This window comes from Pseudochaenichthys georgianus, chromosome 18 (assembly GCF_902827115.2).
Source record: "Pseudochaenichthys georgianus chromosome 18, fPseGeo1.2, whole genome shotgun sequence".
NCBI lineage: Eukaryota > Metazoa > Chordata > Actinopteri > Perciformes > Channichthyidae > Pseudochaenichthys > Pseudochaenichthys georgianus.
The window spans coordinates 16,932,689-17,422,340 of NC_047520.1; the positions used below are offsets into that span (position 1 = coordinate 16,932,689).

The window sequence follows — 489,652 nt, forward strand, 5'->3', positions numbered from 1 at the left end:
CGCCTCGATATGGGTTTAATCAGCGAGAGGCCTGTGACAACTTACCGCCATCCGTCCGGAGCGCCAGTCAAGAAACGAATGCAGCATCTGTGCGGGGTTCAGACGCCTCCAGCCGAAGATCTGTGCACAAACTTATCTCGTGCCCTCTTTTGGTCATGTGAGCACGTTCATGTGTGCTGGAGGAGGGGCTCTGTGAGGAAGTGGCAGATTTTCCCCCGGTTGTGTACTTTTCAAATAGGTAAAGAGGGAAATAATAAAATATCCTATTGCCCCCATGATCTTTGTCTTTTTTATAATTACTTCACACAACTATAAGGAAACCCAATATGAAGTTATGTGAGGTTGTATGGGTGTAATATTAGAATTTGCTGTATGCAACAAAAAAGGTTTGACTGCAAAAGACTATCACTTTTACAGAGGGCTCCTCATGTTTCTTTTTAAGTTTTTGTGAAACTGTTAACTACAAGGAAGTATCTGTTTGCAAAGAGGGTATTCACATCTTATTTAGGTTGTAATAGTGATAACTAAGGATGTTCACTTTAGTTGTAGGGCTTGTGAACAAAGAAAAAGCTGTAAACATTTAAAATTAGGGCTGTCAGTCGATTAAAATATTTAATCGCGATTAATCGCATGATTGTCCATAGTTAATCGCGATTATTCGCAAATTAATCGCACATTTTTGATCTGTTCTAAATGTACCTTAGAGGAATATTTTTCAAGTTTTTAATACTCTTATCAACATATGAGTGGACAAATATGCTTTATGCTAATGTTTATTATCATTTGAACAATGACAAATATTCTCATGAATATTAAACAACAACCTCTGAACATTACAAATATTCGCCTCAATTCAACCTGGAACCTCTCTCATACAATACAAATGGTGTGTGTGTGTGTGTGTGTGTGTGTGTGTGTGTGTGTGTGTGTGTGTGTGTGTGTGTGTGTGTGTGTGTGTGTGTGTGTGTGTGTGTGTGTGTGTGTGTGTGTGTGTGTGTGTGTGTGTGTGTGTGTGTGTGTGTGTGTGTGTGTGTGTGTGTGTGTGTGTGTGTGTGTGTGTGCTCGGCGCAGTTGTGTGGATAGAGCGCTCCTCTGTTTTCATTTAAACAGCTCCTTATATCCGTTAGCGCAGCTAGCTAGCACCAGATGCTAACAACAACAATGCACGTAAGGTCTCTCTCTCGCTCGCTCGGGCCACACATACACACACCCTCCCGGTCCTCCCGATGGCCAGTCGGTGCCGGCCGGTGAGCGTGGAAGTGTGGTCTGCCACAAGCGGGCGGCAGGAGTGGGGCTGTCAGCAGCATCAGTTCGTAGATGGTATTTTAAACTCGATACGCTCTGAAACTACGGGGCGGCCGAGGAAAAAAAATACACATGCGTTAATCGCGTTAAAATAATTAGTGGCGTTAATTTTTTTTAACGCGTTAACTTGACAGCCCTACTTAAAATACATAGAATCAACAGTGTAAGGGTACATTAAAATATTCATTTACAGACATACAAGGCTTTTGTCTACTGAAGATCAATGCAAGGGCAGAGTTTCACTCTGTGGGGGGACAAAAGAAGCATCGTTAATCACCTGGACAAAGGACTCATTAAAGCAGAGATACCATATGCAGACACATACCTGAATATCAGCAGGAGAGGACTCTTTAAAGTAAATACATTATAGGGTTAAAATTAGATGGTGGAATTAGTTTAAAACAGTCACCTTACACTTTTAGTTGTCCTCTCTAAATTAGATGTAAGGTTTTTTTAAATGATTAGTGTTAATTAAGGGCTATTGTTATTTTGGTTTATAAGGGGATAGGAGTTCAACTTTAAAAAATTGCACAGGATCATTCTAAGAAGAGTGAGAGGGCTAATGAGCCAGCACCATACCTCCTCTCTGCATTTTCTTGACCTGTATCTGATCTTGAAAAACTCTGGTAAGTACTTTTTATTTTTATTTTATAATATCATGTAATTATTACATGCTGTTTTGTTTTTTTGGTAGGGGTTAAACTACTATATTATGTGAATAGTATATTATTAGATACTTAAAAATGTTATGTTTTTTCTGTTTACAGTAGAGACCCTGTGTGCTGAAATCTACTCAAACAGAGTACTTCATGGTAGTGGTCAGCTTTTAAACACAAAAGTGTATCTTTCAGTAACTTTCTGAGAGAATTTAAGCATAAATCTGTGAAATGTTCAAAACAGCCTTGTTTCATTGAAATAGCCTCACAATCACAAACTGCCATTAAGAGTCAGATGCTTGACGAAATCTACTAAAACAAAGTACTTCATTATCTACTTTTCAGCTTTTATACACAAAAGTGTATCTTTCAGTAACTTTCTCAGAGAATTTAAGCATAAATCGGTCAAATGTTCAAAACAGCCTTGTTTCACTGAAATAGCCTCAAAATCACAAACTGCCATTAAGAGTCAGATGCTTGACGAAATCTACTAAAACAAAGTACTTCATTATCTACTTTTATACACAAAAGTGTATCTTTCAGTAACTTTCTCAGAGAATTTAAGCATAAATCTGTCAAATGTTCAAAATAGCCTTGTTTCAAGCCTCAAAATCACAAACTGCCATTAAGAGTCAGATTCTTAACGAAATCTAATAAAACAGAGTACTTTCATGGTAGTGGTCAGCTTTCAAATACAAAAGTGTATCTTTCAGTCACTTTTGAGAGAATTAAGCATAAATCTGTCAAATGTTCAAAACAGCCTTGTTTCACTGAAATAGCGTCAAAATTACAAACTGGCTGAAACTGTACAGTGAATTGGAGAAATTACAGCACAGAGTTTTCTACTACGACACATATAGTATAATCTATGTGACAAGACAGGGGCAGTCTCCAGTACTTTCATGGTAGTGGTCAGCTTTTAAAAAGAAAAGTGTATCTTTCGGTAACCTTTTGAGAGAATTAAGCATAAATCTGTCAAATGTTCAAAACAGCCTTGTTTCACTGAAATAGCCTCAAAATCACAAACTGCCATTAAGAGTCAGGTGCTTTATGAAATCTAATAAAACAGAGTACTTTCTACAGATGACTCCTCCCACTCAACGCAATAAGTCCCACCCCACTCAGCAAATCATATAAAACTAAGGACCCCACTAAGACGACCGTTGAAAACTAGCCATGGATCTGAGAAAAACCAAGTCTGATGTAGCCTCCCCTTATTATCACCAGGATAACGGATATAGGCTTAATGACTGGATGTTACAAAGTAGGGGAGAGGATGTTCCCGAAAGAAGAGCTCTCCTCTATATCATATCCATGTAAGGTCTTTAGGACAAAAGAGGACCATGATAACATGACATATGAAGAATATCTTTCTTTAAAAGATGGTATTATAGATAACCTTTATAGAAACAGTATATCTCATACCACTCGCCAAGATCGCAAACGACAATTAGCAGAAAAGAAAAGAAAAAGTAAAGAAAAACCATTTCTCACTTATTCTGACAAAAATAAAAGAACTCAATAAAAAGAGTTGTTAAATAATAGTGAAGTCACGTTGTAATAACAATAACTCATCTCTCTCGGTTTTTCTTTTTGAGCTTTGCTAAAAGCCACTGTGTCAAGTGTCCATCTTGGGTTGCCGTCCGGACTTGTCCAATATGGCGGACCATCTCGCACATGCGCAGTACCGATCGGGCAGGGGGACGGATCGGGTAGTGACACATAACACCGGCACCTCTCCCTTCGTCGCGCCGTGCTCCCTCGTCTGCAGAAAAGCCTGTGGAGGAGCGCGCACTGCGGTGACTCTTCTCTCTACTGAGGTCTTTCAACGCGGCCCGCCCTCAGGGGAGGGGGGCCGCGCGCGCCGTCACAATGCCGTCTCTTCGAAACAGACATTATGGGGAAAAGTGGAATTGTGGAGAGAAATTACTCTTACTCTGGGATAAATGCACTCGTTCTCACTGAATGCATTTTTCCCATACACACACATCACTCTTGAACTAGAGTTTACAAACGTAAACCACCGTTCCCCTGCGGAGGTCCCTGAACGCACCGCGACCACTCTCACGAAGGCTGCGCGCCCACGTATTAACGCTGTATTTCCCATTCAACGGTGAAATGCATTAATCGGAGCTATTATACCAGGCAAGGTGTGTTTTCTGACAACAGCACGCCGGCAATAGCGTCTCTTGAACCCGCACAGTGCTTTGACAGCACACGGTTTATTCCACTCACGTGCACACGCCCACCTGCTGGCTCCCTATACTGGGGTTGCGTTCCGATAATCCAAAAATCAGCTCCTAAATTCTAACCCTATCTCCTATTCCTTGACCTCTGAGTGAAACGTCACGGGGTTAAGGGATAGTGGATAGGAGAATTCAAAAGGACTTAGGAGAAGAGACTGCGGTACTTTAGAGAATCCGAATGCACTTTCACTATCCGACGTGTTTATGATGCGCCAGCGGACGGCATGAATGTGCATCTGCTGCTGTGGGGAAACTATGCACTGAAAAAAGTGCAACAACTGTGTCATTTAATCAAAGTACATTTTTAAATTGGTCTAATTAAGAATCATGGTTTCCGTTTTTGACATGATTTTTTCCGTTTGCCCAGAAGCAAAACACACACCCCCTGAAATAACTTAAAAACAATATTCAACCTAAATCGTTATTTTCACTTCAAAGCATGTCACATGACCACGTGACGTACAAAGCAAGGTGACTTCAAGATTTGTTGCAGCCGCCATTACACCGCTACCCACTGTCTGTGAAAGTGTCTGACCCAAAAACACTTTTAAATAAGTTAAGGATTTGAAATGGTTGCTTTTTTTGTTTTAAACTATGTTTCAATGTTTATCCATTTAGTGTCGTGTCAAGATAAACAACTAATTTACCATCTGTCTTTGAATTTGGCTATGTGTTAGCTAGCAACGTTTAACCACGTGTAACCATTTTTTAAGGATGGCTTAACCAGATAATTGTCATACATTTATCATGCAAGTGGCGATGTTCTGTTGTGTCGGTTTGACTAGTGAAAAGTTTAAATAGTTGCAAATGTTATATTGGTTTCACATAAGGTATTTTATATGGGGCTATGCAAGTTTAGCTACCTGCTAACTAGTTTTTAAGCTGTTAAACCAGTGTTACGAACTCAGACACTTAGGATGTAGGACCCAATTGCACGACCCGGGAGACAGAGGTAAAGTATGTGTAAGATACTTTATTTTCCAATACAGCAGTGAACAACAAAAAGGGTAACTATCAATCTCTAGCCAAGATGACAAAAATAGCGAACAAAAAATGAAATCGCTCACGTAGTGAGGAATTAAACTTTTTACATGCACAAGAAACATTGACCTGACCATAGCATAAGACAATACGAACTGACGAGGAACACTGGGAGACAGGGGAATTTATACACATGACAATGAGAAACAGGTGGGAACAATCAGGGGCGGGACTGACGCTGATGAGCACAGGAGACACAGAAAGGATGCCAGGTGAAAACAATCAGGAAGCCTGGAATGAGAGATAATTGGTGAGTGAGAACACAAACATAAAACTGAACCTCTCTAGCATTTCTGTCGGTGCACAACAGTACCCCCCCCCCTCTAGGGCCAACTCCTGATGGCCCAGGCTGATTGTAAAAGTCGTGGATAAGAGTCTTGTCTACGATAAATGAAGCCGCTACCCAGCTCAATCAATCAATCAATCAATCAATGTTTATTTATATAGCCCAATATCACAAATGTTACATTTGTCTCAGTGGTCTTCACAGTGTGTACAGAATATCAGTATGACAATACGACACCCTCTGTCCTTAGACCCTCACATCGTACAAGGAAAAACTTCCGAAGAAAACCCAGTTTATAGGGAAAAATGGGAGAAACCTCAGGGAGAGCAACAGAGGAGGGATCCCTCTCCCAGGACGGACAGACGTGCAATAGATGCCGTGTGTAAATTGAAAAGATAATACATTTGCAACATAGGTAGTACAAATGTTTGGAAATGCATGTGTGTATAATAGGAAGATGAATCCACGAGGATATCCATCCAGGACCGATGATCCAGGACCACAGCCACGACTCAAGATCCAGCGCTCGCGATCCAGGACACAGGACCGCAGGATCATCCATGACTCCGGATCCCAGCGTATATAGACACCAAAAAGAAAGACATTTGGGGAAGCTGGGTTAATCGGAACATGAGAGTACACAGGTATAGACAGAGAGAAGGAAGAAGTAAGATGTCCCCCGACAAACTAAGCCTATATCAGCAAAACTAGGGGCTGAATCTAATCAGCCCTAACTATAAGCTTTATCAAAAAGGAAGGTCTTAAGCGCACTCTTAAAAACGGATAGGGTGTCTGCCGCCCGAACACAAACTGGAAGCTGATTCCACAAATGTGGAGCTTGATAAGAAAAGGCTCTGGCTCCCATTGTACTTTTAGAGACTCTAGGAACAACCAACAACCCTGCATTCTTGGAATGCAATGCCCTAGTAGGACTAGTGCTGCGTACCGGTACGCCGAACCGGTACTGGACTTGTAAAAAGTTTCGGTTCAAGTCCGGTTAAAACCGGAACGTCAGGAACCGGTACTTGGACTCGCAAAAAAACTAGCACTTACGTATATTCTGGTGTCTGTGGTTATCTAAACATTCCCTGATAAACGTTATTCAGCGTCAATAAATGAGTGCTAATCCCAGTGTGCTCAGTGTACAACATCACATGTCATTTCACCTTCGATTTACGGTTTGAAAACGTAGAATTTCGCCACATGCTAATGCTAACCGGAAGTGAAGAATTTTCAGAATAAAAGTTTTAAGTTAATAGTGTGAACTTTCGGCTTTTTCAGAATAAAAGTGATTTAAATTAGTGTTTTTAATTCAAAATTACGCCATATCAACATTGATTTTAATTTCTAACAGTATGTATTGTAGAGTTGTAGAAAATACATGGTGCACAGACAGTACAGTACACTCTGACTGTACAGTCACTAGAGTGTAGCCTATACTGTATATTAGGTGTGTAACAGTGTGATGCGTATAGTCTACTCTACACCCTACCTTTCAGCAACGTTTTAGGGATTTAGGCTCAGTCAGCTCAGGGACTGTTTGGTTACTTTAGTTTGGTAAATGAAATAAATGTTTGAACTTTGTAGTAGTTCACTGTAGTTGCTGTCATAAGTCATTTGTAGACTAAGTGGCACATTTGTACTTTGTAGAGAAATGTAGACACAAGTTGGAAGGGAGCACAATAAACCTGATGAGTTTGAATTTGAGTTGATTATGAGTTAATTTTCAATTGATAATTAGCTCACAATAAGTTCACTTTAGTTACTCACACAACTTGACACAAGCCATGGGTTCAGGTCCGGACTTATAAGTCCGGACCTGAACCTGAACCTCTGGACTTGAGTCCGGACCTGAACCTGAATGTGAGTCCAGGTACGCAGCACTAAGTAGGACAGTAGGGTACAATCAGAGCCATTTAATAGAAGAGTTACGACATCTCCGTTCACTCCAATGGACCACTTTTTTACAGCAATGGCGGATCGTGGAGCCTCTCAATCGTTCCCCGGAAGTTAGCGCCAAGGCTGGCAGAGCTGTGGAGTTGCAGCATAATAGACCGTTCGTGACGGACTTTTAAAGGTAAGAAGAAGTTTAAAGATTTATATTGCGGATATTATCAGTACATCTGATTCAAATGAACATGTGTATTAAAGGATGTCAGTGGGTTATCCCTAAATTAGTAGATTTAGGGAACGTTTACAGATAACAGATTAAGCTAGCATACCGAAGCAAGTTAGCAACACACGTTGAACAGCCTTTTAATTGTAAATTCCGTTCTCTTAATGTCATTTCGTCCAACATATTGAATTAGAGAAGAGGGGCTTCTAAACGGGATTGTATGCGGGGGTGGAGGGAGTTAAATATTAGATAAATATAACTTTGGTGCGTGTAAGAGTGAGTGTTTTTAGCAGAGCCATATTGTGTCCTTGTGATTCTGTTGATTATTACCTGTCTGTATAATGTTGCAGCTCAGCTGATTTTGGATTGATGGCAAAGGGAGAGGGACTTAAGTGAGAGTGAAAACACAAGGTAAGTTTAATACTACTGTTTTATATAAGTAAACACCTTATCTCCCCAAGGCATTTCCCATCCAATAGGTGTGCTGTGTGTGTATAACCCTTTCTCCTGTCTGTTACTCCCTCTTTAAGCACAAGAACCAGAGGGGGATTCAATGGAGCCTGAATACCTGCACTGAGACCCTCACCCTGCACCCTGAGTCTCAACTCTCAGTGTTTTTCAAGCCTTTCCCTGTTTTTTTGTATTAAACAAAACATTAAGCTTTCCCAATGGTGTGGTTTTCGTTTTGTGAAAAAGTGCAAATGCAGTGTTTGTATATAATTACATCACATATTTTGTTGCTGTTGGTCGTGAAATTGCTCCTGCTGACTTGAGCCAGCCATTTTTTCCTCCGCTCTGTGTCAGTGGGGAAGCCGTACATTCGTACTCCTTTCTCTGAGCGATTTGAGCATCCCCAGGCAGCACAGCAAACCATGGTGGCGACTAGGAGGCAGCACAGCAAACCAGGAAAACACGGAGGAAAAGGCACCGACAAACTGCATGATATGCTATTCAATGTTTATTGAATTCCATGTATTTGCAATGGATGTTCCTAAAACAACACATTTAACATCATCATCATCATCATATGCTGCTGCTGCTGCTAGTCCTTTGATAGTCACCTGTCGGTCTGTTGTCCTTTCTGAAAGCCATAAAGATGACATTAGTCATTTAGATAACTTGTGTCCTCAATTACCAGGAGATTACTGAAACTACCATGAATTTAAGAAAATGGTAGAAATGAATCCAATCTGAATTTTAAAGCATTACTTTAGATCCCCTCCCTCTAAATGTATCAATAAACATTAGAAAGTGATGCTCCTGACTACCATACAAGTTTAAGAAGATAATATTGGTTTGAAAGAATTCAAAGCTATAAATAAACAGCAACAGGCTCTTTAACCAAGGCACTGTTAGCCTAACATGTAAACTAGTTGTTCACACTAATCCTAATATTATCACTTAAAGAGCCTGTGACACGGTTTTCCCCCATCATCCAAACCCATCAATTTGAGTACATATTGTCCCCTTGAAAACCGTTACTGAACTGATTTTGGATATTTGTACTTTGATAACCATTAATCTGCCTTCAATGTTGACAATTTTCTGGATCTTCTCGCGGATTCTTCAAGTCCCGCCAAATGATGGGTGACGTCATTGCGGGCACAGCGCTCCAGCTGCACCGTCCAGGATCCCAGCATCTGCATGTAAACCTTTATATATATACAGTCAGATGTAAACGCACGACGGCGCACACAGCAGCAAGCTCAGACAGCGATGACAGGTTAATGTTGAACGTGTCTGAGAGCTCATGTGAGGCTGAAGGATCGGTTTATGTTGTATCTGTTAGAAGTTTAGGAATGAGGTGCGTCAATATGGGCGATCATATGGTCATGTAGCCAGTGGGACTGGGACTAAAAATCATCCCGGGACTCTCGACCGGCCCACTTCGGTACCGCTAGTAAATTGTCAACGGGGGGAGTGGGGGATGTCAGGGGCGGCGGGTGCTGTAGATAGTAAATGTAAATATGTAAATATTTGTGTCACTGCATCCTGGTAAAATACAAATATAATGTATAATGTCTGTGTCTTTGACATTAGCGCTGCTAGCCACCTGTGCCCTGTACTACGAAGCCAGTTCAACAGACCCTGGATATGTTTGAGTAACAAACAAACTAACAACAACAAACTAACAAACGAGATCTCGCTAAGCGGTCCTACGACGCTGGTTATCAACTCGGTAAATCAAGCCAGGGTTTCTCTCTCCAGCTGAGAGCGCGTTCACGTCTAAGACACGAGTGGATCTGACTTTAATTACATTTGTCTCGAGTGTTTCGTCAACATAATGTGTTAAATAATACTTCTGCATACAGTCTGTGACACTGTGAGTGTTGCACGGCCAGATGAGGCTGGAGAAGCTGACTCAGATAAGGAAATATATGATATTATATGATCGATGATCTGATTGATGATGTAATATGAATGATAAGTGCGACACGTCGGCGTCTTCTCTGCATACGGCAGTTTAAACTGTATTTCCTTTATCCTGTAATATGACTTGAGAGATTTAAACTCCGCACACTGAGTTGATCTCTTTTCTATAGACGCCGGAGGCGGGCAGCGCCAGGTAAAAGAAGTTATTTAGCCTTCTCAAACCTGAGCCTCACGCGCCGCCTATGGGGGATGTGCTAGTTACTTATCCGACCGGCCCACTTCGGTACCGGCCCATCGGGATTCGTCCCGATGGCCAGTCCGCCACTGCACCCAGCCCACGTAAACTGTCAACGGGGGGAGCCTCGCTGCGGGGAAACGGTGGACCTAGTGTCCCGATCGGAGTGGGAATAATAATAATAATCCGTGCATTTTATCCATTCATTTCCCCAACATTGTGGTAAAAAAAACACACGTTTAATCCATGTTGTTGGTGTACTACAACTACAAAAAGCATCGGTTTGTTTTCTCATCAGGAAATGCATACCGGCTCAAACAAACGATCATTTAATGTATCATATGTTCGCCGAATTGACATGAAAGCACTAATAAATGTAGTTTCATCCACTTGAGTTTACAACTACAAAAATAATCGATTTGTTTTTATATCACATCTGACGGGAGAAAATTCAGCAGCTCTCACTCCCGATTTTTAATCCTAATGTAATCATCATCTTCACCACGATCATTTATGTTTATGTTCGCCGAATTGACATGAAAGCACTGACAAATATGAATATACTGTAGTCAACTTCATTAAAACGTTATTAACGTGCCTAATCTCAGTAATTCACCATTTCTACGCATGACAACACACTTTGTCCGTGTTTGGCTCTCGAAGCGTTCCCGCATTGACGTCACTTCCGGCTTCCCCCAAAACTTCAAAATGAGTCGAAGGAATTTCCCCGCGATGTTCGAAATTATTGATATTTAACGGAACGGTATCGCTTTTTCTTTTTTAAACTGACGGTTCGAGATTACTAGTAGCCCAATATTTCATTGCACAACAGTTGTTGGGATGCTGTCACAGGCTCTTTAATATTAGCAAATTCGATTTTATTTTTTTAAACATATTGATGTAAATACATACACATATCGATTTGTTGTATAAATATTGCAAATCAAAACCTTTATTCACTAATAATTACCAAAAATCGTAGTTCTATCTCCTGTTATCAATGCATTCACATTGCCCGCCATGAACTTCCGGGGAACGATCCTCGTCTACATGAACCACGTGACGATAACCGTTTTTGGACATCCGTTGTCGTAACTCTTCTATCTATATGGCGCTGGGTACAATGAGTTCTTTAAGGTAAGATGGCGCCTACCCAGTAAGGGCTTTGTAGGCGAGAAGAATAATTTTAAATTCTATCCTGTGTTCTATAGGGAGCCAGTGTAAGGCAGCCAGAACAGGAGTAATGTGGCCCCTTTTCCTAACTCTGGTTAGTACACGAGCCGCAGCATTTTGAATCAGCTGAAGCGACTTGACTGACTTCTTGGTACTCCCTGATAATAAGGAGTTACAATAATCCAGCCTAGAAGTAACAAATGCATGGACTAGTTTCTCTGCATCGTTTTGGGCCAAGATATGCCTGATTTTTGCAATGTTACGTAGATGGAAGTAGGCGGTCCTTGAAATTGATTTTATGTGGGCGTTAAAGGATAAATCCTGATCAAATATAACACCAAGATTCCTTACAGTCTCACTGGAGGCCAAATTAATGCCATCCATAGTTAGTATATCTTTAGATAATTTGTTTCGTAGATTCTTCGGGCCAAGTACAATAACTTCAGTTTTGGTCGTGTTTAACATCAAAAAGTTTAAGGTCATCCACGTTTTTAAGTCTTTAAGGCAGTCTTGAATTTTATTTAGATGATTAATTTCATCAGGCTTGATTGATAAATATAGTTGAGTATCATCCGCATAACAATGAAAGTTTACAGAATGATTCCTTATAATATTGCCTAACGGAAGCATATATAATGTGAACAAAATAGGTCCGAGCACTGAGCCCTGTGGCACTCCATGGCTAACTTTGGTTTGCGTGGAAGATTCATCGTTAACACGTACAAACTGAGAGCGTTCAGATAGATAGGACCTAAACCAGCCTAAAGCAGTTCCCTGTATGCCAACTAAGTGCTCTAGTCTTTGCAATAGGATATCATGGTCGATAGTATCAAATGCAGCACTGAGATCGAGCAAAACAAGAATAGAGACAAGTCCCTTGTCTGAGGCTATTAGAATGTCATTTGTGACTTTAACCAGAGCTGTCTCTGTGCTATGATGTGTTCTAAAGCCAGACTGAAAATCTTCAAATAAATCATTGTTTTTTAAGTAATCACACAACTGTTTTGCGACCGCTTTCTCAAGAATTTTTGAGAGGAACGGAAGATTAGAAATAGGTCTATAGTTGGCTAAAACCTCTGGATCGAGGTTGTGCTTTTTAAGAAGCGGTTTTATCACTGCTACTTTGAATGATTGTGGAACATAGCCTGATAATAAAGACATATTCATAATATTTAATAAAGAAGTGCTAATTAATGGAAAAACTTCCTTCAACAGCTTAGTTGGAATTGGGTCTAACATGCACGTTGATGGTTTAGAAGAGAGAATCATTGAATGTAATTGTTCAAGGTTTATGGCTGAAAAGCATTCTAGTTTACTATCTAGTGTAATATTAGAACTTACGTTTCCGGGAGCTGTTGATAACACTATACTGGTCAAAGGCAAGAGGTCATTCATTTTGTTTCTAAGAGTAACAATTTTATCGTTAAAAAAGCACATCAAATCATTACTACTGAGTGCTATGGGAATAGAAGGCTCAATCGAGCTGTGGCTCTCTGTCAGCCTGGCTACAGTGCTGAAAAGAAATCTTGCATTATTCTTATTCTCATCTATTAATGAAGAGTAGTAGGCTGCTCTCGCTTTACGCAGTGCTTTCTTATATTCATTGAGAGTAATATGCCAAATGAAACGAGATTCTTCAAGTTTAGTGGAACGCCATATCCTTTCAAGTTGTCTAGACTTTTGCTTTATTTTGCGGGTTTCGGCATTATGCCATGGAGCTAATCTATGTTGTTTTATTTTCTTCTTTTTCAAAGGAGCAACAGAGTCTAATTTTATTCGCAGCGCATCTATAGCACTATCAACAACATGATCAATTTGGGGTGGTGTACATTTTGTATACGTTTCCTCCCCTACATGCAGACATGCTATCGAGTTAAGTATTGGTGGAATCTCTTCCTTAAATGTGGCTATAGCACTAACAGATAGGTTTCTGCTGCAAGAGCTTTTGACTAATGCTTTGTAATCTCGTAATAGTACTTCAAAAGTTACTAAGAAATGGTCAGCTCCTAGCCTCAGGACCGTAACCCTTCCAGTCTACCAGGAATTGCTTCCCCCTCCCCCTATTAAGGACCTTCAGTAGCTTAAGGACCTTGTAAACCTCACCCCTCATCCCTTCAAAGAACTGGGGCGGTGGAGGGGGATTGGAGGCGGGAACAAGTGTGCTCTCACACACACCGGCTTGATCTTACTGACGTGAAACGTCGGATGCACTCTCATATTCCTGGGGAGTTGCAAGCGTACAGACACCGGGTTGATGACTCTGGACACCGGAAAAGGACCCACAAATCTCGGAGCTAGTTTCTTTGAGGCGACATGGAGTGGTAAGTCCTTAGTGGAAAGCCAAACCTTTTGGCCTGGTCTGTAGGAGGGAGCGACCCTGCGATGAACGTCTGCAACAGCTTTCATCCGAGCTGAACTTCGGAGAAGAGACTGACGAGCACCAGCCCAAACTCGGCGACAACGTCTGATCATGGCATGAACCGATGGAACCATCACCTCTTCCTCGTTGTTAGTGAAAAGCGGAGGCTGGAAACCATTGACACAATGGAATGGAGAGAGACCTGTGGCTGCCGTAGGAAGAGTATTGTGGGAAACCTCGACCCATGTGAGGTGGTCACTCCAGGTGGTCTGGTTGCGGGAGACAAGACAACGTAGCGTAGTCTCTAGTTCTTGGTTCAGACGCTCCGACTGAGGGTGATATCCTGATGACAAGCTGACGGTGGCACCTATGAGTCGACAAAACTCCTTCCAGAAAATGGAAATGAATTGTGGACCCCTGTCGGAAACAATGTCATCAGGGAATCCATGGATCCTGAATACGTGATTCATCATGACCTCTGCGGAAGCTTGGTCAATGGGATGAAGTGAGCCATCTTTGAAAATCGATCCACCACTGTTAGGACCGTAGTCTTGCCTCTGGATGAAGGAAATCCTGTCACAAAATCCATCGAAATGTGTGACCAAGGACGATGGGGAATCGGCAGCGGCTGGAGCAAGCCCATCTTGACTTGAGATGAGGTTTTATTACATGCACACACCGGACAAGCCGCTACGTACTCCGCCACATCCTTCCTCATGGCTGGCCACCAGAAACGTTGTTGAATCCTGAACATTGTCCTTGTTACTCCCGGATGGCACGAAAGCACAGATGAGTGAGCCCAGTGGATGACCTTGGAGTGAAGAGCCTCAGGAACAAACAGCAGATTGTTGGGACACTCGCTAGGTGCTGGATTCATGCCATTCGCCTTTTTAACGTCCGACTCCACTTGCCAGGAAAAGGCTCTGATCACATGGTTAAGTGGAAGGATGATCTTAGGCTCTACTGCAAGTGGTTCTGGATCGTAAAGACGAGACAAAGCATCAGGTTTTTGATTCTGAGACCCGGGACTAGGGTTGGGTATAGTTTGAATTTCCACGATTCCGATTACTTTTCGATTCCGGTTCTTAACGGTTCTCAATTCCGATTCTTTGAGGGGCAGGGTAACAATCTTTATTAAGTTCTTGTTGAGAAAAACAAGCATATCTGCCTTCTCATGCATACCAGGAAGAAATGTTTGAACATTTTAAAGCAAAATGCTTCAATCTGGTGTACTTTAAGCAGAATTAGTAGAGACTAGATCTATGGGGGTACATAAACACCCATATGAAAAAGATCGGTTTACATTTGAATAATTAAATAAGTATGTGAGCATAACCAATAACCTACCATAGCCAATAACAAATACATGTAACGTATTTTATGTTTGTTGTTCATTCATATCTTATTTTACAATTTTATTTATGCATATTTTTTAATAAAGGAGTGCCTTGGAAATATGTGTTTACATAAATTGTGATCAAAACGTTTGAGACCCACTGACATAACTTAGACAAAAGTGAACTATCTAAACAGTCCTTTACCTCACTGAGCTGTAGTTATCAGCACTGACTGGAGAGGACTCTCCCTCCACATCATTGTAGAAACATCTTCTTCTTCCGTTAGAGCAGCTAGCACCAGATGCTAATAATAACAACAGCGCGTACCGGTGCACCCTCCCTTTCTCCCTCGCTCACTCGCACTTTGGCTGTGAGCTGCGGGTGCCAGATAAGCTAACATCCCCCATTTTCATCACTTGCAGCGCCCATCGTACAGGGCGAATGAAACGTGTAACCGGGGTGAAAAAGGGTGTTACATTTACTTAATTATGAATGTTGTTACATCAAGGCCGAAAATTAGGATGAGCACCAACGGTCAAAACATTTGTTTTCCCTCCCAGAGCTGTCAGCGCAGCGCCTCCACAGATCTGGCGCCCTAGGTGAACATCTATAATGCCAGTGCAACCCTATAGAGAGGCGAAGTCCCTCCCTTTCCGGGAGCCTTCATGGGACCCCGGAAGCGTAAAATTATACATTGAAGTCAATGGAGAGAGAAAGGTTATCTTTTGATCCCGTTTGAATTGTGCCACGAATGACACATATGATGTTTGTCAATTTAAAAGAATATTTTGCAAGTCAAAAAAATTAAAATGTGTCGTAAAACTGTGAAGTTACACATTTTTTTTGTGTGAAACCGCTGAGTGAACTACAGGTCTCTTGGTCTCGCACAATACGCGTCACCATCACAAAGATGGCCGTCACGTTAGCAAATTTCACCTGTTTCTTTCAGAATGAGAATAAAAGTATAAAACGAGGTGACTACAAGTCTGGACACGTTGAGAGCTGTACATACACGAAAGGGGAGTTATTCGGTTCTGTAAGAGCAGCGGGACCGGCTTTACAAGATGTTGGTGAGTAATATGAGTGCAATGTGTAACGTTAATGTCAGCTAGCTAACATTAGCTAACAAGGTACACTAACGTGTTTTGTTTCAGTAACTAGTGTTCTCCTTTAGAACTTCGTGGTCTGTGTGTGCTGTGGATAACATTAGTGTTCACAAGAACAAGGTAAACTCCCGTGTTTTGTTTTAGTTGCTCTTCAGATTGAAACGGCCAGTTTTATATCGACTATACTGTATGTGTGATCTCCTTTTACATCTCGTTGTGTCATTTGAGTTTATTTGCTGTGTGTAGATTCAAGGGTTTTGGTTATCTTGTCAATTTGTTTGGTTATCCAGGCACAGCTGTGCGTGACTCCCTCGGGTACACTGGTATGTGTTTTCCTAATGTAGAGAGCATTGATTAATTAATAAACTACACACTGAGTCTAGATCCTGACCAAATCCTTTTTTATTGTTGATCAAATGTTTTTCAAAAATGTATTCATACACATTTAGAAAAATACAATGTACAATCACAACCAGTACAACACACATTACAAAAAATACAGAAAAAACAAACAATAACAACAATCAGACAAAACTATGGAAAAATAACCCCTCCCACCCCCAGATCCGGACCATCCTTGTATTATTGCTCATTCAATCTATTATAGCATGCTAACAAACATGGTACTTTCTTTATTTGTACAGATCTGCATGGGAGACGATGGCCCGATGCAGAGCGCTGTCTGTGATTGTGCACGGGGGATGTACAAATGCAGCCACGCTGCAGCATTGGCAATATGTGCCATGTGGCAGATCAGCTCCACAGATGTTGAGTGCCAGTGGAGGAAGCCTGGCACTTCCAAAGTAGTCCAGCCGGTGTCTCAACTTTACCAACAGTGAGAGGAGACATACAACCCACTGGCCAGAGACATCGCCACTCAGGATGTAGACTGGTTCAGGTCTGCACTGAGGGGCGCACAGTGTGGCATGGCATGGCTTTTGTCACCTGAGCCAGAGCCGCGGCCTCAACATCAGGCCATTGTCACCGTGCCGGAGCTGGTGAAGGGGGTCGGGGGCTTGAGGCAATTCTTGCCTCAATGCGACTGAGCAGAGACCAGCAAGCTGCCATCCAGACAGCCACCGGAGGACAGCGGACAAAGTGGCAGTTACACAGGCGGGGCAGGTTGACAGCCAGCAAGTTTGGTTCTGTGCTGCGGTCGGGACTTTCATCCACTCCATGCGCGTCCCTCATGAAGAGGGTGCTCGGGGGGTACAACTTGGACGGAGTCATGGCTGTCAACTGGGGGGTTGTAAACGAGGCCGAAGGGGTGAAGGCTTTTGTGCAGGCCTATCAGGAGACAGTGTTCGAGTCTGGTCTCTTTGTGAGTGAGTCGGTGTTTTGGGAGCATCCCCCGATGGACTTGTGCAGCCATCTGCCCTGCTGGAGGTGAAGTGTCCACCATCATTATATAGGATATATATATATATATTTGTATACATATCTGTAAATTGTATAATTTTATTTGATTTAAAAGTATTTTTGATCTCTGTCTATAAACACAAACTGAGTAAGATTGACAATAAAGTTGACTTTGAAAAATATATATATTCTTTATGAAAATAGTTGACTGTTGGAGAAATGAATCAAAATGAAACGTTGGACTGAACTACAACTACGCCTTTAAATCTCTACGGACTGTTTTTCAGTGGGATGGCAAGTTCCTATCTTTAAACATTTATTAGTTTTTTCTCAGAACAGATTTGATTTTCTGAAGTTAATTTAACTTAACCATGTAAGGTCATTATTAAAAAGGTACAATCAATTTGTTTAGGGTTGAATAAAATAATGATAAACATTTCATTTGGATAATTTACTGACAGAATAAGAAACTCAATAATGCTCTACTCACCTGTTCCTTTTTATAAAGTGAAACGATAGATTTTAGTAAACTTAAAAACAACCTTCTCCAAAAGCTATCAAGGAATATACCTAATACTTGTTTTAGAACTTTATTACATATTTTTATATAAATAGTTTGAGTGATCCATAATTGACAGAAGCTTGTGTTTACACTGACCTGTTACTCATATATTAATGTCTTTGTAACTTATTTAAACCACTACATCACTCATTTCTTTCATTCATCACGGTTCAGTAAACTAAGTGATACATGAACCAGTTTAATAATTATAATAACGTAGGATTGCAACTCTTTGAAACTGTAGGTGGCTCTTAAAAGAGCCGTTGTATTTGGGTGTGCTGGTCTCAGGTCAGTCTAAGCCCTCTCTCGCGGATGCAGCGGGCCAGCTGGATGTCCTTAGGCATGATGGCGACCCTCTTTGCTTGGTTCATCTTACTGGGGGCAGCTACATGGATGTCGGTGCAGTCCACAATCATTGTGCAGTTGAAGGCAGAATGAATTTATTATTGACTCCGAATGAAGCACAACTTCATGTCATACAATACATTGACTTTATTTGTAATTGTGTAAACAAATAAAGCATTGATTAGCAAGCAGGACCTGCAGGAACAGAGCACGGTGATGGATGGAGCTGGGAAGAGAGAAGAATAAAGAAAACAGATCAACTTCATTATCGGATATTAAAAATTCAATTTCAAAACAAGTTGCCGCTCCTACAGTTTTCTAGTATGTAAAGATGATTTCACATGACCTATGCACAATATCACACTCAATACATGTGTGTCTCTGGGGGGTGCATTGTGCCTTTGATGTATATAAATAATATACCATAACCAAATACTATTACGTACAGTGGAAATCAGGTTGCCAGAGCAGGTCAGTCCAGTGTGCATGTTCCTCAGGGTCTCAGCAGTTACAGGTGAGGTAAAGAAAATAAAAGAGAAAAAGGTCAGTAACAACACTTTGAATAATTATCTCTTTTAATAATGTTCTATCAGTAATCACTCAACTACTGTCTTTCCAACAAACAGATTGACTCACTATCATCACAATGAAACACGTCCAGAAGAATGGACCACAGATGGAAATGAGCTATTAGCTATAATCTGGCATATTGCATCTCTTCTCTTTGTTTTTGTATGCATGGTCCTTCTATAAATAAATACATGTCATGCAAAGCTGCCTGCCTGCCTTCCTTCCTTCGACTCTCCCTGAACTGCCTGATCTTTTAACGTTCAATGTTAACCATTTGAGCAGATAGCATTACGTAGAAAAGATCGCAGATGCTAATCTGCCGTTAGCCTACCTCCCGCCCCCTTAGCACCTGGCGATAGGCTCCTCTTCAAATGTTTCACAAAATACTTAACATCATGACTACTCTTACTGTTTAACATTTGGGTTCACTTCATGTTAAGGCTAATACAAATGACAAGGCTAAGTAATGTGATGCTAACTAACGTGCTCGCTACTAGCTATGTAGCTAGCTTGACTGTGTTCCATGCACAACATGTGTATTACCTGATATGTTTGGTCCAACGACTCCTGGTCCTTTCATCAGACGGGAAGCGATAGAACGAGCTATGATCTATAAGTATGATCACTTATGTGATTACAACCTGGTACAAAGCACACAGCCATCTTGTAAAAGTGAATTTATTTTTAGCAATCTCTTATTTATTGGAGGGAATAAATCAGTTATGAGATCTTCTTCTTCGCTTTAATTACGAGTCGCAACCACTTGGAGCATTATCGCCTGTGACATCACTTACGCGAGCCAGAATGGGATTTGGGATTTGTAGTCTTTGTAGTCGCGTATTTTTCATAGTCTTATATTTCAACAGTTTTACGACAAAATGTGACTTTTTTGACATGGAACTTATTGTTTAAGATTGACAAACATCATATGTGTAGTTCGTGGCACAATTCAAACGGGATCAAAAGATACGTTTTCTCTCTCCATTGAATTCAATGTTAATTTTTCGCTTCCGGGGTCCCATGGGCCGGAAGTAGATGGGCGTGACTTCGCCTCTCTATAGGCCCTGGCTGCGGAACGCGGAATGGGGCGGGGTCGGATGTGGGCGGGGCTGGACGTCCGATGGGCGGGGTGTATGGATATCCTAATGACACAAATAGCATCATCTGCTGGACAACTACAATAAGTACAGACACAAATCTGCACTGACTAAATATAATTAATCTGCACTCGACTAAATATAATTTAAAAACTAAATATACAAACTTCATACTAATTAAATGCATGAATGTATTTAAATATGTGGTATAAAAAGTCATATATTCTATATTAGTGTATTTAAGTTCATTATTTAATATTTGTTTTAGATGATAGCGTATTTAAGTATATTATTTAATATTTGTTTTAATTGATTATTCATTTAGTCAGTTCTGTGCATACTCATATCTAGTCCATATATTTCAAATGATACATTGCACTGCATTTAATAGAATGATAGAAAAAGCATTTATTATTTACAACATTTATCATATAACAGAACAATCATTAATATAACAGAACCAAAAAAGCAAATACAGTAAATATAAAAACCAAACCAAGTAGGCCTATACAAACAAAAAATCTATACAACAGTGAAAGGCTTTGCTGATGCAAACATTCAACCGCGCTCTTCAAAACAGGCATGAACCTTAAGGTTTTCTTTATCAATGCTCAAAAAACATTAAATAGTCCGACTCAAATTTGAACCTAAACATAAATGCTGTGCTGCCTGGGGATGCTTCAAGCGCTCAGAGAAAGGAGTATGAATGTAAGGTTTCCCCACTGACATAGAGAGGAGGAAAGAATGGCTGGCTCAAGTCAGCAGGAGCAATGTAACTATCACAAAAGACAACAACAGCAACAACATATGTGAGGTAATCATATTTTTCACAAAACGAAGACCACACCATTGGGAAGCTTAACGTCTGTTTAATAAAAATAAGGAACAGGGAGAGGCTTGCAAAGCTCTGGGAGTTGAGACTCAGGTGCAGGGTGAGGGTCTCGTTGCAGGTCTTTAGGCTCCATTGAATCCCCCTGGGGTTCTTGTGCTGAAAGAGGGAGACAGGAGAAAGGGTTAGATACATCTAGCAACCAGAGGATGGGAAATTGCCGACCTATTTTAAAACGTACCTTGTGTTTTCACTCTCACTTAAGTCCCTCTCCCTTTGCCATCAATCCAACATCAGCTGAGCTGCAACATTATACAGACAGGTAATAATCAACAGAATCACAAAGACATAATATGACTCTGCTAAAAACACTCACCCATAAATTACGTTTTTGTTTACTGTTTGGAAGTCTCAAATGTCCACTCTAAATCCATATCGATAGCGATGTATCACAAAAATAGCTCTCTTCCTTATTATTGTGTAACGTTAACTATATTATACTAGCTTGAACTCCAAAATGGATATCCTCATTTCACCACCTCCACCCACTACAATCACACGCCCCAACTCCCTCCACCCGGATAAAAGCACGTTAAGAAGCCCCTTTTCTCTAATTCCACAACGTTGGAGGAAATAACATTAGGAGAACGGATTAATAGGCTGTTCGTGGTTAACGTGTGTTGCTAATGTTATCCGGCATTCTAGCCTAATCTAATCTGTTATCTGTAAACGTCAAATATACTGATTGAAGGGATAATCCACTAACATCCTTTAATACACATGTATAGTTAATTTGATTCAGATGTTCTGATAATATCCGCAATATAAATCTTTAAACGTCTTCTTACCTTTAAAAGTCCATCACGAACGGTCGGGTCTATTATGCTGCAACCATAGACTGCTAGCCGCAGATCCTCTCAATAGTTTCCCGGAAGTGCTCCGTGATCTGCCATTGCTGTAAACAACTGGTCCATTGGAGTGAACGGAGATGTCGGAACTCTTCTCTGGGCGGGGTCGGACATCCGACCCCGCCTTTTATCCGACCCCGCCCCATTCCGCGTTCCGCAGCGAGGACCTTCTCGTGCAACCGGCCGTATGAAGGTAGATATGGTGCAACATGTGAGAGCGTGTAAAACCTGATGTGAGCACTTGCAGAAAAAAAATCTGAGTTTGTGTGTATACATTTACACTTGTATAAAATATCCACGTAACTGTGAACCAAATGTACACTTGTATAAAATATCCACGTAACTGTGAACCAAATGTACACTTGTATAAAATATCCACGTAACTGTGAATCAAATGTACACTTGTAAAAAATATCCACGTAACTGTGAACCAAATTTGAAGTCACAGAAGAAAAAAAAAAGTTGTGTAGCTTGTAGAAAAAAAATGAACTTAGTGATGAAATGTTCACTTGCAGAAAAATACATATTTTTTAAATATATTTTCCATTACAACGGCAACTTTATTTATTACAACCTCTCAAATCAGTCATTACAACTTGACGAATCTGCTCTGTGGCAGTATAAATCGACGAATCTGCGGTCTTGACTTTTGCTACACTTCTTGCGATAAATGTGTCGCAAAAGTAATTTTCACCTGTAGATGTGGCATGTGGGGGAGGGAGGGGGGTTGGAGCTATCAGAAGGACGAGGCTCGGGTGACTGGAGACTGCGGGGCTAACGGAGCGTCCACACTACAGCTTCAAAAAAAGCTTGGAGCTGGGCGTGTCTGGAGCTTGGGGATTTTATTCAAGCAACACGACCAACAACCAATCACATGAATCTCCCGCCCCCGACATACAGAGCAAAAAACCCCGGGGATTTTATGGGAGCAATATATATATAAGCTCCCCAAACAGGCGAAAACCTACCAGTTTCACCCACTGTCTCTGCCACCTCCCTCCATGCTTGGTTCCTCCGGTTTGTATCCCGGTAGGTGAAGAGGGTCTGGTCATACAAAACCGGGTGATTTGCTACGGCGATAGTTAGTTTCTCCTCCAACTTTTTTTGAAATATAGAAATGAACGGCGGGATATCTCTCCCAGCTTAGACGCGGTTTGATTGGCTACGGCTTCAGCTGTCAGATTTTGGGAAACGGGATTTGATTGGCTGGCGCTGGCTACTCTGGCATCTCCGGCGTCAGAAGTTGAACATTGTTCAACTTCTGACGCCGGAGACGGCGGAGACGGACCGCTCTGCTACCCACAATTCAGTTCGGCGAAAAAGCGAGGCTACGTGACGTCACCCCATTGAAAGTGAATGGGCAGATTGGAGTTTTCGACGCTGTCGACGCTGTAGTGTAGACGGGCCGTAACGGTTCGTGTCGCTACCAGTCCGCTGACATGGCGCATCAATCAACGGTACATTTTTCCCATTACTTGCCCAGTATTACTTTGAATATTATTATTGTGATTGAGGATTAAATCCGCTTTGAAGACCTTTATATCATGCAGTTTAGCGGAAAAATAACGTCAGTTAGCCAGCTAACGCTAGCTTTGTTGAGTTTATGCTAGCTAAACAAGTAGTGTGTGGTGTCTCGTCAATTGTGTTAGTCGTGTTTGTTTTACGTCTGTCACTTCATGTTTAGTCAGGTATGTAATTCCAAGTCTAGTAAGGTTTCTATGTAGAGTCACGTTTTCTTGTTACTTCATGTCTTGTCTGTCTATTTCATGTCATGTCTCGTTTTCCCATTTCCTGTTTTATTTTGTACTTACCTCTTGTCTTTCCTTTCAGGTCCTTTTAATTCCTCACTTTGGGTGATTTTCCGTCCTCGTCAGTGTCTGCCCCGCCCCTGATTGTTCCCACCTGGTCCCTATTCCCTCATGTATAAATAGTCCTTGTCTCCCTTTGTCTTGTGCCAGTTCGTCTTGTTTCAGTGTGCTTCCATGTCCAGAGACCCAGCGTTAAAACCAGAGAGAAGAGTTTTGTTTAAAATCGAGAAGTTTTGTTTTGTCCTCGCTTGAGTGATTTTTTGTTAAAACTTTGTTTTATTTTTTCATTAAAATCTGAGCCGTCGCATTTGAGTCCAGTATTTTTGTACCCCGTTTTAACAGAACGAACTGGCCTCTATGGACTCAGCCGACTCAGAAAAAATTAAAGTGGATGTCGAAGAACAGAGAGCAGAGCTTGCTCACCATGCTGCACAGCTGGTCTCCATTAACAGAGGAGTTGGTAACCTCACTGATCGCCAAGCAGAATTCCAGGAGGCTGTAACGAATCAAGTTAATCACCTGGCGGTTCAAGTGCACAGAGCTCTTGCCCAGCTCGAGGCTGGATCATCTACACGGTCTCCTACTATGCCAAGCCCATCCGTTGCATCCGCTGGTGCTGCTGCAGACCACATTCCCTCTTCTGAAACGTCGCTTCGCCTTGCATCTCCAGAAAAGTTTTCCGGGGACTCTGGGGACTGTCGCCCCTTTCTGGTACAGTGTGAACTGCATTTCACCCATAACCCCTCAGCCTTTATCTCAGACCAAGCTAGAGTAGCCTTTATGCTGTCCCATTTAACCGGGCGAGCTGCTGCCTGGGCTACGGCCGAATGGTCCTCTAATTCTCCAGTGAGCCAGTCAGTGAACATGTTCTCAGAGACTCTAAGGCATGTTTTTGATCACTCTTCACCAGCCAGAGAGGCCAGCCGAGTGTTAATGCAGATTAAACAGGGACCCAGAAGAGTGGCAGATTATGCGATACAATTTCGCACTTTAGCAGCAGATAGCGGGTGGAACACCCCAGCCCTTATTGATGCCTTTATGAATGGATAATGGATAATGCTGCTTCTACTGTGGACAACATGGCCATGCTGCATCTTCCTGCCCATTAAAAGGACAGGCTCATCGGCGCGACGGAGGGCGCTGGTCAGCCGATTTTCTGCAGCTGACTTTCCTCCACGTTCATTGACCAAGGTAAAATTACAGTTACGTGACCACACCATGACTCAGGGGGTACTAGTGGATTCAGGGGCAGACGAAAGTCTGATGGACTGGGGTCTTGTTAAAAGACTGGGTATTACTACTGTTCCTTTGACTTCTCCTGTAGATGCCAGTGCCTTAGATGGCAAGCTGTTATTCAGAGTAACCCATATAACTGAACCCGTTCAAGTAACCATAGATGACATTCACACAGAAACATTAAGATTCCACTTATTTGACTCTGCACTTCACCCTATAGTTTTGGGACTTCCATGGCTCCTCAGGCACAATCCGAATATTGACTGGCGGTCGGGAAACATTATGAACTGGGGCTCTGATTGTAAAGTAACCTGCTTAGCCTCCCCTGGGAACTCCAGACAGTCTGTTAATCAGACAGACATCCCCAATAGAGTTACCACTGACATCAAGTCAGAGTATACTGACCTGTCCAGAGTGCCTGCATGTTATCTGGACTTAAAAGAGGTTTTTGACAAGACGAAGGCTACTTCGCTACCACCTCATCGACCTTATGACTGCCCTATTGACCTTTTGCCTGGAGCTCCGATCCCTAGAGGTCGGCTTTACTCCATCTCTGCACCAGAAAGAGGGGCCATGAAGATGTATATTGACTCTTCCCTTAAGTCTGGACTCATTAGACCGTCGTCATCACCTGCGGCTGCAGGCTTTTTCTTTGTGGGCAAGAAAGATGGTTCCCTCCGTCCATGCATAGACTATAGTCCACTCAATGGAATAACTGTCAAGAATAAATACCCCCTTCCACTAATGTCTACAGCGTTTGAACTGTTGCAGGATGCCCAAGTATTCACCAAACTGGACCTCAGAAACGCCTATCATCTCGTCAGAATTCGGGAGGGGGATGAGTGGAAAACAGGGTTCAACACTCCGAGTGGCCACTACGAATATCTTGTTATGCCTTTTGGTTTATGCAATGCTCCAGGTGTTTTTCAGGGTATGATCAATGATGTGTTGAGGAACTTTCTCAACACGTTTGTCTTCGTCTACCTTGACGACATCTTAATTTTCTCACCGGATGAGGAAACTCACATTCAACATGTCCGCCAAGTACTCCAGAAACTGTTGGAGAATCAACTGTACTGCAAAGCTGAGAAATGTGAGTTTCATGTCAAGACGGTCTCCTTCCTGGGTTATATCGTCACCGCTAACCATGTTCAGATGGATCCAGTAAAGGTTAGTGCTGTGGAAGATTGGCCAACTCCCACAAACAGGAAACAGATCCAACAATTCTTAGGCTTTGCCAATTTCTACAGAAGGTTCATAAGAAACTTTAGCACCATTGCGGCGCCATTACATGCACTAACCTCTTCTGTTGTTTTTAAGTGGAACACTGAGGCGGAGAAAGCCTTTCAAAGACTTAAGACGTTGTTCACAACCGCTCCAATCCTCACAGTGCCTGACCCGCAGAGACAATTCATTGTGGAGGTGGATGCCTCGAACGAAGGCGTCGGAGCGGTGCTCTCCCAAAGGTCTGCTCAGGACAACAAGCTCCATCCTTGTGCTTTCTTGTCACGGAAGTTGACAGACGCAGAGAGGAATTACGATGTGGGGAACAAGGAACTTTTGGCAGTAAAGATAGCCTTAGAAGACTGGCGTCATTGGTTAGAGGGGGCGGAACAACCATTTATAGTATGGACTGATCACAAGAACCTGGAATTCATTAGAAAATCCAAAAGACTAAACCCACGCCAGGCTAGATGGTCATTGTTTTTTAGTCGCTTTAACTTCACCTTGTCATACAGACCAGGCTCTCAAAATGTGAAACCAGATGCTTTGTCACGCATGTACGAGCCTGAACCTGCTGCCAAAAAACCTGAAAGCATCCTTCCACTTCATTGTGTGGTTGGGGCAGTTTCATGGCCAATAGAATCTGTGGTGAAGCAAGCACATGGTGAGAGCCCGGCTCCTAGTGGTTGCCCGCAAAATAGGTTGTTTGTACCTGTTTCTGTTCGCTCACAGGTAATTCACTGGGCTCACACGTCTTTGCTCACCTGTCATCCGGGGGTTAAACGCACAATCTTTATGATAAAGCAACGTTTCTGGTGGCCGGCTATGGAGAAACAGGTGGCAGAGTATGTGGCAGCCTGCACCGTTTGTGCCAGAAACAAGACCTCCAAACAAGCTCAGATGGGTCTGCTGCAGCCTCTTCCTGTTCCACATCGTCCATGGTCACACCTCTCCATGGACTTCGTCACTGGATTACCCGTTTCCGAGGGAAACACCACCGTCCTGACGGTGGTGGACAGATTCAGTAAGATGGCACATTTCATTGCATTACCCAAGCTCCCCTCTGCCAAAGAAATGGCAGAGGTCATGTTACGTGAAGTTTTCCGCATTCATGGTTTTCCCAGGGGTATCGGACCGAGGCCCCCAGTTCATCTCAGGTTTTTGGAAGGAGTTCTGCCATCTCCTGGGTGCCACCGTCAGCTTGTCTTCGGGTTACCACCCGCAGTCCAATGGCCAATCAGAGCGGATCAACCAGGAGCTGGAGACCTGTTTGCGGTGTCTCGTTTCCCAGAACCAGGCATCGTGGAGCAAGCACCTGGTGTGGGTCGAGTATGCTCACAACACACTGCCCACCGCAGCTACTAGACTTACTCCTTTCCAGTGTGTTTATGGTTATCAGCCACCCTTGTTCCCTGCCAATGAAGGTGAGGTCACGGTCCCGTCGGCACACGCCATGGTCCGTCGGTGCCGCCGGATCTGGGCAGGTGCTCGTCGTGCTCTCCTGCGCAGTGCCAGCCAGATGAAGAAGGTGGTGGATCGGCATCGCAGACCTGCTCCATCCTATAGGCCTGGACAAAGCGTTTGGCTGGCTACCAAAGACTTACCCCTTCATGTCATGTCCAGAAAGCTAGCCCCAAGGTTCGTGGGTCCTTTCCAGGTGTCTAAGGTGATTAACCCAGTGTCTGTGCGCTTACGTCTACCCAGGTCGCTCAAAGTCCATCCTACGTTTCATGGGGGGAAGGTCAAGCCTGTAAGAGAGAGTCCTCTGGTGCCCGCCTCTAAGCCCCCACCGCCTCCCCGGATGGTTGATGGTGGTCCTGTCTACACTGTTAAGAAACTGCTTGGAGTCCGTAACCGTGGTCGAGGGAAACAATTCCTCGTGGACTGGGTTGGTTACGGTCCCGAAGAAAGACAATGGGTCCCTGCAAGCTTCATTGTAGATCGGAGTTTGATCACTGACTTTTATCAGGATCATCCAGGAGGGTCTGGGACTTCCGGAGCAGTCCCTAGAGGGGGGGGGTACTGTGGTGTCTCGTCAATTGTGTTAGTCGTGTTTGTTTTACGTCTGTCACTTCATGTTTAGTCAGGTATGTAATTCCAAGTCTAGTAAGGTTTCTATGTAGAGTCACGTTTTCTTGTTACTTCATGTCTTGTCTGTCTATTTCATGTCATGTCTCGTTTTCCCATTTCCTGTTTTATTTTGTACTTACCTCTTGTCTTTCCTTTCAGGTCCTTTTAATTCCTCACTTTGGGTGATTTTCCGTCCTCGTCAGTGTCTGCCCCGCCCCTGATTGTTCCCACCTGGTCCCTATTCCCTCATGTATAAATAGTCCTTGTCTCCCTTTGTCTTGTGCCAGTTCGTCTTGTTTCAGTGTGCTTCCATGTCCAGAGACCCAGCGTTAAAACCAGAGAGAAGAGTTTTGTTTAAAATCGAGAAGTTTTGTTTTGTCCTCGCGTGAGTGATTTTTTTGTTAAAACTTTGTTTTATTTTTTCATTAAAATCTGAGCCGTCGCATTTGAGTCCAGTATTTTTGTACCCCGTTTTAACATAGTGCTTGTAGTCTATACAGCAGTAATTCATATATTACAGCCTACTGCTTTGGCACTAACGGTTGATAACCGTTTATGAAAATAAAACCAATTGAACTGTACTGAAATAATGACAAGTTTTATAATTGTCTTGGGCTCCTGCTGTGTTTTTAAAGCCTTTTTTAAATTATCCATGCTATTTTCTATTTAGAACGAAGACTTCAGAATCTTAAAATCCCTTAACGTTTGTATGCAATTGTGCTAAATTCAACTCTGGAATCAAGCAAATATTAATATGTTTGCATGACATTAGTTATTTATATTTTGCCATCACTGAACTATACGTTTAATACATTTAAGTCAAGCTAAGGTACATGTGATGGTAGCTAGTTAGTGCTCTTACCTGTGATGCCTCCTCCAAACAGCATAATAACCAGACTGTATCATTAAAACTAAGTACCAGTTCTAGATCCTTGACTTTAGACAAACAATTCAAAATACAACATGTATTTAAAGACCAATCTTTATTTGAAGGTGCCTCTTAACCTGATATATTAGTTATACAGTAATAGTATTGACAATCTAAAAAAACTGAGCAACTCAACAGTCAACTTTATATTTCTTATTGTCTAAAGCATTTATTATTTTCATTTTTCCCCTCTCATATTCAGTGTGGACGGATTGAGACAGCGTGGTGTCCAGAGGGCTGCAGAGACTTCAGGGAGAAACCTCCGTGTGATGGACGTCCTGTCTGTTGGTTTGGAGAGGACTGAGGGTCTTTCCTCAGCGAGGAGGACCAGGCCTGATAGAGGAGCCCATGCTGGGCATAGCTGATACCAACTGCACAGGCCTAGTCTGTCATGTTATTTGACTAAATGTGTTTACTTATACATTTAATAGGTTTACACCTTCTGTCCATATGTGCTTTTTATTTAAAACATTTGATTAACTTTTGGTTCACATTTCAATAAATTGTATTTGTATTTGCACTCCTTTTGTCCATTATTCTTACTGAAAATGCTAGATTACACATTCACATCTGACTGAAGATTGGCCCCATTTATTTGTGACGTTGCAAACTCTGCGGTACAAGGCACAAGTGATGTGAAGCTCATAAAGTGAGGCAAATAGAAATAATCAGCTGATGGAGTGTAGATGTGGAAATAGGTGCATTCGATCAGCTGACTATGTTTTTCGCCACACTTTATAACCTGACTATAACCACCCCTTCTCTGAGGTGCAGGCAGCGTCACAAACAAATGATGGTCCTGATAGACTACAAAAATATTCGGTGTGCAGATCTTTGTTTTCACAATAAAAGTAGTTTCTTAGTGAATGTCCTGTACTGGTCTTAAAATCTCATAACTTCAGCTTTTAATGTCCCTCTTGGATGTTCTTCTTGACCCTCAGAGAAGGAGAAGATGTCGTGTCTTTCAGGCATGTCCTTTCCTAACAAAAATTACAGGAAACATAAAACATTATTGCAGAACAAGTGTGTTATTTATGAAAGAGGTGTGTTTGTGTGTTTAGGGGCTGTAGATATCATTATTTTGTAATTGTAATCAGATTATGAATGAACAGTATGAAATTCATCAACATTGAAATATATGTTATTATCAAAATAATATTTAACTGTTACAAAACGTAGTGCAACTGTAGAAGCTTGCTCTGTTGTCTCACTGAAAGAATAACTTTTACCACGTTTTTTACAGACAATATTGAGAGATAAATAGTAGCAGTTCTCACTATGTGTTAAATATCTTTGCCTTCAATACATTAAATTAGAAAGCTGACAAAGTCATATTGCTTGTTAACATCTAAATGTGACTTTTTGCATGTAAAAAACCCTCAACTTAACTGATGTGTAGGTGATCTAGTATTTAGTATTGTTTAATGGAATGTATATCAGTGTATTAAAGTCAATACTTCATTCATTTAAATCAATATCTCTCTTGATTCTTTGTACAGTATGAAAAAAGAGTCTTAGTACCTGTGCTGAAGTTCACTGCTGTGAGGAGTCCAGTTCTGTCTCTCACTCTCTGGTCCAGCCTGTCTGCATCACCTGGATACGTTAAACAAACAGATATATATGTAAAGTACCATGTGTACAAACAATATAACTGATTCTCTTCTGTTGAACATGTTGGATTGTGTATTGTCCGAGTCAGGGTCCTTTTTATTTTACTGTAACTTTGTAAATTGTGTTACCAATGCTTACTGTTTATTTGATATCAATTTGTAATACAATTAATAAAAACAACACGGTTTGGGTTCGTTCTTCAGGTGACGTTAACGTGTAAGCTCAATAATGAACTCCAGCTCAACCAACCATATTGTAATATCTAAGTAATCATCTTGAAATATGACATTAATAATTGTAATATACACACATCTTATTGTGAGGCTGATTTCACATACACTACTTCGACGTTAGCTACATAGAAAATAGCATGGATAATTTACAAAGGCTTTAAAAACACAGCAGGAGACAAAAATATTATAATAACATTTGTCATTATTTCAGTACAGTTCAATTGGTTTTATTTTCATAAACGGTTATCAACCGTTAGTGCCAAAGCAGTAGGCTATCCAGTGGTTCCCAAACGGTGTGCCGCGGGATTTTGTGACAACCATACATTATTATTGCAATATACAACTACACAAAAATAATTATTTTTTTATTTACTATATCAGTACTTTGTAGGTTTATATGTACGTAATCTGCGCGAATTGCGCGTCCACATCTCCACGTGCAGTGCTGCATAAACATGGCTGAGTCAGTGATAACTCTCGAGGGGTGGAGGTATGCCCATTATTTTTGAGTTCATCCAAAGAATAGACAGGAATGTGACGGTGAGGTGCAAACTGTGTCCAGGCCAGAAGCTGTTATCCACTGCTGTAAACACCACGTCAAACCTCAACAAGCACCTGCAAAGAACACATGTGGAACACAGGTGGAGCCATAGATATATATATAAACACTAGATGGCTCATGGGAGATTTTCCAGCGTAGCTGACTGGCCGCCATCTTGCTACAGTCAACAGTTACTCTGATTCGCGTTATGGTAGCTGTTGTAAGGTGAGTGATCTGCACAAAAATACTCTTAACTCGCTGAAATCTTGACTGATTTACAAACGGTTTGGTTTATTATAAACATTATTAGCATGGCTATGATACAGGATGCTTGGACATGTTGAAATTGCAGCTTTTCTTTGTGTATGTGGTTGTATTTATTAGCTGGCTAATAACAAGAGGCTGTCACTGAGACCTAGTATTACAAAGTTCACCCAGCAACTTTACACCAGTGGGAGAGGCAGAACTGCTCTTTCTTTTCAACATAACTTAAGTTACACATGATTTGTTCCAAGTGGTTTGGCTTGTTAAAAACATCTTGCATTATGATACAGGAATTTGCTGGCTTTGTGTTTACAGAAGTACCTGACTATGCCGGACTTTTGTGCAGCCTACGGATGCTCCAATCGCCGCTGTCTGCAAACAAGAACCCGTGGGATCACCACATATGTTTATGTTTGCTCAGTCTAATAAACCCATAACATGGTTGTGAAAGAATACCAAAGCTGAGGCTGGACGATGATTGATTGTTAGTGTGCCATGTGTCACTGTGTGTCTTATTGGTTTTGTGGTATACTGTATTTTATTTTATTGTGTGCAAGACACATTTAAAACAAATAACCTTGAACCTTGAAGCCCCATCTCTCCCCACCTGCTCCTGCTTCCTACATCCCCTCCACACCACACCAAGTTGTTCTTCTTAATAATAATAATACATTTATGTTGGGGGGCCGCCTTTCATAACACCCAAGGACACCTTACAGGGGCATAGGGGCAATATAGGGAACAATTTAAACAGTGGATTTTGTGATATATCAGCCGGGGTGAGTCAAGACAAACCACAAATGGACTACAGAAGGACATATGGTACAGTTTATATTATTCTTGGTCTTTTTTCAATAACATATTTCAAAGGTTCTGGATTTGTTTACAAATCTAGAAACTAAATACAAAACTAGGATGATAAGATCTCATGTCAAAAATAATTGTGATAAATTAGACAGAACTGGCCTGTCTGTGAGCACATTTTATGTTGGTTTGGTTCTTCTGATAAAGGTGTGAATATCTAAATAATATACCAACATATGCTATTGTCATTAGTTGTGTCCCTGTTCTTCAAGCTAAGGCATTGCTCAATTAACAACTCTTGGTTTACAGAGTGGTAACATGAGACCGATTTTTATATATAAAATATAAATGTATTTTAATTTTATAATTTATTTTAAATATTGACAATATAATAAAATAAATGGAAATATATACACCGGCAAATATTTAATATAAATACCTTGTGTGTGTGTATAGCTATTGCTTTATCTGATTAATGTTATTTTCATATGAAAGTCCATGATTATAAGTATGCAGTATCATAACTACATCTTTGATGTTTATAAAAAACCAAACCGTTTGAAAATCGGTTGAAAATTGAGCAAGCTATGGTTATTTAAATAGTAAACCATAATGTTATGAATGAGAGCACTGCCTGTAGCAAGATGGCGGCCAAGTGGCAAGGTCGGTCTCCATTGGCCAGCAGCGCGTGTGAGCCATCTAGGCTGAAGTCGAATAGTCCATTTAGCTTAGGAACCTTCCTAAAGGAGTGAAATGACCCGGAAGTCCCTCAGTGGCAGCCATGATAAGTGCCGTTCGAATACTCTAGAATGATGAGAATGATAGGAAAGGAGGTTTCAAACTTCCTTTATAACCTCCTTTAGCTTAGGAACCACTGGACTTCCCTAACCGGCAGGAGAAGCGAAAATGCTGCCCCACAATGCCTTGCAGCCGCAGCATTTGCCGTCACTCAACAGTCGGCCGTTCACGGAAAAAAACGATTATGACGGAGAAATTATATCATGAAAGTTACGGTGCTTATTAAGCTTTTTAAAACATAGGTGGTAAGTTGCCAAAGTGCTTTGTTTTGAACGTTCATCAGTATTATAATCAAAGAGAGAAATATGAACCTTAGTTTTTACTGAAATTATCAAATAAAGTCAACATTTCAGTCTTCACTGAGCTGTGTGGGGTTTGTTCAACTTTTAAAAGATGTTTGAATGGTGATATACACAGTGATAGATGTTAAGGACTAACGTTTATAATAAATACATCTGTATTGATTTTAAGATCTTTAGTTCATACAATCATACGTATTGGGATCATTTGTATTAATGTGGACGGAGGGAGAGGGTGACGAGCAGTTTCACTTTCCTTTTTTATTTCAATTCCAACTTTGGTCCTGAAGAATATGTTTCTCTGTTGTCCACGTTCATAAAGCAAAGCAGCAGCATCAGAGCACGGTGCAGAGTCTCTAGATGAGTTTACAGTAGTCCCTCGTTCTTATTAAACATCCAGCGGACGTCATTGTGTGCGTCTGCTGCTGTGGGGAAACTATGGAAACCACAGTTTTCTATACAGCGGACTACAACATGGATGTTTAATAAGAACGAGGGACTGCTGTGAACTCATCTAGAGACTCTGCTCCGTGCTCTGATGCTGCTGCTTTGCTTTATGAACGTGGACAACAGAGAAACAGATTCTTCAGGACCAAATTTGGAATTGAAATAAAAAAGGAAAGTGAAACATGCTCGTCACCCTCTCCCTCCGGTCCACATTAATACAAATTATCCCAATACGTATGATTGTATGAACTAAAGATCTTAAAATCAATACAGATGTATTTATTATAAACGTTAGTCCTTAACATCTATCACTGTGTACATCACCATTCAAACATATTTTAAAAGTTGAACAAACTCCACACAGCTCAGTAAAGACTGAAATGTTGACTTTATTTGATAATTTCAGTAAAAACTAACGTTCATATTTCTCTTTTTGATTATAATACTGATGAACGTTCAAAACAAAGCACTTTGGCAACTTACCACCTATGTTTTAAAATGCTTAATAAGCACCGTAACTTTCATGATATCATTTCTCCGTCATAATCGGTTGTTTCCGTGAACGGCCGACTGTTGAGTGACGGCAAATGCTGCGGCTGCAAGGCATTGTGGGGCAGCATTTTCGCTTCTCCTGTCGGTTAGGGAGGTCCAGTGGTTCCTAAGCTAAAGGAGGTTATAAAGGAAGTTTGAAACCTCCTTTCCTATCATTCTAGAGAATTCGAACGGCACTTATCATGGCTGCCACTGAGGGACTTCCGGGTCATTTCACTCCTTTAGGAAGGTTCCTAAGCTAAATGGACTATTCGACTTCAGCCCTAGTGTTTATATATATCTATGGGTGGAGCTACCGCACACGCTATTTGTTGTTTGTTTATATCACAGTCTGTTCTTCTTCTCTGTCTTCCGGTTGTTGCCTGTTTTGAATGAGGAATACACACTACCGCCGCCTGCTGGTAAGGAGAGTTATTGCCACTCACGCATGCGCAGTTCGTACGTGCTCGGCTTTGCGGTGTCTGGTTCCAGTGCAACACATGGCCAACACGCAGGAGAACACGCCGACGAACAGAGTGAGCAGAGATAGACTGCCCAAAATATACAGATAGCAGGAGACAGAGAACAGCCATGGTCAGATAGGAAAAGATTCAGGATCTGGATCAGTCTTATACGACAATGGAAACTGAACTAAAGAGAACATTTGAAACTTTAGCAGTCTGCGTGATCTGCCTGCAGGGAGGGGCGGGCCGGCCCTGCGAGTTACTTTATGTAGAGAGTGACGAAGTAGTGTAATATATTACTTTTTTTAAAGTAATATGTAATATATTACTTTTTTTTAGTAACGACCCCATCTCTGCTGAAATGTTACATTTATAATTTGTAGTGCAGGACCATGGACAATGCAGCTTCCTTGCATTGTGCTGAATTTCCTTTGTCTCATTTGTAATGTTGTGACCTGTCTGGTTTAAATGAGTGTGTTGCTGCTTTGATGAAGCCTAATTTGATAACGTTTCAAATTAATTTCTGAAATATTTCGTTAATAAATATTTCATGAGTAATATAGTTGTCTTTGTCACATTTTATTTGGCATTAGTAAATAATTATGCACATTTACAGATATGAGTGATAACACGTGTTATAAGGGCTATTTTGCACAATAGGTGTGCCTTGACATTTTTACTTTTCCTTTGGTGTGCCTTGGGCACAAAATGTTTGGGAACCACTGGGCTATACTATATAAATTATTGCTGTGTAGACTACAACCACTACTTGTTTAGCTAGCATAAACTCAACAAAGCTAGCGTTAGCTGGCTGACTGACGTTATTTTGCCGCTAAACTGGACGATATAAAACGGTGGTCTTCAAAGCGGATTTAATCCTCAATCACAATAATAATATTCAAAGTAATACTGGGCAAGTAATGGGCAAAATGTACCGTTGAAGCATCAGCCAATCAAATCATATGCCAGTACAAGCTCTAGCCAATTAAACCGTGTGCTTGTGTGTCCGGGGCGGGAGATCGATGTGATTGAATTTAGCTTCAACGCACGCTGCCGTGTGGACGTTGCGTTACGGCCCGTCCACACACAGGCATGAAAAAAATCTTGAAAAATCTTGATGCTGGGCATGTCTGAAGCTTGGTGATGTTTTGCGAGCAACGCGACCAACAACCAATCACATGAATCTCCCGCCCCCGACATACAAAGCAATAGCAATGTTAAAACAAAGTAAACTGGATATAAACTCCCCAAACAGGCGAAAACCTACCAGTTTCACCCACTGTCTCCATGCCTGGTTCCTCCGGTTTGTATCCCGGTAAATAGTTCTGGTCGTAAAGAACCGGGTGATTTGCTACCGTAATTTCTCGTTTGGAATATGAGGAAATGAACTGCGGTCTGGCTCTCCCAGCACCCAGCTTGCACGCGGTTTGATTGGCTAGTGCTTGTTCTGGCGGGATTTGCATAAACGGGATTTGATTGGCTGATGCCAGCTTCGAAAGCATCGGGAGCATCAAAAGTTGAACATTGCTCAACTTTTGATGCTCACGATGCTTGCAAAGCCATGCTCCGCTCCCCACAATGCAGTTCGGCGAAGATTCAAAATCTTCTACGTCACCCCATTCAAGTGAATGGGCGAAGCTTTGAAAGATTTTTTTCATGCCTGTGTGTGGACGGGCCGTTACTCTACTCTAACCTCAAGTGATAATATATCTAGTTAGGTACCCAAATGTTAAGTAAGGTAATTTAAAATGTTAAAGTTAAATGAGAAAAAGTATGTATTGTACAAGTAAATAAAAAATACAAGACTGCACTTCATTAATATTGTTGCATGTAAAGTCAATCCTCACATCTGTATGTTTATTGAGAGCTACTGGTGGCAATCATTTGCTCTGTCATTCCAGGCATGTCACTATTATGAGACATACACTGACATTCAGTTGTCAGTGTATCATTGCACTATTTCTAATACCATTGTTTATGTTCTTGTTTTTTCTAGTTCCTTTTGGGTTGCCTGACATGACAACCGATAACACCAGGAAGCTAGTTCTGCCTGATGGAATTCCAGAGACAATGGACTTACTGATGAACTCAGGAAAGTGTGTGAAATAGAGTGCCACAGTGACACGTCCTAAAACCCGGAAGTAAACTCCTTCCGGTTCCCTCGACAAAAAAGCAATGCAATTTCTCCATAGGATTTTGGAAAATAGCTGGAAATAAGGTCTGTGGTTGAAACACATTTAAGACGGATCACGTTTTGTTCAGTCGGATCATAAATCTAATTGATGGATTTATGATCAATAGATTTATGATTCGAAAATTATAAAAGTAGGATAGACATGTGGATATTAACCGGCTGAACAAAACGTGATCCGTCTCTTAAATGTGTGTCAACCACAGACCTTATTTCGAGCTATTTTCCAAAATCCTATGGAGAAATTGCATTGCTTTTTTGTAGAAGGAACCGGAAGTGATAAAATGCTAACTTACTTCCGGGTTTTAGGACGCGTCACTGTGGCACACGTTTTTAGAATGCAATATCAAGACAGAGACATTGGAGATGCACTAGTCAACCTGACATCCACTGCTGACCTTGAAGATTTGACAACTATCAAGGTCATCCCAATACCTGATGATGGTGTCCAAGAATACATCTTTACCGTCTGTGAAGAAGCAGCGTCTGCTCAATCAGACGATACTGACATCTTGTCCACACTCTCCAGCTCAGTCTCTACAATAACTCGTATCTGGTTGAAATTATTGAACTGACACCATGTTGAACCTTGTTCAAAGATTGCAATGCTAGGGATTGAACTGCATTTTTCGTTGCTTAATTGCTTTGGCCTCTGTGTTTCATTTGAAGTTAAAAAAAGAATGATACTTCACAGATTCTGGTAATGGTACTTAAACCCTTCTTAATGGCTAATACATGTTTTCTGAAGTTGTAATTAAGAGCTGCAGAAAATATTGTTGAAGTGTTTAAAAATGTAAAGAAAAACAAGATGTCATGCATACGTTCTAGTCTTTAATTAAAAGGCAGCCAGGTTTAAACGCATTACATATTTACATTTTAAAGGAGAGATATGCAAGCTAGTTTAACATGTTCATATGCATATTTGTGATGTATTTGGTTAAAGTGATCTTGATTTACTTTTATTTATTTTTTACATAAGTGCAAATTGGTTGCATAATTTACTCAATTTATGTATTTATTTTTAATTAAAAGAATATTGTATTTTATAAAACAGAATAGGTGATGTATATTTTAAAGACATCCCAATAAATGTTAAGGTCTTTTGAAGAGAATATTCCTGTCTTTATGTGAACTGAGCTAAACAAAGAGTTATAAGTAAAATGTCATTTGTTTACATTAAACAAAACACAGTATTGTATTGATGTACATTAAAGTGTTTGCTTTGTAATAAAAGAAAATATGTTAAGCTATAATAAAAAATATTGCCTGCAACAAAATGAAGTATTTTTTTTTTTTTCACAAACTTAAAAACTCTACTTAGATCTAATATAAATATGAGGTTAGTCCAAAAGGAAAAATTAAGTTATAACAAAGTAATAAATGTTGTGTGGTCTTCAGAATGAATCATCTTATTACTTTGTGTGAATGTAAATATATATCTTAGACAGAAGCAATATTTTTCACTTAAAGGTGGGGTAGGTAAGTTTGAGAAACCGGCTCGAGATACACTTTTTGTTATATTCCATGGAATGCTCTTAACATCCCGATAACAATGAATATCTTAAGTGCTTTGACAAAAAATCCATACAAAAATTTCATCTGTGGAAGCCGTAATACTGTAAAAAGTACAACCAATCGGTTGGTTGTACTTTTTACCGTCCTATCTGTCAGCCTTCCATCTCGTGCACGCACAAATATATCTCGTGCCCTCATTGGGCGTGCATTGCAGCAGTACTTCAATTACTCGCCAGCAACAGGCGGCCACTTTCACCAGTCTGCTGATGTCATGTGCGCGTTCATGTGTGTTGGAGGAGGTGCTCTGTAAGGAAGTCTGAAGGAAGGGGCGGATTATTTTCGGCTGTGTACTTTCTAATTTTAGTGCACTCGAGCCGGTTTCTGAAACTTACCTACCCCACCTTTATTTCAACTTAATTTTTTTAGGTTGAAAAATCAAGTTGGAATAAACAAAAAAAATGTGCTGTAACAAATTAGCGAAAAAATTTCAAGTTAGTCCAAAGTATCAATTTTTTCAGTGTGGAAACTACAGTTTTCAATACAGCGGACTACAACATGGATATATAATAAGAAGGAAGGACTACAGTAAACTCATCTAGAGACTCTGCACCGTGCTCTGATGCTGTTGTTTTATGCTTTATGAACGTGGACAACAGAGAAACATATTCTTCATGACCAAAGTTGGAATTGAAATAAAAAAGGAAAATGAAACTTATGCTCGTCGTCACCCTCTCCCTCCGGACCACATTTATACAAATGATCCCAATACGTATGATTGTATGAACTATGAAAAGATCTTAAAATAAATACAAATGTATTTATTATAAACGTTAGTCCTTAACATCTACCTCTGTGTATATCACCATTCAAACATTTTTTTAAAGTTGAACAAACCCCACAGCTCAGTAAAGACTGTGAAATGTTGACTTTATTTGATAATTTCATTAAAAACTAACATTCATATTTCTTTTTTTGATTATAAAACTGATGAACGTTCAAAACAAAGCACTTTGGCAACTTACCACATACGTTTTAAAATGCTTAATAAGCACCGTAGCGTTGATGATATAATTTTTGTTGAGTTGAGTGAAGGCAAATGCTGCGGCTGCAATGCATTGTGGGGCAGCATTTTCTCCTCTCCTTTCGTCAAGGGAGGTCCAGTGGTTCCTAAGCTAAAGGAGGTTATAAAGGAAGTTTGAAACCTCGGCTGCAGTCGGATAGTTTAAAAATCAGCTCCTAAGTTCTAACCCTATCGTCTATTCCTTGACCTCTGAGTGAAACGTCACGGGGTTAAGGGATAGGGGATAGTGGATAGGAGAATTCAAAAGGACTTAGGAGAAGAGACTGCGGTACTTTAGAGAATCCGAATGCACTTTCACTATCCGACGTGTTTATGATGCGCCAGCGGACGTCCTGAATGTGCGTCTGCTGCTGTGGGGAAACCATGGAAACCACAGTTTTCTATACAGCGGACTACAACATGGATGTTCAATAAGAACGAGGGATTCATCTGGAGACTCTGCACCGTGCTCTGATGCTGCTGCTTTATGCTTTATGAACGTGGACAACAGATAAACATATTCTTCATGACCAAAGTTGGAATTGAAATAAAAAAGGAAAGTGAAACTTATGCTCGTCACCCTCTCCCTCCGGTCCACATTAATACAAATGATCCCAATACGTATGATTGTATGAACTAAAGATCTTAAAAATCAATACAGATGTATGTATTATAAACGTTAGTCCTTAACATCTATCACTGTGTATATCACCATTCAAACATCTTTTAGAAGTTGAACAAACTCCACACAGCTCAGTAAAGACTGAAATGTTGACTTTATTTGATCATTTCAGTAAAAACTAACGTTCATATTTCTCTTTTTGATTATAATACTGATGAACGTTCAGAACAAAGCACTTTGGCAACTTACCACCTATGTTTTAAAATGCTTAATAAGCACCGTAACTTTCATGATATAATTTCACGGTCATAATCGGTTGTTTCCGTGAACGGCCGACTGTTGAGTGACGGCAAATGCTGCGGCTGCAAGGCATTGTGGGGCAGTATTTTCGCTTCTCCTGTCGGTAAGGGAGGTCCAGTGGTTCCTAAGCTAAAGGAGGTTATAAAGGAAGTTTGAAACCTCCTTTCCTTTCATTCTCATCATTCTAGAGAATTCGAACAGCACTTATCATGGCTGACACTGAGGGACTTCCGGGTGATTTCACTCCTTTAGGAAGGTTCCTAAGCTAAATGGACTATTCGACTTCAGCCCTCCTTTACTTTCATTTAGAGAATTGGAACGGCACTTATCATGGCTGCCACTGAGGGACTTCCGGGTCATTTCACTTGGTTAGGAAGGTTCCTAAGCTAAATGGACTATTGGAACGCAACCCAGGGTTTACAGCGGGGGCGGGCAAGAATCAGCCACACTGCGATTACCAGAGGTGGGACCAAGTCATTGTTTTGCAAGTCGATGGTCGATGCTCGGTCCTCGAAGTGCATTTAGAGAAATGAGATGTCCTTCAACATGGCGCGCTGAAATTCATTTCCGGGTCACTACCGGAGGACCGAGGAGTCGAGGAGGGGAAATTTGAGTATTGAGAAACCTCTCATATGATGCCTTCGTGCTTTTATTGTGAAGGAAACCTTCAATTTACATTGTATTCCTCTAAAAAGAGCGCTTCAGTTTAGCTATTTTACAGAAACATTTATTTGATAGTGTCACATATGGAAAAGGGTTGAATTAATATCAGAATTATGCTCAAAATTGCTCTTTATTTTCATCACTGTACCGGAAGTCGTATTTTTTTCCCCCACATCTCATTCCGCGCGAATTGACAGCGGAGCCAGAAAACAGTGACACCGCATCCGGATAAACAAACGGGGGAGTGGCGGCTCGGACTGAGGCGGACAGGCAGCCTGTGTCCTGACATTGTTTTGCAAAAATATTCCGGATAATAATGCAGTCTTCCAAGAGGAGCGAGAATGACTGGCAGGGGCTGGTAAGCGAGGTGAGTGAGACCGGGAACAGCTGTGCAGAGGCGGACTACTTTTACCGAAGCTCCGGTGTCCATATGGAACAGCTTTACTGTTTGAATAGACCGAGGAGATAACGTCAACATCACAAATAAACCCACTTTGTATTTGTTGTTTGTATGATATGCTATCTACTGGTTGATTTAAGAGGTGAGCATGTTATTTTGTCAGGCCTCCGGGTTGGAAATGCAGTGCCACATGCCCACATCCTTAACACGACCTGATGCAACACACCTGTAGGGCTGCTGCATCCATCTACATTGCTCGAATTCATCTTTAATGCTATTTAGAACTATTCGACCAAAGGGGGATATATTAAATAGACATTTAAATATTTCAAAGTGTAGGCTAATGTTTAGGGCTGCTTAATTTGAGTAAAATATCCTCATAACGTTGTGATAAATATGTTTAAATAAGTTTACTTAGTTTGTTGCTGCCTTCAATGTACTTCTAAAATACAACACATTGCTGTTGAAGTATTAGTATTAGCACTATCCTATAATAAAGAAAATGTACTTGAGAAAAATGTCAGCTTTGACTTTATTAATGTAGATAGTTTTATTTTTATTTTAATACTCACTATTTTCTGATGTTTTTCTGACCAAACAAACCATCCATTATTAAGTGGCAAAAGTAACTGCTTCATTTAAATTGCATTAGTTGCAACTGTGAAAGAGTGGTTATCATGGCTGAGCTGCAGACACTACTACAAGCTGCTATTTAATTTGGTTATGAGCTGTAGCCTACTGACGGATATGAAGCTTCGCTCGTTTCCCTCTGCTGTGTGTTATCTACATGTAAGGCACTTGGCTTCAGTGTGTGTTTTTCCACCTGTAGGGCACTGGGGTTGGTATTATTTGCACAGTTAAGTGTTTCTAACATTACCGTCCCTGTTGCACACTTTGAAGCCAAGAAGCTGGATGATACAGTTGATTTTATATACAGTTGTACTCTTTGGCCCCTGGAATTAACACGAAAAGTGTCAGTGTCAGCAATTAAAGGGCAAAGCGGCCACAAGAATGCCCCGAAATCTGTGATCAAACCAATGATGTGGAGAGTCACAGTCCCTAACCTGTGCTCTGATGGTGTGTGTGCGCGGTGTTTGTAGTTCCTGGTGTGTAAGCGGAAGCTGGAGAGTAAAAAGGAGGCTCTGCTCATCCTGTCTAAGGAGCTGGACACCTGTCAGCAGGAGAGGGATCAGTACCAGCTGATGGCCAACCAGTTGAGGGAGCGCCACCAGGGACTGAAGAAGAAGTACAGGGAGCTCATCGTGAGTGCTCGTGTTGATCTGTCCTCAGTATTTTCTCTACACACATTTTTCCCTGTCTCCGTGTGGACTTCCAGTTTAAATACTAAACTCTTTTCATATTTTAGGATGGTGACCCTTCTTTGCCACCAGAAAAACGCAATCAAGTAAGTTGTGGTTAAAATCAAGGACTCCATTTATGCCAAAAGTATTTCTTACTAAAGCATATCTTATATATCTGCTATATAAGTACTGTATTTTTGTTAACGTTTTGCTAGTGTAATATAGGTTAGAAATTAGCCGCAAAAAAGTGTTAATATAATTCTAAATTAAGTATAGAATAGTTAATACAATGTAATACAAAATTAACACGATTACCATTTTGAATATATTTTTCAATGAGAATAATGATCAAACCTTCTCATATCGTGAATTATATTGTTATTGCAATATCAGCCAAATAATCGCAATAAGTAATATTTCCAAATCCTGCAGCCCTAATCTCCATGACGATCCACGCCAATCACCAGCTGTTTTCACGATTCTCCTCCACCTTCTCCTCAGGTGAACCTGGCTCAGCTGCTGAGAGACTCCAGGGAACGAGCCAAAAAGCTGACGGAGGAGGTGAAGGAGCTGACGCAGAGGCTGACGGAGGCCCAGGGGGACAGCAAGGTGAGGTGACCTGCAGCAGCATCCCCCCCCCAAACACACACACACACACACACACACACACACACACACACACACACACACACACACACACACACACACACACACACACACACACACACACATCCAGTGCATGAGTAGATGTGCTTGAGGGAAGCAGTGAATTGAACTTATTTTTCCACAGCTGCTAAGGCTGACCATAACTCGACAGAGGCTAGGTGATGAGGAGGTGGGGCCGCGACATTTCCCCCCCCATGAACGTGAGGACCTTGTTCACCAGCTGGAGAGAGCAGGGCTCCAGGTTGATGAATGTTCTTACTTTCTACACAAAAAAATCAACATACTGAACCCAGAAAAGCTTCTTATTTTAGATGGTCTCGCGTCAAGACTCTAGTAATAAATATTACTTTAATAATGGAGTTTTCTAGGAACATTCACCCCTATCAAGCAGTGGCGGTTCTAATCCAATTTTACTTTATAAACATAAAATACAGTAATTGGTATTTGTTTTTGAAAAGGTATTTGTTTTAGTACATTTAAGTTACAGTCCTTTGTTTGAGTAGTTTTTTTAATTTAGAGTATTTCTTTTAGTAACTTTAAGCGACAATTTAATTAAAACACATAAACAGTATTTGCTTTAAATAAGGTAATGAACAGTTTAATCTCCACTGGACATCCAGTTCTCTGATTTGATTTAGTTCGAATAGATCTTGATATTGTTACCTTTTTTTTGGAGGGGGGTCACAGGGGGGGTCCCTGGTCAGTGTTACGGGGCACTGGCCCCTGTTGGCCTCCCCTAGAACCGCCCCTGCTATCAAGGCTCCGTCTGTAATTGTTTGATTTTTTTTTCCAACAATTAACATGATAAGCTGTTGTACATGCCTGACTCTCACCCCATTACTGCCATCACTTCCTTTACGATACATCCACACAGTGTAGTAAATACTGCCTTTTAGGAGGCTTATAATTTGGTGGTGTTGAATTGGATTTCATTAGGTTGATGAAAATATTCTGTTCCCTCCTTAAAACCTGCTTTTGAGGTGTTCTTAAAAGCAATTCACCTGTATATGCTCCAGTAGAGCCTCTCACTCAGCTCAATACAGTATCCAAGGTTTTACAGGTGGTCTTTTTGGTTGTCTTTTTCTAGATGGAAGAGATGGAGCACAACATGAAGGCTCTGACCGACGAGCTGCAGGACGTGAAGGCGGAACGCGGCGTGTTCAGGGAGAAGACCTACCGCCTCAACGTGGAGCTCAACCACGTCCTGGGCAACCGTGAGGCACGCATCATTGATGTGGATGCCCTCTGCATGGAGAACAGGTGAATGGGACAAAAGATCTTTGGGAACTACTTTCCCATATCTCCAGTTCTAGAGAGGCCATGTGTTTTCTACAAGCTGCAGATTCTCAGACACTTGCTTTCACTCTAAGTAACTGCTTCCTGTGTAGACATGTCTCCGTATTTACCCTCTTTCGTTTGCTTTACTGGGTGTAAACACATCAGAATTATTCTGTTTTGGAAATAAAGAGAAGAGTATCTCTTTTATAAAGAATATAATTTTATATTGTAAAAGCTGAAAAGTGAAGTTAAAGATATAACCACATCTTTAAATGTGTAAGAACGACAAGTTTTATTTTTTTATTATTTAAAATGTTTCAGAGAAATGTGTAATTTTAATTAAGCTAACGCAGCGTTTCCTCTGGTCTACTGTGAGAGAATTGTCATATATTTACTTATTATCCAGTTTTTAGCCACATTTTCACCATACCTTCATAAGATCATGAAAATGATAGCGGCAGCCGAACAGATTTTTAACGTGATTCTCGTTGCTGATGCAGGTATTTGCAGGAGCGGTTGAGCCAACTGCAAGAGGAGGTGAACCTGCTGAAATCCAACAGCATGAAATACAAGGTACAGATGGAGGGCCTCTGACTTTGACGATTCATTTGACTTCACGAGAATGTGTATTCTTAAACGGTGGCACTGCAAGCTTTATTCCTCCTTTATTCATTCTCTTTTTCTTTCAAACATTTCCCAAATTGGGATCAAAAAAGTACTTTGTATCTTATCTTATCTTTCCCACCCTCCAACAGACAGCTCTTGAGAGGAGGAAGAACTCCTCCAGCATGTACGGAAAATCAAACAGCAGCAGTCCGCTAACTGGAGTCCTCTCGGCAAAACAAGGTACACACTGATAAATAGATGAGGACATAATGATGATGAAAATACAAATATTGCCTAGTAGGTTTACACGTACAAGGATTTTGCTTTACCATACACAAATGCAGTAAGTGAATAAATTGAACCAAAAGGGACTAAAAATTGAACTATTATAAAAACTATTATATTTTTCAAAATATAAAAATATTTTACTATAAATATACAAAAACTAAATGGAGTAAATATGACAGTAATCAAATCAGTGATCGGACGTCAAGTGGAGAGCTGTGTAATATATTTACAATGCATCTTAGACATGGTAGACAAAGAAAGTGCTACCCTGATTCTCTCTTCAGTGTAACAAATCGGTTAAAAAACCTTTGTTTCTAGCTGTGCATTATTTAATAACTTCTTCTTTGCTGGTGCTTGGAGCCTCGGCCTGGACTCCAGCTGTGTTACTAATTGTATCGGGAGTGGCAGAGAGCAGGGAATGAGCATGCCAGGATGACTGACAGGAGCTGGCAGCAGCAGCACAGTGGGCTCCGGAGTTAAAGTTAGGAGTGTCTCCAAGTAGGCAGCTGCTTCCAACTCTCCATCTCTGTCTTACTCCTGTCATGCTGTGTTCCCAAATTCATGTCAAATCACCCTACTTTTTAGGGGGATCTTTTACTTTAAGTTAAAGTTGTATTGGTGCATTATGTAGGGGCAGGTGGTCCCACACGTTTTTGATTATTTTGTCCATGGCACATCTTCTAACTAGGCCTGCACGAAGTTGAGAAATGACTAATTTCACAAAATGCGACCGATTTTATCATATTTCTCATTATCACTGAGGTGTTTTACGACCACTGTATTCGTCTGTCTGTATTGTTTTGTGTTCATTTGTTGTAACTTTGTTCATGCTGCCCTCTTGGCCAGGTCGCTCTTGAAAAATATATTTTAATCTCAATGAGACTTTTACCTGGTTAAGTAAAGGATATATATCATTAATAAATATATAAAACAATTATAGTGAATACAATTTTTTATAATAACTGTATTTTAACACATGTATTGCCTTAAACAAATCATTTGCCTACTATGATTTGAATATTGCACTAGTCCATATTGAGATTTTGATACATTTTAGATGAATTGTGCATTCCTTACTTCGAATAAAATTAGCTGTCTCTGTTTTTTATCCTCTCCTTCTTTCCCTTCCTACCTGTCTTTCTGTTTCTACTTGTTCCACCTTCAATGTTCCCTCTCCTTCACAGTCCAGGAGCTGTTCCTGGAGGAGCCGGGCTGCAGCCTGCCAGCCACGCCTCAGTCCATCTCCGACCTCAAGTCTCTGGCCACGGCTCTGCTGGAGACCATCCACGAGAAGAACCTGGTCATCCAGCACCAGAGGCACACCAACAGGTACTGAAATACTACTTTAAATGATCACAGGAACCTTACCGGCCCCTCTGTTGACTTTAAGGACTTTTTCATTTAACCTCATAAACCTTTCCCCCAAAATAAGCATGTTTGCTGGTTAAACCCTTTAAAAATAGACAATAAGCCCATCTCCCACTGCCAGTAGAGGAGTAGGCCTAGCAGCATAGTAAACAGTGAAAAGCAGCTCAATGGTTACTTCTTATCTATATATTCTTTATTCAGTCTCTCTTTTAAACTAAAACCAGAGTTAAAAAGTGCAAAGATACAAACATGCTTTTCATGTCAATGGAGTCCGGTTGCTTTGTGGAAAGCAAATTAGTTGTATTTTCTTCTATGTTGATAAATTGTAATAATCCATTTTGATTATATTTACTATTCACTTAAATGTGTTTCATGACATCAACAGCAAAAGAGGCAATAATGATAATGTCCCCTCGGATGTCATGTGTCCATCCCCACTGATAAACACAGTGACTTTTTCACTCATTTGTCCCGGGAAGGAATGCCGATTGTAACCTGTCCCACTAAAGCCAGATGTAAGCGGCTTTATAATGTTTGCATACCTGTTTGAGGATTCTCCTCCACCTCCAAGGCAAACACCAAACTGTGACACACACACACATACACACACTGTTTATCAGGCCCCCCCCAGTAACCCGACCCATCGTACCTTGCCTGCAGGATCCTGGGAAACAGAGTCGGAGATCTGGAGAGGAAGCTGAAGACGTTAGAGGTGTCAGGACTGTGGAGTCTCCCAGGTGGGTCCAACGTCCAAACGCTTCCACACAAAGAAACATTTTTTTTTATAAACATGCACCATATGCACTATCCTTCACAAAGTCCCTTCTATATTTTAATCTCACATACAGTTCTTCAACAACAGAGTAACAGTCATTTATAATAAATATTCTAACATAACTCTCTTGTTAAACATCATTTCAAGGGTGCAGTTATTTGCCATGCATATAAATGTTTTTGGTCTAAGTGTAAAACAAATATTTTCCAATTATATTGAATGTTTCTGAGTAATCCAGGCAGAAAACATTGATTTTAATATTTGAATGTCATCATTACTGGCTGTAAAGCAGTTACTGTACCTCACTCTGAAGTAAGGCATCTTCCCCTGAATACTTAATCCACCTGTAGCTACACCACACCATTAACAAACACGACCATGTGACCACAGGTGAGTGTGAGCGTGTTGACATAAAGATAATGTGAAAAAGAAAATGGATAACTGTTATCTACCAGTGCTGAAGAAATGTGCAAGGTAATTGTTTTCATAAACTGAATCCTTTCATACATTGCTCTATTTTATACTTGATGTTTTTAGTAAAAGGCCAACTGGCTTAAAGGGACATTTCACCCCTCAATCAAAAATAATATATAATATGATCTATATTGATAAAAATCACTTTAGTTCAGAAGATAAATATGTATTTATTGTTGTTTGTGGGTGAACTGTCTACCAAAAAAAAAAACGTTCCTACTTTTCTCTCTTTTAAAATTCTAAATACATTATTGAGGTTTTTTGTTCATAACGGTGTTTCTCTCTCTCCTCTCCGGCTGCGTCCCAGGCTTGACCTACCGCGTATCTGTGGGAATTGGGAGTATGTATTCCTTCTGCCCCACTTAGCCCGCCCATGCCCTCCACTCTGTCATGCCAGGACAAATCTGGGCAGACGCCCAGAAAGTGTGTCACCTCGTGCCCACCGTTTACTGTGTGTGTTGACCACCCGCTCATCTGTCTGCTCATGATACCATTGACTGGAGCGGCTGCCTGAATATCACACACTGATCCTCTCGGTCCAGTGGACCCGTCTCAAACACTCAGGGAAAGAAAGATTATATTTTAATGTTAGCATTGGGAGTGTTTTAAGAGCATGAGAGAAGCCTCAGCACGCTAATGTTTTCTGGGGTTGTTTTAAAATGCGCTCAGATTCTCACCTCATAAATCACATTCGGGCAGAGTGATACGTAATGCAGCGTCAGAGACAAGAGAACATGATTTGATTAACAAAAACAAATATGGTGATAGAAAATAAGGTAAAATAAGCTCATAAAAATGCAGAGATTGTTTGTGTAAATCTGTCATTATGAGACAGTGGATGTACAAAAGAACATTTTAAATGCAGCTTGCATTCATAAACCCAATAACATAAACAACACCTGCATCCATGCATGAGGCCTAGAAATAAATAGTTGTACGTGTTGCAAAGATGGCTGTTTCCCTTCTTCAAAAGAAACCTGATCCTCAAAGTAGCAAAACCGAACAACAATGTACTCTCCCAAATGTAGGCATCACAAGTGTTCGTCCCAAATAACATGTACTAAAGCATTTCACCTAAACTATAAAACAGTTCCGTGTTTCCCCACTAGAGAGAGCTGTTGTGCCGCGTATTTGTCAGCCTGAAGGGTGGAGGGGCTGCGGCTGGATGGAGGTGCCCTGTCACGAGACCGTCATTCTCACCGCCATAAAACTGACAAGCATCCATTACTGAAAATGATTGCCCACATTACAAACACATTTAGGGGAATGTGCCGTTATTAGGGAATTTGTAGGCGAGGGCCCAGAGTGCCTGACGAGCACGCTGTCCACCACAGTTAGGGAGACAGGAATATAGAGCGAGATGTGTGCGTCTGTGGCCTTGATGTGATATGAAGTTGGGCTGATGGATATTAGAGGCAAACAGGATAGGACGGGGGGGGCCTTGGCTGCCTATTGGAGGCCCGGAGAACACTCGAGGTGACTACGCTGTCTCCGGATGAGAGAGAGACAAAAACAATAAGAGTGACATGGATGCAGTGAGTCAGATAAAGATGTGATTGATTGATCGCCACCAGTGAGTGTGGGCTGAAATGTAACTCAGCAAGTGAAAGCCTGTCGGAGTGGCTCCGCTGTTGCAAAGACACAGGTGGAGACAACATTTTTGAGATCTTTTCAGGATCCAGAGACAGATTTTTTCCTGTTAAGAAGAATTGTCCTTGTCAATCCAGAGCTACGCAGCACTGGCGGGTTCCTATTTGACACACGTCTCTTATGTCTCATATTATTCAGGATGCAGAGTGTATGATCTCATATTTTTTGAAATATTGTATAGTGCAGAAGAGCCTGTTGCATTTGCATGAGTGTGAGTTCAATTTTCAATACTTTCTAACCATAAAGCAGGGATAGTCTTGAAAATAAAATCTCAAATGGATGCGTTGCACAAATATATATGCAAATAAAAATGTGTATTGTGACTTTAATGAGGCATCTTTAAGTGCAAGTCAAATTACCAAATTATTATTTAATTTTCATGAAAAAAGAGTGCTGAAGAAATGTACGTTCACTACTGCAAATATAATTTTGAAATAAAAAAGTTATTTATTGGTTGTTACATTTTTGTTAAATAAAGAAGCAATAAAGGACATTTACGGCTTCCTACATGCATCATACATTTTGCAGGTAAACTAGACAAATTCCACAAACGTATCCTAATTAATCCTGGAGGTGCATCAGTGTGTGTACCAAATGTCCAATAGTTGTTGAGACATTTCAATTAAAAGAATGTCACACAATAAAAGAATAAACTTGTAAGACGCTCTCAGCTGCTCAAAGCGCTCACTGTTGCCACGTCAGTATCAGCAAAACAATATGGACTGCATTCATAACAATATGGTCTCCGTTCACCATTGATGATTCTCACGCATCGTGTCATCCATTTTCTGTTTGTTTGTGCGCTTCACACATGAATGGTCAGAGAAACGGGCCTATTCACAGTTTGTGTGAAGGCAAAAGCTGATTACAGGCTGATTACAGGCTGTGTGTGTGTGTGTGTGTGTGTGTGTGTGTGTGTGTGTGTGTGTGTGTGTGTGTGTGTGTGTGTGTGTGTGTGTGTGTGTGTGTGTGTGTGTGTGTGTGTGTGTGTGTGTGTGTGTGTGTGTGTGTGTGTGTGTGTGTGTGTGTGTGTGTGTGTGTGTGTGTGTGTGTGTGTGTGTGTGTGTGTGTTTGTGAGTGTGTATTTGTTTGTGATGTCTGGTTTATAGTGCTCCTATCAGTAGCATATGGTGTCAGCCTCAGAGGCGTGCAGCCATCACTAATGAAGACAGATGACAGGGAATGTGTGTGTGTGTGTGTGTGTGTTCAAAGTGCCATACATGTGCTCCATCCAATCCACCAAAAACTCTTCATAACTAACTTTGTTTTTGAATGCAAAAGTAACAGTTTGTGTGAGTGTGGTGTTACAGGAACACGAGACAACAACACAGTGAATGAAAATCTTCAACCGGAGCTTCACCCAACACAAGCCACGCCTTCCCCACACCTGCAGCCACCCAAAGGTGAGTGTGTGAGTGTGTGTGACTGGTTCCCCGAGCCATTAACAAGAAAACCTGCAGCTAACCGCATAAGCACTGTAATTAGCCGCCGCGTGCTAAACACTCCTCGCTATCTCCCACGGTTAACCCAAGTGCTTTCCCTTCCCGCCTCCACTCCTCATTGGTGCAAGCTGCCCAAATGCCATGGCATTTTGGAAATGTGAAGCAAATTCTCGCCCACTGACATTCAGAAACTTCTGCCGTGTTCTCTTTGAAAGGAGATGGGGGACGGGGGGGGCCATAAATATGGATGCCAGTTCAAGTAATGTTGCTTTCTTCCTGTGTGTGTGTGTGTGTGTGTGTGTGTGTGTGTGTGTGTGTGTGTGTGTGTGTGTGTGTGTGTGTGTGTGTGTGTGTGTGTGTGTGTGTGTGTGTGTGTGTGTGTGTGTGTGTGTGTGTGTGTGTGTGTGTGTGTGTGTGTGTGTGTGTGTGTGTGTGTGTGTGTGTGTGTGTGTGTGTGTGTGTGTGTGTGTGTGTGTGTGTGTGGGGGGAAAAGGTGGCTGGGACTCTATGTGCAGTCTTTAACCTTTTTGCCTGCACTTCCACAAATATGGGTCAGTAATCCCCAAAGTGAAAGCATATTTTGGCGAAGAGGCAGAACTAAGCTGTTGCTGTTGCCCAGATGCGGCGTCACACTTGTCTTGCGTCCTCTTGTCTGGGGCACTGCTGCTATATTTAGCTTGTTGCCATGGAAGCACTTCAGTCACATAAGTAATTGAAACTTTCTACATTGACACAGTTGTCCAAAAATAGGAAACTTTTCCTTTAGCTTTCTTTTGAAAGTGTTTTTAGGCCTCAGGGCGTTATGCTTTGTGGTTGTGTTCCGATTCTTGAGGAACGCAATATTTTAGAAACCACTGGAGGGAATGTCTTAAAATATGGCACAAATGTACATTTGGACTCGAGGATGAACCTGTTAGATTTGAGTGGAAAAGGGACAAGTCACAAAACATATTTTTTTTGGAAATACATGAAATTAAATTGCAACTGGACTTTTTGGTAGAGTCAAACAATGGCAAGGCACTACGTTAAGTACATAAACACTGACTTCATTAATGCACATCATGTGAGCACGTCTTTCAAAATGTTCAGTATATTGTTCTCATTTCCGGACAATAATACCACTTTAATACCACTGCTCACCATCTCAGTTGTTGGACTAGTTCTGTATGTGCTTCTCCTCAGGACTTATTTCCTTTTACTGTGTATGCAGGAAGGAACAGAAAGAAGTATCTGTTTTCAGATAAAACTGTGGCCTAAGATCAAGTGAGTAATTAAAACGACCAGTTGTCTCCTCTCCCCTCTCCCCCTCGTGTCAGATGGATCATCGTGGGAATGCCACTCCGCTGGCAGCGACCTCGGCACAGATGGCACACCTGCACTGCTCCAGTCCCTGCAGCCTCTCCCGGGGTTGGAGACTAATGGAATTGACAGGAGAGGCGGAGAAATCTTGACGGAAGACGGAGCCCCCTTGGAGCTGGGGGAGGGGCGCTGTCCGGTGGAGGAGGCGGGGCATGAGGCGGAGGGAGTGGAGGATGAAGAGCTGGGCTCCACGGTGGAGGAAGGAGAGGAGGCCGCTCTGGCGCTCGGTGTCACAGCCACTGACTCACACCTTCCCTGGCTTCCAATCAAACAAGCGTCTGCGGATCTTTCAGAGGCGGGTCGGCATCAGCCCGGAGAGTCCCAGGACGATGGGTCAGATCATGAACCTGAACATGTAGAAGCCTCAACCCCAGAGAGCCGGTCCAGCACAGGGGAGTGGAACGTTTTGGATCTGCGCAGAGACGCCTGTCGATCTGAAAACTTGGCATGATCTCCCCTCGCTTAAAGACTTACTCAAACTCTTCTCATTCTTATTGATAATTGGCAAAGCCTTGTGAAGCTGAACGGCTTGTCAGTATGACGTTTCAACGATATGTGTAGGAGGTACTCCAAAGGATTCCTGAAAAACTAGTTCTGAAATATCAGAGAGAAGTAGACAAACATAAGTACACTATGCATTGAAAGTTAACTCAATATAATTTGAGAATGAAAGGATATTCAAATCAAGGGAAAAGCTTACCGGTCCAAAAGCAAGTGGCACTCTACATTTGAATAACTTATGTTAAGGGAAACAGAGACATGAATGTTATTGCGCAGCAGGGTAATTCAATGTAGTGATTTATTTTAGGCTCCCTACAGCTTTCATTATGTAATAATAATAATTATAATACATGGTATTTATATAGCGCTTTTCCTGGTGCTCAAAGACGCCTATACCATACAAGTCAATTACCCCCCTTTAACCTTTGTTTAAAGCCAGGGTTCTTGTGGATACTTAAACATTCTTAAAAGGCATTGAATTATTGAATATAAAAGTAAGGCATTAATACAATGTCTAAAATCAATCTTTTACAGTCTAAAAACTGCTAAGACATAGAAAGTAGTAACAGGAAGTAGTAGTTTTGTCTCGAAGATATTTGACGTTGGTTTGCTAACGTAGGTTTGGACAGTAGCTGTTTTTAGGGAGGGGCTTAGCCAAGGTTTGATGGCATGAATCATCCTGAGTTCACTCAGCGTGGCCAGCGCTCATTAGCTCCCTGCTCCACCTAGCCGCTCTGTTTTAGTCAATAAAACGGAGAGAAAACACTTTTTCAGCCGGAGGTTCATTTTGTACACAGACAGGAACAGACAATCTTAAAATGAATGGAGTTGAAAACTTCATGCCCTACAGGAAGAGTTACGAGAATAACAAATATGGCAGCCTCCCTCCGTCCTCCCCCTGCGATTCGATAATCCCAAATGTTTGCTTTCTTCTTCCTCCTAAGGGATGCCACTAACGGAGAGCTTAGGTCTTAGCTAGAGGTCTTAATTGACTTGCCGAAAATTGAGAAGAAAGTGCTTTGTACATTATGTGTAAATGAATAACTCTAATATTACAGATTCTATTGATGTCTATCCATCTGTACGGGTGAATCAGTGAGTTTTTATTTATTTGTATTTATTTAGACGTAGGTATTTGGATGAGACTACATGTGCCTTATATGTGGGAAACACTGGTATTTATTCATATAAACTGCATAAACCTGCAATATGAAGTTGGTATTTTCTGACCCATGCACATACAAAACAAAAACACTTTGACATTGAGCGTTTTTGATTTATATTTGTTTCCACGCAGACAGGAACTTCCTCTGATCTAAACTTGTGGTTGACTTTGTGAACTTATATTTGTTTGAGCTTTCACACACTGTTGAGGTTTGTTTGATATCAATGTTCTGCACCAGAAAATGAGCCCATATCTGCAGCAAATCTCTTCTCTCTCTCATTTCTATATGTTCACAAGGTTGGTCTCATTAATTCTGAATGCAGCAGTCTCCGTCTTTTGATTGTTTTGCAGATTAGTGCGGTTTAGCTTGATTCTCTTCTTTCCAGCTTTGAGAGGGAATTGTTCCGACATCATATAGCTACAGTTACAATAGATATGTTGAAATCTGATTTGAAATTTCATTAACATTGATTTTTGGTATTATTTTCATTTTGGGTTTTTCCCTGAATTCAACTTTTTTGTGTCCAGAGAAGGTTTTATTGCAGCTCAATGTAAATAAATATGCCACCTAGCGCAGGGGAAGCATCTCAGTCCAATTGTATGACTTAAAAAACAAAGTTAGGACATTTTGCCATAACTGTAAAAAGGATGAACGCCCATTTTGATTAGAAGCCAATATAATGCCCAGTGTGTAGAGAGGCACGCAGGTGACAGCTGGCCTCTCCAGGAAAACTGCGTCTAAGCCAGAATCCATGAACTGCTTATTCTGCAGAAGGCCACTTGCTATTTTTAATCTCTGACACAAAATAGAGGCGAGGAAAATAATTTGAGTTTTGGAGCCATGCTGTGTACAGCGTCGGCACAGTGCCAGGCAGCTGATTTGGCACAAAGCAGCAAGCGTTTTTATTCTGAGGAGTTTAAGTTTATAAAACCAGATGGAGTCTAAAATAATGGAATTGCAAGATGATACCAGGTTGTATTGGGTTTCTTTTAAAGTCATTAACCGTTTATTTTTATTTTGGCATCCATATGAAAGCCAAAGATCGTTTCTCTGATGTAGGGAAGATCTATCTGATGAAGAATGATCCACAGTATAATGTGAACAATTAAATTAAAGTGATGTTTCTAAATCTGGCAGAGCTGGCATTATTTCTGCCAGATTTGGAACCCCTTCTGTAACTATGGCCGGCATGGCTGTCTTAGGTAAGACGGCTTTTATGTGCGCAGCTCCACTTGCTTGGAACAGCCTACAGTCCAAATTAAAATTGAGCAATTTTATTTCTCTGAATGTTTTAAGGCACGTCTGCACGACATGCTTTCTGACACTATGGGTGTTTGTAAGTATTGGTGAATATGTAAATATGATGTCCTCTATTGTTTTTTTTTAATGTTTTTATGTTTCATGTGGAACTAAATTGATGCAGGTCTCCCTTGTAAAAGAGATCCATGATCTCAAGGGACCTATCTGGCTAAATAAAGGTTTGAAATTAAATAAAATGGTCATAATCTCACAAAAATCCCACTGCTGTAAATTGAACTAAAGTGTATTCTTAATATATACGAATAAACATGCAATTATGTCATTACTGACATTTAATTTTGCACCTCAATATTACTGGACCATTTAAGTCATTAACACAGTTTTACATCAGACCTAATCAATGGATCACTACTCTTTCTCTCTTCCCTTTCAGGGCTTTTCCCGCCAGAATGTGCATTTTGAAGTGCTTTGATTGGTTGCTGTTAGGTGTGTGTTCTCCTCTCTGTATCTGTTCTTCAAAGAGTGATCACAGAAATAATTTGCGTGCGATTCCTGTAGCTTTGTAGATGGGTTGTCAGCATAAAACCACTAATCTTATGATATCACAGTATGAAGTGGCTTTGTTCTGATCCCTCGCCCCCTCAGCTATCTCACCCTGCAGAGTGAGAGAGAGGAGTGGGTCACAGCAGTGCTCAGCGGCTCTAATAAGTGTGACCACCAGGGAGGGTTTGACGCCCCCTCATCTGTGGATGCTCCAAATGTCTGAGGGATGAGGGTGGACAGGGGCATGTGGAGCCAGCAGTTTCCAGGCCAACCCCTCCGCAGGGTTAATTACTATACCAACCAGACGCCCCTCCACTGATGGTCAATGCCCTTATGATCCATGCTTCATTTGCTCACCTTGCTTTTTTACGCTTACCTGAGTTTCATCATGTGGCACCTCGGAGACACTCGAGTGCAGCTTGGTCCCAGGGTGCTCGATTTGAGGAGTGTAACTTTCTGCTCTGTTGCTGACAAGGCTGTTATTATCTGAGATAATAGACCAAAGAAGGGAAAAAGCAGGCAAAATATGTCAGTCATCTTTTCCCTGCTCTTTTCATGTGGAGTTGATCATTCAAATGTATCATAGATATGATGTGCATCATTTGCTTGGTTTGCTCCTACTGCAATTACGCTGTGCATCACTCAGCAGTTGCCAAATAGAAATATGGTAATCGTGCACATTTTAAATATAAAGGGAAAAAAACATCCTAAATCTCTCTGTTATGTTATATTGGGGTGCACACAATGGTTATCTTCCTGTGTGTGAGAAGAAGATTACCAGAACATTTGTCTTCCCTCGAAGCTGCAAAGCTAGGTTAGCTGTTTCCCTTTATTTAAAGTCTTTATGCTAAGCTAAGCTAACTCTACTTTCTGCACTGATAAAAGAATGGTACCCATATTGTCATCTACTCTCCCAAATAGTTGTATTTTTAAAAACGATATCCTTAAAACAATAGGTAAATACTTATTCCCATAACAGGAAACATTTAGCCCTTATATTAGTATAGTTTCCTTCATCTCTGAATACTCAGAGATGTGACCTACCTCAGTAGATTTTCTAGAAACGGACTGCAGTAACGACAAAAAGGCTCCGAGAGCCCTGCTGGCAGCCGTCAGCGACTGTTGGAGGAACGTAAGCTGGTGGACGGACGATAAGCAGGAAGGCTACGCCGGGGGTCAGCATGGAGCCACGGCATACAGTCAGATCTCTAAGGATAGGAGATGGTGGGCCCGTCTGATAAGAGCTGACAGGGCCAATGTGATATCAGTGATGTGAGATCTGCTGCCTCCCCCAAGCAGGAGAATCAGAGTTGGGCCAAACTTATCCTGGGTTCTTCCATAATGAGCTACTCTTCAATTATCTGTCTCAGATTTCACAGAAATAGTTGAAAAATGTAATGATGCATCTTTTGGTAGTGATTACAATTCACTGCAGTTCATGGAAGGATGAGCTTTTACAGAATAGCGTTGCATTTTTTTCTTCACTATCAAACAGGGATCACTTCATTATCTTGCTGTTGCAATTTCCTCTCAAACTTTGCAAAAGTACTAACTACATTAGGACAGTGTATAATGAGTATTTCCTTTTTTGCACAAAGATATTTAGACTCTGTTGCTCCTTTGAAAAAGAAGAAAATAAAACAACATAGATTAGCTCCATGGCATAATGCCGAAACCCGCAAAATAAAGCAAAAGTCGAGACAACTTGAAAGGATATGGCGTTCCACTAAACTTGAAGAATCTCGTTTAATTTGGCATATTACTCTCAATGAATATAAGAAAGCACTGCGTAAAGCGAGAGCAGCCTACTACTCTTCATTAACCCTCTGAGACCCACATAGGACATTTCTGTTTTTGTATATTTTTGTGTTTTGCCTAATAAATTGTCATTTCTTTGCAGTAAAATCAAGTTTTACACATCCCAGAAATCAACACAACCTCAGCTAATGATATGTGTCACTCATTAGAGACTTATATACACTATAATAGGGGATATTTGCCCATAAATAAAAAATAAATAAAAAACGGAGCTTGAATGTTTTACTTATTTCATTAAAAAGAACTGCTAACCATAACATTGAAAGAAACATTCAACACAGAAAATTGCACACATTTATTATCATTGTATCATAACTGATTAGAAGATTCTAACGTATTCTGTTCAATAGTTATGCCCATTCTTTTGGGCAGTGTCCATGGGCGTTTTTTTGCGAAGAATTGTCATTTTCTGTCCTGCCAATTTTGAAGAGTACACATGATATATCATGTCCTCAATCACACATGGCATGCTGAGCAGATTCGTCTGAATTTTCATCAACATTGTCCCCTTGAAAAATCTGCTCCAAAGCCTCAGCTGTAGTAAACGTCTTTGCCGTCCTTGTTTACTTTCAAAACACTAAAAGAACGTATTCCAACTTTTATTTATTTATTTCGCGCGTGGAATTATACCGGCTCTCATTTCAGTAAACATAACATCAGAACAGACAGGCAACCCTCTGAATCAGACTCCGATTGGCTGTGACTGCATCCACTCAGAGTGTCCGATTCAGAAACGTGACTCTTTCACTCTTTACGTCAGAAACAAAGATGGTGGATGAGAATAGATCTATAAATGATGAGCGATGCGCCAGAATCAAGGTGAGACCATCCGCAGCATATACAACTTTATGCATTCATTTCACCGAAATAAGTAAACGCCTCTCAATGAAAAACTGAATAGAGTTGTTTAGTGCCGTTTCTGTAGTTGAAGAGGAAAAACACGGCATGTCTCTGGCTGAAACAGCTGAGAAGTTATGACGCTTTGAACACAACGTGATCTTTGGGATCGTATACGGCCCCGTGGGTCTCAGAGGGTTAATAGATGAGAATAAGAATAATGCAAGATTTATTTTCAGCACTGTAGCCAGGCTGACAGAGAGCCACAGCTCCATTGAGCCTTCTATTCCCATAGCACTCGGTAGCAATGATTTTATGTGCTTTTTTAACGATAAAATTGTTACTCTTAGAAACAAAATGAATGACCTCTTGCCTTTGACCAGTAGCCTATAGTGTTATCAACAGCTCCCGGAAACGTAAGTTCTAATATTACACTATAGTAAACTAGAATGCTTTTCAGCCATAAACCTTGAACAATTAAATTCAATGATTTTTTCTTCTAAACCATCAACGTGTATCTTAGACCCGATTCCAACTAAGCTGTTAAAAGAAGTTTTTCCATTAATTAGCACTTCTTTATTAAATATTATGAATATGTCTTTATTATCAGGCTATGTTCCACAATCATTTAAAGTTGCAATAATAAAACCTATTCTTAAAAAGCACAACCTCGATTCAGAGGTTTTAGCCAATTATAGACCTATTTCTAATCTTCCGTTCCTCTCAAAAATTCTTGAGAAAGCAGTCGCAAAACAGTTGTGTGATTACTTAAAAAACAATCATTTATTTGAAGATTTTCAGTCTGGCTTTAGAACACATCATAGCACAGAGACAGCTCTGGTTAAAGTCACAAGTGACATTCTAATAGCCTCAGACAAGGGACTTGTCTCTATTCTTGTTTTGCTCAATCTCAGTGCTGCATTTGATACTATCGACCATGATATCCTATTGCAAAGACTAGAGCACTTAGTTGGTATACAGGGAACTGCTTTAGGCTGGTTTAGGTCCTATCTATCTGAACGCTCTCAGTTTTTACGTGTCAACGATTAATCTTCCATGCAAACCAAAGTTAGCCATGGAGTGCCACAGGGCTCAGTGCTCTGACCTATTTTGTTCACACTATATATGCTTCCGTTAGGCAATATTATAAGGAATCATTCTGTACATTTCCACTGTTATGCGGATGATACTCAACTATATTTATCCATCAAGCCTGATGAAACCAATGACCTAAATAAAATTCAAGACTGCCTCAAGGACTTAAAAACGTGGATGACCTTACATTTTTTTATGTTAAACACGACCAAAACTGAAGTTATTGTACTCGGCCCGAAGAATCTACGAAACAAACTATCTAAAGATATACTAGTTATGGATGGCATTAATTTGGCCTCCAGTGAGACTGTAAGGAATCTTCTGTTATATTTGATCAGGATTTATCCTTTAATGGCCACATAAAATCAATCTCAAGGACCGCCTACTTCCATCTATGCAACATTGCCAAAATTAGGCATATCTTGCCTCAAAACGATGCAGAGAAACTAGTCCATGCATTTGTTACTTCTAGGCTGGATTAGTGTAACTCTTTATTATCAGGGAGTACCAAGAAGTCAGTCAAGTCGCTTCAGCTGATTCAAAATGCTGCAGCTCGTGTACTAACCAGAGTTAGGAAAAGGGACCACATTACTCCTGTTCTGGCTGCCTTACACTGGCTCCCTAGAACACAGGATAGAATTTAAAATTCTTCTTCTCGTGTACAAAGCCCTTAATGGGCAGGCGCCATCTTACCTTAAAGAACTCATTATACCCTACTGTCCTACTAGGGCATTGCGTTCCAAGAATGCAGGGTTGTTGGTTGTTCCTGGAGTCTTTAAAGTACAATGGGAGCCAGAGCCTTTTCTTATCAAGCTCCACATTTGTGGAATCAGCTTCCAGTTTGTGTTCGGGCGGCAGACACCCTATCCGTTTTTAAGAGTGTGCTTAAGACCATCCTTTTTGATAAAGCTTATAGTGATAAAATAAAATAATCTAATAAGAGTGCATTGACGTAGATACATTGTGCCTCTTCACCTATACATTTTAGTTCTTACTCCTTCACTTAAATCCTAAAAACTTAGATCTTATATTTAAAACTTTATCCAAACCTTTCCCCTCTATGACCTCTCGAGGTTTATTAGAGGGTAACAGGTTGCAGAGAACTCCTAGCCTGGCCGGGGAGTGTGGAGTAGTCACTGACCCACCCCTCTGACAAATTCAGGTTCCAATGGGGACCTTTTTCCCTGTGTGTGCCTCTCCACCTCTGTTTCCTACTTCTTACTTGCTACCCTTTTCCCTCAACCTATCCTAAGGTAGTGCATGTATGTAGACACGGTAGTTTAGCTGCTATAGGCTTGGACTGTTGAGGGGGGCACCTTACTCCGTCTTTCTGGCTGTTTGTACCTGTGTACTTTCATGTTCCGATTAACCCAGTTTCCCCCGAATCTCTTTTTTGTGTCCATATATATACGCCGGGATCCTGAGTCGAGGCTAATCATGTTGCTGTGGTCGTGTGTCCTGGATCCTCTATCCTGAGCACTGGATCTGAGTCCTGGACTTCGAGTCGTGGCTGAACCTGTCTCTGCGGTCCTGCCAGACTCTCACCATACTACTTCACTGATGGCTCCCACAAGATTGCTGACATCCTCGTGGATTCATGTTCTTATTATAGACACATGCATTTCCAAATATTTGGACTATGTTGTAAATGTATATCTTTTCGATTTACATACGGCATCTATTGCACGTCTGTCCGTCCTGGGAGAGGGATCCCTCCTCTGTTGCTCTCCCTGAGGTTTCTCCCATTTTCCCTTTAAACTGTGGGTTTTCTCTGGAAGTTTTTCCTTGTGATGTGAGGGTCTAAGGACAGAGGGTGTCGTATTGTCATACTGATATTTTGTACACACTGTGAAGACCACTGAGACAAATGTAACATTTGTGATATTGGGCTATATAAATAAACATTGATTGATATTTCCACTTTTTAACCTTTTACGTCCAGTTCTCTTAAGGTGTGGTTGCAGTACTGTTTGAGCAGTGATCAGTCCTCAGCGGCCAGAGCTATTTCACACGGCTGGACTGATATTTAATAGCCTATATGAAAGTCAGGCAGTCAGAAAGATGGGCAATTCCCAGTATTTGATATTACCAATGCATATTTAAGAATGATGACTTTGTTGTAGCGTTGACTTATCCATAACCATCACCATCAATCCCCCAGCTATAAGCAATGAGCCATTTGCCATTATGCAGCTTGTTAGCAATGTCCAGGCTGTGTAATTACCTGTGTCAATGGCAATGATTGTCTTCAGTGACAGATTATTCATCACTTTATAATTGTAGAGGTTGAAAGAAGGGTTTTTAGCTCTTCTAACATAGCTGAGAAATGTCCATCACTTTCCCTGCTGTTTGTGCATGTCTGCAGTCCTTTAAACTACGACAGGTACTTCATAATCATTCTGGGAATAAATGTTTGTACTGAAGTTGTCTGCTGCATTCCCACATACAGTTTAAATAGTTAATACAGCCATTGAAGCTATGAAGAGTTTTAGATGAAGAGGAAGTCAGAAGTCAACTTTATTGTCAATCTTCTGTGTGTGAGACATGGACATCAAAATGCTGTTTCTCACAATCCCGAGCAATATAAATTAAATATCTAAAAGAATATAAATTAAATATATACATATACACATATAATAATCATATATATACAAATACCTACATTAAGAGGCATTAATACAAAATAAAAAGGCACAACAGTCAATATATAATAAAATAACAGTCACTAATAAACGGATGAAAATGTTATATTACAATTGTTATATATGCAAATTATTTTCCTATGTTCATTTCTTTGAGGTGGATTAAATACCTAAATATTTCACTCAAGTAAAAGTGGTAATACTGCAGTGTACAAATGAGCTTATATGTTACAACAAAAGTCCTGTGATTAAAATATTTCTTAAGTACATAAGTATTAGCATCAAAATATATTTAACGTAAATACTAATATTCCAAAATATACTTATCATGCACGATGGAACATGGTTTATTAAAAATGTTTTTGTGTTTTTTTTACTATAGCCTATACGCTACCTTGCAAATTCCACCAAGTGATCAAAAAAGCGTTTGTGTGTTACCTATCATAATACAATATGATATATTGTCTGTTGATTATATTTAGTATTAATAATCTTAACATGAATCTTCAAAGTCGTCAGATAAATGTAGTAGGAGTAAAAAGTACACTCAGAGGTCTCTAAATTGTATTTTTAGCAGAACGTATTCATAATTGAACAAGTAAAGGAATTTGGAAAATGCACCTAGTAACTTCCCACCATTACTTTTTCTCATTACTCATGTATAATGTTTGCAGTGATCCTGTTGCAGTAAGCCTGCTGCAGTGATGCTTCGGGCTGGGGGTGTGTGTGTGTGTGTGTGGGTGTGTGTGTGTGTGTGTGTGTGTGTGTGTGTGTGTGTGTGTGTGTGTGTGTGTGTGTGTGTGTGTGTGTGTGTGTGTGTGTGTGTGTGCGTGTGCGTGCGTGTGTGTGTAAATGTGTAAGTGTGTGTTTTTCGGCGGGCTCAGCATCATCACACCGATATCAGCATCTCCTAAATGCTGCATCAGATCTACAGGACTGCAATAGTTCCTGGACATAATGTGCATGTCTCAGTAAAGCCTGGACCTTTATCAGTTAAAAGTACTGAGTTCTACCAATTTTGCACAAGGACAATAAAAAATGAGGTAAGAGTTTCCGGTCGCCATTTTGCAGGGTGTTTAACGGGTTTGGGGTAAAAGTCTGCAGGAGGATACATAAGCTGAGAGGGAACCCGGTGGAAGGATGTCCAGACGACAGCGTGTAGATTTGGGTGATGATTATTCTCCGGGTAAAAAGAGACCCTCGGATAGGTACGTGTAGTTGGAATGTTCGCTGTTGTTGTCGTGTTGCAAACGTTTACTCTGCGCAAGTTTAGCTAGCAAGTTAGCTTAGGCAGGGGTTGAACTGCATGGCTATTCGGATACGGACTGAAAAGCTAGCTGTGAACGGTTGCTACTGTTATGTAGCTTGCCGAGTGGCTAATAATTAGCTATGTTAGCAAACAGACTGCACGTGGTTACCAGCTACCGTAAAGCCCCGTGTCTTTAATAGAAGTGAGCAGACAACGCTACGTTTCATGAGACAAAGTTGACATGTCATGAGGAATTCCTGGTTGTTGTGGCATGTTTAGGGGACAGAATGACGAAGTAAAGCTGCACACAGGACAGTTAGCCAGGGTAATGCTACCCTGTTAGCTGTCAGGTGTAACTGCCACTAGTGTCAGCTCTCTGTGAAGATGTTAAATGACATTAAAATGCGTTAAAAATAACGTAAACGAGACCGGATAGGGCTTTATTATTTAGAGGACCACGGTTGAGGCGAATAAACTTGTCGACTTCACGGAGAGTGCGCTCGGAGTCATTGCCTCAGATTTTTGAACCGATTTGACCTTTTAGAAACTATTAGAACATCGGTAATTGAACCATGATATCCATTAAGTGAATACATCGATTATTTAATACTCAACGAAGAAGTGCGTAATGTTTATGCAACAGAGCTTCGCATCATCCAATGTACATAATGCCGCTCTCACATGAGAAGAAATGCGCACATCCAAAGAACATGATGCTCATCTCTCTACTACTTATGTCTGGCTTCACTATACTCATCTATCTAATAGTCTTGCCTTGCGTCACTTTTGTTGATTCATTTCTGTCCCTCTGTAGATATATCATACATTTAGTCAAAACTGAGTAGTAAATAAAAGTTAAAACATTCAATAGACATTGAGTTTTATTGTGGACACAAAAGTAACAACAGCTGTAACTCATTAAAGTAATTTCTCCCAATTTGCCTCTCAAATATGGATATTTACTTAATATTTCAGTTTTATGTTGTATTAAAGTCAATTGTTGTGATTTAGACTGACAGAACAAGCAGGTTAAAGTTAACCTGCACTTCCATGTTCAAACCCTCATTTATCATTAAATGCCATTCACACATAAGCGTTGCAACAGAGCTCCACACATCATCGTTATATAAATTGTTCTCATTCTGCTCTGAAGCTGTAAAATACATCTTATTGCAATAGGAGAACACACTTGGGAATTGTGGCAGTTAACTCATGACCTTTGCATGTTACACTTGATTAGGCAGTGGTTTTTGTAGAAGTGAATACAAATGCGCAGTAACCTTTTCATTCAATTTGAAGAAATGAACTTGACATGGGCTAACATTCGTCTGTGTGCTTAGTCAAATCTTTTCCATTTCTCAGGCAGAATGTTAAATCTGTGAGTTTTTTGGAGTGTACAGGCATTTTGGGGTTTTATTGTTTAGAGCTGAGCAGTATAACCAAAACCTTCCATCATGATATTGGTCATTTTTCAGGATAAACCATGTTTTTTTTCCTATGGCGGTAAAACTGAAAGTGGACAACACAAGTCATTTGAAGAAGTCTTCTTGTTCTCTGAGAAAGTCAGATCTCTTTCAGGCATTTTATAGACCAAATAGTTAATTGTTATTAGTGCAATATCCAAATCGACTTGCGTGCAATATCTCTTAATTGTAAAATATGTGAAAATATAATCATTGATTAAGACTTGTGTTGCTGCAGACATGTCGTGGCTTACAAATCATATTTCACAGATTTAAGAAATATCTGATTGTTACAGATCATCCTTAAAAAAAATCACAACATGATGATTTTAAATATATCTGTGAATAATATTGAAAAACACAATTCCTCCATTATCGTGAATCATATTGCAATATCAGCAAAAGTCGTGCCCTAATATGTTTGCTCAACAAATCTTGACTTCCTGCATCCCTTCTCCCCCAGGCGTGACCGCGACAGAGAGCGCGATGACCGGCCCAGGGATCGGGACAGAGACGTGAAGCCCTCCAGCGTGCCCCGCAGCGTGGCTTCGTCTGGCAGTGGGGGTTTCCTCAAACAGCCCTCCCTCCAGCAGCAGACCAACCCCTACACCAACCTGCCCCACACGCCTCGCTACTACGACATCCTGAAGAAGCGCCTGCAGCTGCCTGTGTGGGAGTACAGAGAGCGCTTCACCGACATCCTCATGCAGAACCAGTGCTTTGTGCTGGTCGGGGAGACGGGATCTGGGAAAACCACACAGGTACCAGCACTTAAACGGTTTCAGTAGTGAATACACTCACATGTGCCACGGACAGCTGATGGATTTCAAACACTTTCGTTGTTAAGTGTATTTAAAGATCTTAGCAGAGTGGGGTTGTCTGTTTTTTTTTTTAATCTGACACTAAAAGAGAAGATTAGAGTAAATCAGTGGTTGAGCCTCAGTCCTCTCCTGAGGGGAAATCAAGCCACTCTTCCACCACTTGTTAAATATAGTGGTGTAATGCACTCTGCCTTAATGATGCGAGAAACCATTTGTATTCCACTCATTCATCGTGGATTTTCAAACAGACTTTCAAGGAATGTTACGTTTTTGTTCACCTCTGCAAATACAAACGGAATAAAGAAAGGTTTGTTTGTTTTTAAATCAGCTGTTTATTTAAATTAGATATTTATTTGTATTTCTTACAATTTAAGCGAGAATATTAGGTATTGTATTGAGGCAAAACATCTCTTTCACAATTGTTCTTTTTTTTTTTTATGCGAATGCAGCTTACATTATTGTCAAATGCTGAAAAGATACAGACATTCCTCCAAACATCAGTGAAAAGGTTGTCCGGTATGAATTGTATCTGGCCATCGGGTATATGCTTTGCAGGATATAGCAAGCTGTTGTAATGCCTTTTTAAAGTAGTACTTAGAAATCCTTTTTGTTTTCATAACAAAATTGTCACTACACCCGCTGACTCACTTCATCTTCATTCATTTCATTTAAAGTGGACACATACAGTTTACTCCCCCCTAGCATTTACATATGGTATTATTGGTGGTGCTTCTTGAGCAAAGTTTCTAAGCAAACTGAAACTGAGTTAACATATTTTGTTTGTTGATTTTAATTTGTAGAAGAGGATCGATCTACTTGTTAAAGTATTGTTGGCAAAGTGTCTTCCACTAGCGGCCGGTCTTTCCAAAGCAAGAAGTAGAAACCCCTCTTTCTTTCCTCCTCCGTGAAGTTGGCTCTCTGCAAGCTATTTCCTTTGAGGTGCCTCTCCTGCCTGCTAAATGCTCTCTGGTTTGCATGGATCCAGAGTATATGCCATAGGCTTTTATAAGTGTAGCCGTAATGTGCTGCTCTTGACAACGTGGGCTGCACGATTATGTCCACGATGATGTGCAATCAGCATTTACTACATGATTATAACTTGTAGCAAAGAAGTTTCCACCTGAAAGATGCCATTTATACTCGATCACAACCGGACTTGTCTTGCTGCCTGCAGATCCCTCAGTGGTGTGGGGACATGGTGCTGGCAGTGGACGGTCCGAAGAGAGCGGTGGCCTGCACCCAGCCTCGCAGGGTCGCCGCCATGAGCGTCGCCCAGAGAGTCGCCGATGAGATGGATGTGATGCTGGGCCAAGAGGTGGGCTACGCCATCCGGTTTGAGGACTGCAGCTCTGCCAAGACAGTGCTCAAGTAAGACACATGGTTACAGTGATTCCTCTTGGCTCTCTTTTATTTAAACAAACAAAAACAATCATAAAGCTACAGCTGATATCTGGAGGGGGATTAGAGTAGGAGCTTATAATCCTAACAGGAGCCTCAAAAGATATCCTAAATTTGCACAAACATTTTGGCAACTTCAGCATTATACAGTTGATTAAATCACATGTTGCTATTCTGTCCCATTTTCCGCATTGTAGAAATCCTAGAACGATATGAATGCCGTGCTCATTACAGGGGGGTGGGGCTATTTATATCCTTTTTGACAGTATGTGCTGATGGAGCCTGCATGTCTTGTGTTCAGGTACATGACAGATGGAAGGCTGCTGCGGGAGGCCATGAACGATCCCCTGCTCGAGCGCTACGGTGTCATCATCCTGGATGAGGCTCACGAGCGCACGTTAGCCACAGATATCCTCATGGGGGTCCTCAAGGAGGTCGTCCGCCAGAGGGCTGACCTCAAGGTAAGAATAACAAGCTACGTTCATTTGGTATATTTATATAAAAACAAATCCTTTCCTTTGTGGCCTCAGGATTTACAGATTGCAACCCTTTGATAGTCATTTCAAAGGTAGTGAGTTCCTTAACCTTTAAAAGATACTTCACCCACAACATGAACAAAGATGCACAAACTGAGAACATTCCTGATGATTTAAAACAAATGGAAGCCACATTTAACAAAAGCAAAGCGATGCAACACTACTTGCAAACAGAAATTCATAAGTATTTGTGATTTAGTGAGTATATAATTGGCTAGATCAGACTTGGATTATACTGCAAATGTTCTGAGAGAAATGGTGAACGGTATATCGTTTTGCCGCCCTTTGTTGTTAAGCTCAGCCCGCAATTACTTAAATTCTTCAAGGATGTAGCTTTGAAGAGTTACAGGGGTAGTACATGATATAAGAAATGATCATTTTGTGGTTAAAGTATTTCTTTATGCACCCTGTTTATTCTGGAAAAGCAGGTCTAGCATTTATTTGGTGTTATCTCTAGACTCGGTGTCGACAGTACTATCGACAGTAGTCTGATTTGTTTCCACTTAACGCCTTCAAAATGCTGTTAAAGCCTCAAACTGTGGGATAAATTCAGTGACAGTCAGAGTTTATATCCCTCCTCTGTCATTCCTCCCGACAGTGTCCGCGTGTCTGACAGCTGTGTACATGTTGAGGGAGAAATGCAGTAGTAGTGGAGTCAGTCCCATTTTAGGCCAATCAACCCGGGGGGGGGGGGAAATGGTGATGTGTCTGCACAGGCAGCCAGAAGTGTTATGGGCAGACTGCGCCTCACATCATTCTCATAAAGCAGATGGATAATGACTGGTTGTTTGTCAGCGAGGAATCAAAGGCTAGATTGTTGTTCGCCGACTGTTAAATGAGGTCTAGGTTATTGGGAATGATCATCCACCCACACCCCTCCATCTCCCCCATCCCTATCCCCTACCAAATTTGAAAGTTTAATTTGCCTTGATTAAGAGCAATTATGATGCCTCGCAGAGCGTAAAGCGAAATGCCGAGACACTGGCCCCTGAAAATGTTTGGGATTGAAAATAGGAGACGAGTTTCCCATCAGAATCCTAATGCGCCACAGCTAATGGCTCCAGAGGGAACATTGTGTACCCAACATCAGGAACAAGGACTGTCGTCGCTCTGTGTAGGTCAGACACTTGGAGGGTGGTGCCAAGTTGTTCACGCGGACACCGACTTGGGTTCGTGCCGAGGCCCTCATCCTAAATTGCGATTCAAAGCATTATCCATGCATTCTTCATCTACTCTGGATTCTGTTGCAGCACTTGGCATGTGTCCTTATCCTCAATTATCATCAAGCCATATAAATAACATACTCATTGTACACTTGAGTGCTCATAATCACCACAGTCTTTTCCACTCCCTGCTTTTAGCCTTCCTTTCTCCTCTCTCGTGAATACATTGTCCCGTTCTCTTCCGCAGGTCATCGTCATGAGTGCCACGCTCGACGCCGGAAAGTTCCAGGTGTACTTTGACAACTGTCCACTGCTGACCATCCCCGGACGCACCCACCCCGTGGAGATCTTCTACACCCCCGAACCGGAGCGGGACTACCTGGAGGCGGCCATCCGAACCGTGGTCCAGATCCACATGTGCGAGGTGGACGAAGGCGACCTGCTGCTCTTCCTCACCGGACAAGAGGTACCACTCCAAAGCTTTTCACTACATCTACTTTTTTGTTTGTGAGGCTTGTAAACACGCTTATAGCGTATATCTAGTGTATTGCAATTGCGATTTGATTCCCAATTTGAAAGAGATTGATAATTTTTGATAATACATGAAATGATAATGGGTTTTTTTTTAAGAAGGATCGGTACCAAGCAATCATCTTCATTTAAGTCTGTAGAATACTGTTTCATTTCAAATTATGTGTTAACAAACTCTTTTAGCAAATATTGTGCTTCCTGCGATTTCAATATTGCGCAGTCCATATTGCGATTTTTATTTTATTTGTATTTATTGTGCAGCCTTAGTATATTAGGCGAGTGAAAGATTGGAGCTAATAATATTTTATCATCAACTAATCACTTCAACTATAAATTGAGCTGCAACTAAATAATCAGCTTGTTATCAACTCTTAAGTAATATTAAACTAATGCATCGCTTTATTTGCTTTTTTAAGTACATATTCTACATCTCTATATAATGCCATCTTCTTAAATTTGGATATTTTCAGTTTTTTCTTTTTCATCACAAACACTTTAAACAACAAATAAATAATGATAAGACTTTAGACTACCAAGTATGCTAACCAAAATGATATATGTTAAGGGTCGACCGATATTCCGCATTTGACCGATTATCGGTATCGGCCTTTTTTTTATCAAATTGCCGATAAAACTTTGGCTCTGATGCGGCAGAGAGGCGGGACCTTCTCAGATTACAGGCAGGTGCGAAAGAACGCAAACACAGACTGAAGCAAGCAGCAGCGCTGAGCGGCAGAGCCATACATGTGTTAAACCGAAGTTCAATAAACATCCCCTCAGCTGAAGTTGCAAAAACACCACGATCTTATGATCCAATTCTATCAGTTTCCCAGTTACACAGGGAAGTCAGTCAGAGTTGGAGGTGCGTGCAGCGTCTCGCAGCGGAGTAACTGTGGTGGGGAGGCGCTGGCTACTCCGGAGACGGACCGCTATGCTACCCACAATTCAGTTCAGTTAAAAGTTAATTAAACCCAATATATGCTTAAATGCATTTCAAAGAAGTTGTGTTGAGTTGTGTTGGACTTTGTGTTATTCTACATTTTGACACCAAGATTTTCTGATTTTACTGCAAATGTATATCTGTTCAAAATATCGGTTACCGGTCTCCTTGATTACTAATAATCGGTATCGGCCTTGAAAAAGCCATATCGGTCGATCCCTAATATATGTACCACATGTATATGCTGTCAGAGCAACACCACAGATAGTCAACCCATTGATCGATACGTCGACTTGGTATAGAATGACATGCATTTATTATAGTGTTACGTTTGTGCAATTGAACAAGGTTATAAACTTGTGCTGAGATTGAATTCATCTCCAAAGTTAAGAGTGTGCACATTAATCTAATTACATAGATGAGTTACTCACACACACGGTGTCATGAGCACACACTCGTGCCCCCTCTGCACAGGAAATGATTAATCCTCAGCTTGATGGATGTTAATGCACGTGAGTTTAGCTGTTTGGGAACCACCGCGGTTTGCACTGAGAACGGGAAGAAGAAAAAAAAACACGAGTGACCCAGATTCTGCCCTTCCCACAAATCTCTGAAATTAAGTCATTTATTATTTTTTCCCTCCCTGCAAATGTTATCCACTGATGTGTAATGGGGGGCAGGGTTCATGCCCAAAGTGATGAATTTGGTCACAGCAGGGTGCACACACACACACACACACACACACACACACACACACACACACACACACACACACACACACACACACACACACACACACACACACACACACACACACACACACACACACACACACACACACACACACGTTTCAATGTTCTGATCATTGGACGGGAGAAGCCTGAGCTGCGACGATTATTCTCTGACAAAATGTTGTTGGAGACCACGTGATAACCTCCTGTGGCTGTACGACTGGACAATATTATCACCACATTTTCTTTTAAATTGATCAATAATCATCAAGTTTTATATTTGAATGGTCATAAACAATTCTAATGCTGCTATTGGTTTACCCTTTTTGACTTTTGCATTCATTATAGTCCCTGACACACCATAGTGTGTATTCGTCATTCCAAAGAGGCAACCGGAAGACGGACTGCGTGATATATACAAACCATTTTCACTCTCGTCCATCACAGACTGTTTCACATAGCGACTTATAATCAAAAACATGTTTGAAGATGAACAATAATAGCCATCTGTGTGTGCCTTCTTAATCGTTTGTTTGCGTACCTCACTTCCGTTTCGCTTCTCATGCACTGATTCGCTAAGCTGAACAGCCAATCGGAGTGATTTCTTTTATGGCCGATAGCCATGTTGAATCGAGAGCGGGAGGCGTCGGCACGGCCGAAAAAGACACGACGGTGCAGGACACACCAATCTGAGTAGGGCGACAGGACGCTCATCGACGGCTGAAATCGGCTTGGTGTGTCAGGGCCTTGACATGTGAAAATAACTAAATATGGCATAACATAGCAACACACTACTTGGATTGGAGTGAAGTACAACATTAAATGGTGTGGTATTTAGTTTTAGGATTATTCTCTTTATGACAACTCTAAAGAAACATGAAGGGTAATTATGGTAAAAACTGACTTATCAAAAGTTTTGGGACACAATAGATCAAAAGTGCATCTCATAAATGTATCATTATAATTCTGCAAGAGAAGACAAGAGTGTGTGGGTGAGAAACTCCCTCTGGAGGGAACTTTGAGCCTCTGCAGACTATTTACATGCACAAAAACCTAATATAACAGGAAAGTGAAAACCCCAAAAAGCATAATAGGGGCTCTTTGATGACTATGAGACTTGCATGTGTCTTTCTTTTCACTAGGGATGCACGATAATTATCGGCCCGATAATAGGAATTATGACGTCATCCCGATAAACCCGATACCAGTATTAATAGCCCCGGTAATATAAAATATATGTTTTGGGTAGAAAAAAATACTGCGGTGTGGGTGGATTGGGATGAGGGGCGCTTGTTTTTCACTCTGCTCCTCCCGTTTTGCCAGTACTGTGGTATTAGTGGTTTAGGAAGAGGGGAGTTCTTCACAAATCCAGCGCTCCCTAATACTTCGAACCTGATCAGTCATCTGAAACATCGCCATCGCTACGATGGTGTGTTAAAAGTGTACGAAGACAATAATACAATACAAAGTGTGTGCGTGCGCGCGTTGGAGCTATGTGCAACTCAAGGCATATGCTCGAACCGGAGCTGCCTGGACGCTGCAATCATGTTGTGCACTATCCGTGCTGAGTGTGCTGACTTCTCCGACAATGTCCCGCTGTCTGCTTCCTGCATAAAGTCAAGTGCTCGGCGCAGTTGTGGCGAAATGTCGCTCCTCTGTTTTCATTTAAACAGCTCCTTATATCCGTTAGCGCAGCTAGCTAGTAGGGCTGTACCCGAATATTCGTTCGTTGGCCAACTATTCGGGTTTCAATTTCATTATTCAGATATTCGTTTTTTTTTTTTTTCCCAAACAAAAAAATATTTTTAAAAATAAAATATTTTTTCAAACAAATTAATATATTTTTCTAAATGTATGCTATTAATAAAGGCGAATTGCCATATTCTTATACTATATTTATACTTTTGAATTGCACTGTTAAAATGCGGAAATATATACAATCTCAGCCTGGGCTCCTGACACTGTTGCGTTCACTGTTCACAGTCACGAACGCAAACGGCACGCTTCACCTCGCTTCACCTCGTTTCACCCATAAAATGCCGAAGACTTCAGCTGTGTGGGACCATTTTAAATTGGACGACGGTAAAAAGAAGGCAGTGTGCCAAATATGTGATAAGAAACTGGCCTACCACGGTGGCACAACAACTCTGAAAAGTCACCTGGATGCTGTAAGTAGTAGGGATGCCAGCGATTATTCGAATATTCGAATATTCGCTACAGTCTCCATAATCGAATATTATTTTTAAAAATCGATTTTATTTATTATTATTTATGTTTTTTTTTTTTCTGGCTTAGGTTCAACCAAAATATAGACTAATGCTAATAATAGTAATAGTATTAATAATTGTCATTGGTCACACCACCAGTTTGTTTTACTGTAAACTTGGAGGAAGCCTGCGTGCAGAGCAGACTGCTGCTGCAGCACGCTACACACCGACCCCGCCCCCACCCCCCCTCTCCTTCACACTGCCCCCCCCCCCCCTCTCCCTCACACTGCCCCCTCTCCCTCACACCGACCCCGCCCCCGCCCCCCCTCTCCCTCACACGTGCGACTAAAGATGAACAAAGCGGCAGGTAAAAAGAGTTCCTCCTCGTGGAACTACTTCGAACTTACAAGTCCAAAGGAAGTTAAATGCCAGCTCTGCGAAAAGACGTTGGTCTATCACAGCTCAACCTCAACAATGCGTTCGCATTTGAGTGCGAAGCCAAAGAGGTTACAGAGAAAGACGCAGCACAGCCGGCCATTACCAACTTCACTTCAAGGCCACGTCGTTGTGATGACATGCTTGTTTGTTGTTTGTACTGTTAAACATGTTCCAGTAAAGAAAACATTATTATTCGCCAGGGCTGCCGAATAATCGATTTTGATCATGGTCAGTTTCTGGCAATCCTAGTAAGTAGTAGCCTAGCTTAGTTTAGCTGTTGTGAAGTTGCCATGACGAAGCTGCTTTATCCGCCGTTTAAACAGTAACGTTAAACATGATAAAAACGTGCACTTACTTTGCTTGGAAAATAGTTGCAAGCAAGCAACCGAATAGTTTTTTTATATTAGTTTTTTAATTTTATCAGCATAGTGAAAATAATAGGAGTAATGTGGGAACATCTGGGGCTAAGGCAATTATTGGCATAAAGTTGAGTAGCTCAGCCTAATAATACATTGTGTCCATAGGTGCATCCCAGCCATCAACATCCTCAACAATACAGCAGACCCTACAGTTAAAAAAAACGATAACGGAGAAAAGAAAGATAGAGATAACAGATGCCATAGTACATTTCATCGCTATGGATATGAGACCCATTTACATAGTCGAAGGCTTCAGAAAATGAATGAAGAAGATGGAGCCCGGCTACACTGTCCCCAAACGCTCCAGTATTTTAGATGCCATGTCTCTGAAGTACAGCGATCACCGAGACCAAATTGTAACTCGGATTGAAAACTCAACTGCCGTAAGTTTTACAACGGACATTTGGACCACCTCGGTGCGTATGGAGGCGTATATGGCTGTCACCTGTCATTTCATAACTCGCGAGTGGAAACTCTGTAACTTTGTTTTGGAAACCAAAGTAATGGAAGTAAACCATACGGGAGTAAATATTGCAGAACAGCTTGGAGAAGTGGCAGACGCCTTTGCCATTCCGAATTATAAGCGAGTAGCCGTTGTCCACGACAATGCCAGCAACATGAAGCTGGCAGCTGAAATATGTGTTTTGTATCTTTGTTTGACTGTTCAGGTTGTAAAATGTTATAGACGGAATGTGGAACCAGATTTGGTCCCCGGGTGCTGCGCTGGGTTAAATGCAGAGGACACATTTAGTTTTAATGTTTGCGAGTACTGAGACAATAAATACATATAAATCGTAATAGTATGCTCTTTCTGCGCTTCTGCTTAACAGCGTGTTGTCAGGTGTCTCGGATTCGGAGCGTGTTATGAAACCTTTTGGGAAAAAAAAAAAAAATGTGAAAAAAAATTTATTAAAAAAAAATACAAATCTCTCCGCACCGAATATTCGAATATTCGCTGCTGATTACTACCGAATATTCGGAGCCCGAAAAATGGTATTCGGGACAGCCCTACTAGCTAGCACCAGATGCTAACAACAACAATGTACGTAAGGTCTCTCTCTCGCTCGCTCGGGCCACACAAACACACACCCTCCCGGTCCTCCCGATGGCCTGCCGGTCAGCGTGGAAGTGTGGTCTGCCACAAGCGGGCGACAGGAGCGGGGCTGTCAGCATCAGCTTGTAGATGGTATTTTAAACTCGATGCACTCTGAAACTACGGGGCAGCCAAGGAAACAAAATACACATGCGTTAATCGCGTTAAAATAATTAGTGGCGTAAATCTTTTTTTATTATCGGTATCGGTCTTGAGAAGCAGGAAGTTATCGGTATCGGAAAACCCAATATCGTGCATCCCTACTTTTCACCCAATCGGATCTCGCGATGGGTTGTTCATTAGCAGGAAATGTTTGTCACTCAGAAGCAGCTTGACTATGGCAGCACACCTATGGCAGTTGTCATTTGGCGAAACAGGATCGATGTGCAGCGCGTTACGAAGTCATCGGAGGGCGTGGTGTTTGAAGTGGTCTCCTTGGGGGCCTGCTAATTGATTTTAGATGTACTGGTGTTTCCCAGCGAGAAACTCTGAAGCCCTCGTGAATGTGTAGAAAAGTCTGGGATTTTTGCAGCCAATATGTTGAACATTTCTCATGCAGTTAAATGTAATTTGTTGATTTATATTCCACCCCCCCTGCACTGTGTCAAGCTGAAGCATTACTGAGAGCACTCCCACGGTGAGTTCATTATCACCCCCTCCTAATTGGGTTAAAGAAGTTAATGTGTGGTAGGTCTGGCAGAGATGGGTGTTCAAAGGGCGCTGCAGCACGCCCTCCAAGCACTTCTCCACTCTCAACAAAACTTTGATGTAGACTAATGATCAGGAGGCAGATCCATGGCATGGATTATTTATTTTCGGACTGATTTACAACACACAGAAGCTAAATGCACAGGACTCCCTTCCTCTCCTCCACAGGTTTTCTGAGAGATATATTTTGCTTCCACAAACAAATAAAAGTGAAGCAACAACTCAAAAAAAGGAAAAAAAACTTATCACAGCTGTTGAGCAAAGATAAGTCCTAATATTTAAGCTTCCCCCTCAGCAGCTAACATCTAAACATGGGGATTGGCGAGGGGGGGGGGGGTTGTTTACTAGTCAAGAGGAGTGCCTAAATGTGTCGGTTATTAGCTTGGCTGTAGATGGTTGCTTCTGGGGTTGCAGGGAGAGCTGGTGGACAGGCCCCCAACACTGTCCAACTGCCCCCATACACACGCGCACACACACACACACACACACACACACACACATGCACACACACAGTCTTGGTGTCCCTAAGGGACAGACTGCCAGCTTGCTTCCAGCACTTTGGCAAAGGGGTCCATTTTTTTCTTCTCCATGGCAGCTGCTGCATCCAGAGGCTTGATAGGCTATTAATACCCGGGCTAATTTTACCAATCCATTCACATTTACCGATTTCCACTTGTCAGCGTGTTGATTAAGAGGCACATGGCCATCAGCAGGGTTTGACTTAATACGAGGAACACGGGGACAACTGGGCTAATGACACACTTGCAGTCCGGAAAGAAAACGGGACATATTTTGCTTCACACAGTCAACACATTTTGTCCGCTACAGTCATGCTTTGACTGATTTCGCCATTATTTCATATGCTTTTAGAAAATAAAAATGTGTACGAGAAATGATGTTGTATGGTGCACGAAAGAAAATCCTTTACTTCACTTTTTCATTGAAATGTTGTTTTTTTAACAAAGTTTAGCCTTTTGATGACCTGACATTGACTTGCTTTATATATTAAATATATATCAACTGAGTGCACTGCAGACACAGTGCACGTTTACCTCCAACGTAGACCATCAAGGCACTCATTGTTAAATAAATATTCCTTTTCGAGTCTAATTTGTTCTTAATTAATTGTTGCAACAAAGCAAAAATATAGGCCGACAGTTCTGACGTAGCTTATTATGTGTCGATAAGCATCAGGACAATGATTCTGGCTCCGGTTCTTCACTGCCTCATGACTCCTCTTTGAAACGTGGCTGCGCAGCTCCCCTGGGCCTGCAGGTGGTGCAACAGTACAGGCTGTAACTGCTACTTCATGACGATTAAATGACTGTTAGCAAAACACAGAAAATGGTTCTTAACAGCTGGAGTTGCTGGGGAAAATTAAAATCTGTTGTAGGACACTACTTCAAAGCAGGATAATGGGTAGGTAACAGACCTATATAGCTGCGTCCTAAGCAAAGGGTGCCTGTGGACTATTCAGGGATATTTAATAATGGTGCATCTCAATATGCTTTTAGAGAAGGGGCCCTCTCTCTGCTCTCATGCTCCCTTTTCCTGCTCAGGTCGTCTGTCTGTCTGCAGCCCACCTCTCCTCCACGTTCAGCCTCACTAAACTGATCTACCGTGATTTGCCGCTGGTTATGCATCAGTGCTGCAGTCTCATCTCCCATTTCCCCCCCCCCTACAATACTGCACGGTGGAATAATGAACCCCGCTTGAGTCTGTCTGTCTCTGTGTGTGTGCGCGCGCGCCCGTCCATGTTTCCATGATTGCTGCATTTGACAACAGAGCCACAGGGAGCTCTGTACTGCGGACCAGGTTTAATTTCCTCCGTCAGATGGAGCGATAGTTAGAACAAATGTACTGTAGCAGGGAACCCCCCCACCATCCACTTTCAGCGCCGGTGTTGTGCTGAACCTGTTGTATATTCTGCTGTTTGCCCACGCAGGTGGCACCCCGGAGTAATTGTTGCCCCTTGCAATCTTTCAGGAAATTGACGAAGCCTGCAAGCGGATCAAGAGGGAGGTGGACGACCTGGGGCCTGAAGTCGGGGACATCAAGATCATCCCGCTGTACTCCACCCTGCCCCCAGCGCAGCAGCAGAGGATCTTTGAGCCACCCCCACCCACCAAACCAAGCGGTGCCATCGGAAGGAAGGTATGGCTGCCTTGTTGCTATTAAAAACAGGGGGAGGCTGAGTGAAAGAGCAAATGAGTGGCGTTGATGTAGAAAGGCCAGATGGGAAATAAGGTGGGAGAGAGCTGGAAGGGAGGGACTGAAACTTTTTTCCCCCCTTCCTCAGCTTTAGCGCAGAACTGACTCACACAACATATGCTGCTTTTGCAGCATACGATTCTCGGCTCTAAATTATAGCCGGGGTATTACTCACGCCCTCTGAGCCTGAGCGAAGCACTGCATCCTCAGTCTATCTTCTCACTGCATTTGCACAGACGGCGAAAGAGAGAGGGAGGCCTCTGCCATACGAAGCCGCGTGAAAGCTGACAAAAACAAGACGGCTCCTGCTGTGCCTAGTCTTCTTCGTCAATCACTTAAGTGGATGATCTTGTTATTGATACAGACGCCAGACAATTCCTCTCTTTTCGCGCGACAGTTTGTATTTAGATGGGCTCATCACTGGAGGAGCGGCACCACCTGCGCTGCCAGTGTTGGCCCAGCATCTGACGGAATATCCGAATATCATCGCTGCCAGTGAATGAGCAAACCAGCATCTGATGGGGGGACGCCGCTGATGAATGACTCGTTGCTACAGCCCCTCTAATTGAGGCAGATCAGGCTGACATATGAGCCGCCACACTGTTTATGTGCTGTCAAAGATAAACACAAAACGTTCAAATGAACCTAGGTTTTGGGAACATAGGATTCCCTGCAATGTGTGTGAACAGAGGATTAAGCGCAAATAAAAAGCCATGCCATGAAATAAGAAGCGAGTGATGGGTTTTTAACAAACGCTTGTCAAATTGAGACTCTTATCAACGTTTACACAAGTTTGGGTATTGGAAAAGGTATCCGTTTTAGATAGGGGTCTAACAATTCAATCATTTGGATCCATTTATCTATTCAATGATCCAATATCATCAACGTATTGGATACTTTTCATCTTTATTTGCCTTTTTATTTAGAAATTCCCTTGGCTTTGTCTCATCTCCGAAAGAGCCCAGTAATAAGATTGTAATGTTATTTTAAAAATATATAAAATTGATGTGAAATGGGTATATGACATTTTCTGTTTCGATGGCAGGCCCCTGAAATGAATGGAGCTGTCGTGGCAGATTTTATGACATCAGAAAATATTGTCTTGGTTTCCAAAGATTTGATGGAAGAGGAGATGAAAGTAGTGATATACACTCCAAGTAATGAGACATCTTCATACATCGGTCTGACGTGATGAACGAAGAAGAAAATTATTTTGAGTTTGTCTTTGCTCCCGCTGGTGAACATGTTGCTGCAACTTCTCCTGGTTCCCTTTAGTGAAGTGAATTCAGGAAGTAAAGTGACAGTGTGACCTCTGACCTGTCGAAGTAGCGGCCGGTCAGTTTGTCAGGTGCTTGTTGAATCGGTGGTATCTGAAGTGAATGTGCTTCTCCTCCAACACTGACTGAGCAGCTCATCAGTCGATACATGCAGAGATGTCATCCAAGCCAGCCCACAAGGAAGTAGTGAAAAAGAATGAAGGTTTGCTACGTCTGCTGCTACGCATGCTAACGACTGCATTAGACTCCCCTCAATTAACATAAAGCACCAGCTCGTCACCGCTCTATTTCGCCAGGAAAGCCACTGATCTTCTATTTTTGAACAGTTTAATCATTAAGAGCCAAGGCGGCAATTGACTAATTACAAACAAAGACTTTAATCTCACGTTGCTCTCCAGCCTCTCCAAGATCGTCTCTAACAAACATGCTGTGATGGGTTTGTTTTTAGCATCGTCACGTTTGGAACATTCCCTCAAATGTCACTCGTGATTCTGCCACATACGCGTTTCGATGAGCTTTGAATAGGATGCCGCTCGGGGCACGTTCTCCTTTCCCCCTGTCGGAGGGAGGCTTTATTTGTCAACACGGCTGTGTTTCCCAGCAGGGAACGAGAAAGATGGCCCGCGTTAGCCATAGTACTTGCTCTCCTGCAGGTAATAACCCAGAAATAACATGCAGAGACGACGCCCTAATGATATTACTGATGAAGAAGCCAGGATTATCCAGTGCAGCAACAGACTGGAAGGAGCCGGCCTGCGTTCAGTGTAATGGCCCCAGCCCGGATAATCCTTCAGAATCAATGCAGTCAATGAGGCCACCCATATGATCATGAAATGTGTCATGTGTGGCATCTGCTGGAGCACCGTGGGGTCCCAACACGCAGGACAACCTTAGCGAGTCCATTATTAACCGGACTTTGAAGAATTCCAAGTCCTTCAAGGCTTGCTGGGACGTTCGGTCGCTGGCATATAGTTTCTGTCATGAGACACTGCTCTCTCTTTTAATTTCAGACAGTGTGGCTAATAGGTTTCATAAAGATTTAACTCCTCTGTATCCGGAGGCCACAGATGGCCCTATTCCACTGCGGAAACTTGCATTTCCACTTTGCCTTGCATTCAACTCAATATTTAGGATTATGGGAGTGTTTTCAAAGTCAATGAATAATCATTTTTAATAATCGTGACATCAATATTGACCAGAAATAATCGTGATTATGATTTTTTTCCATAATCGCACAGCCCTGCTTTGGGACTAGAATTCTCACTGTCTTACCAATATATCACCCCTTTTCTCTCTCTCTCAAACTCCGATGTTTTCATTGTTAACTTGAACTCCATTAAGCAGGTTACTCACGTCTAAATTTGAGTAGGTTGGAAAAACAATAGCTGCTGTTGAGTGTAGTCCTGATTAGGGATGCCAGAAGCTGACCATGATCAAAATCGGACAGCCCTGGCGAATATTAATCGATTATTCGCCGCCAAACTGGTGGTGTGACCAATGGCCATTTACAATTATTAATACGATCACTATTATTAGCATTAGTCTATATTTTGGTTGAAACTAAGCCAGGGAAAAAAAGAAAAACATAAATAATAATAATAAAAACATATATAAATAAAATCGAATTTTAAAAAATAATTTTCGATTATGGAGGCTGTAATGAAAAATCGAATAATCGCTGCCATCCCTAGTCCTGATACGCTGCCCAACATATTCTTTTGTCATCACAACACATTTTGACGTATTATTTATATACATAAGTGTTTTTGAATGTCGTAGGTGCCTTCTTGTCATTGTCTTAGTCATTGAGAAAAAGTTAATTGAAGAAAGTGTTTATTAACAAAACAACTAATGACAACCCTTCACGAGTAAAAGTACTGAAAGTAGTAAAGTGCAGTGTAATGAAAAGGTATATAAATATGATGGATATAAACAAGCTATATGCAGTGTGAACTGAACATATAGCTATGAACATTAGTAAAACACTACTGCTGGTAGAAATAAAGACACTATATTTGCAGACACTATAGACAGAATACATATGAATTCACTTTAGACCGTTAACCAACCCACATTTATCATGGTGTGCTCGTGTCAATCAGACCTAGACGGCCATTCATCCAAGAACAACAGCCAACCATCATCCAGATACTGCTGTCTTGATGAGCTTCATGCAGCGTTTATTGCCATCCCTTTATTCCTCTGCTTGAATACTAAGGGGAGTGAATTGAGGTGAATTACCCGAGGTCAATGGCTGGATGGGGGGTGAAATGCCCTCACTGGCATTAATAACTAAACAGTCAGGCATTCTCAGGCACGAGAGAATCCTCGCTTAAAAGGTGGGATTTAAAAAAAGTCTGTATGGCTCACAGCTAGAAGACAGCTGAGGAGGCACAGCTACAAAGGAAGTGTGTCAAGTGTGCAAAATTGGTTCTGTGGACCTGTATCAGCAACGACTACAGAGAACCGCTTGGTTTTGTGAATTTCATCGTGAGGACTACCATGAACGGCTTCCACCAAACGACTGCTCGGGTCAGCCTGCTGCTCGTTCCTGCCTGGGTGGATGTTGAGCAAAAGGAAATATATCAAAGTGCGGGAAGGCATTTTTCCAAACACCCACTCGCATATTAAGCTCTGACAGAGGAGTGGCAGTTGCCAGTCGAGTGGGCTATGATCAGGTCACCACAGCCTGTGATATTACGATGAGTGTAAAGGGCTCCTCTGTCCACTCTGTGTCAGCTGTTATGTAAGGGGAGGGGGGCCCTAGCGGCGGCGGCCATAGTTTGCGTGAGAGCAGCTGCAGATCTGTCTCCCTCTCCTCCTCTCGCTGTTTGTGTATAAGCTGACAGCTAGAGACCCACAGGGTGATTTGAGTCATTTGATTTTCTTTGCTAAGATTCAGCTGTCAGGCAGCCCTGCTCTGGGGATAATTGTTAAAGAAAATGATCCGGAGATGGTGCAGGTTCACAGTTTACCCACTATTCTTAGAAATTTAGCATCTTTCTACGTCCAAGATCAATTTGACTTTTCCTCAAATAGTTTCTGCTCTACTACAGAACTACTATTTCAAAAATAATTTAAACGTTTCAAGCTAAAAGCAATAATCACTAAAGCCCTCTCTCCATGAATACTTTGATAGCACATTGGACTTGATAGCAGGAACTGTTGCAGTACCCCACTGTTGGGTTGCATTAGCGTTAGCATTAGCGTGTGCAGTGCGCTGTAGTGGCATCTCTACAAGCTTCTTTAGTCAACTGGATCACATCAGGGAATATTGTTCAAGTTAAAGCAAAGCTGATGTGTGAACTTTCTTTCGTTTCTCTCTCCTCTTACTCATGCTTAATAAGGGCTGTCAATTACGAACTGCTCCAATTTGTGATTCTACAAAGTACTTTTTAACTAAATGTAGTTTCTTTCTAATATTTCAACAGTAAATCTAAGTTGTTGCGTTCTCTGCGTTTTCTCTTCACGTTGGAATGGATTTTCTAAACACAAAAGATGTCAGTAAATGTGTTTTTTAAAACGAGGTCTGGTGCTAGAATTTGAGGTCTTTCAGTCCCTCCACAGAGCGTGCAGATCATTTCCTAATCCATCTGTTCTCCTTTCCACAGGTCGTGGTGTCCACAAACATCGCTGAGACGTCCCTGACCATCGACGGCGTGGTGTTTGTAATTGATCCTGGATTTGCCAAGCAAAAGGTTAGCCCCCCCCCCCCCCCCCCCCCCCCCCAACCTTCTCCCACCACTCTCTATCTGCCGCGATCATCTGCGTCTGTTGCCTGAGAATCCCCAGATAAACACCGCCGTGCACACCTGACAGCGGCAGAGATGGAAAAGCTGGTTATTTATTCCTCTGACATTTCCCCAGCCTGGAGCCAAGTCATACACATGGCTCAGAAACAGATTATATATGCATTGCGGTGGCTTTTGTGTATGCTTTTATATACAGTAGGTGTGAGTGTATGCTTGACCACTTTTTTTCACCACCCACAAAATCAATGTGGTTTGAACGTTCTTTTTAAAAAATGTGGCTGAAGTTAATTTCCCTCTTCCCCCTCAGGTGTATAACCCCCGTATCAGAGTGGAGTCCCTTTTGGTGACAGCCATCAGTAAGGCGTCGGCCCAGCAGAGGGCGGGCCGTGCCGGACGTACATGCCCAGGAAAGTGTTTCCGCCTTTACACAGAGAAAGCTTACAAGACAGAAATGCAGGTAAGAAACGAAGCAGTCTGGAAATGGTTATCAATTCTATGAGGTGTTTGATTTTCACAAGCACTTTGTATTCCCTCAAAGCAGCCCCGGAGCTGGAGAAGCTCCCTATTATGCAATATTTGCTCTTGGAATCCATGAATTTAAACTCAAACTCCAAGAGCTTGCTGCTAAACCACACTACCCTCCACCCTTCTACATAACATGTGCTAACCAAACCACCTCGTGACAAATGGACCCAGGGAGGCCCGGTTCTCCACTTTAACAGGCTCATCCTTTCACGTCACGCCAAGCGACAAAGGGGATTTTTTAAGCGAGTTAAATAGCCCTTCAAATGCCCTCAACTCCCGGTCCCTGTTCAAGTTGACACATGAGCGACGCATGAGGAGATAATTCGCAGCCTGACTAATTAATTCTGAATTGTTCGCTGGGTTTGTCTCGTTCCTCTCCACTGCTGCAGGACAACACGTATCCAGAGATCCTGAGGTCTAACCTGGGCTCTGTGGTGCTGCAGCTGAAGAAACTGGGGATCGACGACCTGGTGCACTTTGACTTCATGGACCCTCCAGGTTAGTGTCAATAAAATACTCAATACACATTTGTTTTGCCTTATAAAGATGTATTTGTGTGGCTTTGCATTCAGTCCCAAACTGACCCATTGCGTTATATATAGTTATAATATTTTTAAATACTTTTAAAGTTATAATTCTTTACAATTTATACATGTTTTTGTGAGAATAACTACAACGGTAATGCTAAATAACTACTATCGTACCCCTCTCTAGCGTTGCACTGAATATATCTTCATGTTGCCCAACATTCATTGCAGAGAAAACACCATCCCATGCAATATAGGCCTATTATTTATTCATACTATTTATACATCGCTATATATTTACAAGAATGTAAAGGCGTGGGTGTTATATTAACTGCCTAGGCGACACCTCCTGATGGAGGAGCGAGACAGACGCTTACTGCAGGAACTCAGAGCAGCTCTTTGAGTAAATTACAATCCAACACGTTTGCATTCATTTTTTGCGTTTTCTCTGATGGCCTGAATATCTTTGTCGCAAGCTGCTTTTTAGAAATGAAGTTACTGCGAGGTTCTGAAAGAGATTAAATCTACCTGTTGCTCCTCTCTTGTATTTCCGAGCATGTAATACCTAGTATATTCTGTAGTTTCAAATGGCTCCTGCTGCTCTTACCGGTAACCAAATCCAACCATGAGTTTAACATCAAATAATATTTAGATCTTGATTTTCATCAGTCCTTTATGAAGTGCAGTTAAGTCGACTTTAAGCTGAGCTGTGGATGCTTCATGTACAATATCAGATCTGAGTTTGCTGTGTCACTTAGGGAACCTTGGAATGCTTGGAGTGCTCTGACAGACACAGATTTGACAGTTTTTACGAGCTTAAAATTCATAGTATTGCTGTTTTTTAAATTGATAATATTCTGGATTAGCGCTTTTTTCGTGTTTCTTGCACATCTTCATCACGCTGCATCCAGGCCAAACACACACCTCGTCTCATTGAGCCAAGTTATGGCATCCTCCAGGAGAGTGTGTTCCCGCGGAGACCACCCCTCCTTTCCCTATCCTTAACCTCCCCCTCCCTCCCCCCTTTTCTCACCATAATATAGTTTTCATCTCACCTCTGAGATTAAACCCATCTCTCCCCGTCCACCGTGGCAAACGCCATTTTGAGAATGAAATTGGTTACATCAATAGCAGCGCTATCACCTTGGCTATTGCCTTCCCTTTATATTCCTCCAGTGAAACGTGACTGACCTCCACCACCACCCCCACATTTCTCACAAAACACAAGGGTAAGCGTCAACATACGGGATTGGCCTTGTGTGCTGCGTCTAACTGGGAACGCTGGGGTGAAGGGAAAGGGGAGGATTACCTTTTTATTTATTTGATCCACTCATGGCAGAAGATTTCTCTTAACTAGCTGTGGAGCACGCTGGAAGCTGCAGCGATTACCTGGACAGGAGATTTGTAACATCTTGGGAACAGCGGGTGAATTATAATGCACATTTCAGAGAATATAGACAGGTCAGCGCAGGGTGTCTGGAGACATACAGGGTGCAAAAACAGCATGACACCACTTTGTTTTGATGGTTGAACTGCTTCGTTAATCCGTTTTTGGCATCCTTAACCAGGGTGTCCGCGGGGGTCTTAAAAAGTATTAAAAGTTGATAAATCAATTTAGCGAATATTAAGGCTATTAAAAAGTATTAAACAGCATTTTCCAAGTTATTAAGAAGGTCCACAGCAACGACAACATGAAACACCCTTTAATTTACTGCAACGACATGTCGGGAAACCCCCTCATCATATACTGTTTAGTTGTGCTATCTTACAATCAATACTGTATATAGTAAATGTAAGGTAAAGTGTTGCCAATGTAACCGGTTAGAATTCGAAATGGCGATGAGGTCTTAAAATGTATGGAAAGGGTCTTGAAAAAGGTCGTAAAAGGTATTAAATGAGACTTCAGGGTTCCTGCATATACCCTGTTAAAGTGTGGATAAGTGGACATTTTTGTAATCGTCCCAGTCACAAATACCCAAAACCCGCCTTCAGATGATGTTGATGTCTCCTTGATGATCATCCACAAACCGTTTTCCACTTCAGTTGTCCGTGAGCTAAACAGTAACATTCAATTTGACCCTGTTTGGAAAGCTCGAACACATGGGTCACTTCTCTCTTTGCCCACCCCGCTCCTCGCTTACTAACCTCAGGAGCCAGCCAACCAAATGGAAATCCAAAATAAATCAGTAGTGATTTACACAAGGACTTGGGCTGGGTGGGATTCATTTGCCTCGTGACATTTCCAAAGAAGTACCCCCTCGCAGCCGCTGTGGTTTAATGTACCTTTAGCCTTCCGTCTCATTGATTTAGCCCTTGGTTAATATATCGGATTCTCGTGTGTCCAGGCAGTCGATACTTACTTTCTGATGAGCCGCTTTGTGTATATTGAATTTCCACACCGGTTCATCATGCTAGCAGTACTTGGAAATCAGATTTTCACCTTTTGCACTGCCCCACACAAGCGCTTGGTGTGGTAAGTAAATTGGCCGGCACTCAATTGTGTAAAAAAAGTAGCTTTGATGCCCCGAATCAATATTTATTAATCAAAAAAAAAATGCCTCCCGACTGTTTGAAATTGAATTTATTTATTTTGTTGGGGTGCACTTGAGAGGAATGAAAGTGAACGAGCAGCGCAGCCGCAGCTTGAAGCTAATTTTCAGTTAACATGCAACTGGTCATTAGGCTCCAGCTCTCGGGAGCCAAAGGTCAATAATTGCATCTGGAGGAAAAATCTTTTAACCAAACGGTGGAAGCCTTTTGTGTTGAAGCATTAAGTAGAAAGTTGACCTGTAATTGCATTAGTTGTTTAGGATTGCCTGAGCGGAGGATGAAAAATGAGCTCTGCCATGATTACTTCTGCGCTAAGTTGCTGTCTAGCGTAACAGTGGTCACACACGGGGAGCTTCTCATGTTGATTAGCGTTACGCTCCTTTTGTTTGAAGGTCTGTCTTTCTTAACACACATCGGTCTTCTGTTAAAGGTGCGAGGGGAGCCAAAGTGTATATACAGTGTCCTATCTTAATCCTAAACAACTATAGGCAAGGCAACTATAGTCAATAAATATGAAACTCTATAAATCAGTATCGACACTTTTCTTAATAATGTGAACAAGTGGGACTACGCAATAGAAGACATAACTAGTGTTCTTAAATCAATGTTTTTGGTTACAGTTCTTCTCATTAAATAAGTTGATATCATACCAGCTGATCAGAAATGTCCCTGTATATTCCTTGGCTGAAATGTAATAAATGGCAATTATTACATTTTTTGTTTTTGCCCTGAATTTGGTCCCACCATTTGGAAAATTACGTTGCAACACTTAGTCGCTTGAATGTGAAAATGTTCACATCTCAAACGCTCTTTTCCATAGAGTACTCATGTCACTGTTAAAAAAGAAAAAGTAGTTTCTTCAGACTCTTTATTATTTATAAAAGCTTCTATCAGCCACGTTTGAACATAAATGCTTAACTAAGTGCTGCAGACTTGTTTTGGTTTAACGTTTAATGCCAGTACACAAGTGTTGTATTAAGTTAGACTAATGAGATGCAAACACTTAAATAGTGCTTCAACTTCTATTAACACTTTCTAATTGTCTATTATAATAAACCCAAGGTGACTTCTTGAGACGTCTCATTTTATCTAACTCAAAGACATTCAGTGAATCATGAGCATTAATCACTCCTGACATCCTTGTTTGCTCCAAATTGTTCTTCTCGACTTCTGCTGTGATGAAGACATTTTGGAAATCGCTCTGCGGCTGTCGCCTGTGTGTGTTTTGCCTCGGAGCATTATTTACTGGCCCATCTCCCCCATCCTTCCTCCCCTCAGCTCCAGAGACCCTGATGCGCGCCCTGGAGCTGCTGAACTACCTGGCGGCGCTGAATGACGACGGTGACCTGACAGAGCTGGGCTCCATGATGGCCGAGTTCCCCCTGGACCCCCAGCTGGCCAAGATGGTGATCGCCAGCTGTGAATACAACTGCTCCAACGAGATCCTCTCCATCACCGCCATGTTGTCAGGTAACGCTCAGTGCTCACGGACCAATGAGCGCACAGGAAATATACACAGCGCATCTAGATAATTCAACTTCTGTACAGACGAGGAAGAAAAGGAAGTTAGTTGAAGCGGGAGAGCAGGAAGCTAAACAAGCTCCAAAACGACATAATATCTTGACAACCTTTTTTTACCATCGTTAACTAAGATGTAATAGAGAACCGCAGTGACGCGTCCTAAAACCCGGACGTAAGTTAGCATTTTTACCACGTCCGGTTCCTTCGATAAAAAGCAATGCCGTTTCTCCATAGGATTTTGGAAAATGGCTCCAAATAAGGTCTGTGGTTGACACAAATTGAAGAGACAGATCACGTTTTGTTCTACGACATTAAATCCATCAGCAGTGACCCCGCTGGTGATTTCTGAAGAGTTTACGTGTCTGAAAAACGATGGTTGTTACCAAGTGGCTGAATAGGACTACAGAAGTTGTCCAGGCCGTTGTACGTCATTACACCGAACACGTAAAACACTCCCGCAAAAAAAAAGTGTGTTTGCCCTGTTCTGCTTGAAAGCAAGAACCTGCCTCCTGCAAAGTGTTTAAAACAAACACTTCAACTTGTTCCATTTAGAATCTGTACGTTTGAAAATGGATCTTAAGTTGGCGTGACGTTGAAGCAGCGACCCTGCTCTAGTTCGTTTATAGCATAACGTTAGCATTTTGCTTCTTGCGACTAGATTTATGCTTCGAAAATTATAAAAGTAGGATAGACATGTGGATATTATCCGGCTGAACAAAACGTGATCCGTCTCGTAAATGTGTTTCAACCACAGACCTTATTTCCAGCTATTTTCCAAAATTCTATGGAGAAATTGCATTGCGTTTTTGACGAAGGAACCGGAAGGAGTTTACTTCCGGGTTTTAGGACTCGTCACTGCGGTTCTCTGTGAATCATGTTACTTACAACGGTGGCAATAGTCACGTTTTTGCTTTAACTTGTTTACTGCCACTTTAACCTGTGTAAACAATGGATGTTCAAATATTAGACCCCAGAAGTGAGAAAGTGAAATCTGAACTTAACTAAGAGGCAAGCAGGGGAAAGTGGTGTCAGCTTTTACTTGTGAAGAAGGTGGAAATACATGTCCGTACAAAATGTATAGGTGTAGCTGGAGCATGCTGCCGCAGTAATTGCACTTTAGGCTTGCCAAAGCAGAATGCTGCTCATTGAGATGAATCTTGACGCCTTTGAAGGGAGTGCGAGGGTCTTTGAGAGCGGGGAAATGGATTTAACTGGCTGTTTTTGGACGTGGTGTGCACTTAAAGCAGGTGCTTCGTGACGGCAGCTTTTTGTGCTGAGTTCATTAGAAGCGAGCGGCCAAAGTACACCTGAGAATGTTGCCGCCACAGCAGCCAACCACTAGGCTCAATAAAACCAGTTTCACCGTTAAAGACACAGTGGAGCAGGGCTGACATGAAGCAATGCGGAGCGAGTTCTCACAGGGGAGCCCGCAGTCCTCTGGATGAACTCCCCCCTCATTTATTTACTTCCTTAATGTAATCTATAAGATGGTAATGCTGTTTACTTGAACCTCCATTGATAAGCGGTCGATTGACAGTGGTGCTGCGATGTGAAACAATGCTAGCATACCAAACAGCAAAGAATCAAAGTAACAATGTTTGTTAAAAAAAAAAAGGACAAGATAATATGGAGCGGAAAATAGAAATATAAACACAGTTGAATATAAAAAAGAATAAATAAATAAACTTTAAGTGTGGCTTGATTTACTGTCTTCTCCTGTCCAGTGATTTAACAAAGAAAAGCAGTGCAGTGAATAAAGCAGTTTGACGGTAGAAATGACTTTCTGATCAGCTAACATTTACTCAGCTTTTTTCTCTGGCAACTTTTATCCAGATGTCGTAAAAAAAGATGTATGATAGAAATGTGGCTTAAAACTCAACAAAAAGTCAATTTATGACCGACAACGCTAAAGTGGAAGGGGATACAACGCCATCACAGGAGACCAGAGGATTACAATTAAACATTTCTCTGAAACATTTGGGATAATAAAAGTACTTATTTTAAAGCCTTTTGGACATTATCCCATGTTTAAAGTGTATTTCAGTGCAGTGCATCAGGGCGGAGACCCCCACCCTTCCCTCCTGTTTGCCCCCCCGCTCCTCTCCACTCTTCTCAGTGCAGCCTCTGTAGCCGAGGCCGTGTTCCTCTCTGTGGGATCAGCTTAACTTATCCCTCCGGGCGGCTGTGTTGGGGCCTGTACCAACCTTGTTTAGTCCCACAGTGCTTCGTCCGACCCACGGAGGCTAGAAAGATGGCCGACGAGTCCAAGATGCGCTTCGCCCACATCGACGGAGACCACATGACGCAGCTCAACGTGTACCACGCCTTCAAACAGAGTGAGTGGCCTCTCCTGCACACTGGGTCTATAGAGCTGAAACCAACAGATGCATCTTTGGAGCGTCATGTTGACTTTCAGATTTTAATGACAATTTTAAATGTTTAATGATTGTATTTAAAGGCGTTATTTGTTCACAGTAGATACATATTCTACTACACAAATAGTATTATAATTTTTGTAGAATAAGATTCCATAGGTGGCCGATAAATCACATTATTCAAATGTTAGGATTTTGTTTAGAAGATAAAAAAGGTGTCGATATTTGACGACAGACAATTAAAGCTTCATTTGTATTGATTTGTTGCTAATTTAATATTGATAGAATACAGTCAAGGTACAATACAACTAAGTTAGATGAAGCAGAAGGAGAGTTCATATTTACATATTTTTTGGTCAAAGACCCGAAATCTTGGCAAATAACTAAAAGCTTTATGATAAATAACTTTCAAAAAGTATGATAACAAATAAAACAATTATTTAAAGTCTCAGGGTAAGAATTTAATGAAGTCATGTACAAGGGCTAAAATCAATTCAATACTGGGAAGAAAAAAAAATACAAGCACATACACATATACAGATCACAACACAATTTACTATAACTAAATACTATATATATTTTTTAAATATTAACTAAAAGTCTGTGTAATTATTTTCAGTCATTTGAACATTTTAACTGAAGCTTTGAATGTTAAAATTTAAAAAAGCCCTTTGGTTCAGCTTCAGTAAACATTTGAATATTAACATTATCTCTCTTTTAATCCCCCGTGTCTCTCAGACAGCGACTCCAACCAGTGGTGCTACGAGAACTTCGTGAACTACCGCTCGCTGATGTCTGCGGACAACGTGCGGCAGCAGCTGGCGCGGATCATGGACCGCTTCAGCCTGCCGCGGCGCAGCACCGAGTTCACCCACAGAGACTACTACACCAACATCCGCCGCGCACTCATCACCGGCTTCTTCATGCAGGTCAGACGCAGCAGGGGCTTCTGGGAGAGCGTCGCCTTTCATTTAAAAATACAAGAACAATGATGAGACATATTTTAGCCATGTGACAAACATGGAGGATGCTTTAGAAAAGGGACCCAGACACTAGAGAACATATGTTACTAATACATCTAGAGCTGGAGAGAATGTATATGCTATAGAGAAACATTACAAGTTAAAAAAACAAACCAAATGATGTAAGTAGTCTAACCTTAATATTTTGGGTTTATTTGATTCTTTAGTCCTATGTTTGCAACTTTATAACCTTATCTATTCAGTCTCCTTTCTTATTTGTTTGCTGATTTGACAGAGAGCTGTTTATGTGCAAAAAACACACTAGTGAGAATGCAGGCGAGATAATGACTGCCACACACACACATTTACACGCACAAGCATACACACTGCTGCTTTGTTTTGAACACATACAAGGAGATCACGTCCATTTGCTCCTCGCTCAAGGAAACAAATGGCATTTGCAATGAGCCATTTCCAGGGCTACCTGAAACAAGCAACCGGACGAGTTGAATTATGGTGTTAATATTTAAATATTTGTCAACATTAACCTTTATCGTGGAGACAAATTTGCGGCTCATGTTGGAGCTCTCGCAGCATTTGGGAGATCATGTCTTTGTTGGGAAAGGTCTTTATTGAGACTGATTGCTTTGGTTAATCACAGCAGCCTCTGCAAACTGAGGAAACTCGCTCACAAGTTGTTCTGCAGAGCTCTGCAGATTTGAATGCTTGTGTGTCGTTGAGTAACAGCCAGCGATAAAGATTGTGTGTGTGTGTGTGTGTGTGTGTGTGTGTGTGTGTGTGTGTGTGTGTGTGTGTGTGTGTGTGTGTGTGTGTGTGTGTGTGTGTGTGTGTGTGTGTGTGTGTGTGTGTGTGTGTGTGTGTGTGTGTGTGTGTGTGTGTGTGTGTGTGTGTGTGTGTGTGTGTGTGTGTGTGTGTGTGTGTGTGTGTGTGTGTGTGTGTGTGTGTGTGTGTGTGTGTGTGTGTGTGTGTGTGTGTGGGCCGCTGACCCCTCCTCTCTGTGCTGAGAACAGGTGGCTCACCTGGAGCGCACCGGACACTACCTGACGGTGAAGGACAACCAGGTGGTGCAGCTGCACCCGTCCACCGTGCTGGACCACAAGCCGGAGTGGGTGCTCTACAACGAGTTCGTGCTCACCTCCAAGAACTACATCCGCACGTGCACCGACGTCAAACCAGAGTGGTGGGTTTAATATATGTTCTAAAGATCCTTATCTGAAAGGAATGTTACATTTAATGTTACATTAACTTACAAAAGATGGAGGTGGTTGGAATATTTATGTTTTGCAGGAATTGAAGCATTTTTTTTTATTGTTTTTTATTTAATTATAGAAGAAAAAATAACATTGTATAAATATTATATATGGTTTATATTTTTTGTATTACTTTTTACTTATCTTAATTTGTCCATACATGTACTTAATTTAAAATAGAAATGCGTTCTTGTAAATGCAGTATAATGAAAAAAAAGACTATTAGTATAAATATTACTACCTGTGTTCGACATCCCCCTCCGGTGAAGTATTTCATATGTTGGCGCAGTGAATATGTAGGAACAGCTTTCTCCCACCAGTTAGCACGGTACATTTCTGTGACTGACGTTTCCTTGCTTTCTGTCCCAGGCTGGTGAAAATCGCCCCGCAGTACTATGAGATGAGTAACTTCCCCCAGTGTGAAGCTAAGAGACAGTTGGAGCGTCTCATTGCCAAAGCCTCATCCAAGGAGTACACTCAGTACTGAGGAGCTGCATGAGCTGCCCAGCATCCTCAGCATCTGGACATCAAACATGAACTTTTCTTTCATCAACAACTGATTCTCTATTTTTGATCTCACTTATTCGTGTTCATGATGATTGATGAACTATGTGCTTTGAAGGCCACCTTGTGTCAGTATTTCTGCAGGTTTGGCACTACCAGAAATGGACTGTATGTAATCAGGATTTTAGTCATCAACCATTTCGCTTTAAAGCATGTACATTCCTCCATACTAAGTCACAGCTTCTAGGCTTGCTGGGAAGCTTTTGAAAATATAATTTATACTGTAATTTTTAATGTGGGCATAATGTATTGTTTTTCTTGTCATGGAAATACTAAGAGAGGCACTCTGCTCACATTCTCTGCTGCTGTTCAACTTAATAAAAATTACTTTGTAATAAAATCTTTTTCCAGTGTCGGCTTTAAAATAACAGGATCATCTGCATTCACTTAACCATCACACACACACACACACACACACACACACACACACACACACACACACACACACACACACACACACACACACACACACACACACACACACACACACACACACACACACACACACACACACTGAGCAATCATGTTCTGACCTGCCAATACCAGCTTGTTTCCTGCTCTTCAGGGAAGTTAAATCTTCTGACTGGATATTGATAGCTTCAGAAACAGTTGGAGTGGGGTGGGGGGGGGGGGGGGGGGATGTTAATTACAAATGTTTCTGAAGAAGATCAGTGTGAAATCCCCGCTGTGCTGGAGCCTGTTCTGGCTCTCCAGCTTTGTGTCAGCGCCTCGTGGATGTAGAAGGTAACGCCTGCAGGCAGCCTCAGCACAGAGGAATGGTCGGTGACGGAACCGGAACACGTAGTTTCACTATCGTCAAACCACGGATGAACTTTAAATGTACTGACCAACACCAAACTTGTAGGAATCCTTAAAGAAAAGGAAAAAGTGTTATAGTGTCTTATTCTGCGGGTGAACAACTGGCGTGTGTGCAGCCGACCTTGAATGACAAGAAAACTGATTAACCGACTCGTAAGGGGACTGTGAACGTCTGCAGCCTGAAGCCTGCTACTACAAGCATGCTGTACCCACATCTCAGAGATGCATTGTGGGTTATGCAGGCATCGGGTTATGACAGGAAAGAAGAGTGCATGGAACAAAACAAAAAAAACAGTTTCCATCTATTTTGAATGTATTTATTGTCCATCACGTGGCTGAGGATGCTAAATCTTTGGTGTAACATCAATCGTTCTTTATAAAATGTAAAATTACCCTAACATTTCCCAGAATCACATCCAGTTATTTAGTTTGTTCAAAAATAACCAAATGCAGTTAGATATGTTCTTTACAAGCTGTAGCACGCAAGTGTTTGACATGTTTAGCTTAAAAAACAATTAACGTCATTATCAAAATATTTGTTTATATCTTAATGGTCTAATTGTTTTAGCTCAACTTGGTGGAATTTGAAGCACCATCAAACAATATTATCCTTTATCCACCAAGTGTTGGCTTTACTTAGTCGGGATGCTATGATAAAAGCAAATCAAAGACCATATTTTGTTTCCGCAGTTCTCTTGAAGCACCTTTTTTTTTTTTTAAAGCAATTTCTTTTACTGGTTCTTTAATCCAGACTTCTCTTTGTCCAGGTAGTTTGTATGATAACCTGACCTTGCCTTCCTCTGTTCTGCATCTCAACTTTACATCAATTGTAAGGGAATAATATACATAACATTGACCTGAGGATAGAGGCCGAAATGAAGCAGTAAGCATTTTTCACAATCTCTGTAGTGTCTGGAAGTAGGCAGCTAGAGATAGTAGACCTGCTAAGGGAGTTTTAAATTAAGCCTGCAGATTGTGTAATATGCCAAGTCAGGATATTAGCATGTGTGCTTTAATATTTTTCGGACTGTTGGGAATCCAAGTTTTTAAGTGGATGGCCTTTTGCTCGGGAATGTACACAGAACCATAAAACGGTGCCGTGGAGATAAGTCTGTCTCCAAAGCAAAGCCAATAGAAAACCCATTAGTTTGAGCTGATCTGGAAATGATATGGGATTGATTCTGAGGTAAGAACAGTTTTTCATGCTCAATACTTCCCATTGATTCACACCGCCATACTTACAAATCATAATGTCTCCAACTTGTATTTCCGCAGTGTCTGATACGAGGGTCCTATATGCTTGCATGCATGCAGTTCTACTTTTTTATACAGGGCGAGATCTTTTTTAAAGCATTCGCCAAGGACGATATGTGTTATGCCATTTTTCAGTTCGGATTACAGAAAAGCTGCTGGCCTGATTTCACAAAAACATGGTGAAAGGGTTCAGCGGGGGGCATTCAATGTTTTAGCAGATCTGAATCGCAGTACATGAACTGATTCTTTTTTCGTTAACATTTGTTCTCTTAATCAGAAAAGAAAAGTTTTCAACTGAGAAAATTCATGTGAACACCGCCTTAATCTATCTCTGTAGATATCAAGTTGTTGTTCAGACATTCATGGAAATACATCTTCTTTTTAACGTGCTTCCACTAGAGTTCACGAACACACCAAAGTCAGTGCTGAGGAGTATGTCCTTGATGGAGGTCTGCACTCTCCGTGCCATTGCAGTCCAACATTGAAATTCAGTTGGAATGAGATTCAGAGTTTCCCCTTTTTGTTTAGCAGTTCAAGCGGAAAACTTATCTGAGGTCAACGGTAGGCTGTACATTTCCTCCCTCAGCGTTTCACAACACCCTGGGCTGGTGTTAGGGCCCATTCTCTGCGACTCCCTGACAGTAACTCAACAAAAGTAGCAAACACAAACAAACAGCAGACAGTATTGTTCAGCGTGTTTCCAAACAGTGTGAATCACCACCTCGCTGCAGCTCAATCTCCCACCACCCACAGAGTCCGGTATGGTGCCTCATCATCATTTGAGACCGTGGGTAGGGAAGTTTATTGCAGAACACCTCAGCGTTTCAGGAAATCCACCCAGTCCTCCTCCCTATCACGCCGGCCCCGCTCCCCACCAATCGCAGCCCAGACAGGTGTCTTATCTCCATCACACAGCACAAGCACAGCCAATCTTCCAGGAAGATGGCGACTGGAATGTGACAAATCCATCTGTCCTGGTTTGAATTTGTATGCTAATTTGAAGTAATAGCCCCTCTGGTGACAGTGCAAGGGAACAATTCAATCATGCCATCTATGACAGTTGCTTTCCAGCCTTCTCTGTGATATGGGAGTATATGCACGTACCGCCGGGTTAGGCTTGATAAATTGGTTATGTAGGGGAGATGTGGCATGTAGACTGCATGTTTAAAATGGGCTGCCAGTTTGAAATGAATCACGCAACTACTGAACGCACCTGTGCAGACATGTGCACCACTACCTGTCAGCGGCAGGGAAACAACATTTGATTTGACCTCATTTATTTCCCCCTCAACGCGGACGGATTGGCTGAACTTTCACCCACTCTTCCCTGAACGGCCGTCATGAGATGTGTGTGAATGACAGAAATATCCCCACATAAAATCACACTAACACAATTGTTACATGGTCACACTGAATTATCTCAGGCTGTTGATTTGATTCTGTGAAAAGCTTGCATGTGTCACTGGGCTGAAGAAGAAGAAGAAGAAGAAGAAGAAGGCACAGAGAAGATGCAAGCACAAGCTGAGCTGCGCCATATTCAGAAATAAGCAATGATTCCTCATGTGCACTGACACACCCCTGCACTGTGCAAATGTATGGCACTCCTTAATCTTTAAATTAATCTACAGCACAGGACAGATGATGGTTGATGGTGACAGATAAGGCTAAAGAACAAACCGCTCTTCATTTCGCTTGCGTCACTCTTTTTTCTTTTCCCGCCACATCAGGTTTTGCTTTCTTCCAGAGTTTACCATGTTCCCCTTAATGGTGCATTTACATTAAAATATGCAACAATCAGAAATTGTAAAAACCACTCAGACCTGCAGCCGTCACAAGCTCAAAGCTTTTAAATCATTTGTTTATTTCTATCCGGAAGCAATTTAATGTATTTGTATTCCACAATTTGCCGTATTGACTCGTCTAACAAGCCTCGTGAGACTTAACTAGATGAAATATGTACGCTGTGTTATGGTCAATCACCATGGGGGACATTCACTGTCATTCTGTCTTTCTATACTCTCACTACGGCAGTGAATTCCTGACAATCTCTCAAGGAAAAAAGGAAAATGCACAGCGCTGTGCCAATTGACCACATTTCAAACGGGTGCAGATCATGCGTGGCAGAACGCGTCTGATCAAACAAGGAGGCCAGCAAAGAAAGCTGATGAACAAAAGGCCCGTCTCACTGCACGGGTCTCACATCACAATAAATAGTGTGCTAAAAGACAGCTCTCCAAATGAGCTCTGCCAGCAGCCCCCTTCGTGCAGTTTGCAGCGAGCTGAAAGACTTTCTGTGCTCAGCATGGCTGCACGAGGATAACAAATGTTCTGCAACACTGTACTGTTTCTCGAGGAGGTTTTCTTACAATGCTTCACAATTATTCTAATGGTTGCTCTTCAAACTGCTGTTTTGTGTCCAAAGATGTATGATTGTGATTGAATTCAATCAGGCATGCTTTATACTCTGTGTTAATATATTATTTTTGACTAATAAAACAATTAAAACACTATTGTGTGTATTGTTGATTAATGCAGTAGGAGTTCCTTTCAGGGTGTCGGATCAGGAAACTTTGCTCAGGTTAGTGTGTGAGATGCAGAGTGAAAGCTGAACATCTAGATGCAGATCAAATATGCATAATGGTGATAAGTCAAATTAAAAGTTTGTGTGCCGTTTTAACAATAACACACAACGAAGGCTGCATAATTTAGCATTGACGCTAAAATAGAGACCATCTTGTGTTGGGATCACAGCCGCCGTCTCACTAAATCAGGCCAAAGGGTGTAAAGTCTAAAGATCCAAAGCTAATGTTAGTTAGCTTACATTACCAATGGTTGGCGCAAGCTGTTACATATGTACTACAAACGTACGCCTGCTCATGCTTGATTACGGTCTGACTAATTGCAGAAAAGCTTGGGAATGCAAAGGGTCTGACAGAGGTGGCAGGCCCTGGCATGGAGCTCTGCAGTGGGAACCTCCTCCCTCTGAATTACTGCCCTTGTGGTCCAGGCTGCAGAGTTTACTGCTTTACTGCATTCACCTGCCGGCTCAGATGTAAATCAGCCTCCTGAAGGCCTCACAGCTACAATAAACCCAGCAGGGCTCATCTGTTGAAGCTGCATTAAAGCCTTAATATCACAGAAGCAACACCGTGAGGGAAAGAGCAACTGACCAACTGCACATCAGCAACTCTTATTTATAGTCCGGTAAATGTATGCAGCTGGTATACGTTGAAATTATTATTTTACTGACCTTTACCCAGTTAGCTATCATTCATTCACTGCTAACTGCTTTGTATGGCTCTATTACAGTGATTTCACCTAATGCTCATTTGCCTCTTGTTATACCACTGGTGCAGTTAAAGTGAGAAGAGAATAAGGTAAAAACCATTATAGGTTTGGGTTCCAAGACTTTTGTGCATACTTCCTGTAGGAATTATAGGTCTTAACCTTTACTATCAGTATTTTATCCTCATTAAATGCCCTGCACAGTCATGCTTGTGTTTTCACTTGTTCAGTCTGATTAGACCTCGGCTATGCTGAAGCAATGCACAGTTATGTTGGGAATTGTGTTGGGGAATTGCATGATGTCACCAGTCTGTGTTTAGGGTTATGTTGGTAGGTATGTGAGCGCAAAGGTGGTTGTACATGTATTTGTTCACATATTTTTAAAGTTAAGGGGATTCCAAGAACTTTGGTTTGGTGTTATTATTTATTATTTTTCATTACACTAATGCGGTGGTTCCCAAACTTTTTGTGCCCAAGGCACACCAAAGGACAAGTAAAAATCTCAAGGCACACCTATTGTGCAAAATAGCCCTTATAACACGTGTTATCACTCATATCATGTAAAATATCTGTAAATGTGCATAATTATTTACTAATGCCAAATAAAATGTGACAAAGACAACTATATTACTCATGAAATATTTATTAATGAAGTATTTCAGAAATTAATTTGAAACGTTATCAAATTAGGCTTCATCAAAGCAGCAACACACTCATTTAAACCAGACAGGTCACAACATTAAAAACGAGACAAAGGAAATTCAGCACAGAGAACTGTCAATGCAAGGAAGCTGCATTGTCCATGGTCCTGAACTACAAATTATAAATGTAACATTTCAGCAGAGATGGGGTCGTTACTAAAAAAAAGTAATATATTACATATTACTTTTTAAAAAAAAGTAATATATTACACTACTTCGTTACTCTCTACATAAAGTAACTCGTTACTTTACTCGTTACTTTACTCGCAGGGCCGGCCCGCCCCTCCCTGCAGGCAGATCACGCAGACTGCTAAAGTTTCAAATGTTCTCTTTAGTTCAGTTTCCATTGTCGCATAAGACTGATCCAGATCCTGAATGTTTTCCTATCTGACCATGGCTGTCCTCTGTCTCCTGCTATCTGACCGTGGCTGTTCTCTGTCTCCTGCTATCTGTATATTTTGCGCAGTCTATCTCTGCTCACTCTGTTGCGTCGGCGTGTTCTCCTGCGTGTTGGCCATGTGTTGCACTGGAACCAGACACCGCAAAGACTTCAGCCGAGCACGTACGAACTGCGCATGCGTGAGTGGCAATAACTCTCCTTACCAGCAGTCGGCGGTAGTGTGTATTCGTCATTCAAAACAGGCAACAACCGGAAGACAGAGAAGAAGAACAGACTGTGATATAAACAAAGAACAAATAGCGTGTGCGGTAGCTCCACCTGTGTTCCACATGTGTTTTTTGCAGGTGCTTGTTGAGGTCTGACGTGGTGTTTACAGCAGTGGATAACAGCTTCTGGCCTGGACACAGTTTGCACCTCACCGTCACATTCCTGTTAAAATAATGGGCATACCTCCACCCCTCGAGAGTTATCGCTGACTCAGCCATGTTTATGCAGCACTGCACGTGGAGATGTGGACGCGCAAGTCGCGCAGATTACGTACATATAAACCTACAAAGTACTGATATAGTAAATTAAAAAATAATAATTTTTGTGTAGTTGTATATTGCAATAATAATGTATGGTTGTCACAAAATCCCACGGCACAACCGGACTTGACTCACGGCACACCAGTGTGCCGCAGCATACCGTTTGGGAACCACTGCACTAATGTATAATGTGTCATTTTGTGTATTTCTTTTGTTGACCACACACCTTTCCCTCCAAGTTCGACTGTTATTTCACTCATTTTAGTTTTAAGACTCATTCCTGCAGCACTTTATGAAAACTCAAAGAAAATGTGAAGTTGTTTATTACTCAAACCCACACACCCTAAAGTGACTTATAACGTTCCCGTGGTGATAAGAAAGTAGCCTGGTGTTCATCTGTATTATGTACACTTGTTGCTGGGAATCCCACAATGCATTGCACATTAGATGCCATTTTCCGGCCAGCAGCAGGCTGGTGAAAGTGCAACATCGCAGCTAATAATTTAAACGTCCAAAACATCAATGTACAACTATAACAGGAAAAAGTGAACCGTGGAGAGATTTCAGATCAAAATGGACACTTTAGTTTACATTGGAAGCCATTGAGCTAATTGCAGGTGGAGGAGCATGCGAAGTTAATTAGCTTCATGTGTCAACCAGGTAGCAACAACAACACTGTTCCTTTTAACGCCCTGTCATCTACCCATGTAGTGACTTTACCGTGAAGTGAAAGTTATCATGTTGGGGACCCTATATACGTTCCGCGGACCTTACTTTGGGAAACTAACACTCAGTTTTTTGGGAGAAGACGCCGCCCACGTGACCAGGAGCATCTCCAGCACACCGCCGCTGCTCCGTGACAGCTGCACGGCGGGGCGGAGGAGAAGAGGAGCCGGGAACAGAGACTAGACACTCGGCGAGGGAAGACCGTTAAGAGAGTCCGTCTGCAGAACCAGAAGTCCGCACAGTCCCCCGACACAGAGCCGCTGGCACGCACACCATGGACGGGTATGCCCGGAGCGAAGACGAGCTGTTCTCCTCCTGCCTGCTGAACCTCACCTGGGAGAATTGCTACGAGCAGGTAGGACACGACTCTCTCAAACATACCGACACGTCCTCATCACTTTTTGAAACGGCTGATTCTGTCCCTATTACTTTTTCAAAAGTATGTAAAATATTCTGTTTCAGAAAGGTTTATTTGCACTATAAGAAAACATAACATGCAATGTGAATATAGAGCAAATGAATGTGCAATGTCATCCACTAAATAATGAATTCCCCATAGCTTTGTCATTATGAATTTACCAAAATGTAGCCGACCAAAAAACCATGCAGTAACTTTAAATACCTCTTTAAATAGTCTCTTGTTTTTCCCCCAAATCTTGGTAATTATCTAATCTGAACTCAAACTGATCTCCCCCATTACATAACCTAAAAGTGTATTTGTTAAAGACCTTCTGATGCCCTTGTAACAACTGATGCTGACTAATGTTTTTAATGTGCATGCTTTAATAGAAAGTTGTAAAGGATATCCCAGGTGTGACACTGAGGTTGCAACTTCACAAAACGTTATCATTTCCCTTTCCTTCAGTTCCCTCCATCTCCTGTATTTTAGCAGCAGGTGTGTCACACCTTTGCTGCTTGACATTACATCTCCAATGAAATGGAAAAAGTAGCCGACTGCGCGCCCCCATGTCTCCAGACTTCTTTTCTGAAAGGTTGCCTCGCACAACTTCCACATTTCTCTTTAAACATCCTGCCCTTGAAATCAATAATGAATTAACCTAGTAGACAAAATAAATCTTATGCCAGGAATTCTATAAATAAATTAGAAGTAAACACGAACTTTGCATCCCTTTTGAAAAACCTGCAGTATTGTGTGTTATCATCAGACTCTCATTTCTCTGTCCTGAGACCCGTGGGTTGCCAGGTAGGTGTTGAAATCAGGTAATGCAAACTGTGCTTGTTGAGGAGAATAGAGTAGGAGCTGAGCACTTTGATCCTGCAGTGTTGGGCCTGTTCTCACCGCAGCAGTGGTGTCTGCTCGGAGATAATTACCTAATTCCTCCCTCTTCCCTCAAGCAAAATCAGTTCTGCCTTTAAAATACACTTATCGCGCTGTATGAAATCCCTCTTAATTCTCACATTCTAATTTGTGTGAGGCTAAAGTCATCTGCCACAAGAATGCCAATGAAATCGTGCTCTGAATGCTAAGAGGGCTCCCAGCTATTTAGCAATTTCTGCACAGTGATTGATGCCAAAATATTTGTACAGTGATTTCTATGGTAATTTACTTGAATGCCACCATGAGAGCTGTGGATATATATACAGGAGGATGTTTATTCTTCTGTTATCAGTACTCAGGTTGCAACACAGCGGAGGAAGAATTTTACAACAACAAATCTCCCGTGGTTTAGTGGGCCAGCGTTTTTTGAATTACAAGCAATCACAAATTAAAGCGGATTAGGTTCTCAAAGCCCGAGCACGCGATTGGCTGCGCTGAGTCATATTGTGACAGTCATTTAGGCACGGCGAAACAAAAGACTCCCAAACATGATTCAGAAGTCATTGTGGACGGCGTTTAACTGTGCAACAATTAAGCCAAGGCCGTTTCTACTGCACGATGAATTGGCACAGCAAACGGCAGCGGCACATTACTCAAAATGATTAAATACATGTTGACTGAGTTAGCCTGACCCCCACCCACCCTGACGACTGAAATATAACATTCCAAAAGTTGACATGGTTCTTTAATGTGACGTTTAAGCCTTAATTTAAATGAGGTGCTGAAAAAACGAGTCAAAATGGCCAATAATTGTACAAATGAATCTGTTATGTCAACTATCAAGCAAACGGTGATACTTGACATCTCTGAGTTCACCGTGAGTTCACGAATCACTTTCTGTTGATTGGATAACACAACCAACCCTAACCCAACGTTAATTCAGTCCACTTTGCTTTTGTTGGACTATAAATTCCAAATATTTCTGTAAAAAGGAATAGAAAACATCACTTGAGAAGCTATTCAGAGAAGCTAACGGCTACTTCACACCAACACTGCAAAGAATCGGTTGCTGCAGACGGCCCTTCGTTCGTGTCGGAAGCAGCTCTTCCTAAAAAGCTTGCCCCTTTATTCAGGTTGCTACGAAGCACTGTGAAGCCTTCAGAAAGCAGGTCATCTGCTCAGCTCGGCCAGCGTGTTGTTGCCATGCACACATCCTCTCTCGCCCTCGCCGAGTCCTACGGCGGGAGTGTAAATAAATAAATAAGGAAGTAAAGGGAAATGTTGACACAGCCTGTCCTTGTGGCCAGATTATCCACTCATGCTTGAGCGCTGGATAAAGCCTCTGCATTATTCAGACTAAGACACAGAGACGGGGGGAAACTGTGGAAAAGCTGGGTCTTGCCTCAGGTGTGTGTGTGTGTGTGTGTTGGGGTGAGCGCCTCTACTTTGAGCACATAGTTGAAATGGGAACATGCTTGTTTGGGTAATTATCAAATGAACTCATTGCCTCTCACTTTACTCCATCTCTTCTCTCTCTCTCTCACACACACACACACACACACACACACACACACACACACACACACACACACACACACACACACACACACACACACACACACACACACACACACACACACACACACACACACACACACACACACACACACACACACACACACACACACACCACACACACACACACACACACACACACACACACACACACACACACACACACACACACACACACACACACACACACACTTCCTGAGTGCCGCTGTCCGTGGTGCTGAACGTCTCATCACACATTTTGTGCATGCCTTTCTAAGAATTCAAGGCTCCAATCCCCCGCTCTTCAGAAGCAATGTATTCAGTTTGTCTGGACAAAAAGTGCGCCGGCAGTCGGCAGTCCTGCTGAAAAGGCTGAAGCCGATCATTCAAGACGTTTAAAAAAAAAAAAAGCTGCAGGTAACGCAGCGTGCTCTCAGAAGCAGTGAGGTCTATTGCACTATTTTGATGTGTGTGCTTCTGCCTGCAGCGTGTTTCATCACACCCAGGCTCGGGTTACGTGGCTACTCACTCAGTGGCTCGGTTAAATGAAAGCTCCTTTTGAGTGCGCTCTTATGTACAGTATTTGATCCACGCGAGTCACTTCTTCTCCAGGGTAATGAGTCGGGAGTGGGGTGGGTTTAGTGAGGCCACACTTTGCTGCAAGTAAGGAATACAAGATTCAAATGTGGGAGTTCTGTGTGACTTTTTGTCTTTAGAAAAGAGAGGTAGACTCTGTTGTTTGAGTTTAGTGGGATCCATGATGATTGACAGGAAATCAAAGTGAGATTTACCGTTAATTTGAGTCTGCTATATAGTGTGTCACCAAGTGCTAAGTGGCGCAGGTATAAGATGAGTATCGTTTTTACTTTGGTGATTTTCAAACAAGCTGTACCTGTATCAACTGAACACACAGCGATTATCAACTAACGATAGTGAGTGTCATTAACTCTCACATAAGTGGCACACTTTGTTTTCAACATAAGGACTTATCACACACGGCAGATCCAGAATAAACATCTACTGGTACTGCTGAAGACTATGTAACACCACCTGGACTCGTGATGCTAGGCAGGGTCGATCATATATGAAAAGTATTCTGTGGCTGCGTTGCTCTAATCCAGCCTCACGCGTTCAGAAACATTGAAGTGTACCGCTGGGCTGCACCATTTTGGGCAAAAATGTAATTGGGATTTTTCTGACAGATATTGCGATTCGATGTGCGATTTAGATTTTAAGCGACCCAACGTAAGTTTATTGTAAAATGCGGCCATATCTCCGGTTAGGAAGGTCGCATCAACGTGCTCCCGTCTCTAGCACTCCCGCCGCTACGAGTGAAAGAACTAAACTTACATGAAACTTCCGTTGGGTTGCTTTAAAGTCAAGCTTCAGTTTAAGACTCACCCTGTAATAGAAACATGTGATGGAGCATTACTAACCTGACCCAGATGCTTTGTTTCACCAAAGCATCTGAAGCTCCATTGGAAGCCATGTGGAAAGGGCAGGCACTTTCAAAAGCACTTGGCAGGTGATTGGATCAATCTGTCTATCACCTTCTATCATGGGCCACTTCTGATTGGTTAACAATGGCTGGTACATGTGGAGCGCAGCACTTCTGATCGGTGTGGATGACTGACACAAGAGAACAACAAAATGTTGCTTTGCGGTTTAATAATCGCATCATTTCAAATCTCGATTTAAAACCGATGAATCGTTCAGCCCTAAGCTGTAAAATGGGAAAGTTTGTGACACTCAAACTATATCACCTCAGCAGTTGAGGGGCACTATTCTTCATATTACATTATTTATACATTCATGCGGGGTGAGCGTGCCCTTAATCTGTGCGGCCTGAAGGTATTTAGACAAATAAAGCAGTGATGGAGTGTGTATCAACAGAGTGTGTCTTAGGGCAGCAGAGATTATAGCAGGAGGTTGACTAGCCATATTTAATCCTCAGAAACTCTCATGATTTCAGACCATGATCTTCTTCTGTTTGTGTTTAGTCAACAAGTGTGTGTCTGCTGAGCACCTTGTGCGTGCCTGTCTGCAGTTGAATGTGTTGTTCCTCTCCAACATATTGCCCAGATATGGATGGGTAATTATCTAATCAGGACTTTGTGACGCTGACCTGCTAACCGGCTGCCAGTGTCTGCTACCGGATGTTCACACACTTTAAAGTGATCATCGAGCTGCATCTGGCAGGCTTACATGATCTTAATAATACATGGACACATATATAAAAAATGTAACAGCAACGATATAGCAACATGGCGCTTGGTGCGTTATTTATCTACTGCCGAAGTGTGATGCTATCCATATTAATATCTGTTCTCTTCATGCTCATTCAAGCTGAAAGGAGAGGATTGTTCATACACACACACCTTTTTACATTCTCAAGCGAGATGTGATCCACCAGAGGGAGTACCAAGCTTTGATTCCCTCTGGAACAATAACATAAGCCATGTTATGGGTTGATCTAATGTGAGGGTTTCAGCAGGAGAAGCTTTTCTACCCCACCACTGCAGCCAGGTACAACACATATCTTTGCTGAGGGAGATAGCCTTTTAAATATCTGTCATCTTCATCTTGTAAAGTCCCAGGGAGGCGCTTGTTTCCCAGATAAATTAATAAAATCACAATATTAGTTTACAGAGATATTCATCTTTGTTTCCCCGCACCGTGCTGTCTGAATCCACATCACAGCAGCCACTCCGCACTCGGCTCTGTGATGATGTGTGGGGAAACGTCTTGACAATCTGTTGATACCTCGCAACATCTGAGATGAAAGGAAATGCGGCTCAGACGGTGAGAAGTCCTTGCCTTCTCACCGGGAGGTAAAAGTACTCTCACAAACACTGAATTGTACGTCTGAAGTGTTATCAATTCCACCTGAAACGGGGCCCCGGTGGCAGGGCTGAGCCCCGGCGCTTTTGATGGCGCCAGCCGTGCCTGTAAACACGTATTTTCCCATCTCTCTCTCTCTCCCCCTCCCCCCCCTCCCCCACCAAGGTGTCTGGAGGGGGAGGTTCCTTTGATTATCTCCGCTGTGGATTAATTGCTTTTCTTAACCTCTGCACAGACGTGCTCCGACATCGCCTCGGAGCCCGCCGCACGCGCTCAGATGGACCCCTGCCAGGAGCAAAACAAACCACACCATGCTTTTATCTCCCCACCTTCTCTCAATTACTGACCTTCATCCTTTCATTTCGCCTTGGATGTTATCGTGGGCATTATCAGTGTATTTACTTTGTTTGTTTTGCTAGTTACTTGGCGCACTGCAGCATTCTGGGCTCGATTTTTAAGCACGTGCGAGAGGTGGGAAGAGTCGCGTCAGTAGATGAGCGCGTGTTGCCGGGTAAAGTGTCAGCGGGTCATGTGTCAAGTGAGGTGAGGGGGGGGTCAGTTTTTATGCAGGAATATTACGCTGCCTTTTTTTGGAACTGTCCTCATTATATGATTAAATAGATGTTGGCCTTGAGTTGTGCCGGACAAGCAGTTTCAGATCGCTTCCATCTCATCTCTGACACGCATGTGCCTCACGTCTCTGGAGAAGTCCCGCCTCCTTCAGCCCTGGGCCTTTTTCTTCTTTAGGACGTCCTGAAAGCACAGCCAGGGCGCTGCGCTGCATGCACTGCATGCACTGCATCTGGTCTACTTCACTGTGTGGACAGCTCTTAATGTTCTCAGGAGTTTGATTACCAGAGGAGTTTAAATATGTGTTGGTTCTGATTCAAAATGTAGACACGAAGAAGTTTCTTTCACAGCCTCGAGTTGTTGGCAGAAAAGGGTCGAAATATAACCTTTCTAGTCTTATAATCCATCACTCAGACATTTTGGTCTTGGTTTCTCTCCAGTTCATCTTTTCTTTGTGTTAATAAGTGAATCCAGACCAACTTCTCCAATAACTTCAGTTTTGCATGACTGTTTATGACATTGCTGTAAGTGGCTTTAGGGAGTTTTACTTCCAAGTGTAGCCTAATTGGTTCAGGTGTTTGAAACAGAGAGCACTGTGGGGCTGCAGACTCACAGAGATGAGAGCACACACGCACACGCACACGCACACTGATACAGAATCTGCATGTGAGACATAAACAGACGCATAATGTGCACACTGACTCACTCACTCACTCACTAACAGGCCGACTCCCCGGACTGTGTGGCGCTGGTGGTGTTTCTGATTCTCGCCATCAGCAGAAAGCCGGGATGAGCGGAGCTAATTGAGCTGGGAGGCCCGGCGGGGGGGCAACGGGGCCCCTTCGCGCTCCGGCTCGTCACTTCCTTTCTTTATCCGTCCACCACTGTGTCTGTAGTCCCACATCTCCAAACACTCTGTGCGGCACAATAGGAAAAAGAACTTTAAAGCACCATTCACTCATGTCAGATGCATCTCGATCAATCTTACATAGGATTTAAAAACAGAATCCATAGTTCATATAGTTAAATATAGCCATGCTAGTGTGTATTGATTTTTGAAGCCTATACTGTAGCACTGTTTTCTGATTGCTTAGCCCGTGTTGCTAATTGGGGGCGGATACGGTTTGGTTAGCATTGCAAGATAGGGCATTTATGCTGCATTGATGTTGTGTTAGAAAACTCTGAAACTATGGTTACGGACACGGAAAAGTCCTGTTGATTCCTCCTTCAAATTGGAAGCTCAAAAACAATATCAATGTGTTGTTTAAATGCTATGAGCAATACAATACAAAACATCTTCTTCGTAGAAACTGTGTTGTATTTTATAAGCATTTTCCACATTCACTGTAAACACACCAAAGTCTGAAGAATGTCTGTGCCGGGTGAGTTTCTGTATTGGATAACCCTCAATACAATAAATAAAGCCTAAGCCCCCGCTCACAGGCAATTGTTTTCCGTGTAACACCTTAACAGAATTACGGCGAAATGGACAAACTGCATTGTCTGTATCACAGCAAACTAGCAGGCAACAAAAGCACCTGTTCTATTTGGGGGTATTAAGATGTTACATGCCACTGGATGGGCCCTGGGGGGCCGGTCGTAAAAGCCACAGCAAGCTGTTCAGACGGAGCCTCAGAGTTGTTTCCATCTTTTAGCTGCACTCGGGGACTGATTATGGTCAGGCTAACGGCCTTTACCTGGAAAGTCACTTTCACTTTCTCGTCCGCCATTTGTTAGTATGGCTAATGTCTCATTAAGCCTCACATCGGGGAAATGATGTGCTCTTTGGGTGAAGGTTAGGCTCTCAGCTTATCATGAGACAGAAGAGAGAGTGATTATCACAGCACAGCCTGTGTCTCTCACAACATCCTCTCTGTGTTACTGCTGCTTCATTACCCCTCTTCTATTAGCCCTCACTCCCCCTCCCCCAAATAAAAGTTAAAACATTTGGGCTAAATGATGAATGCTTGATCACTTTTGCCTGGTGTTCTATTGGAAGCAGTGGACGGAAAGGAGGTGGGGGGTAGATTTTACATTATCAAGGAGATAATTACAAAGCAATCATAAGCTGTTTCCTGTAAAGTGGTAAACAAGCCAACGGCTTGTGCGCTTTTCTCAAGAATAATTAAAAGCCGCTTTGCATTCAATGCATCAGTGTCCTTCCTCCACTCAGCGGCCACAATAAAGCCGGCTGAGTCTTTGCACAGGGGAGGAGTCCTTCACTCTGAAGTGATTTGGCATTTTCTGAACCTTTTCAGTCTCTTATCTTCTCACAGATGGAGAAGACATTTTCATACTGACATAACAATTCTGAGCAGTGAAGGTTTCCAAATACAGATGAATACTTCTTGTCTTTAATTCCTGAGTACCAAGTGCATTCATTGATTGGTCTGGACTAGTGAGTGGCGACTCGCCGGGCGGAGGTCTAGTGATATTAGATGAGAAGCCTCTCCATTTGGCGGAATTCTGCACCGTAACAATTGCAATCCACATTTCCCCCCAAGTAACACTAAAAAGGACAAAGCACACATGTTGGCCAGGACTCAACAGTAAAGCATCGTACAAATGAGCGTGGCAAAAGACCATGTTGGAAGCACAACTGAACACAATATGACTTCTTGTCCTGATCTGCCCGTTAAACCCCTTTCATTTCATTTCAAACCTTTATTTATACAGATAAATCCCATTGAGATCATTGATCTCCTTTTCAAGGGAGTCCTGCTCAAGTAGTTCCTTTGACACAGTCTATAGGTCTAAGGAGGGAAAACGACATTTCTTTGCACACTTCCTTTCCCAGGTTAAGATGCCTGCGGGCTGTGTCACATCAGCGGCTGACATGTAGTCGTTACTCCACTTCTAACAACACCAGAATCAGTCAATTATCCATGTAATCGATCAACATAACCCCACTGCCGCTCATTTAAAAGAGCCAATCAATCTGCATGGGCCTTCTCTCTCTTTTCCCGCCATGGTACAAGCGTCGGTGTGTGCGTGCATGTGTTAGACTCCGCGGGTCGGCCCATGATGGATCTACTCGAGTGACAGCCCGTCTTCTGATTTATGGTTGTTTATCGCCGCAGTAGGACTGGAGCTGACCCCTCATCTAGGTCGCCACTTCCCGTGATGCCTGTAAAGCTGCACGTTTAGTTGCATGATTGCCTCGCTGGCCGAGATGTCATATGGAGAAAAGTTCATGTAGAAAGGATGCTTGTGAGCACCTGCACTTTAAATAGTTCCACTCCTGAGCTCATGTTTTGGTATGAGCACTCACCTTGGTGACTTCATTACTAAATGAAGCGCCCCCCACAGTGCTCCATGATAAATGCTGTCGAGGCAGTCTGTGAAGTGGGAGGGTGGTGGTGGGTGGGGGGTAGTGGGACGCCGTGTCCTCCCTACCTGATGACATGCAAGGTTTATCAAGTTGAGCAGAGACATGGTCACCTTACCCCGGGCCTCGTTGTGACAGCCACCAAGTCACTGGAGAGCAGCATTGGAAATCAATAAGCCCCGGCTCTTTAATTGTTAGGGGGAAAAAAGAAGCTGTTTACAGCATCACATCATCAGTCAGGACAACATGACTTTCATTTATTTTTGCCTTTTCCTCTCTTCCTGCTTCCTCCCTTCCCTAACACCTCTCCTCCGTTGGATTGACTGGATTTAATTTGAGGGTCCTTGTTTCAAATGTATACAGAAAGCTTGGCGAGTTGGCTTCACTACGTACGTTGTTTGTGGGACTTTGATTACATGTTTACCTTGTTGTGAGCTCCTATACTGTGTCTCGTACTGACGGAGGACACACACTCACTTATGTCCTCTGTTGACTTCAAGATGCAACTGAGGTGAAGTGATTTCCATCGCAGAGCAGTGTCTTCTTAATTCATGTTCCCAACCTTTTATTGGATCGTTGCTTTTTTATATTTTCTGTCTGATGTCTTACCCTAACTCCTAACCCTAACTCCTAACCCTAACTCCTAACCCTAAGCCTAAGTTACACATTGTTGAGAGTGCTGCTGTCCCTCATGATGGGTCTGATAAGATTCACACATTTACCAAACTAAAGAGTAATCTGAAAACAAAAAGACATTCTAAATGACTCGCATCAATTCCAAAAGCACTTGTAGAAGAACTCAATGGTGTATACAGTATGTAGTATCAAATAAATAATTGTATAAATAAATCATGCTCAAAGCTACCTTGTGCAATACAACGTATTTAATTAAAGATAAATCGTTAAATCTTTCAAACTAACCAATAAGTCAAAGGTGTTATTAGTCACGGTTCAAAGCTGATTTTTGTGGTTGCCTTTGCTTTGGAGAATCCCAAATCCCATAGTTGCTGCTTCCACCCTCATTACATGTGTGTCTCCAAAGCGTCTCGTGTTAGGGGGGCACAGACTCTGATGAGGCCTCTCTGGATAATTAGGCTGCGGGGCCACAGTTGGTCGTTTGCAGCGTTTAATGGAGGGCCGACGGCGCAGCTGCCCTTCGTCCGTCATTCATCTGGTTTGTGCCCTTTATGCCACGATTTGTGCCATAAAATATATAAATAGCCAAAGCTAGCATAGCATGTATCGCTCTCATTAAAGTGACAGAGAATGTGGTGCATGCTGCATATTCATGTGAGCAGCAAAGGCAGTGTTTTAATTATAAGGAATAGAGAGAAGGCTTTTGTCCGAGCAGAAGGAATTCCTGGTGTTTCTTCGAGAGACGACCTTATTATGACGATGTTGTGGTACTTCTTTAAAATGCTAAGAGGCTGATCGCTGCTAATTTCCCTCTGTCCTCCCTTCTTCTTTTCCTCTCCGGCTATTCAGGGCAACAGGCTGCTTAATTATTTATACCTCTCCGTTACGGTAGGAAAGTTGGGAGGACAGTAACATGCATACAACAGAAGGAATCTAATATCCCCCCCCTGAGTGTTTAGTTTAGACTTTAACTCCAAATCCTTCACAATGGTAGCATTTCGATCCTGAACAGATGGCTTATTTAGTGTTCTACCTGATGCACCAACAGGAACATACTGTAATAATAATATCATAAAGAAAGCTACAGTGTATGCTCACACACTCGCTCACTCAAGCCCCAGGCACCAGAGCATCATCCAGTGTTCATTAGGCAGGAGAGAGTTGTGTCGGCCCACTCTGCCCTCTTGTGAGCGTAGAAATTGTTAAATATGTTTATACTTTCTTGTCTGCTGGATTCTACTTGGATTTCATTTCTTTCCGTCCTCTCCAGGCTGCCTTTTTACATTCCACCTGCGTGTAACTTTGCCATGTTTGCTCACTTGCTGCACACACATGCACGAATGAATTGGCCATAGACAGTTATTGGTCTTCGTGTTGTGAAACCCCTCCCCTTGGACCCACTCTGGATGTTTATTTCCATCATTGTGTCTGAGCCGAGCCTCCCTTTTTTTCTTTTTTCTGCAGTCCTCCCGAGGGAGAGTGGATAGCACAAGTGAGCGGATCACTTCTGATTAGTGGTGGTTCTTTAAAAAGACGCCTGTGGTGTTTCTCTGCAGAACAAACAGTGGTGTGGCCTCCCCAGGGAAGACCGGCGTATCCCGAGCACAGCACAGCCCCCGAGAGAAGCTGCTTGATCTCCCAAGTGCTGTTAACTTTGGGCTTTAAACTGTGTGCTTTTTCCCGACGCCTTGTTTTTCACATCACAGGAACATGATATCGCACAGGAGCTGATTTAAAAACAAAAAAAACTTGTTTAGATTTCCCTTCATCTCGTCTTGAGGATGGCTTTTTTTTTTTAACAGCCTCACAACATACACTCACTGTCATTCAATTATCATTGCAAACTGTAAAGTGTTTGATAAGCATAGTTGTGTGCAGCCAATGCTCGTTTTGCACAAATTCTGGCAAAACACAGTTTGGAAGACATTTGAAACATATGGCATTCAGTGTGAGAAGAGACAGAGTGTAGGTAAATAGCGGGGGGTTTGTGGGGGGGGGGGGGCAGCAGAAGCAGGCAACTGATTTGTCTCCGATCTGTCGGGAGGATTTACGGCACAAGTGTGTTGAGCCATCCATCAATTGTGGCGCACTCCAAGGACAACTTTGTCTCTTTATGCAATTTGAAAGGCTGTCCAGTCAAATTGATTCCTAACCAGGAGCCGTCCAGAGCACCCCCCCCCCCCCAACACCTGAACAGAACGCCCCCACTCTATTTTTTTTCCGTAAAGCAGACAATAAATGATGGGAGTCTTAACTGTCAAAGGCCAAAATCCAGCCACAGAACAAAGTGAAAAAGTAGATTAGAAGTGATTCAGACAGAGATTGATTAAATGGAAGCACGGAGGATTGATCCTGCCGAGTCCCTGTGTCAGTTATGATTGTTTTACTCTCAGCTCTTCATGGATTATATCTCCACACCAAAAGCTAATTATTTACAATTTATTTCACAACCAAACACGGACAGCCCAGATGTGGTCCAAGCATTGATCATTTTGTGGAATTGGTTTCTTGCACGATTTGTTGTTCGTCATTTTTCATCTGACACTGACTTTGATATCAACCTTCCCTTAAGAACTGTTATAACTTTGATCTTCATTTTCATCTCGAGGCACCATCAGGTTAAGCTTTTAATTTGTACAATCATTTGGTTTATCGACATTAATATGACATTTATAGCTTGGTCATTTCCTATTAGCATTAAACCTCAACATGTACAACACATTGGTAGGTAAAGTGTATTGATTGGTCTAATCGTAATGAAGTCAACTTAAGAGGCAACTGATGTACTTTCCTTGAAACACACATTAATTTAAGTTAATGTGAAACTTGCACCTCTCATCTCAGTCATCCATATATCAGACGGAGTATTGCCTAAAACCTTTTCACGCACAAGGTATAGAGTGAGACTAAAGAAAATATGTAATACATTAAAATGAATAAATATTTCAAAAATCAAGAAACCTCAATTTAGATAAAAAATGCAATGAGTATGAAAAATACTGGAAGATATATGTGCAAAACATACATTTAGAAGAAAAATACAATAGAATTATAAAAATATCAATCAATACATTTATAAAAAGTTAAGTTGATCAGAGTTCAAAATGGAGGTGGTGCATTAATGAATATAGAAAGATGCATGAGTAACGTGCAGTGTCTATCTATTCAACGCATTACAACTTAATTTGATCTGAATCAAATTGTGACGTACCGCCTTTAAAACAAATGGCCCAAGATCGGTGCAGAAGGAAACCCCATCGCTTCCTGCTGAGCACGCAGTCACTCTCCTTAACGTCGCCTCGCCGTGATCCGGACGTTTAGCGGACAAACGGAGAGCGATTACAGAAACAGGCTGTACACGTGAATAATTGATGCCGGATATCGTGCTCAGCTTTTCTGAATTCATGATGATGCCCCCCCTTACCCTTTACCCCAACACACACACACACACACACCCCAAAATTATCGATTCTTACACACACGCCCACGAGGAGCCGCTGTGAGTCTCTTGCCGGTGTGCGGTGATCACATTAATGCGGATAAGATACAAAAACCCAACGTTAATGGCGTATGATGAATGGCATTGCCGGGTAAATGTCTTTGCTTTGCTTTTAATATGCTCTTTAAGATTTCAGATTAGCATCCCCTCATTTTTCTGCCGTTAAAATCAAATTCAAAGAAACATTTTTTCCTTCCATTCCGCTGACTGAAATGACGAGAAACATAAATATAGAAACAAATTGAGTCAAAGATTATCTAATGGAGCGTGTGTCAGAGCAGTTTGTCACAAGCTTTAAACAAGAGCATCGCTCAATGGCCACCGTTCTTTTAACTACTGAACCTGCTTTATTCAGCACACAAGTCTAAACACGTTATCATTCAATTATGACGCCAGTAAGCCTCGACAGCTGGCACAATGCACACATCCATGTTCATAATGTGGGAAAAAAAACATGCATGTGACCGCTGCCGGACAAATGGCCCCTCTATATTTGATCCTTTTTAATGCATGATAAGAAACATGAAGAAGGTGGAGCTCCAAAATTAACAACAATAGTTTTCTTTTGTACTTAAACAATCCATTGTATTGCAGACTGCCATAGATGTGAAATGTCTGTCAATCTTGTCGTGTTTTCCTGGGCCCAAGCCACGTCCGAAACATTTTCATTTACCGTGGTAAATATCAACTGAAAATGGGACATTAAGATATCATTTGTAACGGATGCCATGTAAGTTATTTGATCAAAAATGGTTGTATGTCGTACAGTGTACAGATAAGAAAAAGGGTAAATAATATCACTGCTGCAGCTCACCGGTTGATGGGGAAAGTACATGTAGTTTCTATATTTACACATATAAATCCTCTTTAGCTTAAAGCAGAGGTGGGAGAAGTAGGCTACTCAAAATGGTGTACGTGAGTGAAAGTAGAAGTACCAGGGTGTAGGAATAATCTGTTACAGTGAAAGTCCTGCATTCAAAATGTTATTCAAGTAAAAGTATAAGCATCAAAATATACTTTCTTTAAGTACTTATATTTTATAATGATTGATCATGAAAGTGTTCTCAAAGCTGGTGAAGGTGCAGCTAGTTTGAATGACTTTGTATACTGCAGGGTAGCTTGTGGATTTACTCCAGGTGGAACTAAAGTCTGATTTAAGAGTTCCACATCATTCATCCACATTTGCATTTTAGGTTTTAAATAAATGTAGTGGAGTAAAAGTACACGATTTACCTCTGAAAAGTACAAAGTAGCATAACATGGAAATACTCAAGTCAAGTACAAGTCTCTCAAAATCTTACTTGAGTAAATGTACTTACACCTCTGGCTAAAAGTCATATTCTTCTATAGTTACAGCTACAGCCTGATATTCAGACTGAGTTGCCAGCTGATAACTTGTTTGAGGGGGGGGGGGGGGGGGGTAGTTTGATTTGTTTTGTGCCCCATATACATTTTCAGTTGCTATAATCCCTTAACACTATTGACATTGATCAAAGAAGTTGATGTAAGTGTTTTTTGTGTAAGTGGACCGACACCATCCTGCTCAGCTGCATTGCTTTCATCACGCTTGTTGATTCTCCTCACGGTAGTAGCTGGAAGTAAGTCATAAGCCGGGCCCAGGAAGATCATTATGTCCTGGGTATGAGAAATACACATGACTGCAGAAATAGTTTTAAAATCAGATTGAGTTTATATTGAGCGGGTGTTAAACCTGTTGTGCTCAACCGTGTTTAAACACCCTAGACATATTGCTCATGATGCTTTAGTGTAATTGGCCTCTATGGGCAGTTTCAATTACTGCCTGTGCAACCTTTGACCTCCTCTGGTACCAACGAGGTCTAAACTCTGTGTGGGGCCCGGGGAGTTCACAGGGAGCAAATGAACAGCTCATAAACCCAGCTGTGCTCACATTTCAATTCCCTGCACCCCCTACTGCTGGGAAATGTCCCAAAACAACAGATTCTTATCAAGACATGCTCCACCCAGACATTTGAGAGCAGAGATGCAATTCCACCCAATCCCCGTTTCAAGACTGTAGACTTAATTTCTTTCAGAATCTATTTTAGACAAAAAGAGAGTCTGTCCTTCAGCTCCGTCTCTCGCTGCTTATTTATCATTCTGCTCACCTGTGTGTTTGCCGTCCAGACATTGTGCTGCTATTGATTGACAAAGCCCCGGTCAGTGTGTGCCCGCCAGGTTATCAGTGACATCACTCCTCAGAAAAGCAGCGTTTGCCTCTTATCGATAGTTTTGGGGAGTGCATTAAGAGTAGCTGCTCAGCCTGATTTATTGAGACGCGCCAGCACCCAAAGGGCACCGGGTAACAATCCCGTCGCACTTCCTCTCCCGGCAAACACTGTTTATTTACTCACTCTCAGGGAGGCGGTGACATACAAAACAATCTTATGACGATGCCTTCAAGTCAGGACTGGATTTCTTCCTTCGTGCGGAATGTCTCAGACAGTTGTCAGTCCCTCTTCCCCAGCCATGGGCCCTGTTGACACAAGGATCCGTCACTCCTCACACGAGGGAGAGCGGGACACGTTGGCGGCCATTACTATTCATGAGGCGGTGTGATCCACTCTGTCACCAGTTGTCAGCGAGAGGTGTCTGTCTGCACCGGCGCGCCCCTTACTCTCTTTATCAGCCAGGGGTGGCTAATGAGAAGCACCGGGTTAATTCCAGCACCAGGACAGCAATGGCTTTTAAACCTCTTAATTCATTTAGACACTGCTAATTGAAACCCATGTGAACTACACTCTGGACACACCATCCATTCTCCTGCAAGCCATCAGCGAAAGGGAAATGTGATTTAAACTCATTCTTGAAAACTGACAGCAGGATTAACTCACCTTGAACCGGATCATCTTTTTATTTTCTGAGCAATTGCCAGCCCTGCACATGAGCATAGCCATTAAGTCATGTCGGGGAAACGTCGGAAGACAACCACAAGCTAATGTTCTTAGAAGCAGCGGTGACAGGCGACACCAAAAATAACCAGCTTTGAATAGTCAAAACATCTTAGTCCTATTACAGCGAGCGAAAAACAGCAGCCATGAGTGACTAACACAAGAATGTGTCAAAGTGTAAATTAAAAACTCCCCCCGCAGTTGTCAGACATGACTTAGTTATCATGCACTTGAGTGTTTAATCAGCATGCAGTGAGCACTGTGGGCTTGTTGACTAAAACCAGGAGTTCTTCCTCTCCTCTTCCAGCCCTCATGCATATGTATCCTGGCAGCTTTTGTCAATGCTGCTGGAAATTAATATTGACAACAGTGAGAGGGCGTTCTCTACACGGCCAACTCGGTGCATCTGGCACACTGACGGTATGTCCACACAGCAGCTTCAGAAGCAACTTCCACCGCTTCTCTGCCCATTGACTTTGAATGGGGATGACGTCACTTTGCCTCGCTTTTCCCCGAGCGCATTGTGGGGGAGCGAAGCGAAGATTTCCAGGATGTCCAGGATTCAAAAGTTGAGCAATGTTCAACTTTTGAAGCTGAGCTGGAAGCGCCAGCCAATCAAACACGTTTATGCAAATCTGACAGTAGAAGCGCTAGCCAATCAAACCGCGTGAAAGCAGGGAGAACCAGACCGCAGTTCATTTCCTCATATTCCAAACGAGAAATTACGGTAGCAAATCACCCGGTTCTTTACGACCAGAACTATTAACGGGATACAAACCGGAGGAACCAGGCATGGAGGGAGGTGGCAGAGACAGTGGGTGAAACTGGTAGGTTTTCGCCTGTTTGGGGAGTATATATATATATATATATATATATATATATATATATATATATATATATATGTTGCTCGCATAAAATCCCCGGGGTTTTTTGCTTTGTATGTCGGGGGCGGGAGATTCATGTGATTGGTTGTTGGTCGCATTGCTCGCAAAAAACCCCCAAGCTGTCAGACACGCCCAGCTCCAAGATTTTCAAGATTTTTGAAAAGCTGCTGTGTTGACGTTCCGTGAGGCCTTTCTTTCTTTCGTGTGATATCTGAGCACAACTCCTTTTTCCCCCTCTGCATTTACTGCCATCTTTGATGCATCTTTATGCTGCGCTGAAGGGCCGTGGCCTAATGATAGGAGATCATTCCACCTACCTAAGATGCAGCTGTAAATATTCAAATGAGCCATCATCAGTCGAATTTGTGAGAGATAACGGGGCCATCTTTTACCTGCCCCTTCTTGTGTGCGACAGCAGGATATATTTAGTTGACTGCATCATCGTCCCCGAAAGCGCTTGATTTGCCGGCATACATTTCCGCAGACACACATCCTTCCCCGCGCCCGCGGAGGCAAATGCTTATTCATTTCCCCGTTTGTCATTTCAATAGTTATTTTATGGTGGTGCTGTATTAATTGAACTGCCTCTACTGCACAACAATTCAAGGCCCAGTGAATCTATTACAAAGGGAGTGTGCCGGAAACATTGCTGAACGAGCTCACAAATCAGCCTAAGCTGAGAGGGGAACCTCACAATAATGTAACACAATCGCACTAATCTTTCATTTACAATGTGCTCCTTCCTCAGCCATGCACGGAAAATGTCTTAAAAGCCCAAAGAGGCTGCTGAGGAAAAACCCAGATTGGTTGTAAGGGAGTTCCAGGGGATGACTGTGTGTGGGGTTGTTGTTGGGCTTCATGGGAACAAATAACACTCTGTATGTTAAAGACAATTACCTCAGAGATTTCGCTGCTCATCGTCTGAACTGCCACAGGGAGGCTTGTGCAGGAATGTTTGAAACGTAATGTCTTAACTTCATCATAGGTGATGGGTCACAGGAAGTGATCAGCTGCATATTGTGGTGTGCATGAGTTGTATTAGCTTTCTCTTACATGTAACCACAGTGCAAAGAACGTTTTCAACTTGATTTCAAAGCTTTGGTGAGATTACAATGACTGCATTTACATGATTTAAGGGTGAACCAAATCTTGTTTGTTTGTTTGGGATTGCATGTATTAAAAGATACAGAAATAGATGCTGTACCTGCTGAAAAGCTACTAATACATGGCACTGGGAGATGAATAACTGCACAACCAAATAAGATGAGACTTTATTTATCCCGAAAGAAATTGTAGTTTCTACAACATAAACGGAACAGTCAAAAAGGGAAATGAGTAGCAGAACAATAAGCCAAAACACTCATTTGGTAACAAGAGAAATACAAAGTTTGGGCGAACAAAAGAATAAAATAAAAAGTTGAAGCGGACCTGTTATGCTATATTGGAAACATATATTGTAGGTCCATACCTATACAAACCAGTGGCGTAGCCAGGAATTATTGTGTGGGTGGGCCTGGAGAAATGTAGGTGGGCCAGGGGGAGACATTAAGTGTGGGGTCTGAGCTGAAACTTCATTAATGATTGTAATGATTTTTTAATGCACCAATAGAACTTAAGCATAAATTAGCAGTGAAAACAAAAACATAGGCACGGCGGCCTCAGAATGTGTGTAAAACTGACATCCACATAGGGATGGCTATCGTTAAGGCTTTAACGGTACTACTACTTTTATCGATAGCGCTTACGCTTATGCTCCAGGTTCAGTACCAACCACATCATAAAGTACGCGGACGATACAGCAGTGGTGGGACTCATCAGGGACAACAACGAACAGGCCTACAGGGAGGAGGTGAAACATCTGACAGACTGGTGTAACACCAACAACCTGATCCTGAATGTCGATAAAACAAAAGAGATGATTGTCGACTTCAGGAACAAAAAGCACCCACCACTCCACATCAACGGCACAGCAAGTGAAGACTACAGGCAGCACCAAGTTCCTGGGGGTGCATATCACAAGCAGTCTGACCTGGTCTACTCACACTACATCACTATTTAAGAAGGCACAGCAGCGCCTACACTTGCTGCACAGCTCCCCCCTCCCATCCTCACCACGTTCTACAGAGGAACCACAGAGAGCGTGCTGACCAGCGGCATCTCCATCTGGTCGAGAGACTGCAACGCCAAAGACTGGAAGTCTCTGCAGAGAGTGGTCAGGACAGCAGAGAAGATCATCGGAGTTTCTCTCCCTCCCATCAGAGACACCGCTCAGAAACGCTGCCTAACAAAAGCCCAGAACATTTTTAAAGACCCCACTCATCCGCACCATGTTCTGTTCTCCCTGCTGCCCTCCGGCAAGAGGTTCCGCAGCATTAAGAGCAGAACAGCCAGATTCTGCAATAGCTTTTTCCCCAAGCCATCAGACTGCTGAACAGCAAGCAGACCAGTAACATAAAGATTACATTACGCTGTGGAAAGAGCACATATTTGTTATATAGTATGTCTATTTTATTTATATGTATAGTAAGTCTTTATATTTTAAACGCACACTTTATCTTTAATTGTATCAGCACCACGTCACTATTATTTATTTATATGTACAATTTTAGCAAGTTTTTATATTGTCCTGTTCCTGTAAGCCAGTACAACGACATTTCGTTTTAATAGTACACTCTGTGTCTTGTTGAAATGACAATAAAGTATGTCTATGTCTTATCGATCCGGTCCTTTAACATTACTTTTATCGGTTCTTTTGGAGAAAAAAAGAAGGTAAACTAACTAAACAAATTGTGAACAAAACTAACATTGCTTTTTATTTAAATTAAATACATAATATTTCACATCAAAAGAAACAACAATGTTTTAACAAATCATATTAAATAATGTGATGACAGAACTGTAAACAGAATAGCTGAAACTTTAACAAAATAAATAACTCAGTTTCCTCTAATCATTAACCCATGTTTGTATAATGTAGTTAACTCGGTGTGTCGCTGCTAGCAAACATAACACCTGACGTGGAAACGTTCCTCGTGGATGGGGCTACAGAGCTACTAGAAAGACAGTGGAACCCGGTGCATTCCTCCGTCTGGATGTGGAGCACTTTTGCTAAATGTTTAGACAAATTGCTCGTGTTACCGCCCTCACATGATAAACTCTTATTCCACTTTTGATAACGAGTATTGTCCACATAGACACGGCTATAGTTTAACCACACCTCGGAGCGCGTTCTCTCCGCCATCTCCTCCGTGTGTGTGTGTTGCTGCATGTTGTAGCAGCTGCGTGTGTGTAAACTGCCCCGCCCCCTCTCACACAGACGGGGGCGAGATCTCTTAAACGGAGTTGGCGACACTTAAACTGCAATGTAATGTTTGTGTAGCAATAATACATACAACATATATCGGGGGCACAGGTTGTTTATCCTTGACAGTCGCACAATGGGCACACACTGAGTGTTTTCATATTCAGCAAATGTGTACATGCTAAACTGCAGACCTCAAGATGAAATAATACTTTCATTCACTCACGGCAAAAGTTACTTTACTTACTATAAAAACTCACGGTAAAAAAATGCACTCCCTATTCCATTGTCATGAAGGTGGAATCTAACTATATCCAGAATACGTTTTATTGGATCCAGGCAAGAAAGATGTTTATTTCTGCTGTAAAGTTGGGCATTTTAACATGGGGGGTCTATGGGAATTGCTCCTTTTTGCATCCATCCCCTGTCGGCCACTAGATGAACTGCAGTTTGTGGCACTTCCTTCTGGGCTTCCCGGCTCTGCGCTATGAAGCGCTGATTGGCTGTGGGTGGGCCAGACGTGCATGTGGGTGGGCCCAGGCCCACCCGGGCCCACCCACAGCTACACCGCTGATACAAACATACGGAGCCCTGGAGGGTTCACAGAGAGAAAAATAAATAAAACGTGGCCACGCTTTAGTAACTCGTGCGCACGCTTTAGTAACTCGTGCGCACGAGTTACTAAAGCGTGGTCTCGTTTTGTGTGTGTGTGTGTGTGGGCATTTGTTTATGATTTATCGTTCGTTCCGGTGCACTCCGGCAGGACTATAGCACATCGAGATTAAGATTAAACGAATTTCTTTCACTTGGGAATACACATATAACTATGGAGAACCAGATTTGTGTATATTACTGTTCGTGGTAATTTGAAAACAAATGCCGGGGGTGTCGGACACACACAAACACACCGAACACGCACACACAGAGCGGAGCGCGCACACACACACACGCACGCGCACGCACACACACACCCCGAACACGCACACACAGAGCGGAGCTGAGCACACACATCATGCGCCCGGTGACAGGACATCTCCTTCATAAAACGAGGGGAATACTCTGGTAGTTCGATGTGTGTGTGTGGTTAAACGTAGCAGCCTCGATCTCTATCCAGCGGTTCTAATGAAGGGCAACGCAGTGAAGTAAACAGTAAAAGGCACCGCTCTTTGCAGCTGGTGCTGCTCTTCTCAGATTCTGCTGAATTACACGTTACTGCCTCCAGTACCCTGTACGACGAAGCCAGTTCAACAGACCCTGGATACGTTTGATTTACCCGGCTTAACTAACCCTAACAAACGCGATGTCGCTAAGCGGCCCTACGAAGCTGGTTATCAACTCAGCAAATCAACCAGGGTTTCTCTGTCCGGCTGAGAGCGGGTTCAGGTGAAAAGGACGGGGTTACCAACATTTGACCAATCACAAACATGGAGACGCGTGCAGACAGCGCAGCGTCATACTTCATGAATGAATAGTGTAAATAGCAAATCCTGCTTCGTAGTACAGGCCACTGGTGCCACAGAGATTTCATAAAGTGAAGGATGTTTTCCTTCTATAAAACAGCTGTGGGCAGCAGCAGATTCTGTGAGTCGCGGACAGGAATCCCTCAATTTAAATAAAACGAGGCCACGCTTTATTAACTCGTGCGCACGAGTTACTAAAGCGTGGCCACGTTTTATTTATTTTTCTCTCAATGAACCCTCCAGGGCTCCGTACAAACATGTCTGTGAAGTTTTTTGCTTAAAATACCAAACAGATCCCCCATTGTAGCCATGCCTCTTACTGCTCAAACCCCTCTTCTGCAGTCCTGTTATGCCCCTTTCACACCAGCGCCTTTTCAGCTCCGGCTCGGAGCTAGAGCCTGAAAAGCGCCGGGTTTTCCAGTTCACACCGGAGCTGCGCCGGCTCTTAGCTCCGGAATCCGCTTCATTTCCAGCTCCAAAAAATTGTCGGTCCAGAGGCAAGAGCTTTGGAGCTAAGAGGTGACGTCGCTTACGTCTCTCTTACGTCGAGGCGTGCAGGAAACTAAACCCACCTCCCATGGGTCGACTGTTATGCCTGCCTACAAGCAGTAGTGCCTATAAACACACTTTATAAAGTCAGGCAACACTAACCAGGCTTCGTGTGATACTGTTTATTTGTACCTTACTTTGACCATCCGTTCACTGTTATCGATCATTGTGGAGAGAGGCAGACGTGTTGTTTTGTATTATTGCAGCTATCGGATGCAAGTAGTCAGTTTAGCTTCGGTTGCTATGCTAACATCACCCGTTTTATACCAGAGAAACTTTCATAACAGCGTTGTGATACCAAACAGTGTCAATTCAGACTGACACACATTCACTTAGGCTAAGGGGGATATGCATCAGCTGCTTGTGTGAGTCGGACAGTGAATACTTTAGAGCGGCCGCTGCAGTGTGAGCTAACCGGGAGCTAACGGGAGAATAAACTCCCGTGGAAGAGCAGCACTGCAGCGGTCGGTAAATGCTGCAGAAACACATTAATAAACAATGAACCACGGCACTCTGGAGAAAAGTATAAGGTTGGAGAAGTCGTTATTCAATTTATTCTGGCTTCGTGATTAAAAGCAACACGATCATCGACCCGACGCAGTTGTTGTTGTTGTTGTTGTTGTGAGCTGCCGTTGGGGGGCAAATCAGCGATGTAAACTGTGACGTCATGACGCAGCAAGGGCAGCTCTGGGGCGCCAGTGGGCGGTGTGCACAGAGCGGGAGCTGAAAAGGGAAACCGGAGCTGAACCAGAAAAGCTCCCGCTCGGAGCTAGAAACTGAAAAGCGCTGGTGTGAAAGCCGCATTAGAGAAACGCTGATGTTGGGTCCTTAGCTTGAAAAAAAGAAAAGAAAGAGGAGGCGGAGCTAATGCCTGATCAGAATTCTACCGGAGATAAAGTTAAATCCTGCTGTGATAAAACGCCATCCTGTTCTAAACCACATCAAAGATTATTTCTGAAACAGCATGGAGCTCAAATGCTTTTTCTCTTGCGGGTTTATCACAAGGTGAGTTCCTTTTTTTATTTCCTGCTTTTTAAACACATGTGCTCTCCAGTACAGGTTAGCTCTGAGTGTTAGCGAGGCTTGCTAATGTAAACAAAGACGTCCAAAACACGTCAGGCATTGTTTCTGATAGCAAATTTCTGTGGGTCTGCTGCCGATTTGACGTCAGATCGGAAGCAAATCTGTATCCGCTCGTTGAACACCTGTTTTTAAAAGATTTGGGGAGGAAAAGAGAGAGGGTTTTATTTTCTGACGCTGCGTGAGTTCCCCGACGCACCGGGGACACATATTAATGTATAAAAGACATCACAAGTGCATTTTACATGATAGGTCCCCTTAAATCAGTGCTTCTCAAAGTGTGGTCCGCGGACCACTGGTGGTCCGTGAGCGCCCCCTAGTGGTCCGTGAGTATATTGGTAACATTTCACATTTGAAATACATTTATTTATTTAAGTTTTCTGCACTCTCGCGGGAATATCTCCGCAATGGAGCGAGCTTATGTTTCACTTTCGATTGCATGATATAGCCCAGATAAACACCTCCATCACACATATTGCCATTTCCTTGTACCATTTTCAGGCGATTTGTAAAAAACGATGTGTTTTTGGATATTTGTGTAGTTAGGTGGTCCACAAGTGGTCCTTGGTATGAAAAAGTTTGAGAAACACTGCCTTAAATGAAGTTGACTGGAGATACAGACAGGCCTGGGAGTTTATTATTCGGGGAATTTTCACTATATTTTACACTGCCTTCTTTTTGGGGCCACAGGTGTTAACACACATATAAAGTGTATTGGGAACATGTCAGCTGAAGGTTGCAGATGAGCTAAAGACCCTGAAACAAACGTGAAGCAGACTGCGGAGTGGAGGATAATTCACTGAGTGTAGCGTACAATAATTTGATATTTTTCTTTATAATAACAATAATTCACAATAGCTTTTAAAGCACAACTTCAAATAACATCGAACTGTAACTCTACCTTTTCTTCTCGAAAGACAAAAGCAACGAACACGTATAGCTGCGACCAAATCGGTGTTCAAATGCTGCTCAAGAGGTTAATGACGATGTTATGTTGGTTATAGGCGAACCATTTTTCTTTAATTTATTTTAAAGCTATGGAACAGAGGAGTTGGATATAACATAAGATTGTTTATTGCGTCACCGCGTCATTGGAGCTCTGATGGAAGTCAAGGCTCCACTTCGGTTAGTAGGGTGTGACATAAGGACAAAGCCTGTTGCCTGTTTAGCTTCATGTCATGTTGCTTTTTTTGCTTTAATTTTCAACGTATGGTAAGACTTAAAGGACCGATTCAAGCTTTACTCTGCAAAACTATTGTGATCATATCCCTAATTACTCAAGCTCTGCTGTGAAACCTAACATCACATATTCAAGTCGTTGATGTAAAACCTTTGAGACACTTCCACTAAACAAAACATTAGAATAACACTAATTCATCTTCACTATGGATTGTACTGTAGCTTAACACTGTTTTGATTTCTCATTTTCTTAATACAGATTGTCAGCGGAAAAAAAGCCTCTTGCTCGCTTTGTCTCTTTAATTCATCTGTTATCTCCTGAAAGACTTAATAGTACTTCTGTGACTCAGCGTCCCGTTCTCTAAAACAAACAACAAGCTGCAGAGCTGATGGGGACATCCAATTTAACTGCCATCTTAATGGAATCTATAATAAGCACAGGGGCACAATAATGGCCAAGCCCTGCATCTTCTGATAACACGGCAAGCATCACAACTCCTGCGATCACCAAACAAGTCCAGCTTCCCCCCCCCCCCCCTCAGAGGAGCAGAGAACAAAGTGTCCAGATGTCATTGTCAAGTTGCTGCTGAAGTATTCCCTGTGGGCTCCTCGTAGCCGTATAGAAATAATCTGCAGCGTGCAGCGCAGTGGCCCCTCTGCATTTCCTGAAAAACCTCCCCGGACTTTAATTTCACGGGCACCTGTTCCCTCATGTGCTCATGGGCGGAGGAGTCAAATCACAAGACTTTGTTAGAAGCACTGGGGCCAAAGAGAGAGACCACTGACGGGTTTCACAAAGACGATGTTTGTCTTCCTCACGGTGTTAGTTTGACGGACAGGCATGACCACAAAAGTGATAAATCCACCACGAGGGCTCCGCTCTGGGAGCTGCAAGGGCCACAGATGTCTTGATGAGGTTGAACTGTGCTGTAGAAAAAGAGTGCGGGTACACCAGCTTGGAGGTCAAAGGTGGAAACAAGCTAAATAAGTACATGAAGTTTCTGGGCCGCAGCAGTGCAGCCCAATGAGATGAAATGATGGCGACGTTGGCTCCTTAACAGATATTCAAATGAGATTACGTGAAAGCCAGAGAAATGACAAATGGACACAAATGTGCTTTCATTTGTTTACTCTTGTGCGATTGTGTTAGGCACCCCCCCCCCCCCCTGGCTCCAGAGGTAACGATGGTGGTGGGACCAGATTCAAGTCAGCTGTTTAGTGCGGCTCTGCTAACAGAGATTAGTGGCAGCTGCTTGGACAGACTTGTTGGGAGAAAAAAAAGGAAAAGACAGAGGGTTTCATTGTTTCAGACCACAGCCACGTCGGTGAGAAGGAATCCCGACGACAGGAGGCAGTGTGAGGCTCCGTCTTCCTCACGCCACATCGAAACTCACTCGGCAGCTTGTAGTCTCTCTCATGTTCTCCCCCCCCTTCTCGGTGGCGTACGCATGGCGAGTCGTTGCAGATGTTGCCCGTAATGATGCAGACGGCACACAGTCATACAGAATGGAACGCAGCTAGCTGAAATTAGTAAAAAATTACTTTCTCATTACCTCCCTCATTGCTCCTGTAAGTAGTCTGACTTTCCGCACGATTAGGAGCACGAGCCGTGGAGCACCGAGCCTTTACCGCACTCCGACACACACGCACACGCACTCACACAATCACACTCACACCTACACACACGCAAGCGCACACACACACTGGGGAGAAAGTAAGGTTAGCTTACAACCATTTCTACAACACGCCCAAGCACTCATCACCTTTCCTCTAATCCCTGAACATGCACACATGAGAGGCAGGAGAGTCTTACACTACATGCAGCTGTGTCATGTCTCACACTTTCCTCGCACCTTCTTCCTCCTGTATAACTTTAATGCAACAGCTACTCAGCCGTCAACCTTTCTAGGGTCTGACGGGAGCTAATTATAGCATGAGCTTCAATGAATGCACTGTGCTCATTTGTCCTTGTCTGAAAACAATCAGACTCTCCATTGGCTTAGTTCTACAAAGCCCCGGGCCAAATAAATTAAAAATAAATTCACATGGTGAAATTACCTGTTTTGCTTGCAGGTTATTATTATGATTGATATACACAGGCCAGTGTTGCAGCCGTGAACTCAAAACGCTTGAGACTTAAAGGTCCCATGTCATGGCCATTTCGACTGATCATAATTCCATGGTTGAGGTCTACTAGAATAGATTTATATTGTTCAATGTTCCAAACTCACATTGGTTTCTCATACAGCATCTCTGTATAGTATGTGGATTCACTCTCTGTCCTACACGGCCTGTTGGAGCTCCTGCCCCCCCCCTCCCTGTGAGCCCACTATGCTCTGATTGGTCAGCTCGCCCACTCTGTTCTGATGAGTCCACCACCGTTACAGCGGAACATCAGTGATTATGTGTTACAATGGCATTTGTTAGCAACCAGAAAATGACACCATTAAGGACAAACGGATGAGAATGCTGCGTGGGGTCTGGCTGCCGTGTTGGTGGGACTTTGCGGGGCTCGCTGCTCCGCCCTTTGAGGCTCGAGGAGCGGACAGTGTGAGCTGGATTACTGGCGTCGTTTCCTGGTTGCTGCGTGGGGTCTGCGAGACGCCGCGGAGCTCAGCCTGAACACACACACACGCACGCACGCACGCACGCACACACACACACACAGCCTGAGCGGATTGGTCCATTTCGACCAATCCACGGAGCTCCGGAGCGTTACGTCACTATGACCAGGAAGAAAAAAATGGTAAAAGAGAAATCTCCAACGAGGCGTTCTGGGGCAGCATCGACAGGTCTTTTCTGTGTTAGAGTTTTACTCGTGTACTTTGAGGGTTTGTGACTCTGCAGACCGTTTACATGCATGAAAAGCTACATAACACACAAGGGGACGGGTGATAACCGGAAAAGCATGTCATGGGACCTTTTAAGAGCGAGGCACTCGTAAATAATAAAATCAGTGATGTTCAATAGGAACATGCACTGCAAGAAGCACCAGGGAGGACATTTCTGATTGCGTGCCTGTTCTACGAGCCGCCAAAGCTGGAAGACTAAAAAAGGGTGCAGTTGGCATGGCCGAGTAATGGATCACTGGAGACGGTCCGGAACAGGGGTGTGCCAGGATCGCTTTACACGAAACACAGGAACAGAGAAGATACAATGTCCGCACAGTGCGCTGCAACAGGAAACCCAGAAACAGGTAGCTGGTGAACCACAGACAAAACTCCTGAGTGATCACGTCGGGTTTTTTTTTGCTCTTCCTAGCTTTGAGCACATGAGTGAAGTGTTCAAGGTGTGCAGTGTAAATCTAGGACATGGCAACACACCAAGGAAAGAGCTGATCATGTAATGAGCCTCTGTGCAGGAGAAGATATGATTTTGAGTGAGGACATTTTTGTGTGTGCAAATTGCGTCGTGTTTCTGGGCAAACAGAATGCTGTTTCTTTTTAAAACATGTTTTCGTTAACCCCGTTAAAACATGCGTCATGAAATGCAAACACAGATATAAACTCCCTAGTATAATAATATGTGCAGTATTAGTCACCCTTTTACTACACTACAGGCGGTTTTTAAATGTTATCATACATCCAGAGATTGCTTTGGACTTTGAACATGTCAGCAGCTGTGAAAGTTGTCTGTTTTTAGAAGCAGGGAACAATATTACACCCACAGAATTAGACTTGTGCTGCAGCCAAACGCCTGGCTGTAACCGTGTGGAGGATACACACCTCTCCCTGGCTGCAAGACCTCATACCGTGTCAGATGTTTCATTCCCCGTTTCTTTCAACTGTGTGCTCTTTCTTTCCGCTGTGCTTGGTGCCTTGTAAAGCATAACCCAAAAATAACTTCTCCACTGGAATGCTGGAATAGGTAGGAAATGTGTTCATCCAGTTAAGATTATCTCCAGTCCCTCTCTGGGAACCCACGCACTCCATCCCGAAATACTCCTGCCTTGCGTCACGGCTGGACCTTAACATAGTGTCAGAGAGGGGATGATGCCAGCTCCAGGAAGTGAGTGAAGCTCCGGCAGCCGCGCCAAGATCTCGTGGTGAGGAAACGATGCCAGCTGACTCTCCTCCATGTGAATATAATGATTTTTTTATGTGGGGTCATGGGGTCGAGTCAGCTGAACGAGAGGGAGTTCTTTTGCATGAAACAATATGTTTTGTTTGATTGCCTGTTGGGCCTTTTGTGTCAGCGTTGTCACAAATAAAACAGAGGAAGTATATACATTTAATATCATGTTTAAACTGATAAATCCTAAATGTAGAAAAGCATGTGGGACTATTTTATCGTACTATTGTGATGTAGGAAAAGGACTGAAAAATAGCAAAACAAATTAACCAGAAATACATTATATTTCATCCTAATATTTTGGCAAATAAAGCCAGTGTTCTTTAAAAAAAAATGTAAATAAGGACTGTATTTCTTGTCACAGATTTCCTGTGCTGTTATTTTGACCAGAATAAGAGTGACTTCATGCAGCAATTGTGGTGGGAAAGCACCACTTGATAGCTTGTAATATTGTTATTTTTCATCCTCCCTTCAGTAAAGCAGAAGTAACAATTGAATGAATTATGTTAGACAGATTGTATCCATAGTCTCTATATAAAAGTGGTCAAGCCAGTTTTGGCTGTGTCATCGCCATCTTTTTTCAAAATAAATCGTTTTGTAAAAAAATACATACAGAGCTGTTGATATTAGCTTGGCTTGTTAAAGACATGAGGCTGGACAGACCTGGGATCAGCTTCCAGGCTTCTGTTCTAGCAGCTGGCTCTAAGCGATGGCCAATAAATGGTGTTAATTTTTTAATTTGCAATAGTCTTTCATTGGGCTTGCCGTGGGGCTATTATAGAACAACTGATGGTTTTAAGACCATCTTTGATTACCACGTTGTTCCCCCAGCATCCACTACACACACTCACCCAGGCCTAATTAATTTGGTATAGATCAGATTCTTTTTTCTTTCTTTCTTGTAATTAATGTAGCTCTAAAACCTGAATTGGACCAAATTGTTCTCAGTGGACTGATACGCTTGGATACTCACGGTGAGTTTAAGTGTCTTTACTGTTGGATGGCAGATGTACATTCACAGCGAGTGAACGCAATTGTATTGTATTGTATCCAATCAAGATGGAACAACAGTGGAGAGGAGGGCCTTGCAGGTTATTGAGGAACAAAGATTAAATGAACTGCACACGGAAATGTAAAAACTGCCAATGGAAAGGGCTTTTGATTCTCCACTGCAGAATTCATTTGGATTTAAGTACTGTATGTCAGCACACGGCTACCTTGATCAAATCTCAGCTGCAGCTCCACTGACATTTCAGCAGTGCTTTCAGGCGTCACAAAACGGATTCTCACTCCTCTAAAGGTTTGGTCAGCCCAATGAATCTGTGAATGGGCCTACAAGCAATTGATACTCAAATAATCGTAACCTGCAGGATTACTCCATCCTGTCTAAATGGCAAGCTATGTCAGTATTCATTTACATAACGAGGTCACTCAAACAAGGCTGACATTTTGCCTGGCTGGATCGCCTCCCTGTCGCTTTGTGTTTGTGATACCAGCCTATGTAAATGAGGGCGCTCTGGTCTTCTGCTCTGCCCTGCCTCAGAATGTGTTTAGGATTAGAAATCTCATTTTGCCCCGAGCCGGGCTTGGTTTAGATCAGTCAGCTCATCTGCAGATTTCCGAGCAGATAAACACCACAGTTCTCCGGGCCTCAGCGTTTTTTTTACATTCTGCAATTTGCAGAGAACCAGTATGCTCTGTTCCTGTCACATCACAGGCCGAGTGGGGGGAGTACTGAGGGGGGGTGAGGAGGAGTTGGCACACCTGCAGGTCGGTCGTGACAAGTGTGCAAGGCATTGCAGAAAGAGTCAGCGCTCCGTGGGTTATCTACCTAATTTCAAATCCATTCTGGGAGGAAAGCCTGGGCGCTATTCCCATCTTTACAGAAAGATTTAAAGCGAGTCAGTTGATGGGGCAAAAAAGGCAAGGACAGCCTTTGTGTGGGAGATGAGTGGCAAAATGAGTCATGGCCGTCAGTTGGGTTATGGAGTGTGATGAGGAACAAAGAGACTGTCAAAGCTATAAAACCTAATCTTCACCTCTGGACCTGGATTTAAGATGTATCTGAGGTGGCTAATAGCAGGACCATTTATAAGCACTTGTCTTTGCAGACCTATCATTTATTATTAAGGAAAATATGGGCAAAGGACTACAATCTTGTCAACAAAATGAGCATGGTTGAGTGATGTCCCCTGCAGCTTTTGTTTTGTCACACTTCTCGGGTGCTGTCATGCATGGCTCCCCGGCACCGTGCCAGGATCACTTGGCTATTTCTGGGTGGAAAATAAGGATGTTATATCATTTTTTCTTTCTGTGGAACAAGTTGCACAGACTGCACTCGGGCCCTTTACCTTTGCCACCGTGCCGAACTGGAAGCGGGGACTGAATGTACGGCACAGCAATCTGTTGGGTTGAGTCAGAACGGCCACCCACGAACAACTTCCTGTGTGTCGACGCAGGCTGGCCACTCGCTTGCCACTCGCTTGCCACTCGCTGGGAGACGTCAGCCGCTAATCTAGCATAACGGGGACTGAAAATGAAGCAGACCAGAAAGTGCGAGGTATTAGCATTTGAGCGTAGCGTGCAGGAGGAAAAGCTTTTTCCCAGTCCACTGCATCCATATGGTATTAGCACATAAAATGCCACTGTTGACATTTTGGAGGCTCGGTGCTTCTGTAAGTGCAGGGCATCGATATTAGAGTCATTAGAGAGGGTACTTGATCCCATATTGATGGAGAAACAGTCAGGCGTCATCTAGCTAAAAAATGTGATGTTCTGGTATTAACTCTTCTCTGTCAAATATCACTGAAATGCAGAAATGAAAAACCCTCTAATGCCAAACATCTCTCTATCGTCTCTTATTAGAATTCTGATATTTATGTGGTAATTCGAATGTAACCACTGCAGGATTACACCAAAGCAATCATTACCTCCTCTTAGCCGTTTGATACATGTCACCCTGTTGCAAATCCCACTCTTGATAGAAGCAACACATTATAGCTGCTTAAAGGTCAGTTAAAGGTGGCAGGCACTCATCAGCAGCCCCCTGGGTCTTTAGTAGGTATGCTTTATATTGATTTGAGCTTTTCAGCGCAAAGATACGATTTTATTTTATAAGATTTTTGGTCTGAGTCTGCAGAACCCTTTTTATTACATTTGGAGTGTCGTACAAGCATCATCAATAATCATAAATATAATCACCAACATTTTTCATCAACAGATTAAACAACGCAGGAAAGTGTCTTCGCTGGAAAAAAAACAAACTTGTAGAAGATTGTTTTTCTCCTGGAAAGCTATTTCTCATAACAGCCTGGTTGTTTATCCAAAAGTGAGTTGCTCGCAAACACTGCGTTCCCTGGAGGAATTATGTACCTCAAATCAAGTTGTGGCTCCTAGTTCTAGATAACAAGACAGAGCTGGAAGTCTTTTTAAAGATTTTTCACCTGGCTGACAGAATGCTAAACACAGCATTTCAATAAGTGAACCTCTGTTTGATTTAACGTTCCCTAGATTTGTCGTGGTATTTTCTACTTGGGCGCAGTGTCACTTTCAAGCCTGTCAATGTCATCATGCCCATTCAGTTTGCATGGCATCAATGTGTCGAGGCTTTGCATTTACAGAGCAGAATCCAGTGACTTATTCAGTATGCAATCCGTCCATCGAGTTGTGTTTGCTCTATAAATGTTCCACCATCCGAAATGTATCTTTTTCCAGTGATCAGCCTTGTTCTGAAGTCGTCCATATTTATAGCATTAACGCTTTATTTGAAAGTGTTTCCCCATTTATTTTGCCGTCATCGCTGCTGCTGTCCGAAGACTTGTACAGAGTCCTGCTGTGGCTGTTTTTGATTTAGCTCTTTTGTCAAGCCATTATGTTCACCAGAAATGATCTATGAAATAATATAGGCTGCTTAACACAGGAATATTGAAGACGCAACTATATTAAATAGTTTTGATGAAGAATTCCAACATTCTGTTGAGTAAATGATTATTACTCTTGGTATAATACATTTGATCTATATCCAGATATAGAAGCGATTAACCTGAGGATTTCTTCATTGATTTGACAGTTGGGTGAAGACTCTACCCGATACCTGACGCCCAACAACCTGACCACTTCCTGCCCACTCTTATCACCTCGGCGTGTCCCCTCCCATCTCGCAACCTCTCCTCCCCTAAATAATCTCCTGATAAGAAATAACACAGTTGATGATTAATTATAGCCATTGTGCATGTGGACTGATGGACTCCCTCCGCACATTCATCTTTACACCCCCCCTCCTCCCCCCTCGCTCATTCTCTTCCACGTGACCGTTTGGCTCTGAGGATAGTTTTCAGAGGGACATAAAAGCCAGTCAGCTGTACAGTTAAATGAAAGTCGTTTGCTCTCCACATAGTCCGCTAATGTAACATGCAGCTTTAGGGACTTTGGTCTTTCTGTAGTTATAAAGTAACTCATTCTTAAAGGCGGTTTCATAATTGAAAGTGATGGAAGGGAACAAAATTAGAACGGGCATAATTTAATGATTGAGTGTTCCCTCTTTTTCTTTTTCCCTTTCTCTCCACCTCCTTCTTTCTTCTTCATTTTATTCAAAGCAGAAACGGCTCTGAGATAAATGGCGGAGGCAATCTCGTTTTCCATTTGTGTATCGCTCTTCATTCGCCGTGTTTTTGGTGGTTAGTTGTTGGCAGCGTTTGTCAGTGTATTGTTTGTTTCGCTCAATTGATTAAAAAAAGATGTTGTCTCATGCATTGTGACAGAGAATTTCCTCCAGAGATTAAAGAGTTATTACAGAGCGGCGTCGTGGACACCCGGTGATGTATTGTGCTGGGGCGAGGTGAGGGGGAGGAAAAACGGAGCAGGGAGTGGACGGTGAGGAGGGAGGGAGGGGGGGGGGGGGCGTAGGCGTGCTTGGTTAGGAGGTAAAGAAGGAAAACAAGTCGCTCACAAACACCAACTTCATCACACATCTCTCAGAATGACAGCGACTAGGACTGCATGTCGTTTGCCGTGCTCCCTCCCCTCAATCATCTTTCCATCAAACACCCCCTTACTGGCGTTCCGACACACACACACATTACCTTACTAACAGGTTGTCATAGCACTGCCGCATTGGTTGTCAGAGTCAAGGAATCTCCACATGTCTGGGGGGGGAATGTCTGGAGGATGGTTTGTGTTGTCAGTGACAACACCTTGTCGGAGTTATCCTGGGATGTGAGGCCGAACAATATCGCAGGAGCAGGAAGTGGCACCGCAGCCAGGCGGGACGATAATCAGTGTGATCTGATGCCTGGAATGAGTGTGAGATCTTCCTCAGTAACCTCAAAGCACTGCGCCTCTCCAATAACAAAGGTCTTCAGTTCACTCCTTTGTACACTGAACAAAAACATAAACGCAACACTTTTGTTTTTGCTCCCATTTTTCATGAGATGAACTCAAAGATCTAAAACATTTTCTATATAAACAAAATAACCATTTATCTCAAATATTGTTCACAAATCTGAAAGAATCTGTGATAGTGAGCACTTCTCCTTTGCCGAGATAATCCATCCCACCTCACAGGTGTGGCATATCAAGATGCTGATTAGACAGCATGATTATTGCACAGGTGTGCCTTAGGCTGGCCACAATAAAAGGCCACTCTGAAACGTGCAGTTTTTTCTTTATTGGGGGGGTCTGAAAACCAGGCAGTATCTGGTGTGAGGGTTAGGGTTAGGGTAATGTTGTGAATCAAGTGGCCCATGGTGGTGGTGGGGTTATGGTATGGGCAGGCGTATGTTATGGACGACGAACACAGGCCACTCGATTCACAACATTACCCTAACCCTACCCCTACCCCTCACACCAGATACTGACTGGTTTTCGGAACCCCCCAGACCCCCCCATTAAAGCAAAACTGCACGTTTCAGAGTGGCCTTTTATTGTGGCCAGCCTAAGGCACACCTGTGCAATAATCATGCTGTCTAATCAGCATCTTGATATGCCACACCTGTGAGGTGGGATGGATTATCTCGGCAAAGGAGAAGTGCTCACTATCACAGATTTTTTCAGATTTGTGAACAATATTTGAGAGAAATGGTTATTTTGTGTATAGAAAATGTTTTAGATCTTTGAGTTTATCTCATGAAAAATGGGAGCAAAAACAAAAGTGTTGCGTTTATATTTTTGTTCAGTGTATATCTCATGCTGTCTTGAACATGCCAACATTTTGTTTTTGTAAAGAATAATAATAATTGATTTCCACTTCAAATTAAGACATACTATGCCAAGGAGGTTTTGTTTTTAAGAGATAAGATAAGATGGACCTGTATTAATCCCGTGGGGAAATGTAGGAGTTTTAGCAGCAACAGAGTGAGAGCGAAAGTACAGTACATATTCACACAAGATTAATAGAATTAAAGATCAAATAAAAATGATATACAGATAAGTAGCTGTTACAATAAGAATTGAGATAAATGAACATGTGTACATATCTGAGTCTGGATTGTTAAATATATTTACATGTATATGTGCAGTTCAAAGATATTGTACAAACCGTGCAGATTGATGAACAATACGCTGGCTTTGGCTTGGTTAGTCCGACTGTTTGTCAGAGGATTTGCAGAAAAACAACTTTCCCCATTTCTATGAAATCTTGTGAAAGAATGGAGAACACTTAACATTTTTGAGAAGATCCTTTCATGGGATGGATACATGTTTTTTTTGTTAACACTTTCTTTGCTGCATTAATGTGGTATTGTAATAAACAAAAGCATGTTCCAGACTGTGATAATTCGCTCGAAAGCCCCTTGAAGACTGCAAAAAAATTAACATGTTGTTTTAATGCCATTGTTGTTTTAATGCTCTGAAAAGTAAAATTCCTCTGTAGCATCCATCCCATATCTTATGTTGTTTCCATGTTACACATCATTACATTAGCACCTGGCTTATTCACTTCCCAACTCTGGAATTGGGTCAATCCCAGGAGCATGTGAATGCAGTTTTGGCCTTGGCGGAGGCTCTACTTTAGCTATATGAAGTAATTATAAACATGGGTTAACGTGGATAATCTTCATCCCCCAGAGTTGACCAAGTAATTGCACCAACGTCAGCACAGCACATTGTCGCCTGTACCCTCCAGTATATGTGCAACACGCAGTTTGATGTCCTTTAAAAATGTCTGCAAGATGGGGACTTTCACCGAGAGTGTAGAATTTAATTTGTAGATGATTAAATCACCTCTGCCCCCCTCAGGACTCGGGATTAATTCCACAAATGTTTTCTAAATTACCGCTATATGTATTCAGCCTTTCAAAGAGCCGCACTCTCCTCAAACTCAACTCTCAAAAAACAGAAAGTGCCAGATTCCAGGTGCTCAGAGGAAGCAGGAATGCAGGTCAGTGGGCAGGGAGAGCTTGAAGTGCATTTGTTTAACTGGCTCCGTTCTGTGCTTCTGTGACAGGAACCATGTTTACTGCAGCCTAGTTTCTCCTACATTACCTTTTTGCTGGCACAACATGAACGATTTTGAAGGGCTGTCTTGGAAATCATGGTGCTTTTTGAAAAGTTCTACACGGACGCACTTTCTGACTTTACCACATATGATGCCGATTTTGAAACCCTATTTATCTAAAGCAACTTAATTGAATTGATTATGAGAAAAAGAGCAGAATTTGAAAGGATTGAAACCTCATTAGTTTGATTATGGCATGACTTTGATGTTTGCTGGAAGCTAAAAGCACAATACTGAAACATATCGGCTCAGAGGGAATCTTCTAATACAGAAGGAACAACATATCTATCATTTATTGTCTAAACAGAAAACCAGCTTTTTGCCTTCCATTGTCATGGTTACTGTAGGTTTGATCACGTTCACTACTTTGCGGTTCTTGCAGTAGATTTCTTTAAACTTTTTCTCTTGATAACAAAACCCTGCTTAATCCCACAGCACAGCATTTCATGTTCTCCTGATTGTCTCGCGATACGTGAAATCGCTTTGTTGCTGTCAAAACATCTCCGAGCGCAGAAATCATCTCCATTTAGATTTGCTGTTTGTTCCCACATCTCATACATTTTAAGAAATGTGGTTTGATTAAACTCCTTCACAGACTCAAGTTCTTTTAATGTAGATCGGTTACACAGGAATGTGTCGCTCCTACTAAAGCAGGCACGAGGACAGACTCAATCAGGAAATTGAATCTCACTTGTGCATGACAATGGGAAGTGTCCAGGTGACCTCTAATTGAACAACCATCCATTCATCCTCCGAAGCCATAACTGAGGCGGGTTTAATTCAACTCCGCCCCCGTACCTCCCCCTGCGCTTGTATCAGCAGCAGATGTTTGATCGGAGATAAGCACGCAGGTCAATGTCGACCTCATCACAACGGACCTAGTTTCGCCCATCACGCCAATAACTGCCAGGCGACGGCTCCTCCCCCTTTGCTACGCTCTGACTGACAGCTCTCCACTGACAAGGTTTATGGGGGTCAGGACCTTCCTCTCTGTCACCTCTAATTGGAGCGCCGTGCCATTAGCTGGTGGACCCGGACCTTGGCTGGCAGACACTGGGCAGTTATCCTGCTCTGTGTGAGAGACAATAGATGAGTTATCTCCAGCCTTCCTGTGAACACCAGCCAACCTTTTTTTTTTTTGAGTGATCAGCATCTACTCAGTAAGCACGTGTGTGTGTGTGTGTGTGTGTGTGTGTGTGTGTGTGTGTTCAATTGTTGAGAGAGAACCTTGCGTGGGCTGTAGAGAGGGCAAATATCCACGTTTGTCAAGGCCGGCCGTGATAAAGCAGCACCACTCGCCCCTAAACAAAGCAATGAGTTATAATAATTGACCTTCAGGCGTTGTTACTGTTAACCTGTCCTGCTGGGAGTTAAACCTCCTCTGTGATTCCTTGCTCCCCCCCCCCCCCCCCACCGCTATGCCGGTGATCTCACGCATTGCCTCACACACACCGCAGGTGAGCTGGCCATATTTGCATAAGTCTGTGTAACTGTGTGTGCCAAGCAGAGGTGAGGAGAGATCCCAACGTGAAGGAAACAAACGAGAGGCGCCCCTGGTAGTATGAAGCAGTACATATTTCCTGTATGGCATATTGTGGCTTTGTGCAGGGTTACAGCCAAATCTTATAATTAGCATGAAAGGCCAGCAGGGGGGAGAGATAGAAGGAGAGGAGAATATGAATGGACAAGGGGACTGACCCCCGCTATCTCCCCAAGGCATGCCTATTGCTTATCAGGCTGCATGGTAGCAATGTTTATGTATAACTTATTCAGTGCGGAGATGTGCGCTGCATAAGCTCCTGTGTGACAGTTCAATTTCTGAATTGGTTTTTGATTAAGGAGCAAACTGGGAGAAGCTTTCAGAGAAGACTTCACTGACCCTGAACACGTTTTTTTTTCTTAGCGACTGATAATGTTTCAGATCATTGTCAAACTGTTTCTAAGGGGGAAAAACGCCTCTCAAAGAAATAATAAGGCTGGAATTATTGGACCCCTCGCCCTGTCTAGAACATTTTGATCAATCACAAACTGCCGGTCTTAACGGGAAGCGGCACACTTTTGATGGGCTTGGAGATTTCCATTGGTCAGTTATTACTTTCCATTGTGCAGATACTTTTTAGATAGCCTCTTATCGTGCTAAGGTCACCAATACTGCTGCGCAATCTTAACCCTCGGCAGCTTTTTATTTACTCCCCATCAAACCCCCGCCTATATGCTTCCTGCAGTCTTTGGCACCACTTCAGCTTTTATTTAACTGGCATATTACTAGAATGGCTTGTGTAATCTCCCGGCTGGAAATTCTGCGCGGAGCTTTATTAGTTTTCCTGGTTTGTTTTCCCCTTACAGGAACATCACTGTGTGTTTTTGCAGGTTGTTACATAAGGGGAACACTCAATCCCAGCAGCCACCAAGACAATTAGGCATGAGCTGTCCTACCCAGGAAGTCTTTTGTGAACATCTTCTTTGATCACGTTCTGTTAATTGACAGGATGCTAATTTCCCCGTTGATTTGAGGTTGCTTCGCAGCAGTCGTTGGAGGGATTCGCAACTACGAAATATTCAGGCTAACAAACATGCCAGGGTTTGATGTAGATTCATGTCGCGTCACCTTTTGAGTCACCCACTGTCCCACTTAGATGTTCAGATATATTTTTCAGTGTGCTGAGGCTGTTTGTTATGTTCTCTCTGCCTCATAGCTTCTCTTTGTATCAGCTCAGGGAGGAATTATTTGACTAGACAATAACAAAACACAACGGAACAGATATGTTGTTATGAGGAGGAGTTTCTAACAGTCTTTTTCAAACATATTTCAAATCCATCATGCTCCAACAACTTTTAATTGGACTTTGCTGATAAATATGTATGTTCTTATGTTTGGTCATATCAAAGTTTGGCAGAGTTTTTGATAAACCTGAGGTGAAAATTAGCCGTGTAATCACAAATGGATTATGTAAATGAAAGATCAATTGCATTTCCCCGTTTTCCTGAAAACATACAGGCTTTGTTTCCGAAAAAAAGAAGAAGAAGCGTTTCGGCCATCAAGGTGAGTTTGCTGAGAGCCAGTGGGGTTCCTCGTCCCCCTCCAGCGGTAACAAGCTTATTTTCCATACGTAGCCAGGTGCATGTTTTAAGATAGAGCCTTAACAGCGTGGCGCGGCGCTGAATTCCAATGGAGCCCAGCCCAGGTACAATAACACTGTTCTGAATGCAGCCTGTGATGCTGATGGCATCCATATCACACTCTGAGGGACGAGGAAAAAAAGAGCCTGACATCTGTTTCAAGCACACTCCAGCCTTTACATCTCCCCACAAAGTCAGGGGTTGGGAGGCGCACGTCTGGCTTTCCTAGATTAAAATGTGTCAACAAGCTTAACTGCTGCCTTTGAAACTTGCCTCTCTCCCTTTGTAATTCCCCTGATGGTTGGTGCATTTCCATTTTCTTAAGCATACGGTTTACACAATCACACATGCAGCCCTTTACGTGATAGTGCTGGCCTTTCTCCAGATCTCCATATATAGATGATGGATTGGATAAACATGACACCTTATTAACGCAATTGAAACTCAATGATGGTTACCACAATGGACCACTGTAGCTCTGTTGAAGTTGTTTTTCTGGGAATATCAACTTTTGTGCATGATAATCCCACACCGTGCTCCTGAAGAAAGAAGGGGTGTTGTTTGCTATCAAGCCAGTGCTTTGGCTATACCTCATCCTGTTGGACTTTATTTTGGTTTAGCTATGGGGATTACTCTTTTGGACGTGCTTTAAAGGCTACAGTGGGAAGTGGGAGGGAGAGGCAGCTGGGCTTAAGGATAGGATAAAACTGGGTGGGTGTAGCAGTGGATACAAGATGGAGAAACAGAGGTGTTCAGTTGCTCAGGAAACATTCCCTTCCTTTTGTTGCCTTCCCCTTTTTTATGGCTGAAGGTCAGGATAAATAATCGATGGCATTAAAAAGAGCTCCCCCGTCCCCTGCTCTATTGTGCCGGAGACTTGGTCCCCTTTTACAATTAAAGGCCCCCGAGTCATTAATGTTGAAGTAGCCTGGAAACCCCTCAGCATTGTTCCATGTGAATGAGAGGAAATCCAATGCAGGTCTGAGGTTTGCTTCGGTCATGACTTTGACAGAGGGGGGGAAAAGCTGCAAGATACCAAACACTCTTAAAACGCTAAAGAGCGCTGGTGGAAGAAGTGTTCAGTTCTAAGGTAAAAGCACTAATATGATAATAGTAAACTACTTAATGACAGGTAAAAGTCCTATACTCCAAATGTACGGAAGTATTATCACCCAGATGTACGTACTGTAAGGCAAGGCAAGTTTGTTTTTATAGCGCCTTTCAACACGAGGCAATTCAAAGTGCTTCACAAAAATGAACGACATAGTGCAGTTGAAACACATTATACAATGGCATTTAAAAACAGTCATTAAAAAGCAAAGATAATAAAAGAAACAAATACAAGAATATTAATCTTTGGCCTTTAAACCATTTATTTTTTTCAATTCCCAAAATTAGGATGTATAAACCGTAAAGTATCAAAAGTACTGTTTTACTGTTTACATTTAGCATTTAATTTCTTAAACCTATGTAATATATCCAAATATATATATATACCTTTTTTTTGTGCCTCAGTTAGTCCACTCGTTTAATCCGTAGAGATGAATTATGTTAAAAGTGTATCATATGTTCTTAATGCAAAATCTTCATCTAAAAATAAACGTAGTCAAAATGAAGTAGAGAAGAACAAGTAGCATTGATGGGATAGTTCTTAATTGAATGTATTTAGTTACTTTCCACCACCCACTGCTCAAGAGGGGATGCCACCTTCCCAGACAGCCATTCATTGCACTTTGATTTATAAAAAAAACAAAAAACGTTGCAACTTTATTAGCCTCAGTCGGAAGCAGGAGTGAGGGAGGGCAGCACAGAATGTGAAGGCCGGCTCCCTTTCCGTGGTTCTGCGTCACTATCAACAGCGACACCTTGAACAATTCAGTCAGTGATATTGAAAGTGCCGTGTGTCAGCAACCCTGCCCGTGACACTCCCAGAATGCAGCAGCTCCCCCGGTGGCAGGTCACTCTATAAAAAGAACAATCAGAGAAGCCTGATGGAGCTAATTTCATTTGGCCTTTTAACGTTCCTCCTCTATTACACACACACACACACACACACACACACACACACACACACACACACACACACAACACACACACACACCACACACACACACACACACACACACACACACACACACACACACACACAACACACACACACACACACACACACACCACACACACACACACACACACACACACACACACACACACACACACACACACACACACACCACACACACACACACACACACACACACACACACACACACACACACACACACACACACACACGCACACCGCACGCACACGCGCACATGTTTATGCCTCTCCCTCTGTACTCCCCTCCCTCTCACCCCCTTGTTTCCATGTGTCTCTGTTTCTCTGCTGTCTGTCTCCCCTCTCCGTACCCTCCTCTCGCTGCGTCTCATCTCCTCGCTCCGGTGTTCTCGTCAGGCTTTCCTTTACCTTTCGCTTTGCAGTCACGTTTCATCTCTGTGCATGGCTCATTCTGCTCAATAAGCTCCAAAGTAAGCAGATTTGTCCATCCTCTCCTCTCCTCTCCTCTCCTCTCTTCTCCCCCTCCTCCCTAAGAAGGCTATTGTGATTCACGGAGGAAACCCTTCAGAGAAAATATTCTCCGGGCATTTCATGTTTAAACATGCCTGACTTTCCACCACCGGGGGGAGGGGAAATGAAAATGCAAAAAAGCTTTGTGTAACGCGGTGATTCAATACGTAACAACCAACAAATGTTTTGATGCGTCGGTCGGAGGAGTTAATGCCAAGTGTGATAACTAGATTAGTCTCTCGACGGTGGCCTCAAACGAGTTTCCTCCAATGCTTAAGGGAGAGTTGTCATTCTGGCTAATTTGGTGGGATTTGCCGGCCAAAAGTCCGACTGGTGATGAAAGGAGGCAGCCCCTTTAGCATTTAGACAGAAATAAACAATTCATACTCTCTATTAATACATATGTGTTTTAACTGGATGTGAAATCCTCCCTCCCCATGCCATTGTCAGGATTAAGGGTCAGGGAATGCAATCTGAGTTGAATTAAGGAAAGCAACCTCAGTGTCATACGCACAGAGAGCACACTTATAAACAGAATAGCATTCTCCATTTGCATAACATTCCTATATATAAACCAAGTGCTATGGAGGGCTTTTGGAGTGACTAACATGTACAGAAAGGCATCGGAACGAGTGGGTCGTTTCAAAGCAAAGGGGGGGGGGGTACTTTCTGTAACCATCCAGCAACATGACGGGCAACACAAAGGGGTTTTGCACCTTTTTTCTTCCATCCTTCATCAGATGCCCGGCCCCTAAATTATAAGAGACAGTCATTAGTAATGTTGACAATACAATATAACATGAGTCTGGCAGCGCTCAGCAAAAAGTGCCTCACTAAGCAATGCAAACAACAACTTCAATTATGCTTTGTTTTCTTTCTCTCGTCTGTCACACGGCCATTTATTGTCTGAGATGATGTACAGTACGCTGCACTGGGACATACATATGGAACGGCTTGAAGACTTTAGATTCAAATTGATTTTCCTCCCCTTGGGAAGTGGAAAAAGTCAAAAATTGTTACTTGCACATTTATGAAACAGATTTAGTCTGTTGACATTGAAGGCTGTTTGATAAGTAATTAAATAGCCTTTACTCAAGACAAGGTGACGGGTAACTCTTTGTCACCCCCCCCTGTGTAGAGTCGCTCTGTAATGATGATGCACAGTGCAGAGCTTGTTGTTCTGTGCCCGACACTATAAAGGGAATGGATCATATTGTGTGGTTGCGGCAGAGGATTGCATTAGTATTTCAGCTGTGGTCATTTGTGCCAATTATCGGAGAGTTTCAGGCTGGGATTGTGACAGGAAAGAGGAGGAAATGTATGCAGTATGTCAATTAATATACAGTATGCATCCCATAGCGTGATGTGTTAATGTCTGAGAGCTGCGGCGGCAGTAGTACCCTCCGCCTGGCAGGGTCTTCTGATTAATGAGTTATCCCAGCCCCGGACGGGCAAGAGGCCGCACATCTGGGTGTCACTCAGGTCTGACACCTCCTCCCAGCCGGCTGCCAGCCGCTCACCGGGGGACTTCCCAGATGTTCCAAGGTTTCTGTATGCAGGGGCCACTCTTGTCAAATCACCATCCTGACATTGCGTTTGTGACACCCGAGTCAGTACAATAACTTTGCTGCAAAGTTCGGAGTATATTAACAAAGCATTTCCTGTCTGCACTTGGAAGAAGATAAGACTTTATTCATCCCGAAGGAGAGACGTGTGCCAGAGTTACAACGGATACAATTAACATAATAATAATAATAGTAGTAGTGCAGTAAAAAGAGTAAATGAAACTACAAGAAACAAAGATGGACAAATAATGAACACTGTACCGCGAGGAGCCGTATAGTCCTGGCAGATACGTCATTGCACGTTTTATTATTGCACGTTATTAATCTAATTATTAAGAACTTGTATGGCTCAACATTTGAAAGATGCAAGGCTTTGTCATGTGTACAGTAGTTACAGTGTAGATATGGCAATGGAAAACAGGCTCTTCTAACAGTGCAACATGAATATATATATAGGACATAAAACGCATTAAACCAATACAAATTGTGAAATAAATAACAATAGAAACAAAAACATTTGGTGTTAATTGGAATGAAGGCAGCTTTCTGTGATGTAATGCTCCATGTGAGATTAATCTGTGCTGTTGGCCTCCTCAGTGTGGTTGCTTACATCATAGTGAAAGATGTCATTTCAGCGTCTCCTCCTGTAAGGCAGTTGAACCCGAGTTCAAACGGGCCCGGTGGGTATCAGGTATCAATAGCCTATGATACAAAGCTGATACATTGCAGCTGTCCCCAAAGGGAGGATCATTTATAAAACCTTGTCTCCGGCTGCCTTTTGTGCACAGTCGCTTTTACACTGGAGCCACGGCTTCCAAGCAGCTACTGCATTTTTATAATCTCACTTTTTCCTTATTTCACACAAATACAGGAGGGGAAAAAGTCATAATGGAATTCAGCCAAGGCATTGGATTATAAATGAGGTCTGCGCCAGGCTTCATGACGTTATTTAGATTCCTGTGTACAGAGACCCGTGTTCCAACTCCCATCAGCACTGTGACAGAATCACATGTGAATATAAGCTGATATAGGGAAATTGGTTTGTAATGTGCTGATGCTTTAGAGACCCTGTGCAGACGCAGAAAAGGGAAAAGCAGCAGTTCTTTGGCACATGCAGAGTGATGTTTTAATTACTTGAATTGGAATGATAACAACCCCCCCTCCCCTCCCAGAATGAAACAAATTAAAGGGTTAGACTGAAAGTCAGCTCTTTTTCTTTCCAAACTATAGCCTCGTTTAGTTGTCTCACCATGTTGTGTCTGCCTCCGTTGTATTTGTTAATCAGTTACTTTGAATGTGTGGCATTTCTCCGTGTTTCATGTGGCATTTACTGACATGTCTGTTCCTCAGTGACAAAACTGTGATAAATCTGGACGGGAAAATGACTGATTAGGAACGCTGGAGTGTGAGTAATGTGTGTGTGCAGTGTGTTTGCAGATGTAGAACATGTCCTGCTGCACCATGCTACATAATGAAACCTCACTGTTCATTACCCAGCCTTTTAAGATGTTCTATTTGATGTTCAAACTATTGCTGTGCTTTGATCATATTCTGCCCAAAAAGTGATGTTTGTTGAGTTTTTCGATTTTCTGCAAGTTGTCGACACTTGTCATCAGTGGAAGTAAACAAACAATTTATGTAATTTCACCGCCTTTTCGCATGACGGAGCATCATGATGCTGTGTCTCCTTTTGATACATCGAGCGTTTGTTGCCTATCTGCAGATGTCACGAAGCTGAATCAGACACTGCAGTGACTCTACTACTGATGATGGTGTACATACATGGGATTCCAGCACCGAAAACGTGACAAAACTAATGTTATTATTTGCATGGTATACCAATATGTAGCTTTTCTTGTATTCCCAATGTTCGGTACTTGTTGTAGTTTACATGGGGTCGCCATTTGTCTGAACCTTCACTAGGTGGCAGTACTAGCAGGGTGGCTAAGTAAGACGCTTGTTTTCCTTTGTATTGAGACATTCACCTGTGCATTTATCTCCGATGATGCAGGCAGAGCTTCGGCTATAAGAAATGATCCCTCTCTGCCTCCATATGCCTTCTACTACCAAACAAACAGTGTGTCCTTTCCAGAAATATACTTTCACCCCTGTGCTGGTTAATAATACAGGCAGCACAAGTGTTGCGTTCAGTTTTTTACACTCTCGTCTCGTGGTTTTCATTGAATCTGTGTCCTTTCAGCTCAAGAGCCACTTTGGTGTTCAGAATGGTGATGCTAAGGCTAAGATTTTCTTATGGGTATCGAAGAAAATGTTGTATTTCCTTCACCTTGTTATGATTGACCCTCTTGAATTACATATATGATGGCAGCTCAAAACAACATTCATGAAGCAATCTTCTTAATATTAATTACATGACACGACCGTATGGCACGGCGGATGAACAGAAGTGCTGGCTTATGTCAGTAGGAAGTGAGACAGTCTTTCATCCTCAGCCACTAAAGGACTCCTAACTTCAGCACTTTGGCAGCAAGGACTTTTTGTTTAATTCTTTGCGAGAGGCTGAAAACATTGCAGCGGAGGAAAAACACTGTGACATGTCTTGAGCTGTTGTGCAGAGATGCAAGACATCCACCTTACTTGCCACATGGTTAACTTTGGGGTATTTTGATGGGAGGCAAACATCGCCTGTTTTGGCAGCCAGACCTTGTACACCTCAGAGGCTGGTCCCAGGAAAACACGCAGCGTTTCCCTGCAGTTCCAACCCAATTCACATGCTGAACCACATAACATGCAGACTGAATGGGCTAGATGTCTAATCCATCCAGAACGTGTAATTGAGACTGAAACGCTGCATTAGAGCCAGACTGTAGGATTGAGCTCAGAGACGGAAATTGCAGGGATTAAAAACATGTCAAATATGTATTTGCACATATTTTTCCACGGTGAGAAAATACTGCGGAACGTCCCTTAGTAAAGCATCTAAAATTACCTTGTCAATCTTCTACCAGCAGCAGACTAGTTTTTCTGCTCCTCTCACTGGCACACGGAGAAAAGGGGGTAACGGGGTGAGACAAAGCTCTGTTTGGATGGCTTTCAAGGCCATGTGTCTAATGGATGCTTCATAATGGGAAGAGGCTATGATGCCTGATTTAGAACCACAGTGACAGCCAGTCAGAGGGAAAAAGCAACCCCCCTCAACCTCTGCGAACACCAACAACTGCACAACCATCATCTGTTGTCATGCTTTAGACATCGTTCCGACTAAAATAGCAGCAGAGAAACTGCAAACAAAGTCAATGTCCCTCCATTTCCATTTCAGTTTGTCAGCTTGGGGTGCTTAAGACTTATACTAACAAGCGTGGCAAATGTAAATATGAACCTCCCGTTGCAAGTGAGCTTTGAGGATAACAAAAGAACAATTTGTCAGAACAGTATCTTCCCTTTCTGTTTTTAATGTGGCCAAATTAGCACAGCAGCGGGGAAACAAAACAACACATTCAAGGCAATCCGCTGAATGATCACAGCAATGAGATGGTGTGAAGATAAATCACATTATGGATCTCAGGGGTAATACACATTGCAAATTGTCAGCCTAGTTTGATTCTCATAATGTTGTACTGGGGGGGGGGTGTGTGACTAGCTTTTTGATGCTCTTCCACTGTGAAATGTCCGTAAAATTTGCATCATGCAGCCAACTTACATTTGCCAACACAGCTGTCATTGTTAAAGGCAAACAATTGTGTTGCTGCAGAACAATTAGTATGTATGTACACATGCTGAGAACAGGCCAACGGTAGTCACAAGACACACTTACAGTAAAGGGATAGTTTTGACGTCATAGTGGGTGTAGTGCCTTTATACATAACACTCTGAATGCCCCCACTATATAGAAGCGGAAAGGATTTAATTAGGGGTGGGCGATATTGAAAAATATGTTATCACGATATTTTCAGGCAGTATCACGATAGACGATATATATCACGATATTCTTTCATGTCGGTTATTATGGTTATTTTTCAAGTTACTTAACAGTACAAGCACCTACAAGGTAACAGAAACTAAAGCAAAAAGGAGTAACAGACCAACATAGCATTTCAAGCTGGTTTTATTTCAGAAATGAAACCCTGAATGAACAAGTGAGCAGTGAACATCAATAAACATGAAAAGGAGGGTAAAACATAACTAAGTAAAACATAAAACATCAATGAGGAAAAGTCAGTGCCAAAGAATTAAAATGTAAACTTTAGAGTAGACTTGAAGTGTAATAAAAGACTTTAGCATAACTGAAGGGAAAAACATAAAACGCCACAGCGTCAGTTATGTCTTTCCACCGTTTGCTAGTCTTTTCATAAGGAGCCCCTTTATGAAATGCCTGCCCTATGGTTGCTCGCTGCAAAGAAAGGGGGCGGGGACTTTGGGAGCGTGTCAAACAACTCGGACTGAACGCAAGCAGAGGTGCGCTGACATTGTGAAATCGATCGGGCTTGATATATGGTGAAATTAAAATCAGTAGGTGAGGCTGGGGGAGCGGGAGGGGAAGAGGCTCTCCGTCCGCTGTCAGAGCCCCCTGCGCCGCGCACGGAGAGCCTCTTCCCCTCCCGTTTTTTTTTCAGTTTTTTTTTTTTTATCACGATAGGACGATATCTCTGAAAAAGCATATCGTGGAGGCCTAATATCGTCCGACGATATATATCGTCATATCGCCCACCCCTAGATTTAATGCACTGCTTTAGTACTGCTAAAAAGGAAAGCCCTCAAAAAACGAACAATTGGTTTAAGATACCGTACTTTTCGGACTATAAGCCGCGACTTTTTTCCCCATTTTTGTTGTACAGCTAACGGCCACTAGGGAACCTCCTAAATCTATGGATTTTACAGGTACAATTAACCACCTTTAACTCTATGGGCTCTAGGACCGGTCCGCGCCCGCCACCTTTAAGCGGCGGGCTCCAGCAGGAAAAGCTGCAGGCCGGAAAAGAGTGAGACAGGTAGCGCGCCAAAGTAAAAGTGGAACCGAGAGACAGAACGAGAGCAAGACAGACGGACAATTTAGCTGCTGCGGCTTATATGCAGGTGCGCTTTATAGTCCGAAAAGTACGGTACTTATTTATATACAACATGATACAGCTATACGGGTTATGATTCTGACAGGTAACTACAATTGCAATCTATGCTCTTCACAAATTCACCAGACCAAATGTTACATCTCAGAATATGTCTTTTGTTGATCTAACAATACTGCTGCCTCAATCAAAATGGCGGAAATGCTATTTAAGTTTTGTTAAGATTATTAGCGCCCAGCGTTTCTTCCCAACTGGCATCTACTGAAGAAGAAACTCATGCGTCCCGACTTCCAAGAAAAAAACCATCCCTTTCATCGATTACAGACCTGCATAAGAAACACCGACTCAACCACTGATACAGTTACAGATGGTTTGAGTGAATTTGCACCAATCACGTATTTTGCTGAGGGGGACCACCTGCATCATCAGCCCAAACGGTGATCTCATCAGACGGGGTCATCAGCGGAGGGGTGGGAAAGCAGTGGGAACTCACCTATTTACCCAGAAGCTGTTTTTTAGCTCATCATATATTTCAATCTCAAGAGGCAGCTTTTAGGAATCTCTGCGCTGAGGCACACTTGACCCTAATCAGAGCAGTCAAGCCTTCTGTCTTCATCAGGAAGCTGCGTACTGATGATCTGCTCCTGTACTCCGCCAAACTGTGTTCACCAACAAGGGACATTTATCAGAGTTGCATACAAAGGGCCACATCCTCTACATTAGGCCATGCTGCTCACCAGCGCTTCATAATAACGTGCTAGGCAGACTCCCTGCAGAAGTAAGGCAGCATAATGGGGATCTCCCTTTCTATTTAGCACAAACATGCCACCCTGTTAGACCATCAGGTTCCCAAATGATCATTATTACAAGTCCAAACCCCCTCGGCCCGGCACACTCGCGCACACACACTTATACATACCCATCCTGGATAAATACGGCATGGGTAATTATAGCGGGGAAGCGTGTCTTAGTGGAGCTGTCAGAACTGTAATTGCTAGAGGGATGGTGGGCTATCGAGAAGCGAATTGTACTCCAAGTGCAACACTGGCAGTGGCGAGTGACTTTGATTATACAAAAAAAGAAGGGGGGCTAGGGGGTGGAGGTTATCATCCAACCCCTTCTCATATTTTGAATGTTATAACAAGGCTGTCTATTTAGCACAAGATAAGCAAAAAGTGTCCCAGTAAATACGCACATGCATTACCTTGACTGTGAAGTGACTGCCCTTTCTTCCCCCTCTCCATCAATTTCTCTTACACTCTTTTCCAGTGGATGGTCATGCCACAGTATTTAGTCTAGAGGGATATTACAGAGCACTTGTCTGGGCTTAAAAAGGGAACTGTACCTGTATCACATCAAACACGAGACGGAAAAACACCTCATCTTGTTAGAAGAAATTGCCGAGGGTAAATGTGTGCACTAGTGTGCTCACTCAGCTTGCTGCGATGATTTGCCCATTTCTATGCCAAAAGCTTTGGGGGGGGGGGGGGGGGAATTGATTCCAAGCCAAAAAATTGGATTTTAAGTACTATACTGTACTATATACCCAGTGAGGATGGGAACCGAAATCATGACTTTCAAATGAACGGCAGGCTCATCTCATGGAGATTGCTTGTGAAAATTACAAGTCATAATGTCATCAGGAAATCAATAGGGACCATAAAGGTAATCATAACAGTACAGTGTGTGCGAGCTGGGGCCAAATTGCCACTCTGTTTGGCACTTCCCCTCAGCAGATAATTGTAGTGGACAACCTGAATCAGGTCTATTCAGGCTGAAACACTTTACATACATCTTCCAATGCCATGAAGCTAATTGGATTTCAAAAAGTTATTGTGCCACAACACCAAATATTGATCAAATGCTAAACATGCAATCTGTGTGTGTAAGCAAATAGCTAATTTGATTTCAATCATCGGGGGGTGGACTAACCTCTCCTGCAGCCCGGGTTTGAATCGAGATATGAAAGTCACTGCATGGTTAGCTTTGAATTCCGTCAAAATATCTCAATTTTAGCTTATATGAGGAGAAAATGAACTTAATTGAAAGTGGCATACAATTGGCCAGCATTAACCTAGCGTGAAATGTGTCTTCAGCCATCCTGTGCCGGGCCGAGCACCAACTTTGCCTTCGAATTATCTCCAGAGAGATTGGAGGATTTGTAATTGGTTATGATCATTACGGCATGAGATGCTGCTCAACACCTCCCAGATACCACGGCAACAGGAGATTCCACAACATCAAATCAAAGGTTGGATCATTTGGTAAATGAAATTGATCAAAACATACTCATCTACTCTGGAATACATCACTTATCAGCAAAGAGCCAAAGGGGGAGGCGGGCGATGAAATGATTGCATTTTTAAAAGGAGACCAAAGTAGATTAATAATTACAATGTTGACCTGACAACATCTAGCGTTACTATCATTACTGCCATGTTTTCCTATTTAATAGTAAAATAATCTCAATTTATGCTTAAGAAGATTTTAAGTATGGCATTCTCTGATTACATTCACTAACATGCAGTATAGTCATATTGTATCCGCACAATGTAGGTTTCCTAAACTCAGTTAAAAATGGTTGAATTGTTCTCCTCATGTCTTGAATGAATGGATCTGCCAGAGATGATACTGGATGACACTGGATGATACTGGATGATACTGGATGATACTGGATGATAATATAGATTTAAAGAAGAGTTAGAGGAAAAGTCAGCTGTAAGATAGATGCTAGCTGAGCTCAGTTCCCATGCTTATTTGACTAGGTGTTACCCTGTATATGAACTCATGTTGGACTATCAGTTATATTTCAGCAGTTAAAAGATTTTTTTAAGTACCGTACTTTTCGGACTATAAAGCGCACCTGCATATAAGCCGCAGCAGCTAAATTGTCCGTCTGTCTTGCTCTCGTTCTGTCTCTCGGTTCCACTTTTACTTTGGCGCGCTACCTGTCTCACTGTTTTCCGGCCTCCAGCTTTTCCTGCTGGAGCCCGCCGCTTAAAGGTGGCGGGCGCGGACCGGTCATAGAGCCCATAGAGTTAAAGGTGGTTAATTTTACCTGGAAAAACCATAGATTTAGGAGGTTCTCTAGTGGCCGTTAGCTGTAAAAAAAAAAATGGGGAAAAAAGTCGCGGCTTATAGTCCGAAAAGTACGGTATAACATGGCCAAAACTTCTGAGAGCAGTTGATATATCAACTTAAGTTTTGTAACATTGTCACTGCTGTCAGAGATTTAAAATATGCATGTTTGAAATTCAAATTTCCAACAAAAAGAATGTACATCAAACCGAGGATCTTGGATGTTTGCGTGTGAGCTACTTCCTGCTGTGCTTTTGGTATTTCATCAGAGATAACTTTGTCTGTTTGCTCGAGCAGCACTGCTTTCTCTCAGCCACATGCCAACGTATTACCGGAGACACTTGTAGCAGCTCTCACCAAACATCATATTGTCACACATGGGCGCCAATAATTGTGAACTCCACAAAGCATAGGCGTGCTGTCAAGGCAGGGCCTCGCGAAATCGCAGCTGCCACCGCCGCCCGCCACGCGGAAGAAGGATTCTGTTTGCAGGGAGAGAGATGAAGGGGCGCCTCGCTGTCACGGGAACCTAACCATCTCTGATTGCATTCTTCAAATGGTGTGTTTTCATATGCTGTTGTTTTGAACAGATGTGTTGTTGGAACAGATAAGAGCTAAAGCGTGATGTGTACATGCATTATACCCTGCCTTTTAATGTTCCCTCTGAATATTTCTCCTTCACTCGCTCCCTCCCAACAACAGGTCTCACGCGCCGCTCTGTTTCTGTTGTTCCGGCGGCTTCTGGGTTAGGAGCCTTTGAAATGGAAACTTCACATTCCTTCCTTGAAGTCGACTTGTGTTCAATCTCGAGGCCTCATTCTCATTTCATGATAATCGAGTAATACACAAGACAGTTCCTCTGTGATTCCCTCTGTGGAGCTACATCACATAATCTAATGCACAGACCCTAATGGTGCTATAAATATACCCCGTTCTACAAATCAGGGCCCTGTGTAATCTACTCATAAGGGATTCGACGGTTGCTTGACTGATGGATGGCGTTGGAAGGTAAACAGGAGCAGATATGATAGTTTGGTGTACAGTTTCTCCTCCTCTGAAAGAGCCGCCTTCCCCTTCGTGAACGCCACTCTTCATTTCCTTCCCCATTCAACTACCAGGGGGCAACAGACGGCGTTCAATCATCACAGGACCTGATAGCTGTGAATTGTATTTGCGCGCAGAAAAATGCATAATCAACAGCGCTACTTTCTTATTCATAATCTTCTGTGTGACTCTTTTGGCCTAATGCATTCACATTCAGCTTCCTAGATAGGATGGGGGAAGGTGTGTGATTACAGACAATGCTTTGAGCACTCGCAGTGATCTCCCTCTCCCCTCCCAGTTGACTGTCTTTTTTTCCTGTTTGGTCAGTGTTCATTATTAATGGATTGGTATAGCCTATCATCTTTCAGTATAGTTGCTCCCTTCTTTTTCTTTCTGCCTGAATACTTGTATGCAGCTCGGCGTTCTGGTTTGCATGTGCAGTTTCCGATTAGGCTGTTTGTTTGTGATGCATGCCATGTTGGGAGTCATCTTTTTATAGTGGCTGTAGCTTCACCACAGTTCACCTGGCTGGATCAGGAATATGTTTTATTCATGAGGCCGTGTACAGTAGTCTTTTTCAACACATGGGCCTTGTGGCAGCATTGGAATTCAGATAGTGGAGGCTGCATGTGGACATGCACGACTCCCTGCCGGGAGACATTAGACGGCTCCTCTCGGCCAAAGCAAACATTTTTTGGAATATGTCAGAGCAGGATTTGTGTGTTTATGTGAAATTGAGTGCACTAACCGGGTCACAGTAGACATATAAAAAAAGAAGAACCTGATTATGCATGCCACTGTGCATCCCAATTATGCATAACACTGCACAATTTGGTTCCTGATGCAAACTACTGGAGACATATACATAGTGTACGCATTTGCATGTTTTCCGTCTCACTGGAGATTGTGTTCATACTGTACATTTGCCTATTTAGAATTATTTATTTTTTGGTCTATTCTAGGAATTTTCATTGAAGCTCATTTAAAAAAACTGCTTGCTTATACATGGAAATTGCCAATGTGCATTTTTTAAATTAAATGGTGAATCATCATGACTCAAATGTGTCTACACCCCACTATTATGGTTACACTAAATATTCCCCTTACCTTGAGACAGACACACCCTCTGGTTCCTGGTCATATTTACACACACGGCTTCTTAGTCGTTTCTCATTTAGGACCACATTTAGGAACTGATAAATAGTCCAGTTTCACCTTATTTTACAAAGTACAGTAGAGTATTAGTACTTCTACATCCTGTAGATCAGGGGTGTCAAACTGAATTTCATCGCAGGCCACATCAGCATTATGCTTGCACTCAAAGGCCGGTTGTAACTTAAAGACTTTATAAATAGACATACATATAATATATATTAAATAATGTATTATATTACATTATTTCCTTTGCATTGGATTTTTATCGGATAGAGTAATAACTTCATAATTAACTACGTCTGAAAGCAGAAGTCCAGGGCAAATAATTGCAAGTCTCTTCAGTGCGCATGTCACAAAATGAGATGCATTGTGGGACATATAGTTTATGGGCAACCAGCTTCTGTAAAGCGGCATGTAACCTTATAATAAACGTATTATATTCTTTGCCAGCTCTTGCGGGGCACATAAAAGGAAGTCACGGGCCGGATCTTGACTTTGAAACCCCTGCTGTAGATGATTAGAGAGTTTGCAGGATAATAGAACACTTTGACCTGATGGTCACACGAAGGAGAGTCCAGAGGGTCCTCCAGTGGTCATCGTCATCTGTATCAAATATCATGGCATCCATCCAACAGTCGGTAGGGCTGTCACAGTGATGACACATCTACTGTGTTGATTAATGACTGCTTATTAATAGTCAGTATTGGCACCATTTTCTTTTGTAAATGACTTCATTTGGCTTAGTTTGGGAGGATACACCTCCTGCCAAAGTACACATGTTGATTGTCCTTAGTTAGTCCACTTTGTTATTGGGACAGCTGTAGGTGAATCATTGTATGCTGCACAGATGTGGCGAACTGGCCGACGGACAGCCCTCCCTGGAGATATGGCGCTTATAAAGCAAAAAGCCAGGGACTTGCATTCAGCTGAGAAAGGGAACTGAATGCCTGCAAAGTCAAAGCCTGTCCAACCTGACACGGCCGATAGAAGTGCTCTCCTCTGGGATTTACGAGACAGAGGTCCTTTGCTGTAAAGGCTCAGAAATGCCAACTGTGGGCAACTGGAAGTCTGTCTTGCAGTCTTTACGGCTTTCTGTAAAGTCTCTAATCAGAGCCGTGAGTCGGACTGTCCTCATCACACACCAATCCCGTCCTCCTCCTCCTGCTGCCCTCTGCTCCCCTGTCCTCTTGACCTTCTTTTCTTTCCGATAGCTTCCACCTTATTCCTTCCACCTCCTTTTAGTCGAGCGCATTCTGGTTTTTATAGTCCTTTCCCTCTTCTCCTCCATTTCCTCCTCCGAGAGGTTGTCTCTTAGCGCTTTGCCAGGCATTCACTCCTGAGATTACCTCTTAATTTACACACCTACCTACCTACCTACCACACACACACACACACACACACACACACACACACACACACACACACACACACACACACACACACACACACACACACACACACACACACACACACACACACACACACACACACACACACACACACACACACACACACACACACACACACACACACACACACACACACACACACACACACACACACACACACACACACACACACGCACACGCACACGCACGCACACGCACATCCAGCGCTACCCCTCCCCAGAGCTCCAGCAGGCATTTTGTCCTTCAAACCAGCATCTCGTATTTCAGCTTCACTCAATCACGCCACGTGCATTAATACTGGCCATGCTTTAAGGTTGATAATACCAGCCCGCTCCATCCTTCATCATAAGAACCTCAGGACATTCTAATTTGTCTCAGGATATCCTCGATGCATTGTGTTGAAATACTTCATGTTTCCCCGTGTGGGCACCTGGCTGGAGATACGCTCCGGTCAGTGTTTCATGCCCTCAGATAGGTCAGAGCTGCAGTGTTGCAAAAAGCAGATTATTTATGTGCAAGAGTTCTGCAAGTGCTGTCAATGGAGCGCATCTCAACCGGAGCGCAGTTACAAAGGAACCGCTTTAAGGTATAACGATGGACACATTCACCAAGACTGGGTAGGTGACCTCAGAACCAGCTGTTTCCTCCTTGTTGTACAACACAAGCACAAAGTAGAATGGCAGTAATTACTACCACAGCATCACCTCATTGAGCCATACTGCACAGTGTAGAACACATTGCTAATGTAATCACACTAGGCTACACACTCTTATGGACCAGGCTTAATGTTAAGTGTGTGTCATTTGAGAGCCCGCTGTCACAGTAAGAGGTTCCGGCTGGTTTATAAAGGCACATGTTTATTGTATCATGCATTAGGGCCATTAGCCTCAGTGCTAGCTCAACCCAGCTGCTTGCCAGGGTCATTCCTCAATGTGAAACTGAACTGACCAAAATTGACTCGTCTCAGAATACTCCCGAGCTAATGGACGTCTCGGTAATTGACATCAATACCTGGGAACGAGCCGGTGCTCGGGCTGCGGATGAGACGCAGTCAGCACCAATCAGAGGGGCTATTTTTATCTTCATATCTCATGTTGGATTTGTGTTAACATGGGCATCTGTTGTCAGGGCTTCTGCAAGATCATCATTTTCTACTGTAGTTAATTATGGAGTGTTTAGCTGGTAATCAAGTGAATATAGCTTACAGTAAGATGTTGTGGTCGACCAACGTGTGGTTTTTAATGGCCGGTGGCTGAAATATAATGCATATCAATTTTGGTTTATTTTGATTTTGCATCCAATAAAAAGAACAATAAAATAATAACAATAATTTAAAAAATAATAATAATGTTCCTTATAAATAAAAAATATATGTTTCCTGCAATGCACTTATTTAAGTATACAAAATTAAATAAAAAACAAAATAAATGTTCACAGGTAAAAAGAAGTATAAACATTGAAAGAATGGACATTTAAAATACTTCCAGTCCACTTAACAGCAGCATGTATTGGCCGAAAGCACCATCATCTTCTTTCTGCGAGACAACACAGTTTGTAAACTAGCATTTAATAAAAAACAAGCTGTTGATGTAGCCACCTTCGCTGTTGTCATCTCAGGGAAGTAGAAAAACAAGTAAATAATTGGCCTGGTGAGCGCACAGCGGCGATTATCTCAAAATCGCATAAATCGGCACAAATGAATCGGTCGACCACTTTTAAAATAAATGTCCAATTTGGCTATTGATGCAACAATGCATTGGCTTTTTATGTTCATAATCAGCATCTTCTTCTTGAATACAATAACGGTGAGTTGTCCCTGCGGGGGAATCGCAATCTCTGGAGGCTGCTGCAAGAGGGCCACGCTGCTGATGCTCTACAATATTAATGCTTATGGAGCCCATCAACTCTAATTACGCCTGCCTTGCTCCATCCTTCCCAGAGTACTCCTGAATATTAATGTTAAGCAACTCTTAACAGCAACGTCACTTCATCAGTGAAATAACATCATTAACAGTGGTGCGCTCCTGAATAGTGATTGATCCTGGGGTTTGGGCGGGGGCTGCAAGGTTAGCTGTATCTGCACGTTTCGGGATACCTCTTCTATTAGATCAGTGAGGGGGATTCGCCTTCCTGAAGGTGTGTAACCATCATCCCACTTCTTCCTCCTGATGGGCCAAATGTAATCAGGACTTGTATGTTTTCCTTAATTTATCCACACACAGAGGAGGCAGCTTGCCATTATCATGCGGGGAAACATTTGTTGTCGCTTGATTACGCTAATGGGAAGGCACACATGAATATAAAATGTTGAACGTTATTGAAATTAGGCTTAATTGCTGATGGCATCTCAGGTTAATTTGTATTCCCCTGGTATGAAATATGTCTCTGTGTGCTGTTTGTTTTTGTGTGCCGAGCTGGATCTAAGTGACTGTAGATGCACAGTACGCTCACTTTCCTCTTCAGAAGAACAAAGGAAGGCTGTGTGGAGATGGAGGCATAGATAACTGAATATCAGTCATGATAAATACAGTGGTCCCTTCATGAATGCTCGTGTTCGGGCCCTTCAGTCCGCCATGATGCCGGGTCATCAGAGTACACCGAAGGGGAGGAGGGGTCCAAAGAAAGCACAATCACTTCTTCACCGGGGGATAGTGATTAAAAAGCACTTCAGTGCAGAGACCCAAACAATCCAGATGAGCTTTTCTTCACCAGAGACCCCTTAAACGTGCAGAATAAAACAAACCGTCTGAACATTTCAAGAAGCTTCTCGCTCAATCCGTTTCCCCGTTTGTGTCTTTTGCTTCTTAATTATTGATGTTGATGCGTTTCACTTCACGCCAACTTCTCCATTAAAGACGTGTTGTTAATTGTGGAGGTGGAAAAAACAAAGATAAAAGAAATGCAATTTACTGCCAGCATTCCTGATGCTTTCCTGATTTAGAGCCATTAACATCAAAGTCAATTTACTGAAGAAGTTTACGAGCGTACACATTTGAAGCGGTTTTATTTTGCTTTCCTTTCAATCTGGGATGTGATCTACGAATACAAGACTGAACAATATCGCTCTTAAAGAGGCCTTCTTTTATTTATCTTTACATTTTGACACTTTGCTGATGTACTTAAACCTGCATTGGTTTTCTTTTGTTAGCAGTGCAACAAGCCGTTAACATGGCGTTCACCTTACCTTGATCTGATGACCAAACATATTTTAACATCAGTAATAATTGAGAAGTCCTGTCCATCTGATCATATTTTATAATTCATATACAAACTAAAACCAAGATTAATTTCAGATAAAAACTGATTGTTTGTTTGTGTACAACTTCACATCATCAGCAAGCGTCTGACATCACACAATCTGATTTGTATCCATCTTGAAAGCTTTTTGGATGTATTCATAATTCTTAGCATAAACAGGTGTCTTATTCAGCTCTGATATAATATAAAATGTCAATATAAAAACTATGATTAGAGCAGCTTTAAGTAAGGCTCTGAAGGCATGCATTTCAGCTGTCATTTCTTAGCTACTTTCAGTGTGAAGAAGCTCATCATGTCAGTACATGCAGTAAGATGCCAAACTACATGTACCATATTAAATAATAATACTGTAGTCTGAACTAAAGACTTTGTTTACATGTATGTATGACTCGCATGGAGTGCAGCATCCCATCATCAATACATACATGCAGGACCTGTAGGTCTGTGCAGCCGGGCAGAAGAGCAGGCGGCGCTGAAATAGGCAGGAGGGAGAACTCAGCATACCTGTGGCACTTATCCAATGTGGGACAGGTCAGGGAGATGATAATGGTGAAAGGTGCTCATGCAGAACAGAATCATCACCGTGCGAATCAATGAGGAACCTCTGCCTCCTCATGGGAGAGTATGAAGGTGGTCTGCAGAAAGAGAACATCTGGAACCGCCCTTATTTTACAAAACCATTTGGGGAATTTTAGAAAAGTTGTCTTCACCACCAAAGCAGCCTTGCATTGAGTTACTCCAAAACACATTGATGTCCGGGTAAAAGCGGTTTCTTCACGATTTCCCCTCAGGGATGCAGAGATGAAACGACTTCTTCATCACCGCTCCTTCTCTTCTAGTCCTCTTTGATTGATTCATTTTAGCATCACATATTTGCAGAGCACTGTTGAAGTTAACTTTGGGTACGTGGCAATTCCTCTCATGGATATTATAATATAAACTCCAAGCCATCTTGTTGAAGCTCTCCTCTGGTCCCATCCTCTCACACATGCCTCTGAGTGGATGTTTACACAACGCGACTGTGTACATTGTCCTCGGTGCTTCTCTTTTTGAATGATTCTTTTTTTCCCAGCATGCACTTGAGTGATGCCTGTGAGCGCAGGCAGATAGCCGTGTGGGCACTGACCCGTCTGCTTTTCTGCAATGTCCAGACTTCACTCGTCTGAAGCCGCAGGGAAGGGCGACAAAGGGATGGACGGGAGGCTAAGTTCAAGCTTTAATTCAGAAATCTTTGTGGATGTCTCTCAGCGTGGAGCTGTGAACAGGACAAAAAAAGATAGAAGAGAAAATCACTTCCTTTGGTGTGGACAGACGAGTGAAGTCTGGACGCCCGCTGGATCTGTCCAGCCAGAGGATGACCTGGCAGTGATTCATTTTACACCTCCATTGTGGCCTCTACTCTACTCTGATTATGTTTCTTTTTCAGGAAACACCTTGTTAGCTGTGCCTCAAAGGCAGGTGGGCCACTCTGAGAGAGGACTAATAACACATAAACCTGTCAGCTCACTTTTAATGAACTGAGAGTGGACTGCTCGTAGTTAATCTATTCCAAGTTCAGTTTTTTTGTTCTTAAAAACCGTTCTTACAACCAGGACTTTTTCCCGTTCAGTTTATTTGTTATTTTGTGTGTCAACAGTATAATGAAACCACTCCAGACTAAAGCATGAGCCGAGATAACCCATTTAAAGAGGACATATTCGGCTCATCTTCGGGTTCATATCAGTATTCTGTGCCTCTACTGGGACGTGTTTTCATGCTTTATGTTCAAAAAGCTCTTTATTTTTCTCAGACTGTCTGTGTTGCAGCACCTCTTTTCACCTTCTGTCTGAAACCAGAGCCCAGTCTGCTCTGATTGGTTGGCTGGCCGGCTCTGTTGTGATTGGTCAACCACTTATGTCCCACCCCTTAGCCTATCATAATTTGTTGGAGTGCTACACATTACAGTTACACATGGATGTCATTATGTTCCCAAAAGTAAACACAGTAGTCCAATGGAGGTGTTTCAGGCAGGGAACGAGCGTATGGGGAACTCTGGAATTGTATCCTTTGCAGACCATGTACATGCACTATAGACTGTAACACACTACAGGAAAGGGAAAACCCCAACAAGCATAATGGGGCCTCTTTAACTTTAGAGTGGATTCGAATCAAGGTGCAGATACGTGAATTTAATTTCCTTTCATTTACAATGCAAAGTATGGTGTGGCCTTGGCCGAGGTCTTTACACTCTGAGTGCCTTTCTAGTTTTACTTTTTTTTTTTGTTGCATTTCCCAAAAGATGCCATTTGCATTGAAACATAGACAGTTGAAAGTGATGTTGTGTAATGGCTCGAGCGCAGTTTTCCATAGTGATAAAGATGGGACTGCAGACCAAAATAGCAAGTTTGAGAACAGAAGAGAGAAAGTACGGACTGAAAGCTCAACAATAACACATAATCTGCAACTCTGCCACTTTCTTTCCACACTGGGAGACGGCTGCTCTACCGAGCTATTCCCCGGTGGTTTTGATGGATTCTTCCTCTCAGAAGAGGCAATGACTCCTTGGCTTTAACGCAGCGTGCAGCAAGCCGAGGCCCAGCAGCGTTTACACAGGAATGGCTCTGTTAGATATACCATTGAGGCACGAATACATCCAAATATATTCTGTGCCACTCAGCAGAGTCAGACTTCATACACCATGGATGGTTTAAAATATTTAAATTCACCTGAAGTGCAGAACCCCTTTAGAATTAGCAGATATGTTTGAGTGGGTAAAATGTAGAGGGATACACCCCACTGTCTTTAAAGTGATGCAACATTCACAGTCAGTAACGCTTACAAACATGAATATGCAAACCAGTCTTTGAACTGCTAATCTGTTTATTTTTTCTGGCAACTTTACGGATAACAGATATATTTATTCTTTTTGCTTTCTGTTCCCACCGGCAAAGAAAAGGGAAAGCAAGTCGTGAATTATTTAGGCCACCTTTGCAATGTTATAGTGGAATTTGTGTAATTCAAAGAAAGACAGTAAGGCGAACCACAGTATTCCTCGAGAAGAACTCCCAAGTATTTGTTGAATAATGTATGCTACAGCACAAGACAGGCAGCTGCTCATACACAGACACTGAGACTTGAGATTGCTCTGGACCATGACCTTTCCTTTCATGGAAAATGAAGCGGTCTGATATTGAGCAGATGAGGCTTTATATACAGTAGTGCAAACCTCCAGTGTAACAGTCATCAACTTGTTGTATCATCGAAAGCTGAGAACTTTTGAAACGAATGTCAATATATTGCAGAAACTATGAAAGGGTTTTGCTTAATAACAATCCAATCATTATAAATCCGTTTTAATAGCATGCCTGACTGGAATAGCAATACATTTCCTGCTGCCTTATCTCTTAGTCATATTTTGTGAATACTGATTCAAAGGTTTCCATGTGCCATTGTGCTTGCCGTCTCCACAGAGAGACTTGCCCACAGATGTATGATAGAGAAAAGGGAAGCTTGGTGAGTAAACAGACTGCCAGTGCTCGCCTGTAGGTGCCAATCTGCCAGCTAGTTTGATGTTGGAAAACCTAAGATGCTCTCCAATGCATACTGTATCTTTACTCCAAATCCAAAATTCGCCCTGCGTACCGTCGTGTGCTTGTTTTTCAAAGCACACAACACCGTAAAATAAATTCCAAACTTCCCCCAACTACTTCGGCAGCTCAGGCAGGAAAACAATCAAACGCTTTGATGTCATAAAAAAGTTAGTCCCTGCTCTCGCCGTCATTTTCCTTTGCCGAATAAGTCACAGATGAAAAATACCATATTATACAGCGGGGCCGTCAAGCTGTCACTTAGGTAATGAAGTTGGTCCAAACCATTTGTCTTATTTTGTCACGCTTTTTCCTCATTAGTCATACTGCGCCAACCATTAGCTCCTCGGGAACCCCCTTCACCCAAGGACACTTAGGCTCTCTCTCCAAGTGCGACTGAGGCCGGCTGATGCACCGTGGAGGAAGACGCACCGAAATATTAAAAGACTAGTATGCTAGAGAGACATGAGCCCTGTTGAAAATGGGAAGGTTGATTCATCCGTCGGAATTAAAGGCCCTGACACACCAACCCGATTTTGGGAGTCAGAGGCCGTCAGAGGCTGTCGGGCATTCGCGGCGCCGTAGTCAGGTTGGTGTGTCCCGCACCGTCGACCGTGACACGCCTTATTTGGACTGCCAGACCCGATGCATGGCCGATTCAACATGTTGAATCGGCCATGCATCGGGTCTGGCAGTCGGACCAAATAATCACTCTGATTGGCTGTTCAGCTAGTGAATCAGTGCATGAGAAGCGAAGCGGAAGTGAGGGACGTAAACAAACGATTTAAGAAGGCACACACAGACTGCTATTCATTTTCATCTCATCATGGCGATCTGGAATGATGCAAACGAAGACCTGCTCATCACCTTGATCCAGAAGAGGCCAGCTCTGTATGATATTACGGAGAAAAGATACTCTTCTTCTTCTCTGTCTTCCGGTTGTTGCCTCTTTTGAATGACGAATACACACTACCGCCGCCTGCTGGTAAGGAGAGTTATTGCCACTCATGCACTGAAGTCGGTGCGGTGTGTTCCCGTGCGACACATGGCCAAAACGCAGGAGAACACAGCCAGGCAACAGCCGACTTCAGCGTCGGCTAGTCCTCTGGTGACTGCTTGGTGTGTCAGGGCCTTTAGAGTTCATAAGAAACTTATCTCATGTCTATATCAAGACTTTATTGTATGACTGAAAACTGTTGAGGCAGGATTTACATGTGGGAAGAATTAGAGGTGAAAGAAGAAGTGAGCACACTGAATTACGACTGCTTCAGGCTGCAGAGGATAACCGAGTGTACTGACAGGAAAGGAGGATGCAGGAAGATAAGTGAGGAAGGCCATGTGAGATACTGCGAAGCAGAGTGCAGTGTATAAAGAATACAGGCAGAGTGAGGAGAGAGGGAGGGAAGTTGGAAGAAAAAGGGAGGAGAGGGACACGCAGAGACTTGACCAGCACCGGATTTCAGGAGTTATATCTTCGGGGTACAGTTGTGTTTGTCCGACAACAGGGTTATTACTCAGCCAAGTGTGGTAAACACTAACTGCTTTATGAAAGCCAGAGGCAGGGCCACACAAAGTGCAGTAAAAGTAAAGTGCTTTTGTTGTCTTCTAGCATGTTTTACAGCATATCCATATTGAGGTATTGATGGCGCATAGCATCCTTTTCATTTAGAGGACTTTTTTTAAAGCCCTTGTGAGGAGTGGGACTCGAGGGAAAAGCAGTTTTTGTAAAGTTCAATGTTGCAGCAGGAAGGTTCGATGCAAGCTCAGCCGCTCATGCCTCGGAGGTAGTGTGCACGAGCTACGCTGCACTCCCACGGGAGCTTTTCATTATGAGAAGGTTTAAAAGTTGAAGGCACGGCTTATATTAAGAAACTTGGTCAAACTGTAAAAAAGAACCACGAGGCATTTCATAGTGTTTTTATTCACACATGCATCCATCACACAACTTGACCAGGTGTGTGTTTAACTGCAGGTGTACGTGATTAAATAAAGCCTAATGGTTTTAACTGATCTGCATCCTGAGAGCTGGATGAGGGCCACGTGCACTGTTAGATGCTGCTCCAACAGATGCCAGGGGGCAAGCACAGGGGAGGGGACTAATTACCGGACAGCTGCCCAGCAGACCCTCACCCTGCCCTGGGGACATCCATCTATCTGACTCCCCTGTCCTCTAACCCTGGACCCTGGACCTGGCACCATCGCTGCCAACTCCAGCCGGTCTCCATCACAGGAGGCTGCCAGGGGAGTTATGTCCAAACCAAAGAATGTGGATTAAGCTTTTCCAAATCTTTCACCATGCCGACACATAAACAGTCATTTCGGAGGGGTTATGGGACGCTACAACGCATGATCTGTTTGGTATTTTGAGGCAAACACTTCAGATACATGTTTGTATATATTTGAGACTTATAATATATTGATGAAAAACAGTATAAGTTTAATTAAAACTTAAAAACCAACACAATTATGCAACCAGTCGTTGAACACAATTCACCCCCCAAATGGCGGTTGGTTTTGTGCCATCTGCATCCGCCAGCAATCTTTCATTTGACCAATGCTAATTCCCAATGTGGATATTCATATTTCATAGTTTGGTGCCACAGCAGACTAATAATATCTCAATTGATGCTTTGAGTGTCCTTCACCCTTCACTGGGATAGTTGAGAAAGGTATTTATAAGAAAATTGAGGTCACCGCTGAGAGGAGGGCTGGCTGTGGGCCCGAGACATATAAAGTGTTGCAGAGGTTCAGGCAGACTCATTTTGTTGGAATTGAGGCGGCGACAGAGCAGACTGCTCATCTTGCTGTTGGCATAAGCGTGAGGAGAGGAGCTAAAGGTTGAAATTATGCTCCCAGAAAGCATTTGGCTCGGGTGAGGAAAAAGTGCAATGCAATAATTAAGCGGCACAATACAAATGATTAGAACTGCTTTTGACATTCTCATTGCGAATAACTTGCGTTTAATTGCAATCACAAATTTTAAATGCCAGTTTTATGTTCCATGGCTATAAGCTGTTTAAAGTTCAATAGCTATACTCTTTAAATCTCCTTCCATATTCTGCTGGGAGGCAGCGAGAGGGAATGGATGCAGGGAGAATGGGAGACAAAAGTACTTAAAATGAGTAATGGAGGAAGAGGAGGGGTAGAGAGTGGCCGTGTTTCAGTGTTTGGTGCCGGGCGGCTCGTGGCTCGTGGCCCTGCAGGAGGACCTGTGTGGCTCAGCTCGAGGCTAGTTAGCTATTCAGCCACAGCATCTGTTGCAGGCTAATGGATGTTATAACCTCATAAACGTCATGAAATTGGACATTATCCCTTAATTAAAAGAACAGAGATGCATTACAATGATTAGAGTGGCACTCCAGTGGACCTGCCACACGCTCCAATAATATTTCTAGAGGACACATAGCTCCTGAGCAGGGTGTTGGCGTGGGGGGGGGAGATACATGTCATATTTGTAATGAGCAATCGCTTTCATGAGCCACACACTTTTGAGACTTGTGGGAAGATCCCGTCGAGTTTGAACTGCACACCTTAACTTTTCTTCCTGACCTTTGACCCCTGGATTTAATCCTATTGGGGCTGCTTTACTTGTTTTGATAATGATTTGAGCGTCTTCCCGGTGGTTATGTGCACAGCGATGGCTCAGCAGAAACAGCTGTGCTATAAAGGCGGTATTAAAACAAAGCTGGATGCTTGTTTTCCTCCGCACCTGGGCCATCAGTGCCCAATAAATACCAGCAGCCAATCAATCTCACCGCCTTCCTTCCCGCTAAGCAGCTTAATGAAACCTTGGGTGGGAAACGGAGGGTCTGGACAATATAGCACGCATGCCAAGATACGGGACATGCTGTATTATTGACCCTCACTGTGGCCATTGCTCGCAGGCAATCCAAGAGTTGAAATTCTTGCGGCGAGTCTTTAAGTGTGCTGCAAAGGTCAGAGAGGCCTGTTCTCAAACATCTGTCACTGCTCGTCAAAAGGCCTGTGTGTGTCACATTGTCTGAGGATGTTGTATGTCGCACAGGTGCATGCTGACCTCCTCCAATCACATGATGGCATTTAAACAGTCCCCAGAGTACCGTAAGTGCCTCTTCTCTATTAACTGGTTTGTGAACGGCGCGCATTGTGTCAGCAGCTCTGCATCATGCAATCTCCAAACATCACACCCTAATGTATCGCTGCATGCCTTTGGTTGAACCAATTACATGCAAACATTCACCAGACATGTCAGTGATATCGCACTAGCAATCTCAACGCCACTCTTGCCTCAACCCACGTGAAAAGTAATTGTGGCTTTCTCATTCATATATTAGGCCGCCTGTCTTCTCTATGATCTATCTGCTATCGAGATAGACACCGTAATATAACACCGAGCACAGCCTGATAAAGAGTCTATTTGAGCTCATAGCTCCATTTCTTGAATGAAAATGAATGTGGGCATGTTGCAGTGGTAATGTATCAACATAAAATATTGAAATAGCCCAACCAAGGGCAAACTGCATGTAATTGAAACTCTCTGTTCTGAGAACAAGGAACCGATGTCCCTGCATCTGAGATTTGGCAGAAGGGCTTTCAGAAGGCATTTGTTTCAGGTTTCTCTTCTTCTCTCTCTCCGGAGTTAATTGCTTTTTTGAGAATTTTGTATCGCAAGTGTTTGGTTTCTGCTGCCGTATTATTTATAACCCTTATTTTCTGACAAGTAGGGTACTTTTCCCCTTTCGCAGCAGCTAAGATGATTGATCTGTCCCGTTTAACCTTGATAAGGGAGGAAATAGAAACACAAATTGCAGTATTGACACTGTGCTGTGATGGCATGTCGTTTGCTCAGGTGACCTGGAGGTGAGTCAGAGGTGACTCTGAAGAGGAGGAGCGTCAGCGCTGTGCTTTGCCGAATGACTCTTATCTATTTTCTCTCTTTTTCTCCTACATTTAGTTTGATATCTTGGCCTCAAATGATTCTGTGCTGAAGCCAACTGTGACAATGCTCAGCCGGTTAGTAGTTCTCTCACATTCAGAGAAGGTGTGAGCGAAACGAGGTGTGGAATTGAAGTAAATCTTTTAAAAACATGTTTTGCATTACTGTGTGGGAGTTATCAATGCGCTGGGATTCATTATTTAAGGATTATTGTGTGTGTTGTAAAGATTAAGGTAAAGCTTTTGAGATTTCTTTGCCAGCAAAAACATCATTATTCAAACCTCCACACACCTTCAGCGTGTCATCTATGGCAGTTTTTGATCATTGTTGTCAAGTAAGCTTCCACTCTGCATGCCGTGATGAATCAATACTCCTGTTTCCCATGATCCTCTGCTTTGTCCTCTTCCAGCGTGTTGAAGAGCACCATGGGCTGGTCACCCTCTCCAGAGCCCCTACATCTGGCAGCACCATTAATCTTCAACAGCAGCTGTGCCCCTGTACCTGTCTCTCTTTGTGTAAGGGAGGTGGAAAGTCATTTTTAGTCATTATCTTCCCCCTGGCATATGCTCATTTCGCTTATCACACTTAACCTGCACGTTGACGTTGAGGCTCTTCTGGACAGACGCTGATCGGCATTGAAAGCTTGTAGGGATGACTGTTCTCTTTTAGGAGATGTTATTATTTTTGATTTTGTTTGTTGATTCGTCTTTGAGAGAGACTTTCCCAGTCTTCAGGGGGGCAGCAGGTCTTCAGGGGTCCTGGAGAAGTGGACAGCTGAAGGGTCACAGCTGGTCAAAGCCTGACTGCCCTCTACCCAGTGTTAGGTTTTACTGGGTGTCGCACTTTGAAGATAAACACTTGGAAACCAAAGTAGCCATCTTGGTGTACTGCCCCTTTGATGTGTACTCAACTGTCTCTGGGCAGACTGTGTGTGTTAACCGCTAATTAACTGCTGACACTAAGGAGCGAGAAATACACTGTCTGAAGTTCTACAAAGACTGAGAGACGCTTGAAGGCGCTCGGGTGGAAAAATGATTAAAACTGGGATAAATGGTGGCTGGAACTGTGCTAGCTGTTGTTGGCAGCTCAGACCCACAGTATTAACATCGTTTTGAATCGACTTCAGAGCTTTTACAGCGTTATTCTTCAAGGAAGGTGCATAGTCAAATCTGCAACGTCTTCGTCCAAATGCTATACTTTATGATGACCAGCAGATCATCAACTGTAAAAACATCGTAAACATTTTGCCTCCACTTCCCAAACATTTATGACACAACAGTCAGGCCTTGCTTCATGCTTTCTATATTTCCTTGGGTTTATATGTTTATGCATGTGTGTCCCAAAGGGGTGTGGACTGGAAGCACGATCAATCATGAAGTCCAGAGGGATCAACTGTAAGCCATGCACAAAGTTTAGGTGGCAACTCACCTCCTGGCCTCCGCCCGGCGGCTGAGGGGGAATGCCCGGGTGGAGCTAGCATGGTTGGCAGCTAATTAGACGTGGGAATGGAAAGGTTCCTGCCCCCCCCCCCCCCCCCCCGCACAGGCTGAAGGGTTATTGACATGGCCACAACAGCAATATCTGCTGATGTCAATCCAATCTTACTAGCTCCAAACACGAACACAGTGATACTCTTGCAGTCCAGCTGATATGTGAAGACTGTACAGTAAGGCACTTTCTTTCCTTCATTAAAGAAAAAGCAGTTTTGTTATATTCTATTGCCAACGCTTATGGGAAGATGCATACAGTATGCAATAGTAGTAAGGTAGGGACATAGTACACCTTATTTTGGAAGTGTATTCTTATCCACGCATGGTTCTACGTATGGTAATGTTGGTCAAACTGAACAGGACAGATGTCTGTTGACCTCCATTTATCCAGTTACAGATTAGATTGTCACAAATGTTTGGTCCAGACATTAAGACTTTTCATCTTGCGCCGCCATCAAGTGCAATACTTTTGTTGTCACTTTGTTTGTATTCAGCCTCACAGAACTTCTTGTTAAAACCTACATCAAATATCTGGTCCCTCGCTCTAATTGCCTCCAAGATAATCTGAGGCAAACTGTCAACATGTTTTTTCTTTTCTCGACTCTGAGGAGGCACCATTAGCTTTCTTCTTTTAGACATGTTGTTATTTCACTTTTGAAATACTGACGCTATCACAGACCAGAATGCTATCTGAGGAACTTGGCTAACGGTCTCTATACGATCGTGAATTAGATTTATGGTGTTATATCCCACTGTGAGAACAACTCGCAGCGGTTTAATACTTTTAAGTTAAAACAACAGTGCACGTGAAGAATAAACTGCTTCAAAGGTTAGGACCAACTTCGTTTTTTCTCAAAATGATTAAGTAAATGTAATTTAACTTGGTGGGTGATTACATCAGACGTTACATCTTCGGACAAGAAATCAAAGGTCACTGGTGCTTTGTAAAGCTCATGGTTTTGAACCCTAACCCTAACCCTCATCGTCTGGGTTTGAACCCTAACCCTAACCCTCATCGTCTGGTTTTGAACCCTAACCCTCATCGTCTGGTTTGAACCCTAACCCTCATCGTCTGGGTTTGAACCCTAACCCTCATCGTCTGGTTTGGAACCCTAACCCTCATCGTCTGGTTTGAACCCTAACCCTCATCGTCTGGTTTGGAACCCTAACCCTCATCGTCTGGGTTTGAACCCTAACCCTCATCGTCTGGTTTGGAACCCTAACCCTCATCGTCTGGGTTTGAACCCTAACCCTCATCGTCTGGTTTGGAACCCTAACCCTAACCCTCATCGTCTGGTTTGGAACCCTAACCCTCATCGTCTGGTTTGGAACCCTAACCCTAACCCTCATCGTCTGGTTTGGAACCCTAACCCTCATCGTCTGGTTTGGAACCCTAACCCTCATCGTCTGGGTTTGAACCCTAACCCTCATCGTCTGGTTTGGAACCCTAACCCTCATCGTCTGGTTTGGAACCCTAACCCTCATCGTCTGGTTTGGAACCCTAACCCTCATCGTCTGGTTTGAACCCTAACCCTCATCGTCTGGTTTGGAACCCTAACCCTAACCCTCATCGTCTGGTTTGGAACCCTAACCCTCATCGTCTGGTTTGGAACCCTAACCCTCATCGTCTGGTTTGGAACCCTAACCCTCATCGTCTGGTTTGAACCCTAACCCTCATCGTCTGGTTTGGAACCCTAACCCTCATCGTCTGGTTTGGAACCCTAACCCTCATCGTCTGGTTTGGAACCCTAACCCTCATCGTCTGGTTTTGAAACCGCCGCCATAGCAAACTTTACATCTGGGATTGAAGAATCACCGAACGCCTGCATGCTATTTGAGCTCCTCAGCATTTCAAGTTGTTGTCTACAGTACACCAGATTGCCTCTCCTGATTAGGAGCAAATGATACGGTGCCACAGTCTAAGCATGACAGCCATGTGCTCCACCTCCATGTCATCTGATAAACAAAGCACTGGCGACAATAGTAGTGAGGTCAAAGGGTTCACCCAGGCGCCTGTGGGAAGCCAGCAGGAGTCTGGAGGTTTTGTCAGCCGATGCCACCTGATAGCGTCTAATGAGAAAAACACGATGGCGCTGTCTCCCTTCATTTAGCTCCGAAGCCGTCTGACAAGCGTGCAATCTGATCATGTTGTCCGACCGGTCTGATACCGACGCTCCTCTTACTTTAGACGGAACACACCGTTAGCAGATAGCGGCTTCTAATGCACTAACAATGGTGGTATAGCTGCTCATCATCTACTAAATGCACTCATTGGAATAATGTTTTACAGATACGATGTTGGGATGCTAATATATTCTAGTTTTCAAGATGTTTCTGTTCAATAGTTTATCAAAAACAGTCATTTATTAAAACTGGTATATTGTGTACTGTATTGTAGTCTCCAGCACTAATAAGTAATAATACTACAGCTCTTTGTCAAAACATTGGACTATTTGGTCATTTTGGTGTTAGTGGACGAAGATTTCTTTAGTAAATTAGTCATTTTTGTAATGTTTTTCTTGCTGAATCACTCATTTACAAGAACGTTTTTAGCACAAGATTAAAAGTGTTGCTTTTGATCAATTCAACAAATTGATAACTTGACAAAATACTGTTTTCTGACCTATAATTGGTGTAGTCGACAGAAGTGATTATATTTACACATGTGCCTACAGTTTCTCCTTTTTTGGAAATACTATCCACTATCACAACATTTCAAACGTAGACTACAATCTTGTATGACCTTTTTATATGATGTTTTTTAAATGAAAGTACATTTGTAATACTTCCATTTATGTAAGTTGGACTTTTTCTCAGCCAAAGCACCAAACAATTCTCTCATATTGAGATGCAAATGGGTCAGCCTTGCACTCCTCCCAGACATGATGCTTGCGTGTCCACTTGATGAACAGAAGCTTAGGAAACTCATCGTCCCTAGCAATCCCCTTCTTTCCTCAAGGTTCCCATTATAATCACATCCCGGAAACAGATCAAGGCCCCTATACCAAACTTGTGTTCTCCATTAAAGCCGATAAATCAGACGTGCCTCCTCGGCCAGTGGTCACTTAAAGGCAGCTAGTGAGCGAGCAGTGAACAGCAGCAGGGTGGCCTGTCCTGCAGAGCGTTCAGCCAGAATGTAGTGCCTGAGCCGTGAAGTGCATCAGCGACACACTCCAGGATCTCCGCCTCGCAAAAAGGGGAGAGGAGGCTGCTGTAAGCATACCTCGCCTGGTGAAGGACAATAATAGAGCTGGAGAGGTTAAAAAAACTACAGAATACTGAGGCATAAGATGGAAGAGAGGATTTACTTGGAAAGAGCCACTGAATGTTTTATTCTTCAGGGGTTCAGACAAGTTCAAATAATGATTTAGACTGCAAAAGCTTCGTTCCACCCGGAGACATCGATTGTTTTTTAAACTGCCACGAGGTTTCTCTGTGCTCAATTTCCCCATAAGCACAAATACAGATGAGGTTATTTTATGAGCTCGCCGAGTGAGAGGCACCTCTTGTCTCAGTGTGAGGCTGATTCAAAATGGCCGCCCTCAGCACTCAAATTGATCATAATTGTATTTCCAAACTCTTGCTCAGCGGGGCATTACATTTTGTGTTATTGACTTTAAAAACACATTCAGCGATTCCACTTGCAATTGCATTACACCTCTGTCAATTACCCCTCCGAACAAAGCATGCCCGCAAATAAAATGTATGAGGTAATTTTCCAAATGCCACTTATGAGGTACCGCCGTCTGAGCGATGGGCATGCTTAATATGTGCACTTGCTTACTTCAAATCTGGTTATGCATAGGCAGCCATTAAAAACATTTCATTAAAAAAAACACAGGAGACTCGGGGTGATTGCCCCAGTGTTCTCACATCAATACAGAAAAGCGGGGCCAGGCCCAGGTAATTAAGCATTATAAACGTTGGAAGAAAAGGAAATTCTTTATCCCTGTTTTGTGTTCAAAGGGAACCCCGGGTGAGTGCAGAATTTATGAATCATAAATCATGCTAACAAGAACAATTACCTTGCACATCCGCTTCCGTGCCTCTGTTGGAAGTGTTTGTTGGCCTCTCCTCTCTAGGGTGTCCTCTCCTCTGCCTTAAATTGGAAATAAACGGCGGTTAATTTGGCAACCTCGGTGTCACTGCTTTCCCTTTTACACTGCGGCTCCACGGCGGTTGTCTTCCTCTCTCTATTCGTCTTCATTCTTCAGTAGTTGCTCATATCGGCTCAAATGAAGAGGTCATGTGTGTTGATGACGGGGTTAGAGGGTCTCGAGCTGCTGGGGGTCAGTAATACGCGCTTCAGAGACGGAGATGGGAAGAATCACACCCCCCAACCTCCAGCATCACCTCCACTATTTCCCCTCTGCAGCCAATTACAGTAAGAGAAAGGAAAGTGGGAGACATGTTACAGTAGAACGTGACTTCTGGCTGTAAATGTACTGGCAACCACTGAGTTAGGAGAGCAGTGATTACACTGTGTGTGTGTGTGTGTGTGTGTGTGTGTGTGTGTGTGTGTGTGTGTGTGTGTGTGTGTGTGTGTGTGTGTGTGTGTGTGTGTGTGTGTGTGTGTGTGTGTGTGTGTGTGTGTGTGTGTGTGTGTGTGTGTGTGTGTGTGTGTGTGTGTGTGTGTGTGTGTGTGCGTGTGCGTGTGTTCTGTCTGCACATTTGATGACTTTGAAGGATACCGTGTTTGTCTGCGTCCGGGCTCCATAAAGACGAGCGCAGCGACAAGGGCTTTCTGTTTCCTGAGCCGGGCAAAAGAAAAGTGCTGAAATGGGCTTTATTGATCGTCAGCGAGGGAAGTCAAAACAATCACCATGAATTAAACTCCTCAAGGTCTTAGGCGAAGGAGATTATCAAAATTATCTGGCCTCTATTTTGGCCATTTATCGTGGGTGCTGGTGTTGACGAAAGGCCGCGAAGGCAGCGGTGAACGGGGAGGGCGGTAATGAGGGAAGCGTTTCTTGATGAGAAACTAACAACAATGTAAACACAGCAGATAAGTGATTTCTTGGCCCGGCAGTATTGATCATGAATGGGCTTGATGCTCAACTTTTACAGGGTGAATTGTATTTTCCTGCTGGGTTTTGATAGCCAGCTGTTAACACGCTGTGCAATTACTGACTGCTTTTTTTGGTTCTGTTTGTTGTGATGAGAGGAGGGAGGCTACGGTTAAATGTGTCGCCTCATTACAAAATGCGTGTAAGTGGATGTGAAGCACAATTAAAAAGTGAAACAATGCCTTTGTTTCAAATCATCAGCACTGAAACCCTGAATTATCATTAGCGCCACGGGTGTGTTTGCTTGCAAAATGTTCTTGAATCGAATGCTTTGCCTCTGTCTTTGGTGATTTGGCCTTTTTTCCTCCTTCCATCTCTATTCTTAGCCGTGGACTTGACTCGTACCTAATTAATTTGCACATTTTATTCCCAATAAAGTGCTTACAAAAAGATAATTGTGACTTTATTAACAGTTTCTTGGGCAGCAGATGGTGTTCTGCAGGCCTGCCATGTTGAATTAGTGATGACGCTGTCGCTTTATGTGCTCTCTACTGTGGCAGCCCATAAAACTCCTAATTATGGCAACAAATGAATACTACTTCCTCCAAACATTATGCCCTACCATTTCAACATAGATTAGTACAAACAAATGCAAATATGCAGGTAAGTCTGCCATTAGTACGTGTCTTTTCTCTGTAGCTGCATTCATGTAAGGAATCCCCGTTATTACAATCATTTGTTCTATATTAAGAGCAATTAAATGCCTATTAAAGATGCCAAAGCATTTGTTGGCTTGTTTGTGCTCGGCATTTACAATACATGTGCTTCCTTGGAGCCAAATCTCAGTAAACTCCATCGACTTAATCCTTCCAATGTTTTATTAAAAACAAATTATGTCCGACTTCACCGCCGGTAATCCAGCGCATCAAGTATTGGTAACCGCCTGAAGGAGAAGTGCTTGCATTTTAATTAAGAGCCCGAGTAACGAGGCAGCAAAGTGTGCGGATTAGTGTGTTTACTCGGGGAGAGCAGGAGAAAGAAAACGATCTTCATTTCAGTTTTTAATCTGGTCTTGGATCAGCTCCAAGTGTACAGTGACTTGACATGTTTCAGGCATTGAGACCCTGGTGTGGTTTGGCAGAGAACATTCACCTTCGAGGTGTTGCAACATTTCATTTCTCAGGGCCCCGAGTCCTTTTTTATGGCAGGTCCCATTCGGCCTGCTTTATTTAACTTTTGTTTACCTCAGTGACTTTTTATTCGTAATAAATGTATTTTACAACCAGTTTTATAGAACCTTTTAAACGTGCCTATTAAAAAACACATTAAAGTCTTCTTGTGGCACTTTCTGCTTGAATTTGAAAACGCATGAGGGGTGTTGTTCTCTGGAAAACTAATAAATATGTAAACCAACATTGTAAGTTAGTTAAATAATTTATAGTTCTAGCACAAGCTCCCGGTTAAATATAAATTACACATCCTTTCTAGCATAGGTGTACATTTTTTGACAATATAATCTTTACAAAATGTCCTCTAGTTTATGGCCAAATATCGCACTCTAAATAAGTTATTTCCAGTATTGACATTACATTTATTTCCAGCAGTCTTTCCTTGTGTGTGTACAAGTTTAAATCCAGATGTCGATACAAAAATAATCATTACATCGTTCATTCCTGGTATAGTTCCACATATGTCCCCATGAAACATAGTCCTTGTCGACCTCTTAAAGTGTTGCTACACCATGTCTATGCATTTAAGATCCACAAATAGTCTCTTTAACTTCAAACCCAATCAGTTGGCATATTGCACCACACTGTATATCACACCGGTAATTTAGTGCCAAAGGGCTGTCAGGATCTTCTAAACAATTGGAACCTGATGCGCCCTTTAAGAAGCGATATTAGGCCGTCTGTGCTGTAAATGTTCAGTTGTTTTATAGTGAGCTCTTCTTGGCACAGACACAGCAGAACCTGGTATTCGGAGCCGAGGTGGGATCAGAAAGCTGCAGAGATTGGCAGATCCTACCCCTGAGTAGCTCTGCGTACATACTGTAATTGACATACTCAGACATAATCCCTTGTGGGACTTTCACACTGTTCCCAGACTTCAGTGGGAGATTGCTGCTTCTTGAAGAAGTCATGACCACTGTTTGATCAAAGGGGCTCTGCTCCCAACGCCCACTGCTTTCTGCCACTGCTTGATCTGGATCGATGCAGGGGTTAGTGTACAAAATCCCCAGCTTCCTGCAGAGCTCTGCAGAACGTTTTTGCCATTCAGAACGGGAGTCATGTTAAGTTCATGAGCACACTTGTTCTCATGTATTTCCTGGCCAGGTGATGCGATGAGTGTTTGTCTTCAGGCGGCTTTGTTGCCGAAACGGATCAGGAGCTACCCCGAGTAATGTCAACTATTTTACTCTACTATTTTGTATTACATGCTCTACTGCCCTTTTGCAGCAGCAACTTTTACGTTGTGGATTTTTTTGAACTTTTTATTTATTCCACAAATATATAACATACATGGAGATGTACATAACAATCACACCCGCCTCAGTTTACAGTCCACTCAAATCTACATGTTATTGCTCACAGACACATACATACATTACCCCTTTCCTTCCAAGTCTTGGCAAATGATACATAAATACAGACATTCATTTAAATTCTCTGAACTTTCCCTGGGAGTCGGTACAGACAGGTATGCTTACAAATCCGAAACAGGTGCTACTGTAGTTAAAAATTATAATTAATTAATAATTAAAATATAATACCCAACATAAAATAAAATAAATAAATACAAGAAAAAATAAACATCAAAAAAGGAAGTACAATGTGGATTTTTAACTACCTTCTTTTTTATGAATGACCTTCTTCCGTTTTCTTTATTTAAATGTGTTTAATTTGACTGCAATACAAGACTCTATTTCAAATGTAGATTTGTTTCCCCTATTAATCAGAAATATTGCCGTAATAAATCAATCTTGTTCTTCATGGATGCAGCTGCGGGATGTTTGATACCACTGTATATGGGCGTCTGTCTGCAATTACAAACCAAAAGAGTTCAAACAGCATTTTTATTGTTTGTCTTAACTTTTTTTTTATAGCAGGCACAAAGCCAGACTTTGAGTTCATATAAATGCTTCCTATTACCGTTACAAATCTGTCTTTAGCTCAACAACGCCAAACCAGCTCAGCGCGTTCCTTTATCAGCTTACAACCAGCGTCCTCTGGCTGCTTATAAATCCACTGTCCATTGTGAGTTTCCCGTCGTACCAAACAAGAATAACAAGAAAAAGAGCCATAATTACAGAACTTACTGCAGCTTGAGAACTTTACCCAAAAACTTTTCTGTTCCCATTAATGGAAAATATGGTAATTAGTTTCTCATATTCCCTCACACGTAGGAGGTTCGTATAACTTATTCATGACCGCGAAAACAAGAATTGCTGTTGTCTGTCCATTTTCTTTCTAGCAGTTTAAGATGGAGGCAGGGGGATCCGAAGACTCTCGGCCTCCCTTTTGGTGCGACACCCACTGGATACAAATCGGCAGCTTCATTAAGCGAAGCTCTGTTTCATCAAAGCCGAAGAAAATTCCAAAGGGAACGGAATCAGTTTGAGGGACCATGGTTTATTTATTCCAAACTAAATGAAATTACTCTGCCTCTTGAGTGACATTTATGGGGTTGCAACCTGCAGTGCCGACATGTTTACACATTGACTAAGTAAAGACAACATTTAACAGTGTTCTGCTGATGGCCTGGAAGACATGTTTATTGCCAACAAAATCCATTAAAAGAGCAAAACCATCAAGAAATGCATCTTTTTTGTGTAGCCAAGAAGAAGGAGCTTATTCTCATCTGCCATTGACCTCCATTGTTGTTGGATGGGAGATTTGTATCATAAACACTGCAGTTCATAGGTATTCAAAATACCATAATTATTAAGATTCAGAATAATATACATTGTTGTGATGCTCTGGTAAACCCTATTGTGTTCATTGAGACAAAGTAAATATTGCAATTTAAGGATGAAACTAATAATTTTGTTGAACTATAGTGCCCAGCTGATTTATAAATTGGTGGCATTTTTATAATGAAATATCCGTGTTTTTAATAGGAATTAGTGTGCTTGGTGTAGTGGTCTTCTACTGGGATTTGTTGACGAAATAAATGAAGACTACAACCAGCTTTATCATTTAAAGACACATACACGTACATCTATTTAGGTGGCATGTACCAGGGGTACAGTGTATGGATTATTATGGTTTGCTCTCATGAATCTGCTGCTGCTCTCACATCCGCTTCTGCCATCTTGATGTCACAGCTCCAAGTAAATTGTCTCATGTTGTTAACAGACAATTGCGCATTATCTACCACTCCCCGATCCAATTCGTGGGGATTATTCCTCAATGAAAGGTTATTTCGCCTCTCACTCGGGTGCTGTGGCCCTGGTTTGAACCTGCTCGAGTGCCAGAGGATAAGTGAATGACCCCAGAGAGAAAAAGAAGAACAAATCCCTGTGTTTGGCCTCCTCAGCATAAAATAAACATTATTTCATGAAGTGTGAAAACACCCATCCAGGCATTGTATAATTTACAGTTAAATATAATGGCTGTGTTAGTACTGAAGAAGCAGCGCTGGGAGCATTCCTGCTTCTACAGGACTGTATGAAAATGGGGGGCTTCCTCACTAATGAAGAGGTGGGTAGGAGTTGGATGCGGGCGGTGTAGCGCAGCGAACAATGTGCCATTGTCGCCGCTAAGGCTGGGCTGTCACACGCTGCTCTGATCATTACTTACCCACAGACGTCCAATGTCATGCACAATATCCCCAGGTTTGCCCTTCATAGGTTGTTGTGCATCCTCCGATCGCTCCAGCTTGCTTAATGATAACAGGCAGCAATTACACACACTCACACACACATTCCTGCACACTACTGTATTGCAGGAAAACAAATGCATTGTCTATCCGCCTTTTCGCATTCTCCCTTGGCTTTTTTTGTGTAGGAAGGAAGATAAATATCCCCATAGTAGGAAAAAGCCTGCTCCTGATGCATTTTCAACAGTCCACTGCTTCAATTAAGTGTATTTACTTACAAGTCTGAATTTATTCTCTGCCCGCCGCAATCCGCTTTGTTTTGAATGGTAAATGAAAAGGTCTCCCGCACACCTACCGATGAACTTTATGTGTGCCAATTGTGTAATAAATCAGCCGACGCTGCTGAGGTTATAGATGGGTGTTCTGCCACAATGAAAAGAACAGTTTATACATTTCAGCCTGGTCTGTTTGAAAGACCTCGACAATACGATCCTGCGCTGAGGGGAGAGGATTATCGGAGAGGCCAGGATATTATTCACACAGGGTGTTGACACTGTTCTGCAGGAGTGTGAGAAGTAGTCACAGCATCGCCTTCCCAACTGGAAATGTTGGCAGTATGCAAAGCCATCTTCTGAGCTGCAGTTAGATTTCATGGGAGTGCACGCGTGTGATGTCAGAGTATGTATATCACTGAGCCGCTGTGCTGGTGGGGTGGCACGCGTACTGAGATCATGATTATAGCTGTGTCTAAACTCCAGTCCCTTTGTGACAGAGCCATTAGCAGGCTGTCACACTCTTCAGCGCTCCATGTATGTGACCGCTTATGCTAATACACTGACTGCAGCTCACACCGTCCGTACCCAACACCGCGCCGTTGACCCCGGCCATTTGAAGAGGAAGCACAAACAGCATTTGTTTTTTCTTTTAAGTTGAAGCTTTTCAACCTCCCCCCACTCCTTTTGTGTCTCAAGTGCTATCATAAAGACAACCGGGTCTCTATCTGTTCTGCTCAGAGCTACCAACACGAAGACACTGATTTTAAAAGAAGTTCAATCTACTTTTTATAGTGTTTTCGCAACATGGCTTCTGCACCAGCCTGGCCAAAGCAAGATTCAAGCATACAATTCCAAATAAGTAGAAACCCTGATCTCTGAGCTATATAAAGGCAGAGTTAAACCCCTATGGTTTTATTAAGAAGCCAGGTTTTGTTAGTTGATTATCGACACACTTGTTTCACAGATTGTTTGTTACCTGGGGAAAGATTATTTAGTTGTAACCTTTTTTGTTGCGTTGCCTTTAAGCAAATTGCTCTCTGGTAGGCGGGGGTGTAGTTATTTTGTCTTGGGCTTTTATTTTGAAAGGGAGATTGCAAACCAGTGTCAGACAGAATTGTTTTAGTGAAGGCCGACCATCATTATTCTACATCCTTATATTCTGAAATCAACCTTTAGCAAAAATGTTATCCATTTCTTTTTCAATTGGTTGGCATTTGTGTTTTTGCTCAGGTGTCATACACATCCAGACCTGCCTTTCCACTATCCTTCCACATGCTTACATTATTCTATACCAGTGGTTTATACAAGCAATGCTGAGCAACACCGGGCGGCAAAGTCACATTGCCAAATTGATTGCCCGTTTAAAAGGATTGTGCCTTTTACAAGGTTTGGCCTCCTTGAGTTGAGTGCAAATCGAGTGCCACTATATTAAGTGGTAAGACCCAAGTGCTGATAGATTACCTTTGGCCACTCTGTTTAATTGTTGGACTTGGTGGTTTAAAAGAGAAAAAAGGGGGGAAAAGGGAAAGCTAAATTGAGAATGTTAAATATTGAAGTGGTTGCCGGAGGGCTAATGAAATTAACAATGCAAGTAAACAGCCTCTTGCCAGTGCGAGCGCCACATCCTCCTCCTCCTCCTCGCTCTGTCCCCCTCTCTCATTGGCTTATCGTAAGGACGGAGAGCTTCAGGGCTGTGTGTGTGGCTTGGGTTCCATGCATGGAGGGGTTTACAGGGGGTGGTCCAAGGTCAGAAACCCCTGTGTTAGCACCATCTTCTTCCCAGCAGACCCTCCTCCGCAACTCCATCTCCATCGTGCTGCATCAGCTCTACAGTAACATTGCCCATAATCCACTCCTTACCTCTGGCCAAACAGCACATCCTTCGACATCCTTTCCGTTTAAGCAATACAAAAAAGTTATCTTTCATATGTAAAAAGTGTTTTTCAAAAAACTTTGATCACAAACAATTTCCAATGTTTTAGTAGTAGTTAAGACATGAAGCACAGCCATATTTTCTTATCCTGTAAAGACTGTGATTGAGCAGTGGGAGAGCTTTGACGATTGTGTTTGAACTTGAAATGGCTGTGTGACATAATTATGTCAGCGAGGGCTTATTGCTGCTGTTCTCTTATGGCGCATTTCCACTACAGCGCGGACCGGGCTGTGCACCGTTTTTGGTTGCGTTTCCACTTGGTGTAGTTCCGGGTAGCGGGTACTTTTTCACAGTTTTTCTGGCTCTCCAAAATGTATGCTAAACTAGTGAGAGAATCGCTGGCAACTACAACAAAATGAATATATTTTACCGTGATTTAATTGTAATACACGTTTCAAAATGATGCCGAAGTAACAACATACTGATACCGGTTAGTAAAAACCATGAATTAATGCTTTGACATGTCTGCAGACAGACGGCAGGCGAAAAACCCTTTTTAAAATGCATGTTTTCTGAATGGAGATCGGCCAAGCTAATGCAGTGTATGCTCCGACCGTCCACACTCACAACAACAGCCTACAGACATAAATAAACCAGCGACTGTATTCGCCATGACACAGGCAGTCTGTGGTTTGTGCTTGTTTAACTTTTGTCTAGTTTCTGAACAGATATGAGGAGCTGTGAGCTCTGAGGGCTAACAGCTAACGGCTGATGATGGTTTTGTGTTTCGCATTGAAGATGACGTCACAGCTCCGCCTACACTGTGTTACTATAGTTACTGCCCCAGTTCCTAAACTGTAATGGAAATGCAGCATAAAGTGAGCCTGGCCTACCGAGGCCTAACTATACCGTACTAAGCCGTGCGAGGCCCTGCAGTGGAAATGCGCCATTAGATGGAGATGTAGTTTGCTGTTGGGCAGTCAGCTGGGGGCTTGATTATACTGCATTTGTTTATTTAACATTAGTTTTACACAGGATACACTTGCTTGCTTATGGTTGTCCATCGAATCCGATGATGACGTCCACTTCTACTGGTGAGTTCTTTGGTGGCTGAATAGCCCTATCCTGGACCCACAGATCCTATTGCAGTTAGGACAAGTGTATGTGGTGGCAGTAGCAACGGCAACTGTAGGCGTGTTCCTCCTGAGTCTCCTCTCCTGTCTCCTGGCTGTCCTTTCCTCCTCCAGCATTTGGGTCCCATCCCGGCACAGCTGGCGCCAGGTGTTACGGTCAGCAGCAGCGTCCTCCAGGGCCTCAGGTCTGATTTTACATTTCTTTAACGCAGTCTTCAGCTGGTCTTTATAGCGCTTCTTCTGCCCTCCAGCAGAGCGTCGACCATGGTGTAGCTGGCCATATAGCACTCTGCGAGGCGGGCGGTTTGAGGGCATCCTTACTACATGGCCCAGCCATCGTAGCTGGGCCACACACAGCACTGGACAGCTGGCACATATACTGTACACACACACACACACACACACACACACACACACACACACACACACACACACACACACACACACACACACACACACACACACACACACACACACACACACACACACACACACACACACACACACACACACACACACACACACACACACCCACACACCACACACCACACACCACACACCACACACCACACACACACACGGTAAGCTGGTCCAGTTGGATGGAAGTTGGCTTCAGGTTGGAGGGTCCCCTCGGCCCCCTGGAGCACGGTCTCAGAGCAGATGTGCGTCCCGGGGGCTCCTGAGCTTAAATCCTGTTTGACTGCTGCCCCCGTGAAGATGGAGAAGCTTAACAAATCAATTCCTCCAGGATGAATCTGCTTTCCGATCCTTTTGTCATTCTCACTCTTGTCTTCGGAAACACTTTACATTAGGATGCAGGCACATGATGAGGTAGTAGTGAATAAAAAAGATTTATAACTTAATCAGCCTAGACTACTGCAACTCCCTCCTGGCTGGTCTACCTGCATGTGCCATCCGACCTCTGCAGCTCATCCAGAATGCAGCGGCTCGTCTGGTCTTCAACCTTCCAAAATGTTCCCACACCACGCCGCTCCTCCGCTCCCTCCACTGGCTTCCGGTAACTGCTAGAATCCACTTCAAGACACTGGTACTTGCGTACCATGCTGCGAATGGATCTGGCCCTTCCTACATCCAGGACATGGTTAAACCGTACACCCCAGCACGTGCACTACGCTCTGCATCAACCAAATGACTCGCTGCACCCTCGCTGCGAGGGGGACCCAAGTTCCCATCAGCAAAAACACGTGGGTTTGCTATCCTGGCTCCAAAATGGTGGAATGAGCTCCCCATTGAAATCAGGACCGCAGAAAGCTTACACACCTTCCGGCGCAGACTGAAAACTCATCTCTTTCGACTCCACTTCGAGCGATAGAATGACTAACAAAGAACTGCTAACAGAGCACTTATATACTAATAAAGGACTGGCTTAGCCAGTTGAGCAGCACTTGAAACGATTGGCTCTTTGAAACCTGATGTTCTTATATGATTCTGTTTTCCTCAAGGTTGTGTCTTCCTGGTCGAATGTACTTATTGTAAGTCGCTTTGGATAAAAGCGTCAGCTAAATGTAATGTAATGTAATGTAATGTAATCAACGACAACAGGTAGTTCCTAAATAATTAACTAAAGTTGGCTCACGTTAGCAAGCCAGTGAGAAAGACACAACCTCTAATGCACCTAAAACAACTTTATAATTATCTTGAGGTGCAAAGTAATTCGTTTTTTTTATTTACTTTTGTATTGGTGACTTTGTACTGACCCGTGGTTGATGTGCAGCACAGGGATCAGCCGTTTGCCAGAGAGGTAAACAGCATTGCTGCCATACTGGTTTCTGAAGCCAGCCTTTGAGCATCATCCCCACTACTGGTGGCAGCCATCTTAGCCGGCTGGAGGCCAACCCCCCCCCCAGAGATCGACTTGTTTCCCCAACATGAGCATGGGATGTGGGGTTCAATAACAAAGCGTTTTTTTTTACAGCTTTTTGTTGTGCACATGAATATTCATGCCCTATCGCTTGGCTCATTATGTCCTCATAAAAATGTAATTGATTGTTTTTTTTCTCCCTGTGTTATTCTATTGCTTTATCAACAGTGGTCAGGCTGTGGTTGGACATTTGATAGACAGGTTGGATAGGGTGCATCATATTTTGGGGAAGAACAAATATTTAAAACCCTTTCTATAAATGATTCCTCCAGCACTGTTATACATGACCCAAACTTGGACTTTTTATCATTTAAGTATTGCACTGAATAGCAGTGATAGCCAAGTGAAGATTAAAAAGTTGTGGAGAGATGTTTCCCCGATAAATCAAACATCATAACTCTCCTTAGGACAGATGTTTCAAACCTCGCCTGTCCCGTTTTCATTATTTTGAAGCCACTGAGTGCTGATTGATTTTTTTTTCAGCCCCTACCGTGAGCTCTCCTGTCACACTATCTGTCTTCCTTTGTAGAATACATTTTTGAACAGACGATGGTCAGGAGAGTCAACACACCCTGAAGCCTTGTATGTTTATCCACACCATGAATGAATAGTGACCAAATGGCTTTTGTGTGTACCTGATCCATCCGGGGATTCCAGAGGCGTTAGTTTTGGGTTCAGGGCATCTTCAGGCTGTGTTATGAAGACAACTAAAATCCATAGCTTTACCATTAAGGCACTCAACTTTTAACCATCGTGGACATTTTTCTCATTTCTTAATCACGGCCATTAAACATGGAAATAGTCTTAACTCAATTTAGTGAAAGACTCAAATCAGAAACTACGTATAGACTTCCATATTTAGAACATTTGTTATCTTAAAATGTGAATAGATCTGTCTTCTTTAATCTGTACGACTCTGTGGTCTCATAATGATGGCAGAAAGAATACCTCCGACTGAATGAAAGACTTCCGGTGTTTCCTGTATTTTATGCATACCCCGTTTCCCTCCTCACTCACCTCCTCCGCTAGCTATAGCTCTGCATTACCCTCAGCTGTTTTTAGTCTGGGATTAACATAGCATTAACAGCTTACACCGTCTCTCTCTGTTGGTCTCTCACTCTTTGTTTTCTCTCACCCCCTTTCTCCCCAAACCTTTTTACTTTTTCAGAGTTAAAATTGTGGATTTGATTTTACCATGCTCAAATCAGAGGAAAGCTTAAATGAAGATGCGAGTTACATTAAGAGATATTCCACGGGGGCCTGGAGGCAAAGCTTTGACTGAGAAACAGTGAGGCTCCGCACGGCACCCCCAGAGGACCAGAAGAGTGTCTGATGTTGATTTAGCTGCCGAACGCCGGGTATTCCTGCACGCCACTGAATCGAGTTATAACTGGAGTGAATTCATTTGGCAGGCCTCTGAAGAGAACCAAGGAGGGTGTTTATTTTAGGTTGAGGTACTGTACAGCGCTGAAGACAGAATGGTGACTTCTTTCGCCGAGACTTTTCAGGTCAACTTGATCTCATTGTCTGCTGTTGAGTTTACATTCCATTTGCCTCTTCATTAAATGAAAGTTATCCAGTGTAACCCTGTCCCCCCTGCAGCAAAGAGCAGGAACCTGGATTTCCTTCCTTACTTCCTCTGCATATTAATAGGAAACCAATTTGCATTTTCTGATTACATGTGCACTGAAAACTGCCCTTATTAACATACTATAGTTAATAATCCTAGCTTTAATGCTAATGCCTTTTTGTAATATTTGCTTATACTGTTAACATTCTGGGTGAGCCTTGCACTACTTGTTCCTCTCCTGCTGTTAACTCGCTGAATGTGCACCTGCTGTAGGTATTTTCAAATCCATTTTTATTGTCCTTGTATACATTTTTAGGGCAGGCCGGTATGCAGCTGTAGGGTTGTTAAAGCTCGGGGCAGAGCCTGTTGGGAGAGGCTCGTGTTGCCATCAGATGCTGAATGCTGTAGTTTCTTCTTCACTTTTCTTGGATTGTTTTTGGTAAAGCTTTTGCCTGTGGCACCTCGGTCTTCCTCCCATTCGCCCTGTCCTTTAAGGTTGCTTGCGTGTGCGACGGTGCGTCGGTGAACTCCAGCGTGAGCGTGTTTAATTGCTCCTGATGCTCAGCGGGTGGAGCCCCCCGGGAGCCAGGCCCTGTATGCATGGCTGCCCAGAGAAGACATCTGCCCCATCAACCACCTCAATGCCACCTAACAGCCCCCCCCCCCCATCCCCCCTCATTCACACAGAGAGCTCCCGTGGACCAACATTACATGTGTTAGGGCTCCCCACAGAACCCCTCTCCATCGCCGCTGTCACACTCAAATTTAACACTTGAATTACACAACCTGGGAGCTTTTGTCGTGATTAAGTGCAATTACAAGGATTCATGTATACTGTTAATTGTTGTACCTTTTTATTATTGGTCAATATTCGGAAAATTCACATATGTCCTCAACAGGAAAAAAATCATTTATTTAAAAGCGGAAGAACACCAGTTGATTCCTAGACTCGAGGATGCCTCCTGTAAAGTATGGTGCACTATTTATTCTCGTTATTTGACCAAAATTAACACTTTTTCTCAAAATCTAGCTTATCGTGCGATATGTGTATGTGTAGGGATAACATTAAATTAGAAGTTGATCTACTGGAGAATAGTTCATAATGCCAAATAACCTTACTGCATATCATTCCATGATATCACCTGCATTCATAAATACAGATAGTATTCATGCATAACAAACAAAGTGTTTGATGTGTCCCTCCGGAATGTGGAAATACAATCTTCACCCTTGTTTTGTATGTCAACAACTTTCTTGCTAGCAAACACAAAACCACATTGATTATTTAACAATATTATTCCCCTCCTCCTGTGTGTGGGCACCTGTGGTTTTCAGGTGCATATAAGGGCTCAATTGCAATTTAACATCACGCAGTGTCATGTACAGTTGTGTCAATGATGGCCCCTCCTCTCAAGTGGCTTCAACAGCAGAGGTCAGAGGTCACTAGCACTCGCAGTTCCTGACGAGCTCCACATGGCTGCCTCTCGTTTCCCAGAGGAAAGCTGAATGCCACAGACACAGCTCCCCATGAGAAAACAAATTGGCCGCCAAACGACTTCTGTCATTTTGAAGACTCTTTAAAAGTCTAAATCACAGACTGGACCTTTATGGACACCCTGGATCTGCTCCCTGAGCTGCAGGGCGACCCCAGTACAGCAGGGGAATGAATTCAGATGCATTTATCATTCAGGATTGAGGAGAGGTTTGTCAAAAAGGCAGGGAGGAAAATAGTGTGTGTGTGTGTGTTTGGAAACATGGCATGAAATGAAACATCTGTCTTTCTCCCTGCATCGCTCCAGGGCCTAAGGAGACATTTATAGCAAGCAGCAAAGCAACGGTTTAGTTTGTCATGTAAGTTACCAGAACCGCACGATAAAGTCATTACTTCAGGGCACCGCTCCACCCCCCCTACCCTTGTCAAAAGCTACACAATGTCCCTGTAAGCACACTGGTACTTTATGGCATATACAAGAAATAAAGTGCAATCATCACACCAGCAACGCACCCGACAGGAATAGGTTCCAGATTCATTATGACAAGATGAAGCCGCGTGCCTCTTTCCCCCCCCCCCCCCTGCCCTCCTACGTCTTCGTGCTCAAATAGTAAGTCAATTTGTTGGCTTTGTCAATCCCAGGGGACCTTTTTGAATGTGTCACATCAGCATTAATTGCCATAGACGTATGAAACAGCAGCCCCCTCCGTGCCGCTCCTGCGCTCGACAGCCCCCTCCCCGGCGGCAATGACACTAAGTGCACCCCTGTGTTCCTCTCTGCACGGCTCCTCTGAGGATGTATTCTAAACAGGCTTTGACAAGGCGACTTGTTATATAGACTATGATGATCGCTTCCTTCCCTTCATGACAGGAAAGACATTTTGTCAGTAAACAAGGGAAAAAGTCCCAATGCATTATCTGATCCCGTGCAGCTTATTACAGGGAAACTGACAGATGGACAGTTTCCTTGGCGGTCGCACAAAGGTCAAGAAACGTTTTCAGTCTTAGGAAAACAGCCTCGAGTGAAGGGACGTGTGTAGGCCTTGGGGCCCCGAGTCACAAGAGAGGGGTTTTTGGGTTGGCAGGGAAAGAATCATGTACCTGAGCCATCATCACAAGACAGAGGACTTTCTTCACCTTTTAATTAAACATGGAGGAAACAGAGTGGCGCCAGAGGCCCAGTGCCCTTAATCAAGCACTGTAAGGTCACTGGAAAATGCTGGACTACTGCTCAAATGGAGTCTGTCTGGATGGTAGACAAAGTGAGAGTGAATGAGTAAAGGGGGGAATGTACAGGGCTTTTAACGTCTCGGATTACTGTGCGTCTCTTGTGGAAACATCTCTATCCAGGAAACATTAGGGACAGTGCAAGGAAAGTCAAGATGCTGAGGAACAAGCTGAATATTTAAGTAAAATGTACATTTTATTTATTCATATAGGAAAAGAAAGGCACGTTGGCTATATCAGAAAAAGGAAAAAACAGTGTGGTAGCACTAAGAGTTACGGTAGGGAATAGTGTGTTCATTGATCGCTGGTGTAGATCCACCATAAGCTCCGTGCTGATAGGGCCGGGCACAGAGCTGAAGAGATTGCACTCTGATGAAAAGGTGAACCATCCTGCCATAAAACATAACGAGATGGTATCTGGCATGGTGTACACGAATAGTCCGATGGTGTGTGACTGTATGTATGTGTTTGCGAGGTGTGTTTCGTGATTTATTACTATTGCAGGGCTGAGCAACAAGTCAGCTGTTATTGTTTTGACCAGGTGGCGAGGGACAAAAAGGGCATTCCCCCTCCAGAATAGGCTAGGATTCAAACTGTGTGCATGTGATGTGTTTGCTCGTGTGTGTGTGTATGCATATCTGTCTAATGTAGCTGTCTCCACAAGGACACATGGAATCATGCTGCTCTTTCGCAGCCTTCAGCGACAATTGCGCCGCAGTGCTGTTCATACGAAGGGAACGGCATGCGGCGGCCATTTCCTCTAAATGTGTCAACAGGATGCTGCTCTCACACTGTGCCTCCCAGAAGATTGATAATGAACGATTGGCTCATTAACAGAGACTATTAGCCATGTCCACATGTGCAGTCCCATGAGTGGGTAGAACACTCGCGAATGGACACACTACAATATGAAGACTAATTGCCTTTGAAGACGGAGTCTGTATTTTCTCCTCTAATTCTCCTAGGGCCCACGGGCGGGCCTTAAGTCGCCAATAATTGCCGCAATTTTCAGTGTCATTTACTCATTCTCAGAGTGACACCAGCATTCCAGCACTTGGTCTCTCATGCTCACGCTGTTTTTATCCATTATTTTCTTAACTTTTATATTGTAAGAAAACAAAAACAAAAAGACTAGCAGGATGACCCATGTGACTTCTATGTCTTCATGGCGAGAACATTTTGTTTTGGTAGTGAACCAAGGGGCACACAAGACAAAGTCATCCATGGTAAATGAACCACACCTCGTTGGGTCAAAACTTAAAAAATTCTCAAACACAATTTCAGTTGAGATATAATTTTCGTTACACATCAACTCTTCTACCACCATGTTGTATAACCTGTACGTCAAACTCACATCTCCGCTCACCTGGATTACCGTCCTTCACCTTGGTTTCATTGACTTTTCCAAGAAAACCAAGCCTTTGTTGTGCATGTGCTAAGCTCGCGTGCACTCGACCTCTGACTCAGCGCACCCCCCGGAGTCAGATACTGAAATGCTGACAGACGAGCAGCACCGGGAGATTAGAAAGAGTAACGGAAGGAAAAAAAGGATCTCTCCGCTACAGGCTTTGTTTGTGGGTAGCTGGTATTGCCATAACAACATATGGCCAACAAGCTGTAGATTCACTCGGCTCAAATGTGCATTCGGTTGGTCAATATTCCCTCAAATGACATTGGCAGGTTTATTGTGTGAGGAATTAACCAATTTGTAGGGCTGAAAATCAGACTGCACAGTTGTTTGCCATTATGTATCAGTACAGAGGACGTTTCAGAGGTTTGGACAGGTGCTGCAATGCGTTTCTTCTAATTTAAAGAAGATGTATGTGGTTCAATATGACAGTACCAACCGACAATGTTGCACACAATCTGGAGATCAGTTGGGGTGCAATGTGTAAACTCAAAGTAGCTATCACAGTTTTTGGATACAGATCTCAGACACCAGTATGCTTCGGCCAAAGTGCTTGGTGGCTGGTGACACAGTGTCTGAAAACCTTTTTGTGTCAAGATGTTGTAGGTGTATTGGCAATTTGAGTCAATTTCCGATATGACATTCATGCCCACCTAAAGCAGAGATTGGCCATGTGTGATAATCTAGGCTGTATCGGAGTCCACAACTTGTCATTGGATCCCAGAAAACTATACAGAGAAATAGGAAAACATCTGGCCCAAACATCACAAAGCTTAAAAACAAGCCGTGGCATTGGATGACTGTTCTTGAGCAAAGCACGAACCTCCCTCCCCCCATCCTTGGTCCCAAGACAGTAAAGTGTGGGAACAGGACTTTAGCTTACATCTCTTTTTTGCCCAGTGTGACAGGTATGATAAATAACAAGTCATGTCTTGCCAGTGTGATATCAGGTCTTTAGAGAAAAAAGGGCATTTCCCGCTATCCTTGTCTGAAAATGACTGAGAGTTAAAGGCAACTTCTGTCCAAATTCCCAATGACTGTTTGGACACATGAAAAGACATCTTGCTGCGTCGGTGCAGGAGTGAGACAAGACCTTGTCGTCTTGAAGCCCCCCCCTGTGGTAATTCATGACGTGCGTCCAGGGCCTGTCATTACCTCTCCACCAGTGCTTTCTTCCTCCGTCCATGAAGAGAGACAGAGAGATAATTAATGCGTTTGAGTCCTCACACTTCCCTGACACACTTGACTCCGTTTAATAAATGATGTCCCATATTTTCCCATTCATTATAATGTCATTAAGACACATTAATTCCCCCCGCTGCTTTAACCTTTAGCCCGCGTTACCACAGTAGCCCCTCTCCACGGCTAGCCCCAGTTCCTTGTTCTACACCTCTCATATGTTGTACCATTTAAATTACAAGGCCCTCAATGGACCGTTGTGCAATAAGCCCATTTAGAAATAAACGAGGACAACACTGGCACAGAGAGCGAGCGTTTTCAGATGTCTTACAGAGTGCATGAAAGTCAAACTTCAGAGAACGTGTTAGGTACTTTCAGCCTGCAGGTACAAGGAGAGACTCCTTGACGAGAAACAACCCAGCGACAGTCTGTCGACCCAGTTTGAAGCCCACACTTTCATGAAACAGATGTAAGATTTGCTCTTTTAAACACTAAAGTGTACAGTGTTTGGATGCCTCTGGCAACACTGGGTTTTTAAGGAACATGCAGATTTGGGATTCATTACCCTGGTCGAGTCATTTATTAACACATTTGCATTCACTGCAGTCAGTCTGGTTGTATATGCATATAGAGGAGGTCTGTTAATATCCCACAGTGACATTATTTTTTCATTTGGACTGCCTTGATACAGAGTGAAATCTTAGACCGTTTTTCGGCAGTGACCCACCAAGCAAGAGTGTGTGAAAATCCAAAAATGGTGGGGTGCCTTGAAAAGAGAGATGTTTGTGTTTGTGTGTAGCTTGCCTATATGCCCTTGAATTGGCCCGGGACCACCAACGCTTGACTCATTTAACTGCTCATTTATAACAGGTGGCCAACATTAAAACACTGCAGGTCCAAAGTCTGATCTCTCATTCCGTATTCATGCCTTAATCATGACCGACTAAAAACCTAATCTGTCTCCAGATCAGTGGCCAGGGACCTATTTTATCCAGCCCCGCTAAACATATTGTACAGAAGCCCATTTACTGCAAATTGCAGCTATTAATCCTCAACTCAAACAGGCACCTGCGTTGTATTTGGGAGATGGAATCTATGGGAAGTTAACTGGGTATTGTTATGAAGCCCTCATTAGGCGCTTTCACACCGGAGTACTTTTCCCAACGGAGAGAGACTAACTTATGGCAACACAAAATAAAACATAGGAGCGGTGGAGTGATTGAGGAGGTGTTGGCGCTTCTGGCCATTTACTGAAGCCAGTCCCCAACTCCGGGGACTTCCGGCCGGGGACTTCGGGTGGCAGTATATGCAAGCCCCCAGGAAGTGCGCCGGACTCTGTGCCAAAAATTAGTAGTGTCCAAACGGCGGTACTACAAGTCTGTGACGTCACCCGGCCCAGAAATACTTTTTCCCATTGACTAACATGGGGAAAGAGACGTCTGTAAATCAGCGGATTTGTTTTATATAAATAAACTACCCAGTATGAACACTTTTATAGCCCATATTAGAATCATTAAGTCCTTAAAGTTGTAAAATGCACTAAAAGCCGAATCTAGATTTATTTTCTCTTCCATTCATTCTAGTGTGCCGAGAGTGGGCGCTTGGGGGTCGGGGCTAGAGGGGCGTATGCTCTGTGACATACAGGTTCTTCTGCTCTGACAAGTTGGGCCATTTTGCCTTCATGCGCCAATGAGCAGCTCTCATAGGAAAGAACGAGACCCCGCCTCCGTATCCAATTCTTATTATACATCCATGAGTATAAGCCGTGAAGTTGTTTGCGGCCAAGAAGAAGAAGAAGAAGAAGAAGAAGAAGAAGAAGAAGAAGAAGAAGAAGAAGAAGAAGAAGAAGAAGAAGAAGAAGAAGAAGAAGAAGAAGAAGAAGAAGAAGAGAAGAAGAAGAAGAAGAAGAAGAAGAAGAAGAAGAAGAAGAAGAAGAAGAAGAAGAAGAAGAAGAAGAAGAAGAAGAAGAAGAAGAAGAAGAAGAAGAAGAAGAAGAAGAAGAAATTGGCTCCCTCAGGGACTTATTCCGGTGTGAACACGATTTACTACACTGAACAAAAATATAAATGCAACACTTTTGTTTTTGCTCCCATTTTTCATGAGATGAACTCAAAGATCTAAAACATTTTCTATATACACAAAATAACCATTTCTCTCAAATATTGTTAACAAATCTGAAAAGATCTGTGATAGTGAGCACTTCTCCTTTGCCGAGATAATCCATCCCACCTCACAGGTGTGGCATATCAAGATGCTGATTAGACAGCATGATTATTGCACAGGTGTGCCGTAGGCTGGCCACAATAAAAGGCCACTCTGAAATGTGCACTTTTATCACACAGCACAATGCCACAGATGTCGCAAGTTTTGAGGGAGCGTGCAATTGGCATGCTGACAGCAGGAATGTCCGCCAGAGCTGTTGACCGTGAATTGAATGTTCATTTCTCTACCATAAGCCGTCTCCAAAGGCGTTTCAGAGAATTTGGCAGTACATCCAACCGGCCTCACAACCGCAGACCACGTGTAACCACACCAGCCCAGGACCTCCACATCCAGCATGTTCACCTCCAAGATCGTCTGAGACCAGCCACTCGGACAGCTGAGCTTTTTTATGGAGGTAACTTTTACAGTGAAATGGGTATGGCCTAGAAATCTTTAAGTTGTGAATCTGTGCTCTTTTCAATTTAGAAGAGAGTTTAGACAACTGAGAAATGATTGCTATAAGTTATATTGGGTAAATCTTCACTTTAATGATGCAGTTCATGAAAAGAGTCCACTACCAAGTTTTCCCAAACTCTCCCTTATCCAATTAAACTTTAATGCAAAAGCTTTCAAAGTAGAGATAATGATGTGTCTAATTCAACCATTAACTTTCCACACAGAAGGAGATAAGATGGAAAGATCTGTATTCTCAAGCTGTTATCAAGAGTTATAGTGGTTACACTATGATATAAAGTAAATATATATATATATATATATATATATATATATAAGTAAAAGAAAACAACAAAGCAAGCAAACCCAGTCTATTTAGGGCAAAGACTGCAGATGAACATCCACATTGGTGCCTTTGGAGGAAGCATATAGTGCCAGAACAGAGAGGAGAGATGATATTCAAATCCCCAAGTGCTCTATCAGTCAGTGTAAAATGAGATTTGGCACAATATCTAACACAGAATGAATTATGAGTTTGACAACTATTATGGCTGGATGTTAAATAAAGGTGTCCACGAGCAGTTTTCTTCTGCTGATAGCTTTGATGGAAAAGACGTAATGTGTTGTGCCTGCAGGTCAATCGTGCATTAAAGGTGAAGAGGGATTCATCTATACTTATTTTAACTTGTCCGAGTATATTTGTCTGAGTGACTTAAGTCCTTGAATGAAATATATTGTGTTTTAGAATATGGGGGAGAGGCAGAGAGGGTATATGCTTAAAATAAAAGCCTGAACTAGCTGGGGAGATGTTTGGCCTCTGGTTATACACAGAACCCAAATTCATTTAGTACCATAATGCGCCACTTAAAAAGTAAAGGTGTAGCGTAGGTCAAGTACACCAACAACCGACTTATAAAATGGTGCCCTCTTGGCTCCGTAAGTAATACAAATCGTACATTTAAAGTGAACTCAGTGACTGAACGTCTTGTGCCCAAGTGAACTTTAAACACATGCATTACTTATTTGCCAAAGGACACTCGTTACACATTAGCTTTTCTAAAATATTTAAACTGTCTCATTATTATACAGCCATAAAGTTAGAATGACTGAGTCTGTGTTGTCCTAGAAATGGCAAATAGTTTTCCTTCCTTGGGTAGAGCTGCTCTTCATGTTTTTTGCCATGCTTTTCACTCAGGCTTTTGACAAAATGGCACCCCTTGTGACCTAGTTTCAAAAGACCTCCTCATCAGACTCTGTTCACTTCTCTCGCATCAAAACACCTCAACAATTTGTCCTCTGAAAGAACTCCCACCGTCTGCTGTCTGGGATTTTTTTTTTTGCATTTCCAGGGTACACAATTGCGAGCATGATGTCTCCCCAGAAATAACCCCATATGTCCGATGCATTGTTTGAATCGCCAAGGTGGCATTTGGACCCCCCTTATTTTGGCTCTGTTCAGTTAATTTACTTGAGCCAGATTTCGGAGAATGGTCTGTATATAACCCTCTATCAGTTTGGCAGAGGTGCATTTTGATGCCTCACCGTCCATATGGGGATACGATGCTGTATTTGGTGCGGCCCCACTGTATAATTTATCGGGAGCAGTCTCGTGCCATACATCACCACATGTATTATTCATGGCTAATATGTTCCCCCGTAAATATACTGGTGGGTGTGGAGAATGGTTTGGCAAACTGCCTGTTCATCACCATCATGCACGCACGCGCACACACACACACACACACACACACACACACACACACACACACACACACACACACACACACACACACACACACACACACACACACACACACACACACACACACACACACACAGGGTAGATGCTGTTCTGTGGCAGACAGCTGGACAATCCCTGGATTTTCCGTCACTCAACAGACGCCTCAGTGTTTTTCTGCCCAAAGCGCATTAACCCTAGCACGACTTCTCTGTCTCCCCCCTTCTATTCTTTGTAACAGTGACCGCAGCATCAGAATGCATGCGCTGCACTCTCACATTACAATTGACTCAGGCGTGAGCAAGCTGAGGTTTTTTTCTTTTTGGTATCCAGCACAAAGGCTTTGTGCCACCTTTGCCCTGAATGTTTCCTGTGTCTGTGAGCACATGTGCACATGCTGCATCCAGTTTCAGAGGATCCTTGACAGTATCACGCAGCCAATAAAAGGCCACCTGTTCCAGTGGGCTAATCTAATCTGGCCTTGCACAGACTTGACGGCATTTCTTCCAGTGTCACGTTCCATCGGGGGCCCCCCCTCCGCCACTCCACGGCAAAAGCCAGGCCGAGTTGTTAACAGAGCACCCCTGACACACAATGTGACAATTTCACGCCCAGCCCCTAATCCAGCTGACACGGATATTGACGCTCCTTTAATTGCCCTGTAAGTTTCTGCTTTTTTGAACATGTTGAATAGAAAGCGCCGTCAAACCTGTTCCCGTTCTTCCGCTTGTCTGTCAGGATGGCTGTCACCTTGTTATGATTAATGTATTCCCAGGCATGCACATTTTTATTCTACGAAAACACACCTTTATCCAGATGAAAAGCTCTTGCCAAGGAGCCCGATATTGCACATGGCAAATACATATTCCAGAAACAACTACTTAAATTCATCTTTCAGGGTGTTGAATCAGCTTGTCTCAGTTTAATTCAGTTTTCTCTCAGGGCACTTTTGGAGTGGAGTTGAAGTGTACCAAATTGAGATATGGATTTTTCTGTCTCTTTGAGCCAGAAATAAGATCACTTGAAGAGTTTGCGAGAGGCGGGTTAGGGATCATATGTGTTAAGTTGGAGATTGTATTCTGTCCACCCTTTGCACAGTCAAACAAGCACATAGTACACCCTGCATACACAGCATTAATAATACATGAAAACACGAAGAGGCTGTGATCCTGATATCTCCCCCCTGTAATATATCTTGTATCTTATGACGTAATGTTAAATACATTCGTTAAAGGACATGCAAATCCACATTTTCTGTATAGCAACCAACAGCCCCATTGTTACAGGTAAATATGATCGCAGGATGGAAAATATTGTATGTGTCGGGCCATTTCAGAGGCATTCATTTCACATCCGCTCAGGGGAAAAAACACCCATTTGAAATGAATCCTGTATGGAGCGAAACAAGAAACAGAACCTCAGATGGCTTCACCAATCTCTTTCTCACTGGGGGTCTTACAGCGGCGACTAGCTACTCCTCCCACAGCCTGCTGGCAGATCAATACCAGGAATCAGGCCATTACGCTCCTTTTGAAAGCGCTATGTTCACAATCGATATGTTATTATTTTTCATCTGCTGGCTGTATTTAATACCCTCATTATTATTTCCCCTCACTGAATAGGGAGGAAGCTATTCCCGTCCCAACTTGAATCATTTTGTTTGGCTGTCTTGGATTGGTCCTATTTACATGGTTGTGGAGGAATGTGTGTTGTTGTGAGTTTTGTTTGGAGTCCTGCTTGTAGGTTGTTCGCGGTGGTGGGTGGTCTCTTTTTGTTTTAAAGGTCCCCTATTATACTGTTTTTCATCAATATATTATAGGTGTCAGATATATACGAAACATGTCTCTGAAATTGTAGCATCCCATAATCCCCTCTGTTTCAGCCCTGTTTCAAAAGGGCTGTTTCTGTAGAGGCTTCTCATTACTCAAATTTCTCCTCCTCGACTCCTCCGGTAGTGACCCGGAAATTAATTTCAGCGCGCCATTTTGAAGGACATCTCATTTCTCTAAATGCACACCGAGGATCGAGCGTCGAGGAGGCTCTCTGGAGGAGCTCTAACCGAGGAGACACTGATGGGTCCTCCACGGCTCCTCCGCGGATGCATTTCCGGGAACGGTGGAGGCGTGACGCACGGCCGGACTTATCTCAGCCAATGACAGCTCTGCATGCATCCCCTGGATATTATTTTAGAAATTGCTTTTCATCCAGAGAGAACAGCTGTGAGGTCCGTGCATCACTCAGTATAACAGACCTACTCTCTTTATTTGCTTTAGTTTAGTAGATATCTACAAACAAAGAGTCGATATTTAAGACCATTCAGTGCTTCACATAATAAAATACACAACGGCTGTAGCCTGATTATGCTTTAGGAGCTGTATGTGTGTGTGGTACAGTGTGTAGGTGTGTGTGTGTGTGGTACAGTGTGTAGGTGTGTGTTGTACAGTGCGCAGATGCGGAGGACAGACAGGTCTCAGTTGGTTTGGTGTCCTCTGCTTACTTTTAATACTTGTAAATACAACTTTTGGCCCGCAATTTAAATTCCCCATTTCAGCGACCAGAGAGAGGGGGGGGGATATATTCAGTCTCTGATTGTGTTACGTTATTATGAGAGTGCTCTCATACTTTAAATTGTATATATTTATATAAATATATTTGTGTGTGTGTGTGTCCGCATCTGTAGCCTGTTATTGTCTCATTATACCGCACTCTCAATGAATTCAAAGTAAATATGTGGGGGAACAATGTTCAGCTGATCTAACAGAGATTATAAAATATGACAAAACACTCGCCAGCTGTTGCCACGTAATAATGAACGGACGTCGCTTTAATATGACCGCTCAGAGGAGAGGAGTTCTCATTTCTTTAAACGTCTGCTGCTTCCCCTCCTCTCTCCTCGGTTCCCCTCCTCGGTCCTCCGCTCGCATCTCCTGTGGGCGGGACTAAGTCTCGAGGAGGGGAGTCGAAGAGGGGAAATTTAAGAATTGAGAAGCCTCTATAGTCGCAAAAAAAACAATGGTGCTCTAGGAGGAGATTCAGGTGATCAGGTGTGGGGGGGAGCGTTACCTTGGTTGTTATTGGCTAATGGTTACACAAGCCAAAAAACATGACATCAGAAAGTGGACGCAATCTGATCAGCTCATTTTCAGATTTGTATATAAATGGATCAGGACAAAAAGTGAGCAAATATTTCGTCCTGAAACGTTCAGAATCTCTTTACACATGTTGATGTATAAAAGACATGAAAAAGAAAATTGTTCACAATAGGTGACCTTTAAGTGAATATGTTGCTTTGAAGCGCCCTGTGAAGAGCAAGTTCACTTATTTCCATGTAGTTCGTTTGTGATATGCATTATTGGTTTTATCGCTTTCTTTAAGCAAAACATGGAGGTCGTCCTTGACTGGTGCAGATGACTGACGGCTATGAGCAGAGGTTAACGGAGAAAATTAGATTCATCATAAATGGCCCTTAACTGTTCGATGTTTAATTCAGGGCATAATGTTTAATGTCCTTTTAGACTTATCGTGTTTGCAAGGGCAATATTGAATAGTGATATATGAGTTAAGCTCCATGTTTTCTTTTAATCTTTATGGCAAATCGCAGCAAGATCAAACGTGCATTAACTCTCCTGCAATAAAGCACTTGATGTATGCCGGGGCCACCGCGAAGCAGGTGTGATCTGAAGCTCATGCATGACACACGCTGTGTCCGAAATGTATGGCGTGAATTAAATGGTAATACTCATTTTAATATGAATGAGCTCTCTCATAATGACTTGAAGGTTCCCCTCAACGCAGCGGGAGAGTGGCGTGGGGAGCGAGAACGGAAGGGCCCAGTTAGCAAGCGACAGTTTGGTGATAAATCATCTGTAATTAAACACTTTGGAAATATACGGACCACAGCAGAGAGTGGGGGTGTGAGACAGTAGGTGGGTGGCATGGTTGCCCATCCTGGTGATCTGTTAATAAATGAAGGAGAAGGAGATGATTGGAAGAGTTTGCCGTTTGAATCTTTCTGATCAGATAGCCTGGAGCTAAGCCTCGGTGTTCATTAATCAGAGGCTCCTTCTGATAGATCTCTCCTGTTTCACCTTTTAAAATCTTTTTTTCCTATATGTTTAAAATGTACCGTGTTTCTCACTCCTGGTGAAAGATTAATTGCTCTTGATCAAAGTCGTCAAGCAGGAGCCACACCGGGCTTAATAGCCTCAGAGGAGAATGGCTTTCTTTATATGGGGGGGGGGGGGGGGGAGGGAGCTGCTGACGACGACGACTCCTATTATCTTGTCTTTCTCGTTCCTGCTGCAGGAAATGTAATTCTTTACCAAGCTTTTTTACTTTCTGCTGGTTTGGAGAACAAGCCTTCAATATCAAGCAGGCATGCGGACGAAGGCTGAACATGGAGCGCGATCACAAAGTAGCAATTGAAGAGGTGGCTCATTGGGAAGGAGTGTAAATCAGAGAGGAGAAGTGACAAAGATTAATGCCAGCCAAGCCCACGAAATAACCCTTCCATCCCACACCAGCCTCGCCCTACAACAACTTCCTGATAAAGCCACCAAAGTGACACTACACAAGGTACAATCATAGGAATGCATTACTCAAAAGCCCTTTGGGACATGTAGATAGGAGAAGGGCGCCAGAGGAGAGATATCGAAGACTACCTGGGAAAAATACTATTTTGATGTCCTTCACAGGACAAATGGTGTTCCTTCAGACAGTATGAATGAGTTTAGAGGGTTTATGGCCCCTATCACAGTCACTCTCTGAGCGGATGTTCATTATGTGGTCATATTTACGATGTCCCTTAGTACAGGCCAATTTATGTGATATAGTTTTAAGTATCTGAGGTAGTTAGGCTTTCACTGAATTAATGATTGGAAATCTGTATTCTTAAAAAAAAAATGGATAGCCAGGCTGTAAAACTTTTGCTCATTTTATTGATTTTTTTGACATGATCTTTTGCATTCATTTAGACTTTTTTAATTGGGCATATATCATAATGTTCATTTGGACTCTTAAATAGTAAGTATTTGATATATTTTAGCTCAGAATTTCAGAACACGTGCCATTTTGAAACATGGCATTGCAGCCTTTAAAATCTCTTTTTGAGCATTAGACTGGCTCGACAGCAACCTGCCTCTAATATTCCTGCGAGATATTTTCTGTCATCAACATCTGTCCCTCCTTCTTGTGCTGGATTTAGACAAATGCCCTGTGAAAGCCTGCACACTTGTTTACTGCCTAGTAAAATGTAACGTGTAGGCAAGCTTCTCTCTCTCCTCTATTGCTTTTGGGGTTTCGCTTCAAAGTCCCCTCAGCTCTGTATTTTATTTTTTTATCATTCCCATGAATCTCTCCTGATCGTAATCTGATTTTGCGGCTGATTTATTTTCAGCAGAAAAGGAGAGGAAGTGAGTGGAAGCTTTTCACTGAGTAGCCTGGCAGCGGGTGCCGCCACTGGGCAGCGTGCAATCAGCTCGAAAATGAAGTGAAGTGCTCTCCCCGTGCTCAATACACACAAACACACACACACACACACACACACACACACACACACACACACACACACACACACACACACACACACACACACACACACACACACACACACACACACACACACACACACACACACACACTGCAATTTGATCCAGCAAAGCTCTCCGCTTACCTCCACTCTCAACTCTTCTCTTTTATTTACTGGGGCTTTCTTGCCCCCCTGACAATCCAGATCAATCCATGATGTTCTTCCACTCTTTAATTTAGTGGTAATTTCCAAATGAATACCGTGCCGTTTTAATGCAAGCCACAGAAGGGAAATGCTTCTGGGCTGCACATGTTTGATTGCTGACTTTGAAGAAGCACCTTCTTTGTTTTGAGAGACTCACCCAGCATCGAGATGTGAGGGATCATGGGTGTGTATTATAGGTGTTACTGCTCAAACTTCAGCCGCGTCCATATGTGTGTGTTGGAGTATAATTTGTTGTTTTTCTGTTCCTGCAGAGCCGTCCGATGCATAGAGATGGCAAGTAGAGGTCAGGCAGTCACCCAGTGTATCTCTGGTGCTGATTGTAAATGAGTTGAAAAGCTGCATGCAATGCAAAGTGAATCACATCTGCACATCATCTTTCCATCCAAGTAGTGACTAGCAACAACACCTAAACGTGTACATATATCTAGTAGACGCTTCAATGGATCCATCTGCATTGTTTCGTTTTCATTTTTGGACTCGCATTAATCTTGCCAGGATAGTTTTATTACATTTCAGGAATTGGTCCTTCTGTGACCCAAAGTACTCAATCCTGTAGAAGCAGTTATTGCAAGATTCAATAAAAATGCCTTTTTTTGGGGGGGTGTAAGATAGATAAGATCAGAAGTACTTTATTGATCCCAATTTGGGAAATGTTTGCATTGCAGCAGCATAAAAAGACATGGCATTGTACAATACAAATTCAAGACAAGAAATAAACAAGAAAGTAGAAAATATACATGTTGAATTTAACAAGGTATTATATATACATACACTGAACAAAAATATAAACGCAACACTTTTGTTTTTTCCCCCATTTTTCATGAGATGAACTCAAAGATCTAAAACATTTTCTATATACACAAAATAACCATTTCTCTCAAATATTGTTCACAAATCTGAAAAAGTCTGTGATAGTGAGCACTTCTCCTTTGCCGAGATAATCCATCCCACCTCACAGGTGTGGCATATCAAGATGCAGACTAGACAGCATTATTATTGCACAGGTGGCTGGCCACAATAAAAGGCCACTCTGAAACGTGCAGTTTTGCTTTATTGGGGGGGTCTGGGGGGGTCCGAAAACCAGTCAGTATCTGGTGTGAGGGGTAGGGTTAGGTTTTGGTTAGGGATGTGGTTTTTGATTCTCGTTTGAGAATAAGTGGCACGGGCCTAAGGATCTGTGGATGGGTGTATGCAAGTGTTATTCGACATGGGGTCAAATAAGAGTTTTTAAGGTGTTTGGACCAATTCTGGAAAATGTGTATGTTGTACACAGTTATAGGTAGAGGGGGTTTGGTTTTTTAAAAAGTCAGCAGAAATCAGGGATTCTAATTCCCAATAAGATGCATCGCTGGAGCCAGACCCAGATTCCGGGGGTGAGCTGGTCCTGGTAGGGGGAAACAAAGGGGGAACCAGGGGATCGCTTGTGTGCTTGTGACTGTTAGGCTGAGGGGATCCTGGGGGATTGTCATTTAGACAGTAACCACCGCTCTCAATGGCTGCCGAGAGGCCTGGAGGGGTTTGGGGTTGAGGACAAGGTTAGAGTAGGAGCCCTGAGAAGGGCAGAATGACTTAGGGTCAGGGTAGGGGATGAGGTTGGGGTATATACCCTGGGTGGGGTGGGGGGTCTTAGGATACGGAGAAGGGATGGGGAGGTGAGAGGGGGAGGGGTTCAAATAATTGTGTATAGTGGTTAGCGTTCCCTGGGTCAGCCTGGGGCCATAGCGTTTTCTGGCCCACCCTGTGGCGATCTGGAACGCTAGAGGGTTACATGGGGAGGGTGTGGGTGTATGTAGTGTGTTCTTGTAGTGTTGTTGCAGTATGATCATGTTGGTCTGCATCCAGTTGATGGTGTTGGCATGTATCTGTGTGTGTGTGTACTCAGTTGGGGTAGATGGTTTAATGAATGCAGAGAGTCTGGTGACTTGTCTGAGCATACCTGTATGTGTGGCTATGGCTTGGTCTGTGGTGTATCTATGATGTGTGGCCTGGATGAGTGTGAAGTAATGTTTGGCATCTCGTGAATGGGAGCAAAAACAAAAGTGTTGCGTTTATATTTTTGTTCAGTGTAAATATATACATACATATATGACAGATGGAATATTAAATATTGAACAGTGTACATACAATCTGTAACATTTTCATCCTCTATTAAGTTGTATATTATTTTGTATCTTCATATTTGAGAGGCTGGATCAACATTTGTGCACCAAGAATGACTTTTTAGCATTTAAGCATTTGTTGCTGATTCATGTCAATCAACTGATCGTCTCTTTAGGCTACATTTAATTTGAAAGGCCTTTCCACCTCAAAACAAATTAAAATGATAAAAAAAATAAACATAAAACATGTAACGAGATAGAAAATACTGCATCAGAAGTTTTGTCTTGTATTTGACTTTGGTTTATTTGAATATTTTGGCTCCGGATGTACACATTGTTTTTCATGCCCTTATAACTAATGAAACATTGGTCCCTGAAACCTCACCTTGAGCCGACGGTCACTTTATTTGAATTATGTATCAGATGAGTTATTTTGACATTTAAAGAGTGACTTGTCAAAGATCACAGAAGTACCTTTATGTGGCTACTCCTTCAGACGGGATTCTTTTCCCAGTCTTTGAGTTATCTGGGCTCGTTGCCAGGGTGCCAGAGAGATTAATTCATCGCGTTTGATGAACCGCAATTGTTGATAGAGTTGAGAGTAAAAAATCTCCAAGGTGTAACTTTCTAAGAGTGTTCTAACAAAGCGAGACGAACAGAGACATGTGGGAGGCCCAGCGCGCTCTGATCATGTCGGCGTCTGCAGGATTGTGAAAAGGCATTAATTGGGGAGCATCAGGTTATCAGGCTGAGGAAAATATCTTCACAGAAGTAATCAAACCTTGATGAATTAAAGCAGCGTGCTAAGCCCTCGTGTCCGGCGGTGATAGAACTGACCCTCAAGCTTAGCGGATAGCTTTATTCTGATAAAGAATTAAACTAAAACACAACACAAATCCAGGCTTTACCGGCATCAGCATATATTAGGCATCAACCAGACAGGATACAAAATGCAGATGGCTCCAAAAATGGAGCAAGAAACTCAAGTGGAATGAAAATGTAATCACTCAGGCACTCAAACGGTTTGGAGAGGATGCTTATGTAGCCCACACGCTGATCTTCTTTGCTAAATGACGTTTGTCAGACTTTAAACATCTTAGTGGCTGATTTGATGGCTTGATTGACTCGATGAAAACAGTACAATCTGGGATAATGGGAATCGACAACATCTTTTATCCCGCCAGAGCAGAAAAAAGGTTTGCATCCAATTTGTGTTGGTTGATGCTGATTGATGTGCACTTTAAATGTAACACGGCGTACTTTATAGAGCCGGCTTGATGGACGTTCTAATCTCAAGCGAAATTAAATTGCAGTAAAGTTTTCTTTGTTTAGACTTTCCTTCTTTTTGCCGGTTTCCCTGCCTGAAAACACTCCTGCTGGCGGAGGTAGGGCCAGCTAGCTTCCTCTGATGCCTCTTTGTATTGAATATGTTTCCCTTTTGATCCAAATTGGTAATTCCCAATGTTGACCTAGCAAGGGTTCATTCAGCCACATCAGGTCGACAGCATGGCATCATCTTCTCAATGTCACTTGAGTCGGAATCAGTTTGGATTGAAGAGTGCTTGATCAAAGAGAGCACCTGGCAATGGGCTTTTTGGAACAGTCGTGTTGGAAGTAACTGATAAGGATATTATTTAGCGGTTAAGTTTCTGGATTCCTTGGTTTCATAAGGTGATTCGTCATGTTAAAAGTGCACCATTAAGGTTTTACCCCCTGTTAACAGAACCCTGACTTCGTCTGTCTGTAGAATCTAATTATCAGTGTTCAGAGGTCACATCTTACAAGGAAGAAAGGCCGGCTGCTCTACAGTCGGCACACTCGTTTGTGACACTTTAACCTTTTCTTATCGCACATATTCAATTATTCACTCATTCCTTCCCTGTAGTTTTCCTCAAGTGCACACTTCCAGTTGCACAACACAGAAATGCCAACCCAACAACACACCCATATCTCTGTGAGGAAACCTTGGGATTTGCATAGTGTTTTCTATCCATTTCTTTGGCTATAGCATATGTTGAAGGTGTCTTGATGTCATCTTCTCAACACGCGTGAAGAAAGCTAACCTCTCAGGACTGCTGCATTCACTTGAGGCAGCATTTCATCAAAAACAAAATGCCTACATTTAATTTCAAGCTGATGTCCCACAGCTATCTTTATCCAATCTCGGTGTGTTTACATTTATTCCGACTGAACTGGATGTGATGTTGCACTTTGAAGGGCTGGGTAAGGCTGCAGGGGAGGAGGTGTATGGGGGGAGGAAGTGAAGGAGTTGGCGAGTGTGCGCTGGCGTTCTTGCTGCGCCGTGCTGATATCATTAAGGACTCTCCATGCATTCTGCCTTCAACGAGCTCAAAGGGCATGTTAGCCCCGGGTTCATCAGCTTGCTATTGTGCGGTGCCGGCTGGGAAAAGGGCTGTGCGAGTGGCTGGAGGAAGATGAGGAGGAAGGTGCGAGGAGGGGCCACGGCGCAGGCTGTGTTTCCCATTTACCAGCAGGGAGGGGGGTACACAAACAATTCAGCCTGCTTTCCCACACTTGTGCATGCAGACCTCTCTCCTGCACTCTCTTTTCTGCTCCGTCTCACACTCTCCTTGCAGTTTAACACTCACTATATTTCTGTCACACACTCTCTCCCCCCCCCCCCCCGCCTCTATTTACCTCTCGGGTAGCCACCCCCCTTCCTTCTTTTCTTTCCCTTCCATTTCTTCGCCGTGTCCCATGCCTCTTGTGCTGTGTCTTCGTCCCCTGATTAGATTTCCCCCCCCCCCCCGCACTATCTAATTTTGCTCCGTCTGAGGCGGTGTGCTGCCGAGCATCCTGGGAAAGGCTCTTCGTCTGAGTCGCTGCAGCGTAACCACGTTAGCTGTGCTTAGGATGTCACCGATGGTTTGCCTTACAGACGCGCGTCCGCCTGGGACCAATCTCAGTCCCCTAACAGAGTAATGCAACAACAACATAACTGCATACAGACGACACACACTTCCCACTACGCATACACACACAGAGAAAGTAGTGCCGTGTTCTATTTGTTACTTTGAGTGTGTCAGTGGATATGAGTATAGAAGTAACAAAGTGTGGGCTATTCTAGAGATGTAAACAAATAAATGAAATGCATCCATTAGATGTTCAATCCACAAGGTTTGACATTGTTTAATGAAGAGGGGTTTGTTATCAGTATTACCGAATAAAAAAACTCGTCATATAAAGTGCCATCAATTTGCAACCCTTTCAGACAGAAGTGAGGACATTGCACTTTTCTTTATATTTGAACTGCAACCAAACTTTATTTCCATCTTTAAAACCCCCCTTGAATTAGTTTAAGACTGGCCATTTAGGAATTATCTGACTAATTCAAGTTCAAAGATTGCATTGTAAAATGAAAAAAGATTCAATCTAATGTATAACAAAGAAAACTTAAAACTTCAATCAGGGAATCGCTTCAAAGTCAATATTACATTACATTACATTACATTGCATTTAGCTGACGCTTTTATCCAAAGCGACTTACAATAAGTACATTCGACCAGGAAGACACAACCTTGAGGAAAACAGAATCATATAAGAACATCAGGTTTCAAAGAGCCAATCGTTTCAAGTGCTGCTCAACTGGCTTTAGATAAGCCAGTCCTTTATTAGTATATAAGTGCTCTGTTAGCAGTTCTTTGTTAGTCATTCTATCGCTCGAAGTGGAGTCGAAAGAGATGAGTTTTCAATAAATAATCTTGTTGTCAATCAATTGATTGTTGTATCATTTCAAACTTTTTGACTTCATGCTGTGTGTGTGTGTGTGTGTGTGTGAATTAGCAGAATCATGTTCTGTCAGTAATTAAAACACCACCTGAGGTTACGCCCTGCTGATTTGACGAAGGGCTCCCAAAGATGAAGAGAATGGGCTTGATTCAGCAAAAAAGTCCATTAAATCACCGGCTTATTGCACTATTGTGCATTCCTCCTGTGGGAGCTGGGCTTGTGTTTTCCCCCTTTATCACACACTATCTCTCCTTCCCTTTCTCTTTCTGTTGCACCCCCTTCACAACCTCTCCTCCGGCAATAGAGCCTGTCAGCGCTTTTTACACTCTTTCTTTAGTTGTCCCTTTGTTTTCTCTCACTTCACTGCACTTGCCGTTTCTTTTCTTTTTCCACGGCACAGCTGAAATGTCTGGGACGTACAGCAGCTCGCTGGAGCTAATTTACGTCTCCTTAGTCTTGGCAGGAGGACAGTGTGAGGAGTGTTTGTTATTTCTCTTGTCTTATTTAACTACAGCCTGCATTTTATAACACGGGGGAGACAACCCAACATGTTTGAACGTTATTAAATTCATTTATGTTCCCTTATCCGTTAGATTAGATAATCTTTCACCAACCGCAACATGAATTTGTAGATATTTCAAACCTTTTGCTTGTACTGTATCCAGCGCTAGCCGAGGTCTTTCTACAGTCCCCTATCTCTGATTCTCCATCACTTTTGTTATCCTCCTCTCATGCTTTTTTCTCTCTTGCCTCCCCCCCCCCCGCCCGCCCCCCCGCCCGCCCCCCTTCCCATGTCAACTACACCTCTGCCAAACCCATGATTTCAGCTTCCTCCCTCTCCATTTCCTGCAGCAATGTCTTTCTGATTCTCTTCTCGTGTCCCTCTGCATGTCCGGCCGTCATCCCTCCCTCCCTCCCTCCCTCCCTCCCTCTCTCCGTCCGCCTGCCTGCCTCCCCTCCTCTATCTGTGGTGGTGTGTATGTCCTGGCTCTGCCTTCTGTGGATATTAAGCTGTAACAGGCAATGCGCTGCGTTGGTCTCTGATGTATGTGTGACCTGCTTTCCGCCAGACCCAATCTCCAGCAGCCAGCCTGCCTGCCTGCTTTTCTGGGTTAGCCCCTGCCAGGAGTAGCAGTAGTCTCATAGTAGCATCCTGCAGCCAGCCTCGTGTTGTCTGTGTGTGGGGGAGGAGGGGGATAACCCTGAACTGGCAGTGTTACACCAACACCGCTTTTATCTAGGCACTTCAACCGGTTTGAACAAGGACACATCCTGCATCCATTTGTAAATAGCAAGAACATTTGAACACTACTCGTATCATTTGCTGTATAATCGTGCAGAGAGAAGAGCAGATGATTTGCTTATCAGGAGAGCAAAAGTACATAAGAGTGTTTATCACTTCTCTTTGAAGTGCTCTCTTTCTTCGCTCTCTAATTGCCTCTGTTTCCCTCCCCCCCTCTCTTCCTTTGTTATATATCCTCTAATGTTTTATTTGCAAAAGAGGAAAAGTCTCTTTCACTGTCACCAGCACTTTTGTGTTGTTGCTGACATGCATCTGTTGAAATGAGCAGCCTCCATGCAGTCTTCATAGCACACAATGGGATGGGACCAAGACTCACACATTGGTTCATTATGCTGCGCTGCTCCGCAGATACAAACGGGTCTTTTCCTTACGATGATATGCTCCAAGCGAGATGAGCTGAGGGAGGTTTCGTTCCTTTTTACCAGAAGGGGGCGTTCCATACGGACCCCTACAGAGGGTCATCTGCTGTACCATAAATCCCGCTGGATCTTCTTCCTCGCCGTCTTTCTGTCAGGACGGCTAGAACTTGGCCATGATTTCACCTCCTCGTGTTTCATTGTGTTACAGAAAACAACGCCATCACCCTGGGCAATGCACAGCGTTGTTGATCAATGAGGCACACGAGACTTTTCAGAAGAGGAATGAACTCAAAAGCATGCTGTGTTGGGAATTGGGTTCTGTGCGTCATTATCGTGCCTATAGAGTGCAGACTGTCTTAAAGTCAGAGATGGTGCCTTCAATTTGGGTAGCAGAAGTAACGTTGCCAATGCTCAATACTTATTGTATTTTTTACCAATACATGACTTTAATTATTTGTTGTTGACATCTTCGTGGATTCATCTTCTTATTCCAGACACATGTATTTTCTAACATTCGGTCTATATGCTGTAAAATGTATTATCTCTTCAATTTGCACACGGCATCTATTCTACGTCTGTCCGTCCTGGGAGAGGGATCCCTCCTCTGTTGCTCTCCCTGAGGTTTCTCCCATGTTCCCTTTAAACTGTGGGTTTTCTCTGGAAGTGTTTCCTTGTACGATGTGAGGGTCTAAGGACAGAGGGTCTAAGGACGATAGAGGGTGTCGTTTTTCTCATACTGATATTTTGAACAATCTGTGCTGTTGTATTTGCTGTAAAGTGTCTCGACTTTAGGCTATTTTTAGTATGTACAGCACTTTGGCTCCACCAAAAATCGTTTATAAATGTGCTATATAAATAAAACTTGATTTGATTTAATTGTCCTTTTTTGAGTCTGCTCTATAATTAGTTTTTTCCTTTTAATGCAGAATATGAAAAGGCTACCAGTTGTGCATTAAATTGAAGCTTTTACAAACACTCTCAGAATGACGGACTAATGCACACATGCATTTCCAAGTATCATAGCTCCAGTACATCAGCTTTTTGTAAGGAGTGCTAAGACTTTACGGAGTATCTATTTGCTCTCACCGTTAGGACTCATGTCGATCATTTCCAAAATATGATAATTATAAGCCTCTGGTCTGAGTGTAACGTGCCCCATCTGGCAAGCACGAGTTGTAGTGTATCGTGAAGACACCTGCAGAGAGCAGATGATGTCCCAGCATCTTAATTTGGTTTCCTGTAATCCTGGGATGTGTAATGTAGGGAGATTCTCAAGCTGTGCTCTCCATTAACCCCGCACCTACAGATACAGCTGTCCCCTTCTCTAACCCCGCCCCCTGTAGGCGTCAACAGCCATCATCTTTCATCACATGCCAATGAACATCTCCAACTGCATCTTTATTCTCCTTTTTCGATGAACCAGCAACCAGCCGCCCACTTGAGGCAAACTGAGATGGAAACAAGGTGGGAGATCCACATGAAGGTCCCTGTGGTCCCTCTCTCCACTGGGAGCCAAAGCATGTGTTTCTCATGCTGCGTATAAAGCACACTTCCTACCTATGACACTAATACAGAAATAGATGCGTAGGAAATGTACGCATTGCTTCCCAATGGTGGTTGATCACAAGACATTTTGGATTTTCGTTCACGGTAACTAATAGAGATGCACCGATCTGTTAACTGGAATGAGTTGATGGTTCCTCTTGCAAAGTTTTTAGTTAGTTTCAGTGACTTTCAAACCTTCCAAGCGATTACTTTTCCGAATTAGCAACTATCAACAAACTTCTTCTGGTCAGGTCGCCCAAGGGCTGTTGGGGCACTTTGATGACATCTCAACCCGTCTTCACACATCCCGAATCTCCGCCAGTACCACCTTGTTATGTCCTTTGGTCCTTTTATCCTTCGCTTTCCCGCACCTCTTCTTTCCTCAGCTGCACCGTGCATTATGGTACTTGTTCGCCACCCATTTGTTCTTGTTATGTCTCGGAAAAGCTGTAACTTACGCCGTCTAGCAGTTTCCGTCCGTGGTCCGACAATCCCTGCCAGTGCCTGTATCACTTGTTTCACTGAGATGTTTGTACGGTGCATTTTCCATGTCACCCCAAGGATCCTCTTGTAGCAACACATTTCAAAGGTGTGCACTCTCTTTTCAATATGTGTGTTGTATGTCCAGGTTCCACATCCGTAGAGCGCAATAGATGTACAGTATTCAGTGGGTTTCATTTTTATGGCAGGGAAATGTTCTTGCTGTTCCATATCTTATTTAGTCTTGCAAGCTGAGTTGTTGCAACTTCTCCTCTCTTCCAAGTCTGAGTACACTGCTTATAACTGCTTACTTAATCAGAGTATTAAGAAGAAGAAAAAAAGAGAAATATATCTGTTATAACATTATACCAATACTTTTACATTCTTGTGTATAAATACTATTACATAACGTTTTGTCGAAAAAACACGTATTGTTAGATTTTCACATGAATTACTCTCAAAGTCAACGTTATTGTCAATCTTCCAGTTTGTGTGTACAGACAGAGAGATCGAAATACCCACCATCCCGAATACAAAAACAAATATAAAAATATGTGTGAAAATATGTATATACCTATATATATATATATATATATATATATATACACAATCAAAGACACATTTGTACATGTGCACACATTAAGACCTAAATAAAAACACAACAATCAATATATACAAAATAACTGTCACTTCAATATCTTGAGAATGTGCATTTGTGCAAGATTGATCTCTATAATAGGACTAGATACACATTATATGATATAAAGTCTTAGAAAAAGTCAGAGTACTTTTATTGGTGCATCTTTACCGTCACGTCCTATTTTGTTTACAGTTCAGTCAGACAGCTCACGTGTTTCTTAATGTTTATTATAAGCAGCATATAGTTTGGCGTCTAGGCTCGGGCCTCATCACTCCACAGATGTACAAAGAACATTGAGTGATGATTAGATAACTATCCCCCGAGCTTACAGGTGGAAGCTGGGGTGGTGGTGGGGGTGGGGGGGGGTGCAGGCGAGCAGCAGCAACATGAAACACAGCAACATGAAACACAGCAGCAGGAACGTAGCAGTAGCAAGTGAACACAGCATTGCAGCAGCAGCAGCGAGGCAGAGGCAGGAAGACCTGGCAGCTTAAATAGAGCGGCATGTTTAGGAGAATGTGTTTGGTTGGTTGTAAGAGGGACGAGGCGCGTCACGAGTTAATGTATCATTGGTGCTCGAGTTGACTGCCTGAACTAGCTCGCAGGCTTCGCCCCATTTGCAGTTTACAAATTAAAGCCAATGTACTGCTACAGAAGTCCTTCTTTCTTTGAAAATCATGCCACTTTGTCAGGAACGCTGTCCATCGGGAAACTCAACGTGACGGTCTCTTTGCAACTTGAGCTCCTGGCACGCAGATCCTGCAATCAGCAGCTGGCAGCGGCATCCACGTGCCTCTCAGATGCTCATCTGGCAGTCACAACACCCCCCCGCTGTGCTTCCCTCCATATGACAGTTGTGACTCATAGCTCCAGTGACCTCTCTCCCCGGGGGGTAGCGAACATGATCGGTTCATCCCGACGCAGCCCTGATGGATTTCTTGCAAAGTTTCTCGGCGGCACCGGTTGGCGGTGGGAATGAGGGGGTGGTCCAAAGGGACGTTCCCGGGGGCCTCGCCTGCGCTGGGGGGGGGGGCTCGCTGCTTCATAACAAACGTGGAGAAGCAACATATCGGCGTTATTTATGGTGTACAGGAGGATCATTACGGCCGCTTCAATCTCAGCCTGATGGATGTCTCTAAGTGCCTCCTCTCTTGATCTTTAATGGTACCTTGTAATCAATGGAATACCTGACCCCCAGTGGCCCCCTCAACTTAATCCTCCTGCCATCTTGTTTTTTTTTTTAAAGAGGGGTTCACGTGGATTGAGTTTTAAAAGGAGGTAATTAAACCAGTGGCAGCTGAGAACTTATTATGCCGGTGAAAGAGGAGCTGCCTATATGTTGGCCCGCTGATCGTTCACAAGTTATCTTTAATCCCCATAACATTAGAGGCTGGCCATTCATCAAGTCACAGGGCAGCTTTGTGCACTGAAAGGCTCCTGTCGCTGCCTTTTTCTCTTGGAAAATAATTGAAATCCCCCCCCACCCCCCCATCGTCCCTCTTTCAGCAGCACTCTCCGGAGCACTTCACCTCAAATCGAAAACAAACTGGTATCAATAAATTAGGGCAACATCTCGGGATACAGTGAATTAACTATCGCTTCGGGGCCCTATTTCAAACTCTGTCCGCTGCCCTCGCAAAAATAGGATTGCGAATATGAAAGCACATTGTTTTTGGGTGAGTTGTAGCCCTGGCAGATACAGTTACCAAACTCATTGTAATTATCATTTTGTAATTAATGCAGCGGTCAAGTAGGGGGATCACGCAGAGGTTGCTGCTGTTGTTTAGCTGTATTTCTGCTGGAACACAATCATAGCCGTACTGCCAACAGCCATTACAAGGATGTGTTCATGCTTTAAATTAGAATATTCATAAGATGTGCAAACGGGTGGGATTGAACAGCATTGTGCTCTCTAATATGAGGATAAAGGGCGGCATTTATTGCTCTGTTTTTCTGTGAAGCTTGAACAAAACGGCACGCGGTATAAGATAACTATTACAATTGTTTGTTTGGAGACCTCGGTGACTAAAAAGTGCCAGCTTTGGCCTCGATTGTATTTTTTTGCACAAGTTTGAAAATGTGTCTTGTTTATTGAATATCCTTTTCAGGGTTGTTGTTTTTTCCTCACCGAGCAGCCCACCGTCTCCCGTTAAGCATGCAGAGAGAGAGGTGTCACCATTATCGCTGTTATTTATTCACACGAGGATGCTTATGTGGGAGACGGATCTGGTTCAGGCGAGGTCTGATAGAGCATGACTACCCCGAAGCTATCTGCAGTCAGGAGGGGATTGGGACTAGGGAGTTCTGCCATGTTCCCTTTGTAGTGAGTAACAAATGTTTTTCTGCTGCTGATGTGGTAAAAGCTTTTCCTCCTTTGTCACCTTCGCTCTTGGTTGAGCCATGGCATCCCAGCGCTCCATCACGATACAGTTTGGCCTGGGAACCAGTGACCCATGTTATTGGCTGGCAAGGCTTCTTCTCTCGAATGGGGACGCGCTCTTTTCCAGCCTCCTCCTCCTCCTCCTCCTCCTCGTCCTCTAATCCGGCAGCCTCTTCTGTGTTTATCCGTGACTCACGATGAAAGAGGCCCACAGGTATCGGCAAACTGTAGGTGTTGTTGAAGAGAGAGCTTGATGTATTGTGAAAGCTGCCTCTTCCTCTCAGTCTTTTTTGTATCCTCCTCACCCCCCTTGCCAGAAAGTTTTTGGACAACATGCTCTTTCACTCTTCATCAAAGTACAGTTGGGCCAAAGAGGCGGAGAGTGAATGAGGGAGAGATGGGGTGTAAGTGAGAAGTTTGGCGGCTGAACAACCATGAAATACGGCCCTCCGACGGTTATTGCCGCAGTAAAGGCAGATACATAAAATACATAACAGACACTGGCGTATCTATTTATGGACCAGATTATCGGTGCATTAATCAGGCCTGCGATTTGGCACTCGCTGTACCAACCCCCTGAAGCCTGGCTTCCCAGAGTGTGGCGCTGCTTTATGGGCTGCATCAGATCGATGGCTGACTCGCACACACACACACACACACGCGCACACGCACACACAGGTACTTACCTTAACTTATTACTTTTATTTTATGCTACTTGTACTTCTACTCTACTATATTCTGGAAGCCATATGGTGCTTTTTACTACATTTATCCGACAGCTTTTAAAGATTCAGATTACTAGCTAATACTAGTCATATAAACGTATAAATAAACATTAGCATTCACCTTTAGGTTTAAATAATTAACTCCATCTTTACCAGCTGTTATAGTCACAACAATACAGTCAACATCTATGTGAAAATGATTTAATATATTGTTCTAAAATGGGCCAAAATGCACTTTTACTTTTGGTAGTGACGTACATTTTGATGCCAATACTTTTGTAGTTACGTATGATATTCAATGGAGGACTACAATTGCTACTTTTACCTTTTTTTATTTAGCTAAAGGATATTTCTGGTTCCCTTTTTGGAGTTTCATCCGTCTTCTCTGTCTGTTTTTGACATACAAAGTGATTTGTTTCAGATAATAAGAGGTGTGAGTTAATGGGCCTGAATAATTGAACGGGTTAATTTCCTTCCCAATAGCAATTCCGAGGCCTTCTCCATTATGTGCCATTGTTCTCCTTCTTCTGCTCTCTTCCAGCCTCTATAATATTATCTCTCTCAGTGAGGCTTTAGGCTCTATCTCTACTAATTAGAATTTAATGGACCAAAAGTGATTGGTGCACTTCCAGAAATAAAGTGGGCTATTCATATGTAAAGCAAACAAACAGTACTTGGTATAGAAGTATTGTTTGGGTGCATCTCTTGCCTGAGTCACAATGACGCAGAGACTAGGGATTATACCAGGCTAAGAAGCATATTTAAATGCATGAGTTTTCGTCCCTCTTCTTTTATCGCACTTATTAGGAGCAAACACATAATCTCTGCAATTGAATGTGCTGTAATTTTTCTTCAGCATATATTTTACTTCCTGACGTGTTTGCTTGATTTTGCCCCTTTCTTTCTTCTTTCTCCTTTTTTTTTTTTTTGGAATAGCCCCTAAGTGGGTGCCCATTCCATAGACCCTGAGTAATCATCATTATAAAATGATAAGAACCGTACCCTGACTGCTCCCTGTGGAATTAAGCATTAGAGACATTTGTTCTCAAGGTCTGCCCACACAGTGGTCTCAGTGTCTCACACACTCATTAACACTGTCTTTCTCACCCTCATTTCTATTTTCTCCCCTCTTTTCTCTCTGCAGTTTCTCTAATGTTCTCCCCGCGGTTCTCTCAGCAACACTGCTTCCCCTTTTCTTGTTTCACACACCAGCATAACTGATGGCTCTAATGTGTGTACTTTAAAGGGGCCAATTCATAGAAGGTACTTAGGCTCGATAAGGAAATTGAAATGAATGACGGCAGCCTTATCAAAACTCTCTCCCTCCCTCCTCTCACCCCTGGGCAAGGGAGAGGTTTCATTGCTTTAGAAGAACACCATCGCAGCGAGAGTATAAATGCAAATCTAAATGCCTTGACGCTATTGAAGGGGCCCCTCTTTATAGAATCAATAATCATATGCAGACACGGGGCAGAGAGACTAAGAATTACTGCGGGAATTGATATACACGAGGTTGTTTACATGATGCTATAAAGGGGACTGGAGAACAGCGCTGCTCACACACCGTGGCACCCAAAGATGAGCATGAACACAATTTGGTTAAAGGGTTTGCAGAAAATATAGATTGTCACTTGCTTTGATTCAACCATTAACAAGAGACAGCTGGGTTGTTCTCGGCGTGTACATGATGCTGTCCAATTTTCCATTAGCTTGAGTACATGAAGCAAATACACGTACTGTAAAGTGTCATGAATATGATGCATAGGCAACACACTCAACACTGCAAAAAGTGCCCTTTTATCTCTCTTATGTACAACGTTTTATATTGAAGACCATACAAGTGTGTTTTAAAGGATAGTCAATTGTTTCTGGTGAAAAGTTCCAGTTGCATAGAAGTATATGAAATAATTGCTCTTCTTCTCACTTGATTTATTCCGCTAGTGAATGTTTCCTGATGGCTCTTTGGACTTAATCTCTAGTTTCAAGTCTTCTTTAATCCACCATGATGTTTATTTTGTTAATAGTGTTCCTTTCAGTAGTTGTTCCCTACATTTTTAACCCTTTCCCAGTTTGTGTCCTTTGATCAATACGGTTAATTGTGATAAGTTGGTCAGCTAAAAATGTCTTTTCAGCATTGGCTTATTCGTGGGTCCCTTGTAGTTCCAAAAAATCAAGATGGCTATGGCCAAAATACCGAACTCTTCAAAACCATATACGCAAACCGATGGGTGTCTATGACTGAATCAGACTGTAAACTATACTTTCTGAGTTTAAATGATTGCTAACCAGACCAGTCTTTTGTTTTTGTATTCTGTTTGGAGTTTGCATTTCCCTACGTGGGTTTCCTCCCACATTCTTGACTTGCAGGTTTGGTTAACTGGAGACTATAAATTGCCCTCAGGTGTAAATGTCCTCTGGGATCAGCTCCATTCCCCAACATACCTTCAAAAGATAAGCAGGAATGCTAGAACTGTACCAATTAAACTAAGTAAAAAATGTTTTTGGTATGATTCTTGAAAGGCATCTAGTTTTCTCTTAATGAACGTTTGTGTTTGACAGCCATGTTATCGCAGACACAGACCTCATCAGCTCTAAATTAAACCTAGATTATCTTTCATACAAACACAGATCAAGATAAGTCACCTCAAAGTTTAATAACCTGATGCAAATGACCCGTGATGTCAAAATAAAACTTAAAAGTAGATCTTATTGCTCTTTTTAATATCCCGTTGTTTCCGTTTTTTGTGTATGTAAAATAGGCTAATAACCCCTTAATGTCATGTGATCTCTTTATATTTAGCACAGCATTGTCAGAGCATATAGGTCTCGGCACACGTCTTTATACAGCGCTGTCTAGTGAAGTGCAACGGCATGTTTTGACGCCCCAGCCCGGCTCAGCACGGCCCGGTGCCCAGTAATCACTCCGCTATTGGAGGGCTGGCAACAGCGGCTGCGCCCCCTCCTCACCCCCACCCACAGCCCAGACAACAGTCAGAGAGCTCTTGACAAATTGGAGCGAGTTAGCCACTGCTCAGTTCATTGCACAGCCCTCAACGCTAGCGAAACAACAACAAAATATAAAGGCACATAAAAGAAGAAGAGAGCATAGTCAGTTTCTGTCTCTGCCCCCCTCTCCCTCTCTCCTTCATTTTCTTTCACTCTCTTGTTCTTGTTCCCCCCCTAACCCTCACCCTCCGTCTCGTTTTCTCCACCTCACACACACACAGTCTTCAGAAGAGGTGTTTGCGCTCGGCTCTCTCACTGTGTCATCCTCAGAAATCAATCGGGGGTTGAGCTCACACCTTCTAACGAGCTCTTCTCAGAGCTCCTCCTCAACCATGTGCTCGGGGCGGCCTCAGCCAAAGGTTCAAACGCCCGGGAAACACGGCGCTAGACTAGCATTGAAGAAAGAGAGCGGATTGGAGAAGTGAGAGGGCACGCTGGCGTCTGATGGATATGAAACCAGAGAGGGTTTGTTCAGGCAGAAACAAAAGGAAGGAGGGATGCAGACAGATGGAAAAGAGGGAGACAGGGGTGAGGGCATTAGTCAAGGTGCTGGGCCTCCCGCCTCTTCCCCTCAGCACACAGGTGTGTGGTTCACCAGCCCCTCATTAGCTATGCACCTGGGCCCTAATGGGGAAAGGTGTCACCACGAACTGGGGCAGCATGGGTGCGAAGAACACCTTGGGAAGACAAATACATTGCCCGACGTGTCCTCGCGCAGAACCAAAGCCATCAAGAGAAAGGTGCAAACAAGTAGAAGCCATTTTGTTTTCAACACACACACAAACAAACCCCACCCAAAGAAAATCAGGAGAGTTGCTTCTCTTTCCCCGGGTTTATTTCCTTGTAATTCGTTTTATCGTTGTTGTTCTGCACCTCAGCCCAGCTGTTCTCATCGAGACTGGCAATTAATGTAATTTATTCTTTTGCGAGTTTAATGGCCTTAGGTGAGACCGAGACACAACAACAGCAGAATGAACAATGCTGGCTGTTTGACAAAGGGTTTTTCCGGCCCGTGCAGTAGTTCTTTGACAAATACCAAGCCCTGGGAGCCATCGTCTCACAGTCGCGGAGAAATTCTCCCAGCCTTGTTCTTCCACCAGAATAAGATGGGGATTAAAGGTGAAACACAGGGAACATTTGAGACAGGGTCTCTCCTGATTGGCCCTCTCTTCTCACTTCCACTTTACTCTCTCTCCTTGCTTGCTTCCTGTCTCTTTTATTTTTATTTTTATCCATGGATGAGTGACTGAAGCTGTCAGCGTTCAGACCGGGTTAAAACTTTGAATTGACAGACAAAGAAAATCCCTGCCTCCATGCTCCCTTATCCCTCCAACCTTTTATTACTTGTCACCCTCGATTTCAAAAGGTTATTTATTCTACTGTTGCGTGCTTTGTACCACAGGTGTCAACTAAACAATATTGACAGTCTGATATTGCGTAAAGCATGCTAAACTGTATAATTATTGACAGTGATGATTATCAAATCACTGTCACGCTCTTCAGGCTGTTGCGTAACAGTAATTGCTGCCTGAATGATCGCAGCACCGTCACCCTGAAAGAGACCCGTCCTATCACCAGCGAAATGCATCATGGGATGAAAGTGATTGCTTTGAATTGTAAGTGATTAGAGTTTGTCTAGACGTCTCGGGAGTGATTGGATTGATTCGATGCCAGGGACAAAATCGGACACTGGCACAGAATCACCTTTAACTCTTTCTGCTGGCAGGATTTTAAACCTCTGAGATTGCTGTTCTTTCTCTGCTTGAGAGTTCTTCTGCAGCTGCAAAAAGCCACACTAACCGAAACAGAATGACAGTTGAACATTTGCCCTTACTCTATTTTTTATTCTCAAATGTAACACTGCTGAGGTTTTGAGCATTGAGGATGTCATTCTAAATATCCAGTTAATAATTATGTCCTAGATTTGGGATAATAGCTTAATTCACTACAGTTGCAGGAAATTGCCGCTGTTTGTGTGACTGTGTTTTTTGTTGGAGACGCAATTTGTTAATACATATGTTAAAGGAGAACAAAATGAAGAGATGATGCAAGGCAAGGCAAGGCAAGTTTATTTATATAGCACTTTTCAACACAAGGCAATTCAAAGTGCTTTACAAAAAATGAAAGACATTAAGCATTAAAAAAGAAAAGCTAATAAAATAAACATTAAAAGAAAAAATACATGGATAAAAGTTACAGTGCAGTTTAAGATGTGAATAGTTCAATTAAAAGCAGCGGCAAAAAGAAAAGTGTTCAGCCTGGATTTAAAAGTAGTCAGAGTTGCAGCGGACCTGCAGGTTTCTGGGAGTTTGTTCCAGATAGTTTGGAGCATAATAACTGAACGCTGCTTCTCCATGTTTAGTTCTGACTCTGGGGACAGAAAGCTGACCAGTCCCTGAAGACCTGAGAGATCTGGATGGTTCATAATTTAGCAGGAGGTCAGACATGTATTTTGGGCCTAAACCATTCAGTGCTTTATAAACCAGCAGCTATATTTTGAAATCTATTCTTTGACACACAGGAAGCCAGTGTCAAGACTTCAGAACAGGAGTGATGTGATCCACAACCTTAGAGATATTCAGACCCTTTGAGATAATTAAGTCCAGAGTGTGCCCCTTATTGTGCGTGGGCTCCGTCACATGCTGAGTCAGTCCATAGCTATCAAGAACACAAAACAGTTCTTTTGCCCCTCTGTCCTGGGGGTTGTCAACATGGATGTTAAAATCACCAACAATGACTAGACGGTCAAAGTCAATACACACTATAGACAGCAGTTCAGTAAAGTCATCAAAAAAGCTTGCACAGTATTTGGGTGGTCTATAGATATTTAGGAACAGATGTAGGATAAGATATCGACCAAAATGGGTAATAGTCCTGGTTATTGTGTCCAATATTTTTTTCTCAACATAACCACATAGTTTTACCGCTTAACTGAAAGTAAAATCTTCCGTATATATGCTATTTTTCATAACGCTGGATATGCACCCTCTGCCCGATGGACGAGTACAGCTTGAAGTGTTGGAGTATTTATTGAAAACAACGGCTATTTAATAGCCTGATCGCATTGGAAACCGGATAGCTAAATAATTATGTCCAACGGTTTAAAACCGTTTACATGACTGGCAAATGTTAAAATAACGAAAACATTAAGGAAAGCATTATAGATTATTATAAACAGGAAGCATACAAAATACGAGGTTATATCTATATTATGTTGGCTTCCAAGAGGTTTCTAGTAAATGGCTAGATTATTGTTGTTTATTAATGGTCCTCGACCCGGTGCAGACTTGACAGAGTGCCCTTGGCATGTCCATACTATAACGGTTCTATAAGATTGTGTCTGGAAAGCAGGAGAGGAATCTGCCAAGTGGCTCACGTCCAGCGGCTCCAAGACGTTGGGTGTCATAAAGTGTACTATACTAAGTTGAATCACCTCAAAACAGGTCGTTTAACTATTGCAATTAACATTAAAATGATCCGGTCCCACTTCTGACACCGTATTCAGGGGTAAAATAGAATGTAGCTGACACCCTTTTTATAGGTTAAAAGGGATAATTCACCTGATGCACGCACCACAGGACTCCATCAAGCTACTTTTAAAGACATTCATCTGTTTGAGGATGACTCATTCCCTCCATCCCTGCCATATGTTGCACTTTAATAGATGTGTGGCTCACATTTAGTCATATATCACTCCTCGCTTCATCCAGAGAACCGCTGCTTGATTCTTTCAAATGTTCTAATCAGGTTTAGTCAAATTGCTTTTTAACGTAAGGGAGTGATTACAGAAAAATCTCTAAAACAAGACAGGATCTGCACTGGGAGAGACAAAGGATGTTTTCTTCCACTTGCTGCTCATTTGTCATGCATAGAACAAAAGCGGAGAGGGGTTTCAAGGACGGGGTTTTAGACACGTCTGCTCTATTGATTGGTTAACGAGCCTGCATTCAGACCACTTCCACATCGAAGGGCGAGCGCCACACAGACACAATGGAGCATATTTCCCCGGCTCACAATGCGGGCATGCAGCGGTCGACTGCCTGCAGAGGAACCAGGCCCACTCTCAGGCCCTCTGCCAGGGGGGGGGGGGGGGGGGGGGGGACTGCTGCCAGGGGAGAGGAGGGAGAAAGGGAACACAGAGAGAGGGGAAGGATGGATGCCTGCAAAGCAAAGAGAGCGGAGTGAGGAGGAGAGTTGAAGGGAGAGGGATGCTGGGAGTGCAGTGGGGAGAAATGGTTATAAAAAAGGAATAGTGGATGGAATTATTTTTAAACCGAGAGGTCCGTGAGGTAGAATCAGAAGTCCTGTATTCCTCCGCCAGCGGGGACATGTAGTGTTACAGCAAAGGGACAGTACAGATAAAGGCTAAATAAAATAGTTAGACTAACACATTCATATAATATATCTTTATTGTCATCATACAAAGCACAACAACATTTCTTTGGCAACTCTCACTGCAGTGAAATATAGACACAAATAAATGAATAAGAGTGGTAAAAGCAGAGGGAGTAGCGATGACAGTGCAACGAGATAACATTCAATGTCAATATGTACACTTACAGTCTAAAAACGTTGAATGTACAAAACGGTATACATGTAGTGTATTTCTAACTGTGTGTTAATAAAGGGTTATTAAATAAAGATGCAAGCACACATTAAGTACACACAGGTAAAAGAAGAAGTAGTACACAAAGAAAGAGAAATATGCAGAAGAAGTGTTATTGCACAATAGTGGTCGGACAACTAGAGGGAGGAATGAATGAGTGGCATTAGAGGAAATGGTTCAAACTAGTTTTGATGAAGAGGAATCGAGACAAAACCAAGGATAGAGAGCTTAAATATTTAGGGCTAAAGTTTGTTCGGGGAATCTGAGGATCATTTGTTATCTCTGAAGGAATGACTTCATAGTTAGGGAACAACAGTGAAGGGTTAGAGAGGAGGAGGAGGCTGAAGGTAGAGAGGAGCTTCAGTAAATGATGCATGAGGGGAACATGAACAAAGAGATGCACCTGAGAAGATGGAGGACTCAGAGGGGAGCTTATTATCATGGAGTTCTCACCAAGATAACAACATGTGTGTTATGAGGTAGTCATGTTTTGTATATAACATATTAAATGAAGATAGCTTAGTAGCTTTCATTTTAAAATAGACGAGCAAATGATATAGACACATTAGTCACATCAAAGGAAAGCCCTTCAACTATCTACTAGTAAAATAGAAATGTTTTATACGTGGCACGACTTCTCCAGCTCTCTGCCTCTTCACCCTGAACACGTCTTTCCTCAGACTACCTAGTGTCCTCGCCGAGTCTTTAAAAATACAATCCGTCTTGTGTGCTAGCTTTTATTGCATGCACTCCTGTTTGTATCTCTCGCTGGTTTAGCCTCACCGTGTCCTCGCTAGGCTTTTCTGAATAGTCTGTCTCTCTCTCTCTGCGTCTCAACTCGTCTTTTTCAAGTCAGTCTTGTCTGTCGACTTATTCTTTACTCTTAGTTGAGGTGAAAAGTGTCAAAAGTCTTTATTTGACCCCCCTGAACTAGGCATGGGCAGCTTTAAAAAGGCACTCTAATCACGCAGCTCATGCATTTGGGACAGAGAGAGTGGGGGGTGAAGTAGACACAACGGGAAACACGGCTACATTTGATTTGTTGTCCCCTCGCTGTGTTCTTTCGTCGTGGTGCAGGGGTCATGAGCTCAACTCAACACTCGGCGGCTGACCTATTTTTTCCGTGTGTGTCTGGCGGTTTTGTGCAGCAGTGTGCGGATCACACGGCGAGCTCTCAGCGCCACCACCTCGCTCCTGTACTCAGATCTCATTTTCCTGGGCCGTAAAACATTGAGTTGTTAAATTTCTTTATGCGTCCAGCTCCCCTCGTGCCCCCAAGGGCTCCCGGTGCGTTTTAAATTGAATGATTGCCTGCAGCTCTCGGATTGTTTAACCTCTGCTGTGGCACCGGCTCCTCTGTACGACTGTATTTTTAGAAGTTTGCTCACATTTCCCCCTCCTTTCTCTCCACCTGAGGTAACACGATGAAATAAAATGAGCGATGGCCGTTCCTGGGGAGGTCCTCGGCTGCAGCGAGGATAGAAGGGGAAAAAGCACCCGGAGGTGTGCATGCATGAAACAACTGCGCGAGTGTGTGTGCATGCAAGATTGTGCATGTGACAGTGACTACCGTTTTCCTTATTTATGACACTCACCTCCGTCCAGGCTGCCGATTTGTCGGAGGAACAGAGGGAGGAAAAAAAAAAAGAAGAAGCAATCGGGCGATTCCGATGTGAGCGCTGTTCCGGGCCCGTTAGCTTTTATGGCCCACTAAAGAAGAAGAGGGAAAGAATGAACATCCTTCCTGTCTTGATTGACTTCTCCTCCTTCGCTATTCTGCAAGCTCTTCTTCTCCTCTCTCTTAAGGAGCAATAAGGGACACTCTGGTATCTACCGTGGAAGCATTTCTCCAGGCTTACGGGGAAACCAGCAAAAAATAAGTACGACAAATCACCTCCCATAATCATACCTGCTCGGTGAGGTTATTATTGTAGATTTAAACCGCTCCACTTTGATGTCACACATGGGGGGGGGGGGACGTCCTCTTGGGCCTTATCGGATAAGCCAGATGTAATAAAGAGCAAGTAAGTGGTAATTGCACACTGATAACTTTGGAGGGGACACAAAGAGGTTTTGATGTGAAGTTGTAAATATGACATGGCGGTGGTGTCCTGCAGCTCCCTCTCAGTCTGTGGGCTTATAAACCCCCCCCAACCCCTGCTCTGTTTGCTCACACTTTTACTCTCCTCCTCATGAAGTCTTATTATAGTTTCCTATAATGTGAACATGTGGCTGATTTTGAGTTCCTGTCCCGCTCCGGCTGTGTTATTGTGTTTGTTTTTATGCCATGTATGCACATCTCTCAGCCGCTGTTTATTTGTATTTGTCGGCAGTTTTTGACAGCATCTTGTGGGGTGGTGGCTTATATGAGTACACCATGGCCTCCACTCCTACAGCATGCAATATATGAGAGTGCAGGGGAACGAGCCCGGGCCACGCTTGTGATTCAATACGCACACCCCCACGGACCGAGGCTTAGGGGAGTCCATGTGCTGATGAAAAAGTAATGTACTGTGTCTGCAAGGTACTGCTTGCTTTTCCCTCTCGCTTCCTCGACTCCAAAACCTCGTCTCTCATACCAACCTGGGACCTCTTCTGCTAAAAACAGCTCCCCCAAATGCTTTCCTGTCGGTTTGTCTTTGTCTTTCTCACTATATTTCCGAGGGAAAAGCCTGGTTAAGATCTCATCATGTCTATAAAGAAAAAGACTTGTCAGCGTAAGCGCAATGTTTCAACAATTACAGCAAAAGAATCAACAGTCCTCTGTTCATCCAACATCTACTCCCAAGAAACATGTTCATCTCATGATATCATTGTGTTGGGATTAGTTGCAAATATTTGAATAAACACATGACAAAATGAGGGAAACATACCACTTACATCCTTCTCAAGGGTTGGTTTTTGCTTCAGGTTGTTGGTTTGTCTGTCAGTAGGATTACAGGAATACTACAGGCCCATTTGTCTTGATGGAAGCATGTAGCATGGGCCAAGGAAGAACACACTAATGTCGACGCATATCCGAATCATGCGGCAAATATATACATTATTTGTCCCTTTGTTAAACAGCCTTGACAGAGTTTGTGTTTACATGTTTACTTACATTTTACTGTTGCTGGGTTAGACAAACAAACCAAACCAAATCAGAAATCCTTTATTTGTCTCACAGCAGGAACATGAACACATTCACAGCAAAGGGGAGAGTAAGGATAAAAGGCAAATAAAACGAGTAGACTAACATATTAAATAAAGAAGCACAAGGTAATAAAATAAAAATCATAAAAGCACGTATTCAAGGTATTAAAACAAGTACTAGCATTCTAAAAGTCAGTGAACATATAAAAAGTTGTGAACTAGAAGCCAGTATAACATTATTAAATAGTAATATTAGATCATGCACAGTGTTATTCACATCGACAGTGAAGTAGCATCCAGTAAATAACAATATTAAAATATTTAAATTGCATATCAGTAGTGCAAACACCGCTGCTGAAAACATTATCCCTGGTGGAGTTGATAAGTAATTATATGTCTGTAGTTGTACATTTAGTTAATAAATATGTTTTGTTGCCAGTTTTCACAACCTGGCAACCCAAAAGTTCTCCTGATGGTTTTGGCATTGGTATATCTGTAATGAAACACGTTTCTCACAGTGATTTATCACATGCTGGAAATAATCGGCGGCTCTAATGTGTGTGCTTTTAAGGGGTCAATTAATCGGAAGCACTTAAATTGAAAAAGTGAAATGAATGGCGCCAACCTCATCAGCACTGTTTGTCTTTGACTTCCACCGTCTCTCACACACACACACACACACACACACACACACACACACACACACACACACACACACACACACACACACACACACACACACACACACACACACACACACACACACACACACACACACACACACACACACACACACACACACACACACACACACACACACACACACACACACACACACACACACACACACACACACACACACACACACACACACACACACACACACACACACTTCCTCTCAGAGAAACAGTAGCCAATGTCACAAGTGAGTCACTTAAAGTAACAGCAGCCGTGTGATGGATGTCCTCTGTGTGTTTGTGTGTGTTGGAGGCGAGGGGGGGGGTGGGGTTGTAGAGGGATTGATATCACACAAGAGAGTGGTGGGCCAGGTGAAAGAGGAGAGGAGGAGTGGGAGGTAGCAAGGGACTTGTCCTGCAGCAAGTTAGATCTATCTTCCTCACTTCTTCTCCGGCCACGGCCCTCTGTCCTTGGGCGCTGAGTGCTGACTCGGCAGGGTTTGTCTTTGTCCCCCTCCAAAAAGTACCAAGAACTGCAACCTTATTACAAAAGTTTACCCAAGGACTTCACAAGAAACTTTTTTTTTTTATGTCCACTTGAACAATGTTGAGAAAATTGAAATGCAGCCACCCAATTCTGTGTGACACCCTTTAATACAAGTTGTACACTTCTTCTTGGAATTTATGGTCAATAAACCTGATTTACACAAAATGAAATGAGGCAAACATTTTGAATATTTTTTACCACAGTTATGATCATAGGGGGAAAAAAGCTAAATGTTTCAAATTGACCCGGAAAGACAACAGATGCTATAGAAATGTTTAATTGAACGCAGTAATCATTTTTCTTGGGAAGATTATAGCACGAACCCATCAATGTTATTTTTTGGGCAATTAGATGAAATAACTCCTTATTTGCCATACAAAACATTTAGAAACAGGTCAAAAGTGACCCAGCACAACAGGAGGGTTAAACATATGAGCGTGCATACAAATCAAAATAAACTATCTTTTATATTTTGATGGGAAAATACATTGAAAAGCAACCCTGAGTTGTAATAAACACAAGTTGTGCCTAAAGCCGCTGCGTGCTTTATGTTTCTGTTTTCTCCATTTTGATTTCACCATCAGTTAATCTGCATTGTTCTGTAAACATGAACCTTTCCCAACATTCATCCAACAAATCATTTCAATTCACTTCCCCAAGTCGCTTGCCAATTTCCTTAAGCATACAGTGGAGCTCTGTTGAATTCATATGCGGCGCAATGTATATTCAGCGTAGCTCTCTCTCCGCGGGGAGCCCCAACCCATTTGCTGGCCGGGCTCGTTTGGCACTCGTGGCTCCGACCCATACAGAACACTACATTAACATAAAACCAGGCACATGCGTGCGGTGAAAGGCAGCCAAAAGAGACATAATTGCTATTGACAGAATTAACAAACACATTAAATCTCCACATTAATTAGAAAGTCAAATGTAAAAAGCATCAAGAGTGGCTGACAGCTGTCATCCATCATCCCTCTCATTGGACTTTCATGGTAATTCATTTTCCCCTTAATTTGCTTCATTTTGCAGTGGACAAAAGCACAGCGCGTTTTAATTTTGCTTGCAAAGTGGTCATAAACATGGCCGCCGTGGAGCAGGTCTGGTGGCGTGGTGAGGTCCGGTGATGACCGACCAAATTAACTTGTCAAGACCGTTTAGCCTGCAGACAGCTGATTGATCGATTATTTCTCCATTTAATTGAATAATTAGAGATAAAAGCGACATTACCAAAACAAATACATGTCCATTTGAATCAATGGTGAGGATGAAATGGGATTAACACAGGATCAAGTCATTTATCACTTAAGCAGGAACCATTGTTCTTTTTTGAGCAGCGTTTAGTCTTTTAATTAACAAATGTCAAATGTGTTTTTCCAGATCTCTTCCTTAATGCTTCCTGTTAAATGTCCTTTATTGATTTGTTTTTTCCCCTTTCTCTCTTTTCCATGTTCCTATTTGGCACTGGTGGACATCGAAACATCTTCCATAGGTATTTACATATTTGAATGTCTCTATATATTTGCATTGAAACTGTATTTGGTGTTCTATCTTTCTTTCTTTCTTTTTCAATGGTGTGAAGGTACAATAAAAGCAGACACACATTTAACCAATGTTAAGAGAATGCAAAATAAGGTGCAAACTGTCCTTTTTCCACGTTTTGATGGAAAATGTATAGTTTAATTGATGAATTCATATGGGTAAATATATTGGTAAAAAGTCATTGGTTGCAATGGGTAAAAAAAACCATTGATGCAGTTGAAAAAACTGCTAGATAACAACATCAAGTCTTGGTTAAACAAACTCCTTCCAATGATTTCCCTGGTTCTAAACACACATTGTATGATAAGCTTGGCCTACTAGTTGATTGTGCAGCCCCCCCCCCCCCCCCCTTTAAGTCCTTGGTCCTCTTCCGAACAATGAGTTGTAGTGCAGAAGTGAAGTGCTGATCATTATCCACTCTTGACCCTTGACCCCAAAGCAAACAGAGCCCATTCAGAAGAGGCAGCGTCACAAGGTGAGTGAGAGTGACTTTTGGATTCAGTATCCATTATGGTAAGTGTGTGTTACAGTGTGGGTGTAGGGTAGTGGTCGGTGTGACACCTGGTGACACACGATTGATCTTCTACCTCTGTCCTTCTGTCCCTCACCTTACACTCTGCCCCCTCGTCTCCGTGCAGTCTGGGGAATGAACGGCAGTCAGCACATTGATCCCTTTGCACACGGCGACACGCACCATCTTCCCGAGGAGGTTAAGATCACATGTTTGGTGGGTCTGACTCCATAAATGAACTGACCAAAGTCATGTGTTGCTCCACTAATCTAAAATTATTTTATACAAACACTGGAAAACCTGCTTAAAGGAGGCACTACACTTAATTCCCATCGCTGGTAAACACATGCCTTTGTGTCACAAACCCTAAAACAGGGTCCGTAAACACAAACAGCGGATTGACGTTGCTCATTAGTTTCTTTTGCAGCTGTTAAACCCGAGTTGGTGATTGTTGCATCAGTGGAAAGACTAAACAAAGAATGCTTTTGATGAGTTTAACTTTGTTTCTGTTGAGTCTGAATGAAGTCTGTGTCAAGATAGTTTGGTGGCTTATTATGTTGTTTTTAGGGATGTCCCGATCACCTTTTTTTGCTCCCGATCCGATCATTTGATTTTGACAATCTGCCGATACCGATTTTTCCCGATCCGATCTTTATGCAATGCATTAAGAGAGAAAAAAGGTAACAGATAACGGCTGGTCATCCAACGCGATGAATTCAGCTATCTTGGCTGTTATTGTGTTGGCCTTTTCACTGTTCTGGGGCAGTTTCTCTTTCCTTTTAAAAGTCTCTGAAAGTGTCGGTTGCTTCAGTGCCGTTACCTGAGTGGCCGCTGTGTACTCGTCGTGTTGTTGTTGGTGTTTGTTTCTCAGGTAGCGTATTAGATTGGTCGTGTTGAACGTAGCTCTGTTCTTTCCACCACGCGGAACCTCTGCCTTGCATACATTGCATCTGGCTGTTACACTGCCTTCGCTTTACATTTTATAATACTTCCAAACTCCTGACATTTTCTCTGTCCCGACTCCCGAGTCACCAGCTGAACGTAGCCTCTCGTTAGCTTGCTGCTACTATTAGACACTGCGCCCACTCTGTTGCCAGATTTCAGAGAAATAAGCAACCAGGTCTGAAAACAAGCCCAAAGAAAGCAACACATACATGATGTTGTGTAATTTTAAACCAAAACTAAGTCCTCAGGATGACTTTAAGACGTGAACATGGTCATTTTTGTTTTGTAACATTAAATGAAGAAAAAAAACATTTATAAAAAAAAAAAAAAAAATCTCCCGATCCCCGATCTTTTGAAAATCACGTGATCGGCTCCGATCCCCGATCACGTGATCGGATCGGGACATCTCTACTTGTTTTGTTATGATACTTGTCATGTCGATTTTATTTATAATATATTCACTTAAACAAGCATCCCATAGATGTAGCACTGTCCAAGCAAAAGGGTGAAACATGATCATACCTACCTGTGACAGCAGCCATTTTTGGCCAACTGCTACCTTTCCAAAGACAAAAGCCAGATGTTTTCGGCGTTACTCGCTTTTCCATTTGTCTGTTGATCTTTTTTCTTGTTCTGCCTATGACTGTCCCACAAAGCTGTTTCCACATACTACATGGTAATATCAGCAGTGAACCAGATCCATATTATCGATGCAACAGCTGTTGAATTGTCAAAAAAAGATGCTAATGCGATACAATGGTTTAGTCATGATGAGTATTTGAGTTACTAATCAAACTACAGTGACCAAATGGACAGGATGTAGAAAGGGTGTTATTACATTGTGCAAATATCCCCCCCCCCCCCCAACCCCTTTCATATTAAACACTGGCGTGATTGATTCAGGAATGTGTACAATTCCTATTGGCCGCTGCCAATGATAAAGTGACTGTATTTCTCATTTGAAGACTCCCCAGACATTCGCCCTTTGAGAGAAAAGGTGAAAAGAATCTCAATCTCTTCCGCTCTCCGGCTCTCCCTGCCTTTTCATCCTGGCGCTCTCTTTACATGTCCAATCGTTTATCTATCCGCATCCAAATTCATTTCAATTAGAGCGCGTGCCGGCCTGCTCCCTCTCCTTATCGATCGCTGCCCCCGGCTACTAGGGGCACAAGCGCTTCAAGACCACCGCTGCTATCTCCACACACACACACACACACACACACACACACTTCATGAACGTGTGTGTTCCACCCCGGCCTCACACACAGCGGGCACCTTCGCCACTGCGATCAACAATAAATATGAGCGGTGGCAAACAATTACCCCCTTAACGAGGGATTAATTGTGACAAGATGGAGTGAGGTCAACACAGAGGTCGTCCGACGCCGTACATTCCTAATGTGTTTATTTTCATTAGTTAAGAACATCAGTCTTTCCTTTAGTAGCACCGCTGCCCATTGATTCCCCTCCTTGTGTTTTTGGAGACGATGCAAATGCACACATCTCAGTAATATTACGAGTGCCTGAGCATCGCGCTGGCTATTGACTCTCGCCAGATCAATATTATAAATGCCTTTAACGGTGGCAGTTAAACTCATTTGTCATGTATTGGTGCTGGTGGCGGAACGGGGGGTGTGAGAGTCCTCCGAGAAGCGACACGTGTATCAATCTATCGCGGTGCTAACTTCCATCGGCAGGCTTCTAAGTGTGTCATCATCCCGGAGTCATAACTGGAGGCAGAGCTCTGTCATGTTCGCAGTGATTAGGAGGGGCAGTGTTGTGGCGGGTGGAGGAAATGAAAGCACTGGTCATTTGTTTCTGGGTGTTAAAGGGAGGCGGTGCACACAGAGCTGTCCCCCGGGGCCGATGGAGACGCCGCCTGCATGTTTACATTTGATTTGTGTACATGTGTGTTAGTGCGAGTCTGCAGGCTCGCTGCGAGGAGAGTAAAGCAGCTCTTAAATTGTATCACTCTCTGGTTGCTGCAGTTGACATTGTTTAGGCGGTGTCACTGACAGCCTGTTGTAAAGCTACAGTGAGGTAGGATGGATGCTCGCCCTGCAGGCCTGCGCTGTGTTGCATGCTGGGTAAATCGCTGCCATTGTTCGATGTGACAGAAACAGAGGCTATGCAGGATAGATCTCCGGTTTGTTTCGATCATACTTTGAACACATTTACCTCTCAAAATAGATTTTCGGGGGCAGTAAAAGCTTTTCATTCAGTCAAATGGAAATACATTACCATTTTTAGTCCCAAGAGCAGTCATAAAACATTTGCTTACAGCTAGGAAGTTGCATTCAAGACCCCATGTACAGTACCTCTCTGTATAGTTTCTTTCTGACACCTTGTTGCATCTTGTGTTAGTTATTACACCAACCATGTCTCCTCATTAATAAAACTCCCATACAATTTCATTCCAATTTCATTTACATTTCAATGGAAGAACTAATATAGCTGCTGTTATTAAAGTCACATACTTTCTCATACTAGTTCACAAAAGCTACCTGTAGGTTCAGACCAAACTCAACCTGTAAACACATGATGGAAAGAGTGTGCATAATTGCCTAGTGTATCATAGCAACAGTAATAGGGTTAACCAATCATTCATAAATCAGCCCAAAGCATGAATTGGCTGCTGGCAGAAGACCAGCTGCAGCAACGCAGTTAGCATTAGCGTAGCTTCAACTGAGCAACACGAGTTAAAGTGGTGCGAGACATTCAGATTGTTAAACAAATCTGTATCAGTCTTCCTGTTTTGGTTATCATCATGGTTTGGTTAGCCTGGAAGCATAGCGCAAGAATATCATGGTTTTTTAAAGTTATTTTAAATTTGAATGTCAAAGAATTATGCCAGTAACAATAGCAGTACCATATTTCATTGATACCGTAATTGTTCTACTACATTTGATACCCATCAGCTGGAGGAAAGCTGCATGAAATGTCCCCTATCATTTGCGTCAGATGCTACAGGTGTGTAGTAGGCCTATTGCTTTCCAACTGTGTGGTGGCATATCTGCATACTCCGTAAAATAGACCCCACTTGACTTCACAAGCATCGGTGTAAACATAGAAAGTGTTTTTTTAAGGTACACATAGGATTGAATGCCGGTATCGTTCAATTGGAGAAATGTCAATACCACATCTACCTGGAATGCAGGAAACTGATTTGAAATCATAACTCATGCTTTTAAAAATGGCTGGTCGTGAGGCAGACTGTCCACAGTTTGAGGTTAATGGGCTAAACATCTGAAGCCACGAGCATGGCCCTTCTTAAGGAGGTGAGAAATCGTAGCGATGGCATGCTATCACGTCGATACACTCAGCGCATGTTGATGAATATAGCATGTACTAGTGTTGTTTCTCACTTTGCCTTCCATTCACACTCTTGTCGCTCCTATACAGCTATAAGCACCCTGACCTCTCCAGTGTGCAACATGCCTCAGGCTCCCAAACCTCTCTACATCCACACCCTCTTGTGTGTGTGTGTGCTGCATGTGTGTGTGCTGTTACTTTGTCAGAATGTATACATTTCCATGTCTTTGTCAATGAGGTTTGGCACTCAAACTTTTTTTTCTTTCATGTCAGATTGTTGTATTCACGTGTGTGTGTGTGTGTGTGTGTGTGTGTAGCACCAAACGTTATCTCCTGGGATGTCTTTTCCTCCCTTCCTCCTCCTCTTGGCTCTCTTAGTTTTCCCCCTAAAGCCGTAGATAGCTATTTATAGTGAGAAGAAGGGAGAGACCATCAAAGCTGGTTCCATATATCAAAGCCGTTCCCATCGTCTCCACTCCTCGCGCTGCTCCATGTCCTCCTCCTGAGCTCTGCCGGTTCTAAAACGGGAAGCCAGGGAAAGCCCCAGAAGGAATCCTGCTCCCTCTGCCCACCAGAGACGTACCGGTGGGAAAAGAGAGGAGTGTGAGGGGCGGAGGAGGGTGGGAAGAATGTGGGAATGTGTGAGCGAGAGTGCGAAAAGTGAGTGAGTGGGTTTCCGTGTTTATGCATTGCATGTGCACAAATGCAAGTCTTTGTGTTTTTGTTTATGTGCATGCGTGTGCCGGCCCGGGGGTTTGAAGTGTTGATGCGACGCGATGCTCATTGTCGCCGCGGCAGCTAATGAAATGACAATGAGGTCTGGGAGGCCCGCGGTGGGCAGGCCCGCCAGGCACCAGCGCCTGAATCCATATTAAGCAAACGGTTTCACCTCCAGCTTCTGCCCTCCAACAAGCACAGAGAGCGGGGGAGACGGGACTCCGCAGAGACACGTCTGATGTGCAGAATCTGATGTGGCTCGAAGACGAGTGCAGGCCCAGTTCACTCACAGATGTTCCTGCTTTTTGTTTATTCTTCTGCATAAGCATCATGAGATCACAGTCTGGCAGGGAATCCTCTTATTTATTATTTTATTGCCCCTCTAATGACACTTTTTCGAATTTTTTCTTAGGGTAAGGTTAGAGAGGGAAACAGTATAGTATTTATTTGGTATTTCTATATGTAGTTATCTATGTATTACTGTTAACATGGAGATAACCTGATGTGAGGAGGAAGACAGAAACCTCAAAGTATGATACATGAAAAAAGCTCTTACATTATGCATTACTTTTTGTATACATCATCATGCCCTTTAATCCTAAACAGAGATGAGCCCTCCTTATTATGTGTTGTTCTCACAATACATTTCAATGGCAGCGAACAGTGTTAACCAATTCTCTCTCTCCAATTTAAGAATGCTTTAAATATGAAGTGAACAACAAGAGGTCATGCTTGTTCCTTTCTTTGGCAGATGGTGGAAAAGGTCAACTTTTATATTTGGTCAGTGGTTCATCTTTTGAAATACCACGGCGTTTGTAACATCCTGCACATATTAGACATTTCTAAAAGTAAGATGTCTGCAAGTCATACATTACATTCTAGACATCTTCAGTGAAAATCCCGTGTGTTTGATCCATCCACCCACACTACCTCGGTACGCAGACTTTGATAAGAAACATATCTTTGATAACACAAAACAAAGAACATATGTTTGCTCTGAAACACAAAGGAAAATACAATGTTGTCGTACAACAACAATAGTTTTTGGAGCCCTGGCTGTCGAAGCATAAGGATGGATTGATTATCGGTTTTCATTTTAGAAAACAATTCTCTCAATCCTAATCCCTCGACATACTGTATTATTGATCAAGGATCATGTCCAACAAAGAAGGGTGACAGGTGCTGCATACCGATGTGTGTGAGCTCGTGGTACAATATTTGGTCAACGGAAGCTTTTGAGACCATCAACAAGAAAAACATTTTAAAATAGAGCTCTCGATTGGCCAAATACAGTAGGACTGTAGGACACACTGTCATTATTATTATTCCTCATTTTGAAACCAATATGCACCTCTGTTTGCAAGTTCTTAAATGACTAGCCAGCAAGAGAGCGATGCTAACAGTACAGGTTATTTCAGGGTTAGCTGAATCCCATATACAAAAACAACATTTTCCTTTCTCATGGTAAGCACAACGAATATAGTTTGTGGTACAGTACTGTATGTGTGGGAATATGAATGTATGTGCCTACAGTAATTACTCTGTCTGTTTATCTCACACCGTAGCTGTACCTGTCTTTGTTACAGCGCCGCTTCACGCACATGCCAGAAATGCCATGATGGCTTCCCCCGTGTTCAATCCTGCCCGCACTGACAGAAACAGATATATTCCAGCACAACATGCATGTATGTTTTGTCGATGGCATTGTTATTGTCGAGTATGCAAATGTCCTGGCTGAATATCTTTAGACTCCCGTTTAAGATTTCATGAAAGGAAAAACCCCAACTCATACAGAATAATTACAAAAGACCAAACTTGAAAAATAATTCCAGATTCAGTTTCCAGAGTGTGTGTTTGCTTTTTTAAGCTTGTCTCTAAAGATCGATTGAGAGCCTCAGAAATGTGCACACATGCAAAACGAAATGCAATGTGATGAGATTGTCTGATGTTGACATTTGATATATATATAGAAATAAAATATATTATTTGTGAACTGTTGTAGAGAAAAAGCTCTGAAATTAGATTTTCTACCAGACTCAAAGGGGGTGATGAGAAGGAAACACACAGCATGGAAAGAGTTAAAACGAGGGAACAGAGAAACACACAGAAAAAACCTTTAGTTTAGCTGATATCGCCTGAGCCTTCAGTTAGAGCAGGGGTGTCAAACTCAATTTCATCACGGGCCACGTAGGAATTATGGTTGCACTCAAAGGGCCGGTTGTAACATTAAGACTATATCAAAATACATATATAAATATTTTATATAAAATAATGCATTATTACATGATAGTGGATGCAGTGGATTATTATCTAATAGGGTAATAACTTAATAATTAACAACGTCTGAAAGCAGAAGTCTAAGGCAAGTAATTGCAAGTCTCTTCAGTGAGAATGTCACAAAATGATTTAAAAAGAAAAGCCAAATTCTGGAGAAAAAAAGTGGAAAAAAAGGGACAATTCTAAGAAAAAAAGGCATATTTTTGAAGAAAAAAAGTCCAATTCTGAGAAAAAAGTCAAATTTGAGATGCATTGTGGGACATGTAGTTTATGGGCAACGTGTAAATCGCCATGTAACCGTATAATAAACATATTATATTATTTCAGAGCTATTGTGGGGCCACAGAAAATGAAGTGGCGGGCCGGATTTGGCCCCCGGGCCTTGAGTTTGACACCCCTGAGTTAGAGGTTTTCTTGTGTCTGCATAGTACTGTGTGTTTTTGAGAGTATGACACTATTGTGGCTGAGATCAGATTGGTTATGTCTTCTGGGGTCCCAATATCTCTGCAAAATGTGTCATAGGCAAAACATTGCCATTTTTAGATGCAGTGCCAATTAGTGTTATTGTTAGGGTTGGGCTTAATTAACAGGTTTGAAGACAAGTCAATACCTGTTTGTCCTCAACACAATTGGGATCTCATAGTGTGTGTGTGTGTGTGTGTGTGTGTGTGTGTGTGTGTGTGTGTGTGTGTCACCGTCTGGGAAAAGAAAGCGGCATCATGGACCCTGGATGCAATTAAGAGCCTGTCAAGCTCGTGTCAAAGGTGCACACAAACCCACCCATGCAGCCCCCCCCCCCCCAACACACATGCACAAACAAATGCACCTGCAGACTGTTGTTGACAGTGTGCTCCCTCTGAATTGTGTGTGTGCACGTACAGCCTCACACATGTTGAAATATGGCTGCCATATTTCACCGCACTCGCAGCATTTGTAAATGCCAACTGCTTTCCTGCATCCCCCCTAGCCCCCCCCCCACCCCCCCCATCCGTCTCCTGCGATTGGACCATCCCACGGAGGCTTTGGCTTTTAACAAATTGAAGGAATAATCCACCAGGAATGGGGGGGCTGGCAGGCGGAGGAGGGGCGTTGTGGAAGGGAGAAGCCCCCCCCCCCCCCGCCTCCAAATATCAGGGAGATATTGTAAACAGAGACAGATGCTCCAGTAAACGACACGAAACAGAGGTCATTTTTTTCCGTGCAGACCTTTTTTTTCTTTTCAGAGGCAGCAAGAAGCACTGAATCGCCCAAATTGAGACAGCAGCCATTTGTAGGTTTTGAAGGTTTTATGTGGTGTGCGCGAGGAGGGGGTTTGTGTCTGTTGGTGGCACCCATAAAAGCACTTTTATCACAACGGATGATGGGAGATACAGATCAGACTGTGGGCCCTCCCTGAGATAGCCCTCTACCTTCATCTTCTTCTCTCTATCCGCCATCCCCCATCCCCGGACCCTCACAGTAAACGGCTCTGCTGGAGTAAATTTATAACTGCCACTTCAGCTGACAATCAAACGCTATCACTAGATTTTCACCGTCTATCACAGAGGGAGTGGCAGGGAGGGGGGGGAGGGCGTGATCGGGGGGGCTGAGAGGAGGCGAGGTCGCCGGCAGCCAATCTAAGTGTACGGATCGATGGGAGGTCGTAAGGAGCGCTCCTCCTCCTCCTTCTCCTCCTCCTCCCATCCACCTGCCCCACCTCATTATTCCACACACTCCTTCTTCTTTACAGTATCTCCATCCTTCCCCTTGTCTTAAGCTGCCCTCCCTTTTTCTTCTCTTTACAGCCCCATCCCCTCCCTGTGTGGGCTGGTCCATGTCAAGGCCTCTGTCTCTCGCCCTGGTTTGACATGCCGCGCATAATGGTCAGATGGGGGGGGGGGGGGGATACCGCTCTCTGCATGTCTCTCTCCATCTTCTCCCCCCTGCTCACCCATTCCCCTGTCAGATTGTCATGCTGTGGCAACATGGAGAAAATCAATTGAACGTGAGCTCTGTCTGTACCTCTGTATAGATGCAGCGAGCAGATTGATCAAGCATAGATGGGTGTATACACTCCGTTGTGTGTTTTGCGTGTGAGGGAGGAGGAGTGCGGAGGACAACAGGGCGGGGGGGGGCGGGGGTTACTGACAGACTCAAGCTGGGGACGTTTGTCGCCCGCTCGTCACTTTACCCGTCAGCCAGCGGACATGACAGCCAATGCGGGTTGAGAGGCGAGTGGCGGGCTCTCAGGACGGAGCAGGAAGCGGCGCAGAATGACAGATGGCTCCTTCATGCTCAGGCCATCATGATGGGAGTGGGAGAGCGGCGAGGAGAGAGATGGACAGAGAAGAATGGAGGGGGAAAGGAGAAGGGAGAGATGTGACAGTATCAAAACCCACCAGATGATGTAGAAACTCAGCAGTCTGTCCCTCGGCTTTTCTTAACAAGGCTCGCCGCTGTCAAGGCTTACTGCTGGCAGGAGAAGCTACATGTTAACACAGGAGGAGAAAGGGTGTGTTAATGATGGTGTACTAACAGAGCTGATACATCTTCCCGCATGTGAATCCTTAATACAAGGTGTTTTTCAAAACAACGGCTCATCCCTTTAAAGTGGAACATCTAATGTTTCTGATCCTAATTTGACATTTTGGAATGTTAACAAATGGTTGAATATGTGGTGTGGGATTCATGAATGATTTAAGAAAGAAGGGTGTACACGTTGGCATTGGATTTTGTAAGAGTTTGTGATATTGTATTAGTGTCTCTTTCTTTTGACTGCTTTGATTATTCCTATTGTTGTTTCCTGAAGTCACTACCCCCAAGTTGCGCCTCTCCAAATCTATCCTTTGAAAATCAAACATTCAGCACCTGTAGGCTTAAACGATAGCGGTCATGGCCACTGAGGTCAGAGTGTCATGCTTTGTATGCCTAACCATCCACCTCAACGTCTCTGTCTTTTTCAACAATGTCATACAACTCTCACCGCTTGCTGCCAAGAGCTGACTCGCACATTTTGCACATCTGTAAAAGGTTGCTCAAACGGTTGATAATGAATGACTAATGCTGTTGTTTTTTTCTGGTCTGGCAGGGAAAGAACCAGAACATAAAAAGAAACATAGCATTTAACAGTGTTTATTTAGCAATTGTACTGCTAAGGTCCCTCACCATGGCGTTGGACCGGATTGAGAGATTACAAATAGTTGAGACAAAGATAATAAAGTGACAGTTGCCTTTGCGGATCACTCACCCCTCCATCACTCCCAATTATGAGGGGAGGAGGACGAAAGGAAAGGACATGTTCTTAAACTGGGCATCGTGCCAGATGTTTGAGCGTTTGGCAGGAAGGAAAGCTGTTGGCCGCGTTGCAAACTGAACATACTTTATACTTCCGTCCCATGATCCTGCTGCTGATAGGCCCCCATGAGAGAATGTGTGAATGGGTTCTGTAGACAAGTCAATGATTCATCCACAAATCTGTTTCTCTTTAGAGGTGGAGAAGTAGATGAAATGCAGTGTTGAAATATTGAACAGATAATAAAAGCAGACTAACATAACCATGGAGTCAAGTTAAAAACTGGCTCACTAATACAAATACAATTAATTTGACTGATAACAGGTGGCTATCAGGATAGCATACATTATCACACCATTAGAGAAGCTTGACAAAAAGGCAAGAAGTTAAAATAAAAGACACCATGAAAGCCTCTTTTCTATTTTGATCCAGGTCACTGAAGGCGAAGCCGAAGCAAAACAGACACACACAACCTTGTAAGACAAATAGGTTTTGTCATCCCTGCAGAAGGCTCCCTTTTCGTCAAAGACCCGGAGGCTGCGGCTACGATGAATTGTGACATAGCCTAATTCCTTTGGAATTGCAGTACAGTCGATAAAGGAGCAAACGGTCTGGCAATGACCTCCAGGATAGTGTTATTGACCTATTTTGCATACACACTGGGTGCGAGAATGGACAGGCGCTTTATTTGTGCTGTTATTTATTGGCCCGCAACATGAATGTAATGCCTGTCCAGGGACTCTGCTGGAGTGCAGCAGTTATAGATTATCATGATTGCTAGTTATTAGTGTGACACACACACACACACACACACACACACACACACACACACACACACACACACACACACACACACACACACACACACACACACACACACACACACACACACACACACACACACACACACACACACACACACACACACACACACACACACACACACACACACACACACACACACCACACACACACACACACACACACTCTCAGAGCTCTGTTGGAATAGAGAAGACAGAGGCAGTCTTGTGCGAATTGTTATTGAAATAGTTTAACGCCAGCCCAACTCTAATTCAAGGACAAAGCTGGCACTGCAGTAGTCGACTGCTAAAATGTAAATATTATGTGTATGTATGTACTGTGTCGACACCGTCTCAAGACATAATTACAGAGTGAAAAGTGGCAAACATTTACCTTGACATTCAGTTCTTAGTGTGAATCAATATTTTGAAAGAGGACTGAAATGTCACACAGCTCCTTTCTTTTTCTTGCTCCGTGTCCCAAAGAGAGAAACAAGACGAGGGATGGAGAACCATTTCTTCAGCTACATGTCACACTGCCAGACACTTAAGCCATGCACTTGTTGTCTGTGGCTCTGAGATGAACCCTTTCCACTCACATTGCAAAGAGAGCAAAAAGACAAGGGCCACCCTTTTCCGTCCCTGCCCTTTTTCATCGCCTTCCCTCAGCTCTGTATCAGCATCAGTTTCGCACTTAACAACATTTCTTGGCACCGGCTCAAGGTCCTTTTCGCCTCCCTCGTCCGTGGAAAGTCGTCTCTATAGTGGGCCGTGTAATTTACATTGACAGAGGTATTGACTATATTTAACAGACTGATGAATGGCAAAAATAAATAAGACTTTCAGGGGAGCCCTGCGGCGCTCCACAACAATACATTACAATTAGGCCTTCAGAGAATGAAAAGGCTAAAGTCGTCCACAAGCAATTAGCTGGAACCTTCAAAGGGAAAATGGAAAAATGTAACTCAAGAATCTAACAAATGCTATCCAAACTTAAGTGCAGATTGTTGAATTTCTCTCGGTTGGAAATGTCATAAAAATCAAGAAAATCTAAATGTTTGGAAACTCATGCAACATTAAGGAATATTAAATTGTTAATTTGCTCCCTTTTCGACTCGGTTATTTTCCCTTTTCTTCCATCTAAGTTGTGTGCAGGTACATGGTATCTCTGTGGGATTAATTGCTCATTTAGCAACTCTTTTCCATATTTCACGGTTGAGAGAATATCCAAATTAGCTTTGCCATCAGAGATCACTTCTTCCACTGGGGCCTGAATGACCACACTGCAGGACAGCACAATGGGCCAATCGGACTGTCGTAACCCATCAGGTGGGCGGGACAACAGCTGAAGACAATGTCCACTTCTTGGCTCTCCGTTAGTGAGTTGCATTGGAACCAAGTAATGTGGGTGGATGAGGCAGATTCATTGAGATTAGGACATTCAGGCCCTTGTTATTATGGAGGCCATTTATTTCTCTGTAAATTAGAGTTTGGCTGAAAGCGTCACAGGGTACCAAATGGACCCGTCCATGCTGGTCTGGTGGACTGAGGGGAGGGCAGCAGGGTGGTTGGGTTGCGAGTGAGCGGCAGTTATTATTCAAGTCTGGACGGCACAGTGGCGGGTGCTGGAGTCGACCTAATGGGGTGGGAAGGCGCAGTCGATGGCTTTCTCTGACGCTCGGCTGCGCTGATATCTCTCCCGTTCTCCACTTCTTTCAAGCCCACCCCCCGACTGGCTATCCATCCACACCGACGTATTCTGATGACTCGTGTCATTAAAGCTAACGTCCACTGAGGAGGTAATTAGCCAAAGTATGGCATTAATCAGCGGCTAGAGCCCCTCGTGCCTGCCGGGGTGTCTGGGACGTGCTTTTTGCAGCCATGCCGGCCTCCTGCGGCCCCCCGTTTCACACATGGTGGGCATTAACCTTCGGAGGCTTGGTCGTTTGTCTATGACGGGCTCATACTCTCTTCTTCACAAGCTTCCTGTCTGTATTCCTGCCACTGGATGGATCCTGTAAATGCCAGAGTGTAGTAGTGCAGAGGGAGTGATGGAGCATGGAGAAAGGACACAGCCAATGTGTTATTTAACAGCTATTTCACACAAAGTGCCCAAAGATATTCACTGGTTTGAGGCGAAAATATCTCACATCACCTGTTGCAGTTTTAAGTTTAATAAACCTTGTACACAGAGTGGCGCGTGTGTTCAAGAAACAAATGTCTTTCCTGACAGTGCAATTTTGAAGCCCTCCTTTCGAGCAGCTAAATGAAGTCTGTTTAGTGTTGACCGATGGGTCATTTCTCTGTCCTCCCGCTCATCAGTGTCCTCCCAGACAAACAAATCACCGCTGCTTTGCCAAAACAAAATGGTCTCCATCAGTGCGCGCACAGTGACATCTCCATCTGCTGTCAGACAAACCATTAAAAGTGCAGGGCAACATTTCAGCCCTGTCAGTGCATATAAAGTCTCTCATTTCTCTCCATCAGCACACTCTAGCAGTTCCGCACAGCAGAGATAGACTCAATCTAAAAACGGACTCCCATACTGAACATTTTGATTTCATTACCACCCGCCACTGAATATTCATATCCTTTTTTTTAACTGCTGTGTCAAGTCACACCTGGAACCAGCAGGGCGTCATACATTATGCATTAGTGAAAGGCAATGGGGTGTGGTCTAATAGAGTTTACTGGGGAGCCGACAAGCTCAGTCTCCACTTCCTGATTCATTAATGAAGCCTCTTCTCCCACCAGTGGAGTTGAGCTAACCTCCCGCCCGTGCGACAAGGCCCGAGGGTCCTGGAGGAACCGCTCGGCTCTCCTCATTTAATTGTTCTCGCGCTGACCCGACCAGGAGATTAGCGCAAAGAACACGAGGCGGGGAGGGAATACTGCCAACCGCGGATTTCACTTTTCTAACCTCAGCCAGTCCAAATCCACCTCTCGCTGGGGAGCCTTGACGGCGATGTCTATCCAGATAAAACGAGCCATCTGCACAGTCTGAGATCAGATTCGACTGACAATACGTGAAAAAGACAATTGAAAATAAGGCAGAAATGGAAACAGGCAGGGCTGAGGACTTTACTTTGAACAGTTCTCTGCTGACATGCAGCTAGAGACTTTCATAAATATCTAATCAAAGATTTTATAGCAAGATGCAAACATGAATTTAGCCTTGAGAATTACATCAGCACACTAAATCAATGAAAGTCATAAAAGTACTGTAACTGACGGTTTAATAATTTAAATCTGACAAGCATGAGATGATCTGAGAGCTGTCACTTGATTGGATGACATAAATAATCTTGTTGTCAACAAAGGACAGTATGGAGGCAAATAACAGGTGATCATCCAGCTGTTTGAACACTCATCACCTGTAAAAATGCTAGCCTGTTCACCATATTCAGAGCAGTTGATTTGATTTGTGCTCCTCCAAATTTTATCACTGAGTTTCCTCCTTCTATTTCTTTTCTTTTATGTCTGCTAGGCAGTGATCTTAAACTTTGCTACTCATTATGGTTAACTATGCTATAATTCTGCTTTAGGTGCAGACACTTTAATGGGCTGAGGCATGTGAGGCATGACACATTTTTCTCTGAAAATGCCTCAGCTCAGAGTCTGTCACCTATTTGCCCATTGTGGTGAAATAATTATTCAGATTTTAACTAAAAGTCTTAATGTCAAACTGTAAAAAGACTGAAAACCCTGCTTATACAGTCTTAAGAAACAATACCAACAAAAAGTACCGATTACATACTTTGGCCCTTTTCTGTAGTAAAAATGCATATATTTTCACTGGCATAGATTTGATTGATATCACTTTTAATATTGCAACTCCATAAATACTTAAAAGTAAATGTAAGAAATCATCAAAGAAGAATGCCCTTATTGTAATTTAAAATTCCATTACGCTTAGATATTGAAGTGGAGTTATAAACGGTGTCTTCAGATGTAGCATTATTCAAACTCAAAATAATTGGTAATGTTTCTTTTCTTTTTTCCTAATGCAAATCCCTCTTGCATTTACAACACAATCAAGTAGTGGAAAAATGTGCACATACAATTCGACATACATTTTCATTCTGAGTCTCTTAAAAAGTCTTAATTCTGACTTCCCTTACACTAAAGCAAGTCTGTATTTAGGTTTTTGAACATATGTTGTATTAATACTTTATGCAAAGTACCTACTGTAATCAAATAGTGGAGTAAGTATTTCCCAGGGAATTATATTGGACTAGAAGTATAAAATAGCATAATATGGAAATACTGTGGGAAAGTTCCTCAAATGTCTTATTAAATACAGAACTTATACTCAATATACTTAATAAATTCCCACCACTGGTGTTGAGCTGACACTGGGGAGGGTGATTGCTCCATTGCACTTGACCTTTTTGACCCAGGTTACAGGTTGAGGTAATCATAGGGGTATTACAAGCTTTGTTCAGGGTCTCCTACTCATGTCTGACCTCAACACCACAGCTGAGGCTGAAGTGCATTCAGCAGCATTTCCTATGTCGGGTGTTTGGGACCGATTTATCCTAACCTGTCCGTCAAACGTTAGGACGCATGATACACTTTTCACATGTGTTTAGATGGATTATGTTGGAGAACCGTAGCTCAATTAGAGTAAAGTGGCCCAGCCAAAAAATGCATTGAAATAGAATAAAGAATGCACAATATAAAAAGTTCTATAATAGATCAAACTACTACTAAAACAATATAAACATATACACATTATAGAGGTGTGCAAAGTAGTTGCCGTCTCCAACAATAACATTGCAGATTTGAAAGGTTCTGTGATTGGCTTGTGGGAATAGAGACGAAAGTGATAGGTTAGCTGGGGACCGAACGCCCCCGTCCGCTGATTGGAGGGTTGAGCATAGTAAGAAGGACATATGTGGTTGACAGATATAAAGACGGTCTTCCTCGTTGAACTTGTGCTGAGCTTAATTGAAATGCTGCGAGGTAGTGAGTACAACATGTGCACATTGTTTAGGCTGATTGGAAGGTATAACAAAGAAATTAATTTAAAAATGAAAACTTCGAAGAGTTCTCTGCTAGCCAGATGTTGAACAGGTTGTTGTTAGGAATGATTTCCTTTTTCACTTCCTGCATTTTGCATTAACCTGAGCTGTCCACAGTGATTGTCCTCTCCTCTTCCCTCTGCCCTCAGTCCCCGCCGCCCTATCTGAGGTGGACATGTGTTGGCACCTGGGGGAGCGAGACGCTAACTTTGTGTCTGTCCTCTGCACCCTCTGAGACTGTGTGAGCAGCGGCCGGCTACTCAATCAAATCCTGACCTTTTCTTTTCCTCGGACATCTAACGTCCAGACCATCACCCTCTCTCCGAGCCACAGTGCTTGTATTGCACGTCACATCACATGTTCACTCATTTTCAGAACAGACCCGTTGTCTAGGTGGAAGAAGCAGTGTAAAAAAATGGCGTTCAATTCTAGTGCTAGGAGGACTGTCTTTTGACAGCGGGCTTTTTTCAGTCCAAGTGAAATAAATGAATAGAGGGGGGAGGGGGCAATATTGATCATGTTTTATGAGCTCGGCAGTGTGACTGGTGAGGCGACGGCGAGGAGCTGCCACTTGTGTTTTTTTGTCCCGAGATCCTCCATCATCACAACGCTCATGTCCAAGGTAACAATCAATCCGTCAATAAAAAGCAAAACAAACACGAGGCAGAAAATGATGCATCACCCCCCCCACCACCCCAAAACAATGACAAACAAATAGATTTGAGTGGGAACATGCAACTCGTCTCTGTAAACTGGGGTTGAGGGGGGGGCTAACCACAATTCAGCCTTATCGCTTCTCGTAGGCTTACCCTCCCTGAAATGATTGTTTCACTCAAATAAACAGATTGAATATATCATGCATCCTTGGTGTGTAGATAGAAATAAATCTTTCAAATCTGCCTTCTTCTTTTTTTTCAACAAAGCAATTTCTTAGCAGGCGTCTCTCTGACTGAGGAGGCCGTCTCTCATAAATTCACTCCGGCAAGTGCATAAATCTCCCTTAGAGATACCATCAGGTGTGGATTGAGGAGAGAGGGGGACATGCTGCATGTTTGCACCGAGGGCATGAGTCTTTCCGGGTGCGTACACATTTGCCAAGCACCTGAGACGACTTACTGTGCGTGTGCATTTAGTTGCAAGGTTTTATAGGTGCATCTGCTGTCTGTCATTTAGTTCCTACATTATACACGTGTTTGCGGGGCTGTGCGGATGATTTATGCGATTGATTTGAACGGGTGATTATCCACCTGCCTCCATGCAAATGATCTGTCCTCATTTCTGAGTGGACAGCTCATCTGCGCCGTTTCTAGCTAGCTGGATGAAAGTCCGTTCGTCCCCGATAATACATTGGACTATATTCATCTGTGTCCAACCATTGTCCTGCCCCATTTCTCTCTTAATCCCCATCATCTCTCCCACACTCTCAATGCTTTTGTCTCTTCCCTTCCAGCTTTCTTGTCCTTCCCTGCCTCCCCCTTGTCCCTTTTTTCCTTCTCTCTCTCTCCCACCATGCAGCCCTGCGGTTACTTTCTGACTTGCGTGCAGTTTAATAATCATTAGGACAGAGCCCCTAATGAATAGAGTCACTTGGACTAATTGCTCGCAGTGTTTCAAGATACCAGCGAGCGTGGACGGGGAATGAGAAAAAATGAGAATGTGGACGTTTAATAGCTTGTTTGCAGCATTTTAAAGAGGTAATTAGACGCACTTACTGTACGTTGACCACACACCGCGTGTTTGTTTTTTTGCAGGAGATGATCAATCTTTTGGTTGATGGAGCGAGACGGAGCTAAGCCTCGTAAAAAAGACTGGTTGGAAAGATGCAGAAAAAGAGTTTCATGATTATGCTGCTTGAAAATTAGACCACTAGGGACTGGGAGGAGGGGGGGGGATCCATTTATTGCTATCATACAAGCATTTGCTTTAGTTAAGCATGACAGCCCCTTGCAAATATATATTTAACAAGTCTGACCGAAAAACAAACACGCAAATGTGTTTAGAAAAGTGAATTCTAAAAGTCTCCATTACTGTTATTGAGGCATTTAAATTCATCAGTGTCGTCTGCTCCGCTTGAGTGTGGTTCCTTCATAAGACCTAATATCTTTTATTTTTTTAACAAAAGCGTTATACGACCTGGTCCAGCATATACACACACACACACACACACACACACACACACACACACACACACACACACACACACACACACACACACACACACCACACACACACACACACACACACACACACACACACACACACACACACACACACACACACACACACACACACACACACCACACACACACACACACACACACACACACACACACACACACACACACACACACACACACACACACACACACACACACACACACACACACACACACAGCACTGAGTAAAACCAAGAATTGAAAATTGTAAGCGTTGTGAGGTGAGGACCCTGTCACTCTGGATCAAACATATTAGCAGGCACCTCAGTGCTGGTGGACAGGTGTAGCTTAGCCCTGGGGCGACACCGTGTCCTGGGGAGACTGCTAGCAGAGCAGTGTGTGTGTGTATAATTGTGTGTTTTTGTCGTTTCGCTCCAAACACTCTCACAGGAGAACACAGGTGTATTGATTTTCAGCAGCAGCCATAGAAGGGAACCACATATTGGCATTACACCCTTTTGACATGTCGCTCCCAATGAACACCATAGTGTACACTTGATGTGACACACCGGCAAAGGACTTGTGTGTATCACATAGCAACTGCAGGAAAAGGCACATTTAGTGTGTGTGAGCAGAACCCCTGCAGGCATTCCTCTCTGAGCCCAAACACCTCTGCTGCTCACATTCAGCCAAAGACAATAATCTCCTAGACATACATAAACATATTGACGCGGAAACCTTTTTATTTATCACACCTGCACATTGTGAACAGGCAAACCTCCACACCTGATAAGCCAGGCATGCAAAGCAGGCTGAATCTTCTCGCTGAAACATGGCCCAGAGCGATCTCTCGTACTCTCACTTCAATCATCTTTTTCCACCATCACAGCGTTACCAATTGCCATGAACTGATGTTTCCACTTAATCCACATCCTGGCTACATTTCTTCACCGTTTGATGTTTCTTTTCCTTGAGTGGCGAACTGTATCTCTTTGCTCCGACGGGCCATGATGACAAATACACTCGATTTGACTTTGTTACCTATAGCAACGTTATTGTCCCCCCGCCATGTCTGTGCAAGCGTCTTCGGTCTTCGATGGAAGTAATGCGGCCGTCGTGGAGATTGCTTCAGAGCCTGAGGTGGGGGAGGTGGGGGTGGGATTACCGCTGGGTTTGAGTGTCCATCAGGGAGATGATGGCATGGGATGATGGAGCGAAGGGGTCGGGGGTTATGGGTGATAGTTGATGGCCGTTTGGCTTTCACTTACGTAACCAGTTATGTCAAGAGCTCCAGTATAACCACTACCACTGACACCCCCCCCCCTTTCCTCTGAGGCATTTGTTTTACCTTCACTTTGCTCTCCCACATTATAAAAACACCTATTCAGACTTAGCTTTAGTGACTGAGGTGTCATGGTGGTCTACCATATAAGTAGTCCTTATGAATACTGTTGGCTTTATACTATATGGATTATATTAAAGTATGCACACAAAAAATGATGTGCAATTCACCTCCAATGTGTCAGGCCTGCAACATTTGGACAAAAATGTAAAATTCCAATTATTTTAACCGCTTTTTGCAATTGTGATATTATCGACGATCCTAGAGTGGATGACCATTGTAGAAACATTATTCACATTAACATTTAACCCTCCTATTGTCTTCGTACCCCCCTTACCGTGGTCAAATTTGACCGGTCCTGTTTGAACTGCTATTACATTAACACAAAAACCATTAATCATCACCAAATGTAATTTAACACCCGTTCAAACTGTAAATATTGTATCGCACTACTGGTATACATGAAGAACTGCAGTACATATACAAAGAATAGACACTGATACTTGTATTGTGTGTGCCAGGTGTGATTCACATGGGGGGAGTGGGCACATAAGGGGACACACACATCTAGAGTGTGTGTGTGTGTGTGTGTGTGTGTGTGTGTGTGTGTGTGTGTGTGTGTGTGTGTGTGTGTGTGTGTGTGTGTGTGTGTGTGTGTGTGTGTGTGTGTGTGTGTGTGTGTGTGTGTGTGTGTGTGTGTGTGTGTGTGTGTGTGTGTGTGTGTGTGTGTGTGTGTGTGTGTGTGTGTGTGTGTGTGTGTGTGAGAGATCTGATCCAGATGGTTACTAATTCCTTTTCTTTATGGCGACCGGGAACACCACGGATGTTATGTTCAAATGTCTTCTGTGAAGGATATCATGAAGCCTTAAGGCAATCGAATGTAAAACTAAAAAGTTATGATTGATGAAAGTAGTACATCGGTCAGATTTGACCCGAAGACAACAGGAGGGTTGAATGAGCAAACCATGATCAATTTCTAATGTTTGTTTAAGTAACTACAAACTAAATCATTTTGTCAAGTCTTCAGATTATGATTTGTACGACGGGATATCTCTGCTGCTCCCTAATTAAGCCTTAGCAAATATAGTGTGCCTCCTGCATTTTAATTCATTGTGTCCTATGTGTACGCTTTCGCAAAATCAGCCAGATATGTTTAATTGCATTATCTCTTTTTTTCGGACTCTTATTTAGCCCTTCCTGCCCTAGAAAAAAGAAGCAGAATGCCATATGTATGTGCATCAGGTAAAGTGTTGTTATTTGCTCAACCCCCATTGTGGACTCAACTGAAGGAGGCTCCCTGGGACGGATAGCTGCCGTACCTTAGCCCCAGGAGCAACAGTGTGGAGCATATAGAGAGAACAGGCAAACCATTCCATCACTGTTCTCCAACCTGTGCACTTCAGAGCGTTGGTCCCCTGCTGGGGGGCCAATGTCATTCAGAAAGAGCCAGATGTCGACCTCAAATACAGATGGGTGTTTGTGTTTCAGATTATCATTTTCTGGGTGTAATTACAGATTAAGGATTTGTTTAAAGGTATTGATCCAGTAAACGTGGGCTGTGTAGATTTTGCAGAGGAGGAGGGGGTTACATGTACACGTGTCACTAAGGACGTGTACACACACATGAGCCGAGAAGCAGGTGGTGACATGACAACCCCCTTAAATAAAGGAATGATCCCTCTTATGGGTCAGAGTTGTCTCCTGTCACACTGTTTTTGGTCATGTGGGTGCAACCAATGACCAGGGTGCTATACATGCACAAAGATCAAGGCCAGAGGAGCGAGTTTGCCCTGTCAAGTATTCCAGGACCTCAGTGTCCTCTTTCCAGTAAAACACTCATTCAATCTCCCTCGTAAGCTACCTGTCATTTCAAACAGAAACACTTTTAACTCAATCTGTTGTGCTACTCGGAGGAATTATGTGACGTGGTAGAACAGTTAGCGGGGATAAAGAGTTGTAATGGATGTGACTCAAAAAGAAAATCATCCACATAAGCTTTTCAATCATTAGACAATAAATGTCCAGGGAAAGACTCCTAAGAGGTAGAAGCAGTTAACTTAGTTTCATTCACATTGGTATTGAAGGGAGGTCAGCCAAAGGGTGAAACGGCTCGTGATTGGTTGCAACAACTGGAGGCCATAACACGGGATCTTGTTTGAGCAGTTGTATGGCTTTAACTCTATTGCCCTGGACACCAGTTGATGAATTGAGCGGGTTGCCTTGGAGACAAGTGGCGGTTAAACAAAAAAGACAATTTCTAATGTTTTCATGGCAAAAGGAGACCCTGCCCGATATCAATTACCAGGTGACTGTTAATCAATCGCAGCGGCGGCATAATGATTTCTTGTCACATCTTGGAGGAATGTGCAATGGCGGCTTGAGTTGGTTTTCTCCTTTTCTTCCTTTCTTCCTTTTGGTTTCCGGTTGACATTTTCCCTCAAGACAAAGACAAAGTGAGATAAACAGTCTTTTGGGTCGGTTTCATCTCCATTCGGATTCGCCTGTTGTTGAGCTTTCTTTTTAAGTAACAGAGGAGAAAGTGATTGTTCTTTTGCTCTGTAATTTTACACTGATGGGCTCTGCCAGCTCCGTCTGCGGTTACAAAAGCTCGCTTGACAACTCGACAATTACCGCCACTCAATCGGCATAGAAAGGCTGCTGCTGCTGCTTGTAGTTACATTGCTTTTCACACAACATTTTAAATGCTTCTTAGCATATGGAGAATCCAGATGCATTTCAGCATACTTTTTCACAAAGTTTTTTGCCTTATGCTGCTGTGATTGACTGGGTCATCAAAGGACAAATAATCACCTGGATAAAAACTGCGTTGAATTTTATTGGAGACCGTAACAAAGACATGAAGTTGGGAAAATCTCCTGTTGCTCAAAAGAGTGTTTTTTCTTAATTTCCTGTTTCCTGATACACAGATAAAGATAAAGAAGAGAGTGGGGCTTATGCATATAGACACATGATAAGGTAAACACATTTAATCACATATTAGATTCACCAGAAATAAGTTCTGAAACCTTTGATCCAACAATCTGAATTGTTCCCCACCAGAAGGCGCTTACAATGAAGCACCACATTATCTACAAGCAGTCATTAATGGTGATGCAGAAAAGGTATTAAATACACAGTTAATCGTACAGGGTCAGCCAATCGGCACACTCCTCAGAATACGCACATTTGAAGAAGAAGTACTTTATTGATCCCAATTTGGGAAATGTTCGCGTTGCAGCAGCATAAAAACACGAGGCATTGTTCATTAGAGAAATTAAAAGACTATAAATAAACAATCCAAAATGTAAACGTCTCAAATAGAAATAAAAAAAAAAAAAAAAAATGTTGAAGTACAGATTTACAGTAACAAAATATAAAGCAGGATATTATATATACATTAAGTGTGTAAGGAATGAAATATTAAATAGAATATAAAGTAAAATGTACAGTGTGATTTGTGCTGTGTTTGCAGACTTAGCACATGTTACTTTTGTAATAGACCTACTGAAATACACTTGATTGCATAAGACTGAATTCCAAGCTCTCGCAATATTTAGACGTTTTTTTTGAAGTTTTTTACTACTGCCTTAATGTAATCCATGTTGATTGTAGTGAAGCCAAAGACCATTTTCCACATCGTAGACAATAACTTCTCAAAACCAACCTAAGACCTCAGCTTCTGTCACTGCTAAAACGAGCGTAACAATGTGGCTGCCATCATTGTTCCTAAACAGACATGTATTACTTTTGAAAGTGCTGTAGCAGTGGTTTCCCTTCAAGTTTGACTGGTCCTCCTCCCTCACTCTCTTCCATTATGCTGCTGTCTCCGGAGCAGGAGCATACAGTAGTTCTATTTGGAGCCCAGCAAAGCTCTCAGCTAATGCCCCCAGGGATGCAGCATCATATCTGGCCAGGAGCGATGCAGAGACGTCTAGTGGTGGAGGCTTTGTGGCTTGCCTTTTACCAGCACATCTGGCTCCAGAAGATTAGTGTGCTACTGGACCCTAGGAAAATACACATCACATGGACTTAAAGGAACACAAAAACAACGAGAAATGCTTTCCGGAGCGGTTTGCCGGGGAAGAAATAAAGCACTGCCATAAACAGATTTGTGTATGTCAGAAAATGAATGCGAGTATAAATGTAAATATGCAGAAATGAGATTATCCAAAGGAGAGGGAGTTGCTTTTAAAACACGCCATCAGTCGGCCTCGGTTCCTTTATCGTCTCACTTGCCCTCTAATGTCTCTCACCACTTTAGGCTTTTAATGTGCGTCTTTGAGAAATGTTCCTCTGACCGGCACACATTTTTCCTTTCCTCCTTAATGACAATTGTGTATTTATCTGTCCCTAGTTTGCTCCGGGGTTGGTAAATAATACACTCTAGGATGATGAACAATCCATCGTTGGACATGTTACGGCAGCCTCGTAATGAACTGAAGTCGTTTGTGTGGCAGTAATTACACACTCCTCTGATTAAAGATGGCTGTGCTGGATAGTATTTGGGTAATTATTCCCTTTTGCGCGATGTGATAAACTCATAATGTCCAGTCAGAGGAAGGGGGGGGGGGGGGGGGGGGGTGGGGGAGGAAGTTAATGACATGCTAAGGCTGGTTGGAGTGAATATCCAGTCGCTTGTCCTCAATCACTCACTCCCTTGGCCTCTGTCGCCCCTGCAGCACGACTGACTATCTTTATGTGTAGATTCCCAGCATGTCGGCACTAGCTAGGCTAAAGTAATTGCTGCCGAAATGGCCTGGTTGCACTCAGCCCTCGTTATGTGAATGCTAATGGAAGCTAGCCTTAGCTCTTTAACAGTAACACGTGACTGCCACACCAACAATGCTAATTAAAGTCAGCTTTTTTCCCCTCTAATTCCATGCTCCATGGATGACCTAATCCCTCTCCTTATCCCTACTTGCTGTTTGTAATTAAGACTTGCCTCCCTCATCTCTCTATTTAGCCACTCTGTCAGCTCTATGCCCCCCCCCTCGGCCAATAGCCCATCTTTCTTGAAGCAGAGCACACCTTGATCTTTCCTCCAGTGTGGCATCTTCTCATCTCGCCAGAGGTTATATTTTCCTCAGCCCAGCCACACCCCCTGCAACTACCTTCATCCATCCATCACACTCACTCACGCACGCACGCGCGCGCACGCAAGCGCAAGCAAGCTAGCAAGCTAGCAAGCTAGCAAGCTAGCAAGCAAGCAAGCAAGCACACGCCTTCGGTACAGCAGCATGACCCCAAAGACATGGTGCAGGCTCGGGGGAGTTTAGAGCTAGCGATGTTAGTGATCATCAGTCAGCTTCATTTTGCATTTCTCTGGCAATAAGGACTCTAAGGGGCTGAGTGGAGCCGTCATGTGTCCTGTCATACATGCTTCTATGTTCACCTCAGCATCTGAATGCACCAGGAAGCCCCCACCCCTCCCCGTAGAGGTCATTGTATTGTATGTTTGCTGGTGTGTCAAGCACATGTTTGTCATCTCCATGTTCTGTATGGGGGTTGAGCTATGGGTTAGCATGTTGACAATGAAGAATCTTAGTCAGCCAGGCGCGAAATGAGAGGAAAGAGGCAACCTCTGTTCCCCAACTGCCCCACAACGTCCACGCAAAAAAAAAAACAGACCCAACATATCCAATGCCACAGGGGGGGGAGAAAAGCTGTAGGACAATTTACTCCCCTCAGGGCAACATTTCCAACTAATAATGAGTCGAATAGAATAAGAACGAGGTTAATATGAGGTGCTTGACCTCAGATATTCCACGTCCAAACCTAACTGTAGGGGCTGCAGTGGGGCCGCCAGGGATTTTAGGCCCCATGAAAATACATCACATTGGGCCCCACCACAGGCCACTTTGTTTATAAATTACCTTGAGGTCCGTACCAAATGTTCTAGCGGTCCGTATGCGGCCCGGGGGCCGGAGGTTCCCCACCCCTGCTTTAATATAATAACATTAGTATTAATATCATAACCAAAATGTCGGTGATTAACATTTTGTTTACCTACAGTTGCAAGAAAAAGTATGTGAACCCTTTGGAATGACCTGGATTTCTGCATAAGTTGGTCATAAAAAGTGTTCTGATCTTCATCTAAGTCACAACAACAGACAAACACAGTCTGCTTAAACTAATAGCACACAAACAATGATATGTGTTCATGTTTTTATTGAACACACCATGTAAACATTCACAGTGCAGGGTGGAACAAGTATGAGAACCCCTCGGCTAAAGACTTCTTCAAGAGCTAATTGGAGTCAGGAGTCAGCCCACCTGGAGTCCAATCAATGAGACGAGACTGGAGGTGTTGGTTAAAGCTGCCCTGCCCTATAAAAAACACACCACTTTTGAATTTGCTATTCTTAAGAAGCATTGCCAGATGTGAACCATGCCTCGCACACAAGAGCTCTCAGAAGACCTACCATTAAGAACTGTTGACTTGCATAAAGCTGGAAAGGGTTCCAGAAGTATCTCTGAAAGCCTTGATGGTCATCAGGCCACGGTAAGACACGTTGTCTATAAATGGAGAAAGCTCAGCACTGTTGCTACTCTCCCTAGGAGTGGCCGTCCTGTGAAGATGACTGCAAGAGCACAGCGCAGAATGCTCAATGAGGTGAAGAAGAGTCCTAGAGAGTCAGCTAGAGACTTAAAGAACTCTCTGGCACATGCTAACATCTCTGTTGAGGAATCTACGATACGTGAAACACTGAACAAGAATGGAGTTCATGGGAGGACACCACGGAGGAAGCCACTGCTGTCCAGAAAAAACATTGCTGCACGTTTGAGGTTTGCAAAAGAGCACCTGGATGTTCCACAGCACGACTGGCAACATGTTCTGTGGGCAGATGAAACCAGAGCCGAGTTGTTTGGAAGGAACACACAACGCTATGTGGGGAGGATCCAAAGGGTTCACATACTTTTTCTTGCAACTGTAATACAGACTGATCACTCAATGCTTCAAACTGTCCATCATCCTAAATAGACTAAAAGCAGTTTTATGTTTTATATAGATCATTGGCTATGTGGGAAAATACTGTGTTTGAAATGTATAATTTAAATTAGATGTTAGCTTTTTGTTATATATATATATATATATATATATATATTTTGTATTCCAGTCTCCCTTCAGATATGTTAAGTGGCATGTCATTCAACACAATGCTGCTCACCTCCTTCAGTTGGGAGAAAAGCTGGTTCAGGTTCAGCCTTCTGGGGGGACAGGGCTGCTGAGCCTAAAGATGGATCTGTTGGACCTGGCACCAGGGGGAGGGACAACTGATTTAGTATGAATAGGCGCTAAAATGTGCCTGCATTTATTAAAGGTAGGTAGGGAAGAATGGAGAAACCAGCTCGAGTGCGCTAGAATTTGAAAGTACATAACCGGAAAAAATCTGTCCCTTCCTTCAGAGTTCCTTACATACCTCATTCACACCAACGCAACTCCGGTTCAAGCTCCGTGCTAGAGCTTTTCAGGTTCAGAACCGGTTCTTCGGTTTAGCTCTGGCTCTTTTCACACCGCCCAGAGTCCGACTGGTGCTGCGTCGTTGCGTCATCGTTTGCGTCATGACGTAACCGTTTGCGTGCCTGCTTCATAAAGCCAAACCGCGCGGATGAAATCAGTTGCATTAATTTCTTATGGCTCTATCTGCAGCTTTTCCGGAGTCATTTCTGTGGTTTAGTTATATTCTTATAAAAAAGTGTACTCCTGTCAATAAAGGTTTTTTTTAAAACACAACTGCTTCCGAGGTCGGTCTTATTTCTTAAGGTGGACTGAACCATGAGTGTGGAGTAACGTTGTATCTTTCATTTCAATGAACTGTCACCTTCACCCAGGTATGTAACAGCTGTCCTCAAATGAACACGTGAAGTAAAGTTTAATATTTATAGATTTATGAGTTGTAATGAGAGGTGATCAACGTGAATGCTCAGGTTCCACCTTAACACGCAGACACGTTGCTTCACCATGAGCAGAAACCTTTATATATACAGTCTATGGCAGAAACACTGAAACTCTGAAACTCTTGTTAAGTTTCTCCATCGTTCTCCAAACTGGATAAAACGCGGGCTTTTAGTTGTTGTTCAGGAGTTGATCTGTCTCTGCCCCTGCCCCCGCCTCGACGTAAGCGTGACGTATGCGGTGCTTTTGCTCTGGCCGGACAATTTTTTGGTGCTTTTCAAGCTCCAGCTCCGAACCGGCCCTGAAACACGTTGGTGTGAATGAGGTAACAGAGCCCCTCCTCCAACACACAGGAACACGCACATGACCAATGAGGGCACGAGATGAGTTTGTGCCCAGATGGAAGGCTGACAGGCAGGTAGGCCATCCAGTTACTTTAGCCGGGCCGGCTCAGATGATTGGTCGTGCTTTTTACAGCGCCACAGCTTCCACAGATGACGTTTTTGTATGTATTTATTGTCAAAGCATTTCATATTCATTGCTATCGAGATGTTAAGAGCATTCCATGGAATATAACAAAGTGTTTCTGAAGTGAATTACCTACCATACCTTTAAATGTCAGCTAAAAGAGCAGTGAAATGAAAGACCTCTGCATTTTCTATATAGATATTAACAGTACTTAATGTCAGCTTAGTAAACAAAAAAACATTAGCTAACAGACTAATTTCCACCACTCATGGACCACACCCACCTTTTCTTGTGAAAAACTGGGTGACATACTGTCGCCCTTTAGTCCCTCTCTCTTTTCTAGATTTATGGATGGATGGATGGATGGATGGATGGATGGATGGATACTGTAGATGGATGGATGGATGGATCTTCAATTAAATTGTCCCCAAGGGAAATATTTTTTTTCTCAGGTCAGTTCCATACTGTCATACAATGCAATAACTAAAAGAGAAAAAATAAGGAAACCACGTATTGGCAGTTGAAGCAAATATAATCTGGTGTTTTTCAAGGATAGTGCAAGACATATAAAGTTAAAAACCCTATTAGGACATACATAAGCATTATGTTTGGTCTTTTGGGTGATTTTTTTCTGACTGCAAACAAGTCCAAATACCTTTAACCAAGAGTTAGATGTACAGTTATAGTTTTCTAACATAATTTAGAATGACTTTGTACTGTAATGTACATTTTTTATTAATTTCCTAACATTATAACTCAATGCTTTGTGTTTATAAGATGTAAAATGCAGTTTGTTTGAGTATTGCAATGTAAAACTGAACAAATTGTAGTTGTGCTTCTGGCTCAGTAGTTTACCTGCACAGTGGAGGCCTGTAGCACAGCCACTGAAACACACTAACAGTTTCAAACACTGTTTCATATGGTTGCCCTTTAAGACTTGGACCGCTGACAACCGGCACTGTTTTAACTAAAATAAATAAACAAACAAAGAAAAAAAAGGCCAGAGACAGAATGCTGCCAACAGACCCGAGCCCAGTGCCCACAGAGGGGTGCTGTGGGGCGCCATCTCAGACAGAGAGTGGTGCAGGGAGAGGCAGAAGAAAGCAAAGCGAATGGGCAGTGAGAGGTGGCCCCGGTTTATCAGCTGTGGCAGGCCTGGCGCGGCCTCCCAGCGCTCAGGGGGAGCCCAGTGCTACCGTTTTAATGAATGTAAACGAGGACGGAGGGGACTTCCGTTAATGCTTAGCAGCGCTTCGAAAGATGCCAGGAACAGGGTCTCCATAAGCCATGGCAGCGGCCGTGGCACTTGCCCAGGAGAGAGGGGCGCCAGGAGCCGTTTGTTTGACAAGGCCCAGAGATGGAGCTCATGCTAAGAACAGAGGGGCTTTGTAGTCGGGGCCAGATATGCCCGAGCACAGGCCCTCACACATATGGCGGGAAACACAAACACACATTTGTTACACACATCGGATGAACTTACACGCTTAACACAGGGCAGATCAAACACTTTCTCTCACAAGTACGTATACTTTTATATATAAAAGTTGCATGGACAGACATGTTCAAGAGAAGACATGCTGTTGATCCGGCTCTGTGCACAAACACACACAAAAAGAGGCTCTCCAGGCTGTGGTCATTTTGCTGTCATGATTTAAACAGTTGTTCCAAGGCCTCTTCCAGCCACCCATCCACCAGCCCACCCCCCAGCCGCCTCCCCCGTTCTTCTTCTCTCTCATCTCAGCCAGAATGAAAGTGACATTTTTGAGCCTGCATCTCTCAACTCGCACTCCGTCGCGCTCCGGCTTGACAGCGGCACATTCAAGGCAGTGTCAGGCTGAAATTATACTGTCTGTGAAGCTCAATAACGAGGCAAGGGATACAGACGCGCCAAAGAACAAGCACACCCCGGAGCTGTGAGAGTCAACCTTCGCCTTTGAAGAGTGATGAGGAGTAGTAGGAAGAATCAAGTGGATGAAATGAAAAGGAGTGTTTGTTTTTTATGCCGCAGTTTATGGAGTCTGTTTCATCTGATATTTGAATATTGCAGCTTCAATACAAAGTGCGTGCGGTCTTTTAATTTACTACAAGTGAAATTTCCCTCAAGAGGTAACACTTTGATTAAACCAAAAGGCGGGGATGTGATTTAGATAGTGTGTCACGTAACATAACTAACTTTCAAAGGAAAATAAACTGAAAACATGTGTACTAAGTGCTCAATGGGTGCTTGTGACACACAGTCTCCCTGAAGCAAAAGGTCAAATACTGCGTTGAGCTTCCAGCTTCACATCACTGACAGCTGACACTGAGTCCACTCCAACAGCAGGGTCCCTGGCTGTATAATGCCCACTGTCATTGGGTAACCACTGCTATAACAGGGATATGTTCTCAAAGGTTGTCCATAACTGGAACCCACCTCTTTAACTTCATTTTACTCTTTATTACCATAATGACCAATGAATTGTTTTGCAAGTCGCAAGTTGGACTCAAATCCTTTTCTTTGAGTTTTAATTCCTAAACAAGTCATATTACACTCCTTACTATATTTAAATTGAAATCCCAGCATCGTTTGCATAATGCAATATGTTTTTTTATTGACCGTTGTATAGTTTGTGTATGCAAACTGAATTATTATTAGTAATGTAACGTTATATCTTCACAGTTTTGCAACCTTATTGGATGCTAGAGGTTCAACAAAATGGATTTGGGGAATATGGAGAATCATTTGTATTAATGTTATTTGATTCGGGAAACAAATTGATTTGTTGCACACTTTTTAAATAAAATGGTAGCATCTTTGGTCTTGGGGAAGATACCAAGTATGTTGAACTCTAGGGCTCTATTTGAATTGAATTCCCAAGGCATCAGTTTTTTAAGTTGAGTCATCAAAATGTGGGACTCGAATATGACGAATATGGCTATAATGTATGACAGCTGCTTTTGCAAGTAAAACAAAAACACTCTTTGAGAGATCGAGAAGGAACAGAAAAAATGAAAGTAGAACTTCTCTCTCTCATGGCATGGGAGCAGTATCATCCTTAGGAGGTGTTGCGTATGCGTTTCTTTTTAATCTGTCAGTGAATGCGCTGGTGAGTCATTCCCATCTACTCTGACTCAAATCATGTGCTCCATACTGCAGGCCAACCTTAATGGAAGATTCGTACAATCCTCTGCCCATGACGAGCGCTCTCCCTGGCCCAACTGCTGACACAACTCGTGACACAGCCCGAGAGGAAGCCAAATGTAGGCACATGGATTGAGGGAGGGAGGGAGGGAGGGAGGAGGGGCCACTGGATGCCATGTCTTTAGCTGGCTAAAAAAAATAAATCAGTGGCGTATTTCTGCCGCCATGGAAACATACCTTGTGACAGCACCTGCCCCCTGCATACGCTGCCCCAGCCGTGACCTGCGGCATTCCTCGCCTAGCCTGAAGCATCGGGGGGAACAAGTTAGATTAGACGAGGACGGAGAGAGATAGAAACATGAGAGAGATTACGCACCCTGGGATGAGGCTAGAGTTACAGTCAGATGGCTGGGGGTGAGGGGGCTGCTGATGGTGGTGAGCTTGGGAAAGTGGGTCACGCTCGGACTTCTACTAGAGATAAAGTCTCATGTGAGAGGGAGGTGAGGGACACTTGAGTCTAAAGTTTCCATGGATGAGTCAGTCAGCTGGTGTAAAGGACATGTTAATGTTCAGCGCTAAAGCTGCACAAACTGTTAGCAGGGCCGTTATTCAGGGGAATAAATCATTTTACTGTACGGGTTTAAACATAACCGTGGTGGCAGGAGGCAGCCAGCTGTGCAGGTTCTTACTGTACCTGCTGTAACACACCCACAGACAGAAAAAGCTTTAATAAAACTTCAACCACTATTGTCACGTTCATGGGATTATTTAGCACATGACATGAGAAAAATTACACTGCAAGTAGGGATGATTCTTTTCATTATTAATAAGTCTGCCAGGATTGTTTTTCTATGACTGGAAAATAGAAAATCAGAAACATACAAATCTCAGTACGTTCTCTAAATCCAAAATGATGTGGTGTATTCACCTAAATATGATATAAAACTAGAAATCACCGTATTTGAGATCTGAGAGCAGGAATTTCTGAAATATGTTGCATCAAACATTAAAGCTTGGTATCAAATTGCACTTACATGAGCTTTGTCTGCAAACATATATTTTATTTTGAGTGGTATGAAGTGTTTGCAATTGTCTAAAGACTCATAAACTGGCTAAATGAGGTTTACTTTATATCTCCCCCTCCCCAGAACCGTGTCTGGCAACAGATTGTGCAGCTCGCTTTTCTTTCCAGAGCGCGGATGGAGTTTCAGTCCCATGACTGAAGTGTGGAATTGGAAAGCCAGCTAACACTGTGAGGCTCTCCTCACTGACACCCCTTTACTTTCTGGCACAGTTGCCTTTGTGGGGGGTAACAGTTGCTGCCCTGCTCTACATGTTGGCACGCAACATTGCTCCCCCCCCCTCCTCCCACTGCGCACACAAACACACAGAGAGGCACACGTCAGCCCTGTCTGCTTTCTAATGATATGTCCTACTCTGCCCCTGCAAAGCGAGACCATGAATGGGCTGGAAAAGTGGGGCCCCCAGAAGTGTGCTGCCTCATGACGTATTTGGCAAGGAGGAAGCTTGAATGGGAGTGTTGCATGCATGAGTCTTAGGGAAGTTGAACAAGAATATAAATTAAAGAAGACATATTCTGCTTATTTTCATGTTCTTATCAGTATTCAGTTTCTCTACTGGGACATGTCTCCATGTTTTAATGTTCAAAATGCTCTTTATTTTTCTCATACTGCCTGTGCTGGAGCACCTCTTTTCACCCTCTGTCTGAAACCAGAGCCCAGTCTGCTCTGATTGGTTAGCTGGCCGGCTCTGTTATGATTAGTCAACCGCTTATAGATGTCCCACATCACGTACAATGTGTTGGAGCGCTAGCCAATAGAAGCGCGATTATAACATAGTGATGTCAATAGAAGAAGATGGACCTATGTTCTGGAAGTAAACACATGAGTCTAAAGGAGGCGTTTGAGGCAGGGGGGAATCTTGCCTTTGCAGACCATTTACATGCACAACAACCTAAAGAACACACTACAGGAAAGGGAAACCCCAAGGAGCATTACAGGGCCCATTTAAGTTACCAGGTTTCTTGAATAAAACCTTGAATAATTTCAGTTTAATCGAACCAAGAGATAGTCTAGTGCTTTGAATTATTCAGCATAACCCTACTTAGCATTCTGTGTGTTTAGTGCTGTAATTGATTGCAACTTTCAAATGCTCATAAGTTAGTGTCAAACCGATGCCCAATGGGAAAGGAAGCCAACTCTCTGGGATCGACATCGTGATGCGGCGCGATCCTTTGTTTTTCAACGCAGCGTTCCCAGTAGATGCCCAAGTCAACAGAGTTGGCGCCGGAGAGGCTTCGGTGTGAGCGTTGCCGATCTGCCCTTGCCCTTGGTGGATGTGTCTTTAAGACAGGCGGGCAGCTGTTGGTGCCGGCTGGAGGAGCTGCTTTAGAGGCGGGGGTCCGTCCCGTAAATGGAGCCGTGCGGTTCTGATGGATAAGCACATCAGTTCCCCTCCTGCAGGGTCAAACAAATGGAGGGTAGCACAGAGCTCGTATCACTCATGGTGAAGGGAGCAGGGGAGCGAAGGTTGAGGAGAAAAATCGTTTTGTTTTGTCTTTTATTTTAGAGGACATGTATCATTCACGGAAATGTCGATTTGACAAATTCGATAAATTCAAAGACACAAAGGCTATAAACATATAAACCCTAATGCACCACTAAAGTCATTAAATAAACCTACATGATTATCAAAAATCAATCAATCAATCAATGTTTATTTATATAGCCCAATATCACAAATGTTACATTTGTCTCAGTGGTCTTCACAGTGTGTACAGAATATCAGTATGACAATACGACACCCTCTGTCCTTAGACCCTCACATCGTACAAGGAAAAACTTCCAAAGAAAACCCAGTTTAAAGGGAAAAATGGGAGAAACCTCAGGGAGAGCAACAGAGGAGGGATCCCTCTCCCAGGACGGACAGACGTGCAATAGATGCCGTGTGTAAATTGAAAAGATAATACATTTGCAACATAGGTAGTCCAAATGTTTGGAAATGCATGTGTGTATAATAGGAAGATGAAAAAGAACCCTCATTTGTCAAACAGCAGTTTAGGAACTCAATGCGATTCTCATTTACATAACACATTCAAATCCTGACTATTGCACTGCTAAGATTCTCAGTGACAGCGGCTGAATTCAGATCTTCTCTTGTCAATGATTGTCGTTCGGATTATGTCAGTGAATCATTGTCACGAACTTTGCATCCTGTGAATAAACACTGTAGATGTACAGCATATAACCGTGAAATAGTATAGCGTATGAAAGCAGGACTTTGCTCCTCAAATATTATTTCAATGTTGTTAAATATTATCTTATATTTGATGTTTGGTAAACTTTAATCCAGGGAGGTGATGTAGAACTAGATGGAAACACAGAATCTAATGTTAGAGAGTCATACTGTCACAAACAAATATATCCAAACCCTCCACAGAAATCATGAACAGTTTTTTTATTAAAGTATGTGTAGATATCTGCAAGGTATTGGGGGACAACCTGTTGTAATGTTTAGATGTAGGAGGAATATGATCTGTCTCTACATATACAGTGGGGCGAAAAAGTATTTAGTCAGCCACCAATTGTGCAAGTTCTCCCACTTAAAAAGATGAGAGGCCTGTAATTTTCATCCTAGGTATACCTCAACTATGAGAGACAAAATGAGAAAAAAAAATCCAGAAAATCACATGGCTGGGCAACACAGACTTTCAACTCCCTCCAAAGATTTTCTATGGGGTTGAGATCTGGAGACTGGCTAGGCCACTCCAGGACCTTGAAATGCTTCTTACGAAGCCACTCCTTCGTTGCCCGGGCGGTGTGTTTGGGATCATTGTCATGCTGAAAGACCCAGCCACGTTTCATCTTCAATGCCCTTGCTGATGGAAGGAGGTTGTCACTCAAAATCTCACGATACATGGCCCCATTCATTCTTTCCTTTACACGGATCAGTCGTCCTGGTCCCTTTGCAGAAAAACAGCCCCAAAGCATGATGTTTCCACCCCCATGTTTCACAGTAGGTATGGTGTTCTTTGGATGCAACTCAGCATTTCTTTCTCCTCCAAACATGTCTAGTTGAGTTTTTACAAAAAAGTTCTATTTTGGTTTCATCTGACCATATGACATTCTCCCAATCCTCTTCTGGATCATCTCAATGCTCTCTAGCAAACTTCAGACGGGCCTGGACATGTACTGGCTTAAGCAGGGGGACACATCTGGCACTGCAGGATTTGAGTCCCTGGCGGCGTAGTGTGTTACTTATGGTAGCCTTTGTTACTTTGGTCCCAGCTCTCTGCAGGTAATTGACTAGGTCCCCCCGTGTGGTTCTGGGATTTTTGCTCACCGTTCTTGTGATCATTTTGACCCCACGGGGTGAGATCTTGCGTGGAGTCCCAGATCGAGGGAGATTATCAGTGGTCTTGTATGTCTTCCATTTTCTAATAATTGCTCCCACAGTTGATTTCTTCACACCAAGCTGCTTACCTATTGCAGATTCAGTCTTCCCAGCCTGGTGCAGGTCTACAATTTTGTTTCTGGTGTCCTTTGACAGCTCTTTGGTCTTGGCCATAGTGGAGTTTGGGGTGTGACTGTTTGAGGTTGTGGACAGGTGTCTTTTATACTGATAACGAGTTCAAACAGGTGCCATTAATACAGTTAACGAGTGGAGGACAGAGGAGGCTCTTAAAGGGATAGTGGAAATTGAACCCCAAATAGTTTCGTTTTAACTTATATACAAGCATAATTACGTACCAAAACAATCACACCTGATTAAAAAAATATAATAATTGCCTTACGCATGTTAGAAGCACTTTATTGCAGCTTCCCCGAACTTTTTTAGAAACGAAATTATCGATTCAGCCAAACCGGAAGTGAGGAAAACTCAGGAAGACGAAACGATAACAAACAATGGCGTCTACGCAGAATGAACGTGGAAGGGCAAATATACCAGACAAAGAAGAAGGATTGTACGAGGTATCCAGTGATGATAGCGAGTCAGAAACATCGTCTCGGCTTTCCTACGAAAATGTAGTTTTAGGAACTGAATCTGAATCCGGTTCAGTAAGCGACGATGGTGAGAATATTGAGCCAGACGATGGACCATTACGTCCTTATTTGTTCGAGCCCGAGGTGATGGAGGTAGTTCACGGCATGGGCAATGGCGAGGATGACCAGGACCAGGCGCCAGATGATGCACCCCTACGCACAAATAATCTTGACTGGTAGGTCCCTAAGCATAGCTCACACTAGGCGCTATATTATATATTGCAAAAGTTGGCATGCATGTACTGTAGGCCTATGGCTATGCCCGAGGATGACTGCATGTAGGGTACATTTCATAACATACCAGGGTCAGGTTCACATAAATTATCTTGTCACATTTATTATTGTATATGTAACAGCCTTATGGGCATTAATTACATGAATACATTTAAATTAATTGTATACTAGCATGATATACAGCTAGAGCCAATCGGTCTTTTGATGTAGTAGGGTCCTAATCCTAGGCTAGCCAGGCTGCCTGTCAAGTGTAGGCTGTACTCACTGTACTGTTAGTCTATCATGTCTATATGATGACTGTAGTGTACACATTCGACACTGTGTACCGGATTATCGGATGACGAGGCCTCCGGTCGCCTAATCGACAGGCAATAAATGGCGTTGTACACAATGGTACAGGCTAATGATGCATTAAATCAGCCAGAAAACATAATAAAATACTCACTTCTTATGTATTCCACTTTCAATTTGAGCTAGAGACAGAGGAATCTCGAAACAATCGTCAGTAAAATGACGGGAGCACACGACTGCCGAAGTACTCGTCAGCTTCGGCTCCGTGAAGTTTGCCGTGTTATCTGAACAAATTTCACCCACTGACGACGAATGGCTGGGTTTCTTGGAAACGCATGCGTCGAAACGCCATTCTCTGCATTTGCTGTCGCACTACAGCCATACAAAACACATCTATTCACCATAATAAAGGTCGGCTATTCACATGAAAATTCTATTGAATGTCCGCCATTGTTTGTGCCCGTCTTCCTTTGTTTTCGTCATCACCCGAAGATTCCCGACGATTCCCGAAGTATTTCGTTTCATTGAGAGGGCGTGGTCGGGAGCAGTAAAATTGAAAATAAAATGAAACTAGGCACATGAAATTAAAAAAAATTGTTTATTATGCTTATTTTTAATAAAAATACATAAGTTAAACCCAAAATTCGCGGATTTCCACTACCCCTTTAAAGAAGAAGTTACAGGTCTGTGAGAGCCAGAAATCTTGTTTATTTGTAGGTGACCAAATATTATTTTACCGAGGAATTTACCAATAAATTCATTAAAAATCCTACAATGTGATTTCCTGGATTCTTTCCCCCCATTCTGTCTCTCATAGTTGAAGTGTACCTAGGATGAAAATTACAGGCCTCTCATCTTTTTAAGTGGGAGAACTTGCACAATTGGTGGCTGACTAAATACTTTTTTGCCCCACTGTATATGTGCTACCAAGAACTTCTCTTGATCTAGAAAGTTCCACCCTTTCTTGAAAGAAAAATACACCTTTTTGGTTAATCAATATAAATCATATGTGTGGAAGGAACAAAAAAAAAAAGCGACGCACAATTATTTTAGGGGAAAAAGCAGCTACTTTATCACATTAACCATATGTTTATGGTAGATAAATATAATGTATATAACTATGTGATGGAACTGACAAATTAAAACACATTTGATCAAATAAGAGGCATTAACCTTTCCTCGACCTCATCAACTCAACTTCATTTGGTACACTTTATTCAATGTGACTTACAATAAGTGCATTAAACTATAAAGAAACAAACAAAAGAGAGATAATCCCTTTGCTGTCAATTACCAAACCATTGTAAGTGCTACTGCGTTTACCTCAAGTTTTTAGATTTGTAACTCGCATAGTTTTGTTTCCATATCACCTTCCTATATGATTTTAGCATGCTAGTTTAGCAGGTAGTGCTCTCTGCGATGACAGTGAGATGCTGATGAAGAGACGACATCCCTCCCCACTCTACTGCTTCATTTATCCGTCCATTTTGTACATCCCTGTATCCTAACCAGCCAGTAATTCATGTTGTATCATTGGGCAGCTGTCTATATAAATCAAGAGCTCCATCTAGGAAATATATATTTTTGATAAAGATGCCCGTTCATCAAAGCTTTTTGACGCTCCGTTACTAACGATATTGATTCATCCTCAGATTATTTTTCGGCCACATAGGCGTTTCCCTTCCTTTTTTTTTTTTTAAGCGCCACAGAAATGGATCTATGGTAATCATATTCCATCTGTGACACTGCGCCCTGTCCATTACTACACTACCCTCGCTTGAACCTGAGAATGTATCTCCCTCTCTTTCCGATGGTACCTTAATTTCTCTGTTAGGGATGCAGAATCTAATTCTGAAAAAAGCATCTACATCTACTGCACACGCTCCCTACTATCCCTCTTTTTCCATTCTCCAGCCTCGCAGCACACGCACGCATGCACGCACGAACGCGTGCACACACACACACACACACACACACACACACACACACACACACACACACACACACACACACACACACACACACACACAATGTTTGGTCGACTCCTAGAGAGCAAACAGGCCTTTGGCTGGAGGAGCCAGATAGGAGCTGGTTGGCTCCCACCAATCCTTTATCTGAGCCAATGCTGCACATCAATAACACAAACCCCACCGTCCTCCTCCCTCCCTCCATCCTCTGTCACCAAACACCCCCCCTTCCTCCCTCCTCCTCCTCCTCCTCCTCCTCCTCCTCCTCCTCCTCCTCCTCCTCCTCCCTTCCCTCTGGCTTGTACTCCTCCACTTTTAATCTTTCAAAACAAAACGGCAGAGCCCCCTAAGAGAAACCGCATCAAGCTGAGAAAGTGATAAAGCAGTTTTATTTTCTGCGCGGTTGGGCTGATGGAATTATTTCCACATTTCAATGTACATCCCTTCCTAGGCTTATGCTAATAACCTGTTGATCTGTGCTTCCTGTGTGTCACCTCCACGGCACAGACCTGCAGACAGCATGAACAGCAGCCTGGGCATCAGTAAAGCAAATTTACAAAGCAATTTTTTATTTGGCATTGTGTTACTCGGTGCGAGTGCTTTTGTTGTGGTGTGTGATTCTCACTGGGATTGTACTCTATTGTGTCCAGTGCTGCCTTTTATTATTATGAAGAGAGTTTCTCCTCTTCAAAATAGAGGAGTGATAACAGCACATACTCTCGCCTGAAATCATATGGATGCAGCTCTAATTGCATTCAGGTTGCTCTACTTCTAGACAGTAGCAATGTGATTGTGCAGTTAGTCTCTGCTGCATCATCTTCCCTTATTGTGCTCCAGTGAAGAGTTTTATTTAACAAATACAGCACTTTCCCACTACCTTAAACTCCCCAACACACATTTGGAATCTTTTTTTGGCTTGGCTAAAGCGATGTTTCCTAAAAATGGCATGTGACTGTGCGTTTTCTCGTAGCTTTGGGGTGTTTGCCTTCCAGCGGATAAACACTATTAGACTTCCTGCAGACTCTTAGAAATAGTCCCAGCCAAATGTGCAGCGTTACTCCCAGACAGCCTCTGAGCAAAAAAGCGTGGAATTTCTTTCAGAACTGCATTGCATAAATGGAGAATAAATTAAATGTCTGTGCACTTTATTCCCAACCTCAAAAACCTTGCAACAAGCCACTTAAGGGCACAAGGTCTCGCTCGAACTCTACTGAATCAATAGTGCAGACAAAATGGCACGCTCATCAACACTCCAATATTGCTATTTGCATTTTTGATCCAGGATTTGTTCAATGGATTATACATATTACCTGCATGATGTTTAATTGCCTTTTTAATAGACTCTGTGATTAAACAAGGAAGCGGAGGTAGCTGGTGGAAGAAATGGAAAGAGAGAAACAAACAAGAGGAGGAAAATCTTATTAGAACAATTTGCGTGCATCGTCTGGAAAAAAGCGTCTGAAGGTGCTGGGAGGAAATAAAGCAGAGATCCGTCTTAGATAGAAGCAGCAGTGGCTGTTCAAAATTCATTCATTTGCCTTGTATTTGTTTAAGCAGATTGGAGAGGAGGCTGCTTGTTCCCGTCACCGCGGAGTTTTCTATCTTATCGTGTTTTGACAGATGAAGGGCGTGTGGCACGAGAATGCACTCACGCAGAGTATTTTTTATTATTTATTTATTCTACTAAAATCATACAAAAACGTATAATTCATACACACAAATGAACAAAATTAGTAGAAGCGGGAGAGCTGAAGCATAGCTTATGGGGAGTAGCCCTCCCGTGCATCATCATTAGCATCAATATAATAATGGCATTTATTTCGTCAAAAACGTATAGAAATGAAGGAGTACAACAAAAACAAAAGTTAGGGCAAGAAAAAAGTAAATGCATATATAAGTAATACTGGGAATATCAAATACTTGTTAGCTTGAGTAATCTGCAAATATAATTGTTTTTACTTTAGTTTTGAATTGTTGATGACTAGTAATACTTGAAAGGTCTGGGTGAAGTCCATTCCACGTTCTAACTCCGTGTATTAGTGTTGTTGCATTGCGGATGAATCATAGTCTTAAATGCAAAGTTTTCTTGAACTTTTGTGGTGAAAGCACACAGTTCTAGGGGGTATCCTATAAAAACACATCAATAAAATAATAATAATAATAATAATAAAGCTTTATTTATATACAGTAGCACTTTTCATCCAACACATGCAGCTCAAAGTGCTTTACAAAATGTCACATCACAAGTTAAAAATAAACAACAAGAAATGCCCCTCAGATTATTTGTTCAGAACTTTACAGGTACATGCAGAAACATATAACATTTTAACCGGTTAATTGACACAAGGAGGTAAAAGGTATGATAATAAAAAATAAAATAAAATGTCTCTCCGACATATAAAACACAAGACAACTGAATCGATGGAACAATATAAAACCCCATAAAACAGTGAAAAAGTGAACATACGTATAGGTACAACAGAAATAAAAAGATAATAGTAATACAAACGCCATCATTCTAATAAAGGTTAAACTATTAAAATATTTAAAAAATCAACGTAAAAAGAAATATGGCTATTGAAACATGTTAGATTAATAAAATAAGATAAAATACTTAATAAAATAAATAAAAGACGGACACAAACGCAATCGGCAGCGTGCAAATAATCATGACATGCACACTGTCATGCAAATGTGCTTTATTAGCCGTCAGGAATGCTTACCTGATATGGCATTGGACTGCTAACAGCGAGCATTAAGAGAGAAACCCAAGGCACGAGCACTGACAATGGACTCTCTAATCTTCGCTAGCATGGGCGCCAAGCTGTTGGTAACCCAAGTGAAGCACTACATAGTTTTAGTGTCCTATGCTGGGGCCACAGTGCATTTGAGGTTGTCCGTGTATATTTGATCGCCTTTCTCAATATAGTGTTTGGTGTCAGGCCATAACTAAGACGAATACATTCAGTCTTCTTGTCCATGAACGATATACAGCATGCTGTTAATTGCTTAGTTAAAAGGCCCTAGATGTTCACATTATATCACAGCACATGTGTACATTTCGATCGCGCTTGAACATTTCGCATGGCATTTACTAACAAGGGAAAGTATAAAAAAAAGTCTCGGTGAGGTCACCCTCTCCTACAGTTAGCGGCCGGTCACCTGCTCTCATTAATAAGGAAATTAATGTTGCATTCTGTTTCAATTAACCTTCCCCGGCTACAGGAGCGAGACCAGGGAGGGAGGCCCAGGCACCTGCGGAGGTCAAGGTAATTGAATCGGAGGTACAACCATGACAAGGCCAAGGAGTTGTTGCCGTGTCGTCGGGGGCAACTGTTAGCCCTCAGGTTAGGCCGCTGTGTTTCTCAGAGATGTGACGGTCAACAACGGCCAAGTCAACGGGCAAGTCAACGGGCAAATGAGGCGATTGTCAGGAAGTAAGGGAAATGTTTAGCATCATAACAGCATAATCTTGTTTGAATGGTGCAAACATGAACTATGCACATCAGAAATTCAACGTTTTGTAAATCACATAAAAGAGGAAATGTATCCAATTTATTTTCTCAATTAAGAAAAATGTAATAGCATTCCAGTTTTTACACACATTGCACGATTTACTTCTCAATCTTGGACATGTACATCTCCTGCTCTCTGTAAAGATAAACCGTTGCATTAATATACAAATAGTTTTCACTTAATGCTACCAAGACTACGTTTTCTATCGACATCAACAAGGAAATATCCACTATCCACTATGATAACATATCTGCGAAACATTCACAGACAGTATATCTGATTTTCCTCCACTTGTTTTGGAAACTAAATTATAATAAAAATGGTGTGCCTTCAGCTGAAAGCACTTCAGAGGAAGACTGGATGTGAAGGATGTGGGCTAAGGCTAAGACAAAAAAACAATCTTTGTATTCACCTCAACTGTTTACTTTCTATTAATATTACATGTGGGACGAGAGATCTTGCTCCGTAATGGCTTGTAGTTCTTAAATGTGTTTTTTGTAGGCTCACTTTCAATGTGTTACTTTAGATCCCCCTCCCCTCTGTTTCTCCCTGCGTGTCTGAGATGATGGTTGTCTGCTCCTCGAATGCGCTGCTGAGCATTGGCCAACAGTAAAACACACCTGGGTGTGTCCAACGATCTGATGAATGACCCTGCAGCTGGTAGTCGGATCGATACCGACGCCGTGTGTGTGTTTGCAGTGCACACGCGCCTGTACAGGTTGGGGAGTGTGAGACGAGCGGGCGCTTTCTGCTGAGCTGGAAATCCCATTAAATCCCGCTACCACACACACATGTGCCTTAACACACTACATCCTCCGCTAACACACATTAGTAAACACACCCACCAGCTATCTATGTCTTTACTGACACACACCAGCCCACACGGAGCACATTTCACAACAGTGTACTAACACACACAACACGGGCTCTACCTTTGTTGTAAGAGGCCGGCTATAACTCACTGCTCCTGTACTGTACCAACCAGAGCGATGCAAAGCTGCGCCCGCTCCTCCAACACGAGCAAACACCACCTCAGATCTTCTCCTTTTGTCAGGGAAATGTCGAAACGCCTGTAACGGCACGCAGCACAACATGTTTGTTTAATGGTGTTGTGGCGTAGTGATATGGATACTGTGACTCATAACTCCGCAGGCGCCCAGCAGGTCTTTTTGGCAATGTGTGTGTGTGTGTGTGTGTGTGTGTGTGTGTGTGTGTGTGTGTGTGTGTGTGTGTGTGTGTGTGTGTGTGTGTGTGTGTGTGTGTGTGTGTGTGTGTGTGTGTGTGTGTGTGTGTGTGTGTGTGTGTGTGTGTGTGTGTGTGTGTGTGTGTGTGTGTGTGTGTGTGTGTGTGTGTGTGTGTGTGTGTGTGTGTGTGTGTGTGTGTGTGTGTGTGTGTGTGTGGCCACCTTGCCGCCATAATGCCTGCACTGAGAATGTGCAGCATTGGCCTTCAGAATAATCTCTTTCTATCTGTCTCCGTGTGCTTATCCCCCCCCCCCCCCCCCCCTTGATCCCTCCTTTCCATCCTTGTCTCTCTTTCTGCCGAACACTTTCAATCCACCTGTTTCCCTCCGTCCTCCTTTTGTGTAACTCGTGCTTTTGTCCACCGCGCTTCATCTGTCATCTCAACCCCTTATTTTCCTCTCTCTCTCCGTCCGGGCCTCTAGCGTGACATTCTATCTCTGACACATCATGCATGTCCTGCTCCGACGTAGCCGGCGCACTGACAGATCAGCCACAATGTGTGTCATCTGGCTAGAGGAGGGGGAGGGAGACGGATAGATGGGGATGATCGCTTGCGACTGCCCGCTCCTACCAGAGGTGGTTTTTTTACTTACCAGAGCCAGAGCATATTCTGGTAAAGTGAAAATCAAATGGGTGAGTTATGAGGTAAAGTCACCTCCATCACCACCCCTGTTTTATCTCGATACTATTTGAGTTGGACATAAAAGACGATAGCAGTTTGGATAATGGCTCCAAATATTTCACTTTTATTTGTTTATTACTGGCTCTCCATTGCTGTGGTGATCTCCCTTGTCCCTCTATCAGTATTTCAACTAAGGATCAACACACATGTAGCTAAAATTGCTTCAAAGTAACACTTCCTTTAAAGCTTACAGGTCTTTAAAGATATACAGATGATGCTTCCCAAAGTACATCTCCTTGACTGGCACGACGCATAACAAAGTTCCGTTTTATTATTCCTGGAGGTTGCTCGGCTCTTCCCGTGTGTGTAAAAAATATTTAACCTATGATCTAGAACAATAGTTCTGTGATCACCAGAAACATAGGGATGCAGAATTATGACTATCCATAGCAAACCTGAGAAGATAATCTGTCCATTATGGAATACTACCTTGGCATGGTCCCAAATGTTGCTCAAGGGGAAATGTTTGGCCTGAGCGTGGCTTTCTATGAAATGTCAGGGATCATCAAATTCAAATCCTGGGGTCATGCAGTAGATATTAACACATGTCATGCTTACCTGATCTGTAATACATTAATTAAAATTGTTGCTGCTAATGGGGCAAAACCTCATTGTTAAATACTATAGTAGGAGGAGAGTTAATTATACTGAACTTCTAATTGAGAAAATAAACATGTATAATTTGACCTCCAACTATACAAAATAAAAGATGGAGCCTGTCTAATACGATGACTGAGGCAGTTTGCTCACCTCCCTGTCCCCAGGCACCACCGTGACCACCCGGCTCTGCTTCCTCTCACTATTCCTCCATGTTCTGCAAGTATGTATTTATGTATATGGATACTTAGAGTAACCTAATCATTGAATGCATGCCTGTACACGCTAACTCTATACACACATGCATTTCACAGTACATGTTTTCAGACAAGCAATTATACATAATGTTTATGTGGAATGACGGAGCTTATTTATCCTGTCATTGGCTCAGCCTCTTGTCTGACCTCTCAATCCTGCCACTGGGTCACGGCAGCACTTAAATGCCCGTTAGTCAAAGCAATCCTATCAGTTATGTCACGCAAGGATGAGGGGCTTAAAGACCCCTGCCCCCCCCGCCCTGAGCCACGTAGCCTAGCGTAGTCTGGAGAATCCCCGGAAGTATTCCCAACACATCCGAGACACTTCCCCACAGCTATCCTGGATCTGCTTTGACATGCAGTGTTACTGCTGTTACTGCACCTGTGGAGCCCGGCAGGAAGTCTCCATTTCGGCTCTGCTTCCCACCCTGTTCATCGCCCTTAGCTATACGAAATGTTGTATGACCTAAAGTAGCTCAGTGGAGCTTCCACAGTTACAGCAGAAACGCTATTTGTGACATTGCCAGGAACACAATCAAGCAAAGTCAGGTTTAAACTGAGCATAAAGGTGCTAGGGTATGGCTTAATGATGTCCTGTGATATTGCAGGCATATTTATTTTACATCTTTTTATCTGTGATATTTCTCCCTTTGTGGGTGTGGCCAAGTTTTTATTCGAGTAATGTTACCAAATTGCGTTCAACTACTAAAAGCACGCGTGATATGTCTTCAGAGAAACTTGGACACCTAAAATTAAATTATTCAGACTCTTCTGAAAGACTGGTTTTCTCGTCCTGAGTTATCAATTAATGTGTAACCCTATCGAGAGCCAGGTGGAGTAGTATGAAGAGAATTTGATGAGATCGGGTTTGATGGATGGCTCAGAAACCCCAGACTGTCTCTCAGGGGCATCTCATCGTGTCCGGATTCGCAACATAACTTTGGTCATTACAGATGCCACTTCCGTAGTAAACTCACCCCAAACCTAAACAAGTTGCTCTTTCTTTGAAGGTGTGGTATGAATGCATACCGTGTGTACATCTGCATGACTATGGCAGTCCATGCATGCACATTGCAGAAAGTACTTATTGGGTGATTAAAGGTGTATCTACTTTACCTTATCCCCCTACATGAATGTATGTGGGACCTTTTCTAATTGGCCATTGAACCACAAAGAACTAATGACTGTGCGAGTGTCAGAGAAAGTTGTAGCTCGCATGCTATTCTATGCATACGAACACATATTTCCACCTCAGATTCTCCCCCCACCATCCTCGTCTAAACTACACAGAGCATAACTTTGCATTGCCTTAGCCTTATGTCTGCAAATGTAGATCCAAAAATCCCTTTTCTTTAATACTTCACTTTGACCGTTGCCTAAAGTGACTTCTTCTTTTTCTGTCCTCTCTATCTATGTCTCACTCTCTCTATCCCTGGAGGTGGTTCGGACCCCTTTCCCTCTTTTTTAACTGACTGGATTTGTGGCTCCGTAATGAACTCAGTCAGTGCACGAGAATGAGCAGGATTAATCCAGCCAACGGCAACGAAGGGATTTGATGATGCCATCCGTATGAATGAACCAGTTAGCGGATTATTCCCCTCCGAGGTGGAAGAGATCCAAATAAATAAATGTGAACGCCGGGGCAGAGGGCGGAAGAGTTGGAGAATGAATATTAAATGGGAAGATCTGGAAACTGAAAGAAAAAGATAGCAGGGCAGGGCAGAGGAGAAGATAGAGACACGGGGTGAGTAAGTGAGGATGAAAATGATTGATGGATGAGCCAAGGGAGACAAAAGAAAGGAGGAATCAGTGGAAGAAGATATAGGTTGGTTTCAAACCTCTGTCTTTCCATCTGTCAGGACAAATGGCATCGGTGAGAGGTTGGTCTGGGCAGACAGTGCTTAGTGGGAGATGTCAGCTTTGAGCTATGGGAGCGCCGGAGGAATCTGTACCGGAGGCCCCAGCTGTGGCAATCACTGCTCAGTGGGCCGCTGGGCCAGAGCAATCAGGCCACCAGCAAGCCATCAGCTGAGCTCTGCCTTCAGTGAGCGGGACGCCTCCTCTCCCATCACCCTCAGCACACATGTAGTCCTGCCACGGTGCAACGGGGCAGGTGAATTACACACCTGGCATCGTAATGGCCCAGGTAAACACTGATAAAAACATGTTTATTTAACATTGCCCTGCAGATCATCTCCTAAATAGAATGTATGTTCAGTCAATTGAAAATGTCCCTGCAATATGCACTCAAATATCACAAAGGGTGACGCAGGGCTGTCATAGTACTACATGTACATGCAGTGTGTATACCCAACAAGCTAACAAGTAGCCAAAGGTTTGCTAACACACACAAAAGAGACACAAGCACTATCGTTTTATTCCCAAAAGTATCACACCATTTATCACAGGATGGTGCAGTAATGGGTCCTCCTGAGACCTCCACCTTCTAAACCACCGCAGTCAGGTGTGCTCCACCTCCAACCTGAGCTAAACACGGCAAGCATAGGGAGCAAGCTATCTTTTAACTATGTGTTCAGAGCTGCATCGTACTACAGTATGTATTGGGGTAATCCAATGCAGTAGGCAAAAAGGGCTTTTCATCCAAAGGAAGATCACCAGATGGATAAAGGGGAACACATGTAACATTGATTGGACAGGCACTCCATCAAACACAAATGCTGGTTTTGAACCATTGTGTTCCTATTGCTGTACTGGGAACTGTTCAAGGTTGTCTTCAAGGGTGGTACTGACCTGCGCATTGAAATTGGAAAATTGGTTGGTGACCCAGGCGCTATAGCGTGATCTTAGTCATGGACACGGTATTGATGTACATTGAATGATATCTAACACCCTCCGTTTGTATCGGAGAAGCTCCTGGTCACCTTTGGACTAAAGCACCTGCCATCGTCCCGTGTGTTGGAGGGAGCTCTGTACACGCTCGCCATTAGAACAAGCTTTTCCTGTACATTATTTTACAATTCAGAGAGAAAAGCTGCACTTAAACACACCAGTGGGTATTCCATTTAAACTTTTGATAAAAGTCTAAAAGAAAAACGGATCTGCAAATGCATATTAAGAATGCTTTCGTGCTCTTTTCCTCTCCTCTCCACTCCCCCCCCTTTCATAAAGGTCCTAATGAGTTGTCGACGGAGCTGAGGCAAGACATCCGTAATGTGCCATGAAATATGTAAGCTAGGCCTTTTGGAAAGTGTCTGCTTCATGCCCCCTTCCTCTATCTCTCTCTCATAGGAGAAGGGGAGGAGGTTCCTCTCCTCTGATTAATGTGCAGTGCGATGGCAGCAGGGGCAGGTAAGGGGGCGCGGCACAGCCCAACGTATGAATCCATCCCGACACTCTTCCTTTCCCCCTAATTAGATCATTGGACTGATGAGGTAGCACCAAAGATTAAGTCCTTCATCAGTTCTGAGGAGCGAGTGAGGCAGGGTGACGATACCGGGGGGAGGTGCACCATCCACTCTTCGTCCTAACTCCATCCATCCGCCTACTCATTCCCCCGGTGCCTCTCGGCCGCTGTGAATCTGCAAAGTAGCCAATGAGAGAGTGCACGTTTCTAATCACGAGTGTGGTCTTTATTCACAGAGCACACCACCAGTGTGGAATGCAAACACATAGAAAATGCTACTACTGCCATAATCTGTGTCTCTATAGTAGGTTTGATTTATACTTCACCTTCTCCCGTACGGGTAAAGACAATGGGCGGAACAAGAGACTTAACAATGTGGGGTCATCCAACACCTCGCACAAAAGGGTCCCACTCTTTTATGCGCTTGCCACCCGTCCACCCCTTAATTTACAGTTAGACCTTTCTGCTTCTTTTAATATATGACCCATATTCATTCACCTTCTGCAAACGGACATATATCTTCCCCCCCCCCCCCCCCCCACACTCCCCCCTAAGGGCAGTGGTATTTTAAGGCCTTGTTTTCAAAGTGGGAATGGCGAGCTCAGGGCCAGCTCCTGCACTTTCATGTTTTACGACTGCAGGCTATTTCTTTTCCTGTGTCTCAGCAACTGCTCAAAGCATTTGATAAATACGATTAGTGTCCGTATCATCGGGCGAAATGTGCGCCACCTTGAAATGATACATCCAGATATCTAGCGCTGTGTTTATGGATGGATGACATGTATGACATCCAGCTCAAGTCACCATGATATGAGCTGGCCAGCCTCAATTTCTCCAGTTACCAATCAGGACTATAAATTCTACTGCTGGCATTTTGGCCTTGCTTCTCAGAGTGGCTGGCGGCCGCCATATTGCAGCATGCATACACTTACATGTACAAATCTGTGTGCCAACGCAAGACTCTGATCAATCTGTTGAATGCAGGCCCAGCTGGGGGAATTGGTTTGGGGATTGGAGCACTGGCATTTCAGAGGTTTCAAAGGCTCCTGCATGCATATCAATGTTGTCGTGAGCCCATATATTCTTGTGGCAGTACGCTTTATTTCGGGTATGTGTGTAAGAATGAGTCTATTGGTTTGCCCTCTTGCCTGTGGCCATGCACCCCTTTTCCCAAAAATTTCCTGCGCATTATGACTCGCGATGTGTCCTCTGAAAACAAGCCCCTTCATGTGTTGTCACACCTCTCCCCTTGATTGCGGTGTGTCACCGTTTTATGAGAGTCTCTATTTTCATCAAATGCAGTTGGTGTGCAGTTGCCAGATGACAAGTCAGGCAATGTCCTTGGCTGACATAGTTAAAACAAAAAAGGTCTCTGCTCGAGACAAAAGTCGTATTTTACCTTGTCGGTTTGACTCCCATTAAAAGGTATCCTGCAATATATCGTATATACCGTAGTCCCAATTTTGCAAGCGTAGATCATTCAACAACAGTTTTATTTTGTTTATTTAATAGCATAGCTCGGGTGGTCTTCTGTTTCGAGGTTTTTCAGCAAATAACTTGATAACCAGCAGACATCTTTTGTGTTATAGTTATTAAAGGTCTTTCAGTTAGGTTGCTTTTGAGTCCAGCATTGCCAAGTTATTAAATCTGTCTCCATGAAGCCGTAACTTATTTATGACAACTGTGAGCCATGATAGCGGGTGTCTGTTTGTGTGTGGTTGTACGTTTGGAATTATGACAACTGTGAGCCATGATAGCGGGTGTCTGTTTGTGTGTGGTTGTACGTTTGGAATTATGACAACTGTGAGCCATGATAGCGGGTGTCTGTTTGTGTGTGGTTGTACGTTTGGAAGAGAGGTTTTAAATGAACTTCCTGGGAGATTTCCGTGTCTCTTTATTTACCGTCTGCAAGTGCACGTGTGTGAATGTGTCTTCTTTTATTAGGTCGATATCTGTTTTTTGGTACAGATCTTACGTACAGTATGCACTAGCTCAAGGGCAATGTACTTTTATAGAAAAATGATGGGAATTTCTATAATAGATCTACTTTATAATAGATCCCAGCACACAATATTCATTTTGTAGGGTTTTTCTCCCAGAGACTGGCTTTGTGCCAGCAATCGATTGGCTTAGTGGTCTGCTAATTTGTCTCCCCCATCTTTAATGCTTGTTTCCAAGTCACGTGCCTGGCACCTCTGAGAAAACCTACGAATGTATCAGTTCCTAAGTTAAACCAAAGTTTCTCTTTCCCACTATGTCCTTCCAGTCATTCCAGAATAATGTCTGCCCGTTTCAAAAGTTCTCAGAGTTCAAAAACAGCACATGTTAGCAAATGCGTCAGTGGAAACGCAGCTTACATAAAAAGCGAGTGTATGAAAAATGTAATTTAAAGTATGGTAAAACAGTTTGGAAATTGTTTGGGGAAGTAAGCATTAGCATTGTTATCCACTTCCAGTATTTGCTCATTCACGTCACTTGCTGCAGCCTCTGCAAATGTAATGTCTTTGTTGGTGAGTGTGTCTCTGCGTGTGTGTCTAACTATTTATGTAGGCTATTAGGCCAGAGGGGATGGCAGTCGTGTAACAACTGAAGCTTCCCTGGAAGATTTCCGAGAGTGTGTGTGTGTGTGTGTGAAAGAGCTTGCCTGATCTTTTTGTATAAACCTTTTTCCTTCATGGATCACATGCTGTCTTTGCTAAGCAAGCAGCTAACATTATACATGAGTGCTATCGGTTGCTTAAACTGTAGAGTAATCACATACACGCGTGTGAGTGAAGTCTCTTTGATGTCATTGCACAAGGTCAGGATTTACTAGGTGGTGACACCTCGGTCCCCTAAAGCATGCGGCCCAGTGTCCAGATATGGCCAGGGTCAAGTAAACTCCTGTGTGTGGCTCATCACCTCCAGGCTGAAATAGCACATGGGCGCAATTTCTTTTATGGGAAAGAACGGGCTGCACATATCAAATTTAAAAAAATAATAATAATAATAATTAAAAAAAGTTTGAAAGGTCAAGAGAGTCCACTAAGGGGTCAAGTAAAAGGGTGTAGGAACTACTGTTGTTCACTAAAGCTTTAAAACAAATGCTTTTAATGTAAGTGTGATTGTGTATGAGTAATGGCCAACACTTCTGATTATTTAGTTTCGGGAATCAGGGATTTTTTCATCAGTTTGTTATGTTGAACAGCTCTAAATAAGTATAATGCTCAAGGCTTAGCCCTCGTTGCATTTTAATGGAGGTAAAGCCATTTAGAGGCGAACATCAGGCAAATTCATGAACCTCTATTGATACCAAACTACCAACTATAGCGGCTGATTCCATCCAATACTCGGCCAAAAAAGAAACTTATCTGAAAAGAAATACAATGCGTTATTGTTATCTAAACATGATTTATCGTTGGATATGTGTAGTATGTTATATTAGATTTAAAGTTAGTTGTATTCAGGCTTGTCACTCGTAAAAAATATCCAAAAAATATGCTTTATAATAAAAAATGTGTACAATTCAACAAGTAGAAGTCGTTTTTTCACGTATAATTTATATTACAGCTTGCGCAATCAACTGTTGTATTGTTATGTTCCACTATAAATTCCCACAATGTGAGCACAAAAGAAACACACCATCAGAAATAAAATCAATAGCACAAAAAGGAGACAAAGACTTTCTTGCTTATGCTAACCTAGAAAGTGCCAGTCGTGTAGGTTTTGCTAAATCGTCTAAACTTTTGACTCTAATAAAGGCAATCATACACAAGTCTTCACCACACAGTCAGTATGCTCCACATGTCACCTGAGATCCATGCCACCCAGTAGAGAGATTACATGGCAGATTGATGGACAGAAACCATGTTGTTTTAAAGCAAACATTTGTAGTGCTAATCCTAACCAGGCTCTTTCTGTGGGTAGTTCACAGGTCCTGACGGTGTGTTTTGTCATTACCGCACCAACATGAAAGGTGTGAAAGAGGCAGAGCCCTCTCCCCTCCGGTTCCGTCTCTTGGGGGAACATGCAGCCTGGATCCACGGTGGAAATACACCGTACAGGGAGCTAACCCCCCCCTTCCACTTCCCTCTCCCTTTCTCCCTAGGGTTTCAATTACTGTCTCCCTTCACCTCTCATTAGCACTAGCAGGCCGCTCATTCTTAATGCTCACACACAGAGTGAAACACACATGTGAACTCAAATGGAGCAAGTGGCACACGCAGCCCACTAACTCTCATATGTTCCATGCTGAGCTCTGTAAACACGCCGCTGATAAACACCAGTTCCCCTCCATCATTCACTTTCATAATTTTCTATCAAATTCAGAGCATAATACCTGGAACCACGGAGCATCCTGCATGATTGATGGAGTTAATTATCGCAGGATGATGTTTCACTCTCTTTCTCAAGGCAGATAAAGTTTCAGCAATATGGCGAAAGGCGGCAGTCACGACGTGCTTTAAGTTGTTGCCATCAAACTTAGAATAAGTGTATCATCACTTTATGCCTTTTCTCAAAATCGTAATGTTGTCACTTTTCTAGCCCATTTTTCCAATGTAGCAGACATTTCTTCCAATGAGATATCGTCAATGCGTAGAGAACCAAAGTTACTGTTTTGACTACAAATAAACAATGATGAATTCAAACCATTTAAATTTGATTCAACACCTTTTTTAGCTCCTATTTACCCCCGCTTTAGATTGACCCGTGCTGCCTTCCTGAACCCAAGTCTTACATCGACATTCCCTGTACTCCAGATGTTATCAAAGGATGCTTCTAGCTCAATATTTTCATTATCACTTCATATTCCAAAAAGATGTCAGATTCCACATGACTCAGAAGTAGCAGCTTCTTGTTAGCCATGTTAGCTTCAGTGTCTTAGGATGACTTTTTCACACTTTGGCTTTGAAGTGAATTGTTCTTTGGACCTAGCGTTCTCCATCTCCAAAAAACTGCAGTAAGCTGCAGAGCCCAATGATGATCAGCTACATTGACATTGTGTCACGTGAGCCATAACACGTTGTTGATGCGCTTACAAAGCCCTGAGGATGATAACAAAATGGAATTCAACATCATGCGTATACATTATTTACCTACACGTACAGTAGACAGGCCTTCACTTCCAACATCACTCTGGAGGACAAGTGGCCTTCTGGTTGAGACATCTGAGTTCGCCAGCAGGCTAATTCTGCTAATACAGATTAGCTCCCATGGGAACTGCTGTATTGATTGGACAACAAAGGCTCGGAGAAAAACGCTCCAACATTTAATTATCCACACCGATAGACATACAGTAATGCCATTCTACTCCTCCCTCCACTTCCCCCTCTCCTTTCTCCTGTCTTCTTATCCCTATTTCTTTACTGGAAGAATCGGTGAGGTCGGAGGAGGGGAGCAGACAAACACACATGTGTGTGTGTTATCTTATTGTGATCCTATCTTTGAGTGAGAGTGTTTGGGTGTTTTCAGTCCTCAGCTTCTTTCTCTGTTTCCATCGCTCACTTTTTATTTAGATTCCCATTGTTTGTTTATTTCCACATTTACAGACGTCACTTATAATGTTCAGGGGACATTGTGTTAATTCCACTCCTGTGCATCGAGTAATGATAAAGATATAATATCAACATGTGACATATGCCTCAGAATGGCCTGATTTCCCTGGAGGATGACGTTGTAATGGACTGTCTGTGCATGTATGCGCATACAGACGAATGAGGGAGGATGAGGAAATAATAAATTGTTGCATGTTGGTTGCATTTTAATCAGGAAAATATGAAAGGGAGTGGCCGGTATATGAAATTAAGATCATTTTGAAGACATTTCACCTCAGTGGGAACAGTGCCCATTCTATTTGTAAGGGTGCTTGAGGTATTTTAATAACCACTATGGCTGCACTAGTCTCTCCCTAACTCAATGCCAAACAATCCAAATAGCCATTTCCAGAGTGTGTGCAATGCGTCAAAATCAACAGAGCGTGTACTTGCATTAGCCGTGGTTTTGCACCGTCTTTAAACAGCCACAGTGTTAGCCCCCTCTCATTAGCTCCCACCGTTAAAGCTAACTCTGATTGCCTCCTGTGCGAGCGTTAGCCGTTAGCTGCTCCTTTCTTTACGATGGGAGGCTGAGAGGCGAAGGCTTCTCATTTCCTGCAGCCAATGACACGTGAAGGCAGCGCAGGTAACAGATGCACACACGCTAACACACACACATGCAAGTTCTCTGTAACGCGCACACCTGGGTCATCACCATTAGATGAGCGCGGCCGTGCTTGAGTGAGTGAAGTAAACGACTCATGATCTGAGAGAATTATTAGCTAATGGCTGGAGCATGTGGACAGAGCGTGATCTCTCTGAGGGTGAGATGCAAAGGGGGGAAAAGAGGGAGAGTTGGGGAGTGAAACGGCAAGCATCATCAAAAGAATACTTACACAGTCGGATCAGCATCATTGGGTTGCATTCACGTCTGTCGTCTAATGTGAGAGTTGATTGGTGAGCGAAAGGTCTCTCTCTTTTCAAATGTCAAATCTTATGAACCGGTGAGGATATTCTTATAACTTATTCTTCTTGTGGCTAATTTATTTCCCATTACACAAAATGTTAACAAAGCATTAATGAGCTGCTGACTGCATCAGCCTAACTTTAAAGAACTATGTCAAGGGAACATCCAGTTCCACTTTGTATGCCATTGTAGTTTTCGGAGCAGTTCTCTGCTACGCAGCAACATTTCCCTGTAAAATCAATTTCACTCAACACCTGATATGTTTGCGTCTGCTACAGAGCAAGCCAAGTTGTATGGACTTCCATGGTTTGTACGCAGCTTAATTGCTTGTCAATGGCAATATAGATTACACAGATTCTTCCAAAAAGTGTCTGAGGAAGCACAAAAACTGAAACAACGTGTTTTCTTTTTTGACAAGGGGTAAGGGCTTTGTTGTTTCTCTTTTGGTGAATGAGTCCACTTAGATCCCGACTGAAGTATCTAATCAACTATTAATAGATTGTTCAGACAATCATGTTCCCTTATGGATGAAGCCTGCTGACTTTAGTGAACCCCTCACATTTAATTTGTGCCACCATAAGTCAACATTTCCGTTTATCTAGCAAATATTTCAACACCATTTGTATGGCCTAACAGACGATGTATCATAATGGCTTCAGTTTACCTTCAATCCCATCCTACGCTACGGTAGTGTTGACCTTTTTAGTTTTGAATTGACATTTGTATTATTTGTGACGGAAGAAACTCCACTTTGTAACAGCGTTGTGCCAATGGACTGAATGCTCCCTTAGTTACACCGCCTCCAATGAGTTTATAAATGTAAGCGTTTTGAACAGGAAGTAGTTTAGGGGTCCTATTTGAACTAGCTAACCAATATAATAACCTATGAGAAATGCATACACATTTTGTAAATTACGTCATGTAATAGTAATAGCTTTATACGTTACTCAGCAGTCTGTTTGCTAACAAGCCGGAACACTACCACCAGAAGGTGCCTCTTTGCTAATAGCCTTTTCATAATCAGTCTTGTGGCTCTTCACTCTTGGCTTGAGCCAAACAAAACCTTTGTCAGTGGACAGAGGTGTGAGTCCAGCATGAATAGACGGCAGCATATCACGCTAACGCATCAGCCCTTTCACAACCACCTCAAAGTAATTTCAGGGTTAGGGCAAAGGAGCCAAGTTGTCCAAATGAAAAGGCCCTCGATGAAGAGAGGAGGCCATTTTCCCCGAGAAGCCGAATTGACTGTTGCAAACAAGAGGCATGACCGAGATGAAATTGGCTCACCTGAATCCATTTCTGAAAAAGGAGGGGGGGGGGAAATGGAGAGATGGGAAGAGGGTGAAAGCGTGACGGAGACTGGCAGAGAAAGACAAATGAGACCATGAAAGAGGGAAAAGGGACAGGTTTGAGTGCCGGTTCATGGCCAGCAGAGAGGATAGGGATGAAGAGGTGATATTGTAAAGTCTTCTCTTAATCACACCAGTTGTTATAACACCTCAACTGAGAGTAAATCCATTTTACCACCATCTCTACGCAAGACAAGGCCAGCACCCCCTTCGTCATTAATAATAAAACCTCATCCCAGAAATCAAAATGAAATATTTACAACTCATCTGCTGTGTAAATGCTGTCGCTGCAGGGTGAAATCTTTTCAAATACACTTGGATAGTGATGTTGCTCTGATCAATGCAATGGATTATGAAAAGGAAGAGTGTTTAAGTGATGGTTTTACATGATAGCTCTGTGAAACCAAACCCAACATTAATTGTGGATGCAGCCATAGTGTCTTGTCTCCCTTCAGAAAACCGCATATTTAAACCGATATTAGCCCTGATATGACCAGAGATAAAAAGCTGCTGCAAACGTGATGCAACTGCTTCCCCCATCTCAAAATCCTAATTACACATCGTATTTCTCAAATTAATTTCTCCTCAGCAACTTGGAAACTCAGTGAAAGTTTTCTGCTCGGCCAGTATCAGACTTTTATAGCAGAGCATGATTGGGACTATAAACCTGGTCCTCGTTCAATAATGATTCCCTGCTCCTAATACCTGCTGGCCTTTAGCAGAATATTACTGATTAAGCACTCGGAAATCCGGCGGAAGTATCATTCGTAAGGTCAAGCGTGGAGAATCTCTGGGAGAGGAAGGGCTTTATGAGCTTCTCTTACGTCTCCATGCATTGCAGGTGGCATGCTAATTGACACAGCTGCCATTTGTATGCTGTTTGTCCCCTTCAAGATGCTGCTAATATAAGGCTATATAAGGGCGTTATGTCTTTTTGAAATTCACTTGTTCCCTGAACTTCATTTTATACCTTGATTTAAAGTGTAATTATTTCTTAATTACACAAGATCCAATTTGTTTTCTAACCTCAGTCTTCAGAGTCCTTTTCTCCACTACTGCAAGCAATGGTTCCAACATCTCTAGTACATCACATTCACACAATGATTATTCAAATCCATGATGCAAGTTATTAAATCTTCCCAATTCTAGAGAAATGGAACGTAACCAGACTTAACTCTGATGTATTTGTTATCTTGGAATAGCAGAGGTCTTGGCTTTAAAGTAAAATTCTGTGGGTTGCTTCGATATCATGTTGTCACAATGATGGACCAAACGGCTTGAGGAGCCTCAAAGAAGAAAACATGGACAATGGAGCTTACAGGACACTAAAGGGCAATCCACGCGTTAAGTGTTTATTTAAGCTTCTGTCACTCTGACGTTCGGCAGAACAGATAGATTTCATTTGAATAAATATTACAATCCGCACAGACGTGAAGCCCGTCACTTCAGCCCCCCTCACATTTCTTTATGCATTATCCTTATGTTGTCAATCAAGGCCCTTCGTTTCACCATGGGTTTTCTGGTGTCATTATATTCACCCAGCCTGCTGTTACAGCATTATATCTTTATTAACTTATCCATTTTATTTTTGTTTCTTCTTGAATACTTAAAATCCCTTCTTGAAAACAGTCATTTTGTTGATCACTTTCACCAAAACAACTGATTTGAGGTCAGTGGCGCATATGCTTTGCTTGTGGACTACCATTTAGATTTAAAGACTTGTACTTTTAAAGTAAAAAAGCATCAACGCTTAAGTGTCTTTTAGCAATGCACAGCATCCCGTAACGGCTCCAGGAATACCGTTTTATAGCAAACACTAACTTTTGACTTTAGAAGCAAAGTCTCTTTGAGGATCTGAAGGCAGTGAGAGAAAACTGGTACTCGCTTCCATACAACACCTTCATAAATGAGCAAGTGTTCTCCTTGTGTTAATGAAATTCCTTTCAGTTTGTTTAATATCCTTGATGTGTTTTATTTGTTTGATTCAGGAGTACAGACACACTCTCGGTTCCAATTCACTCAAGAATGGTTTGAGATGAAGCATCCTGGGTGTGGAAAGGTTTCATGTTCAGAGAGTAATGCATGTTGGTTTGCCTCGTAACTGCTATACTATTTCCCTGATTGTCTCGTGCTCCAAACATAGTCATTTGACATTGTGTCGTATCCCCATCTCAAGTGCACGGACGGTGGATTTGCTTGATTTCTTTAAGACAAGAGTTCAATCATCCCTGCAATCCCACGGTGTCACATCAGATTGTATCACACGGGATATTCAAGGGTATGCTTTGTGATTATCCCCTGACAATACTGATAAAAGCTCCCTCTCCCTCTGTTTCCCAAACACATTGCTCAAAGACACACACCCCCCATGATACACTGCCTTGAAGGCTCCCACATGCTTCTTGTGTACACACACACACACACACGCACAATGGAAGCCAAACCTTTAACGGTGTACTAACCACCCCCCCCTGGGTCAGAGAATACAGGGAGCCTGTGGAGGAGCAATTGTTTCAATGTGGGACCCGTCGTGTACCCATTGTGAGTCGCGGCCACCACCATCAGAAGGAATCATCCCTGAAAGAATGCCACAGGTCGCTTCCCCTCCCTCGGCGTATTCTCCGGGGAGACCGGCGAAGAACAAGGCGAATCCATCCGATCGAATGTCACGCAAACCCACAGCCCCCACGTCCAGCAGTCTTGTGATTGCTGTTGGTATACCCTGGTTATTGACCCGTGCTGTGTGTGATGTGTGAGTCTTTGAGACTGTGTATGCTTCCGTGTGTGTGTGTGTGTGTGTGTGTGTGTGTGTGTGTGTGTGTGTGTGTGTGTGTGTGTGTGTGTGTGTGTGTGTGTGTCAGTCAGAGACGGATTGGAAGGCCATCATTCGCTGAGCTGACCCTATCTCCAAGGCTCGGAGGCTGCATGGCGAGATCAGAGCGAATGCCAAGCCCACTGTCTCCTACTGTGATGGAGGAAGGATCTGTGTGTGTGCGTGCGTGTGTGTGTGTAGAGAGGGAGAGGCAAAATGACATAGCCCAGAGCCCCTCTGCAGCCCAGTCCAAAAGATAAGAGGGAAAGAGAGATGGGCAGCTCCACAGATGGCGGAGAGCGCTGCTGTAACTGTTGCTGTGTTTTTGCGTGTGAGCGATGACACTTGGTCACATGTATATGCATATTAAAGAACACACATTTTGACAGAAACTTAAAGTCAAATGCAAAATAGGACATCTCGTCTGACGGGCTGACTTTACTGCAAGGTGATTTTACAGTTTAAAGTTTCTCATTTCAAACTTCAAAGAACTCATTTAGCAGCAAACAACCATTTGCTATGTGAAGATAAAGTGGAGTAATGTCTCCCTGAGCAGAGAATGGCGTCATACTTCCTTGGTGTGTCTCTGTTTATTGTTGACATAGCTGGTGCTGCTACACATTCATGTTGTGACAACTTCTGTGTGTGCCGAGATGGATGCTACCATGTGGAGGGAGTCCTTTCTTTAAATGCTGATGCTGATTTTCGTTTTTGTCATCAAATGCAATTCATAGACCAACACCAGCATTGCATGTATCCGTCTTCTGATAACTTCTTGATTGGTAACTTTCCTACTGATGACTTAAATCCTTAAAAAGAGAGAGAGTGGCTGTAGTTTTAGACAAATGGGAGCAAACATTTATTGGGTAGCTTTTTCCGCCATGGACTGTTGAAAAGGTTTGGCTGTGTGTATGTGTTATAAATATATATATTCAAACTCGAGCGTTTATACCAGCGTGATTCTAGACCACAGCACTGCCGCAGATAACTCCGATTAGCCGACAATTGTGCCGACTGTTTCGCAAAAGGTAGACTTTGCTTCAACCGTCAACCATTTGTGTCAACCTCTGCATAACAAGATGTGATACGTCACTGAAGGCAACGAGAAACGAAATATCCCAAATCCTAAGAAGACATTTCCATCATGGACAGTTGTGTTGATTAAAGAAATAGCAATTAATACATGCTTATATGTTTACATTTAATTTGGATGACGTATTGATCCAAAGTAAATTACAATTAGTTCAATAAACTATCAAAACACAAGCCAGAACAGCAAGAAACCTGCAGGTAGTTTATCCTAAAAGCATGATGTAAATAGAAAAAGGTTTGAAACTACACAAATACTTACTTCCAAATCCTACTTCCTTGTTTGATACCCTTTACAAGCACCTCACACATACTGTACTTTAACTGTTGACCAACACACACACACCTTGCAGTGCAGTGACGGCACCCTGGGCACCAGCTGCTGTGCGCCCGAGGATCCCCTCACAGCGCTGTCTAATCCTTATGCAGGTTAATCCAACTCTGACCTCCTCTAGTCCTCACTGACCGATCATATCTCCCCCTCTCTCTCCCCCATACAGTCACTTTCAGCCACCCTCGCCTCCCATCACTCGCAATCTCTTTCTCACCATCCTCCCTCTATCCCTTACACGGCCCTTATCTCTCCCTCTCTTTCTCTCTGCTGCTTTGACCCCACCTTGCTGTCTCTCTTTCCTCTCCCCACCTCAGAGTTGCCTTAAGGAGATTTCAAAGCCCATTCGGCAGCAGTTCTAACTGCCAAACTGATGGCCAGATAAAGTCTCAATTTACCTTGTCCTCAGTTTCCCATTAAAGCCCATTTTGGGGGGCCGTAAGTTTAGAGGAAATGGGAAGGAGCGTGGAGGAAAAAAAAGAAATCAGCCACTCGGTCACCCTTAAGCTCTTTTTGCTGTTTATTTGCAGCAGCATGAAGGAGGACAGGAAGTTTTTAGAGGAGGAGAGGGAGGGGGAAAAGTAGAAATATGCCTGGAAAAGGTGACTTGAAGTGTCAGTGGCCCTGTCCCCATAGGAAGGCATTGTGGTGCGGAGCTACACCCTCGGGCAAGGTAGCTTCATTGGCAGCAGAGATGGATGATCCGGAACACTGTACATGGCGCGTATAGAAGTTAGTCATTTGGCCTGCACAAGGGCATAATGTACTCTAAGTAGCTCACTTAAAATGTATATTTTCCTCATTTACTCCCCTCCTGGGTGAGCTGAAGAGATGTCACTAAGGTTTTTTTTAAACGTTGTTGTGCATGAGGGCATTTTGGCAGGTGAGCGCATTTAAAGGGGCATATTTTAGGACAGGGGGCGGGGTTGCTCATTGGCACAGAGATATATAACGCTGCAATGGTGCATGCCACATGTGGTCCCCAGAGAGGCTGGGCACAGCGCCAGCACGAGTTCACACTGCCACCTTCAATGACTTGGGCATCAATGGCACCACGGGGGGTCTTTTTAACTTCTGCCACATATGTACTGTACTGTATTACGTTTGCCCTATACGAATTAGGATATACATTTACCCTGATAACCCAAAAGCATTGCTGATACTTTATTAACTCTGGCTCAATGTTAATCATTAATCATGGTTATTAACCCATGCAGACCAACTTTCTTGTATGTTATACACCATAACAAAACGTTATATAATTTGAATAACAGAGGTGGGAAGTAGTGGAGCACAAATACTCTGTTACTTTACTTAAGTTCATTTTTCTGGTATCAGTACTTTACTCCACTACTTATTTTTCTGACGACTTTTTACTTTTACTTCTTACATTTTTAACACAAATACCTGAACTTTCTTTGTTACTTTAGTTTTAATCTGTGTTTGGTGGCCTGATCATTATTCTTCAGTCATTGCGTGCCTATTGATTTGAACAGGATCCGTGTATCCATCATTTCCTGGTCTTCTCTAAAGAAGAGGGACCAGTGCAAACGTTGTCATGTTGCCGTTGTTCAGCATGGAAACATTCATTAGCTAACAATGACATTATTGTTCTATTAATATAAAGGGAGGTCAGGTACTCTTTAAAACAGCTGGTAGCTATGGGTACTTTCTACTGAAGTACATTTCGAAGCCCATACTTCTTTACTTTTACTTGAGTAAAGAAATGTAGTCAGTACTTCTACTTTTACCAGAGTATTTTTAAACACGAGTATCTGTACTTCTACTTGAGTAAAGGATGTGTGTGCTTTTGCCATCTCTGTTGAATAATGACATTGCAAGCGAGCCTTCCAGATGATCTTTGTTGAAAACATCTCTCTCTGTCCTAAACGTTTACATGAGCCGAAGCTCACAACTAATCCAGACCTCTAGCCTGTTGATGTCAGTCCTGCAGTACAAAGAGCATGTATGTGTTCTCCTCAACACTGTCTTTATAAAAAGACAGACACATGCCATTGTAGCTGTCGAGGAGTTCACAGGCCAAGCAGCTGAGGGGGGTCATAAATGTTTGAATTGAAGCCATAAGGTGTCATGCTGACTTTGACTTTGAGGCTTGTGTGTTCCGTAACTTGTCATGTTCAAATCTCCTTTGAGGCTTGTGTGTTTACCCGGGATCTTGGAAATGAAAGGCTAGATATGGGAACTTAACTTTTCTTTTTTTAATATTGCTGAATTTAAAGCCTGCTCCCTCTGTCTGCTTAATGTGCTTACACATTATTAATCGTGTGAGATTGTTATTAATTTGTGTGAGCCAACACAATACCTACAAATAATAAAATCAACATTTCTCTCCCACCCTTCGCTTACCTCATGCATGCACATGTGGTCAAACTCGCAAAAGATACATCTGAGCTGGGTCCCTTCATATCAAAGGAGGCCTACATGTGGCCCCTCGGGCTGTTTCTCCGTGCTGCGCAGCAATCAGGGGCCAGAGAACTGGCTGTTAGTCCAGGAATAAAGCTCGCCCTCTCCACATCCATCAGGGGATAAGGGCCCACGCATCCCTGCTACTCAGGGGAAGACTGACTCCAGCTCTGTCTTCGCACCCAGATTGATCCTCACCAGCAATTTTAAAGATTGCAGAAGTGAAGAACTGGCTTTTTTGAAGGAATGCTACTTCTGCTTCTCCAATAGTCAGAGAACAGAGACGGGTTCTCTTCAAGAAGTGCAGGACATTTGCAAGTCTGAAGATGTTAAAAAAGAACGATGTCTGAGATTTGAAAACTACAGTATGACGTGAATAAAAGATTAATTATTTCTAGCTAAACAGAGCCGATTATATATTCGTCAAGAAGGCTGAGATTAATTAGACCTTTTTTCCTCATTAGGTTTGTGCTTAAATGCATCCGCTTAACTAATTCACTAGGAACATATTCCCTGCACCTTGTCAGCCCATACGTCTGCTGCTATCTTTCTTCAGCAGGCTTTTGTCTTCTCTTCCCGTCTTTCTCCACACTATCGCCCTGTCCCCATAGGCCTGGGAAGTAAGGATTACCACTTGTTGTCACTGAGCGCCCTTCGCTAACCTGAAACAAGCTTGCTATATGATAGACCTCCTCTTTCTCCGTCCTTCTCTGCATCCTGCCACATTGCCTATTTGAGATGGAGGGCAAACCAAGCAGATAGCCTGGCCTTATCTTATACTCAGTCCCTCCCTCTCTTTGACACAAGGAAGGAAGAACAAGGGCTTGAAGTGGGGGAGGGAGAGGAGTGTCTGATGCCTTAACACCGTCCTACAGTATAGTAGCCGAGGCTGGATGCGTGCACTGGTTGCGTGTAAGCACTGCTAATTGCGCACCGAGTTGAACGTTCGATGCATTATGCATTGTGTGCTTCGATAGCTGGGGCCTTTAATGTAGGAACCTCACACACAAACATGCACGTGTGTGGTGCATCATGACCACTACATGTACCATCTCCCCCACATGAAAGAACCTGCACCGGTTGAGGGATCTAAGCCTCAGGGTGCTAAAAGCCGAGAAGGCCGCTTTCCCCCACCATGTACTCCTCTTTCTGTTATCCCACTCTTCCCTTGACTTTCTTGTGATACATGATTGATCTGTGTGCTGCTGGACTCAGGTGGGCTGTTTTTACCAAATGCCTTTTTCTCAGAGAAGGCTTTAAATGATGTATGGGTGCGTGCTCTGAGTGTGGGCATCTCTGTGTCCATGTGTGTTTCTTGGCATGGCCGTATGCGTGTTAACTGGAAAGTTTGCAGCACTTTTGCATCATGAGACATATGAAATATATAACGAAGATCAACACGAACACAGCCTGGCTGGTGGGTCAAAGAGTGCTCTAGGAAATCAAAATGCAAAAAATAGGTAACATAATTATATATTGGTCAAGATTCTGGGTTTATTACAAGAATAAAAGGGCCATAGCTCTAGTGTAGGGGTGTCAAACTCAAGGCCCGGGGGCCAAATCCGGCCCGCGACTTCATTGCATGTGGCCCGCAAGAGCTTACAAAGAATATAATACATTTATTATACGGTTACATGCCACTTTACAGAAGCAGGTGGCCCACAAACTACATGTCCCACAATGCATCACTGAAGAGACTTGCAATTATTTGCCCTGGATTTCTGCTTTCAAACTTAGTTAGTTATTACCCTATCCGATAATAATCCAATTCAGAAGCAATAATGTAATGTAATACATTATTTTATATATATATTATATATTTATATATATATATTTAAATATTTACATCCGGCCCTTTGAGTGCAACCATAATGCTAATGTGGCCCGCGATGAAATTGAGTTTGACACCCCTGCTCTAGTGGAAGGAGAACAACTATATCTGGAGTTCCCCAAGGCTCAATGTTAGGCCCAATAACAAACCACTGGAATCCAATCTCAGAATAATAATAGACATTTCCCTCAGCTTGACAGGCGATGTCTGCATAGCTGAGGGTTCAGAGAGCTGCTAGGAGAACGTGCAAAGGTCCTGATCCATATAGCGTACTCGTATCCATTAAAAGCCTTGTCAAAAGACCACTTGGTTCCCAACAGAGCTAGCCAAACTAGGGCATGATTCTCACTTATACTGACCACCCGCTTTTTGACAATCTGCCAGGGAGAGAGTGTGAGACCCTTTAATGTAGCCCCCCAAGCCTTGTGAATGAGGTCAATCCATTTCCTAGGTGTGTATACTCTGTGTGTGTGTGTGTGTGTGTGTGTGTGTGTGTGTGTGTGTGTGTGTGTGTGTGTGTGTGTGTGTGTGTGTGTGTGTGTGTGTGTGTGTGTGTGTGTGTGTGTGTGTGTGTGTGTGTGTGTGTGTGTGTGTGTGTGTGTGTGTGTGTGTGTGTGTGTGTGTGTGTGTGCTAATAAGGAGTGATGGAGGGAGGGTTTACCCATAAGTGCCAATTAGTGCTAAAGGTATAAGCATCAGTCACAGGAGAACAGGTGGAGTGCTTTTAAATGCCTGGGTTATATTTGCGATTCAAATCTTCAGCATTTCAGTGAATTCTGAACTTATGAGAGTCCATCATGTTTTCCTTGAGCCCCCACCCCCTCTATGCTTTTTTAAACATCATTATCTTTTAGTGTCCCTTCCTTTCCTTTCTGTCCCAAGTCTGTACATGCTATGTGGAACATGGAGTCTCGCTGAGCATTCCATCTTTCATGACACCACTACACTTTAGTCCTGTTTTGACACTCCACTCACTCAACATGAGAGAATTGCCACTCACTCTCACTCTGTCGTCCTTCCTTTCTTCATTCTTTTCTTGCCTCTTCTCCCCCTATCTCTCCCTGTCACTGTGAATCTAAGGCGTGCAAACACAGGCTGCCGAGAATGCACCACAAACCGGTGTGTGTTGGTACTGTATGTGGAAAAGGGAGAGGCCGAAACGGGGAGGGAAAAGTAGAGAACATTATGATCAAGTAGACACTAAAGACACACACACACACACACACACACACACACACACACACACACACACACACACACACACACACACACACACACACACACACACACACACACACACACACACACACACACACACACACACACACAACTACATTCCAAGTAAATGTCAGCCTCTTTGATATTCTGATGGTTCACCCTGATTTCTCTAAGCAGATGATGCGTGGCCACTGCCAATGAGAGTGTGTAGCGAACAGGTTCTCTCGTAAGTCCTGCGGATTTGGCTATGAGGTAACTGCAACACGTGCACTACGTCATGTACACATCGAAGGATTCAAGTGCAGGTGTGAGGTGTGCATGCTCAAATGTGCATGTGCATGTTGACCACAGCTGGATGATGGTGGCTGTAGTAATATTTAGCTCCATAAGCCAGTTGCTTTATATTGTTCTTGACTTTACACATTCAGAATTTCACAGTGCACATACATAATTAAAACAGAGGCATGATTGGTTGTAACATTTTAACGCTGCATGCTTTCTAATTTGAATGCACTCATTAAAGGTGGGGTAGGTAAGTTTGAGAAACCGGCTCGAGAAACACTTTTTGTTATATTCCATGGAATGCTCTTAACATCCGATAGCAATGAATATCTGAAGTGCTTTGACAATAAATCCATACAAAAATGTCATCTGTGGAAGCCGTGGCGCTGTAAAAAGCACCACCAATCATCTGAGCCGGCCCGGCTAAAATAACTGGATGGCCTACCTGCCTGTCAGCCTTCCATCGGGGCACAAACTTATCTCGTGCCCTCATTGGTCATGTGTGCACGTGTGTGTTGGAGGAGGGGCTCTGTAAGGAAGTGGCAGATTTTTTCCGGTTGTGTATTTTCAAATTCTAGCGCACTCGAGCTGATTTCTCCAAAATTACCTACCCCACCTTTAATAGTTTATATTCTGAAGCCATCACTTTTTTATATTTTTATTTAATTTAAAAGTAAATAGCTTATGTTAGCGGTTGGTTGCAGCCTTTCACTAAGAGGAAATTATGCAGGTTTTTTTTGTCTAAAAAAGTAGATAAAAAACTGATGCCTGCTCGCTTTGTTTGACTTTGCTTTGAGTCGCTTTAAAGAGCCTGCCTAACACAAACTTCTGTCATCGCCAGAAGAAAATGTTGAATAATAAGTGCCACATAAATAGGATCAACATGTCTAACAGGCATCATTTTTTTAGAATCACGTTTGACTGACGTTACTTTATATTCTTAGTGTATTTTCTTTAAACCCAATGTGCATCTCCAGAAAAGACTAGTGTATAATTTGAGAGAACAAGAGCAGCTGATGTGCTTCCCTTTGCCCTAGACTGTGCCAGACTGCTCTCTGTGTCCCCCATATCTCCGTCCCCTGCCAGAGTGTCCCATCAATGTTGCCAAATATTTGGTGCGTGAGTGAGTGCAGGGGGGGGGTGGGGGGGTTCGGGGGTATTTATTCCACCACTGTGAGTCAGTCCTTTTGCTGCCTTCTTCTTTCTCCACCTCTCCTGTCTGTCTCTGCTGAGCTCAAGTGAGCCAAAGTTCATGTGAAGGGCGCTCTGACTTTAAGCAACAGAGTCATGTGTCCCTCCGGTGCTACCCTCTTAATTGACCCCCCCTCTTGCACCCACACACACACATTTTATCTGATTCCATTCCACCAAAGCTGGTGTTGACAGCAGAGAGCGGTTTATGGGAACAGCACGTCCATTCTTTCTAACGCCTCCTAATCACTGGCACTCCTCCTCCCTGCTGAACCTGAGAGGGAGAAATGAGGAGAGACAGAGGAGGGAGAATCAAAGAGTGTGGAATTAGATTTTAAAGAAAGGGAGAAAGTGATGGCTGAGTGGCAGGGAATACCTGTGAAGGAGGAGGACGGAGATTGAAAGAGACAGAAGAGATACAACGGAAAGGAAATGTCCCATTTGTTTTTCGGGGGTTGGGGGCGCTTTACATTTGTGGAGTAATATTTAGGTGGTGGATAGCATTGGTGATCAAGCCCCTGTCTGTTTCTGTTATCTGCCACCTTCGCTGCGACCCACTCCCCATCCTGAAGCCAGGAGGTAGAGCCAAAGCTCCAGTCAATCTAACGGATACAATAGCTGCAGGCCAAAACAATGCACAGAGGGGGGAGAAAAGAGCAGTGTAAGTAGGCTGAGATTGGGACAATGCGCGAGGGAGGCTGCTGTGAATTGCAAATGTGCTTTGGATGCTGATATGCACGTGGATCGCTCAAACACACAAAGACACACACATCATGATAAAAGAGCTACACATTTTGAAGAACATACCATCAGGCTGTCTGTCACCCAACACAAGATGATAAACCGAGCTGCAGCTAGGTAGATGTCTTCTTACCTCTGACCTTTACCTGCTTTTAGTCTTTATCCTAACTATAGCCCTTTTTATACATAAACTGCAAACCTGAAATGATCTATTATATCATCAATCTCCTATAACCATAACCCAACCAATTCTCAACAAGAACCATTTCAAGACTTAATCTCAGATTCTGGGATTTTTAAATTGTTAATTATTCTGTTGAAGAAAACATTAATTTAAAAACAATCATTTGTTGCAGCACTCATTGTATTGCACTTGATAACCAAATGTATCTAAAAATGAGTGTTGCACACGAGGTGGAAAAACAAAGATTGAAGAACTTGTTATTCCTGAATCAGTGCCTGTGGGGTTAGGTATTCCTGAGAGGGAATACTGTTTGCAGCTTGTCGTGTTTCCAGGAGTTTGAAAACTTGATTCAATCATTTGACCAACTTCTTCAAAAGAATATATCATCATATATTCAAATATCTAGACTGGTTTTTAGATAAACAGAAAGTAGGGCTGCTCAATTAATCGTATTTTAATCGCGATTACGATTATGGCTTGCAACGATTACGAAAACAACGTAATCGAAATAAAACGATTATTTCTTTATTATTATTATTACTTTTTTTTTTTTTTTTAATCTTTTTTTTTTTGGTTTTTCAGTTGAATTATACTTAAAGGTGGGGTAGGTAAGTTTGAGAAACCGGCTCGAGATCGCTAGAATTTGAAAATACACAACCGGAGAAAATCTGCCACTTCCTTATAGAGCCCCTCCTCCAACACACACGAACGCGCACATGACCAATGAGGGCACGAGATAAGTGTGTGCCCCGATGGAAGGCTGACAGACAGGTAGGCCATCCAATCCGTTTAGCCGGCCCGACTAAATGGATTGGTTGTACTTTTTACAGTATTACGGCTTCCACACATGACATTTTTTTATGGATTATTTGTCAAAGCACTTAAGATATTCATTGCTATCGGGATGTTAAGAGCATTCCATGGAATATAACAAAAAGTGTATCTCGAGCCGGTTTCTGAAACTTACCTACCCCACCTTTAAAGTTCAGGGTAATCAACTGTTAAAAACATTCTGTTCACATTTTTTTTTCTTTTTTTTTCTCCAATAAATGGATGTTTTCAAAGTCAATGAATAATCGCAGTTACAATTATTGACCCAAATAATCGAGATTATGAATTTTGCCATAATCGAGCAGCCCTAACAGAAAGAGAGTTGTACCATGCAGTCATCCCATATTGTATTGTTGATTGAAGAAATGCACAGAATGCTTCAAAGTAATGTAAAGAGGCCTTAAACACAAACACTTATGATTTCATTTCCAACACATTTCCAACCACCACAAACTCATTAGCTGTATACATGCACACTGGCCTCTTGCTGATGCCATGGCACGTAATACAATGGGTAGCCATCGCTAATTTGGCATTAGAAGCCAGGCAGCATATTTTGCAATCCTGCAACGCAGTTTATGTTCTCTCAACAGCGAGTCGCAGGGTTCTGGCTGTGCTTCCTCTCGGTTTCTGTCTCTGCCTCGCTCTGAAACAAAACCAAGGCCAGAAATACTGCAGTCTTGCATTGTTCCTCCAACTAATTACAAGGCAATGCATGCCCAACCTTCATTTATTAGCGGCAAAAATAACACCAAGATAGAGAATCACAGCACTCATTTAGAAAACATAGTGAGACAAAAGAGAGTTAATTAGGACAGGAGAAAAGGGAATAGAGGAAAAGTGTGTGAAACCAAAGGCACTCATCAAAACCATCCCTGCTCTTGACTGCAGCATGAAAAGGGCATGTCAACCGATGATGGGTTGTGACTGATTCCGAGGTTTTTGACGGTTTTGACTGGCGGATCCTCCTCCACTAAATAGGAAAGTTGTTATTTTCTTTTAAAGTCGGCTCATGATTTTCATGCAGTGACAATCTGAAAAGTGAGCGTGTCATTAATGAAGCCGGTATTAACGAGAAAACACAGACAAGCATCTCATCGTCCCCTCCCTAACAAGCGGCAGTTAATTTGACTAGCTATCTCCTCAATTTCATCTCCATTTGCTTGTATCTTCGCTCATTTCTATACGTCTCATAATTGATTAGTTGGACTAATGGTAGGCTACATGGGTGTGTGTTTTTCGATGTTAATCAGAATCGTGAATACATCATTCAAACATCACATGAAGAATGATGTGCTTTGAAAACGGGTGAAACGCCTGCATGCAAATGTGGGTAAAAGTGCCAGTTTGTTTGCGAGTGTGACCGCTCCCCGTATCAATTATTCAAACTGACAAATGGCCACAGGCCGCCTGGTGTTTTGGCCAATTACAAACGGGCATACTGCGGGGCTAAACAGGGCCAGTTTCTGCCTCAGGCGTTTCTCCTGACGCCTCGCACACAGTGTGACAAGTCAGGACCCAAAACAGAGTCATCGCCACAGGTGGTGCTGCCGGAGTCCACCAAAACAAACAATCCCCAAATGTGTGTGTTTGTCTCTGTGCTCCTCATATGAAGAAATATTCTGCGGTGCTAAGGACACTATTTCCAGTTGGTTTAATGTGTGTGTGCCATGCTGGCTGTTATGCAAACACAACTATTGCTTTCTTTCTTTCCTAACTGATTCTTGCGCCATACCGTGACATTTTCATGAGCATACCTCAAGGCCTGTATTTATGTTACAGAGCCGCTGCTTTGTATGGGTAACAACAAGACATAGGCTCATTGACATTCTAATACACAATAACAAAACACAAGTGGGCAAAGAGCTCAGGTTTCACTCCGTAGAAGAAGGAAAATGTGCCTTGTTCCTGCGCACACAGCCACAGTCTAATCTGATTGGCTGGTCACGTTTGAAGCTGTTGTAAAATGTCCAATAAACGGACACCTTTGACCGCATAATAGTCGATTTAAATATGAATGCGAAAATCACCTCATGCCAGTACTATAACTATATTGCTCTGCGGGACGATAACAGCTCGTACAAATATTTCTGATCAAAAATAAAAGATTATGTTCTTTTTATACATCGCATTACCTTTGTTACTTTTCTTTTATGGAAGCCGTTAGCCACAAGAGGCCACGCATGGAATGTATTTAAGGACTGCTTCTGCTCCTCGACTTTGATGTTAACTCTTTACCAGGCGCTAAAAAGGAATGGCTTATTCTCTTCTGCATAAAGCACTGCTTTCCAGCCCATCTGCTCCCGTCAGGTTTTTTACAGTTTTACCATAACGCATGGGTTTCCAAATGAGCGGGGGTGGAGGGGGCGGGAGGAGGAGTTGGGGTGTGGCGGGATCACTGATCTCATTTGCATAAGGACCCCTTCTCTGCAGTGTCATACTCATCACCTCGGACCCTGCTAGAGGAAGATAGTTGTGTGTGTGTGTGTGTGTGTGTGTGTGTGTGTGTGTGTGTGTGTGTGTGTGTGTGTGTGTGTGTGTGTGTGTGTGTGTGTGTGTGTGTGGTGTGTGTGTGTGTGTGTGTGTGTGTGTGTGGTGTGTGTGTGTGTGTGTGTGTGTGTGTGTGTGTGTGTGTGTGTGTGTGTGTGTGTGTGTGTGTGTGTGTGTGTGTGTGTGTGTGTGTGTGTGTGTGTGTGGGGGACGAATGGAGAGATGTGAGGAAAAAGGAGAGGAATCCATCAGTGGGTCTGTGAGGCGTGGGAGTGGGAGAGCGTGGCCTGTCATGAATCACCTCACATTCGGCATCACAATGGAGTGATAGGCCAAAAACAGCTGGCACTATGATCAGTATTGATTTTTCTGTGTGTGTGTGTGTGTGTGTCAAGGTTTGTGCAAGATGAAATTCCTTTGAATGTGTGTGTGGTGGGAGATAAGGGAGAAAGTGGGCGGGGAGTGTGAATGATTTTCATCCCTCTCACGTCTAGTGCTGTGTGATTGTGTAATTGGCTAGTATTACTCCACCTCCGTGTGAGTGCACTGTACATGCGTGCGCTCATCACTGTTTGTATAAGCCTCTGTAGTGACGTCTGTGGGGGTTAGCTTTCTGTTAGCCAGTAACTCAGACCGGACCCAGGCCGCTGTGGACTTTTACCTCGGGACCCTCAACCCCTGACCACCCACCAGCTCCACACATGACTGTGCATAAATGAACCTCTACTGCATGTTCTACTTACAGCTTCTCACCCCCACCATTTGTCTGTTTTATTTTAAATTGGACTGTGGAGATATGTCTTGGGATTTTAAAATAAAAATAAATACAAACACCTATTCTGGGTGTATGAATATTTAAGCCCTTTTATATCCTGCAGTGCCTCAAACTGATACAAACTCCTCCAAATTAGCCATACTTGTCTTTTTTGTTGCTGAAGTTACAGTAGTATCATTTTGTAACACTTTTGAGGAAGATTGCATAGATAGGGAATTATGAGGGCTTTCATAGGGACCACATGTGCAAATTAGCTTTAAAGCTAACTCTTGCTTAACGGTTGTGTTGTGCATGGCTACATAAACTAAACTAATTAAAATGGGGCATGACTACACATGAAAACACATAATGCGTTCTGATGCACAATATCAACAGTCATGAACACATAATAGATGTGACTTATGGAGGCTCTTGACTATTTAAAATGAGAGATTGACTGATGGTAATTATAATATCCTACTTTTACAATGTCGATGGCAAGTCTATTTAAAATAAATAAAATAAGAGTCCTTACCGCCGTTAATTGTTGGCATATGTATAGCTTAGATTATTTAGTTATTACTTTTATAAACCCCTTCAGTCAACCTCAACTTTTGAACTAGTGTAAATGCATTAGATTCTTCTAATTCATAACAAAATCACATTTATACCTTAAAATGTATTTGTATTGATAAGTCTTTTCATGATACATTATAAATCTGCATACCAGACTTTATATATATATAGTCTTCATAGGAAGTGAGTTTACGGCATGGTTGCACTATCTGCACTGTAAAGATAAATGACTGATGCTAATTCCCCGCTCTGTCCACTCAATGGATTTCAATGGAGCCTATTGACTCGACTAGTCTCAGTCTGTTGACTGGTAGAAAGACAATCCCTTCCCACACACACACACACACACACACACACACACACACACACACACACACACACACACACACACACACACACACACACACACACACACACACACACACACACACACACACACACACACACACACACACACACACACACACACACACACACACACACACACACACACACACACACACACACACACACACACACACACACACACACACACACACACACACACACACACACACACACTCAGGAGGTAATGAGTAACCTCTGGTGGTCAAGGGGTCAAGAACCATGTGTGTGTGGAAGTGGACTCAACATGAGTGTTAATGACTGTTAGAAAGACAGAAGGGGAAAGAGAGAAGTACATAAACCACTGTCTGCCAGGAGAACACATCATGCTTTTATTATGGCCCTGCGTGTGTTCGAGGTGTCAAAGTTATTGCCTTCACAGCTGGTTAAGAAAACAACCTTGCTTTGCTTGTCTTTGTGCTCATGATAAATTAATAAAACCGAGTCATTCATCATGAGGGAGACCAGCACACGATAGTGTTTAGTCTATATGTTTCTGTAAGACACACACTTGCGCACACAAACAAACCTTTTGTCAGGTGTGTGGACTTGAGGAAAAGCCTCTTAATTATGCCAAACATGTGTGTGTGTTTTGGCCAGAACTTATCTGCTGTTTTCACCAGGATGCACAGACTGGGGAGGGGGGGGGGCGGGGCAGGTGAAGTGAGCATCAAAACAGAGCCCAGAAATACAGCTGAGACCACCTGCCCTCCCTCCGGCGACAGATGAACCAACTCTGAGAGGAAATGTCTCTCCTGTGCTCGGAAAGAACTCCCAGAATCCTCTGCAGACTTATCAGAGATGCTGATGTGAAATTCTGCCCTTAAAAGTGAACAGGATTACACTGTGTAGGTTCTTAAATCATTCTCCCTGCCCAGGCAGGAGGGTATACTGTACATTCCCTTAATACATCAAACAGAGGAATATGTATTCTTTGGGACTACAAAGAGAACAATGCTATCGCTGCCATATCTAATAATAGCTTAATTACCATATCCTTCAGGGCTGTAACTATGGGGAGATGTGTGCTGGCGTGTGCACTGAGATATAGCATGAAGCATTGCTTAGCGCCATTTGAAAAGCAGTCATCTACACCAGCACAAACAGACCTATGGTACTTAAGCAGTCCCGGCACATTCCCTCCCCGGCCTCCTCACAGCAATTGTTTGCACTTTTCGTGACAATGGATGCGCTGTTAACTGGAGCGCCTGACTAAAGAGGTTGAAGCCAACGCAGTCCAGGCTAACAAATCCTTTGATGTGACCACCGCCATGGCTCGAGAGCAGTCTTGTCAACTTTGATTTGATGAGTTTGTCTTTGTTTTGCTCTCACGGATCAAACTGTGCAGCGTTTATCGGATAAAATGGGCTCAATCTGAGCTTATCTCCACGGCCGCCGAACAACTTTGTCACATTTCAAGATGCCCCGTCCTGATGGAGTACTTTTCTCACCCGCTCCTCCATTTCCCCCCCCCCCCCCCCTTCTTCAAACAAATCAATACCCCCATAGTTTAGCCGTTCATAGGAAAGATTACAGAGAAATGGCTATTAAGGGCTTAGCCTCTATCACTTCGCCCATCTCAAAGCCACTTAAAAACTCTGGCAGTCCAGGGTTGGGATTCGGGACCCGGTGCCCCGTTACACTGCAGAGGCTGTGAGAGGATCACACTCAGAGTTGCTCTTCAGTCCAAGTGTGCAGCTTCACCTTGGAGAACTTTGGTGGGACGTATAGGAATAGGGACAGAAAAGAGAAGAACAACAGAATGTCTTTATTTACCCTTTGTATTCCATTAAGTCTGACCACTCCTTCAAAATGGCTTCCTCCTCCTCCTCCTCCTCCTCCTCCTCCTCTGTCAGAGTGTGTGACTGGAATGAGCAGCAGGTTGTCTGACCTAAGCAACGGGGGAATCAAAATAGCCCCCACAATCAGTGCAAATATGAAAGGCAGGCCACTGTGGCTGCTGGCCTTTAAAAGGAAGCACCCCAGGTGGTTGAAACAAGCAGGCATACAGCTACTGAAGTGCTACAACTGCCATAAAGAGCTGCAGTAGCACTAATGCCAAATGTGGCCTCTCAATCCCCGTCGCTGACTTTTATATTATTTTTCAACACACACAGCAACCACCACGCTCATTTGAACAAGAGGAACAAGATGTGTGTTGTTGTGGAATAAATTACCGTGGCTTATTTGCTCAGTATTTCTGGCACTTGATTGGAATGGGATTGTGCTTTGTCTCTTACTCTCTCACTCACTTACACACTTAATCCTCGCTATTTAAAGTGTTAGCCCTCTTTTTCTCATTTTGCAAAATGTCTTGTCAGAAATGAAGCTTAAATGAACACCAGCAGAAAGCATTGAGGGGTCAAATGAAGCTGCTGAACCTCACTCATGGGCGGGATTAGCATGCAGTCAATCATTCACTGATGTAGTCCAATGAACAGTCCTCAATCAATACATGGCCTTGCTCCCTGCAGGTGTGTAGGGCTACTACCGTCAGTGAACTCGGTGCCAAACATTTAAACCATTAACCTTCCCTGAAAGCATCACTTATGTCATCTGAGGAGACGGCTACAGCTATCAGGAAATGAATACACAGATATTTCATCAAATGACCCTTTACGTGACAATTACACTCCCTTTAAACGGCATTGTCAATTTAACTTTGAGGGAAACATATGACTACATTTCCATATGACAACAAATGAGTTATTTTAAGCCAAAATATGATCTTCTACTCTTAAATAGTTGTGATTTTGTTTTGTTTCAATTTACAATGTTATCCAAGTGTTTAGAACTGCGACCATAATCATATGTGAGTAAAATGTGTCTCCTTCAATTGAGAGCGCAGTTTAGCTCTGTGAGAACGTCATTTTACAGGTGACACGGTAGGTTCGAACTACATATACAAGTATGTGATTTTATGAGTATATATACTTGTATCTGGAAACTGTCCTTTAAAAGCAAAGAGCAACCAAAATATCAATGTGTAAATATTCTGCGGTGGCTTCATGGACGGGTTGATTTAAAGGATTTGGGGGGAAATTAGCATATTCATTATTTGTGTTTAAGAGGACTATGCCATGATTATAAAGACAAATTACCCAGTAATCTTGAAGGATATGCATTTTGAAAGCGACACTCCTGCATGCAGCACGGTATCTCAATTGAAATAACACTTTGGTTTGCGACCTTTCTGAGGTGGTCGCATGCTAATCAGCTCATTGTCTTCCCTAACTTGTCATTGGCACTTTACGTATAGGAAACACTTTGCAGCTTTGTGCAGATGTGAGATTTTACAAGCGTAAATGTACCGCCACTGTGACATGAATACAAAAGCCGGCTGTAGCCAAACCCCTGCTATGATTATTTCTACAATATTTTTCCGACTCCCCATCTGAAACCATGCCATTTTGATCCAGCCCTCTCGGGTGGCAATATAGAGCAAATCTATGGAACATTGTGCCCTAGAGCAGTACACCACACTAGTGTTATGGCACTCGCATTTACGATTGGTGTATGGGCGCGGGTGTGCGAGAGCTTTATGGGCAGTTTCACTGAGAAGTGAAAGGATATCTTACTTTGGACACTTTCTTGAATGAGAGCAATGTCACAGACTGGGTGAAAGCTGGGCCGAGGTTGTTGTGATCCATGATATTGCCAGATTTAACGCTTACCCCAGGATGCTTAGGTCACTGTTTTTTCTGGCATTTTGCAGGCCTTGTTCATCTCAACCTCTCAAGTGTGTGAGTGTGTGAGGAAGAGAGCAAGGTAGTTTTTATGACTCAATGAGGCGGCTGTAAATCTCCACACGCGCAAACTGTATGTAGAGGCTGGAAATATCCACTCCCTTTCAAAGAGGTTTTGTTCTAGCAGGCACAATCCAGTTGGGTAGCTCTTTGCATTCTCTCCCCCCTTTCTCCCCCCCCCCCCCCCCCTCCGTCTCCCCCCTCTTTGGCTGCCTGTGGCTCTCTCTGGCCAGGGGTAGCCAGGAACACGGGTGCTGTGATAAGGACAGCTGGTCGCTCCATCTCCCAGGGCCCCAGGAAGTGTGAAATCTGGGATACCTTTCATAGCACATTACCCTCATTTTGGCAACAAAAAGAGAGACAGCACAAAGCCAGGAGAGCACAAACAGAAGGGCGGCAGTTATTTATACCAGAGTGAAATCTCCCACTTCTTCAAAGCACCCTGGATCTTGGGTGCTGTCATCAATAGCCGCTCATTGACTAGTTTTCTTAATTGATTGCAGGAACGGAGAGCTAATATTTGTCATTTTGACACGTCCATTATGGCCGTGGAGCCTTGTCCACTGAAGCTTCAGATGTGCCGATAGATGATAATGAATGAAGAGCTTCTGCTGACAACCATCTGAGGACCCAGCATCTGCTATCAAGGCCTTTTTGGAATCTATTCCCAGCTGATTTGCAAATGACAGCTTCATATCAGTTGCAAAGACAAATCATTTTTACCACTTTGTGTCGAAGATGACACAAAGGCAAGGCGAGTGTATTTATGTAGCACCTTTCAGCACCAGGCAATTCAAGGTGCTTTACAAACATGAATGACAGTCAGACAAAGGCATTTAAAAACAGTAAAAGATAATAAAAGAAACATTAAAAGAAAAAGAAAAAATGAAAGACATTAAGAAAATGGCATTTAAAATCAGTCATTAAAAAGAAAAGCTAATAAAATAAACATTAAAAGATAAAAGTTACAGTGCAGTCTAAGATATGAATAGTTCAATTATTTCGGTTCTTGATTTTTAATTTATTCACAGAACCTCCCTTTGGAAATCCCAACATTTCCGTCCCGATTGTTCATTTAGACTTTAGACAAAGGCGAAGGTATTTATTGTTCAACTGCTATTGGAAGGCTGTTTGAACACGGGCCTATAGAACATCTTCTATCTTAAAAGCCCTTCATTAAAACTGTGCTTAATCACATTGGTTGTTAAAGTTAAAGACACATCTGAACACCGTTAGATGCAGATCCATTTGAGTTAACATGCCATCTCTTTTGTATGTGTTCACACTTTTTTATAATGAAAGATGTTCCAACACATGTGTGTCCCTGCTGAGAGGCAGATATCTACAGTCTCATACAGCATCACCAGTAGAGAGGGGGGAGTGCAATCCCATAGCGAGCACATAGACGAAGATGACTTATGTCTTCCCCCCTGTAGCCCTCGGAGCTCGCTCATTACAAAGAGATATCAGAGACAACATTGGTGGCAGCCGAAAGAAAAGAGAACCAAAGTTTGCTGATGTGTGAAAGCAGATAAAGTGTTGCAACTTTTCTCTTATCTGATGGCGGACCTTTCTAAATGTATCGGGAGCTCCTCGGCTCAGCGGCTGTCCGGCTCGAGAGAAACTGCAAAGATTCTCCCGTCGATACGGTCAGCCCTCATTCGATTAGCGCAGCCCTCATCCTCCTCCGGTATTTGGATTAGTGGCCTGGGCCGGAGCGGGTCGTTCGCAAATGTTCCAGGGCTGCTGCGTGTCCCGTCCGCAGCTTGTCAGTATGCGCGGAACAGTGCGGATCAGTGTTTATTGAATCATTTTCCAAATAGGGGAAACGATAATTACAAGAAGTGGCGGCTCTGCACATTATGCAAGTGCTGTGCCATGACTTTGGAGCCAAACGGGCCTTCTTATTAAAGGCGGCCGGGGCCAGCGAAACTCCTAATCTATTTCCAGGATTTCCGAAACTTCAGCAATCCAGGGATTAGACAGATTTAGACCCCTCTCCTCCACCCCCACCTCTTCCTCCTCTCCTCCACCCTTTCTGCTCACCCTCCCTCTCTCTCGTAGTGTTGGCGTCTGCAGTTTGTCAACTTGAACCCTTTCTATTCTAACACATTCACACAGGCACACACAGACATATCCTTTTATATATAAAACACACACACACACACACACACACACACACACACACACACACACACACACACACACACACACACACACACACACACACACACACACACACAGCCAGATGCCTGTGTGGAGTCATGTGGGCAAACGAATATGGACTTTGCGATAGCGGTATCAAAGTTTCCGAATGCTAACCTGCCACCTGACTCTTGCGCATGTTTCCAGTCTCTCTGCACATATAGTCTAACACGGCATATGTGCTCACTGTGAGAAACGCTTCTGAGGCCAATTCTGCTGTGTTGACCCGGCTGATACAGGCACGGTTATCTTTACATAATACACACACACACACACACACACACACACACACACACACACACTGAACAGACGTCACTGCACACAGATTTCAGTTTTGTACAGAACAAACGAAGGACATATAGCGCATTATTAGAGACTCCACTGAGCAGATTGGATTAGCGAGATGCTTCAACGTTTCTAGTCTTGATGATAAACTAAGCTAACAATCTGCTGTCATAAATTTCTTAATTACTGTACAAACAGAAGAGCGGTATTGATTTTCTTATTTAACATAGCAAGACTCACAATTAAGCTGTTTTCTTGTACATATTTCAAGACATCTATTTGCACCCCATAACTTCAAGTGACTACTTAGTTTTCCATCGATATCATTATCAAATCAACAAATTACTTTTTGATCAAATCAATATTTTGGGGAAAAAGTCCTCTGACAAACTGGACATTATTATCAATCAATCAATCAATGTTTATTTATATAGCCCAATATCACAAATGTTACATTTGTCTCAGTGGTCTTCACAGTGTGTACAGAATATCAGTATGACAATACGACACCCTCTGTCCTTAGACCCTCTGTCCTTAGACCCTCTGTCCTTAGACCCTCACATCGTACAAGGAAAGACTTCCGGAGAAAACCCAGTTTAAAGGGAACATGGGAGAGACCTCAGGGAGAGCCACAGAGGAGGGATCCCTCTCCCAGGACGGACAGACGTGCAATAGATGCCGTGTGTAAATTGAAAAGATAATACATTTGCAACATAGGTAGTCCACATGTTTGGAAATGCATGTGTGTATAATAGGAAGATGAATCCACGAGGATATCCATCCAGGACCGATGATCCAGGACCACAGCCACAGTAGAGCCTTTGAAGGAAGAGCAACCTGTCATACTAAAAGGAGAGTTTTAGTATTCGACTCCCTTAATTTGAATTTAGTCTGAAGTAACTTTTAAAGATTTGAGTTTCATTTCAAAATGTTGTCATATATCCAAAGCGATCAGCTCACCTCTGTTTAAGGATCAAACACTAAAACGTTTTAAAGAGACTACCTGGATCTCCAAAATATATCTGCAAGGATATAAAAACATCTCTGCTTTCATGGGGTAATAAAATAAATATTTCAAAAGCAGGGTGCTTTGATCTGGAAACTGAATAGATGATTATGTTATCAAACTATCATTTACGATCCTTTTTATGGTGATATTTGATTGGTCTCAGTGGCCACCATTCTGCTGACTAATCATTGGTGTTCATAATCTCTGCCATGGAATCTTTTCGGTTCGTTTTGTTATCCGGATAACTGAACTGAACATCTGGCCTGATATTCATGAAACTTGGTAAAACATATATGCATGGGCCAAGGAAGAACCCTTTGAAATGTTGAGTGATACATGATTTATTGTTGCTTTTATAAACATTGCAGGATAGGGCATTCGCTGTTCTAGTTAAACAATGCGTTTGAAGTCAAATACAAGCCGAAAGGAAGGTTCCACGACAACAACGCTACTGTGGGATTTAGTTTATGAGGCTGACAGCTGTCCTCGGAGCAGAGAGGTCAAACTGAAGGGTCAAGCAATGTGAAACATGAGGGACAACTGGCCTTGTGTTGGCCACTGAGGCGAGAGCGAGGTTTAGCACCGGTTGTAATCAGCGGCACCAAACCTATGGTCCCGATGTCACAGTGAGACAAGTGAACATAAATACAAGGAAGACATAAATATGAGCACACATGCTACACACACATGCACGCAAGTGTCTGACAAAGATAGATCTACTGTCAGGCGTGCATGCTGGGACACATGCTACATGTTTGTCAGAGCTGATGTAAAACAATGCAAATCTGCCTGATTGCTGTCACATGCATCAATCGCCACACCAAGGACACATCTCTACTCCCTTTCTCTTTTTAAGGAGCACCCCCCGTCCTATTATCTTTTCATTCATCATATTCCGTACTCTCCGTCACTGTGACTCTTGAATACACACAAACACAACTACGGGCATTTAACACGCTGGGATACAAGCTTTTCAGTGAGGCAACGTTTATTTTTTCCAACTGGGAGCCTTGAGTCACAGCTGTCAGAAGAGCTCCAACGCCTTACAGGCTTGTAGACCGGGGTTGGAGGGATGGGCATTTGAGCCCCCCCCCCCTTCTTCTCTGCATGCTAATCATACTGCTAACTGACAAGGCTTTAACGCTTGAATCAGAGACGGCATCAGTGGAGCTAGAATTACCCCAAGAAATGAGCCAAATAAGAAATATTGGATGCCATGAAGGTTGTGCTTCAGTTCAAATATTCATAGTCTAGGTTATAAAGAAGTACACAGCTTTTAATGGAGAGGGTACACAGTTAATGAAAATGAGTAAATATGCAAATTGGAGGAAAACGGGAAATTGCGCTGCAGCTGTTAGACTTTGGGGTGATAAGCTTATCTTGGTTTCAACCATTTTAATTGAACAGGGGAAGCAAACAAAAAGAATACTTGATGAAATATTGCCGAGGTTAGCTGACCACTTGAAAGGGAAAGGCACAGTCAGACTTCATGTAACAAGCTGCTCTCGGGATGGAAAACTGAATGTGAGCAGATGAGACAGTTCTACACACGGTTCCCATTCGCGGAGTCCGGCCCCCCTGCGTGGCGCTCAGGTGGGACGTAGCCTCTGACGAGACATGTCACGACTCGCCTGATGGGATCCACGGAGCGGAATAACCAGGTCCGACAAACAGTCCCCCACCTCCTCCTGCCAGTTTCCCTGTTCCCCCTGTTCTCCAGAGCAGCCCAGACATGACCAGCCATGGGACGCTGGGGCTGGGGAGACATTTGGATTGGACCTGATCCCTTCCGCTTTCAGCACGAGCTGGAGGAAGGCTGGTGAAAAGAGGCATTCTATCAGCGAATTAAACCAAGATTCATCCAAGGCTTATGTGATTAAAAGGGGAAGAGGACAGCATCAATTAACAAAATCCCTCCCCAACATTTTCGCCAATATTTGTTTGAGGACGTGCTGTCTGCGATGTAAGCCCCTTTTGATGCCATGCACACATATTTGGAGTTTATTTTGCTCATAGAAAATGAGCCTGTGGCTTTGAATGGGCATGGGAATGTTTAAAAGAACACATTACTGGCGCATGTTGAGAAGCTGACATGTTTACGCCTAGATTATACCGACTAAAATAGCGACATATTGCGTCACAAAACTTGACAATGCTTTTTTCCCCAACACTCAGAAATCCGTCTGTAGCATTTGCTTCAAAGGAGAATCCTATGTTATAGTCTTTAGGAGGCAGCGCATCTCTGCAGATCGTGTCTGTCTGAGTCACCTCGATATGACCCCCTGCTGAAATGTCACAGTGAGCATGCTGCGCCGTCACAGAGAAAGGGTTTTACAACACCTTTGTGTACATGTGTCACCATCTCATTAGCCCCACAATATGGTGATCTGACATCCCGAGGGCTCCGCGAGACGTTTGTAATCTCGGTTGACACCGCTCCCCGGCTCATTGTTTCTGGCGCCATTGTTCACCCGCCACATCATCGGCTTGATAAACCACGGACACGTCAGTTACAATTGGCTCCCCCTGATTAGCCGAACACACGCATAACAACAGAGGCTGCACGTAAGCATTAATAAAAACACACTCGGAAGTCACACGCAAACAAGTGGCATCGCATAAGCTGTATTGCTGTACAAGTGCATCCTTAAAAGTTGCTTCTTCGACTATTAAGCCTAATTAATGGGCCTGGTGTGGAGGGGCGATAACCGCTAAACAGCGATTATCAGCCAGCGTGACACTCAATAAAGAGCCACTCGGCACACACAATGGCCTTGGCTGCACTCAATGTCTGGTTGCAGAGAGGAAACAAGGGAAAAGGAGAGTAAAGGGGAAGGAAGTGTGTGAGGAGGAGCATTAAGGGGAGTTAAAAAAAGAGTGAGTGATGGACACAGGCTGTTGTTAAAACAGAGGTGATGCAGGGAAGGTAAGAGAGCAGTGTTGAAACGAGAAAAAGGCCCTTTATCCCGGATCCCTGGAGAGAGGACCAGAGTGTGAGCAGCAGGATCAGAGGGGTCTGCCCGCCATCGGGGGGTTCATGCCGTCTAAGACACGCGGAAGTGGCCCCTGGGTGCATGCTGGAAATAAGATGTTACAAACAGGTTTTGGGTATGGCTGTGAAAGCTTCAGCCACAGTGATGACTTAGTCAATCCGTCTTGCATCCTGACACACCCCCAGCGTCTGTTCCTTCCACTGTGTATTGAAGTACAGACACTTTCTATTTAATGGCTCTGTTTTTATCTCTCTTTGTCTCCGGTGCACACTCGCTCCCTTGTAACTGGGCTACATTTCCCAAGACAAATCCCAACGCGGCTGCAGCAATTCCAAATTCATTTGGGTTCAATCAGACTGTCCATTTGTTGCAGTAGAGGAGATGTCAATATTGTCTGTTTTTAGTAGCGTCCGTGTGGAGGTGTTTGCCGCGATAGAGGTGGATGAAACACAGCAGCAAGAAAACAAAACCCAATCACTGGAGAGATTTGATTTCTACCTTCAGTTCAATGTGACTGAATTTGATCCTTCTCTGCTGACTGAAGCTTCAGTATCCAGTAAGAATTATCAAAGATTATTTAATGAACAGCATGTGTATTTTTCTGGGGGTTAGCATATTCTAGTGAAGTTCAATGGGATTTAGCCTGGCCCAAACGCCCCCTTTTTATTTTTGGTATCTCAGAGCAGCAAACTTTGGGGAAACAATTGTATGGCGGCAGGGACAAAAAGTGAATTCAAAATGTATCAATACTGTGGCGTTAGGGTACCTAATGTGTGAAAAGTCAGGGCAGGGGGTGGCAACACTGAGAGCAGGAGGTGACAACACTTAGGAAGGAGGTGACACTACAAATGAGCTTGATGATAAGAGACTAGTTTGCATGGGAGAAGGTCATTAGTGGGAACATGGGGTTCATTGCTTGCAGGATGTCACACTGCATCAACAAGCTGAAGTGTTGCTGGCCCAGTCATCCTTTCACAGGAGCTTCTCAAACCTCATTCGCCCCAAGAAGGTGCTTTAGTTGGGACAGATGGACCTTTACTCGCCCTCGTTCCCTCGGCTTCAGAGGGTCTTCCACAGCTCAGTGTGAGATCTGGTTAAGGAAGAAGGAAGCTGCTTTAATTCAACAAAGAGAGCAGAAACATACGTGCGTCTGTGTGTGGGTTCAACCGGAGAATATGGTTGAACACACACACACACACACACACACACACACACACACACACACACACACACACACACGCATGCTGCAACCACGTTGGTCAGTGAACTGAGAAGACATTATAATGAATGAATGGACATGTATGGGAAAGCTAGCCTATAATGCTAACCGTGATGTTAACAAACAGACTTGCTCATACATTATTTCTAAAGAACATCTAGATGACATGTTGTGGTTATTGGGTGCTTTGGGTTGTCGGGGTGATCAAGCCGTAGTTATAACTATAGTGTAGTTCATAGCCCGCCCGAGTCGTGTCCTAGTTGTGCGTTCATCCCAGGCCGAAGCGGTGCTAACTCGCACGTGATGCGCACCTCTGCCGCCTGGTTGTCCGGACGGAAGACACCTTCAGCCTTACTGCGCCCGTTTCCTCAGGCTTCATATTTATTTGCTTTGATGTGTGTGAGCTGGCGTGCAGCGGACACAAACCATGCTTGACGTGGCCATCTCATGTGGAAGGCAAGAGTACATAAGATTCCAGCAGAGAGGAAAATGCACAATCATTGCCCGAGAACATGAGATTCATGCAAACCTAAGCAGGCTAAACTCGTCTTCCTCAGTTAACCATTCTTTGATGGTTAAGAATTGACTTGACGAATGTGCCTGGTCTAGATTTAACGTACGTTAGCTTGTACAGTAACACCACTGCTGGTTATGCTTCAGAAATCCCCCCCCCCCCCCCCCCCCTCCTCCATTTTCTAAATGTCAATCTCCACACTATCCTTCCCCGTACAGTAATGCTGCCCTTCAGCATGACTGAATTCTCTCAGGGAGATATGTGAAAAGACGCAAGGAAATGCACTGCTATCAATAGAAAAGTGTCCTGTGTTATTATAACAGGCTATAACTTAATCTTCGTGAGGAAATGGTGTTTAGGGCCTGGGAAAGAAAGGTAATTTGCAAGAATAGTCCCTTTTTTTAATAGAGGACTTGAAACGAGGTTACTTGATATCGAACAAGTCGGAAAATCTGGCTTCCCAGCTATCTCGTATGAAGACCGCGCATTACTTAAAATAGCCAGCAGGAAGGGCCAATCATAATACTTTATTTTGAGAATGTAATTTTCTCATGCCTTGCCAGTAATTAACCTCCACACAATACGGTATTGGAAGCAGCACAGACACAATCCCAGCCCCGCAGTTTGTTTAAAAGACTCGGCTATATGATAGGCTGTGTGTAACAGGGGAATGGAGGAAGAGGGGGAAAAAGGGAGCCAAGATTCGACTTTATCTTCTGCGGGGAGCCTTTTCTTTTGCATTCTCTGCCTGGTTTTATTCAAAACTGCTGTTTCTTCACTTCTGCTGAATTGGGTTTTTGTTCCTGGCTAATTCCAACCCGTCTCAGTCTAGGGCTCGTGGGAACCGCCGCGATCGCTTACAATCACTTCAGTCAAACACCTGGGAGATAATTGACTGGGCTTCGGTCAAACTTGTTTTTTTCCTCCCTCTCTTTCTTTTCTCTCTTTCCCTGAGTCTTGACAATGGAGACAAAGAGCATAGGCACAAAAAAAAGATCAGAATCACTAAATCCATTCCCAGACAAGGCACTGTATAGATGTTCCGGGAGCCAAATTGCCTTGCCCCAGTCTGGGCTGGATGAATGTGAAAATGGTTGAGGAACAGTTGTGGTTTGAGCTTGGCAGTCCCTAAGGAGATGTACTGTTGGAGAACATAACATGGAAACACACATAGACAAATGTATTATCTTTTCAAACCATGTATTCATGTATTTTCTTTTCAAATGCTTCCAGACCTCAATTCCCAAACCCAGAATCTAACATAACGGAAATGTGGACAATAATTTATATTTTCTGTAGGATTTGTTCGCCTGAATTGCAGACACATTAAAGGCTTGCCCTCTATGAAACCAACAGTGGTTTATTTATTTTAATATTTGTTTATGTATAAGTAAATGCCAAGATGTTGAAGCACGGAAAGGAAGTTGCAATAAAGATTTTAAAGTTATTTTACGCTCTGTATGCCGTTAAATTGCCAGCTTTTATGCAAGCACTTAAAGAAGTTTAAGAGCTGAAAGCAGATGAAGTGTCTGTTTATGTGTAAGTCATAAAAGTAGTTGAAATGTCAGAGGCTCATCAGAATCTCCTTAAATATCTATAACATTGGAAAAAGTTGGCGACTTTGCTCAATGCTCCCACACGTTTCTATTTAGGGAAGAACTCACTAATCATGTTTGAATTGGTGTGTCTCAGCAGCCATTAAATCACACTGCTATTATACAGTACTGTTTCACTGTTAAACATAATCACGCCCTAGTTTCATCACGGGAAGTATTTATTATGAAACAATCCTGTAGTGTGTTCTTATCAATGAATGCAATTTAGTGAATTCATGTTATTGACTCGCTAATCGTATTCAAGGTCATGATCCACTATAAATAAAATCCATAAAAAAGGAACCTTGTAAACAACAGTGGACTCCTTATCTTATACTTGGCAGCGCAGTGGCTCAGATACATATAGGAAATGATTTATCTTCCATACCATGTGGCCACCTCCTGATGAGAAACCACATTTTACCATGGAGGTGTTCTTTTTGTGTGTGTCCTCCTCGGCCTGTTTACTCCCGCTGACTGTGGGGCCGAGGGGAAATTGAGGTTAATTATTATTACGGTAGGGAAATGTTGACAGCCTTACATAGCGGAGCCTGTCGTAGTGGCAAAACGAGTCGCAGGAAGACACCGTAACTCACGCCTGTTTATACGGGAGGCTCTCCAGCGTCTCACTTCGCCTCATGTTTGGACCGTAGTGCTACTTTGTGTACCATATATCAGTTCATTATGAGCGTGGCCTCATTATCCATTTATGTGGCTAGTGCTCTTATCCCTCGTGGCTTGGCATGGACATGAAAATATAATTGCTTATAAGTTATTCTAAAATGACCACTGTTACAACTGCTGTGTTAGTTTATATCCCCACCCCCTCTGAACGCCACTTCAGACATGTAGCTATACAACATACAGTAAGACCGGTAGAAGTACTGATACCACAGTGTAGAAATACACTATGAAAGTGTAAAAGTACTCATTCAACAGCCCAATTCGGATTAATATGTATTGTATTATTTGTATTCTAATTATTGATGCATTCATGTGGTCATCACCTGAATCCTGCAGGTTATATTGTGAATGTTGCCAAGGGATCAATACATTTTAAGCTTTAATAAAACATGATCAATAATTTTTTTGTATACTTTTTGTATTACTAAACTTTATCTTAATCTTCATTGTAACTTTTGACTGGCGATTTGTATGCCAATTATCTTTGAAACAATTATTTGGTTGATGAAATGTAAAGAGGTGTGAAAGATGTCTATCCCAGTATCTACAAATACAATCGAAAAAAATCTATATATTTACCCGAATGATAAAACAAACAGAAAAGCAGGAAGTTGCAATATTTGAGGGGCTCAAAACAGTATTTTCTGACGCTTCAGCAGGTACAACTTGATTATCAAGAACATTTGCAATACTTTGTTTCTGTTGATTGACTTATCTTTGCAGCTCTAAACTAAAGTTGTCAAATAAATATTGTGAGAAGTTTTACCTTGAAATTGTACTAGAGTAGAAATATTAAATGGCAGGAAATGGAAATAATCAAGTACCCTAAATCTCTACTTTAGTACTTAGTACTTAGTTACTGTGAAGTAGGCAAGTAAAGTGTAACATCTACTCTAACATACGTCAATGTTTTATCACTGACGCATGGCCTCCTTCCAAACCCATCTGTTGAAATGACTCCCAGAAATGTCTCCGTCATGTGTGTCTTGTGTGAAGGGCGTCTATAGATGATGGCACAGATCCAGCGGCCCTCACGTGAGTATGTGCTAGATTTAAACCTGAGAGGTTTCAAGAAGTTGTTGCTATGGGACGATACGATGCAAGCTATTCTGTCCGTCCCTTGAGCGATCATCAAAGTCTTAAAGAGTATGCTCATGTGATCGCTACTTGCTCTAACCTACTCGGGTTGCAGTTGAAAGCATGCTTCTATGGCTTGCATCTTAGCACTTCTCCTTGAACCCCCCTCGCCACAACCGTCGTAATGATGTCATGACAGATGCCTTTTATTGCCTTTGTAGTACACCAACAAGTACATGAGCAACATAATACAACACAAATACGCCGAGTAAGCTTCATTTTATGTCGCATGCTTGTTGACTTACAATTTATATCACATTGGTAGTGTTTCGTATTATCCTTATAGATCATTTTCTAGTCTATATTAGGATGATGGATGCCTTGACATAGGAATTGATACCTCAGAGATGATTATCTGCAATAGATAGAACATTAACAGATTTTCTTTCCATTATCAGGCGGCAGCCAGATTAAATCTTGTCATCTTCCAATTCCATATCTATCTCAGTGCTATGGACTACATCCTGGATCATATAGGGCTTTGGCTGCCGGAGGAATATTTCACATTTGTGGCCCATTGCGCTCAGATTAAGCCAAAAGTACCTGCTGTAATTGCTGTGTGTTATAGATTGTACACAAGGCTACCCGCGCTAAATACAGCATGTTTAGATTAATGTGAGCGTTCAGCGTTAGTGCATTTTTAATGAGGACTGGAGGCTGACTACTTTTCTATATGATGAGGCACATTTCCCCTCCGTTTGTGACACTGGCACGACACGTGGCGCCCGCCAGCTGGTATCCAGTGTGAAGCCAGGAGAAGGCTGGTAAAGTGCATCCCAGCCTGCAATGACAAGCAAACAAACAAGGCTCTCTGCTTCTTTTTTCTTTTCTTTTCTCAGGGAGGCAGTGCAGCTTGAAATGCACTGTCTGAGATGTAAATACACACATTCTCTCTCACACACGCAAGCAGAAGGAGCACTGTGCACATGGATGGTTTGGTACTTTTCCACCTTCACACACAAGACCCTTTGGCACACACACACACACATAAACAGAGCTTATCAAAAAAACAAGAGTGTACAGCCCGATATGTTATAGGATACAGCGTGTGACCCCCGCATCTACATTTGCATGTGGAGTGCAGCGGAGTACGGAGAGTCGAAACAGCAGAGAAGATAACCCCAAACATTCACTCTAAATGTATTCCCGGATCCTATTCCATCTCACTGAATTAATGCTTTAATCTCCCCCTCTTTGTTGCATGTGTACTTGGGCTCAGGGTGTGTGTGTGTGTGTGTGTGTGTGTGTGTGTGTGTGTGTTTGTGTGTTTGTGTGTGTTGGGAGAGGTTGGGGGTGGGGGATTATATTCCTCCGCAGCCACTGTTTTACTTTTTAGAATGAAATAATGTACCAGCGCGGACCGGAGGTGGAGAAATTGCACTTTTTGCCATTTTCCTCTATTCAAAGTCGCAGCAATAGTCTCCATCAGTTCTGCTGTCTATGCATTTCTCCTCCACAAAAGAAAAAGCTAGTATTCTTTAATGGAAGATTACCTTCAAAATGCAAGCTTAAAAGATTATGCGCTTTCATATATGTCTTTGAGGTCCATTATTCGATGTCATTTCTTGAACATTCTCTGCCTTTACTTTCCCAGCGCTCCTTCTCTTTCGTTTGTATCTTTAATTCACCTTTATCTGTTCAAATAGAACTCACCTGCTCATATTGTGCAGCTTTTCTTTATGTCAGACCTGTGACTTGAGGTACTGCATCTTTGATCCTGCGGCTCGCTCTGCATGCACTCCCACCAACATGTCCGCTGACAGACCCTATTCATAATTTATTCCAGTCTAAAATGAAAAATCAGACGTGTGCCGGGGGAATATTCATCTTCCCTCCACCGTCCTGCCACCTGACTCCTCGCTTTATGAATTATTTTGACTATTGGTAATGATGTCCTGTGTTGGTAGGCCATTACAGGAGCGGGACTTAATTCGCCCATTGTTAATTAATTGCTTCATTCTTAGCGGGAGTAATAAAAATGCTATTAAGTAAAATACCTCAGTCATTAACCTAACTTTGTTAATATGGGTATCAGTGGGGCTCGATAAACAAAAGCTGTAGTGCCTACCGCCACACAGGGGTAATTAAAAATGCACAGTCATTAATTATACAGGATGGAAGATTGTCCAATGAGTTGGAGTCTTGTTGACTTCACACAAGTTTTATCCGGACTTCCTGCTGTTTATCTGCAGTGCTCGAGTCTATAACCAACACATCCTGTAATTACACAAAATGAAGTTCTTGCTGTACTTTCAAGCTGATTTGCTTTTATAATTATTCAACCCACAGTTGGTGAGATTTCCCCGGTTTAACTATGAGTTGATGCTTTGCTGTTGAGTCATAATGCCGCAGAGCACACCGCTCGTTATACATTCTTGCAGATAAGCAGGAAGTACACAAACTGCTATAAAGTTGTGTTTGATGGAGGGACCATAAAGCAATTGACAGGTTAAATATCTCTTATCTCAGCCTGTACAAGCAGAGCACAGATACACCTGGTGACTGCAACACCTTTTGGAACAGAGTGGAAGTTTTCATTGTTGATCGAGTACTTTTCCTTGAAGGCGTGACTCATACAGAGACAAAAAAAGGACTGTAGTAATAACACTTAAAAACAATAATTGGGACACATTCTGGGAAGCAGCAATAAAATAATAAGTAAAGTACATTGTTGCTCATTCCAAAGCATTATAACACTCCAACAAATGACCTACTTTAAAGAAACATTTCATCCCCAAAAGGACTAATTTGTCATTGTCAAGCTAACCCTGCACCCACACATCCTTATTTAGCCGTTTTAAAGGAATAGTCAACCACAAAATGATTATCAATTACTCTGATTCGTACCCTGGATTATTTCAGAAAACGCCCCCTCAGAACACAAAGCATCCAAGAAATGTAGAAACATCTTGAAGGATTGAAGAAAATAAATGGAGGCCGCATTTAACAACACAAACAATATCAAAACATCTAAATATAAACTCTCACACAACTTGTGCCGTATGATTCCTGTCTCATTTCTCCCCACACATGACTTTGCACTAAACCTTACCATTTACAACACTTCGTCCATGGAGCAACAGACTTTTTTGGCAAATGAATGTTTAGGAAGTATTAAAGTTGTCCCGAAGAATTCAAAGTACCACATGGTGAGTAATTGCTATACAAATGGTCATTTTGTGGGTGACATTTTCTTTAAGTCCCTGCAAACAAACCAGGGAGTCACCTGAGTGGCCTGAACAACTTCTGTGTTAGTCAGTGAAGATATAAACCGTGGAGATATTCTCTTATCTGTTCACGAGACAGCGTTGACAGGAACCACTCGCAGAAGGAGGCCTTGAGTTGAACATGGCCACATTTCTGCATCTCCAGCTTCCTTGTTTTCCTCCTCTTCACTATCTCCCCTTTCCCCTACTTTTTCTTTCTCCCCCCGTCTCCACCTTGTCACATTTCTGAAGAACTGGCTACACAGGTGTGAAATTGATGTGATGAAAAACAACTGGGATATCTCTATGAGCCATTTGCTTTGCCGTTATGGCCACCCTCCCCCCCCCCCCCCCCAGCGGGGACCGGGGCTTTCTGTTGCGAATGGGGGCATACTGCAAATTAGCCAGCAGCTATCTGAGGATACCAGCCAAGTGCATCGCTGACCTCCATCCCTGCCAATTCCCCCCCACCTCCACGCCCAGCACCAGCCCAACTTCTATGTCAGTGCTTTAGTTTGTTTGTGTTTGAAATTCTCCTCGAAGCATTCTCGATCTATTATAATCTGCTTTGGCACGCCTTTAATATTCCCTGAGTCAATTGAATTTACAGAGAGAAGGCAGCACAGGTTTCTCTCTCCTAGTGTTGCTTCTTAATGTTATTTATGGCTGCATATACTCCAAGTAACTTTGAAATAATAATAAATAGGTGCACGCTACGTTTCATTAGAGCTTAGATAATGCATCGTGGTGGTGAATTTCCCTTTTATAACGCTCTTCTTTAACAACCGAGGAAATAGACAGTGCAAGGGCAAATAGGAAAACTCTCCCCTCCGTTATGTTCATCCCAACATCTCCCACATGAGCCATGAAATCGGGCTCTGACTTATCCCGCAGCTCCACGTTTACAAGGAGAGATAAGGGCAGTTCAGACCTATTGTTGCAGCCCCAATGACCCTAAACATGAAAGGGCATCTCGGCCATCTCCCATTGTGTGCAGCCACAGTATATATTGAGCCGCGCAAATCCATCCTTTTGTGTGAAGTGAAAAGAGAGCGGCCTCTTAATTAAGCAAGCGAGAATAAGTGACTTCCTACGTGCATAAATGAATACGCAAGAAAGTAACTGTGTCATCCTGGATGTGGATAAATGAATAAGTTGCTGAATGCAAGCGGCGGTAAGTGGGTTAGCATGTAAATAAATGAATAAGTTAGCAAATTAGTGTTTAAGTGTGTTAGCATGTAAATAAATGAATAAGCGAGTGAATTACAATGCGAGGGAGTAAAGACATTAAGGAAGCGAGAGTGTCAGCAGAGTAAAGGAAGTTATCTCTGGAAAAAAAAAAAGGCCTTTGAGGTTGTTAAAGCGCCGCTTGTTGCCGGGCGGAACGACGAGTACATCTGGCTCGCGCTTGTCATATTTCCTCATGTACAGATGACATGCCAATTACTCCTTAATTACACGCGTCATCTGGACCAAAGTGCCCAATGCCAGCGCTGATTAATCCTGTTTATTGTGGCGGTGATGACAGTCCCGGTGGACACAGAGCAGCACAGAACACACAGCCATGGGATTATGAGAGGGACGGGGGGGGGGGGGGGGGGGGCCGGGCTCCACTGATTGAATGACTGGCTGACAGTTAATCTCACTCTTGATTTCCACCGCTGATGATCAGATATCAAAATAAATAAGTGATGGAAATCGTCTTATTTCAAGACAGTGGAAATGGCTTCGGGCACGACGGCGTTTGAGTGGGGGGGAAACTTCTGTTGCCAAAAACACTGACTCACGAGGAAAATCAACATTATTGCTCAGCACAATCTGCATTATGCTTACACACAGCTTCATGCTGATGGGAAGCTGCCAAGTCGTTTGAATATCACATCCAGTTTAAATCTCCATTTTACACACATCGATTACTTTATTTCCTCCCAACAAGAGAGATTGTAAAAAAACACAGTTTATGTCCAAAGGTCATGAGGGCAATGAGTTAATGTGGAAGAATCTCTGCTGGTGAAAATCTAGACCTTCCTGTAAATGAATACACATGTGAGCCAGATAGGCATCGTAAGCAGGCAGATCTTAGAGCGTGACCGGAGTATGCGGGGGAGGCAAGGTGGTAACCGTGAGATCGGCTCTGAGATAGTGGACACGGTGCAGGGGCCCGGTGTCAGGAAAGGGGACAGCGGGGGGTTCAGGGAACATCTTCATATCAGGGTGAGGTGTTCGCTCGCCTACCATTGGTCTGACCCTTTGTTAAGTATTCACTTCCTGTCCCCAATCACTCCTCCCTTGTACTTAGCTTCCATCTTCCTTCCCCTCCTTCCATATCTGCCTCCGACTCAAGCCCCTTCTTTGTCCAAATCTTTCTATCACTCACATAGGCTCACTCCCTCATGCTTTTGTTACTCCCTGCCACACTCTCTTTCACCATTAGCTCCATCTCCATCCATCTGCTCCTTTTGTCTCTTTGCTCTTTTCCTCCAAGATGCCTTGGCAAAAATGGGTATTGACTGTGCCTTCTCTTTCCTCTCATCGCGGCTGCGCTTTCCTTTTCTTCTCGCCATCACTGTGCGCTCCAGCAGCACTGTACATGCTCCTTTTAGGAGGTGATGTGACGAGTAGTAGAAATGCACCCTGTAAGGGGGAAAAAGGTGATGATACAATCAGTTTTATTGTGCCGTAAGGATTTTTTCAGGCTTGTGGTTATACACCCTGTATGCAGGCTGTATGAAAGAATTGCAATTCGCATGCATTTTTCTCCCTCTCATTCCCCTTCTCCTTCTCTTTTCATTGCTCAAAATAATTAGACTGCCGTCTGGACTCAGGGGTGTAGCGTTTCTGCTCACGTGTCCATGATACAAGAGCAAAAAGGAAATAAAGAAACTGGTTGTGCTGCTCCAGAAATTTCTACCTGTGTGTTACCCAGCACCCCCCCCTCGGCCGCGCCTCCTCTCTCCCCTGATGCTGCTTTAACATGGAGTTCCACGAGGCACAGCGCACTTCAGCTGACCTAATTCTTCCCTGGCGCTCCTCCACTGCTAAGAGTACATAAGGACTGCGCTGTCAAGGTATTCAGCCCTACCTCTCTATTATTTTAGAAATCAAGCAACATCTGTTGTGCTCTGGGCCCTCCTCGTGACTCACAGCAGGTTTTATGCAGTTTGCAGAAAGATGCACCAAAATGTGCCCGTAGCTAGTTATGAGATCTCATTAATGCACTTTCCACATTCTCGAGTTCATGTCGACTCCTGCTGCTGAGTCAAAACATGGATTTTGTTATATATATTGAACCATGCTTTCCACAATCCAAACATGGTTTAGTGAGCATCAGAAGAGAGGTCATTCATGTAATGCCTGTTCATTACAGATTACACCGCAGCACTCATCATGGCTTCTGGCTCACTTAGTTTATATTCAACTTTGGAAGAACCTCACTGGATATTCAGCAACATTTCCATGTGCCCTTTCAGTAGAGACATATTCTCCTGCACCTCCTCCACACATCTCATGTCCTCCGTTACATTGCCGGGCATGTGTGGAATTTTATAGCAATTTCAAAGTTTGGGTTTGTAGCATTCCAAGTCTTGTTTATGTATGTGCGTTTGCAACCCGAACCCTTGTGGTCTATACATTTGAATATTCCTGGTGAGTGCTATACCCTCACAAGTCCCTGCCCACAGCGCTAGTTAAGCACAATTCTCCACCAAGACTTATTACACACCAGGCCTGTGCTCACATGCATGTTGCATGACTGGCTGGTGGTTTTAAACAAGCCCAATAACAGCCCCAAAACACACGGCTCCGACGGGAGACTCCGACTCGCCGTGTGACCGTAATATTATTCATCTGTGGCTCTTCTGAAGCCAGAGATGGAGCGGGGACGGGGAGGGGCGGGGTGCTTCCTGTGTGGCACCCCCAGGCTCCTCTTTGTGTGTACCTGCCCCTGCATGGGACTGATGCTATTCTCAGCTCCAAGGCTAACTGGCCCTAGCCTCTTCATGCCATTTGCCTTAATAATGTGGGCCGGCCTCTCTGCGGGGGAATTGGCCGGCGTCCTGCGAGCGGCTAAATGACACAGTGGAGTTCATTGATGGAAAGGATTACACGCCTGCACGCAGGGCGGCAAGGCGAAGGGTTTCTCTGAAGGGCACTACAAAGAGAGGCGCTGTAAAACCATCACAGGGGGAGATGCACCACCTTACTGTATGTCAGAGGGCGACTGTGTGCATCATTTGTGGCGCCACACTGTTATTCTTTTTGCCTATAATGCGTGAGTTAGGAAACTATGGAGGCCTCGGATATATATGGACCGTGTGAGCGATCTTCTGTAGCAGTGATAGGAATAGAGAAATAGCATGGATGTCATATTATATGTCATAAAAGTATATGTAAAATATCCACGTATATACAGTATAGACTGGACCTTTACAAACGAGGAGAAATGTGTAATTGCAATGAAGGTAATGTGTGTGCACTTGCTCTGGTGTCCTAAGTAGTGTCTGCGTTGTCATAAATTAACTATTAATCCAGTTTTCGGCCACATATTTTACCATACCATTTTTAGATCTCTATATTTTAAACAAATGAAGGATTTTAGTCTTGAGATGTCTGGATCTTAAGTTAACAAGCTGAGCAAACGTTAGCAGCAGCTGGGCTTGAAGCACTACCAGAATGACCGTTCATCAGCAAAACAGCATCAGTGACGCACTGATTGTTCAGTTGGAACTACTTTTTTCATTGTTTTTAACATTTGTAATTAGTGGTTACATTTATTTTGGAGAGTAGGAGACCTATGAGGGTAATTTTGTACGGGTAGCAAACCTCCTCAAGTTCTCTCTGAAACAAACGGAACAAACGCTAGCGGCAGCCGAACAGCATGCAGGCAAAAACTATTTTTGCGACAAATTGCTATTTAAAAAAAAAATATTTATCTGAAGAGGACAGAGTTAAAAAAACTCGAGACCAAGAAAAGCCAAAGACTACAACTCCCATGATCCAACGCTGCTTTCACGACTTAATTTTTGGGGGATTGAGAGACCATAATGGCAATTAATCAAATAATGCGTTAATTCTCTAAATGTTGTTATTTAGTCCTTTTAATGAATAAAGTGGTCTGAAGTGATCATTTGACCCCACATCAGCTCTTTATATCTGCACCATGTATCAATTTACATTTCCTGTTGCCAGCTTTGTATGGCATTACATCCAATGATATTGTATAGCATCTGAGTACGGTGAAATGTGGCCGCTTCTTCCGCTGTCGCCTAATAAGGAGAAAACAATATGACTTGTCGAGGGGAAAAATCATCCAGGCTACAAAGATCTGATGGAACGTCAAATGACAAGCGGGAGAACAAAGCATAAGCTGTCTTCTAACAGTCTCGGACAATAAATGGAGAGATGTAACACTCTGTTTTACCTCTGCCCTCAATTAATTCCTATGAATGCAGCCACCATGTTAAAATGGCCAGATGCTAGGATAGATTCGGTTTGGGAGCAATGACATGCAACAAAGTGATATGAATCATCTCCCCCCCCCCCCCCCACCCCCAACATATCTCAGGGCCGCTGACACAATTTATGGAAAAAGGAAAACAAGACACCGCCACTTGAGTATAGATGGACTGTCAAACACGACAGAAAGAAACACCGTCAGGCACTATTGGAATTACACCACACTACAGGATCAGCTCGCGTAACGGAAATGTTAATATTAGATTCAATGCGAGAGCAGAAATGCAAACGACTCTGTACCATGAGTCAGGCCACGTTGAATATTCAAACAAAGCTAATTATCCGTGGATTAGCCCCATTTTAGCGCTGAGAGCTCCACTTGTCAGCTGACTCTTGGGAGGAATTGTTTAATCGTGAAGACCCTTTGCTCGCTGAGAAATGCCAGCAGCACAACCCCGACTCGAGCAAGTCTGACTGTCTGCACGTGGAATCTTCTGCGTGCATACAGAAAAGATGTCGCATTGCATTATTTGTGAGTTGTGAGTTGCAATTAAACAACAGTCACTTTCAATTAGTTTGGGTTCTAATGGTTCCGTTTGAAGTACATGTGTCTGCAAGGTCTCAATATTCAAAGGGGTTTCAAGATGTCAGGTCCAGCATATGACAACATGGTATGCATCAAATGGGTGTGAACAACTTTTCACACTCATCCTATAAATTCAGCCCCTTGAGACATGATATCTATAAGAGTGGCTAAATGCAAGAGGGGTGTGAAAGAAAGACCCAAGGTCGTTTTTCTGAGTAGAATGATGGACACGCAGAGATGTCGGCCCAACTATCTCCTCTGATGTGGATTACTAAACACTGTTTCTCATTCCGCACCAGTCTGTGACAATCTGCCCAAACGTACCCCCTAGCATCACTGCAAGTGAAACAAAAGCCGTGGCATTTCAAAGATGACGTGTTTCTCAGAATGGCTGCAGAATCCCCCTGTTTTCCTTTTGATATGATTCCTATATCTACAAATCTCTGCCACTGCACACAAAAATATCCTGCCTCCAGCAAGAATGTGTTTGCAGAAAGAAAGAAAGAATCAAAGGCCATTCAAGAAAGGAAATCATAACATTATATCTATATTTAGCCTGCCTTGTCTTAATTGGCATGAAGAGTACAATCAGATAAGCCTTTTGACTGTGACTCGCACGCCGCTTCAGGAGAGGGAGAAATATCGTTTACCAGCACAGATCTGCTGCCAAGACTCCCTTATTTTCTACGTTTGCAAGTCTGTGTTCATAATTGTGCTATTACTCTGACCAGTAGCTTCTTTATTTGTAGTTAGCTACATCTGTGGGACACATGAACACCACGTAGAGCTTCTTTTACCTATACTTCTTCATCTCAGGAAGAAAAGTCCCTCAGTAAAAATGACAGCAAAATCATTTGAGTTGTTGTATTCACCACCATGGCCATCTTTGCAATCACACTCCCCCACATTTCCTCTTTAAAATAAACATCCCAGGTGATTCAAACTCATTAAAACAATGAGTAATGCAGTTGCATGGCAACATGCTGTTCGGCTGCCGCTAACATTAGCTCAGTTTAGTTCTCTGACAACCTTATATCTAGACATCATATGACTAAAATCTTTCATCTAGGTAAAATATACAGTTGAAACCCACCCACATTTGAAAAAGGGAATGGCAGAAAAGGTGGCTTAGAACTGGAAAAATACATTTAAACCAAAAAAGTGGATTTCCAAATTAACATTAACATATTGGAGACATTTTAATGCATAAATGTGACATATTATACATTTACAAATCATTTTTTTCTCAGTGTTTTATATTTGCCGCAGTCTCAAAGCCGAGCCCCATGTCACTTCCATGTTTCCCCCTATATTATGTCTCAGTGTAACTGGTCCATCTGGGCTCTGTGAGGTCACTGAACACACCACCTGTTCAGATTGGGTCTCGCCGTTGCTTCTGGGTAGCATCTCTGGGCGCGCGAGGAGAGGCAGATGTGTAGATTTAGTGGCACAAAGGCCCTCAGATACCCATACGTATAACACACACACACGCGTGTGCGCACACACGCGTGTGCGCACACACACACACACATACTAATGTCTTACTGCACTGGCATGCTCAAACACAATCTGTACATTCCAGTCTCACAACCCTTTTACACGTTTCTGTGCAATTTTGTGTTTAATGACACTTACTGTATGCGGTTCACTAATTTAAGGAGACAATTGCTCCTTGCATGCAGGTGGACTTAATGGCCTTACAAGACTCAAAATTGGATTGGAGTGTGTTTCTTAACACAGAAATACTTGCTTATTTCCTGAAAATAAAACCAATTAACTGTTGATATTCTTTTAGATGTATTTGTTAAAGCTCTAATTTGACAGTGTAGCTTTAGAATCACATTATTCATGAGGAAATCCCTACCTGGTGATATTTACTTGTGTGTTACTGTAAGTGTAGCAGATCATAGGAAACAATCGTGCTGCAGTCAGCCCGTCAGTCTACGCAACAGAAAGCTCTCTTTGTTTGAAATGTCCACAAAGCTTTTGTTTTTATTTTACCAGGCTACTGTTGCCTATACACGTCCTGTTGACACTGTATACACGCTTCATACTGCCATCTGTCCTTTTTATTGCGTCTGAATGGACACAGAAATACTTTCCAAAAGACTGAATTACGCTCTTTGATACTCTACGCCAAACGGGCATTTCAGGTTACTCGCTCTGACGGGAGTTAATCAAAAAATGGAGCAAACAATGAAAACTAATTAGCTTGTAAACGTGCGATAGTTTAATGAAACATAAATTCCTATGTGCTCTATCGTTGATGCGAGAAACATCTTCAATTATAGACTACATCTTTAACCGTGGCACTGTTATAAACCCATTTTAATGATAAAGCTTACCAATTTATTTCTGGAAGGACATCGTGTTTATATTATTATCTACATTATATTTTCTGATTGCGCATTCCTGCAGGACTCCCGGTGTGCGCTGACACATTTACAGCAACAGCTTTACAGTCACTTTTTGGGGGAGCTTGAAAAGATCCGGGGCTTCAAAGATCCCCCCCCCCCCCCCCCCCCCCCATATCCAACCCGGAGACATGACTGATGATAGGCCGTCATTTCGAGACAAATTATGGCACGGACCTCGCCAAAAAGAACATTGATTGTGAATGTCCGCATATATTCCTGACATTCTTCTAGTTTAATGATGAAAAACTACAGTACAGGTAGCAGATTTACACTAATTTGGTCCACAGATTGGCTGCAATGTGACGTCCACACTGCAAAAAATGCATGATTTTATACATATTTCTTAAACATTTTTACATAAAAAAAAACTGAAATCATGAGCTTGTTTCAACTCAAATCTTGATTCTGAGAGAATTTCATGTAAAAAATATCTAATAACTTACTAGAATTAAACAAAAAAGCAGTCTATTTCTTCGTTACATTTCCCGAAAATAATGTCTACGCGCAACTTTATGAATATATATGTAATGGAATATATATGTAATGATTGTATGGATAGATAAAGCATGCTGTGGTTTTAGGTTGGACATTTCTTGCAGTGCACAGAGAGGATTTTACTATGTGCGCAGGCAGACCCCGCCTGCTCTGTGCGCGTCACTGGCGAGTAGTGTGGAGCCGGAGTCACTCCCCTGCCTACTTTTAATAGCTTTGTCATGTGATGGAAAGCAGTTGTAAGACAGGTGCCCTCGGTTCATTCTCGGCGAGGGGCAGCATTAGCCTGTGTGAGAGCGAGTGGGAAGCGCGTGTGGATTTCTTTTTTACTTGATTTCTTTCTTTTTTCTTTTTTTTCTTCTTTTTTTCTTTTTCGGACCGTCATTCAGTGGCTGGATGGCGTGGGACAGGTGTAACCAGGACTCTGTGTGGAGAGAATTAGAGGTGAGCGCATCTAAAAAAAATCCGACTTGTATCATCTTTTCTAGCCCTGTGGACTTTCTTTTTTCCCCCTGGACCCGTTGGACAGCACTGGCTACAGTGATCTCCACATATTCTCTCTCTCTGCTGCTGCTGCTCCTGCTGCTCCTGGCAGTGGCGTGCCGGTGAATTTCGCGTCTGGACACAGTTGAGGATGCGGGGATATACAACACCGGAATATATGACAAGTGTGCGGAGTCTCCCTTTACTCCTCAGTTAAAGGTGTAGTTGTAATGCATGCACAGGCTCGGGACCTGCCTCTCTCGTAGGATCTGTGCTCAGTCGGAGCTGAGAGCTTGAAGCTTGCGGGTCTGCTTCCAGCCGCGGACTGTACGCGTTCCGGTGCCGAGAAGCTTTTCATGCCGAAATGACTGAAATGTCTCAAAGTCAGGTATTTCGCTGAGGCATGAAATCCACCGAAGATAAGAAACCCATTTGACGTGCTGTGTTGGGATAGGGCATGTTATTTTTTTCAAAAGCAGGAGCAAAGGTTGTGCACACTAAGGACTATCTGCCATTGCGCAGGAGAATCATAACAGTAACGGAACCGGGCACGTTTGTGTGCCAACATCCCGGCTGGCTGGAGAGCAACATCCAGCCACACTTCATCGTTTTATGTCTGCGTGAATTTCCTTGTACCTGCTGCGTATTTTCTCGTTTCATCCAAGTCGTCTTTTGAATCTTGCTTTACCTTTCCCATGGCTTAAGTGCATTCAGAAAAGGCACATCAAACGGATTCCGTGCAGCTTGTTGTGAACATTCAGGTCTACCTGGCTATAATTGGGTTCAGAAGTCTCCATCAGTGAGGCTTTCTATGTCACTACACGATGTGACTGCAGCCTGCTTGCATATGTGTTTATATGCTGCGTAATGAAAATATGAAAAACTGCCTTTATTGCATCAAAATAAGGATATGTTATTCCGGACAGTTTTTTTTAGTGATTGCTTTTCATTCAGACTCGCTTCTTTGTACTTTAATCACCGGGGCACTCACTCTGTCACTGTAGCCAGGTAGACTCCAGGAGAGACTCCCGTGTAGTAGTTAACCCAAATAATGCACTTGTTTCTTGGAGCTTCTTTTTCGACTCATTCTGTGAAATGTGTGCATGTCGACTTTTATTAAAACCCCCGCGAGATCTGTCTTCCAGGTCGTCACTAGGCTATACTTCCTTTTAATAATCTTCACCGAGCAGGTGCTCTTATGTGCGATACAGCGTAAATCATGGAGCGCTGTGGTGCGCGCTGTGGTGCGCGCTGTCTGGCGGTGCTGTTTCATTAGTCCGAGCAAGAAGTCCATAAGATAATTGGGCATAGGACGTCCAGCCTCTGAGTATCATCTCATATTTTCCATGCCGTGCCCTGTCACACTGGATCATCACAGGGGGAGCCTAAGACGCAGTGAATCGTTCCCCTCGCTCTGTACAGCATATCGGATTTGTCTCACCATCATGTATTCGTGTTGTTGCAAATCCGACGACAGATGAACTGTGACACCAGTGTCTGGCCGCTTTTTCCTGCTTGGCACAGGATCCGATCCTCAGCTCTGCCCTGAGCCGAACCCCGCTCTCAGTCTGCGGCCAAACACCCACCGGCTGTGCCCGGGGATATCTCTAGTGTCTGTCTTAAGGCCATCCTGTAGCGTGCATGACGTCTTGTCAACAACAATTACGAGTGTGTTTCTTATTATACAGCCTTAAAGATGTTTTCTTAGGCTTGGATTTGCATGTGCACAGTCAGAGTGTAAACATGCCTGACTTTCTGCCTTTTAATGATCACTGACTATATATTAAAGTGTGCTGCTCATGGTTTCCTTCCTTGTGGTTGCTTACTTAGTATAATAATGAGTATGAATTGACTGGAAACGGCTGTAACATTCAGAAAAAAGAATGGTAAATATGCCATTTGAAATAATAATATCTAGCAATATTTGCTTAGACTTGTTGCTCTTTCCCCTCCGCTGAAACACCTTGTCACATCACTGTTGATTTCTCATCCCACTTGCAGCCATGATGATTAGTGTGGGGGAGATGCAGGAACAGCTGCTACATACAGTACACATCGGCTAGATTACATAAAAGTAGCTGGTGAATAGCAAAATGTCAACAGGCAGCATTTAGTAGCAGCAGGCCAGCACCAGTGGTGGGGGGGGGGGGGGTTTAATAGGAGCTGAGCGGAAACAGGTCGCTGTGCAAACTGAGTGGACCTGCAGAACTGATCATAATCAATAGAGTTATTGTAATAAAAGTCATCAACTGGCAGACATGAATTACTTAATTTGCTGGACATGCTTTGTGTTTGGATTTCCTGTTGCTCACTCTAAGAGGCTTTTGACTCCCGTCCAGATTTGGATTCAGCCATTGTTTTCAAACTTGGCACAAATAATTCCGACGCTGATTTGCATATAAAAGAGATTTCCTTTCTGACGATCATTGTTGCTGTTGTTTTTCCTCCAGTGTGCTGCCTTGGTTGGTGAGGACCAGCCTTTCTGCCCGGACCTCCCTGAGCTGGACCTCTCAGAGCTGGATGTCAGTGACTTGGATGCAGACAGCTTCCTGGGCGGCCTCAAATGGTACAGCGACCAATCAGAGATTATTTCCACCCAGTATGGCAACGATGCGTCCAATCTTTTTGAGGTAAGTACAGCTTACAGTAGTTGTCCTTTCTATATGATTTCTTATTCATCACCTTCATCAGTATGTATGACATAGCGGTGCTGTTTTCTAGGCTATAAGGTGCTATGGAACATCTTTGCATCCACAGTGATTTCATTACATGCGCTCCCAGGGGTCAGGAGTGAGCTGGAATAAGAACACGCCTGAGCGAACACATTCTTGAATGCGAGCCAAACAAAATGCGCAAGTGTTGCCAGTTTACAAACATGCTTCAACATTGCTCCCAAGTACAAACGGGGGAGATAACAAACATAACGATACGCCCAGGAGGTCTTCTTGTGTTTGCATCCTGGCCGCGACTGGAGCCATATCTTATCAAAACTCTGAGCATGTATTTCAGCCCAGAAACAGCACACATCTGAGAGAGCGTTCCGGTAGTAAACTCTGGACACGGCGGCTGTGTTGCAAAACGCTTCTCAAAGGTTGGAGTGTAAAACTTTAATCTATCTGGCTTTCTTTTCTTTCTCCCCGTCTCCTCCTATCCCTCGCATCTGACTGTGTTTCTGTCCTCACGCGGTGACAAACGAAGTCCACAGAGGGTGATGATCTGGCCAGGGCCATAAAGCCATCGGTCTTGGGACTGGGTTGCAGTCCCCATTTCATTATAAGCCTTTATCAGTGCCAGAGATAGACGAGAAAGACTGAGATTGGATGCTTTAGCCTCGCCTCTTGAGGAAAAACCCTGTCTGAGAAGTGTGTGTTAGTCGAATGCCCCCCTGACATGTAGTCACGTTTTCAGGGTCTCTTGTTTTGGGTGTGTGTTCCTCTTTAGTGCATGGTCTTGCAGGCAACATTTGATAACAGTCTAAATTATTTCCACGTTTGACCTCCACCCTACCACAGCCACCTTTTTTAAAAGTCTCTTTAAATCACCACGCATTGTCCCTCTATGGACCACCACACACACACACACACACACACACACACACACACACACACACACACACACACACGGTAAAGGGTGCCTTAAGTACTAGCTGGTGTGACCAAGGCTCCTCTGTCGTCGGAAAGTGATATGAGAGTGGCTCTGGGGATGGATAAAAATACCATTGATAGTGTATGCATGTGATTATGTGTGTGTGTGTGTGTGTGTGTGTGTGTGATTTGAAGACACACTAGAATTTAGCACACATTGTGGACGCTGATGAGGGGACGAGCTCGGATCAAGAAGCCGTGGGGGAGTTTGTGTTTATGAGCCTGCACGTGCACGCTCATGCATGTTCAGCATCCACAGGAATGCTGTACATAGCAGTGAGCGGGTGATGTGTTCACAAACTGAACAGGCTAGCAGATATTGTATTATGCTGATGGTTTGGAAAGGCTTCTAATCAAGCTTTTCAAAGCGAGTAACACATTTCCCTGACCAGGGATTTTTTTTTCCTTCCATCTTTGGACTGTTTCTAGTCACCATATGAAGTGCTCAGTTCATCATACGGCAGGACCCGGCTAATCCTACTTAATCTGACAGGGGAAAGTTTGCCGCTCTGCGAGGATCAGAAAGCTGGGGCTGCAGCTGTACTTCCTGCGCCCCCCTGATTGGCCTCTCCACAGGGCAGAGAAGCATCCAATCAAAAACCAGCCAGATTGAAAAGCCTGCGAGTGCATTCTTTGTTTTCTTGCATTTTCCCTTCAACTCATGCATATACATCCACTTAACAAATCAGCGTGTGAGCGTGTTAAGAGAAAGCAGGTAGCAGACGATCAAGGCTGCCCTGACTTACATGTGGAACAGCTGGGTGCAGCTGTCACGCTGAGGCCTCTCTCTTAACAAAGTCCCCATCAAACCACACGCTCCCTGGAAGTCTGAACCAGCCTTTGTTTGCAGAAGTACGTCAACTGTTGAAATGATTTGCAGCTCAGAAGCGAAGACAAACGGCTTCTGTTTGTCTTGGGTTTGGGCTTTTATTCAGAGTAGAGCTCCATGTCACACACGGTAGCAAATGAGTGACTTTGGTTATACAGGACAGTAGGGATCAGAAACACCGGTCTCCCATCCGAAAAAGTCTGTTCAAAGGTTCAATTAAAACCGTTTACACCGTGTTTGGGCAGTGTACGTGTGTGTATGGGTGCAAACAGGCCCAATGTGTCTATCTGTGTATGTGTGTGTGTTCTGTTCTGTAAGCAACGTACGGTCCGGGATCACAAGCTGTCCCCTGGCTGGCCTTTTGCTCCATTCCCTGCCACTGTCCCAACTGTCCCTGCCACGAAATGTGGAGGATCATGTGCCCCCTTCCCCCCTTTTGTAACACACACACACACACACACACACACACACACACACACACACAGCCGTTATCGCTCCTGGCACAGTGCATTTGACACCCCTTCAGAACGGGCCGACCGTGAAAGTCCACTGTCTATTTTGGGCCGCAGTTGGCAGTGGTGACTGCAATAAGTTCCCATTGTACTGCCAACGATATTAGCACGGAAGCGTGACCCACGGTCTTTAGCGTCGCCGGACTCCTCTCAGCTTTCATGACGCCGTGTGATTGACAGAGATGTGGTTAGAGCTTCACGTGGGGCTCTTGCACTGGGATGCACCGCACCTCAAAGGGTCACAGACTACGTGATTATGCAAGAAAACGGGCACTCGCTTTACCTTCTGACATTTTATCGCAGCTGTACCTGTCCTGTCGTGAGATACGCCGATGACAGGCGGACAGGTGGGACAAGGGCAGATAGAGAAGAGACAAAGGGAGGCACAGAGATGGACGGAAAAGGCCAACAGATGACAAGACGGACACAAGGACAGATGGGTAGTGAACGAGATAAGGGTGGGGACCAGGGAATGCTTGGACTAGTGCCTGCTCAAATCAAAGCTCACGGATTGGAAGTAAAAGGTTGTGGGCTTTGCAGGTAGTAAAATAAGATGCCAAGGCTTAAAGCATTACTCGGATATTACAAAGCACGTGAGCGCACATATGTCGGTCATGCAATCTCTTGATATTCCTCCAACGGAATGCGCCGTGTGATGGCATCAGCATTTGTGAAGCATTATGCCGCTTTGTTTAAGCGTTTTCAGACAGATGCTCAGGCGCTCGTTGTTAACTAAAGGCAGATTAGATTGATTGGGTCATCTTTAGCGGGCTTTGATAAAACATGTTGTGATGGAATGCTTTTTCCTCCAGCAGCCCCCCCCTCCCTCCCTCGGTCACTTGTTGGCTGAAGCAGAAGTGCGCACAAAGTCACAGACCCTCTGAGAAGGAGTGTCACGCCCACACACACGCACAGCAGAGACCCGTATTGTCCCTGTTTCGACTCCCTGCTGAATGCCGGATGCATTTATTTTGCAAATTTATGCTGACATTTGAGAGTACACCGCCCACACCAGTTCACCGCTCCAGCAAAGGGTGTATGAATTATCATATTCCACTGTATAATATGATCTTCTCAAGTGAGTCTTATTAGAATACACCACACGACCCCCTCCTCTCGAGTGCCTTTCAGTTTTCCTGTGCGGATGCATTGTTTGCGCCGTCTGATGGAAGCAATCCTCCATCACTGTCGACGCGAAGGCAAAGCGCTCTCAGACCCGCGGCGATGCTGTTTCAAGATACACACCAATGAGAGGCAGCGCAGACGTATAGTACACAGATGCAGACTTGGGCTGTCCGAGCTTGTGTCATCTCGGAGCGTCTGTCAGATCCACTCACACAACAAGAGCTCTCAACCCGCCGCCCTGCAACACCGGGGGGCCTCTGCTCTCCCCCCTTCTTCATCCCCTCCGTTCTCCCTCTGTCTGTTCGCTACCCAAGGCAAAAGCATTTGTTCCCGGCTGATGGGAAGTTGGAGCTGCACTGGCTAAACAAATATATTCTGGCCTCCAACAAGTGCTTCTGCAGGGAGAAAGGCTGCAAGGAGAGAGGGGGGGGGGGAGTAAGGGAAGGGGGGGAGGGATGGTGAGCAGGGGGGGTAGGATATGCCCAAAAAAGAAATGAAGGCTCCCCTCAGGGAATGTTTTGAAAAAGAGCAAAGGAGAGTCTTTTGGTCTGGTGGCTACATCTCTCTCTGTCTCTCTCTCTCTCGCTCTCTCTCTCTCTCTCTCTCTCTCTCTCTCTCTCTCTCTCTCTCTCTCTCACACACACACACACACTCCCAGTGGGCCGGGGCCGTTGATTGAGGCATGGTTTGGTGTTCCTGCTCCAGCTGATAGCCGCGCCGCCCCACCCCCCCCCCAGTGGATCTCTCTCATCACACTGGAGCCACCGATGTGTACGTGTGCATGCATGTGTGTGTGTGTGTGTGTGTGTGTGTGTTTTTTGTGTGTAATAGAGAAGCCCGACACAAGGATCAGATGGTGGTCTTTTTCTGGCCAGACACAACACTGTCATCACTTGTGTGTGTGTGTGTGTGTGTGTGTGTGTGTGTGTGTGTGTGTGTGTGTGTGTGTGTGTGTGTGTGTGTGTGTGTGTGTGTGTGTGTGTGTGTGTGTGTGTGTGTGTGTGTGTGTGTGTGTGTGTGTGTGTGTGTGTGTGTGTGTGTGTGTGTGTGTGTGTGTGTGTGTGTGTGTGTGTGTGTGTGTGTGTGTGTGTGTGTGTGTGTGTGTGTGTGTGTGTGTGTGTGTGTGTGGAATGACTATTTTTAGTACCTGGGGTAATCTCCGCTAAGAGCCTTTCAGGGCTGTTTCACTTAAACCTGGCCAAAACACTAAGCCAATAATCCACCCCCCCTCCCATCCCGACTCTCACACAAACACGGCAACATGTTGCAGCGATGCCGTGAGATATGACCAACCTGCCTTGTATTATTTAATAGTGTTCACTTTGGAGAAGGGAGGGAGGTACAGAGGATTCCAAAGAGGAAGATGGTGTTTGCATAGATGGATCAAACAGTGACAATGACATGGATGAAAGTGATAGCCAGTAGTTAGAGAAAGGTAAGGGGATTCCTCGACAGAGAAACACAGAAAAGAGACGCCTTCAATCAGCGAGGGCCATGATTCATGCTGAAGTGATATCAGTCTTGGAGCGATAGGCTGCTTCCCCTGTCCCGGAAAGGCCAATCGATCCCAGGTGTGTCTGCGTGTGTGTGTGTGTGTTCAGTGCCAGCTCGCCCCAGCAGTGGCAGTAAACCTTGCCAGCCCGTCTGCTCTGGTAGTCTGCCATCGTCTGTCAGTCTCTCTGTGTTTGTGTCACAGCTTCCAGAGAAATGTGTTGTTGAACAATAATATTAAGATGCTAAATGATGTCTTTTTGCAATGATTTCAAAAGTTATGATAAAAGCTGTACATTTGTAAGACTGAAAGGAAGGGTTTCACTGCCCTCTCTGGTCAGAGGTGTAGCATGTTTTAGGATGTGTTGTGGTTAGAGGTGTGTTTTGTTGCACCTGTAGCTGCCAGTGACATCATGAAGTGCCGAAAGGTTAATCAGTTTGAGGCGAGAAGAAACCGATCACCTGGTTTAAACCCACTTATCCAAATCTGATTAGCTTTGTACCAACATGTTGGTCAAACACCGCCATGATGCTTCTCTTGGATTATACAGTCCAGCAACAGTGTTGTGTTATAATTAAGGTCATTTATCAACACATTCTTGGGCCGTGCTCACCGAAGTCTTGTACATACATGTGAAGGACTAGTTTTCCCTGGTTGAGTCTATTTTTAAGAGCTTTGCCATCCATGCAGAAAAAAAAACCCTCCCCATTCTAACTAAGCTTTATGATGTGCACTGCTTGCTTATAGCTTCAGCTTATTTCCCCCTTGAAGCATTTAAGTCTGCACAGGCCTCAAATAGTTCAAGAGGCTCTGCTGCTGATGCATGGGTGACTGGATGCTTGGATGACTCACTAGCTGCCCAATCAGTAGCTCCTGAGTCTCAACTGAAAGCAGAAGTTTATACCAGAAGGAAATGGCAATGTGGAAGATGGATATGGATGTGGGTTGCTAAGAAATGCTTTGGTTTTATACCCAAATACTTGCTAAACACAATGATTGGCATGCTTTATATCCGGTGAATTGAGGAATATGTGCTTTGTGAAGTGGCGTATCCAGGATACGTCTCCTGCATGTGTCTGCCATCACAGAGCTGTTGACCCCAGGAAGTCAACAGCTCTCACATGGTCTGCTTGTTACTCGTTCCAGAAGACCATGTTGTACTGTGGCCGGCCAAACCTCTTCTCACATGGCTGTGCGCAGCGTTGTACAATAACTTGATGGGCAGATTGGAAAGGGATTTCAAGTGTTGGATGCTTGTCATCAAGTGGTCAGCGGCCATTGATCATTCTGCGTCTGGCAGACAGTTCACAGTGTGGTAATGTGTGCAGGTGGGGTGGCCATGCTCGGCTAAACATAAGCTTTGAAAGGAGAGCCTATCTCAACCGAAGGCAACAAGATCAGTATTCCACGGAGAAAAGATCCTCGGTTAAGATGAAATATAGCTCAACATTCGATGTTGATGCTACGAAGAGAGATTCCAAGAGCTTTCATGCCCCCTTTATCCTTTTCTCATGGCCTGCCTCACGTCAACAAGTTGTGATTGTATCGACTTAGGTGCACCATTTCTTTGATGTGTTTTCATTTCGTTACTTGTAAAGAGAGGCGCTCCCCCCCCCCCATCGTAACCACTCACACACCACGCAAAAGCTTGTGAAGTCCTTCGTGTTTGACCACTGCGACTGCACGTGCGGCCCATACACATATGGCACTTGAAAGTGCGCATGAAAAAAACTGCTCAGATGCTCACAAAGTCATCCATGGATAAGAGGCGTGCACACGACAGTGGCAACCTCCTACCTGGATCCAGGAGCGAAAAGGCACTCGCACAGACGTCAAGGTAAAAGATAATGCGTTTATTTAGTAATCAGCAAATAGCTTGTATGCAGTGGGTAAGTGGTGAAGCCTGTGAGGCTCCGATAAGATCGTTTGCTTTCAGGTGTTTTCCCGACGCGCCACATATGGCATTGAGTGCAAATTGAATAGGGTGACCTTTTTTTGCTGCAGAATGAAATTGACTGCATTTCCCCCAAAAGATTCTGCCATTTCAATTACCATACATTTGTTTTATTGCTTTCCTCCGTCACATGCACACACATGCAAAAGATGTAGAACGAGACAATGACACAGGAACACACCTTTTGTTTGAATAGATGTAGACCACTATATGTTGTCCGCTGTACCTTGGCTCTCTCTGCGCTGGCATCCTTCCTAGGAAGACATTACGGTGACAAATGAAACACTGCAAACCCTCCATGGGCTTGGCAGGGCCTGAAAGGTCAGGAGCTGCATTTGTGTGCAGGTGTGTGTGTGTCTGTGTGCGGTTGTGTTAAAGGTGGTGTCAGCAGTGGATAATAACGTTGTGGAAAACAGGAAGTTCTGGTCCATTCTGTTCGCCACGCAAATATATGTAAATGTCAAAACCAAAAGTGACCAGAGTGTGTGGGTGTAATTGTTTTATGGACGGCGACGCTTCACTGCTGCTGGCAGACTTGCATTCCAGCCAGGAAATGTGTCCATTTAACAAGATGGACATTGGAGACAGTCTCCATGCTCCTGTTGTGTCTCTCTCCGCTCCCTTTGTTCCTCCAGCACGTTATCAACAGTGTGTTCAAAGGCCTCTTGCTTCGTGGTGCACCTTTAGAGCTGCCGACTTAAGCAAATAGCTATTTGCATGCCATTAGGCGGAAAAAGCAGAGGGAAGCACCATTCCTCATGCCATCGCTGCATCGAGCTGAATATTCTTTATTCAGGGGACCCACATCTCTGTTTCCCCCCCCCCCCCTGCTGCGGCCGTCAAAGCGAGTCAGAGTCAAAGCAATCACAGCAATCAGTGTGTCCTCGTGCCAAGCCGATTGGGGAGACCCTGCCAAAACAAAATCATTATGATAGTGTGTGATTCTGTGGTGTTAGCAAACGCTGCCTGGACCATCTGTTGGAAGGGAAACAACAGCAGCTTGGAGCAGGACTTTACATGGGGGGGTTCGAGATCGGTTATTTGGATAGTCACAATACATACATGTATATATCTACACATACATTTGTGGCTGGCGTTGGAAGCAAATGTAATAAGGAAGTGTCTCAATGGCGATCTGTTGTTAAAGAATTGGTTAGCAGTCTTAAACAGCTGGATCAGGTTTTGAGATAATGGGCCAATCAGATATCAGATGCCATTGTTTGAATAAGGAAAGTTCAGTACATTAATATCTTTTTTTTGTTGAGTTTTTCTTGTTTAAAGAAGTTAGGAAAGCAATGCTGTCAGGCGTCAAAGTATTTATTCTTACGTACAGTATTTCATTTAATGATGTCCATGTATTATTGCATTTCCTTGCACAATTATATCACTTAAACTCGTTTGTATTGCACTGTTTTACTACCTTATTTCTCTGTCTTAACTTTACTGTATGTTAAACTGTAGGTGAGGCCTGGGACTTTAATTTGTATTGCCAATAACAGCTCTGTAGATTGTGTGCACATGGCCAAGAGACCTTTGAATCTCTTAAACTTGAATTGGAAGAACGATCATGGCACAGTGAGGCTTATTAATTCAAATCTGGTGTTGGGTTGTTAACAAAAGGCAGATTTCTGGATGTATCTCCAGGTGTTTGATCTCTGGACCCATTGCAAATCTTCTGAGTTGTGTGTCTACGATATCCCAACAGAATGATGTTTGACCCAAAGTAAGACAGATAGGGCCAGGTGTGTCTGAATCTGTGCGACTGATCTCTGCAGATGTGTGACAGAGTTCAGGTGGTTAGCTTCACCCCCAGTCAAAGGATTTCTCCACATCGAGCCAGAAAAGAACAGCGCCGCTCACATCCCTTGGGTACGTGTCTCAATCGGATCTGGCCTGTGTCAGGATGTGTAACAACAGTTCTCTTCCTCTCTTTGACTCAGTGACACACACGCACAGATATCTCCTCTCCCCCCCCCCCCCCCCATCAGCTCATCTGATAGTGCTCTAGCAGTCTCAAATGGTTCCCTGGAGATGCATCATCTCTGCACACACACACACATCCTGGTCGCCGTTGATGGGTCGAACCGCTTCCTCACTGATGTGTAACTCGCATTGCCTTCCTAACTCAGACAGACATCTGGCATGTACACAGTCAGCTTCAGCAACAGCACTACTTCTTCATCCAAAGAGCTGCCATTTTGGTTTAAACGGAGGCACGGAATAGTGAATTCCTGCCAGGGCGCGAGAGTACTACATGGTGTTATCGCTAACTCAGATTGAGAATCCTGAAATCAGCTGCTCGGTGCTTGAACTGCACTCTTGTGTGCATTTAGACGCTACGGTTTAGCAATCTCCAGCGCAAAACCATCACGATAAGCCACGATATATATGATGCTGAAAGAAGAGCGACAGAGAATGGTGTTGACCATGCTTGGGAAATCGTTTCAGAATAACAAGATGCTCTATTGACTCTGTAGTCAGATGGAAAACTACAGGACCGGCCATTTGTTTCTGTGTATTATGAGCCAATCACAGGCTGACCAGAATGGAGGTTTAACATTTAGTTTTATGATTTGGAACATCGTCAGAGCGGCCTCACACACACACAGAGGGAGTTAACAGTGTTATGTATGGCTTCATCGCTCCGTATAGGCCATAATCACCCTCTCTCCATCTCAGTAAGCTCATGCTAAATGACCAGACGTCTCTGGCGGCTGCCATGATTTGTCTCTCTGCCGAGCATCGTGCCGTACCTCACCCTCCCTGCCTCCCCTTCCTCCCTCCTCCTCCTCTGCTGCCATATGTTGTGCCTGTGTGACTGGCCGACGTGTCGGGCCTCACTAACGCCTTAACGGCAAGGCTGACGTTGATTTATTTCCTCTGAATTCTGGGGGCCGGGGGTAATAACACAGAATGACATTATTTGTTTATCAAATCCGAGGCTGCTTTTGTTGGCAAGATGTGATGACTCGATAACCCCCCCCCCCCCGCCCTTCTCGCCAAATGCACATATACCCCCCACAATTTCTGATTGTGCCATTATTAGACGGTCTAGCTCGTCGCTTAACCTAATCCAAGGGAATGTTTTTGCAATCTGACAAGCAGAGAGCAGAGGGAGAAAGAAATAAAAGATTAAGATGAAGCAACGCAATTAAATTGTCAAGGCACAGATTTAACCCCGCCGCGCAATTTGGGGGCCAATTTATTAAGAATGTTTTCTGTCTGTCTGAAGTAACTGGATGCTATTTCTCAATCTGCAGAAAGAGAGAAGGGAAAGAGTGAGCAAAAAGGAGAATAAACAGTACTTTAAATACCAGATGACCCATTTAATGGGAAACATTTTATCTTCCCAGAGTGTCTGTCACATGTTCTGCCTCTCATTGGAAGATAACGGCGGCGCTGTTTAGTCTGTTGAAACTTCATCTCGGTGTTATTCAGTGATCGGGTCTATCATTTTGGCAATTTCACAACACATGTGGTTCCTTTTAACATGTAAATGATGCATTGCCCCGAAAAGCTCGTTAACATGTGATCCTTTGCAAACTTGCTCAGGAGCTTTGAATCCTCAAGAAGCAATTAGCAGATTTAATTTGGCCCTGTGTTCAGAAGTAGGTATTTGTTCAAAACGGCACCTTCACCTGCCGTTATCAGCTGTGTGAATAGTATCTCCTGGAACACAGTGCTGTGCTGTGGAACTCAATAAAAGAGTTAAAGGCAAGGACAACCTCAAAGACAGCCTGTCTGATAACAAAAGGGCCTCACCTAATAATGAACAACTGGAGTTGGCTTTCTTTGCTCTGACGCGGGAGGCTGGGGTGAAGGAGGGGGAGAGCAGCTCGGCCAGCCCTTGCCAGCATGTTTTATGGCTAATTGAAGCATTTGGAATAAAACAGCCACAAAATGGCACCCTTTAGAATTGAAGCGGGGTTAATATATTGTGATCCCACAATTAGCCTAGGATTGTTAAGATCTCTTTAATTCGGTGAGGTCCATTAAGTGGGACGGGCGAGAAAGTGCTCCCACCGAGACAATTTCTCTCCTCGCTCTTTGTTCCTCCTGCCCTCTCTTCCTCTCAGCAGCCGCTGTAGTAATCAATATAAGTGGACATGGCGGTCAGCAGGTTGCCAGGTTATTCCACCGTCACCCCCCTTTGGGTACCATCGCTCCTGACTACACCCAGATGGAGATGTTGTGTATAAATATACAAGGTTGAAGTGAGTCATTGGTAGCAGATTGACTGAAACTCTGCTAGGTATGGTCCTTAAGCTGGCGTGGAAAAGCTCGCCCTCCTGGACCGGAGTATTAGATCATGCTCTCTCCATGGCAGACACCATCACTGAGGTTTGCTCCTTACCCCGGTTTCTCAAATCCCCACTTGGCCGACGAGTGCCTCCACTAGAGCCACAGCAGCGGCTGCAGTGTGATCGTCACGACTCAGGGTTTTACAAGTGTCTCTTTCAGAATATGAGAGTCCCTTCTGGGTTATCTCCAGGGATACAGTGTGCCTGTGGGAGCTTGCCAATTGGTGGTGGTTTTTGAAACATGATGGAAATCGCTACATGTAAGCCTGCCACAGCCTCAGAAATGCCCCGATCCTTTCCAAACCATGACATAATGAAACTTGCACAGCCCTCTGAACTTTTAATGAAACTAGTGCCTCACTGTGGCACAGACTGCACTTTCTGCCCCGTGTTCAGGTTCTGTCCGACTCTAAAGAGGTGGATACAGCCCCACCCGAAAACAGCATTGCTGGGATATTTGGACCAAACCAGATGGCTGGCTCATTACACACTCATTTGTGATAATCTGAAATGATCCTGCTTTCAATTTCCCATGCAGGGATATATGTTTGGGCTAAGAAAAAGCTGCGGCTTTATCAGCGGTAATACCTACCCGCTTAGTGCTCAGGTAATAACTCTGGATGCTGGAAATGGGAAGCATTTCAGGAGCATAGGGTTCCAGCACAGTGGATTTGAAGCTTCTTGCAAGTAATTAAACAGCATGCCACCTCATACAGAGCAATTTCCTGCAAGGCATTTGCCTGCCAATGCGCTACGGCCCCAGTCAACGTTGTGTTATCTCTGTGAAATATGTCCCCTTTATCATTTTTTAATAATGACTGAGTGCTCATGTTGTTAGGAGAAAATCTACTCAATGAACATCAGATTAGCGTTTTCCTCACTGTTAGCTAGCTAACTGAACGTCTCATATCTGTGTCATCTATAAATGAAAATTAGAGGGGAGGGGGGGCATTTAAATGTCCACTATCTCATTGGTAAATCCAGACCTGCTCCTGAATTGCCATCCGTGGTGGGCGTGTAATTATGTTGAATCAGTGTGGTAGACAGAAACAAGTGGGTGGGTTATTGTTGTGCACGTGGGGCTCAGGGTCTTCTGGGATGTTGTGCTGGTATCTGAGGGGTTGGCGGCCCCTTCGGCATAATGAAGGCCACACGCCGTCTCAGAGCGATGATAATCCCGCCGTGTGCATAAAGGGATTTGTTCTTGTTGGGCTGGCCGCAGAACCTCCCGAGGTGGCGACGCTGTTTATCTTTCCGCTGTCTTAAAGTCCCCCGGGCTTTTATGGCCCTGGAACGAACAGTTCCTCTTGTCACTGTGCTAAGGCAAAATCACACACACTTAAAAAAGCTGCGTTCCTCTCACTTTAAATATCTTTTCTGTCATTTCTTGTTTATTTCTCTACAAACATGCGTAGTTGTTATCCCAAGCAAACCTCCGATGTCAATAGTTGGCAGCTGACATCTCCGTAACTCTCACTTTCCATCTCCATGAATGCATCTCTCTGTCTCTTCATTTCTCACGCGTTATAATCTCCACCATAAACAGCCAGACGCAGCAAACTCCTCTGGTACATCAAAGAGGAGCAGAGTGAACAAGAACAAGCTTTATTTTTCATGAACTGTTGATGGCAACTCCCCGCCCATTGTGAGCATCAGCTGTCATGCCAACATTTTAAATATATCGCATTTATTTAGCATTAGCGTGTGGTAATACGCCTTATCTGAGGATTGCTCGCAAACATGTTGTTGGCAAGCCGATCGTCCCTCAATTCTGTGGGGAGAGAGAGGAAGAGGACTGCCGCTCATTGTTTCTTTTACCCCCACACCCCTGTATGCTGCGACGCACCCCGACCCATTCCTGTCTTCCCTAGATACTTGCTACTTGTCAGCACTGGTAATGGGTTTCTTGCGGGAGATATTATTTTGGTCCAGTAAGCTGCATGCTTAAAATATGAGTGACAGGCTTGACTCAGTTGCACAGGGAGAGAATTTGTTTTTAAAAGGCTGCCAAAATAGCGCCTGCTCTGCTGCTGCAAAAAATGGAGAGAAAAATCTTCCCACTCTATTAACAATGAGAGCCTGCATGCATCCGCCACCTTAACTTCTACTTCTCCTGACTAAAATGTCCTGTTTTTCTTGTCTCTCTACTTTTCTGTCTGCCCCCTTCCCTCCGCCTCAAGAAGATAGATGAAGAAAATGAGGCCAACTTGCTGGCAGTGCTTACAGAGACCCTGGACAGCATCCCGGTGGATGAGGACGGATTGCCTTCGTTTGAGGCCCTGGCAGATGGGGACGTGACCAATGCCAGTGACCGGAGCTGTCCCTCCTCCCCCGACGGCTCGCCACGCACCCCAGAGCCCGAGGAGCCTTCCCTGGTAAGACCAGCAGCTTCTCCTCCCCCGGAGACTCCCATCAGCACCACTCCCGGGTCAACTCATAAATACATGACCCCCAATCCCGCACACACTGTTGCTTGTTTGTGCCAGTCCATGGCAGACACCAGATAAGACTCTTTAACAAGCGTCGTTAGTTAGTCTGTCAGACTGCTGTTTCTGGCTCTGCCCGATCCACACTCGCCACATTTGCCACAGTATGTTCCCTGCATGTGTAGTGAGAGTGTGCAGAGACGCAGATTTGTATTATTTATATCTCCATTAAACAAGGGCCACGCATAAATATACAATAATCTAAAAGGAAACGGAGATGATTAATGCTACATTTAGCCATTAGCTCATTTCCATGTGCAGTCCCTTGGCAGGAACACACAACACAAACACTTCAAACATTACATAGTCTCCATCGCACTAACAATTATGAAACCGATCAAAGTACACGTGTATGAAATACGAATACCAGCACATTTATCAGCATAACTTTACTATTACGATTCATTTCAACTAAAAACTCTAATTACGGTCAAATTAATGTTATGCAGATGCGTTGAGGAGGAAAGGAAATGGATCAGTGTGTTTGCCGCTCAGTGTTAATTACATAACAGTGCTTTTGTGGTGCCATTTCAATGATATTAACACTGTGGTGGGGCCAACTCCGGTTGACACAGTGCCACAGGACCTGAAATCAAACGGTATGAAACTAAGAGGCGCAATACATCCATCTCATATCGTCTGAGTCGTCTCTTCAGGCATTACGAAGGGCGTCTACATGAGAAGTCGGCTTACCTTTGTGATATTCTTTGTACGCCATCTGGGCGTTTAAACAGCTTTTGACCTCACATGTTGTGTTATGTTCAGTTATATTCCATGCCGGTCCCTTCCAAATGACCTTTAGCCACGTGCCTGTGTGTGTTTATTCAATCACATTGAGAGGCCTGGCTGTGTGTATACAAAAACACCTGTAAAAAAACTCCAAAGGCTCCGTCACATGCCACAACACCGCTTAAATATCTCTAATCTTATCTTGTCAGTGATTTTATCTCGCAGTACTGGTCTCTTCTGGTTGTACATTTACAAAGCGCAAGCTGTCTAATTGAAAGAAAATGGTAATTTGCATAACCCACGCTCAATTCCCCCGCCTTCACCACTTTCCCTTGTTCTGTTTGGGTACGTTCGCAGCTGAAGAAGCTCCTTCTGGCACCCGCAAACTCCCAGCTCAGCTATAATCAATACACAGGTGGCAAGGCACAGAACCATGCAGCCAGCAGCAACCACCGGATCAGACCACCACCTGCCGTCGTCAAGGTAGGGACACACACACACACACACACACACAAATACACGCACGGCCTTGCTGCTTTTTCACTCCTGTTCTCCCATTCCTTGTTTGTTTATCCCTCTCTCTGTTCTTGCTCTGTCTGGTTTCTTGCTCCATCTCCCACTTGTTCTTGTTTTGGTGGCCGCCTTTAGAAGACTACTGCTCTAGTCTTCCATCCCAGGGGGGCACCCCGTAATGAAAACAGGCTGATTGCTGTTGGGCTTTCCAGACGAGGCATCGGCACCGTTGTCTCATTAGCTCCACCACTTATCCGCCTTGGTATGGTGCCTGTTGAAAAAAAAAAAGCCCGACAGGCGTTCTTGTGGGAGAGATTGATGCCTTGAGAAGAGAAGATCAAAATATCAGACTTGATGTTCTCATTAGACGGCTCTCAAAGTTCTTTTTTTCCAAAGGGGTGGATTTGATTAAAATCACTTTTAGTCGGTGTAAGTGCAATGCATGTGAATACATAATGTATGTGAATCTGTTTCATGTCAGAATCTGTATGTTCACTGTCATATACTTCATTTGCTCGTTTAGGAAGAAAAGCTCTATTTGCTTTATGCTTTCTCTGGTGCTTAGAATTCCTCTGAATGATATAAGCATCTGTATGTGATCACATTGTGTGGCAGACACAGATTTGTGTGTGTTACGCATACTATGTTTGCAGTGCGTCAACCTTCCTCACATAGTCTATTTTCATACCGTGCCTTTGAGTCATCCATTTCTGGAGCACAGCGAATGAGTACTCCCGGAGGACATGGTGCGCGTACAGAGTGGCGCGGTGGTGCTCGCAGGGCCACGCAATTAAGATGATGGGCGGACAACACCCCCGACATCTTCTCCTAGACAGTCGGGCATCCACTGTGCTCTGGCTTTAGGCCCCCTCTCTGACTCAGTCTCTTTTATTCTTGTGCCAAATAAAAAACAACATAAACAAGCTGCACGCACTAACTTTTTATTAAAGGTCCCCTTAATACTATCTTTCACCAATATATAATAGGTTTCAGATATATACAAACATGAGGTGTTTGGCTCGAAATACCAAACAGATCGTGCATTGCAGCATCCCATAATCCCCTCTGTTTCAGCCCTGTTTCCAAAGTGCTGATTCTCTGTCTGTTACTTTAGATGAAAATATGGAGCCCCTCCCCACGCCCCTCTGAGAGACATTTGGTTACAAAGAAAGAACACAATGGTGCTCTAGGAGGAGATTCCGTTCATAAGGTGGGGGGGGGTTACCTTGGTTGCTGATTGGCTAATGGTTACACAAGCTAAAAAATCGTTATGACATCATAAAGTGGCCAAAATCTGATCAGCTCATTTCCAGACAGGTTTTTATAGAAATGGATCAGGACAAAAAGAGAGCAAATATTTGTTCCTGAAACTTTCTGAATCTCTTTCCACAGAGGGGACACATGTTGATGTATAAAAGACATGACAAAGTGGATTTTGCATAATAAGTGACCTTTAAGCAAAGTAAATAATTGTCCATCTCTGTCTGCAGACGGAGAGCCCCTGGAATGGCAAAGCGAGGGGGGGCTCCAGCCAACAGAACCGCCCGGTGAGGCGGCCCTGCACGGAGCTGCTGAAGTACCTGACCGCCACCGATGACATCCTGCTCCACACCAAAGCCAGCGACGCCAAGAGCACCTGGGGTGGTGCGGGCAGCAGGGAGAAGGGTGGCCTGGGTCTCGGTGCCTCTTCCTCTTCCTCTTCGCCGTCCTCGTCATCCACCTCCTCGTTCTCCTCCCTCTCCTCCGTCTCTTCCACCTGTTCCTCCACCACCTCCAAGAAGAAGTTGGCCGTACCGTCTCCGCAGCAGCAGCAGCAGCAGCCGCCGCCGCAGCGAGGTGAGAGCCGGGCTGCAGGCAGGTGTAGTGTGGCTGGTGTTGGGGCTGGGAAGTGGCAGCGTTGCTCTCACGATGACGGGGTTAAGGAGTCGGAGGGTGCTTCTATCCCTGTCAGCTACGCCTGCTGCCAGGAGCACAGTGAAGAAGGAAGGCCGCCTGGCGATGTGGGCCGCCTGGCTAGGTTTATTAGGTATATGCATTCTTATTCCCTCCCTCCCCGAGAGGCGAGTCACAGCTGTGAGCATTGCCGAGAGGCTGCGGGCGCCACTCAGGCTAGAGGCCGTAGAAACAGTAGCGTGGCCGGCCATAGGCACATCACAGTGACTATTAAGAAAAGAGATGAGAAGCCGGGGCACCCTTTGCTTAGCCAGCTGCTCACCTCCAAACACAGGCCTGCTCAGTATAATGTCCACATACCCGCTCAGTATAAAGTCCACATACCCCCACCTCAGATCACCCCTTTACCCAGCATTCAGAGCAGGTCAGCAGGTAGGACCCCAGCGCAGGCTCCCTCAAAGGTGCAGGAGGAGGGGGAGTTGAGAGGAGCCGCTGATAGCAGAAAGCGGGAAGTAAGTCAGCTTGAAGAGCCTGACTCAGGGTCCCAGGTTGGACCCCCGCCCTTAGGTTTAGAGAGCTGGGTTTACCAGCCAGACTCGGGGCTAGACTTTGGACTAGAGCTCGGGTGGCTAAACCAGGGGCCCTATGGGGAGGATGTTGACCATGATGATGATGATGATGTTGATGATGATGATGATGTCATGGGCAGCACTGCTACTATCCCAAATAATAGAATTGCAGTGCCAGCCCTCCCCGGCCTCTCACATGGCCAAGTGCCCCCACACAGGCAGGCACTCAGCGAGCACCCCGACGACCAGGGCCTCCCGTTGTTAGGTAATCATGACTGCATCCCCCCAACTGGCCTTATCTCTGCTCTCTCTTCTCCCTCTCCTGCTTTAACCACTTCCCAGTTTGACTTCACAACTAACCCCTACTCTAATTCGAATCTAACAGTCATGCTGGGGGCGTGAACAGTGACGACAAACAGCCTGCTAGCCACTGCTTCCTGCTAGTCCCGAAAGCATTTACAATTTACATTTCCAAAAGGAAGGGGTGGGAATCGGGGCGAGCCATGTCTTGCTACTGTACGTCTTGTATTCATGAAGTGGACCCTTGAACCCTTCTTTGGCTGATTGAGCTGAGTGTGCTGTACATTTAGACTCAGAGCCCGGGTGCTGCTCTTTAGCGTCGTGCTACTAAAGCCACGTTCCCTTAGCTGGAGCACGAGTCGGCCAGAGCCTCGGGCAACTGCACAAGCTTCCTTGACTCTCCTTTCTTCCTTCTTTTTTCCCCTCTTCTGCTGTTGGTGCATGCGATTATTTTTTGTCCAGAGAGGGGCTCACCCACTGTCATGTGTCTTGTTTGTGGCATCGTCTCTTTATGTCTTTGTTCCATTTCGATATGTTTGTTGTCCTGAGTGGGGATACAACAATGTACCATCACTTCATCCTGCCTCACAGAGTGGACAGTCTAACTTTAGACAATTTATTGTTAAAACGGGGTCAATTATAAAAATATACAATATTTAAAATATACTTTCTAACCAGGTATGCATTTATTAAGACATTTTAAAATTAATTGTTGCAGAATGTGGACCTGTTCTCTTCTGCCTTGAGTGTTATACCCAGGTCAATAATTACCCATGCTCCTTTGTGTTCTGCAGCCAAACCAACCACCTTGCCACTTCCTTTGACCCCAGAGTCTCCAAAGTAAGTTTGAGAAGTTATTCCACATTATTCTAGGGTTAAACAACAACCACCTACAGAGAAAAAAAGGAAGTAAAATAGACGGACTATAATCCAAGTTGAGGCATTTGTGACTCATTTCCATTCCTTAAATCACTAAAACGTTTCAACGTCTTTTTGTTCACCTGAGAAGTAAAATGTGTTGCCATTTGCTTTTGTCTTGCAGTGACCACAAGGGATCACCGTTTGAGAACAAAACCATTGAACGCACATTAAGTGTGGAGATTGCTGGAACCCCAGGTAAGCACACGTTTCTGATCATCTTAAAACACTCGTAGTTATTATTAAATAAAAAACTCTCAGCTCCCAGTTGTGGCTAGTAATGGATTCACTTGATCTAGTTCCTTCACAGTTCAGAGTTCAAGGTGAAGGCACAGCAGAACATGTTTATGTGCCTGAGTATTGATTAGGCTTTCCAATCTCCTCAGGGTTTATTAGCGAACCCCTCCCCTCCATTCGCCTGTTACTCAAGAGTTAACACGCTTTACCTCTTCCTCTATCAGATCCTAATGCACTCTGACTGACAGCTTACTTAGCCGACACATCATAGAAACATTGAAATGGCACTGTTATTGTTTTAATTGGTTTTGCGGTGTAATTCGGTTTTGCCCGTATGATGTGCGCCGTCCTTCCCTTCGGTCCCCAGACATGCAGGCAATCAGATCAGCTGACCGGGGAGTCACTTACCAATGTTAGGACGTTCAAAGTGTTTCTGTGAATGTAGTCGGTGTAAGGTTTTCTTCAAAGTCATTATTGACATCATCCTTTTGAGGCATTTAGTTGTGATTAATGAAATGCTTTGGGGCTTTTATATGCTTAGATTGTCTTTGTTTGTCCTTGTTACTGCATCTCAGGACACTTTAGCTAGCTTATAATGTGCAGTAGCATTTTGATTTCAAAATGTCTCGTTGTGTGAATTCTTGTAATTGTAAATGATCAACTTTTTATTGAATCTAAACTTTTTGGCATAGTGTTTTGAGAATCGCTGATCAAAGGTGAATAGAAACCAAAATGGCTGCCCTTTTAGCCTCTCGCACGGTGTTTAGGTATTCATTTACCAGCAGGGGAAACGTCCCCCGTACATACCTCATGTTTGCCCCCTGCACCTTCTACTTATCTCCCGTGTGATATGGACATTGTTGCACATCAGACCCCCTGAGCTCTCCTCTGTCCCTCTGACCTTGGTCTAAGTGCAGTTTAGCCCTTTTGTGTAGATAAGCTTTGGGGGTCAAAGGTCAGGCCTGTTGAGACCTGAAGAAGGGGAAGAGTACGTCTGCTTAAGCTCGGGGGGAATAAAGCACGGTTAATATTTCTTTCTGTTTTACTGCACGTGGCTGAGTTTATTGACCTGTGGCCAAGTCTTTGCGTCCGTTCTGTTCCGCTGGTTTTTACAAGCACGCGCCAACAAAGCACCTTCACCTGACTTTAAGCAAATGACGGATTGAATATTAGCGGTGGGTGGTTATTAGTCCAGAGCCCCTCTCCTGCTCAGGGATTAGAGTGTGGTGCTGCAGAGACGGATGGATATAGATCCCAGTGAGCTCTGAGGTCTGGAGTTACATGCGTTTTGCAGAATTACAGTATCATACCTACAATAAAGATTATAGTGGTGTTTCTGATAGCCACATGAGAGTTGGGCCGCTGTGCCCTCCTCCACCTTCAAGTCGGGTCGGCAACTCACTGAAGTTTCCACGAAATGCTGACACGAGCATATTTATTTTATGCCTTTATAATGAGTTGTAGTAGTTGCTGTTACTACATGGCACTTTTGATATGGGGTGAGCCAAATCTAATACTAAACCAACCTTTGGACCTTTCTCGATAGAGTTTGAATCTCTGCCCAATCCGACCAGCCAGGTGTCTGCAATGATTTCTGAATTGATTTCATACAATTTAGTTTTTTTCCCAGGACTTTGCCTAAAACAGCTGCCAGGCGTTGGTAGGACAGGATCATAGCTCTGTTTCCTGACACTAGAGGAGTGCAGTGAAGGCTACAACAGGCAGCGGGGCCCCCAGGGATCTGACTGTTGTGGCCTAATCTCTGCCAAGCTAATAGATTTACCCTGTGCAGCCGTGTAGTCTTTAATTACTGTATCTCATGGCACTGGGTGGTCTGTGTGTTGCTATTTGCATGGCTTACCGCCGGATCAACTCTTTAAGCACGCAGTTGTTATTCGCTCCGAGGTCTCCTTGCAATTTACAGCTGGACGAGAAAAAAAATGACGATATAAAACCCTCCTCCCTCTCTCCGTCTCGTTGACTCGCTTCATGTTTTTTTGTTTTTTATCGACATGATTGGTGTTTGTGTCTGCGGCTCATCCATCACCAGCAAGTTTGACTGAGAGGCACATATTTATCTAATTCTGATTTATGTCACCCCCGTCGCTAATGGCTTCTAGTTTATGACCCCACGCGCACATTATTCTGGACAGATGGCGCTTCATTGGTGAAACGGAAGTTCTTCAGGCATTGTGTAGCCTCCCCTTCCTCTGCTCATTGGCATAATGCATATATACATGTGTCTATATCACTCAGAGAAAGCGGGGAATGAGGGGAGCGAGGGCGGTACAGACACATCCGGATAACAAGTAGGATGATAAGCTGTTGGATCAGGCATTCCAAACACACCAAGTGGCTTCAGAAACTTGCATATTTATGCATCAGGCTCCCCCACTCTCGTTGCCGAGCTGTCGTCCCCGTGCATACTCTAACACTGGATTTGATACTAATAGCTGTCATTTGGTGCAATTCTCCAGCAAGGGGAGAGTGATGTGCATTATAAGAAAGGCAAAGAAGAGGGGAGAGCGTAGGTGTTTCAAAGTGCCTGAGCTTGACTCCAGTGAGAGACTGTTAGTGTCGAGATTGTGTGTGTGTGTGTGTGTGTGTGTGTGGGCACATTTATTGCGTCTGTGCGAGGCAGAACCAGGATGGGATGCAGAGAGAGAAATAGAGATTGATCCAGGGATGATGGCAGACAGAAAAAGTGGAGAACACAGGACTAGGGAAGAAGAAGGAAAGAGGGGGAGAGTAATGGTGGCGGCTGTTTGTGCGAGTGCATTAACAATGCTATAAAGTGGGCTCATCTCAGGACTTCCCATATAACTGCCATCTGTCTGGCTGTAAATCTGTAGGATGCTGGGGAAAGATGGGGGGGGGGGGGGCACAGGCAGTAGGGGCATGCCATCTGAGAAGAACGACGACAACCCGTCTCGACATCAGCAGCCATGCTAACATTCAGAGGCATGTCTTATATTGTTACACAGAGATGCTTCCGGATAATCTTGACACGTGCGAGACATCATGGCAGTGATCATTTCTTCCGGCAGTTCAAAGAGGTCCTTTGGTTTTATTCAGGTGAATTGGCTGCCGTGCATTGCAGACATTTATGTGCAGCGAGCAGAGATATGATACATGTGCTTAAATTATTTCCATCAGGTGCATTACGTTTGTCCTCTGCGGGCTTTTGTGTTATTTATTTATTATTTCCATGAAAAAGGATCTTTCCAAGGTCAGAGAGGAAGGGGGTGGCAAGTCATCCGTGTTACAGCTCCACCGTATTAAGTTACACCAAGCATTACATTAATCTGTCAAGATTGCAATAAAATAGAGATCAGGATTAGGCCAAGTGAAAGTGAATATTTTAATCAGCCATGTTTCTGTGTCCACTGTCCATAAACCGACCTGTGAGTTTATGGATGGGTAAGCGGAAGGGGGGGAGAAGGGGGATATTTGTGGAGGCTTTGCATTATGATTCCATTTGCATTTTACTGCCCCCTTCCTCGACCAACCTCTGTGTTTCCCCCTCCCCTCTGCAGGTCTGACACCACCTACCACGCCCCCACACAAAGCCAGTCAAGAGAATCCTTTCAAAGCATCGCTCAAAACCAAGTTGTCTTCATGTTCCTCATCGGCCTTGGCGTGCAAAAGAGCCAGGCTGAGCGAATTGGGCCCCGGCGCTCTGGCTCCGGCCCCAGGTGCCTCAGGCGGGGGCCCCTCCAGGAAGGGTCCTGAGCAGTCTGAGCTTTATGCCCAGCTGAGCAAAGCGTCCACCGCCCCACCCTACTCAGTCACCCAACACACTTTGGGGGGCGGCCCTGAGGAACGTCGCAGCATTAAGCGGGCGGCGCCTCGCAGCTACAGCGACCATGACTATTGCCAAGCTAGCGCTAAGAAGGACGGCGGCACAGCCACTGTTGCCATGACTACATCAGCGGTCACCTTAGGTGCCCCCACTGCGCCTCCCGTGCTTCCCGCAGGCAGCGTGGAGAACGGGCGTGTCGAATGTAAGGACTCAGCCATGCCTCCATCCTCTTCATCATCTTCACCTCCTCCATCATCAGCTTTATCTGCTTCCCTGGCAAATGTTAAGGAGCAGACCCTCAAACAGACCCCCCAGAGCCCCCCACAGGAGGCCCCCATTGACTGGGACCAACTCCACTGCTCTGCCATCAGCCGGAAGCTCCTGCGAGACCAGGACATCAGAGCAGAACTCAACAAGCATTTTGGCCCCCCCTTAAAAGCCTTTCATATCCCGGGGGGCCAGGAGAGAGAAGCCAAACCAAGTAAGGCTGCGGCCCCTCAGACCCCTAAGGGGGGGGAGTCAGGGTACCCGATCCTGCCCTTCCAGGACGACCTTGATCTGGGGGAGACCCGCGAGAGCCGCTTCCTGTATCCGTGGGAGGGCACTCCTCTGGACCTCCTTTTTGACTGCCCCCCCTGCTCCCCCTCCTGCTCCCCACGGTCCAGTTGTTCCCCCTCTCGAGGCTCCGTCTCCCCCCCCTCCTCCCTCCTCCAATCGCCCAGCAGGCGTTTCTGGACCAGCAGCGGGTCCCGTTCCCGTTCCCGCTCCCACAGTTCCTCCTCGCACTACCGGAGGCGCTCCCTCTCCAGCTCACCTGACAGACGCCCCTCCTCCTGGTATGTTGTTGCTCACACACACCCCCTTCCCCCCACACACCACACACACACACACACCACACACACCTCCTGCTTCCTTTGGCTGAGCCACCCAAGCAGTTTATTCAGGCTTGGCCGTGGCGGGGGATCTGGCTCCGGAGTGTAAAACAGGCCTGATCAGTCGTCAGAGCTGGTGTCAGACAGGAGAGACCCCGGAGACTCTCAGCGGGGGGCCCCTGACCTCCTGCTAGTCTGTGCCTCGGCTGAACTCAAGGCAGAATACATTTGGCTAGTAAAAAGATTTAACAGGTGAAATAGCAAACCTGTCTCCTGCATTCCTCCGATTCTCTGTTGTGTTTCGAGGAAAGCGTATTTTCTCCCAGATTACCGTGGAAACACAGATCAGGGTTCGGCCTAAAGTAACGACGCGTGGTAGACTTCTTAAAATAATGATGTCAATACAAATGAATGTTGTATGTGAGGGATTACGGATGGAAATTAGCTCAAAGCTAAAATCCGGCATGTTTACGTTTTTAAAGCATTATTTGTTTTAAATGTTCATCAATATGCATTGTCCCTCTTCAAATAAACGATGAAATGAAATGATTCCACACGAGACAACATCTCAATACGTTCAAACTCATGCCGACACAGACTTTCATGCGGTTTCATTGGAAATATGTTCATGAAACAACAAAAGGGAGCCATCTGTGTGAGGATACCATGTTTTCTTAAATTGAAAATGAAGTATGTTATGGGAGCGGCTACATGGGAGTCCAGGCTGGAGGTGGGATGGGTTTTTAACCAAATTGTTTTCATTTGTTAAACCCACCATTTTAAACCAGGTGGCACATAAATGTCTCTTAAGTGACGTTCGGGGGAAACAATGTATTGCCTGTTGCTTTCTCTCTTTGAAATGAGCCAACAGATGAGAGACCCAGAGCAGAAAACATGCCAGAGGCCCTGGACTTTTGAAAAGTCTGAGTTTGAATCTCTAGGCAGGGACTTTTTATTTGAGTGTCTTCCTAACACTCTCCCTCCTCGCTCACTCCCCCCACACGCTCCTGCTTCTTGTTTGATGCCGGGGCTATTGTTTTAAGCGGCAGCTGTTGTTTTTACTGAGTGGCAAAGCCTCCTCTTTCAAACCCCCAGAGATGAAAGCCGAAGCCAGGCTGTGGGAGTGTAGTCTCAACACCCCTCTCGAAAGACGCTGCTATCATCATAGCGCCGTGTGAGAACTACATTTCCCATGCTTCCTTTTGATCAGAGCTGAGGGGGTTTCTTTGATGGAGGAACAGAGGCAAAGTTATTAAAGAGGATGTGAGCAAATGAAGTGTGTCAGTGGAGGTTCGCTGAGTGACTCCACTGCAGTTTGTTTGTCTGATTACTTAAAGGTCAGTTTACTCCAGGGAGCCGGTGGAATCTCTTTGCCCTGCACCGACTCACAGATTATACAGTTAGAATGTGACAAGCTTTCGCTGTGTAGGTATTGAAGTCTAGAAAGCGACAGAACAAGAAGCGTATTATTACTTCATGCAAGGACAGATTTTCAGCAAAGCATTTCTCCTCCTCTCTGTTTTAAGTTTCACTGCCGACGATGCTTGATCGTTCCAAACTTGCACTCCTTTGCTTCACTGAGCTTCCCAAACTCCTCTCCCCCATCAGTCGGCTCTTCCTCCTTCAGCAACTCTTCAATAATTAAGCATCAGAAGCTTAAAGCTCCACATTCAGGTCGCTGGGGCTGATGCTATTGACCATTTCCTCATACAACATGGATAGCAGCTGCACGTATGTGCTAGTTTAGGTGTGTGCAAAAGTTCAGCAGAAGTAACTCATGCACACTAAATGTGGCCAGGAGCGATATTAGGAAACTACAGAACGCTTTTCATCTGGAATTAACCCAGTTTCTAACGTCCAAATGGCTCTGTGAATATCAAAGAGGTTCATTTAGTTCCCAAAGCCAAAAACAAATTATCCAAGATGTCACTCAGTATTCACAGTGATTCATTCAAAGTCGTTTTTTCAAATGTTTTAAATGAACAAGCATTCCTAGGTGTTGCAGAAAATAATATCATCGTATTTAACATGTTGTGTTTTCCCACAGGTCTCGTCACAACACAGATGCAAGCACCTTTCGTTCCAGGACTCAGAAGAGCCCCCACCCTCAGGCTCGCTCCCCTCTCAGCCGCAGGCCAAGGTGAGCCTTTAACATGAATTATTTAACGAAGGATTTGAACACCAGAAAGATGGTCTCTTCATAATTCCGGGCTGTGCGTGCAGTGAAAAAGAGCAAATATTGAAATTGGTGCTAAAATGCTCTTTCTTACTGAGATATCAGTTTAGTTCACAATAAATTATAAAAGACACATGCCGTGAAATAGTCAGACATAGTTTGATTTCCCTTTTCACATCAGACTACAGCCTTCTCAAAGCCTCGCTTCCACAGGGGCCTGCAACACAAAGTCAGGGCAAATATGTTTAATTGATAATTGTATTAGTTTAGTGACAAAAAATCCCACATTCATACTTCACTTGTGAGCTCCCAGCTCATAATGACGCCTATTCAACTCCTCTGTAGTCTGCGGAGGAGCCTCTCTCCGGTGCTGTCACTGTGCAGAGAGAGACTGACATCCTTCCAGCGCTCCGAGCTGATTTGGCACCCGACAAGCCAAAGAGTCTCTCGTCATTTAAGAACGGACACGTCTTGTGCGAGTCTGGTGTGAGGGCGAAGGAGAAAAGTCGTACTCTCCTTCTTGGTGAAGCCTTAACTAAGCAGAAAGTAATGACATGTGAAGTTGTGCTGACAGTTGCAGCTGCCTGCACAACCCCCTCCTCCCCTCAGCGCCACCCTCCCGCAGGCCTTCTCCTGCGGGCGTCGCAATCATAGCGATGACGATAGGGACGTCTTATGTCCATTTCCTTTTTCTTTGAAACCCTCCACCATCAGTGGGGAGGAAATGGAAAGACTGCTCCTCTGTGAATACTGGCAATTGTTCTTCGCAGTCGTCAAACAGGAAGGGTGAATCCAGAGGACGAGTGATGTGATACGCCTGCCTTTTCCTCCCCCAGGTATGACAGCTACGAGGAGTACCAGCACGAGCGGCTGAAGAGGGAGGAGTACCGCCGGGACTACGAGAAGCGGGAGTTTGAAAGGGCCGAACAGAGAGAGAGGCAGAAGCAAAAAGCAATAGTGAGTCCACTGACACTAAGATCTCCACTCTGAGACCACTGATATACATATCATCAATTATCTTTGATTATTGATCCGTTCTTAACTCTTGAAAAGTGTCAGGAAATGCTGCTTCAGCCCATCCAATATGGAGATCTGCTGCTTTCCTCATCAGATCAAAGTCTTTGGGTTATACTGACAAAACAGTACACTGAAAGACCTTGAGAAGCAAGACAATCATTTGATTAATCAATCATTAAAACGACCACCAGTAGCACACAAACGACTAAGCATGCTTCCTGCTGATAAAAGGCTACATGCACACACACACACACACACACACACACACACACACACACACACACACACACACACACACACACACACACACACACACACACGCACACACGTTAGCGGATGAGACAGCCTGCAGCCCAGTGCCACAGTCTCTGCTGAAAGAATTCATACAAAGTGAGTTCCTGAATGATTCAGGCGACAGGCCCTTCCTCATATCTCAGGGTTTTGTATTTTTAACGCCTGGAAACACTGTCGACTCTTATTAATCACACCACAGGGGTAACATGTTTAAAATAGTGGAAAACAGAAACTGGGAGAGCAAGACGGAGGAAAGAACCAAACAAACTAGAAAACGGTCACTGATTCTCTCTTCCTTCTCCTGTATCTATTTCAAAATTCCGCAGTGGATATCACATTTCTGCCGTATCGCCGCTCTCCATGTCTCAGTGTGAGATGACTCAGGTTTCCAGCCGGGGGAGCGCCACGACCACCCGTTGATAAAGCACACATTAAATTAAGCAGTAATGCAAACGTTGCTTGGCAACAATTACAAGCGCTGGGGCTCGAGCTGTCAAACCGGGTTTGGTCTCCGTCTGTCTCACTCACTCACACACAGCAGCCCTCAGGGTGCCATCAAGAGAAGACCGCCTATTCATCAGCTGTCAGCAACTAAACCACTAATTCAGCAAAAGCTTTTTTCGTCTCGAACAGTGTATGTAAGCATTAATGCGAGTGGAAAGAAAGCATAAAAACAGTCATCTGGTTAATCTGTATCTTTTCTCTGCTTTCTAGAAGTCCAACAGGGCAAAGGTGGACTCAGCAGTGTAGCAGCATGTAACTGATTCACATACATGTTAGCCTCACGACAACATTGACAATTTCAACGGGCCGCAATGGACTTGCTGCTTATAAATAAATAATACTATTGCTACACTATAGCCCCGGGCTGGGCTGCATTATATGATTAGCAGATGCAATGAAACTACTCAAAGGCCATAATTGCAGCCCGGTGCAGTTTGTTCCTAAATTATTCCGCTATGACCCCTGCGTCCTCTTGAGGTTGGATGAAAATCGTGTTCCCCCGTGGCTCGCTGCTGCTCTTAGAATATCCCTACACATGAACTGCCCTGTTTGCTGTGCATTGTGAGGAAGAAAACAGACTTGGCTGAGTCACCTCACAGCTGTTTTATTTTTAGACTTTCACAAAAGCAGAAGCAGTCACTTTTAAGACATGGCATCATTTGATAAAAATCACTCCCGCCTCTGGTTGATGAGTTGCGGAGAGAAAGAGGAATTGTAGTGCCAAGGCAGACTGAAGGCAGAGTGCAGCTCCATCAGATAACAGGAAGCGGAGGAGAGGGGACAGAAAAAGGCCCGAGAGTCAGCGGCCGTATCCACAGGAGTGATCAAGACCAATTCATTAGAGCAGGGGTGAAGAAAGAGAAGGGGAGAGGGAAAACACACTGCCCCCTTTTTTAATCCCCTTCCTCCGTTCTGTCTTCCCTCTTAACGAGCAGGAGGAGAGACGGGTGGTGTACGTGGGGCGACTGAGGTCCGACTGCACCCGCACAGAGTTGAAGCGCCGCTTTGAAGTCTTCGGCGAAATTGAAGAATGTGCAGTGAACCTGAGGGACGATGGGTAAGAGCCCCGGGACTGACTGACTGACTGACTGACTGACTGACTGTGTGTGTGTGTGTGTGTGTGTGTGTGTGTGTGTGTGTGTGTGTGTGTGTGTGTGTGTGTGTGTGTGTGTGTGTGTGTGTGTGTGTGTGTGTGTGTGTGTGTGTGTGTGTGTGTGTGTGTGTGTGTGTGTGTGTGTGTGTGTGTGTGTGTGTGTGTGTGTGTGTGTGTGTGTGTGTGTGTGTGTCACAGTCTGTTGCTTGGGAATGGAGGTAATACAATTATGTTGCGAAGAGGCAAGTGTAAGACACCGATCCATCTACTTCTTACCCTATAGAGCCCCAAAGATACACTTTTATTGATTCTCTTTTGCATATAAATAGCGCCATGGTGATGGAACACAAGGCTCAGTTATTGTTGCCCCACAGCAGCGCTCTGACGTTTCATTTTCCCCTCTGCTTCTTCTTCACCAGGGACAATTTTGGCTTCATCACCTACCGCTACACTTGTGACGCCTTTGCCGCCCTTGAGAACGGACACACATTACGGCGGTTAAACGAGCCTCAGTTCGAGCTGTGCTTTGGCGGACAAAAGCAGTTCTGCAAATCACATTACACAGACTTGGGTGAGTGCAGCTCCGTTGTTCTTCTCCATCAGCCCCCTGCGGCCGGGGAAGTGTATTTGCGTAGCTGCGAGGACTGTCAGGGAAATTAGAGGGGGAAAGCAACAAAAGAAAAAGCTTCCATATCAAAGATAGTCATCTCATCGCTTGGAGCCATTCCTACAGCCCTCAATGTGTCCATCAGGCTTTCGCTGAAAAGGGCACACAGAGTTCAGGGGTCAGTCTGCGAGCATCGTAAGAGTAGAGCTCCAAGTCCTCCTGAAAGCAGCTGTAGTATCTTAAATAAAACAACGCAGACTCCATTAGTCATGTGGACATAATGCTTGTTTCCACTTTGTAGAAAGGGAACACATCAGAGAACCTAAAAGCATGATGTGTTTTCTCTGGGTCATACTGTGTGTGTGTGGGCTTCATTTCTAACAACATGGCAAAGAGGAGAGTAAATTACGAGGAGAAAGGCGCGATAGTAGTGAGGAAGGAGGGAGCAAGGTTAGGTCTCTCCTCCCTCTGGAAGGGAGGGTCCATCTGTTGAGGAGCCTTGATGTGCAGATGGGGGATGAGCATTCACCTGCTCATGCTTCTTTTGGCAGGCATGCGGCAGAATTAATCTCATCTAAGTAAGTCCATCGCGTAACATGCATGTAGGATCCCCTCCTATATTGATCAGGTCCATACATCTCAGAGAGGAATCTGTGCTCAGCTGAAGGTTGAATGGCACATTTAATAAATCATTCAAGATATCCGTGGAATCGAGGCCTTGTTTTTACTGGCGTGATGCCCCAAAAGAGTAGCGAGTACTTTCTAGTGCTAATTCTAGTTTTTCAAAAGCACTCCCTTCTGTAAGCCGAGAGAAAAGTACTGCAAACTCCGGAAAGGCAGATCTGGTATCCTCTTATCTTCTGTTAGTTGCACAATTAAACCGCTGGTGATAATAATTGAGCAGCTGAAGTGTCGCGAGAGAAGATAATCTCCTCCATTTGATATAAGATGGGCATTGACCGTGACATGTATTTACCAGCAAAGATGGGAGGTCAGAAATGTCTATTGCACCGCGGCAAGAGGGTCAGCGGATCAGCGGAGAGAAAAAGAGCCACTTGTCTCAATACATGAAGCGGTTACTATACATTTTCAAAGTGCATGCTTGAAGCTACCGGCTCTTTAAAGAGAGGACATGATGAGAAATTGACACACACACAGAAACAGTTGCTAATCCTGAAGCCTTGAGGGTAGACATTATGCCGAGATTGACTAATCAGTCTACTGGAATGGAAAGGCCTTCGTTCGAGCGCCTCTTCGTCAGGAGCGGGGCTATTTTGGTCGTCCCCACGCTGATAGCACAGGATAGAGAGATGGAGGGGAGGATCCAAAGCGCTCCCCCCTCTTTTCAATCTTTAAGGCCTCTTCCCTGTGTGTTCGGAGACACTGTCCATTAGTTTTAAGTAGAGCGCCGCGGTATTTTTCATCCCTCAAGGTGCGCAGTGTGACACAATCCAGCCCTCGGCCGCTGCATTAGATCACAACTGGCGTCTTCCAGCTGCCATGGTCATTCCCATTTCTCAAAGCTCTCGCTGTGTGCTGCTGGGCCCTTTGGGGGCCCCATTTGTGAAGCTGTCTGTTGGCAGAGATAAGACACTCTTTTTGTATTATCAGGTTGATCAGAAAAATAGGACATATGAGAAGATTCACAGACAGAGGGATACAAATAAGGCACTTTTTCTACCTGCACGGTTAGAATTCTTTGTTATTAGGGTGCTTTGTGAACATGCAGTTATGGATGTTCTACTATTTATCGTGGTCATTCAGTAAATATTCCTGCATGCAACTTACTATCCGACTATTCGCAAATCATTCTTTATTTTTTGAAGTTTATCGCATCTTCATGATTTGTGGAAACTCAAACTAGCAATATACACTTTTTTGTACTTTCGTAATTAAAAAAGGAGATTTGCCATGGCTTTGATTGCTGATCCGACACGTGCTCTGTAGTAGGGCAGGTGAAAGGATTCAGGTCTACTGTAGGTCTTCATCGTTGGAGCCTGATGGGAGTTCTTTCCCAACATTATTAATCAAATGCAAAGTAACCATCAGATTAAGACCTAGCTACAGTACAAGCAATACTGCTGTATTCTGTGAGCTGGGACCAAAACGTTTTAAATCAGGATCCAGGAAGTCTTGATTAATATTATTGCAGTCAAATGAAATGGAAAAGACCAAGAGACTCAATCTTCAGGTCAAATTATATTATACCTTTATTCTTTGAGAATATATGCGCTCAAACAGATCAACATCCATGGTCTTAATTACATTTCTAAGGGAGATGGGAAAACTGTGTAGCACTGTAATAGCAAAGTAACCAAATAACACCTCGCTAAATGAAGCACACAAAATGAAGAAATACTATCTTTAAGAACCGCTGCTCTGCTCAACACTGATCACAACCCTTCTTTCTGCTCGCAGACTCCCATTCGGACGACTTTGATCCAGCCTCCACTAAAAGCAAGTACGACTCCATGGATTTTGACAGCTTGCTGAGGGAGGCGCAGCGCAGCCTGAGAAGGTAACCGGTCACAGAGGGACTTCTGATACCTCACTGTGGGGTCTCGCTCCTTTGACGACGAGACCACCAGAAGTTTTACACTCTATGCTATAGAGTATATAAGAATAAGTCTATAGACCTATATCAATATAAATGAATATATCAAAAATAAAGTTTACATGAACATAGCTGCTGAAGAGCTGGGAAGAGACATTGCATTCTGGGAAATCCAGCGAACCCTCAGAGCCTGGTGCACTGCTGTGCTACCGCCAGTGAAAGAAGAAAAAAAAAACTTGTGATTTTTTTCTCAAAGCACTACAATACCCACAATTCTTTGGGGGTGAAAACATGCAGCTTGTTCAGCCAGATTTTTTTTTTTTTGCTGTTGATTTTTTTCTTTCTTTAAACCTGGTGTTTGGATATAGTGTTACATTACAAACAAGAGTATAAGAAATTGTGTCTTGGAGGTAAAATTCTCAAGGTAACATTGCTGTCTACATTTTGAGGAGAAATGTAGCCGTGTATTTACAAATACTATAAAAAGGAATATTTTTATTTTATGTACATATCTGATAAAGTTCTTTATTTGTTACAGCTATGCACTGTAAAACGCAGCCTTTTTTAAAAATGAGGAGAACATTTCTTAATTCAGAATGTCGATCTGTGGTCATTACAATACTGTAAAACATATTGTACACCTACATGATGTTTAGAAGACATGATATGATTGTAAAAAAGAAAAAAGATTTGTCTGATTGCTCATTTTGAGGGAGCATGTGAACAAACGTCCTTTTTTAAGTTATTTTGTCGGGGGGAAAAACAGTCAACCATGTATAGTTTTCTCTGTTTATAACGTTTCTCAATCAGTGTTTTTGCTTATGAAACCAGTATAAAATGCATTTTTAACGTGTTTTTCATGATTGTAAAAAAAAAAGATACCCCATTTTTTTATTAATTATTTCTGAAGCAATCAATATATATATATACAGATATGTATATATGTAACTGGGTTTGATTTCATTGCTTTGTATGGTTCTCCTTTTGATTACCTTCAATGAAAAAGACTACTGCATTCAAATCTGTTCAATCAGTACAAACACATATTTATCTATTTATTTTATTATTTGAATCAAGACTATTTATGGGCTCCATTTCGACATGGCGCACCTCACAAAATCTATTTGCTGGTTTATGTTGTCCTTCGATTTGTGTTATTTAACTTCCAATCACTAGACAGGGTGTACAATAAATGGTTTGGTGGAGATAATATTACCTTCTATGCCTTTCCAAAACAATCAAACCATTCAGCTAATCACTCCGGCAGGCAGCGCTCATCACACAGAGATTTCTGTCTCCACCATCCGTCCCATCTCTTTCTTTTCGCACACACGAGCAGAACATGAAGTAATACAAATGATTTAGCAGGAATGTCTTTGTTGTACCACTGTAAACACTCGTTGTCATCGCTCCACTCACGCTTGATTATGTGAATGCCAAACAAAAGTTTACAATTTCCTTTTCCTGAATTTTTTTAAAGATCTTGTATTTGATGTACAATATATATATATACTTATATATATATGATTATATTATTCACGATAATTACAAGATGATTCATAATAATAACAATGATAATAATATAAATGAAAGAAAAAACTATATAAAAAGCAATAAATTATTTTTCAGAGTTGTATTTTAGCTTCTATTGTTGTGTGATTTTTGGACTTGACCCATTACCCAGTCGCTGGTTAGCTGCTGTAGGTTGACTCCATTCCAGTCTCATTTCATCCACATGACCCTGTGCGGTAAACACTTGAATGTCCCCCCCCACTTCCCACCACCACCACCACTTGCCAGTCTTCCCTTTTAAGATGTAATTGAGTCTATGTGATTGTAATGCACGCATTACCTTGTGACATCTGTGCAGACGTGACTCTGATCTCCACCTGTGTGTAAATTGTGTTGAACCTGTGTGTTGTGTAGTGCATGGCTATTACAGGATGACAGTCGGCACAGTATTTACCACTTTGGATATCTGCCTCTCAGCTGTCTTCACTGGCAGATTTTAAATGACCTTCTATAAGCCTAGAGAAAAACTACTCGACAATGTATCGCATGCCGCACCTCTTTCCACCCTCCCCTCCCCCGCCCATCCTCCTCCTCTCACAGTCCAGATATCACAGCGCCGTCCACATGACATAAAAGGTAACCTTGCGGTTTTCTGGTTCAATTAATATCCCGTTTCTAGCTCCAGTCAAGTAATGAGAGAAGCAGCTTCCAATCGTAGGAAGGACAAAAATCTTTTGCTGATCACAGACTTCCTTTCATGGAGTTTGACTGTGGAGGCGAGATTTTTTTATGATTCAAAGAGGCAAAAATTGGTCCCAAGGAATGATATAAAAAAAAAATCCTTTCACCTGTGTTTCAAGACATTGTTTTACTTTTTTGATGTCTGTGTAGCGTTTGGGTAATGGTGTCGTGTCCCATTTGATAGATGTGGCTTTAATCATTGTAATGAAAAAATGCTTTGTATATTGCCATAGAGTAGCAATATATTATAACACCTTCTGGTTCAAATTTGAAATGTGGCGGACTTTTTAATAATGTGACCTACTGAGGACGTTGCCAGTGCTTAAGCGTTTGTTGGGTAATCATGTTTTTTTTGGAAGGACAATGTGTGTGTGTGTGTGTGTGTGTGTGTGTGTGTGTGTGTGTGTGTGTGTGTGTGTGTGTGTGTGTGTGTGTGTGTGTGTGTGTGTGTGTGTGTGTGTGTGTGTGTGTGTGTGTGTGTGTGTGTGTGTGTGTGTGTGTGTGTGTGTGTGTGTGTGTGTGTGTGTGTGTGTGTGTGTGTGTGTGTGTGTGTGTGTGTGTGTGTGTGTGTGTGTGTGATTTTAGGCCGGTGTGTGCGTGTATTTCTGGAAGTGTGTGTGTGTGTGTGGGTGGGGGAGGGGGGCCGCTATGGGTTGTTACCTGTTTGTGTCCTATCCACGTTGCCTTCTGCCAAGTCCTTACCAATGCCTTTGTGGTTCTACCTATTGTACGACTTTCTTGTGAATTTCATTTTTTATGTGCAATTCTCATCAGCCTCACCATGCCAATAAAGGGAAATGTGTTTGAAACAAAAATCTTTCTTTTTTCCCCTATTATCTCCCTTTTCTCTGTGATGAATGTCCCATCATCAAACAGTCAGTGCCGGGGAGCGATGATTTGTTCTCTGTCTGAATATATCAAGCAGACATCCTTTTTAAAAAAGATTTAAAAGTTATGAAAACAATGTATGTTGTAAAAGTGGCCTCTCGATAAATCCATCATGCCTTGCTCCTGCACTGATATATCAAAGTGTTGAATGAAAGCTGACTGGAACGACACGAGCACTTCTGCCTCTCCCTCTGAAGCTTCTCCCCTAATAAAGAAACTCAGCCTAATGCAGAACAACTGCCCTCTTTGGTATTCACATCACCTGGGAGAGAACATAGTCTTTGTGTCCACAACTTGACTCCACACCACGAGTCTGCCAGTTAATTAAAAAGTTAGGGGGAACAATTTCATTAACGCGATGGAGAGCTATAGTGGGTTGATGGTGTGCTTGATATTCATAATGATTATAACAGCCCCCCTTTTTTGCTTTCAGCCTGGGATCACACCGGGAGCTTTCTTTTTTTTCGACTTGTGCAAAGAGAAATATGGGAAGAATGTGCATTAAACTTTAAGGTTGGGGGTCTGATTGTGTTTTTTATTAAGGCTGCTGTTTAGCCCCGGAGAAGAGAGCGGCTGGCTTTCATTTCGGCTCGACTGGCGCATTACAGCGGGAGGTCTCCGTCTGCTTGCCCTTTCCACAGAATGAAACTGTCCCTGGAAATCTCTCTGCTCCCTGTCGGCTTTTTCTCTCCCTCCTCTCTCCTTCCATCACGATAGGATAGCTTTTTTTTTTTTTTTTGTTATCTGTTATGTGTCTTTTTTTATTATTAACCAGTAGATAAGCAGCTATCTCTACTCCAGTTGGAAGTAAGAGGTAGCCTTGGAGATAATGGGGTTTGATGGGGCCGGGCTCTCTGTGGGACAAACACTGAGATGTGTAGCTGTGTCTTTTATTTGGCGTCTAGCTGTGGCTGTTGAAATCCTGAAAACGGCACCGACTATTCAGCCTTTTGTTTCCAGCGATGTGACAAGAATGTCTAAAGTGGTTGAAAATGAAAACCGTGCACAATCCTGGCACCTCTGCCCGTGTCCTGACCATGTAAGCAGGCTAATGTGTGGAAAAAGCAGTCTTCGATAATAAGATTAGACTACCTGAGACTAGTTAATTAAAGCCTGTGGGGTGGAACATGAGCAATCTACAGTCAGTTACTATCGAGAACCTTTTTTTTAATATCCTCAGCCGAGCACAAGATGTATCAAGAGTACAAATGTCCCTTCTGTATCGATACAGAACAACTGACATTGAAGCAACAACATTTATCTCCGGGTCTGTCACAATAATTAAAGTTAGGTGACACTGATTATCTCTGACTACAAGGCTGGCAGAGAGAATAAAAACAGGATTATAGATGTGGGATTAGGGAGCTGTTGGCGGCGACAACATAACATCAAAGAAGCGACGGCAGGATGTGACGCTCACTTCCTGCCTCTGGTGTCCCTTCAAGGTTTCTCTTTGCTCAATCCCCCAAACTCCTCCTCACTTTCTGCCTCCCTGGCCTTTTAGTTTGAGATGATTCAAATAGGATGAGTATGTGACATTGTAGTATCTCGTTACCAGGCAGAGTAAGGCGCTCAAGTGACACAAAACTAACAAGACTTTGCCAGAAGTGGAAGTGACATCATGACTGCGATCGCTGCAGGCACGCCGTTGTTCCTTTCCCATCAGATTGCATGCACCAACTGTGGATGATCTGGGGCGGCTGTGGCTCAGTGGCTAGTGTGCTGGACTTCGAATCAGGGGGTACCAAGTTTGAGTCCCACTGCAGTCAGCATGTCTATGTGTCCCAGGGCGAGACACTTCACCCCAAATTGCTCCTGTGGGGATTGTCCACAGTGCTGAATGTATGTAAGTCGCCTTGGATAAAAGCGTCTAACTAATTACATGACATGATCTGGAAGTCACATGGCCCTGTCGTGACAGTGTTGTGGTGTTTCTTCTTTTAATCAAAAGAAGAAACATTTCTGCAGCGTTGCCATCATCTGTGAAAGTGGCCTTTGATGAATCGCAACAGAATGAACCACTATACTGCTTGGCTTCCATTTGTTCAAACGCTCCTCTGTTAGCGCAATTTTTTTTGTCCTACAAGCCTTTTATCGTATGCCACCTTCTGGGAGAAGATAATGACAGTGCTATTAAAATCACAATCTCCCTGTCCGGCATTCTAGTTTCAGCGCTTTCTGCTGTTAAAGAGTAATGAGGAACAGAAGGACAGTATTCTTCTTCCCCCCCAAACTATCAACTTTGGGGACTGAATGTATTCTTCGCTAGATAATTAATGGCTACAGACAAATGGTGGTTGATTGAGCGACTCATCCCTCTATTTTCAATCACCATCTGCTGTGTGTTGCTGGCAAAAAACTATGTTAATTACCTCAAGTGTGCCCAAGACGTGGCATATTAATTAGAACAACCACACACAAAAAAGAGAAAGATTCCAGTGTTTTAGCATCCGTGATGATGTGTTCGTATAGATTTTGTTGATGGATTAGCACGGGAATCAGATCCAGAAGGCAATCATTTGGTGACCTGGCCTTTTGATCATTTACTAACAGATGACGTGCTTACGTTCACCTGCTTCCTGTGCCTCGAGGCCATGAAGGGCCTTTTACAAATGCCGAGGCTGGCAACTGCATGTGTGCCACACCGAGGGGACATCAGCAGAAAGATGAATCTGCAGAGTGACCGCAGGGACAGACGGGTGACAGAGAGCGTTAGGACTGCAGATGCAGACGGCTGGGCTCCCTCACCTGACCGAAAAAAGGGAGTAAGGAGACTGAGTCGACGTGACAAGGCTGTGATGGCGCTCTTTGGGCGGACAACTCAGGGAGGCTCAGCGAGCAGGTGCTCGGCAGAGATGGCAAAAGTATACACATTCTTTACTTAAGTAGAAGTACGGATACTCGTGTTTAGAAATGTTCTGGTAGAAGTACAGACTAAACTTCTTTACTCAAGTAAAAGTAAAGAAGTATGGGCTTCAAAATGTACTTAAAGGTCACCTATTGTGCAAAATCCACTTTTCCGTGTCCCCTTTGTGGAAAGAGATTCTAAAAGTTTCAGGAAAAAAATTCACTCACTTTTTGTCCTGATTCATTTATATAAAAACCTGTCCGAAAATGAGCTGATTTTGGCCACTTTATGAGGTCATAACGATTTTTTTGGCTTGTGTAACCATTAGCCAATCACAAACCAAGGTAGCACCTTCCCACCCTATCACCTGAATCTCCTCCTAGAGCACCTTTGTGGATTTTTTAACCAAATATCTCTCAGAGGGGCGTGGGGAGGGGCTCCTTATTTTCATCTAAAGTAACAGACAGAGAATCAGCGCTTTTGAAACAGGGCTGAAACAGAGGGGATTATGGGTAATGCTGCAATGCACGATCTGTTGGATACACGGATCGTGTTCAAATCAATAGGCACGCAATGACACAATAATAATGATCACGCCACCAAACACACATTACAACTAAAGTAACCTGTTTGAAAATGTAAGAAGTAAAAGGTTATCAGAAAAATAAGTAGTGGAGTAAAGTACTGATACCAGAAGAATATGCTTGAGTACAGAAACGAAGTATTTATACTCTACTTCCCACCTCTAATGCTCGGAGGATCCTGATTGGCCCGGCGTCACTAACGAGGAGAGCAACATGTAAATGTGATGATGTGAGCAGCATATCATCGGTTATTATTTGGTAATCACGGAGTGGCATCAATAACAATTAGCATCATTTCCACAACTTCAGTACTTAATGATTTCATCCGAGATACTGACAAATCAAATATGCTTATTTCCTCCGTACAAATAGGTCGTTTACAGTCTGTTGCACACTTAAGAACGTTGAGGACTGCATATAAAAAAAAAGTAACACGAGAGCTGAATCATTAAATGACTCAAAGGGATACTTTTACCCTAAAACTAAAAAGGATAAAACTGAAATTGATGAATTAAAGTAAATGGGCAACAACAACAGCAACACTATATAATTGGGCTTGAGTTGTGTGAGAGTTTTAAACGGATACCTTGATATACTTTTGCAGGGTCACAACCCCCAGTTTGGGAACCACTGCTTTAGAAGTATAAAGCAAGCTCTCTAGTTTGTATTCTTGGTATTTAAACTGTCCCACACTGGTTGGATCTAGGCTTCATAATGGCTCCATTCAAGCATTCTTGAGAATACGGCTTGAAAAGAGAGAAAGCTGAGTGCTCTCTCCCTCTCTGTGCACCACCCCCCCTCCCCTGTCTCTCTTATCTGCTCCTTGTATTTTTTGCAGAGTGGTCATGGCGGATCATGCAGTTGTGTCTAAATCCAGTTCCCAGCTACTTAGCCCCCACCAGACCCACTCAGTCCAACACAAGGGGCGAAAGAGAGCATCCCACCCTCCCCTCCCCCCCAGACCCCGGCATGAACCCATGTATCACACAACCAGCCATCACAGTACAGTACAGTACAGTGGGCACATGGACAGTTATTGTTTGTTTGCACTATTTATGTCAATGTACAGACTGCAGCAAATGGCACCGTAATGCAATCATTCATTCTTGCCATCCCGTCCATTAGGCTAATGATATTCTGCAACCGTCCCGGGCTCTCTGGCTGTTGAAATCACGAATGTGAGAAGTAGGAGAGAGTATGGGAGGCCGCTGCTTCATTGGAGCTCTGTGATCAAATTCCAGCGTCTGAAGCTTCTGCCCTGTAGTGCCCTTGAGCAACAGATAGAACGAATCCCAGCAGCTTCCTGTGATCTGACAAACATATGGACTGTGGAGAGCGGACGGCAACAGGAGATCAATAAAATATTAAAAAAATAGGTTTGATGCTGTCGCTGCTCCTTATCGTTTCAAAGCACAGATGCACCTTCAGTGACATTAACCCTCCATTTAAAGACCTCTGAAAGATCTTCACCAGCCACAACAGAAGCAACACAACGTTCAAAATGTAGAGGAAACAGGACAGAGTTGATGTAATTCAACAAGACTGCATCCACATGAATATGTTCCATTCTGAAATGCATTGCTTTTGTTACGTTTAAGACTAGCATCCACACTATATTGGCATTTTACTGACTTAATTTTGTAATATAATAAGCATAATGTACAGATAAAGCTGATGTCTTGCAGTTATTTGGTCATAAAACAAATAAGTGTTGACCAAGATCTTTAGTATTCATCATCTGGGGACCATGACTGTCCATATAAACGATTGTTAGTGAAGTTTTTGACATGCTGGTGGCACTAGAAAAAAATGCAGCAAACATTTGGCTGCAGAGGACTGGATAAAGATTGCCAAAATACATTTGTAAGATTTCCATGGCTGACAAATGCCCACAGTGAGGGGAGTCTCTTTGATTTCGGCTCCTCTGATTCTCTCCTCTGATACACAAATAGCATCAAATTGAGGCGATGTTCTGTCAAATGAATTACTAATTATCACCATACATCCTTTTTAATGCTTATTTTGTGGACACCATTACAGCTGAATGCCAGTGTTATCCCAAAGCATTACAGATGATGTTATAATGGAACTCTCCTCGTTGTGGACTGTCAAACATTTCAGCCCAAATCGTCCTGACTAAAGTGCATTGAAATGCACAGACAGTCAAGCTATAATTACTGGGCAAAAATACGCCATGCCTTAATCCACATGGTAATAACGCAATTAAAGTGGTGTTTCTTGGACTTGGTAATCTTCTGTGACAAGGCTTACAATTCAATTAACCCCGTTTTAACACTTTGTTTCAACTTCCTGTGAGGCTAATTTGCTTTAAACTTCCTTCAGTTGCTATAATTATGCCTTCAGAAAGTCCAATTTCTGAATTATCAGTTGTTTATGTCGGGGAAACACTAATTTTCAGTGGATGGGATCTTCTCTTATGCCTGATGTCTGATGCCTAAAAGGGAATTTCTTAACATAATGATATCTTTGTCATTTATTATCATCTGCTGTCTTTATTCATCACCACTGAGCTGTTATGATTGCGCTCATACAAACAGTTCCAGAGCTGAATTTGGAAAACACCTTTCAAATTACAAATTCATTTTTTGGAACAAAAAATAGTCTTGTATTTTCTTTGGTTCTCTGAATGCATCACTATAAGAGAGTTTCTACCTGATACCATTTCTGATAATCTCATAGTACAACCAGAGCGGCCAGCACTCCTCCTGACATCCACAGAGCCAGCCACGGATCCAACCCATTTAATCACGCCTTTCTTGTTCTCTTTCTAAGCTCATGCTGGCTGTGACATATTGAGCCGGCAAACTTTCCATGTTCTCTCAGAGAAGGTCATTGGGCCAGGCCCAATCTAGCCTCTGAAACTGAGCCAAGATTTCCACTGCTGTCGTTCAGATTAGTATTAGACATGAGCGCCTTTCCTAAGCAAATCAGAATGTGTGAAGGACAGAACCGCTCTTCCATTCAAGCATGCCATGCTTCTTGTTAAACAGAGAGAGGGCAATAAGTTGGAGGACAAAGGGAAGTTTGTGGGAAGTCTTCCCACTTTGTGAATACTTTTTCTTTTAAATGTGACGAGCCGGTTCGCCATGTTAGATTAGAGGCAATTGTATTTCACCAACTAGGACTATAAGAGCTGTCTCTGGACATAATGTGTGTCAGTTTGTTGGATGCTCCGATAGTTGTGAGTCATTTGTCTTGTAATGAAAGCTTTTCAGGTCACATGTTTGTACCAATAAGTGAATTTTTGCATTCATACGAGTCTTGCTTACATGTACTTTTAGGAATTACAGGCATGTCATTTTTACTGGGCAACACTTCTGCACTTTGTTGAATGCAACATGATACAAGGACAGCATGATCTCACAATTGGTGCCAAAGGACTCCGCAGGACTCAGTGTGCTGCCCAGATATGTCTGCACTGTGAATCTGACACCGTTTGGGCATAAAACGTGGCATACTGTAATGCAAGAGTTTTGTTGCGAGCGTGAACACATTTGGTGGGTGAATTGGTATTGATTCAGCTCTCTAACACTTGGAAGGACAAACTTGCACCTGGACTCAATCAATGCTGATTGGAGAGTGGCAACGTGCCTGCACACACGCGCACGTGCACACACATACACACAGCTGAGAGGACACAGCTCTGCACAGGAGCAGCTAATAATCAAACTTCTAGACTTCAAGCTAATGTAAATCCCTTCAAAATGTCATATTTCACTTTTTTTTAAATATCCAGAAGCATGACATGACCTATGGACATGACCAGTGGCGGCTCCAGAGTATTTGTGTTGGGTAATCTATGGTACTGTAGGGCTAACCCATACAGCGGTGGGGCACAAGTCAGTATTTGCAATGTAATTACATACACGCTATATCGCTCCCCTTGACAGTGAAACGCCACGTGTGAGGTTTAGATTATTTCCCTGTCTCAATCCAAATTGAGCTGTATGAAATAAAAAGGCACATTTGTCTTGTAGTAAATTAAAAGGGCGACCTGGCGCCAATCCTGCTATTTCCCCACAAGTGAAAGAGTTGACATGCTGAAAACCCAACCCCAGGAGATTTTTTGAAATACTAACATAAAATACACATTCTGGTACTTCTCTTGAGAAGAAAAATAAATAAATCTATCACTACACGATATATTTAAAAAAATGAATGCCATTTTAGTTTTGTGTTACTTTGTTCTGAAAGCTGAACCTGCTGCTCCTCACAGAGAGAAGAGGGAAGAGGCTGTGTGAATTACTTTACATTGTGGATAAGGGTGGATAGCCCCCATTGTTCTGTGTGTCAAAATTAGTGTTAGTAAAGTGTTTTATTGCTTGTAAACACCTCTCTTAGCTCAGGATGTGTCCCAGCTGCCTTCAAACATGCCACTACTTAAAAATAAAAATCTCGACCCCTCCATTCTCGCAACTTTTAGGCCCATCTCCCAGCTACTTTTTTTATCTAAAGCCCTGGAGCGAGTAGTCTATATCCAGCTACAGTTGTTATTAACCACGCATGGCATCCACGAAACGTTTCAGTCTGGCTTCAAACCCATGCACAGCACTGAAACAGCCCTTTTAAGACTTTTTAATGATCTGCTCCTAGCCGCCGACTCAGGTAGCCCAGCTGTCTTGGTGCTGTTAGACCTGACAGCTGCCTTTGACACTGTGGACCATAGCATCCTGTTGTCACGGCTTGAACAGTCCGCAGGCATCACAGGCTCTGCCCTTGCATGTTTCAGGTCCTACCTGACAGACCGTAGATTCTCAATGCAGCTAGATGCCTTCTCCTCTGCTAAAGCCCCTCTTATCTGTGGGGTTCCCCAAGGCTCGATCCTGGGCCCCATCCTTTTTCTTCTGTACATACTGGTTCAATTCTCACAAAACACAATATCCCCTTCCATTGTTACGCTGATGATGTACAGATCTATCTGCCTCTCAATCATAATGTCAACTCACTACAGCAGTTGATGGACTGCCAAAACTTCCTCAACCTCTACGAGAGCAAGACCGAGGTCATCTTTTTTGGACCCCGACCTCCAGCCTCCCCGGTTGATATTCTGGGCTCCATCAATACAAAACATCCTCTCCTCTGTCACGAACCTTGGAGTGACCTTCAATAGCGCTTTTAAATTTGATAAGCAGGTCAGCACCGTAGTCAAGACCTGCTTTTTCAAAATACGACTATTGGCTAAGACCAAGTAGTTTTTATCTTTTAAAGACCTAGAAAGGGTTATTAACGACTTTGTTACCTCGAGACTGGATTACTGCAATGCTCTGTATGTGGGTATGGACCAGGCCTCAATTAGACGCCAGCAGCTAGTGCAGAATGCAGCTGCACGTGTTCTCACTGGCCATAAAAAGCGTGACCACATCACCCCAATTCTGGGCTCACGGATCAGAATTGATTTTAAACTCCTTTTATTTGTTTTCAAAGCCCTAAATGGGCTGGCTCCGGCCTATGTAGCCGAACTCCTCCATCGTTACACCCCAGCCAGAGCCTTAAGCTCTGCTGACCAGCTGCTGGTAGTGCCCAAGACCAGGCTTAAAACCAGAGGGCATCGAGCATTCGCAGCAGCTGGCCCCAGGCTCTGGAACACTCTGCTCCTCAACGTGAGGTCGGCCCAGACAGTTTTTTTTTTTAAATCAACACTTAAAACTCACTTCTTCTCTCTGGCCCTCTAGCCTTTTCTTATCAAGCTCCACTTTTGTGGAATCAGCTTCCAGTTTGTGTTTGGGCGGCCGACAGCCTATCCGTTTTAAGAGTATGCTTAAGACCTTCCTTTTGATAAAGCTTAGTTGATAAAATAACCTAATGAGAGTGCTTTGACGCAGATACGCTGTGCCTCTTCACCTACAGTACATTTAGGTTCTTGCTCTTTCACTTAAATCCTAAAAACTTGGATCTTATATTTAAAACTAAGGTTATTACTACTCTTTCTATTTTCTCTTTATCCAAAACCTTTTCCCTCCATGACCTCACAAGGTTTTATTGGAGGGAAACAGGTTTGCAAAGGGGCCTTATCCAAGGCCGGGGAGTGTTATAGGAGTGTTACAGGATTACAAATACATTTTACATCTTTTACACTTTTGTATCATTATTTCCAGTATTTTTAGTATGTCAAAGATTACAAATAATATTTGGCTGTTTTACACCTGTTCACCAACAGGGGGTCTTGTGTGCACATGAAGCCCATGATGAAGCCTCAGATGAACCTTTTAGTGAACCGATTTGCTGGAAGCAGAAAGTCCTTTAGATCGGTTGAACCACAACGCTCATATTACCCATGGATGTATAATAAGAACCATATTACCCCTCCTGTACCCGGGCCCGGTGACACGATGGAATTAAGAGCGCTCAGACCCTCACTTATATAGAGGTTGGAACATGTTTTAAGTATAAATAAATAAAAGCATAAATAAAAGTAGGAATAAAAACATCAATGAACAAATAAATGAATAAAAACAGGAATAAATAGCATGCAGTGTTTTCAGATGAATTCAGTGTGTGTGCTGTGGCTCAGCTAGAAAGCAATTGACTCACGACCGCAGGGTCCCTGGTTCAACGACTGGTCAATACGTCTTTTTTTATTTATTTATAAAAGCTACAGCTAAATGAGATAATGTAGTTAATAAATGTATTCTTTGATATGGTTTAGCATTTCTCAGGCTACAACATGGTTACGTTTAAGAATATTATTAAGGAATACAAATCCCTCTTTGCAATGTTTACCAGCGTCCTTAGGCTTTTCAATCACAATCATTAAACTGGAATAAATACAATATTGTTAACATGAAAATATGATTTTCTGTTCGTTGTTTAGAGTTATTCTAAGGCTTTACTCATTGGGAACTCGGTATGAGATAGAGCACACTTTTGAGATGTCCAATCTGCCTGTTTTACACACTTTGACCTACAGGGGGGGGGGTGTTCAGATGAAGCCCATGATGAAGCCTCATGAGATGAACCCTTTTGCGAACCAATTGGCTGGAAAGCTTCATAAGGCTTCATCTCGCCATCACTACTAACAGCTAACGGCTGCTGTTTTGTTTTTCTGATTCCACGTCAGTGGCGGAAGGCTGAGATCCTCACCGCCGATTGGCTACCGCGAGAACGCGTCATTCGCATCGCGTCCGGTGTGAACGCACCAATGGTTTATGCACGGATAAAGAATGTTGTTAGAATTTAGAATTTGTAAGAATTGTGTAAAAATAACTAGTTGTAATGTTAATCTTACATGTTGCACTTGCATGAAGCTTCAGTGGATAAGCCTCACAGTTAAAATGGCACTTTATGTTATCTGCTCACTGCAAGATGTTATTTTTTTCTTTGTTGTTGTTGCTGTCAACAAAATAATATACTCATTCATTCAAACAAATGGAAAATAAGCTACACACATGTATATTTAGGATTGTAATGAAGGAATGAATTAAACTTAAAATGATAGGTATGATGTAAATATATACATTTATCCTTTTTGACATGTTAGTTAATATGTTGTGTTGTTGGTTTAATCTAATTGGAAGTTGCACCAAATAATTTGATGTAATTCAGATGCAATTAGCCTACATACAAGGCCTCATTGGAAGTATTGTCTGGGCTGTCTTTTTCACTCAATTCTGCAATAGGTAGATCTCGCCTTTCACCAAGGCCGAGGTCGGGGATCTTGGGCTTAAAAAGGTTGGTGACCACTGTTCAACTAGATCAAGACCTTTCAGTACATTGTGAGGAATTGTTATTATTGTGATTTTCTCACAGTGGGATAAGTACTGTTTTGCTGATTTTTGTGGCTTAATCGTGTGTAAATTATTAAAGTCCCTTGTTGTTTGTTTGGTCATGGATTACTGCTTTCCCTGATTTCAATTCAAAGTTAAGGCTGAGCAGTAGTAGTTTTAGGTAGCATTATATAAGAGATGTTGCTTTTTTTTCCTGTTTCAAGGGTCAAGATTTCTATATTGTCATTATACGTAAATAATATACATTAATTGTATTCTAATCTGGACCCTGAGTCTGTAATAAAGTATTCATTCATTCATTCTAATCTTTTTTCCTATTTGTTGGGTTTGTTTTATGTTGTCCTAAAGCAGTGGTTCTCAAATGGGGGTACGCGGACCCCTAGGGGTACGTTGGAGTACTGCAGGGGGTACGTGAGATTTATTTCATGTTAATGAAAACAAAAAACACAAGTAATGCATTTAAACAAACTACTAGTAGATGAACTACTTTATTCAAAGGTTTACAGTAATTCTGGATAATAACATGGGAAAATAAACGGGGTGCTCTCTTTTCCTCTCCCTCTCCTGACAGCCCGTCCCTCTCGTGCAGCTCGCTGAACCTGTAATAAGTGACCCGACAGTAAAGAACACACATATTTCATATTTAGCTAGTTCCAGAGTAGATTAAATAGCTAAGGCCCCGGCCACACGGGGACGAAAACGGCTAAACGCATAGGATTAACGCAAACGCAAAAAAGCTTCCGTCCACACGCAATATTCACCGGATAGTGTCTGTCCACACGAGACAGCTCCGTTTAGCTCCAACCGCTGGAGAAGCTGCAGTACATATGCAGGAGCCTGTACATGGCGCTGTAACTTCCTCCACAAAAGCAGCGAAGAAGCATGGTTATCAGTGGCGGCCGCCCCACCTCTTCCCACATACAAAAAAATATATAATTTTTTTTTTTTTTTTTTTAAATATATATTTTATATTTTTATTTGTAATGAACAAGGTAAATATCATACAATTGGTATCAGTAAAATGTATAATCTACAATAAAATCTCGTTTAAAATTGTGTTACGATGTCTAAAGTTACTGATAAGTCACATGTTTCCTGCCTGGCCTTGCCCGTGACATTAGTTTATCATTACTGGGCGCCGTGCAAGGAGCCCCCGAGCCAAACAGCAGCAACCAGCACGTTGCAAAAGTCTCAATAGTAAACTGTGCCGCCGAAACATAATTTCAGCCAATCAGCGGCGTCAAATATTTTGGTCACGAGGGCGCTCGCATTCGCGCCCACGTTGGCGCCCACGTTGGCGCCCACGTTGGCGCCCACGTTGCTTACGTGCGTTGACGTGAGTTGACGTGAGTTGACGTGAGTTGTTTTTTTAGACTCATGAGTGACCAAGGTGATGAGAATGGCTTCGTGTGCAGGTGGAGTCGCCGGACCTTGGTCCCCGCCCAATTCCATTCAAGAGCTAATCTCCAATCCTTTCGAAAGGAGAAGTTTGGGAGATAAACTGTTGCTTAAAGACCTTGGACCGGACCAACCCGATTTGTATATATCGCAGCAAGCTCGTGAAAAAGACAAAACGTATCAACGAGGCTTCTCACGTAGCTGGTACACCAGAAAGGCATGGCTAGCTGGATGCAAACAGGTAAATGCTGTCTTTTGTTTCCCATGCTTGCTCTTCAAACAGCCGGGGACAGATACGATCTGTTCAGAAACTAGACAAAAGTTAAACAAGTACAAACCACAGACTGTCTGTGTCATGGAGAATACAGTCGCTGGTTTATGTATGCCTGTATAGGCCGTTGTTGTGAGTGTGGACGGTCGGAGCATATATAACTTTAGCTTAGCCAAGCTCCATTTAGAAAACACGCATTTTAAAAAGGGTTTTTCGCCTGCCGTCTGTCTGCAGACTTGTCAAAGCATTAATTCATAGATTTTACTAACTGGTATCAGTATGTTGTTAATTCGGCATCATTTTGAAACGTGTATTACAATTAAATCACGGTAAAATATGTTCATTTTGTTGTAGTTGTAGCCCCCTTGCCAGCGATTATCTCTCTAGTTTAGCATACTCAGCCCAACTCAGCCTGGTTGTTCCTGGCCCTAGAATCATGATTTTATGGGGCCAGAAAAACTGTGAATTAGGACCCGCTAGTCGGTACTAGGCCAAGTGGAAACGCAACCAAAAACGGGCCCCGCACGGCTCGGCACTGTCTGTGTCATGGTGAATACAGTCGCTGGTTTATTTATGTCTGTAGGGTGTTGTTATGAGTGTGGAGTGAGCATATACAACGTTAGCTTAGCCTGGTCGACCCAATCTCCATTCAGAAAACAAGCATTCTAAAAGGTTTTTCGCCTGCCGTCTGTCTGCAGACTTGTCAAAGCATTAATTCATGGTTTTTACTAACCGGTATGTTGTTACGTCGGCATCATTTAGAAACGTGTATTACAATTTAATCTCGGTAAAATATGTTCATTTTGTTGTAGTTGTAGCTCCCGAGCGTGTCTTCTTTGAATGATGCGAGTAAACACAGCTGGCAGCCGAGTGAAACTCGAGCGACTAGAGCGATGCGATAGGAGCGTTTAGAGCGAAGCGAATATTCGCATCGCGTCCGGTCTGAACGCAGCATTAAAGCGAGCTCCGCGCTGCACTGGAAACACGCCATTACATTACCAGAAGTCCTAATTTAAGGGGTAATTTCTCCCAAAAAATAATCTTTTACTCACTATATCAACAGCCCCACCAAAACTATTTTCCACCAGCCGCCACTGATGGTTGTCATTGTTGCCCTTCTGTTTATTCTCCGCGGTGGGGCCGAGGGAACCGGGCAGAGTTGTTCGCCAGTCAACGTGTATTAAAGTTTAAATCTCCCGGGCAAATTATAAAAGTGCCGGTCAAAGGTCTTCTTTGTTATTTATTGAGCTTTAAAACAAATGAATAACGAATCTATATAATATAATAATAATAAAATACATGGAGCCTCTCTTTTTCCTCCCTCTCTTCAGACAGCGTCAGTGTCTGTCTCATGCAGCAGCTGATCCAGTAATGAGTGACCCGGCCGACAGTAAAAATAAACATATTTATAATTAGTTTAGGTAGTTTGAGAGGTGTCTCTGTCCTGTCAGATTAGACTTCACTCGCGTTTATGTCCATATCGAGAGAAAGATAAATAATCTGAATTCAGTGTGCAGTTTACTTTGACGCGGGGGTGAGCAGCAGAGGTAGGGAGAGGCGGGGCTATTGCCTCATCATTATCAGAAAATGATCGTATAGAGGGTGTACACACGGAGCCGTTTGACCCCCCAGAGCGTTGCGTATGCCGTTCTATCCACCTTGGGACCCGTTATCGTTTCCGCAGTCGTTTAGTGCCGTATTCTGTTGCCCTCGTATGGCCGAATGGTCTATAGAGGCTTCCTAATGACGTCACGGGATTTCGCGTCAGACATCTTGGAGTACCACTCTACTGGCGGCAGCGTTCAAAAATGGCGAAAATGAAAGGCTACTACGAATCACTAAACCCAGAGGATAAGACCGTGTACAGAGAAAAATGTACGTCGATTGGTTCGGTGGACCCTTATTTGATTCCCGTTAAGGATTACAGCACCGATATAAATTCATGGCCTTCACTTTCCTACCGTGATATCGTGAACTACCTCTGTTTACTACCTGTGTTTACGCCTATTCCATTGTACACCATGGAGGAAATGAAGGCGTACAAAGGACTCTAGGCACATAAAGAGTTCACATCCGGGTGGATCCGTGACGTTTGCGTTGCATATCAAGGAGATGTGGCTGTAATAGCTGGAAAAGTGAGTAAATATTTCTTGAGGTCCTCTTCAGCTGGCTTTTTAAATATCCCTAAAGTCCCCCAAAATAAAATGGGTGAGGCTGCTTTTATCCACTACGCTACGAAGAAATATCAGAGGCCAACTCAGTGGACATTTTTAAACACCAGCTTTTATTTTTGTTGTACCTATATCTATATGTTTACTTTATTTTATAGGGTTTTATATTGTTGCATCAATTAACTTAGTCTCGTGTCTTATTATGTATTTGTATTATCATACCTTTTACCTCGCCGTGTCTCTTAACCTTTTAAAATGTTATATATGTTGTTGCTATGTACCTGTAAAGGTCTTAACATCTGATCTGAGGGGAATTTCTCCTGGTCTATTTTTAACTTGTGATTGTAAAGCACTTTGAGCTACACATGCTTTATGAAAAGGGCTTTATAAATAATATGCAATATATTAAATTCCAAAAGTTGTGAACCTATTCTTGGTTGTCAGCTTCTGTTATGTGCTACCTAGCATATGATAAGGTGGTTCTAAATAGTCAACAATCCAATAATATTTTAGTATTTTATTTTTCCGGTATAGCATTCTCAGAGTATTGGGCTGCCGCCAACATGTCCGTGGGTACTGATGAAGAAGGATGGTGCCGTCATCACTGCTAACTGCAACTGCAAGGCTGGTTTGGGATCAACATGTACCGATGTTGCATCTCTCCTTTTCTACATAGAAACATCTATACGGATACGTGATGCCAAGACAGTTACCCAGGAAAAGGCGTCCCCTCTCAAAAGAAACAGAAGTACTAATCAATCTGAATGAGTGTATATATTTATTTGATTGAACTTGTTTCTTTTACATCAAATCTATATAAAGAACATGTAAGTACACGGCCCCTCTGTTGTTTCCCCGACCCAGACTGCAAGGAATCTGGGTGTGACCCTAGATAACAACCTGTCCTTCACTGCAAACATCGCTGCTACAACCCGCTGCTGCAGATACACGCTTTACAACATCAGGAGGATGCGTCCCCAGCTGACCCAGAAAGCGACGCAGGTTCTGGTCCAGGCTCTCGTCAGCTCACGCCTAGACTACTGCAACTCCCTCCTGGCTGGTCTACCTGCATGTGCCATCCGACCTCTGCAGCTCATCCAGAATGCAGCGGCTCGTCTGGTCTTCAACCTTCCTAAATTCTCCCACACCACTCCGCTCCTCCGCTCCCTCCACTGGCTTCCGGTAACTGCTAGAATCCACTTCAAGACAATGGTATTTGCGTACCATGCTGCGAATGGATCTGGCCCTTCCTACATCCAGGACATGGTTAAACCGTACACCCCAGCACGTGCACTCCGCGCTGCATCAACCAAACGACTCGCTGCACCCTCGCTGCGAAGGGGACCCAAGTTCCCATCAGCAAAACACGTGGGTTTGCTATCCTGGCTCCAAGATGGTGGAATGAGCTCCCATTGACATCATCAGGACAGCAGATAGCTTACACACCTTCCGGCGCAGACTGAAAACTCATCTCTTTCGACTCCACCTCGAGCGATAGAATTACTAACAAAGCACTTATATACTAATAAAGGGCTGGCTTACCTAAAGCCAGTTGAGTAGCACTTGAAATGTTTTTGCTCTATGAAACCTGATGTACTTTATAATTCTGTTTTCTTCAAGTTAGTATTTTGTTGGTCGAACGCACTTATTGTAAGTCGCTTTGGATAAAAGCGTCAGCTAAATGCAATGTAATGTAAGTGTAACAATCAAAACAAGTTGTGCACACTAAAATGACACAAAAATCATCATTATTTAAACTGACACTCAACGAGCAAAACCTCAGCTCAAATATCCAAAACTCTAAACACATGTTCAGCTCTGCACCCAATTTGCAATTCAACTTTCCACTTTTTGAAAAGTAAAAGTATAACAACAGTATATTTGTGTTTCTGCACATATTTTGGAGACTTGAACAATCTTTATTTGCAGAATTCTCTATATCAAACGCCATAAAACAGTGTGCTTGAGCACGATGGTGTGTAGTTGGTTTTACAAAATGTCTTGTACTATGAATGAAGTGTGCCATGTGGTGCAACAGCTTGGTTAGGTGAGTGTTTCTGTAGTTCTGGGTGCAGTGCTTCAGTCTGCAGTATATATGAGGTGTTTTGCACTTTGTGTGTATGGTTTTGTGAATTGTGTTTAGTGTTTTGAGAAAATAAGCCCTGCTTTCAAAAAATGTGTTTTAGCATTGAAAAAAACTGTAATATGAACACAATGTTAATCTGTCTGTTATGTGAGGTGATCTCTGCAGCTTACAGTTAAAGAAGCATGTACTTGTTTTTCACTGGGTAAATTGGAAACCTGTATTAAATATAATACTTTGCCCTTTCAATTGTTTTTTTCAAAATGTATTTACCCAAGCTTAATCAGTCTGAGTTGCAGTGCCAGTCTCTGGTTCAATCAGTCCTTCTTCTGCCCCAGTGGCTCCCAGGACTGGTGTGGGCTCTTCTAAAGATGGTATATCAGATACCATGCTGCTGTAGAGATCAAGTAGTGCGATGGATGACCTTTTTCTGGCGCGTTTATAACTGGCATGTGTAGCAGGGGAAGGTGCTGTAATTTTCTCGTGGCCCAATTTGACAGACGGTGCCCAGTCAGGATGATTTTTGTCAAAAAGTGCCACTTGTAGGTCAGTTATATCCTGGGTGAACTGTTAATTAATACAAATTTGACCTCTTTTGACAGGACAAGTCAGACTTTAGATATATTTAAAATGCTGGTGTCAAGACATTGGAACATGACAAATAATTGAGGAAACCAAAAGCCTCTGAAAAGGTGACAGGGACTGTACAGCCTTCACTGTTTACATATAATCAAATGGCCAGTAGGGGGAGGAATTACTTTAAATTTTAGTTAAACGAAGCGCTGCAGGGGATTGACAGACTGGTGTGAAGATGACCAAGGGATGACTTTACTTTGTAGATAGGCCTACTCCACAATCTGAAATGTCGATCGATGACAGACGATGCATGTTTGTATGTAAAACCCGACACTTACCTGACATGAAATGATCCCCACAAACGCGAGTATAGTTGTGGTTGGATGGTTTGAGATCCTCCCGTCCGATCCTATTGAGCCATTTTTCCTGGCGACGCTTTGAAAGTTCATGTGTTGCTTCACCCTGGTGTGTTATAATAACCGCCGGCAGCCTGTAAAATGACTTCGGCCTCTTGTTTCGATCACCTCTGTTGCCGCAGCCAACAATGGCACAGAAGTTAACCATTGTATGTCTGGTAAAAAACAAACATTGAACAGGTATGACTTATTACGGTGTCTGTTTTGGTACTCCAGTATGGCCGTTGCGCTGACTTCACGGGTAACGTGACGTCATATGCAAAGCCTCTATATGACACTAAACAGTAACGCAAACGACCGTTTTCGTCCTCGTGTGGCCGGGGCCTAAGTGTGTTAGGTCTAACTGTATTTTGCTCCACTCAACGGTCCGTCACAGCGGCGGAGCTTTGATCCGGAAGAGCTGCGTGTTCTCCGTCAGCAGCAGCTGATCTGATCTCTGATCTCTCTCGCATCCGGTTATACTTCACTCGCGTTTATGTCCAAATCTATCAGATCTAGCTAGTTCTAGCTAATTATATGACTGCCTGCTTATCAAAGGACCTAAACAATAAGCGTTGTTTGGCAACGGCTTGTGGCTGCAAAGTATAGCGCAGCATTATGCATATGTTTTAATGAGGGGTCAAAATCCCATGCTCATAAAATGCTCATATTGTTTGTTTTCTTCGTTCCCCACGCCCTAAAATAAATAAATATACACATTTTAGGAAAAGTAACGAAGTTTGAGCAGTGTGGGTTTTATATTGACACTACAGAGTTACACATAGTTTCAAAACGCGAAGTGTAATTCTGCAGTGGCCTCATGTCAGAATGACAAAGATCCTCAGTGAAGCACAAGCCCATGTTTCTCACTACATTGTAAGTACAACTTATTAAAAAGATCTGTTCAATGCAACTAATGTCGTCTTAGTGTTATTGCATGATATTAAAATTGGTTTGCCATGAATTTTGTGATGGATTGTAAACATTTGAAATGTAGCATTTAAGTGTTTCTCAGCTACAATGTTGTTGTTTTAATAAATCAGACACCGATGGTGCAGCAGCACTGTACCTCTTTATATAGGCATCTTTTCCCTAACAAATAGTTTTTGCGCTGATCAGGGGGTAGGCCTACTTGGCTGAAAAAAAAAATCCGAAGGGGGTACATTATTGAAAAAAGTTTGAGAACTACTGTCCTAAAGTATGCATTTTTGAAAGCTCTGAAGAACACTTATTTGTCTAATAAAAGTTTGTTTGCATTCTGAAGAGGCCACCTTTAACTAACACTGTCTTCATGAACTTTCTTTTCCTCGTTTGACTTGTTGTCTGCAGACTCACATTTGGATCACTTGTCTGCGGACTTGTTGGCATGCAGACGGCGTGGCTCAGTTTTGGGATTATGTCAACGCCTTCAGCAGAAGCTATTGCATTACATAAAGAGAGATGCCATGCTGGAGAGCTTCCTCACTAATGTGTGCATTCTGGCCACGGGCAACAGCTTCACATCCAGTCCTATCACTGACATGGAAAGAAGGATTCTGGGAGCGTTCCCAAAGCTCAACGCAGTGCTTGTCAAAGGTAAATTCTGACTGAGTTACTTGAAGACGAAGAAAGCTATTTGTGACAACTGGAGGCAGAGACTACTAAACAAACTGAAAGAAAGCAGCTTTGATATAAATCACATTACCAGGTGCTTAGGGCTAACATGTGAGACAATGGCCTGGATGTTCCTATTACATGTCAATTTGTTTTAAAGTTTATTTTCTAAGTTAAAACTCTATTATTCAATAGAGTCCTGCTGAAATCCTGACAGTAACCTGACTGCAGCTTTGCTAGCTTTCAGCTCACTGGTCTGATGTGTTGGTATCCCAACAACTCCTACATAGGTTAGAGGAGCCAAACCAGGACAGAATCAGAAGTGAGTGGGTGTCTTTATTGCCTGTTAGAGGATAGGTTTAAAATACTCTCTTGGCTGTGTACACTTTAAAAGGGTTGATCTTTTCTTTCCCCTTCACCATTCTTTCTTTTGAAGATATCCTAAATAAATTAGAGATTGGGGTAACAATTTATACCTCTGTCCAAAAAGTCCAAAGTTCAGCTGAAGATAATATTAGGCTTCAGCGGTCTGAATAACAGAAAATAAATTGTTTTTCATACAACATTCAAAATGTTTGCTCTTTTTTTTCTTGCTACCTGCATATAAGCAGAAGTTCTCATGGTTTAATTAGTCTAGCTTAGAAGCCTCACATAATATTAATTTTGGATGAACTCTGGATTGCATTTTTTGAGTTTGTCCCTTATCCCCTACCAGGGGCGGACTGGCCATTGGGAATACCGGGAGTTTCCCCGGTGGGCCGTTGCTGTGTGTGGGCCGGAGGGCCAAAAGAAAAGAAAAAAAGGTTTATGAAAAAAAAAAAATCTTTTTTTTTTTTTGCCTAAATCTTACCGGCCCACATTTGTAAGTGTTCCGGCCCAGCCCAGTGGGGTGTGGCCAGGGTTGGGTTGTAATGGAATACATGTAACGGTGTTACGTAATCAGAATACAAAAATCAAGTAACTGTATTCAGCTCGCGTTACATTTGAAAAACGAGTAATCTGATTACAGTTACTTTCGTAAACCTGAAGTGTATACATTTTGGATTACTTATTGGAATTATTGGTGGAAAGATTTCCTCACAACATTTAATATTCATTACTAAAGGTACATCCGAATCATCACAGCGCACAAAACCTATTACCGCCGCAGATGGACCAAAAAGGGGAGCGTTTGAAAAAAATGTGCGGGTCCGCTCAGTGAAACAATAACAACGTAACATGGAGGAACAAAAGTCTGCGTTTAAATCGTGTGTGTGTGTGTGTGTGGTTAAAACACATCAGCCACACCGCTCTTTAGCCTTTCTAATGATTCTGAAGGTAAACACAGTGAAGGCGGTGCGTGAAAGGCACTGCGCGCTCCTCTTCTCAGATGCTGAGTTAACCCTCCCGCTGCCTCCTGGTGCTGCAGAAATTTCATGAAGTGAAGGAGGTGTTCCTTCTATAAAACAGCTGTGGGCAGCAGATACTGTGAGAGTCACAGACATGAATACATAGATCAAGGCAGACTGGTGCACACACTCTCCTGTTTTGCCAATCCGGTGCTTAAACAAATATAGCTCTACACCCCTGGCCGAAATGTCCTTAAAATGAAGTCCGAGTTCGACATTTTAATTAATGTCCTGCCAACACTGGCAGGACAGAAGGCGACACGCCCTTTCTAAGCCATGTCCTCACATCCCAAGCTGCATCCCCAAAAAGTGTATTATGTTGTTACAACAGGGTTCAGGGGGAGTGGCTGTACGGCTGCACCCGTAGGATAGAAAAGGGGGAAGTGATGTCTGACTCAGAGGTCGCGCGGCTGTGGAGAAGAACGTGTTGCCCACATTCTGTTACTGAGTTTAGGCTAGTTAGCTAGCAGGTTTATTGTTTTGGGTGCAGTCACTTTTGCCTCCATTTGCTGTTCAAATAAATGTTGAATCCTAGTACCAGGAGTCTAGTACTAGGAGCAGTGGGCAGCTATTGTACAGCGCCCGCGGAGCAATGGGAGTGAGGGGGGAAGGGGGATGTCCGGTGCCTTGCTCAAGGGCACTACGGCAGGAGGTGAACTGGGACCTCTCCAAGTAGAAGTCCACACTCCAAATAGGTCTGGTCGGGACTTGAACCGGCGACCCTACGGCTCACAGTCCAAGCCCCTACTGACTGTCATAGATTTAGTCCCTAATTTTGCTCTCAAAATGGACCAGATTGATGCATTTAACTTCAACATTTAAAAAAAAATCTTCCCGGGGGAGCTTGCCCCCGGACCCCCCTAGAGGAGGTGAGGTCCACCACCTGCCCACACCCCCTGTTAAATTGTCTCACCCACATTGAGGATGCTTCCTACGCCCATGTTTTATTCCATGTGTCAAGTCAGGCAAATTGGGTCAAAATGTTATTGCATCAATGATCTGTTAACATTAAAATCACTAAATATATGCTGTAACTATTTTGCTCTAGGCAACTTAAGGGCTCAGGTAATGTGATTACTATATGAATAATTGTCCAAAATAACATTAAAGGCATAGGGTTTTTTGTTAAGTAACATACTTTCGTCGCCGGCCGGCCGATACATGTCGCGCATTAAGTGGGCCTGTCTGTCAATTCATCCCTGGGCCACTTTTTCCCCCCAGTCCGCCCCTGTCCCCTACCAGCCATTGAGGTAAAATGTCCGAGGTGTATCTAAATGTTAGGAGAAAACGTGCTTCGTCTCTTAAATGTGTGTCAACCACAGACCTTATTTCGAGCTCTTTTCCAAAATCCTATGGAGAAATTGTATTGCTTTTTTGTCGAAGGAACCATGGATGTATAATAAGAAGAAGAAGAAGAAGAAGTCTATTTTGATTTATATCAACAACAAACAACCGGACAGGTGTGGGAATAGCGGAAGAGTGATACAGGTAACTGGAGTTAACTACTGTACTTTGGTTACTATTAGCACGAATGGTTGAGGTTAGCAAAACCATTAACATTTTCTGGCACAAGAATATATTTTAAGAATAACTAACTATGAAAGCTGTCTGCTGACATGTGCAAAGGTCTCTTGGCAGAGATGTTGCGTAAACAATGCGTTATTGTCCCAAAGGGCTCTTTTGTTTACATCCGATACACGGAAACGTACAGCTATGGCAACAGTTAGATTACACATTTCGCTTCACTTTATTTCTCATACATAAAAAACCCTAAATATACATATCCTATGCGTGTCACTTAAAACAAATAACATATTATTTGTCAGAATTAATATAAACGTAACCCATTCAGTCGTAATCACACATTACATTGTAGAATTGTGTTCATTTGCTGTAGCTATTTATCAACAAGCTAACATTAGCAAAAGCTAAAATTAGCAATAAGCTAATGCTATAAATGGCATTTCTATATGTTAAGATCCTTTACCTCATTTCCTAACATTTAAATGTATCTGCAATGTTATTTCATCCGCAATGTGTCCATGTGGTTGAGTTTGATAAATCAATAACTTCTTCAGCACAATACACTTGCTTTCTCCATTTGTAGTCATTCTTTTAGCTGGTGTAAGGCCTGTCCTGTTGCACTTACACACTGTGATTTTGGTTAAATGAACATGTCAATACAAATTGAATTATTAACATTTCTACTACAGAAAACGTTTATTTTTTAAAAAGCATCAGGTCCCAATTCACAAGTCTTTTAATGTAGGTGTATTGTCTTTTATGACAAGCCTTTCTCTCAATAAAATCAATGTCTCGCAGGTCTGAAGCCCAGTGGAGGCCCAGCAGGTTCTGGGCAGCGAGAGGAGCAGGATGGAGCGGCTATTTTTACCTGAAGCCCAGGAGTGAGCTGCACACAGAAGGTGAGGCGGAGAGGAGAGGGGAAAATGGGCAACGTTTGGGATTGTGAATCGAGTAACGTTAATCATCTAGACAGTAGAGACATTAACTGTGCATGAAGCTGGGTCTCTGGACATTGCATGTACTGTTCTCCTACTGACAGAGGGCGTGTGTTTGTGTGAGTCAGAAGCAAAGGGAGAGTGTTTGTGTGTGGATCTGGGAGTAAGAGAGGACATGTTTGTGTGCCTGTGCTGAGGTGATATACAGTGCCCTGACTTACTCTTGTAGATGAAGTGCACTTTGCTCAAAGCTACACCGCCCCCAGAGGAATAGACTGTGTTTTCCAACTCACTTTTCGGGTTGGGAAAACACACTGATGAAAAAGGATGAGGCTACAGCGGCACACTCAGTCTTCGCTGCAGCCCCCGTCACACACTAACATCATTACAATTTCAACTCCAGTGCCTCCTAACAAAACTGTGCATATTTACAATGTATGTGTGTATTCACTATTGTCTTGTTCAAATTTTACAATGGCTGCTGAGCGCCTTCGCATACTGAACACTATATTGTGCCTTAATATGGCCTAGTATAATGCCTGCAGATTTGGATAGTGCTGATATGGCACATTTCGCAGAGGAAGCATCTGAGTCGAAGGACAGCGGTGCGTTCACCCCGGAGAGAGCGAGAGGGCTCACCTTTTGTTATTATTTTCGGAGGCGCCGATTCGTGCTGACCTACTTTGGAAGCAGGGATTGGCGAGGCACAGATCACCAATGCAAATGAAATCTGTTGCTTCCTGCCTGTTGGATTTCCAGGCACATGATGCAATTGGGGGGAACATGACTGGATGCCATAGTCTCACTGCAGTCTCACTGTCATCCTTTTATCTGCTATTTGGAAGCTTATCTGGACTCATCATTATTCTACATATTCTGCGGAGATTATTGAATCAGTGATCAGTTTGAATTCCTGACAGCAGCCTGCTTGGTTTATTTACACAACCTTACATAAACCTGCTCAGCATTGCAAATGAGAGTGATCACACTGTGACTGGAGTGCGACACTCCACCTGCTTGACAGGGTGCTGTCACAAAAAGCTGTCATTCTGTCAGCCGCTCAGCCCAGACACTACCATCCACTCTGTGCACACAGTTGTTCTGCAGCAAAGGAAGCCCTGGATACTATTACAATTATATCAATGTGATGGACAAGTGCCATCAAGTAGTGCTGTGAAACTGTGACTATCAAGATGATATTTTACGATAGTAAAAAAAAAAAGTAGTAAGTGGGGGCGGTGGTGGCGAAGTCCAAAAGGGCTTGGCTTGGCAACTGGAAGGTCACCAGTTCAAGTCCCGGCAAGACCAAGTGCTACCGTACCGAGGTGTCCCTGAGCAAGGCACCGTTCCCCACACTGCTCCCCGGGCGCCGTTCAAAATGGCAGCACACTGCTCCTAACACTAGGATGGGTCAAATGCAGAGAAACAATTTCCCCACGAGGGATTAATAAAAGTCCATTTTATAGTATCACTTCTTATTTATAGACATTCAGTCTAACTGTGGTGCATTTGATGGATTACCATTAAAGTAAACTGTTTTCTGCAAAGGAAATAGTAGGTAAGATGATCTACTTAAAATAGGTGGTAGCAGTCACCATGGGCATTGATTATGGTGTGATTGTAATTTTCTCATAGACCTCTATACACATAAGTGGACTCGCTCCCTGTATTAAACGCTTCCTTATTGGCTTTACTTTTTAGACCCAGAGGTTTTGCTTGAGTTTATTTCAAAGATTGACTTTAAAACCTCTTTTTTATATTTATCCTCTTGAATGCTTGTCAAGCTACAAGTACTTTTCCATGTGGGTGCTGTCACAATCTTTTATTGCACACTGTAAATGTAGAAACACGGGGAACAAGTGGCTATTTTTTGTGAAGAAGGAAAATCAGAACTCAGAGTGCAATTGCCATCCCTGCAGGGTGACAGAATGCTCTAAATGTGGCGTGGCCTTTGTCGCCACGTGTGAAATATGATTTGGCGAAGGATGTCATTTGAAGGGGCCCGGTTCTGCAGTTATGACAGCCCCCCAGCACTCTCTTACAGTCTCACTGTCTTTCCTCAGCCTCTGTATCGCCGCATCTCTCCGCTATCTTATCTATCCTTCACACATTCTCACACCTTTTCTCTCGCTCGTCCCTCACCTCCCAGCGGCTCTTTTATTGGGCCGCTTTAAAGCCAGATGTTCCTTCTGCTGCCATGGAGTGAAGGGGGAACGGCAACCAGATGACTTGTAGCTCACTCCCCACACAAAGGACTCACTTTCTCTCAAACCTCTCCCTATGTTGTACTCCATATCCGCCATTTTCACCTCTTACAATCCAAAGATATCGCTTCCATTATAACTAACTTCCTCTCCCTTTCTGTCTGCCTGCCATGAAATGTGAGCAGCCTGGTTCTGTGTTGAGCCAAGCATTTGATTTGAATCGGTCTTCAATACCGTCTCGACTCTTGCAGGAGGTAAAAAAGTGTGATCTCAGTGGTCTGGCCATGTTTTCAAACCCAGATAATACCCTCTCAAAGTCTGACACTGGCGCTTGTAATCGTCCGCTCTTGAGATGTTGCATTATTTGTCCTGTTTTTGTAAGGGAATGCATAATTGTATTTCTATAATGGAAAACTATCTCAGTCAGGCCCACAGTGTTTTTTTATTCACAAGAATAAATCGTAGTTGGAAATGTCAATTTGCCATTCCTTTCTCTCCCCTCGACTATAATCTACAACAGCTTCCATTTTTGCAGATTATACAGACATTGGTGTAAAGACAGGAATACAAATTGCCACCATGCTGAGTTTACGCCTGACAAACAACATCCACGCGGAGATCTGACACTGCAATTTGCACTTACACACAGAGCCTTATTCAGATACATTTCCAGTACAGGCCTATTTTGCAAATCAATCATGCAGCACAAAATAGTGGCGCAGAGACTTATATTTTCCGACTGCCCAGAGTCGGAAAGCAGCAGCAGCAGAAAAAAAAATCTGAGATGTGGCAGGGTGTTTATGGAGAATATGAATGAAGGTAGCATGCAGCTTTTATGCCTCCTAATAAGCCCCCAAGGCTGGGGAACATTACGACTCTACAGTTTTACAACCACTGATGGTCTGCTCGGAGATGTACATTGTGCTTCTCGTATGTGTGTGTGTGTGTGTGTGTGTGTGTGTGTGTGTGTGTGTGTGTGTGTGTGTGTGGTGTGTGTGTGTGTGTGTGTGTGTGTGTGTGTGTGTGTGTGTGTGTGTGTGTGTGTGTGTGTGTGTGTGTGTGTGTGTGTGTGTGTGTGTGTGTGTGTGTGTGTGTGTGTGTGTGTGTGTGTGTGTGTGTGTGTGTGTGTGTTGGGTGGGGGGGGGAAGTCAGACCATAGCTGTCTATTAAAACGATCCCCATGAATATCTGGCCGTGAATCAGGCTGCCAGACTTCCTCTCACACGATACTCCTCACAAATGATATGCTTGATAAATACAGAATGTGTGTGTGTGTGTGTGTGTGTGTGTGTGTGTGTGTGTGTGTGTGTGTGTGTGTGTGTGTGTGTGTGTGTGTGTGTGTGTGTGTGTGTGTGTGTGTGTGTGTGTGTGTGTGTGTGTGTGTGTGTGTGTGTGTGTGTGTGTGTGTGTGTGTGTGTGTGTGTGTGGTGTGTGTGTGTGTGTGTGTGTGTGTGTGTGTGTGTGTGTGTGTGTGTGTGCATGCTTTTGGAGTTCATCACCGCAAATGGATTGGGATCTGACAGGCATTCCAATGAGCTGCTACGATGGCGTGATGCAATCATTACCTCTCACTAAAATTGTGTTCACATTAAGAAGATGTTTTGCATTTTGTGTGTGTGTGTGTGTGTGTGCGCGTGAGGTTCCGTGCGAATGTGCACCTTAATCGTGTCACATCCGAGCGTCGCACGCTGTTTTGTTGTGGGCGTGTGTGACTGCGTGCCTGGCATGGTGAGGGCGCAGTCCATCAGCAAGCCAACGAGGGAGAACTGAGGCACCAGGAAAGCTGGAGAAGTTATTTCTCCAACACAGATCTGAGATGACGTTTGCAGGCGGCACTGTAGGACCTAATTCAGAGTTATTGACAAATAGTTGGCCTGTATCCCGTGTTGCATCTTTGTATAAAGTGACCGGAATCCCACATTTGGCAGCTGATTATTTTTCATAACCATACCCTGGATTGCAGCTCAAACTGCTGGGTTTATTTGTATAATAAACCTAAATGAAATCAAACTATTTCAGATAGGGATGTCCCGATCACCTTTTTTTGCTCCCGATCCGATTCCGATCATTTGATTTTGACAATCTGCCGATACCGATTTTTCCCGATCTTTATGAAATGCATTAAGAGAAAAAAAAAAGGTAACAGATAACGGCTGGTCAATCAACGCGATGAATTCAGCTATCTTGGCTGTTTTTTGGCCTTTTCACCGTTCTGGGGCAGTTTCTCTTATCTTTTGAAAGTCTCTGAAAGTGTCGGTTGTTTCAGTGCCGTTACCTTAGTGGCCGCTGTGTACTCGTCGTGTTGTTGTTGGTGTTTGTTTCTCAGGTAGCGTATTAGATTGGTCGTGTTGAACGTAGCTCTGTTCTTTCCACCACGCGGAACCTCTGCCTTGCAAACATTGCATCTGGCTGTTACACTGCATTCACTTTCAATTTTATAATACTTCCAAACTCCTGACATTTTCTCTGTCCCGACTCCCGAGTCACCAGCTGAACGTAGCCTCTCGTTAGCTTACTGCTACTATTAGACACTGCGCCCACTCTGTTGCCAGATTTCAGAGAAATAATCAACCAGGTCTGAAAACAAGCCCAAAGAAAGCAACACATACATGATGTTGTGTAATTTTAAACCAAAACTAAGTCCTCAGGATGACTTTAAGACGTGAACATGGTCATTTTTGTTTTGTAACATTAAATTAAAAAAATATATATATTATACATAAAAAAAAAAAATAATTCCCGATCCCCGATTTTTTTCTCCCGATTCCGATCTTTTGAAAATCACGTGATCGGCTCCGATCACGTGATCGGATCGGGACATCTCTAATTTCAGAGATTTTACATGAATGTGTTGTGGATAGCCGATGCTATAATGCTCCACGACACAAACATGTGAACTTTGTGAATTCAAACAAAATATATTGGCAAGTTATTTGAAATAAGTCATGTATTTGAGCCGTCCATCAGTTCTCCTTAGATACCTTTTGGTCTTTGCGCTGCATCACCACATGCTATCTGGGCTGAATTTCTTTATTTAGTTTTTCTTGTAAATCGTTATAAGAACGCAAAATCAGCCGCTATATTCTCATTCAGTTCTTGTTCTAGAAATGGGCTTGTTTCACCAAGACGAGGCTTAACAGTCTGCACTGGCAAACATACCATTGTATCGAGTCTAATTTGTTTCTTTTTTTATTCGGACAGAATTGTCTTTGGTATATTGATGAGTGAGTGAGTGAGTAAAAGGAAAAGCAACGAAGCAGGCATTAGAAATACTTTCCTGGAGAAAATCCTTATCTCTCCAGCTTTGTATAGCTAGCACACTTCAAAGATACTGAATATATTAATTTTAGGGGGTGTTATTCAAATGTGTTGATCCCTTTTGGCCCTTCATAAGCATATTAATAGTATTTTGTCACACAAATGGCTTCTGGTCATCGAGGCATAATCAAACAATGATTTGCAGTGTGGCACCAGACACCGTTTAAAGCCAGGACAAAACATTGTAATATTTATGTGTTGGAGCCATTGTTCTGTATTGCATTGCTCTCTATGCTTTTTACTGCGTCTAGCTTATAACAGTGACAGCGGTAAATGCTTGAATTGAAAGGTATACAGTCTCAAAATGAAGATATGGTTACGTTTTGTATGCACATGGCCAGATTAGCTTTATAGAAAAGTTCCAGTGGCGCTGGGATCAAAATAACTATTGGGTTTTTATTCTTTTTCTAAGTAAATCATTTCAAGTTTTAAAGCACTTTGATTGTAGGTACATAACTCGCCTGCAGTACGATTAGCCATGGCAACGCATATCTCCGAGGATATCTGCTAAATCGGCACCCCGCAACTTTCCAGAAAGATTACACACGGCACACGCTGTGCTATCAGTTAAATCTGCGCAATTAAGACTTGTGCATCTGCCTCTTTGCTACATTGGAGAAGTGAACCCATTACTTATGCATTGTAATGTTGGGTACTGCTCATTTGCAATCGTTTCATTAAAACGGCAACAATAGATTAACCGCACAGAGAGATCAATTTCTTTCGCATCCATTTGCAGCATTCCGATAAAACCGGCGGGTGTTGTTGATGCTCTTTGTGTGCGAGTGTGTTCACATTCATCTGCACGCTTTCACGAGTACAGAGTGATTGTTTAAACCTACCGTCTGTGTTTATTCTGCAGCGGTGTGTAGAAATATGGGCGCAGTGTGTGCTGGCTCTTTGATTTGGCGTGCTGCTGGGACACTATAGCTCCAGTGGGCTGCTTATATTTGAACACACAGCACTTAGGAGATAACACTGAGCACCACTACACTGCCAATCAGAGGGACTCGTGATGATTCAACCCTGCAAACTACACGGGTACATGTTAAAGGGTTGGTCGAGAATGCAGGCACAGGCTTTTCTTATAGTCCTCACAGCTTGTTGAGGAGAACGAACGAATGCTCATTTAGACTTAACTGACGGTGTTACCTTTTGTTAAACAGCTCTTTTGATTGAGTGAGGTTGCCAACCGCTGAGCATTTGACGCAGCAACAAAAGAATGTATTCAACTGTTATTGTTACCCCCTGCGTGATATATGTTCACTAATGTATAAACACTCAGGCACCTTTGCATTTATCGGGCAATGCTTCCCAGAACATAAATCCGATATAATCGATGGCTTTCTAAAAATATTTGGACTAGGAAGGATCGATGTGTGAGAGATCATTCCCATTCTGCTCCGGGATGTATACACAAATAGACCATTGATGGTATTGAGTGCCCTCTGGGCTCCATAGTGGTGAAGGTGGTGCGTATAGCCACGACTACTATATCTGGCTCTCCTTCCCTCGTGCACAGAGCTTTCTACGTCTCATAATGCAAGGTTGAGCTTGTCTCGCCAAATGTAAAACCTCGGGCTTGGAATAATGCCGGGGAAAGGCGGCGCGTGCCCTGTCAGAGACACTTTACTCTGCATCGTGATTATTTTTGGGAGATTTCTCTTTGCCTAACTTTTATGTGCCAAACCTTCTAACCCCACTGTTGTCACGTTATTTGTGTTCGGCTTTCTTGTGGAACCATTTGATATATCACTATTGCTGCACTTGGGGATGTTGCAGCAGTCTGGAAGTGTCTGATTTGCACAGCCCGTGACCTGATTTCCTCCTGTACTTTGGGAAAGGTAGCTCTTTTCTCTTTTCACAAGGCCCTGTTCCAAAATCGTATTTAAGTCCAGTGTTCCCATGAATGTTTTTAAATTGTATCACGTTGTTTTGGTCCACAGTATTATATGCCTGTGGTGTTGGGCTAGAACAGCTGCTCAACCAGACAGCGTGAAAACAGGTTAGCATCATTGTGTCCTCTTAGCATTGAGCACTGTTAAGTCGAGAGGTAGAATTGTTCTGCAGTAAATAGATTAAAACTGTCCTGGGCTGTTGGTCCAGTGAGTTAAAGCCGAAAGGTTAAAACCATTCACTGGAGCCTGCTACTTTCATTCGTTTTATTTCATTGATTTTTTTGTCTCAATTTGAAGAGGCAGCAACTTCAACCAGGTGTTTCCAAATGGTATTCTTTTTGGATGATAACTGGATTGCTTTCAGTTTCCCTCAAGGCCTAGTAACACAAAACACAATTAAAATATGTATTAACATTTAGAAGGAAACAAGCTAAATGTTCAGGGTTTCATTATTCTACCGCCATTTATTGTAATTTTATAATAAGTTGAAGCAAAATCACCTATTGGGTTTCATCTTTGCCTCTGTTTCATGAACATTTTGTAAATAAATGCCATATACAACAAATTGTGTCCACCCCTTGAGAAGAGTTGCTTATCGGACCTTTTAAAATAATGGCCTCTTTCCATCACTGTTTGTGTCTCTTTTCTCATACACACAGTAGTGTTAAGTAACTACATGAGTAACATATCCACTATCACTCCAGCATCCCCCCAGGACTCATTACTCCATCAGCGGCATCTTACATAACTGAGAAAAGAACAGTTTCTTTGTGAATGTATGTGCTGAACTAGCTACATTCTTTAACAAAGATAAACGGGAGAATATAATTGGTTACATGTTACTCCAGCTCAGGGTGGCCCAGTGGAAACCCTGAGAGATGTGAAGTACCTTCCTGCTTTACATCACAGCTCCTGCTGGCAGTGTATCACTTCAATGGGGGGGCTAAATGACAAGCCATTGCACGTTTGTTGTCATTAAAGGTGGGGTATGTAAGTTTGAGAAACCGGCTCGAGTGCGCTAGAATTTGAAAATACACGACCGTAGAAAATCTGCCACTTCCTTATAGAGCCCCTCCTCCAACACACGAACGCGCACATGACCAATGTGAGCACGAGATAAATTTGTGCCCCGATGGAAGGCTGACAGGCAGGTAGGCCATCCAGTTACTTTAGCCGGGCCGGCTCAGATGATTGGTCGTGCTTTTTACAGCGCTACGGCTTCCAGAGATGACATTTCTTTATGGATTTTTTGTCAAAGCACTTAAGATATTCATTGCTATCGGAATGTTAAGAGCATTCCATGGAATATAACAAAAAGTGTATCTCGAGCCGGTTTCTCAAACTTACCTACCCCACCTTTAAAGGTGTTAAAACTGTCTGCTGAAAACACAACCTGACATTAATAGTCAGTGGCAGTAATGCAACAGAGTCACTTTTACGGTAAACTGAACTGTGCATTTAACGTTCAAAACTATATTTTTGGAATAGAGGCAACTTTAACTGTAAAAAATACAGTTTACCATACGATGCTGAATTTCAGGGTTCAATGGACTTCTAGATGTAAAGGCTTTCGAAGGCAAAGCTAGTTTATTTGTACGTCACATTTCAACACAAGGCAATCTAAAGTGCTTTACAAAACAACATTTAAGACATTGTGGAACAGAAACTCATTATAAAGTGACATAAAGTACATTTAAAAACAGTCATTTAAAGTCTGAGAGAATACAAATAAAACAAGATAAAATATAATAAGACGAAATAAAATACAATAGGTATTATTATTATTATATAGAAGGCAGTGGAAAAATGCGTATGTTATATCAAGAACTAAGTAATTTTATGTGCTCATTTATCTTTTTTAATATTTTTTTTACACTCTTGCTTTTTTGACTTTTGAGTAGTGTAACAAGTCAATTTCCCCGGTGTTGGATCCTCAAGTTGAGTGGGGTTTTTGGACAGGAAGTGCCCTTAACGTGAGTCCTGTAAGACCACTATCATGTATTATCATTCATAATATACGAACACAGACAGAGTTGTACTTCCACTCTGCACTGAACTACCCAGGATGCTCTGCTCCTCTGAATCAAACCTGAAAAAGCCCCACATAGTTCTTCTTGATGTCACAATCCCCCGCAGCAGCGATACCCAACATTTGAATTAACGCGAACATATACTGTAAATAAACCTTCTAAATTCACATAAATCTGAATACTGATGACGTGTTCTGGTGTGTTGCAGCGAGGGGGGCATGTGTTTGCATATAATTGTTCAAGATGGGTCATGGTCATGTGATTTAACGGTATATGAAACATGGGGACTGGGCTCCATTGATCTCCTTCATCTTCATTACTCATATCCGGATTTGTCCAGCGCTACATACTTGTGTTACTCGAATGTGCTCTCATCAGCAGGTTGGGAACTTAAACATTGTGTGTGGTGGGGGGGGGGGGATATATGGAGGGTATTACAGCCGGGAATTAACCACAGCATTGCCGCCCTTCCTGTGGAGCTCCTTAAGCCAACAGGCGTTTTGGGTGGAGGAGCCTTTTTTTATTCCTTGATGCCCCCTGAACCCATTTTTACCTCCTAAAGAGAGAGCTGCAGTTCCTAGGCAACAAGAAAGGGAGGGGCTTGTGCCATTTTAGTGGCCAGTGGTGCCCAGTTATTAATATTCATTTTTATTAAGACTATGCAAATATGCTTAAATCCATAAAGTTTCCATTATTTCCGTCTCCTATCTGTAATATCCCTTTTTGAATGTTTTTACAATATCATGTGGAGATGACATTAGTCAACCGTTTCTTTAGTGCAGGGTTATCCCAAAGTGCATGTTATTGTGGAAAAAAGCATTAAACAAAAATTATGTTTTGGCACAGCCCATTGCTCCATTTGCTTCCCCCATTAAATTCACTCAAATTCACTCATGTAGGACAAGATTTCTAATTGCCGTATTTAATGTGTTAATGATTTAATTATTCTTTTAATTAATTTGTTACGACTAAATGATTGACTTAATTCAAGGGCTCCTGGCTTGTCTTTGGGGAGGGGAGCGGGGGGGGGCATAGGGCGCTGCAGATGACTTACTGATGCTTTTCCATATCAAATGTCACACACAGACAAACAGGGGGGAGTGATGCAACAAATGCATGCACGACATATTTCCTTATTGATGGGACACTTTTTGCTTTGGGAGATGGAGCCTTTCCTAGTAAATTTGCAAGACGTTTATTCCAAGAGAAAGCAACTCCCTGAGTGAGAAATGACTGTGGGCCTAATCTGAAGCTCTCAAGGCCTGAAGGGAGGGGGGCTTCCCAACATCAACCACCCAACCCCCAGCATCAAAGGGATCACCATTTTTAATTGAAACGCCTTTTAATGTTCATTTATTTAATTTAGATTCCACGGTCCTGGAAAAGGAATTGAGCCTCAAAGGTCAGACAAAATCGAAGCTTTCCAGAGCACACCGCTCTATTAGTTTTTCAAACAAATCTACCGCCGCAGACTATGAAATTGTGGCGTGCACTTTTGTAGGCGGCTGCAAATTGTCTCAAAGTTGTATTGATGATGGAGTAAAAAGCCCAGTTGATGGATAAAGAGGCTGCTGCTCAGTATGCGGGGGATACAGCGTACTGTTGAAGGGATGCTTTTATCTCTCCTCTTGCAGCCCAGACCCTACATTGTCTTCATGTGTGCATGTGCAGGTTATCAGCACATGTACATCTTTGTTTTATTGTCCATCCACAACAATTACCTTCCCATCCTGCAGAACAATGCTGCATGTCATTTGCATGATATTGGGTGCTTGTTGATCGCCATGATCAGTGTGGTTAAGAAATGAATGTATCAATGTAGCAGGGTGCTAGTTTATCATGTGGTGCTACCAGTTTACAAATCAGTTGGGTGTATGTGCATAATGCCTCCTATAGGGCTAATGTTTCTGTGATTTGTTTCTGAGAGTAAGACGATCAATACGGATCGCATATCATTGTGTTAATCAGAAATACATTACAGCACCTATTTAATCCTAACCACACAACGAACTGCGTTAATCAATGAGCAAAAAACATCCATTTGACGATGGAAAGGATTCTAGTTTAGTTTTTTCTCATGTGGTAATTGGTAAAAATAACAAATTAAAGAAATGGTTTTAGTTGAATTCACGTGGTGCTGTTGTTGGATTTATGGGACGTTTGAACAGAGCCATGCTAGCTGATAACCCCTGATTGTAGTCCATATGCTAAGCTAGGCTAATTGCCTTCTAGCTCCACTTTAAACTCAACTCTTGTCAAGAAAACAAGTATGTCCCTGAATAATCAAAGCCGGAAACTCACACCCCGTCTTTGTGATTAGTTTGTAAAGTATCTGGGGCTCATTTGCCACGCCACCGTTTCTTTTCAGTTTATATGAAAAGCCTCTTTATTTGAAGATCTCCAACACATCATTACTTGAAATGAAATACTTGCAAACCCCCCTTGTACTTCTGCATTTCCCACAACCGAGCGATCCTCTCTGCACACTGTAGCTAACTCTCCTGATGGAGAGGCACAGGATGTAATCTGGGATTAATTACTGGAATGCACTGCTCGGCGCCGCGCCGCTCCTCTCCTCTGCTGGCGGCTCTGAGGCATCTGCTGGTTTCCGGGCTAATCTGGATGACTGTGGATTTGGATGGCAGCTGGAGGGTGCAGGTATCACTTGGCATATGCATTCTGAAAATCAAGCATGTGTGAAGCTTTGTGGGATAATTGTAGCAGGTATTGTGTATTAAAAGAGTGGGCAGGTGAAGTCATCCATGCCTTTTTCGTATGTGGGGTTTAGCATTCACTCCAACTCTTTTTCTGGTCATGTGACAGAGTAAGGGAGTAAGTGGAAAAAGGCTGACAGGAGTCCCACGCAGGCTGTCGAGCCACGGGTGTTTACAGTTAAAATATTTGCCTGTCTAGGGGATCTGAGGAGCGGGAGATAAGGCAGAGACAGCCCTGTCATGAACAGAACTGTCTGTCTCCCTCCCACCCAACTCCTTTTATTAAAAGAACATTGATTTCTCTTAGCATTTGATAATCCCCCCCACCGGAGTCTAATCAAAACACATCACATATTTGCCACCAAGGACAACCACGTCAAAAAAATGCCTCGCTCCCCGGCTGCCTTGTTTTTGCAGCGTTGCTTCACTGCAGCGCGTGTCAAACTGATGTGAGGAATAGTGCGGGAAGGTGTTTTTGTTTTTTGGAATAGCCTTAAGTGACACTCAAATCAGCAATCTTGTATTTAAACTCTACTTTCTTTCAAATTTGCATCTCAATAAAAACTTTATGGCTGCCATCATTCCTGCAGAAGTTATAAAACGCTTCTTCCCTTAAGATGAATGTGTTACTCGTGCATGTGTACACAACACAGTCTCCCTTCCTACCTCCACAGGTTTTATTATTGCGCTGCGTTCCCATGGTGATAGGGGGGTCCACATCAGGCGTACGGGGCGGGTTAAAGCTAAGCAGGCATCTGGGCTCGTCTCCCAGTCTCCGGGTTGGGCCCCTCCTGGGCCCGCCGATGAGCGAAATTATTTTTAATGGATCTTCATAAAACCATCTGTATGAGCACACCTGCACACTGGAAGGCTATCGACAAAATGATTATGACCGCAGGACCCAGAAATTGCTCTAAAATGTGTAATCATTTTGTTTGCAGTATCCACAGCCTCCCTTCTCTTTCATGTATCTGTATTGTTTTGGGCCCGGTTCAACAAAGAAGGTGCTTTTCCTCCGCGTGGGTCTATAACCTGCACGATTTCCATTTAGATTCCAGGCGCTGTTTTGAACGTATAACAGGTCTCTGCATCCCAGGATCCTTTATATTAAATGTCATGCAAATGGGTTGCCTGCCCCGGCCAGAGGTGCATTGTCGGCAATAAATAAAGGTTAATTGTGGATGTTAATTCCCACAGGTTGTGGATTTAATGAAGCTGATAATGTGCCACTATCTCTCAAAACGGTGTTGGCAGGCCTTTTGGCAGCATGATAAATACTGCAATGCTAAATTGTTGACCAAAAAATATACTTTTTTGAGTTATCGTTATCCCGGGATAAGAAAAAACGACATGTGTCAGATTTGCATTCATGCATTTTGAATATTGTGGTCATTATCTCATAAATCCTCCTCCTCCTCATAGTCCCTTTTATATCATAATTTCATCTGAAGGGACCCAACACAATCTTAGCTGACAGCCTCAACTGTTCCTACCACACATTCCCCTGTTACTTCTCATCAAATTTGATTTGTATGAAGATATAGCTGATGTTTTATTTATTCCTGCCCTGCGAGACAACGTGCAGGTACCCTCTGGGTGTCTTGATTTATATGCGCTGAACAAAAGCAACACACAAAAAGACTGTCCTCCTTGCACCTGCTGGCATATACTTTAATGAAATTCAATGAGATGAAATTTAGCACAACCTCTATCAGAAAGAACCAAAGGCCACAGTCTGCGTAACTTTTGGTTTTATTTATTCACACTTGTTGCATTACTCTGAGTGCTGCATACAATTTGTTGTTGTTTCTTTTTAAATGTAGACAAGTATTTCATGCAAATAACTTTACATGGATCATTTTTAGTGAAGTATACAAATATAGTATTCCTACTTGTCCACTTATAGTACGACTTCAATCAATCAATTCCCCTTAAAAAAGGCTCTTATTCACCCCTGCAGTCTTTAAAATACCCCCATCCTACTCCAAAGACCACCCAGTTGTTTGGCATCCACGACCACTTTTGCATTTCAACGGCTTGTTTTGTTTTACATTTTTATTATAACCACTGTATTGCACAATAAAACACTTTTTATTAAAGAAATAAAATACAATATCCCTTCCTTCTTTCTCCCCACCCTGGATGACACACGCGTGGGACAACTTAAACATTTGCGAGTAAAATATTGATTTATACCTGTACTCAAATTAATAAAAATAATATATAGTCAAAGTAAATGATAAATTATAATATTCAGTTTTAAATGTCACAGGGAAACGATAAAGCCAATAGTATGAAGATTGTCACGGTGCATAAAATGTGAACTGAACTCTAGACAGTGCTTAGATTAACAGTACTGAACAAGATAAAATATTTTTAATGTGTCGTAAACTCATGTAAAACACCATTGCTGATCCAGAATCAGTTACAGCTGTGTGCTAAAATAATACTGGTCCATTACAGCTGTGTGTGCAGACTCCCATGGGTCCCTTAGCTCGATAAGGTGTGTGTGTGTGTGTGTGTGTGTGTGTGTGTGTGTGTGTGTGTGTGTGTGTGTGTGTGTGTGTGTGTGTGTGTGTGTGTGTGTGTGTGTGTGTGTGTGTGTGTGTGTGTGTGTGTGTGTGTGTGTGTGTGTGTGTGTGTGTGTGTGTGTGTGTGTGTGTGTGTGTGTGTGTGTGTGTGTGTGTGTGTGTGTGTGTGTGTGTGTGTGTGTGTGTGATCTATGAATGCCCAGCCGTAGCTCTTGTTCTTCGGAGCCAGATGTTCGTCTGATTGGAGGATGAGGAGGCACTGATGAAGAGGAGAGGCGGGTTTCAGCCGTCTCACTCGCCACAGAGCAGTTTGCCTCTGTTTGTCTAACTGTGCCTCCTATCTCCTCCCAGATTCGTCCGTTTTCTCTCCCTTTGCAGTTTCCATGCTCAATCTCCATCTTCTTCCCCCTCAGTGTGTGTCTCCCCCCCCCCTCTCACTCCCACTGATGTGGAGGCAGATGCTTCGGGCCCCCAGAAGCAGAGTGTCTCTGATATAAAAAGGCCTAATGAATGGGAGCCGCCTGTTTGTGTGCCTGCCGCCAAGTAGTGCAGCTGCACAAGCGCTGCATGGCACAAACAAAAGCCCCCCCGTCCCCCTTCTGCCAGTCCGCTGCAGAAACCTGAGTGTTGCACGTGTGCGGCCTCAGATTGAAGCAAATGAGTTAATCCATAACAAGACCTAACACAAAAACAAACAAGTGGGCTTTACTCATTTGTAACTGCGGTCCAAAGGGCTTTGTCCCGACACGAGGTGAAGCTATTGATGAGACCCGGCCAGTAGATGATTTGGACATCCTCTGTGTGCTTCAGCCTCACGCTGGGCAGCAGCTCTGGGCTGAATTCTCTCACTCTTCCCCCGCCTGTGTTTCTGGAGCTATTTTTGGTTAATTACTCCTAATGAATTTGTGTATCCTTATTGTCCTCCAGAGCACTGAAGAGTGGTCTCCTGTCAGAGAGGGGAAAAAGCTGTTTTGTCAGACTGTAATCAATCTCCAAGGTTTTGATGGATGTCTGTCTGCTCTACTTTTTCTCCTTTTTTTGTTTGCGGCAAAGGAAGTATTTTTCACCCCTTTTGTTTATTCCATTATCTTAAAGCTTTGTTGGGGGTGTAATGGAAGCTAGGAGGAACAGGTGATGGGGCTAATTAGTCATTAGCAAAGAGATTAGGGTCCCAAATGACAAGTGCATGCTTTACAAGGTCATAATTTGATTAAAGTCACTGCCAGTTGATGGGAGAAGCTACTCTGAGATGATTAACTTGTCCCCCCCATTCCTCTGTCTCTTTCCTCGCCACATGCCACCAAGATGATCTCTAATTTTGTCATACTTATCGAAGCTAGTTCATGTTTGTCAGGCTGATGTGCCATGGACTGGGCTCTGTCTATTTAGCTGGCTAACTACTTACTTATTACTCTGGCACGTTCATTTGAGTTAATGACAGTCAACACTATAAACACCAGTTGATCCAACTCTGTGTTAAATGTACATACTATAAAGTATGCTTTCCAATAATGGATCGCTATAGCGACACTAGTTGTTTATGTTGTTTGTTGCCGTTCTTGTAGGTTTGCTCTAGTAACAGATACAAAAAGTGACGTTACCATAAACCACACTTTGTCTTTTTTACACATTTATTTTTCAATAATAAATTCAACAAATTATATACAAGCGTTCACTTTAGCCTCCTGTCTACGGTTTTTATGCTAAGCTAGGCTAATCATCTCCAGGCTTTGGCTTGATATTTAACAAACAATTTGAAGTCCTGGTATCTACAGTGTGTCAAGTGGTTGATTGTATGTGGGAAAAGTTCATTACAAGACTAAATATCGGGAGCTATGGGTTTAAATGGGCATCTACCAATCAGAGGGTCAGTCATTTGATCCACCAATCAGAGGGTCAGTCATTTGATCCACCAATCAGAGGGTCAGTCATTTGATCCCCAGTAAACATGACGAATTATCCTTAGGCAAGATACTTAACCTTGATTTTTCTTCTCATGAACACGTTTCATCACGCGTAATTATTTTCTTTTCTGTCTTCCCCCCCCTCCCTCACAATTTCTGTAATTCTCAATAAGTGCATCAGTGTTGGTAATAAATAGGACAAGAGAAATGTAATTGTCACGACGACACACGCTTTGATGCTGCCGGTGCATGCGTTCACACTGAAAAACAATAGGGTGCTTTGACACGCGTAATGCGCCTTCTCTCTGTGTGTTGCCCTTCAAAGTCATGCCTGTGATGTGTCTTTCTGACAAGTGGATGGCTTTTGCATTTGCTCATAAAATAACGTGAGATCATCAATTATACTTGGGTCATGGGGTCAGAGCAGCCTTCAGGCAGCGACTCTCCAGAGAGATGCCTTCGATTTGCGTTTTCAAAGCTCGCCAACCACAATCCTCTCTGAAAAGAGGTGTGACACATAACTAATGGACAGCTGAGTTGGTAAGTAACATTTTCTCTTGTCTTTATTTCATGCCAACCAATACTTTCCTGAGCCCTAAACTCTCAAGGGGTTTTGCTTGAGTTTCTATACGAAACATTGTCCAAGTGTAAGGGTCTTTGGGCTTCATACTTGTGCCCTGCCCTTCACCTTTTCCCACAGTCACTCTCTCTCCTATTGTTTACTAGTTGCCATTCTCGGCGATCAAATATTAATAGAGGTCAGCAGCAGAGCTAAAGTCGCCCCGTCTTAATTTTTAATATATAATATAGTACCGCAAATGGTGATCCCTCCACTTTAATGCTTCTGAAGGCAAATACTTCCCTACGAGCCCCATCGGTTCAGGATTCGGTTTATAAATATGTCCCCCTCAGGTCCATTGAACGCCACACAGCAGCTTCATATGTAGTGAACCATGCCACCAGTGAATTAGAAATACACTTAAACCCCTTCAAAAAAAAAAACGAAGGGAGTCAACATGTTTTCTTCTCCGCATCCTAAGTGGCCTTTTGGAAAAAGTAATAACCTTGAATATTCTGAGAGAAGAATGGGAGTGGGGCAGAAATAGACAAAAGGGGGCTCGGAAAGAGAACTGTTGTGGTGTTGAGGAAACTGAGTGTCAAAGAAGCCATGAGTGAGATATTGAGTCCCATCTCATGTATGTTTAATGCACACATGGATGAAGAGTCGTGCTCGAGATGTGGGCTCAGTTTAGGCAGATCACTGAGCATGAGAAGCATGCACAGATACATGGTAGTGTGCATGTTTACTGAGTGTTTGCATGCATATTTGAGTAAACCGCTTTATGGGTTCATCTGTCAAGTTTTCGTAGTAAATCTCTGCGTCCATGTTGTCTCCATATGCTTTCTATATACCCTTTTCTCCTACACCAGTGTATGACAGCAGTGTATTTTTAGGAATGCACCAGTGAAAGGGCTATATTTCTGTTTTTCCTTTTTGCTGCTTTTCTCTCTCTTTCCTCTGGCAGGGCCTCGTTTATTTTGCTGCCCCCTCGGTGAGGAAGTGATGGCTCCTTGAGGGCGTCACTTGCCACAGCTTTAACAAATAAACTCACCTGGAATGAGCTGCGGGGCCAGGGCTGCTACGACAGATGTGGCTAAAGTATTTGAGTGTGAAGAAGACACACAAGCAGTCATACAAATTCAAAGCTACTTAACCAAGACAAGTACATCGATACTGGATGACTTTGCTGGATGTCTTCTAGTTCAGTGAGAGGTCATCTCTCAACCCTCACCCTTTAAACTCGGTCTTACCTCTCTGTGTCAGAGGGTATCAATGTGAGGGGACACCACAGGGACTCGAGTCTCTTGTGGCTTTGAAGGAAAAACCCCCATTTCTTATTTTAGCCTCTTCACTAAAGGGTGGGGTCACTTTACATTCAGGACCAAGCCATGAAACTCTATCCAGCACTCATGAAATAAGAATGCAGTTCAGTGAATTCACGGTCTCTTCACTGTTTTGCCTGAAAGTGGCCTTTGAAAGGGTTAGTGATCCTGCCCTTGGAGAAAGCACGGTGCACTGTAGAGGCGAAGGCTTGAACACAACATCTCATGCACGCTTTGATGCTATATTGACATTAGATTTAGATGCACAGGAAGGGCAATATCCAGCAAATAGAGGGTGTTGTTGGATCGTGTTTATTGACTTCAGAGTTTCCTTCAAGACACTCAGAACATTATATTTAGGTTGAGAGGGAAGATGTATTGAAACATCGGATAGGAAGCAAGTTGATGCCAGATAAAAAGGCCATCCTGGTTAAGAAGTTACTTAATCTGTTAAATTGACAGTTGATGAGCTCTTTTCTCATCTGCTGCTAAATGCTTCATTACATTGGAAAGACGGCACGATGCAAAACAAGCTGATGAGCATTTCCAATGAAGTGAGGGAATCTGCTTTTTTGTTGTTCGCTATGAAAACAACATAATGCGATAAAAAGGTTCAAGCCAACGGAACAAACCCCCTGGATCCTGAACTGCGGAGGCATCATGTGATTGTGTAAAATGTGGGTTCTTGTGTTGAGAAATAAACTGCATTGAAAGATGACAAGACAAATGAAGAAAGAACAACTGAAATAGTTAGACAATCCCAATTCCAACCTTTTCTCGTGAGGAAATGGAAGAGGAAAAAACAACCTCTATTTCTATGTATTGGGCCAGCCAAAGGCACATCAACTATTTTCTCTCCTCTCTCCCCATCGTCACTGAAAGCAATCATTTTAGAATTGATTTTCATGGCTCAGAGAGAAATAATGGGAATTCTTTATAATGTAGAAATGTATGTGTTCCTTTTGCTTAACCAGAATAGACCATATTTCAAGCTTGTCAGTTAGAGGAGTAAAAATACCTCTCAGATTTTGCTCAACTTTTTCCTCCCCGTCTTATTCCCACTGTCTAGGGTGACAACTCATCATCTCTAAAAATCAATCATATAATTCTATTCTTCAGCCCTCTGGAATGATGGAAGGAGTTTGGATCTTTTTAACACCCCAGGTCCACATTTGTCTATGTGTTGAGGAGATGAAACGGCACGCCAACCAGCAAATCATTCTTCACAGTGGCAAGAGGGTGGCGGGGGGGAGGGCGGGGGGCGGGGATGACAATTGCCTTAACATGCCCCAGTTAGCACTCAGCCAGTGCTTTCACATTCATCCCCACCCAGATACACTCTCAGATCATTGCTATGGAGCTGAGAGTTAATCTACATGTCCATCCACTGGTGTCCAACTTGAAAAGCTCACTTCCACGTGCCCTCCTCCATTCTGCAGAATCATATGGGCTCTTTTCACCCACTACAGTTTACAAAAACTGAGTCAATCCAAAAGCAGCAGCTCCTCTCCCCTGGATGAGCCCAAATCCATTTACCTAGGGTTTATCCATCAGCAGCTGTCGAGTGTGTAACACCCTGCCCAGGTGCCATTACTGTACCATTACATACCAGATTCCCCCAGTTTATTACCACTATAGGAGCGTGTCAGCTATTATTAATGATAGCTCAACCCCTGCCGATGAAAGAGACTATTGATTGACAGAGGAGGTGAGGAGGTTGAGGATTGCCTAGACATTACCTGTATTTTTTCCCTCGTATTTAAAAAAATACTGTAGCTCTTCAACAGCGTTCTGCAAACTGGGACAAAGTGTACTCTCTAACTTACACAGTTGCTGCTATTTCAAAAGTAGTTTTGCAGCTGAGATTCAGGTCAGCAACATCTAACGAGAAGCTTCTTGCATTTCTGAGAAATAAGAGTGTACAGAAGTGGATTGGAAAACCCGTTCTTGTGGAACGGTAAAAGTAGTGAATTTGATCAGATAGGAGTAAACACACCGAGCAAGCTGCCAGTCCATCATCTGTTGCTTTAACGGTGTTCAATCGACATTTTAAAGGGCCATTCCTGGAATTTAGTATCGATCTCCCTTAAATGTGGCGGACAGACAAAAGAGATTTTTTGTAAAATTGCCAAAAACAAAGCAGAAGACGCTCAGATATACCGACTGTTAGTCTCAAGTCAGGCCATGAATAAGGAACCCTGGATCTCACATATCCCATAATGCAACTCAATTGTGCAGATTTATCTTTAAAGGCTTTCTGCTAATGTGTTTTCTCCAATCCTAATGAAATCCTCTTGGTATTTGTGTTTGAAATCATTGGAGTGTCAATATAATTGCCATCCGCCCATGGTCCTCACTCAGTTTTCCTGTTAACACGATTGAATGTTTAATCTGGAGACACGTCGTGATCAATGTTAATCTCAAAGCAAAGGGGGAGATAAAGGGAGTTTGAATTGATACCTAGCCGCCATGACACTTGCACAATAAACAACCAAGATGTTCAAAGCTCCTAGACATGATGTGAGGGGAAGGGACAAACTCATCCCGCCTCTTTTCAGTGCCATGCTTTGTTAAATAATCATCAACCAGTGTCGGGAGCAATATGCAAGTGGCCACTGCCGAATCCTGATGGGGGGGGAAAGGGTCTGTTGGTCCTTATGTTGACCCATGGAATACCAATGAGCACTTAACCAGCCAAAGTGGATGGAAGCGGAGATGAGCAAAGAACACACCCAGGAGCGTTTAATACAGAGTGAAGAGATGACTCGAAAAAGTAAACAGACTTTGTCTCCAAGCAGCCAAAAAAGTTTGGTGACAACTCTAGCTTTCAGCTGACAAGCTGACCTAAAAAAAAATGTTATTAAATTGTAAAAGCAACAGAGAAACATAGCGCTGAGAACAGCAACGATGGGAAAGTAGCATTTATCCATTTAAAAGGACACGGGATGGAGAATGTGCCGTTTCCATCCAGTTGTCTCCATGTTCCTTATGTGCTGTTGTGGAGGATCAATGATAGTATACAGCCTTAACCTAGCAAGGTTATTTCCTCAGTATTACTGTCTTATCAAACTGAGTGAAAACGTGTTGCTTCTGTCTGCAGCAGCGGGCTTACGGATGCTGACGACTGTGATTGCTCGTCTGTCGAGAGGTCATCTGGCAACACAGGGAGCATTTGGTCCTTGAATGGAAGACATGTTTTGCAGGCAAAATTGCCGCCAGCAACTGTAGAGGATGCACAGCCATTCGAACAGAGAAATATGACTCTGTCACACCACCGCTGTTCGAAGTGTCCTTTCAGAAGCAGCTCGTTTTTTTTTTTAAAACCGTCACAAACAGATTACTGAGCAGCGCTTTTAGAGCTTTTCAAAAATAAAAAGTAACTTCAGGCAAGTTCAAGTTTTAAAGTTAAGGCTAAGACACATTGAACATTTACACAACAAATCCATCCAGTCACAAATATAGTCAGTTCTCTATGTATCGTATGGCACTTTGATTGAAGTAGATTCTAGGGATCTATAGTCATTTGACCTTAAATAGCATTAAAGTCTATAGAAAACTATACTTTGACGTTTTTATTATTGGATTGTATTGATACTACATGCAGTATGGATATATGGAGCTAACATGTCAGTAACCAGTGAACCACAATCACAACCCCCACACGCCATATTTAGTTTACAAAGGTATAAAGAGAGGCTTTTAATGTATATTTGTACATGTTGTTATACTGTGGTATGTTTACACCTGGGGATTTAAAGGTAGTTACTGTACTGCATATGTGCATACAGTATGTATATGTAGAGTATACTGTACACCGTCTGCATGGATGCATTTTGTGAATTGTTTGACCTTTCTAAACATATTTCGCGGTCTTCAGAATCGTCCATCCTTCACCCCTGTCTGCTAGAAATTAATTTTATACTAATTTGTTTTGCCAATTACATTTTGAGGGGAAACATAATTGCTGCCTGGATTTTGTTCCCTTGCAATAAAATCACTTCTGTTAAGGTGAGGGAGAGATCGGCCTCTCATTTAAATTTTAATACAGTAAACACGCTGGGATTTATTTTATTCAAACCCAGCGCTGCGAGCACTACCATCCATAACTATGAGAGTGTCAAGCAATACATGCATAGAAGTAAATGTGTTGCATTTACATTCAATGTCATCATTTTGAGACAAAGAGATACATTACTTACATTTCATATTTGAAACCTACTTGTAATGCGTCAATAATAATCCAGTAGAAAATGAGGCATAAATATAAGCTAAAAGAATATATTGCACACAAACAACACATCTGTACACACTGGGTTCTGCAGTCCCCTGGTGGTTTGATGTTTGGGTTTTAGTCTTCAGTGGCGGGGACAGAAAGTCTATTCGGAGCAGCACCTTTTACAGTGGCTGCTCTCTTTGGTTTACAAAGGCTAATCCTGACTGAATGAGCAAGATAAATGTCTGCACTCCATCGAGCGACAATAGAGGGACGCCTGGACAAAGTACAAGATCAGAGTTCTTTAAAAAGCATTTCTCTTTGATTATTGAAAGCGCATGCAGCCTGCCAAGAGTCCGGGGCCTGGCTGCTGCGCTGACACGGAGCTGCCATCGCTCTCCACTGGGCTGTGTTGGGGCTTCCTGTAGTATTACTTCAACAGACATCTCTGCCCTGACAGGCTTTGTGTTGTGCCAAGGCCTCCATGTGGGAATACACTGGCGGCCTGATCTGAATTTCAAATCTGAATCAATTATTGATTTATGACTAATGCTGACTAATTGTGGCCTTTTTTTCCCGCCTCATGCCAAGATGGTGTGAAAAGCTTGTACGCTTAAAGGTGCCACCTGTGACTTACCTAAGGATGCTAATTCTTATTTAGCTCTACTTGCATCACAGAAACATCTTCCTCGCCAACCAACGGGCTTGTGGTCTTTTGTACCTGACAGTCAGCTCTAAGTTGAATGTGGTTTCATGTTCATCAGCTGATCTCAAGTCTTGACATTTTGCTCAGAAAGTAGAACCGGTGTTTAACTAATGGCCTGTCATTCAACACTTGGCTCCCATTGAGTTAAATGCCACCCATTAAGCTTTTTATTTACGGGCTCTTAAAAGGAAAGAAAGTGTATAGCTACCCTGTTTGCAATTAACAGTGCAACATTCAATTGGTAGCAATTCAGATATGCTCTTCATTGGACATTAGCTTCATGTATGCTAATTGTAGATACGACTGATTATGGTGGGCTCCTATAAATAGATTTGGTTCATTTTGTCCGTGGCCATTAAGTCTCTAAATGTTCCCATGATTCAAATACTTGAAGCTGTTGAGTGGAGTCATTTCATAGTCTGTCATTTGAAATGCTTGAGTCACATTTGAACTGCGTGACAGATGTTTGAACGGCATGCTCCCGCCTGAATGGAAGGATTAAAGCTGTTGTTTTTGGAGGAGTGCCATTCAAGACCCAGTTGGGACGCCATAACTGGAGTAAATCTGCAGAGGTGTGTGGATTGAATGCAAGTGGCTGCAGGAAGTTGAAACCACAGTGCTCAGACTTTGAAACGTTTGACTTCTCATTCAACATTTTCCATCACCCTTGAAATATCCGGATACTGAGTCTACCATTTGAGATTGCATAGGGTGAGAAAAGTGATGCATTAAGCTTGACGTCGTGATCAAGAAGGCAGACGTTTCATATCAATTAAAGCAATTAGGCATATAACAAACAGGAACTTTAAATACTTAAAAAATATATATCTGTCATGCTTATAAAATAATGTAGTTTAAGGTGACTGTAGTTTTTCACCAGAATGAGAGTGAAAATCAACGACAGTTGGGTTTGAGTAATGGCGTACATCATTTGATATAGTCATTGGAGAACATAAATAAGGAGGCACTTATAGTCTGATTTACTACTGCCTTGATTTTATGTTTAGAAGTCAGTACGGTGACAGTGTTTAAGCAGATGGCTGAAGGATGTAGAGAGACGCTTCAACACGCCTGAGCAGGGGAGAGGGAAGGCATTGGGAAGAGGGGATGGAGGGCAGTTCTCTATGGACCGCAGCCATTCTTTGACGGCTAATGAGGAACGAGGCGTCCGTCTCCCTGTGGCATGTGTGCCCCGTGTGGATGGGCCGTGTCAGGTAATGGCGCAGCCTGACTCTGACCTCAGGCTCTTCCCATCGTGCTCATGTGGTCACAGCCCAGGAAGCAAGTGTTTCTCCGAAGAAACATACAAAGGGAACAAGCTCCTGTCTGCAACCTTTTTCACTGCTCAGTTTCCCCAAGAAATGGATGACTTGGTAACAGGGCACAGCTGACAACCTGGACCTGCCCTTCAGGATGCATGCTGACCGCAGAGTGTGTACACATGCTGTATGTCTGCAGGTGAAGGCAGTGTGTGGCTGCACGCCGCCTGCCTGCGTGCGTCAAACAGCTCTATTTGAGGTGGCAGGCACAGGTGCTCTAACGGCATGGCAGGCTCCAGCAGGTTATTGGCCGACAGATGGAGCGGAAGGGGGACAGGGACGACTGTAGGGGGGAGAGAGTGAGGCGAGGGGGAGGCACGGCCGCTGTTGGGTGGGAGTTTGCCAGGAGACAACTGGCACAGTGAAAGCTTTTCAAACAGTCTGCGTGAGCTGAGCTTTGTCCCGCCCAATGAAACCAGTGCTCTCTGTCAGAGAGTACAGATTATGTAAACAGAAGCATGGATGCATTTTATTACCCTGACATTTTATTTAAATATACATGAAACGTTTTCATATTGAATGACATGATTGAATGTATTTATTTCTATAAACGCAGCAGCAGCACAGTCAGGAGGACTTACTTCCTTACTATTAGGTCGACAAAAAAAAGAGTCGGGAACTGGATTTTTTTAAATCTAATTACTAAAATATTCTTCTTTGACTAAAACTAGAATAAAATAGTTATGGTTGGTTAAAATGAGACTAAAGTATTTTTAACAAAAAAACGTGACTTATACAAATGTATGCGGTTGAACATATCTAATAATAAAGTAAAACATTTTCCGAATTGGGGTTTAATAAAGTACATCTTGACCTATCTTTATCTTATCTTACACACTTGAATATGAAAAAGCTTTTTAAAAAAGCCCCCAAAGTCACACTGAGTCTCACTTTCAGACAACATACCAATGCTGGTGCCACCTTTGGAGTAGCAGGAGGAACAGTGCTTTTAAGACTGTATCATGCATCATCACCATTTAAGAATATTAAGTTATGTAATTACCATTTGCCTCTCTGACAACGTTCTGCTTGACTAGCAATGTTAGGTCCCCTGGATGACAATTAATCACATCTTTGCCAATCATGGCAGTGGCAGCTGGGTGACTCACAAAACCCAGCAATGTTGACAGCATTGTGCAGTCAGATGAAAACAAAAAATACCATCATTAATATTAATACAGAAAAGAGTAGGAATAGGCTGTGGGAAAACAGGGATGTCGGAGGTTGGGCAAATCAGCTCTTATCGAGTTTAATACTATGGCCCCTCTGTAGGACTCATATTTTCCATTAATCTGCAGCGCATGAATACTAATGGCCCCGGTGGCTTAATGGCCCTGCCCAAATCCCTGTATTTGATTTCCACTTCTCAAAGTGACCTTTTCCCCATGCTAATGAGCTTACCTGTGCTACATCATGTTGGAGCATGAGAAGGGATGGCTCCACTTCGCCATCTCAGCTCCTTCGCTTTAAAGGAGACGTCCACATGTTAGCCTGACACTTGAGTGACCAGACACACAACACACACACAGGTCTGACACCGACTGCCCCACCCTTTTTTATCTCGCTTAGCAGCACACTATGAAAAGCTAGGAAGCAGCCACGCTTTAATGACCCGATATATTCCATTCATGGAGAGCTGGAAAGACATTGGGTAGCTTTCATTCCTTTTAGTTGGAAAGCATCGCCTTGTCAGGAAAGGAAAGGATTCAGCTCATTTCAAACAAATATTTCCAAAAAACATATCATTATTAACACTTACGCTCGAGACAGATTTTTTGATTGATTTAAATGCAATAAAGGGAATAAAAGAGGAAAATGATCCAACTTTTCTTCATGGTCTTTTTGCTATAGATTGTTCTGGTATGTGGGCTCGATGCTCCCCTGGCAGCCCTGATGGACGTTGTTTATCGCCTGGTTTTTAATACATAGCTCACGATGCGCCCTTCTTTGTTCCTTGTTGTGTTTGTTTGCCGCTGATATATTGCTGTTCTTTGCATATTCAATTAGTTGATTCATTTGTGTTGCATGCAAACAGACATGCGATGCCTTCCACAGTTATGCACACACAAGCTCGAGATGAACTTTACAATTCTAATGAACCCATCTCTTCCATCTTGTTCTCTTCTAAAAGCGGTACATACATCCAGTTTGCAGAGTGCGCTTCTGACCCACATCGTCATTGATACAGTATCTATTGCAGTCTTCTGTCAATACATGGATTGATATTCTTCGTACCAAAGTATTAGATGTACTTGGCCGTGGTTTCCCTCCGAGCTACGCATGGAACCTTTATCAGCTTGGCAGCTAATTAGGTGCCGTTACTTGATCTTTGTGCAGTTAAGTGACAGTGTACAGTCAGTCAGCCTCGTCTCTCCTCTTGGAAACAATACAACTGCCTCCCAGACATTACTGGTGTGGGCTGGATGGGATTATCCGCAGATTAAGGTTGGCAGTTAGCGGATGCTGCTGCTGGTGGGGGTGTGGGGTGTGGGGGGCAGTTGTGGGGACCCTGAGATGAAGGCAAACAGAGCTCGGGGTCCAGATAAGATTGGACAGGTCAGCTGCAGTTGGGTGCTGGGGTTAAATCCCCCGGGGGAGAGGCCTGTCCACACTGATAGATGTTTGTTCAGAGACACATGGACTTTAGTGAGGGCTGATGGAAGTGACCACACACACACACACACACACACACACACACACACACACACACACACACACACACACACACACACACACACACTGATGGCTTGGACAAATTGACCGACTGGGTTAAAAAAGGAAGTGGTGTACGAACTTTAAAGAGGAAGATAAACTGCAATTTGGATTTATTGGTATAATTTTTACAAATAAAGGTTTAGGTTTCACATCAGTCTTACACCTTGGGGAGGGGGGGGGCATGCCTCTTGTTAACCAAATGACTGAAATGCCTCGCCCCACATCCCTTGTGGTGTGGAGTTGAATGTTAGTCTAGTCTGCCTGACCCATTGATCCGTTATCTGACTGAGGTTTTATGGCGTTTTTTTTTCCTGGTGGAAAGGGCTGTCAGGACACTGGGGAGCGCTTCATTTCAGCACTTCATCAACAAAAAAAAGCCCTCCCACTTTGTTTCCATGACAACTATATTTCGACAACATATCACCAGTGTAAACACCGTTGTACGATATAGACTACTCTATTTTCCTTTTATTCTTAGTTTTTTAGTGCTACTATCTGTTTGACCTTTTTTATTTTTAAAATATTAGATTAACAGGACAATTGCATTAGAAGTTGGGGGATTTTACAAATAGAAGCTTTCGTCTGTTTAACCATTCACATATTCATATATAGTACCAGTAAGCAGTATTTTAATCCAGTATTCATTTATACATTATGTTGTCTTTTTATGTTTTCTTAATCCTGCAACACTCTATTGCACTATTTTAATGTATTTTCTTTTCTGTTTAGTATATTGGATGTTGCATTGTTGAAGAAGCCTGACACTGATTGTCGTTGCCCAAACAACCCTGTAGCTATAGTGACAGGTCTTTGATTCCTTAGCTGTGTATTGATAACTCTGCGGCGCTGTCCTTGGTGCTGAAGTGGCAGAGGGATTAGTAATTGCGACGATTTCCCACTTTTCTGTCAGTTTCTACACTAAGTAGATCTTCGTGTTGGGGCAGTGGTGTTCTGGAGAGCCGAAAATAAAGTCTGCCTCCCCCTGTTGAAAATCAACAAAGCGTTGCTAAGTCACATAAGTGTCGTAATGGTAATATAACTCACTTTCAGTGTTTACTTCTTACCGAGCGTGTGTAGGAGGTTTCAGAGGCGATCTCTACATACCCTGGTCATGTCCCAGCAACCCTTGACTGATTCCAGGAGCATTTCCTTCCCAATGCATGCTATTCTTGACCCCTGTCACCCGGCTTGGAGCTGTGGGACTCTTATAGAGGTGTGTCATCAGGAAACCTACTCTTGGCCTCCTCTGTCTCCGGTTGTCAAACGGCAGGGCTGTGCAGGTGTCAGAACCCCAGGGTCTGTCAGTGACGGAGCTGTGTGAGCCCCTTTGGTCCCCGCAGGCTTCAACCCGGGGTGAAAAGGGTCAACAAATCTCCCAGTGCACCACTCCCCCTCCTCTCTAAATGGATCCCCTTTAGGGACTCTCAAGGGATCTTTCATTTCCTGGCCGGGTAATAGAATGTAAGTAGGAAGTTGGATGGATGGGCTGCGGCATCGACGGGATGGGTTAGGGCGTATTTATGGGGGCAGTAGAAAATGCGGTCCTTTACAATGCAGCGATCGCCTCGAGATGCCTCCATTAATGTGTAGGATGTAAAGATATATCGCAGTCAAACTAATTTGCTCATTCAATATTGAAGTGCTCTTATGTGCATTGTACAAATCAGACGATATCCTGACACGATATCTCTATTTCTTAAAGAAGCTGTGCCCGTCAAAGTACAAGTCTGCATATTTGTGCCTTTCTGACTATGATTTAAACATAAAGTCTAAAGTTTGATATTTTACTGAGATTCTCAGGTCCGACACAATGTCTTTAGATTTCTAGTTCAATTTCGTGGGTTTGTCGCCAAGCTAGCGGTGCATCTAGCATGCTAATCTGTTAGCATGTTTACTGCCAGCTTATCACAGTTTAAAAAATCAAGAACCATACATTTCATATAAAAATAAAACTACAATAGGAATTCAATATATCTGATTCACTTTTTTAGAAGTTGTAGTTGTGTGTAAATGTTCACAGTACAAAGAAGATAAACACATTAAACGCCTTTTTGTATTTTGGAACTATAGTTAGAGCTAGTGTTTTCTTACAGGCCAACAGGTTGTGGGTTAGATGCTCTTTGATACAATGTCTGCAATTTCAAAACTTGTTAGGAAAGATGTTGTTCCCCAAATCAACTTGAAGTGTGTCTTTGGTAAAGAAATACCTGTAGATATATGGAGCTCGGCCTTTGCAGGAGGTACAGCCTTCCTACTCTATTTCACCTCATCACCTGGTGTCGGATCTGTTGTCAAGGCACAGCCCTAGGCACATGGCAGGGTCAATAACCCCCCCCTCACCCCCCAAACTGAACAGCAAATCCCTCAGGCCTACACCCATCATCATCTCCATCCACTCCCCCTCCACTCATATGCCTATTTTCTCCTCGTCTTGCTCTCTTTGTCTCCTCCACCTCTAACTGCAGTCTCTCTGTCCTCCTTTTCTGCATACCCTACTTTCAACTTTCTTTCATGTAGCCCCCCACACCCACCTCACACCTCTCACTCTCACTTTCTTCCTCCTCCAAGGCCAGGCTTCATCCGAGCCCCCTCTCACAGCCCACTCATCCATAGGCCTCATCCATCACCATCATGCAGAAAGAGTGGGGGGGGGGGGGGGGGGAGGAGTAGACATACGAGAAATGACGAGAGAAGAAGAGGAAGAGACACACGAAATCCACAAAAGTCAGATGTTGGCCTCAGACAGAACGTTTTGAGTGTGGGAACAAACGGAGATATCATGACACAGAAGAAGTCAAACTGGGACACTCGGTGAAAAAGGGAAGCAAACATGGATATAAGAGTCAAGTTTGTTGCCAGGTACACATACAAGGAATTTGCTTTGGGATCTGGTAATGCGAAAATAAGCAATCTAAAAGATTAAGTTGCAAAGTAGCTAAAACATAAATATATAAGGATAATAAAAGAAAAGTATTTTTAAGAAACTATTTAGCATTAAAAAAGGATGCTAAAGACAAGTATTTACAACAAATGTAAAGGTATACTGTTTTTCATCAATATATTATAGGTCTCCGATATGCATGACATGCCTCTGAAGTGTTGGCTCCAAACACAAAACAGATCATTGCAGCATTACCCATAATCCCCTCTGTTTCAGCCCTGTTTCCAAAGTGCTGATTCTCTGTCTGTTACTTTAGATGAAAATAAGGAGCCCCTCCCCACGCCCCTCTGAGAGAGATTTGGTTACAAAGAACTCAATGGTGCTCTAGGAGGAGAGTCAGGTGATAAGGTGGGGGGGGGGTTACCTTGGTTGGTGATTGGCTAATGGTTACACAAGCCAACAACACATCGTTATGACGTCATAAAGTGGCCAAAATCTGATCAGCTCATTTTCAGACAGGTTTTTATAGAAATGGATCAGGACAAAAAGAGAGCGAATATTTCTTCCTGAAACTTTCAGAGTCTCTCTACGCAGAGGGGACACACGTTGATGTAGACACAGGGGCGCCGTAAGGGGGTGAAAAGTTAGGACGATTCTAAGGGCCCGTGACTGACAGGGGCCCCAAAATGTTTAGAACATTAAGAAAAAAAATGTAAGTAACCTTTCATCAATCCTCAATAATTAACATTAATAGAACGTTATATTGATAAATTACTCGCTAAACGTACGATTCATTTAACTTATTTTCTTCCAAAAGTTAATTACCCAAAGCCTCTGTACACCCCCTTCTATTTACATGTAATGGTTTGGTCCTGCCTCCAAACGCGGTGCGGCACCGGCACTTGCAGAGAGTGAAAGCATGTGAGGAGGGATGCTAGTACTTAGCCTACGTAAGACGTGTTGTACCATGTTTCAATGACCAACGAAGTCAGGCTGTAAGAAAAGAAGAGAAAGGAGAGAAAGAAAAGAGAGAGGGACTAAAGGGCGACAGTATGTCACCCAGTTTTTCACAAGAAAAGGTGGGTGTGGTCCATGAGTGGTGGAAATTAGTCTGTTAGCTAATGTTTTTTTGTTTACTAAGCTGACATTAAGTACTGTTAATATCTATATAGAAAATGCAGAGGTCTTTCATTTCACTGCTCTTTTAGCTGACATTTAAAGGTATGGTAGGTAATTCACTTCAGAAAAACGTTTTGTTATATTCCATGGAATGCTCTTAACATCTCGATAGCAATGAATATCTTAAATGCTTTGACAATAAATACATACAAAAATGTCATCTGTGGCGCTGTAAAAAGCACGACCAATCATCTGAGCCGGCCCGGCTAAAGTAACTGGATGGCCTACCTGCCTGTCAGCCTTCCATCTGTGCACAAACTGATTGTGCCCTCGAGGAGGGGCTCTGTTACCTCATTCACACCAACGTGTTTCAGGGCCGGTTCGGAGCTGGAGCTTGAAAAGCACCGGGTTTTCCTCTTCACACCGCAGCAGGGCAGCCTCTTAGCTCCAGAATCTGGTTCGTTTCAAGCACCAAAAAATTGTCCGGCCAGAGCAAAAGCACCGCATACGTTACGCTTACGTCGAGGCGGGGGCAGGGGCGGGGGCAGGGGCAGAGACAGATCAACTCCTGAACAACAACTAAAAGCCCGCGTTTTATCCAGTTTGGAGAACGATGGAGAAACTTAACAAGAGTTTCAGAGTTTCAGTGTTTCTGCCATAGACTGTATATATAAAGGTTTCTGCTCATGGTGAAGCAACGTGTCTGCGTGTTAAGGTGGAACCTGAGCATTCACGTTGATCACCTCTCATTACAACTCATAAATCTATAAATATTAAACTTTACTTCACGTGTTCATTTGAGGACAGCTGTTACATACCTGGGTGAAGGTGACAGTTCATTGAAATGAAAGATACAACGTTACTCCACACTCATGGTTCAGTCCACCTTAAGAAATAAGACCGACCTCGGAAGCAGTTGTGTTTTAAAAAAAACCTTTATTGACAGGAGTACACTTTTTTATAAGAATATAACTAAACCACAGAAATGACTCCGGAAAAGCTGCAGATAGAGCCATAAGAAATGAATGCAACTGATTTCATCCGCGCGGTTTGGCTTTATGAAGCAGGCACGCAAACGGTTACGTCATGACGCAAACGATGACGCAACGAAGCAGCACCAGTCGGACTCTGGGCGGTGTGAAAAGAGCCAGAGCTAAACCGAAGAACCGGTTCTGAACCTGAAAAGCTCTAGCACGGAGCTTGAACCGGAGTTGCGTTGGTGTGAATGAGGTATGTAAGGAACTCTGAAGGAAGGGACAGATTTTTTCCGGTTATGTACTTTCAAATTCTAGCGCACTCGAGCTGGTTTCTCCATTCTTCCCTACCTACCTTTAATAAATGCAGGCACATTTTAGCGCCTATTCATACTAAATCAGTTGTCCCTCCCCCTGGTGCCAGGTCCAACAGATCCATCTTTAGGCTCAGCAGCCCTGTCCCCCCAGAAGGCTGAACCTGAACCAGCTTTTCTCCCAACTGAAGGAGGTGAGCAGCATTGTGTTGAATGACATGCCACTTAACATATCTGAAGGGAGACTGGAATACAAAATATATATAATATATATATATATATATATATATATATATAACAAAAAGCTAACATCTAATTTAAATTATACATTTCAAACACAGTATTTTCCCACATAGCCAATGATCTATATAAAACATAAAACTGCTTTTAGTCTATTTAGGATGATGGACAGTTTGAAGCATTGAGTGATCAGTCTGTATTACAGTTGCAAGAAAAAGTATGTGAACCCTTTGGATCCTCCCCACATAGCGTTGTGTGTTCCTTCCAAACAACTCGGCTCTGGTTTCATCTGCCCACAGAACATGTTGCCAGTCGTGCTGTGGAACATCCAGGTGCTCTTTTGCAAACCTCAAACGTGCAGCAATGTTTTTTCTGGACAGCAGTGGCTTCCTCCGTGGTGTCCTCCCATGAACTCCATTCTTGTTCAGTGTTTCACGTATCGTAGATTCCTCAACAGAGATGTTAGCATGTGCCAGAGATTTCTTTAAGTCTCTAGCTGACTCTCGAGGATTCTTCTTCACCTCATTGAGCATTCTGCGCTGTGCTCTTGCAGTCATCTTCACAGGACGGCCACTCCTAGGGAGAGTAGCAACAGTGCTGAGCTTTCTCCATTTATAGACAACGTGTCTTACCGTGGCCTGATGACCATCAAGGCTTTCAGAGATACTTCTGGAACCCTTTCCAGCTTTATGCAAGTCAACAGTTCTTAATGGTAGGTCTTCTGAGAGCTCTTCTGTGCGAGGCATGGTTCACATCTGGCTATGCTTCTTAAAAATAGCAAATTCATAACTGGTGTGTATATTGTATAGGGCAGGGCAGCTTTAACCAACACCTCCAGTCTCGTCTCATTGATTGGACTCCAGGCTGGCTGACTCCTGACTCCAAGTAGCTCTTGAAGAAGTCTTTAGCCTCAGGGTTCACATACTTGTTCCACCCTGCACTGTGAATGTTTACATGGTGTGTTCAATAAAAACATGAACACATATAATTGTTTGTGTGCTATTAGTTTAAGCAGACTGTGTTTGTCTATTGTTGTGACTTAGATGAAGATCAGAACACTTTTTATGACCAACTTATGCAGAAATCCAGGTCATTCCAAAGGGTTCACATACTTTTTCTTGCAACTGTAGGTAAACAAAATGTTAATCACCGACATTTTGGTTATGATATTAATACTAATGTTATTATATTAAAGCAGGGGTGGGGAACCTCCGGCCCCCGGGCCGCATACGGACCGCTAGACCATTTGGTACGGCCCTCAAGGTAATTTATAAACAAAGTGGCCTGTGCCTGGTGGTGGGGCCCAATGTGATGTATTTTCATGGGGCCTAAAATCCCTGGCGGCGCCCCTGTGTATACAAGACATGAAAAAGTGGAATTTGCATAATAGGGGACCTTTAAATGTAACAGTACAAATAACCTTCAAATCTAAACAACTAAAACACTTATGAGTATAATGGCAAACTACAGTGTATTCTATTTTAAAGTGGAGTCAGGAATCAGGTGATCTGGGATGTGCTGGACATTTTGACTTCAGTTTCTTGCTTGGTCTCGGTGTTTTTGCACTCGGGGCTGACCTTTTGACAGGGTGCTTTCTCTTTCCTGGAACTGGCCATAGGCAGAGGCTAGCGAAATCGTCCGAGCACCAAGAGGGATAAAGGTGTTCCACACAATGGCAGTTTCTGAAAGACGTACGATTATTTGAAAGTACTGCTACCTTGAGACACAAATTCAACAAAAGTTGGTCGATGGGAGAAAAAAGGAAATGTCTGGGAAGAGAGTTTTGTTGAAGGGGAATGAAACGGGTCCCAGCTCCTTCCTGCAGCGATGCCTGGAGGCCTAAATGTTTCGCTGACAATGTCTATATCCGTCAGTCAGAAAATAATGGGCTCTGGAAATCGACCCCCTGCTGCTTGAAACCTCAATCAGTATTGAACCGGAACATAGTATGTGCTGTATGTACACTATACATATCTAAATATACATGTATGACATTATATATAGTGGGTTTTCCTCCTAATGCAGCTCTCGTTGGATTAAGACACGACTTAAATCTGAATGCTCCTATGTTCGTATCGCAGTGGCCATAACAATACGTCAATAACACAAAGCTATCTTGATCATGTGATGAATTACAGTGTAATCAGTGTGTTTATTAAAAAGCCCAGATGCCGCTTGGTCCACGGCTGCCTCTCGATCGCGTGTATCCCTTTTCTTTTTTTTGTCTCAGTTTTCAATCTCTTCTTTTCAGCGCCACAAATATAATTAATGGCAGAGCGCAAGGAAGCATGTTACTGGTTTATGGATTTTTGATGGTAATCTTCTGGATTAATTACGTGATATATGTGCCTTGTTAAGGTAATCGGGCTCGGGTAAATACAAAGCATGCACTTTGATAGCGAACTGGCAGGCGTTTCCCCCCCCCCCTGCGTCCCTAAATCAATTTACGCCGTTCCCCGAGTCACTCCTGCATCGCTTCACACGGAGATACTGCAGGTATGAAGGTTGCACGTTCGCTGAAACGGCCAAAAAGAGGGTCAAATGATGACAGTGATTACAATGATAATGGCGTGGTGAAACCCGTGCAATCGCTGTGTTCTAACAGACAGCTCGCACACCACTGTGTTTAGATGCATTTATACTGTAGATTCACACTTTCATCAACATGGAAATTGGATCCAGGGCTGGGAGAGATATCATGCACGTGTGGAACAGCCAATTCATTTGGATGAAAATGGGTTGGAGTGTGTCGGTGTGCGTGCGCATGAGCATTTGCATATGTGTACGTAAGCTCACAGATGAGTACACAAACGGCATCTGTGTGTTTTCTGCCTGTGAGGTGAGCTGGTATGTAATGGAGGCTGGCAGAGATGGTAAAGACTGCATCGGGGCTGTTGACCCCCCCGCCCAGAGCCGGCACACAGTCAATCTTCCTCGCTGCATCACTGAAAATGCTACTCAGCTACCAAGGTTGTTTGGCAAGTAAACAAGCTTCTGGCCACCATGCATCCAAAGGCTTATATTTCCCAAGGAATAATGGCCAAGCAGAGGAAGGGGGTGGGTCGGGCACAGATCTCCCACATAGCCAGCTGATAGCTTTCACCCATCTTTCCATAAATTTCTCACACCTACACACAGATATAGGCGCTCACACCGGCTGGTCTCCACACACAGGTCACGGTGAGGAGGAAAAGCGAGGAGATATCTTTTGATTCCTCCCTTCCTCCAGTCCAGGGTCCCTGTTGACAGCTTTGATTTGAGTGCTGTGGTGGCAGAGGTACTCCCAGGGTCTCATCTGTTCCAGTAAATCACCAAACCGTGTGTGTGTGTGTGTGTGTGTGTGTGTGTGTGTGTGTGTGTGTGTGTGTGTGTGTGTGTGTGTGTGTGTGTGTGTGTGTGTGTGTGTGTGTGTGTGTGTGTGTGTGTGTGTGTGTGTGTGTGTGTGTGTGTGTGTGTGTGTGTGTGTGTGTGTGTGTGTGTGTGTGTGTGTGTGTGTGTTTATGGTTTAATGTCAATGGCCTGCTGTCTGCCGGTTTTGACATTATTTTAAATGAAAAAGAACCACAAAGCTAAGAGAAAGTGATCAATGTCTTTTTATATTTGCTCACATTTATGCAGATTTCAAAGAATTTGCCCCAGACCTTGTGATAAAAATGATTTACTCCCTTTCTTTTAACCAAATTAAGCAAGGACAAACGTGACACAGTAACACCTCTTCAGCCAATAGCAACGCACTGATGTAGATACACAAAATGGATTGAACTGACAAAGCCTATTTAGGCCAAAGCAAGCTCTCGCCAAAGCCTGAGCACGGCTGCGTGGTCCCTCAGCTGGGGACGACAGGCCCATAAATAAAACTGATACGCTGTAAAAAACAACATTTTTGGATTGCTTACTGTATAGTGTTGGGTTTTTCGCTATTGTAAGTCAAGAGGAAATCTTGCAAGCCGAAAAAAAAGAAAATATCACTTTTATTGTCCACCATTCAAGATTTCATGACATTGCTTTGAATTTAGCTGACCCTTTTAACAGCTAACAAGTACTGCATTCAACCATGAAGAAACACACTTAAAAAAGCAACAATCCTGCAATGTTGATTTTTATTTTTGTGTCAGTTTTTTGTTAATGGTGTTACCTCTAAAGGAATATTTCACCCCCAAAATTGTCATACAATGGTTTCAAACAGACTTACCTGATCTGTTTCAGAAATATTCTTTTAAAACATGCCAATTATTGTAAACAATAAACGTATTTACATGCATTGCATCCTGAGACATGTCTGCAGTATAGCAGTGTAAGTCCCTTTTGGATAAAATCGTAAAATATTGTTCCCAAATCTTAAGGATCAAATGTCTATTCATCCAATAATGTCTGTGAATCGGTGTTCCCAAATAAATAGTAGAATTGTTAGCGATGGGCTTCCTTTCCCCATCTCTCCATCCCTTTACTCAGTTTTTAGAACTTTGGTGTTGAAAACAACACACACACACACACACACACACACACACACACACACACACACACACACACACACACACACACACACACACACACACACACACACACACACACACACACACACACACACACACACACACACACACACACACACACACACACACACACACACACACACACACACACACACACACACACACACACACACACACACACACACACACACACACACACACACACACACACACACACACACACACACACACAAAGCAGCCCCTGCCCCAGTGGAGCTGAAGGCCATTCACACAGCTCTTGGGCTGGGCGTGCTACACACTCCGATATGGCCTAGTGGTGCGAGCCACACGTGGCTAACACCATTGTCCCATATTAATACACTATCGACCCACGCAGACATGCTTTGTCAATGGAAGGTGCCTCCACACCAGATTTTCTCTGCGCCGTATTGATGCGGGGGCACCAGAGGAAAGCAGTAATGGATACATAGTCGGCAATAAGAACCTCAACCAAGCTTGGAGAACAGACGAAGAGGCTATTCTTTTTGTTTTTTTCCTCATCCAATAATCTTTGAGCAGCTCAGGGGTCCTATAGAAAGCCTCCCTGTTCTCCAGCCAGAAGACACAGCCGGTTGTCCACAGAGGGCTCGGGTTGCTATTACAGTTTCTAGGCATGATGGATTATTTCTTCCTGTCGCCAGCCATGCATCTAAGCCGCCATACCGATTTGGCAAATACGAATGTATATGTTTATATTTATGGGTTCAGATGTGAAAACGGGTGGGGGTGAGGGGAGGTTTATCTCAGCACTTTGCCGTCCCCCTGACGCCTTTTCCATCTGTAAATATCTGCAGACAGCAAAGTCAGGGATTTATGTGAAGGTGACAACGCCAGGACTCGCTGTCCAACTGTTTCTGCAAGGAAATAAATGAAAAGGATAACACACACATTCTGGAAAAACTGCATTTTGTCACGATAGTCAGACATATAGACTATTAAAGCTCCCATCATCATTATCTTTTATGGGTCAAATGATCTCTTTTATGTAGGGATATAGCATTATTTATCATTTAGATTTTCTATTAATGATCTAAATCTGCTAATTATCAATAAAACAAATTATCAAATGAATTTAGTAGATAACAAATTTGCCATATTTGCGTCCATCATTTGGTGAAATTAGAAGGATAAAGTACTAAAACGTGAAATGAATCAATTAAAGTGCAAGTATTTAGTTACATTGCAACCTGAGGTCCATGTACACTTCTTATGAGAATATAGTGACAATATGACCCATGTGCAAGCAGCTTGCTGTCACGGCCTTAACACAAACTGGAGAACCCAGATGCATGACCCAGAGACGGTCTTGAATGTAGCAAAACATTTATTTTTCATTTCAAGAAAACAGAAAATCCCTCTTAACAGAGTAGGTACTGGATTTAACTAAAAGCGTAACAAAAAGAGAATTTATGATTAACTTGAGTTTCCAAAAATAACAAAACCTGACTAGACTGGAAATGATCCTCTCTTTGTTGAAGCCTGGCATGACCATCCATGGAAACAAACAAGACACACTGACACAGGACAGGGGGGAGACAGGACTATTTAAACATGAGGTGAGTGGGAACAGGTGGAAACAATCAGGGGCGGGGCAGACGCTGACGAGGGCGGGAAAACACACAAAGGGAGGAAGTAACAGGGCCTGAAATGAGAGACAAGAGGTAAGTACAAAATAAAACATGACAGGAAACACAGGGACTTGACTAGAGATGAAATGACATAAATAGACAGACATGACATGACGTGAAAAAACATGAATAGACAGACATAACACATAAACATAACTAACACATTTGAGGAGACACAACACTTGCCTCAATTTTAACAGTAGCGGTGTGTGACTTCCTCAGTGACCCATAATGTTGGTTTGGTCGTAAAACACAGCAAGAGGGATGAGAACAGCCGGTTAGCATGTTAGCATGTAGCTCTGAGAGACAAGCAGCCATGTTGCCGCACAGTTACAAGAATCGGAAAATAGCTTAATGCATACATAAGCATGTCTGTATGACGGCCGCTCAGCGATACATGCTGACGGGGAGAGGTCAGCGTGCTGCGGGTTAGCACCGAGTCACGGGGACGAGAGGTGAAGCCCCCCGAGCGCTGACCTAAAAGCTTCAGGTGGCTTACGTTTGCACCCTGCTTTTTACTTCTGCTGCAGGACAGATCACTAGAGGGATGGATGGGTGAACAGCGGAAAGAGCCGACAATTTCATTTCCCATCTGCCATGTTAGTGCAGCATCAGCAAGCGTTTCATTGCCTAACCTATTTTGCTCTGTATTCCAACTTCTGCCGGGTCTCTCCCCATATCAGCACGTTTCAATCAGTGTAAACTGAGGTGAGGCGGGGGTTGCGAGATGGGGCAGGTGGCGTTTAGCCCCCATGCGGCGTCACCCATCAGACCTTTCTCTTAATCTGAAAGGCCGAGTGATGAGTCAGCATGAGTTGTGAGTGAGAGGTCCAGCTTATCGGGGTGTCAGCCAGCAGCTGGAGCCTCCATGCTGAGAGAGACTCCTCACAGGCATCATGGGAAAGGATTGGCTTCATTAAAGCATCCCAGGGTTGGGTAACGTCACTGGTTCAGCCGATAAACCAGCCGAGGCCAACTGTGGAGATGTGATACAGTTGATACATGTTCAACAACTCTACTGTAAAGGAGGGCTCTTTTAAAGATTTCATGCTAGGAATGTGAAATGTTTCTGCAAACAGGAAGTGTGCAGTTTAGTCCAAAAAGAATGGACTGTATGGGGTTAGATTGGCTCAATAATATTTGTGTGAACATAAAAATAATTGGTGTGTAAATGTGTGATTTGTAAATGTAAAACACCTTCCACGAATGCATTCAAAAGATTTTCAAACTCACAAAAGAAAAAGAAAAAAGATCTGCATACTATAATACATGTGTGTAAAAGGACGATCCACAAGATTGAGATGTGAGTTCCACAAGTGCATTTGTGGAAGGTGTTTTACACACATTTACACAGAAATTGTTTTTATGTTCCCGCAAATATTATTGAGACAAATGTAACCCCATAGGACTGTTTGAGTTGTGCAGAAGTATTTAGTAGACGTTTATGTTTCACAATAAATTCAATCTCCTAAATGCAATAATTCCCAGCACCGGAGCATCATTACCATTGGGGCAAATTGATACACTGTCCAGGCGAATTGGTGCGGATACAAGGGAAATAAAGACCCGCTAACAGACAGCAGCTTCATTTCCCCCGCCTGCTCGGGCCTTGGAACCTGCGTTTTGCACGTGGCGTGGGGGGAAATGTACTGCTATGTGAGACTAACCAAGCGAACTCCTCCTAATTTGTATCGGCTCAGATTTGTTTTTGTTTTGGCGCCATCTTTATTTTTTATTGCAAATTACACAGCGCCCCGAGTAATCTGGTGGGTCCGCTGAATGCTAATGAGCCTCGCGCAGGACTTACTGTTCTGGGAATACGAGCCGGATGTTTATGATTATTGGAACTTTTTCTCTCAGTCAATGTTTTTTCGCCCTCTATCTCTGTTTTTCCTGCTCTGATGAGCTTCCTGATCATCATAAATCTCAAGCCAGTAGCTTCCCCTGAGCAAAGCTACTGATCTGCTGTACCTCCCATGCAGACGGTTTTTTATTTGCTTCAGAGAGTGCCAGAGAAAGGTCAAGATATTTTCATTCGAAACAAATCAGCCACAAAAAGGAAATTAAATATATTTTGATGCGCACTATGGTTGACTCGAGCTAAATAACAATGCACTGTGTCCCTACGATGCGTCAGGTTGTGATGAAATATAGTTTGGATTTCCTGCTGATTGGAAATGAGTTTGTTGGATAACTTTTTAACTTCCTCGAGCTATATCCTCCTCCATCACAGAGGCAATTCTGTGGCTATGGCTGGGTTTTAAAGAGGAACACTTAATGCCATTAAATCAGTAGACCAATTTTAAATGCTGGGGACTAATCAAATGATTCCAGAAACTTGTCAAGGTTACGTGGACAGATGCAAAGCTAAATTGAATTTCACACAGTGGCTGCTTGAAGGAAGATTGAAAAGCACTACATGGAGTTCATCTCACATTCAGCTGCTATAATTATCTGTGTTTCTCTTACGCTCACTCTGATATAGTCTGTCCCTATTTGAAATACACATCTCCCTTTGGTTTCTTTACATGACACCAGGTTTACCTCTCTGACAGCTAGATGCTCGGATGTTAAATAACAACACGATACATTTCTAATGAAACGATGTAACGCTGCAAGATGGAAACCAGTTTCGTGATTGAATCCAGCTGGGAGCTTGGAATTGAAGTTTGTTTTTAGTAAATGCATTTAAAAACCACAAAGGCTCACAGTAAACATTGGCTGTGTAACTGTGTATCTAGTTGATGTTCATTTTTACATTGTTCTGCAGATAAGGTGTTTTCATAAGTCATTCCACCAGGTTGCCTAATCATACCGGAAAATGACGGATATTGCAAATATTAAGGAAATATTGTTCATGCAAAATGCTAAAGAAAGTTAGCTTAGCTTCCACAGACTCCCCCCAAGAAAAGCCTTTTATAACATAGCTTTAAATAATCAAATTAATGATAGCTGCACTTGTCTTATTGGTACACTTGAACAGAAATGAGCCATTGTTAATGTTTTTCGTAGCACCTGTGCTCTTCTGAATAAGTGGAAATGCATGCTGTAAAAAGGCCTTTGGCTGTTCTCCACTTTGAATCTCACACAGCTGTACAGCTCTAAAAGTTTTCTCACTTATCCTTGACTTTGCTGTTCTTCTCCCTGTCTTTACGTATAACAGCAAGGTACAGAGTTCAAATCCTCCCTGAGGCTTGTCATCGCCAATAATACTGTATTTGTTGTGTTCACAAAGTGGAAAGAAAAAGGTATGGCTTATCACACTGGGTGACATCACCAAACGAAGCAGGTGACACAGGTTTCAGATCAGTCTGTGAGATTAGAAGCGTCTGAAATGTTAATCTGTGGAAAAACAAACGGCCGTCGGTCATGCGGGGGGAAGAGATCGCGCTGAAGGTAAGCAGAATTAGTTTGAATGAGATACAAAAAAGTCCTGCTGCTATTTTACATTGCGGGCATGCATGTGTAAATATGCGTGTGTGTGAAATGATGTGTCATTGCGCTTCCACACGTCATTAGCATGCATAGGAATGTGACTGATGACTTTCATTAACGGCAGTGAGCAAGGATTAGGCCCCCTCCAGTGTTGCCTGCTTTCACCTTTACTTTCCTCTAATGATTTTCTCCCTGCATCCTTTCCTCAAGGTTGACCCTGTCACTCCAACGGCCTCCTCTTCTTTTATTTCCCACGTACACACACACACTCAACTCTCACACACACACTGGCACCAACAGTATGCAGGGTTCCAAATAAGGCATGCTAGTGTGTGTGTGTTTTGTTAGGTAAACAAAGCCTGGCTCCTTTTATTATCAATGAAGCATAACCAAATCAATTTATAAACAGCCTTATCTGCTCACAGGAACGCGGGTAGCCCAGGAGCGATTAACTCCCACCAGCCGTTAACTCTTTGCATACAAAACTACCATCGCTAAGCTATTGAAGCGATAGGGAAGTGTGGGACGGAGAAGACGACTGAACTTCATTTGTCCTCTCGCGTGCGTGTGTGTGTGTGTGTGTGTGTGTGTGTGTGTGTGTGTGTGTGTGTGTGTGTGTGTGTGTGTGTGTGTGTGTGTGTGTGTGTGTGTGTGTGTGTGTGTGTGTGTGTGTGTGTGTGTGTGTGTGTGTGTGTGTGTGTGTGTGTGTGTGTTGTAGGTAAATGCAAAGAGGTGTATAGAGAGAGGGGGAGAGGACGTGTGAGCACGAGTGGTGGGGGTAGTAGGGCGGTGGGAGGGAATTTCAACATGTCATTTCTGAAATTGAGTTTTGATAACTGACAATTTGTTCAGCTAGTGAAATGTCAAGAGTCCAAAAAGATTGATGAAGTGCATAATGGATGTCTCAGATTGACTCTCTGCTGTGGGCTTGAGTCCCACGCACGCATCAGACCACCGAAACGATACAGAAATGAGATTGCACACATGCATAAACGCATAAACACACACACACACACACACACACACACACACACACACACACACACACACACACACACACACACACACACACACACACACACACACACACACACACACACACACACACACACACACACACACGACTGCTGAAGAGCACCTCTGCTATGGAGACTGGTCCACGGCAATTTAGTTGGGGTAGATGTGATTCCTGCATGAACACCAAAGTGTCATTCAAACTATGTCGGCCACTTGTCCATTTATTAGGAGGCTGACTTGTTGTAATGGTCGATGTCACGATGTGAATGAGAGCACATTAAGGTAAGCTGTATTTTCCTGACTACCACTAATGTGATTTGCATAACATTCATGCATCCAAACACTGATCTCCCACTGGCTATACAGTCGACAACGCGCATCTCCAACACGCCTTACAGCGCTCACACAGAGGTGCACCAGTCAGAGCATTGGGATTCTCTCGCTCGCAGATATCTCAGTCAGAACACAGGCATTAGTTGAGTTTCCCGTCTAACAGAACAGACGTTTGCTGTATCAACACCACCCACAGACTCTGTGTGTGTAAAGTGTGTCGGTGTACTGTATATGTGACAGCTCCAGCAGACTGATCTCCAAACTTACTGTGGTTTCTCGGCTTTTCTTCCACTTTTCACTCACTTCCTGTCTGTGAAAAGGCTTACCTCTCAGAATAACCCCGTTCGTTCTGCTCATGTCGAAACATACACATCGTGCAGGCATAGCTTGGCCTCAGTTTCAGTCCCTTATAGACTGAAAAATGTGTGTCTTTCTAAAGACTTTGTATGCTTTTCTGCAGCATTTGCTGTACACAAGAACTAGAGTGCATACTGTAGGCGCATAACGTCTCCAATTCTAGCAAAAAGAACGGTGTGTTTACTTGTGGCAGATTTCTGAATAAACTAAACCCAGCCTGTCCTCCTACAAAAAACGACCATATAGGTCGATTGTTCAGCAGCTAAATACGACCCAGAGACACGTTTTAAAGTGTAGCCCCTCTAGTGGTCGTGTAAGAAACAACATGCTCCTGTCGATTGCAAACGCTCCGGAGGGTCGTTTATTCACAAATAACCCTCTCTGGAAAATCCTAAATTGTGGAATAGTTTGGCCATTAAAATGCTTTTTTATTAGATTTCTAGCGAGAAGTGTATATTGCACTTTTATAATCCACGTCCAGTGGATGTTTAGGATCTACAGTTTGATAGATATACGAAGATGATTTGAGGTCTCGCCAGGAGAACGTGTACTGTATATGGGGCAACTTCCATGTAAAGTTAGCGTGGGTGAAAACAGTATTTCCGGTCTCGAAGTTTTCATAATAAAACCGGAAGTATTCCCCACACTGTCAAATGATTACGCAGTGATATCTCCATTACTCATCCACTAAAAAACATCAGTTTATCCTTGTTAATTACACAATATTGATTGGTTTAAATTGTGTACAATGCTTTTGTGTTTTTAACCTTCGATTCGGAGAAACAAATTGTTTTTTCGGAGTTTAGACACGACAGAGTTTCCGAAGACACTACACTACCCAGAATCCCCAGCTATCGTTTGGGACTACAACATCCGCCTTGCTTTACAAACCCCGTGATTAGCCCTCAAGCTCTGTGATTGGATATTGGAGTGGCAGTGCGACAAGGTTAGGCTGTCAAACAGCTCTTTGAAATGGAATGGAACCACGCCAGACTATCCAAAACTGGACTTGGACGGGTCCAGCCCCCGGGTCCAGCCCGGCCCTCCCCCCCAGAATTACACTTGCAGCCGTGTGTTTCGCAACATGTTCTATGGCACGTCTCTACTGGGAAATGTAGTTTTAAAAGACGTTTCCGTATTTCCCACAATTAGAAGTTGCCAGTATTAAACTGTATACATCCCTGGAGGTTTAGGGGATACAAAACACATTGGTGTTATCAAATTTAAAACATATAATTAATACATGGGTGAAAATTGCTTGTGTCCATAATGGGCAGCATTAATATACCCACATGACTGCTAAGGTCAGAAGAGCTTTATTTAACAGCTGGTCTTATGTCTGTGACCCCTCCTGTTGTTAATTGATAAGCCTGAAACATGCACTTGTCAAGGTTCAGATGCACATTTAGCAAATATGGCAGTAGCCATAGATCATCTTAAGATAAGATACTTTATTGATCCCAAGTTGGGAAATGTTTTTGTTACAGCAGCATGTACTACTTTGTTCTACTCCACTACAATTCAGAGGTTAACCTGGTACTACATTTATTTTTGTTACTTTGCAGATTCTGATTAATGATGTGAAATATAAACAACCCTTAAATCAGACTTTAGTTACACCTGAGTAAAATGCAGCCTTATCAGTTTGTCTGTTTTGCACATCCTCCTGTTAATGTCTTTGGACGTCCTGCACTAAACTGTTTTATTGTAGAGATCACTACAGTATCTTCTAGATATTTTCCATTCTATATTTCTATCATTGACCCCTATTTTGTATGTAGGCTACTCTTAATATTTAAATGTTTTCATCAATAACTAAATAAATATAACTTATTCAACAACTACATTCAATAACGTGCTTTAACCACTAGGAGGTGCGGTTTAGACCAGTGGTCTAGTTAATAAAACATAATAATATCGTACATAATATGACTATTCACTTTATTGTGAGTTTAAAACAGAACGGTAAAGGAAATACAGTTTCAGTCTCTCGATGTGAAGCCTATGCATTGTACCATGAACCTGTATAGACCTGTAACAGTCAACTGCATGAGGAGTTGGAAAGGTAGTTCAGAAAATCAGTAATATCTTTAAAAACTACAAAAAAGTCCCTTTCGATCAGCTGTGCACCGTTATGGTGTAAATACAGACTATCTACTAATTGGATCAAATATAAAAGTCAGCCGAATTAGTGTTGATACTGCAAGGAGACGTATTGTGTGAAAATAAATGGAAGATGTTGTTTAATTGTTATTATATTTATGGTTCACGTCACGTATTCAGTTTTGGCGGCATCTCTTCCAGTTTGTCAAAAGGTCTTCTGATCAGGGCTCTATAAATACATATCTAGGGCAGATATGTAATATTTAATGCAGCCGAACCGTGTATTACAATGCCATTATGTGATGACTTTCAAAGAGAAAAGCAAGAACACTCGGAATAAAGTATTATTATTATTATTTTTAATGTTTTCCGATTTCATATCACATAAACACCATATCCCGACGTGCATTGCGGCGTGATCAAAACCTCTGAAAAAAGAAATGTGTCTCTCAGAATCGAAAGAGAAAAACCTATGGGAAAAACACAAAAGCATTGTACACAATTTAAACCAATTAATGTCGTATAATTAACTAGGATAAACTGATGTTTTTTTAGTGGATGTGTAGTGCAGATATCACTGTTAAATCATTTGATCATTGGTTTTATTATGAAAACGGCGAGACCGGAAATACTGTTTTCAACCCGTAACTTTACATGGAAGCTTGCCGCATATACACGTTCTCCTGACGAAACCTCAAATCATCTTCGTAATATCAAACTATAGATCATACATATCGACTGGACGTGGATTCTAAAAGTACAATATATACTTCTCGCTAGAAATCTAATCATAAAGCGTTTTAATGGCCAAACTATCCTACAATTTAGGATTTTACAGAGAGGGTTATTTGTGAATAAACAACCCTCTGTAACGTTTGCATTCAACGGGAGCACTCGAGGCCGACAATTTTAAAACGTAATTATAGGTCGTATTAAGCGCTTGAACAAACGACATATTTGGTCGTAATAAGGGCTTAAAACAATCGACCTTTGGTCGTATGAGTTGGAGGACTTGTTGACTAAACCACATAGGCTGTTAATGGAGCAGGGCATATCACTAAAACAGATAAAAAGGGACTTCCATTGAGATGAATGGAGTTGTTTTTACACCATTTCCTCAAAAAAATGGGACTTTAAGAATCGCCACTAAATCAGCAGACTTGTTTTTTGGCAGTGCTGTTCAGGCTTTGGCAGAAGTATAATTTGTAGCCCTCAGCCACTCATTTGGTCCCCTAAATCCCTTCTCTTTGTTTTTATAGTGACAACCTCACATCATATTAAAAGGCTCTCATGCTTATGCAGAAGCACATTATGATATGTGTTGGAAGCCTTGTAAGTATAATCATAAATGATGCTGCATAGGATAAGTGGCTCCAAAGCTCTCTTAATACATTCATCACTGTCGACACTGCATATATCACAATAATCCGCTATTGATAATCCATGACACTAATTTAAACTTTCTGAAATTTCAATGTAGGCGGACTGCAGTAGCTTTACAAATCCTAGGGAGTTATATCAAGTGTTTTTTGATATAACTCGCTAGGAGGTTTTCCAAATCCCTGAGCTCACAGGAATGAGCCAAGACATCTCTCTTCTGTATTTGTCTAGCTCAAGGGTGTGACTCACAAAGGTCATGTGTGTCATTAAAATGAAGGCATCAATAGATGAGATATTTTCACAAAGGTGACACTCTGCCATCCCTGCGTAATTAGTCTCATTTTTAAAGCGAGCAGGTCACTTAAAAGTCAATTCCAATGATCACGACAATGAATCTCTACACCAGGTGAGATAAAGCTGTTATGCTGCGGGTACGAATCCCTCAGCGAGCCGCAGTAATGCCTGCCTTTAGGACTCTTCCTAAAGGCAGGCATTACTGCGGCTCGCTGTGTCGTGCAACTTTTGCTGTTATCTCTGGGTGTCCTCTGCGAGTCGTGGGGATGCAGCGCACCAATAAGCCTTAAGGATATTGGGAGCCGTCCAGGAAATATATCTGACATAACAAAGGAGTTTTGAAGAGCAAAAGCTAACGGCCTTGAAGACATTTTCTTTATTATTGAGTCATAAACTATATGCATAAGTCACTTTAGCTGTTGTAAAATCACCACACGATGTAAAATTGTACATCAGCATAAGACAAAAAGTAATATTATTCTCTGTGTTTGGCTTCCCTTCTGTGTTTGCATCATGTGGGCGCTGCAGCCGCTCTCTGCAATCATTGCAACTGCTTCTAAAATGTGTAACTAAATACGGCTCAAAGCAACATGTTGGCAGCGTTACCCTCATTTACACACATTAACCAGCTCAAACTTAAAACATATAGTGGCAGGCTGTTTGATTTCACATCTATTTTGCCTACTGTCCTTAAAGAAAAGTTCAATATTTTGAGAAATATATATTGCTAGTTGGACACACAACCTTCCATGAAACCACAATGTTTTTATTTGACACTTTAGATCAGTGTTTCTCAAACGTGTTCATACCAAGGACCACTTAAAGGGATAGTGGAAATTGAACCACAAATAGTTTCGTTTTAACTTATATACAAGCATAATTACGTACCAAAACAATCACACCTGATTAAAAAAATATAATAATTGCCTTACGCATGTTAGAAGCACTTTATTGCAGCTTCCCCGAACTTTTTTAGAAACGAAATGATGAGTCAGCCAAACCGGAAGTGAGGAAAACTCAGGAAGACGAAACAATAACAAACCACGGCGTCTATGCAGAATGAACGTGGAAGGGCAAATATACCAGACAAAGAAGAAGGATTGTACGAGGTATCCAGTGATGATAGCGAGTCAGAAACATCCTCTCGGCTTTCCTGCGAAAATGTAGTTTTAGGAACTGAATCTGAATCCGGTTCAGTAAGCGACGATGGTGAGAATATTGAGCCAGACGATGGACCATTACGTCTTTATTTGTTCGAGCCCGAGGAGATGGAGTTAGTTCACGGCATGGACAATGGCGAGGATGACCAGGAGCCAGATGATGCACCCCTACGCACAAATAATCTTGACTGGTAGGTCCCTAAGCATAGCTCACACTAGGCGCTATATTATATATTGCAAAAGTTGGCATGCATGCACTGTAGGCCTATGGCTATGCCCGAGGATGACTGCATGTAGGGTACATTTCATAACATACCAGGGTCAGGTTCACATAAATTATCTTGTCACATTTATTATTGTATATGTAACAGCCTTATGGGCATTAATTACATGAATAAATGTAAATGAATTGTATACTAGCATGATATACAGCTAGAGCCAATCGGTCTTTTGACGTAGTATGGTCCTAATCCTAGGCTAGCCAGGCTGCCTGTCAAGTGTAGGCTGTACTCACAGTACTGTTAGTCTATCATGTCTATATGATGACTGTAGTGTACACATTCGACACTGTGTACCGGATTATCGGATGACGAGGCCTCCGGTCGCCTAATCGACAGGCAATAAATGGTGTTGTACACAATGGTACAGGCTAACGATGCATTAAATCAGCCAGAAAACATAATAAAATACTCGTGCCTCGTCCAATGTTTGTGCCCGTCTTCCTTTGTTTTCGTCATCACCCGAAGATTCCCGAAGTATTTCGTTTCATTGAGAGGGCGTGGTCGGGAGCAGTAAAATTGAAAATAAAATGAAACTAGGCGCATGAAATATAAAAAAATGGTTTATTATGCTTATTTTTAATTAAAATACATAAGTTAAACCCAAAATTCGCGGATTTCCACTATCCCTTTAACCAATAAAAAAACACTCGCGGACCACCTAACTCCACAAATATCCAAACACACATCGTTTTTCTAGAACAGATTACAAATCGCCTGAAAATGGTACAAACAGGTGGCAACATGTGTGACGAAGGTGTTGCGCTGGGCTATATCATGCAATCAAAAGTGAAACTTAACCTCGCTCCATTGCGGAGATATTCCCGCGAGAGTGCGGAAAACTTAAATTAACTTTAAATAAAATAAAAATGTATTTGAAATGTGAAATGTTACCAATATACTCACGGACCACTGAGGGGCGCTCACGGACCACCAGTGGTCCGCGGACCACACTTTGAGAAGCACTGCTTTAGATTGATCACTTACTAAAAGGAGTGAGATTAAGAGCTGCATTTGGTTAGCCTTTTGGAGCCATGCTAGCTGTTTTCACCAGTGTCAGTCGTGTGTTAACAGATACTTTTGGCATTAAATGCGTATAGATAACCTAAGGATTAAACTTTTTTAGAGCCATAAATGTACGTTATGTGCTTTGTTCCAATGCAGCATTTTACACACTTGGACACTTCATGAGCCCTTGTTTGCAAAACCACTGATTGATGACACCAATTTGTATTATTTTTACTTGAAGGCAACTGAAAAGCAACATAAAATATGTATTTTCTATCCGTAAAAGTATAAAAAGCCCTAGAATATACCGCTTCTGTGCGTAGTGGTGGCTGTTTACTCTTTGTTCATTCTTCAGCATTGAATGGAGTTTCCCTTTGATTATAATGTAGGCCAGTGAGAGCTGAGCTTCTCTGTAAGGCCTCGTTGTAGCCCCCTGATTTGTTCTGCTGTATGCAGAGTGTATCTCCTGCGTAAACACACCATTAGAGTTTAGAGCGGAGGGGCTTGTGCAGCTCCTCTTATCTGCCAAGGATGCCTCTGATGGCTCCTGATTGAAATGCCAGCTCTGAAGTTCTGTGCTCAGCCGCACGTGTAAACGCCGCAACAGAATGTAACTTATTCCCTCAAAGTGCTTGTTTTCTCTCCCCAGGCAACTGGAGATTAGTTAGTTCAAATTCTGGACGGATGCTTTTTGAAGAAAGCCGTTTTCGGGGAGATGCGCATGAAAAACTGGCAAGCAAGCATTAATATGTATAATTAATTTTGTTGTTATCCACATATTTGAGCAACGGAGGGAGAGGCGCAGGCTGAATTCTGAGCCGGTGCTCGCAGGAACCCAGGGACAGCATGTGGATCATTTCTAACAGTTACATTCCAATTCAATTCACTCAACTGGAATTATCTGGCTCCCCTTCTTGCTGGAGATTAATTCAGTTTCCTTGTTGTTCATTTCTAAGTTTAATAACATAACCCAAAGGTATTTCTTTTTTCAGTCAACACGGAACATTTTCATGAGCCGTCTCTGAATTCTCTGTTATTTCTGTCTCCTTGTTGATTTCAAATTATGCATTCCCCATACGTGAATAAATTACAAATTCCCATTCTGCGATCATCACTATGACTCGGCCATCAGCCAGAACTATCTGAATCAGCCTCTGGAGCAGGAAACAATGATTTAATCAAAATTCATCATTTAAAGGTCTCCTATTATACTATTTTAGGCATATATCATAGGTCTCAGATATATAAAAAAAACATGTCGATGAAGTGTTTTGCTCAAAATACCAAACATATCACCCATTCTAGCCATGCCTCATACCCCTCTATTTCAGCCCTGTTAGAGAAGCGCTGATTCTGGGTCCGTAGCTTTTAAAAAAAGGAGGGGGGGTGGGGAGCTTACATGCTCATGCAGGAGAATTCTACCGGCAGATACTCAGCTAAATGCTGCCGACATTAAACGGCATATTGTGTTCTAAACCACATCAAGGATTATTTCTGAAACAGTATGGAGCTCAAATGCTTTCTCTCTTGCGGGTTTACCACAAGGTGAGTTCCTTTTTTATTTCCTGCTTTTTTACACATGTATTCTCTCCAGCACAGTCTTAGCTCTGAGTGTTAGCGATGCTTGCTAATGTAAACACTGACCATATTACTTCCAAAACACGTTGCGCATTGTTTCTGATACAGCAACGTTTCTGATAGGGGCGTGGTCGCAAAGCCAGCCCACATTTTTAGCAATGTCGTCATGACCACAGCAAATCTGGATCAGCTCCGTTGTTCCCCCGTTTTTAGAGACGTGGGTACGGAGGAAAAGAGAGTGTTGTATTTTCTGACACTTTGTGAGTTTCCTTACACACCGGGGACACACATTTATGTTTTTAAAAGACATAAAAATAGGTCACCTTTAAGGGAACAAGCCCAGACAGTAGAGACAAAAACCTACAAATGCTCCCTAAAGGAAACATTCCGGTGGAACTTCTGCATCTGTTCTGCCTTGTCCTCTCAATCAGGATCAATTTGACACCTGCTTGTTGCACCGTGTTTCCACAGAGGGATTCACAGAGCCAGTTCCCAGGTGTCTTCAGGCCTCGAACGCCAGCCGCCATTTGTCTCATAGGTGACTTGAAGCGTGCCGGGGTCGCCGTTCCCTTCTCTGCCACCCCCTCATCAGGATAATTAAGCTTTCTCAGCCTGCTGCACACAAATGGGGAATTTCGCCAGCCCCTCCAAGTTGTGGAGATAGTCTGCAAATTGCCTCTGATTCGCCACCTGATTGTGCTATGATTATGTTGTCACTGGATGCTGTGATTATGATGGCCCGTAATTGCTGGTGTGCATTAGCTGCTGCACAACGCCCCCCCATCTCTCTGTCTACCTGTCTATGTATCTATCGACCTCCTTTCTGTCTACAAGTCGCTTTCTCTCTGTGTCACCACTCCGCCTCAATTTCTTTTCGTTTCTTCACTAATTCTGACAAAAACACAACTTTCCTGTGAAATACTTTGTTGTTGTTTCGATGCAAGTTTGTAGGCTTTTTCTCTGACGTAAACACATGCATTTTGTGCATATTTTTCCTAATTTCTCTATAATAAATGCATTCATTCTTGAGAATAGATGCTGTTATGTTGATAAGTATCGAGGCCTGCACATTACCTAGAGTTTCCCTTTCTCACATGTAGCTAAAAGCAGTAGATTGTCCGTGACTTCCTGTAAATACTCGAATATTGTTTGATTTAGGCGAGCAGTGGCACCTGTGTAGAGCACAACTCTCGAAAAGGGTCATAAACAACCAAGTCTTTAGCTGTTTCTTGATTTAGTCTGTCAATATTCCCTGATTTCGTCTCCCTAGTTGGACATTCTTTTTGTCGTTTTGGTAGAAGAACCCTCTCCGTCACCCTCAGATGTTTCCAGTTTCATGCCAGCCACGAAACGTCATCAACATGTCCTCTCACTTGCCTTGAATTCTACGGACATGGACATCACAGGGACTTTGTATTTAAAAGCCGGCAGAGTGGAGTCCGTTTGATGTCTTGTCCGAATGATGTGGACATTTGCGTCTCGCATTGAGCTCCTTTGGTTAATATCTAGATATTCTCAGGGTTGCAGTGCATGTTTGAAGGGGCTTTACTGCGTCAGGGCCACCTGGAAAGCAAAGACTCCTCGTCAGCACCTGAGAAAATCGATCTCACTCACACGCATCATCTTCCCCCGACACCTGGGTTATTTAACGATTCTGCCAAGGTGTGTGTTAGCGCGTGTTGTTGTGATGCAAAGGTTGGGGGATTGTTGTACAAGATGTGCAAACACACTTGTCCAACATGCACGCATACCAAGTGTCCCCTCATGGCACAAGATTTTCATTCTCATGAATGGCATCGAGTCACCTGCGGCAATCCAGCAGAATGTGGCACATGTTGGCGCGGGGGAAGCCATTTGTTTGGGTGGTAAAACAGAGAAGTGTTTATTTGTGCTTGTTGGAATGACGGTGTCTCCTGTCAACGCAACGCTTCAGCTGTCAGCATTTGAACAAATGGGGACTAATTTGCATCTCATTAATCCCCTCCCAGCTCCTCTTGGAGAACTTTCTTTCTCCTCCTCTCCGAATCCCTTCACTGCTTCATGCCGCGTTACTGACTAAAGTCAAGCTCATTAAAAGACAGAAGTTTTCTTGTAGTCCAAAACTGTCCACACCGAATGACGGATAGACATGGGTTTTGTTCCTTTCAGGTCTGGAGTGCTTGATTAAAAAGGCATGACTTGGACCCTTGATGAGCATATGGATTAAAAGTGCTCAGTGATTGCCTGGCCATTCCCCCCTCTCTAATTGAAAGCCTAATGTGCACCCACCGCATATTAATTAAAACTAGAGGTTATAGGCCCTTGGGGCGCACCATTTAGGTCTATCATTAAAAATTAATAACCCCAGTTAATTATTATTATCGTGTTGTGAATCACGTCAGCAAATAAATAACACAATGGGGCTAACTTGCCCGACAGAACGACCATTTGGCTGGGGGGGGTAAACAAAGTCCAGAGCAGTTTTTAATCAGACAACAACCAGTGTGCATTTACCTTGTCCTTGCACACAGTCATAATGTATTTCATCCCAATCAATGACACTGGATGAATTGAGAAGTCATTCTAGCAAAGCATGTAGAAAAGTAGATGTAATCTATAATAATGCACTCTGGATGTCAAACTTCGCAGGGAAAATAGAGTTATATAAGGGATTTAGGACTGCAACCTTTCAGGTACCTGCAAATGACAAACTGTCTGTACTCTCTGCAAAGTATCACGTGGGGACGCTCCACTTCAGATATGACTTGTGTCGGCCTGAACATTATGGTCCTCGTGTCAGGCATAACTGCCTCTTTTCAACCTCTCTCCATGAGTTGTGTCCACTCAGAAATGTCCTTAAAACTTTTAGTTGTAGTTAACTGAAAACTATTACATGTAAGGCTAATATCCAACGTGCTTCTGGGACGTTGTTACGGTTATGCTAGATGAAACAAAAGTGTAAACAGTCCCTGAAACTATTTAACCTCTCTTATAAGTTACTCCCAAACACCGCGCCGTATGTTTGACCCCTTAAAAGTGGTTGTATTTGTCGTCCTAAATGTGTCTGTGTTGCTCATCTTGAATTGGTTATTTTTTGTTTCAGGACTCTATCATGAACACAACAATGAATTACTCAGGCATCAGTCGCACCACAAATGACTTGCATACTCTGTGACACACACGTACCAACAACGTGATTGCCACTTTCCAAAGACACCCTTCAAACATGTCGTGTCCACAACTTCTTAAATGGACTCTGCATTGTAATTCTGAGAACCAGATAGATCGATTTCCCCCATATCACTGAGCATTGATATTTGATTAATGTAGACTCTGGATTTATGTTGGAGCTGGCCTTCTTTTCTGATTCTGTGGGAATTGTACTGGCTCTTGGTAGAAAAAGCCTCTCTTCACCGCAGTTATTTTATTCCTTGCCACCTGAGCGTAACCTATGGCGGGGCGCCTAGCTGATTTCCATGCATATATATTTGATTAATGACATGCCAGCATCACTGTCAAGTCCAATGCCATTCAGCACTGCCAGCGACACAAGAGTGATATCACCTTGCAACTGATAATAGAAGAGAGGGGGAAAGGGAGTCATGCTCCAAATAGTGATTTCTGGATTGTTTTTATAGTTAATTTTCCTTTTCGAAGTGAGTGATGATCACCTTATTATTATCATCATACCTGTCAGCCCTTTTTTTGCAGCCTAAGATGTTCAGAATGAACAAACACAAAGCATCTGTTTACATCGTTCCTGTCTCCACATCAAAGACGCCTCTGACTGCAAACAAGTTCAGCCGATGACACGAGGTGCCAAATGTTTCCTCAACATCAGATGGCTTCTCCTGTGATCCATATTGCATTCTAGGCCAAACCTCCCAAACACCATCACAAGTATTTCCCCTGAGGGGCCTCCCTCTCCATTCATAGTCCAGAAACATCCCCCGGCCGAGGGCGCACCACATGAAGTTAAACGATTTTGAAGAATTTTAATCATAACATCGGAGTTTGTGCAACAGCAATCCGACAAACAAGATAGAAGAACAGGCAAGGCCGGGATGAAAACAAAAACACAGAATACGATGGAGGGAATGGAGGAGGCGACACAAATAGCGGACGTGGATTCCTCATAAGAATTATTCAAGGAGAAATGGCACCTGGCCTGGGGGAAATCAGCGCTGCCCTCAACCGGATTACTCCTGGCACAATCCGGACACAGTCTTGTTTGATGTCCCCCACCCATCCGTCTTGTATGTAGTCTTTTATCTCACTCTAAAGTAATATAGTCTTCACTGCAATTCAATAATGGCCCAGCCGAGCCTGTCAGGCTGCGTTTGCCCGTTATCTCACAAAGGCCTGTCCACTCCAGCAACGAGCCACCCGATATTTGTGTGTGTGTGTTTGTGTGTAAGTGATTTCTTCCCCAGGGGAGGGACTTCATGCTTGTGTGTATGAAAGAGAGGGAGTGGGGGGACGGGGAAGAGAGATGCCGAATCAATTGATGTGTGTCTGACCATGTGGCAGACAGAGAGGGAAGTGGGGAGACAGACGGTCCATTTATCCCTCCGTGTGTTTTGACCGGTTAGCCTACTTGAGATCTAAATTAAGAAATAGCGCGGGTGATGGGGCAGATGCTGCGTGTCGTGTGCATGTGTGCGCGTGTTTGTGTACGAGTGAAGGATTTTAACGAATTTCCTAATTGGATGGAGGGGGCAGATATGGCCCAGTGTGACCCAGCCTTGCAGCCGGACAGAGCTCAGTAATTTACCCAAAGAGTGACAGCCACGGCGATGCATTCAGGTTCAGCGGAACAATGGGTCAGCTCTTCTGCATTTCCCAAATTAGATGGAAACCAGATAGAAAGATGTACTAACTGAGGACTGATGAGTAAGGACTCTGAACAAGAGGGAAGGATTGATGGGTAAAATATAAATAAACCAAATGTATGGATGTATACATACACTACACCTAGTCTGCATAATGTTGGAGGCTATTTTCCGTTCATGTTTGGCTGTAAAAGCATCTGCATAAGCACGCAGCTTTCATTTACCTCGCAGTGACGGGGCCTGATGTCCCACAGCTCATTCAGCGCATGCTAATATATGACTGCACAGGCCTCCCCATCATAATCACCCATAACACTAAAATGAGACGCATGACAGTAAATAGCAGTCAAGCCTTACAAAGGCTATTTGGCATGGGAATGATTTTTGTTGCTAGCAAACACTTCAGATGCCAATAAATCAGACTGATTTTTTGATATATTAAGCTGCTTCTTTTATTGTCATGCCTCGGTGCAGTCTGCATGCAAATAAAGAGATCTATTTATTGTACATATGGACGAGGAGAGAGAGGCTGAGAGAGTGAGACGCTGTTCCAGGAGTCAGATTGCAAATGATGAGTGATTTGTTTTTTCAATCAAAAAATAGATTTTGATTTAGGAGCCGTAAGTGAGCAAAGCACCTTTTTGCCATGCATAACCAAACAAATAACATTGGAAGAATGACAATACATCTCTCAGTCGTGTTCTCTGCGATATATTATTACTTTATTATCGCCTACATTCCCCCAGCACACTGCAAAGCCCCAACACCAGACCCTAACAGCTTTATTTGTCATACGGATGGTCAATTTAGTCTAGGTCTCCTGCTGCCTTAATGTTATCTTTAAAACATGTCTGCTTTATTAAACATGCCGAACACGGAGCAGCCATATGTGCACAGTGTGACACGCGTAGCCAGGGTTTGCACATAGGACTCGCCACTGCTAGCATCTGCATGGAGGAACGGGACGGAAACACCCCGCTGAGGCAGGGGGCTCGGAGGGGTCAGCTAGACTTAATTGCACTGAGGGAACATGTGTGCTGGTTCAGGCCGGTGGAGCCACTCTGGAGGGGGCCGGCCATCTGCCTCCCTGAACCTCAAAGCCTGAGGACCGGTACAGGCTTAGTAAAGGAAGTGACAACGCTGTCAAAGGACACTATTTCAGCACATGGCTGATCCTGGGAGTTAGGCATGTACTATTGGGTTAAATCTACAAAGGGCCAGCATTAACCTGCGTTCAGACATGCATGTGTTCTTGCATTTGAACTGTGAGGCTGAGGTGAGCTATAACTCAGACTATCTGAAACTATCTGATAGGCTAGAACTATCTTTATCTTTTGGGATCAAATGCTTTAAGTATGTCATTTCCCCCCAAACGTAGGAGTGATACGTCAAGGATTCTGATTCAAGGAGTGTTTAGTAATTGGTAAGTATTTTTAAATCTGCATCAGACTGCGAAGCTAATATAGTAACCCTGGCATCATCTATTGGTATGTGTTCGAACTGTTTTAACTTTTAAGATGTTGCCATCTTCTTTTTGTTTTTATGGAATCAGAAGAGAGAAAAGAGGGTGGAGATAATGACAACCAAAGATTGTTCAAGACCTTTTTAGGCAACACCATTTGTTGTAGTTTCTATTGATAAGCAACAGTTTAGTCTTCCAAGGACAGGCTTAAAACCCACGTTGCACACAATCAACACAGAGACATAAGTCATTGGTGATAAAGATGTTGCTTGCTGTGTGTGTATGGTATGGCCATGTATCTTGTGAGCCATTGCACAAGGCATTGCTTAAACAAAAGATACAAATAAAACCAATGCTCGTTGAAGTGTGAGTGAAACAGACTGAACTTGACAACAAGCAGACCACGCCTGTGCATTAATATTAGTTGCATTATAACCTGTCCTGTGTAGAACACACCCCCAAACTTCACTTTGCATGTCCTCCTGGCCTGGTGTTTCTCCTTCTGCATGCACCAAAAATAACCACCAACAGACTAAAGATAACTGTTTGGGACATGAGCACACGCAGCTATGTGGACTGATAATAGAGGGTGCAAGTTGCCAATGCCACTGTTGCCTTGCATACTGACGGTGTGTCTTTGTGTCTATTTTTACACTGCGCCCTATTCATTAAGGCTGATGACTGATAGGCTACTTTGTTGGCAGCGAGCGTCCGTAGCGTGATGCAATGACCTTGGGTCTGAACCGGGGAGTGGGGGCTCTAAATAAAGCGCAGGTTGCCACTCAGTCGAAGCGCCTGTTCTGCAGCGTTTAGGAAGTGGCATAACACAGATCAAGTGCATGAACACTTTACAGGTGTTCACGTGGAGAAGTGGCATAAATGATTGATGGGAGTTAAACTGCTTTGACTTTAAAAACTCCCCAAAGTGTGCACTGATATCAGTACATACAAACAGTAAAACAACTGCAGGCAAATGTTAACCATAGCTGTTTAAGGTACTTGTAATGGTTTCGTCACTGACTAATAATATCTTCCTGACATGTCGTTCTGACAGCACATCAACTCTTAATGTTGTTCTGGTGTCAATCAATAACAAGGGTTTATTGACAAGTCAACAGATTGCCAAGTATTCTTCTTTAATTGTACCCATTTATTCTGGTTTTGTCTACGTTACCAACTTAAAGTTGGCTAAGTCAACCAGTTCATGGTGTTATAATGGGATCTGGCAAGAATCACATGATCGCGATATCTCTGAAAAGTACATCTTGTCGGGCTTTAATACCTGTTTGGAACGAACACAGTGGTTCTCAAACTTTTTCTGTCATTCCCCACTTCCTCATCGCCCACCTGAGCGATGAAGAACAGGTGGGCCTTTTTTGGACCCTGAGTCTGTAATATCAATCAATCAATCAATCAATCAATGTTTATTTATATAGCCCAATATCACAAATGTTACATTTGTCTCAGTGGTCTTCACAGTGTGTACAGAATATCAGTATGACAATACGACACCCTCTGTCCTTAGACCCTCACATCGTACAAGGAAAAACTTCCAAAGAAAACCCAGTTTAAAGGGAAAAATGGGAGAAACCTCAGGGAGAGCCACAGAGGAGGGATCCCTCTCCCAGGACGGACAGACGTGCAATAGATGCCGTGTGTAAATTGAAAAGATAATACATTTGCAACATGGGTAGTCCAGATGTTTGGAAATGCATGTGTGTATAATAGGAAGATTAATCCACGAGGATATCCATCCAGGACTTATGATCCAGGACCACAGCCACGACTCAAGATCCAGCGCTCGCGATCCAGGACACAGGACCGCAGGATCATCCATGACTCCGGATCCCAGCGTATATAGACACCAAAAGAAAGACATTTGGGGAAGCTGGGTTAATCGGAACATGAGAGTACACAGGTATAGACAGAGAGAAGGAAGAAGTAAGATGACCCCCGACAAACTAAGCCTATATCAGCAAAACTAGGGGCTGAATCTAATCAGCCCTAACTATAAGCTTTATCAAAAAGGAAGGTCTTAAGCGCACTCTTAAAAACGGATAGGGTGTCTGCCGCCCGAACACAAACTGGAAGCTGATTCCACAAATGTGGAGCTTGATAAGAAAAGGCTCTGGCTCCCATTGTACTTTTAGAGATTCTAGGAACAACCAACAACCCTGCATTCTTGGAACGCAATGCCCTAGTAGGACAGTAGGGTATAATGAGTTCTTTAAGGTAAGATGGCGCCTGCCCATTAAGGGCTTTGTAGGCGAGAAGAAGAATTTTAAATTCTATCCTGTGTTCTATAGGGAGCCAGTGTAAGGCAGCCAGAACAGGAGTAATGTGGTCCCTTTTCCTAACTCTGGTTAGTACACGAGCTGCAGCATTTTGAATCAGCTGAAGCGACTTGATTGACTTCTTGGTACTCCCTGATAATAAAGAGTTACAATAATCCAGCCTAGAAGTAACAAATGCATGGACTAGTTTCTCTGCATCGTTTTGGGGCAAGATATGCCTGATTTTTGCAATGTTACCTAGATGGAAGTAGGCGGTCCTTGAAATTGATTTTATGTGGGCGTTAAAGGATAAATCCTGATCAAATATAACACCAAGATTCCTTACAGTCTCACTGGAGGCCAAATTAATGCCATCCATAGTTAGTATATCTTTAGATAATTTGTTTCGTAGATTCTTCGGGCCAAGTACAATAACTTCAGTTTTGGTCGTGTTTAACATCAAAAAGTTTAAGGTCATCCACGTTTTTAAGTCCTTAAGGCAGTCTTGAATTTTATTTAGATGATTAATTTCATCAGGCTTGATTGATAAATATAGTTGAGTATCATCCGCATAACAATGAAAGTTTACAGAATGATTCCTTATAATATTGCCTAACGGAAGCATATATAATGTGAACAAAATAGGTCCGAGCACTGAGCCCTGTGGCACTCCATGGCTAACTTTGGTTTGCGTGGAAGATTCATCGTTAACACGTACAAACTGAGAGCGTTCAGATAGATAGGACCTAAACCAGCCTAAAGCAGTTCCCTGTATGCCAACTAAGTGCTCTAGTCTTTGCAATAGGATATCATGGTCGATAGTATCAAATGCAGCACTGAGATCGAGCAAAACAAGAATAGAGACAAGTCCCTTGTCTGAGGCTATTAGAATATCATTTGTGACTTTAACCAGAGCTGTCTCTGTGCTATGATGTGTTCTAAAGCCAGACTGAAAGTCTTCAAATAAATCATTGTTTTTTAAGTAATCACACAACTGTTTTGCGACCGCTTTCTCAAGAATTTTTGAGAGGAACGGAAGATTAGAAATAGGTCTATAGTTGGCTAAAACCTCTGGATCGAGGTTGTGCTTTTTAAGAAGCGGTTTTATCACTGCTACTTTGAATGATTGTGGAACATAGCCTGATAATAAAGACATATTCATAATATTTAATAAAGAAGTGCTAATTAATGGAAAAACTTCCTTCAACAGCTTAGTTGGAATTGGGTCTAACATGCACGTTGATGGTTTAGAAGAGAGAATCATTGAATTTAATTGTGCAAGGCTTATGGCTGAAAAGCATTCTAGTTTCCTATCTAGTGTAATATTAGAACTTACGTTTCCGGGAGCTGTTGATAACACTATACTGGTCAAAGGCAAGAGGTCATTAATTTTGTTTCTAAGAGTAACTATTTTATCGTTAAAAAAGCACATAAAATCATTGCTACCGAGTGCTATGGGAATAGAAGGCTCAATGGAGCTGTGGCTCTCTGTCAGCCTGGCTACAGTGCTGAAAAGAAATCTTGCATTATTCTTATTCTCATCTATTAATGAAGAGTAGTAGGCTGCTCTCGCTTTACGCAGTGCTTTCTTATATTCATTGAGAGTAATATGCCAAATTAAACGAGATTCTTCAAGTTTAGTGGAACGCCATATCCTTTCAAGTTGTCTAGACTTTTGCTTTATTTTTGCGGGTTTCGGCATTATGCCATGGAGCTAATCTATGTTGTTTTATTTTCTTCTTTTTCAAAGGAGCAACAGAGTCTAATTTTATTCGCAGCGCATCTATAGCACTATCAACAACATGATCAATTTGGGGTGGTGTACATTTTGTATAAGTTTCCTCCCCTACATGCAGACATGCTATCGAGTTAAGTATTGGTGGAATCTCTTCCTTAAATGTGGCTAGAGCACTAACAGATAGGTTTCTGCTGCAAGAGCTTTTGACTAATGCTTTGTAGTCTAGTAACAGTACTTCAAAAGTTACTAAGAAATGGTCGGATAAAGCAGGATTATGCGGTTCGACTAATAGTTGCTCAATTTCAATACCATAAGTCAGAACAAGTAATAAAGTTTTTTTTTTTTTTCAAGCCCCACCTGTTCCTCATCGCTCCAATAAAATGGTAGGCCAAGCTTAAAATTGTCAAATGTATCGTTCTATAACAGGAGTCTCCAACCTTTTTTAGGATGAGAGCTACTTTCAAAAAATAAAACAAGTCATGGCTACTTTTATTCCTTTTTTGTTTTGTTTTTTGCAGTGTATATATTTAGCACTTTTTAACATTATTATATGCTTACCTTTAACCTTTGTGTGTTGTTTGGGTCTGTGGGACCCGTTTTCAGTGTTTACTCAAAGAAAATGTAGCAATTTAATTATTTTTACCTGCTTTATTTGGGGGTGGACCTCACCTCCTCTAGGGGGGACCGGGGGCATGTTCCCCCGGGAAGATTTTTTGAAGTTAAATACATCAATCTGGTGCACTTTGAGCACCAAATGAATTTATGGATACAGCTCTCAACACTCATATGAAAGGGAGCTGTATACTTTTCAATAATCCAAACATCTTTAGAATATGATCACAACCAATAACAAATCATTTCAACTTGTTTATTCTTATCTTATGTTACCTAGTTAGCATTCTTTCTTTTTATTTATGCATATTTTACTAATCACTCCCCTTTTAAACTGTTTTTTTTTTAACTGTCCTATAGTACACATTGGAACGATTTCTTACCACCCGGGTAACGAGCACTTCGTACGGCTGCGCTCAAGCAGGCGCTTCTGTACCACATCTTCCCGGACAAACAGACTCAAATTCAGTTTTTTTCCCAGGGCCATATTGGCACTAAACGCTGCTAATATTTAAATTATATAAGCCTTCCGTGCAATACGAGGGGAATCGTGCCATTTAATTTATTATTTATTTATATACATATTCCCTATCATGTATTTTTAAGTCCCATTTATTGTTTTTATTGTTTTTATAGTGTCTTGTTGTTTTCATATTGTCTTGTTGTTGCGTGTTGGCACCTTGAGTTCATTGTAATTCCGTTGTACCTATACAATGACAAATTAAAGATCTATCTATCTATCTATCTATCTATCTATCTATCTATCTATCTATCTATCTATCTATCTATCTATCTATCTAAAGAGGTTAGTGTAGATGACGCATATCAGTTATATCAGAACTGGAGAGATTTAATTCAATATAAAAAGATAAAAGAACCAGTATCCTCCCTCCCTAATGGCATTACTCTGATCCCTACTTCTGAACTTTGGTAAGCTAGCACCATTACATTTCATCAAATGGTGTACTGTTGACATAGTGCAGTGATCTGAAATAGTCTTTATCTGGTTATAATCACACCCTGTACACTGTGGCTCAACTCATTTTTGCAAACTTTCTTTTTTTTGGTGTGATTTTTATGTCCAGTAATCAGCTACAAAATCTCGCACGGCTGCACACAATGGACTCAAAGAGAGGGGAGTTTTAACCAATGGGACCCTTCGTGTTAATGTCTGTTTTGACCTGGGAGGAAAAACTCTGAATGAAAGGCCTTTACTTATATCACATCACTGCCCTCCCGCTTCTCCGTTTCCACTCATATTTCCCTGACGGTCTATAAAGAGACAGCTATTTGAGAGGGTGCATTGATTTCTGGGCATATCTGGTGATAAAATGCGCTTCTCCGCCCGCCTTTAACTACCCAATTTGAGAATCCCTGATTTGGCAGGGCCATGCAGGAAGTGTTGGAGCTTTGAATCAGAAGGGAGTATGCAGGAAGTGGGGACAGCGTCTGTAATAAAGACACATTCAGACAGCAGGGGCACAGATCCAGCCAAAGAGGGTTCCCCCTTATGGATTTCCAGCCTTGCTGCAGTTGGAGGGCAGATAAAATGTCCACAAAAAGACACAGACTTCTTGTAAGCTCTTTTACTTCTCCCCAGGCAGACATGCTTTGTGTACTTCTCCAATATAAAGTAAAAGTTTGCCATTTATTTTGAGAATTCGCCCTTCACCTTGTGTCTGCTTCAAATCCCTGCCAAGTTAGTGGCGGCCTTATTTCAGAGCCTTATTGAGCTGTAGATGAGAAAGTGGGTGTTACCTCAGAAACACTCCCTATAGCCTGCGTCCCTCTCTGCCCATTAATGAAGCATTGTCCCGGCCGCACCACTTTATCATGATCTATGAATCTCTGATTTTGATGCAATAGAAAACCAATCACTTGCAGCAAGTCTCCAGGCAAAGCATTAGTCATCATGTCTTTGACACCGCACTAGAATTGGGTCATTCTTTTAAATTAAAAGCCCTCATTTGTAAATATACACTTGCAGACAAAAAAGACACGCACTCTTCTTATTTTGATGTATGGAAGAATAAAGCAACAGTGCTCAGGTGGATTAATGCCTGCCCACACCCATACTGCACCTGCACAGGGAAAGTGAAGGGCTAATGCAGATGATTGAGCACTTTAGCTTGAACCTGGCGTTTGTACATTTGTATTCTTTATAAGCATTATTTCTCTGAGCCGGTGCATCCTTTTCGCCCTGTCAAAGAACACTTTAATGGCCAGGTGCTGTGAGGTGCCAATAACATGCCAATATATCCTACCGCTTCATTCTTCCCCATCTTATTTTCATTAAACCTCTCTCCTCCACATTACTCGGGTATATATCTTTGTTCTCAGCTGGAGAGGCTTAAGTCTAGAAGACGTAATCTCTGTTGCTCAATAGAGAGCTCCTGTCGTCTGATGAGGTCTGACGGTTATTGAGCACCTGGGGTGTGTTCAATAAACTTGAAGTTTGTTCCTGCTTTAGTCTAATAAAGGAGGACTCTGTGTCAATTTGCACATGAGATATATGTCTTCGCATAACTGACGGCAAATTGCCAAATGCTCAGGCAACAATATCTCGGAAGATAAATGCATTTGAGTCAAGCTGAAGGAGTTTCACAGGAGTGTTCCAGACACAGTGTCAACATGATAAGAAGTCCTAAAACCTGGGAAAGCTTTCTGGCACGTTTGGTTTCTTTGCCTACTGGTCAATGGCTTTACTGCATATTCACTGTTTTTATATGGTCTTTTTAATGTCAATAGCAATCAAAACTCCATCCGAAGCTGTCGTTTATCTTTCAGTATCTGATCCAATTCATCTAGACATCAAGTTGTGTATCTTATCCCGGACTGAGGGACTTATCTGGTTGTTTCTTCCTGATCGATGTCTCTGCTCCGCCCATCATTAAGGCTGTCTCATTAACTGAGAGGAAACGCACCAAACCTCAGACACGGCCTCAATTCCAATGAGCTTGGCGAGTACTAGTTCATCCGCTGCCTGTGCTTATTGTCCCGGGGGTGATCCAGCAGTCAACGCACAGTCACAAAAAGAAAACCTCACGCAGAGGTGGAGCGGAAATAGGTCATTTCTTCCCGCTGACAATTATTCAGTGTTCGAAATGGGGGGAGCTTGACTCCCCCGAAGAGGGAGGGAGCCCCCCTGAAGGCCGACTTTGAGATAAATAGGGGGAGCCCAAAAGAATCGTGCATATTTGTGTCACGCAGATTAGAAATGTTGAGTTTCTTTAAATAAAAGTTCTTGAAATAAATAATAGTCATTGTTCATTACAGTTTCTGAATATTTGTTTTATATTTCTGAATATTTCTGGGTGTTGCCATCTGTACGTGGCGGCGCTGCATTCTTTACGCTACTTACGTTGCTATGGTTGGTTACGGCAGGCGATGCTGGCACGGTTTTTGATATTTTCACACTGATATTTTTTTTAACTCTGAATTTGTAATAGAAAATATGGGGGAACGAAAAAACAGCCAAGACCCGCAGCTTTTTGATTCACAAGCAAAGAAGCGAAGGAGTCTAAAAATGACAATGTGAACGGATCAACTTTTAGTTGGCCGGCTGTAAGCGGCGTTAGGGTCGAGTTTGACAGCTTCACACCGAGGGAGAGGCCTGCCGATGCGGAGCCTGAAGAGGCTTCAACAACGGCCACAGCTGCCGGCGCCACCTGCGCTAGCGAACCTTACCTGACGAAAAAAGAAAGAAAGAATGGATTCAGGGAAAAGTCAGCTGTGATCAACAGAATAACCTGCGGAAAAAGATTTATAAGCACTAAGAGCCAGGCACACGAAAAAGCGATCGAGATTTCGGAGATGAGAACAAAGATGTCCTACCAAACAAGGTAGGCCTATTGGCAATCAATGTTGATCTAATGCAGGAAACACATCTTTCAGGTCTGCCTATATGATTGCCAAAATAAATAAATAAATAGGGCTCCCCCGAAAGCAAATGGGTAATTCGAACACTGCAATTATTCCATACTGCCGAGGCACGGCTCAATCCAATAGGGCTGCTCCGGGATAGCTGCGAGTGAGTGTAACAGTGATATTTGTAGATGTCATTATTGGCATGGAGTGGCAGGAGTAAAACGTGAGAAAGAAAGAGAGGGGAGGACGGCAGAGGTTTACGGTGGGGCCGGCGTACAGTATGAGCGAGTTTGGGGAGTTAGCGGCGGGAATGCTAATCGGCCTCCAGGGCGCTGAGCCGCAGCAAATCAACTCCTCAGAGCGGATCATGGCCCGGGCTGACATTACACCCCCTCCCCTCTCAAACACACTTTCTCATCTTACTACTCACAAGAGGAGAAGGAGGTGGTGAAGGAGAGAGGGAAGGAGTGAGGGGAAGGACAATGTGTGATTATGATTGTGTGTGAGTATGTGTGACAGGGATCGGAAAGAAAAGGCAGCGATGCAGAACAAAAGAAAACAATGCAAACAAGAAAAGGCAGACTGAAAGAAAGTAAAAGTTCTGAAAAACGTTGTTTCTTTTCAATTGCCTTTTAAAACCCAATTGAGCGCATGCAAAGTCTTTCAACCCTTTGTTTCTGTCACTATATCTGCCAACACGTATACAGTTCACAGGAGTAACTGGCAGATTTGATTTCAAAACAAGGGGTCTTTTATTCTAGGAGGTGGTAGACAAGAGCAGGATTTTAATTTCCAGCAAGCGGCAGATTTGTTCAGGCTCAAATGACGACTTCCTTACACTTTAGCTCTTAAATCACTCTTACTGCAGCCCCATAAACACCGCTTGAACATGTGGAGAATCCAAAGCTTGACCAGGCCTACTGTGCTTGGTCACGGGTGCTAAGCTATGATTGGTCAATTGCTGTTAAGGGGAAGGGTTTAGCCAGCGGTCAATTTCCTGATGGTTTTCTCCATCATGTGTGTACACCTTACTTCACCTTCCAAAACAGTGTTTTTCTTTTAGAGACAAAACAAATTGAGAAACAACCACAGGGACACATGAACAACAGGGGATTGGTAGGAACAGAATTGGGGATCCAGAAACGGCATTCTCAATCTTTTATTCATTTCTGAGCAGCCTTGGTGTCTATTTTAATCCATTGTAATTGTGTTACAATCCATAATTTGATGTCAGATCAGTGGGATGTCTCTGAATTCTCCTAAAATCCACCAATCCTTGTCTCGGAGCTGATGTTTTAGCCAGTAAAGGCGATGCCTGTTGGACCCCTAATGGTTATTTGGCGAAATCTCTGCAATTCCATCAATTATAGTGACTGCAGCGCTTTGTTTTTTTTGCCCACCATGACACTGACCACCCATAAAGGCACCGAGAGTAGGGAGGGTAGGAAAGCCGGTACTTTGGAAACACACTCAGTAAATCCACACTCAGTTGCCACCAATCAAAGACAATGACACACAAACAAATTACTTTGCTCTGTTCTTTTAGCGGACGTGCTTGCATCAGCATGCTGAGCCCACAGCATCCTGTCTCACCTGGGAGTGGTGTTGGAGCACTGAGGTGTGCTGAGATACTACACGCTCCGGGGCGCCCGTGACCTTTGAGTTATGGCCGTCACAAACTGTTGTGTGTGTGTGTGTGTGTGTGTGTGTGTGTGTGTGCGCGAGAGAGAGAGACAAAGACGATAGGAGGAACAAAAGGCGTTTGTGCTTTTTAGATTCCACTGACAACGTGATATTACAAATGACTTTTTCCTCTAACAAGCATCAGTTTTTGTTTACTGCTGCATCTACAGTATGAATGCCCTTACCTGTACTGAGGCTCGGTGCCCTTTTCTTAACCATAATCATATTCGTATACCGTGTACTGTTCCCATTTGCATTCCGGCCCCCGAGGAATACACAATGGTGGTGGCTGAGCATCTCTTTGTCGCATTCAAGTACTTCACAAGTGGGGTTACTTTAAGAACAACGACACAAGGGCGTTAATATTTTCAGCGTGTAAAAAGTCTCTTAAAACAGTTCAGTAATCAGATAGCCTTCTTCATCCTCAGATGATTATATGATGATTATGATTATACAGGTCAGGACATTGTGCTAGTTGTTAGCACACACCGAGTAATCGTCGCCAACACTTCCTGTACACTGATTTGTTTTGCTTAACCCCAGATAAAGTTTGTAAACTCTTGGCATCTGACTCTGCTTGCAATGGATGGAAATGATGGCCCAAACGTCAGCTATAACTCCCCGGCTGTAGAAAACACAACGTGTGCTTGAAGTTCCTTGACAGAACCAAGTATTAGTCTGTCCCCAAATAACATGTCTCTATGTATTTCTATACCTTTAATGGTGTGCTCTCTTGACACATTTCTTTGCTTCTGAAGAACCAGAACAAAACTATAACCTGGATAAAATCAAGTCTTCAGTTTGTTGTGAGCATATGAGTAAGGTAAATACATTTCTTCTGCACAGCGTCGTCGGTAACACTCTGGAAACATGAATCTGTCTTTTCCCTTTGATTTTCTGTTTGATGTTAAGAGGCGGTGTTGTAAGGCTCCCTGAGAATAGTTGATGTTTTGTTACTCCCACGCACACAAGAGCAGCCACCGTCTCCCATAAGATGGAGAGCAATCTGATCTCTCTGGAAGCCTGCTTCATTTAAAATATGGTAAAGCCTTCTGCTTTGCTTCTGAGAGATGCTCTCCGTCTCGCCCGCTTGTGTGTGTGTTTGTGTGCTCTAAGACTCAGGGATGATGCATAGACTCTGACACTTTGACAGATGAACAGATTTAGAGTGCTCGAAGGACCCGGTCTGTTCAATATAGGCAGGAGCGAGAGTGTGTTTGTGTTTGTGACTGCTTGTTTATATGTGACTGCTAAGATTTGCTAAATGTACAATTCACGCTGCTTTTATTTCCCTTCATTGATACATAACGTTGTGTAATGGGTAGGGAAATGCGGCTGTGTCACTCACATTTACTGCCATGAACGAGCTAAAGGAAATGTTCTCATGAGCTGTCTCGAATACTCGATATCCGTATGTTTGAGAGCTCACGGTTGGCCTTGGTTAAGGTGGTCTTTAACCCTCCTATTGCCTTTGTTTCCCCCTCCTTACTTTGGTGTTCGCGGTCACATTTGAATGGTCCTGTTTTATCTGCTATTACATTAACACAAAAACCATTAATCATCACCTAATTTCATTTAACACCCTTTCAAACTGTAAATATTGTGTCAGACTACTGGTACACATGAAGAACTGCAGTAAATATACAAAGAGTAGACACTGAACATGTATTGCGTGTGCCAGGTGTGATCCATGTGGGGGGATGGGCACATAAGAGCGGGAAATGTGTCAAATTGTTGTGTGTGTGTGGCCTAGCATTACTATACTTGTGGGGACCTAAATCTGTTTACACAGTCACGTGTGGGGACTCGCCTCCCTTATGGGGACGAATTGGAGGTCCCCATGAGGGGGATCATTCATTTTAGGGTGAAGACTTGGTTAGGGTTAGGGTTAGGATAAGTCTCCAGGAAATGCATGTAAGTCAATGTAATGTCCCCTGAAGTGTGTGTGTGTGTGTGTGTGTGTGTGTGTGTGTGTGTGTGTGTGTGGTGTGTGTGTGTGTGTGTGTGTGTGTGTGTGTGTGTGTGTGTGTGTGTGTGTGTGTGTGTGTGTGTGTGTGTGTGTGTGTGTGTGTGTGTGTGTGTGTGTGTGTGTGTGTGTGTGTGTGTGTGTGTGTGTGGGTGTGTGTGTGAGTGAGATCCGGATGGTTACTAATTCCTTTTCTTTATGGCAGCCATTTTTGACCGGGAACACCATGGGTGTTACAAAGTTGACTAAATCATCCAAATTGCAACGAAAGTGTTGATCAGCAATTGTATATGTTCAAATGTCTACTGTGAAGGATATCATAAAGCCTAAATGCAATTGAATGTAAAACAAAAGAGTTATGATTGATGAAAGCAGTAAATCGGTCAGATTTGACCCGAAGACAACAGGAGGGTTAATGCATCACTATAGCAACCTTTCATTTTGTATGCCCTTCCACTACATTATTATATCCAGAAACCTAGTAAGATTATCCAGGAAACTCAAGACCTTTATTTCCCTTTTAGCCAATCCTAGAAATTACATACTCTTTCCGATTTACGTCCAATGCCCGTCATTACTGGCACTGCAGGGAGTGTTGTGCCCTTTATGTGAGGCGGAAAGTGACGTGGATGCATCTGACTTTCATGCAGGTAAGCCAGAACTAACATGCAACTTATATCCGCCTCGTCAATAACCGAAACATCAATCCTTTCCTGACCTTTACTTTAATGTCATTTGACTGACTGGTTTTGGTTTTGCAGCCATTACTTGGTCGCAAATATGATTTATTTATTTGTTGCTATTGTCGAGCAATCTGAAAGTAGATGTTTTTAAGGATACGATCGCTGTAAAACGGTCCCTGAAATCCAATCGAAGCCTCGGTATGACAGTTAATTAGTGTCTTCCCAAAGACCACAAGACTCGCCTGGCTCCGAATACCCGAATCTAAAAGAAGGTGACACAGCACACACACAAATACACACATATAATTAGAAGAATAAAAAAACTCTTGCATCAATGAGTGCCCCCGGCTATCGCGCTCCAGTCCCCGTGCCCTCATCCGGACACAATGTTCTCCTGTCGAAAACTGCCGAACACAGACAAAACGCTCACTTTGTCTGCCTAAGCAAATAATTACTCCGATTAATTAGCCATGCTGTGGATAGCTGGAGGCAATCCACAAGGAGCTAAAACGCAGCAGAAAATAACGTCACCACTGGAGGGTGCTGCTCCGGTGACCTTCTCTGACAAAGCTTGGGAAGGCGGGTGATGTATAGGAGGCATTTCACATCCTCTTTCATTTGACCTGTTGCCTCTTCTACTTCTGGACAGAGTTCATTTTGAATCATTATCTCTACTCTTACTGTACACAGATTAAAAAAGAGGCTCTGTTTATGTTAAGATGGTAGAAATTTAAATAAATCCATTTAAACATTAAATTAAGTTGGACTCCGCGTGAGAACAGTATTTAAATAGATACAATTATTCAAATATAGTCAATTGTTTTTAGGGGATCAAAGCAAGAATAGGGAGTGGTGCGTTGGGTCAGGAAAGTTTTATGTTGGAGTAAAAATCAGGTGTTCTGCAAGGATAGGGCAAGAAGTCAAGTTCAAAATAAAAAAGCCACCCATTTTGACCGTAATCAGCTGTTATCAGTTGTTTTCCCTGCTACTCAAATGTGCCCCCCAATTACCCCCAACAGTAGGCCATGAGATGCATATCTAGTGTTCCGAAAGGCTCTCCGTTTCATTAGCATTATGATATGAGATGTTCGTTTTTGGCGCCACAAGGTTAGTTTAGGGGAAAGCAGTGGTTTGATTTAATATATACATGCGTTTGTTAAATGAATGATTGTCAAGATGTGTAAAATGTGTATGTTACTTTGCTGGTGTCGGCTTTAATTAAACCCCTTTTCAAACAATAAACCTTCATAGCTACTAGTTGCTCAAACAAATAGGAGTGTTTAGCAGATTAAGAATGCTCCTCAGAAGTGTGTGGAGGCCAAAAGCTGAGCGAAAAGGAGAGTGAATGAGAAACATTTACCCAACTCCAAATGCAGTCTAATGCTGCTCTGATAGATGTGTGAATAGGAGGTTTGCTAACATCCCATATCATATAGGGTTTAAACAAGTGGCCTCAAAGAACTGAATTCCAATCCAATATAAAAATGAATTGTCAAAATCTGAAAATGTAAGCAGAGAAGTGATGTTAAACATGGCTACAGTATGTGTGCTTTCCATAATCCCAGTGCACACGCTCATTGTCCTTAATGATAGCCACTCCCGGTTGCAGTCTGATGGTTGGAAATGTATTCAGAGCACATTGTCGTGTCCAAGGGGACTACTTATGTTATTTACCCAGTACATAGAAACACACAGTTTGGCTGTTGATCTCCAACATTACAATTCCATGCCTGCTGTCCTTTAAACAACTGGCAAGGTTGCGTTTTGTATGTCATTGTGAATACATCTGTGTGTGAGTGTGCTTGTTTTGTGTGTAAAAAGTTAAGACTCTAATCTCTCCCATTGTTTCCCCTGCCCTTGTGGTTTTTCAGGCGCCGTCTGGCACCATTACCCACTGAGTGACTAATGAGTCTTACAAATGTGTATTATTTGCATCAAAAGACGGGGACAGATTTCTGCAGCGCGACGCACCAATACTTTAGCAAAGAGAGGCGTTACAGGTGGAGGCTGTTGATCTGCCACAGCGAGGAGAGATGGAGAGAGGAGAGCAAGAACGCAGTGTTTGTTCTGGCAGCTCCATCTTTTATGTGCACTGAATAGTATTGCATATTGATCTGCTACCTGCGTATGTATGGAGCTGCAAATGCAATAAGCAAATAAATATAAAGATAGATATTTAGAAACATAAGTCACAATTATATTGACAGAAATAGAAAAATAATATAAAATATAATATTTATTAAAATAGGTTCATTTATGAAATGTATGTATTTATTGGACAAAAATACTTTTTTCATGTTTATTTACTTCTGATTTACTTCTGTGAGTTTCTGTTTGTATCTATTTCCCAATTTATTAAATTCCTTAAACATAGAATAAACACATCTATTTATTTGAACACTAATCTATTGCTGTGCATATTTATACATTTTCCAAATGACCCCCAAATGAATTTGATGATTGCATTTTTATTTTCAGACAGTTTTCAGTTTTAATTATTTTATGTATTTATTATTCAGCCAATTTTTTACATATTTATTTAATAATGTATGTATTATAATTGAATCTGTATTCCTTCATACAAACCAGTATACAGGTTAGCAAAAATACACCTCAACAAATAAATTGTACTCGGCACAGCCTCTGCTCACAGAAGACTCCATTGAGTAGACATGTAGCAGCATGCTCTTTAGGACTGAAAACTACCACTCCCCCTAGTGGGTCCTAACTGAATTCACCAACATGTCGTGTGTGTGTTTGCCATGCAACATGGAGTGAAGGGCTCTTTAGTCAGCCACATGCATGTGTGCATGAGTCATAGAGACAAAGAAGTGTTTGCATGTTCTCCAAACTTTAATCTTACATATTACCCTCAGCCTGTCTTTACTTCCTGAGTCCACTGCCAGGTCAGCTCAGAAATTCCTCACAAATAATATTTTCTCTTTTTGTGTTTTCAGAATAGGGATACGATCCCATTTAAGCATGAAACTGCCGTGATTTCCTTTTTCCTTTTTCCTCTTCATTTTGCACCATTCTGTTGCAGAATCATTTTCCTATAATTGTTCACTCTCATTTCCACATGAAACCTTTTACTTTTCCTCAAACGTTGATTGTCCTGGAGCAATGAGAGTGTCATCTCTATATTGCGTTGATATTTTTGGATACATTCCGTGTCCATACCTTCATCGTAATGGACTTCAAAAGAAATGGAGGTTATAAGTCAATTATTCTGGTGGTGGACACACATGGCTGCTCCATCCTCACGGGGGGTCAAAACATTTGATGCAATCAAATACCTGGGAGTCCAGTGGGGGCCCGTCCCCTCCTTGGTGCCACACCATGGGTGGTTGGGTAATGTAACCAAATATATTCGTTACAGCGAGATGCTTGGCAACACTCGCCGTGGTTGTGGCAAAAGGTAATTTAGAGCTCTAACAGGTATGACAGAGTGAGGTGTGTGTGTGTGTGTGTGTGTGTGTGTGTGTGTGTGTGTGTGTGTGTGTGTGTGTGTGTGTGTGTGTGTGTGTGTGTGTGTGTGTGTGTGTGTGTGTGTGTGTGTGTGTGTGTGTGTGTGTGTGTGTGTGTGTGTGTGTGTGTGTGTGTGTGTGTTACCAGAGGAAAGGTTAGACTCTCCATGTATCATAGGCACACTCTCCCCCTCCCAGTTGCCATCCCAGGGGTCCCAATGCTCCCGAATCTCTACCCATTTAAAAAGAAAAGTGTAACTCTTTTTCTACTTTGTGTTATATTGGCCTGTTTCTTGTGACAGCATGTGTTTTCCATAGAGGCTTGCACCACATACTGCAAGACCATTTCAGGTGTTCTGCAAATAAGAATTCCCATTTAAAAAGTTGTAAACAAAATGGGCACGCATTTAGTCAAATCTGCCACGTTGAATTTTCCATTGAGAACTGGAAATGACCCAAAGTTCATAGTAGAGATTCATGCAAGTTCACAACAGGGAAGTGAATTATTTGTATTCTTTCATGAGAGTTGAAAGTGAAATTGCTTTTGCATTGTACTTGACATTCTCTTTTTTTATTCTTTATAAAGTCGCAAGAAATCAGGAAACAAAGCTGTCTGAAATTCAAATGTTTCTTGTGAAGGACCCTCTGCTTTGGTTTTGATATCATTTCTATTCTGAGGTCTCAAGGTCAGCATGTATGACCATGCGGCCACATCTGGGTTTAATGGAAGCACAGGTGTCCATGTCTCTACCTCTGTGTGTATCTGCGGTTTTAAAGACGGACATGACAGGCTGAAATCCACCTCTCTGACTCTCCAAGTTTGGATTGGCGAGCGGGGGCAAACCAAGGATAGAATTACCCTCTCAGCCCGTGAGAAGGGACCTTGTGAAAAGAAGATATGGGCCAACCCAACACCTACCCCTCCCTCTCGATCCATTAGATGGAGCGCTTCTAACACCCGCAGGAAGCAGCAGAGGCCGTCTCGATAGCATCCGCCATCTATTTTATTTTTTCTTATTCTTATTTTTCAATTTGGTGGCTGGGGAAAGGTCAGGATTAGTTATCGACATGGCTGTGTCTAAGCCAGAGACGGGGGACCACGGACGCTGCCATGGGTCCCCTAAAGCCATTTTCCCCCAGTCCCAGCAGTGGCCTGATCTGAGTGCAGGTGTGTGTATACCTGTGTGTGTACCTCTACACTCCACACGCTTGGTTGTGTATTTACTCACAGGAGAGTGAAATCTCATTTATGTGTGTGCTTGCATATTGGGCCCTGAATTGTTTCTCACAGAAGAAGGCCTCACTTTGTGTACCTGCATGCTCTCATATTTGCATGTATTTGCACAGAAATCCAGGAAAGCCGCTCTGCGTCTCCGTCGGCAACTTAGCATTCCAAATACATTTCCATTCAAGTGGATCTCAAACGCTGTTGTGTACAATTTTCAATCAGCCTGTCGACTCTCTCGCTGGCTTCAGTCGGTCCCTCGTTAAGTGGCAGGGTCTCGTCCACCGAGCTGATTGCATTCCACCTTCCTGCAGCTTCCTGTTTTCACCATCTCCCATCCATTCCCAAAGCAGTCCCACTGTGAGGAGCGGCTGTCTGCAGCCCCACACCTGTGAAATGATGATAGAGGAGCAGGAGCCCCTCACCCATCAGTCTTTATCTCTACTTTTTGCTCCCCCCCTCCGCCTCTTGAATGCTAGACTGAGCTCTGGTTGTGGTCACTCTGACGATGACAGATGCTCCTGGTTGGACTGGGCTGGAGACCCCCTCCCCCCCTAAAGTCATCTCAGCGCCGGCCTTACCCTGCTGGCCCGGTCCCTCACAGGTCAGAGAGTAATGGAAGGAACTGTTACTCACACACTTTTCACACCAGATCAATGTGCAGTTTTTTTTTAGACATGGGAAAACTCTCAGAAATAATCGATGACTGCCTTCCCATTGTCAGTACACGAGTATTTCTTTCTCAATTTTTCTGGTTTGAAAAAGCAAATCACTGCTAGCAAACAACAGTGGTTTATTATTTTGAGAAATTATGAGAAATATCTCAGGAATAACTGGAGGAAATGTCTTCGGACATCATCTTGTATTCCAGAACAACTTCTCGCTTAAAACAGTCAATTACTCAGTCCCTCTTTTAAACTCTTAGAGAACAGTTATGGATTTTTTAGAACCTTATTTTGATTCTGTCCGGTTTGAATGAGGTGTGTTGCTCTTTTAGTATTTCTTTCAATGGCCTCTGGTGGTTTCATATGTTACCATCACTGCTAAACGGAGTCGATTAATATACTGTGAATGCTGCAGTCATTTCATGCCGATTCTAACCTTTCCCATTTTATACAAAGCCAGCTGTTTGTGGAGTCGTGTTGTCTGTTTGGAAAGAGGCTTGCGAGTAGTAAATGTGGAAGAGGAAGCGAGGAAATAAAGTTGACTAAATCCTCCTTCTGCGCTCTTTGTTCCTCCTCTCTGGCAGAGTTTAAGCTGCCGAAGTGTTGCGATTTGTTTCAGGTCAATTTATTTTGAGCAGTGCATTGCATTATTTAGACGACGCTTATCTCACCCTCAAATCACTATCTTGTCGAGACTGGCACAGAATAGCATCCGTATCTCTTGTGCTCATCAAGGCATCTCATGTATTAAGCAAAAGGAATTCTGAGAGGAAGATATGCAAGAATGATTAGATGCTCCACAATATGATGCTATCTGTCAGCGATTGGTTTCCCTTCATCTCTCTGTAGCTGTGAGATCTTTAAAAGACATTAGCCACATACTGTAAGAAATAAATCAAACAAATGGATTAGCAGAGCTAAATAGTTGTCAGGAGCCTCACAAGGCCTTATGAAGACGGATCTGCCTCTTATGGAGGCAATCAGGTATGGAACTTATCATAACAGAAATTAGGAGTGAGACCCATTTTTTATTCCACACCTCAAGGCTATATTTCCATAAAAACTAATGGCCAGGTATATTATTCAACTAAACTGACTTATGTGCTGTATTTTAAATATACACAGACACATATATATATATAACGTTGAAATGTCCATGATGAATGGGGTGCTGCATTATGAGGTAAGGTGGAGCAGTGTAATATGAACCGCATGTCATTAATGTGTAATGCCCTTTGCACCTCTCTGCACAGGAGAGGAAGCAGTGGGTGCGTTCTAAAGGAAACCAGGCCAGGGGTTTTTCAGTAAGACAAACAGAAAACATAGCGTAAACAAAATGAGTCATTTCGTTCACAATACAATACGCACAAATGTAAGACTACTCACTATGATGTACTACTTTAGTGTAGGAAATGAATCAGGGAATGAAAGAGAGGTTGCTAGTTTGTGTGACTTGATCAGGGTCAATCAGGAACAACTTGTGAAGGTGGACGTATAGGTATTGACTTCAGTGGGTGTTGGGGATACAGTTAACTCTTCTTTACTGACTTTACATTAAGACAACAGCACAGTACATACAAAGGTCTAAGAATACAAGAGGTAGAGATAGTGCTTCATTTGAAAGGATTTACTTTAATGAATACAAACAACTCAAATAAATGTCTAATGTGTGCTTTTCAAATCGAACCTAGTGACGTTATTTATTGAAAACGCAACATTATATTACGTATATAGTCTTTGAGTTATTCAGGAACTACTCATAACCGACTCATTACCAGTTCACTACTGAATAATGTACTCACATTTCTTGGTACCGTTGGTGTTGTCAATGTGTTTCTTAGTGGGGAAACCGATCGGAAACTTTGAATACTTGTAGAACTTTATTTGTTACAATGTTGTTTTGTTTTCCTATTGGTTCCAAATACTTTGAAATACATGTTTCTGAAGCTTTCTCCGTGTGGTTGAATACATTTCTAACAACACATTTTGTTTACATCCATGTGACACCTCTGCAGCATACATATTCTGAGAGCTGTGCTTGTCCTTAAAATAAATATGTACAGTACAGGATTGAGGGTCATTTATACTTTGACCTCAGAGGTTAAACTAGTTGAGGCATACAGTTTTTTTTCCGTCTTTAAATTTAGAAACACTTGACTGTGCATTTGCTCCTGTATGCAGGTTCTACAAAGGAAATTGTAGATGCCCCTCGCACTGTATAACGACCTCTGGGTGGTGGATGTTGCACATGCATCCTGATTTGTATCGGTCACCTTTTCTACATGTAACCGTAGCGCAGGTGTCCATTTCCCCTATCTCTGCGTGCATCTGTAACTGGAAGACGGACACGCTTCCTCCGCGTTTCCTCGACCCCTGTGCTGCCGCCGAACACCGGGATGATTGTTTTTGAGAGTCAACCTGCGAAAGGGAAGACAGTTGGCATGGGAAAATGTCATCACTGTAAAACTCCCCCCTACTCGGAAAATGGGAAGGTATAGCGGAGGAGGGGGGCCAAAAGGCCATTAAAATCTGCGATCATTTATTTCCACTCCCTCGTCTAATCCATCTCTCTGGGGAATGGTTCTGTCCTTATCCACCCAAGGCTACCAATCTATTCTCCTGTCTGTCTCCATGCATCAGAATGAACCTGCGAAACAGTCAGACATGCTCTCTTTCTCTTTACCTCTTCTTCTGTCTCTCGCTGGCTTAACCCTCGTCCCTTGATTTGTTTCTTTTTATCTCTCCTCCTCCTCTGTCTCTGATTGCCCCTCTCCGGTCCCCACCTTTCCTCAGCGCTTGCTTCCTCCTCCCTCTCTCTGTTTCACTTTGTCATAACCGTCTACATGAATCCAATTCAAATCATATCCCGATGAGAAAAAAGAAGGAGAGCAACAACAAGACTTTGTCAATGGCAATTGAATCCACGGTGAGCAAGGTGCAACGCGGTGCATGTTCCAGGAAGCTGTCTGATTGCATTTGGCCGTGTGCAGATCTGTTTGCTGCTCACTTGTAGAGAGAGGAAGAATTACCCAGAAAGAGACAACTGGCTCATTTTTCACAATGTACTTAATTACTTATTTGTGCAGATTTTTCTCCCAGAAAGGGATGTTTGTTTATGTTTTGATGGATTTGTTTTGCTCAAAGAATGGGTGTAAGTGTGGGCATGGGGAAAAGAGGGGGTGTCCTCCCCTCTCCTCCCCTCCCCTCCCATCCCCTAACCTTGTATTTTAAGTTAGATAAGAATGAGGGGTCTGATGCATGGAGCTCATCACTCACAGCCTCACTAGTCATGGAAAGCAAGCGGATAAAAGTAGTGCCACAAACCAAGGTCCAATCCCCCATCAGGCCGGATCCCCAAGGTTAGCCCCACCATTGAACTGTCACGTCAAGAAAAACTCTCGTCTGCCTCCTCCCCGACGCAAACAGCTTCTGCTAATGGCCGCCACAAAGTCCCACTAAACATCGAGTGAATATTTATAGACCATTAATAAGCTATGTGTAAACCGCTAGTGTCACGAGCAGATGATGGGGAATCATGGTCGGGGCATTAATATCGCCTCCCTAAAGGTAGATAAATGTGCTTTAGTATCTCACACCGGTGTGCACATGGGATTGGCTGCCAGGAATCCCAGACGGAAAGGTCTGTGATCTGAGCCCGTCCAAATTCCAGCGACATAATTGGTGTAATCGTGTGATGAATTGCAGCCATTTAGCTTTTTCTTTTGCTATCTGCAGGCTTCAGCAATTTCCCTTTTTATAAAGGTGTAGCCAGCTGAGTTCATGGGGCATCTTCTCACAGTGGATTTGGGAGGGGGACCGGGGGCAAAGTTAAATATGTACAATTGGGCAAGTAATTAGATTAATAAGGCCTAAATGAGCACCGGGCCAGGAAGTGAAACCCAAAATCCCTCATCCTCCGAGAGTCTGCAGTGAAATGAAGCGCATTACATTGTGTGTTCAAAGTTTAAATGGAGCCTGAAAAAAGTTTCCACGCTGCGCTTCCTCTCTCTCTTAAAGTCCCACCTGCTCATCTCTCTGTTCACCAGACTACGAAAGAGGTGTTCAGCAGAAGTAATAATGAAGCTAAGCAAGGAGTACAAAAAAAAGAGATAAGAAAAGGCCCTTTAGGGTTAGCTATTCAGTGTGCGGCTGGTATTCTTTACTTAGACTCTAGAGCATGGTATAGATTCCTTTCATACCTGAAGCTTTTATTGATTACAACGTATGGGAGAACCATGCTGAATGCACAAACTCACTTAACTATGGACAGGGCCAAAGAAAAGCCTGCAGAATTTCCCGTTCTGCACCATAAGTAAAGGGTGGCTGCAAACCGGATTAATGTCTGATTTCAACAGCATGGTACAAATCAATACCTGTTGAGATATTTCAGTCTGGACTAAAGTGGTTGATGGACACATCTAGGGATGTCTGCCTCAGGTTGGACATAATACTCCCATCCCTCTCACCCTTGATATTTATTTAGAAATAGTTCTCAGGTTTTATGTGCCAAATTCTTTCACGGAATGAAATTAGGAGCAGGCCGTCCATCTCCAGTAAGTGCTAATCATGTCAGCTAACGCAACCACTCCCATTCGGAATTAGCACTTTTTCGTCCTCGTATGCAAATGTTTGTCAACATGATTGACAGCAGCACTTCTGATGGGGCTAATTCAAAAAGCTATTGAATTAGCTGAGCCATCGTTATATCACCAAAAGGTGGGAGTGTAATGAACCTTTTCACCTCCATTAAACCTGAAAATTGGTTGTAGAGCCTTTTATTCTCCAAACATCATAACTTTACGAGAACTTTTTGTAGCAGGGGAGTGGATTTCTATATCGCTTAATATATTTTATGTGGATCGCACGTTTTAATTCCAGCCTTTTTTTCCTGATTTGATGGTGCGAGTTGAAATTGGGGTTATATTATGGTCACATATATGAGCCCTGCATGAATTGTCTTTTGAAGATATATATATATATTTAGTTCCGCCCCCGCTAGAAGGCTGCTTCTGTCCTATAGTGGAGTACAATGGGACAAATAGAGCTTAAGAAACATGAAAGTACTGTAGGAGGGCCCTAGCTCCTCGGGGGTCTCAGATTGTCTTTATGAGTGAAAAACAATATTGTGTGTGTGTGTGTGTGTGTGTGTGTGTGTGTGTGTGTGTGTGTGTGTGTGTGTGTGTGTGTGTGTGTGTGTGTGTGTGTGTGTGTGTGTGTGTGTGTGTGTGTGTGTGTGTGTGTGTGTGTGTGTGTCCATGTGCGTGCGTGCGTGCGTGGTATAATCAAAGGCACCTCATACTTCAGCTCGTTTCCCGTCCTTTCCCCCCCTCTTCTTCTCCTCTGACCTGACATGGATTAATTACAGCCCAACACAATTTACACCCTGCTGGATGTGTGGCAGAGAATAAAGACGGGTTGAAATGTGAGCGCGGTGACAGCGAGGCAGAACGCTTTGTGCTGCGCCTCCATGCCTTTACAGGGACTGCTTTTTACGAGGCCCGACTCGGAGGTGAAGTCCCAGGCCTCACAGTGACAAAATGCCCTCACTTCGATCCAGACAGCCGCGGTGTTTTATGCACTGCACAGAATGTGTTTTACTTCCGTCTTTCACGCTGCATCATGATCATATCAAGCTTATCTTGAAATTACAGCAAGCCTCTGAGGGCATCACTGCTGTAATAGCATGCAACTTGTTTAATCCATTTTACTTTATTCAGAAGTGAGCTGGTAATGAGTCGTTCGTGAGACTATATACGTAATATAATGTTTTGTTTTAATAAGTAACTTCACTATTTATTTGTTGGTTAGGTTTAAAAAGCACCCAGTTTGTGCACTGTATGTGTAATAGCAACTAGATTATGGGATTTATTTGAGTCGTTTTCATTCATTAAATTGAATGTGTTAAAGTTAAAGGGGACCTATCATGCAAAATGCACTTTTGTACGTCTTTTATACATGAATATGTGTCCCCGGTGTGTCAGGGAACTCACCAAGTGTCAGAAAACACAACCCTCTCTCTTTTCCTCCATACCCAAATCTCTAAAAACGGGGCTGCAACGGATCTGATTATTATTTGAATTTTTCTGACGTCAGAAAAGGGGTGCTCCGCCTATATGGGCAACTCTCCACCTATCAGGGGAATGAGAGACCGCTCGAAAGCGCTGGAGACGCTGTAGTACATATGCCAGGCCTGTAGGTGGCGTTGTAGTCTGCCACAAAAGCAGCGAAGAAGACTTCTCACAGAATCAGCCCTTGCAAAAACAGGGCTGGAAAAGAGCAAATGGAGCGAAATGAGGCATGGCTAAAATGCATGATCTGTTTGGTATTTTGAAAAAAAAACTTCACAGACATGTTTTATATAAGTATGGCCCTACAATATATGTTTCAAATATAGCATGATAGGTCCACTTTAAGTAGTATCTCTACCGCTTGTATTCTTAGACCTTTGTGTGTATAACTTGATGTTATAAAGTACATTTTTGAGGTACTTATTTTTTTAATTTATTCTACTATTTCAACAATTAAACATTACATTATATTACATTGCATTTAGCTGACGCTTTTATCCAAAGCGACTTACAAGCGTGCATTCGACCAGGAAGGCACAACCTTGAAGAAAACAGAATCATATAAGTACATCAGGTTTCATAGAGCCACGTATTTCAAGTGCTACTCAACTGGCTATAGATAAGCCAGTCCTTTATTAGTATATAAGTGCTTTGTTAGCAGTTCTTTGTTAGTAATTCTATCGCTCGAGGTGGAGTCGAAAGAGATGAGTTTTCAGTCTGCGCCGGAAGGTGTGTAAGCTTTCTGCTGTCCTGATGTCAATGGGAGCTCATTCCACCATTTTGGAGCCAGGATAGCAAACCCACGTGTTTTTGCTGATGGGAACTTGGGTCCCCCTCGCAGCGAGGGTGCAGCGAGTCGTTTGGCTGATGCAGAGCGGAGTGCATAAACAGTTTATACATCCGAAAAACACACAAAATGTGTAGAAGCGGTAGGGCAGAAAGCAAAGCTTATACAGAAGTAGCCCTCTCGTAAGTCATCCAGTAGCAGGATAAAGAATGATACCTCCGTAATTAAATACGCACACTTTAACTGAGTACTTTTATTTATTGCTATTGCTACTTCTATTCTGAGTTCTTTCTCCACCGTGTGTTACATACTCAGACACGAGCATGCGACATTTGTGCTTATGAAACGTGCACCATGAGGCGTGCTTATTGTGCGGGCAGCATTAGCAGACGCCTCAGCCAGCGTCGGCCCGGGCGGTGCCAAGGAGGTGTCAGCAACAACTGGCGAGGCGGCGCCCTGCCAGCCGCTCCCCCGCCTGCGAGTGCTGCTTTTGTCAAAGGTGGCAGTGAGGACACTTGAGAGGGCTGCAATTAACACCACCTAAAATTAGAACGCATGACCCTGTGCATCTGGCCCTTTTTTTTCTGAATACTATTTTGAAAAAGCAATAATTTTGACAGGGTTGTACACAGACCAGTGTGTAGGGGGGGCAAACACACGTCAGAGGTTAACTGGGTGGGTGCAAACGAGACCAGGGAAGCCATCTTGGCTCCAAGTGACCGGAGGATCAATGCACTAAAAGGCAGAGACAAAGGTCAGGCTGCTCAGTGGCAGCTGGGGGACGGAGTGTGGCAGACACCAAGACGGAGAAGCCCCCACACTCATGATATAGATATTCAATCAGGCCACACAGACCACTCCATACTCACCTCGACCCCTTAAAGAGCCTGTGACAGCATCCCAACAACTGTTGTGCAATGAAATATTGGGCTACTAGTAATCTCGAACCGTCAGTTTAAAAAAGAAAAAGCGATACCGTTCCGTTAAATATCAATAATTTCGAACATCGCGGGGAAATTCCTTCACTCATTTTGAAGTTTTGGGGGAAGCCGGAAGTGACGTCAATGCGGGAACGCTTCGAGAGCCAAACACGGACAAAGTGTGTTGTCATGCGTAGAAATGGTGAATTACTGAGATTAGGCACGTTAATAACGTTTTAATGAAGTTGACTACAGTATATTCATATTTGTCAGTGCTTTCATGTCAATTCGGCGACATAAACATAAATGATCGTGGTGAAGATGATGATTACATTAGGATTACAAATCGGGAGTGAGAGCTGCTGAATTTCCTCCCGTCAGATGTGATATAAAAACAAATCGATTATTTTTGTGGTTGTAAACTCAAGTGGATGAAACTACATTTATTAGTGCTTTCATGTCAATTCGGCGAACATATGATACATTAAATGATGAGTGAGGATGATGATTAAAAATCGTTTGTTTGAGCCGGTCTGCATTTCCTGATGAGAAAACAAACCGATGCTTTTTGTAGTTGTAGTACACCAACGTGGATTAAACGTGTGTTTTTTTTACCACAATGTTGGGGAAATTAATGGATAAAATGCACGGATTATTATTATTATTCCCACTCCGATCGGGACACTAGGTCCACCGTTTCCCCGCAGCGAGGCTCCCCCCGTTGACAATTTACGTGGGCTGGGTGCAGTGGCGGACTGGCCATCGGGACGAATCCCGATGGGCCGGTACCGAAGTGGGCCGGTCGGATAAGTCACTAGCACATCCCCCATAGGCGGCGCGTGAGGCTCAGGTTTGAGAAGGCTAAATAACTTCTTTTACCTGACGCTGCCCGCCTCCGGCGTCTATAGAAAAGAGATCAACTCAGTGTGCGGAGTTTAAATCTCTCAAGTCATATTACAGGATAAAGGAAATACAGTTTAAACTGCCGTATGCAGAGAAGACGCCGACGTGTCGCACTTATCATTCATATTACATCATCAATCAGATCATCGATCATATAATATCATAATATATCATATATCTCCTGATCTGAGTCAGCTTCTCCAGCCTCATCTGGCCGTGCAACACTCACAGTGTCACAGACTGGATGCAGAAGTATTATTTAACACATTATGTTGACGAAACACTCGAGACAAATGTAATTAAAGTCAGATCCACTCGTGTCTTAGACGTGAACGCGCTCTCAGCTGGAGAGAGAACCCCTGGCTTGATTTACCGAGTTGATAACCAGCGTCGTAGGACCGCTTAGCGAGATCTCGTTTGTTAGTTTGTTGTTAGTGTGTTTGTTACTCAAACATATCCAGGGTCTGTTGAACTGGCTTCGTAGTACAGGGCACAGGTGGCGAGCAGCGCTAATGTCAAAGACACAGCCATTATACATTATATTTGTATTTTACCAGGATGCAGTGACACAAATATTTACATATTTACATTTACTATCTACAGCACCCGCCGCCCCTGACATCCCCCACTCCCCCCGTTGACAATTTACTAGCGGTACCGAAGTGGGCCGGTCGAGAGTCCCGGGATGATTTTTAGTCCCAGTCCCACTGGCTACATGACCATATGATCGCCCATATTGACGCACCTCATTCCTAAACTTCTAACAGATACAACATAAACCGATCCTTTAGCCTCATATGAGCTCTCAGACACGTTCAACATTAACCTGTCATCGCTGTCTGAGCTTGCTGCTGTGTGCGCCGTCGTGCGTTTACATCTGACTGTATATATATAAAGGTTTACATGCAGATGCTGGGATCCTGGACGGTGCAGCTGGAGCGCTGTGCCCGCAATGACGTCACCCATCATTTGGCGGGACTTGAAGAATCCGCGAGAAGATCCAGAAAATGGTCGACATTGAAGGATTAATGGTTATCAAAGTACAAATATCCAAAATCAGTTCAGTAACGGTTTTCAAGGGGACAATATGTACTCAAATTGATGGGTTTGGATGATGGGGGAAAACCGTGTCACAGGCTCTTTAAGGTTCTATACAAATTCATATCACATGTTTTCAGGCATTATGTGATGAATATGGATATACTATCAAATGCCAACAACAAACTAAATACACATACTTGAGTGACTACAAAAGTTAGTTTTAAAAGAATGGGTTATCTTGTTTAAGTTTTATTCATACTTGCATACATACCAATATGTTTCTACATTCATTTTTCCAGTTGTGCGTTCCTGTTGTTAGATACTGGTGAACATGTGTGTTTGACATTTAACACGTCATTTTAAGGTAATGTAGAAATATGTATTTTTGCGATTCACCACCCCCTAAATACGTATCTTCCGTAGTCCATGTAGCGTCAAAACTATTTTGAAACAGTTAAGGTAAACAGTTACATAGTGATGCTAATAGTTTTGTTATGGAGGAGGTGATCTAAGGGCTTTTCAAAAAGACATTTTAAGGAAATATTACAATTTGTCAGACAGGATGCATTCTGGCATACCACACTTTTATACAAGGAAACATGACAAAGAAAGCCTTATATTTTAGATATGTTGCTCGATTTGTCTTCAGACATGACTTCCTTTCAGAATGTATCCCTCCATCCTTTGTGTATTTACTTTTTCTGTCATCTTCCTCCCTCCCTCTCTTCTTCCCTTCTTTTTCTTTTTACTTTGAGCAGAGTATAACATCAAATTGTCAAACAAGTCCAACTCAATTATAGATTTTCTGAGGGGTGTGTTGGTGTGTTTGGCAGTGAGAAATAAACAAATCGAAAAGAGGGATGTTCCCCTGCTGTGCATTCAAATTGGCCCGCATGATTTGACAGGCCACTGTCGAGCACGTCTATGGGATTAGAAGCTCTGAGATGCTGTTTATGTGTCCTCTCGTTGCGGGGCATCTTTACTTTTGTCCGCAGCCTATCATCCCCGCTCCGAACCCAACAGCGCTATTAATGACTGCAGAACTTCTGTCAGGAAGCTCTGACCCTGAAATCCTCCTCTTCTCATGTTCCTCTTCCATCGTTGTTCCTGCAAACAATCACGTTGGGGATTTATCGCTGCGATTATCCACACTGCTTGGATAACGTTGGCATATTTAACAAGGAGCTGTGGGCCCTTTCGATTTCCTTCCCCAGTAATGTGAAAGGGAAACTTATAAATGCCTCTTTTTACTTGTGAGATTCGCTGTCTTCCGTGATCATCATTATAATAAGTCTGGTGTTCCGCATTTCGTTTTTTCAAAACACGTGCTGGAAAACATCACAAAGCATTACTCGCACACAATCTTCAGCTCGTGCCTTCACTTGTGAATAGTGCTGCACGAACACAGCAGCTTCGCTTTTCCCGGGGATCGCTGGACGCCAAACAGGAAAGAAAAATGACCAGCGTGCTCTCCTCTTACTCCCCTGAGAAGAGAGTGCTACACACAGGGATGTGGCTATTACTTATCATCATCAAAAAGTGCTTGTTTGGTGATAATAAGGGCCTGGGATAGAAATCTCAGCTAAAGGGAGGGAGGGGACTACCTGAAGTAGCAACGGAGGAATCCTTCCTCTGCTTACTCCAGCACTTTCTGCCTCTCTGTAAAACGGAGAGCCAGCTCTAAGACCCGGCTTAGCCCAGAAATAGAGGAAGATAGGAATAACTGTTATTAGCCATGGTTAGAGGAAATACGATAAAGAATAACAGACAACAACTTCAAATGTGCTTACTGTGCAAGAGACAGTCGTCAGGGAATACAGCAGGAGGCTATAGTAAAGCTGGGGCTTGTTTTTTTATCTATTATTCTTGTGTGTGCAATGGTAAACACGAGAGCAATACCGCTTCATTTTGTGAGGCCTACCTTGAAGTGAAAAGACCTTTTAAGTGGACACGCTTTGTTTCATATCACCGTGTATTCTATCCCCACAGTATTCAACCTGAAGCGCGGCCACGTTGCTATTAGCAACATTGCGCCCGAAGGGAGAGTAGCAGCTCATACATTTCCATCTACCTTTTTATCATTTTTTTGCAGTGGGTCAAGAGGACCGTGCACCCCGGGGGAAAGCAGGGACAGCTGACAATTCAAACATGAAACATAACTCATGTCAAGATAGCTGGGGAGAAAGTTCAGGCAATACATAAAGGTGGGGTCATGTGTTACAGTTAGCGGCAGGGGTCACGCGCGATAATGGCCCCGATTGCGATGCAGGGCTAGCGGGGTTTCATCTGTAAAAGTTCTCGACAGTGCAGCACGCATCCGCTCGCCCCCTCTGCACCCTGCTCACGTCCCTTGTTTGTTTTATCTTTCGCCATTCAGCTATTTGAGTTTGACACTAGGTTCATGACCACTTCAATTCACCTCGTGGTATCTGATGATTCCGTCGCTCACACTCCTCTAATGTATTCTGAGCGGAGAGGGGAGACGTGTTGGAAAAGAGGCACACGTCCCATCTGATTGCAAGGTCCTCGCTGATGAATCGTGCCGCAATGGACATCTCGGCTTTATCAAAGGGAGCTCACCAGTGTGATTAATCAGAAAGGGACTTTATTGTTAACACAGATCAGCGCACGACCCGCACAAATCAAGCATTCACTCGCTGGGTCTGTTGATGAGACAAGTCCCAGCATAATAGGGTTCATATTCAATGTCCTTTATAGCTTTGCTTAGAATCATTTGGTAAATTAAAGTTGTACGGGTGAGATTGGTTTGTAACGACAGTGAAAACAATTCAGATTGAACTGGGAAATGGAGAAAGGGAAAGACTGTCTTGCCACAAACACAGTGCAGATTCCTCCTCTGGTCACAACGCTCCATACCTGTAGGGGGGAGGGGGGAGGGAGGGAGAAAAATGGAGAGGATGAAATAAATATCTATTTAAAAATAGCCTCTCAGCATGGCAAGGAGAGATTTGAAGATATTATCCTCAAAGGTAGCTGTGAGTGAGGCCGCGAGAAGGGAAGGCTGTCTGCAGTGAAATATGGAAGGCACACACTCCCTGACAGCCTATGGCTTTTCCTGATACTGCCAACACCGGCCCACTCGAGTGATCCATAGACTCTTTGTGGAGACTTGTGATTTAAATGCTGAGGGCGAGATGTTGAAGATCCTCAGCTCACCGCCGCCCCACCCTCCCTCGTCATCCTTCGCCATCGCCTCGCCCGCCGCATGGGGGGAATTTGTTATGTTCCCTCTCCTACGCCTGCCTCGGAAATATCAGGACAGCGGACAGGGGGGCAACTCGACTGACTTGTCCTTGTCCCTTTTCAATTTGACAAGGCAAGCAGCCTTGGGACTTTCCAGTCTATTTTCAAATTGACCATTTATAATCAGTTTTCTAAAGGAGAAAGAGAAGGGGTGGAAGAGCGGAGCCGTCCCTGTGTTGTTCTGGAAGGTAAAGAGCTGGGGGTGGGGAGATAATAATACAGCGGCGTGTTGTCAGATGTGTCGGCAGGTAAGACGAATGAAGAATAGGGAGTTGGTGCATACAAGGGAATACACAGGGGAATTGACCCCTATTCAAAAAGGAGGGAAAAAGGGAAGAAATGTATATCCTGAAGCGAATAAACAAGTACAGTTTCACGTTGAAATATGCACCACCTCTCCGTGAACCCAAATTGGAAGGGGAAAGTTGGCTTCCACAAAGAAGAGGCACCGTTGTCCGTTTTTGACGCTGATATGGTTGCATATATCAGCACCTGCAAGGTCAGGCCGACTCGGGCGTGGCGAGGGTCCCGAGCCCGGGAGGCGTTACAGCATTCTGTCACACTGTCTGCTCCACCGCCGCCGCCACGCCGTGACATTTCCACGAGATGGCTCTTCTGAATTATGCGGCCCAGCGGAAGGGTAAGAAGGGAAAGGAGGAAAAAAAGCTCATTTTCTGGGTGTCTGCTTCCGACCTGAAACCGCCACTTGTTTTCATCAGTGCCTTTTGCCGCTTATGCAAAACGCCACGCAGGGTAATAGGGGAACAATCAAGCCGGCCTGCTGCTGCTGCTGCTGTGCTCAGCGCCGCCGCCGCCTCTCTTTCTTTAGGGTGGAACGACACGGTGTCACCTCTACAGCGGCCCCCGTCCTTCCCAAATGAATCCCAATTTGGCCATCAAGCACGGGGCCGTCCAAATGGGCTGGCGGCAAGTAATTGACATTCTCAGGTGCATGGGTTTTGTTTATGTAGTAACGCTGAGCCAAGGCCTTTCTCCGTGGATGACAGCAGAACCGGTTTGCATACACCACTTGATCCGGGAGCCCTGCATGAGTGACTGCTCAGCAGCCCGTGGCCCTGTGGCATTTCAGCAGAGGACATTTCAGTAAAGATCGCCTCAGGTGTCAGGCGGCATGGAAGGTGCGCGAGGCAGCTGGAGGTCGTTTGTCCAGCGCATTGATTCCACCGTGACCTCATCGTTCTCTCTAGCTATTGATCCATCCCCAAAGACCCCTACACAATGCCCGTGCCACACTGGGGAATTAAACCTCAGGCGTCAATGTGGCCCTACCCTCAAACAAAAGCATGGCACATTTTCAATAGGACATCATTATATAAAAAAAAGGCAGGGTGCTGGCCACTTAGCTCTGAGGTCATGGCATGTTAGGGGGAGTCCATTTTGGTTATTGGGATTCCATGAAAGTAGATAAACATGAGCATGGGGAATGTCCGTAAGTCATTAGGCGTGTGTGTGTGTGTGTGTGTGTGTGTGTGTGTGTGTGTGTGTGTGTGTGTGTGTGTGTGTGTGTGTGTGTGTGTGTGTGTGTGTGTGTGTGTGTGTGTGTGTGTGTGTGTGTGTGTGTGTGTGTGTGTGTGTGTGTGTGTGTGTGTGTGTGTGTGTGTGTGTGTGTGTGTGTGTGTGTGTGTGTGTGTGTGTGTGTGTGTGTGTGTGTGTGTGTGTGTGTGTGTGTGTGTGTGTGTGTGTGTGTGTGTGTGTGTGTGGGCGCACGCACATGGAAACCCCTTTCCTAAATGCTCTCCCAGGCAGATCTCCATGCCTTTTAGCGTGTCACCCAGGGCCATGAATCACAATTACGGCACCTCCAGTTTTACCTGGGCACCTCGGAGGCTTTTTCATTAGGGTAAAAGGGACCCCAGGCGTCAGGGACGGGACGGGACGGGAAGGGGGGGGTGGCGGTGTTTGTGAGAGGGAGGGTCAGGGATTTGGGTTGGGTGGGTTAATTACAATAACAATGGGGGCGGCCAAAAGAAAGGAACACTTGCCATGGCAGGGCTGAGCTTCTCTCGTTTGTTTCAATAAGGTAAATTGATTCCTATGTCCTCTAGTGCCATTTGCATCGCATCCATTTAGCGCGCCTCTCATCCCACTCTCCTCCCACCCTCCCTCCTCCCCCCCCCTTCCATTCACTTCACGTGCGGAGGGCAAGGCGACATCGATGCGGACGCATTGATCTTCCCGGACAGCTTGAGAGGGCTCCAATGTACGTCCACACAAATTCATAACACCTGTGCATGGATGTGCATATAATGTACACATAGGGGTATTTGACATTCAGACTAACTCGACGTTCTCTATATGATAAAAATTGATATTTCCATTTCCTGAGAGAACTTGATCCAACCTGCTACAGCTGTATGACAGACAGTGACATATTTTACCAGTGTACCTGACAGCAAGGTAGACTGTCACGTTCCTCAACTTCAGTTTGACTGGCGTGTTTGCTTGAGGAGCATCAAAATGTTTTTCTTGCCTTACCCGTCTAAAAAAATCTGTCCATTCTACTTAACATTTAATGTACTCTTCTGCATACAGAACTCTTGTTTGCATAGTGTTCCAACACTGTTTGCATATTGTTCCAACACTCCTGTAACTGTATTTGGTGGACTTCCCCACCACAGTTTGACAGCCTCTGTTTTAGAGTAACAGTGAAGTCTAGGTGACAGTTGAACTTGAGCCGCATCACATCCTTTAACACTGTGTTCTCATCCAGCTGCACAAACTTTCTTTTCATTGTCATTCTGTGACAACTGATCCATCCAAACAACACTGCTGTCCCTGCTTGCCCCTGTATTGCCCAGGGGCAAGCAGGGACAGCAGCACTGGCCTCTAACACGGCCCTCAGTCGGGTGGGGGGTGAGTATCCATCTCTTCTCTCTCACTGCCTGCCTACCTGCCACAGACCCCCCTTCGGTGCAACACACTGTGTGGTGCTAACACGCTCCCATCATCAGTCAGCGGCGGGGCTGATAGCGGCGGCCCGTCAGGCAGATGAGTGACGACGGGGCCCCGTTACCTGAGCGCCTGCATGACAATGGGCCTGTGGGCTGAGATAGAGAGACAAAAGCTGCAACCGTGCCCCCCACACACACACACACACACACACACACATGTCACAACGCTGTAGCTGATCTTTATTGTCTGCCGTACAATTAGCTGTCAGCCGGCGACATGTAAAGAGGTGCTGTACAATGCACCCAGGCTGGTAACAAGTAATTGAATACCGTGTCTCTGCACAAGCAAACTTTTCACCCGCCATAATTAGAGCAATATTCTGACACTGGGTTTGATCACACACGCAGAGCAGTCAAAGCACTGTCTGCACTGATCCTCACTCAGGATACTGTATATTCATATAATGGGGAGACAAAATGAAGCTGCATAATAATGCATCTAATCCCAGCCCTTATTGCGATTTAAATATGATATCCTTCAAGGTGACAACACTCGAAGGGCTTACCCCTCATTCAATACTGTAACGTACAAATATACATCGCAGAGTGGAAATGCGCCTCCACCTCAGCAATAAGCAAATCCTATTAAATCCCTTTTAATTGGGCCTCATTTAAGCAAATCCTGACTGCTTGTGAACAATATAAGAATATAGATTCTAATGACTTGAGGGAGGTGGAGAGAGCGGCATATTAGGCTCATCAATAGTTGTCTCCCTCTCTACCCCGACACATGCCGCAGTGTGGCATGGTTGCAGGCCAGGACGGTGCACTTGCTTTCCACACCTCCATTTGCAAGTTTACACGAGCAGATGTGTTGTGTTGGACTCCCTGGCACACACCATGCATGCTCCGAGTACACCACAAGATTTATAACAATAAAAGTCTCCCCAAAAGGCATTGAAACGCACCGACCGTTTCGCGAGCAGCCTTGAACTCTGGCTGTTCTGCTATTTGTTACCTCGAGCAGCGAAAGCGGCTGCAGCCCAAACACTTGAAAGGGCTTATTGCTCATGTTGCCCACAAGTTGTGCGCTGTCTGGCTGAAAAAAACCTGCACAGTTAAGCTCGCTACACAACAAACCGAAAATACCTTGATCCAATTTGATACACAGGCTTACTTGCCAAAGTATAAACGCTTAAATTGGTAATACCAGCAGGTAATTATTAAATTCCCCCAGCCCACCCCCTGCAGAATGTTTGTGTTGCATCTCGAGCACAACAATTGAGTCACAGGTTTAGGCACCAAAGGGAATCCAACAATGCCAACGCTCTATTGTATGTCGCAGATTTTAGTTGCAAACTCATGACCTTATTAACCTTCTTAATCCTCAACTGGGTTCTCATGATAAGGAGCTTACACGACGCACACACAAACTCAAACACTTTTACTTTGATGCCATATCCACCTGTTTAACCGGCGCACCTGAGGACCCCTGCATAATATCAGCACAGGCCCTTGAGCCATCCAAGACAATTACCTCGCTACCTTAGATCAACAGTGGGAGGGAAAAGCAGTGGATAGCGGCGTTTGGAGTAGAGGGCCCTCCCAGTTTGAGCACATGAGAACACAGGTCTGATTGGTATTAAGTGGAGGGATTAAAAAGCCATCTCATAGGTCAGGTCAGCTGGTGTTCATTTGAATGCATTACCAGGGTCCGAGGCTAGATAATTCTCTCATTAGCGCCACTCAAACCATGAGTGACAACACGGGTGAGAAGGGAGCATGTCTTACAACACTTAGAGTTAATTAGTCTGCGCGCTGTTGCCCTGCGCCCCATGCGTCCGCTCGCACTTCAAATGGCCTGAACTTAAAGCAGCGGCTGCAGTTAATCAAAGATGAGCCGCGGAGTTTTACACAGGAAACACTTGTTGTTCCAGGAAGTACTTTTTTTTTTTTAAACTCCAATGAAGAGCGCCACTCACACAACTCTAACTGTACTGTAGTTTAGAGTGTCTTGTACAGTACTAAGAATAAAGGACATGTACAGCAGGTCTTATTTTCCGATGTATGGCCATCTATTGTTTATGACACAATGGTGGCAGTAAACTGGAGCTTTCAGATTGTGAACTTCTAGAAGCCCTGAGCAGCAAGTGATACATTGTTTAGGTCTGGTCAAAATAGTTTTCTCTTATGAAGAAATTCAAATTGACTGAACTTTTCCATTCAATGTAAACGAAACGTAAATAATCCCACGTTTCAAAAAACGTAATAAAAATGAGCAAACTTCTGAAGAATATCCCTGCCTTTCCCTTCACCTGCCATTAAACAGCAGAGGAAACCATTTAGATCAGTCGTAGAAAACGCATCACCATTGTTCACTCACTTGCCTCTTGGCGCGACTAATGCATCAATATTCCACATCTTAGAAAGTAAAGGGGAACACTACATTAATTAGGATTTCCAATGTGATATTTCCATGGCCTAGGAAAGTTCAATCGTGGTGCTCATCCTGTATGTGGCCCTTCATATTCCTTTCATTACTTTCAGACTGATAAAACCCCCAGGTAACCATTTCCCATCTCTAAAGTTTCAGAGGAGATTCTGCAGCAGATGGATTCTCCACTCTTTCTGTGTTGATGACAATGTGTTTGCATATTGGGAGCGCGAGGTTATATCCACGTCGTTAGTCTCTCTCTTGGATCCAGCCCCGATACGACGCCATCACACATCGCATTCACTTTTTAAGCTATAAATTGTCTCTTTCTCTTCCTGTTCACTCCTCCCACTGTTCCCAGGAGACACTGCGCCCGGCTCATTGCCTACCACACACACACACACACACACACTGAGGGGGGGGTCTCTCTCTCGCCACCACCACCGCTGGGCTTACCCACCACACACACACCCTGAATACCAATCATGTGCCCCCCAATCACCGCCCCCTACCGAGCGCTCAGGGTTAGCTGAATATTCTACTAGCTTTAAATTTTTCAGGCAGGTCCACGAACCCCCCCCCCCCGTCACGCGGCACAATCACACTCAGGGGAGTTGGAACTTCAGCAGTCGTTAGCAGGGTCATCTGCAGCCCCTCAGGGAGGGACTTAAAAGAAAAAGATTTGAATTGCCTTTCTCTCTTTTTATTCTCTTTCCGTCTCGCCGCTTCACTTCTCTGTATGGGTCCGCCATAATTCCAACGTCCTGTCTTCAAGGCCTAGCAATATTCATCCCCCCCTCAATCCTGTCTGCGCGCCGAGAAATTCATCAATCAAAGACGAGGCCTTCCAAAAGCTTTGTATGGCTCCGATGTCATGCTTCTTATGCCACTGTCAAAAGTGGCGGCAGGCGCTTCTGATGCCACAGTAAGGCCACAGTAAGGCGGTGCTATAATGCACTGTAGTGGTCATACAGGATCACAATGTGAGAAGAAATGGCTCCCAGCTGAAAGAGAGAAACATTTCTTGTTCTTCTAACTATTTTTGCACTAATATAAATTCCCAGTGAAATGTCTGGCGAAGTAGGTCAATGGGATTTAGAAAGTTTGTGCTGTTTTCTCTCCTCCCTCTCTCCTCATAGTCTCTTGTCAATGGAAAATGAGCAATGCGATTAGGAGAGGGGGAGATGATGAGCTGAAGAAGAGCAAGAGAGGGGAAGAAGGAGACAGAAGGCAGACTGAGAGGAGGTTCGGGCCTCTGCTGGTCCCTCGCCAGCTGACTGAGACACCCAGACAAATAGGGGAGAGGGGGGGGGGGGGTTTATCAGCTCCAGGGGAAGGGAGTGGCTCATGTCACTTCATCTTGATATTGAAGCAACAATCTAATTATACCATTTCTCCAGGCAATATGCATATGAGGGTAATCAGTAAATAGAAAAAGGTAATTATTTGCCAGAAGTCATACCCTTTGCCCCTGTAAGCACTGTACCATAGTGTGCTTTTAATAATAAAACACGCAATGAAGTTTATCAGCATCTACATTATTTAGTTAATTTATAATAGGTGGATGGATTTCACAGTTATGGAGTATTTCATAGTCTGTCAAAAAATATAATGAGTTCAGTTTGGTCCAATACAAATGGGCCTCTCTGGGTAATTTGCCAGAATTTTCCTCGGGGTAAATCTCCGCGAGTGAATGTGATTGAATGTTACAATTAAACGTACTAATTCATTGTCAAAAGCAACTTATCTATACACATGATATATTTGGCGCTTAATTGGAGAGCACATTTAGAAATGGTTTCTTCCGTGGCTTTCTACACACCGTGGCCTAATCAGAATAAATTCCGCCCGCCGTAATGAATTGAAGTTGAATATTCGTAGTTGGGCTATTAAAGAGACTGGAGTGAATTATTTAAATGCTAATTAATGTTTTAAGCTTTCCAACCTGCAATAGGCACATATTATTCCTAACATTCACTAAGTGCAGTGGAACTTCTTGCTCATATTTCATTCCATCAATGCAGCGGTGCTTCCTGCATGCTCCCTGCAGCCAGATTGAATCCATCAATACTGGAGACAGCTGGTGGAATTACTAATATAAAGTCAGCTGGGAATTGAGCTGAAACATGATTCAC

General features: G+C 43.1%; 3 protein-coding genes and 2 long non-coding RNA genes across 16 annotated transcripts; 4 read left to right on the forward strand and 1 right to left on the reverse strand.

Moving 5' to 3' along the window:
* Nucleotides 1-7,499: 7,499 nt before the first annotated feature.
* LOC139435746 (uncharacterized) lies at nt 7,500-8,314 on the forward strand. Of its 2 annotated transcripts, XR_011644957.1 has the most exons (3): nt 7,500-7,611; nt 8,001-8,061; nt 8,181-8,314. It is a non-coding gene; the product is annotated as an uncharacterized lncRNA (long non-coding RNA). The 2 variants fall into 2 exon arrangements; XR_011644956.1 differs by lacking the exon at nt 7,500-7,611 and having other exon boundaries at nt 7,929-8,061.
* Nucleotides 8,315-20,838: 12,524 nt separating this feature from the next.
* Nucleotides 20,839-21,931, reverse strand: LOC139435756 (uncharacterized). The gene is made up of 3 exons (XR_011644965.1): nt 21,844-21,931; nt 21,237-21,297; nt 20,839-21,154 (listed from the first exon to the last, which is right to left on the reverse strand). It is a non-coding gene; the product is annotated as an uncharacterized lncRNA (long non-coding RNA).
* A 19,791-nt stretch (nt 21,932-41,722) lies between these two features.
* Nucleotides 41,723-56,317, forward strand: ccdc149a (coiled-coil domain containing 149a). Of its 4 annotated transcripts, XM_034106414.2 has the most exons (13): nt 41,723-41,879; nt 43,013-43,174; nt 43,279-43,317; nt 43,715-43,822; nt 44,004-44,120; nt 44,967-45,139; nt 45,658-45,730; nt 45,913-46,003; nt 47,236-47,380; nt 48,080-48,156; nt 48,976-49,008; nt 51,629-51,721; nt 53,077-56,317. In XM_034106414.2, the coding sequence occupies exons 1-13, from the start codon at nt 41,829-41,831 to the stop codon at nt 53,568-53,570; spliced, it is 1,656 nt and encodes a 551-aa protein (XP_033962305.1). In that variant the 5' UTR covers nt 41,723-41,828; the 3' UTR covers nt 53,571-56,317. The 4 variants fall into 4 exon arrangements, with proteins under 4 accessions (XP_033962305.1, XP_033962307.1, XP_033962306.1 ...); XM_034106416.2 differs by lacking the exon at nt 48,976-49,008; XM_034106415.2 differs by lacking the exon at nt 48,976-49,008 and having other exon boundaries at nt 47,241-47,380; nt 51,606-51,721.
* A 7,509-nt stretch (nt 56,318-63,826) lies between these two features.
* Nucleotides 63,827-94,558, forward strand: dhx15 (DEAH (Asp-Glu-Ala-His) box helicase 15). Of its 2 annotated transcripts, none has more exons than XM_034105870.2 (14): nt 63,827-64,024; nt 66,157-66,454; nt 67,689-67,882; nt 68,214-68,373; nt 69,859-70,077; nt 78,665-78,832; nt 83,778-83,864; nt 84,226-84,375; nt 84,833-84,941; nt 88,799-88,990; nt 91,255-91,377; nt 92,155-92,345; nt 93,410-93,579; nt 94,019-94,558. In XM_034105870.2, the coding sequence occupies exons 1-14, from the start codon at nt 64,020-64,022 to the stop codon at nt 94,134-94,136; spliced, it is 2,184 nt and encodes a 727-aa protein (XP_033961761.1). In that variant the 5' UTR covers nt 63,827-64,019; the 3' UTR covers nt 94,137-94,558. The 2 variants fall into 2 exon arrangements, with proteins under 2 accessions (XP_033961761.1, XP_033961760.1); XM_034105869.2 differs by lacking the exon at nt 63,827-64,024 and adding an exon at nt 64,047-64,189.
* A 7,515-nt stretch (nt 94,559-102,073) lies between these two features.
* On the forward strand, nt 102,074-368,680 carry ppargc1a (peroxisome proliferator-activated receptor gamma, coactivator 1 alpha). 7 transcript variants are annotated; one of them, XM_071206507.1, is made up of 13 exons: nt 102,074-102,280; nt 334,047-334,226; nt 347,634-347,828; nt 349,026-349,151; nt 350,672-351,908; nt 352,738-352,783; nt 352,986-353,059; nt 356,635-357,736; nt 359,820-359,912; nt 360,785-360,905; nt 362,699-362,820; nt 363,276-363,427; nt 365,882-368,680. In XM_071206507.1, the coding sequence occupies exons 1-13, from the start codon at nt 102,200-102,202 to the stop codon at nt 365,983-365,985; spliced, it is 3,633 nt and encodes a 1,210-aa protein (XP_071062608.1). In that variant the 5' UTR covers nt 102,074-102,199; the 3' UTR covers nt 365,986-368,680. The 7 variants fall into 7 exon arrangements, with proteins under 7 accessions (XP_071062608.1, XP_071062609.1, XP_033961927.1 ...); XM_071206508.1 differs by having other exon boundaries at nt 102,077-102,280; nt 350,672-351,017; XM_034106036.2 differs by lacking the exon at nt 102,074-102,280 and adding an exon at nt 331,346-331,557.
* Nucleotides 368,681-489,652: the final 120,972 nt, after the last annotated feature.

Coding starts and splice junctions, on each gene's coding strand:
- ppargc1a (XM_071206507.1), top strand. CDS start 102,200: ATGGACGGGTATGCCCGGAGCGAAGACGAGCTGTTCTCCTCCTGCCTG. Junction 102,281..334,046: donor GGGAGAATTGCTACGAGCAG/GTAGGACACGAC, acceptor TTTTTCCTCCAG/TGTGCTGCCTTGGTTGGTGA. Junction 352,784..352,985: donor TTGACCCCAGAGTCTCCAAA/GTAAGTTTGAGA, acceptor TTTGTCTTGCAG/TGACCACAAGGGATCACCGT.
- dhx15 (XM_034105869.2), top strand. CDS start 64,122: ATGTCCAGACGACAGCGTGTAGATTTGGGTGATGATTATTCTCCGGGT. Junction 78,833..83,777: donor GCGGTGCCATCGGAAGGAAG/GTATGGCTGCCT, acceptor TCCTTTCCACAG/GTCGTGGTGTCCACAAACAT. Junction 93,580..94,018: donor ACCGACGTCAAACCAGAGTG/GTGGGTTTAATA, acceptor TTTCTGTCCCAG/GCTGGTGAAAATCGCCCCGC.
- ccdc149a (XM_034106414.2), top strand. CDS start 41,829: ATGCAGTCTTCCAAGAGGAGCGAGAATGACTGGCAGGGGCTGGTAAGC. Junction 45,140..45,657: donor GCCCTCTGCATGGAGAACAG/GTGAATGGGACA, acceptor TTGCTGATGCAG/GTATTTGCAGGAGCGGTTGA. Junction 49,009..51,628: donor CGTATCTGTGGGAATTGGGA/GTATGTATTCCT, acceptor GTGGTGTTACAG/GAACACGAGACAACAACACA.